The sequence below is a fragment of the Pinus tabuliformis genome, chromosome 4_2, assembly GCF_031772625.1.
Source record: "Pinus tabuliformis cultivar Carrire ecotype Pingquan chromosome 4_2, CPIR1, whole genome shotgun sequence".
NCBI lineage: Eukaryota > Viridiplantae > Streptophyta > Pinopsida > Pinales > Pinaceae > Pinus > Pinus tabuliformis.
In genome coordinates, this window is record NC_142304.1 from 114,870,394 (window position 1) to 115,447,109 (window position 576,716).

Consider the following 576,716-nt stretch of genomic DNA (forward strand, 5'->3'; position numbering starts at 1 on the left):
CGTGCTCCCTTGAATAAATTAAAACGTACAAAGCCCTATTTCAATAATTTCGCAACATTTTTACCTAGTCCTATGAGGAAATGCCAAGAATTGACCAAAAAAAATTTGTGCACAATATTAATACTTATCTGGATGAAAAACCTTTTAGACAACATTTACGTCCATTTCATCCATGAAAGGTTGATGTTATTAAAGTTGAGGTCGAGAAATTGCTCAAATAAGGTTTTATCTATCATGTTCCCTTGACATATTGGGTTTCCAATATTGTACATGTTAACAAGAAGAAAGGAACCATCAAATTATGCATTGATTATAGGGACATCAATAAGGCTTGTCTGAAGGATAACTATCCTACCCCTTATATCGATCAAATCATTGACGATTATGCCAAAAAAAAATATTTCATTCATGGACGGATTTTCTAGATACAACCAAATCAACATACTCCTAGCTGATCAGTGTAAAATTGCATTCATATTTCCATGGGGGGCTTTTGCTTATCGAAAACTCCCATTCGGATTGAAGAATGTCGGTGCAAATTTCTAACGGCCTATGTCTTATGCATTTCACGATATCAAGCATATTGTTGCAACCTTATTTGGATGACTTTCCATCTCATTCATTGAGACGAGAAGATCATCCAACGCATTTGAGAGTTATCTTTGTCAGATGTTGTCACTACAATATATGCTTGAATCCTCACAAATGTGTTTTTTGTGTGTAATCTGGTCGATTGCTAGGATTTTTCGTTTCAAAGGAAGGCATTCGTGTCCATCCAGTCAAGGTTGAGGCTATCCTGAATTTGCCTCCATCTTCAAACCGCTGCCAACTCCAAAGTTTGCAAGGGAAAGAAAAATTTCTACGTCGATTCATCCATAACTACACCAAGTTAACTAAAGGTTTTACTCGACTATTGAAAAAGGGAATCTCATTTACTTGGGATGAAGTGGATCAAAAATCCTTTGGTGCACTTAAACATGTGTTGACCCATACATTGTTGTTGCATCCTCTTGATTATCTTCGAGACTAATTTTTGCATTTAATTTCATCCGATGTCACTATTGGCAAGGTTTTAGTTCAGGAACATGAATTAAACGAAGAGCATGTGATATATTACTTGAGCAGAAATCTTACCAAAACTGAAGCAAAATATGCACATGTGGAGAAATTGGCCTTGGCAGTCATTCAAGTTGTCCAACTGATCCAAGTGGATATTTGTGGCCACCCTCCTATTCCACTTGGACCCCAAACATTATCTCTTTCAGTTTTTAAGTTTCCTTTTTGTCAGTTTTTCAGGTCCTAAACTTTCGGAGCCGTTTTGAGGCCCTAAACAACGTTTTTAGGGAAAACAGAGAGACCAACACAACTTCAAATGGGATTTATAGCTTTTTATCGACCTACACTTTGAGATATTCGAAACGAGGCATCATGGTAGCCAAACGGAGATAGTATGACAAAGTTATCACCCCGAGAAATTGATGTACCAATTTACCCAAACAGGGCCCACAATTTTGGCGCTTCATCTCCTAGGGTTAGGTTTCTAGATGTTTAGGGTTTTCAATTGTTTATCAATAATAAATAGGCCTTGGAGCCTCAGTGTAACATAGTTCATAGGCATGTAGCTGCCACATCTCATCAATGAGATAAGCTACCATCGCCTGAGATAGTTTATTTTTATTCTATTTGTAGGCATATTTCAGTATTATGATATTAATGACATTGAAGTTTATTTCCATTGAATTTCTGTATTTATGGTTATATCTATAATTTGTGGCGTTGTTGTTTAAGTTTGGATTAGTGGTATCATAGTGGTCTTCTATTTCTCTATTTTTCTTTTAATATCCCCAACAAGGTCAGGGTATAAGGAGTTAGGGCTCAATTTGGTTGAACCTTTGCAAGACCAGCCTCATAAACCCCGACAGCCTCCCATGGCGAAAGAATAGAAAGACAAGGGGGTAGGAGATCCTTTCAAAATATTGCTCGAGGACGCTCTCGAGCGACAGAGGAACACAATGATGGATAAAATTTCCCATATCCTTCGACGGCTACCCACAGGCAATGCATCTTCATCCAACAGCCACTCTGGAGGCACCACTCCTTTTAAGGTACAAGTTAACTTCGATATTCCCATATTTGAGGACCAAATAGATGCAGACGCGGTAGACAAATGGTTGAATCTGTTGGAAGGATATTTTTCAATTCATGACTTTTTAAATAGGGAAAATATTACTTTTTCACTTCTCAAATCCACCCCACACGTCAAGGACTAGTGGGAAACCTACTATGAAGAAAAGGATGAGAGGGAATCCTCAGTGTTTTCAATTGCACCCACTTGGGATTCTTTCTGAGATGCCATAAAGGAACCATATTACCCTATCGGGAGCTATGAAGATAAATACATAAAGTGGACCACGCTATAGCAGGGAAGGGACCAAGATGTGTCAGAGTTCATAAATATTTTCCATACCCTCCGCACTAAGTTGATTATCAAGGATTCTGAGTGACATTTGGTACTCGAGTACCATGACTATCTACACAATCACATCCAGGATGAGATGAATTTCCTGGACATATCCTCACTTGGCATAGCATACTGATATGATATCAAGATTGAGCAGAAGTTTAAACAAAAGAAGCAAGACTTTGGATCTACGAATCTGAAGCAAGGAAAATTCACCCCCAAACCACAAAGCAAAGGCCAAATCCAATGTGGGGTAGCCCAGGAAAACTCATCGAAGCCACAAGAAAAGAACAACACCGTGAAGACAAAGAAGGAAATGGGAAAATGGTGTGATTTCCATAAGAGCTCCACTCACAACACAAGAGAATGTCAGGCCAAGCAGTCACTCATGGCCGAGTTGAATGCTTCTGAATCAAATGCATGTTCCAACTCTGAGTCAGAACCCGACAAAGGAAATGAAAAATGGAAGCAGGTCATTAACATGGAGCCTAGTGCCACCATGGCCACCACCAAAATCTAGAGGAATGAGCCTGAATATCTAGAGGAGGGGGAATGCCTCTTCCACTCACAGATGTGGGTGAAATCTTCTCTGTTGTAGTTCATTCTCGACAGTGGGAACCAAAAGAACCTCATTTCAACTGAGGTAGCGAAGCGGCTAGGCTTACTAACGACAGCACATTCACAGTCGTACACCATTGGGTCGCTTCACCTAGGACGAGATCTCCGCGTCAACCAACAATGTCGCCTTCCCTATAGCATCAAGCCCTTCACGGATGAGGTACTGTGTGATGCTGATCCTCTTGAAGTTTGTGATGTATTATTAGGAAAACCATACTTGTGGAAGTGACAAGTTGTATATGAGTCTATACCTCACTTTGTGATTATTACTTTGGGAAATAAGTTGTATAGGATACCGAAGGTAGCCTTGCCTATCGCCATCTCTTTGATCACTACAAGGTAATGCACTAAGATCATTTCCCATACCATGAAATTTATTTTCCTTATGATTCACCCTAAGGGAAAGAAGAAGGTTGTGGCCATGTTCCATATAGGGCTCCTCCACACAGCAGTAGCAGATGGAAAAGGTCGTGGAGGAGTATAGGGACATTTTCACCTCATGTACAGGGTTACCTGTGCACTGACAGGTCAAGCACTCCATCGATCTAACCATTGGCACGTCGCTACCCAATGGACTGATCTATCAATGCTCTGTTTTGGAGAAAGATGAGATCAAGAGGAAGATTCAGGATATGTTGTAGAAAGGGAACATCAGGCCAAGCTCATTACCCTGTGGGAGCCCGATTATATTGGTACAGAAGAAGGACATGACCTAGAGACTCTGTATTGATTATCGGGCACTGAACAAGATCACTATCTGAAATAGGTACCCAATCCCACGGATTGATGGCCTTCTGGACTGGCTCAAGGGGGCCAAATAATTCAGCAATATTGACTTGAAGTCTGATTATCACTAGGTTCCTATCGAACCTTCCAATGTGTGGAAGACTGCCTTCAAATCCAAGGAGGGCATTTTTGAATGGTTGGTCATGCCTTTCGGGTTAACGAAGCCCCCACAACCTTCATGAGATTGATGGTCAACATCTTGTGACCCTTCACCAATGTATTCAGGGTGGTGTCTTTAGATGACATCATGATCTTCAACCAGAGTTGGGAAGAGCACCTCCACCATATTCGAAAGGTCATTCAAATCCTGCAACAACACAAGTTGTGTGACAATTTGGAGAAATGCATTTTTTGCATGACCCAGTTCAACATATGGGGTACATCATTAATGAGAAGGGTGTGCATGTGGACCCAACCAAGATATAAGTCATTCAGGATTGGCCAGCCCCAGCTACTCTAACAGAGCTCCGCAGATTTCTAGGTCTTTCCAATTTCTACTGCAGGTTCGTGTTGGGGTTCTCTCATATCACCCAACCTTTAAGTCAAGTCACCATGGGTAGATCGAAAGCAAATATTTTTTGGTTAGAAACCCAATAGAAGGCATTTTTCGAGTTGAAGCATTGCCTCTGCTCTGCACCAGCGCTCACATTACCAGACCTGTAGGAACCATTTGAGATTGATATAGACGCCTCTGACTATGCTATTGGTGCAGTTCTTACTCAGCAGGGGCATCCAATGGCTTATCACAGTGAGAAACTTTCAGACATAGTATGAAAGTATCCCACTTACAACAATAAATTTATTCCATTTTGTAGGCATGTCTTCAATGGAAGCATTACGTTCTGGGGAAGGAAACAATCATCTACACAGACCACTGACCCCTGCAGTTCATACAGACACAAGGGAAGTTGAAAAATGATCGCCATCAGAAATGGTCCACATACATGCAAAAATTCCATTTTAACATTAAGTACAGGAAGGGCAACACCAATAATGTTGCAGACTGCCTTAGCCAACCACCAATCATGGTGTTGATCACTGTGCTTGACTCCTATGGGCACGAGACTTTGGGGTGGCTACATCTTTACGAGAGCGATCCAGAATTCAGCAGCACATACTAGACACTCCTAGAAGGTAAGAAAGTTCCAAATTTTCACCTCCAATATGCACTATTATGCCACCTGGCACACATTTGTGTTCCTTCAAGTGAGCATGCCAAGATGATTTGGGAGGCGCACTACAGTCGAGTCTTTGGACATTTCGGAGTAAAGAAAATAATGGCAGTAGTGTAGGAGTACTTTTATTGGCCGAACCTTTGTCGGGATGTTGGGAGGTACATTAAATCCTACATTGTCTGCACCCTTACCAAATCGAAAATCAAGAAGAAAGGCCTATTTACTCCTCTACCTACTCCTAGTCGGCCTTGGGAATCCATGTCCATGGATTACATGTCGAGCCTTCCTTCTACTAGGCACGAAAATGACTGTGTTTTCATGGTCATTGACATATTCTCTAATATGACCATTATGGCGGCCTGCAAGAAGAGTATCACAGTAGAGGCCACTACTAAGCTCTTCTTTGAGCAAGTGTGGGTACACTTTTGGATCCAATAGTCCATTGTCTCTGATCGGGATAACATATTCCTTAGTGCATTTTGGTCAAGTCTTTGGTTGATGCTGGATACCAAACTCACTAAGTCCACGACTTTCCATCCCCGAACTGATGGCCACACAAAAGTCGTCAACAGGATGATCATACACATTTTTCACATGTATAACTCGAAGCATCCATGCACATGGGATGAAAGCCTCCCCTATGTCTAGCACAGCTACAACAGATCTCTCCATAGCTCAATGGGCCACAACCCCTTTCATGTAGGGCTCGGATTTCATCCATTATGTCCCATTGATGTGTCCATCCCATTTGCAACTACTCGGGTAGATTCAGCTCCTGTCCAGTCCAAAGCCGACAGGGTTAGAAGTTTCATTGAGCACGTTCAACACATCCTCCAGTAGGTCCATGATATATTGGATAGATCCAATGCTAAGTACAAGCAAAACCATGATTAGCATCAGGTCTCGCACAAGTTCTAGGTGGGCGACAAAGTTTGGCTACATTTTCAGAAGGAGAGCCTCACTAAACTCCATCACAAGCTTCGCTCACTCTGATATGGGCCATACACCATCACCAAGGTTGTAGGGAATAATGCTTTAGAGCTTAGAATTCCACCGTTCCTTGGTCTTCACCCAATGTTCAATGTAGACTGCCTTTGGCCATACTTTCCACCATTGTTGGACACATCTGACATTGCAGAACAACTCACACCAACAGAGCTAAACCCAAAATGCATGGAACAGGCCACAAATGATTGGATATGGACACGTAGATCAAGAACACTTGTCAGCAAAAGATCCAATTATATCAGGTTGTCAAAGTTTGCCTACTCCTGCACCAAGGCAAGTGGCTCACTAGGGACCAAGTTCGGCAGAAGTTTCCCCATTTCATGGAGGCACTCAACGCAATGGGGACCATTGATTCCTAAGGGGGGAGGATTGATCCAAGTGGATATTGGTGGTCACCCTCCTATTCCACTTGGACCCCCAACACTGCCTTTTTCAGTTTTTCATTTTCCTTAATTATAACACAGTTTACTATTTTTGGTAGTGTTTCGAGTCCTAAACTTCCAGAGCCGTTTTGAGGCCCTAAACGATGTTTTTAGGGAAAATAGAGAGATGAGAAGAGACTCAAACAAGTTCACCTCTTTTTTTTCAACCTACTCTTTGACATCTTCGAAACGAGGTATTATGATAGCCATATGGAGATTGCATGCCAAAGTTACAACCCTGGTAAATCGATGTACCAATTTACCCAAACGAGGCCCACAGTTTTGACACTTCATCTCCTAGGGTTAGTTTTCTTGATTTTTAGGGTTTTCCATTGTTTCTCAATAATAAATAGGCCTTTGAGCCTCAATGTAACACAATTCAGAGGCATGTAGCTGCCACATCTCTTCTCAGAGATAAGCTACCGTGCCTCGAGCTAGTTTATTTCCATTCTATTTGTAAGCATATTTCAGATTCTGGTATTAATGAAATGAAGTGTTATTTCTACTGTGTTTCTGTATTTATGGTTATATCTGTAATTTGTGGCATTCATGTTTAAGTTCGGATCACCAACGATTTTGTCACTACATTCTATTGCGTAAAACTACCATGATTTCTGATTGAAACCCTATGCTTTACATTCTTACAAGACAGTTGTTAGGGGGGAAGTATTCGAAATGGATAGTTATCCTACAAGAATTCGACTTCGAATTCATAAAATCTAAATCTAAGAAATCGCTAGTATTTTTTGAATTATTGTGTGACTTTCCCCATACTGAGACGGAAACCATGGCAGAGGATTCTCTTCCAAATGAATCTCTCTTTCTTATCAGTACTTTAGACCCCTGGTATGGAGATATCATCATTTATCTTCAAACCCATACATTTCAGATAGAATTGGGTCGAACTGATCGTTGTCATATTTGGTACCAATCCCAACAATACACTATTGTTGGCGATACACTTTATTGTCATGGTGTTGATTCCATCTTCAAACAATGTTTGACTCATGAGGAAACCAAAAATGCATTGAATGACTGCCATTCTATAGCTTGTGGTGGTCATATGTCAGGGTTTGCCACTGTTAAAAATGGGGTATTTCTAGCCTTCTATGTTCAAAGATTGTATAACTGCAGACCGAAAATGCCACAATTGTTAGATCTATGATCAAAAAATTCCTGCACACCCAACTCCTCTTCACCCAATCACTATTTTCGGTCCTTTTTCTAAATGGGGCATTGATTTCCTTAAACGTAACCCTCACTCGGCCGGGGGGCATGGGTACATTATCCTTGCGGTAGATTATTTTACAAATTGGGCCAAGTCGATGCCTTCATATATGGAAGATGGTGAAACAACAGTCATTTTCATATTCAATCATGTGATTTCTAGGTTCAGAGTTCCACGGGCCATCATTACAAACCATGGTAACCATTTTCAAAGCTTTATGATGATCAATCTTACTGCAAAGCTAGGCCTGTGTCATGACAATTCTACTCCATATTACCTGCAGGAAAATGGCCAAGTAGAAGTTGTTAACAAAGTTTTGACCACCATGATTAAACGGATTATTAGGATTTATAAACGAGATTGGCATCTAATACTTTTTCCAGCCTTGTGGGCATATTGTACCACTGCAAAAACTTTCAGTGGTTTTACTCCCTTCCAAATCGTTTACGGTGTGGAAGCAATTTTACCTATTCAATGTAAAATATCGTCTTTGAAACTGGAAATTGAATTATTACCAGCCACTTCTGCAAAGGAGGAACATTTCCTGTACTTAGCATGATTTGATGAGACTCGTCGTGATGCTACATTAGCTAGCGAAGCCCAAAAGAAACGAGTCAAGGCACAGTATGATCAAAATGTAAAACCTCATTCATATTCAGAAGGAGATTTAGCCTTGGTTTGTGATCAATAGCACGATAAGTTAGGCATTGGTAAATTCGAGCCCATGTGGCATGGCCCTTATATTGTAAAACATGCATTGGCAAAAGGGGCCTATGAGCTAGTTGATTATGACGACATTCCTTTAGGAAAGCCCAGAAATGGTATTTACCTAAAGAAATATTATGCTTAGATTTCTCAGTGAAGAATTTGTATATTGTTGTATCATATTTTATGTGTGGCAATTTTTAGCAACTTTTTATGATTTTTTGCTACTTCTCCTGCTTATCTTGTGTTACACTTTATTTGTAGATGTCAACGCTCCCTCAAACTTACATTGGCTTTGCTAATGGCACTATTCGTAGTACTCAAAATTTGTCTTTCGCAGCCTGGGTCATTTATTCACCCACAGATGAGTTAGTTTCTATTCATGGGATATGTCTTGGTCGAACAAAGCATAACATTGTAGAATATAGCGTAGTGATCGAGCTATTATCTGACGTCATTTCATTTGGCATTTGTCGATTGATCATTAGGTTAGATTCTCAACTCATAGTATTACATTTGAACGGTGTCTATTCAGTTAGAAGTGCTCCAATGTTAAGAATGTTTTGCGGGTTTGTCGCTTGGAGAGAGAATTTTTGATATCGAGTATCAACGCATTCCAAGAAATTTAAACACATTAACTGATGCATTGGATAATTATGTGTTAAATTGGAATTTGTAAAACATCTTTAAGAAATCAAAAACAATATTCATCCATATATTGTACAAGACAGACTGGAATAGAAGTACTAGCTTTCATTAGTCAAATGTATGTAAAATGTGTGATTTTTACAAAATTTCATCCAAAGATATGAGGCCACATGGCCTTTATTATCCGGACATGATGATACATAATAAAAGAGTAAAAAACTAGCCCTAAGACTAGAAGAAACGCATACGGTAGAAGACAGTAGCGCGAGCTACTGATCGTAGCAAGTGAATACAAGATCTAGTAACCCCCACAATGTGCCTCTGATCTTGGAGAGGCAAGTCATCAATCCTAACATTTGGGATGTCTAGGGTAAACCTCTCAAGGTTGTGGTCCATCTCAGTTAACGCCTCTGTTGCTTCCAGGTTCTGCACTACGGGAGCTACTAGCTGCTCATTTCACCTGTCATATACATAGACCTGATGGCCTCACCAGGCCCAAATCTGCATGATCATTTCAGACAATTAGTTTTGGATGCCAAAAAAAATTCAAAAACAACCAAAGTGTGAAGTTTTTTGTAACACCCTTGGTGAAAATTCCATGTAATAAAAGTTAATAAAGGCAAAATAATAGCCATAGTTTATGGGACACTTATTCCAAGTTGAATGTTGGGAAAAATCATAGTGATGGGGATCACTTGTGGTTGATTAATGGCTAAGGAAATTAGCAAAGGCAATAGAAAAGGCTTTGGAAGGCAAAGTGTCATTTTGGCACATTTATTTATGAAAATAATGGAAATTTGGATAAGAGGGAGGTGAAAGGTCACATGTTGCAAGTGAGGAGGAAAATGAAGGAAAAATAATTGAAAATGAAGAAAGTAGAGGCCACATTAATAAAAAGGCTTCTGATGATCAGTTCACAAACTTTTGTCAATTCATTTTGGATCTCTCTATATTCTCTCTCTCTCATACTCTTGGACACTTAGATTTTTCTTAGAGCACTCTCAGAGAGAGTGGCATACTTTGATTTTTGGAGCAAGAAGGAAAAGGAATAGTAGGAAAGCACAAGAGGACATCGAGATCAGTAGCTACAGCAGGTTTTTCTTGCAGGTACCAAGTTGCATGTATGTCTTCTTCACTAGGTATTGCATGCATGGCATGTGCACGTGATTTAATGGTCATGATTTGTCACTAGCATGGAGCATTGCCTCTATTGACAGTGAATTTTCATAGCCTTTCCATTTCTTAGATAGTCATGGTGTTGTGGGTTCATTTCTTGGTTTTTCTAGTTGGTTCTCATGTTTCCTTTAGCTTGGGTTGAGTTACTAGTTCCTGGAAGCCCTAGTTAGACAAACGCTCTAGAAGCCCTATAACAGCTTGGGTTGAGTTACTAGCCCTAGAAGCCTTGGCTAGAAAAATGCTCTGGAAGCCCTTGGTGGGTTGAGGTACTAGTCCTGGAAGCCTTGGCTGGACAAATGCTCTGGAAGCCCGAAGTAAGTTGTGGATTGAGTTACTAATCCTGGAATCCTTGGTTGGAACAAACGCTCTGGATCCCTAGAAGGCTTGGGTAGAGACCAATCTAATGATCGTTTTGTGATGTCCGACCATGAGGTGGAATCATTGTTTGATGGGTTGAGGTGGTTGGCATCTAGAAGCCCTGGATGGTTTTGGATTGATGTGTTTTATGAGATCCCACATTCATGCTTGGAATATGGCATGGGGTTGACTGGTTGAAGATATTTTTGGCTCAGCCATGTCTACAGTCAGGTGGTTTATGGGAGTCCCACTACTGGTTGGCCTTTGCATCATTAATATGAGGTTATTTCTCCTTGTTGCTTCATGATTATTGTACCATTTTATATGTGGATGATATGGTTGTGATTTCCTTGGTATTTTTGTTGCTATTATGTTGGTTATGAACATGTATTATGATAGTAGCTATGTATGGCTCTCATCATGTTTTTTCTTGTAAATGAATGGATAAGTATCTATGGCCTAATGGATGAAATTGCAGCTAATTTTTTGAGGCATCAATGCTTCTTAGCAATTCTCAGATGAATATGAGACCTTTCTACTTAGATTTGTTATTTACACCTGTAGATTACATATTTGTGATATGTTTGATGAAATTCCTATCATGTCTCATAGGGGTCGAGTCAAGGGCTTGTTCACTGGGAATAAAATTCCCTAGACGTTGGCATACCCATGTTGTGGGAGCGTCTAGAGCCTCCTGGGCGCATGCATACCCATATCAAGGGAGCGTCCGGGGGTTAAATGGTCTAAAATCTCAATGGAACCCAGGGGTTGGTTACCTGAGAAGTTGGGATGGTTATTGGGAGTCATATTGTTGATGTGGAAGATATGTATGGTGTGTTTCCATCGGTTCCACTTCCTTAAGGTGACTTAGGAGGTCAAATCATATCATAGTAACTTCTCGTCACATGTTTGCCCCGGTTGGCCAGTTATTTGGGTAGATGTGGGAGGAGGGTGTTCTAGAGTGGTTTCAGAGCATGGTTCACCCCTCGCACTGGATGGGTTTTGTGTTGGTCATGTATTCATGTCAGTTGCATGTGTGTGTTATACAATATTTTGTCGCACTCCCAGTGTCATATAACAAGTGTCGCACTTTGTGTCGTCAATGTTACAAGTGTCACAAAGTGACAAAAGCTGTCAAAAAAATGTATTCACCATGAAACATGATTAGAAGCATCCCTAAAGGAAGAAGAAGACTTTCCGTGAAGAAATTCTGAATAACTTGTCCAAAACCTTGTTTTGCAAGTCCAGCGCTACTTTTAGCAGACAAACCTGCACTAGTAACCTTTTGTCTAACTAGTGACTAGCACTAGAAATGCACCTTTTGAAAGGAAAATATGTGTTGGCCCTCTTCAAGTAGTTTTTCCTAAAATGGAGGAGAAGCTTCTCCTACTAGAAGTCTCGAGAACGGTGAGTTGGTTGCTATTGAATGAGGATTAGAGCGAAACCTCTCATTCCTGGTTCTTGATCCTACTTTCATGGATATTCCCCTTGAAATGTGGAACCTATTCCTCCTTTTATGCATCCTCAACTCTCTCTCCTTACCTATAAATCAAACCCCTACCATCTACTTTTGGTTAGATGCTAGTTGGATATTGCGTGGTTGCATTCTTATACTGAAACTATGCCTAAATGTTTCCCATTTTCCTAAGGAGAAAGAAGTGTTTGAAGGCCTTGGCTAGGACTTGGAAACTCATCCAAAGGAGGCTTCCAACATCAAGGCTTAAGTGGTTGTATGCTTCCCTTACTTTCTATTAATAATACATTATGTGTTTACTTTCCATAAGTGTGTAAATCATTACTCATTTAGTGTGATACTCCTTGATATGTCACATAGTTTATGTTAGAATGAATTATGCTATGCATTCTTATGTCATCTATATTTGATCTTCCTTGCAGGTATTCATCCACAAAAATGTAGAGAACGATTGAACTTAGAAGCGAGAAGATCAAGAATAACATCAATAGGTGTTAGCATCAAAGTGAGGTAGGTCATCTATCTTCCTTTGTATTTTCTGATATAAACTAGGAAAGTTTGCACATGTTGTCTAGTTTGTTGCTAGATCCTCCCATGGGACTAGAGGGATCATTTATATCCACAGAAATGATTTCCTACACAACAGTGTGTTCCTTGTGTGGTAATACCATGTTCTTGTTGAATTTGTATGGTATGGGTGATGGTTGTAGTAAGGTCACCATGGGAATTTGATGTTTTTGCTGTGAAGTGTGTCATCATGAGTGTATGGTTGATTATGCATTGTTTATGCATGTTAGCATTCACATCTGGTCAAGTGTATAGTGATGTGGTGGTTGTTGTCATTCATGAGGTCATGGTATGTGCAGTTGATATGGTCATGCATTGATGACTAGACTCTAGCTAGAATGAGGGTTATATGGTTATATGTTTATGTATTATATGCATATATGTTGTCATGACTATGCTATACATGTATTACGTTGATTGGTTGATCTTGAAGACGAGGTATCCTCCCTGAATTATGCTAAGGTACATTGGTTTATTGTGATTTGGTTTAGCTGACATGATATATCTTGCGGGAAGAATATTAAAGATTACTAGCAAGATGGTAGACTATAGTTGGCGAAACTCTCCCTACAGATCAGATGAGCAGCGTGGTGTTGGGAACTCTTTTGATTTGGCAGACACATTGAGAATCTTAAAGGAAGACATAAGGAGTTTTAAGGTTGAAAATGATAGAATCATACAGGCATAGGAGAAACAAGCAGATGTAAATGCAGTGATACTTCAGAGTTTGTCATAATTGAAGCGACAGGGACCACTTCAAATCAGCCATGAGTCGAAGGATAAAACTAATGGCCCATATGGTAGTAGGTCTCATGGTATTCATAGGTCGGATAGAGATGACATGGTTAGAGGTTGCAGGTTGTTGGATACTCTAGATAGCAGAGATGATACAAACATGTACTATTCTAGTTTTGGTTCTGACAAGCATGATGATCGACATTGTTATCATCCTCACAGGAGGTGTGATAAGGGATATTTTGCAGACAAGTTTAAGAAATAAAAGACACCTACATTTGATGGAGAGAAGAAGAAATCACAGGATGCAGAGGCATGGTTTCTTGGTATCAGGAAGTTCTTTAGGTTTCATGATTACTCAGAAAACATGAAATCCAAAATAACTACATTCAATCTCAAAGGTAAATCAAACATTTGGTGAGAAGATGTAAATAATGTCCGAGGTATTCATGAGGAGGACTTGACTTGGAGTGATTTCGAGAGTCTATTAAAGAAGAAGTACCTATCAGAGAGATACTTTGATGACAGGGCAAGGGAATTCTATGAGTTAAATATGGGATCGATGATAGATGATGAGTACACTAGCAGGTTCTTAGAGCTATTGAGGTATGTGTCTTACCTCAAGGAGGAGAAGGCCAAGATTCAGAGATTCACTAGTGGGTTATCGATTGAATTAAAAGATAGGATTAAGTTTGATGAGCCTAGATCATTGGAGGAGGCCATCCAAAAGCTAAAGCCTTGTTATGAACAATTGAATTGCAGATATGAGACTAATCCAGATTGGAAAGGTAATGCAAATAACAAAGGAAAATGGGACAATAAGCGAGCAAGATCTCGGGATTCAGGTAAAAAAGTGAATGCAGTTCCATATAAGAAGTTCATTTCATCTGATAGAGGACAGGGACATCGATCTGAGGAGTAGAATAAGGATGCATGATGGAAGCCTATAAAGTGTTAGACTTGTGGCAAAGATCATCGCACGAGAAAATGTTCGCAGAATCAAGGTGGTAGGCCTCATATATATAGTGTACAAGAGGCATAGACTATTGGGGATGTTGGTCAGAGCGTTTCTTGTATCTATGCAGTGCTAGATAACAGACAAGAAGGCCATCAGACATCTATCATTAAGATGGACGATAAGCTTTGTGATCAAGTTGTTTTTATTTTGATTGACCTTGGATCTAATTATAGCTATGTTAGTCTTGACTTGGTGGATAAGTGTGGTTTGAATAAAGAAGTGCATGCAGAATCTTGGTTAGTGCAGTTGGCTACAGGTATAAAGAAGCAATTTCATCATTGGGTAAGAGCTTCTACATTTGATTTGAATGGTATGCCTACCACAACACATTTGAATGTATTACTGTTGGGATCATATAATATGTCGTTGGGCATGGATTGGTTTTACCTTCATAGAACCAATGTGGATTGTTATGACAAAGCCATTACGTTCTTCGATAAAAATGGGGAACCAAGAGCCTTACAAGGAAAGAGGAAATCCACAGCAGTTAGGATGGTGACAGCTATGCAGGAAAAGCGTAGTCGCAGAAAAGGGTGCGTATTGTTTTTTGTACATATCTCTAGTGAAAAAGGTAAGGAACTTGAGGATGCATATGTTTTGTGCAGGTACCCAGTTCTACAGAAGTTTCAGGATGTGTTTCCCGCAGATATTTGAGAGTTGCCACCTCACAGGGAAGTAGAATTTTCTATTGAGTTGGTGCCACGGGCAACTCCCGCATCAAAATAAATTTACAGGATGAGTACACCTGAGTTGGTAGAGTTGAAGCTACAGTTGAAGGAAATATTGAACAAGGGATACATTACGCCAAGTGTATCACCATGCAGCGCAATGGTATTGTTTGTGAAGAAGAAGGATCGTTCTCTCAAATTGTGCATTGACTACAGGAATTTAAAAAAAGTGACCATCAAGAACAAGCATTTGTTACCGAGGATTGATGACTTGTTTGATTAGTTGAAGGGAGCGGCAGTGTTCTCGAAGATTGATCTAAGATCCAAGTAACATTAGGTATGCATCAAACAAGAGGACATCTACAAGACAACTTTCTGGACCATGTATGGGCATTATGAGATTGTTGTAGTTCCATTTGGTCTAACTAATTCTCTAGCTCCCTTTATGTTCTTGATGAATAGTGTGTTGCATCTGTATTCGGACAAGGTTGTTATTGTGTTCATTGATGATATATTGGTATATTCTAAAAATTAAGAAGAGCATGTCGAGCATTTAGAAGCGGTGTTTATATTTTTGAGACAAATCAGTTATACGCTAATCTTAGCAAGTGCACTTTCTTTCAGACTGAGGTACACTACTTGGAACAAGTGGTTTCCAAGGAGGGCATAGCAATGGATCCAAAAAAGATAATAACTATCATGGAGTGGGCAACTACTAGAAATGTAGATGAGGTGAGATCCTTCATGGGATTGGCAGGCTATTATAGGAGGTTCATCAAGAAATTCTCGTAGATCTCTTATCCTATCACATCATTGTAGAGTAAATGTAAGAATTTTGAATGGACAGAGGAGTGTGCAGTCAGTTTTGAGCAAATCAAGCAGTTGTTGACACATGCACTAGTGCTAAAGATTGCATATCCAGATAGAGAATTTGTAGTATGTACAAATGTTTGATCACATTCTTTTCTTCTATACATGTCTTGAGTCTAGAAATATCTTCATAAAAGTTATCCACATCTATAGCATCCATGTAATCATCATCTTCAAATGCCATTAAAATTTTATAGTCATTACCTCGTTCATCTTCATCACTATTTGATAGACCATCACTGTCTTCATGAGTGTAGTAGCTTTTCTTATTTGCATTTTGTTTCTTGTTCCATCTAGCAGGTTCCTTTCCTTTGTCAATATTATCCTTATGAGGACATTTGGCAGCATAATGACCTACTCTTCCACAAGCAAAACATTTAAAAGGTAACTTACCTCTGAATCTTCCAGTACCCCATTGAAGATTTCTGACAAAATTTGATTCTTCTTCTTCTTCTGACATGTGACTTGATTCATAGTAGTCTCCTTTGCCTGAAGCCTTAAAAGCAGCTTCTCTCCTGTCTGATGGACCTCCTTTTCTCATTTCATAAGCAGTTAGAATTCCGTGTAGCTGAGACATAGTAAGAGTTCGTAGATTTTCCTTTTCTTCTATTGCAGACACTTTAGATTCAAACTTGGGGGACAATGATCTTAGGACTTTTTCAACCACGACAGCCTCTTTTATTTCTTCACCCAAGTTTTTCATGCAATTAACAATCTCATCTACCCGAAGGAAATAGTTATCCACACTTTCATCATTATACATTCTGAGATTCTCATACTGAATCCTGAGGGTTTGAAGTTTTGCATGTTTTACCTGTTCATCTCCTTCGTAGCTCAAAACAATCTTGTCCCATATTTCTTTTGCGGATTTATATTGCATAACCTTCACAAATTCTGATTGAGATAGGCATCCCAACAGAGTATTGACTGCTTTAGCATTTGTTTCATATTTCTTCTTTTCAGCCAGATCTGTAGGAGTAGCTGAAGGAAAAGTGTACCCTGTATCTATGATATCCCAGACATCTGTACCAAGAGATTGAAGATAGGCAGTAACTCTTACCTTCCAATATACGAAGTTAGTCCCATCAAAAATCGGTGGCCTGATTGATGCTTCCCTCTTGTAGTTGCTCATGATGATAGATCTTCCTTCAAGCGATCAAGCTTCTTCAGAAGGACCTGCTCTGATACCAATTGTTGGAAATAATACTGAGAGGGGGGGTCAATCAGTATTATCAAATTCTTTTCAATATATCTTCCTTATTTATACTTTGAATTATTCTTCAGATATTGATCGTTACTTTGTATGTCAGTATCATAAAATAATGAGCATGAACAAGAAAAACAGATAGTCACACCAAAGAACACCAAATATAAGGTGGAAACCCAATGTGGGTGAAAACCACCTGCTGCAATATGTCTCTATCTTCTTTCAATTAGAAACTCCTTTTATAATGATTTTCTACTGGTGCAGTCCTTTACCAGCACGCAGGTTGCAACCTGCAGAGAGCTACAACTCTCTCTCGTTTTCCAGTCTCTCCTGGAAGGGAGCTACAACCCCCTACTTCTTTTACTTCAAGGACCACTTTTCATCAATTTTCAAACTGGATCCAAGAAGATCAAATAACCATCAAGTACATGCAAATCACCCAAACTTCTTATACAACCAACCAAAGAAACACCCAACTTCTCAGAATGTTGTAAACAGAAAGGTAGTACCAGAAATATAAACCCAGAATTCTGCAGCAATAGATAAAAGATAATCAACAAATGTTTTAAGACAGATCCGCAGTTTTTCCTTATCTGGACTGCGTGACTCTGCACCCAGCCTTATGTTCTCCTGTGTATCCACGCAGAGCACCTTCTACTACACTGCGTATCTCCGCACTTCTCCTTCTGTCTTACTACGTACCTCTACTGTGCCAACGCACCTTCTTCTTCTATCGCGTCACGTACTTCTATGTACCTCTGTGGCTTCTCTTTCTATCGCGCCACGTACCTCTGACCTTGCTCCACACTGCTTCTTCTGTCTCGCCGCGTGCCCACGCACTGTACCCTCTGTCACGCCGCGTACCTCTACTGTCTCTCCGCACTGCGCCTTCGACCGCGCTGCAATCCTCCACACTGTGCCTTTCGTCGAGCCGCGTACCTCCACACTGTACCTTTCACTGAACTGCAAACCTTCGCATCTGCACTGTGAATCACCTGCGGACCTTTGATTTGAACTGAATTAACAGCCCTCCAATGTGCCACTGACAGTCAGATGCACGGATCTGATCATGCGCCCGTGAGATCACGACTTGATAGATTCACCTTCAAATTTTCTTTGATTTAGATCAAGTTTTTAACATTTATAACCCAATATTTCAGATCTTAAGATATTCAATTTGCAAAGGTGTATTGGCCAAGTGATCTCCTTCCTTATTTATAGTCAAGCCCTTACTCACACCATGGGAAAAAACCATCAAAAACCAATACAAGGGATCCAAACCGGGGTTCAATACTTTAGATCCTATACCACGGGCCAAAACCATAAGATCAAGAACGACGCGCTAAATACCATGGGCCAAACATAAGAAACCCCATGTGAGCGCATTTCTCTGCCTTGAAGTGAGCGAATTGGGGGACCGCACCTTCTGAACGGATAACCTGCGGGTATGACCGCACTTCCTGGACGGCGAACCTGCGGGTCCGCACCTTTTGAACCATTCACCTGTGAACCTCTTAATTTCCATCATTTTGAGAGCCTGAACAAAGTTTTGCCACTTGAGTGAGTTGCCATCAAGTACAACACCTGTATCATAGAGCCATACCAGAATCATAATGCCAACAATCTCCCCCTTTGGACTTGATGGCAACCTCAAGATCCTCAACATCATTCTCCCCCTTTGACATCAAGGGCAAAGGGTTATGCTCCCCCTAAGAACATGCTCCCCCTGACTATAAACCAGATCTGCAAAGAAGAACCATAATCCACCAATGACCATGAAAGAGATAGAGACATATTGCAGCAATATTCATACCAACATCCATGATCTTCTTCTGTAATTCCTCCATAATGCCAACAATGCATTATATGCTCCCCCTGAACCTGTGTCATTCGATCTTTGACCAATCCGCAACCCAGCACATGTACGCATATACCCCAGATGAACCTTGCATACAACCAACAATCAGAAGAGATTCAACAACAAGATGATGCATCAACAACCCCCAGCTTTTGCCTGAGGTATTCAAAGGTCTCCCTGGGCAATGGTTTGGTGAGTATATCAGCAACTTGTTCCTTAGAAGGAACATACTCCAACTTGACCTTTTGTTCAAGCACTTGTTCCCGGAGAAAATGATACTTGATCAGTATGTGCTTTGTCTTTGAATGCATGACTGGGTTCTTTGAAATGCTGATTGCACTTGTATTATCACATAAGATGGAGATAGGCGGTGTACAAGTGATTTGAAAATCCTACAAGGTCTGCATCATCCAAAGGAGTTGAGTGCAGGAAGATGCAGTAGCAACATATTCCGCTTCAGCTGTAGACAAGGCAATCAAAATCTGTTTCTTGCTGAACCAAGATACTAATCTGGAACCCATAAAGAATGCACCACCACTTGTGCTCTTCCTGTCATCCACGCTTCCGGCCCAATCTTCATCTGTATAAGCATGAAGTGTGAGATCTGTATCTCTAGGATACCATAAGCCATAATTTTGAGTCCCTTGAAGATATTTGAAAATTCTCTTCACTGCCTGAAGATGAGTTTCCTTTGGATTTGCTTGAAATCTTCCAACTATTCCCACTGCATGCATGATGTCTGGTCGGGTACCTGTTAGATAAAGTAGACTTCCAATCATAGATCTGTAGGTTGGTTGATGCATTGCTGCTGATTCATCATTTGCACTGAGGCTACATCCTGTGACCATGGGTGTACATACTGGTTTTGCATCTTCCATGCCATATTTCTTCAAAATCTGCTTGAGATACTTGGTTTGAGACAAGAAGATCCCTCCTTCATTTTGTTGGATTTGCAAGCCAAGAAAATATGTCAGTTCTCCAATCAAGGACATTTCGAATTCTTTCTGCATCATCAAGGCAAAGCTTTGACTCATAGCTTCTTCATTGCTGCCAAAGATAATGTCATCTACATACACAACAAGTATTAGCAATTTGTCATTTTCAATTTTTATATAAAGATTGCTATCTGTTGATCCTTTTGAAAAACCTTGTTGATGAAGATATTTGTCCAAACGATAGTACCAAGCCCTTGGAGCTTGTTTAAGACCATAGAGAGCCTTTTTCAGTCTGCATACAAGATTTGGATCATTTCCAAGAATGAAGCCATCTGGCTGCTCAATGTATACTTCTTCTTCTAAGTCTCCATTCAGAAAGGCTGATTTCACATCCATTTGAAATACTTTGAACTTTTGAAAGCTTGAGAGAGCATGGAACATTCGGATGGCCTCAAGTCTTGCAACAGGAGCAAAAGTTTCTTCAAAATCTATTCCTTCTTGCTGCGCATACCCTTTACAAACAAGTCTGGCCTTGTTTCTAATTACTTCCCCATTTTCATTCAACTTATTCTTGAAGATCCATTTTGTCCCTATAACATTCTTATCCTTTGGTCTAGGAACCAACTCCCAAGTGTTATTCTTTTCGATCTGTTCAAGTTCTTCATCCATTGCTTTGACCCAACATTCATCTTTGCATGCCTCTCTTACATTTTGTGGTTCAGTGGAGGAGAGTAATGCCAAATAGCTTCAAGCTTCTACAATTGTTCTTCTTGTTTGTACACCTACTTCTTTCTGCCCCAAAATCTGAGATTCTGGATGATTTTTCTGAACGTACCTGGATGGAGTCTTCTCTTCTATCCTTATATGTTCCTCTGGTGCTCCTTGAGGTTATTCTTCTTCATCATTCTGTCTTTGAGGGTAGTCTTCAATTTCTTCAATATTTTCATGATTCACTTGCCTAGGAATGTATCATTTTTCATCAACCACTACATCAATGTTGTCAACAATTCTTCCAAGTCTTTTATTGTAGCACTTATATGCTTTGCTATCTGGAGAATAACCAAGTGGAATACCTTCATCTGCTCTAGGTTCAAGTTTGCCAAGTTTCTCATCAGTATTCTTAATACAGCATTTGCTCCCAAAAATTTTGAAATGCTTTACCGAAGGAGTCTCACCATACCAGAGCTCATGAGGAGTTTGAGTGTTGTTCACTCGGACATTTGTTTTGTTGAGAATAACAACCGCAGCATATGCAGCTTCACCCCAGAAAGTTGCGGGAGTTCTAGACTCATCAAGCATAGCACGAGCCATTTGTTGGACTGTTCTGTTCATCCTTTCCACCACTCCATTTTGCTGAGGAGTTCTAGCTGTAGAGAATTCCCTTCTTATCCCATGTTCTTCACAGAAATCAAAAAATTCATTTGAGGTAAACTCCCCACCTCTGTCGGACCTGAGGCACTTAATTTTGTAACCTGATTCATTTTCAACCAAGGCTTTGAAGGATTTGAATTTTTTGAATGCTTCGTCTTTGTGCTTCAAAAGTCCTAACCAAACAAACCTGGAGAAATCGTCAATGAATAATATCAAGTATTCTTCTCCTCAAGGTGACCTTGTCCTGAAAGGACCACATACATCTGTATGGACTAGTTCAAGAGGCCTGCTGGCTGATCCTTCCTTCTCAGGGAAGTTGGTTCTGGTTTGCTTACCAAACTGACATGATCTGCATATGGTGTTGTCTGGAATTTTGATATCTGGAAGACCACGAACTGCCTAATATTTGCATGCTTTCCTTATTTGTGAAAAGCTTAGATGCCCCAACCTCCGGTGCCATAACCAGTGTTCATCATCCTTGCTCAAATAGCATTGTTGTTGTCCTTCTTCAAATATGTATAGATTATTTGGAGTTCTTCTACCTTTGATCACTGTTTCACCTGTAGTAAGATCACAAACACGACATCCATTTGATCTAAATATTACCTCGGTTCCTTGATCACACATCTGGCTGACACTCAGAAGATTATGCTTCAATCCATCAACATACAAAACATTTCCAGCTTTGACCTTTTCCTTTAACTGAGCAGTGCCTTTTCCTTTTATAGCTGCAGGAGTATCATTTCCAAAAGAAACTTTCTTTCCCTTTTCTAAAGCAGAATATGATTCAAGTTTTTCTTTATCACCTGTCATATGCTTCGAACATCCACTGTCGATGTACCAGAGATTTTCATGTCCCTCTGCATAAAATGCTATCCCACATATTTATGTTTGTGGTTCCTTTATTCTCCATGTTTTGGTGCTTGAGGCTTGTTCCTTTGTCTGCTGAAACCTGCTCCTGCATTCAGAATCTTCATGACCAAAGTTATTGCAAATATAACATTCAGCTTCATTTTCAAGAGCCGAAAAGTTGTTATAGGTCCTTTTTGTAATCCTGGTCATACTTCTTTGTTTTTGAGCTTCTCTAGTCATGATTGTTTTATATGCAACACATTGAGCTGCTTTGTGACCAAAGTTATGGCAAGAGAAACATTGTCCATTGAAGAAACTTCTGCGATTATCAAATCTACCGACCAAATGATTGTAATTTCTATTTTCATCCATTCTTGAAGCAAATTGAGAAGATTTTACCTGTGGCTGGTTGTAGCTTTTGTTCACCCTTAAGACGGATTGCCCCTGCTTTACCTGATAGTCTTTGTTTGTTCTTGATGTAATTCGTCCCTGCTTTACCTGGTGATCTCCATTGTGCTTTTGCTCATTCCTTCTTGCTGCATCAAGATAACTCTTTCAGGTGGATGCTTGAGATGTTTCTCCATTATACCCCAGACCTGTCTTGTTTAGCGGAGAACGTTGTATATTGATGATCTCATCCAGAGTTTCAGATCCTTTGACAAACTTAAGATTAATAGCCTTTGTTTTCTCAATTTCTTTTCTAAGGCCAACAATTTCACATTCTAACTTTTCAAGAAATTTTTCTTTTTCATCAATTTGAAATTGTAGAGTATCAATGATCACATTCTTTTCTTCTATACATGTCTTGAGTCTAGAAATCTCTTCATAAAAGCTATCCACATCTATAGCATCCATGTAATCATCATCTTCAAATGCCATTAAAAGTTTATAGTCATTACCTCGTTCATCTTCATCACTATTTGATAGACCATCACTGTCTTCATGAGTGTAGTAGCTTTTCTTATTTGCATTATGTTTCTTGTTCCATCTAACAGGTTCCTTTCCTTTGTCAATATTATCCTTATGAGGACATTTGGCAGCATAATGACCTACTCTTCCACAAGCAAAACATTTAAAAGGTAACTTACCTCTGAATCTTCCAGTACCCCATTGAAGATTTCTGACAAAATTTGATTCTTCTTCTTCTTCTGACATGTGACTTGATTCATAGTAGTCTCCTTTGCCTGAAGCCTTAAAAGCAGCTTCTCTCCTGTCTGATGGACCTCCTTTTCTCATTTCATAAGCAGTTAGAATTACGTGTAGCTGAGACATAGTAAGAGTTTGTAGATTTTCCTTTTCTTCTATTGCATACACTTTAGATTCAAACTTGGGGGACAATGATCTTAGGACTTTTTCAACCACGACAGCCTCTTTTATTTCTTCACCCAAGTTTTTCATGCAATTAACAATCTCATCTACCCGAAGGAAATAGTTATCCACACTTTCATCATTATACATTTTGAGATTCTCATACTGAATCCTGAGGGTTTGAAGTTTTGCACGTTTTACCTGTTCATCTCCTTCGTAGCTCAAAACAATCTTGTCCCATATTTCTTTTGCGGATTTATATTGCATAACCTTCACAAATTCTGATTGAGATAGGCATCCCAACAGAGTATTGACTGCTTTAGCATTTGTTTCATATTTCTTCTTTTCAGCCAGATCTGTAGGAGTAGCTGAAGGAAAAGTGTACCCTGTATCTATGATATCCCAGACATCTGTACCAAGAGATTGAAGATAGGCAGTAACTCTTACCTTCCAATATACGAAGTTAGTCCCATCAAAAATCGGTGGCCTGATTGATGCTTCCCTCTTGTAGTTGCTCATGATGATAGATCTTCCTTCAAGCGATCAAGCTTCTTCAGAAGGACCTGCTCTGATACCAATTGTTGGAAATAATACTGAGAGGGGGGGTCAATCAGTATTATCAAATTCTTTTCAATATATCTTCCTTATTTATACTTTGAATTATTCTTCAGATATTGATCGTTACTTTGTATGTCAGTATCATAAAATAATGAGCATGAACAAGAAAAACAGATAGTCACACCAAAGAACACCAAATATAAGGTGGAAACCCAATGTGGGTGAAAACCACCTGCTGCAATATGTCTCTATCTTCTTTCAATTAGAAACTCCTTTTAGAATGATTTTCTACTGGTGCAGTCCTTTACCAGCACGCAGGTTGCAACCTGCAGAGAGCTACAACTCTCTCTCGTTTTCCAGTCTCTCCTGGAAGGGAGCTACAACCCCCTACTTCTTTTACTTCAAGGACCACTTTTCATCAATTTTCAAACTGGATCCAAGAAGATCAAATAACCATCAAGTACATGCAAATCACCCAAACTTCTTATACAACCAACCAAAGAAACACCCAACTTCTCAGAATGTTGTAAACAGAAAGGTAGTACCAGAAATATAAACCCAGAATTCTGCAGCAATAGATAAAAGATAATCAACAAATGTTTTAAGACAGATCCGCAGTTTTTCCTTATCTGGACTGCGTGACTCTGCACCCAGCCTTATGTTCTCCTGGGTATCCACGCAGAGCACCTTCTACTACACTGTGTATCTCCGCACTTCTCCTTCTGTCTTACTACGTACCTCTACTGTGCCAACGCACCTTCTTCTTCTATCGCGTCACGTACTTCTATGTACCTCTGCGGCTTCTCTTTCTATCACGCCACGTACCTCTGACCTTGCTCCACACTGCTTCTTCTGTCTCGCTGCGTGCCCACGCACTGTACCCTCTGTCACGCCGCGTACCTCTACTGTCTCTCTGCACCGTGCCTTTCTTCGGGCCGCGTACCTCCGCACTGTACCTTTCACTGAACTGCGAACCTCCGCATCTGCACTGTGAATCACATGCGGACCTTTGATTTGAACCGAATTAATAGCCCTCCAATGTGCCACTGACAGTCAGATGCACAGATCTGATCATGCGCCCGTGAGATCACGACTTGATAGATTCACCTTCAAATTTTCTTTGATTTAGATCAAGTTTTTAACATTTATAACCCAATATTTCAGATCTTAAGATATTCAATTTGCAAAGGTGTATTGGCCAAGTGATCTCCTTCCTTATTTATAGTCAAGCCCTTACTCACACCATGGGACAAAACCATCAAAAACCAATACAAGGGATCCAAACCGGGGTTCAATACTTTAGATCCTATACCACGGGCCAAAACCATAAGATCAAGAACGACGGGCTAAATACCATGGGCCAAACATAAGAAACCCCACGTGAGCGCGTTTCTCTGCCTTGAAGTGAGCAAATTGGGGGCCCGCACCTTCTAAACGGATAACCTGCGGGTATGACCGCACTTCCTGGACGGCGAACCTGCGGGTCCGCGCCTTTTGAACCATTCACCTGCGAACCTCTTAATTTCCATCATTTTGAGAGCCTAAACAGAGTTTTGCCACTTGAGTGCGTTGCCATCAAGTACAACACCTGTATCATAGAGCCATACCAGAATCATAATGCCAATATTGAGAGGATTGGGCCAATAGCCTATCGACTTGCATTGCCTTGGACAATGAAAGTCCATGATGTTTTCCATCTATCATTGCTTAAGAAGTATGTTAAAGATGTTGATCATGTGCTTGATTTCTTTGTATTGCAGGTGGAGCCAGATGGAGAATTCCAGTCGGAGCCTCAGTGTATATTGCAGAGAAAGATATTCATGCTCCAGAATCGAGCAATCGAGCAGGTTAAAGTGCAATGGAAGAACTTTGGGCCCTGATGAAGCTACATGGGAGATGGCGGATCAGATGTGGGCTATCCATCATTCCTTATTTGTTGGTTGAGCGGATGTTTTGGTATATGTTTTTGGTACATGTTTTGGTGATGTTTAGTATATTTACATATGTATATGGATGTAAATACCTCCATGAGCTATGTTATAAAGCTCCAATAAGTGGTATGGGTGCCATGTCATTATGATGTTATACCTGTTATGTTGTCATGTTGGTTTGCTTCTCAGCAGGTTGATCATTGTAAATAATGCATCGAGCTAAGTTATAAAGCTCCATGGGCAGTATGTTTTGCTTACAATAGTCTTATTGGTTGTAGGCGTTGTTGAACACCGAGGACGTGTCATGTCCCTTCCTAAATTAATTTGGAACAAGACTAATTATTGCATATTGGGTCCAATTTTGGAGATAGTGGAGCCCCTTCGATTTTTATTAGGAGATTAGACTTACAATAAGTTGTGGTTAAATTACACATGGGGGCCACCCACACTAGGGAACTACACACTCCCTGGTTCGGTTTTCATGGATGTGGTTAAGTGAGGGCCCACAATGGAGGTAAAATTGGAGGGAAAAGTGCTCCAAGAAATCTATATAAGGAAGGCAACTCTCCTCATTTCATTCATCTTTGGCATATCAAATTTCTCTTTGGTTGCTTGAGCTACTTAGCCAAGTCACTTGTTGTTTAGAAAGAGTTCTTAAAGTGAAAAGCTCAACCTTTCTTCGAGGGACTTTGAGTCCCATCATATGATTTCTTTCTTCATTTCTTCAGGAGGAGGATTTAATTGTGATTTCCAACGATTGTATTCATCTCTAGGTGGTGCGTATTATTGAGAACGCAGTGAAGAGGCTGATTTTGCTTGTGGTGTCTTGCAGTGGAGTTTGGGTGAGAGATTTTCCAGAGAATATGAATCAGAAGATTGTTGGCATTTGGGATAGTTTTGGAGTTGGAGGAGTGTGCTACCTTGTAGAGTGACTTTCGCACTTCCTGGGCTAGCGTATAGGCAACATTGGGTGCTCACGTGGAGGGTAGAGTATCAATCTTTGAGGCTGAACTTCACCTTGGAGGTTAAGGGAAATATTTAGATAGGTGATTGTTGCATTTTTAGAGCTTGGAGGAGGATTCCATTGGTGTCCCTTGAAGGTCGTATTCCTTGAGCAGTTTGGAGGGTGTATGGCCTATTAGAGGCCAAATTTGGAAGGTCAAAATCCAGCCAAACAATTTCTGCGTTTTTTTGGGATTTTGACAAGCATCCAAGATATAAAGTTTCAAAATTTTTTGCGCATCATAGGTGGGGTTTTCAACCGTATCTTTGTAGTAGACCATGCATAATTACTAGGGATTGCACAGTTCCTTTGGGGGTCGATTTTGAGAGGTCAAAATCGGGCCAAACCATTTCTGGGTTTTTGTGGGTTTTGGTCAAGGTGATTGGGGCTGAATTTGTAGAATTTTCTGAGTGACAAAAGTGGAGTTTCTTGCAGTTCCTTTCCAGTCAACAATGTAGTTTTCTAGGAAACACAGAGCATTAGAGGAGCAAACATTTTCCATTACTTTATATCATTGTCTCATCACATGGATTCTATCATTTTTGCCATTGAGGCAAGCCCAGGTGAATTCATCCATACTATTGTACTTGCTCCATTGATTAATAAAAAGGCTCAGCTGGTTCTAATTCTGGAGTTTTTATGAGCATGTGTTATTTGTTAAAAAAATTGTGTTGAGAATCATTTTTGCTTTATATATCATCGTTTGTTTAAGTTAGGAACATCACAGTGGTATCAAAGAATGATCTTGGCCCAGTTGTGGGAAACTAGCCAGAAGATCATGGAAGTTTGGGTATGAGTGCACAGTGACAGGTGAAACCAAAGACAAACCCATGGCTCAAGGACAATCTAGTATGCAAAAAATTTTGGGTAAAATTCATTGGGATGATGAGAGGTTGGCCTAGTTGAGGAGGGTGACAGAATAAACCCATCATCACCCTTACAACGAGATGATAGAGGTGAGCGGGTCGTGGCGGTGCATCCATCTGCATCATGTGGGGAAAGTTGACAAAATTAGGGCACCGGATCTCCTAAAAAGGAGCAGGCATGACAAGGACAGTTAGAGGGTGAGACTAGGGGGCGCTTTTGCGGGTGGATACCTGGCTTTAGATATCAATAGCCTGAAGAAGAGGTTGAGAATGACGCTGAGAGCCCATAGGATGGTGACGAGCACATCGATAAACCCAGTGTGGCGTAGGAGTCACCTTTATTAGATACCTCTTTGATAGCTCCAGTTGACACCTTGGTGGAGAGGATAGAGCCTACACACATAGAGCTATTTGTTGAGGAGGTGCCACCCATGGATGGGATGCTGATAGTTTCTGAGGTATCTAGAGTTGTGACCAAGTCTGCAGGTGATAGATACCTGTGACAGCTTTATCAGTTCCAGGCTGGCCTTCTAGCATTAAGAGAGGAGGCCATGATAGTACAAGAAGCCATACTACAGTAAAACGAGTTGGAGGGCATGAGAGTGGTTTGTACCGAGCCAGCAGCCAAACTAACTCCCATTGGGGAACAGTTGGATTCCCGAATGGTACAACTTGAGTGCACAATAGAGCATCAGAGCATCCCTCTTCAGATATACATAGATGGGGCTTATAGCATCAGTAGTTTACCTCTGCACCTTAGAGAGGCAGAGGCAGAGCCACCTCAACATATTTTATGTGTTGACCATGTTGATGAGATGAGGCAACATCAGCGACACAAAGTGCAACATTCGCAAGATGGAGGGTTTGTCCTAAGTATGGGAATTCGTACATGCAATCCCTCTCTTGGGGTTGGATGGCGAGAGATTCTGAGTTAGTACCCGGTGGAGTGGGTTATGGAGATGGTAGTGGACCAGCATGAAGCTCAATAGGATCTTTCAGGAATTAGGGATATCGTAAGCCCATTCTGGGATTGGGATCCATGTGGGACTATCTATCATTCCTTAGATATGTTGGTTGACTATGACCGTGTGTGTAGTTTGCTTAACAGTTGAGCACACGCATTCGCTAGGGGAGTCTCAGTCAGCACCAATGGCCAACCAGTTTATGGACAGACTCCCTAGGATGTTTTGGTATGATGGTCATATATGGGATCACAGGATGACCATCATACTCTGGCAAGAGTTTGTCGAAGGAGGTGGCATTGGCAAGCCAACAGACAGTGCCTTGTATGGAGCTCAAGATTCTTCACATTTGTGTGGGGAACGAAGGACATGGAGGGGTAAAGCAGTGGTGGTATCACTATTGGTACCTGGGAAGATTCACTTCTTGGGTCCCTCAAGGAAGATTTGGAGGGGAGATCCCCTCATCGGACAAGATGGTGATGCGACAATGGAGGTGATGATACAGGTTAGGTGCGGGCCGACACATATGGACACAGATTTAGGCCATCACATCCAGGGATGGGTAGGAGAATCTAGCATGGAGCAGTGGTCTGCAGATGAGGATGGATACACATGGAGATGTGTCATAGTGGGTTGGCCTATGGTGTGGAGTGGGAGTGCCTCACATCGCATTGAGTACATGCGGGGATTGATAGGTGCAGTGACACAAGTGGGACATAGGATGATACATGATGGTATAACCATAGCCGAGAGTATCTAGTGGTGTACCAGGACAGGTTGTGGCATACAGTGGCATGTCAAGGAGTGCAACGATATTGGGTGGTATACAGTGGGAGATGATGCAGTGCAATGGGCGCTTGGAGCGTTTCCTCCTAAGAGACTTATGGACAGGGGCACTACGTGTACCATTGGATGCAGCCCACCTAGGATCGATGAGGACACTGTTGAGCATCTGGGGACACCATGTTTAGTGGAGACAGGGCTTCGAGGGGGTTATTAGTAGATCCGAGACAAAGAGGGGGTCATCTGTAGGATTACTCTTGAGCATTCCAGGAAACTCTTGATCATACTCTTTGGTACATACCCACCCATCATCCTCCAGTGTTTGTTACAGTCATAGAGGGTTTGGTTGTTGCCCTTTGACACTCTCCATTTAGTTAGCAGGGCATGGGAGGCTCACCCTAGGCAGTTGGATGAGACACCGTGTGTCATGGGCCGAGAGGAGACTCTCCAGTTTAGACACTTGGTTGGTGGATGAGTTAATGGTTACATGCTTAGGGATGGCATGGTTGATTGTCGAGGTAACATATGTTCCACCCCTAGGCTCACACTTAGGGAGGTGACCGAGAGGGAGTTACATGGTGCTTTTTCAGATGGTCAGCTCGAGGAGTTAGATGAGCATGATGTATAGAGGAGGGTAGTCCTTGTTGGCAGGATGATGCCTAGGCTTTTGGCAATACCTGGGCACATCATCAAGAGATGGGATAACAGATCTCGTTGTGTGATTTGGTAGGCACAGAACAGCTGGATATTCGTGGCATAGCTTCTTGATGCTCGGTGCCTACCTATTGGATACCTACATGAGGTAGAGACGGGGCATAGAGGGGTCCCAACAGATAGTAGCATATCATAGTGACAAGAAGAGAGGATTGGGGGTTCTGGACCTCAATTATGGTTATGGGATCCAGGGATCCAGTGGATTAGTGGGATACCCCACTCCTAAGTGAGCATGGTCGGGATAGAAAGTAGACTGATTCATTCACAGGCGGACACATGGGGGATCACTAAAGCCCTCACCATAGGATGAGGCATATTGTTGCTCAGGATTGGGGTTATCCATGGGGCGATAGGCACTAGCACTATTGAGGCGTGTTGGAAGGTTCGGCCTAACCTCGATCATCGCATAGATTGTTGCCGAGAGTTATGTGAGAGGAGGTTATCATACGAGCATGCTAGATCATTAGTGATGACCAGGGTGTCACGGCGTCAACAAGATGGTTTCTTGCTACACTGGGCAAGGGGGCCTAGCATCACAATACTTAGCGATTCAGCTACCCATAGGGGTGAGTTTGTCTCTAGAGGAGAGGGTCATCTATATTTTCCACAGGGTTTCCATGATTCGTTAATGGTGTGGGAGACTTCATCAGCATGGTAGGATGGCCAACAAGAGGATTTCAGGAGGAGCTCATGCAGGAGAGGCCTCATTCGCATGGGGATTGAGCTGTATCTTCAGGGGCCCATAATCAAAGTGCATAGGGTGGACTATTCGATAGGGAAGCTTCATGAGGATTTGGATGAATTTTTACATGATCGGGATGCTTTGCTTATTGGTAGTAGACAAAGGGGTTCTAACACCCCTATCTGGTAGGATAGTGGGTGGAGTAAGGGGTGCTCCACGTTGATCAAGTTGGCTTGGGATCCTAGTATCGAGGGTCTCCTTCACTATAGGATAGTGCATCGACCAGGGACGATCCAATGGCATATTTGGGACCCTGGTAAAGTTTGCAAAGACAGTGGGGATCCATAATCAAAGAGGGTTCTTGTTCAGGAACTGCTTGAGCACAAGCAATTTTTGGTGCATTGGAGGAGATTGTTGAATGAGGATGCTACTTGGGAGGGTGAGCACATATTGAGCATCCAACACTGAAGTTTCTTGGGGAAATGCAACATTTGGGAGAGGAGGATTTTCATGTCCCTTCCTAAATGAATTTGGAACAAGACTAATTATTGCATTTTGGGCCAATTTTGGAGATAGTGGGTAGGGCCCATTCGATTTTTATTAGGAGATTAGACTTAGGATAAGTTATTTTGTTATGGTTAAATTACACATGGGGGCCACCCACACTAGGGAAATACGCACTCCCTAGTTCAGCTTGCATGGAGATGGTTAAGTGAGGGCCCACGATGGAGGGAAAAGTGCTCCATGAAATCTATATAAAGAAGGCAGCTCTCCTCATTTCATTCATGTTTGGCATATCGAATTTATCTTTGGTTGCTCGAGCTGCTTAGCCGAGTCATGTGTTGTTTAGAAAGAGTTCTTCAAGAGAAGATCTCACCCTTTTTTTGGGGGCTTTGAGTCCCACCCTAGGAAGGTTTTTCTTCATTTCTTCAAGAGGATCTCATTGTGATTTCCAATTATTGCATTCATCTCTAGGTAGTGCGTATTACTAGAGGACGCAGTGAAGAGGAGGCCGATTTTTCTTGTGGTGTCTTACAGTGGAGTTTGTGTGAGATATTTTCCAGAGAGGAGGCATCAAAGGATTTCTAGCATTTGGGGAAGTTTTGGAGCTCTACAAGTGTGCTACCTTGCAGGGTGACTTTCGCACTTCCTGGGCTAGCGCAGAAGCAACACTGGGTGCTCATGTGGAGGGTAGAGTATAAGTCTTTAGATGAAATTCACCGTGGAGGTTAAGGAAAATATTTGGAGAGGTGATTTCTGCATTTTCGGAGCTTGGAGGAGGATTTTGTTGGTGTTCCTTGCAGGTCATATTCCTTGAGTAGTTTGGAGGGTGTAGGGCCTATTGGAGGCTGAATTTGGAAGGTAAAATCTAGGACAAACCATTTTTGGGTTTTCATGGGTTTTTAACAAGGATCCCAAATATAAAGTTTCAAAATTTTCTGAGCAATGGATGTGGGGTTTTCAGTTGTATCTTTGTCGTAGAGTGTGCAAAATTGTTGGGGATTGCACAGTGCCTTTGGGAGTCCATTTTGGGAGGTCAAAATCAGGCCAAACCATTTCTGGGTTTTTGTGGGTTTTGGTCAAGGAGCTTGGGGATGAATTTGTAGCATTTTCTGAGTAGCGGAAGTGGAGTTTCTTGCAATTCCTTTCCAATCAACAATGTAGTTTTCTAAGAAGCGCAGAGCATTGCGGAGCAGACATTTTCCAGTACTTGATATCATTTTATCATCACCTAGATTCTATCATGATTTCCATTGAGGTAAGCCTAGGTGCATTCATCCATACTATTGTACTTGCTCCATTGATTAATAAAATGGATCAGTTGGTTCTACTTCTGGAGTTTTTATGAGCATGTGTTGTTTGTTAAAAACATTTGTGTTGAGAATTGTTTTTGCTTTATATATCACTGTTTGTTTAAGTTAGAAACAGTATATATGGTGTTCCCCCAAGGGGGAGGGTTCTATAACATCCCTAGTGAAAATTCCATGTAAAAAAAGTTAATAAAGACAAAATAATAACCATGGTTGATGGGACACTTATTCCAAGCTGAATGTTGGGAAAAAGCATAGTGATGGGGATCACTCGTGGTTGATTAATGGCTAAGGAAAATGGAAAAGGCAATGGAAAAGGATTTGGAAAGGAAAAGGGACATTTTGGCACATTTATTTATGAAAATAATGGAAATTACGAAAAAAAGGGAGGTGAAAGGTCAAAGGTTGCAAGTGAGGAGGAAAATGAAGGAAAAATAATGGAAAATGAAGAAATTAGAGGCCTCATTAATAAAAAGGTTTTTGAGGATAAGTTCACAGAATTTTGTCAGTTCGGTTTGGAGCTCTCTCTCTATTCTCTCTCTCTCATACTCTTGGACACTTAGAGTTTTCTTGGAGAACTCTTGGAGAGTGTGGCATACTTGGAGTTTTGGAGCAAGAAGGCAAAGGAAGAGCAGGAAAGTGCAAGAGGACATCGATATCAACAGCTACATTGGGTTTTTCTTGCAGGTACCGAGTTTCATGTATGTATTCTTCACTAGTTTTGGCATGCATAGCATAAGCACGTGGTTTATTGGTCATGATCTATCACTGGCATGGAGGATTGCCTGGATTGATAGTGGATTTGCCTAGCCTTGCCATTTCCTAGATATTCATGGTGTTGTGGGTTCATTTCTTTGTTTTTCTAGTTGGTTCTCATGTTTCCTTTCACTTGGGTTGAGTTACTAGTTCCTGAAAGCCTGGTTGGAAAAATGCTTTGGAAGCCCTATAAAAACTTGGGTTGAGTTACTAGCCCTGAAAGCCTTGGTTGGACAAACACTCTAGAAACCCTTAGTGGGTTGATTTACTAGTCGTGGAAGCCTTGTTTGGACAAATGCTCTGGAAACCCGAAGTAAGTTGTAGGTTGAGTTACTAGTCCTCGCAACCTTGGTTGGAAAAAACACTCTAGAGCCCTGGAAGGCTTGCGTATAGACCAATCCGATGATGGTTTTGTGATTTCCGACTGTGAGGTGGAATCACTGTTTGATGGGTTGAGATGGTTAGCCTTTGGAATCCCTGGATGGTTTTGGATTGATGTGTTTTATGAGATCCCACATTCATGCTTGGAATATGGCACAGGGGTGACTAGGTGAAGAGAGTTTTGGCTCAGCCATGTCTACATTTGGGTGGTTCGTGGAAGTCCCACAACAGGTTGGCCTTTGCATCATTAATATGAGGTTATTTATCCTTGTTGTTTGATGAGTATTGTGCTAGTTTATATGTGGATGATATGGCTATGATTTACTTGGTATTTCTGTTGTTATTATGTTGGTTATGAACATGTATTATGACAGTAGCTATGTATGGCTCTCATCATGTTTTTTCTTGTAAATGAATGGATAATGTATCTATGGCCTAATGTATAAAACTTCAACTAATGTGTTGAGGCATCAATGCTTCTTAGCGATTCTCATATAAGTATGATACCCCTATGCTTATATCTATTGTTTAAATCTATAGATTACATATTTGTGATATGTTTGACGAAATGCATGTCATGGCTAGTCGGGGTCGAGTCAAGGGATTGTTCAAGTAATTGCATTTGTATCATCATTCCATTATTATGTTTCTATTATAAAGGTGTAATTTAGTTTTGGGCAGTGACCTGGGCTCTGGGCTTGAAAAAATGGTTCAAATCCCAAAGATGCAGGCACAACACTGGGCAAAAAAATCCCTGGACATCGTCATACCTATGCTATGGGAGAATACAGAGCCTCCTAGATGCATGCATGCCCATATCAAGGGAGCGTATGGGGGTTAAATGGTCTAAAATATCAGTGGTACCCAAGGCCTAGTTACCTGAGAGGTTGGGATGGTTCCTCGGAGTCCTATTGCTAATGTGGAAGTTATGTATGGTGTGTTATTGTCGGCTCCAATTCCTTAGGTGGCTTAGGAGGTCGAATTATATCATAGTAACTTCTCATCACATGTTTACCTCGGTTGGTCAGTTACTTGGGTAGCTGTGGGAGGAGGGTGTTACATTTTTACCTAGATCACCCCACTGCATCCCAGCTAGTAGTGGCATATCTAGATCACCTGTGTAATCCATGCCTAGATATGGAAAATCTTCAATTATGATGATTTGATTTTCCATCCACCCAAAGAAATCAGAAGTATATCGAATCATCGGCCCTTCACCACCTATGTGGCATGCAATCAATGTGACCCACTTCAACATGCAAGTGTCTTGTTGAGTTCCAAAATTGTCTTTCCCTTAGCTACCTTTCTCATCCTTCCTTCTCTGTTTTTCCATGAAAAAGGCATCCTTATCATCAAAAACCATTACATATTGCCTCAAGGAGTATATTTCAGTGATTTACAGGTTATAATTTTATGTTTTCTATTTGAATAAGTTTTTGTCTTTTAGCTACGGAACGCAACCACATTCTGCAGCCAATCAGTTGTTCCGCAACTACATCCATGCTTTTGCAGGTTCCACGTGTCAAGAGAGGAAAAGTTCTACATGGGTAGCTTGGAAAGCATTAGGAAATGGATCGTATCCTATTCATCTGGCCTAGATTGACGAAGAAGACCTCGTTCAAAGGAAATTCAAACATAGAAACCTATGGCAAACAGGACTCTGTTTTGCACATGTTTCTCAGAGATAGGGATCCGAAGCAGTTTCCTGAGGCCACGGACTTCATCTGCCACCTGCATAAACAGAATCCAACATCCATTACCATAAGATTTATGTTTCCAAGCAATTGTGGACAAGAATTCCGCATACTTGCCTGTCTACGTGTTTTGTTGTAGCTTGTTTCTCTCTTTAAAATAGTTGTATAATTTACTATAAATACCTGTGTGAGGAACGCAGAACAAGTTAAGTTTTTTCTTATGTATTAAGTTAATATTTTTGCTCTGTAGTTGAAGAACTCGTTCTCTGTTTTAATATAAATACTCTATTTCAATGGATACTTGAAGCGTTGTTGGAATGTTGATTAAGTGTTGATAATCTGAGACCTTTGTAGAGGGCCCCTGCGTTGGTCAAGGTTATATATTAATTTTTGTTTTGTCTTTCATAGTTAATTGTAAATTCACTATTTTTTTTTCATGATGTTTATAGCCATTTTCTAACTCTATTCATAATGCGGCTTGTGTTCACAGAACAGCTCTTTTGTTTCACTACTTTCTAGTTTCTTATCAGTAGCTTGAAGTTGATGTGAGTAGCATAGAGTAATTTAGATTTGTTGATCATTAGTCTAGTTTCTTTTACTTAATGTTCATTAGTCTTTCTCTGTATTTTTATGTTTACTTTTTCTTAGAACAATGAAGTATTGGATCCCTCCAAATGCTGTCACAAGGAGGTAGTTCTCCCAAAATTGTTTAGCAAAGTGATAAAACACTTCATTTAGTTTTTATGCTAGATTAATTGCAATTTCATTTTCAATCATAGCTTTCATAAGTTTTTTATTTAATTGTAATTCCATTTTCATTTTTTCATTAAGTTTTAATTCTGCAATAGACTAGACAGTAGTTGTAATTTCCTTTCCAGTATTTCATAGATAACTGCAATCTTATTTTTCAGTTTTAATATCTCATTTAAGCTTTGGTTTTGTAATTGATTGCTCTTAAGTCCTTTTCATTCTATGTTTTGGAAACAATCATAATAGCAAGAAGAGAAACTTTTTTTTCACTTTCTTAGTTAAAACTTTACTTCCAAATCTGGCTTAAAGCACTTTTAGCTCTCATTTCATTTCTTTAGATTTTTAGCAGCAGTAGATTTAAGATTTTGTTAAGTACATTGCAGAACATTAGGAATTAAAAAGATCAAACCACCAAAACAAAAGAAAACTCAAAAACATTGAAGTAAGAAGGGCCATATAGCACATATAGTGCACTACACTTCATCAGTTTACGATACCCGGATTGATAATTTATGCAGATCAATTTAGGACACTAAATTGACTAAAAATTTTGGCACCGTTGTTAGGGAAGTGTAACTAGGTAGCCTTATTTCTTACATTCATATAAAAATAAATAAAAAATAAAAACAATGACATGCATAGAGAAAGAGATTCTAGGGGTAGATTTATAACTAGGGACAGAAGTTCGATTCCTACAACTCCACCTACTCCACCAAGAGTTAGAAAAGACACACCTCCATCCCAGACTCATACTCCCAGCCATAGGATTCCTGGAATTCAAGGAGCAGAAATTCAATCAAAAGATTCTCCTACATCATCCACCAAAACAGTCCTAGGAGAGAAGACCCTTTTCACTTCCACAGGGGAGCCTATTGTAGTTGAAGAATTAGGATTACCTAGTTAGGAAGAAAAGGTAGGAACTCTCTCCCATAGTCCATTAATAGAAGAACCAGAGGAGGAAGGAATAACCTTGCAGGTTAAGCCTTATACTAACGCTGAAGAAACTATAATGGCAGAATAAGAACAAGATGGAGAATTCACACTGTTTGGAGGAGCGGGTAGAGGGAGAGGTAGAGGAAACAATGGAGGAGGTAGAGGTAATAATGGAGGAGGCAAAGGAAATAGGGAATTAGGTAACTCATTTTGATTCCCTATAGTAGATGAGGAAACGCATACCACAATGAAAAACATTTAACCATCTGTCCTCCCAAACTTTTATGGGTTGAGAAGTGAGGATCCTGAAACATTTTTGTTTGAGTTTGAAGTCTTGTGCAGAACCAATGACTATCTAGAAGACTCTCAAAAACTCAAATTTTTCCCTTCAACATTAAAAGGGGCTGCCTTGAAATTGTTTATGGGGTTAGTCATTCAATCCATTAGAACTTGGAATGACATGAAACAGGTGCTTTTGGATAGATATTTGGATTATTGTATGCCTACCAATCATAAAGATGAGGTGTTCAAAATGATACAAAAGGAAGATGAAAACTTAGAGGATTTTCTTGAGAGATTCAACTATAATTTAAAAAGAGCTAAGATGAACAATCTAGATGAAGAAACTTTGAAAGCTCTTTTGTTAAAGGCCATTAGAGATGAATGGATAGATATCCTTAATATGATGGGGAAGGGAGATATCTCTCAACTTCCATTGAGTGACATAACAAAACTATGTGTTCATCTCTCAAGAGGGAAATATAAAACCAGGAAAGGACCAAGAGATCCTTCTCTTGTTAGAGCAAACAAATCTGCAACCGAATTTGTAAGTAGGGTAGAAATTGGCAATATGCGTGATGAGTTTAAAAACAAAATTTTAGGGAGCCTTAGTGAGCAACTAGACACCCTTAAAATTCAAAACAAGCAGAAAATAGAGGCTGATGCTTTAGCCATATTTTGTCCAAAATGCATAAAGAAACATGCTCTAAGGAAATGTCCTTTAGATGCAAAAATTGTAGAAACTTGTATGATTTGTTTGGAAAGTCATGAGACCAAGGATTGTCCTTCAATCCCAGGTCTTAAGGTTGTCTTTCAAGAGGAAACAGTCCCAAATCCTATAGAATCTCTTTGTTTTGTTGCAAGAAGACCTTGGCAGGGGCCACAAAATCAAGGATTCAACAATCTGATGTATCTTCAACCCTCACCAAACTGGAATTCTTCGCAACAACCTTGGCCTCAACCTCAATCTCAGTATCAATCTCAACCATGGGCACAAGGGGTACAAAATCCTTATGGGAGATTTGTTCAATATTATCAATATCCTCCATCTTATCAGAGCTATCCTCCCCCACAAAATCAGCAACCAAAACTTCCGAATCAAAACCCTCAACTTTCATTATCATTTCCACAACAACCTCCACAACAAGGTCAAAATCCTCAACTCTTACTTCCATTTCAACAAAAACCAAATCAGCTACCTGCCCAACCATTGCCAAACCCCAATAATAAAAACCCTCGGAATGCTTACATGGTAGAAGGACAACAATTTCCAACTTACATGATTACTCCTCTAGATCTTAATGATGTTCAACTTAGATCTGGTAGGATATTAGAAAAGGAAAAACCTTTTATAGATATTCAAGAACAAGACACTTCTAAGGAGGATTCTCTGAAATTCAATAAAAGTTTTGAGGGGACACCCCTCCAAAACCAAAATATTGAAAAAACAAAAAGAATCAATAAACACAACTCCTATAATTGAGCAACCAACATCTACTTCTACACCTCCTTTTCTGAGAGATTACAAATTGATAGAGGGGTAGAAAAACAGATCTTGTTACCCAATTATGATTTTCTAGATGAATTGAAGAATGTTTGTATCAAAATTCCTTTGTTACAAGCCATTAGAGAAATTTCTATTCTAGCCAAGACAATAAAGGAGTTGAGCATCAAAATACCAGGAAGAAAACCAAGAGAAACAAAAAGAATTCACCTGGTAGGAAAGATAGAAGATATCATGATGGGAAAGATTACCATGCAGAAATATGTAGATCCAGGAAGTCCAATTGTCAAGACACATATAAATGGGACTGAAATTCCAAACACATTGATTAACTTAGGGGTAGCAATAAACATTATGAGTAGACAAACTATGGAGCAGCTTAAACTTCCTAATCTTCTTTACACACTTACCTTGCTGCAACTTGCAGATAGATCAGTAATTAAACCAGATGGTGTACTAGTAGATATCTCAGTCTCCTTAGATTCTTAGCAATATCCTATTGATTTCATGATTTTAACTCCCAAGAATGATTTAGGAGGACATCCACTCATATTAGGAAGACCTTGGTTGGCCACAGTTGATGCTTTTATTAGTTGTAGATCCGGTGACATGTATATTTCTGATGGTAATTCAACAAAGAAATTTACTTTGTATCCTCCAGCAAAAGCAATAATAGAAATAGATGACAAGGAATGGATTAGTGATGAAGATGATATTCAGCCTCTCTTTACTATAGCTGAAATTAGTGAAGATAGTCAAATTTTGAACACAATGGAAAATTTTGAAACATCTTTAGAATATAATCATGCACAATTTCAGGAAATATCCAATATTGAGTACTTGTCATCTAGGTAGATGTCTCTCTATTCCATGGAAGAGTTTGGTAGCTCTACAATTGAAATTTTTCCAGGTAGGACATTGAACATAAACAAAAACTTGGAGAAACTACAACAAGAAGAGCTAACCAAAATATTACAAAAACATTCTGCTGCATTTGCATGGGAGTATACCGACATGAAAGGTATTGATCCTAAGACTTGTATCCATCATATCTATATTGAGGAAAATAGTAGACCAATCAGACAACCTCAAAGAAGAATGAATCCAAATCTTAGGGAAATTGTGAAAGAAGAGCTCCAAAAATTACTCAATGTAAACTTCATTTACCCAATTTCAGATAGCCAATGGGTTTCTCCTTTGGTAATTGTGCCTAAAAAGAATGGTAAATGGAGGGTGTGCATTGATTACCGAGAATTGAATAAAGCAACTTTGAAAGATCATTTTCCTTTGCCCTTCATAGATCAAGTGTTAGATACATTAGTAGATAAAAAGTATTTCTCATTTTTGGATGGTTTTAGTGGTTATAATCAAATTCAGGTAGCACCTGAGGATCAGGATAAAACCACATTTACTTGTCCATGGGGAAATTTTGCCTACCGAGTGCTTCCTTTTGGGTTATGTAATGCACCTGCAACATTCCAAAGAGCAGTACTAGGAATTTTTTCTGATCTAATACATGATTGTGTAGAGGTATATATGGATGATTTTACAGTCTATGGTAACACATTTGAAGAAGATTTGGAGAATTTGGAAAAAGTCCTTAAAAGATGTAAAGAAAGAAACCTTTCACTAAGCCATGAGAAATGTTTTATGATGTTTACAGAAGGAATTGTTTTAGGACATCATATTTCAGGAGATGGGATTAAAGTTGACAAATCTAAAGTTGAAGTCATCTCTAAGTTATCAATTCCAAATTGCCAAAGGGATGTTAGAAGTTTTCTAGGATTTACAGGTTACTATATAAGATTTATAGAAAACTGCACTAAAATAGCATCTCCACTCTTCAAATTGCTTACAAAAGATTGTGAATTCAAGTGGAATTCTGATTGCCAATTAGCATTTGAAACCTTGAAAACAAGAATATCTGAAGCACCTATCTTAAGAGGACAAAATTGGAAACTTCATTTCCATATTTCTGCAGATGATTCAGATATAGCTCTGGGAGCTGCATTGGGACAAAAAGATTTGATTCCTTATGCCATTTACTATACAAGTAAAAATTTGACTCCCACTGAGTTGAATTATACTATGATTGAAAAAGAATTCTTAGCTGTTGTTCATGCAATTAACAATTTTAGACACTATATAACAGGATATGAAACTTTTGTTCATACAGATCACTCTGCAATTAGATATTTAATGAATAAACCTATTACTAATGGCAGAGTTACAAGATGGCTTTTACTTTTGCAAGAACTCAACATTACTGCGCTAGATAGACCTGGAAAACAAAACACAGTTGTTGATTTCTTGTCCAGGATACAGAATATTAAATAAGACTCCCCGGTTGAAGATAAGTTCCCTGATGAATATCTCTTTGCAGTAACTACTCAAACTCCTTGGTTTGCAGGTGTTGCTAACTACTTGGTTACAGGGAAGTTACCTTCACATTTATTTCCTAGAGAGAAAAGAAAGATTATTCAAGATAGTGCAAATTATTCATGGATCACTAACGAATTGTATAAAACAGGGCCAGATCTTATGATCAGAAGGCGTGTCAGGGAAGATGAGATTCCTGATATCTCAAAGCATGTCATGATGAGCCGTGTGGTGGAAACTTTGCTGACAAGAGGACATCCTATAAAATCCTTTCCTTAGGATATTTTTGGCCATCCATCTCCAAAGATGCTAGAGAATATGTCAGAAGGTGCGACAGCTGCCAAAGGGTAGGGAAACCTGCTCCCTCAAATGAAATGCCATTGCAACCTCAGGTACTTATCGAACCCTTTGAAAAATGGGCTTTAGAATTTATTGGACCTATTAATCCTCCATCCAAAAAGAAAAGGTATATATTGGTATGCACTGATTATGTCACCAAATGGGTAGAAGCCAAGGCATTACTTTTTGCTAATGAAAATTATGTAGATAGTTTTATTTTTTAGGAAATTTTTACTCGCTTTGGTGTTCCAAGAGAAATTGTGACAGATCAGGGACTTCAATTCACATCCAGCATGGTAGAGAAACTTATGGAGGAATAAAAAATCAAGCATGGGAAATCCACTCCCTATCATCCACAAGCAAATGGTCAAGTGGAGTCTACAAATAAAGTGATTAAAAGAATCCTCACAAAGACTGTGCATCTACATAGAAGAGATTGGGCAGAAAGGCTTCCTAAAGCCTTATGGGGCTATAGAACTACATGGAGGAACACAACTAGACATACACCCTATGAACTTGTTTATGGGAAACAAGTACTGTTCCCCATATAGTTCCAAGTCAAAACTTTCAAGATGGCAGTCCGGTTGGGGATGGATTTATCATAAGCTCAAAAGCATAGATTGGAACAATTGAATGAACTTGATGAAATCATACAAGAGGTTGTTCAAAGGATTGTTCTAGTTCAGCAACAGAAGGCTAAGTGGCATGACAAGTATATCAAGGACAAGAAGTTTCAAGAGGGAAATTGGGCACTGTTATTTGATTCAAAGTTTAAATATTTTCAAGGGAAGTTTCAAAATCATTGGCTTGGACCATATGAGATTGAAAAAACTTTCAGTAATGGAGCAGTCAGGATCATAACAATAGATGAAAGTAAAACTCCTCTTCTTATGAATGGTCATAGATTGAAAATTTATCAAAAACCAATCTCAAAGGAGGAGTTCATCAAGATCTTTCAGAACAATTCAGATATGAAGTTGGTGAAGAAAAATCCTTCTTCCCCACCAACTTAGTCTTTGTTTTTGTATCTAAAAAAAATAATAATAATAATAATAATAAATTGTATAAGGTTGAAAACCAATCATTGGTTGGCATGCTTATACAGAAAATATAGGGAGAAAATCAGAAGCTTCTGACACCCTATATTTTCCATTTCCTTTTCTGAAAAAAAATGAATGACTCACCTTGCATTCTGCAAAATTTATTGCTTTATTTCATTTTCACTCTGCAAAGTTTCACTTCACTCCACTACCATATTCCACCAATAAATTTTTCCTCATCAGCATTTCTTCCATCTCCATTTTTCATTTATCATCTTCACTCATGTAGCCATTTCCATTCCATTCATCCATAAACCATAATTTGTTCTCTGGTTTACATTCTGTAGTTGTTTCCATGTTCTGCAGTTGTTTCCATTCCGTAGCTAATCCTGTTCTGCAGCTAATCTGATTCTGCAGCAACAGTTTGATCATCAGTCCAAGCATAAAGAGGCCAGTTCATAATAAAATTTCATGTGCAGGTAATTGAGGAGAGAACAACTTTCGAAGACCAATCACATCTAAGCACTTGTGGAAGCAAACAACAAGAGATTAGCAAGTGGAAAGGTATGGTTCTCAAGGTAAAAACAAAAACTTATTTCAAAAGGCAATACAAAACATAAATTGCTATAACTCATATAATCACATGACGCCTTGATTTGTCATTATGAGATTTGATTGACATGATGATTCCACCACACCTTCCGTCTTTAATGCTAACGGTCTAATGATGCAATCTCAGTTTTAAACTCAAATGACTCATACTTCTCCAGCACACCTGTTAAACGGTTAGATTCATGACATAACCTATTTGACTACGGCTCCTCAAAACCCTGATTTTTCATTTATTACATCAAGTTTTTCTCTTGTACTCCCACAACCTTTCTTTTGTGTATACAATCACTCCATTTCTCATATATATTTTGTGCATACAAGCACTTTATACACACAGTCACTATGTTTTCGTACACTCTATGTATAACAGTCACTTTGTTTTTCACGCAATTTACGTGTACAGCCACTCCGTTTTCATATACCTTGTGCACACTCTGTTTGCACAATTTCATGCATGCAGCTACTCTGTTTTCGTAAACCCTGTATGTACAGTCGTTTTATTCCATACTCATAATCGTTTTCTTCCATATATTCTATCATTCCATCCCCATATCCATAGCTATTTTTGTTCCTATATACCAGTTGTTCCACTGTTGTATACACAGTCTCTTTACGCAGTCACTCCATTTCTCAAACAGTGAAGGGAATTTTAAAGAATAGCAGAGAACAGAGGTGATGGGGCTCATAGTCAAAACTGAACCCATAGGGGTGAAGTACATGGAAGGTTATCCTCGGTTGAAAGGAATGCTGCAAAAGGCTGGTTGGTTGAGTTTCATTGAAAAATTCAATGGTCACCATAAAGAAATCACCAAAACTTTTGCCAGATCATTTGATGGATTGGATGTGGAAATATGTGACATAAAATTTGCAGTGACCGAGTCTTTTATTGCTGAAGAAACCGAGCTACCAAGGCTAGGGGAGAGTTGGTTCAAGAACAAAGAATTTCACGATGAAACATGGAAATTCATTCACAAAAATCCAGGTATGGACACTTCATTTTTTAGGAAAGGAATTCCAATCTCTGCACTTAAGAGCAAATGGAGCAGCATATTATTAATTTTGCAAAAGTTTATAACATGTGAGGGAAGATTTGGTTCCATGTATATCACATAAGATTGTTAATGAATTTCCTTGAAGATGGAACCCTCAATCTCCCATTTTTCCTGTTAAATAGCTTGAGAAGAATGGCCACTAATGTCCAAAAGAAAATTGAAGCAATAGAAACCACTCTTTATCACCATGGACTAGTAAAAAATTTAGTTGAATATCACTTAAAGAGTGTAGGGGACACATGGGATGAATTTTTGTTCAAAAACTTCTTCCAAGATTCCCCAGAATTGCCTGAGGGAAGTCCTGCAAAAAGAAGTAGGAGAAGGAAGACCAGTCTCACCATTCAAAACACTTTTGAAACTTCAGCACAAGAAAACAATGAAGAAGAGCCCATCTCTTAAACATTAACAGAGATCAGAAAGCAAGCAAAACAAAGAAGAAAATCAAAAGGAAAAGTTGAGGAATTCCACAAAATAATCCTGAACATTCATCATCTAAGGAGGATGAATAATTGATTTCCGAGAGATTAGTCAAAATCAGGGATCAACTCAAGAAAGAGAAGGGAAAAAGGAAACAGGTTATAGAGGAAGAAATCATAGGCTCCCAAAGTTTGAGGAGAATTTCTAGACTCGGGGGCAAAGTAAAGAAAACAAAATCAAAAGAGGCACAGTTCATAGATTTGGGGGAAGAAACTCCAACACAGTCCCATGACAATACTCCATATGAGCAAAGCCCACAAATCTATCCTCAACAAACCTTTGAAAGCAGCCCAAGAAGAGCATCTCCAGGTATTGATCCGGTCCAACAGCAGATTTATGACTACATAGAGTCATTGGAGAAAAATAATACATCAGTGGACCCAGGAACTTCATCTAATCCTGAGCAGCCTGCCACATCACAAGAAACTTTGACTAGCTCACTTAAACAAGAAATATATGAGCTAGAAGTTCTAAATAGGCATATCCAAAGAGAGAATGAAGCCTTAAAAGAACAGAAAAAGTTGGATAATATTATCCATGATAACACTATGCTTCACTTGGGTTTATGACATAAGAAGAATAGAAAACTAAAAAGGAAGAATAAGAAGCTAAACAGGGCACTCATTAACCTCAAGTACAGATTCCTCATGAGGAAGCGTAGGATGGCAGTTGGTGTAAAGAAAAGAAAGAAGAGGTTAGTTGATTTGGCGGAAGTCTCAGAACAAATGCAGTAGAAGGATGGAGTTTACAATTTTGATTGCATGGGGACATTCAATAGTCTAGCAGTTGGGGTATGTTGAGTTCCAAAACTGTCTTTCCCTTAGCTACCTTTCTCATCCTTCCTTCTCTATTTTTCCATAAAAAATGCATCCTTATCATCAAAAACCATTACATATTGCCTCAAGGAGTATATTTCAGTGATTTATAGGTTATACTTTTACATTTTCTATTTGAATAAGTTTTTGTCTTTTAGCTACGGAATACAGCCACATTCTACAGCTAATCGGCTGTTTCGTAGCTACATCCACGCTTTTGCGGGTTCCACGTGTCAAGAGAGGAAAAGGACTACATGGGTAGCTTGGAAAACATTAGGGCATGGATCGTATCCTATTCATCTGGCCTAGATCGATGAAGAAGGCCCCGGTCAAAGGAAAGTCAAACATAGAAACCTATGGCAAACAGGACTTTGTTTTGCACACGTTTCTCAAAGATAGGGATCCGAAGCGGTTTCCTGAGGCCACGAACTTCATCTGCCACCTGCAAAAACAGAATCCAACAGCCATTACCATAAGATTTATGTTTCCAAGCAACCGAGGACAAGAATTCTGCATACTTGCCTATCTACATGTTTTGTTGTAGCTTGTTTCTCTCTTTAAAACAGTTGTATAATTTCCTATAAATACCTGTGTGAGGAACACAGAACAAGTTAAGTTTTTTCTTATGTATTAAGTTAAGATTTCTGCTCTGTAGTTGAAGAACTCATTCTCTGTTTTAATATAAAGACTCTGTTTCAATGGATACCTGAAGCGTTGTTGGAGTGTTGATTAAGTGTTGATAATCCGAGACCTTTGCAGAGGGCCCCTGCGTTGGTCAAGGTTATATTTTAATTTCTATTTTGTCTTTCATAGTTAATTGTAAATTCACTATTTTTTTTTCATGATGTTTATAACCATTTTCTAAATCTGTTCATAATGCAGCTTGTGTTCACAGAATAGCTCTTTTGTTTCACTACTTTCTAGTTTCTTATCAGTAGCTTGAATTTGATGTCGGTAGCATAGAGTAATTTAGATTTGCTTATCATTAGTCTAGTTTCTTTTACTTACTGTTCGTTAGGCTTTCTCTACACTTTTATGTTTACTTTTTCTTAGAACAATGAAGTATTGGATCCCTCCAAATGTTGTCACAAGGAGGTAGTTCTCCCAAAATTGTATAGCAGAGTGATAAAACACTTCATTTAGCTGTCATAGTAGATTAGTTGCAATTTCATTTTCAGCCTTAGTCTTTCATTTTAGTTTGTTGAAATTTCATTTTTAGTTTTAGAATAATGAGGTATTGGATCCCTCCAAATGCTGTCACAAGCAAGTAGTTCTCCCAAAATTGTATAGTAGAGTGATAAAACACTTCATTTAGTTTTTATGCTAAATTAATTGCAATTTCATTTTCAATCATAGCTTTCATAAGTTTTTTATTTAATTGTAATTCCATTTTCATTTGTTCATTAAGTTTTAATTCTGCAATAGACTAAACAGTAGTTGTAATTTCCTTTCCAGTATTTCATAGATAACTGCAATCTTATTTTTCAGTTTTAATATCTCATTTAAGCTTTGGTTTTGTAATTGATTGCTCTTAAGTCCTTGTTAGTCTATGTTTTGGAAACAATCATAATAGCAAGAAGAGAAACTCTGTTTTCACTTTCTTAGTTAAAACTTTACTTCCAAATCTGGCTTAAAGCACTTTTAGCTCTCATTTCATTTCTTTAGATTTTTAGCAACAGTAGATTTAAGATTTTATTAAGTACATTGCAAAACATTAGAATTAAAAATATCAAACCCCCAAAACAACGGAAAACTCAAAAACACTGAAGTAGGAAGGGCCATCTAGCACATATAGTGCACTACACTTCATCAGTTTACGATACCCGGATTGATAATTTATGCAGATCAATTTAGGACACTAAATTGACTAAACAGGTCTCGAGGTCCTCCTCTCTCTATGGCTACTTGTGGAGCAAGAAGAGGGATCCGCTCCAGAGCAAATGAGATGAAATCTTCTTGTACATTCCATTTTTTCACTATCCACTCTACTAACTCTCACTGAGCCTTCATGCTTGGAATGGTGAAAAATTTATATTGGCCACAGTTTGTCATTGCATGTATTGTCTTTGGGTGGTTCTAAGCAGTTATGTCTTGTTCTTCATGTTCACACTCTCTCCACTCCATTTTTGCGGCTCAAACACTAGCAAACAAACATGGAGGATAATTAGAAAGGATTGTGGTAAAATTTTGCAAAAAAAATTGGCGTTTTTAGTTAAATTTTTAATTCCCTCGGCGTTGTACGCGGTCGCATGAGGAAAAAAGTGCAGATGTGCACAGTTCTAGGCCTAGAACTACGCACATATTGTTTTGGAGTGTAAAAAACTTAGTCGGTGTGCTTAGGCCCGATAAGGGTGAACTACGCACATTGAGGGTGATTTTTTATTTTAAAACCCTCCCCAAAAAACCAAAATACATGGTGAAATGCAAAATAAAAACCATGAAAATGAAGATATCAGAGAGATGATTTACCTATAGAAGACGGCTCATGATTTGGTCCAACGGTTTGCCCAAAATCTGCCTCTGAAGTTCTTGGCGAAAAATGCACTCTATCACTCTCAAAGGGTTAAAAACACAAATGGTAAAAAGTTGTTTTTTTTGGGGGGGTTTTATAATTTTTTAAGCCTATTAAAATATTATTTTTTGCCTATTAGCCTCTAAATGTTTTTGACTATATTTTTTAGCAGTGAAGATAATTTTTGAGTTTAAGTGTGTAGCTCACAGGTTATTTACGAAAATGAATCAATTTGGCGTTGAGTATATTTTTATCACTGTTTCAAACTCATTAAAAACTTACGAAAAAGTGAAACAAGGAGTTCTCTTTATGCCCTTATCAGACTCCCTAAACATGAAAAGATTGTCGAGTACTTGATTGTTCAAACTCGTAAAAGGAAATGAACAATCGTCTATTCGGTATAAGTTTACCCCTTTTACGGATTGAACAAGACTATTTACGAAAAAGGTATATGTTGATTAATCATGGTCAATAGAGTTCTCACCTGCATTATTTTGCCCTTCTTCGGGCTTGAGGGACTAAATTTACGAAAGGACATTGTGGAGTTTACATGTGTTTTTCTCCTGACTCCCTAAAACTTAAAAACACTGAGCTTTACTTTCTCCAGGCTTGTTAAAATTTTAAGTTGAAATAATTTAACGAGTTTTCTTTTCGTGTATTTTCAAACTCTTTAAAAATGAAAACAACATTGAGCTACCCCTTCACTGGACTCGTAAAATTTAAACATTGCAAGACTTGTTAAGCATGATGATACCGAATCACTCCTTCCTAGTGTTCATTAAAAATAATCTGAAGGACTCATCCGAAGGATGATCTTAAAGGACAAGCATATGTTATCCTCCTCAATCTTGCCAAAAATAAAGAGGTACTTGCCAGTAATGGTGGGGGGAAATTGGGAAAAAAATGTTTTTTTATATTTTAAAAGGCAGTGTGTCGCTCTTGAACATGACACTCCGTCATTTTTGTGTCCAGGTGGGGAAATCCATTTGCCTCTTAGTTGACCATACCTCATTGAAAGTCTTCAGTTGGTTTGGGTATTTTTTTTATTCATATATTTCCAAGTCAAAATGTCATGTCAATGATATGTTTAAGAGAAGTCCAACCTCATTCAAACTATTTTGATATTCATAGTCTTCGATTACGTCAACCATCCATGAGTCAGTCCTGAATTACTCCAAATTGTTGTTCTTCAAAACTTGACACGATTTTTGTGTCGTACACCCTCCTGCAACGGGTCGCTTCCTATCGAAGACATCTTAGTATCTAGGAAGTTAATCTAGAAACCTTCAGTACCTTGGAGCCTGCATGTGTTAATGGCAGGTTTCTCACCTTCGACAATAGGTTCTCATCATTAACCTTCGATTAAATGATTCTATGAGTGTTTGACATCAACACATCTATCCGCATCCATAGATTTTACTGGAAGTACCTTGAGATCCATTATCATTATTGGTGCTTTCTCTCGCACTTGTTAACGATTCACATCTTTGACCGGTAAGCAAGTTGTTTCTACCATGGTCGACTACAAGACAATCACTCGCATGGCTAGATTTGTAATATCGATCAAGAGATTGATATCAAGACCTTCTATCTAGTTTCATCCATCTAGGATGCATGAAGTTATTAAATATTCATGATTCTAAATATAGATCCATTAATGGTTGGGTCCATACTATGTCGTTTGTTGACATGGATCTTTCGATGTATTTATGTACTAGTTCTTTGAGACATTTATACTCTAAGTATGGGAGTTCCAACCTCAATGATGATTATATATATCATTGTAACATTTGATTGATTGTTTCAAGTCTCTGACTGTAGTCTCTAACCCAAACTTTGGCATGATAAAGTGCTTCAATCATCAAACATCTCTTCTGACTTTGCACTTTAGGGGGAAATCTATTACACGTCATTTTGTTGCATTAGGCAAATTACCATCGGTTTGGATATTTTTCTATCCATCAATGTGTTCCAAATCATCCCCTTGCAAAGGCTAGAATCCAAACTATCCCAAAGAGAATGAAATTCCTGGATCTCAAGGCTCAAAAACCATTTTTGGCTTTATGCGCAATTCCCTAGTCAATTTCTGTGCATACACAGAAAAGTCCATTAGGAACTATGAATAAGTATGATTTGTTTGACACTATGGCCTAAACACATGACTTAATGCATGTAAAAATAAAAAGTAAAGTCTTGAAGTGTTGTTAGTTGAATATTTCCCAACTAACAAGATTCGAATGGATGTCTATTCATCCCTGATCCCTCCCATCATGGAGATACCTCCCTCTCTTTGTGGAACCCCTATCCCACCATTTATGGATCTTATCCCTTGGGAAATGGATCCCAAACTTCCCCCTCTTGGCCTATAAAGCTAACACGGGCCTGAGGATTGGGGAGGATTGTTGGAAGTAGGCTTATGCTACAGAAATAAGGCTAGGGGACTATTCATCCAAGGAGAGGGTTGGATATTGTGAGAAGAGGCTTGTAACATCAAGGCTTTGAGGTTGTAAGCTTTTTCTCCATTTTATTAATATAAAAGCAATTTTTCTTTCCCAATTATGTCTTTGTTTATATCATTTGTGGGATTCCTTGATCACCCACATAGGTTATGATTGTGTACTGATTCAATTTATGATAGAGTTAATTAGTTCATATATCTTTCATTTTATATTCTATATTCCTTGATCCTTTGTGTGTTTTTGTCTATGTAGATCTCCTTCAATACATCATGGAGAAGTTGTGGGAAACTCTGGAACGATCTCTAAAGCATCAAAAAGAAGCTAACGATCGAAGTAACTGAAAGGGACTTCATCAGGCATTTCGATTAAACGGTAAGTGCGATCCAGGTGGATATTGGTGGCCACCTTCCTATTCCACTTGGACCCCCAACACTATCTCTTTCAATTTTTTGGTTTCCTTAATTGTAGCATAGTTTCCTATTTTTAGCATTTTCGGGTCTTGAACTTCCAGAGCCATTTTGAGGCCCTAACCGATGTTTTTAGGGAAAACAGAGAGACCATAAGTGTCAAAACCTTTGCTTCACCCGTTTTAGGCTTCTCTTTGAGAACTTCGAAACAAGGTATTATGATAGCCAAACAGAGATCGTATGCCAAAGTTACGACCCCGAGAAGTCGATGTACCAATTTACCCAAACGGGGCCCACATTTTTGGCACTTCATCTCTTAGGGTTAGGTTTTTGGATGTTTATGGTTTTCCATTGTTTCTCAATAATAAATAGGCCTTTGAGCCTCATTGTAACACAGTTCATAGGCATGTAGCCGCCACATCTCTTCTCAGAGATAAGCTACCATTGCCCGAGCTATCTTATTTCCATTCTGTTTGTAAGCATAGTTCAATATTTTTATATTAATGAAATGAAGTGTTTTTCTACTGCATCTCTGTATTTATGATTATATCTGTAAGTTGCTGTGTCCCTGTTTAAGTTTGGATCAGTGGTATTAGAGCAGTCTGCCCTTTCTCTATTTTTCTTTGCATGTCCCCAATGAGGTCAGGGTATAAGGAGTGAGGGCTCGAACTGGTTGAATCATTGCAAGATCAGCATCGCAATACCCTTCGACCTCCCATGGTGGAAGAAAAGAAAGACGAGGGAGCAGGAGATCCTTCAAAATATTGCTTGAGGAAGCCCTCACGCGACAGAGGGACGCGATGATGGATAACTTTGCCCAGATCCTTTGACGGATACCCACAAGAAATGCATCTTCATCCAGCAGCCACTCTAGAGGCGCCACTACTTTTAAGGTACAAGTTAACTTCGATATTCCCATATTTGAAGTCCTGATAGATGTAGACATCATAGATAAATGGTTAAATCTATTGGAAGGATATTTTTCAGTTCATGACTTTTCCAATCGGGAAAATATTACTTTTTCACTTCTCAAAACCGCCCCACATGTCAAGGATTGGTGGGAAACCTACAGTGAACAAAAGGACAAGAGTGAACCCTCGTTGTTTTCAACCGCACCCACTTGGGATTCTTTATGAGATGCCACCAAGTAACAATATTACCCTATCGGGAGCTATGAAGATAAATACATAAAGTGGACCACGATATGGCAAGGAAGGGACCAAGATGTGTCAGAGTTCACAAATATTTTCCATACCCTTCGCACGAAGCTGGGTATGAAGGATATTGAGCGGCATTTGGTGTTTAAGTATCGTGACTCTCTACACAAGTACATCTAGGATGAGATGGAGTTCCTGGACATTTCCTCGCTCGACACGACGTACCGGTACGCTATCAAGATTCAACATAAGTTTTAAAAAAAGCAGGGCTTTGGATCTACAAATCCAAAGCAAGGAAAAGGCGCCCCTAAACCACAGAACAAAGGACCAAGCCATGGCGGGGCTACCCAAGACAGCCAGTCGAAGGCGCAAGAAAAGAACAACACCATGAAGACAAAGAAGGACACGGTAAAATGGTGTGATTTACATAAGAGCTCCACTCACCATACAAGTGAGTGTCATGCCAAGCAGTCACTCGTGGCCGAGTTGAAACTTCTGAATCAGAAGCATGTTCCGACTCTGAATCTGATCATGATAAGGGAATTGATAAAGGGAAGTAGATCATTTTTGTGGAGCCTAGTGCCACCGTGGCCACCACCAAGATCCAGAAGATTAAGCCTGAAGATCTAGAGGAGGGGAAACACCTCTTCCACTCACAGATGTGGGTGAAGGGTTCTCTGCTGCAATTCATTGTCAACAGCGGGAGCCAAAAGAACATCATTTCAGCAGAGGTTGTGAAGCGGCTGGGCTGAAAGACTACAACACATCCACATTCATACACCATTGTGTGGCTTCAACAAGGACGAGATATTCACGTCAACTAGCAGTGTCGTCTTCGCTACAACATCAAGTCGTTCACGGATGAGGTACTATGTGATGTTTCTCCTCTTGAAGTTTGTGATGTATTTTTAGGACAGCAATAGTTGTGTAAGCAACATGTTTTATATGAGTCTAAACCTTGCTCTATGATTATTACCTTGGCTAACAAGTTGTACAAGATACCAGAGGTAGCCTCGCCTACTAGCATCTCTTTGATCACTGCAAAGCAATGCAATAAGATCATTTCCCAAACCAAGGAATTTGTTTTCCTTATGATTCGCCCTTAGGGCAAGAAGAAGGTTGTATCCACGACTTCTAGGGAGGGATCCTCTGCACAGTAGCAACAGATGGACTAGGTTTGGAGGAGTACAAGGATATTTTTGCCTCACCTACAAGGGTAACTCTGCACTGTCGGGTCAAGAACTCCATCAATCTGACCTCGGGCATGCCACTGCCCAATGGGTCGATCTATCGGTGTTCTGTTCTGGAGAATGATGAGATCAAGAGGCAGATTCAGGAACTATTGTAGAAAGGACACATCAGGCCAAGCTCATCACCCTGTGGGAGACAATTGTATTGGTACAGAAGAGGGATGGGACCTGGAGGCTCTGTATTGACTACCGAGCATTGAACAAGATCACTGTCCAGAATAGGTGCCCATTCCCGCGGATTGATGACCTTCTTCACTAGATCAAGGGGCCAAATATTTCAAAAATATTGACTTGAAGTCAAGTTATCACCAGGTGCTTATCGAACCCTCTAATGTGTGGAAGACTGCCTTCAAATCCAAGGAGGGCCTTTTCGAATAGTTGGTAATGTTGTTTGGATTGACGAACGCCCGTGCAACCTTTATGAGACTGATGGACGACATCTTGTGACCCTTCACCAATGCATTCATGGTGTATTTAGATGATATCTTGATCTTCAATCAAAGTTGGGACGAGCACCTCCACCATATTCGACAGGTCCTTCAAACCCTGTGACAACACAACTTGTGTGTTAACTTGGACAAGTGCGCTTTTCGCCTAACCCAAGTTCAATATCTAGGGTACATAATTGATGAGCAGGGTGTACATATGGACCCATCCAAGATACAAGATATTCGGGATTGGCCAGCACCAACCACTCTAGCAGAGCTCCACAACTTTTTGGGCCTTGCCAACTTCTAGCGTAGGTTCATGTTCGGGTTCTCTCATATCACTTCACCTTTAGGTCAAGTCACCAAGGGCGGAGCAAAAGCAAAGTTTTTTTGGTCTGAAACCAAACAACAAGCATTCTCTGAGCTGAAGAATCGCCTATATTCTACACCAGTGCTCACATTACCAGACCTGCAACAACCATTTGAGATTGAGACAGATGCCTCTGACTATGCTATTGGTGTGGTTCTTACTCAGCATGGGCATCTAGTGGCTTACCATAGTGAGACACTTCCAGACACATTTTGAAAGTACCCCACTTATGACAAAGAAATGTATTCCATTGTGCAAGACTGTCATCAATGGAAGCATTACATTATTGGTAAGGAAACAATCATCCACATAGACCACTGACCTCTAAAGTTCACACAGACACAAGGGAAGTTGCAGAATGACCGCCATCAGAAATGGTCCGCCTACCTGCAACAGTTCCATTTGAACATTAACTATAAGAAGGGCATCACCAATAATGTCGTTGATTGCCTTAGTTGACCACCGGTCATGGCGCTAATCACTGTGCTCGACTCCTGTGGGAACAAGACATCAGGATGGCCACATCTTTACAAGAGTGATCCAGAATTCAGTAGCACATACCAAACACTCCTGGAAGGAAAGAAGGTTCCAAAATTTCACCTTCAGGATGCACTATTATGCCACCTGGGACACATTTGTGTTCCTTCAAGCGAGTAAGCCAAGATTATTTAGAAGGCGCACTATAGTTGGGTTGCTGGACATTTCGGAGTAGAGAAAATAGTGGTAAGTATTTTTATTGGCCAAAACTTCGTCAAGATGTTGGGAAGTACATTAAATACTGCACCGCCTGTGCCATTTACAAACTAGACATCAAGAAGCAAGGCATGTATATTCCTCTACCTACTCCTAGTTGGCCTTGATAATATGTGTCCACGGATTACATGTCGGGCCTTCCTTCTACTAAGCATGGAAACGATTGTGTTTCTGTGGTCGTCGACAGATTCTCTAAGATGGCCATCATGGCGGCATGCAAGAAGAGTATCACAACGGAGGCCACTACTAAGCCTTTCTTTGAGCGAGTGTGTGTACACTTTGGGATCCCACAACCCATTGTCTCAGATCGGGATAGCAGATTCATGAGTGCATTTTCGTCAAGTCTATGGCCGCTGCTGGATACAAAACTTACTAAGTCCATGACTTTCCATCCCCACAATGATGGCCAAATAGAGGTTGTCAACAGGATGATTGTACACACTCTATGGATTTACAACTCAAAGCATCCACTCACATGGGATGAAAGCATCCCCTATGTCTAGCACAGCTACAACAAAGCTATCCACATCTCAATGGCCCACAAACACTTTCAAGTATGGTTGGGATTTCAGCCATTATGCCCCATTGATGTGGTCATACCATTTGCAGCTACTCAGGAAGATTCGGCTCATGTCCAGTCTGAAGCCGATAGGGCTAACAACTTCATTGAGCACATTCAATACATCTGCCAGCAAGTCTTGGATATATTAGACAGATCCAATGTTAAGTACAAGCAGCGCCATGATCAGCATCGGGTTTCGCACAAGTTCCAAGTGGGTGACAATGTTTGGCTACATTTGTAGGAGCGCCTTGCTAGACCCTGCCGCAAGCTTCGCTCTCTCCGATATGGACCATACACCATCACCAAGGTTGTAGGGGAAAATGCCTTCGAGCTTAACATTCCTTTGTTCCTTGGTCTACACCCAACGTTCAATGTAGACCGCCTTTGGCCATACTTCCACCATTGTTGGACACATCCGACGTTGCAGAATAACTCACACCAACAGAGCCTAAACTAGACTGCATGGAACAAGCCACCACTGAGCGGAACATGGACACAAAGATCAAGAACACTCGCCAGTAGAAGATCCAACTATATTGTGTTGTCAAAGTTGGCCAACTCCTTCACCAAGGAAAGCGGATCACTAAGGACTAAGTTTAGCAGAAGTTTCCTTATCTCATGGAGGGAGTCAATGCAGTGGGGACCATTTCTTTCTGAGGGGGGCGGAATGGTCCAGGTGGAAATTGGTGGCCACCTACCTATTCCACTTGGAACCACAACACTGTCTCTTTAATTTTTTCGGTTTCCTTAATTGTAACATAGTTTACTATTTTTGGTAGTTTTTCGGGTCTTGAACTTCCAGAGCCCTTTTGAAGCCCTAAACAACATTTTTAGGGAAAAAGGAGAGACCGAAAACGTCCCAATCCTTATAATATTTAAATTTGTTTTCGGCCTCCTCTTTGAGATCTTCGAAACGAGGTTTTATGGTAGCCAAATAGAGATATTATGCTAAAGTTACGACCTTGAGAATTTGATGTACCAATTTACCCAAACAGGGACCCAGATCCTTCGATGACTACCCACAGGTGATGCATCTTCATTGAGCAGCCACCCTCAAGGCGCCACTCCATTTAAGGTACAAGTTAAATTCAATATTCCCATATTTGAAGGCCTAGTAGATGCAGACATCGTAGATAAATGGTTAAATCTATTGGAAGGATATTTTTCATTTCATGACTTTTCCAATCAAGAAAATATTACTTTTTCACTTCTCAAAGCTGCCCCACAAGTCAAGGACTAGTGGGAAACATACTGTGAAATAAAGGAAAAAAGTGAACCGTTGTTGTTTCCAGCCGCACCCACTTGGGATTCTTTCTGAGACACCATCAAGGAACAATATTACCCTGTCGGGAGCTATGAAGATAAATACATAAAGTGGACCACACTACGACAAGGAAGCGACCAGGATGTGTCAAAGTTCACAAATATTTTCCATAGCCTTCATACGAAATTGGGTATCAAGGATACTAAGTGGAATTTGGTGCTCAAGTAGCGCGGATGTCTACATAAGTACATCCAGGACGAGATGGACTTCCTATACATTTCCTCGGTCAGCACAACGTACCGATATGCTGTCAAGATTGAGAAAAATTTTAAACAGAAGAAGCGAGACTTTGGATCTGCAAATCCAAAGCAAGGTAAAGGCGCCCCCAAACCACAGAACAAAGGACCAAGTCAATCCAGGGATATCAAGGACATCCCACTAAAGATACAAGCAAAGAACAACACCAAGAAGACAAAGAAGGACATGGGAAAATGGTGGGAGCTCCATAAGAGCTCCACTCACAATACAAGTGAGTGTCGGGCTAAGAAGTCACTTATGGCCGAGATAAAGGCTTATGAATCATACACATGTTCCGACTCTAAATTAGAACCCTATAAGGGAACTGACAGAGCGAAGCAGATCATTGATGCAGAGCCCAGTGCCATTGTGGCCACCACCAAGATCTAAAAGTTTGAGCTGAAGATCTAGAAGAGGGGGAACGCCTCTTCCACTCATAGATGTGCATGAAGGGTTCTCCGTTGTAGTTCATTGTCGATAGTGGGAGCCAAAAGAACCTCATTTCACCAGAGGTCATGAAGCGGTTGGGCCTAAAGACTACAACACATCAACATCCGTGCACCATCATGTGGCTTCACCAAGGATGAGATCTTCTTGTCAGCCACCAGTGTCACCTTCCCTACAACATCAAGCCCTTCACGGATGAGGTACTGTGTGATGTTTCTCCTCTTGAATTTTGTGATGTATTGTTAGGACAACCATAGTTGTGGAAGCTACATGCTATATATGAGTATAGACCTCGCTTTGTGATTATTACCTTGGCCAACAAGTTGTACAAGATACCGGAGGTAGCCCTTCCTACCGCCATCTCTTTGATCACTGCAAAGCAATGCAGTAAGATCATTTCCCATACTAGGAAATTTGTTTTCCTTATGATTCGCCCTCAAGTAAAGAAGAAGGTTGTGGCCACAGCTTCCATGCAAGGATCCTCATCACAACAGCAACAGATGGACAAGGTTATGGAGGAGTACAGGGATATTTTCGCCTCACCTACAGGGGTACCTCTGCACTATCAGGTCAAGCACTCCATCGATCTGACTCCGAGCACGTCACTGCCCAATAGGCCTATCTATCAGTGCTTTGTCCTGGAGAATGATGAGATCAGGAGACAGATTTAGGAACTAGTGCATAAAGGGCACATCATGCCAATATCATCACCTTTTGGGAGCTCGATTGTATTGGTACAGAAGAAGGATGGGACCTGGAGGCCCTATATTGACTACCATGCGTTGAACAAGATCATTGTTTGGAATAGGTACCCAATCCCACGGATTGATGACCTTATTCACCAGCTCAAGGGGGCCAAATATTTCAGCAAGATTGACTTGAAGTTAGGTTATCACCAGGTGCCCATCGAACCCTCTGATGTGTGGAAGACTTCCTTCAAATCCAAGGACGGCCTTTTCGAATGGTTGGTCATTCTGTTCGTATTGACGAACACGCCTTCAACCTTTATGAGATTGATGGGCGACATCTTGCAACCCTTCACCAATGCATTCGTGGTGGTTTATTTTGATGACATCTTGATCTTCAGCCAGAGTTGGGACAAGCACCTCCACCATATTCAATATGTCCTTCAAACCCCGCGACAACACAAGTTGTATGATAACTTGGAGAAATTCACTTTTGGCTTGACCCAAGTTCAGTATATGGGGTACATAATTGATGAGCAGGGTGTACATATGGACCCATCCAAGATACAAGTCATTTGGGATTGTCGAGCCCCAACCACTATAACAGAGCTCCGCAACTTTTTGGGTCTTGCCAACTTCTATCGTAGGTTCATGTTGGGGTTCTCTCATATCACTTCACCTTTAAGTCAAGTAACCAAGGGTGGAGCAAAAGAAAATTGTTTTTGGTCTGAAGCCCATTAGCAAGTGTTGTCCGAGTTGAAGAATCGCCTCTATTATACACCAATTCTCACATTACCAGACTTGCAACAATCATTTGAGATTGAGACAGATACCTCTAACTATGCTATTGTTGTGGTTCTTACTCAGCATGGGCATTTAGTGGCTTACCACAGTGAGACACTTACAGACGCAATCTGAAAGTACCCCACCTACGACAAAGAAATGTATTACATTGTGTAGGATTGTCGTCAATGGAAGAATTACATTATGGGGAAGGAAAAAATCATCCACACAGACAACCGACCTCTACAGTTCATACAGACACAAGGGAAGCTGTAGAACGATCGCCATCAGAAATGGTCCACCTACCTATAATCGTTCCATTTGAATATTAAGTATAAGAAGGGAAACACCAATAATGTCATTGATTGCCTCAGCCGACCACCGGTCATGGCGCTGATCATTGTTCTCGACTCCTGTGGGCATGAGACATTGGGGTGGCTGCATCTTTACAAGAGCGATCCAGAATTCTGTAGCACATACTAGACACTCCTTTAAGGGAAGCAAGTTCCAAATTTTCACCTTCAGGATGCATTGTTATGCCACCTAGGACACATTTGTGTTCCTTCAAGTGATCATGCAAAGATGATTTGGGAGGCGCACTACAATCGGGTCACTAGACATTTCGGAGTAGAGAAAACAGTGGCAGTATTGCAGAAGTATTTTTATTGGCCGAAACTTCGTCAAGATGTTTGGAAGTACATTAGATCTTACACTGCCTGTGCCATTTCCAAACCAACCATAAAGAAGCATGGCCTGTATACTCCTCTACCTACTCCTTGTTGGCCTTGGGAATCTGTCTCCATGGATTACATGTTAGGCCTTCCTTCTACTAAGCACGACAACGATTGTGTTTTCGTGGTCATCAATAGATTCTCTAAGATGGCCATCATGGTGGCGTGCAAGAAGTGTATCACAACAGAGGCCACTGCTAAGATCTTCTTTGAGCGAGTGTGGGTACACTTTGGGATCCCACAGTCCATTGTCTCAGATCAGGACAACACATTCATGAGTGCATTTTGGTCAAGTCTCTGGTCGATGCTGGATACAAAACTTACTAAATCGATGACTTCCCTACTGAAAATAGTAACAAGAAATGCTAAAAATAAAAGTGTTAAAAATAACACTACTATAAATGGCAGTTTGGGTATCAGTGCTGGATTGAGCAACAGGGAATGAAAAATGGAAGTGCTAAAAATAGAATTGCTATTTTTAGCAGTTCATGATGGATTCCTATTTTAGTCAATCCCTAGACTAAAAATAGGAAGTAAAATTCAAATTTGAACTTAACAGTTGTTTGAAAATAAATTAATTAATTCATCATGAGTTAATTAGTTGTGAAAAATCAAACATGAAGTCTATGTGAGGACATGCAATAGTTTCTCTATTAATTGAGGAATTTATCTATCAGTTAAAGAGATAAGGATGAGTTCTAATTTTAGTTGTAATTAGTTGGCTCAGTTAACTGAGTCAATTCTAGTTAGATTGATTTAAACAGTTTGTTTAAATTAATGTGAGTTCAGTTAGTTAATGCATGATTGCATATAACTGCTGCACTTCATATAACTGAAGATTCTCTCATGAATAACTCATGCATGTCAGTTCAGACAAAGACCCATTTGAGATCAAAGAAGGGACAGTGTACTATCAGTTGGATGAATTTTTTTCCTATAAAGGAAGCTCATCCATGGAGAAGGATTTATCTCCTTCAGGACTGCGTAGTTGGATTAGAGGTTAGTGAGTGTGTGAAGAGGCCAACTCACACAAGTGGCTACACTGGACCCCAATCAAAATTGCACAAAGAAATAGGAGGCTTGGAGGGCAGACCAGAGGTTAGATAGAGGCCTTTGACTGTCTATGAGCAGCAGAGGTATTGCAAAGAGAGCAGGATAGCTTTTGAGCTGATTCTTTTTGTAATACTGGCTATATTTCCACTTGTATGATAATACAGAGTTGGGGTTTTAGGCTGAGGCTTTCCTCGGGTTATATCTTCTGTGTTATGTGTGATTGATTTCTCATTCTTAGTTATATGTGTTCTCTTGATCTTTCTCAATTCGATTAAGCTTCCGCAAAGTGTTGTAGAAGTAGATCTTGTATTTTGTTTTAGGATATTACATAATCTGTTGATCTACAATGGAAATTTCTACATGCTATCAGAGCAAAGGTGATCAAAGCGGAGAACAATATACTAGAGGAGATTTCAAAGTTTTGAGTTTTGGGCTGCGAGTTTTTAGAGCAGATCTGAAAATTTTTGTGCAAAATTTTCAAAAACAAATAGCATATCTGGATTCCTTGTGGAAAAATACCCAAAATCAAAAAAAAAAAATCGGCTGAATTGGAGTTCGGATGAGGGAGATATTGTTGATTTAAAATTAGCTCTTTTTGCAGAAAATTTTGTGACGGCGGGAAAGATGAAACAGATTGGTGTGCTAGCCAAGAACTTGTATCACTTGAGGTACAAGATGCATGCAAAGCCTTGAGGAGCAAGGCAAAGGTTAGAGACTTGGTGGTCGAGAGGGGGAGTACATTACCTCTCAACATGCAGCACTAGAAGAAGTCTCAGACAATTGTGGAGCAGCCACAATTAGTGAAGCAGCTTCAGGAGGTTGTGGAGCAACCACAACTAGAGAAGCCGAGAGGAGATCGAGGGGAGACATCCACTCATGCAAAGACCTCCAGTAGGGGGAAATTTTTAGCCAAGTGGGCTGAGGGATCACATGCATCCATACCTCTAGGTAGGAGATGGGGCGATGTGGAGTGACAGCCCCAAGAAGGCTGGAATAGGGGCAGGATCATTGAGGTACCCAACCTCTTTGATTAGACCTTGCTATGGGAGCCCCAATGAGGAGTAGCAGGACTAACTGATTGGGTAGAGACAGATGCAGATGGAGCGGCAGAGAGAGCTACAGTGCAGGAGTCTCCGGACTGTGTAGAGCTAGCAGGCTACAACAATGCGAGAGGCACAAGAGTGTTGCACCAGTGCAGGATGGCACAGAGAGGTGTGCAACGATGCGACATGCTTGGAGTGTTGCAACAGCTCAGAGGTCAGAGAGGGAGCACTTGTCAGCAGCAGGTAGAGCTTCAGCATCAGAGTATGTTTCTAGCCTAATAGAGAGGTCAGTGGGGAGTTTTTTTGTTCCAAGAGTTGCTGGAGCAACCACACTTGGTAGAAGTGTTGCATGCAGAACATTCCAGAGGTACAGGCTCGGGTACAAGTTGAATGTCTTTCTTGTTGAGAGGGAGTGTTGAAAATAGCAACAAGAAATGCTAAAAATAGCACTACTATAAATAGCAATTTGGGTATCAGTGTTGGATTGAGCAACAGGGAATGAAAAATGGAAGTGCTAAAAATAGAATTGCTATTTTTAATAGTTCAGGATGGATTCCTATTTTAGTCAGTCCCTGGACTAAAAATAGGAAGAAAAATTCGAATTTGAATTAACAACTGTTTGAAAATAAATTAATTAATTCACCATGAGTTAATTAGTTGTGAAAAATCAAACATGAAGTCTATGTAAGGGCATGCAACAGTTTCTCTATTAATTGAGGAATTTATCCATCAGTTAAAGAGATAAGGATGAGTTCTAATTTGAGTTGTAATTAGTTGGCTCAATTAACTGAGTCAAGTCCAACTAGATCGATTTAAACAGTTTGTTTAAATTAATGTGAGTTCAGTTAGTTAATGCATGCTTGCATATAACTGTTTCACTTCAGATCACTGAAGATTCTCTCATGAATAACTCATGCATGTCAGTTCAGATAGAGATCCATTTGAGATCAAAGAAGGGACAGTGTACTATCAGTTGGATGAATTTTTTCCTATAAAGGAAGCTCATCCATGGAGAAGGATTTATCTCCTTCAGGACTACGTAGTTGGATCAGAGGTTAGTGAGTGTGTGAAGAGGCCAATTCACATAAGTGGCTACACTAGACCCCAATCAAAATTGCGCAAAGAAATAGGAGGCTTGGAAGGTAGACTAGAGGTTAGATAGAGGCCTTTGACTGTCTATGAGCAACAGAGGTATTGTAGAAAGCGCAGGATAGCTTTTGAGCTGATTCTTTTTGTAATACTGGCTATATTTCCACTTGTATGATAATACAGAGTTGGGGTTTTAGGCTGAGGCTTTCCCCGGGTTATATCTTCTGTGTTATGTGTGATTGATTCCTTCTTATCAGTTATATGTGTTCTTATTGATGTTGCTTATGTTCGATTAAGCTTTCGTTAAATTGGTTGTAGAATTAGATCAAGTATTTTTCTTTAGTATATTTCATTATCAGGTGATCTACAGGTGGGAATTTCTACATTTCCATCCCCAAACTCATGGCTAAATAGAGGTTGTCAACAGGATGATCATACACATTCTACGCATGTACAACTTGAAGAATACACGCACTTGCAATGAAAGCCTCCCCTATGTCCATCACACCTACAATAGAGCTCTCCACAGGCCAACGTGCCACAACCCCTTTCAGGTAGGGTTGGGATTTCAGCCATTATATGCCATTGATGTGGCCATACCATTTGCAGCTACTCAGGAAAATTCGGATCATATCCAATCTGAAACCGACAGGGCTAATAGTTTTTTTGAGTGCATTCAATACATCCGCTAGCAGGTCCACGATATATTGGACAAAGCCAATGCTAAGTACAAGCAGTGCCACGATCAGCATCAAGTGTCTCACAAGTTCTAGGTGGGCGACAATGTTTGACTACATTTGTCGAAGGAGTGCCTCATTGGACCCCACCGCAAGCTTCACCCGCTCTGATATGGGACATACACCATCACTAAGGTTGTAGGGGACAATGCCTTCGAGCTTAACATTCCACCATTCCTTGGTCTGCACCCAGTGTTCAAAAGTTGTAACTATGGAGAAACTGAGAATCTGCTCAGTTTCAATTGGTCTTCAAGTATGATGAATAAGATTAGAAACATCCAGGTCCAAAGTGGAGTCATTGTCCAGCGAATGAAGCAGCAGTGGAGCTGCTATAATCAGTCTCCAAGTGGGAGATTGTTGGGTGTGGAACCTGATTACCTTTTGTATTCAAAGGTATCGCCGCATTGGACCCCAGTTTGTAATGGGGCGACAACGGCGCCAGTAAAATATTCGTTGCAGGGGGGTCCAAGGGGGGGAAGTGCCCCCGAAGCTAAAAATAGATGTAAAATTGCCTTGTTAAATGTTGTAATTTCATAGTCAATTTGGGTTGTTCATTACATGGAGATATGACGGTAAACGTTATGTTTAATTTAGGGTTTTTTGCCCTAGAAGGCAACCCCTCGCTATACATGAGGAAATTGTCTTGCGTCTATGTAGATTTGTATTCTGAGTGAGGAAGAGAGAGGAGATTGAGAGTGAAGAGGGAATTACAGTGGATGTGTTGTAGGTTGTATCTCTTCAGTTTGTTGGATAATATAAAAGGAAGGATTGGCTGTTTCTCCATGCACGTAACCTAAATTGGGTGAACCACGTATATTTGTGTCTTTCTTATTTTATGTGTTTTCTGTGTTTATATTTCTGCAATATTTTATGTGCTCCATTGCTCTATAATAAATAATTTCCTAACATAGGGGACAATGCCTTCGAGCTTAACATTCCACCGTTCCTTGGTCTGCACCCAGTGTTCAATGTAGACCACTTTTGGCCATAATTTCCACCATTGTTGGACACATCCGACATTGCAGAACAGCTCACACCAACAGAGCGAAACCCAAACTGCATGGAATAGGCCACCACTGATCGGATCATGGACACAAAGATTTAGAACACCCGCAACTAGAAGATCCAACAATATCGTTTTGTCAAATCTAGCCAACTCCTTCACCAAGGCAAGTGGCTCATTAGGACCAAGTTCAGCAGAAGTTTCCTAATCTCATGGAGGCACTCAACACAATGGGAACCATTACTTCCTAAGGGGGGAGGAATGATCCAAGTGGATATTGGTGGCCACATTCCTATTTCACTTGGTTCCCCAACATTGTCTCTTTTAGTTTTTCGGTTTCCTTAATTGTAGCACAGTTTCCTATTTTTGGCAGTTTTTTGGGTCTTAAACTTCCGGAGCTGTTTTGAGGCCCTAAATGACATTTTTAGAGAAAACAGAGAGATCGAAAGCATCCCAAATCATCTTAACCATTTGTTTTTGGCCATTTCATCTATATCTTTGAAATGAGGTATTATGATAGCCAAATGGAGATCGTATGCCAATGATACGACCCCAAGAATTTGATGTACCAATTTACCAAAACAGGGCCTAAAGTTTTGGTGCTTCATATCCCAGGGTTAGGTTTTTGAATGTTTAGGGTTTTCCATTGTTTCTCAATAATAAATAGGCCTTTGAGCCTCATTGTAACACAGTTCAGAGGCATGTGGCCACCATGTCTCCTCATAGATAAGCTACCATCGCCCGAGCTGTCTTATTTCCATTATGTTTGTAAGCATATTTCAATATTTTTCAATTAATGAAATGACATGTTTTTCTGTTGCATCTTTGTATTTATGATTATATCTATAATTTGTTGTGTTCTTGTTTAATTTTGGATCAGTGGTATCAGAGCAGTCTTCTCTTTCTTAGTTTTTCTTTGCATGTCCCCAACGAGGTCAGCGTATAAGGAGTTAGGGCTCGATCTGGTTGAACCATTGCAAGGTCAATCTTGCAAAACCCGATGACCTCCTATGGCGGAAGAAAAGAAATATGAGGGGCAGGAGATCCTTTCAAAATGTTGCTCGAGGAAGCCCTTGAACGATAGAGGGACGCAATGATGGATAAATTTTCCTAGATCCTTCAACAACTACCCACAGGCGATGCATCTTCATCCAGCAGCCACTCTGGAAGCGCCACTCCTTTTAAGGTATAAGTTAACTTCGATATTCCCATATTTGAAGGCCTGATAGTTACAGACGTTGTAGATAAATGGTTAAATCTGTTGGAAGGATATTTTTCAATTCATGACTTTTCTAATCAGGAAAATATTACTTTTGCACTTCTCAAAGTTGCCCCACACGTTAAGGACTCGTGGGAGACCTACTGTGAACAAAAGAACAAGAGTGACTCCTTATTTTTTTCAGCGCACCCACTTTGGATTCTTTCTAAGACGCCATCAAGGAATAATATTACCCTGTCGGGAGCTATGAAGATAAATACATAAAGTGGACCACGCTACGGCAGGGAAGGGACCAAGATATATCAGAGTTCACAAATATTTTCCATACCCTTCACACGAAGCTAGGTATCAAGGATACTGAGCGGCATTTGGTACTCAAGTACCGTGATTGTCTACACAAGTACATCCAGGTTGAGATGGAGTTCCTATACATTTCCTCGCTTGACACAGAGTACCGGTACGTTTTCAAGATTAAGCTAAAGTACAAACAGAAGAAAAAGAACTTTGGATTTGTGAATTCAAAGCAAGGAAAAGGCGCCCCCAAACCGCTGAACAAAGGACTAAGCCAAGACGAGGATACCAAGGACAGCCCGTCGAAGCTGCAAGAAAAGAACAACATCACGAAGACAAAGAAGGACGTGAAAACATGGTGTGAGTTCCATAAGAGATCCACTCACAATACAAGTGAGTGTCAGGCCAAGCAGTCACTTATGGCCGAGTTGAAGGCTTCTGAATCAGACGCATGTTCTAACTCTGAATCAAAACCTAATAAGGGAACTGACAAAGTGTAGCAGATCATTGATGCGGAGCCCAGTGCCACCGTGCCCACCACCAAGATCCATAAGATTGAGCCTGAAGGTCCAGAGGAGGGGGGAATTCCTCTTCCACTCACAGATGTGGGTGAAGGGTTCTCTGCTATAATTCATTGTCGACAGCGGGAGCCAAAAGAACCTCATTTCAGAAGAGGTCATGAAGTAGCTGGGCCTAAAGAGTACAACACATCCACAACCGTACACCATCGTATGGCTTCACCAAGGACGAGATCTTCACTTCATCCAGCAGTGTCACCTTCTCTACAACATCAAGCCCTTCACGGATGAGGTATTGTGTGATGTTTCTCCTCTTGAATTTTGTGATGTATTGTTAGGACAACCATACTTGTGGAAGCTACATGCTATGTATGAGTCTAGACCTCGCTTTGTGATTATTACCTTGGCCAACAAGTTGTACAGGATACCGGAGGTATCCCTGCCTACCACCATCTCTTTGATCACTGCAAAGCAATGTAGTAAGATCATTTTCGATACCAGGAAATATGTTTTCCTAATGATCAACCCTCGGGTAAAGAAGAAGGTTGTGGCCACGGCTTCCACGCAAGGATCCTCATCACAGCAGCAACAGATGGACAAGGTTGAGGAGGAGTACAAGGATATTTTCGCCTCACCTACAGGAGTACCTCTACACTATCAGGTCAAGCACTCCATCGATCTAACTTCGGGCGCATTGCTGCCCAATGGACCGATCTATCGGTGCTCTGTTCTGGAGAACGATGAGATTAGGAGGTAGATTCAGGAACTATTACAAAAAGGGCACATCATGCCAATCTCATCACCTTTTGGGAGCTTGATTGTATTGGTACAGAAGAAGGATGGGACCTGGAGGCTTTGTATTGACTACCGGACATTGAACAAGATCACTGTCTGGAATAGGTATCCAATCCCACGGATTGATGACCTTCTTTACCAATTCAAGGGGGCCAAATATTTCAGTAAGACTGACTTAAAGTCAGGTTATCACGAGGTGCCTATCGAACCCTCTGATGTGTGGAAGACTACCTTCAAACTAAGGAGGGCCTTTTCGAATGGTTGGTCATGCAGTTCGGATTAATGAACACCCCTGTAACCTCCATGATACTCATGGATGACATCTTGCGACCCTTCACCGATGCATTTGTGGTGGTGTATTTAGATGACATCTTGACCTTCAGCCAGAGTTGGGACGAGCACCTCCACCATATTCGTCAAGTCCTTCAAACCCTACGACAACACAGTTTATGTGCTAACTTGGAGAAATGCACTTTTGGCCTGACCCAAGTTGAATACCTAGGGTACATAATTGATGAGCAGGGTGTACATGTGGACCAATCCAAGATACAATTCATTCAGGATTGGCCAGCCCCAACCACTCTAACAGAGCTCTGCATCTTTTTGGGTCTTGCCAACTTCTATTGTAGGTTCCTGTTGGGGTTGTCTCATATCACTTGGCCTTTAAGTCAAGTCACCAAGAGCGGAGAAAAAGCAAAGTTTTTTTCGTCTGAAACCGAACAACAAGCATTCTCTGAGTTGAAGAATCACCTCTATTCTGCACTAGTGCTCACATTACTAGACGTGTAAAAACCATTTGAGATTGAGACAGATCCCTCTGAATATGTTATTGGTGCGGTTCTTACTGAACATGGGCATCCAGTGACTTACCACAGTGAGACACTTTCAAACACAGTCCGAAATTACCCCACTTACACAAAGAAATGTATTCCATTATGTAGGATTGTCGTCAATGGAAGCATTACATTATGGGGAAGGAAACAATCATCCACACAAACCACCAACTTCTACAGTTCATACATACACAAGGGAAGTTGCAGAATGATCGCCATCAGAAATGGTCAACCTACCTGCAACAGTTCCATTTGAACATTAAGTATAAGAAGGGCAGCGCCAATAATGTCATTGATTACCTGAGTCAACCACCAGTCATGGCGCTGATCACTGTGCTCGACTCCTATGGGCACGAGACATCGAGGTGGCCACATCTTTACAAGAGAGATCAAGAATTCGGCAACGCATACCATACACTCCTGGAAGGGAAGCAAGTTCCAAATTTTCACCTTTAGGATGCAATGTTATGCCACCTGGGACACATCTATGTTCCTTCAAGCGAGCGTGCCAAGATGATTTTGGAGGCGCACTATAGTCGAGTCACTGGACATTTCAGAGTAGAGAAAACAGTGGCGGTATTGCAAAAGTATTTTTATTGGCTGAAACTTTATCAGGATGTTGGGAAGTGCATTAGATCCTGCACCACCTGTGCCATTGCCAAACTAACCATGAAAAATCAATGCCTGTATCCTCCTCTACCTACTCCTAGTCAGCCTTGGGAATCTGTCTCCATGGATTACATGTCAGGCCTTCCTTTACTAAGCATGGCAACAATTGCGTTGTTATGGTCGTTGACAAATTCTCTAAGATGACCATCATGGCGACCTGCAAGAAGAGTATCACAACAGATACCAATGCTAATCTCTTCTTTGAGCAAGTGTGGGTACAATTTGGGATCCCATAGTCCACCGTCTCAGACCAGGACAACAGATTCATGAGTGCATTTTGGTTAAGTCTCTAGTCAATGTTGGATACAAAACTTACTAAGTCCATGGATTTCCATCCCCAAACTAATGGCCAAACATAGTTTGTCAACAAGATGATCGTACACATTCTACGCATGTACAAATCTAAGCATCCCCGCACATGGGATGAAATCCTCCCCTATGTCCAGCACAGCTACAACAGAGCTCTCCACAGCTCAATGGGCCATAGTCCCTTTCAGGTAGGACTGGGATTTCAACCATTATGTCCCATTGATGTGGCCATATCATTTGCAGCTACTTAGGCATATTCGGCTCATGTCTAGTCCGAAGACAACAGGGCTAACAACTTCATTGAGCTCATTCAATACATCCGCTAGCAGGTCCATGATATATTAGACATAGCCAATGCTATGTACAAGCAGCGCCATGATCAGCATCGGATGCCACACAATTTCGAGGTGGGCGACAACATTTGGCTACATTTGCAGAAGGAGAGCCTCGTTGTACCCCACCGCAAGATTCAACCGCTTCGATATGGACCATACACCATCACCAAGGCTGTAGGGGACAATGCCTTCGAACTTAACATTCCATTGTTCCTTGGTATGCACCCAACGTTCAATGTAGACCTCCTTTGGCCATACTTTCCACCATTGTTCGACACATCCAATGTTGCAGAACAACTCACACCAGTAGAGCCTAACCCAGACTGCATGGGACATGCCACCACTGATCAAACCATGGACACACGGATCATGAACACTCACCAACAAAAGATACAACTATATCAGGTTGTCAAATCTAGCCAACTCCTTCACCAAGGCAAGTGGCTCATGAGGGACCAAGTTCAATAGAAGTTTCCTCATCTCGTGGAGGCACTCAACGCAATGGGGACCATTACTTCCTAAGGGGGGAGGAAAGATCTAGGTGGATATTCGCGGCCACCCGCCTATTCCACTTGGATCCCCAACATTCTCTCTTTTGGTTTTTCAGTTTCATTAATTGTAGCATAGTTTACTATTTTTGGTCGTTTTTCAGGTCTTGAACTGCTAGAGCCGTTTTGAGGTTGTAAACAACGTTTTTAGGGAAGATGGAGAGACTTAGGACATCCTAAATTGGCATGGCTATTTTGTTTCGGCCTTCTCTTTGGCATCTTCGAAACGAGGTATTATGATAGCCAAACGGAGATCGTTTGCCAAAGTTACGACCCCGAGAAGTTGATGTACCAATTTACCCAAACGGGGCCCACAATTTTGGTGCTTCATCCCCTAGGGTTAGGTTTTTGGATGTTTAGGGTTTTCCATTATTTCTCAATAATAAATAGGCCTTTGAGCCTCATTGTAACATAGTTCAAAGGCATGTAGTCGCCAAATCTCTTCTCAGAGATAAGCTACCATCGCCTAAGCTATCTTATTTCCATTCTGTTTGTAAGAATAATTCAATATTTTTCTATTAATGAAATGAAGTGTTTTTCTGCTACATCTCTGTATTATGATTATATATGTAACTTTTTTCATTTCTGTTTAATTTCGGAACAAAGTGACCTCTCTCATATTATTTGTTTCAATCAATCTTAAGCTAGGGAAAGGTAGCAGTGCTTTCTTGTTTGTTACTAGATTTCTTTGAGGTCTAGTGCGATTCGACTTTCCCGCAAGATGGATTAGTCCACTTAACAAATGTGTAAGGCTCAAACAACATGTTAACTCATTTAATGCACCTACACTTAGTTTCAATCATTCTTGTTCTTTGGTCGTGAATGCAATGCTCTACAACCCTAGATGGGATATAAATTCCATGGCCAGATTGGTATGTGTTTCATATCTCAAGATTCGGTCAAATATGGACATTAACTTCTTGTGCGAGTGTAGAGGATTTTGGTCTCATCCTCTACCAATACTTATAGAAAGGCTCTTTGGGACAATTTTTCCAGAATCAAACGAGTTGTGGATTTTTTTGAGCTCTAGAATAATGAGTCAAGAACAAAGGATGTTGAGGAACAACAAAATGCAAGCTAGAGACAGTGAACATGAGCGATGGTGCCAAGTTATTGAAAATATGTCCAAGGTTGTAGCAGGGTTGATGGAAATCTCCAACAGGAGGTTAGAGCTGGCGGAAAAATAGAAGGAGGCAAGATTCAAGTTGATGGAGATGAGGTGTGACTAGTCTGAAAGAAATCTGAACGAGAAACTAACAATGTTGGAGGTGGAAATACTAATTCTAAATGTGAAGGTTAATGGGTTTCATCCTTTGTCTGTTGGTGTGCCTGAGGACAATCTGGAAGGTATGGAATCTTGTAAACGCAAGAACGTCTCTGAGCTTCGAGTTTCAATAGTGCATGGTGAAGGCTCCTCCATGTATCGAATCACAACAACACTGCAAGTTTGTCCCCTTTTTAGGGGTATTCTATAGAATTTACTGTAGATATCAGTGTAGGGTGGTAGTAAGAAGAGCCTACAAACGCAAGAAAATTTTGTTGAGAATGTCTCGGAGCAATGAAGCCTATGAAATTTCTGAAAGATGAAAACGGTTTTGGTCATGAATCCAGATTTTAATAATATAAGAGCTAACTATTCTATTTAAAAAATAAAATACTTTAAGGTAAACCATCAAATTTACGAGTTAAAGACTTCTCTTGCACAAATGAAGTGAAAATGTAGAAACAAATCTATAAATTCATCAAACAACTTCAAGTTTTCTAAAAGCCATGTCTTAAGGTGCAAAAAACGGGTATTGAGAAATCTTGGTAGAGGAATTATTTACATAATAATAAACACATTCACCAATTATTTCATACACTTAATGGCTTAATTTAATAAAAACCCACATGACTTTTAATTCTTGTATTTGGAAATTCCTTAAAAATATAGTTGGGATGGTCATAATTTGAGGGACTAAAAGAGGAAAACTTTAAATTTGTTTCTATGGGATATAGTCCTTGGAATATAATTTTTAAACCAATTTGAATCACCTCAATCCAACATCATATCAAAAATTTATGCCAAAATTATTAATTATTGGTCATAAATTGGGCATTGTAGAAAATCTTCATTTTGATTGTTCATTAGTATATTTTTCATGCCAAAAAATCATATATTCGAAACTTGTTATAAGAGATACACATATTTGAGTCTAGTTTAAATCACAATTTGAACCACTTCACTTGGACATCGTAAGGAAAATATATTCATTAAGTACTCACTGGCTATCTTAAAAACAACGTAATAAAAACATTGCCACCCTTATTGTTCATAGACAATTTTGAGATATAAAATAAAGGTATTTTTAAAACATGTTTCTATGGGAGATGGCCACATGAATACTCTTTAATCTCCCGCTAGAATCATGTTTATTGAACTTAATACGGGAGAGCTATGTTAAAAGAGTCATTGTAGATCTAAACTATAAGTCACAAACAATGTTGCCTTCCAAAAAGTTCTTCATAAAATTTGAAAATGATTTAAATGCCAAATCAAAGGTTGTTTCTATTAGAGTTACTGAAATGAATCTATTGTAATCTCCAAGTGGAATCACATCAATTCATTATCAAGTGAAAAATTTGGGTAAAAAATACTAATTGTTGGTCTAAGCATAAACTCATGCACAACTTCATAAAGTGTGATATACTTCAGATTTTACTCATTTTCCAAGTAAACATTCGGGCATATCCACCCAAAGGGATCACTTCCCACCAGCTTATTAGAAAAACCTAACCCCAATGGTTTCAAGGAGAATTTACCGCATGGCCTCCCATTAGTGAGGTGCGTTTAGCAACGGGAACTTGACCAATTGAGCTAACCCTCAGGGCTAAGTGATATTATTCAAATTGTTTCACATATAAATTCAAATTATTTTGAAATAAGTTTCTATTGGATATATCCCTCTAAAATCTCTTCAATATGACTTTGGAATCACTTGAATTGGAAATCAAATGAATATTTTATCAACACAACATTGTTGGGTTGTCTAGGTTGGCCACCACTCCTCAACAGGTAAATGTGTATGTCTTTGTTTTTCCTTACATCTACATTTATTTTATTTTTTAAGCCTTGGAAGAAGAGATACCCTACAACTCTCTTCCTTCAAGGGGTCAAAATATGAACAAGTGATTTTAAAAAATCAAATTTTGAAGACATGTGAATAAGGGTGTGATATCCAAACTAAAAATGTGTGACATCATGAGATGATGTTGAACAAGCTATGTCTCAAATAGTAGTTCCTCGAGGCTTGCTACAAATTGCTCTAGTTGTTGACCAATAACTCCAAAATCTTTCAATATGGATAGAAATCAATGCAAACAAAGAACAATATGAAGGCTTAAGATTAGTATCAATGAGAATTCAAGCTCCATTGTCACATCCATTCCATTGATACAAATGAGTTCATATCACAATATCAATTTTTTATCTTACTTATTCACCATGGTATGCCTATTTATATTAATCCTTATTTCGAGCTTAACAATCCATGCATGTTGAAGTCCAAAATTGTATTTGTTTATCTAGTAAAATTTTAAATCTTTCATGATGTTACTGCTACTACCAAACCTCAACCTCATTTTCCTTCATGCATTTTTCATACCATCTTGCACCCTAATACGTACAATAACATAAGTAAACTCACTTACCATGTTGAGTTATCTCATTATCTCATCTTATCCTTGAATACAATTTAATGGTGAAAACTTGTCTTATATGCCATTAGACATTGGAGTGCTTGAAAACCAGCTTGCTGGTAGACATTCCTTAGGCATAATAATTTTTTATTGTGAAAACTCTTTTAGGTAGAATCAAGCAAATATTTCTTGAAACCATCTTGTTGGCGGACAAGATTTGCACAAAAAAACTGAAAGAGAAGATAAAAAATCCATCTAATTTCCATTGTTCCTTGTCATAAATTTCTAAAGTTGGTGCTCCACCAAAAGTCACATTCCAAATCTCAATCTACCAACCATTATGTTACACATCCCAAAGTTTCCAAATCGCAAGCTACAAAGTACCATATGATCAAGGTTCTACATTGCTCTTTCTTATATAGTTCAGCTAAGATCAACATAGTGGATCAACTCAATTCTTTTTCCTCTCAAAATTTTATTTCATGGACCTATCAAGTAGGTGAAGGTATGTTTATTTTCTAAATTTTAAACAATAATTCATTCAATACTAGAACAAATGTCCTTAGAAAATTGCCTATGTCTCTTTTTGTTGCCCTCGTATTCTTTTCTTATTTGTAAAATTTTCCAAGGTCAAAAAAAAAAAACAACAACCTTTTGTAGGGGGGAACATATTGATGACACATTCTAACACATACCCCATATTCTCACTATACATTTTTTATTCCTTAGGAGGTTCTCCTGTGAAGAATATGAATGGCTTTCTCACATATGATAGTTGCAATTGAAGGAAATATATCCAGAGAGCACTTTGTGCATGCCATTTGCATACATTTGCAAGCAAATCAAGAAAAATAGATACATGAGTTTTGTGCTCCATATTTCTATTCAAGTAACATTGATTGCATTTTTTTAGAAAATGCATATGTAAGGTTGTGCAAGCATGTTTTTAAGCCACACTTGAAACTTTTGCCACTATGTAAAAGTAAGCCAAATGTAAAATACCTTGTGCACTTGCCTTTTCTTCATCAAAATGAAAATATAGAAGTTCATTAAGGTGGTAAATGGGGAAATACACCTTATTCCTTTTGAAGAACTCAATTTGGCCTTAAAATGAGCCTCGAGCATTAATTTTTGTGCAAAGGTTTGTAAAAGAAAATTTAGGGAAAAATGTCAAAATTGCCAAGTTGACAGATTTTGTAGAAGTAAATGAAAAAAAGATGAAAATATTTTGTACGAGTAAATGAAAAAAAAGATGAAAAGTTCTAAAACTTAGGTTTTGTTAAAAAGGTGATAATATTTAGCTATCATGTCTTCAAAATATATATATATATATATATATACAAATTTTGGCTTCTATTTTTCTAAGTCCACTTAGGCATGTGAGACTTCGTTTTTGAAAAAATGCAGAGACTAATGTGCCCATAATTGAAATTCATCAACTGGATTTCTCTAATATTTTATGAGCAAGTGTATTATGATTAAACTAATGGCCCACCAAAAATCACTGACACATAGGGTGACATTTGTGAGATATTGGGACTGTTGCAGTCCTCTGTTGCAATTTGGAAATTTGGTTGAAATATACATTTTTGGGTTATGAATGAAACAATGTTACAAACTTAACGAGAACTTTACTACATTCTCATTTTTTTTGAGGTCGTAGCAAATCATGGTTTTCATGTTGATTATGAAAAGTGGTGATGCAACATCACCGTTTTTTTTTTTTTAATCCAAGGTTAAAATTCTTACTTTTTTAACCATGGCATTAAAAAACAAATATCATCATTATGAAATACATAAAAAACCACGCTCAAATGCAGAAGTGGTGTTGCAACATCACCTCTTTTTTTTTTTTCAAAGTTAAAATTCAAACAATTTTATTTTTTTATTTTTATTTTCTATTTTATTTTTTTATCCAGGGTTAAAATTCTTAATTCTTTAGCCATGACATTAAAAAACAGTTATCATCATTATGAAAGACATAAAAAACCACGCTCAAATGCAGAAGTGATATTGCAACATCACCTCTTCTTTTTTTCAAGGTTAAAAGTCAAAAAAAAATTGGATCATGGCACTAAAGACCAAATATCATGACTATGAAAGACATGAAAATATATGTTGAAATGTGAAAGTGGTGATGTAGCATCTCCCCATTTTTATAGGGTTAAAATTAAAATATTATTCAACCATGGCATTAAAAATCGAATACCATGACTGAAAAATGATAAAACTCAACATTTAAGGTTTGTCTACATTTCTGTTTTTTATTTTTTAAATGCATGTTTTTTAAGTGTTTTTCAAATCTCTCTCTCTCCTATATATATATATATATGTTGAAAATTACCAATTAGCCTAGGCAATTGGCACAATAAAAAAATCAACTATGAATCTAAAAATGGTGTTACATAATTTTTGTTAAATATTTATTTTGTTAATAATTTATATTAAAATGAGAAAAAAATTGTAAATATATATTTCTGTAAAGGGGTAAAAATATATTTAAAAAATAAAATATTCATCTTTTTACTCTAAAAAAATATTGAAAAATTAGGGAAAAACCAATTTACTATTATTATTTTACTAAGAAAGAGAGAAGAAACATTAAAATACCAAATTAAAAAACAATTAAAAAAATAATTTGTTTCAAAATTCAAAAAAACCGAAAGAAAAAATTAAAAAAAAAAAAAAAAAAATATATATATATATATATTCAAAAGAAAAAAGTCAGTCTATTTGTTCTACGTTTTGGATGGTTTTTTGGCATATTTTCGAGTTTAAATTGTCTAAAATCTGGCAAGGATTTCTTGGAATCACAATTTTGAGTTGTAAACTCTCCACAGAGTGCTCTAGGGGATTTCCAGGGTGTTAAATCCATATATAAAGTGAAAAACTCATTTTAAACAACAAAAAATAAGATTTGGCCAAAAATATCATCGAATTTCGGCCAAAACTCCAAAACGTAGCATGTCTAGACAAAACCAAGAAAAAATACAAACAAATAAAAAATAGTACAAAAATTAAAAACAAAAATAAAAATAAATTAATTTTAAGAAAACATTAATAATTTTTAAGAAATTTTAAAAATAAAAATAAAATGTAAAAAGCTATCAAAGTAAATAAAATATTTATTAAAAAAAATAAATGAAAATTAATTGCAAAGAATTAATTAAAAAATATATAAGTAAATTAAAAGATTTAATAAAAAAAACATAATTTTTTTAAATAAAATAAAATAAAAAATGTGTTATTATAGTCCCCCAATGGGGGTGCACATTCGGTTGTACAAGTGACTTGTGAAAGGCCATTCGGGCCTGCCCCTCCTCCATGTGCTTATTAACTCCCCATCGATGAATTGATCCTACATTTACTCCTCTGGTGTGACAATCCCCCTTATGAGCTCTGCGGATAAATACGAAGCCTGGTACGTGAATTAGTTCAGTTTGACAGTTTGGGCAATGAATTTGGGTGGTAAGGAGATTGGAAGCGGTCGGGTTTGTGTCTATGGCACCTCACTAGGGCTCCAGCCTTGCCTGAGGAGGGTAGACAACATTTGTAGTTGCTTGGCGTGGTTTGGGATAAGTCTCCTGGTCTGCCCTTGGGACCCTGGTACATGGACAATTGTGGTTTGGTACTGCTTCCTCACCTATGTCGGTGACAAGTCTTTTTCCCTCCTTCGCTAGTTTCTGGCTCCACTCCCGCTCGCTAGGACCCTTGCTGGTCTTCACAGGTGTGTGGGTTTTCATTTGGTATTTGGTAATTTATGCTTTGGGTTCAGGTCTCTCCTTTGGCCTGAAGGTATATATAGTCTCTCGGCCAACACGTGGGGTTGTGGGTTCTATTTGTGTGATGATTTGGGGTGGTTTCTAGGAATTTCTCCACTCAGTCACCTGATCTGGGTAAACACATGCCCATCTCACGTCCCTGGTAGGAGTGTTGGGTTGGCAATTCATCCTTGCTCGGGTAAGTGGGTACGTAGATCTGGACTGTCTTGTCCCATGTGCAAGTTTTCTAAAGCTTTCTCTACAGGCTCCCCCTGTTGCAAGCCATCAACCATTGTGACCAGAAAGATGCCACGCCAACAGGGTCATCTTCGTTGCGGGCGGGGGCAGCAAGCCCAAGATGGGTGTCCCGAGCCATGACATCACTCGTCCTCTGCCACCTCTTCCAGCTAGGAAACAGAGGATGCAGAGGCTATTTCTCCAGCTAATTTCCCAGGTCGCCTAGTGGCTCTTGCCTCCATGGAATCTATCGTCGAGCAGTTGCGGCACATACAAATTAACATTGACATTCTACGGGACCACAAGTATGAAGACTGCAATGAAATTGTTTCCTATCTCACTGATATTCAATACAGTTAGAATGCCATTTTGGAGCAGTTGGACAACCTTCGGCGCAATCAACGTAGTACTAACGACCACCTGTACTACGACCACCTCCACAGCTTGGAGGCACGAGTGGAACATATTGACTTCCACATTCATGACCGTGTTGGCTACTTTGTAGCTCCCCCTGTAATGCCCCCTCATCCCCCTCCTTGATATGCTGCTATCAGTTTTGGTATCTTTTTGTGTCTCTCATAGTATGTTAAGGCCACAGGGCCCTCCAGAAATAATGTATGCAAATTGTCTATCCTGGTATTCTCCAGCCCCCAATCTCAAAAAGTTTGGTCGAAATGAGGGAGCGGGGGTTGTTGAGAGCATTTTTGTACACTATGATATTTTGAAAATCTAATGAAAGCCATTTTTAACGACAAAAATAAAAATAAAAAATGTGTTATTATAGTGTTCAATGCCCCTTGTAGGTAGTCGATCCCATGGATGGAGGGGTGTTGCCTCTTGTATAGTGTACAACTATGTGGGGAAGAGGGAGAGATGCCCTACATCGCCCCTCCATGCACAGGGTCGGCCAGAAAGGTGGTCGCTCGCCTAGCCTACCCCTTAGGAAGAGGGGCAATGTTGATCCCACACCCTTACTACCCACCACTATAATCACACAAGTTTTTTTTTTTAATTAAATTTTTATATTTTTTATTTTTTATATATTATTTTTTTATATTTTTAGTTATATTTTATGGAGACTAATAACCCAAAAGAGAGAAGATAGAGTTGGGTTTCCCTCAAACTTATTCCACCAACGAAAATTAGATCCTTCCTTCATAGGAATACCCACTGCGATAATGAAATAACATTCCAAGGGTTGAAATTATGTCCTAAAAGAACAAGGAGGGAGCCGACTTAGGGAGGATCCACCTGCACATCTCAGTATCCTTTCCTTAATGGTGATTCCCCAGCACACGTCCAACATTCCATATCAAGCAACAACATATGCTTCTTTGCGACTATCACATCAGTCATGACTCTTCTATGAACATAGGACCACACTCTGCCTTCAACATTCATGAACATAAGTACCATTGCAATAAATTGAGTGATATTTGACATGATGAACAGGCTAAGTGGCAGTAAAGGCCACTCATTATTCCCATTCCAATGGGTTCTCTTTATTTTTTGGCTAAATGTAATGTCAAGTCTCCTTGGATTTGTGTTAATATTTAACATAGAGGGACCTAAGAGATTAGAAGCCCCACTCCAAATGATATAATGCGCAATCCAAAAGATTGTTATTGTTATCAGGAAATCTAGTGTCCACTCGGATCTGCTAGTCCCACTAAGACTGGTAGCTATCTTAGAAACAAACAAACTAAAACTACTTTCGTTTTCCTTTATGAAAAGTAGATAAGAGTGGAATGAAGGACACCAACCTCAGTCTTGCGCTTGGTTCCTTGTTCGGTTCCTCTCCCTTCTGACATATCCTTGCCACTTCTCCTTCGTCTACCCAGCTTCAAAGAGCACCTGTGGAATCAAAGCAGCATAATACTATCGAAGAACAGAGATCTACAATCATAAACAATATAGGACCAGATGTATATCAAAAACACAAATGCATATATCATCAAACATACAAGAATGTGGAGGAAAACTTGAATAGCTTTATTAATATCAAGAATAAGCAAAGAGGATTACAACCAATTGTTCTGACCCAGCGTCACCCTCCAGCATGAAAGCCCTTCTTTCACTTCATGAAAAGCTTAGATCACCCAACACTATGATATTCCAACAAGAAACCAACAACACTTCCTTACAAGATACAAAATTCCAGCCTTTGGATCTCTGGGATGAGGGATCCATATATAGATGATTGCAGGGGGGCGAGTTAGCTTCTGGGATTTTGATTAGTGTCCTCTCTCTGATAGTTCTTTATTCCACTTGGAGATTGATGATCTCTTACTCATCCCTGGGCGAATTCAGAGAGGCAAGTGTCACAGGAGAAGTTTCTGGAAGATTCCATGATCATCCACCTCACAAACTGTCTCTGCCATTTGTCCACTCTCGCCCATCGCACCCCATAGAAGGGCTTTTCAGTATGCATCGCACCTCCCATGTGCATTAGGTGGGATGCATCGCACTTTGACCATGGATCAGATAAGATGGTCCAGTTTTGACCAGTTCTGAGCAGTTTTTCATGGAGAACTTCTGGGAGATGATGTAATCAGCTGACCTTGTTCTTTTAGGGTATGGAACAACACTTTTAGGGACTTAGGAGCCCTTGGTTTATGGACATGTTTGATTGGGGTTGCAGTGCCCAAAAATGTCTATAACAGTTTCCCCCTAAAGCATGAGGTTGTTAATCTTTTGATGTCGGGTGACATGCTTTATCATGAGGATACGAAGTTTTTTCGAGCTGGAAGGCGACCTGTAATAGGATACAATACAATACATTATCTTCATAATATTTTTCATGATCTAGCTAAGGCGGGCATTCCCATGCTCAACTTTATAAATTCATTTTCATGTACATAAGACAGACAATCGTCTGTGCCAGAGACTGATGATTCTGATAGAGTCATCATCCTTTGATTCGAATGATCATCTGTGCAGCAACAATGTACATTTGATGTCTTTATTTTCCTGAATATATCGCAGCCCGGATGGATGAAACTAGATCCGGAGTCTTCAAACTCGTTCAATCTTCACTCAGAGTACAAGTCAATCCATGTGAAAGATGTTCTGGAGTTGAACATGGAAAGACATCGCCTGATTACCAGCCAATGATGTAAGCTGTTAACAGGCGCGAGAGGAATCACCGATAATGATGATGACCCTCAAGGTACTACAGTACAATTCGCGTGGTGTGAATAAGGGACTTGGTGTCGAACACCGCGTAAAAGCTTTCAGTCAAAGGCCATTGATATAAACCTGTCACCGAAAGTGAGAAACTTGCCATTGAGGCATGCAAGCTTCAAAGTACTGAAAGGGTTATTCCTAAGTCGACTTCTTGGATAATGAGCTGGTGTCGACAAGAAGCGACCCACCGTAGGAGGGCCTTAATGAATCCCACATCTACGACATGGAACGGAGTAAATGATTTTGGATGTGAAAATGATCTAATGATACAGGGTTCAGGGTGGTGGTCATGAAAAAATGGAGCGTTAATGTATTGCAGCAGATGAGACACAGGTGAATTATCTGAGCGACTTCTCTTGAACATACCGGTGACACTGACATGGATTGGTAGCGTTAACCCCAAATATGGATGGTGTGATGGACCAATGGTGATATGACCAGTGAACGGAACAACCCAACTCGACTCAAATGCGGAGTGAAAGTGTCATGTTCAAGAGCGACTTGCTACCAATAAAGTTTCTTCAAGTTTTCTTCCCAATTTTTCCCCAGTCATTGCTGACCAGTACCTCTTTATTTTTGTCAAGCTTGAGGAGGATAACATATGCTTGTTCTATAATTTGCCCTTCGGGCAAACCCGTCGCTATATTTTAATGAGCCTAGCGATAGTGAAACTCGTTCTTGTCTGTATGGAAAAGTTTGTCGCTATTCGGCTTTAACGAGTTTAACGACAAAGATAACTCGGTCCTTTTCAATTTTAGAGAGTCTTAAAAGGGATGTAAAGGAAACTCCAATAATCCTTTTTCGTCATATAATCCCTTAAGTCCGAAAAAGTATAAAATAATACAAAAGGGATGAATTTTCGGTAATTTTAACGAGCCGAACAAAACAAGTGCTCGATCTTTTTGTGTAATAATCCCTTAGGTCCAAAAAGATTAAAATCTAGAAGAGGGATAGCACTTTCGGTCGCTTTAACGAGCTGGAGAGGCCAATTGCTCGGCAATCTTTTCATGTTTTACGAGTCAGGTGAAAAGAGCTTAAAGGAGACTTGTTTTTTAGGAACGAGTGATAATTTCCAGTAGCAGCTGATTCCAGGTAAGGTTCGGAATTTTCCAATCACGGCAGTGTCACAAGGATGGCTAACAGGATCACTCTTCGCAACTGTTCCTCAAAAGGGGTAAACAATCAAATGGGGGTGAATGATCGGCTAAAACATAGTGGAGGTGATGATGAGAACATGACCAAGGCTCAAAAGCTGATGATAATGCATTCACAATGGTTATTTACCAGAAATTGGTTCATTTTTTAATGAGCTTAAACTCTGGGGGAACGTTTGCTCATTGCTTATGTTTAATTTTTAACGAGCATGAACTCCACATAAAAACTGCTCATGCCAGTCGTATAATAAGGATGTCTCATCGATAGGTTCAATTTTTAGGGAGCTTGCACCATTCGAAACTATGCTCCGGTGCCTCTCGCATGCAAGCTAGGAACGACCAACTACGCCCCTCTACTTAACTACCAAGATCACTACTAAGATTAGGTAGGAAACTTTTCCTTTACTTTTCCAGTGCCATGGTTGCCCCTGCGAAGATGAATGGTCGATTTGACCACTCACCCGACCTAGGTGGTTGAAGTCAGTGGAATCATAGAGTTAACGTTAGTTGGTCTCTTCTCGCTTGCTCACAAGAGGTTTGCATGCCCCCAGGTATAGTGACAAATTTCTAGGTTACCATATAGAAGTTCCCGCATCTGCAAGATAGTTTCCATCCACACCGCAGATAGAAACACTTCCTGGCTTAATCCATTTGTACAAGGGTGGTTCTAAATCCCAACCTCCTAACCTTGATGGAGGAATCTTATTCCGGTCTAATTCCCACTTCCTATGCGGACGGGTATCGGACCAGTCATTTTCCTTCGTGGAAACCTACTCTATACCTAGAGTTTCCCTGCCAGAGCAGGTCAGGGTGCATGCCCCCTAGGTTTCAGTCATGTCTTCCCGAATCACTCGCGCTCATCAGGTGGACGGACTGGAGATTGATGAGACATTCCTTGCGTGAAAAGACCATTTAGGGATGGTGTTTGACTATTAGCTATGTGTGAGCCGGGAAACGACAACTGGTCTACGAGCTTGACCACTCTGCCTTCTTGCAGAAAACACATTACTCTAAAGAGTGAGGAGACAATGGCTCCCATGCCATAAATATAGTTGCATCCAAGGAGTAGATTATAATCTAGAGGTCCTCGGACTACCATTACATTCATGTAAACGGTTTTCCTTCTCAACATTATGGGCACATTGGGAAGGATCCCTAACGGTCAATTGGTTCCTTTGTCAAAGCCTGTCAGATTTCTCATCTCAGGCAGAAGCGATGGTGAACCAAGCGCTTCCCAAGCAATTGAGGAAAGGATACTCATAGAAGCCCCTTCATCTATGATGGTACCAACCATGATCATTTTGTAAGCTTGTACAATGATTCGGAATGGTACATTGGCTGGTACCCGGGGTCTGCCTAGTAGATTCCAATCGAAAGAAACGACTAGGTTGCTTGGAGGTGGGACCGAATAGACGGCTGGATATGACTCTGACGAACTTCCTTCCTGCGGTAAAGGAACGGGTAGACTGCCCCCATGTTCATCAGAGTCTGTGTTTACGAAAAGAATTTGGACAGTGTCGTTCTCATTCTCTTCGGTGATTGTGTCATCTGAAGATGGACCTTCCGAAGACAAGACCGGGTCGACTGCCGCCTCAACCTTTTTACTTTCATCTGGTATGGGTTCAGTGGGTTTATCTTCAATGACAGATGCTTCGACCGACCACAATGGCGTATCAGTCGGATTTTCAACCAGTGACGGACTCGGCGAGAGTTTCTTATATCCACGAGGAAGTTGTAGCCGTGAAGCCGGACGGTCATCCAAAACTCTTTTAGCTTCATCTAGGAAGGGACAACCGTGGACGGCGTGATCGCCTTCACACTGTTTACAAGGAAATTTGCTTTTCCTTTTTTGTCCAAATGCTTCGCTTTCACTAGTTGATGGTGTACTTTCAACATGGTCTTCAGAGGTTGATGACACCGAGTTATGCAAATGAGGAGACCAGTCCCTTAAGATCTGAGGGATGCAAGGACAATCTCGATGATAGTGGGCTCCTTTGCAAATGACACATGGAGATTTAGGCCCGGACAGTGCAGTGTGTGGATTTTCGCTAGACGATGCATGTTTGCCCCTTTTCGCCTTTGGCTCCTTCTTCTTCTTCTCTTTCTTCTTCTTCTCCTTCTTCTTCTCAGTTACTTGGTTTTTAGCTTTACCAGCTTCATCAAGCGAAGAGGAAGGAGGAGACGGAGAAATGGACAAAGTAGAAGGTTGGGGGTAACTCTAGTATCATCTGGTTGCTGACTTGATTGTTTAGGAATTGCGGTATTCTGAATGACGGAGGTCGAGAAGAGCCATATTGGCAAGCCAATCGTCAATCCTGGAAGTGACAATGTGGCCATATGAGGTGCACCAACATCTCCCCAAGAGGAGAAAGGACTAGGATTTCCTCCAAGGGGGAGTCCTTGGTTTGTGGACTCCATTTTCCTCAACCTAAGACCAACGCGGGACTGGTGATATTATTCCATTGTTTAGATATCTTCGGCAAAATCACATAACCAATATTTTGTCGACGCGTTTCGAACCAACCAGTGTGGTTCATCGTCAGGACAAGTTGAAGAACTGATCTGGCTTAGCGAGAATAAATAGAGTGTGCAGAGATTCCAACAGCTAAATCCTAACGGCTAATTTTGACCAGGTCAAACCACTAAATTAGTTAGTTAATATTTCTCGAAGAAAGTAAAATTAGGTAAATCAAGGAAATTCAATTGTTAATTTAAAAATAATATTATTAATATTATCCCAAATATTAAGAGAAATTAATATTATAATTATAATGGTCATAATATATAATAATTAATCTATAATCCATTATTATTCCAATATAAATTACAAGTAAAGATAATCCATTACTAATATTTTTAGAATTTTATTTATCCTAGGTAATTGAGTCATAATTATTTAATGGTAAGATAGATCATGTTCTTTAGAATAAATCATATATATTGTTTAAATTAATTGGTCATTAAAATGATAAGTTATATAAAAATAATTATAAACAATATATGTTTATTAAATCATCTATATCTACTAATAATTAATATTATCAAACAAGTTGTTAAACCATTAATATTTCTAGAAATTAGTTATATTAGGTAAATCCATAATCTAGGGTCGTTAAAGCTAGGTCTATTAATATCATAACTAATAATTTAAACCTAATGGTCAAATAATCAATATTAGAACTATATTTATTATTCCAATAAAATACTGAGGTTAACTAAGACTATAGGTAAACATATTATTACTTATAAGATGAATGTCATAATCTAGGGTTGATATATCAAAATCTATCCTTAAAACTTAATGGTCAAAATTCAAAATAAATTTTAGACGCTTTGACACAACTTGTTTTTTCAATTTTTAAGAGTCGAGAAAAAACAAAAGATGACTCTAGTCGCCTTCGATTTTTAATGAGCCTGAAGTGACAAGTGCTCAGATGGACCTTTTCCTTTAAGGAGTCTGAAAAGGAACGAAAGAGACTACTTTGCAAACCTAGATAGAGGGATTATCAAACCAATCACAAAACTGCAGAATACTTTTTACGGTACGGCAGTCAGTCTTCCCGAATGTTGTGTTCAGTGCATTGCGATCGATAGGGTGGCAGACACGGCTTCCTATGGATAAAGGATATAGCCTATTGTGGTCTCCCAATATATACTCAACGGTACGTGGGAGCACAAGTCCATACTAGCACTTGTCGTCTCAGAGAGGAGGAATCACCCAACCAACGGTGAAAGTGACAGTTACCAGGCTTTACGACGCCAGAATTCGTCTCTAGCCTAGACTTCGAGATGTTGTGCGTTAGGTTTCAAAGCGTTTTTAGGTTCATTACATTTATTTTACAGTTGATCTTTCTTAAGAAATTTGACTTTCAGGTTCACCGCGTGATGTAGATGTACAATTCCTAAAATGCAATCTAAGATGATAAACAATCGTTTAATCTTCTTTTTGCAATGAAAATCTTAGCTACTAAAGAAAGAGAGATGACATTCTTTCAACATAGAGCAAAGAGCACACACTAGATGCATTGTCCTTAATAAAACCAACAAGCAGTCTAAATGCAAATGCACATGCATGTATTTGTTTTCAACTTTCTTAATGTGTGAATGACAAGAAGAATGCTAAGTACAAATCTGAATTATCTTTTCAAAGCGACAGTACTAACAATTTTCTCTTCAAAAATGAAAGGAAGATAATGACGAAACTTTACTATTTTGAATTGAAAATTGCTTTTGACACTTGAAAAACTACTAATTCAAATCAAATACAAGAGTAACTGTATAATCGACCATCAAGAATAATAGAATTCTTTTCTTTGACTGAAAACGACACTTGCAACACTTCCAAATCAAAAGACGACAGTTCGACTATGCTACTACTTTGTAAAAGAGAACTGAAAATGGCGGAAAATACACAAAAACATTCACAGTTCTTTGCACAATGGAGGCAGAATGATGGAAAGGAAGGGGGTTTCCACAGTGGTATACTGATCACAGACAGCAAAACTCCTGAATAGAGCTAAAAAGAGTGAAGAAAAACCAAAACCTGGAGGCAAAGTTAGCCTTTTCTGATCATTGCACCTGTAACACAGGGAAATAGGGATGCATCCCACCTACTACACACAGGAGGTGCGATGCATACTGGTTTCCTTGAAGAGAGGGTGCGATGGTACCAGGACGAGACTTTACTTGGCTCTTGGTCACAGTTTGCAGCTCAGTTCAGGGATTTAGGCCGAGCAAATGATGTACAGTAAATAGAAATCACAGGGGCTGATCTAATGAGGTTACTAGAGCCACCACTAGGGCAATTAGAAAGTTTGCAAATCGATTGTTCAGTTTATAAACAAAACCCAGAGATAGACTGAAGCAGCATTGATCTACTTTGCACTTGCATAGAAAATGCAGTTCGAAGGCTAGCTGGCTTGACTTCAGGCTCTGTCTATAAGTTTATAAAACAAACAAATATAGACAAACAAACAATCTATTCGCTCCCCAGTGGAGTCGCCATTTTGTTATCGGGAAATCTAGTGTCCACTCGGATCTGCTAGTCCCACTAAGACTGGTAGCTATCTTAGAAACAAACAAACTAAAACTACTTTCATTTTCCTTTATGAAAAGTAGATAAGAGTGGCATGAAGGACACCAACCTCAGTCTTGCACTTGGTTCCGTGTTTGGTTCCTCTCTCTTCTGACAGATCCTTGCTGCTTCTCCTTCGTCTACCCAGCTTCAAAGAGCACCTGTGGAATCAAAGCAGCATAATACTATCGAAGAACAGAGATCTACAATCATAAACAATATAGGACCAGATGTATATCAAAAACACAAATGCATATATCATCAAATATACAAGAATGTGGAGGAAAACTTGAACAACTTTATTAATATCAAGAATAAGCAAAGAGGATTACAACCAATTGTTCTGACCCCGCGTCACCCTCCATCATGAAAGCCCTTCTTTCACCTCATGAAAAGCTTAGATCACCCAACACTATGATATTCCAACAAGAAACCAATAGCACTTCCTTACAAGATACAAAATTCCAGCTTTTGGATCTCTGGGATGAGGGATCCATATATAGATGATTGCAGGGGGTGAGTTAGCTTTTGGGATTTTGATTAGTGTCCTCTCTCTAATAGTTCTTGATTCCACTTGAGATTTATGATCTCTTACTCATCCCTAGGCAAATTCAGAGAGGCAAGTGTCACAGGAGAAGTTTCTGGAAGATTCCATGATCATCCACCTCGCAAACTGTCTCTGCCATTTGTCCACTCTCGCCCATCGCACCCCATAGAAGGGATTTTCAGCATGCATCGCACCTCCCGTGTGCATTAGGTGGGATGCATCACTCTTTGACCATGGAGCAGATGAGGTGGTCCAGTTTTGACCAGTTTTTCATGGAGAACTTCTGGGAGATGATGTAATTAGCTGACCTTGTTCTTTTAGGGTATGGAACAACAATTTTAGGGAATTAGGAGCCCTTGGTTTATGGACATGTTTGATTGGGGTTGCAGTGCCCAAAAATGTCTATAACAGTTATGGTATGGGAGAAAAGGTATGAGAGCCATTTTTCATAAGGACCCCTTCCTTCAAACTCACTACTCTATTTGCAAAGTTGTCAGTCATAGAATTGTGCATGCTCGGAACAAGGAAGAATTTGATATTGGAGAAGACTAATTTCAGGTCTCCAATTTGGTCTGTGATACTCTATATCTTGCAATCCATGGGTACTGTTTCAAGAACTTGGTTTTGGATCACTTCCGGTGAATATCCCAACACCACCAAGTCCTCAAGTTTTGTTTCTAATAGCCAAAAAATAGTCCCTGCAATAAGCCATATTCCTCTACTAATTTATTTGCATGTTTACAGAGCCCCCAACTATACTCCATTTATATATTTCTATCGAGATTTGTTGTTATGACCACCCCTAGCTTTTGATTTGAAGCAATATCAAAGCTTAGCAAGAAGGATGCCTGAGATTTCTTCCATTCCACTAATTCCTCTTTGCCAAGTCTCAAATTCCACCACTCCACGGGTCTTGAAATGGATTCCTTTTTGCAAGGAAAACAGGGAAGGAGAGAAAGGAGTCACTCTTTTTCTTGGAGATCTATGCCTCCCATGTCAACATGAAAAGTAGAGTTCTTCCCAAATATGAAACAAAGAACATGAGCCATCAAATCAATTGAGTGCGGATGGGACTTTTTCTCATTGAATATATTGTCATTGAATTCAAACCAAACCTTCCAGCAAACGTATTTTGGAAACACCAACCATATCTATTTGAAGGAACTTTTACTTTTGAGATTCCCATTATAACAACCTTCCCACAAGGAGAAAAGGGAGGAGGAATGATCAATCCATTTAATTATCGAATAGAGAGAAGAAAGAGCATGCTTCCAGAATTCTTGACTAAAGGGAAAATAAAGAAATATATGTGAAATTGTTTCCTCTTGCTCCAGAAAGAGAGGGAAACATGGAGGGCTAGTAATACCCCTTCATCGTAGATTCTCTGCATAATATTTTCTCATGTGCCAAGAGATAGCAAAAGGAATTTAGTTTTGAAGGATTGTTCAAATACCAAACGCGAGACCATACTCTAGACTTTGGCGAGAGTATGGATTGGAATAGGAGCACTGATTAGCCTGCACTCGCTAAAAAATCTTCAATCCACCAAACCCATTGATCTCATGTGTCTTGTCTCCTGGGGGCACAACCTACCAATAATAGTTTCAACTTACTTACTCCAGCTGAGAGGTGTTGTGGTTCGTTATCCAAGTCCCAACAAATCCATGAACCATCCATGTCCCAAATTGAGATGTCAGCAGGTGTGGTTTTTCCTATGGAGTCCAGCCAGTTGCTTAATGGCATGAGCTTCTTGTGTCTTTCCATAGCCTTCCTTTGGAGGAGATTATCATCCCCAAATTGAGATGTCAGCAGGTGTGGTTTTTCCTATGGAGTCCAGCCAGTTGCTTAATGGCATGAGCTTCTTGTGTCTTTCCATAGCCTTCCTTTGGAGGAGATTATCATCCCCAAAGTTGATTTGTTGACTATTCCATAGGATCTTGAGATGTATTATTGAATCAAATCCATTGAATAATACAAGAACTTCCATATGGATGAGCCTTGTTTTGGAGCCAAAAGAGTTGCAAGACTATATCCTTGCATTGTGGGAAATATTTAGTTCTCAAGGATTCTTCCACCAATCATATTTGTTAGAAATGTATTGCCAAATTGTCTTAGCCCCTAAGGAAATATTCATCAAGTAGGGCTCATGGATCCCAAATCCGCCATGAATATTTGGAGATTTAACCACTTCCCATTTAATCAGGGAATAACTTTTATTTATTTTGTTTTCCCCCTTCCCTTAAAAACTTCTGAATAATTTTAGCTAGTTCACAGAGAATTGCAGCTGGAGCAAGAAGGGTTGTAAACTGATAGAGAGGAAAGGAAAATAAGATTTCTTTGAGGAAAATCTAAGATCTGCCTAAATTCATCCATATCTCTCCACATTGTTGCAACTTAGCTCTAAATTTTGCAATCATTCCAATCAAAGCAAGGGAAGAATAGGACTTTAAACATATTTGAATCACTAAATATTGAAACTCTTTCCAAGAAGCAATCGGTTGAAAGCCGAGAAGGATTCCCAACTATCTTTGTAAAATAAGACTGACATTCCAAGAATATATTTGTGATTTTATATGATAAATAAGACCACCTAAAGCCAAAAGGAACTGATCCAAGATGGTCTTGAAGCACTCTGCGATTATTTTGGAAGATCTACCCAATAAGAGAATGGCATTCACAAATTGGGAGTGATTTATGCTCTTGATGTCTAAGACGTATTGAATCCCCAAAAATCTTCCCATTCTTCACTCATGCTTAAGATGCATACTCAAGAAATCAACCATCAAAACATAGAGAAAGGGGATAAAGGGAACCCTTGATGCAATCCTCTAGAAGCTTTGAAGAAACCAGAGGAGTGACCATTCACCAAGGGGGAAATCCAAGAGAGGAGATGTAGATCCACCCATTTTATGAACTTCCCATAAAACCAAATTAAGAGAGTACTCTCAACAATAAGTCATGATTAACACGTTGAATGCATTTGCCATGTCAAGTCTCATAAGCATTCATTTATCCTTTCTTGCATTAATTGAATGAATAACATATTGAACCAAAATAATAATTTCAATTATGTTTCGTTGGCCCACAAAAACCCCTAATTTTCAAAAATGATCTTGGGGAGGAGAGGCTTTAAGTATTGAGCTAAAAATTTAGATGTTAGTTGATAGGAAACATTGCAAAGTGAGATTGACCTATACTTAGCAAGGGAGGGAGGGTTGACTTATTTTGGCACCATAGTAATGAAGAACTAGTTGATCCCTCCCCCAATGCAATCATGTTTGAAGATATAATCCATGAGGTGAAAGACATCAAACTCGATTACATCCCAATAAACATGATAAAAATGAGTTGAAAACCCATCTAAAATGGGGGCATTATATGGACTAAGAGAAAATACCATAGTTTTAATCTCCTCTTCAATGATTCCACATAATAAGAATATATTATCTTCATTAGTAACTAACTTTGGTATTTTATTCAGCACATATTGGACAACATTTGAATTGGGGACATTTGGGGTAGAGTATAGCTAATTAAAAAACACCACAACCTTCTTTTTAATTTCTTTAAACTCCTCGATTTTCACACCTTCAACATTGATATATTTTATATTATTCCTCCAAAACCTTGCCTTAGACAGGTTGTGGAAAAAAATTATGTTGTGGTCTTTGCATTGTAGCCATAAGCTATGAGACTTGAGGCACCATTGTTCTTCCTTTGTTATGAGCATTTGGTAAAACTCTTGAAATTTAGTTTTTTCATATTATAGGAGCTCCTTGCTAACTCTACCCTACTATATTCTTCCTTGGACCTCTTCTTAGGTTTCCTTATGAAATTGTACTTTGGCTCCCTTATCTTCATCATTTTCTTTTACCCACTCCTTGATAGCTATCTTGAGATATATTTATTTTTCCCATATTGATATTGGGGAACCGCTCTCCCATCTACTCCAAACCATCTTTACTATCTCTGAGAAGCCTTCCCTATTGATCCAAAGAGGAGAAAATTAGAAGGGCAGTGACCCAAAATTATTCATTAGAATCACCTCAAGAATCATTGGGCGGTGATTTGAACTCACCCATGCAGGTAGAATCTGAGAGGAGACCTAGAAATGTTTGGACAAGACAGAGAAAGCTACCAAGAATCTATTAAGGTGGGTTACAGTGTGCCTCGGTCCCAGTTTACAATTGTTCCATGTGAATTTCTTAGGAGCAAGCCTAATATCCATCAGATCCAGTGAAGAGATGAGGCCCTCCAAGCTCTCTTGGAACTAATATCTCACCAAAGAGCCTCCTTTTTTTCCCAAGGGAGAAGGGTTTTATTAAATCCCCTATAATAATTCAATATTAATGCCAAGGTGTATCTTTAAGGCTAAGAATGGAAGCCCAAGAGTTAATATTGGTAAATTCCCTAGAAGGTTTGAGACCACTCCTTCTAGTGAAAAATAGGGTAATCTTTGCTCTTATTTTGTTGTTTCTAATTCAGTCTAGAGTGTGGATAACTGATTGGCTTGGGGTGACCTTTTTTCACTTTGGGAATGGTAATTAAAATTGGATGGAGCTCAACCTCCCTCTCCTAGTGAATTTGAATCCCATCCATGAAGCAAAAAGATAAAGGTTTACAAAATGCCAATTTGCATGAGTTCACTTTGGAGCAGCATATGGTCATGGTTGAGGCCAATCAAGATTTGACTTGGGCTAAGCTGCAACAAATTTCAAAAAGGACAATGACAATGTGGGAAAAGCTTATGGAGGATTGATTTCAGCACAAGTGAATGGAGGATGAGATGGATGTCATCATATAACTTTTGGAAGAATGGAAGGTAATTTTTCTATAGCATATTTCTGCTCCAAAAAATCCTACTATGTTTGATTTGAATATTCCTCCACTCGAGGAGAAGAATCATGATGTGTAGACCAAATATCACAGTTAGGTTTTGATATTCAATGTAAATTTTGTCAGATCTTACAGATTTTTTGGAAAGTCTACGCTTCCAAAGGTCCATGGTTATGAGGCAAGTAAGTATGAGAATAGATAAGGATAATAAAGACTATCACATGGTTATAGGTATACCTAGCCTTGAAGGAATTACAATGTATTCTCCTAATGTACAACCCGTGGGCTAGGCACACATTTTAAAATTACCTTAGATTACTTTAAATATTTTGTTTTAACCATTTTTATTTATTTTTTAACAAAAAATAGATTTAGAAAATACATTTTTCTAGAATTATTTATCCTTTATTTGTTCTTAAAAAAAGTTTAAAAATTTCACATTTTTAATAATAAAAATTGTGTTACATCATATAATTTTTTAAAGGGTGTTTTTCATGATTTTGTGTAAACTAATGATGATTTTATAAGTCATCATTAAAAAATATTGCAATTTAGTGCTTCATTAAAAGTAGATCAAGTTTTGTTAGGCTAAGATCTCAAAATAACTATACTCTTAACCTAAAATAAATTCTCTTGGAATTACACTTTGATTTAGGTGTTGAATTTTAAGGTTTTTCGAGTCATGGGATTTTCTTTATAATGTCGTAGTTGAAAATTGTTGAAATTTTAGGTTTTTTATACTCATGATATTTGGTTTTAATTCCATGCTTGAAAAATGACAAAATTTTAAAGTTTTTTGGAATCATGTTGTTTGATATTTAATGCCATAGTTGAAAATTGTTGGAATTTTAAGGTTTTCCATGATCATGATTTTGGTTTTTAATGCTATGGCTAAAAAATGTTAGAATTTTAAACCTAGAAAAAAGGGTGATACAACATCATCACTTTCATGTTTTTTGTACATAAATAGGAGTTTTCGGGGCTAGAGTTCTCGTTTTGAGGTCATGGTTATTGTTAAGTTGGTAACATTGTTATGAATGCACATGACCTTATTTTTAAATTTGCATGAGATTCTTTTGCTGCAACAAGGATGAAAACAAAAAGTAAGTGTTGTCACACAAGAACCGACACTTAGAAACTTGTGGTTGTCACACAAGAACCAACAACAAGATGTTCAATTGAAATTCAAGTCCAAGAAATGTTGGCACACAACAACCAACACATATCAAACTTGTGGTTGCCACACAGGCACCAACCACAACAAACTAAACTACCACTTAAATCATTTCTAGAGAAGGCAGACACCATTAGATTGTTCAGTAAAATCATATGCAAGGTTGCATGAGGACATGCAACATCTTCAGTTTGGGGGAATGTTGAATCATGGCAATGGCCATATTTTCACAACCTTTTTACCATCTTTTCATAACCTTTTCCTTGGATTTTAACCTTTCCCACTCTTCCAGAACCTTTTATGAATCAATTTTTATGCTTATATGTGGGATTAGGCCCAATATTTTCCAGTGGATTTATTTTAGTATTTTGATTAAGTTGAATATTAAATATTAGAAAACTAACATGTTTTCGCTTATAATTTGAAATTTGGGCAAATTTAGTGATGGTTGTAGGCATATTTGAAGATTTCAACAATGCAAAATTCTACCATTCAGGTCCAATTCGAATTTCCTCTTCAACCTTTGAAGATTTGTAATGATCACTCAAGTATCTTGGATGGAGAATAATCATGGAATATTTACTATCAAAAAATTTTGAGATGTTCATGAAAAAATATTTAGAGATATTTACTTGTTAATTATTAGAAAATGGTTGTAACCGCATTAGAGATATGTGCATATGAATGTATTATTGCTTATCTTAGTTTGAAAGCAAGTTTTTATATAAATAACAACACTTTCTCCATTCCAAAGGGATGACTCTCGGAGCATATGTCCAATTTATGATGAAATAGAATAAAATTCGTAATATTTCCTTTCACATAGATGTGAAAATTCCTACACTGAAGGAACCCCTACTGCAGCAAATATGAATATGCTTCACCTACTTGATTTTAAATTACATTCATCAAGTTATTCTTCTGAATACTGAAGAAAATTACTTCTACAACCTACACTAATTAAATATTTGATCTCATGAAATAGAAAACAGAGCAAAGAACAAGATGCATAGGACACACTTATTTTTGGACATAGTAGTCCCCGGAGAAACCCAACGCGGGAAAATCGGTGCAACAATTTTGAGGCTTTATTATTATGCAAGAGAAATATCTGAATACAAATATAGGATTCTCATCTAGCAATCCTTTATAGAGAAAATACTGGCCGAAAATTTGAGTGAGTTTTACCTCACTTCACCTGGCAGAATTTCAACTGGTCTGGCACAAGATTGGTTAACCCTGCCTATTTTTGCACTGGCTCTATGTCAATCCAACATCACCTTTTCTACCCTCTGCATCAACTATCCCAGTTGTTCCGACAGTTCTGGCTTCTGCATGACAGGCAAATTTTCTGTGTGAGCTCTCCCGGCTACTATGTTGCCTCTACATCAGCTCTCCCAGTTGTTCCGACAGTTCCTGGAAGTTTCTACAGTTATGGATTCTGTGTGATAGACAACTTTTCTGCATCAGCTCTCCAGGCTACTACGTTGCCTCTTTGTTCTGTATTTTCTGAAAATTCCTTCTCCCGGGTTCTCTCTGCCCCTTAGCTGCAAGATCTCCCCAATCGATTTTCCTCCTGAAAACTTATCACTTCAGAAAATCGATTTCCTCAATCTCTCTGTTTGTGTTTATAAATGAACCCCAAGCCTCCATTTTATACTTTTCATGTTGAGTCTTCAACGGCTGAGATTAAGTCTCTAATCAACGGCTAAGATTAAAACATGACTTGGTTCGCCTTCTAGACCATTCTCACCCATATTTTGATTAATAGCCATTAATATTTTAATTTTCCTAAGTTTAGACTTAGGAGCTCCATTAAAAATATTAATTATTTTAATAAAATACAATCCGGGTGGAATTTCACCAAATGGTTTCTGGGGTGTTTAGAACTCATGTGCCTCAGCCTCTCCGCCAATTTTCAAGGCTAGAGCACTTCCGATGCTACCCAAAACGAACAGTAGATTGTCATTCTCTAGCTTTAGATGTAGAATGTTTTGATTTAGTTTATGGCATTATAGAATAGTTTGTAAATTTGTTTTTGGGAGAAATTGAACTCACTCCAAATAGATCATGGTGGCATTTTATTTCATTTTATTCTCTTATTTCTTTCATGCAATCTCACTTCTTATACATTATTCCTTTGTGAATACTTTTCTTTATTTTCTTTAACCTTTGTTCTTATTTTTTATAAATCACTTTGTTTATACACTAATTGTCATATTTTCATTTGTTCATAAACTCTTTATTTAAGTTATAGCCTTGTTACTTCTTTAGCATAGTCTAAATGTTGTAGTGTTCACGAAAAAATTAAGTTTTATTTCCATATATTAGAAAATGTCTTGAGAAACAAAGTTATTAATGGGTTGGGTAAAAGGTTAAGAGTGTCCATCTATTTGGAAAAGGCCCTAATGCATGCAAAATCCACCAAGTTAGACTTAATCAAGTATTCTTTACATTTCTAAATATGTATTTTTATTTTAATACTTGAAATAAACCATGATAGATTAAGTACAAGGAAAAACCATTGTAGGCCTTTGGATCCAAATGAACTACAACTTGTGGGATGCTAGGAAATTTTTGATCTTCCAAAATACTTTAAGTAAGTTGTGTGCCTTGGTTTTACTTTCAAAATGTGTGCTGGAATTTCTTATCCAACCATTAACCTGCATCAGTGAACGAAGCGACGTTGTGTAGGACTTCCACTTTCACCATTGAAAAGCATACTCCACCTCACAATCTAATATCTTACCGTTGTAAGCTTGAGTAGTCTAAATTGGTAAGATTAGTTCATTTATGTCTTAAAATTGCTTTTGATGGATGAAGTGTGGTGTGTTTCATTCTATCCAATTGATTTCATAAAGTAGAATCAACATTAAGAATTTAGTTATATATTACTACAATTAATCTAATTCTACGCATACAATGTTTGCATCTAACAACTTTACGAACTCTGGATTGATAATAAGTGTTACACAATTTATGCAAATAAACTACCTCACATTTTTGTGTCCTTTTTCGAGAAATGCTAAAGGAATTGAATATTTTGTAGTATTTTTAAAAATATTTGATTTTTTGCACCAACATTTACGACTTGCAGGAGGAGAAGCAGTAAGACAAGAGATAAGAATTTGTGCATTCACCTTAGCAAGTTTCTCCAAGAACTCATCATGTTGGTGAAGTAGATAAAAAAAATTAAGGTAATTTTCTTTTTAATAATATATGCATGAATAAACAACAGGATAGAAAAATTGAATTTTTTATTAACATGGTTCAATAATTTCCATTTGTGGTGCAGTAAGAACCACTCCATTTACTAACCCATTGGTAGGTAGATCCATAAAAGAAGAAATGCGTGTAGGATACAAATGAAGGACAAGAATCTTCTCAAAGTAAAATCAAATACTTTAAGGTAAGTCATTAAAGTTATGGCTAAAATCTTTTCTTATACAAACGAAATGACAATGTAATTTTTTTGCTATATAAATTCATCAAACAACTTCAAGTTCTCTAAAACTCATGTCTTAATATCCACAAAATGGGTATTGAGGAAACTTGGTAGAGAAACTATTTACATCATCATAAACATCTTCACTAAGTATTTCATACACTTAATGGCTTAATTTAGGATAATTCACATGACTTTTCATTCTTGTAGCAAATTGACTTTGGAAATCCCTTAAAAACTGAGTTGGCACAATTAGAATTTGAGGGACTAAAAGAGGAAATTTTTAAAAGTTATTTTTCGGGAGATGTCCCTTGCAATATATTTTCAAACCCAATTTGAATCATCTCAATTGACATCATATGAAATATTATTCTCAAAATACTAATTGTTGGTCATAAAATTAGCATTGTAGAAAATATGCATTTTGATTGTTCATTAATATATTTGACAAATCAAAACATCATATATTCAAAACCTATTTATAGGAGAGATATATATTTGAATCTACTTTATAGATAATTTTGAATCACTTTGTTTGGACATTGTATGAAAATGTTATGCAGAAATTAGTGACAACATATCTTAGAAACAACATAATAAAAACTCTTCCACCCTTACTGTTCATTAACAGTTTTGAGCTATCAAATAAAGGTATTTTGAAAACCTACTTCTATGAGATTCACAAGTGGTCTAGATTGCACAAGATGACGCATCGTTCTTGGCCTCTTTTTGGAAAATTCATGTCACACGAAATATTGCTCACAACGAGCATTGGAATTCTTGTATTCAAAATCTGAGAGTGCATTTGGATACCCATTTGGGGGTCTTACAAATGGTCTGGAGTGCATGAGATGATGTGATGTCCTTGCACTTCCTTTTGGAAAATACGTGCCATGCAAAGTAAGGCACCTCATGAGAGGTGAAATGCTTCATTTCAAAATCTGTGAGTATATTTGAATACGGATTTAGGAGTTTCTCAAGTGGCCTAGATTGCACAAGATGACACATTTTTCTTGGGTCTATTTTTGGAAAATTTGGGTCAAATGAAAGAATGCACAAGACGAGCGTTGAAATTCTTGGATTTGAAATTTGAGAGCATTTTTTGATTCCCAATTGGGAGTTTTACAAGTTTTCCAAATTGCAAGAGATGACGTGATGTTCTTGCACCTCCTTTTGGTAAATATGTGTCATGCAAAATAGGCCACCTCATGAGTGGTGAAAATCTTTGTTTCAAAATCTGTGAGCATATTTAAATACGCATTTGGGAGTTTCACAAATGTTCTACACCGCACGAGATGACGCATCATTATTGGGCCTTTTTTTGGAAAATCCAGGTCACATGAAATAATGCACATGATGAGCATTGAAATTCTTAGATTCAAAATCTGATAGCATATTTGGATACCCATTTGGGAGTTTTACAAGTGGTTCAGATTACAAGAGTTGATGCGATGTTCTTGCGCCTCCTTTTGGAAAATATGTGTCATGCAAAATAAGTGGTCCGGATTGCACAAGATGACACATCATTATTGGGCCTCTTTTTGGCAAATTTGGGTTACACGAAAGAATGCACATGATGAGTGTTGAAATTCTTAGATTCAAATTCTGAGATCATATTTTGATACTCTTTTGGGAGTTTTACAAGTGTTTTGGATCGCAAGAAATGATAAAATATTCTCATGCCTCCTTTTCGCAAATATGTGTTCAACAAAATAAGGCACCTCATGAGTGGTGAAATACTTCGTTTCAAAATATGTCGACATATTTGAATACCCATTTGAGAGTTTCACAAGTGGTTTGAATTAAAAGAGATGACGCATCGTTATTGGGCCCCTTTTTGGCAAAATTCGGGTCACACGAAAAAATACACATGATGAATGTTGAAATTCTTGGATTCAAAATCATAGAGCATATTTGGATACCCATTGGGAGTTTTTCAAGTGGTCTAGATTACAAGAGATGATGTGATGTTCTTGCGCCTCCTTTTGGAAACTATGTATCATGCGAAATAAGGCACCCCATCAGTGGTGAAATACCCCATTTCAAAATCTGTGAGCATATTTGAATACCTATTTTGTAGTTTCACAAGTGGTCCAGATTGCACGAGATGGCACATTGTTCTTGGGTCTCTTTTTGGAAAATTCGAGTCACACGAAAGAATGCACATGACGAGCACAAAAACTCTCAGAATCAAAATCTGAGAGCATATTGGATATCCATTTGGGTGTTTTACAAGTTATTTGGATTGCAAGAAACGATGTGATTTGCATGGGCCTCCTTTTTTAAAATAAGTGTCACGCGAAATAAGGCACTTCGTGAGTGGTGAAATTATCCATTTCAAAATCTGTGACCATATTTGAATACCAATTTGGGTGTTTAACGAGTGGTCCAGATTGCACGAGACAACACATTGTTCTTAGGCTTATTTTGGGGAAATTCAAGTCATATGAAAGAATGCACATGACGAGCGTTGAAATTCTCAGATTCAAAATCTAAGAGGATATTTAGATACTCATTTGGGAGTTTTACAACTGGTCTTGATTGCGAGAGATGATGCAGTGTTCATGTATCTCCTTTTGGAAAATACTTGTCATGCGAAATAAGGCACATCATGAGTGGTGAATTGCTCTGTTTCAAAATCTATGAGCATATTTGAATACCCATTTGCTTTGATTTCTTTTCTTTAGTTATTTTGGATGATGCCATTAATGAGAGACACTTTTTATACCAGCGCCTCAATTCATCCATATTAGTTGGAATTTAGTGGATGAAAATTTGTTGAAATGACCCTTTACATTATTAAATTAGTTTACAATTATAGATTACAATAGTTAGAATCCTTGAAATTGTGAAATTAGGGAAAAATTTGCCAAAATATTGGGGTGTTTTGATGATCCCATATCCCACTTATGTGAAAGACTTGTGTTACCATGATAGAGAGTTAAAAATAAGTAAGAAATGAAGGGGTTTTATTATTTTTCCACTCTTTCTCTCGTTTAGGTTTCACTGACATGGCACTCACTCTCCAAGGGATTCAATCAGAGTTAAAAGACACTAGTATATATTTAAATGTATTGTGTAGTATTAATTGTTAATCCGTTCAAATCGATAATTATGTTTGACAATCAAAATCTATGAGTATGTAGGTTTTTACCATTAATCATCATATTGTTAAGATTTCTAGAAGTAAACAATGTGTTTGTTTATGAAATGTTTAGTTTTTTGAGTGGACAATCCACTCATCTCAAGAATAAAAGCTATAAGAATAATTGAAAGAACATTGCATAATATATTTTAAAGGAAAAATTATTGGTCAGCCAATTTTTGAAAATTAATATTTAAAATATATAAACAATAATTAAGAAAGGAAAAAATAAATTATATTAATATTCATAAAAAGTACAATTGAAATATAATTAAAATTAAAATTAATTAATTAAAAAAATATTTAAGGCAATATAAAAGAAGAAGTGAAACAATAAAGTAAATGATAAAAATACTTAAATAGACCTTATAAAAGATTATAAGATATAAATTAAGAATTAATTATAATATGAAAAAAAATGTAAATTAAATAAATAAATTATAAAATTAAATTAAAAGAATTATAAGGAAATAAAGTAAGAATAAAAGAATTAAAAGTAAAAGAAATTAATTTTTTTTGGACGGATGAAATGATGAAAAGTTGAGTTATAAACTAAAGGATTAGAGTTTAAAAAAAAGAAATTAGGAAAAATAATATGAAATTAGAAAGGATTTTAGTCGTAAATAAATTAATTAAAAAAGACACAAAAAAGAAGGAGAGGTATTAGAAAAAGGTTTGGATATAGAGGACATAAAGTCAAAAATACTTAAGGTAATAAAGAGATAGAAAGACTTAATAAGCAAGATGATGGATAGTGGGTTTTCATGAGTGGTTAAGTTTATAAGCATTTTTCCATTAAAATGGCTGGGGTGATTTTTAATTTCTAATGATTCTCAAATAGTACCAGAGGGTAAAAGATAGATTTTTAATCATTTATAGAGTTTTTTCCAGTAAGACATTAAAAAAGGAAAAGAGTTTTCAATATAAATTTCCATAATAAATTAGATTTTAGTGAAAATATTCATGAACATGGAGTTTATATGATGCTACACAACCAAAATATCATAAACAATGCTATTTAAAGCAAAACCCCTAAAATGTTGCATAAAATTAAAGATGACTCCATAACTATACCTTCAATTTATGTATAGCATCTTTTTTAATTATAGTCACCCTTTCCTCACCTTGTTTTTAGCTCATCTCCTTCCTAATTTCATATATTTAATTTAATAAGAAAAATTGTCATTTTTAAAAATTAATTTTGTATTTTCTCAAAATATCAGTATAACTGCCAGATGCCATGTTTTGATTGAGCTAGTTGTAGGCGGTCTTAATTTTCCCCATGGGAAACCAGATATATTGACCGCCTACAAGTGATAAAGTCCGAGTAAAATATAACAAATGCTAGAAATAAATAGGCCTTTCTACTACTAATATGCAAATATAGTTACTACATGAATACATAACAAAAAACATTAATTCGAAGATGTTACCAGGGCAACATCTTTGGCATTGGAACATGGAGGAGATGTTGGTTTATCTACACTCTACAAATGGCTCTCGAAGTGAGCTATCTCGACATCCAATTATTCCAAGCAAAAGAGATGATTCCTCTTGGCACGCTGGATATCATTCAGGGCAACAACAATGTTATAATGCTCTTGTTTTTCTTTCAGAACTTTGCCTAGGAAGGTTTTCAATTTCCAATGTAAAGTTATAGAGTTGAGGTGTTGTCTCCGTTTTCGCCTATTGTGACAAGGGTTAGGACCCTATAACAACCCTCGTTAAAAATCCATGTAAAAATATATAAGACCACGGTCATGGGACTCATATTCCAAGTTGAATGGTGGGGAAAACATCCTAGTGGGTGTTCATTCCTTTTATTATGGCTAAGGAAATTGACAAAGGCAATGGAAAAGGCTTTGGAAAGGCATGAGGCATTAATTGTCATTTTATTTATGAAAATAAAGGAAATTAAGAGAAAAGGAAGATGAAAGGTCACAGGTTGCATGTGAGGAGGAAATTGAAGGGAAATAATGAAAAATGTAGAAAATAGAGGCCTCATTCATAAAAAGGCTTATGAGGATCCATCGGAAAGCTTGGTTAATTCAGTTTTGGTGGAGCTCTCTTTTATTCTCTCTCTCTCATACTCTTGGACACTTAGACTTTTCTTGGAGCACTCTTGGAGAGTGTGGCATACTTGGAGTTTTGGAGCAAGAAGGAAAAGGAAGATCAGAAAAGCGCAAGAGGACATCGAGATCAGCGACTATAACGGGTTTTGCTTGCAGGTACGAAGTTGCATGTATGGTTTCCTCACTAGTTTTAGCATGCATGGCACATGAACGTGCATTCTTGTTCATGATTTGTCACTGGCATGGAGGATTGCCTGGACTGACAGAGCATTTTCCTAGCCTTTCCATTTCCTGGATAATCAGGTGTTGTGGGTTCATTTGCTTTGTTTTCTGGTTGGTTCTCATGTTTCCTTAGTTTGGTTTGAGTTACTAGTACTTGGATCCTTGGTTGGACAAATGCTTTGGAGCTGTTTAACAACTTGGTTTGAGTTGTTAGTCCTGGAGCCTTGGTTGGAAAAATGCTCTAAAGCCCTTGGTGGGTTGAGTTACTAGTCCTAGATCCTTGGTTGGACAAACGCTCTGGAGCCTAAAAATAGTTGTGGGTTGAGTTACTAGTCCTAGAGCCTTGGTTGGACAAATGCTCTGGAGCCTAAAAATAGTTGTGGGTTGAGTTACTAGTCCTAGAGCCTTGGTTGGAACAAAAGCTTTAGAGCCCTAGAAAGCTTGGATAGAGATCAAATTGATGATGTTGTTGTGATGTACGACCATGAGGTGGAATCATTGTTCGATGGGTTGGGGTGGTTGGCCACTAGAAGACCTGGATGGTTTTGGCTCATCCATTCTACGGTCGAGTGGAACGTGGAAGTCCCATCCCGGGTTTGGATTTTGCATCATCAATATAAGGTTATTTCTCCTTGTATTTATATGAGTATTATACTAGTTTATATGTGGATTATATGGTTGTGGTTTCCTTGGTATTTTTGTTTCTATTATGCTAGTTATGTATGTGTTTTATGACATTAACTTGTATGGCTCTCATCATGATTTTACTTATAAATGAATGAACAATGTATCTATGACCTAATGGATGAAATGGCAGCTAATGTGTTGAGGCATCAATGTCTCTTAGTGATTCTCAGCTAAGTGTAAAAACCCTATGCTCATATATGTTACTTACACCTGTAGATTACATATTTGTGATATCTTTGACAAAATGTTTCTCATGGCTAGTAGGGGTTTAGTCAAGTTCTTATTCAAGTAATTGCATTTGTACTATCATTTCCTTGTTATCTTATTGTTATGAAGGTGTCATTCAATTCTAGGCACTGACCTGGGCTCTGGGCCTAAAAAGGTGGCTCAAATCCCGGGGACGCTAGCGCAACGCTGAGCAAAATAGTCCCTGGATGCTGGCATGCCTATAACATGGGAGTGTCTGGGGGTCAAGTGATCCAACATGTCAGTGGGACCTAGGGGCTGGTTGGCATAAAGGTTGGGCTGGTTCTTAAGGGTCCTAATGTTGATTTTGAAGGTCTGTATGGTGTGTTTCCGTCGGTTCCACTTCCTTAACATGGCTTAGGAGGTTGAATCATATCATAGTGGCCTCTCGTCACACGTTTACCTCGGTTGGTCGGTTGCTTGGGTAGATGTGGGAGGAGGTTGTTATAGAACCCATTGGGAAATCTCACTGATGATGCCAAAATGTAAGAATGATTATCGATTTGTAGTGGATAAGGAGTCAAGGTGGTGAATTTATGTATGAATGTCTAAGGGGTAAGCCAATTTATATATGGTCATGACCTCCTCTACTTGGGCCTGGGAACGAGATATTCCTTATGGTCCGCAACCACCCCTCCTCAACAGTTGCGCATGCGCTCGCGAGGAAAGCTAAACAAAAGAATATAGAAATAGATGCTAGGGACAAAAAACCAATTGCCATAAAGGGAGGAGTAGGGGAAAAGGAAGTTGAACAACAAACTAGCCCATGGATTAGAGGGAGGCTTGAGTAGAGATAACCAATATGCAGAAGGAAAGCAGAGAGGCAGGGAAGCCAAATGAGGCCCTCAAGCTAGGTGAAAATTCAAAATCTGGGACTGGCTCCACAGGTCATATAATCAGGCACCAGAGAGAGCTACCAACCATTTGGAATTTCCTACAATGTATTTAACATAAAAATAATGGAATTCAAGCTAGAAGTCTCAAAATTTACCCCAATGAGTGTGTCCCACATTGTCAAGCATTGAAGTCCAGGTTTGGAGGGTGACACAACAACCACTGTTTTGCACCATCATCACAAACACCCACCTCTGATAAGGTTCTATCTCACTCTACCCTTAATTTCCTAAACGCTAAGATGTCAAGCACCTTAACAACACCAACATAACTCAATTTTTTTTTTCGATTTCGTGGTCAGGGACAGATAGGTGTCATGTTGAAAGGGTAAGAAGGAAAGTCCCCAACAAAACAACAATATTTCCATGCATAGGCTCCCCAACACAGTAAGGCCTAAGAAATCCTATACGTGGCAGGGGCGAGGCAAAGTAGCACCATACAAATTATAGTAGAGCCACTTTAGGAACAAAGTTGAAATCAATGCGCGGGTTGCTTGTATCCATAACTCGACGAATGATGGCTCACATGCTTCTGCATGTGGGAAGCTGACCATACCACCCCCCTCTTAAATGTTTTCTAAGGTGGCGGGGTGGCGAGCTTGCCCCCCCCCCCCCCCCCCCCCCCCAAACACTTGTTCACCCTCGATTCCCACCCCTATGAGGGAGTTAATTTATTTAATTTTCAATTCTTTTTATTTTTATTTTTTCCTCTTCTTAATTCCTCTTACCATTTATTTATTTTATTGATAATTTTCACATTAAATTAATTTATAATTTGAATTTAAATTTTAAAAACCTTTATCTTATTTATTTAAAAATTTTAATTCTTTATTTTAATCTTTGATTTTTTTACTTATTCTATTTTGATCAATTAATTAATTTTCAATTTTGATTCTATTACAATTCCAATTCTTGTCAATTCATTGTTTTTTAAAATAGACTAGATCCATCTTAACTCCAGATCTACCAAGTTCCTAGAGATCAAATGTAATATCCCCAATTTTGTGAGCATGAGGGTCACTAAGGAGTTTTACCCAATTTTAGTAATACTAATTAAAAAGGGGAAAATATTATTGGAGAAATGTGGCTAGCATTATTTTATTGGAGAATAGCGACAAATTATTATTTTATTAAATGGTAGCAAAAGCAACTTAGTGGAAAATGACCCCCACCAATATAATAATATTAAAAAAGGAGTCTAGAGGCATGACGAGAAATTATAAAAAGGGGATGGACTCATTTTGTGGATTATCTTTGGTCGTTTTACAATTTCAACATTAGTTCTCTTGAGCTGCTTTGCCAAGACAACCGTGTTGTTCAACACAAGGAATTTCTGAGTGGGAATTCCATCCCTACCTTCGTTGAACTTTGAGTGTTACCCTAGGGGAGTAAGTGTTGGGGAAAAAATCCCCCCCCACCAAATTTTTTTACAAGTATTAAGCTTTAACAACCTTTATAGGGTAATGTAAAGATTTCTCTAACATTAGAGCATGAATGAAGGGCGAATCTATTGTTAATTGCAAATCAACGACTAATCATAGTGCTCATGCTTTTAAATCACACGCTGGATAATTCTATTAAACTCTCAATGCATTTAAGACTCTCACGGGTTCCCGACTCAATCATCCTCAAAAGCTAATATAACTTGCTTTAAAGGTGCTATCGCACTCAAAGGTGTGTGCGCAATAAGTTGTTCACTTTTTACCGACGCACATAGACTGTAGGTTAGCCCCCCCCCCCCCCCCCCCCCCCCCCGCCGCTATGGTTGGTGACCCAGCCTATGGTAATTCTACACATGTCCACTTCATTAATGAACATCTTAAAATGCCATTAAGCCTAAGCACCGCAATCTTTTCCCTACACTTGTGATATTTGCTCAAGCTCAGCCATGATTCTGTCAAGATCGTAGGACTGTTGTGTTCATCCTGAATTCAAATTCATTCGCCTGTAAGTTATTATTTCTCTCCACCTTTTAATTAAAGTCGTAATCTTTCCCTTTGAGCTGTTATGGTCAAGCTAGTTGGAAAAGAACCCCTCGTTAATGAGTTGGCAGGAGTGCAGGACACCAAGGTGTGCCTCACTGACATTCTTACCCTAAAGAGGACTCTTTCCTCATCTAAAACTACACCATTTGATGACCATTGCTTGCTTAGGACCATAATCACGCATTCAGTTCTTCAGCCGATTCATTTCGACCTTGAGTCCATATTGTTACTAGCTGAAGGTTGTGAACTAGAGCAGCAAACAATATATTTTAGGAATAACTGCGCTTTATTTTGTAATGTACCAAACCAAGGAAATTTGGAACAAACCCTTCAAATCAAATTATCTAGCACTTAACGGGAAATTCCCAGAGAAACCCAAACACCCGAAATTTGACTAAAACCATAAACTCACAAATTGCATAAAATCTCATTAAAAATCACAACATGAGGAACAATGAGAAATGAAAAAACCAAAATCCAGCTTTATTATATATAGATAGATGCCGATACAATAGACGAGAATGACTCTCCGGTCTCCAAGCTCAAACAGAAAAACAATCACTACACCTATGGATTCTAAGTGAATCCACCAAGGGGAGATGGGTGCTCGCCAAATCTCTCTAAATCACCTGAGGGTTTCTGTCCTGGGGCTACCAATGGAGTAGAGAACCATGTTCTCAACCTCTCATGCAAGAAACAATATCAACTCCAAGATCCAAGATGTTTCCAAATGACCTTCTCCTCCTCTTTTATAAATCTCATGCATAAATCCCCAAGCCCCTAGAAGCATCTTATTTTATTATTTTATTATTATTCTAGAAGCTCCTCCATTGAATTTATCAAGTGACTTTTTAATTTTATTTATTTCTCTTCAGTCACTTTTGGCCCTTTTTTCTCTAATTAGTTATTTTCCTTAATTAAATAACTAATTAAAGTCATTTTTAACTAAGGAAAATGGGAAATCACCCACCATACTCTCTTTGTCCACTGGAAGTCTCTTCTCGACATCCCATCCTGTAGATCTTCTCGTTTTGGTTCCAAATATCTATTACATTGAGGTGTTCCGTTAATTAATCTCCCGAATGCCACCTCGAGCATAATTAATTAAATTATGCCCAAAATAACGTTGATTTTTAAAGTTATCGGAATGCGACGGAACGAAAGGAAAACTGTGCGGATGGTGGAATATGCCAAGCGAATGCTATCAAATCCCATAAAAACTCCTCAAAACTCCATCGGGGCCCTTGATAACATAAACCTGCACCACTGACCTGGCCATCCCCTGCCCTGGAAATCTGCCCTCGTTGTACTATGAAGAAGAATAAAAATGGGGATATGACATATTTTTAAAGATTGACAGGGGAATAATTGCAAAAATGTTGGGCATTCCAAACCAGGGAATAAACATATCAGATAGAGGGTTAGAAAACTAATTTATTACAGGGGTCGAGTAAGATAAGCTTCAATTCCTTCGCAGTCTTTTCGAAAACCCCGACCCTGAGTTAAAGCTAGTTTTTCCCATCCAAACTACTTCACTAAAACCCTTCTACCAGACCTTAATGTCTCTCTTGTAAGTCCTTTTCGGCCTCGCGGATGACTCTATGGTAGATGAATCACCATTTTTAGAAATTCATCTCGTCATTCTAAATCCAGACCAACAAACCATCAACTTTCCTAAATACTTAGCTTTGGCCCTCACTATGGATTTTTCTACCACCCTTCCTTTTCGCTCATGCCGGCATTGCTCCTACCTCATTCGCTTGATGTTGTATAATTATCCTTTGTACTTCCTCGCCTCTAGACTCTTATTGGATACTATAGACGTTGAAGGCAAAGAAAAGAAGTATTTTGTTGGTCTAATGTCTTATATTCTTAGCGCATTCCATTGGCTTATTCTCAATATATTAATTGTTTTACTTATCCTCTAAAAGCTGAGATAACTGAAGCCACAATGAATCGAATCTTGGAAGAGCAAGTCAAAGTACTAAGGTTGATCGAGTAAGAGAGTATTGGTAGTTGGTTTCTATTTCTAGACTATACTGTAATACAATTATATGCATTTGATAATCAACTGACTCGACTTCCCAAGTATGTAACACCTTTATTATTTGCTTACGAGGTATTAAGGCATAAAATTGTGCTTAATGAATTTCATTTTGTGTCTAAAAAGAAAGGGACATTGTTCATCTATCCTTATGTTATATCTCTTGTAATTGCTAAAAATAAGAATGCCATTGATGCCCTCGAAAAATAAATGTCTTCTTTTGGTTTCACGCAGGACAATTGTTGGCGTTATTATCCGCTTGGTATTATTTCCCGACTTAAAAAACAAGATGGATTATCGGCTTATGTTCCTGAAAGAAAACTAGAATTGGAAAAATGGCGAATTTGCCGGTACTGTCTAAAGAAGACTCACAATCAATATCGTCTCTGGCAGGGCTGGCACATTCATACAAGCTTCTTACGGCCATTCCCTAGTTCAGGAACACACAGTAGAAGCGAAAACTTTGGTTTCATGTTCTACTGCCCCCTTTAGCAAGCGAAAATTCGATGAATTAACTCAACTTAAGCTAGTTCAATGTGTCAAACCAAAAGAACCCGATGTGGAAACATATGATTTTGATTAGCAGATTGAGCGATTGGACGCAAAGATCAGACAGACCTTGAAGGAGATAGAACCAAAATATTCTGGGACCCAAGCCCTAGATATCCAACACACATTTACTAGGCAGAAGAAATAAATAGTGTCTAGAAATGAACTGACTACAGTCCCTAAACAATCCCCATCGGTGAACACTTGAATGCTCCAGGAGATGTTACCTGTGAGTGGGCCTTGTTTTATATCAATGGTTGATTTCGAGAGAAACACCTTGAGCCTCACAGTGTTGCAACGTGAGACATGAGAAAACCAGCAGGTGGTTGGCTCTAGAACATCTTCTCTAGCTATAAATCTGGCCAAAGTGTCGGACATGGATGTGATTAACTTACACCGACAAGCAGGTGAGATAGTGGCTCACAGACTCCTCAACTCCACAGTTGGGAACGAGAATATGCAAGAAATGTTGGAAAAGGTTTCCAAATAACTAAATATAACTCCTATGGCCCTGCATACTAAAACCAACCAAATCAAGGAACTGGAAGAGATCATCGTTTGACAATCTACGCATCCTAAATATACTGCCCCCCTGAAGAAGTCACTCGAAGAAAAGGATAAAGAGATAAAATCTCTTCAGGCAATCTTGAAGATCCCAGACCACGATCCCCATGTTTTTATACAAGCATTCGGAAAGAGAGAAGAAGTTAATAATTTTCTTCGGGAAATGGAAACTACAATGTTGCTTAAAGAGGAAGAACGTAAAAAAGCCTTCGAGTAGCTACAGGCGGTTAGAACAGAATTACAGGAGAAGGAAGAAAGATACTTGAAACTTCTTCAGGAATAGAAAGCCTCGATCAAAAAGGCTCTTGAATCCGCCCAAATGACTGAATCAAAAGATCCCAAATTATTACATATTAAAATCACTCAGTTAGAGAAAGAGTTGCAGACAACCAAAGAAGAAATCGCCAGAGCTAAGAATAGGACACAGGTAGCCGTAGGGCCAAATAATCAAGAGATTGAACAGATCCAGGCTACACTTAGAGACAAAACCAATCAAATAAAAAATCTCGAGTAAATCGCTTGTGTCACGGTCACCGGGAAGAAGGCACTGATGGAAGCCAACGAAGAAATCTAGAAACAAGTATGGCAAGACATCATTGCAATTGACGCATATGTGAAAATTTTTTCCCAATGTGAAAAGGGACTTATACAAAATGTCAGCCTAGAAGCAAAGTATACAACTGAATTACTAGAGAAGAGGATGGAAGATCTCGATGCTATCAATGATCTGGTCAACACTTTGGAGGACACAGCCTTTACAGAACTCGAATTGTCACCCAGGGATGAATGTATTTTCTCTTTATATATGTTATAAAAGAAGTAGGTTGCCATGCAGGCCATGCAAGATAAGTTCGATAAAGTAACCAAGAAAATAAACAATTTCAGGAAAGAGTGGAATCATTTAGGGAGATTTGGTGTGCCTTCGTTATGGAATGAAGAGAACTGGGCAATCTCCTGGCAAAGATTCTCTGATCAATTGAAGGAAACAAAGCAGGATCTAGGTTGTTTGGCCATGTTAGGAGAGGAATCAATTTCCTCTACTACTATTGTTAACGCACTCTACAGAGATTTTACTATCTTGGTCGGAGTAAACAAAATTAATCAAAACCTCCCTGCCACTAAATACCAAATTAGATCTCAACTGGTGGTGGCAATTACCAAATATAAGATTGTGTCATGTATGCCTGCTACTAATTGGGACAAACTAATTAAGGTGAAGAGTCATTTTAGGTGCAACATGATAGTTCAACAACTTGCCTCTTCGTCTTAAGTAGTCGAATCAATACCACCAATGCAACCAGTTACTGATCAACAGGAAGATTGGAACGATATTCCCCTCATTACCACTCAAGAACCAACGAACAAAATACATGAAGCACACACATTATCTTCCTCGGGGCCGACTAAAAATTCCAAGTCATCAAAGTCATGAAGGTGACACCACATTTAAATAATTTCATTATCATATTTTATTTTAATTATTTTATTTTATTTTTATGTCTATTGTCAAAAACAGTTATCATAAAAACCACTATTTGAAAACCATGTTTCCCTTTATGGGGGGGTTGTTGACAATGAGGAAGAAACTTTTGCAATACTGAAAACTGCCTGTACATGATACACAACTTTCATTATTAATTTTGAAGACTATTCCTAGCGATTCTTATTTTGTTTTTGTTTCATATGTTATTATGAATTGCAATTACAGTCAATTAAATCCGAGTCTTGACCTCATTTATACTTTAATCCTTTAGTGTTGTGTTCTAATATCGATATTATTAGCACAATTACTAAATGAGTTACCCTAGGTTATTTGCAATTGAACATTTATCTTTCGTTGATATAATTCATGCTTTACAATAATTGCAACTTTGGATGTTTTGTTATTATGTTAATGCATTCTTACCTTTCTTATAGTGTATGTTGTTCTCTAAAATTCCCTCGTTTTTCTCTTGCGTGAGTATCAGTCCCGATATATAATATTAACTATTATTTAGCATAGAGTGGAATAAACATACCTGTACCTAATACACATGTTTTCATTTAACTATAGGCCAGCTTTGTTTTAAAGCCGATGTTTTTATTTTTCTCTTACTTTATATTCTCACTTCTCTAATCTTCACTTTTTCATCATCACAATATTTTATTACTATTATCTTGCTCGTTGGGAATTTGGCTTCAGAATTATATATCATCAAATGATTTCCTTCCTCCTGTGAATGCCACTATTATCTACTACGACTAAAACACTCACATGTGGTCTTATATTATTTTCATATTGAAAATTTGATAATTATATTGTAGGGTTACCTGATCTGGTAATCACCCTATGAGTGACCTCAGTTGAAGATTTATTAAACAAAAGGTATTATAGACCCATGTGCTGGTGTGTGTATTCTGTGTTATTGAAACAACGGATCGATCAGATTGCCAATACACAGAAAATAAATGGCAAGACAGTAGAGAAATACAGTAAGCAACACAAAGACACAAACACTTTTGAATAAGGAGTTCACCCTATTCTCCAGGGCTACGTCTCTGGTCCAGCTTCAGTGGTGGCCTTGTTTTATTATGCCTTTGAGCAGAGAAATTACAATACAGGGACTCAATATGAGTTCGCCTGAAGCAGATTTTGCTTGGCAGGGTGGTTCTTGGATTCCCCAAGCCACTTGGAGTACACAAACTCTTGTTCTTCCTACCAACTCTGTAACCCTCGGTCTACAGTGGAAAGAGCCAATTGTGATGCTCAATCCAGACAGATTCCTCTATGGGAAGGCTTGAATCTTCAAGCTCTCTGGTGCTCGATGTTGCCTATGGTCAGCTTGGACCTCTGTCTCCTTTGCTTGGCTTTACTGCCCTCTGTGCTCAATCCTCCTCTCAGGGTTTACTGTCACTGTCTCTCTTGGTCTCTTGGACTCTTCGTTCTCTCTCTCTGAATCCCTGTTCAACTGTTCTATTCACGGCTTTATCCATTCAGTCTCCGTACCTATTCGGTTCCTCTCCCACCCGCTTCGATTTGCCTATCGCCTGTGTGCTTGGAATTCCTTGTTCGGCATCAGCATGATCGCTCGAGAAGTAGCCACGTGTCCTCACTGGAACAATGCCAGCCTATTCGTCGATTCGTTTCTTTTTCCATCGTGGCGGTCAACGGATTCCAAATCCCTTTAGATCGTGGCTTAATCTCCTGTCGATTCCGCTCTGTCTATCGGGCGCAATCTCAGCTGTCCGATCTGGGCTCCTCCAGATCCAACATCGGTTGCACGTCGATCATGGTTGACTTGCTTGACCGATAACGCGCGATCACAGTGGTTTTTCTCTCGCCTTCGTTGCCACGCGCCGATCGCTAAGTGTGTTCGCTTCGTTTTCTCCAAAACCTCTTACCTTTCAAGGGCACCCCGGGTAAACTGTTGGTTTCCAGGTTGTGGGTCCCACCTTCATATGATGGCGCTTTTTCACTTTCCCGCCCATGGTCCTCTGGCTCCCAACGTGACCGAGTGCTTCGCTCTACCATTTCAGCCTTGTTCGCCCAACCATCGAAAATCAGCTCCTTTTCCCATTCCGGGGCTCCCAGGGGCTACATCGACCTCTTGCGTAGTCTCCATGGGCCTCGATCAGCGCGCTTTGACCGAGGTCCTCGTCGTCTCCACGCCAGCTGCCATGGCCACTGGTTCAGGGTGTTTTCGATTGCTGTTTTAGATTCTTCACGGATTTGTACGTCCTGACTCAGTGATGGTTCTTGACAATCGTTTATGGATATGATTCGGATCATGGCCTCCCAACTGAAAAGCTTTTGGACCACCAAAAGTTGGTTTTTCTTCAACCATCGACTAAGTGAGGAAACTGCTATCTCACTCGTCTAATCTCAATCCACTTCGCACTGCTCGGCTTTGAACCTTTAAGCCCAATTCTGAGGTATTCCACCTGTCCACTGCGCGTCGTCCTTACCTTCCTGTCCAGCACTGTATCTTCCTGCAACTCATTAAGATATTTAGGTAGTGGGTCATCAACAGAAGGCAATTGAGTCTGCTCTTCAGGGTCCTCAATCATTGAAGGTTCAAACAACCTCAAGCAATCTGCGTTCATGACTGAGTAGATGTGCATGTAAGCTGGTAGATCAAGGCGAAAAGCATTTTCACCAATCTTCTCAAGTATCCTGAAGGGTCCATACCTGATAGGTTTTAGCTTCTTACCTTCACCTTGCATCCTGTCCTTGCTGATATACATCCAGACTTGGTCTCCAACTTGAAAACTATGCTCCATCCGATGCTTATCATGCTTAGCCTTGTACTTGGCCTGACTCCTTTCCAGTTGTTCCTGTACTGCCTGGTGGATCTCCTGGATCTGTAGTTGAGCCTCAAACCTGCACCTTCCTATACACCCTCTCAGCCTTCTTTTTCCACTTACTTCATCCACCAAGCTGTTAAATCATTGCATTATAGTATAAAAAGAGCTTCTGACATGGTTTTCTAACTATGCTTATGACTGTTGTTTGGTTTAGATTTTTGTTCAGGCAGCTGCGTAAACTTGTCAGTTTCCACAGCCAGCACAGGTTTCCGCAGCCATTTTGTTAAAGGCTATGCTACAGGTGTCCTATGAAGAAACGAGCCACATGGGCAAGCTACAGGTGACATGTACATGGAACGTGTCCCTTCAGATCAGCCAAATCATCCATAAACGGTCACGGTCAACAAGGATCAAAGACAAAGCCAACCAAGGAATTTAGCGGTGGCACGTCTCTGTTTTGAGCACGTGAAGGTTTACGTGGCACAGTCCTCAGCTCACAGAGATATCGACATACCTGGAGATCAACCCCATAACCTAAATCCAGCAGCTACCACTTTGAGGATTTAATGGACATGATGACCATTACGCTAGATCTCGGGCTGAGGAGATCTACGTGTCTCTGGCAATGCAGTTAACAACATAGGATTTAGGAGTTAGTTACAACACTTTTCATTATAAATAACGCGTTGATAAACGCTGTGTGGTTAAGCTTTGGAGATGTAATTTTGACTGTTGTTATGACCCCACTGTACTCTATTTTACGTGTTTTGTTGTTGCTTTAATACATGAGAAGACTACTTTCCTGAGCTCGTTTTTGTGATTGTTCATTGACTGGCCGACATACCTGGAGATCAACCCCATAACCTAAATCCAGCAGCTACCACTTTGAGGATTTAATGGACATGATGACCATTACGCTAGATCTCGGGCTGAGGAGATCTACGTGTCTCTGGCAATGCAGTTAACAACATAGGATTTAGGAGTTAGTTACAACACTTTTCATTATAAATAACGCGTTGATAAACGCTGTGTGGTTAAGCTTTGGAGATGTAATTTTGACTGTTGTTATGACCCCACTGTACTCTATTTTACGTGTTTTGTTGTTGCTTTAATACATGAGAAGACTACTTTCCTGAGCTCGTTTTTGTGATTGTTCATTGACTGGCCGAGGTTGCAGAGGGCCCCTGTACACTAGAGCCTTGTATAGTTTCTACTTGCTTTCATTTACTGTTTTCTTTGAATCATTGCTTGTATATATAGTGTGTTGTTCTAATGATCATTGCTGTCTATATTTCCTTTATGTTTCTTTTCTAACTGTTAGCTGATCAGTGCTTCTTTTACAGGTTTTGTTGTAGGTAGCCCGGGCATATTTACATATTTTTTAGATAACTACTGACATATGAGATCATCTTGTCCTTCCTGCTAACTTTCATTTTCTGAAGTTTAATTACAGCACTGTCATTTTTCAAATTGTGTTTTGATTATTTATTTTTCTGCTACTTAGACATCATACTACTCATTTGTTTATGGTTTCTTTCTATAGTCAAGTGACTCTACTAGTAAGGAGTCAAAATATTACTTATTGTAGTGTGATTAGTTTCCTTTATGCAATTTAATTTCCTGCAATTTAGATATCATATTGCTTAACTTGTTCATGATTGCTTCCCATAAGGCAGATTGAGTTGAAGGGTAAAGGATCAGAAGAGTTGAAGTAGTGTGAATTAGTTGCTTTGCTTTCAGTCTTTGAGTTGCTTTAAGTTCAGTTTTTACTTTCTTTTTCATACAGCAGTAAGGATATTGGGCCATTGTCATTAGTTCACTGTTTGATACATTTACTTCCTCTTAATAATTGATTTCATTACAGTTATTTTAGAGCTTTCTTTTTGAACACTTTTAAGTTTGAAAAATCACTGTAGAAATCACCATTACCATCCATACTTAACTTTCATTTTCGCCATCACACACTAGGGAATCCATAAAAGATAAATCCAAAAACAAACTAAAAAACTCAAAAACGACAAAAGACTAAGAAAATGGTTATCTTGTACATATAGTACACTTCACTTTGTTAGTTTACGAATCCCGGATTGACATTTTAATCAGCAATTTAGAACACACTAAATTGACCAAACATTTTGGCGTCGTTGCCAGGGAAGTGAAACTAGGTAGCCAATTTCTTAAAAAAAAAAAAAAATTCAAGGAAAATTGATAACCTCTCAAAGTATGCTTTCCTCTTGCACTTAGTGTGATCTGAAGGATCAGAAAAGAGAAAGTTATTGGTTTAATAGTTTCTTGAGTATGCTCTCTTCTTGCACCTAGAGTGACCTGGAAGATCAGAAAGAGAATTATTAGCCTGACTTGAAGAAAAATAAAAATGATATGCATAGAGTAAGAGATTCTAGGGGAAGGTTTTTAGCTAGAGCCAAGAGTTCGATTTTCACAACTCCTTCTACCTTAAGGAATAGACAAGAGACACCTCCATCATCTCCAACCTACACTCCTAGCCCTAGGATTCCTGGAATTCAAGAGGTAGTAGTTGAGTTAGGAGACTCTTCCTCACCATCCATCGAATATGAATTAGGAAAAGATCCTTTCTTTTCTTCTACACGGAGCCACATTGTAATTGAATAAGTAGAATCATCTGAGGAAGAAGAGGGAGAAATTCCTCCTCGTTCGCCATTAGTAGAGGAACCAGAGGACTCTGAAATCTCTGAGAAAACTACCATGACAGAAGAGGGAGTTAACGAATTTGGTAGAGGTAGAGGTAGAGGAGGGGGAGGAGGAAATAATGGAGGAGGTAGAGGTAACAATGGGGGAAATAGGGATGGAGATAACTCATTTGGATTTCCTATAGTCGATGAGGATTCTCGAGCAACAATGAAAAATATTTCACCGTCTTTCCTCCCAAACTTTCATGGGTTAAGAAATGAAGATCCTGAAACATTTCTATTTGAGTTTGAGGTCATGTGTCGAACCTATGATTATCTAGAAGACTCTCAAAAACTCAAACTGTTTCCTTCAACATTGAAAGGAGCCACTTTGAAATGGTTCATTGGATTACTCACTCAATCCATTAGGACTTGGAATGATATGAAACAAACATTTCTGGATAGATACATGGATTATTGTATGCCTACCAACCACAAGGATGAAGTATTTAAAATGGTACAAAGAGAAGATGAAAACTTGGAGGATTTACTTGAAAGATTCCAATATAATCTGAAAAGAGCAAAAATGAGTAACTTAGATGAGGAAACCTTGAAAGCCCTTCTATTAAAAGCCATTAGAGATGAATGGATAGATATTTTGAACATGATGGGAAAAGGAGACATATCTCAACTTCCACTTCATGATATAGCAGAACTGTGTGTCCATCTCTCAAGAGGAAAATCTAAAACTGGAAAAGGGCCTAGAGATCCTTCTCTCATCAGAGCAAACAAATCTGCAACTGGATCAGTAAGTAGGGCTGAGATTGGCAATATGCTTGATGAATTCAAAACTGATATCTTAGGGAGTCTTAGTAAGCAACTAGACACTATTAAGATCCACAATAAGCAGAAAGCAGAAGCTGAAGCTTTAGCCATCTTTTGCCCAAAATGTAGAAAAAAAAGGAAATGTCCCTTGAATGCAAAAGTTGTAGAAACATGTGCGATTTGTTTAGAGAATCATGAGACCAAGGATTTTCCTTCAATTCCTGGGCTCAAAGCTGTCTTCCAAGAAGATCCAAATACAATTGAGTCTCTCTGTTTTGTTGCAAGGAGACCTTGGCAGGGGCAACAAAACCAAGGGTTTAATAACTCTATGAACTTTCAAACCCCACCAAATTGGAATCCTCGGCAACAACCTTGGTCCCAACCTCAAAATTCTTTTCAATCATGGGTACAAGGCATGCAAAATCCTTATGGGAGATTTTCTCAATTTTATCAATATCCTCCATCTTTTCAAAACCAACAAGCTCCACAACTTCCAAATCAAAACCCACAACTATCATTGCCATTTCAACAACAACAACCCTCTCAATAGAACCCAAATTCTCAACTCTTGCTTCCATTCCAACAGAAGTCAAATCAACTTCCTTCTCAGCCATTGCCAAACCCCAATAATAAAAACCCTCAAAATGCTTACATGGTAGAAGGTCAACAATTTCCTGCCTATATGATTGTTCCTCTCAATGATGTACAACTTAGATCTGGTAGAGTTCTAGATAAACCTTCTATAGAGGCCCAAAATCAAAGCATTTCTGAGGAAGAATCTCTTGAAGCCAATAAGGGTTCTGAAGCATCTCTTCAAAACCCAAACACTCAGAAAGAAAAAGAAAAAGAGCTAACCCCCACAACTCCTATAGTTGAGCAACCTGCATCTTCATCCACACCTCCTTTTCCTGAAAGATTACAAATTGACAAAGGGGTGGAAAAACAAATCTTGTTGCCTGACTATGATTTTCTAGATGAATTGAAGAATGTCTGTATCAAGATTCCCTTGTTACAAGCCATTAGAGAGATTCCTATTCTAGCAAAAACAATAAAGGAGTTGAGTCTTAAAAGTCCAGGAAGGAAACCTAGAGACACAAGAAGAATCCACCTAGTAGGAAAAATTGCAGACATCATGATGGGAAAAATTACTATGCAGAAATATGTAGATCCCGGTAGTCCAATTGTCAAAACACATATCAATGGGGTTGAAATTCCAAATACTTTGATTGATTTAGGGGCTACTATCAACATTATGAGTAGACAGACTATGGAACAACTGAAACTTCATAATCTTCTCTTTACACCTACTTTAGTGCAACTTGCAGATCGATCAATTATTAAACCAAATGGTGTATTAGAAAACATTTCAGTCTCCTTAAACTCTTGGGAATATCCAGTAGATTTTATGATTTTAACCCCCAAGAGTAATTTAGGAGGACACCCTCTCATCTTAGGAAGACCTTGGCTAGCCACAACCGATGCTTTCATCAGTTGTAGGTCTGGGGATATGTATATTTCTGATGGTAATTCGACAAAGAAATTCAATATGTATCCTCCAGCAAAAGCAATTACAGAAATAGGAGATAATGAGTGGATTGATGATGAAGATACTATACAACCTGTCTTTGCCATTTCTGAAGTTAGTGAAGATAGTCAAATTCTGAACACATTAGAAAACTTTGAAACATCTTCAGAATATGACCACACACAATTTCAGTTAGATTCCGACATTGAGTATTTATCATCTAGACAAATGTCTCTTTTCTCTATGGAAGAGTTTGGTAGTTCTGCCATTGACATCTTTCCAGGAAAAACATTGAATATCAACAAAAATTTGGAAAGATCACAACAGGAAGAACTAACCAAAATCTTGCAAAAACATTCTACTGAATTTGCATGGGAATATACTGATATGAAAGGTATTGACCCTAAGACTTGCATTCATCACATCTACATTGAGGAAAACAGTAGACCAATCAGACAACCTCAGAGAAGGATGAATCCAAACCTTAGGGAGATAGTGAAAGAAGAGCTCCAAAAGTTACTTAATGTAAACTTCATTTATCCAATTTCAGATAGCCAATGGGTTTCTCCTTTGGTTATAGTACCTAAAAAGAATGGTAAATGGAGGGTATGCATTGATTACAGGGAATTGAACAAAGCAACTTTGAAGGATCACTTTCCTTTACCCTTTATCGATCAGGTATTAGATATTTTAGCAGGCAAAAAGTATTTTTCATTTTTGGATGGTTTTAGTGGTTACAATCAGACTCAGGTAGCACCTGAAGATCAGGACAAGGCCACATTTACCTGTCCATGGGGAACTTTTGCTTACCGAGTACTTCCTTTTGGATTATGTAATGCACCCGCAACATTTCAAAGGGCAGTACTAGGAATCTTTTCCGATCTAATCCATGATTGTGTAGAGGTTTATATGGATGATTTTACAGTTTATGGTAATTCGTTTGAAGAGGCATTAGAGAATTTGGAAAAAGTCCTTATAAGATGTAAAGAAACAAACCTATCATTAAGTCATGAAAAATGCTTTATGATGTTTACTGAAGGGATTGTTTTAGGACATCATATTTCAGGGGATGGGATTAAAGTTGATAGATCAAAAGTTGAAGTCATCTCCAAGTTGCCTATTCCAAATTGTCAAAAAGATGTTAGAAGTTTTCTTAGATTTACTGGATACTATAGAAGATTTATTGAAAACTTCACCAAAATAGCATCTCCACTCTTCAAATTACTTACAAAAGACTGTGAATTCAAATGGGATCCTGATTGTCAATCTGCATTTGAAACTTTGAAAACAAGAATATCTGAAGCACCCATTTTGAGAGGGCCGAATTGGAAACTTCCTTTCCATATTTCCACAGATGCTTCAGATACAGCTCTAGGAGCTGTGTTGGGACAAAAGGATTTAGTTCCTTATGCCATTTACTACACCAGTAAAAATTTGACTCCCACTGAGTTAAACTATACTGTGACTGAGAAAGAGTTCTTAGCTGTTGTTCATGCAATCAATAAGTTTAGGCACTTTATAACTGGCTATGAAACTTTTGTCCATACTGATCATTCTGCAATTAGATATCTCATGAATAAACCTGTTACTAACGGCAGAGTTACAAGATCGCTCTTACTTTTACAAGAATTCAATATTACTGTGTTGGATAGACTAGGGAAACAAAATACAGTAGCTGATTCCTTGTCTAGAATCCAAAATACTAATGAAGATTCTCCTGTAGAGGATAAGTTCCCAGATGAGTATTTGTTTGCAATAACTACTAAGACTCCTTGGTATGCAGATATTGCTAACTATTTGGCTACAGGAAAACTACCTCCACATCTATTTCCTGGTGAAAAAAGAAAAATTATTCAGGAGAGTTCAAGTTATTCATGGATTTCTAATGAATTGTTGAAAACAGGGCTAGATTGTGTGATCAAAAGATGTGTTCGGGAAGATGAAATGCCTGACATCCTCAAGGCATGTCATGATGAACCATGCAGTGGACACTTTGCTAACAAAAGGACGGCCTATAAAATCCTTTCTCTGGGATATTATTGGCCTTCCCTTTTCAAAGATGCAAAACAATATGTCAGAAGGTGTGACAGCTGCCAAAGAGTTGGGAGACCGACTCTTTCAAATGAAATGCCATTACAACCACAGGTACTCATCGAACCCTTTGAAAAATGGGCTTTAGATTTCATTGGACCTATTAATCCACCATCTAAACATAAAAAGTATATATTGGTATGCACTGATTATGTCACTAAATGGGTAGAAGCTAAAGCATTGCCTTTTGCCACTGAAAATTCAGTTGTTCAATTTCTTTTTGAGGATATTTTTACTTGTTTTGGTGTCCCAAGAGAAATTGTGACAGATCAGGGAAGTCAATTTACATCTAACTTGATGGAGAAGCTGATGGAAGAATACAAAATCAAGCACATAAAATCTACTCCTTACCATCCGCAAGCAAATGGCCAAGTGGAGTCTACAAATAAAGTTCTTGAGAACATCATCACCAAAACTATTCATCTACACATAAGAGATTGGGCAGAAAGGCTTCCTGAAGCCTTATGGGCCTACAAAACTACATGGAAGAATACAATAGGACATTCTCCCTATGAACTTGTTTATGGGAAAGAAGTCCTGCTTCCCATTGAGTTTCAAGTCAAGACTTTCAAGATGGCAGTCCAGTTGGGGATGAATCTATCAGAAGCCCAAAAGCACAGAATGGAGCAGTTGAATGAGCTAGATGAGATCAGACAAGAAGCAATTTTAAGGATTGATCTAGTTCAACATCAAAGAGCTAAGTGGCATGACAAATACATCAAAGAGAGAAAGTTTCAAGAGGGAGATTGGGCGTTACTGTTTGATTCCAAGTTTAAAGACTTCAAAGGAAAATTTTAGACTCATTGGCTTGGGCCATATGAGATTGACAAAGTATTTAACAATGGAGCGGTAAGAATCAAGACCATTGATGAATTTCAAAATCCTCTCATTGTGAATGGCCACCGATTGAAAATTTATCATAAGCCACTCTCAAAAGAGGAATTTGTCAAAATGTTCCAAGAGAATTCTGCAATAAGGCTGGTGGAGAAGAATCCTTCTCCCCCACCAGCCTAACCTTTGTTTCTTTCAGTTCTTAAAAAAAAAAAAAAATGTGTATAAGCCTGAAAACCAATCACAAATTGGCGGTCTTATGCAGAAAATGTAGAGTGAAAATCAGGGACACCTGACACTCTATATTTTCCAAAAAAAAATCTCTCTCTTTCTTTTTCCATTTTCATCCACCTCATTTGCCATTTCACTCCATCTCCATCTCATTCTCATTTCCATTTCACTTCACTCCACTTCATTTTCATTTCATTCCACTCATTCCATTTCATTTCATCAATAAAAGTCCCTTTCAGGACTATTTTCATTCAGTTAGTTCTTCTCTAACTATCTTTGTTCAGCTAAGTGGGTGCTGTCTCAGTTTCCGCAGCAGGAAGTCGTTTCCGCAGCTGGAAGTCGTTTCCGCAGCTAGAAGCAGTTTCCGCAGCCACCATCACTCTGTTTTTCAAATTTACAGTCAACTGTTAGTGCAATAATCATGAAATGCAGGTGTAATTGAGCTGAAGACATGGGGCATCTCCAAGACATCAAGGAAGAGCAATTGGTTAGAAGCCTTGAGCAAGAAATGACAAAGTTTCCAAAGGTATGAGCAAATTTTTTTATCAAATAACAATTCAAGTCATAATTACGCATAGTTATCAAACCATAAAAAGTTCTACTACGTGCAATGATTTGATACGATGGCTCCATTAAACCACTCCTATTCCACGATATCACTCCACACACCTTGCATTCATTTCTCCAACGGTCTCATGATTATTTCGAGTTTAAACTCAAGATTGACTGCACTTTCATTTATTACCCGTACTCATGAGACGTGACCTATTTCGTTACGGTTCTTCTTAGCCGCATTTTCCGCAGCCGTCCATTGAGACGTGTAACATTTCATACACAGTCATCCGATTCAAAAGAATCCCGACGTTACTCCATTCGTTTACCACTCCATTAATACCATACTCCTCACATGCATCCGCATTTTATTTTATGAACTCGTTTACTGCTGCTCACCCTCTGTTCCTCCTGTAATTCAGGTATTTCCATTCCCTATTCTCCATTTTCGATTGCAGCCACTACAGTTATCCTAAACCCTGATTGCAGCCACTACAGTTTATTCTAAACCCCGATTGCAGCCACTACAGTCTATCCTAAACCCTGTAACCGAGCCATTTTTTTTCTCTGAACCCTCACACGCAGAAGAGCTCTCAGTTGAAATTCAAAACAGAGGATGGGAAAATTACTGAGAGCAGAGCCAGAAGGACCGAAATACTTGGAAGGTTATCCTCAAACTAAAGAATTGCTGAAGAAAGCCAGATGGTTACGATTTATCCAAAAGTTTAAAGGCCATAACAAGGAGGTGACCAAAGCTTTTGCACGGTCTTTTGATGGTCAAACAGTGGAGATTGGAGACTTGAAGCTCAGGGTGACTGAAACCACAGTAGTAGCTGCCACAGGCCTACCTCAGGAAGGTGAGAGGTGGTTTAAAAATAAAAGTGTGGATGATCAGATATGGAGAATTATGCTACAAAACCAAGGTATGGATACCACCGTGTTTACAAGAGGCATCCCTGTTCATGCACTAAAAGAGGAATGGTCTAGTCTGTTGTTAGTTATCCAAAAATTTATCACGTGTGAAGGACGTTTTGGTTCTATGTATATGTATCATGCTAGACTGATGATGAATTTCTTAGAGGGTCACACTCTTAATTTGCCTCATTTTCTGCTGTTGAGTTTGAAAAAGATGAGTATTACAGTTCAAAAACACATAGGCAACATTGAACCTCATCTATATCATCATGGACTCATAAAAATTCTTATTGAGGACCAGCTGAAGAAAACTAAAGATACTTGGGAGCAATTCTTGATAAGAAACTACTTCCAAGAGCCATCTGAGGCCTCTGGAAGTAGTCTACCAAAGATTCCAAGAAAAAGTAGGAGGAAATAAAAGGATACCACAATCCAAGACTCCCCTACTACAGAAACTCAAGAAGGAAAAGAGAACAGAATTAAAGACAAGAAACAGAAAAAAAGACCATTCAAGAAGTCTACCCCTCTCCTGAGCAATCCATAGAGGAGGATCATCAAACACTGTCAGATAGATTAGTACATCTTCAAGAACAAGCTGTTATAGCAAAGAAAAAGCAAAAAGGAAAACAGAGTACACAAGAAAAGAGTACTAGTCCATACTTAACGAGGAGCACTAGGCTAAGAGGAAAGGGGAGTAAAACCTAAGAAAAACAGCCTCACTTTATCGATTTAGGTCAGCCAAGCATTGAATCAAGTCCTCCACATGATGAAAGCCCTTTTCGCCCAGAAATAGAGAGCAGTCCTCCTCCTCCACCAGATTTTGAGCTTAGTCCGAGAAAGACACCTGAGGTAGATCCCAATCAGCAAGAGGTATATAACTACCTCCTTAGAACAATCAGCTGCAGGTCCGAGTACCACTCTGCCACTAGATGCACAAGTTCAGTCCTTGAAACAGGAGGTATTTGAATTAGAAGTCCCAAATAGGCATATCAAGCAGGAAAATGAAGCACTCAAAGAGTAGAGCAAGGTAGATAAGATTATCCATGATAACACTATGCTCCATTTAGGACTATGGCAAAATAAAAACAAGAAACTGAAGAAAAAGTGCAAAAAGTTAAGCATAGCATTGATTAATCTCAAGTTCAAATGTCTAGTCAGGAAACCCAGGATGATGTTAGCACCAAAGAAGAAGAAAAGAGGGCTAGATGTCCTAGCAGAAGCCTCAGAACATATGGATTAGAGGGAAATGACTAAATTTTGGTTGCATGAGGACATGCAACACCTTCACAGTGGGGGTATGTTGAGCCTCAAACCTGCACCTTCCTATACACCCTCTCAGCCTTCTTTTTCCACTTACTTCATCCACCAAGTTGTTAAATCATTGCATTATAGTCTAAAAAGAGCTTCTGACATGGTTTTCTAACTATGCTTATGACTGTTGTTTGGTTTAGATTTTTGTTCAGGCAGCTGCGGAAACTTGTCAGTTTCCGCAGCCAGCACAGGTTTCTGCAGCCATTTTGTTAAAGGCTATGCTACAGGTGTCCTATGAAGAAACGAGCCACATGGGCAAGCTACAGGTGACGTGTACATGGAACGTGTCCCTTCAGATCAGCCAAATCATCCATAAACGGTCACGGTCAACAAGGGTCAAAGACAAAGCCAACAAAGGAATTTAGCGGTGGCACGTCTCTGTTTCGAGCACGTGAAGGTTTACGTGGCACAGTCCTCAGCTCACGGAGATATCGGCACACCTGGAGATCAACCCCGTAACCTGAATCCAACAGCTACCACTCTGAGGATTTAATGGACATGATGACCATTACGCTAGATCTCGGGCTGAGGAGATCTACGTGTCTCTGGCAACGCAGTTAACAGCATAGGATTTAGGAGTTAGTTACAACACTTTTCATTATAAATAACGCATTGATAAACGCTGTGTGGTTAAGCTTTGGAGATGTAATTTTGACTGTTGTTATCACCCCACTGTACTCTGTTTTACGTGTTTTGTTGTTGCTTTAATACATGAGAAGACTACTTTCCTGAGCTCGTTTTTGTGACTGTTCATTGACTGGCCGAGGTTGCAGAGGGCCCCTGTACACCAGAGCCTTGTATAGTTTCTACTTGCTTTCATTTACTGTTTTCTTTCAATCATTGCTTGTATATATAGTGTGTTGTTCTAATGATCATTGCTGTCTATATTTCCTTTATGTTTCTTTTCTAACTGTTAGATGATCAGTGCTTCTTTTACAGGTTTTGTTGTAGGTAGTCCGGGCAGATTTACATATTTTTTAGATAACTACTGACATATGAGATCATCTTGTCCTTCCTGCTAACTTTCATTTTCTGAAGTTTAATTCCAGCACTGTCATTTTTCAAATTGTGTTTTGCTTATTTATTTTTCTGCTACTTAGACATCATACTACTCATTTGTTTATGGTTTCTTTCTATAGTCAAGTGACTCTACTAGTAAGGAATCAGAATATTACTTATTGTAGTGTGATTAGTTTCCTTTATGCAATTTAGATATCATATTGCTTAACTTGTTCATGATTGCTTCCCATAAAGTAGATTGAGTTGAAGGGTAAAGGATCAGAAGAGTTGAAGTAGTATGAATTAGTTGCTGTGCTTTCAGTCTTTGAGTTGCTTTAAGTTCAGTTTTTACTTTCTTTTTCATACAGCAGTAAGGATACTGGGCCATTGTCATTAGTTCACTGTTTGATACATTTACTTCCTCTTAAGAATTGATTTCATTACAGTTATTTTAGAGCTTTCTTTTTGAACACTTTTAAGATTGAAAAATCACTATAGAAATCACCATTACCATCCATACTTAACTTTCATTTTCGCCATCACACACTCGGGAATCCATAAAATATAAATCCAAAAACAAACTAAAAATCTCAAAAACGACAAAAGACTAAGAAAATGGTTATCTTGTACATATAGTACACTTCACTTCGTCAGTTTACGAATCTCGGATTGACATTTTAATCAGCAATTTAGAACCCACTAAATTGACCAAACATATGTTCAATGAACCTAGTTGCTTTGTCCACATCACTATGTCCATCAACCATGGTATCTTTACCAAAGACAAAATCCAAGGGAGACCTTGGTATGAAACCAAAGTAGGTCTCAAAAGTTGGGTAGAAGAGTGTTTGGCTCTATTGTAAGCATGTTGCACATAACACAAGTGTTCATCCCAAAGCTTAGGGTGTTTGCGGCAATATCCTCTCAATAACTGGATCACTGTCCTGTTAGCTACTTCTGTCTGGCCATCTGTTTGTGGATGAAAAGCGGTGCTTTTCTTTAATTTGGTGTCCATTAGTTCCCACAGACTGGACCAAAACTTTCCGACAAATCGGGTGTTTCGATTAGATATAATAGAAGTGGGTAATCCAAAAGGAACCCATACATGTTCAAAGAATAATTTTGCAATTTGTTCAGCTGTAATCTATTTACTACAGGGTATCAAAATACACATCTTGCTGAACCTATCTACAACAACATATAGATAATCATGACCTTTCCTAGATTTGGGTAGTCCTCCAACAAAATCCATGGAAATGCTTTCCCAAGGGTGAGAAGGAACTGGAAATGGAGTGTACAAGCCTAGTTTTTTGTTACTGGGCTTGCTTTTAGCACACATAGCACACCCCTTTACATATCTAGAAACTGTCTCATTCATTCTTGGCCAATAGCAGAACCTTTGCAGTTGTGCAATTGTTTTACTTACCCCAAAGGACCTGATATCATAGAAGTGTGTGCTTCCCTAATTATCTTTGCTCTCTCAGTTTGTGGAATGCAGAGTTTCCCACAATGGTATAAGAGTCGGTCCTTTACATGATAGTCCAATTCTTCTACTCTTTTGCCTTGACTCAAAGTTGCATATACACCTTTAAAGTCCATGTCTTGAGCATACTGTTCTATGTAGCTTTCATGCAGCACAGCATTATGCTTAAGTATGGTAGATGCATTTATAATGGGTCTAGATAACATGTCTGCAACCTTGTTATGTATGCCCTTTTTATATTTGATGACTAAATGAAACTGTTGTAGAAAACCCATCCATCTATAATGTCTTGATTGTTGCAACTTAGTTTGGGAGTGTAGGTATTGAAGTGGCTGATGATCAGTATGTATTAATGTTTCTTTGCCCATTAAGTAATGTTTCCACTTTTTCACACTCTGAACTAATTCATACAATTCCTTGTCATAGGTAGGATAGTTAACTACTGCAGGATTAAAAGTCTCAGAATGATAACATATGGGTTTACCGTGCTGTGTCAACACTGCTCCCATGGCATAGTCATTGGCATCAGTTTGGATCTCAAATGGTCTTTGTAGATCTGGCAGTGCTACTACAGGTGCTGTACTAATTTTTTCTTTCAAGGTGTCGAAGGCTTTCTGTTGTTTGCCTCCCCACTGAAACACCTTGTTCAATCCTGTAAAAGCATGTAAGGAAGCTGCAATTGAGGAAAAATTTGAAATGAACTTCCTTCAATACTGTGCTGCTCCTAAGAAGCTTCTCACTTCTGTAGCAGACTTGGGTTGAGGCCAGTTTACAATGACTACCACTTTAGAGGGATCTATTTTCAATTCACCTCCCCTACTATATGACCCAAGTAATTTAGAGAGGTTTTTCCAAATTCACATTTGGAGAGTTTAACATAAAGTTTTTCTCTTTTCAAAACATCTAATGTCTGCTTAACATGCTTTAAATGTTCTTCCCATGTTTTACTAAAAATTAGAATGTCATCCAGATACACAATAACAAAATCATCAAGAAAAGGTCTGGGTACATCAATCATTAATCTCATGAAAGTAGCAGGGGCATTGGTCAAGCCAAAAGGCATAACCAGCCATTCATACAATCCCTGCTTTGTTTTGAAAGCAGTCTTCCATGCATCTTGCTCTGCAACTCTGACCTGATGGTATCCACTGTGCAAATCCAGCTTGGTGAAATAAACAACTTCCTTCAATTGATCAAAAAGATCATCTATGCGAGGAAGGGGATAACAATTTTTGATTGTTATCTTATTTAGTGCTCGTTAATCAATGCACATTCTCCACGAGCCATCTTTCTTTCTCACCAAAACGATTGGTGACCCACATGGTGATGTGCTAGGCCTGATGAACCCTTTCTCGAGCAACTCCTGCACCTGCTTCTTGATTTCAGCATTCTCTAAAGTAGATAACCTGTACATCCCAATGTTAGGCAAAGGAACATCTTGCTGCAAAATAATATCATGTTATATTCCCTTTTTGGGTGGCAGACCTTGAGGTTCTTAAAACAAGACATCATACTCTAAAACAATCTTTTCTATATTAGCTCGCTGATCAGAATTACAACCCTCAAATACATTGGTTTTATCAGTTTTCTTTTCTTTTGCATGAATTTATCATTCTTTTCATTTGTCCTGAGTTTATGAGAGTATAATTATTCTTGAGCTTATGAGCTCTTACAAAGTATTCGATTCCATCTTTAACAAGTAGATACTTGTTCTCAGCTCTATAGAAAATAGCCTTTCTATCATACAAGTAAGGACTTCCTAAAACAATTCCACACATATCCAAAGGAATTACATCTAACTCAACCTCATCTACAAACGCTGACCCAAAAGAAAACTTGAGTTTGCACTGTCTAGTCACTTGTAGTTGTGCTTTATCATTCAACCATCCTAATGGGTATGGCTTCTTATGAGGTGTAGTTTCTAATCCCAATTTCTTTACAATTGCTTCAGAAATCAGATTTACTTGTGATCCACTATCAAACAAAGTATCAATCTTTTGATATTTGGAAACAACTCGAATATGGAAAAGCTCATGCCTTTTTCTCTCATGTTCTTCATCAATAACAGATTGAGCAGAATTACTAGTAGATGCTTTAGAATTCTTACCTTTTATACCTATGGCTCAAATGATTGTTTCATCTCCTGAGTCTGACCCCAAATCCTTCTGAATAGCTGCAACAGTCTTCTTCTTCTTGCCCTCGGACTTCTTAGTTCTCAGCTCTGGATGCAGAATCCAACAGTGCTCATCATCATGCCCCTCCTTTTTACAGTGAGTGCATGAGGCTTTGCCTTTCTGTGCAGTGTTAGCCTTCCTTGCTTTCCACTTCTGCTTTCTTTTCTCCTTGCTCTTGCTTACAGTGGGTCGGGATGGTCCCCCAACTTCTAGATTTCCATTCTTTCCTCTAGCTTCTAGATGAGTAGCTTGTACAGATACCTCATCTATACTAGTGGGATTAAACATGAGGATGGTATGCCTCATGTAGCTGTGTAGACCCCCAATGTACTTCAAAAGAGTTTCTGGTGAGTCTAATGAAATGCCCAACATCAATTCTCTCTTTCTAAACTCTTGAGTATACCCTTGTACACTTTTCCCTTTCAACTGTCGAAGAGTTTGCCAACTCATCATGGCTTGTTGCATGTAGGACAATGGATAGAACTGCTTTCTGATGGCAGAAACAAAGTCACTCTAGACAGAGCTGGTCTTACCATGCTTCTTCATATCATATTGGGTTCTACCTTCCCACCAAACCAAGGCAGTGCCTCCTAGGCGTAGGCTTGCCAACTGAATCTTGCTCTTGTCTGAGTCTATATTTTGTACTCTGTAATACACATCAATTTGTCTACTCCAACTGTCCAACTTTTCAGCATTTAGCTCTCCATCATATATAGGCAAATCAAATTTAACATCTAACTTAATCAAAGATGCTTTCTTATTCTGCACATGGCTACTAGGAGGTGTAGGGAAGTTTTCCTCTTTCCCCTTTCCTTTGGAGTGGTCGCGGGAATGGGATTCATCTTCTTCTTTATCTTGCTTAGAGCCTAATGAATCTTCACCCTTATGCTTTCTAAAGTCCCTATACGTTTCTTCTACCATGGACTTTATAGCTAGGAAACTTTCTATGAATTGAGGGTCTAGCCCTATAGAACATTCTTCTAACAATGTCTTTCGAGAATAGACTCTCCCAATTTCAGGATTAATTTCCACCAACTGTCCTTCTCCTAATTTGAGCTTTGATCTAGTGATCATTCACAGCTAAGCCAACACAAGCTTGTCCAACCTTACAGCCTAGAGCTCTGATACCACTTGATCTCGTAAGGAAGATTTATTAAACAAAAGGTATTACAGACTCATGTGCTGGTGTGTGTATTCTGTGTTATTAAAACAACGGATCGATCAGATTGCCAATACACAGAAAATAAATGGAAAGACAACAGAGAAATACAACAAGCAACACAAAGACACAAACACTTTTTAATAAGGAGTTCACCCTATTCTCCAGGGCTATGTCTCCGGTCCAGCCTTAGTGGTGGCCTTGTTTTATTATGTCTTTGAGCAGAGAAATCACAATACAGGGACTCAATATGAGTTCTCTTGAAGCAGATTTTGCTTGGCAGGGTGGTTCTTGGATTCCCCAAGCCACTTGGAGTACACAGACTCTTGTTCTTCTTACCAGCTCTGTGACCCTCGTCCTATAGTGGAAAGATCCAACTATGATGCTCAATCCAGACAGATTCCTCTATGCGAAGGCTTGAATCTTCAAGCTATCTGGTGCTCGATGCTGCCTATGGTCAGCACGACCCTCTGTCTCCTCTGCTTGGCTTTACTGCCCTCTGTGCTCAGTCCTCCTCTTAGGGTTTACTGTCACTGTCTCTCTTGGTCTCTTGGACTCTTCATTCTCTCTCTTTGAATCCTTGTTCAACTGTTCTGTTCACGGCTTTATCCATTTAGTCTCCATACCTGTTCGATTCCTCTCCCGCTTGCGTCGATTCGCCTATCGCCTATGTGCTTGGAATTCCCTGTTCAGCGTTAGCATGATCGCTCGAGAAGTAGCCACGTGTCCTCACTGGAACAACGCCAGCCTGTTTGTCAATTCGTTTCTTTTTCCACCGTGGCGATCAACGGATTCCAAATCCCTTTAGATCGCGGCTTAATCTCCTGTTGATTCCACTTTGTCTATCGGGTGCAATCTCAGCCGTCCGCTATGGGCTCGTCCAGATCCAACGTTAGTCGCATGTCAATCGCGGTTGACTTGCTCAACCGATAACGCGCGATCACAACGGTTTTCTCTCACCTCCGCTGCCACGCGTTGATCGCTGAGTGTGTTCGCTCCGTTTTCTCCAAAACCTCTTACCGTTCAAGGGCACCCCGGGTAAACCGCCAGTTTCCAGGTCGTGGGTCCCACCTTCGTACGATGGCACTTTTTCGCTTTCCCGCCCATGGTCCTTTAGCTCCTAACGTGACCGAGTGCTTAACTCTACCATTTCAGCCCTATTCGCCCAGCCATCGAAAATCAGCTCCTTTTCCCATTCCGGGGCTCCTAGGGGCTACATCGACCTCCTGCGCAGTCTCCATGGGCCTCGGTTAGCACGCTTTGACCGAGGTCCTCGTCGTCTCCACGCCGGCTGCCATGGCCACTGGTTCAGGGTGTTTTCGATTGTTGTTTTAGATTCTTCACGGATTTGTTCATCCTGACTCAGTCATGGTTCTTGACAGTCGTTTATGGATCCAATTCGGATCATTACCCCCTGTGGTGTGCTGAGTACTAATAGTTACACCTAGAGTGGGAGGACTACATAGTCCTTAGTGAATGTGTGCTCAATTGTTTTTATGTGGGAAAAATCTATGCACCAACATTCTTTTGGTGTTGTTGCCGGGGATCGAACCCGGGTCACCCACGTGAGAGGCGAGAATACTCACCACTGTACTATAGTGACTAAAACTCTCGCATATGGTCTTATATTATTTGCATATTGGAAATCTGACAATTATATTGCAGGGTTACCCCCTGTGGTGTGCTGAGGACCAACAATTACACCTAGAGTAGGAGGACTACATAGTCCTCAATGAATGTGTGCTCAATTGTTTTTATGTGGGAACAATCTGTGCACCAATAGTAAGAAGGAGTCCATCTTAGGGCTTCTCTAAGAGCTAAATTGTAGACCATTTCCAGCTGGAGCGTGCTTCTCTTAGGGCACAGAAGAAAATTCGATGGGCTAAGAGAAGCTAACAAACAATGGAGTTTTAGTGAGAGAATTTGCAGAGATTTATCGATAGGGAGGGTGCATTTTTCCTTGGTGATTTGCATGGTCAAGAGTGCTCCAATTTGGAGGGCTAACACAGAGATTTGGGGAGTTCGCGTTAAGGAGAAGAAAGAGGCTTGGCAGAGTGATTTGTCAGGGTTGGAGGAGATTTTTCCAATAATTGATTGCCCTTCTACAACATAATTCTTTCTACAGGGCGTTTTTCCAACTAGTTAGAACCATACACATTTCTAGGGGTCATTGGGGCACGTTGGATTTAGCCCAAACCCTTTTTGGGTTTTTGTGGGTTTATTGAGAGGAGTCTCCGGCTAATTTTATAGATTTTTTCAGGCTATATTCGGGCTTGAAATCCACATTCTTACAGCAGGGTGAATTGCTAGTTAGCTCAGGAATCTGCATCACTTGGTGGGCTCAGTTTTGGCTTGGATTTGGGCCAAACCCTTTTTGGCTATTTTTGGAGTTTTGGAGGGGAGTCTGTGGCTGCAATTTTAGGGTGATCCGAGCATTCTTCAGGGAAAAATCTTCATTTCCATTCCAACAACATTACCATTAATTTTCTGGGTAGTGGGCGATACCACTTTGGGTTAGTATTTCCTTGAGATCAGAGTTGTACTACATAGGGTTTGCATAGCTTGCATAACAAGCCCAAGTTCCAAAACTCCAGCTCATTTTATGTACTCTTTTATCATAAAATTAAATAAAATAGCTCAGATTGTGTTGTTGAACATTTTTGGTGTTTTAATTATTATGTATGAGTTCCAGTTTATTTATTGTTCCTAGTCCATAGCTTGGTATTAGCTGGTAAATTCCAATTAGGAATATTACATCAAATCTAGAGATGGATCAAATCTCTTTTCACTCTAAAAGAGGTTTGTGTCTCAAGAGATTTGATCCCTCTAGACACTTTGTAGATGGAGAGTTAAGATGGATCTCGAATTGTTTAATTATTATATATATATATATATAGTTTTATTATTTGTTTGTTTGTTTTTTTTTTTTGTTTATTAATGTAATTTGACTGAGTCAAAATGTGAAACTAGACATTACATTACAAGATCTCTACCACATTAGGTTGTAGAATGCCTCTCCACGCAATCAACAAAAACTTAACCAACCTAGATCCATCTTAACTCAAGATCTACCAAACGCTGAGAGGGATCAAATATTTTTTCACTCTAAAAGTGATCTAGGTGGCTCCAGGGACACACACAGGACAAAGAGGGCTTATGGAAGCTCGAAAATCAAAGTAATTAGAATGCTTTCAAACCAAGACCAGAGCATAGATCTTGTAGTCTTGATTGCAACGGTTCGAACGGTTTGTCAATTCGAGCTCATATGAGGGAGAACGAGCCAATCAAAGTTTTGGTCAAAGTTGGACTGTGGGCCATGTTTAAGTGTCCTACAATTTGACCGACCCCGGGGCATGAAACCTAGCTTCCGAAAGCGGGAGAATTTGTTGGATCATTAATAAATTTTAAAAAATATGACTATTGTTTAAAAATAAAAAGTAAAATATATAATATGGGTGGCGGGCCACCACCCCCGCCACCCACCAAACCTATTTACGTATATACAAAACAATTAAAAAATAAACAATAAAAAACAGGCCGATGGGCCATAACCCCCGTCGGCCCTCCCTCAACCACCAAAATCAAAATTTAATTATGGGTCAGCGACCATGACCCCGCCGAACCCTTCGAGCACCACATTATACGCTCCATTAAATACTTATGGGCGGTGGGCGGGCCACCTCCGATGGACCCTGCCCACGCCCCACCACAACACATGCTATATATATTAATGGGCCGACGAGAATCGAACCCACCCGGCCACGTGGCCGGCCCGCACCACAGGCGGCCCAACCAATAAACCAAACCCCAAACACTACGCGCCAACCGTCCAACATCGTATCCAGGGAGCTGCGGAGGTTACAGGGTGGGCCGCCCAATGTGGACCCGACCCCCAAAAAAATATATATGCAGTTTTTAAAAACTAAAGGGCATGTAAATATGGAGGGGTCGGGGTTTGACCACCCGACCTCCTCATTATAATTCAGAATTTTACCATCGGGCCAATGGTCATTTCATTGTAATATCCGCCCGAAAATTTATATAAAACCTCATTTGTTAGTGCACCTAGCAGCATGGAGAAGCTAGGAGTGCACACGGAAATCAAGACATAATTTTTTAATTAATTTATTTGCAGGTGGAACCATGAGCCTAGAGAAAAGGCAGGCAGAACCATGATTGGGCGAAATTCTCAGGAGGGTGAAATTTTTGTAGTGTCCAAATTGGAAAAATTTTATGTCGATCTTACACCTCTCAGTGACACAAACCTGATGGCGCAGTCAGTTTCCTGATCTGAGAAGCCGATTTTCAGATGACCTGGAGGAGTAAAACTTTGAGGAATCTAAAAGATTCCTTAAGCCCCAGAATTTCACTTTCTCAAAATTTAGAAATTTGACAGTTGATTTTTCACTATTTGATGCCACAAATATGATGGTGTGTTCAGATTTTCCATTTACTCATTTCATTTTTCGACCACTTTTCAAAGTGGAGTGCAGGTGTCAGCGTTCATGTGCGAGCAATCAGTTTCATGTGATTCGACACCGTGAGATCGATGGTACGAACAACTTCAGCAGTTTGACATCCTTCTCTTCAGATGGCCCCAGGATGTGAGGTATATGCAATATGTTCATGTACTTCTTTTTGCTATGAGATGCATTGTGCTGCATAGATCCCTGTTTGATGTTTGATGTGGGATCTTGTTTTCTTACTTGTTTCATGATTCCTGCTTGATGTGACGCGGAATCATTTATGGGATGTACTTGTTGTCATGACTCATCATGTTTTGTTTGAGATCCCTTTGTCATTACGTTGATGGGATACTCATGTGTCACCATGTATGTTTCATTGAGATCCCTTTTATGCCATGTTGGCGAGATGCTCATTATCATCATGCATGAGTTTAGGTCATATTGATAGGAGTCCTTTTGAATGAGAGTTCCCGCAACGGAACATCTCTTGGAGCCACTCCTGCGTGAGGGCATTTTCCTTGTATGATAGCGATGTCACCTCTTATGTACATCATCACTATTGACAGCACTTAATGCAGTGGCCTACACCATCTTAACACCGGGGCCCGGAGACGTAGTCCCTCCTGGACGAACTCCGTTATCAACGTCTTGAGTTTTATGTTGCTGATGATTGTCATGTTCCTTCTTCTTTACAACATGCATTTATGTTCCATTATGCTATTTTAATTACAATTCTAATCACATCACAAAAGCAAAAGATCTTGGTTAAATTCGGGAGTTGAGTCAACTCGGATCAAGTTTGGTATCAGAGCGGTCTTTGTGTGGATGTGAATTGCAAGCGTGAACAATGGAACGTGCAGCGACAGAGGATGAAAAAGCGATGTACGAAACCATGCTCAAAATTTCCCAAAGGGTGGAAATAATGTATGAAACTCTACAAAAAGAGACAGAGGAAAAGGAGCGATTGCAGCTTCAGTTGCGAGCCACGGAAGAGGCCCTGGAAGAACTGAAGCACAACAAACAGAATCTTCAAACAGAGAACGTTGAATTGAAGATGCTTCTACATGAAGAGAAAGAGGAAAAACAAAGTTTGCTACAACAATTGCAAGCTAAGGACGAGGCCTTCGAAAAGCTGCAGCGTGACTCATGTGAGGTAAAAAGTAGTTCTCCATCTTCATGTATGTTTCTTGATGATGATTTCGTTGTTTTCGAAAATCATACCACAGGAATTGGCTCCAAACTATTGAAGAAAATGGGGTATGAAGGAAAAGGCTTGGGCATTAAAGGCCAAGGAATTGTCAGCCCCATCAAAGGAGAAGAATTACCCTGTCAGGCAGGACTTGGGTATGTCAGAAAGGAAGTTAGGGAATGCCCTGAGACAGCTAGCAAACCACCAACAACTGATGATAAGAAACCCTCATCTGTTCTTTCCAAATCGACAGAGGAGGTAAAATATGTTGATTTCCTTTCAGTTTCGTCTTCACATAGTATGATTTTTGTTGGAGATGTCAAGATACCAATTACAGGGACAAACATGAGGCTCCTTACCAAGATGAGGTGCAAGGAGGAAAAAGAACTTGGTATTAATAACCAAGGCATAACTCAACCATTGGAGGTTGTGCACAGACCTCAATTTGCAGGCTTGAGATATACCGAGGGAGAATGCTCGAAGGTGTCAAATTTTTTCGAGACATCGCCGAAATCATCAAGGAAAGAGAATGATGGGAACACATCCCCATCACCCCATGGCAGTGCCCATTGCAGGGAAAGAGCTGAGGCAAGCTCTCATCACCATAATGACACCAGAGGCAACAAAGAAAGGTATAATTAGTCTCGACATCCAAATGTTCATTTCGATTATAATCATGTTTTTAGTGATGGACATAAATCAAGACATCGAAAAACATGTACCTTTAATGGATTACATAACCATACATTTTCTAAGTGTTGGAAAAGAATAGCAGCACAAACAAAGATGAGGTGTGAAAGACCCTCTCAACAGCAGGCAAAGAAACATGTTAAGCAGATCTGGAGGAAAAAGATGTATCACATTCATTGCGACAGAAGTGGTCATCAAAGAGCCACATGTTGGAGGCTCCATCCAGAGCAGCGCCTTAAAGACAAAGTGTCGATGCATGAACCAGGTGAAACAATTGTTCGACAAGCAAAAACACCACAGGGGGATGACCCATTCACAGTGATTAAGTGAAAAATGGTTTCTAGATATATTAGCTTGTCATGGTCATGCTTTTGTAAATCATTTGTTGCATTTTTAAAAATGTAAAAGTGATGATGTGTTTTCCATCACTTGTTAGGCAACAACGATGTCTGATCTTGTTTTGTGTTGCATTTTAAACTCTGAAAGTGATGTTTGTGTTTCCATCACTTGTCAAAACAAAATTAGTGTTTGGCCTTATTGTTGTAAATCATGTGTTGCAGTGATGATGTGTTTTCCATCACTTGTTGGAGTAACAATGATATGTGGCCTTGTTTTCGTAGTTGGGGGATTGTTTCCATTTCGATGTAAACTTGACCATCGATTATGTGTTATAAACTCATGGCAAGTATGGGATGCTTGCGTCATTAGTTGGTCATGAAAGTCAAGCATGTAATTTGCAAAACAATGTACTACAGGTTCCAGAGGTTGCAGGTGTCGGCTCATCGCTTAAGGCTCCGAAGAACAAAGGTGAAGGAGATTGAAGAGAGACCATTCAGGACACTTCTGATGCAGACAAGGAACAAAGAAGTTGTAGATTATTTTTCATGCTTTTGGAGGACCAAAAGCTCCTTAGTGGGGAGGATTGATCCAGGCGGCTCCAGGGCTTATGGAAGCTCGAAAATCAAAGTAATTAGGATTCTTTCAAACCAAGATCAAAGCGTAGATATTGTCGTCCTGATCGCAACGGTGCGAATGGTTCGTCAACCCGAGCTCGTATGAGGGAGAACAAGCTAGTCAAAGTTTTGGTCAAAGTTAGACCGTGGCCCATGTTTAAGTGTCCTACAATTTGACTGACCCCAGGCATGAAACCTAGCTCCCGAAAGCGGGCGAGTTTGCTGAATCGTTAATTTGTATAATATCCCTTATATTAGACAAATTTGAAAAAATATGATATATATATATATATATATATATATATATATATATATATATATATATATATATATATATATGGGTGGTGGGCCATCACCCATGCCACCCACCAAACCTATTTACATATATACAAAACAATTTAAAAATAAAAAAATAAAAAACAGGTCGACGGGCCATAACCCCCTTCGGCCTCCCTCAACCACCAAAATCAGAATTTAATTATGGGTCGACGGCCATGACCCCACCGAATCCTCCAGGCACCACATTATACGTTCCATTAAATACTTATGGGCGGTGGGCGGGCTACCTCTGGTGGACTCGGCCCACACCCCACCACAACACATACTATATATATTAATGGGCCAACGGGAATTGAACCCGCCCGTCCACGTGGCCGGCCCGCACCATGGGTGGCCCAACCAATAAACCAAACCCCAAACATTATGCGCCAACCGTCCAACAACATATCCGGGGAGCTGCCGAGGTTACGGGGTGGGCCGCCCAATGTGGACTCGACCCCCAAAAAAATATATATGCAGTTTTTAAAAACTAAAGGGAGTCTAAATATGGAGGGGTTGGGGTTTGACCACCCGACCTCCTCATTATAATTCAAAATTTTACCATTGGGCCAATGGCCATTTCATTGTAATATTTGCTCGAAAATTTATATAAAACCTCATTTGTCAGTGCACCCAGCAACATGGAGGAGCCAGGAACGCACACGGAAATTGAGACATAAATTTTTAATTAATTTATTTGCAGGTGGAACCATGAGCCCAGAGAAAAGGTAGTCAGAACCATGATTGGGTGAAATTCTCAAGAGGGTGAAATTTTTGCAGTGTCCAAATTAGACAAATTTTATGTTGATCTTACAACCTGATGGTGTAGTCAGTTTCCTGATCTGAGCAGCCAATTTGCAGATGACCCGCAGGAGGGAATCTTTGAGGAATCTAGGGGGAATCTAAAAGATTCCTTAAGCCCCAGATTTTCACTTTCTCGGAATTAAAAAATTTGACAGTCGATTTTGCACTATTCAACGCCACAAATCTGATGGTGCATTCAGATTTTCCATTTACTCATTTCATTTTTCGGCCACTTTTCAAAGTGGAGTGCACGTGTCAGCATTCATGTGCGAGCAGTCAGTTCCATGCGATTTGACGCCGTGAGATCGATGGTATGAACAACTTCAGCAGTGTGACATCCTTCTTTTCAGATGGCCCCAAGATGTGAGGTATATGTAGTATGTTCATGTACTTCTTTTTGCTATGAGATGCATTGTGATGCATAGATCCCTGTTTGATGTTTGATGTAGGATCTTGTTTTCTTACCTGTTTCATGATTCCTGCTTGATGTGACGCGGAATCATTTGTGGGATGTACTTGTTGTCATGACTCGTCATGTTATGTTTGAGATCCCTTGGTCCTTATGTTGATGGGATACTCATGTGTCACCATGTATGTTTGCATTGAGATCCCTTTTATGCCATGTTGGCGGGATGTTCATTATCATCATGCATGAGTTTAGGTCATGTTGATAGGAGTTCTTTTTGAATGAGAGTTCCCGCAGCGGAATATCTCTTGGAGCCACTCCTACGTGAGGGCATTTTCCTTGTATGACAGCGACGTCACCTCTTATGTACATCATCACTATTGACAACACTTAATGCAGCGGCCTACACCATCTTGACACCGGGGCCTGGAGACGTAGTCCCTCCTGGATGAACTTCGTTATCAACGTCTTGAGTTTTATGTTGTTGATGATTGTCATGTTCCTGCTTCTTTACAACATGCATTTATGTTCCGTTATGCTATTTTAATTACAATTCTAATCACATCACGAAAGCAAAAGATCTTGGTTAAATCTGGGAGTTGAGTCAGCTCGGATCAAAAAGAGATTTGATCCCTCTCTTCCCTTGGTAGATCCCGAGTTAAGACAGATCTAGGTTGGTTTAATTTTACCCTTTAAATAAGTTATATTCTGCATGAATACCATGGTATTGGGTGAATAACATGAAGTTATTTTTATTTTAACATTTTTTGTTACCCTTTAAATAGACTATATTCCACATGAATACCATGGGTGAATAACATGAAGTAATTTTTATTTTAACCTTATTGTCTTATTATTTTTAATTTATTTTGATTGAGTAAAAATGTTTTCATGTAGAGTTATTTTTATATTTAGGGTTAAACATGACACCATTTTAACTCCAGATCTACTAAGCGACCAGAGGGATCAAATCTCTTTTCACTCTAAAAGAGATTTGCATATCAAGAGGTTTGATCCTCAAATCTCTTTTCGCTCTAAAAGAGATTTGCATATCAAGAGGTTTGATCCTCAAATCTCTTTTCACTCTAAAAGCGATTTGCATATCAAGAGGTTTGATCCCTCTTTAATTTCCCCTTTAAATAGGCTATATCCCATATGAATACCATGGGTCAATACCAAGGGTTTTCAATATTATGAGTCAATATCATGGACCATTTTTACTTTTATTATTACTTTATAGGGTTATTTTTATTTTTTTAATTTTAATTTTAATTTTAATTTTGACCTTTTACACTGCTTTATATTAACTTTTTTAATTTTATTTTATTTTGGCCTAGTCAAAATGTTAAATATGACATTACAACATTTCTACCATATTGAACTTTTCAAATTTTATTTTTATGTATATTAACCTAATCATTATTACAAGAGCACATCTCTACCGTATTAAATTAGAGAATATCTCTCAACCTAATAAATTCATTTATAATAAAATAATTATAAATTCAAATAAATGTAATTCCATTAAACTATAATGCAACATGGTAATTATTAAATTGTTTCTTTGACTTTGAGTGAGATTTGGTTTGAAATATAATCCATATTTAATGGAATGTTTTAACTAATCTAGTCACTCAAAACATAGGTATACTGTTGAAAAGTCATTACAACCTTTTTCGGAAAACCAAAATGACATGAAAACCAGAATCTGTGTATGCAGAATTTGACCACCGACGTGTGGAAGCCAATGAAAAAGCCTCGTCATTGGTTGGCAAAAGTTAAAATTAGGAATGATACTTTTGGTCCTCCACGCCTAAGGTTGACAAGTACAAGGCAGGCGAATGACGGACAAAGAGGTACGCTCATCACTGTATTTTTGAGGACGGACGGCTGACGGACAAACCAACCAGTAGGTTGTGAGTTAAAAGTGAAGTCAAAGAGACGTGAGCCTTTAGTATCCTTATGCCAATCATCAACATTTCAATTAAAGGATAAAGAATGCTTAGTGTCCTTTCATTCTCATAAAATGATATTCATTTCATATAATTGTGCCGTTATATTATTTTATGTTACTCAATATTAAAATAAAATAAAAATTAATTAAAATATTTTGGATGAGTTAAATCTTATTAAAATAAAATAAAAAAAATTAATAATTATAATTATTAATTAAAATATTTTGATTTGGTAAATTACATAAAAAATAAGAATATATAGTAATGGATTGCAATACTAAAGTATTTTTATAGATTTTAAATTATGTAGGTAAAAATCTAGTTATGTTAAATGTTAGTGTGACTTATATTAGGTATGATTTGTATGATTTTGAGTATTTAAATGTCTCTACATCTAATTTATCAAGACAAATATTAAACATGTAATCATTTTAAAACTTTTTTTACAAAATAAAAAAATCCATTTCAAAACTTACAACAATTGGCAAAAAAATAAAAAATAAAATAAATAATTATAATTATTAATAATTAAATTAATTTAAATACATCTTAATTTTAAATTTATCAAATCCTAAATCTATCAAATTCTAAATCGATCAAATTTTTGGATGTGTAATTTTTTTCTAAATTTTTTATACTTTAAATTTTTAATCCCCTCGTCCCCTTGATAGATGTGAACTAAAACCAATATAAACCAAAATTAAAACAATAAAGACCAAATATGACCATTAATATTATAAATATGAAAATGAAAAAATAAAAAACATGAAAGGCAAACGTAACTGAATATGATAGTAATTATTATAAATATGGCATACGAGAGCAATTTGAGTGTGTGAGAGGTGAGATGGTGTATTAATAATTGCACGGTTCAAGAGCAAAGGGTTCATCCATCCGTCCCTCCACCCACACACCCAGCATCATCCGTAATTATATATGGAAGGCAAAAGATTTCTGTGGGACGTCTGGCCTCTCTCTTGAATCCGTATTGTCCATTTTCCAGGTAAATCTGCAATTTTGTAATCTTTCCATTACCAGTGTCGGCCGGTCGGAAATCTGCAATTTTGTAAAGCTTTCAATTGCCAGTGTTGGTCGGTGTGGATTTTTTCCCATGAAATTTAACTTATGGAATGAATTAATGAGATGGTCAAATTCATGGTAGTTCTGGCGTGTAGCTGTTTCAGAATCATTTTCACATGCCTTTGCCTATTGTGAAGTAAAATGTTGGAAAATAATAAATATGATAGCTATTTTCTGTGCCATTTCTTTTTCTTCTTATGAAAGATCAAGAAATCAAGAGTTTCGACTGTGGTCGATTCTTTAAGTTATGTTATTACGTTTACATTATGCTTCTCATAATTGAGAAACGACTCTGATTTTCACGTCTCCAAGACTAATGATGAATATAACAAAACAAAGATAAATTATATTCTAGAGACTACATTAACATAGAGCCATGTACATAGCGAAGATTCACAATACCAAGCGTCGGGATTTCAATCTGGTTCTGGGATCCCACTGCTGCTTATTTTAAGATTGTTATGTCCAGCATGTCAAAAAGGCGAACAGAAGAAGCAGAACAAGCAAAACTTCTGAGCAGATCTACTATTTCCATGAGATTTACTAGTTGAGTCCCTCTGTCAGTTTGTCTCTCGCACATTAACTTCTGTAAATATCAAAAACATATGCCAAGTCCTCGCTGTTTTCTTTTCTATATGGTACTGAAATGCTTATAATAAGTTCGTACATCACAGCCAAATCAACATCAAAAGATAACACCCATTTAATGGAGTTCTTAGCCTAGTTAAGAGTTACTCAGGTGGGATTGAAGACCCCATATTTCGGTTTTCTAACCTAGCTCAGGAGATTCCTCCACAACTTGGCGTACTATTCCCAAAGAACAATTGACACCAACTTTTGTTAAGATATACCAGGTCATTATCTGGTATCATGCGTGATGAGCATAATGGACCTGTGCCTGTTCTGAAACATCTCCTGAGCTGCCTGGTCTTAGGTCCAGTCTCATAGTCTATTGAATTGCTCTTCTACAGCATGGCAGTCTTTATGTCGGTCATCATACTCATAACCAGGTCCCATTTCCTAGTATCTTCCTGAATCTTCTGCTGGAGAACGTGACTATGATGGTTACTTTCTCACTGATCTCATCCATGCTTTGAAGGTTCCTTAACCATCCTAGCCACAAGTTCCTTGTTACCCATTCTGACTCAGCCATAGGCTTAAAGACATTCCTTCGACTGCATTGTCAAACGGATCAGAAGGGGAAAATATTAAAGGACCCGATAAGTTCTCTTCTCTTTCCTTGGCCTTTTCATCTGCCTCAATGTGTCTATCTTCCTCCAGTCTATTTGGGGTGGCAGGCAAAAAAGACTGCTTTATGGGCCTTGGCACGTTCAGAATAACAAAATTTATTTGGGCTACTCTGAGTTGCATGCCTGCTCGTTGCATTATTGGTGGAAGAAGTCATAGAACCTCCTTGGAGAATTTAATAACCTACTTGTGGTTATTGGGTTTCTTTAGATCACCACTGTTGGCTTTCAGTCTGTTATTAACTTATTGCTGCTGTTAGTGCCTATCAGTTTTCCATTTCTTCAAACTAAATAAAAATTAGAAAAGAAAACTAAAAGAAGATTCAACTTTTTTTAAGTTTGGCTGGTGATAATGGCACTGGAACCACTTTCTTGTCTTTGTGGATAGAAAGCAACCAGGGCTTCCTACTCATCTACTCATGTAGGAGATGGGTTGAAATCAGAGATTGCATTATTGGTGGAAAGTCCTAAGAACCTCCTTGGAAAATTCAATAACGACACAAAGTGTATAAATCAAGCACTGCAAATTCTGATTTTGCACAGATGGAACAAGGAAATGGGAGTATTGAAGAAGATGATTGGACAAGACCCTATAATCAGAGAGAAGTGTAATGTCCCTTACTAGGATTTTACCAATCAACCACTAAGATATTCCCAAGTTTGCCAATCTGCCTTGAACAACACCTTGACTGCTGGTTGGAGCATTTTGACAAACAGTTTCTATGCATGAATCTTACAACTAATCTTGTGGCATTTAATTGTTATCTCAATAATCATGCTATTAATATATCAGCATCACTAGTAAGAAACATATAGGAGTAAAACCTTATTCATATGATAGCCAGTTAACTGTCATCAATATTGGCCATGGTTGCGGGGAGCACCCCCCCCGCCCCCCTTTCGAATCGCTCCTGAAGTGTGCTCCGAGCGAGAGCGACCTGGGAGCGCACTCACGCAAAAAAAAATCGCTCCTTGGCCTTTTAGCAAAATTTTTGTCACAAAGATGTTCCAAATGCAATTTTTTTTCAAAGAAACAAGAGTTTTTGAGTAGGGCAGCCAAATATTCATTCTTTACTTAAATTTTTAACATTACCATGAAATGATTCTGGATATTTGAGAGTGGTTTTGACCTCATTAGATTTCATATGGAGAAAGTAGAATTTTAGTTCTCGCTCAAAATCCAATAGACTTATCAGTTTTTTAGGATTTCAGTATTGGGGGATTGCAATGTTTCCATTAGATTTTGTCATGTACTAGGGTATGAGACTTGTATTTAATCAAGAGCACCAAGCCCTCTATGTACCTTGATGTTAATGATATTGGTTGTTGAACTCCTCTATCATGACCCTACTAAAAATGTACCCATCACTCAAACAAAATCTTGACGCGACATGCTACATTTTTTCTATCTTATGTTAATTGCTTGGAGGGTGATATTAATGACAAAGATCCCAAGATAGGCAATGATTTTGATGATCTGTAGCTATTTGTTGTAGCATGATTTTTTTGGATGCTAGAGGCCATCTAGAGCCTATTTGTTGATGTATTTTCGTCCAGAGATGGATTGCACTTGATGCTATTTTGGTTATGTGCACCCTTACATGCTATATAAATGAGAATTTGTAACTTGCGGACATGGTTGATGAAGATTATAACTTCTAGATGATTGATGTTATATGATTTAATCCATGTTTTTATGCTTGTTGTATCTAATGCATCATTCTACATCCTTTTGTCGACATATAATGCATCAAAATATATAAAAATATATATATTATATAAAACTTTTCTCCCGATTCGCTCCCGCTCCCAATTAACCTTGGTATTGGCATACAAGACCAATTTGGAACTTGAAAACGTGACTATAGGAAATTGATGAGAAATTATCATTGTTGTAGCCCTCTCATAATTTGATGCAAGTTTAGCGTTGGTGCAGATATAGCAACCTAGAGTACTCATGACCCTTTCAGTGATTGCACTCTAATCAGAGTCTTGGACCCCATTTGATTAATAACTTGGCAAGTTGAAAGATTTGGGCTGTAGGCGTTTAAAGAAGATTGTTGTTGTCTATAAGAGATATAATCCTCCAAAGTTTGTGCAAACCCTTCACTAAATTATGTTAAAATAAATACTTGGAGCTTCAACTCTACTTAAGTGCCACAGGGACGAACTCATAATGTAACTATACTCAACCCCCAACACCCATTAATCCACATGAAGAAATCGGTCCTCCCAATAAATGACAGAAATCGACTTATAGGATGGTATACAACCTCTTCAAACAGATTTGGCTATTATATAAATATAGTCGCTTCCCTTGATGAATTAGCCACAACTTTCTTCAGGATTTGATCACAAAACTTAGCATGCGACCTGCCACATAAATTCGGCCTTCAACCTACAGAATTGGCCCACCAATCAAGACACTGAAAAAAGAATTTGCTGGAATGAACTTGTTCTTTAGGATGACTTGTTCTTCAGGCTATAAATTGGTCTCTCAAGAATAAACATTGTTCTCCCATTGCATCTTTAGCCTAGGGAATATACGGTTCCTCACTGAATTATTCAACCCCTTCCAGACTGCACACGACCTCCACTAATTCACAATATAACTCAGTTTCCCAGAAAGTATGTGACCATGCCAAAATAATTAATTATTGTCGCTGACTCCAAAAATAACATCAATTGAAACCCTTGCAATAAAATTCCTTCTCAATGATGGCTCAGTGTAAATATGGAATTCTCCCCATGAAATATGCCTTGCAAAACAAATGGAATCTCCTGACAAAATTAAAACTCCAAAATTATGGTAAACCTATCTTGCTAATCAATACACTCTAATGAGAAATCTGCAATGGTTCCTCCTTAGATTGGCTAGGCTGTATAGTTTCAACATCGAACCCAATTTTCCTTAGGGATAGGGTTTTACCCCTTCTTTAGCCACAAGAGCTCAAAATCAAATAAGAGAAGTCATCCATCAACCTGCCTAAAGAATGATCTTGAGCTCCCATTTATAATCTTTGGCCATCCCAATACTATGGGTAAGTATTCCATGGGTGCCAATACCATGGGTACCAATACCATGGGCACCAATACCATTGAAAAGTAAATACATAACTATGTGACTTTATAAAGTTCACCTTGTTCTTATAGCCACATATTAATCTAATTAACTCAATCGTTTCCCTTGTAGTGATCACTTGGAAAGGGACATGACAGGAAGATCACGAAGAAAGCCTTTTTGCAGGAAATTGTAATATAAGAGAAGGTAGTGAGGCAATCGACCTAACTAGGGAGGGGACTGTTGCCTCAAAATCTAGCAGGCCTTGTGAGAGTCCTCACAAGGCAAGGGCTAGACCCTAATGCAACAATGGGGTGGCTACCACTGTCACCTTAGCACCCCACTTCTGGCTCTTTAGAGGAATTTCACCACACGAGAGGCTTCCCAATATATATCAACTAAAGGTATTCTAAGTCAATTGGATTGAGTTGATGTAGGAGAGGCTTGATCAAGGTACTTCTCACTTGGATTAGGGCATAATTCTTTGTGTAAAGGAAAAGTGTACTAATGAAGAAGATTATAGAATAATAATTGAAGCCTAGGGTTTCAAGATATGATTCTTCAATAGTCCATCTAGGCATACAAGCCCAAGGAAAAGTTTTGTTTGAAGGATATGAACAACAATATAGAATGATAAACCTTCAATAAGCCCTATGTTGAAGTGTTTTTGCTGAACTAAGGTTTCAAAAGGCCTAAATTTCCCAGGGTTGATAATGTCAGCGCTAATTAGGCAATTTCCACCAAGGAAAAGGATAGATTTTGAGTTGATGAGGTCAAACAAGACGGAAGCAAACCAAATCAACTCCAATGTTGACATGAAGCAAGTCCTAGTTGAATTCTGCCCTTGCCCTAGCCCTAGTAGTTTGACTTGAAGGGTTGAAAAGATGAGAAAAAGAGGAAAAATATATTTTTTCAGGGTTTTGATCATCAAGAGGGATCCCATTGTCTTTTTCCTACTTGGGTGATGGAGTCTTAGCAACTTTAACCATAGAGATATAAAATCTTTGAGGGGAGTAAGGGGGAAAACCCTAGTTTTCACTTTCTAACCCTAGCTATCATTTCATGCGGGGAGAAATTCATTAGAAAAAGGATTGCTAGGAGGTTTTCTCGGGAGTTCAAGGATAATGGTTTTAAAAAAAGTAATAATTATTAAGAATTTCCAATAAACATTTGCATTTAGACAAGGAAACCCTAGAAATATTCCATTACATGCAAAACTGTAAAAGATATGCAGAAAAATCACAATTTGTCCAAGAACATGCCTTATTTCAATTCCAAAATGATGTCTCCACAACAAAAACTAGGCTCAAATAGCCAAAATCCACATAAGATTACATCTCCACAAGTAACAAAGTACAACAAGACAAGTTGAGCTCTTCTCGAGAGGCCGAAATCCACAAATGTGATGATGAACAAATAAAAGAGGTGATCCTCTGTTTATATGAGGTCTATTACCTCTAATAATTGGCTTAAAGCCCATTAAACCAGTGTGATTTTGAGTAATAAAGTAAAACTGGGTTACAAGCCAACCCACTAGATCAACAACAAAATATGTCAAGAAATGGCCACATGTGTGAGGCTTCAGTCGTAAGCCTCTAAAAAGGATGGCGTCATGCCCTTTTAAGGCTCAAAATGCTCCAACAATGCACTGAAAATGCTACAAGGGTCTCCAAGCATCATGATCAACCTCAATTTAATTGCAGGTCCTCAAATCAACCCTCAAAGAATCTCCATGTGTCCAAAAGCCAATTGTGGGTGCCCTGCTTCATCTCTATGGGTGCCAAGTAGACAACATAGTGTTCTCTCTCTCTAGCCTTAGGGCTTTGTCATGTGCAACAAGCTCTCAATCATCTTGTTGGATAACCATCCTTAGTTGGGCTCTGGATCAAGGCATGCCCATCAAGTAGTGTCAAGGCCAACCAGGGGGCATGCTGAGTCCATTGGTATATCATCAAGAATCCTCCATGCTAAGCAAGAGAAGCTTAGTGTTTTGGCATTTGAGGCTACTCTAAGTGTCCATCAATTGCTAAGATCATCTAAGTGCCTAATGATTTTTTGAATATGGGCAACACTGCATCTACAAGGTCATCATACTCTCCAGAAATGTAGTATATCCTAGGCATCCTGTGGGGTATAAGTGGAAAAATGTGCCCTCAAGGCCTTAACTGTTCTGAACCACCTAGAAAAATCATCTCAAACTCAAGTGAAAGCAACCATTCATTAGAGACTAAAATCATAGATGCATCTAAGTGGACCATACTTAAGTGTTAAGGGCATATTAATACTTCAAACTGGGATCACCTTCAAATATCTAACTAGACCAAGTCCCGTAAAAGTGTTCCCTACCTTTGTAGGGGTGGTTAAGTAGTCAACCCTATTAGGTGCTTCCAGCCCCTAAGGGGAGGTGGCATTTCCAAGGTTAACCCTTCAATCCATAGGTGTTAGTGAGAATAGGTGGCAATGGAGGGGAAGGATTTCATGGTCAAGTGCCATGGTTAGGGGACCAACTAATGAAAGTCCACATCCTGAGTGAGGGAGCAATTGTGGAGGCAAGAGTTTCCCATCTTAGAATTCTTTTTCCACCCCTTTGGTGCGACTTTTACATTTTGATAATACTTTTTAAATGGTGCATAGCTCATGGATCAAATTTGCTCTTTATGATATGGAATTTGATTTATCCCTTAAGATGAGACCGTTTTTTGCTCATTAGGGTTGGGACATGCAAGGGTTCCTTTTGATGAGATAGAACATCAAGTGCTTAGGAATCGAGTGATGGATAACGAGGGGGTAGAGCTCATGCTAGGCTTATTCCCATGCGTTGATTTTTGTCTTGACCATCTTTTGCATTTTAACTTTTCTTTTTCTTTCATTGTGACCATTGTATGCTTTTTCGTTATTTTAGCTTCATCAACCTCCAGGAAAAAGTTTTCTGGCCTGAATCGAGGATGTGGATATGTGAGAGCCCAATATGTTAGTTTTTGTAGCGTTAGATGTGTTCTAGCTACGAAATTTGGTGGAGAGGCTAAAATACATGTATTCTCCAAAACTCAGAAATCGTTTCTCGAAATTCCACCTAGAGACGACTTAATTAAAATAATTAAGCATTTTTTAATGGTTCCTAAGTCTAAACTTAGGAAAACTGATTAATTAAAGGGTATTAATTAAGTCATCGTGAGAATGTTCTTGAAGAAGACATGGATCGAGTGCTAGTTAATCTTAGCCATCGATTATGTTTTAATCTTGGCCGTTGATGTCTCACTGAGAGATTATAAGAAATTGATTAGAGACTAAAACCATAGGTGCATGTAAGTGGACCATACTTAAGTGCTAAGGGCATATTAATACTTCAAACTAGGATCACCTTCAAATATCTAACTAGACCAAGTCCCGTAAAAGTGTTCCCTACCTTTGTAGGGGTGGTTAAGTAGTCAACTCTATTAGGTGCTTCCAGCCCCTAAGGGGAGGTGGCATTTCCAAGGTTAACCCTTCAATCCATAGGTGTTAGTGAGAATAGGTGACAATGGAGGGGAAGGATTTCAAGGTCAAGTGCCATGGTTAGGGGACCAACTAATGAAAGTCCACATCCTGAGTGAGGGAGCAATTGTGGAGGCAAGAGTTTCCCATCTTAGCATTCTTTTTCCACCCCTTTGGTGCGACTTTTGCATTTTGATAATACTTTTTAAATGGTGCATAGCTCATGGATCAAATTTGCTCTTTATGATATGGAATTTGATTTATCCCTTAAGATGAGACCGTTTTTGCTCATTAGGGTTGGGACATGCAAGGGTTCCTTTTGATGAGATAGAACATCAAGTGCTTAGGAATCGAGTGATTGATAACGAGGGGGGTAGAGCTCATGCTAGGCTTATTCCCACGCGTTGATTTTTGTCTCGACCATCTTTTGCATTTTAACTTTTCTTTTTCTTTCATTGTGACCATTGTATGCTTTTTCGTTATTTTAGCTTCATCAACCTCCAGGAAAAAGTTTTTTGGACCGAATCAAGGATGTGGATATGTGAGTGCCAAATATGTTAGTTTTTGTAGCATCAGATGTGTTCTAGCCATGAAATTTGGTGGAGAGGCTAAAATACATGTATTCTCCAAAACTCAGAAATCGTTTCTGGAAATTCCACCTAGAGACGACTTGATTAAAATAATTAAGCTTTTCTTAATGGTTCCTAAGTCTAAACTTAGGAAAACTGATTAATTATAGGGTATTAATTAAGTCACCGTGAGAATCGTCTCGAAGAAGACATGGCTCAAGTTCTAGTTAATCTTAGCCATCGATTATGTTTTAATCTTGGCCGTTGATGTCTCAATGAGAGATTATAAGAAATTCATTAGAGACTAAAACCATAGATGCATGTAAGTGGACCATACTTAAGTGCTAAGGGCATATTAATACTTCAAACTGGGAACACCGTCAAATATCTAACTAGACCAAGTCTCGTAAAAGTGTTCCCTACCTTTGTAGGGGTGGTTAAGTAGTCAACTTTATTAGGTGCTTCCAGCCCCTAAGGGGAGGTGGCATTTCCAAGGTTAACCCTTCAATCCATAGGTTTTAGTGAGAATAGGTGGCAATGGAGGGGAAGGATTTCAAGGTCAAGTGCCATGGTTAGGGGACCATCTAATGAAAGTCCACATCCTGAGTGAGGGAGCAATTGTGGAGGCAAGAGTTTCCCATCTTGGCATTCTTTTTAGACCCCTTTGGTGCGCCTTTTACATTTTGATAATACTTTTTAAATGGTGCATAGCTCATGGATCAAATTTGCTCTTTTATATGGAATTTGATTTATCCCTTAAGATGAGATTGTTTTTTGCTCATTAGGGTTGGGACATGCAAGGGTTCCTTTTGATGAGATGGAGCATCAAGTGCTTAGGAATCGAGTGATGGATAATGAGGGGGTATAGCTCATGCTAGGCTTATTCCCACGCATTGATTTTTGTCTCGACCATATTTTGCATTTTAACTTTTCTTTTTCTTTCATTGTGACCATTGTATGCTTTTTCGTTATTTTAGCTTCATCAACCTCCAGGAAAAAGTTTTCTGGCCCAAATTGAGGATGTGGATATGTGAGTGCCAAATATGTTAGTTTTTGTAGCTTCAGATGTGTTCTAGCCACGAAATTTGGTGGAGAGGCTAAAATACATGTATTCTCCAAAACTTAGAAATTGTTTCTGGAAATTCCACCTAGAGACGACTTAATTAAAATAATTAAGCTTTTCTTAATGGTTCCTAAGTCTAAACTTAGGAAAACTGATTAATTAAAGGATATTAATTAAGTCACCGTGAGAATCTTCTTGAAGAAGACATGGATCGAGTTCTAGTTAATCTTAGCCATCGATTATGTTTTAATCTTGGCCGTTGATGTCTCAATGAGAGATTATAAGAATAAATTCGATGGGGGTTGGAGAACACACTTGAGACACCAGAAATTCGATTTTGTTGGGAAATCGATCTCTAGAGTAGCAACATTCAGTTGCCAGAGGTGATTCAGTAAGATCGAAGCAGTGAGAGAGGGGCAGGGATAGTAAGGCTGAAGGGAGATTTTCCAGTCCGGTGAGTGCATAGCAAAGACGTAGTGAGTGCCATAGAGAGACAGCGCAGTGCTTCAGAGGGGAATCTGTATTTTGTTGGGGAGAAGTAGTGATTCAGTGCTAGAAGCCGGAGTGGGAGCCCAGAGGCTAGGAGAATTGATCTTCCAGACAATAGTTGATTAGTTAGCGAGAGAGACGCTGGTCTGAGTTGTGGGACGCAGCACTGCGCAGGCTGACGCAAGGACTACGCAGAGATAGTAGAGAGCAACTCATCTTGAGCCAAGATCAGTGTCGGAGCGCCAGTGGGAGTGAGATTTTTCTCAGTAAACTTTTTGTCAGCTATTTCTCTGTATGGATTGCTAGATTTGAGCATCCATAGTTTTGTACTTAGATTTACTACTGCATAATAATAAAACCCTCAGCTGCTGCACCGATTTTTCGAAGTTGGGGTTTTCCGGGGACATTGGTTCAAAAATAACTGTGTATTTGTGTGTGTGCATCTATTCTTCCAACATTATTTTTCTTCCGCAGTATTATATTTGTGAAGGCTTCAATGTATTAGTTTCGATATTTACCATATGGTGCAGTGAATAATTTGTTCAGTTCATTTAATAAATAGAAGAAACTTAATCAGTGGATGCAGTAGGATTCCGGATTTCAGAATTTTCACATGGTATCGAAGCACAGATCGTAAGACGGAGAGCTCAGTAGCAGAAGGGAAGAGGGATTTCAAATCTCTACAGAGGTAGCAGTTCGAAACCCTTAGAGGTAACACAGTTCTTGGCCAGGAGGGTCAATTTTTGAGGAAAAAATATTTCTCTGAGAGAGTCGACAGAGATTAAATTTTCCAGATCAAAGATTACCAGAAGCAGAGGGAGTAGCAGCATTTTCCTTGCAGAGTAGATCTTCAGCTGGGACACAGTTGTTTTGCAGCAGTTTGCTAGTGCAAAATAGCGTCAGGAGGAAGGAAGAGCACACTAAGGGAATTCTTTCCTCAGGGAACTTCTAGCCCATAAGTTTGATTTTTCCTAGTAGAGCAGCAGCAGTTGTGAGCAGATTTGCCAACTCCAGCAGGGAGTGCGTAGAGCCAGTCAACAACTGCGTAGAGGAGAAGAGGAGGAATTCAACTTTCTTGAGAGATGGAATCAGCGGGGTTGAGAGATCAGGATCGGTTGGCGGGAGCCTCCAACTGTGTGATCTGGAAGGCAAGAATTTCCTATCTTCTAGATGAATACGATCTCAAAACTTACATAGATAGTGTGGTAGATGTACCCGCAGATGCGCTAAAGGCCTACAAGAAGGAGATGGCGAAGGCAAAGAGGTTGATTTTTGTCTCGACCATCTTTTGCATTTTAACTTTTCTTTTTCTTTCATTGTGGCCATTGTATGCTTTTTCGTTATTTTAGCTTCATCAACCTCCAGGGAAAAGTTTTCTGGCCCGCATCAAGGATGTGGATATGTGAGTAGCCAAATATGTCAGTTTTTGTAGCGTCAGATGTGTTCTAGCCACGAAATTTGGTGGAGAGGCTAAAATACATGTATTCTCCAAAACTTAGAAATCGTTTCTGGAAATTCCACCTAGAGACGACTTAATTAAAATAATTAAGCTTTTCTTTGGTTCCCAAGTCTAAACTTAGGAAAACTAATTAATTAAAGGGTATTAATTAATTCACGGTGAGAATCTTCTCGAAGAAGACATGGCTCGAGTTCTAGTTAATCTTAGCCATCAATTATGTTTTAATCTTGGCTGTTGATGTCTCAACGAGAGATTATAAGAATAAATTTGATGGGGGTTGGAGAACACACTCGAGACACCAGAAATTCGACTTTGTTGGGAAATTGATCTCTAGAGTAGCAACATTCAGTTGCCGAAGGTGATTCAGTAAGATCGAAGCAGTGAGAGAGGGGCAGGGATAGTAAGGCTGAAGGGAGATTTTCCAGTCCGGTGAGTGCATAACAAAGACGCAATGAGTGCCACAGAGAGGCAGCGCAGTGCTTCAGAGGGGAATCTGTATTTTGTTGGGGAGAAGTAGTGATTCAGTGCTAGAAGCCGGAGTGGGAGCCCAGAGGCTAGGAGAATTGATCTTCCAGACAATAGTTGATCAGTTAGCGAGAGTGACGCTGGTCCGAGTTGTGGGATGCAACACTGCGTAGGCTGACGCAGGGACTACGCAGAGATAGTAGAGAGCAACTCATCTTGAGCCAAGATCAGTGTCGGATCGCCAGTGGGAGTGAGATTTTTCTCAGTAAACTTTTTGTCAGCCATTTCTCTGTATGGATTGCTAGATTTGAGCATCCATAGTTTTGTACTTAGATTTACTACTGCATAATAATAAAACCCTCAGCTGCTGCACCGATTTTCCCAAGTTGGGGTTTTCCGGGGACATTGGTTCAAAAATAACTGTGTATTTGTGTGTGTGCATCTATTCTTCCAAAATTATTTTTCTTCCGCAATATTATATTTGTGAAGGCTTCAATGTATTAGTTTCGATATTTATCGTATGCTGCAGTGAATAATTTGTTCAGTTCATTTAACAAATAGAAGAAACTTAATCAGTGGATGCAGTAGGATCTTGGATATCAGAATTTTCACATGGTATTGAAGCACATATCGTAAGATGGAGAGCTCAGTAGCAGAAGGGAAGAGGGATTTCAAATCTCTACAGAGGTAGCAGTTCGAAACCCTCAGAGGTAACGCAGTTCTTGGCCAGGAGGGTCAATTTTTGAGGAAAAAATATTTCTCTGAGAGAGTCGACAGAGATTAAATTTTCCAGATCAAAGATTACCAGAAGCAGAGGGAGTAGCAGCATTTTCCTTGCAGAGTAGATCTTCAGTTGGGACACAGTTGTTTTGCAGCAGTTGCTAGTGCAAAATAGCGTCAGGAGGAAGGAAGAGCACACTAAGGGAATTCTTTCCTTAGGGAACTTCTAGCCCATAAGTTTGATTTTTCCTAGTAGAGCAGCAGCAGTTGTGAGCACATTTGCCCACTCCAGCAAGGAGTGCGTAGAGCCAGTCAACAACTGCATAGAGGAGAAGAGGAGGAATTCGACTTTCTTGAGAGACGACATTAGCAGGGTTGAGAGATCAGGATCGGTTGGAGGGAGCCTCCAACTGTGTGATCTGGAAGGCAAGAATTTCCTATCTTCTAGATGAATACGATCTCAAAACTTACATCGATAGTGTGGTAGATGTACCCGCAGATGCGCTGAAGGCCTACAAGGAGATGGCGAAGGCAAAGAGGTTGATTCTTGATGGGGTTCGAGATACCGTAATGTCTCACATAGCTGGCAAAGATACTACCCGAAAGATGTGGGAGGCTCTTGCTACGCTATACGAGGGATCTTTCGAACAACGGAAGATGTATCTTGCGGAGAAGCTGAGATGCACAAGGATGCAGAAAGGGGAGCGCATAGACCCCTTCCTCACTAGGCTTCAGGATATCTGAGACCAGCTGTCTACAGTAGGGTCAACACGCCAGCCTACAGAATTGGTGCGGTTAGCTCTCAACAACGTTTCCGAAGAATGGAAAGTCTTTGTCCAGAGTATTTTGGACAGAGAAAAGTTGTCAGATTGGGATCGAATGTGGTCTGATCTGCAACAGGAGGAGGTGAGGCGAGATTTGGTGAAGACCATCATCAGTGGCACCAACAACAGCAGTGGGACAAATCAAATAAAGGAAGAAGAGAATGTGGCCCTCGCATCAAAGGGGCAGCAGGAGTGGCGCAGCAGGAAGAAGGACATTTCCAAGGTGAAATGCTTCAGACGTGGTGAGCTTAGCCACTACAGTACTCAATGTCCTCTCAGAAAGGACAAACAGGAGAAGTAGGATTAGCAGGCTGCATCCGCAGAGATTGATAGGTTGTCCTCATGATTGGAGGAAGAGTTTGCCATGATCACTGATATACCTCTAGGAGTGAGGTGGGGTGATTTGGTTTTGTAGCCCTAGAGAGCTACATGATGGGTAGGATTCTTGAGGAGGTCCACCTCATGAATCAATACCTCGCTACGGGAGCCCATAGCATGCAGTAGCAGGATGGATCGGTGGCAGATGGTGCAGTTAGATGTCAGAGTGACAGATGCAGTGGCTAGTAGCGGTTAGACACTGGGCAGCATAGTGCAGAGTTGGCAGCAATGCAGTTGACACAGAGCAGAGTCAACAACAGTGTAGAGGCTTCAGGGACAACGTAGAGGATAGCGGTAGTGAGGGCTCGGGTGACAGATGCATCATACTGATCACAATTGATTCAGTATTTTGGATGCTTTTTAGTTGCAGTTGCAGCAGCAGTAGATGTAGAGGGAGTTGTAGTGCAGATGCAGTGTTGGCAGCAGTTCAACAGGGCCAACAGAAGCACAGATGCAGCATATATCAAAGTTGTGTAGTAATTGATGGGCAACAACAACGAGACATCAACAACATGATAGGAGGTGGTGCAGAGACAGGGTGCTGCTTCAGTGGGTTGCAACACTAGAAAACATTCCTCGCTAAGAGGGAGTGTTAGTTTTTGTAGCATTAGATGTGTTCTAGCCACGAAATTTGGTGGAGGCTAGAATACATGTATTCTCCAAAATCTTGAAATCGTTTATGGAAATTCCATCTAGAGACGATTTACTTAAAATAATTAATCTTTTTTTAATGGTTCCTAAGTCTAAACTGTTGAAGTTTCTAAGTTTACTTAGTTTACAAACCCTTCATGCACTTTTTTTGATTTATTCCTACCTACTTGTTATTTTTGTATAACAGGTTATTTACAAAGTAAATACTGAAAATAAACACCAGTGCATGCTCAACATATTACATATCAACAACTAAAAGAAACCAGAACAAACACACCACATGACACCCTTATTTTTGGACCAATGCCCCCGGAAAATCCCAAAGCGGGAAAAACGCTGCAGCTATTTGAGGGTTTTCTTATTAAGCAATATCAGAGTACAATCTGGGTGTCGAAACTGGCCTACCCAACAGAGAATTTCCTTACCAGCTATACCTCACAGTTTGAGAGAAATCTCCTGGCTGAAACCCTGGAAAATCCTTTCGGCAGCTCCTCAGCACAAAACTGCTCTGCAACCCCACCGTCTGCCTAAAATGGAATGCGTCAGCCCCTCTCTGTCTCATGCTGGCCCTGTGTCAGCTCTAGGAGGCCCTGCGTCAGCTGTGCTGGCCCCTCTGGTGCTCTGCGCAGCACTTGGCTGCCTTTGCTTGGCCCTGCGTGAGCCCTTCTTGGCTCTGCGTCACCCTCCTTGGCTGCTGCGTTGCTCTCCTGGCACAATCTCTGCCTTCTCTCTTTCTTTGTACTCAGTGCCCTCAGCTGCTCTCCCGATCACTGATTCTATCTCTCTTAGCAAACCCCGCTCTAGAGAATAGAATGACTGATCATCTGGTGTACTCTCCAAGTGACCCTCAAGCCTCCTCTTATACTTTTCCTGTTGACATCTCAATGGTCGAGATTAAGTCCCTAATCAACGGCTAAGATTAGGTCTGGCTTGATCCATGTCTTTTGGACCACTCTAACACAGATTCATATTAATGCACATTAATATTTTATTTTCCCTAAGTTTAAACTTAGGGACTCCATTAAAAATATTAATTATTTTAATATCTCCTGAACTTTTTAGAATTTGCCCAAACCCTTTCTAGGTATAAGAGATCTCATGTGCCCCAACCTCTCCACCAAATTTCGTGGCTAGGGCACATCCAATTCTACCCAAAATCAACACTCCCTCTTAGCGAGGATTGTGCTCTGGCAATACTCCTCACTGAGTATTACTCTGATCATCCGACATTGGTACCTGTGCTAATGTTAGGCCTTCCTGCCCAACATCCTTTGCATTGCTGCCCATGGTTCTGCCACTGCCACTGTTGCATCTGTACGACAACTTCCTCTGCATCCGTGCTGCTGCTGGTCCTTTCTCCCAGCACTACATCCGCACTGCACCTCCTCTCATCATGTTGGATCGTTCCGCCCACTGCTACACTGCAATTCAGTTACTGAGAAGTAAGTAATTGATCTCCCAACTGACCTCCCTATTGGGCTAGAGACACCCACTGATGCTGAAGCTCCCTCTACCGCTGACAAGTGCTCCCTCTCTGACCTCTGCGCTGCTGCAACAACGCCCTGCATCTCACACCGTTGCACACCTCTCTGTGCCTTCCTGGACTGGTGCAGCACTCCTGTGCCTCTTGCACTACTGTAACCTGCTAGCTCTACGATGTCTCAGGACTCTTGCACTGTAGCTCTCTTTGCCGCTCCATCCGCATTCGTCTCTACCCACCTAGCCAGTCCTGCTACTCCTCGTCGGGGCTCCCGTAGCAAGGTCTAATCCAAGAGGCTGGGTACCTCAAGGATCCTGCCCCTCATCGCATGTAGTCCGCCTAACTACAGCTCAATGTCTCCCCACTTCTTCTCAAGTGGTGCGTGTGCACTCATGGCACAGTCATCGTCTGTCAAAACTTCCTTCATTGCCCATGCTGGTGCTGCCTTAGCCTCGGAAGACTCTCCCTTACTCTTCTTCCTTGGGCACTGGGTCGCATAATGACCCATCTCCCCACAGTGGAAGCACTTGATCTTGGAGAGATCTTTCTTCTTCCGCTTCTCCTGCTTTCCAATAGATGCTAGGGCCACATCCTCCTCCTCTTGCTGAACTTTGATCCCTTTGTTACTGCTACTTGTCTTTGATTGTCGTCTGATCTCTTCCTGGCGAAGAGCTGCCCACATCTCGTCCCAAGGTAGGAGAGTCCCTATGCCTAGGATACTCTGGACAAACACTTCCCAATCTTTTGAGACAACATTCAGGGCTGTCCTCACCATAAGCTCCTGATCTGGTGTCACTCCTATAGCAGTCAACTGGTCTTGGATCTCATTTAGTCTTCCGAGGAAGGTGTCAATCGATTGACCCTTCTTCATATGATACGACCTCATCTGGTTCTCGAGCAACATTCTTCTCTGCACAAAAGTATGTTAGTACAGGTTCTTGAGAGCCTCCCACATCTCAACTGCCGTTTCCTTCTCGACTATATGTGGTACCACATGATCCTTGACCTTGTCAAGGATAATGCATTTGACCCTCGCCATCGCCTCTTCGTACTTATCGTTATCATTGGGGTTGACTGGGATAGCTATAACCTTCAAGGCGAAGTTCTTGACACGATTCCTATCAAGCACTGATAAGATTCTGGCATTCCAGACTACGAAGTTCGATCTTCCATCCAGTCTATCCTAGTCTCTTACCTCGTGTAGTGCCATGACACTCCTCTACTTCCCTCCTGGAAGTTCTCTGTTCGACTCCTCTGAGTCTCTACTTCCCGTTTGGAAGTTCTCTTCTGGACTCCCTCTGAGTCCTGATTTCCCTCCTGGAAATCCTTTTGCCGCTTGTCGAGATGCCCCCTACTCTGATCGTCTTGTGCAACTGCACTGCTGATCCAGGTTCCTCGGCTAGAAATCCTCGGTAACAACTCCTCTGGCCTTGCTCTGTCAGGTATTGTTCTGACTACAGTACCTCACCAGCTCCACTTTGCAATATTTCTGCAGCCTTCTAGACTCCAGCAACTGCCTCTCTGTGAACTGTGTCAGCCCCTCTCTGCCTCACGCTGGCTCTGCGTCACCCCAGATGGGTCTGTGTCAGCCCTGGGATGCCTTGCATCAGCCCTCTGGCCCTCTACATCAGCAACATTGGCCTCTCTGAGGCTCTGCGCAACGCTCAGCTTCTTCTGCGTGGCTCTGGCTTGCTCTATGTCACACTTCTTAGCTTTTGCGCTGCTAGAAATAACTTCTGTCATCTCGGAGACAGCTGTTTTCTGCTGCTATTGCTCCGCTCGGCTGATGTATTTTAGTTCTCCTGTGCTTTGCAAGCACGCTTTGATACCATGTTGAAGTTTCTAAGTTTACTTAGTTTAGAAACCCTTCATGCACTTTTTCTGATTTATTCTTACCTACTTGTTATTTTTCTTTAACAAGTTATTTACAAAGTAAATATTGAAAATAAACACTAGTGCATGCTCAACATATTATAGATCAGCAACTAAAAGAAACAAGAACAAACACACCACATGACACCCTTATTTTTAGACCAATGTCCCCAGAAAAACCCAATGCGGGAAAAACGGTGCAACTATTTGAGGGTTTTCTTATTAAGCAATATCAGAGTACAATCTGGGTGCCGAAACTGGCCTACCCAACTGAGAATTTCCTTAGCAGCTATACCTCACAGTTTGAGAGAAATCTCTTGGTTGAAACCCCGGAAAATCCTTCCGGCAGCTCCTCAGCACAAAACTGCTCTGCAACCCTAGCTTCTGCTCAAACTGGACTGCGTCAGCCCCTCTCTGTCTCACGCTGGCCTTGCGTCAACCTTTCTTGGCATGCGTCAGCCCTAGGAGGCCTTCCTGCGTCAGCTCTGGGAGCCTCTGCATCAGCTGTGCTGGCCCCTCTGGTGCTCTGCGTAGCACTTGGCTACCTCTGCATGGCTCTGCGTGGACCCTTTTTGGCTCTGCGTCACCCTCCTTGGCTGCTGCGCTGCTCTCTCGGCACAATCTCTGCCTTCTCTCTTTCTCTGTACTCAATGCCCCTCAGTTGCTCTCCTGATCACTGATTCTATCTCTCTTAGCAAACCCCGCTCTTGAGAATAGAATGACTGATCATCTGGTGTACTCTCCAAGTGACTCTCAAGCTTCCTCTTATGCTTTTCCTTTTTACATCTCAACGACCGAGGTTAAGTCCCTAATCAATGGCTAAGATTAGATCTGGCTTGATCCATGTCTTTTGGACCACTCTAACACAAATTCATATTAATACACATTAATATTTTATTTTCCCTAAGTTTAAACTTAGGGGCTCCATTAAAAATATTAATTATTTTAATATCTCCTGAACTGTTTAGAATCTACCCAAACCCTTTCTGGGTATTGGAGATCTCATGTGCCCCAACCTCTCCACTGAATTTCGTGGCTAGGGCACATCCGATGCTACCCCAAATCAACATAAAGTTAGGAAAACTGATTAATTAAAGGGTGTTAAGTAAGTCATGGTGAGAATCTTCTAGAAGAAGATATGGATTGTGTTCTATTTAGTCTTAGCCATCGATTATGTTTTAATCTTGGCCGTTGATGTCTCAGCGAGAGATTATAAGAAGAAATTCGATGGTGGTTGGAGAACACACTCGGGACACCAGAAATTCAATTTTGCTGGGAAATCAATCTCTAGAGTAGCAGCATTTAGTTGCCGGACGTAATTTAGTAAGATTGAAGTAGTGAGAAAGGGGTAGGGATAGTAAGGCTGGAGGGAGATTTTCCAGTCTCGTGAGTGCATAGCAGAGACACAGTGAGTGCCATAGAGAGGCGACGTAGTGCTTTAGAGGGGATCCACATTTTTCTGGGGAGAAGCAGTGATTCAGTGCCAAAAGCTAGAGTGGGAGCTTGGAGGCTAGGAAAATCAATCTTCCAGACAATAGCTGATCAGTTAGCGAGAGAGACGCTGGTCCGAGTTGTGGGACGCAACACTGCATAGGTTGACGCAGGGACTGCGTAGAGGCAACAGAGAGCAGCTCATCTTGAGCCAAGGTCAGTGTTGGATCTCCAATGGGAGTGGGATTTTTCTCACTAGACTTTTTGTCAGTCATTTCTCTGTATGGATTGCTAGATATGAGCATCCATAGTTTTGTACTCAAATTTACTATTGCATAATAATAAAACCCTCAGTTGCTACACTGGTTTTCCCAAGTTGGGTTTTTCTGGGGACATTTGTCCAAAAATTAACTGTGTATTTGTGTGTGTGCACATCTATTCTTCCAACATTATTTTTTTTTCGCAGTATTATATTTGTGAACACTGCAATGTATTAGTTTCGATATTTACCGTAAGATGCAATAAATAATTTGTTCAGTTCATTTAACAAATAGAAGAAACTTAATTAGTTGCTGCAGTAGGATTCTAGATTTTGGAATTTTCACAAAATATTAGTGAACCAATGACAGTTAACTCGAAGGATGGAGATGGTATCAAAGGAATGTGTGACATGGAAGATGTTAAGTATGGAATAGGGTAATGGACATACTACTTCAATCCAAGATTAGGTTCCACTTGACTAGGGTTAAAGATTAATCCCCCTGATAAGGTGAGAGAACAAGTTTATAGTCAAGATCGGTTAATCATCTAGATCACCCCTTTATCCATGTTAAAATGCCCAAAACATCAAGTAAGAGCACTTGATTGCAAAATGTTCAAAGTACTTGTTCAGTGGTAGCCCACCTTCACCCAGAAGCAATGTCAGATGGTCAGAGGTGTGTGACTGGTGCAGATGGCGAAGAAAACTGGCATATCATCATCAATGAGCAAATGTGTAGGGTTGCTTGCTTGCTGGCTATCCAATATAGGAGAAAAAGGATTTCTCCTATGAGATTATCCATTTTGGTGGGTAACAAGGACCACATTAATTAGAGGTTAATGGAGAAGACTCTTATTCCTATGTTTAAGGGCTGTAGTGAAGTTGTTCAGCCAAGAGCATGTGTAGGCAAGTTGTCTTAGTTTTTCCACTTCAATATGGAGGATTGCCAAAAAAATTGAATTTTCCACATTGCACCTTTAAGGGTTGACATTTTATTAGTGGCAAATGATTGAATGGTGGTGGGAGGAGGGAAATGAGGAAGTGGACAACAAACCAAAAATAACCACCTGGGACCAATTTGTGACTGCATTGTATCATTACTTTGAGGCTTGCACCTGGGAAGATTACTTTTTAGTCCCTAGGAACATGAAACAAGGCATAATGGCATGTTACTAAAGGGGATTTCACCAAGTCAACTTGGTGGTGGAAAATATTTCTACCAGGTGTGCCTGTAATGTCCCTTCCTAAATTAATTTGGAACATGATTTATCTCTACATTTTGGGGCCAATTTTGGAGGAGATGGGGCTCATTCGATTTTATTAAGACACTTAGACTTTAGTAGCAAGTTATTTTGGTTTGGTTAAGTTATGTGTGGGGGCCACCCACATTAGGAAAATACACACTCCCTAGTTCAAATTGCATGAGAGGGGAAGTCAATGGTTAAGTGAGGGACCCACGATGGAGGGAAAATGGAGGGAAAAGAGCTCCATGAAATCTATAAAAGGAAGGCAACACTCATTTGATCATCTTTGGCATATCGAATTTCTCTTTGGTTTCTTGAGCTGCTTAATCGAGTCACTTGCTATTTAGCAAGAGTTCTTCAAGCGGAGAGCTCACCCTTTCTTCGAGGGCCTTCGAGTGCCACCCTAGAGAGGTTCATCTACATTCTTTCGAAGGAGGTTTTCATTGTGATCTCCAACAGTTGTATCCAGTGTCTCCAGGGGGTGCGTATTCTTGGAGGACGTAGTGAAGAGAGGCCGAGTTGTGATTTTGACATCTTTCAGAGGAGCTTTGGCTGAGAGAAATTTCGGAAGGGAGGCTTGGGTGTTTTACTGCATGTTGGGTGACTTTTGGAGTTGAGAGAGATTCTATTTAGTGGGGTTTTCACACTTCATGGTCCAGCGCAGAGGGAGAATATTGCCCACACATGGGAGGTGGAGTTTCAGCTATTGAGGCTGATCCTTGTCGGGAGAGACAAGGGAAACATTAGCGGAGGTGATTGCTGGTTTTCCGGAGCATTGGAGGAGTAGTTTTTTGGTATATTTGTAGGTCGTGAGCTTCAGCCATCTTGGAGGGCGTAGGGCCTCTTGGGGTCGATTTTGGGAGGTCGGAACTAGACCAAACCATTTCTGGGTTTTGGTCAAGGAGTTTGGTGTTAATTTTGCAGCATTTTCTGAGCACCGAAGGTGGGGTTTATAGCAGTCCCTTTTCAGCTAGTAATGCAATTTTTTGGGCAACGGAGAGCATCATTGGAGCAGTTATTAGTAGCATTTGAGATTATTGTTTTATCACTTGGGTTTTGTCACGCTTGCCATTGAGGCAAGCCCAGGTGCACTTCTTCATACTATTGTACTTGCTCCATTGGATTAATAAAATGGCTCGGCTGGTTCTTGCTTCTGGAGTTTTTGTATATTTACTAAATGTTTAAAAATTTTGGTGGTGTATTTGTTTTTTCTTTACATATCGTTGTTTATCCAAGTTTGGAACATTATAGCCAACATTGAATCTTGATGGTTTGAAGGAGTCCATTTAGAGGGTATTTCAAGTCTAGGAGGCCAACTACTCTCGAGGTTTCCATTTAGGCATTAGCAGGCATCTGAGGTTGTTAGAATTTGTGTTACAGAAGGACTACTCTCCAAAACTGATCCAATAACAAAGGGAGAACAAAATGTTACTTGAAAGTGCTCCTCATTCGGTACCTCTATTGTTGGATCGCCTTGTTACTGCTCAAATTGTATGTGTGTGATAAAAGGCCCAATCTACAATCCACAATATGATGGGAACCAGAAGGTCACCCATTGTCGCCTTAGCAACTTGTCCTCTCACTTTAGGCTGGCTCCCCTCTGACTCGAAGGGGGCTTCACTGATAGGATTACAAGGCTTAATCAAATGAGCACAAGGTGATGTAGCTAGGAGCCTTAATCAAACATTTTTTTGGAGATTTTTAAGGGTTTGTTATAAAAAGAGGAAAAAGGGTGATGAAGGGATTTGAGGATCAGTGCCAATATCCTTCTACTGCTATGGAGTCAAGAGGAATCAAATGGCAAGATGAGATCAGGAAGAAAATCCTCTTAAGTTGGTTATTTAGTTTTTTGTGTGTTGGATTTTCCTTAGGCCCTAGATATGGTCTATGGCTAACCAAGCACACAAACACACTAGGAAACCCAACACAGTACTTTGCACAATGGAAAAACTACATCAGTGAAATCAATTAAGTACACACATTTCTAAATGGCCCAAAACTTGTTTTTATTAGTCCTTCAATAAAACAAACATAGGGCTCCCGTACCAGGGATCACGACCCTTACAAATCCCTGATATAAGACTAGTATACACAATGTACACTAGGGATTGAAGACAATTCCTTTAGCCTCTCAACATGCCCAAAAGAACAAGAACAAAACAACTAACTTACTTGTTGATGTAGCTCCTTCTAGACCAACCCTGTCAGTCCTTATTTTCCCTTGACACCTGGCTGCCCTTTGCCTCCAATCTCACAGAGAAATTTCTCCTTTAAGATATCTTCATACACAACTGCTCACAGTGGATTTTGTCCTTCAAAGTCAGAGTAAATATTAGCCAAAATGACAACTACTCACAGTGAACTAGTCCCTTCAATTCACTATATAAATTAGCCTTCAAACCAGTTGTTCACACCCTCCCTTGGTGAACATAGTTCAAGAAACACATTCAACACCCTCCCAACACAAAATAACAACCTTGTATACCTCTTCCACAAACTTCCACTATTTCTGCTCGCAGTTCCAAGCTTTCTCAGGTGTCTCGCCCCTCTCACAGAGTGATCTGCCTAGTCCTGAGGCCTTTCAGCCTTACTGTGAACTTTGCCTAAGGCCCTTGGCCTACTCTGTAACAGGCTGGGGCTTTCTGCAGTCTCTGTGGCCCTTTGCGGCCGTTTGCGGCTTGACTGAGGCCCTCTCGGCTCACATTGAGATAGACAGAGGTCTCAACCTCTTCCTCAGGGCTGTGACCCTCTTTCCTATGCAGAGTAAACTCGTCCAACTCCTTCTACAACTCGGTCTTTGCTTAGAAATTACACAGAAATGTGCTCACCTTCTTCTAGAGATGATCTCAACCTTAGATATGCTCCAACTCGGCTCAGACTTGAAGATCTGTGGCTCACTTGGCTTCACTATTCACAAATGGATGAGATGCTATATGACAAAATGAGCTCACATTGGCCTCCAATATATAGGTGTTCATGAGGTGTCTAATTAGCCCCAAGGTTCATGTCCATGGCACCCTACTGATTTGAGCCTACATGCTCAAACACAAATATATTAACATTTAAAATTCATTTTTGTCTTAGACCTACTTCTTTGGGTTCAAAACCCACTGCTTGGGTACTTTACCCAACCAAGTTCTTTTGGTGGGTCAAATCCTCACAAGTCAAGTACCCTAGACTTGTGGGAGTACCTCCCAAGCTACACTTTTCAACATTGTGGAATAGGGCAAGGGGTTAGAAATGGATAGCTAAATTAACTTCTCGTCTAATCAAGGAAAAAATCATGAAATCATGTCCCCACTAGAAGGGATCCCTCCATATTGAAAGCCTTCAACCACAAGGTCAACTATTGCATGAAATAGGATCAAAATCCTTACTAAGGAACTTTGGAGTATGGCCTAACAAGGAGGATTAAAACTTACCCCAAACCAACAAAGGAGAACATGTGAGAAGAGCCTCTAGACGTCCTCCTTCCAAGTGACAAAGTTGCCCTTCAAATGGATTGACCTTAGTAGCCTTGTGGTAGTCTTGAGTAATCACAATAATGCCTTTAATGATGTAGAAGAAATAACCAAGAAAGAACAACTTCTAAGTTGAAAACATTCACCACATGGATAATCCCTTAACACCAAAAATGCTCCTATAAAGATATTTCCATTAAGCTCCAAGGAGAGGAGTGCTCTCACAATCCAACCATGAGTACAAATGAGGAAGCTCTCCTCTATTTATAGAGTGAGATCTAACTTCCTTTACAATAAAATATCATTATTTTATTTAATTCCTTAAATCTAGCCTAAAAAAACTAAATCTAACTCACTCCTAAAATCAAGTAATCTAACACAACATAAAAAATAAAGTTGTCAAGCCACATGTACAATGAAAGCTTGAGTAAAACCCTCAAATAGCGGGGTTGATCCACCCATGAAGAGATAAATGGTCTAAGATGCCAATGCCTAGCCTCCAAAATGGTCTAAAATTGATGTAGATTGTCCATGGTCATGGTGAAGTAGCATCCAATGTGGGTAAACCTCCAATATCTATCATCAAGCAAGGCAACATTCCCATACAAAGGATGTTCCTCCAAGGTGGATGATTCATACCAAACAGTCCTATATCATGAAATGTCATGGTCCAATACCTCCAATGATGGTGAAACATCCTCCTAGGTCAAAACACATCCAACGTCTACCCTCCTTTAGTGCAATGATTCTCACAAAAGGGTGGTGAAGCAATCCTTAAGAGGGTGGTACTATGAGAACAACTCCTCAAAATGTGCAAAATAATGATCCAATGCCTTTCTACAGTGTCCCGAATGAGGGTCCATGCCCATATCTTGTACCAAAGGATCTCCATGAAGTATGGGGATGACATTTTAAGACAACAATAAGCCTCAAAACTAACAGCTATAGTGACGTCTTCTAATGCAATTAATCCTCAATCCAACTCATTGATTCTTGAAGTAATGCACACAAAATTAATCCACATCATCACACTTGATCAAAGTGTGTGCCACATAATCAAAGTAACATTTCCACATTATCAAAGATTCTGTTGTTGTCATATGGTTGCCATGTAATCAAATCAGCCTTCTTTTCAAGTGATAATCAGCCCATAAGTAACCAATGAGGACAGTGTTCCAACTGTTTCCACATGGCATGCATAGGAGTTGTCCAAGTGTCCACAAACAGCCCCAAAATTGCCTCGGTAGGGGAGACCATTGCCTTGGAATATGTGAAGTTCCTTGAACAATGTGAACTGCCTTGGGAAACATGTAAGTACTCAAAAATCAGAATGCAAGGGCTACTCCATGTCACCAATCTGCCCCACTCATCAAAATACAAGTGATAATGCAAAAAGTTTACTATGGTAACCCCCTGTTAGAAGGAGGGATAACAAACCCAAAGGAAGATCAGTGATTGTTACCATTGCTAGTTTGTGTTGAAGTTTCTAAGTTTCCTTAGTTAGAAACCCTCCATGCACTTTATCTGATTTATTCCTACCTACTTGTTATTTTACTTAACCAGTTATTTACAATGTAAATATTGAAAATAAACACTACTGCATGCTCAACATATTACAAGTCAACAACTGAAAGAAACAAGAACAAACACACCACATGACACCATTATTTTTGGACCAATGTCCCTAGAAAAACCCAATGTGGGAAAACCGATGCAACTATCTGAGGGTTTTCTTACTAAACAATATCGGAGTACAATTTGGGTGCCGAAACTGGCCTACCCAACAGAGAATTTCCTTAGCAGCTATACCTCACAGTTTGAGAGAAATCTCCTGGCTGAAACCCCGGAAAACCCTTCTGGCAGCTCCTCAACACAAAACTGCTTTGCAACCCCAGCGTCTGCCTAAATTGGACTGCGTCACCCCCTTTCTGTCCCACGTTGGCCCTGTGTTAGCGTTTTTTGGCCTGCGTCAGAACTAGGAGGCCCTGCGTCAACTTTCTGGGCCTTTGCGTCATACACACTGGCCTCTCTAGTGCTCTGCACAGCGCTTGGCTGCCTCTGCGTGAGCCCTTGCTGGCTCTGCGTCGCTCTCCTTGGCTACTGCGCTGCTCTCCTGACACAATCTCTGCCTTCTCTATTTCTCTGTACTCAATGCCCCTCAGCTGCTCTCCCGATCACTGATTCTATCTCTCTTAGCAAACCCCGCTCTAGAGAATAGAATGACTAATCATCTGGTGTAATCTCCAAGTGACCCTCAAGCCTCCTCTTATACTTTTCCTGTTGACGATTCAACGGCCGAGATTAAGTCCCTAATCAACGGCTAAGATTAGATCTGGCTTGATCCATGTCTTTTGGACCACTCTAACACAGATTCATATTAATACACATTAATATTTTATTTTCCCTAAGTTTAAACTTAGGGACTCCATTAAAAATATTAATTATTTTAATATCTCCTGATCTGTTTAGAATTTGCCCAAACCCTTTCTGGGTATTGGAGATCTCATGTGCCCCAACCTCTCCACCAAATTTCGTGGCTAGAGCACATCCGATGCTACCCCAAATCAACACTCCCTCTTAGCGAGGATTGTGCTCTAGCAATACTCCTCACTGAGTATTACTCTGATCATTCGACATCGGTACCTGTACTGATGCTAGGCCTTCCTGCCCAACATCCTCTGCATTGCTGCCTCCTGTACTGCTGCCCATGGTTTTGCCACTGCAACTGCTGCATCTGTATGACATCACCCTTTGCATCCGTGCTGCTACTGGTCCTTTCTCCTAGCACTGCATCGGCACTGCACCTCTCATCATGCTGGATCGTGCGGCCCACTGCTGCACTGCAACTCAGTTACTAAGAAGTAAGTAACTGATCTCCCAACTGACCTCCCTGTTGGGCTAGAAACACCCACTGATGCTGAATCTCCCTCTGTCGTTGACAGGTGCTCCCTCTCTGACCTCTGCGCTGCTGCAACAACTCCCTGCATCTCGCATCGTTGCACACCTCGCTGTGCCTTCCTGCATTGGTGCAACACTCCTGTGCCTCTCGCACTGCTGCAGCCTGCTAGCTCTGCATTGTCTCGGGACTCCTGCACTGTAGCTCTCTCTGCCGCTCCATCCACATCTGTCTCTACCCACTTAGCCAGTCCTGCTACTCCTCGTCGGGGCTCCTGTAGCAAGGTCTAATCCAAGAGGCTGGGTACCTCGAGGATCCTGCTCCTCATCGCCTGTAGTCCGCCTGACTACAGCTTGATGTCTCCCACTTCCGCTGAAGTGGTGCGTGTATGCACTCATGGCACAATCATCGTCTGTCAAGACTTCCTTCTCTGCTCGTGTTGGTGCTGCCTTAGTCTCGGAAGACTCTCCCTTACTCTTCTTCCTTGGGCACTGGGTCGTATAATGACCCATCTCCCCACAGTGGAAGCACTTGATCTTGGAGAGATCTTTCTTCTTCTGCTTCTCCTGCATTCCCTCAGATGCTAGGGCCACATCCTCCTCCTCCTGCTGAACTTTGATCCCTTTGCTACTGCTACCTGCCTTCCACTGCCCTCTGATCTCTTCCTGGCAAAGAGCTGCCCACATCTTGTCCCAAGGTAGGAGAGTCCCTCTTCCCAGGATACTCTGGACAAACACTTCCCAATCTTCTGAGACAACATATAGGGCTGTCCTCACCATAAGCTCTTGATCCGGTGTCGCTCCTATAGCAGTCAACTGATCTCAGATCTCATTTAGTCCTCCGAGGAAGGAGTCAATCATTTGACCCTTCTTCATTTGATACGACCTCATCTGGTTCTCGAGCAGCATTCTTCTCTGCACAGAAGTATGCTGATACAGGTTCTTGAGAGCCTCCCACATCTCAACTGTCGTTTCTTTCTCGACTATATGTGGTACCACATGATCCTTGACCTCGTCAAGGATAATGCACTTGGCCCTCGCCATCGCCTCTTCGTACTTGTCGTTATCATTGGGGTCGATTGGGATAGCTATAACCTTCAAGGCGAAGTTCTTGACACGATTCCTGTCAAGCACTGATAAGATTCTGGCCTTCTAGATTGCGAAGTTTGATGCTTCGTCCAGTCTATCTTGGTCTCTTACCCGGTGTAGTGCCATGATGGTGATGTACTTCCTTCCTGGAAGTTCTCTGTTCGACTCCTCTGAGTCTCTACTTCCCGTCTGGATGTTCTCTTCTGGACTCCCTCTAGGTCCTGATTTCCCTCTTGGAAATCGTTCTACCGCTTGTCGAGATGCCCCCTACTCTGATCGTCTTGTGCAACTGCACTACTGATCCAGGTTCCTCAGCTAGAAACCCTCGGTAACAACTCCTCTGGCCCTGCTCTGTCAGGTACTGTTCTGACTACAGTACCTCACCAGCTCCACTCTGCAATATTTCTGCAGCCTTCTAGACTCCAGCAACTGCCTCTCTGTGAATTGCATCAGCCCCTCTCTGCCTCACGCTGGCTCTGCGTCACCCCAGATGGGTCTGCGTCAGCCCTGGGATGCCCTGCGTCAGCCCTCTGGCCCTCTGCGTCAGCAACGTTGGCCTCTCTGAGGCTCTGCGTAGCTCCCGACTTCTTCTACATGCCTCTGGCTGGCTCTGCTTCACACTTCTTTGCCTCTGCGCTACTAGAAACAACTTTTGTCACCTCGGGACAACTGTTTTCTACTGCTATTGCTTCGCCCGGCTGATGTCTCTTAGTCCTTCTGTGATCTGCAATCACGCTCTGATACCATGTTGAAGTTTCTAAGTTTCCTTAGTTAGAAACCCTCCATGCACTTTATCTGATTTATTCCTACTTACTTGTTATTTTACTTAACAAGTTATTTACAATGTAAATACTGAAAATAAACACTAGTGCATGCTCAACATATTACAGATCAACAACTAAAAGAAACAAGAACAAACACACCAGATGACACCATTATTTTTGGACCAATGTCGCTGGAAAACCCCAATGTGGGAAAACTAGTGCAGCTATCTGAGGGTTTTCTTATTAAGCAATATCAGAGTACAATCTAGGTGTTGAAACTGGCCTACCCAACAGAGAATTTCCTTAGCAGCTATACCTCATAGTTTGAGAGAAATCTTCTGGCTGAAACCCGGAAAACCCTTCGGGCAGCTCCTCACCACAAAACTGCTCTGCAACCCTAGCGCTTACCTAAATTGGACTGGGTCACCCCCTCTCTGTCTCACACTAGCCCTGCGTCAGCCCCAGGAGGCCCTGCGTTAGCTTTCTGGGCCTTTGCGTCAGACACGCTGGCCTCTCTGGTGCTCTGCGCAACGTTTGGTTGCCTTTGCTGAGCCCTTGCTGGCTCTGCGTCACTCTCCTTGGCTACTGCGCTGCTCTCCCAGCACAATCTTTGCCTTCTCTGTTTCTCTGTACTCAATGCCCCTCAGCTGCTCTCCCGATCACTGATTCTATCTCTCTTAGCAAACCCCGCTCTCGAGAATAGAATGACTAATCATTTGGTGTAATCTCCAAGTGACCCTCAAGCCTCCTCTTATACTTCCCCTGTTGACGATTCAACGGCCGAGATTAAGTCCCTAATCAACGGCTAAGATTAGATCTGGCTTGATCCATGTCTTTTGGACCACTCTAACACAGATTCATATTAATACACATTAATATTTTATTTTCCCTAAGTTTAAACTCAGGGACTCCATTAAAAATATTAATTATTTAAATATCTCCTGATCTGTTTAGAATTTGCCCAAACCCTTTCTGGGTGTTGGAGATTCATGTGCCCCAACCTCTCCACCAAATTTCGTGGCTAGAGCACATCCGATGCTACCCCAAATCAATAGTTTGTGTTCAAAGGACTTTGTTTTAGTTGTAAAGAGTTCTATTCCAAGGGACAAAAATGTAAGAATCCCAGAGGGATTCACATAAGATACTTATTATAAGAATTTCATGAACAGATAGTTGGAGGCCACTATGAAGAGGTAACATAAATAAAGAATGAAAACATCGGTGCACATTGCAGAGGCCATGCTTGGAATCATCTGATAGCTTGAGGGTAAAGAGCAGAGTGAAGGGAACAATAATGGTGGACCTTATTGATTATGATAACGCTCATTTTATAAACTATAAGCTGGTGAAATATGTGGGCCCTGTTACCCACCAAAAGTGGTAACCCATAGCTGGAAATTTTAATCCCCATTGGCCATCCAGTCAGCCAACAACCCTATGATGATCCCCAAAAAGCTTTACTTCAAAGCTCTCCACCTATGCTTTGGTTAGTTCTCTCTCCCATCTAGTGTACTCTTGAAGGAAGGAGAGTCATCTATCAGACGGTACACTAACTGTTTCTATATTCATGTGCTTTCATTTAATGTTTTGGGCATGTTTTCGCTCAAATTGTACGACAGATTGCAACAATGCTTAGGGTAGGGGTTGTCACTCTGATCCCTACCCTCTCTGTTTAAGTTTTCTCCTAACTGCAGACTAAGGGGGGTAGTCCCTATGGATAAGATGAAGAACAACTTGTTGGGAGCCAACAAGTTAAGGAGACACAACTGAATGACCTAGCAACTTGGATGGAATTAAGAGGCAAGCATGATTATTAAGAAAACTCTGATTAGATTCCTTAGGATTTTAAGGTAGAGACTAGTGCCTTAGGATATTATTTACTTGCACAATTAAGATTAAATTTCCAAGTTACCAGATGAACAATTGTTGCAATATGCAAATTCTATCCTATATGAAGTGCATAACCTAAAACTATGTGAGATGCAAGCTCTTGGTTACTTTTAATTATATGCCTAATCTAAGTGAGTTCTTCTCCTTAATTCTTTTGGAACTAGTCTCGAACGCAAGTTGTAGAGAGAAGCCCAAAGGAAGGAGGCTATGGCGCCATTAACGATACCTCCCGTGGGGTTTTAACCACCTAGATGCCACTGTTCCTACAAGGGATTGCCTGCAAGAGAAGTGCAAGGTCACCTATGTTAATTGCGAATGAGGGTCTAGAGTCCTCAAATTGTGTGAGGAAGGTGGTCCTATCTTTCTTACAACCAAGTCTATGCTTGGAGGTAAATTTTATAAATGCACTTCTACCTAGAATGAAATGCAAGATGCGAGTGATTGCTTCAATGAGATTATGTGACTGTATTAAGTACTTCAATCAAGATTAATTACTTGAAATTAAAATACTTACAATGATATTCAATAAGAGCGATTAGATGCAGCACTTTAGAGAGCAATTGAAGGACTATCTCAAATGAAGCAAGATGGACAATTAATAAAACACAATTATCAATCTTGATTGTTTGAAAAGCTTACTAGATTCCTCTTGCAAGATGAACTTTAGAGCACAACAATGAGAACAATATATCCTTATGTCATTCAACAATTAGAGACAATATCTTCTCATTTACTTATGAACCAATTAGATATAAGAGATGCAATTTCTCTTAAGCACCAATAATGACAAGCACAAGGAAATATGAGATTGCTAACAGTGATAAAACAATGATGCAAATGCAAGTCAATGAAAAATAGCAATCATATGCTATGCAAAATGCAATTACAACTCTAACACAATAAGAGAGAGAGAGAGCTATTTAAATGCCAATGAAATGTTGTGTAATGATGCAAGAATGATGCAATGGAAGGCTATTATCAAGACACCAATGTAACTCTATTATAGATCAGTCAACTAATAGCAGTCTCAAAATCCACTTGAAAAACAATGACTATTCCTATGATAAGACCTCAAGCAATTATGAAATGATTCTTAGAAATGTTAGGCTTGTTAGAATTTAGTCTTGAGTTCTTAATGCAAAACTGATCAGACCTCTTTAATAATAATGACAGTCCAATATTTCAATTGCAAATGAGACCAATCAATGACAAATTGCCTCTTATGCTTATTAATGAATTTCCTTAGGATCTTGAGGCTATTTAGATTAGTTTTAAAGCTTTTTCTTGATGATTGTGTGTCACTAAAGCCACTGCTATAGATACTTCAGATCTGTTATAAATATGAACAGTGAGATGAGAAGCATGAGGGTAGGGGAAGCAAACCCTTAGGCCTAGTGGCCTATGCCCAACTTGGAGATGGGAGAGAAGTAGATCTTCCAACACCTGCGCTCACAAAAGTTAGCTTGGAAAACAAAGATTAGACTTTTGAGACCACTGCAACCACAAAATGTTAGCCCAAAAACTTATGCAAATAATTTATCAGACTTGTGCAACACTAGCTAGCAAGACTAGGGCTTGAAGATTTGAAGTTTTGACCTTGTAACCTCCTCAAGAAGACCTAAAACACAAATAGATCAGCCTTAAGACAATTTGCGAATGGATTTAGCCCTCCAAGGGCTGCAGCTAGGCCTAGTAAGCCCAATGAAGCTTGTGGCCTAGTGGAAAGCGGCTCTAGGCGTCACGGCTAGGGATTTTAGCCCTCTTTATGCTAGCAGGTAGGCCTCCAAGGGCTAGAATGGCTAAGAAAATCAAAGATTTTCCCTTGAAACTCTTCCTCAATTGATGATAAGGCCGCAAAATAAAGAATTAACCCACATATTGACAAAGTACAATGAGAGTTCACAACAAACCCTCGCCAGAAATTACCTCAAACCTGCAAAACAAAGAATTAGCAGTAGTTGTAGATGAGATGGGGGAGCCAAAGAGTAAGGAAGACGTAGCCTTCGATAGCCTCTTGAAGGCTCTAAATGATTTGGATAAGGGACAAAAGGAGATGTTGGAGGAGATCAAACAACAAAATAGGGACAAGAGCCTTCATTGTGAGTCCCTATTTGGAGAGACTTCAGGGGCTTCACAATAGTATGATCACCCTCAACACCAAGTGAGCATGGAGGACCGGATGACCAGATGCCCATGGGAGATTTCATCAGGGAGTGGCAATCCATGGGGAAAGATTTCAAAGCAGCCCTATCATTCAGATATTATTTCTAGCTCAAACAGAATGAGAAGGGCAGGTACAGTGGGGGACCGAGTACACAAAACTCAGAGTTGCAGCGTACCATTTGGAGGATGTACTTCCCCACATATGATGGCTCTGCCAGGTGTACATATCGAGGTTGGGTGGAGAAGTTGGATACTTATTTCCATCTTAATCATATGACGGAGGTGGAAGCCATCAAAATGGCTACCTTACACTTGGAGGGGGAAGCACATGAGTGGTGGTTTCATAGCTTGTCCACATTGGGGCATGCCAGCGTGACCTCTTATGAGGAATTCACACGGAGAGTGGTGGAGCGTTTTGATAGGAGGGACCCGGAGGCTCACTTCAGGGAGTTGACCCAAATTAGATAGACTGGCCACACTGAGCATTACATATTAGAGTTTTTGAGGGTTTCAGTTATGGTGCCAGACCTATATGATGCTAGGAGGGTGTACACATTCATAGAGGGGTTGCTTGAGCCATTGCATGGACTAGTGGAGTCACACATGCCCTCTATCTTGCAGGAGGCGGTGGCTTGTGCTAGAGATTTGCAGGGGTCAATCCCCAAGACCAGAGGACCCATTCCATCACGAACTCCCTACCCACAGAAGGGAGGTGACACTAGATCCCCACCACAGCGAGCAACCCAAGGGTGTGGGCAATTAGATGAGGAAACCAGGAGAGACCTACGGAGGAGGAAACTATGTTTTACTTGGGAGCCATGGGCACTAGGCCATTGATGCACAATAGGCAAGGCCCACTACATCGAGGTCTTTTCAGATAGTGACCAACATGATGATGCAGAGTTGTAGTTTGGCGGGGGAGATAGCGAGGGTTAGGCAGAGAGGGGACCACCACAACCACCACCACATGGGGGAGCACCTTTCGCACCATTTGGGGGAGTCCTCACTTCTTTGCGTGGAATTCCCAAATTTTTGACTTTGAGTGATCTGAAAATAAGGCACTAAAGGCTTCTTGTCAGCTTATAAGAACCTCTCCCACTTCCAAAGCTTAAATATTTCCAAGACCTTATGATTAACCAATTGCGGAATTAAAAAGTGCTTGAAAGAGGTGTATGCTTATGTTTGTTTTTAACTGTTAAGTGCCTTAAGTTCTGTTGCTTATGCTGATATTTAAAATACATGTAACAGTAAATAATGCAACAAACAGACACATAAGACAACAATATAACATGGAGTTTACCCAAACCTCTTGGGCTACGTCTCCTTGAGCTTTAGTCAACTCAACTAGGCTCTCTGGGATTATGGCATAAGTTCTTTTACAAGCTCCACGCTCAACTCCATTGGATTACATAGAAACAATGGGCTTAGAACACCATCTTATCCCTGGCTCTGAAGCTCTCAGGCTTTCTGGGTCTGGGTCTGGGTCTGGCTCTTGGCTCTCTGAGCTTCTCCCGCCCTCTGCGTGCCTCTGTAGTTCACTTGACCTCCAAGCGACTCTCAACAACCTTCCAACGACCTTTTTTTAGTCCTCCAACTCCCCTTCAGCGACCCCTGGTCAATCGTGCTCTCTGTGTTTTTTATCATGCATCGGTTATAGTCCTCCATCATTGAAGAACCCGACTGCTTCCACAAAAGAATCAGTTTCCTATTGCAATGAATCGGCGAGCATAGGAAACCCAACCATTCGGACTTCCTCCTGCGGAAATGGCCACATAATGCAATACAAAGGAAAACTGTCGAAAACACATGATTGAGCATTTTACCGGACTTCAAAATGCATTCAATCGCATCTATAAACCCATCGGGTCCGTCCAAATATTGCTTACCGCAATCACATAGCAAAATGGCCAAAAAACCCAAAACTCGGATAATACACAGAAAATCCGAAAATCCGGATTTCAAAACTTATGAAATTGCATCCATAATTCTTATCGGGTCCGCCTTTTATCGGCATATCGCAAGTCGCAATCGCAGTGTGCATTGGCCCTAGTATCGGGGGTTCGCCAATCGCCGATCAAATTTGGACTGTTGATCTTGCTCCTCGATCGCACTGTTGATATCGCATATCGCTATCGGCATATTGCAATTGCATTGGCCCTTTGTATCAGGGATCACCGATCGCCGATCGGCGATCACCCCGATCAGATCTTGACCATTGATTTGACTCCTCGATCCGACCACTGACATTGCACATCGCGTATCGCTATTGCATATCGCATTTGGAACAACCCGGGGGTTCTTTCCATTGACTATGGACTATGCCAACCCGATCTGCCGATCCGAGCAATCGACAATCGCAATGTCGCATAATCGCAATCGCCAAGACTGGGGTCCCGATATTGGGCGAAGGCCTACCTTCGATGCGATAAGTCGGAAATCGCAATCGGGGTTCCTTCCGCCCTTGCCTTAAGTCCACCCCTTTGCACATTTGCGATGCGATTTCCTTAAGGAGCCTTTTATGCCATTTTTAGAAGAAATGCCTCTTTTCCCAAAGGACAAAGGCAATCTTCTTTCTGCAATAACTTCTTCATCCGAAGTCCATTTTATGCTATTCAAATTGCAGTAGATTCAGAATGAAAATATCTACGCAATGGGACTATTTCCAGTTGTGAGGAACATTTTAGACTTAGAAGTCTATCCAAGATCCATTTTGGATCACGCCTTTCCACTAAAAGAACTTTTGGTCTCCAAAAGACTGATATACTGATCTGAACAGTAAATGAGAGTATTAACACCCTCTTCTTTCAGCCTCCATACACTTGCCTTGCATAGTGCCTCTGAACCAAAGCCTTTGACCACTTTCCTTCCTGGATGTGCTGGTCTTCTTGGGAAGAACTATTTTCCTCCTTGACTTCCTGCAAAACTCCTGCTGAGAAGGTCACAGAAGGTAGTTTTAACTTCTCTGCCTTGATCATTGATCCAAGGTGGCTCAAACAAATGTGAAGTTACATCTGCTTCACAAAAAATTTCATTTGTACCTGTTCGACATGTTGTCAACAGCAACTGTTAACAACAACAGAAATACAAACAACCACTAGATGGTCTAAACACCTGTTTCAACAAAAGAAACAGATTTCACATCTTGTGAACACCTCCATGTCTTTACATCTGCATACAAATGATGGACTAGATACCAAGCCCACAAAACATGCCTTTAAAACAAATGGCCCTTCAAGTCAAGCATGTAGAAAAGATCTCAAGGATTCTTTTCAAAAGATGAAACACTTCATCATTATCTCCATCTTGGAGACCAAATCGACTTTTCCCAAGTCAATATTATATGCATGTCAAAGCAATCAACCCTTCAAGTTAATCACACATACATGTTTAAATACAAGGACAATCATCATCATCCTTGTGTTCATGCATCTCAAGCTTATGTATGCATTACATCTTTCAACTTTTGCTTAAGCACACTGTACTTTCGAAGCTGAACTGAATATAATGTTGCAACAACAAAGTGAGTCTCTTACTCAACTTTTTCCATTCACCTTCTTGGTAAAACCCTGCAAATTGCATTCCATTAACAAAGAAATGCAAATAGATGCATCAAATCAAAAGACATGCAATCTTTAATTGGATAAGAACTCTAACCATTTCTTACCAATCCATTTCAAAGGTGCTACCTTTGTCTGCACATCAGCATCAACATGTGAATCATCCTGAAACACATCAATCATGGAAACTTCCTTTCCATTTCTGCCATTTTCTCTTTCCACCTTCTTCAAGTTTCGTGGAAGCATTGTTGGATTCAGAGTCCAACACTTTGCAGCAACATGTCCTTGCTTATGGCAGTAAGTGCAACACACGTGCATCCTCTTGACAGCATGATTTGCCTTGTCCAATGGACATTTGGCTTCTTGCTTCCTTTCCTTCAAAAGTTTCCTGTATGAGGTCATTCTCTTCCAACATCTAGAAACATTATGGTTATCCAAACTACAAAAGGAACATGCAATTCTTTTCCCATGCTTATATGGAAATTTATCATGCTTAACATAATCAAAAGGAGTATGATTAGAACCAGATTTATAACTTTTTCTTTTACCTATATTGCCTTCTTGAGGAGGTGAACTGAATGAAGAAGTAGCTCCGTTTGGAACATCATCAACCTCTTCAAGGCTGTTAGAGTTTCCACAACTCTCTGGTTCAAGTGCATGCTTATGAACACCTGCATCCTGCAAATGATGTTTCGAGCTATTGCATTCTCCACGAATACAATCTTTACACTCTTGAGGTAAAAGCCCTGAAATGAAACTCCTTCTTGGAACTGTTTCAATGGCCTTCATGGCAGCTTTGGAACTTTTTCCATAAGACTCTCCCTAGCCAAGACCCAAATACTTAGGCCTTTCCTCAACTATTATTGGCTCAACAATACTCTGTGCATGTTTACCCAAGCCTTTTCCTTCATAGCCCATCTTGGACATTAACTTGGACCCTATGCCTCTGGTATGTTTTTCAAAAGAACCAATATAAGCATTCTTAGAGGAATTTGAAGACAAACAAGAATTGTTTACCTCTTCTTCAAGCTGATACTTGACTAAGGCTTCTTTGGCAACAAAGAGCTGTGTCTCCAACTCATGCATCCTTTTCAGGTTCATATTTGCAATATGAAGTTGCCTCTCCATTTCTTGCAATTTGTCAGAAAGCAACTGCTTCTCTTCCTCCACGGAATTCAACTGCTCTCTAAGTATGCTGCTCTTCCTTCCATCCTCATACATTTCTCTCACCATATCCATCATGGTGGACAAGTCTTGCTTCATGTCTTCATCAAAGACTCTTGTGAAGAAAGAAGAATTTGAGGACTCACTTGTAGAAGTTGTCATTATGCCAATGAACAAAAGAACTTCAAACAAGATTAATAAAGAGCTTATTCAGCAACCTTTTGCAACAAACCTCTTGTGCTTCAAGGATTGCCTTGAGGTCCTTTGGGATAAGAAGAATGCCTTCAGCCCTTCTTCCTTCTTGTCCTCTCCTGGCCTTGGTTATCAGCAACTTTCCTTTCACCTTTGTAAACTCAAACAATAGTCAGTCTGCAAACAAGCATACAATCAACCTCTGACTGTTTAAACACCTTTCAGACAAGCAATCTTTGCTCTGTCAATCAAGCATTCTGATCTGATACCACTTGCTCTGGTATAATCAGCTTTGATATCACCTTCCTGAAGGTGGGGTTAATCAATCTCAGGCTCCGATACCACCTGATCTGAAAATGGGGCACTAAAGGCTTCTTGTCAGCTTACAAGAACCTCTCCCACTTCCAAAGCTTAAATATTTCCAAGACCTTATGATTAACCAATTGCGGAATTAAAAAGTGCTTGAAAGAGGTGTATGCTTCTGTTTGTTTTTAACTGTTAAGTGCCTTAAGTTCTGTTGCTTATGCTGATATTTAAAATACGTGTAACAGTAAATAATGTAGCAAATAAACAGAGACATAAGACAACGATATAACATGGAGTTCACCCAAACCTCTTGGGCTAAGCCTCCTTGAGCTTTAGTCAACTCAACTAGGCTCTCTGGGATTATGGCATAAGTTCTTTTACAAGCTCCATGCTCAAATCCATTGGATTACATAGAAACAATGGGCTTAGAACACCATCTTATCTCTGGCTCTGAAGCTCTCAGGCTTTCTAGTTCTGGCTCTGGTTTTGGCTCTTGGCTCTCTGAGCTTCTCCCAGCCTCTGCGTGCCTCTGTAGTTCGCTTGACCTCCAAGCGACTCTCAGCAACCTTCCAACGACCTTTTTCAGTCCTCCAGCTCCCCTTCAGCGACCCCTGGTCAATCACGCTCTCTGTGTTTTTTATCATGCATCGGTTATAGTCCTCCATCATTGAAGAACCCGACTGTTTCCACAAAAGAATCATTTTCCTATTTCAATGAATCGGTGGGCACAGGAAACCCAACCGTTCGGCCTTCCTCCTGTAGAAATGGCCACATAATGCAATACACAGGAAAACTGTCGAAAACACATGATTGAGCATTTTACTGGACTTCAAAATGCATTCAATCGCATTTATAAACCCATCGGGTCCGTCCAAATATCGCTTATCGCAATCGCATAGCGAAATGACCAAAACACCCAAAACTCGGATAATACACAGAAAATCCGAAAATACGGATTTCAAAACTTATGAAATCGCGTCCATAATTCTTATAGGGTCCGCCTTTTATCGGCATATTGCAAGTCGCAATCGCAATGTGCATTGGCCCTGGTATTGGGGGTTCACCGATCGCCGATCAAATCTAGACCGTTGATCTTGCTCCTCAATCGGATGGTCGATATCGCATATCGCTATCGGCGTATTGCAATTGCATTGGCCCTTTGTATCGGGGATCACCGATCACCCCAATCAGATCCTGACCGTTGATTTGACTCCTCGATCCGACGGCTGACATTGCACGTCGTGTATTGCTATCGCATATCACATTTGGAACGGCTCGGGGGTTCTTTCCATTGACTATGGACTGTGCTGACCCGATCCGCCGATCCGATCATCGGCAATTGCAATGTCGCATAATCACAATCGCCAAGTCTGGGGTCCCGATATTGGGCGAAGGCCTACCTCCGATGCGATAAGTCGGAAGTCGTAATTGGGGTTCCTTCCGCCCTTGCCTTAAGTCCACCCCTTTGCACATTTGCGATGCGATTTCCTTAAGGAACCTTTTATGCCATTTTTAAAAGAAATGCCTCCTTTCCCAAGGGACAAAAGCAATCTTCTTTTTGCAATAACTTCTTCATTCGAAGTCCATTTTAGCCCATTCAAATTGCAGTAGATTCAGAATGAAAAGATATACGAAATGGGACTATTTCCAGGACCAGCCCTTGGCTTTCATTTTCCTTTGTGAGGAACATTTTAGACTTAGAAGTCTATCCAAGATCCATTTTGGATCATTGAGGATTCGAGGCACAGTGCAGGGACAACATGTCTTAGTTTTGGTAGACAGTGGGGCCACCCACAATTTCATTGATGCCCAAATAGTTCAGAGGTAGGGCATCACTACAGAGGAGTTCGAGGGGTTCTCAGTTCTAGTGCCGGGGGAGAGGATTATGCAGTGCACCCGATTTGTTCCCGCTTTGACAGTGACCATGGGGAACTACTGGGGGACAGATCATTTATTTTTTGTGGATGTGCTGGACACCAACGTGGTGATGGGTGTCCAATGGCTCTACTCCGTTGGCCAGGTCACCACCGATTGGAGGAAACTGGAGATGGAGTTCACAGGGTCGGATGACAAGTTGGTGGTTCTTCGGGGCATGCATTCGTACCCTCCACAGACAGTTTCAGTGCACAAGATGGAGGCTGACTTGAGGCATGGGGACATAGCATGGGCAGTGGAGCTGAGGATTTCGGAGGTTGGGGGATAGCCCAAGCCACCTCACCCAAACATACAAGCTATCTTGGACAAATAACTGGTAGTGTTTGGGGACATACCACCGAGGCAACCACCTGACAGGGGATTTGATCACACCATCGAGCTGGAGCTTGGGGTACAGGTAGTTATCACCACTCCTTATAGGCATCCCAAGGCCTACAGGCACGAGATTGAGTGTGCCATTCATGCCATCAAGGAGATGCTGATGTTGGGGCACATTAGGCCGAGTTCTAGCCCCTTCGCTTAATCAGTTGTTCTAGTGAAGAAGAAGGATGGGACTTTGTGCATGTGCATTGATTAGAGGGCACTCAACAAGAAGACTTTGAAGAACTGATACCCATCCCGCGCATTGATGAGCTAATGGAGGAGCTTAGAAGTACTTCTCTAAGATAGATTTGTGCTCGGGGTACCATTAGATTTGGGTGAGGGATCAGGACATCCTCAAGACGGCTTTTAGGTGCCACTATGGGCATTTTGAGTTCTTGGTCATGCCCTTTGGGTTGACCAACACATTTGCCACCTTTCAATCATGCATGAATCATGTATTCCATGTGCAGTTACGGAAGTTTGTGTTGGTGTTCTTCGATGATATCTTAATTTACAATGGACGTGGGAGGAGCATTTGCAGCACTTGGAGATGGTGTTGCGTATCTTAGAGGAGCAACAGTTCTACGCCAAGTTGTCCAAGTGTGAGTTTGGGCTGACAAAGATGCTCTACTTGGGACATATCATTGGCGCAGATGGAGTGAGGGTGCATGAGGAGAAGATCAAGGCCATCCGGGATTGGCTTGAGCCTTGGAATGTGACTGAGTTGAGGGGATTCATAAGCATAGGCACCTACTACAGGAAGTTCGTAAAGGGCTTCTCACAGCTAGCGGCTCCCGTCACAAATATGATGAAGAAGGGGGCTTTTACATGGACGGATAGGGTACAGTCGACATTCGATTGCCTCAAGGAGGTGATGAGTAGTTGCCTAGTTTTGGCACTCCCGTACTTCACATAACCGTTGCAGATGGAGTGAGGGTGCATGAGGAGAAGATCGAGGCCATTCGGGATTGGCTTGAGCCTCGGAATGTGACTGAGTTGAGGGGATTCATAGGCATATGCACCTACTATAGGAAGTTCGTAAAGGGCTTCTCACAACTAGCGGCTCCCCTCACAAATATGACGAAGAAGGGGGCTTTTACATGGACAGATAGGGTACAGTCGACATTCGGTCGTCTCAAGGAGGTGATGGTAGTTGCTCAGTTTTGGCACTCCCGTACTTGACACAATCGTTCACATTGGAGTGTGATGCATCAAGAGAGGGGGTTGGCGCAATATTGTCTTAGGATGGACACCCCATTGCTTTTGAGAGCTGGAAACTCCTTCCACATGAGAGGTCGTATTCTATTTACGACAAGGAGATGTTGGCCATCATGCATGCATTGGCCAAATTCCGACAATACCTAGTGGGAAACAGATTTCGGGTGAAGACTGACCACAATAGTCTTCGCCATTTTATGGGGCAACAGGGCCTCAATGACAGGCAACAGAGGTGGGTCAGCAAAGTGCAGGCCTACGACTTCGATATTGAGTATGTCAAGGGAAAGCACAATATAGTAGCAGATGCATTATCCAGGAGGCCCGCGACACTTTCACTCATGAGCATTTGCCATGATTGGAAGGCGCAGTTGTTGGTGGAGTACTCCAAGGATTGGCAGACATGTGAGATTTTGGAGGGTATTCACGTTGATGAGCGCTATAGGGTGATGGCTGAGGTCATTTACTACAAGGGGTGCATATTCTTGGTGTCGGGTTCACAGTTGAAGGAGAGGATTCTCCATGCAGCTCATGACTCACCACTATCTGGACACTAGGGGTTCTGGAAGACATACATGACAGTTAGAGAGCGTTTCACATGGAAAGGCCTCAAGGGGGACATATTGAGATATGTGCAGGAGTGTGAGGCTTGCCAGAGGAACAAGGGGGAGTTGACCCATCCAGCTGGGTTGTTGCAGCCACTTCCCATTCCTGAGGGGAAATGGGAGAGTATCTCCATGGACTTTATCACAGGGCTCCCTATGGTGTAGGGCAGAGATTGTATTTATGTGGTGGTGGATCGGTTGACCAAATATGCCCACTTCTTTGATATCCTGACACGGTACTCAGCATCATAGGTGGCCGAGTTGTTCTTCAGGGATGTCTTTCGCTTGCATGGACTTACTAACGCCATTGTCAGCGACAGAGACAGTCGGTTCATGGGGGAATTTTGGCAGGAGCTTTTCAGGTTAGTGGGTACTGAGCTCACCCTCAACACTAGTTACCATCCACAAACCGATGGTCAAACAGAGAGGGTCAACAAATGGTTGGAGGGATACCTATGGAACTATGTGACCGGGCAGCGACGATCATGGATTCAGTGGTTACATTTGGGCAAGTATTGCTACAACACCACCCATCACATGTCCATTGGTATGTCACCTTTCCATGCCTTATATGGTTATGATGCTTTGTCTTTTGCTGACATCGTTTTTGGAGACAGCCAGGCCCCAAAGGCCAAAGATTGGATCCTAGAGAACTAGGATATCCTCAAGGCTCTCAAGGATAATTTGTTGACAACCTAGAATCAACAAAAGATGTATGCAGAAAGGCACGAGATTCAGAGGTAGTTTGAGGAGGGGGACTTGGTTATTCTACGACTACAACCATATCGCCAGTCTACATTGAAGCAGAAGGGGGTCGAGAAGCTACAACCATGTTTCTATGGGTCATACAGGGTGACTAGGAGAGTTGGGGAGGTGGCTTATGAGCTGGAGCTTCCACCGGGGAGCAAGATTCGCAATGTATTTCATGTCTCATGCCTCAAGAAAGTGTTGTTGTAGCAGGTGACAACAACTACGGAGTTGCCTCCACTTGATGATGAGGGACATCTGGTTCTGGAACCAAAAGCCATTCTGGAGACTAAGGAGAGGAAACTAAGGAGTAGAACTATCAGGTAGTACTTAGTACGCTGGAGGAGCTTATCGGATGAGGATGCTACTTGGGAAGGTGAACACATACTTGAGCACTCAGCACTGAAGTTGCTTGGGGACAAGCAACATTTGGGAGGGGAGGACCGTAATGTCTCTTCCTAAATTAATTTGTCTCAAGATTATTTTCCACAGTTTTGACATTTTTGGTAGTCATGGGACCCACGAAATTTTGGGAGAAAGACTTAGGAGAAAGAAAGGGAGGCCGAAATACTTGGTTAGTGGAGCGTGGGGGCCATGTGCACAAGGAAAAACACACTTGCCTAAGGAGAATTTCAAATAGCCAAGGAAGGGAGGTAGAAAAACTAGATGGAGGGACCCACGCGGGAAAAGGAAGCTCACTAATTATAAATAGGAGAAGCTCAACCTCATTTGGGGTCTTTTGTCAATTGAACTCACTCTTGTTGCTCGAGCTGCTTAGTTGGGTCACTTTCTATTTAGAACTGAGTTTTCCAAGCGGAGAACTCACCCTCTCTTCAGGGGACTTCGAGTGTCACCCTAGGGAGGTCAAATCGTACCACTTTGGAGAAGAGTTGGAGGGGATTCAGAGCTTATCACTTAGCCATTTGCTTAGCTAGTGCATGTTCCAGGAGGACATAAGAAGGGAATATGCTGGTGTCATTCCAGGGGTCTTCCAGGTAGCAATTTTCGAGAAAATTTTGGTATAGAAGCTTTAGTGGGATATCAGCCTTTTGAAGGAGTTTTGGAGCAGGAGATTGTTACTTGAAGGTAGCATGAAATGCAACTTCGCGGGTCAGCGCAAAAGCCTCTCATTGGGCACACGTGGGAGCTTGTGGGACGAGTTGGAGTTGGTTGGGGGAAATAAGGAGAACCTTTGGGGAGTGTAACTCAACCTTTTTGGAGTGATTTGGAGGGCTTTCTCTAGGAGTTGCAGGTAGGCCATATTTCCCAGCAGCTGGAGGAAGACGTGTTATTTGGGGATGAATTTTGGGGGTCAAAACCGAACCAAACCATTTCTGGGTTTGGTGGGTTATTTTTGAAGAGCTTGGGATTAATTTTGCAGAATTTTCTGAGCACCCAAGGTGGGGTTTTCAACAACTTCTTTCTAGCAGACAATGCAGTTTTCTGGGGCAGCATAGGGCATCATTGGAGTTGCTAATTTTATCATCTGGGCTTGTTATTTTATCACTTGGGTTTTGTCACGCTTTTCCTAATTAGGAACAGTACATGAGAATAGCTGAGTTTGCAGCTATTTCTTGTGTATTTGGTTTCTTTGTTTATTTGTGCCAATATTTCTTGTATGTAAATGTGCTACTTTCTGTTAATAATTTTTTCTTGAAGCATTTTCTGGAAACCATAAGAAAAATAAATAAAGAGGAATATTATAATATTCCAAAGTTATTAAAATTTTATCTATCTGGGATATTACATATGGAAGGCTCTGATTTCAAGTTGCTTTTCTATTTTTTTTTAAGGTTATAAATCATAGAGTGCACACATGTTTTAAAAGATGAAAAACTGAATAAGATAGTATTGCTGTCATGAAATTATGGGAAACACCTGGGAAACATTTCCCATATGCCTCCATAGAGGCAACATCTAGGAAATGTTTCCCAAGTATTTCACTTTCATTCCATACTGTTTTCACAATGGGAAAATTTCAGAATTTTGGTTAACTATCCTAGAATCAAGGTGCTAAATAATAAATTTCCCGTAACTATCACAAACAATTACATCATTAGTTGTTGGCCCACCTTGTAGTAGAACTTTAAGATATACCTCTTCTATATTTTGATGCCATGTTCATATGCAACTACTTTAATATGGTTGATACCAAGGTTAAGCTGTCCCAAAGAGGACTGAATGCTCTCCGTAGAAACAATGATTAGATATTCAACATAGGTATGAGTAGGACAAGCATATTCTGCTATATTTAGCTTATTGAAAATAAGTTAGAGTACAATAAGCCTTGTTATCACACATAATGTCTAGGCACCTCGTCAACAGTTCAGATCGGGAGTTGTCACTCTGATCCCCAATCTCTTCGTTTAAGTTGTCTCCCTACAACAGACTAAGGGGGGTAGACCTTACTGAAATGGAATGAAGAAGAATTAATTGGGAACCAACCAATCTGGGAGACACAGTTGAGCGACCAAATGCTTGTTTAGATCTAGCAAGACTTAAATGATTTGATTTAGACTATTGATACTAGTGCCTTGTGAAATCAACTATCTTGCTAAGAAATTTAGGACCAAGTATAGGATGGACAACTGCTGCTAAGGAAAATGTTATTATGATGAAAAGAGATGCAAGATGTGATTAACAAAAGGATGAGTGAATAGTCTATGAGGTAAGATTATTTATGGTTCAAGTACTTAGTATTGATTTTCCTTAGGACAAGAGCATTTAATGAAGACAATCTTACATAATACTAATACAAATAGGATACCAAGATGCCAAAGATATAATTGTTCAAGTGAATAACGCAAAATGTATCTCTTAAGAAAGATCACTGATATGCCAAAAATCCACAATAACCATAAACTAATAATGATATTAATGGCAAGAGAAAGAACTAGAGAATTTACCCACGGTGTTATTCAAATCTATTATCCAATGACAATAAGATCATCAATGCTCTTTTTTAGACAATTAGGATGCCTTAACTCAGACAATAATAAACGTTCTTACTGAAAAGATTTGCTGAATAAACAATATTAAACATTCACTTTCCCCATGAATTAAAGACGCTTATTTTTCAGTGATATCAGTTAAGCTTTCAGAGGTAATAAGGGCAGCAAAATTTTTCTATGACAGTAAATAGATTAGCCCTTTAAACTCTTATGACAATCACCTTTAGAATTATGTTTCAACGCCTAAGTTTCAGAAATTTAATATTCAGGACAACAGTAGATCAAATTTATTTTCAGCGCTTTAAACTTCAGAAATGCATTCAGGACAACAAGCTTATATGTGTGTAATCCTAATTCAGAACTCAGAAAATATCAAGCATTTAAACTTAAAACCCAATGTCAATAACCACTAAAACTTGCTGAAGTAAGAATGCGAAAATCACCCAAAAGCACCTAATTTTCAGAGATTTGCATTTAAAATAGTAGTGAGTTCTTTAGGGACAGCAATGAACCAAATTAGTGCAAGTATGTAAAACAGTCCCAAAATATTCAATTTGATATGTGCAATCCAAATTCAGAATTTAGAAAATAAGTGTTTAAACTTGACGCTACTAACCATGCCAAACCTTGCTGCAAAAAATATTCACTTTCAAAATGAAGTAACAATACTATGTTTTAGAAATAATGTTTATGACAAAAATAAGCCTTAGATGCCAAACTGATGAAAAATATGTTAAATAGTTCCCAATCATTTGTTTCTCAAAAAATATTGAATTTAGATGCAAATTTCTGTTATGATTAAACTTCAAAAAGCAAGGAGACAATCATTCAAATTGTAGTTTTTTACTCAGTGATTATCTTTGTCAATGTGCTTAATGTCACTGCTTAAATTAATTAGCTTAATGTATTGGACAACGAAAGAAATAGAGGTTAGAAAACGAAACCTGAGGCCCTAGGCCTTGAAGCTTTTTATCCAAAATCTTCCAGCAATGAGCAAATCTGAAAATCACCAATTTCTACCCATGGTTCTCTTCAACTTCAATTCAGATTTGAATGGCAAAACCCTCATCCAAACTCATATTTTTTTGTTGTTGCAATTTTGTATCTCAGAAATTCATGAAACCCCAGATCTGAAATTTCACTGAATGATCCTTGAATTATTTGGCTCTGCAAACAAAAATGAGACTAGATCTTTCCCTTCAAGGCCTAGATCTATCTTAAAAGCCAAAACTTTCCTCAAATAATCTCAGATCTGAAGCCTTTAATGAAAGATCTTATTGTTTCTTCCTTGCAAACAAAAGTTTGAGGCTAGATCTTGCCCTCCAGGGTCTAGAGCTAGCTTAGATCTGAAGATCTCATTGGATGATTTCTCAAATCTATTCCTGCATAAGTGAAAAGAGAAGAACCCAATACCCAATATGTACAAAAATAGAGAAAATCCAAAAAACCCAAGTGTTAAAATTCAAATATTGTTACAAAACTTCAGATCTACACAAACAAATTACAAATCTATACAAATAATCTACAGATCTATTAAATCTGAAGAGTATGAGTCCAACTCCGCTCCCAGATCTGTAGATCTAAGGCTTTTCCTAGCCAGATCTAGCTATTTAGCACAATTTTTAAGAGATAAATAAATTTTTAAATGAGGTACTAGCCCAGAAAACCCTGCAAGAGAAGCTTCGTTAGATAAATCCTGGGGTTTAAATCAAGTGGGCTCTTCAGATCTTATGCTTTAGGAGTCGGCTGGTCCAACCAAAGAGTTTTCCAAACACCCAACTTTTTAAGTACGAATGGTTTCTGCAAACACTAGATCAAATTGTCAGATCGATAAAATAACAATATAATCTTTTAAGAATTAGAGATACCTGCTAATTCAATCAAATTAAAATTGCTACCTTAGATTCAATAAACTAAGTAAGATACCTGTGCAATAGATTATTCCACGAGAGTTATTAATTGATAATTTATAAATAATATTTAGCAGAACATTAAAAACAATATTACCATAAAATACCGGAGAGAAACACTGCCATCAATAAAACCCCAAAGACTTTGCATTGTTATTATTCCAGAAATATTACAAGAGAGCTTCGAGAGCTAGTACACGATCTAAAAGATCAGATGATTTAAATGACATGAGACCTTTAATTTATAGATTAATTTTCTAATGACTAGTTGGTTTGATCCCTGTCAAAGTAATTTCGACCATTGAAAAATATTTAATTATCTTTTAATTTCCTCCATCGAAATTATTTTATTTTTGAGGAAATTCGAATTTTTCATTTAATTGAATTTTAATCAACTCAAAATTAATTATTTTGAATTGATTTCCTCAAAAAATTGACTTTGACTTAACTACCAAGGCCCAAGGGTCCAAAATCTCTTTAAATTTTCAATATTTCCTTGGCTGGGGACCTCCAAAAATTAATTTTTCTAGAACCCACGAATTTTTTAATTTGGAGAATTAATTTTTCCTAGGACACAAATTAATTAAATATCTGACTTATAATTTTAATTTAATTTTGCCTAAAAATTTAATTAATTAACTCAGGAGGGGATTAATAATTTTTTCAACCCTCAAATAATTTAGCCATGGTGTCTAAATATGAGGGACCATGCACTAAAATATTTTTTACATCAATATATTACAATTTAATACTTGAAGGGGGAACAATCATTTGTTATAGACTCTCAATTATTTACCAAATTCAGCGACTCAAATATGATCTAATAAACCATGTGATTTGTAATAAAATAATTTAACCTAATTAGCTAAAATTATTTCGAAATCACTTTACAAAAGACTCTACTAGAACACTAGGACTTACCTAAGATCTTGACGACAAAAGCCACCCTAGCTTTGGGGTGAGGTTGGAGGGAAAAACTTTGCCAATCATCTGTGTTTAGAAACACACATGAATCAGTGAGACGCAAAGCCTCCTAGGGTAGAAATCGTCATAAAAAAATGTAGGATTACCTAGGTTGTCACATACATAGATGGTCTTACAAACTTGCATAATGGGTTTACAACTTTTACAAAATAATGACTAAAGATGATGATGAAATCTAGATAACCTTCACTGCCCAAGGATGACTAAATCTTCTTGCAAAAATGTACACTGCTATAGGGTAGTTGATGCGGAGTGGTCAACAAGCCCTACGTTGACTTCTACATATATTTAATGGTAACCCCCAAAACAACGCAAACCTTGGCATATATTGAGATTAGAATAAGTACTTAAATCATAACTTTTCTTGGCTCACTGGGGGCCTCATGCATGACAACATTGCTCTTGCATTAGGAACATATCTGCTATGTAATGATAAGTCTCTGATTTTGTCCGTCTATGCAAAAGTATAATTTAATTTTTCAACTTTATGATCCTTATCTTGAACAATACCTGAAAAGATTTGTTTTCATGTTAAAAAGTGGAATATTCTTCTCTAAATTCAAATATCTAGATATGATATTATTGATATTTCATGTGGTGATGACCCATTCAGTTCTCTTTGATGTTTCTGTTTGCTTGCAGTTTTGTTTCTTAGTGTCTGTTTTGAAGATCAATTCCATTAAAAGGATAATAAGATACAATCCAGTTAATTCCAATGTTTTGTGTCACAGATTTTAGTGGTGACATATGTACAAGTTCATAGGCTTCAATTTCTAGTGTTTGGTGGCAGGTTTTCTGTGGACCTATTGAACTCATTAAATTGATTTGCCTTGTGTCCCTCACAGGTATAAACTATAGGAAAAAGGAATTGAACTTCTGAAAAAGATATTTATAGTAAGCAGTAGCAATAAGAGACATATTTGAGGGTGTAACAAGATCTGGCCTCTTATCTCTTTGTGTTAAAATGGGATGGAACTGCAGTCTTATCTCCTTGCCATTAGAAGTTTCAAATGGTTGGTATTGGAATTTTCCATTGGTAGCTTGGCAATCGTCTGCTTTGAATATGCAATGTGGAGCATTATCTTTTAACAAATCCAAACATATTTCATTGGCAAATGTCTCAAGCTTCCGTAGACAAACTATTGTTGCTAGCATGACCAAAGTGTCTGCATCTTTGATACTTGGTGAGAGTCTGGATTCAGAATTGAGTGACTGTCATACAAGAAAGGAAAAGGAATTGAACTCTAAGCAAGTGAGAACATTGCTGATTGACAACTATGACAGTTATACTTACAATATTTTTCAGTTACTAGCAGTGGTAAATGGAGGTAAGACACCTTGGATTTTGAAAATCTAGTTTTGATATGCTATGGAATACACTTTATAATTGATTATTGTTTTGTTGTACCTTTTCCCATAACATTAGATACCATTTTATTAATCCATGCACACGAAAATCTGGAAACATGATTTTTTAATTCAGTTTTCAGAAGAAAATCTGTAGTCAATAGTTGTGAAGATATTGAGAAAGCAGGTTGATAGTTTTGATTTATATTGTGTACTTTATTTAGGACCATAAAGGCAACTGATTAGACAATATTGGTGAACATGGAAGTTGCACGAGGATAGTAAATGTTTGTATTTACTATTGTTGTACAGTGTAAACTGGTTGAAATATAGTACCAGCAGAGATATGTCTTAACTCCAGATCTAGTAAGCACCAATAGGGATAAAAAAGAAATGGAAGCACAAACTTATCGGTGCTCAGTATATCGGGGGTTAAGATAAATCTATTGATCTGATAATGATTACAATAACTTAATGTGTAAATTAGCTTAAGTTATGAAACTTAATTAACAATTGTAAGAAAGACTTGTAGAAATTTTTTCCACTGGAAAAATCCGTAATTTTCATTAAGAGGAGAAAATTACATATTGTAAATGCGGTAGCATATGCTAAATCTTTTCATACCAAGATCCACCACGCAGGGTGATCTGTCATTGTATACCAAATATAATGATGATAGCCTATTTTTACTGTCTGGCTTGTTCGCCTGTACAAGACCACGCAGGGTCATAATTTCTCTATATATATGTTTTCGTGGATAGTCAAAAAATTCCAGATTTTATGCATTTATTTCTCTGATATTCGGGACTGTTGTCCCTATTGGATTCTCTGGTCTATATATGGCCTGTGGAAGAAACGGTACTCCTCAGACCCTTGCTGTTCCAATATTATCCATTCTCCTCTGGGAAGAGCCAAAGCCTCCTTGGATAATTGATCAGCGCAGCTGTTATGTTCCCTGTATATGTGAAGGCAAGAGATGTGATTGAAAGCTGCCTTGAAAGTTTGTATTTCATACATTATATTGCTGAGAGTATGTATGTGACAAATTGTAATATGGTTGAACCAATTTACAACAGTCTTCGAATCCCCAAATATATTAAGATTTTGACACTGCTGTTCCAGGGAAAAGTGTAATAAATTGCGAAGAGCCATTATTTCCGCAAAGTTGTTTGAGCCCACACCAAGCCCCATCTGTACTTTGAATCTATGTTCTTCGTTTATATGAAGCACGAATCCTCCCCCACAGCCATTTTGGTTTGCTGCCCGGTCGAAGAAGGCCTAGGGGGTAGTTAAATCAATAGTAGGAGGAGGCAAGATATTCCTCACCCTGGTGGGAGCGGGATCAGGAAGTTCCGTGAAAGAGGAGATAATACTGGCTTCAGTACGCGGCCAGCACACCATCAGGTTCTCAAATATATATCGGTTTCGAACTTTCCATAAATGCCAAGCCACAATTAAGGGGAGGTTCAATAATTTTGAGCCTGGATGCCTTTGTTTCCAGTCGACCCAAGCGCTTTGAATATCAACCCCGTTCCAAGTTCCAGTGAAGCCGATGGGAGCTGAGATGTTATGCCAAAGAGCTTGTGAAACCGGACAATGAAGGAAGAGATGCGCAGTTGTTTCTTCTGCCGCCTTGCACAGGATACACCAAGAAGGCCCGTATATCGCTCGATGGGAGAGATGTTCACCTGTGGGAACGATGTCTTTAAGAACGCACCAAAAGAAGAGCTTTGTGCGAGGGGGAGCTTTTAACTGCCATATATCTTTCCACCAGTTGCAGAGCGAATCAGGTTTTTTGTGCATTATGAGAGTGCTGTAGCCCTGCTTTGGTGCGTAGATACCATTATCAGCCATACACCATACTAATTCGTCTGACCCCTGTTTAATCCTTATATGAGATTCAGTTAATGCTGAGATGAAATTGTCCCATTCCATATGCCATTGTGGAGGAAGATCGAGGTGTAGGGCCGTCTTCCAAGCCTGTGAAAATATATCTGAGCGCTGTTGATCAACAATGTCAGCAAATACCTTGATTTCTCGGCCATTTAGGAGTCTGATAAGTTCTCTGCTGAGTATATGTCTCCCTCCACTGCCAATCCACGGATCAAGCCCTATCCTGCCTAACATTCCATCATTTATTCTCCAGACCAAGTTGTCACGGATTTTACACTACTTTATCTATGTCTCCGGGCCCACTCAACTGAGCAACAGTGCCATTAATATAATGCGAAGCATCTCATATGCTTTGTTACATCACCATGGAACTCAATTCTGCAACACAATGTTATCACTGACGCTAGGAAGATTGTGGCATTGATCTCAGAATATGGAGAATGGCAAGAAGGACTTGAAGTCAAAGAACTATTGCACTCATTGTAATATGAGTGGTCACTAGATTGAGAAATGCTGGAAACTCCATCCACGTCTTCGTTCAAAGCAGGGCAAGAAAGTTGTGCAAGCACCCACAAAGGAGGTGGTAGTAGATGAAAAAGTGGAGCACACAATAACAATCCAAGAAGCAGTTAATGAAGAAGCTCAGCTAAGAAATGAGAATCAATTAGCTTGGCTGGATAAGAAATTGGTAACCTACTTGTAAATTTAGTTGCTTCAAACTTTGTAAACCTCACATGTTGTGTATGGGACCCCTAGAAGGGCAGATTGTACAAGTGATGACCTGTTATGACATCACTTATATGAAACATAATGTTCTTATGCTTTTCGAAAATGTACAAATCAGAGAGATAAGTCAATCCATGTATATAGACTTCTGGTGGATCAAAAGTCCTTTTGTGGGGAGGTTTAATCCAAGAGGATCTCTAAAACCAAGAAAAAATATTGTCAAATTTTTATGAAATTGTACCCATGTTGAAGAGCTCATCGAGATCTTTCCAATGATGCTTGAATGGAGTCAAACATACGTCATATGAGAAAGTTATGGCCTTCTGAAGTTTTGGTCCAATGGGCAAAAAGTTGGTAGGGTGTGCCTCGCGGTAGCCCTAGAGGAGGACATGTGGCAGTATGGATGGTATAGATGCTGACGTGGCAGTACAAATGTTGACGGGTGGACTAATCACTATGTGACATGTGGCAAGGTTTGCTCACAAGGCCGACAAGTGGTAGTTTTGGAGCAGGACACATGGCACTGGTGAGGTAGGGCTGACGTGGTAGGTTGACTGTGTATGCCATGGCAACCCCATAGGATGACTTAGGGCACACGTGATGGTGTGGCTTGCTGACAGAGCGGGTTATGTGGCCCACCATGTGGCAGTTCGAATTTGCCAAAAAGGGCCTTATTGATCGTGAAAGGGTCGGGCAAGTGGATCGAACCCTTGAACTACTTGGCACAAATCCAAAAACATACCACTATGCCAAAGGTGGTTCTTAATATCAATGGTGGCAAACTTCTATTTAAAGTGTGTTATTGGTTGGTTTTTCAAAATCAGACCAATTGGGATTTCGACCCCGTGACCTATATGCCATCAATCCAACGATTTAGCCAACACACCAACCTTGTTACTTGGTATAGCGGAGGCAAAAAAATTCTATTTTGTAATAACCCTTTAATTTATTTATCTAAATTCCCATAAATTTTTCTATGGATTTTCTTCAGAAAAACACACCATAATTTTTGTTGAAAAATTAAACCAATTTAAACAATTAAAAATCTAGTAATCATAAGCTTATAAATAATTCTAGTGCAAACCCCAACTATTTTATTTATAATTTTGAGAGGAAAATTACATGAATCCACTTTGAGGAAAATTTGATGGATAAATCATCCGAAAACACTTGGTCGGATATTTCCTTAGCAATTTCATTGGCTCCTCGGCAACTCGATCTCTTTGCATTTATCAATTCGACCTTCTTGGAAATATTAATTCAACCCACTTGAAGTAGCAATTTGGCCCTCCTTAGAATGAGAATTTGACCCTTTCAGAAATGTCAATTCGAACCTCCTGAAAACATCAACTCGACCTCCCCTGAGAAATAACAATTCGAGCTCCTTCAAAAGTAGTAACTCAACCTCTTTTGGGAATAACGATCTCCAATTTTGATTTTTCAGTTAATAGGATTAACGAGACATTTAATCTCGTTAAGCTAATTGATTCTCTAATCGTTAATCAATTAGCACAATTTTGTAATCTGGATATTGGAGACATTTTGGGTACACGGGACTTAGGAGAAATCGAAAATTCCAACCTTAGTGGAATGTGGGGGCCACCCCTCATGGAATATGCACCCCTTGGAGGAAAAGTCAATTATGTGGGAAGGGGGTTGAAATAGTTGGCTAAGGGACCCACAAGGAAAGGGAGGTAACAATTATAAATAGGGGGTTGAAGGTAGCATAGAGCATTTTTGATAATTTGCCATTTACACATTGTTGCTCAAGTTGTTCAGCTGAGTCACAAGTGTTGTTTAGCACCAGAGGTTTCCAAGGGGAAATCTCACCCTCTTCTTCGGTGGACCACGAATGCCACCCTAGGGAGGCAAATTATAGTCTTCTTGGTAGCTGGGAGGATACCCAGAAGAGGGAGCTACGCAGGGCTTGGAGAGGTATTGGGTCGAAGAGACGAGATTTGTTGTTGCTGGGTTATTTTCTCACACAAATATTTGCCGGAAAGAGGAAATCTCTAGGAGCAGAGGTGCTTTTCTCAGCAGAGAGAATTGGTGTGGTCGGACCTGCATATTTTTCCCGAGCACTGCCAGGTGCTTGTGGAGCTATTTGTGGGGAAGCTCAACTAGTGGGATTGAGGAGTTGGAATTGTTTGGGATTTGATTGGAGGGGAATCAGAGGAGAGTTCCTAGCCTTTGAGGAGTAGGAAATGCCCCAACTATCATAGGTGGCATTTTCCAGCAGTAGAGGAGGGCCAAGCATTTTGGGGTCAATTGTGGAGCGTCAAAACTAGGGAAAACTCTTTTTAGGTTTGTTGAGGAGAGGCCAAGATTAATTTGGTAGAATATTTTGACCAGTCTAGAGGGCTCAAACAGAGGTCTCTTTCTAGCCAACAATGCGGATTTCAAAGGCAGGGTAGAGCATAGAGAAGAAGTCACTTACCATCATTCGGGCACCTTGTTTTCTCACTTGGGATTTGTCTAGCTTGCCTTTGGCAAGCACGGGTGCACTTGTTCTTACCTATTGTACTCCTACCAGGATATATAATAAAATGGCTCAACTTCTTTGGGGATAAATTGTTAATCTGCTAATATTTTGCGGTGTTTTGATTTGTGGTTGCATGTAAGAAATTTATCGCTGTTATTACTTAATATTTCCATTAGGAATATTACACCATGTGAAATCTAGTGAGGTTGGAACCACTCTAAAACATCTTGAAACAATCAATGGTAATTGTAAAAATTTAAGTAAATAAATGAAAATGAAAGATAAAGGAGAATGTCACTTTTACATTAACATTAATTACATCACATTAGCAGAGCCCTAGAGTTGAATATTATGCTACCTGACTCGTAAATCATTGTTTTTTTAAAATATTGCATTTCAAGGATCCTTAGATGCATTATATGAAACTGAGTGGTTTGGTACCTAGTCCAAACTTTTTTTGCCTAAAACCAGTTAGACCGGCTCATTCAGTCCAATCTAGACTAGTTTTAATAACACTAGTGCAAATTACACCAACAAGTCCAACAACTTCCTTGATCTGAACAAAGGGCCATGTTACCCATCATTTTGTGGGTAATATCCCTAGGAGAATTTTTTTCTCCAAGATGGTTTTCAGCGGGTAGCCAGCAATCCCTTGCAGCCATCAACTAGCTCATTGTGCCATTTCTCCTCCACCTGAGCCATCCATGTGGTCCCTCGCCCATTTGTCATGATTGTATGTTTGGAGATGGGCCTCTTGAAATCTAAAGGTATGACTTGTCTTTTTGAAATTGAGTATTGTAGTTTGCTTATCATGGACACTTATGGGCATGGATTAATGGGGGGATTCGTCGGAAATAATGGGCTAGGTATGTGCTTCTATCCCCTAGACCCCTTTTCAGAATTAACCTTGGATTCTAGTCCTGTGGGATCTCTTTTACTAACCATTTGGTTTCAGGGATGGTATTTCACGGGAAACCCTGATTTTAGTTGCGTGGTCCCATTCCCTTATCCGCTTATATTACCCTTTCTCCAATTGTTATTGTCCCATCCATCATTTTTCCCACTTGGTTCCACATTCCTCCATTCGGTCCACATAGGGTTAGCCTGCCCCTTCTCCCTGCCCACACCTTGGGTCATGGCCTAGAATGAAGCTCAGAGGTTGATGTAGCTAAAAAGAAAGTTAAAAGCATATATGGCCACATTCAACAGGGAAACTACCACAAAATGCAAAAGATGGTTGGGACAAAAACATTTAGCACATGGGCAAAAGCCAATACACGAGCTCTACCACATTATCATGGCCATCACCCTGGTTCCATCAGGTTCTATGAGCATTCTTCGTCATATAGGAACCCATGATTGTCCTAACCCGTAGTGGGCGATGAACTGGCCCATCTTAGAGGGGGGAATTCATTGCTATATCTTATACATCATGCTCTAATCGCTTAAGCCCCGAGCAGTTAATCAAAGAAAATCATAAAAAAGCTAAAGGCATATAAAGAAGAGTGGAAAAATCAAGGCCAGGGCACGTCATGTACCACGATTGCTCCCTCCTACACCTTATAAACCCAAGTGTGTGCTTCCCTCTTATTAGCTACCCCTATGCCCAACATGTGATCCAGGGTTGCCCCCTCTCGTTCCCTACCTCATTCACCTATCTACCACATGCCACCACCTTTTGACGGATGTACCTTGACTATATTATCCCCTTTAGAAGCAGAAACCACCTAATAGGGTACTTGGTTAACCCCATTGGGAGTTTAGGAGACATTGGCACATCCCAAAGCCCATTATGGAAGGGTAGGCCATTATGAAGTCCCCACTTGTGGTCCATGATTAGTAAGTTCATTTGCTCGATTTCTCTAATGACTTGTTGTACTGGAAGCCTAGGGGACGCATTGGATCTTATGCAGGATTGTAGATGGTTTTCATTTGGAGTTTGGTCTCCCTAGACAAGGTCCTAACCCTCCGGAGGGCTACATTGGCACATACAGGGTGAGCGTTGAGAGCGATGGGCCTCCATAATAGTAGATTGCACTTCATGAATCCCCACAACCATTCAGAGATTCCTTGTGGTCACTTATTGGACGAGGAGGATGCCCCTGATCCATCATGCCCAACGGGCCTTAGATCTACGCCATACACTTGGCAAATGATCCAGGTCTTCTATGCTGATGATGTGGCATCTCCTACATTATCATCCTAGTCCTTGAGGGAAACTTACAGGCATCTTCGATTTGTTTGGAGATCCATGAGGACACCCGTGTGTCCCCATAGTCATTTGGAGCACCAGAGGTTATTATAAGGGGCCAACCCCTTGTCCACTGCTTTTGAGGGTCCTCTTCTTCATTGTGGCACCCATGTGTTGATTTCTGGTAACACCAGATGTGCTCTTAGCCTCAAAATTTGCAGGGAGGCTAGGACACATGCATTCTCCAATACCCAGAAATCGTTTTGGGAAATTCCACCCGGACACAGTTTTATTAAAATAATTAATAATTTTTAATGGGTGCCTAAGTCTAAACTTAGAAAATTAAAATAATTAAAGGGTATTAATCTAATTGTGGGTGAAACTTCTAGAAGAAGACATAGATTGAGTCCAAATGATCTAAGCCATTGATTAGAATCTAATCTGGGCCGTTGGTTCTCAACGGGAGGATTATAAGAAGGACATCGATGGGCATTTGGAGAACACATCGAGTAGAGATTAGAAGATTGAATTTATGAAGCAAAGCAACTGTTGGAGAGAAATTCAAAGTGATCTTTTGCAGTGAGGGGCAGGAATAGTTCTAGTTGGAGATTTCTCCTGATCCAGGAATACTCAACAGAGAAGGTAGAGATCCAACAGAGGCAGCGCAGACCTAGAGAGGCTGACGCAGGGCCATGCAAAGGTAGTGCAGAAGCCCAGAGGGGATCCATAAATTTGCTGGAGAATCGATTTCTAGAGCCAGAGGTCGGGGTGTGAGACCAACAGTGCAAAAGTCGAATTCTGAGAAGCAAATCGATTAGTCGGGAGGAGTGATGTAGACCCCAGTAGCTGTCACACAGGGCCTACGCAGTGATTGCATAGAGACTGCGTAGAGGTAGCTAGGGGCTAGCCATTCAGTGGCTAGATCAGCCAGGGTCTCCATTGATAGTGTGAGGTATTCTCACTCATCTCTCTGTCAGTGATATTCTCTGTATTGGATAGCCAAAAGGGCATCCATAGATTGTATTCAGAACTACTGCATAATAATAAAACCCTCAGCTGCTGCACCGATTTTCTTGCATTGGGTTTTTCCGGGGACATTTTTCCAAAAATAACTGTGTAGATGTGTGGTATTTCTTTCTTGTTCAGTTTCTTGTTTCCACATTTTATTGAAATGGTGAACGCTGTAGTGAATTAGTTTCGATGTTTACTGTAGTAAACAATAAATTATTTTGTTCAGTAATTAACAAATAGAAGAAACGTAATTAGTTGCTGTAGTAGAACTTTGGGCATCCAAATTTTCACATGGTATCAGAGCTGCAGGGGAAACACAAGAGCAATGCTGGAAGAGCCTAGCACTGTAGGAGGAAGGGAGTTTGAAATTTCTGCAGAGGTAGCAATTTGAATACCCAGTGGGATTGCGCAGTTCAGGCCAAGAGGGCTAGATATTCATGGTGAATCTCTCTTTGAGTGAGTCGACACAGAGGTAGGATTTCCTGATCGAAATGTGTCAGCGCAGAGGGAGCAACGCAACAAAAGCATCAACTAAGAGGGGTTATTGGTGGGCTATAGTTTTCTACAGGCAAATGCTAGGCAGAAAGACGTTAAAGGAAGAAGAGAGACACTTGAGGGAATTTCTTCCTCAGAAAATTCTTATCCAGGGAGTTCAAATTTTCATTTGTTGGGCAGCAGCAGGAGAGAGGAGGTCATTCGACTTTTTCGATTGGCAGATATGGCAGCTAGTGGATTGAGAGATCAGGATAGGTTGGATGGTGCATCCAATTATGTGATCCGGAAGGCAAGGATGTCGTGCCTTCTGGATGAGCATTTTCTCAAGATCTACATCGACAGTGTGGTAGCTGAGCTCATGGATCCAGATCCGCTCAAGAAGTACAAGGGAGAAATGGCGAAGGCCAAGAGAATGATTCTCGACGGAGTGACGGATCATACAGTCTGTCACATCACTGGCAGAGACACTGCCAAGGAGATATGAGATGCTTTGTCGACGCTATATCAGGGATCTTTCGAGTAGCGGAAGATGTACTTGGAGCAGAAGATGAGATCTATGCAGATGCAGAAGGGGGAACACATTGATCCATTCCTTACTAAGCTTCGGGAAACTCGAGATGAGTTGGCAGCTGTGGGGTCAACACCTCAAGGTTTCGAGATGGTAAGATTGGCCCTGAATTCTGTTTCAGAAGAATGGCAATTTTTTTTTCAGAGCATCCTGGGCAAGGCGACTTTGTCAGAATGGGATAAAATGTGGGCAACTCTTAAGCAAGAGGAACTGAAGATAGACTTGGTCAAGTGTAAACTTGACGGAAGCTGCAACAGTGGGTCGAAGCCCAAGGAGAAGGAAGAGAATGCAACCCTCGCATCGAAGGGACAAAAGGAGCAAAATAAGAAGAAGAAAGATGTTTCGAAGATCAAATGCTTCAGGTCGTGAATTCGGTCACTGCGTAACCTAGTGTCCTTTCAGGAAGAAGGACAAAGATGAGAAGCATGATCCGAAGGTTGCAGCCGCGAAGATCGAGGAAGAGTTCGCCATGACAACCCAGGCATCTCTAGGAGGGAGGTGGGGAGATCTAGAATTGTAGTTCGAAATGACTACAGTTGGGTAGGATCCTTGAGGAGTCCACCTCTCGGATCAATTCCTTGTTACGGGAGCCCAGATCAGAAGTAGCAGGATGGACCAGTGTCAGTGGGTGCAGAGGAGTGCGGGAGTGACAGTGCAGTGGCTAGGAGCACCAGAGACTAGGCAGTGCAGAGCTAGAGTTGACAATAGTGCAGTTGGCACAGAGCAGAGTTAGCAGCAATGCAGAGGCTTTAGAGGCTTAGCGCAGAGACTAGCAGCAGCCAGAACTCCAGCAACTAGATGCATCATACTGAACACTTGTTCAATAATTTGGGATTCTTTTCCGTTGCTGGTGCAGTAGCAGCGACAGATGGAGAAGATTGTAGTGGAGATGTAGTTTTGGCAGTGGTAGTTCCAGTAGCAGCACAAATGCTGAATTGAGAGGGAGTTGTAGTATGGATGCAGTGTTGATAGTGGAAGGGTCAGCGACAATACAAATGCATCATTTGCGCAGTAGTTGGTGGACAGGATGTCAGATATCAGCAGCGCAGAAGGAGATGTTACAGAACAAAGTGATGTTTCCACAGGTTGCATTACTAGAGCACATTCCTCGCTAAGAGGGAGTGTTGATTTCTGGTAGCATCGGATGTGCTCTTAGCCTCAAAATTTGCAGGGAGGCTAAGACACATGTATTCTCCAATAACCAGAATTCGTTTTGGGAAATTCCACCCGGAGACAGTTTTATTAAAATAATTAATTATTTTAAATGGGTGCCTAAGTCTAAACTTAGGAAATTAAAATAATTAAAGGGTATTTATCTAACTGTGGGTGAAACTTCTAGAAGAAGACGAAGATCGAGTCCAAATGATCTGAGCCATTGATTAGAATCTAATTTGGGCCGTTGGTTCTCAATTGGAGGATTATAAGGACATCGATGGGCACTTGGAGAACACATCGAGTAGAGATCAGAAGATCGAATTTCTGAAGCAGAGCAGCTACCAGAGAGAAATTCAAAGTGATCTTTTGCAGTGAGGGGCAGGGATAGTTCCAGTTGGAGATTTCTCCTAATCTGGGAATACTCAGTAGAGAAGGCAGAGAGATGTCCAACGGAGGCAACGTAGAGCTAGAGAGGCTGATGCAGGGCCAAGCAGAGGCAGCGCAGAAGCCCAAAGGGGATCCGTAAATTTGCTGGAGAATCGATTTCCAGAGCCAGAGGTCGGGGTGTGAGACCAGGAGGGCAGAAGTCGAATTCTCAGAAGCAAATCGATCAGCCGGGAGGAGTGACATAGACCGCAGTAGCTGTGACGCAGGCCTACGCATTGATTGCATAGAGACTGCGCAGAGGTAGCCAAGGGTTGACCATTCAGTGGCTGGATCGGCGAGGGTCTCCAGTGATAGTGTGAGGTAATCTCTCTGTCAGTGATATTCTCAGTATTGGATAGCTAGCAGGGCATCCAAAGATTGTATTTAGAACCACTACATAATAAGAAAGCCCTTAGTCGCTGCACCAGTTTTCCCGCATTGGGTTTTTCCGAGGACATTTGTTAAAAAATAATTGTGTAGATGTGTTGTATTTCTTTCTTGTTTCCGCATTTTATTTAAATGGTGAAGGCTGCAGTGCATTAGTTTCGATGTTTACTGTAGGAAATAGTAAATAATTTTGTTCAGTAATTAACAAATAGAAGAAACGTAATCAGTTGTTGCAGGAGAAATTTGGGCATCCAAATTTTCACACCATGGACTTCATTAGGCCTCTTAGAGGGCCCTACAACATGCATAGATTATTATTTGACCTCTTGAGAGGCTTACTTTTTCATTTGTGAGCTAGTTTGGCGGGCTTGCCACCAAAAGGTTGTATTATTAGCACATTATTTTATTTTTGGGGCTTATGTAGGCCAAGTGAGATGATATCATTTCTCATCATCACTTTGGATTGGAACTCTCTTCTTTAGAGAATTTCACACTTTTTGCTGTTGGATGAATTTTGATGTATGGTTATTAGTTTATCTTCTCTTGGAGCTTCATTATTTTCGTTTGTGAATGGTTGGATATATGTTATTGCATTGTAAGTACGAAATTGTTGATGCTATTCTTGTTACTTTGTCATATATGTTGGATGGGATTTTCGTTGTTTTAAGGCTAATTGCTGCATGCAAATTGTTGCTTAATATTGTGGGATTGTCTCTATCATAATGTTCTCTCCATGCATTGGCCCTTGTAGTATGAGTGAAATCTCCTAGAGGTAAAATTTGACCTTGACAAGCCATTCCTCTTGTGCATTTGAAGTATAAAAGTTGCAAGATTACTTTCACTTGACCTAGAGGGTTTGTGAAGCAACTTTTAAAGCCTCCTTGACTGGAAACCAAGAAACCTTATACATAATCAACATAGACTCCATTCTCCCAAATGCCAAGGCATTGATCTACCAAGGGTGGTTACCAAAACTTATACTCTTTCACCTTCTCCTGAGTCTAGCTACATTGGGGTGGCTAGGGCATCAATTTCCTGACAAGTTAGCCACTGAAAGGGTTCGATCTCCTAGGGTCTCCTATGCTGGCCTCTCTTCTAGCCCTCCTCCAGATTTGAAGACATTCCGATGGTGGAGTTGGGAGAAAAGCCAAGCCGTAGCTCTGGGACCAAAAATTTCCTTGCCATCCCCAAGGCTAGCACTTCCCACGGTCAAAACAACATCATTGAGTGAAATACTTTCTCTGATCCTTCCCGCCTTGTTTAGCGTAAGAAAATCATTGATTATTTCATACTTTCCTCGTACCTTAGACTGGGCCAACTTGGCCCCATGTGGTCCCACTCAATGTTGCACGAAGCGGGGACACGGAAGCGTCATTTTCCAAAAATCTAGGATGCGATGCGTCCGCGGAAGTGTCTGATATATATATATATATATATATATATATATATATATATATTTTATTTTTTTTGCATTTATACTCAAAACAAACATCCCAAATACCAAATTAATTGTAGAAGACATGAAAACATGCATATTTTTGCATAAATCAAGATAGATATGGCATCCATGATTCCATTGTAGTTACTAGTATGTACAACAACCATCTATATTCTAGCTATTACAAACATACATCAAATTTTTAAGCATATTATAAAACATAAAACATTTAAGCATATTATAAAACATAAAACATAGAGCATATTATGATTTATCTAGCAAGTGAGCAACTGTCAACATTTGTCATGTCCAAAATTCAAATAATAATGTTTACAAAATATGTCACTTGGTCACCGCCAAGACAAAAAAGGTTCAAAATTCAAATTCACAAGCCTACAAGTCTAATGAGTAATCTATGACAAAAGTAGTAGATTGTGAATATATCTACTAATCTCTCCTCCTTCCACCACGAAGAGAACGTGGCGGCGGGCCTCCACGTGGTGGCGGGCCTCCACGTGGTGGCAATGAAGAAGATGGTGCTTGTGGAAGTTGTGGCAGTGGCATTGAAACTGATGAAGAAGAACCCCCTGCTGTTGGTGTTGAACCATGGAACCTAGGAACCAAGGGACCAGATGGGGGTGGGGGTGGCATATCAACATGATCATCATCATCCTGGAATTGCTCAAAAAATTCATGCAAAAAAAAAAACACTAGTTAACAAAAAAATTAAAAACATGAATTAGAGAAATGCTTTATAAGGAAAAATTGGAAAATTCATACCACAATGGACATACCTGGATAAGAGCATCCTCTAATTGCTCTAACCGCAACACTCCATCCTCCAAATTGGGCTCCTCTAGATTCTTGTGCCAAATCAACAGGTCTTAATTAGACTTTGCATCTTCACAGTAATGGGATAACAATCGCAAGTTGCAATGAACATAAACCAAGCTCTCTGCCCGGTCTAAACTCAACCTGTTCCTTTTAACACTGTGGATGAAAGAATAAGAGCTCCAACACCTCTCTGCAGAAGAAATGTTTACCACCTGTGATAGCACCCGCAATGCCAAAGTCTGTAGAAGTGGAGTACCCCCTCCATGCATGTTCCACCACTCAAGAGAAGAAAAAGTCTCTCAATCTTTCATTGCATGCATGCTCCCAAATGGACCAGTGTTAAGCGTATAGTTGCTCACCTGTTTTCGTACCAATGCAGCCTCCTCCTCATCAGGGATTAATTTACTCAATGCAGCCATATATTTTCTGTGAACCTCTTGATCTTGGTGTGGTTTTCTCCTGCTTCCCCCCCAGGTGTTGGTGTTGGAAGCCATGATGGATGATAGTATTTAGGTGTCAAAACATATGCTAATGCATGCAATGGAACATTTAGCATTTCCCATCGGTTTTCCACCTTTGCACGAATATAATTGTACAAGGTGGTATCTCTAGGCTCAACAATGTCTTTAATCTGCCCCAACATGCTATCCATTTGCTCATACACCTCCCCAATTACTGGTCGATCTAAATCTGCAAACTTGATCATGTAATAAATTGGTTTGGTGAATTGCAAAACATATTTAACCTGTGCCCAAAAGTAACTGTCAAGAACAGTGTCCTTGACTACATTAGCACCATCTATGTCAGTGTTAATTTCATCCCATGATTCAGCACACACCAGATTAGTTAAAGCTTGTCTCATCTTCACTAGCTGCCTAAAGGTGAGGTAATAACTAGCAAATCTTGTCCTTGCAAGTTTAAGCAACTACAACTTGGAGTAAGTGCCATAGAAGTAGTTTACCCTTGTATGCCCTGTGATGAATTTAATGAGTTGCTTCCTTCTCCTGTAAAGCTCAGTAATCCGCCCACATTCTTTGTGCTTCACAATATCATGCATCAAAAGGTTCAATGTGTGAACCAGGCACCCAGACCAAAAGATGTGTGGATAAGTACGCTCAATAATTTTTCCTGCTGCCTTACAATTCGCTGCATTATCTGTGATCACTTGAACCACATTATTCTGACCAACATCTTTGATTGATTTCAATTGGAGATCTGCAATGTTTTGTGCAGATGCACTAATGGAGGAGGAGTCATGACATGTAATAAATACTGCACCAATAGAAGAAACACCAAGAACATTTATCAAATGTTGGTTTCTAATATTTGTCCACCCATCTGATACAATGGATACCCCAGAATCTACCCACTCATTTGTAAAACATGTCAAAGCTCTTTGAACCTTAGCTTTTTCTCTTTCTAATAACACTGTTGTAGCTTTCTCATAGTTGGGGGCCTTGTATCCTTTTAGGGCTTCATTGATGGCCTTTACCATTTCATGACAATAGGGAGAGCGAAGCACATTGAATGGTACACCGCAAGCACAAAGAAAACAGACTATCTTTCCATCCACATCATCCCTCCCAGCAACATTAAGGAAATCCCCTATTGTTCTTCTACCTCTAGAGCTTGTAGAAGTACCATGAGGAGATGAGCAGCTACCACATTTAGAGGTTGCACTTGATTTAGAATGAGTTTTTTGTTTTTTGTTTTTTTGTTGTGTAGCCTCCTCTATTTGGATGTATTTTCTTCTTTCTTCAGTTGAAATGTTTGGGCAAATTTGTACCCCCACAGGACCCTTTTTTTCATCACTGTCCAACACCCCACAAAGATGCCTCCTCACACGGGTATATGAACCACAATATGGTTTTCCTCCATGACAACCATGAGGGCACACAAATTTGTATGTTCCACCACCATTTCCCCCATCAAGTTTGGTCACATAGTTCCACAAGGGTGTTAATGCAGCTTTCCCATCTAGTGTTTCAGTTTCCCCTTCAGGTTCATCCCTTTCCTCCTCATCATACATTGGATTTGGGTCACTCATATTGGGACCACTATCCTCTTGTGTTTCTTCCCTTCTATTCATATTCCCCCTTGCCATCATTAAAATCAAGAATGGAATGATACATAGAAGCCAAAAGAACACCATCTTGGAATATGGATATAGGTGGTGGACAACCTGCAAGTAAAGGAGCAACTAGCAAGTAGAAGCAATGGAAAGAGTAGGAGAGGGAGGAGAAAAATACAAAAAAAAGTCAAAAAAATAAGGGAGTTTGGGGTTTGAACTTACCTCTTTAGCTCTTGTAGATGAAGTCCTCCAAGCTCTTTCTCTAAGCTCCTCCTCCTTCCCCTAGCTCCTCCTCCTTCACTCCTCCAAGCTCTTCTCTCTTCTCCTCTCCTTTCCTCTCTTCTCTTCTCCTCTCCTCTCTTCTCTTCTCCAACTCTCATAAACACAAAGTGAGCAAATGAGGAATGAATGGGGGCTTTATTCCCTTCATTCCTTACCTTAACCTCACCCTAACCTCACCCTAACCCACCCCCTTTATGCCAAGTCAACAAAAAATAAAAAATAAATAAAAGAAACGGAATTTCACCATGTGTGCGGCCTTTTCCGGAAGCGTACGGGAAGCGTGCTCTTCTCCCTTCGAAGCGCCACGCTTCGTACACCGAAGTGACGTATGAAGCGCGCTTTCGAGCCACGCTTCAGAAAATTCCAGGAAGCGGCAAAAAAATTTAGAAGCACTCTTCCACTGAAGCTTCCTAGACGATTCCGCACGGGACGCGCTTCCAGGCTTGGAACCAGGGGGGTGCTTCGTGCAACATTGGTCCCACTCCTTCAAAGGACTATTCTTCAAGAACCATCCGGGATACCAACTTTAACAAGGATTTAGGGTGTGGGAAACTCCTTTCAAAGTCTATTCTCATACACCTAACCCCCAAAATCCTCCTCCTTTCCTTGGAACCACTAAGTCCCTTGCTTAGAAAGCAAGTAAGCCCCATTCTTCAAAACCTTCCCGAAAAGGGTCTGGGTCACTCATATCCATTGACTTGTTACTCATTGGTGACTCCATAGATATCGAGTCTCCTCCCATCGGTGAAAGTCTGTAAATAGAAGGGAGCCTTAGCTAGGGTGACGGTGGGCTGAGACTCCATTGTTTCCCTTGGCCGAGCATTTTCCCTTAGGGATTCCCCTTTAGGTCCCCTGCTAGTTTGAGTAGTAACATTTTGGCGCCGTTTCCGGGGACATGAGACGTGTTTTTGTTCCCCATACGACATATCAACATATTATTATTGGCGACTCCACTCGAAGAACGAAGCCCTAGTTCTTCATTGAGCTTTTAAAGTTAATGCTTGCAGGGTGAAGCAAGCATCTATTAAGGCACTTTAATTCACCCTGGCGACTCCATTACAATCTTAATATGCAAAATCATAGAAGATGGAGATTTCTGTTGGTCCTATATTTGAAAAACTCAATAACCAAGAGATTCAAGAACTGCAAAAGAATGTTGTGGAATATGTAGGAACTTTTCAAAATATGTTGGAGAGCATGGATATGGAATCTGTACTCACGTTTTATAGGTCGCAAGAAGTACAACTCGACGTAGTAAGGTGTTCTTATGAAGAGGATTCTAGTCGTCTCCTTGACTTTGCTCACGCAACTTGTGCTGTGAATATTCTAGGCAACCTCATCAATAACAAGGTGAAAGGGAATTCCTCCTCTCAGGATGACGAAGAATTGGATCCCACTAGCCTCCAAGTTATGCAAGAAAGAATGAATGAGTATAGTAGGTCATGTAGGGAGGTGGTAAGGGAATATAATTATAATGAATTTTTCTCCTGCTTATATGATGAAGAAGTAAAGCTTCATAAGATGAGATGTGAATATAAGGAGAATATAATATCCCCAATTTTGATTTTCAGAATTAGAGATGAGTTTGGGGAGAGGACGCAACTCCGGGATTGGGGCTTAGGAGGAAAAGAGAATATTGTGGTTCTAGTGGAAAGTGGGGACCACAAGAAAGAGAAATTTGACCCAAGGAAGGGAACTCACACTCTTGGAGGAGAGAGGAAAGAGAAGGGAATGCGAATTAGGGGAGAGAGAGAAAGAGTGGGGACCACAAGGAGAGAAGGGGCCACAAATCATAAATAGAGCAAGAGGCACTCCTTTTGGTCATTCATTCATCTATTCAGAAATTGTGTCTTTGATATAGCACGCTTGAGCTGAAGCCAAGTCTGCAGTGTTGTTTAGCACACGAGTGTCTCCAAGCAGAGATCTCAACCCTTTCTTTGGTGGACTTCGAGTACCAGTCCAAGGAGGGAGTTCAACTGAGTCCCAAACCATACCAGCAGCAGGGAGGCCGAGTTACAGTAGCAGAAAGAGTAGCAGCGGGAATGCCGAGTTACAACAACAAAGAGAGTAGCAGCGGGAAGGCTGAGTTACAACAGCAGGGAAGGTAGCAACAGGGAGGCCGAGTTATAGCAACAGGGAAAGTAGCAGCAGGGAGGCCGAGTTACAGCAGTAGGGAAAGTTGTAGCAATGCAGGGACTGCGTAGTGCTTGGAGGAGACCCACTTGGGAGTTGAGGAGTGAAGGGAGTTTGGGCCTAAAACTTGAGGTGGAGTTCGGCGAAGTGTTGTGGGGGCTTTCCCAACATTTTGGTAGAGCAACAAATGCAACATTTGCTACAGGCTACATCTTTTGCTTGTGGAGGAGGGCCAAGCATTTGGGGTCAATTTTGGAGCGTCAAAACTAGGACAAACCAATGTTTTAAAACTCAGACTCAGACTCGGACTCCAACTCCGACTTGGTATCGACTCGGCCGGCCCGATTTCAATGACTCGGTCGTTGTGAAAAATACATTAAATATTTAGTTTTTTAATAAAAAAACATAATTTTAAAGATTTTCATTCATGTTTCCAAACACACACCATTATAATATAGATGGAAGACAACATATGATCAAAGTAGGCTCATGAATATATCCATTATATCAAAATGGCACCCAGTGCACTGTCCAATGGCAATACATACATGATCAAAGATTCAAAATAGAAAACACATAACCAAGGAGGCTAGAAATGGCCTCTACAACAAAAGTAAATTGTGACCAGACTCTAGTACTATTGGCTAGTAGCTACTGCCAGAGGAGCCAAGATCTTGTCGATCAATCTCTGGATCATCATTAGAGTCAGACAGGGGGCCCCATGGCTCCTCCTCATCATCATCTCCAACTACAACTGTAGAAGTGGTAGCACTAGCAGGTTGTGCAGCAGATGCAAGCTGAGATAGGGAAGATATGCGGCTGCGCTTCTGTCGTGGCTGAGCAGAGGAAGCGCCTGCAACTGGAGTCCTTGTTGGCTGTGACGCTGAGGCTGGTAGTACAGGTGAATCAGGATCTGCATTCCACTGAACATCATGTTTGGTAGTACAGGTGGATCATGATCTGCGTTCCACTGAACATCATGTTCGAGTGATGCCTCGCTATCTATATCAAAATCAAGATCCTCATCAGGATCAAACTCTGCTGGATGACTCTCCACTACCCAATCTGATGTTGGATCAATGTCTTCCAACACAATGGGATCTGAATCAGGTCTTTTGTTCAGCAATTGTGATGCAGGAGCATCTGGCTAACAGGGCAAAGACAGAAGCAAGGTTGATATGGTTTCTGAAAAGGACAGAGAACACAGTTCGCTGGATGGATAGTATATCTGTCTTTATTTTATTTTACTTTTTATTTATTTATTAAAGTTGCCTAAGAATAATGTAATGACTTTTAATTAGGAGCAGTAGTAGTTAGTTAGAATCGTTTGTTTCCAGACAGTTATATTATTGTTGTAAAAGCATGAAAAGAAAGTGTGCTAGCCAGCTATGAAAAAGTTCCACATAAGACACAACTGATGTAACCAACAAAACAAACCAACAGCAGTTACAAAACTGTTTGAAAACAGTGCTACTAAAGGAGAGAAACAAGCCCATTACAGGGTTCGACTGTGTATGAAAATAAACAGAGAGAGTAATATAAACATTCTGTGCACACACAATCCTACAGTGTCCTCAATGGTTGTATAACTTTGCTAATAATTTATTATATGAATACTGTTGAATGTACTGCTACAGGTTCTGGACCCAGAGAAGAAGATAAAGCAGTTGGACGACAAGTAACAACACGAATCAATATAACCAGATAATTAAAAGACCTCGTAACAGGTATGTGAAAATTACAAACGCAAGTCTAATCTATTCCATCATTAAATTCATATGGTTACAATAATACAGTCGCCATATTCATCATACATTTACATACTGTCCAAAGTAGAAGACTGGACTCAATTCACAATCGTGGGTAGTCAACCCTAACAGCAAACAGAAGCCAATTCCCGTAGGACCCAGAACCATAGCCAACGTCGTGCCCAACGACCAAAGAAAGCTAAGTACAGACAGAGAGCAACCTAAGGCCAGCAAACAAAGTTCAGCCAATAAAGTCGAAACACCCATACAAATAAGCTACCAAACAATAGAGAAGCTACCCGTGTTTTCCCGAACAGCTGAGAGCTCAACACCGAAACCCTCGAACGGTTTCACCTGCAAGAGAGCGACCAAGAGTGGTTAGGCTCCAAGTAATAGTACCAACAAAGCTAAAAAGAGACTGAAGAGAACGAGAAGCGAACCATAATGGCACCATACCTGCCCGGTGAACCATAGCCACCAGTGTACCACGAGGTGACCCTCCTGCTCACGAAGGAGCCGAGACATCAGATACAGGTAAAGGAGGATTGCAAATATTTGGCATAGAACAAATACTTACCGGACGAGTTGGCAGAGAACCCAATGAGAACGCTGCTACCGGATTGCCGAAGTCTGTGGAAAAGCTGAACCAATTCTGAAAGAAATATCAAGAATTACACAACTATCGTATAACTTAAACCCTCACGAGATACAGACAGCAACGCACAGAGGCGGGAACCACTAACAGAGCAACTGTAATCGCTCACGAGACACAGACAGCAACACAGAGAGGCGGGGACCCTTAAAAGTAAAAACCCCAATTCACAGTAACAGCCAACATGCAAGCCGAAGAATAGAGTCATGCGAAACTTACCAGAGCCTTAATAAATCGCTGGAAGAACAGAAGCATTCCAGGCCGGGAGCTAAACGACCGAAGTCGAGAAGGCAACCAGGAGCTCACAACCAGCAAACCGGGCAGTCAAGCCTCAGAAAACCACAACCAAAACCATCGAAGCTGTAGAGCTCGCAGAGCAAATGACCGGGAGAAACAACAAGAATCAAATGAGCGCGAAGGAGTAAAAACCCCAAACCAGGGCGGGTTCGTAGAATCCCGAGGAGGGACAGGTGTTCAACGGGTAGGCAATCAGGGTACAAATCACCGTAACCCAAAATCAATATAGCGCAGATTACAAATCAACCAACACAAATATCCAAAATCCATTTTATTATTATATTCATTACGATTACATAACGCATCAGCGCATTGACGGCGGGACCACGTGTGCCACGCCCCTACACCTGCGGTAGTCTTCCAACCGCTTATAGCGAGGTGCGGCACCACCGAACACTTTCTTTTCACCAATACTTATGTTCGTGGACTACGCCTACTTTCACTTTAACATTACTTAGCTTGTGTTTCGCAACCAAGTAAACATACATTTATCCTTTATACCAATGAAGCCCATACTCATTCATTATCCATAGCAATTATAACAAGAACAACAACAATTGCAACAGTATAAAGGGGAGGGGCAACTCCCCGTAATGTGAGTCTCCCCGAATCAATATATTATATAATCATCATTTTTACAATTTACAGACTAAGTCCTTGGGAAACCCCAAATTTACACTTAGCCAAATTTTCACAACTTCGACAAACTCGGTTGCCCAGCTCGTCGGCACTTCCGCACGGTTGCCGCACGACTCTCCAACCCGTCGTTCACCTCATCGCACGTCTTCGCCGGTTCGCTCTTCGTTTGGTCGCAAACGCCCAAACCGTGTATCCCTGCCCACATGTAGTCTCGCTTGCCAACTCTTGAAAAACGCCCAAATCATATGCACAACACGTAGTACCGCCTGCCCAACTCAACGACCTTCGGTTCCAACCTCCGTTTCACCTTCGTGCACACTTGCACGATGGGCGCGAGCTCACTCGAGTCGCCAAGACACCCACGCCAAGTCTCCGCACAAACGCCTCCGCACAATACACCCGGGCACGTCTTGCCCAACGCATCGACCTCTCACCAAGAGCGCTCTCACCAAGTGCGACTCGCCAAGAGGAGCGCATGAGCTATGCGCTTGCCTCCTCTAAAACTGCGCACTAGAAGCTCTCCTCGAAGAGCGAAGATAGAAGTGCGAAGTTGGATTGATGAAATGAACTCTATCGCACACACATATATAGACTCCATCGCATGTGGGTGGGCTGCCCAGCCGACCGCCCACCATCGCACATACACACCCCTTCGCAACGCTCAATGCCCACTTCCTAAGTCGGCCTGCCCACCATCGCAAGTTGGCTTTAAGTCAAGCGCCCCACGCTCCAAATCGCCATATAAGTGCATCGCACTTCTATTATTGTCGCATGGTTTCGTCGCATTTCTTCCGCAAGGCCGCAACCGCAGCTCGCACGACCGCCCGTCGCACCATCGTGCACGACCGCCCGTCGCACAATTGCGTTTGCCCGTGCACGCGCCCGGCGCCCAACCGCACCGCAGCTCCGAGTACCTTACATCCTCCTCCACCTGAAATCGTTGTCGTCCTCAACAACATACCATCTCAGTAGCCATCCACCAAGATCATCCATGATGTCAACTCCTCCACATACTGCAACTATCACTGCATCATATGTAGAACCATTGTCTCCACCATGTCTCGCCTCGACAACCATCTGTCACCAAGACCACCATACCAAGGTATACACCTCATCGGTATGTCATCCATCAGAGATCATTTCAATCCATGATCATCGACCCCTCTGCCAAAATCTCCATTGCAACATCTCGTGTCGACCTCATCATGTGTCACCATGTGAACTGCTGCCATGATACTCCAACACAATGCTAACACATCTCTGCACATTGTCGACCCCCATGTCTGAACTAGTCGGATGGCCAGTCCAATTGTCACGCTCAATCATGAGAATGCACATCCTCATGCCACCATCAGTTGTTCCTCAAAGCATCCTGTCACATCCTTACTCGATCAAGAACCCATCTCCATACAAGTGTAAGCCATGCTCAGGTCCATGAAGTAGTCCTCATCTCATCTGCAACATGCTGTCCAAAGTAGTTGAGTCTCGGCTCAACCCATGCCCAAGTCAAGGCATCATCATCATCGTTGTAACTCCATCACTCCAAAGTGTCTCATATCGATCATCCACATCAAGTCACTCTTCCAAGCCATGCCCATACATGTTCTTTGGAAGTATGCATCCTATACTGCATCAAAGTCTCTTGACCTCAGCTCCTCAATGCATCAGATCCTCTAAGTCCACCATATATGAAGTCCCTAAAGGTCACAACAATCTCATGTCATCATGAGCTCCATAATCTTCTCACAACTCCATCCAAGTCCATGGTCTTGTTGTACATAAGTGCACAACCTCTCCATCGGCTCATAAGCAATAAGTCTCCATGTCTCCAACCTGATGTCCATGACTATGTTGTCCATGTAGTCCAACCAAGTAGACCTACCACAACAATCGGTCATCCTCATCCAAGCTGCAATCTTCAGTCTAGTGAACTCGGTCACCCAACCATATCATCATGTCATGAGTCCCTCCATCATAGCTCCTCCACCAAAGTGTCCACCAAGACTATCTCTTGGTCTCGGCCATGAGAAGTCCACCCAAGCATCATCAAACGCGTGCCCTTCAATCTGTCCATGAGTCATGCCGGGCACTTAGCCAAAGTGACTAAAACATGACCCACTCCTCCACAACGATCATCATGTTCCTCCCTTGTCAAGGGCCTTTGTACCTTCTACCATAAGGTCACAAACAACCCCAACAAGTCTTGCAACAATCAACAATCCTTGCCCTTCATCATCATCATGAGGCTCTTCCTCATTCATCCATGTCCACAAACTGCACGATCCTGTTCCAACTTGATCAATCTCAAGTTCATCCTCCATCGTTGTCATGTCTGCAACATCTTCAAACATCACAACTTCCTCTTCCTTGATAGCACAATCTGCAACTTCACCTTGCTCCATTGTCCAACCAAGTTGAAGAAGCTCTTCTTCAATATTCCTTTCCAAGACTTCAAGTTCCTTTCGGATCCGGGGCTTCTCTTCCTTCAACCTCTTCAACCTGTATAAGGTAAGCAAGAGCTTCCCTTCACCTTCTCCCAAACTTGCCATGCCTTGTCGTTCAGCTTGGTCCAAGCACTAAGCTTCACCTCTGCTAAACCTGCTTCCACTGTCACGAGCAACCTTGCTCAAACCGAGTCTTGAAACTACTTTCAAATGCTTCAACACCTGAACCTTGTTCAAGCCTCAATATCACCTGTCATCAACTTCCAAGTGTATGCACACTTGCTTCACCCAGCTTCCTGCAAGACTTCTCCAAGTCTTCAGACCTGCTCTTATACCACCTGTCACGCCCCTACACCTGCGGTAGTCTTCCAACCGCTTATAGCGAGGTGCGGCACCACCGAACACTTTCTTTTCACCAATACTTATGTTCGTGGACTACGCCTACTTTCACTTTAACATTACTTAGCTTGTGTTTCGCAACCTAGTAAACATACATTTATCCTTTATACCAATGAATCCCATACTCATTCATTATCCATAGCAATTATAACAAGAACAACAACAATTGCAACAGTATAAAGGGGAGGGGCAAATCCCCGTAATGTGAGTCTGCCTGAATCAATATATTATATAATCATCATTTTTACAATGTACAGACTAAGTCCTTGGGAAACCCCAAATTTACACTTAGCCAAATTTTCACAACTTCGGCAAACTCGGTTGCCGAGCTCGTCGGCACCTCCGCACGGTCACCGCACGACTCTCCAACCCGTCGTTCACCTCGTCGCACGTCTTCGCCGGTTCGCTCTTCGTTTGGTCGCAAACGCCCAAACCGTGTATCCCTGCCCACACGCAGTCCCGCTTGCCAACTCTTGACAAACGCCCAAATCGTGTGCACAACACGTAGTACCGCCTGCCCAACTCAACGACCTCCGGTTCCAACCTTCGTTTCACCTTCGTGCACACTTGCACGGTGGGCGGGCGCTCACCCGAGTCGCCAAGACACCCACGCCAAGTCGCCGCACAAACGCCTCCGCACAATACACCCGGGCACGTCTTGCCCAACGCATCGACCTCTCACCAAGAGCGCTCTCACCAAGAGGAGCGCATGAGCTATGCGCTTGCCTCCTCTAAAACTGCGCACTAGAAGCTCTCCTCGAAGAGCGAAGATAGAAGTGCGAAGTTGGATTGATGAAATGAACTCCATCGCACACACATATATAGACTCCATCACATGTGGGTGGGCTGCCCAGCGGACCGCCCACCATCGCACATACACACCCGTTCGCAACGCTCAACGCCCACTTCCTAAGTCGGCCTGCCCACCATCGCAAGTCGGCTTTAAGTCAAGCGCCCCACGCTCCAAATCGCCATATAAGTGCATCGCACTTCTATTATTGTCGCATGGTTTTGTCGCATTTCTTCCGCAAGGCCGCAACCGCAGCTCACACGACCGCCCGTCGCACCGTCGTGCACGACCGCCCGTCGCACAATTGCGTTTGCCCGTGCACGCGCCCGACGCCCAAACACACCGCAGCTCCGAGGACCTTACAATGTGGGTTGGCCCCATCAAGTGGTATCAGAGCGGCATTTTAAGGAAACAGGGGAAGATGGAAGTACAAAGATGAGGACGAGGAAGAGGTGCACGCAGAGTAGCAGACGAGGGCTTGAGAGAACAGTTGAGAATCCTTACTGCTCGCTTGGAAGCAGTAGAGGCAGGTAGGTGAAGAGACCCGGAACTTGGGGATGATAGTGAAGACGAGGCAGCAACTGCTACAGATGGGTCAGAGGAAGAAGCCCCGGAGTTAAGACTGTTGAGATCGGTACTGTTAGCTAGCAGCAAACCCAAACCTGAGATCCCTAACTATGATGGCAGTCTGTCCGCCGATGTTTTGCTGGATTGGGTAAGTGAGTTAGACAAGTATTTTGAAAATGAGGAGATCAGTGAGGACAAAAGAGTTAGATTTGCTGCGACTAAGTTAAAAGGACACGCTGCCTTATGGTGGGATAGTGTCCAAGCGGACAGGAGACGAATGAACAAGTTGCCAATAAGAAAGTGGCCAAGGATGGTGGCAAAACTGAAGGGCAGATTTTTGCCTAAAGACTACCAGGTTGAACTTTATCGACGAGTACAAAATTTAAGGCAGAAAGGTATGACTGTAAAGGAGTACACAGAGGAGTTTTATCGAGTAAATTTACGTGCTGGTTATACGGATGATACTCCAGAAAAAACAGCGAGGTACGTGAATGGCTTGAGATTGGAAATACTAGATGAGATCAGTATTCTCTCTCCATGAAATATAGAAGAGGCCTTTCAGAGTGCTGTAAAGGCTGAAGAGAAAATTAACAGGAAACAGAATAACAGGAGAGGGCGAGGAAATGGCAGAGGACGAGGACAGTCCTACGGCAGAGGGAGAACTGCCACTAACAGCGAAGAAGGCAGCAGTTCCAGAGCTTCAGGGACAGCAGAGAAGGGAGATAGCACTAGAGGAGGTCGGCCATATCAGCGGGGAAGAGGAAATGGTCGCGGAAGGGGGACTAATGTCCAGTGCTACAGGTGCCATAAGTGGGGGCACAGATCCTTCGAATGCCCGGAAGCTGAGCACGCTGGCCAGAGGGGAGCATTTGTTGCGCAGCCTGAGGAAGCTGAAGCACAGCCCCGGGAGATAGAAAACGTGGCAGAAACAGGAGAGGCTTTAATTTTGAACAAAGTGTTGTTGAAGCCAGCCAAGGAGATGGCTGAACAGACCCAGCGAAAGGCGTTGTTTCGAACAGTTTGCAAATCACATGGAAAGTGTTGTAAATTGATCATAGACAGCGGAAGTACAGACAATTTAGTTGCCACCGAAATGGTGGAAAAGCTGGGATTGAAGCGGCTTAAACATCCCACACCTTACAAGGTGTCGTGGCTACAGAAAGGCCACCAACTATTAGTTGATGAACAGTGCGAGGTTGAATTTCACATTGGCAAATACCAAGACACGGTGGTCTGTGATATTATGCCAATGGACGTATGCCATATATTGCTAGGAAGACCGTGGCAGTATGACCGTAAGGTGACGCACGATGGGAAGACGAATTGTTATAAATTTGTGAAAGATGGGATCAAACATACGCTTGTACCCATCAAAGAGGGGGATGCAGCAGAACCAAGTGGAACAAAAGCATTGTTAATAGGAAGAAAACAGTTTGTGAAGCAGATTGAGGAAAATGAGGTCAATTATGCGGTTGTAAGGACGACAAAACCGATGTTGCTGAACACAGAAAAGTCAGAATTGCCTGCAGAAATTCAGGAGCTGTTAAAAGAATTTAAAGACATTGTAGTTGACGATCTACCAGATAAGTTGCCTCCCAAGAGGAGTATTAGCCATCATATTGATTTTATACCTGGAGCAAGCCTGCCGAACAAGGCAGCGTATAGAATGAGTCCGAAAGACAATGAAGAAATTCGTAAACAAGTGCAGGAGTTGCTGGATAAGGGACTGATCAGGGAAAGTTTGAGCCCTTGTGCGGTACCAACAATACTTGCACCTAAGAAGGGTGGAGAATGGCGAATGTGTACAGATTCGCGGGCTATAAATAAAATCACTATTCGGTATAGATTTTGTAACGACCCATTTCAACTTACAAGTAACATAAAAATATTAGCATGTATACGAGGCATGCATATGATAGCTACATATGCATGCATTGCATGCACTGCGCTAGTATGCATACTAACTTATTATGAAAATTCCCAAGTAGGAGAAAAAATGAATTAATTATTGAAAGCACTGTAGTAGTATTCATACCAATTTAATTATATGAAGTGTTTATGTATGGGAAATAAATTAAATAGTAAAATAATTAATTAATACCTTATTTATAATATATTAATTTATTTTCATTAATAACATTTTAATTAAATAATAAATAAATAAGGTTAATCAACTTATCCTTTGGCATGTCATGTTAAGTACTTTTAAAAAAAAGATCCTCTTCCCAAAGTCGGTTGAAGCGATAAAGATCAAAATACCATTTATTATATATTTAAATAAAAATATAATTTAATGTACAATAAAGACAACCGACTAGAGTGATGGGAATTTAAAAGGATAAGGACAAGGTTGATTGGAGGAAAAAAGGGTGGGATTTCTTCGGAGGGAAGGATCCTTTCCTATATAAGAAAATCTAAGAGGAGAAGGTGGGGGGATGATTAGATGGAGATTGCGGGATGGAAATTTGGGAAGGAAGCAAATGAAGAATCTGGGAGAGGAATGTGAGATAACGAATGATTGAGACCTGAATGATTGAGACCTGTTCTTGGAAGTTTTGGGCACGGGGGCCAAAAGGTTTCACTTTTGAAGCCTTTTGGGTTTGGGGTCCGGAACGACCGATCCCAGACAGGCTGGGAGGAAATTGGTTGGTTTGGTATCCGGAGAACAACATCATCCAACATCATCCAGGAACCGACACCAACTCAGAAAAACCAGGTAAGTATATACATCTAATTTGATTTGTTTAGTCATAAAATTGGAAGGTATATTCTGTACATTCTGCTAGAAATGAAATTTTATGAAATTGTAAATACAGTATGTTAGAAATGAATTTAAATAGGAATGAATTTAAATGGACAGGCATATAATGTTAGAAATATTTGTAAATTATAATACCAGTCCTTACATATGGTATCAGAGCTAAATTCAAACACTTGGGACCTTAGCGGCTACCATCGTATAGTGGGAATTATAACTAATAAACGTAAGAAAGTTTTCCTATTTAACACTAAGTGTTAAGTTTGCATATTCAAAACTTTTGGCACAAGGGCAGATAGAAGATCAGGCAGATAGAAGATCATTACTGCGCAGAGAAGTTGACATTCTGGGCATAATTACAAAACAAAATTAACCCAGTGATTAGGCCGCAGCCTGAGCAAGAAGTGAAGTAACTTGAAGAGTATAGAAGTATTGTTCTTAAAAGGACCGAGAGGCTAGATTAATAGCCATTCAAGGTCGAATCCTTTAGTAAAAGGAGCAAGGTTCTGGGCATAAATATTAAGGTCTGAAATCACCTTTCAAATTAAGAACACATTGTCACCTCAGTGATCCGAAATCATCAAATGGCTAGTTAGCTAGCAAGTAAAGGACCTAGTGCCGAGTTGATTAAAGGCACTGTAAGCATAGTTAACAGGATCATCTTGAAGCTACAGTCACAAGGACCAAGACCGAACTACGGAAGATCTGTTACAGTCATATATATAAAGTCTGAATTGTAGACAATGGTATAGTAGCCGAAAATATGTATCCAAAAAAAAAAAAATGTCATCCCAACATTTATAGTTCTGTTCATAAACAAATGACCGAAAATTCTAAGTTAAGACTTTGAAGCAAGCATACCAATTTTCAGAAAGGAAGTTGTTATTATCTGTAGTTTGTATTCATAAGAATCTAGGCATCTATATAAATAAGATCCGAGCCCATGGTAGCGAAGAAGCCAATCATATTCCATCAGTGGTGGGCTTCCTTTAGATGTTTTCAAAGAATGGGCACCATCAGAGAAGAATCTAGTCACCTTACCTGGGTATTGTGTAGCTGGAACTGTTGGGCATAAGCTGATGTCTGGCAAAACAACAAGGGTGAAGTTGGACAAAAAGACATATATTGAAGTTGGTTGTCAGGTTCTATACATATAATATCATTCAGTGCACATACTGATGCGAAAGGGATTATGGATATTGTGAAGCATGTTTCTCCGCGACATACAGTTCTTGTCCATGGTTTGAAGCCTAAAATGACCTTACTGAAGGCCAGAATTTCCTCTGAGCTGGGAATTCCAAGTTATGATCCCATGAACAATGAAACTGTTGATATTCCTTCACGCCATTCAGTCAAAGTTGATGTCACAAAAGAATTCCTTAGAAAGAATATGAGCATGGCTAAGCACTTAAATCAAGGTAAAGTAACTACTTTGGACTTAAGCAAGCAGAATACAAAAAAAAAAATCTTCAAGAACTCCTCGTCAGAGATAAAATGCCAGCTGAGGGTATTGTAATGGGAAAAGCAGAGAAAGTAAAAGTTCTCCATTCATCAGAAGCACTGGATACTCTGGAAAAGGAAGATCACAAAGTTGAGTTTATCTGTTGCTGTCCAATATACATCAACAGAAACAGGGAGATAAAACCAAAAGCATTGTGCAATTCTGAGAGTGAATTATGGCCTAGCTTTGAACCTGAGGAACCTGCAAGGAAGAAACACTGTACCACCTCCCATGAAAATGTTTCTCCAGATTGGAATCGAGACAATGATATGCAACAAAATCAGGAATTTTCATTTCATTCCCAAAGTTCAGTTGGCCACCCTTTAGATTCGATACGAGATGACAATACAGAAATGAAAAATATGAATGTTAATGTTGGTGCTGATGTATCATCAAATTCTTCAGACTTGAATATTGACGTTAAAATGTCTGGCTTAAATTTACTTCATGCTGTATATTTAAGGTTAGTAGGATTCCTAGGAGGTTTGATTTTTCAGGAACATGAAGGCTGTATACAAGGACAGTCACTTACTATTTCTATTTGTTCAGATAAGAAATGCTTTTACAGGACATGTGATTGTCCGGAGAAAAGTCAATTGGCAGATATCCTACGTTGTAGTTGGTCCAAGAAAGATAACAAGCTTGCAGAAAAGGTACTTTCAGTACTTAGAACCATGAGCATAAATCTAGAGAGGGAATCATTTTAAACGGCCAGCTGAAATGTAACAGGCACCTTTTAGAGGTCATTTTTACAACCATTCAAGATTGTACAATATATTTTCTGTTTACAATGCTGCTGATGGAGCAAGATGCAAATATTTACATTGAATACATAAGAGGCCGATGTATCTAAGAATTTTCGAATTGTACAACTTAGGTGCATAATCTAACATTTTTGAGATTAATATTAAAGACCTTGTAAAAAAATAAAAATAAAAAAATAATGATAGAAAGACGGACACAGTGAATTCAGATGACACAGTGAATTGTCAGACTACAGAGAAGGTTTGAAGTAAAAAGGCTAATAAACCTGAATTCAGATGAGAGAATTCGGATGACACAGTGAATTGTCAGACTACAGAGAAGGTTCGAAGTAAAAAGGCTAATAAACCTGCTATTATTCCTATTGGTATTGCTGCTAGTCAGGCAACAGAAATTGATCTACCTGCAGTTAGTAATGCCGAAGGTGAATTGGAGGAATTGAATATCATAAATTGAGCTACCTGCAGTTAGTAATGCCAACGGTGAATTGGAGGAATTGTAAGGAAATGCGGCAAGCTTATGAGGTTCTAAGGTTCCAATATGTTACATGTTTCGGGTTTTAAAGTTTAAGGGCCATGTGAGGCGACGTCTGGAGGGCCAAGTGGAAAGGTCGTAGTCCCTCCACATTTCATCTCATAATATTCACACATCAGCGAATTAAGGGAAATTGAGAGAAATTTTGCTGATTAGTGGCAGTGACTCACATGAATTTAACACGTTGATGACGCAGAGACGTTTAATGCATTCCAAACTTTGTAAAGAATTTTGACATAATTCCCCACTTAATCAACACGTGAGGGTATGTATATTCGGGAGGCAGGTGAGAACAAGTCCGACAAATCAAGTCACGCTTTTTTTTATCAATTTGGTAGATTGCCGTTGTTTTCAAGATAACGGATTAGACCCGAAACATGGTATCAATATTCTATTTTTTAATTTTCCCCAGTTATATTTTAGGATAAGTTTGTTTAGAATCTAATCGAAAGGCGCACTGCAATTAATTTATGTATTGGTGGTGCTTATTTTTTTAATTAGTTTATATTCTTTCGAAATTTTGCGAGCAATATGATTTTTATTTTAAAATATGTTTTTATATATAGATACATACTTGTCCAAAAAGAGTCCAGTAAGAAGTTCGATTAACTAAACAAATAGCCAATTCAGTGCCCAAGATACCGACACATTTCAGCACATATCAAATTTTCCTTCTACCTCCTTTAATTGACGAAGAAGAAAACCAACGCCCTGGATATTACAGGACAAAATTTACAATCATCCACATTTTTCTGTAAATAATTAGACATTGAAAACCATAGCACAAATGCATGGCAAGCATTGCTTCAGAGTGAGGCAACCAGTGTGCAAACAGATCCATGTCAATTCATAAAGGACACACATCCAAAAATTTAATGCTGAAACCATCGTTGAAGGTATGCAATGGGAGTTCGTAGAAATGGAGCATAGCGATTGATATATGGATTTGCATGCATCCCAACTTTTGCCCATGCACTCCGATGGTAGGAAGCAGTATTTGGTGCATGATACATGAGCTTCAGCAACTGCCAATACATCACGCCTTGCACTATGTTACGTTGCCTTGTGAAAAGCAAAATTATCACTAAAAATCCTAGCATAATCTCAGAGTTTGAACTCAAAATGTTCAGTGTTGCTGTGTTCGTATCTATCCACAGACAGGGATCCTCCAAGTATTTTCTGTAAAGATTGGCACTGCTGAAGTTGCGTCTTAAATATTTCGCAACTAACTCAAGAGACCGACATAACACTGGTACCAAAGCAAACTTAATGGCCATCGGTGAAGAAACAAAGACAAAGCAGTATAGAAGATAGATGAAATCCTTGGTAGCAATCAGTGACTGGAGCCATAATTGAATAGCTTGAAGATTCCATGCCCTTGGCCTCCCATATATTGAATATATGGAATAAGAACAGGAGAATCCAGTGCCCCCTAATGTAAAACGGTAAGCCCGATCCGAGAGACCCCAAGGAGAAAATGGAAGCATCGCCATTATAGCCATGATCACCACCCAGGCATTGATCAAAAATGGGAGAGAATTTCGATCCAGCCTTAAAGGACCGGTAGGTGCACTTGCTCGTCGAGATGATGCTGGAGTCTTCTCTGGAGCTTGAGTCTGTCCACCTGAATTTGCTGAATGATTTTGTTCCGGTGGAGATGCAGGTGATGACCTTGCATATCTTACAGAGGTAGCTGACGAGAATGGCTCCACCTCGAGCTCAGGATCAATGTAGCGCAGATAGAACTTTTGCTTGTAATGTCTGACGACATCGGGGCGTGAGGCCATATTAGGGGGAATGAGGATGTTGGACCAGTAGTCGGCCCACCGACGATCGTTGTCGTAATCGTAGCAGGCGGCTGCCACCTTCTTAATGTGCTGAGGATCGTCCCCCATACTTCCCTTTGCTGTTCAGAAACCCTAGATCAATATCAAACTCTATTCCATCTCACCACTGCTCTGCTGTTCCAGCGTGAAACAACATAGATATCAGAATATGATTTCAACCTTATCAAAATTTCATTTAATTCTTTTTAAATTGAGAGTGGAATATTTTATATTTATATATTCCGGAATTCATTGATATATTTTCTAGTGAATTTATGAATTTTTTTTTTTTTTTTTTTTTTTTTTTAAATAATAATATAAAAATAGATTTATTATTATGAAAAATTTTTGAATAATATGAAAGGTATAGACAAATTAATTGGTGTGGAATTTAGTCTCAATCAAGTTAAAAATTTAAATATCATGAACAATTTTAGATTTAATATCCTAACCATGTCATCATGGTTTTATCCAGCCACAACGTGCTTCGGAGTTAATCTGAATCTGAATTTTCTAGTTCTCCAATCTGTTACCATCCTCAATGGAGACATTGGAACCCTGAGCAAGATGACACGCACGCATCGAGAAATGGCCCAATTATTTTCATTTTTACCATCATAAATGATACAAATCGAAATGGAATCGAGTTACCAAAAAAAATGAAAGTGAAAATTAGGAACTATATATATAAAAGCAGAGTGAAAATAAATATGTTACAAAATAGAAAAGAATGTAGAGTATATCTTTAATAGTTAAAGTAAATATAAAAAGCCATGAGGGCATAAATAAACAATAAACTAATGTATACTCTATGGTAATTGAAGAGATAAGGAGAATCATAAATAACAAGGTCAAGGAAAGTGAAGAAAAAGAAAGCAACCATCAAATAAAAATATATATATGTGTGTGTGTGTGGAAATAGGGAGTAATGTTAACAAATAACACTAGTTGCAAAGTGGGGAACTATAAAAGTGAAGTAAAAGTCGAATAAGCTACAAGATAGCAGTACCTAAGTTACCAGGATTCGGATACGGATACAGATACGGATCCGGATCCGGATACGGATCCGTTGCATTTTTGAAAAGGCAGGATCCGGATACGAGGAGGATACGGCAAGTACAAAAATATATAATAATATTTTTTAAAATTTTAGAAAATACATTTGATGTTTAAAATCAAAACCATTCATGAATCACAACATTAGAACTAAAATTATTAGATAATTTATGAATTTGAACACTGAAATGATGAAATTTAAAAACTAACAAACAAATAAACATATAAATATTAATGCTAACATATTGATATAATTGTTAAAATAAAGTTATTACATAAAATATATATTTTTTAATTTATAAAAATTAAAAAAAAAATTGATTTTTAACAACCTAACATAAAGTTATATAAGTTATGATTTATAAAAATAAAAAATTTAAAATAAAATTTATTAAACATAAATATATTGATTTAAAATAAATAAATTAAAATAACTTTATTATATATATTAACATCCAAATAAACTTTTTAATTAAATCAGAAATCTTTATATTATAAACTTATTTAAAAAACATATTGATTTAAAATAAATAAATTAAAATAATTTTATTATACATATATATTAACCTCAAAATAAACTTTTTAATTAAACCAGAAATCTTTATATTGAAAGGTTGTTAACAAAACTTGAAGCATATTTTTATTGAAATCTTTATCTATATATATACGGGAAGATGGTATTAAAAAACTTCACCCGTAATCTTAATAAAATCTTTATATATATATGCCAGATGGTATTAAAAAGCATATATAATATATAATATATATATATATATCAATCAGATAGTATTAAAAATTATGATATGTAAATAAATTAAAATAACTTTATTATATATATATATATATATCAATCATATGGTATTAAAAACTATGATACGTAAATAAATTAAAATAACTTTATTATATATATATTAACATCAAAATAAACCAAAAAGCATATACTATGATACGTAAATAAATTAAAATAACTTTATCATATATATATTAACATCAAAACCTTTTAATTAAAATCGGAAATCTTTATATTAAAAGTTTGATTTAAAATAACTTTATTATTCATATATATAAATATCAAAACCTTTTAATTAAAATCGGAAATCTTTATATTAAAAGTTTGATTTAAAATAACTTTATTATTCATATATATAAATCAAAGATCTTTATGATTGAAAGTTAAATAAACTTTTTTATTAAATCAGAGATCTTTATATTGAAAATATAAAGGTTATTAAAAAAATGTTGACGCATAATTTTATTGAAATCTATATATATATATAAAAGCCGGCAGATGGTATTAAAAAACCACGCGTAATTTTATTTAAATCTTTATATATACGCAGGCAGATAGACGCTGGCAGATAGTCATTAACTAACTCACTAACTAACTGACCGTACACGGATCCTAGCGTATCCGTATCCGTACCAGTTTCGGATTCGGGGATCCGCGGTTCCACCTCTTGCCTTCAGCGGATCCGGTAACGTAGAGCAGTACAGAAGGGTGTCTAAAGGGCTTATAATATGATAATTGATACATGAAAGATAGCTGAAGTGATTGTTGTATAGGGAAAACTTGATACAAAATGATAAGGATAATGAGCATTAATACATAAAGAATATAAGATTTATTAGCAATATCATTATAGGAAAAGTGTATAAAACTTTATTTTATCTTTACTTTATTAACCATATTCTCGAGACTGTCATTTTTGAAATTTTCCATAGCTATGAAAAGATACATAGGAGTATGTTATTTCAATTATTATGGTTTATTATGTATGTTTACTTAAATCTGCATGTATTGTTGATTTATGGATGCCCACATGAATTATGTTAGGATGAAATTTCTACATATGATGTTTTACTTATGAGCATGTGTGACTTTGATAAAAAAAAAAAAAAAAAAAAAAAAAAAAAACCATAGATTTCTTATCATTGATAAAATGGATATAATAATAGTGACCACACTTTACTATTTTGATGTGAAAGTTAATTGTAGGTATATCAGCTAGACATAGCCAAGTATGTCATATAAACTTAAAATATATACCACAGGTATCAACAAAATATAAAATACTAGGAAAGGGTTATTTGAATATATTTAATTATGAATATATCAATGCATATGTTATGATGTGTGGACAAGTATTTATGTTGCAGATGTTTTCATCACTCTGAGACGCTATACAAGCTCTGGTTAAATCCCGATACCAACCCAACCACGTGATGACAAAACTTCCAAGAACAATTGAAGCTCAATCAGGTTCCGTGATAGGGTGTTCACCTTGATCCAACTAGGAGGGGTGGAGGTGTTGCCCACCGTTTATCCTCCAAAACCTGGAGTCATGGGAGGACTGTGCAAGTTACGCTCCCCTAGACGTGTGATGATGACTGCCGGATGCCTACAAAAAAATATATAGGTCGATACAATCGACGCTATCACCCTTGAGGTTTATGAATGGTTAGATCGGTATAGCCGATGCCATGGCATAATTCAGTAGAGGACGGATAGGATGGGAGTGGAAGAGATTAGGAAGGATAGGATGATTATAGAATAGCTTGGGAACTCTATTGGGGCAGAGCATGAATGTTCAAAATAAATTTTAAAATTCTTTTCATTACAAATAAGTATTCAATCGCGGAACACAATCCTTACATGATTATACTAAACACTAAAGTAATTACCGATATACTATATAAACTCTAACTTCGGGACGAAGTGTTTTGAAGGAGGGGTGTATGTAACGACCCATTTCAACTTACAAGTAACATAAAAATATTAGCATGTATACGAGGCATGCATATGATAGCTACATATGCATGCATTGCATGCACTGCGCTAGTATGCATACTAACTTATTATGAAAATTCCCAAGTAGGAGAAAAAATGAATTAATTATTGAAAGCACTGTAGTAGTATTCATACCAATTTAATTATATGAAGTGTTTATGTATGGGAAATAAATTAAATAGTAAAATAATTAATTAATACCTTATTTATAATATATTAATTTATTTTCATTAATAACATTTTAATTAAATAATAAATAAATAAAGGTTAATCAACTTATCCTTTGGCATGTCATGTTAAGTACTTTTAAAAAAGATCCTCTTTCCAAGTCGGTTGAAGCGATAAAGATCAAAATACCATTTATTATATATTTAAATAAAAATATAATTTAATGTACAATAAAGACAACCGACTAGAGTGATGGGAATTTAAAAGGATAAGGACAAGGTTGATTGGAGGAAAAAAGGGTGGGATTTCTTCGGAGGGAAGGATCCTTTCCTATATAAGAAAATCTAAGAGGAGAAGGTGGGGGGATGATTAGATGGAGATTGCGGGATGGAAATTTGGGAAGGAAGCAAACGAAGAATCTGGGAGAGGAATGTGAGATAACGAATGATTGAGACCTGAATGATTGAGACCTGTTCTTGGAAGTTTTGGGCACGGGGGCCAAAAGGTTTCACTTTTGAAGCCTTTTGGGTTTGGGGTCCGGAACGATCGATCCCAGACAGGCTGGGAGGAAATTGGTTGGTTTGGTATCCGGAGAACAACATCATCCAACATCATCCAGGAACCGACACCAACTCAGAAAAACCAGGTAAGTATATACATCTAATTTGATTTGTTTAGTCATAAAATTGGAAGGTATATTCTGTACATTCTGCTAGAAATGAAATTTTATGAAATTGTAAATACAGTATGTTAGAAATGAATTTAAATAGGAATGAATTTAAATGGACAGGCATATAATGTTAGAAATATTTGTAAATTATAATACCAGTCTTTACAGATTTCCCTTACCCAGAATGGACGACATGATGGATTGTCTTAGCGGAGCAGCTTATTTTACGAAGATTGATCTGAAGAGTGGTTATCATCAGATCAGGATTAGAGAAGGAGATGAGTGGAAGACAGCTTTCAAGACCAATGAAGGGCTGTACGAATGGCTGGTCATGCCATTTGGATTAAGCAACGCTCCTAGTACCTTTATGAGATTGATGAATGAGATGTTAAAGGAATTTATTGGCAAGTTCGTGATAGTTTACCTTGATGATATCTTAATTTTCAGCAGAACGAAAGGAGAGCATCTTCAACATGTTCGAAGGGTGTTAGAGAAGTTACAACAGAACAAACTGCTGATAAACTTAAAGAAATGCACTTTCCTGTAGAAGGAGCTGGTCTATCTGGGGTTTGTAGTTGCAGAAAATGAATTGAAGATGGACCCAGAAAAGATTGCAGCAATTATAAATTGGCCATCACCGAAGAGCTTATTTGAGGTACGTAGTTTTCACGGACTGGCAAGTTTTTATCGGAAATTTATTAGGAATTTTAGTGAAATCTGCGCGCCGATGCTAGAGACCATCAAAAAGGCCAGTCAGCCTTTTTGTTGGACCAAGGCGGCAGAAGACAGTTTTCAGCTTTTGAAGCGGAAGATTACGGAGAGGCCAATCTTGAGGCTGCCCGATTTTAATAAACTCTTTCAGGTTCGGTGTGATGCAAGTGGAACAGCTATTGGCGCTGTGCTCAGTCAGGAAGACAGACCAGTGGCATTTTTTAGTGAAAAACTAAATGAGAGCCGACAGAAATACTCCTCGTATGACAAGGAATTTTATGCCGTGGTCCAAGCTTTAAAACATTGGAGGCACTACCTGCTGGGCAATGAGTTCGTATTATTTTCTGATAATTCGGCATTACAATATGTAATGCAGCAGCACAAGTTAAACCATAAGCACGCCAAATGGGTAGAATACTTGCAGAGTTTCACTTTCGTGTTAAAACACATAAGTGGGCAAGCCAACAAAGTGGCAGATGCCTTGAGCAGAAGAGCTTTGCTCTTACAGGAAAGTAGCATACAGGTGATGGGATTCGAACATCTGAAGGATTTGTACCAAACCGACACAGATTTCAAGGAAGCTTTTGAGGCCTGCCAAAATCCCGTGTTGAGGAATGCAAGCCCATGGTTAGACTATAATTTACAGGAAGGATTATTGTTCACAAGTGGGCAGTTATGTATTCCGGACTGTGCAATGAGGGAGAATATTGTACGGGAGAAGCATAGTGGTGGATTAGCGGGACATTTTGGCATCAACAAAACTTTGGAGCAACTCGGACTTTTTTATTATTGGCCTAAGATGAGCAGGGATGTACAAAGATATGTAAACAGGTGTAAAGTCTGCCAACTGGCGAAAGGACACAGTTAGAATACTGGACTTTACACACCACTACCTGTTCCAAGCAGGCCATGGGACTCAGTCAGCATTGACTTTGTCCTAGGACTGCCTAGAACGCAGAGCGGATATGATTCAGTAATGGTGGTGGTAGATAGATTTTAAAAAATGGCTCATTTTATTCCTTGTCGGAAAACTAGTGACGCCACATATGTGGCACACCTGTTTTTCACAGAGGTTGTTTTAATACATGGCCTACCCTGATCTATCGTTTCAGACAGGGATGTAAAATTCACAGGACACTTTTGGTGCACCCTGTGGAAAAAGTTGGGCACGCAATTGAATTTCAGCTCTGCGTAGCATCCGCAGACTGATGGACAGACGGAAGTGGTGAACAGGAGTTTGGGGAATTTATTACGGAGTTTAACTGGAGAAAATTCACGGTTATGGGATCGAGCTCTCGCTCAGGCAGAATTCACTTATAACGATTTGCCCAATCGTAGCACCGGACATAGCCCATTCCAGATTTTGTATGGCATGCATCCTCGGGGAATACATGAACTGCGAGATTTGGGAAAGTTGGAACGGAGAAGCGCGGATGGGGAAGACTTTGCCGAAGCAATGAGCGAACTTCATGAAAAGGTCAAATTAAGATTGCAGGACAACGTACAGAAATATAAGCAGCAAGCAGATGCAAAGCGAAGAGAAGTGCAATTTAATGTTGGGGATGAGGTTCTTGCGCACCTGCGTAGGGAACGGTTTCCTAAGGGCACATATAATAAACTAAAATATAAGAAAATTGGTCCATGCAAGATCTTACGTAAATTTTTAGCCAACGCTTACGAGATTCAGCTGCCACCTGACATGGGCATATCACCTATTTTCAATGTGGCGGACCAAGTTCCCATATAATGCCCAAGCAGAGGATGATAGTGTGGTATGGCTAGAACGAGACACCCAATTTGGAGACAGTTCTTGGAAGAAGCAATTGCCTTCGGCTCAGTCCCATGAGATTGAAGGGATCCTCAGTACCCAGGTAGCCAAGAAGACACGTAGGACAGCTCATGGCTCGACGCGGCGCAGATACAGAAGGCTGGCTATTCGGTGGAGGAACTCATGGAACGGAGCCATGAATTTCTTTTACCCCGGGAGCCTGATGCAGGAGCATCTGGCTAACAGGGCAAAGACAGAAGCAAGGTTGACATGGTTTCTGAAAAGGACAGAGAACACAGTTCGCTGGATGGATAGTATATCTGTCTTTATTTTATTTTGCTTTTTTTTCTTTTTTATTAAAGTTGCCTAAGAATAATGTAATGACTTTTAATTAGGAGCAGTAGTAGTTAGTTAGAATCGTTTGTTTCCAGACAGTTATATTATTGTTGTAAAAGCATGAAAAGAAGTGTGCTAGCCAGTTATGAAAAAGTTCCACATAAGACACAACTGATGTAACCAACAAAACAAACCAACAGCAGTTACAAAACTGTTTGAAAACAGTGCTACTAAAGGGGAGAAACAAGCCCATTACAGGGTTCCACTGTGTATGAAAATAAACAGAGAGAGTAATATAAACATTCTGTGCACACACAATCCTACAGTGTCCTCAATGGTTGTATAACTTTGCTAATAATTTATTATATGAATACTGTCGAATGTACTGCTATAGGTTCTGGACCCAGAGAAGAAGATAAAGCAGTTGGACGACAAGTAACAGCACGAATCAATATAACCAGATAATTAAAAGACCTCGTAACAGGTATGTGAAAATTACAAACGCAAGTCTAATCTATTCCATCATTAAATTCATATGGTTACAATAATACAGTCGCCCATATTCATCATACATTTACATACTGTCCAAAGTAGAAGACTGGACTTAATTCACAGTCGTGGGTAGTCAACCCTAACAGCAAACAGAAGCCAATTCTCGTAGGACTCAGAACCATAGCCAACGTCGTGCCCAACGACCAAAGAAAGCTAAGTACAGATAGAGAGCAGCCTAAGGCCATCAAACAAATTTCAGCCAATAAAGTCGAAACACCCATACAATCAAGCTACCAAACAATAGAGAAGCTACCCGTGTTTGCCCGAACAGCTGAGAGCTCAAGCACCGAAACCCTCGAACGGTTTCACCTGCAAGAGAGCGACCAAGAGTGGTTAGGCTCCAAGTAATAGTACCAACAAAGCTAAAAAGAGACTGAAGAGAACGAGAAGCGAACCATAATGGCACCATACCTGCCCGGCGAACCATAGCCACCAGTCTACCACGAGGGCAGTTACAAAACTGTTTGAAAACAGTGCTACTAAAGGGGAGAAACAAGCCCATTACAGGGTTCCACTATGTATGAAAATAAACAGAGGGAGTAATATAAACATTCTGTGCACACACAATCCTACAGTGTCCTCAATGGTTGTATAACTTTGCTAATAATTTATTATATGAATACTGTCGAATGTACTGCTACAGGTTCTGGACCTAGAGAAGAAGATAAAGCAGTTGGACGACAAGTAACAGCACGAATCAATATAACCAGATAATTAAAAGACCTCGTAACAGGTATGTGAAAATTACAAACGCAAGTCTAATCTATTCCATCATTAAATTCATATGGTTACAATAATACAGTCGCCCATATTCATCATACATTTACATACTGTCCAAAGTAGAAGACTGGACTTAATTCACAGTCGTGGGTAGTCAACCCTAGCAGCAAACAAAAGCCAATTCCTGTAGGACTCAGAACCATAGCCAACGTCGCACCCAACGACCAAAGAAAGCTAAGTACAGATAGAGAGCAGCCTAAGGCTAGCAAACAAAGTTCAGCCAATAAAGTCGAAACACCCATACAATCAAGCTACCAAACAACAGAGAAGCTACCCGTGTTTGCCCGAACAGCTGAGAGCTCAAACACCGAAACCCTCGAACGGTTTCACCTGCAAGAGAGCGACCAAGAGTGGTTAGGCTCCAAGTAATAGTACCAACAAAGCTAAAAAGAGACTGAAGAGAACGAGAAGCGAACCATAATGGCACCATACCTGCCCGGCGAACCATAGCCACCAGTCTACCACGAGGTGACCCTCCTGCTCACGAAGGAGCTGAGACATTAGATACAGGTAAAGGAGGATTGCAAATATCCGGCATAGAACAAATACTTACCGGACGAGTTGGAAGAGAACCCAACGAGAACGCCGCTAGCGGATTGCCGAAGTCTGTGGAAAAGCTGAACCAATTCTGAAAGAAATATCAAGAATTACACAACTATCGTATAACTTAAACCCTCACGATATACAGACAACAACGCACAGAGGCGGGAACCACTAACAGAGAAACTGTAACCGCTCACGAGACACAGACAGCAACACACAGAGGCGGGGACCCTTAAAAGTAAAAACCCCAATTCACAGTAACAACCAGCATGCAAGCCGAAGAATAGAGTCATGCGAAACTTACCAGAGCCTTAATAAATCGCCGGAAGAACAGAAGCATTCCAGGCCGGGAGCTAAACGACCGAAGTCGAGAAGGCAACCAGGAGCTCACAACTAGCAAACCGGGCAGTCAAGCCTCAGAAAACCACAACCAAAACCACCGAAGCTGCAGAGCTCGCAGAGCAAATGACCGGGAGAAACAACAAGAATCAAATGAGCGCGAAGGAGTAAAAACCCCAAACCTGGGTGGGTTCGTAGAATCCCGAGGAGGGACAGGTGTTCAATGGGTAGGCAATCAGGGTACAAATCACCGTAACCCAAAATCAATACAGCGCAGATTACAAATCAACCAACACAAATATCCAAAATCCATTTTATTATTATATTCATTACGGTTACATAACACATCAGCGCATTGACGGCGGGACCACGTGGGCTGGCCCCATCAAATTGGTTTCGTCTGAGCCGGAGGTTGTATTGGACATAGACTAGATCATTTAACCGTTTTTGATCCAAACGGTTTCTCTTCTTTGTGTGAATCCTCTCAAAGACAGACCAATTGCGCTCACACCCAGTAGCATTGCAAGTTTGACTCAAAATACGAATTGCAAACTTTTGCAATTTAGGACAATGGCCACCAAAAGCCTCCCACCATTGTGTTGCAAAAAACATAGGAGTGTAATGAGTTAGCTCAACAAAATTACAAATTATATCCAACTTTCAAATTATAAACGATTTAACAAAATTTAAAAAAAAGTTAAACTATTAAGAATTTGAAAATTGAAATTTTTGTTTACTTGGCTCATCTGCTTCTCTTGCAATCTTTGCTAGGTTTTTCCCAAGGGTACCCGAGGCATTGCTGAAGGTCATGACCTGTCGGTGTACCTCCAGCTGATTAGACTCCAATGGGATCATGCGATCAATGCAGTAAATCAGTCCATCTCTGACCTGCCCCCTCAAAGCTCTTGACTCAGCTTTATAATGATACAGTGGGTTCAAAAAATACCCAGCTACATGTATAGGGCGAGGGAGTTGATTGTTCCATCTTTCATCAATGATTGTCCAAATGGGCCCATACTTAGCCACTCTATCCCTGTATGCCCTCTTTATTTGCTCCTTTGCTTAATCCATAGCTTCATAAATGAAGCCCATACCCAATCTTTTTCCCCATCCACCAACCTCAACACCTTAACCAGTGGCTCAGCAAGCTTCACAATCTCTGCTGCCTTTCTCCAAAAAGTTTCTTCATTAACTTTCTTTTTCAATTCTTTGCCTTCCAGTTTGTGAGACCAATTGCTTTGATTCCATTCATCACTGGAAAACATCTTTTGCAAGTTTCTATTTTGGGAAAGCATAGATTGCAATGTCAAAAAATGAGTAGCAAATCTAGTGATGGCAGGCCTAATAATATCCCTGCCCCCACTGTGTTTCCTCATGAGGCTCAAAATCCATGAATGATTGTAGATAAATTTTGTTATGCTTTTGGCATGATCTACAGTGTTTTTGACCCAATTTAATTTTCCGATATCCTTAAGCGCATGAGGTCTATGCAATGTGCAACACATGGGGTCCAAAAGATGGTCTTGTATTTTTCCTCTAACAGTTTACCAGCAAGAACATAGAGGCATTATCTGTGGTGACTTGAACAACATTAGCCACCCCCACCTCCTCAAAAACCTGATCCAATAGTTGAAACAACAATTGCCCATCTTTTACCTTATTAGATGCATCAACTGATTTTAAAAACATGGTTCCCTATGGGCAGAAGATAAGAAAGTTTATGATGGTACGGTTTATATGATCAGTCCATCCATCTGACATGATGGTACATCCTGTTCTTGCCCATGAGTCCTTGAAATCTTTCAAATACTCATTAATGGAGGCAATTTCTTTCTGCAAACGATACCCCCTTAGCTCATGCATAGTAGGGCCTTTGAAGCCTTTTCCAGCAGCATGTATGGCATCAAACATAGGCTCATAATATGGTGAACGAGAAGCATTGAAGGGGATATCAACATCATACCACCATCTAGCTATGTAATCACAAGCAGTCTCCCTCAATTCTTTCTTCCAATGGTCATCTAAAGTGGGCTGCATTTGACTTTTACTAGCTTGAGGACCATGTGCATCTGATGGAGAGGAGGGAGTGAAATAACTTTTGATAGTCATATCACCCTTTTTCATTCTACCCTTTCCCTTATCTTGAACAGAACCAAAAGAGGGAGGAACATATCGGAAAGGGTTGGATGCATCAGTATGAGGGATAGAGGAAGAACCCTCAAGATCATAATGGGGGTTGGTAGCTATCATTTTTTGTATCTCCCTTTTCCTCCCAATTTCAGCCTCTAACTCTTTTTGCCTAGCCTTATCTTCTTTAAACTTCTCAAAGCTGGCAAACAATTCCTTCCTAATCTCCCCAGTTTCTGGTGAGGTACATGGAGTAATTTGGCCTCTAATCCCCGCCAAGTGTTGTTTCAGCTTATTAATGCCCCCAAGACCTTCCTTAATTTTCTTTTGGCAAAATTTGCAATGCATTTGACTATCAACCATTTCAACATATGCCCAAGCAGGATCTTTCACTCTAGGTGCCATTTTTTGACTAGGAAATGAAAGCAAACAATCTAAAAATGAAAAAAAAAAAACATTGATTCAATGTTCATTTCTTTCTCAAAAAACGCTCTTCAGGATTTCTAGATATGCACCTAAAATTTAATAAGCAAAAACAGATTTGTACAAGTGAAAAAAAATACCTCCAGGCACAAACTGCCTTCTCAAGCTTGCTCCAAGAAATCAACTCCTCAATGCTGCTCCAAATGGCTGCCCAAGAAGCTCCTCACTCCAGCTACAATGCTTGCCCAAGGCTCCTCATTGTTGCTCCAAAAACAAACTCAAGAACTGCTCACTAACTCTCACTGAAATTCTCACTCAAATGAATGAGATGGCTGTGAGAGAATGAGAGCATTTGAGTGGGTTAAATAGGGTTTGGGAGAGGGGAATGGACCCCAAATAACAACTAACCAATTTATAAAACACCTTGGAGTCCCCAACACTCAACGAAATGTTAAAAATTTAAAAAAATATGAAAAATCGTTGTTTTTATGGGTTATTGGCCGCATTGATTGACCCGGCCGAGTAGATACAGATCTAGCCGAGTTGGCTGAGTTATGAATGACTCGTCTAAGTCATGCTATAACTCGGCCGGGTCAGTCATGACTCGACCTCCTGAACCATTTTATCTGCCGGGTTGCAAATTTTTTTTCGGCTTGGACCAACTCGGCCGAGTCGGATCCGAGCTAGCCGGATCTTAAAACCATGGGACAAACCCTTCCTGGGTTTTTTGGGTTTTTGACAAGGACCTCAGAAATAATTTGGCAAAATTTTCTGGGCAGATTTGAGGGGTCAAACAGGGTCCAAATTCAACCAGCAGCTAGAGGAGCCAAGGTTACTTGGGAGCGGGAGTGGGAGCGACATTTTCAGAAGCTCCCAGTTTGGGAGCGATTCCGAGAGCGTTTTCTACATAATATATATATATATATTTATATTTTTTATATTTTGATGCATATATGTCAACAAAAGCATGTAAAATGATGAATTAGATATAAAAGACATAAAAAACATAGATTGAACCATATAACAACAATCTTCTAAAAGTTATAATCTTCATCAACCATGTCTACAAGTTAGTAACATAGTAATATACAACATATTGAGTCTCATGATTCATCAATCTTAAAGTTTCAAACTTTCAAAATTCAATATATAACATTTATCATCATTGATCACCAAAGTTGTACTTGTAAGCAAGTGTAACCATTACAACAAATAATATCTAACATGAAATTAAATGAAACAACTTTCAACTTTCACGAAGCATCATATTCATAATTCATTACTAATGAGTTATAATTGCCAACTTCAAACTTCAAACTTAAATTAATAAATATGAAAGAGTCAACAGTTATAAAAACTACTAGAAACTAGAAAAGACAAGTAAATCTATTATCTATTGCTAATGCTTGGTCCTCTTGCCGCCACAAGAAATGTCTAATTTTCTAGTCTTGTTGGAAAATTAAGATCTTTGTCATTAATATCACCCTCTAAGCATTAATATCCAGAGGTATCTTTGTCATTACCTCTAGATCTGTATAGGGATCTTTGTCATTAATATCACCCTCTAAGCATTAACATAAGATAGAAAAAGCATAACATGTCAAGTTAAGATTTTGTTTGAGTGATGTGCACATTTTTAGGAGGGTCATGCTAGAGGAGTTCGACAACCAACGTCACTAACATCAAGGTACATAGAGGGATTGGTGCTCTTAATTAAATATGAGTTCCATACCCTAATATGTGACAAACTCCAATGGAAACATTGCAATCTTCCCAATGTTGAAATCCTGAAAAATTGATAAGTCTGTTGGATTTTGAATGAAATGTAAAATTCTACTTTCTCCATATGAAATCCAATGAGGTTGGAACCACTCTCAAATATCCTGAGTCATTCCATGGTAATTAACAATTTAAGTAGAAGGATGAAAATGAATTGAACATTACCTTGGTAATGTCATTTTTACTTTAAGAATTTAACATTGCTATGAATCACATATCAATAGTAGAGCCATAGGCTTGATCCTTAGGCTACCCCACTCAAAACTTATTTGTTTCTTCGAAAAAAATTGCATTTGGAATATTACTGCAATTTTTTTTTGCAAAAAGACTAAATGCTCTTGAAAAACCAGGGAGCGTTTTTTTGTCTGGAGCACGCTACCGACAAGCTCCCGAGTCGCTCCCGCCCGGAGCACGAATTGGGAGTGGGGGCGTGAGGGGGGGGGGGTTTCCCCCGCAACCCTGAGTGGAGCTAGGGGAAATAGGGCCAAATTTCTGAAGTCAAGCATTGGGCAATTTCTTCGTGGGTTATATGGTGGAGAGACCAAGATTAATTTCCCAGAAATTTCTAAGCACCAGAGGGGGCCATAGCAACAGATCCATTTAGCCAACAACGTATTTCTGGGCATGTTCAGCACAGATCTTGAACAACATAGCAACATTTTGGTGGAGGGTATCTTATTTGTCATTTGGGGCTTTGCTAGCTTGCCTTGAGCAAGCCTAGGTGATTTCCTTCCAACACCTTATTGTACACCCATTTTTATTAATAAAAAGAGCTCAGCAACGTAGTTTTTGGTGCAATTTTATGGTCTGAATGTATGTTCACTATTTATTGTGTTTTTGTCTATGTTTGCTTTGCATATTTACTGATAATTTTCCTTAGGGATATTACAGTGGTATCAGAGCCATAATCTTGGCTCAGCCTATGGGAAATATTAGAATCACACAACATGGTTTTAACCTTGAATGAGGTGATTAGGATGCAACAAATGATGATCGATGTGGGGGAGAAGTTGATTCATTCCACAGTTGGGAATCCATACATGATTGCAACTGATGTGGAGTTATTGGGAGCAAATTGGAGGGCATACAAATAAGTGGGTCATGGCATTCAGGCGTACCTCTCTTTTTGGCAATTCTGTGAACTAAGGGGCATGCACAAACCAATGCAGATTTAGTGGGATTTTGTAGGGATGATGAGGAGTATTAAGGAAGAAGATGAAAGAGTAGTTGAAGGGGCCATGGTTGGCAAGGAGACAGTTGAGCATATACCAATTGATGAGGCATCATCCATTGATGAGATGTCGAAAGACAACACCGTTGTTGAGGAGCTGGTAGGTACATAGGCCTCCAGGTCCATGACAGAGTTGCCAGACGACAATCACCCGCAGTTGACTGATGAGAATGTCTTGCATGTTGGGTTGTCTATGGAGGAGCAGTGGAGGCTCATGTCAAGCCCATGCTGGAGGAGGATGTGCAACCATCCTTTGGGCTAGCCATTGATGAGGGGAAACATAGAGACCGCACGTTGGGATTCCAACATAGTTCGCTTAAGAGGCGCATTGACAGGATCTACATCGTTATCAGACCACTCCTACGCATTGGATTGAGAGAGGCGGAGTTGTCTAGACATACCAAAGGGGACGACTAGGTTAGCAGCACTATTGGGTCACATTTGCCCATTGGAGAGAGGGAGACAGAGCTACCTAGTCAGATCTCGTGTGTTGACTTGGATGGCGGGATAAGACGATCATAGTTGCACAAGGTGCAACATCCACATGTCGCGGTTGTTCTATGTGCGAGAGTTCGTGCATTTGATCCCTCTCTTGGGGTTGGATGGCGAGAGATTTTGAGTTGGTACCCTGTGGAGTGGGCTATGGAGATGGTGGTGGACCCGGGTGTAGCTCGACAGGAGCTTCCAGGCACTAGGGATACCGAAAGCCCAGAATGGCATTGGCATCTGGGTGGGACTACCTATCATTTCCCAGGTATGTCAGTTGACTACAACTTGGATGGTGTTGACCTCTACTGGTCAACTACCCATGCAGTACCCCCCCCTTTTGCTAGCAAAAAGGGGCAGCACCTGATCAGCATGTCCGTGCCATCCTGCCATCATCAGCAACTTGATCTTTTTGATTGTAAACCCAGTCTGCATGTATTCATTGTAAATAATCTTAGCAGACATGAGTCATGTATGTAATTTGCCTAGGTGGACCTAACTTTCTGATGATAATCTACGTCCCGGAAGGTTTTTCGTCTCACCGATCCACGGATCGGCAGAGTTTTCCTTCAAACCTGACCCCAAAGCCGGGATGCATTTTGTCATTAGAACTTTAGGAGAATCCTAGTGTGTTGATCTGCTAGATTATAGTTGTGTCGCAGAACTGGGTGATTTGTGAGGGTCTGTATTAAGTGAGTTTGTCCCCTTAAGATGTAAATTTGTAAAAGTCATCATGAAATGTGTCTTGAGGGTTGAAAATGTTTTAAATCCCCTCATGAGTCCTAAGTCCTAGGTCCTAGGTGATGTTTCCGAAGGCTTAGTTCGGTGATCCATAATAAAATGAATTAAAAAATTAAAAAATGAATAAAAATAATAAAATAATAATAAAAAAATTAAAAAATAGAGCAAAAACCCTAACTAATAAAATAATAATATTTTTAGTGAATGCATTTTTTAATAATAAATCGACGGATGAGATCAAGAGATGTCTTGATCCTCATCAACGGTCGAGATCATTTCAGCATGGATCACTCAAACTAGCCGTTGGAGACATTTCTTTTAAGTAGGGTGCTAGGGGTCATTTTCAGATGATTCGATCTGTGAGTCAGATACTGAAGAAGCTCTCTTGTAAATCTGTTTCTGGTTAATAAAAGAAGACTTTGGGGTCCATATCTTGCTGGTGTTACTCTCTTGAAATGCTGTGAGATTGTTTAAATTTTCTGCATATTTTATGTTCAGCCATTAATAATAGCTTTTCGTAGAGTATTGTGAGCACAGGTATCTTGTTCACTTGCTGGGGTTTGGGTGCTGTTAGGGTTTCTGAAGTAATGGCAGGTATCTCCATTACTGTTTGAGATCTAGCAGCGTTTTTGCCCTCTTTATTGACGGCTGTTTTGAGCTGTGCAGGAAGCATTTTATGAAGGAATTTTGTGGGCGTTCGGGGAAGTTCTCGGCTGAACCAGCCAACTCCCGCAAGAATTTTTTGTTGAGCCTAGTTGGATTTGATCCTGGGTCTATCATTCAGTTTATTTTTATAATTTGCATGAGAGATTTTCTGAAGATCTTCACAGTGAAAATCTGAGTTTTTTGATCTTTAAAATTTTTCTGTGCTTATTGCTGAATCTGGCTGTTAAGGGGCCAAATCTGTATATTAAATCAGCTGTCCTAGGGTTTTAGGTTAGTTTCTGGCTTATATCATTTCAGGGTTTCTTTTCTTTTTGCAGGTACAGGATTGACTTTTCAGTAGCAAGGGTTTTGCAGAGACAGCGAAAGCGCTCAGATTTTGCTCAGATTTCTCCATCGAAAATAGCGGCCCTAAAGCAGACAATTGACCATATATGCACCACCAGCTGAGGTAAAATCGATTCATCGCTGCAGGTAAGCTCCAATCACTTGCAGTCCGGAACAAGTAAAACGTCTTCATTTTTGTGACCATATAGCACGTTTTGGGCTCAGGTAAATTTAACGCAGCGTCACTTCGATTTAATGTCTGGTTTAAGAATACGGACTGGCAGTTCGAATTTTTTACAGCTTGCGTTTATTTCTTCTCTGCTCTTCATTATCGTGTAAGCAATACGTGGATTAACCTTCGGTCTAGGATTACGTTTCTTCTGTCTGAACAGCGACTCAGATTTCTCCACGCATCTGGTCACGCCTGTGATATCAATGAAAACCGTGTATAGCGTGGTTGCAGAAGCACGAAATCCGTCCCCTTCTGGCCATCGAATTTCTGGTGAAGTTACACAGGTGATTTGCTTGAGAAATATCGCATGCCAGGTGACATTGCTGGAATGGTGATGCGTTGTTTTGGTCAGCGCTTGTTTATCGATTTTCAGTTAACGGCTAGGTCCCCTGCAATATCCGAGCCCAGTCAAGGTATTCGCTGCAAAAATACTCAGGTAAACTTCAATCTGTTTTCAAAACCTCTGTCCGTTGCCGCCATCGACTGTGTGAAAAGCCCGATCATTCGCCTGGTCGCGTCCTTCATTGGTTTCATTTTTCTGTGTATACGATTTTGGTTGTATGCGGGTAGCATAGTTTAGATTTAGGTTTTTTTTGTGATAATATAATTAGATTTTAATTATTTTAGAATTTCGATTTTAGTTTTAAGTTAGGTTTAAAATTTTGGTAGCGTTTCATTTTAATTCGTTGCTCTTTTTTTAAATTTTTATAACATGAAAAATAAAAAAATAAAAATAAATCGAATTCCTTTTTTTTATTTAGTATAGATTTTAATGGTTATGCTCTTATTTAAATTTAGCGTTCATTTTGAATCAGATTTAGGAGTTACCTTTTTATTTTTTTAGAATACGTTTAGTTCTTTTTTAGATTTCATTTATTTATTTTATTAGGGTTTTGATATAGTTTTAATAAAGTGTAAAAAAAAATTTATTTATAATTTTTTTAGTTTTATTTTCATCTCATAAAAAAAACAAAAAATGTCGTACATGGCGTTTTCATTTTTAGGATTTAATTTTTTAGTTTTTTATGTTTTAAAAGTTTTGTTTTAAGTTAGATTTCGATTCTGTTCTATTTAGTTTTTTTAAGTTTAGAGTCTTATAATCTTTAGACTTTTTACAATATATGAAAATAAAAAATTAAAAAAATAGTAAAAAGCTTTTTGTATAGTTAGTGTTTTAAATTTCAGTTTGAATAGATTTTAAGTTTAAAAGTTTTGTAAATTTTAGATTTTTTTAGTTTTCTTTCTTTTAAAATGAATTAAAAAAAAATAAAAAATTGAAAAAAGTTTTAAATTTTTTTTTTTAAATTTTGTGGAAAATTAGTTTTGCCAGTTTCAGTGGTTTTCATGTTATATCTTTCATGCTGAGATCTGAGAATTTTCAAGTCGAGATACGAAATTGATAATCTGGTTAATGATTTGTGATTCTCGTGGTGTTTTAAGGCTTTCATCTTTTCAAAATTTTCAGTTACCGGATATCGTTTTGAGCATTGTGATTTAGCTGATGATAGATGATTGCTGTTCATGGTTCATGTTTCTATATCATTTAACAAGTAATCATTTTTACAACAATCTCTTAAGGCACTGGTCTGCTAAATTAATCAAATCCATCGAGTGTTTTTTATATCGTATCTCGTGTCTCCCAACCAACTGGTTGACAGTTGGTCTTCATCATCTCATAGGGACTACCCCCCTTAGCCGCGGGAGACAGGCTTAAACGGAGGGATCGGGGAATCGGGATCAGGGTGACAGCCCCCGGTCTGAGCGTTGTCGCGTCAATCTGCGCGACAACAGATGGTACAGTGGACCCAACAATTGAGCGTGCGCATTCGCTAGGAGTCTCGACGAACACCAGTAGACAACCAGTTTATGGACAGACTCCTTTGGTTGTCTTGGCCTCACCCTCTAACTGTCTTTTTCTTTCTTGCTCCTTTTCAGGAGATCTAGTGCCCTGATATGGTCGACTTTCCCCACATGATGTAGATGGTTGCACCCCCATGGCATGCTTATCTCTAACGTCTCTGTTGTAAGGGTGAGGATGGGTTTGGTTTGTCACCCTCCTCAACTGGGCCAACCTCTCATCGTCCCAATGAATTCTACCCCATAATTTATGCATACTCGATTTTCCTTGAGCCATGGGTTTGTCTCTGGTTTCATTTGTCACTCTGCACTCATACCCAAAGCTTCCATGATATTCTGGCTAATTTCCCACAGTTGTGCCAAGATCATGCTCTGATACATGTTACAAACTAGGAAAAATAGTGCTATGCAAAGCAAACAATAAAAACAACACCATAAATTTGAAACATTTAGTGCACACACCTAGAAGTTCAGGAATAACCAAGAGGTGAGCCATTTTATTATAATCTGGGAGAAAAGTACAATAATGTGGAAGTGTTGCACCTGGGCTTGCCTCAATGGCAAGCGTGATCAAGCCCAGGTAGTAATATGTCAAACCCAGATGGCACAAATAACTGTTGCAATGATGCCTTGCACTGCCCTTGTTAAACTGTGATGTTTGTTGCAAAGATGCTGTTGGAAACCCCACCTTCGGTGCTCAGAAAATTACGACTCCGGCCTCTCCACCAAATACCCAGTACCCACAAAGGAATTGTCAAAATGTTGACCTCAAAATTTGACCCAAATTCCCCTTAGCTCTTCTAGTTGTTGGCTGAGTTGGGACCCCTATTTGACCCCATAGATTTGCCTAGAAAATTCTATAAAATTAGGAATGTGATCCTGGCCCAAAACCCGGAAAAACCCAGAAAGGGTTTCCCTTGGTTCCAATCTTCAAAAATTGACCCTTCACAGCTTGGCCCAATGAATTCTACCCCATAATTTATGCATACTGGATTTTCCTTGAGCCATGGGTTTCTCTTTGGTTTCACCCGTCACTGTGCACTCATACCCAAGGCTTCCATGATCTTCTGGCTAATTTCCCACAGTTGGGCCAAGATCATGCTCTGATACCACTATAATGTTCCAAATTAGGAAAAATAGTGCTATGCAAAGCAAACAATAAAAACAACACCATAAAATTGAAACATTTAATGCACACCCATAAAAAGTTCAGGAATAGCCAACAGGGGAGCCATTTTATTATAATCTGGGAGAAAAGTACAATAATGTGGAAGTGTTGCACCTGGGCTTGCCTCAATGGCAAGCGTGATCAAGCCCAGGTGGTAATATGTCAAACCCAGATGGCACAAATAACTGTTGCAATGATGCCTTGCGCTGCCCTTGTGAAACTATGCTGTTTGTCGCAAAGATGCTGCTGGAAACCTCGCCTCTGGTGCTCAGAAAATTACGACCTCGACCTCTCCACCAAATACCTAGAATAACCCACGAAGGAATTGGCCAAATGTTGACCTCGAAATTTGATCCAAATTCCCCTTAGCTCTTCTAGTTGTTGACTGAGATGGGACCCCTGTTTGACCCCATAGATTTTCCTAGAAAATTCTATAAAATTAGGAGTGTGATCCTGGCCCAAAACCCAAAAAAACCCAGAAAGGGTTTCCCTTGGTTCCAACCTTCAAAAATTGACTCATCACAGCTTGGCCCTTCTCCAATTTCGAATTTTGTTGCTGTGGCTGATCCTATCAATCTTTGCTCTCCGAACTCCAACAATCCTCCTCAAATGACCCTCCAAATGATCTCCTAGCCTCCCAACTTCAAACTCCCCAGGATGGTGTTGCCCCAAAGAGTCTCACTCTAATGACTGCGCAATCATGGAGGAGATGACGCAGTCCTACGTGTGATGAAATGAGAGTTGCGTGTAGGATGGCCCTCTTGTCTGTAGCTGCCCTCTATACTCTTGAAAATGATGAAGGATTCCCTTGTCTCCCCAACTTCCCGGAGTGCCTCACGCTGTGATTGTGCAATCCCTGCGCTGTTGTTACTCCCTCTGCTGTTGGTACTTGACTTATAGCTGCTGTAACTTGTCTCCCTACTGCTGCTACGAACTAAGATGAAGAAGAACTCCCTTCTAGGGTTGGCACTTGAAGTCCACCGAAGCAAGGGTTGAGACCTCCGCTCCGAGACACTCGTGTGCTAAACAACATAGTAACTCGGCTAAGTAGCTCGAGCAACTAAGATTGAGTTCAATATGTGAAAAGATGATGAAATGAGGAGAGTTTCCTTCCTTATATAGATTTCGTGCAGCACTTTTCCCTCCATCGTGGGTCCCTCACTCAACCATCGATTTCCCCTCCATGCAAATAGAACTAAGGAATGCGTATTCTCCTAGTGTGGGTGCCTCGCACATAGAACTTAACCACACCGAAGTAACTTCTACTAAGTCTAGCTTCCTAATAAAATCGAATGGGCCCCATCACCTCCAAAATTGGCCTCAAAATGTAGAGATTAATCCTGTTCCAAAATAATTTAGGAAGGGACATTACATCTGCCTTAAAATCAAATAATTCCCAGCTAGTTACCATGGTAAAAGAGTGTTGTACATATTTTGAAAACAATTATACTTTGTTTCATATTGTTCTAAGAGGAGTCTTCTCCTAGGTCCTAGAGTTGGATAGAATTGATCTAATTAAATTATTAAGGAGACATCCATCCATTGTACACAAAGAAACCTGAAAACTAAGTATACACTATATATTATAATCTATATATTTGTCTCAAAGATTTCCCAGAGATTTCCTGCTAGCATCATTAAAAGTTGAAAATTGAAAATTCCTGTATCTCAAACCTTTCCTGCTAGTTTTATAATGTGCTATAAGACTACAAATTAATAATATGTAATTAACTAAAAGTCTAAATAGAATATTTGCTACCTAGGGTTTCAAACAGGTGGCATATATATATATATATATATTTTTTTTTTTTTTAAACACTAAAAATCTAATGTTATTTGCTTGGGCTCTGGCATGTGAGGGCTAGCTGGCACAAGATCCATTTCAAAAGCATGGGATTTGTTTCCAGTTTGAAGGAACTGTTTATGTGGTGGATCCTACAAGGATCTGGGTGGATTTGGACCTCTAAGTCACATGACATGAGGACACGAGACACGAAGGATACATAAATATGAATATTCGACACGAGACACAGTGACCCCGGAAACAGGGGACGAGGGACACACACACACACACAAATATATATATATATATATATATATATATAAAAAATATACTGAAATATAGTGCCTGATCCATATAGATATGAATTATGATGATATCTATTTAGTATTTAGTATACATTATTTACTATTTAGTAATTTACTAGTTAGTTTATTACTTTACTACATCAATGATGTTCACAGTTCAATGTTCATTGTTCATGTTATAACTTCTGTAGTTAATTTCAAATAGGTTCGATCATGTTCAAACTTCACATAAGGTAGTTTATAAATTATAAATTTATGTGTTCAAACTTCACTGTTGACCACAACGTTAATTGAGCTTTCCCTTCCTTTAGACCTCGAAGGTGTAGTGAGTAGTAAGCACATGACGGGGAGGCGGGTGTCATGTCCCTTCCCAAAAACATTTGTAACAAGCTTATCTCTACACAATTTTGCCAAGGAAAAGGACCCAAGCAATTTCGACTTAGGGACTTAGGAGAAATTTTGGCCATATTAGTTTGCTAGTGGAAGGTGGGCGCCACCCACGTGGGAATTCAAACTAGGCAATTCAAATGGCTTGGAGGGAATTCGAATAGCTATTGGAGGGGCCCACATGAGGCAAAGGAAGGCCCACGAAGTCATAAGGAGAAGGAGCCTCTCACTTGGTCATTCATTTACTCTTGTATATCGAATTTTTTTTGATTGTTTACTCAAGCTGCTTAGTCGAGTCAACTAGCTGTTTAGCCACGAATCTCTCAAGCGGGAGATTCAACCTTACCTTCGGGGAACTTCGAGTGCCACCCTAGGAAGGCAGTTCCACAACATTTCGAGGAGTATCTACAACACAATCATTCAATTATCTTTAGGGAGTGCGTATTTCTAGGCCAATAGTGAGAACACACAGTGAGGGAAAGAGTTACCTTGGGTCAACCATTATCCGGAGAAGCCAAGGAATCTGAAGGACATCATTGGGCCAACATTCAGGGAGAGTTTTGGGGCAAGAGAAGGTAGCAAACTAGCAGTTCGAATTCTAGGCTTAGAGGACAGCGCAGAGGGCCAGTTCAGTGAATTTGTGGGTATTGAGGGGAGGAGCTACACCCTGCAATCTCTGCTGGGAAGGAAGGAGATTCATAGGAGGGATCATCTTAGTGATTTGAGGCATTTTCCAGGAGGTTTTACAACCTCATTCCAGCAAGTTGAGTTTTGTAGTTGCAGCTGAGGTTGGGTTCCTTGGGGGTTGAATTTCAGAAGTTTGAACCAGGCCAAACCCTTCCTAAGTTTTTCTGGGTTTAGGCCAAGGAGCAAGGAGATGAAATCTCATAATTTTCGAAGCACAAAAAGCAGTGATTATAGCCCTTCAAAGTCAGTAGACAATGTTGTTTTTGGGCAGTGCAGTTTCTGGGTGGCGTAGTTCAGTTTTGGTGCAGCCTTCAGCTCAACATTTGCTCACCTGGGTTTTGTCACGCTTGTCCATTGAGACAAGCCTAGGTGCACCATTCTATTTTGTCATTGTATTTGCCCTTGAAGAATTAATAAAATGGCTCAACAGTTCTCTATTTCCAGTGTTTTCATGGGTGATTGATGTAAATTTCATTTTTCCGATTGCTGGATTGTTTGCACGCTGTGTATATCGCTTAATTTCTTGTTTAGGAACATTACAGTGGTATCAGAGCCTAGGTATTGGCTTAGCTATGGGGATTTTCTCCTATGAGAGAAGGGGACCAACAGAACATCACATATAAGAGGCAGAGGTATTGGAGCAGAGAAAGAGAGTTGGAAATCACTCCAGACACGGAGGACAGCGGCAAAGCAGTGGTAGAGCCCAAGAGCAGGGAGGAGATGGTTTTTGACAACCTCTTGAAGGCTTTGAATGATTTAGCAAAGGGCCAGAAAGAGATGCTAGAGGAGATAAAGATGCAGAACCAGGAGAGAACCACCCCTAGAGGATTCTTATTTGGGGAAACTTCTGGAGCCTCCCAACAATTTGATCACCCTTCAACGACAACACAACCCCCATCAGCTAGTGGGCCAACTCGAGCCACACTGCCCTCTTTCGTGCCCATGGCACAGATCGAACCAGCAGGGGTTGAAGACCCCTCACAGATGGGAGAACACTTTAGAGAGTGGCAATCTATGGGTGCAGACTTCAGGGAAGGACTCTCTTTCAGAGCTTTTTGCAAGCTCAAGCAGAATGAGAAGAGTAAGAGCTATGGAGGACAGGGCACACAGAGCTATGAGTTGCAGAGGACCATAGAGAGGATGTACTTCCCTACATTCGATGGCACTGCCAAGTGCACTGCTCGGGCTTGGGTTGAGAAGATGGATACATATTTCTAGCTTAACTGGATGACAGAGCTGGAAGCCATCAAGATGGCCACGTTGCACATGGAAGGGGAAGCCCATGACTGTTGGTTTCATAGTTTGGCCACCCTGGGGCATGCCAATGTGGCTTCATATGAGGATTTCACTAGGGGGGTGCTGGAACACTTTGACCAGAGGGATCCGTAGGCCCATTTCAGGGAGCTAACCCATCTGCACCAGATAGGCAACCCAGAGCAGTACATTTCGGAGTTTTTGCGAGTTTCAGTGATGATCTCGGAGCTATCAGATGCTCGGAGGGTATATACCTTCATAGAGGGCTTACTCGAGCCCTTGTGTGGACTGGTGAAGTCATGCAGACCCTCCACGCTGCAAGAGGTAGTTATGTGCACCAGAGATCTACAGGGGGCCATCCCTAAGACCAGAGCACCTTTTCTTGCACAAACCCCTTTTCCCCAGAAGGGGCATGACACTAGACCCCCACCTCAGAGAACCACCCAGGGATGGGGGCAGCTGGATGATGAGACACAAAAGGACCTCAGGAGGAGGAAGTTGTGCTTCACTTGCCAGGAGCCTTGGGCACCAGGCCATCGGTGCACTGCTGGCAAAGCACATTATATTGAGGTCTTTTTAGACAGTGACCAGGAGGATGAGATGGAGCAGGAGTCTGGTATGGGGGATGGTGAGAGTCCGGTAGATAGGGGACCACCACCTCCACAGGGAGGGGCATTCTTTGCCCCATTCGAGGGAGTCGTTGCTTCTTTATGCGAGGTCCCCAAATTAGTGGCATTGAGGATCAAAGGCACTATACAGGGACAACGGGTGTCGGTCTTAGTTGATAGTGGGGCTACCCACAACTTCATAGATGCCCAGTTGGTTCAGAGGAGGGGCCTCACCATGATTGAGTTTGAGGGCTTTTCAGTCCTGGTACTAGGTGACCGTACCATGCAGTGCACTCGGTATGTGCCTGCTTTGACAGTAGTTATGGGGAACTACTTTATGAAAGACCATTTCTTTGTGGTCGATGTGCTAGACACCAATGTGGTGATGGGTGTCCAGTGGTTGTATTCCCTTGGGCGGGTCACTACTGATTGGAAGAAACTGGAGATGGAGTTCACTGGGCCAGATGGCAAGTCAGTGGTCCTTAGAGGCATGCATCCATATCCACCCTAGACAGTCTCAGCACATAGGATGGAGGCAGATCTGTGACATGGGGACAAAGCATGGGCAATGGAGTTGAGGGCTTCAGAGGTTTGGGGATAGGTCCAACCATCACCTCTAGACATACAGATCTTATTGGATAGGTATGTAGTGGTGTTTGGGGATATTCCATCAGCGCAGCTGCCAGACAGGGGATTCAAGCACACCATTGAGCTGGAGTCGGGTGTGCAGGCGATGATCACTACCCCTTATAGGCATCCTAAGGCCTATAAGCATGATATTGAGAGGGCCATCAAAGAGCTATTGGCATTGGGCCATATCAAGGCCAAGTTCCAGTCCTTTCGCTTCTTCAGTAATGTTGGTGAAGAAGAAGGATTGAACCTTGCGCATGTGCATTGACTACTGGGCCCTCAACCGGAAGACACTGAAGAACAGGTACCCCGTCCCCCACATAGATTAGTTGATGGATGAGATTAGAGGAGCCAAGTACTTCTCTAAGATAGATCTACGTTCGGGGTATCACCAGATCAAGGTGAGGGATCAGGACATCCCCAAGACTACTTTTCGGTGCCATTATGGGCACTTCGAGTCCCTGGTCATGCCATTTGGGTTGACCACGCCTCGACTACTTTTCGGTTGTGTATGAACCATGTGTTCCGGAGGCAGTTGAGGAGATTTGTGCTGGTTTTCTTCGAAGATATCTTGATTTGCAGCAGGACTTGGGAGGAGCATCTCCAACACTTGGAGGAGGTGCTGCGAATTTTGGAGGAGCAGCAATTTTATGCCAAACTGTCCAAGTATGAGGTTGGCCTTACAAAGATGCTCTACTTAGGGCATATCATTGGTGCAGATGGGGTGAAGGTCCATGAGGATAAGATACGATCTATTCGTGATTGGACAGTACCCAAAGATGTGACAACGTTGAGGGGCTTCTTGGGCATCTACACTTATTACCAGAAGTTTGTCAAGGGGTTTTCGCAGTTGGCAACACCCTTGACAGATTTTACCAAGAGAGGGGCTTTCGCATGGACTGATGGGGCATAGGCAGCTTTTGATCGCCTCATGGAGGTGATGAGCATTGAGCAGCTGTCTAGTTTTAGCACTTCCAGACTTTTCCCAGCCCTTCACCGTGGAGTGTGATGCATTTAGGGAGGGAGTTGGAGCAGTACTATCACAGGATGGGCACCCCATTGCTTTTGAGTTTTTGAAGCTCTTACCCCATGAGCGGTCATATTCTATATATGACAAAGAGATGCTGGCCATCATGCATGCATTGGCCAAGTTCCAACAATATTTGGTGGGTAACAGGTTTCGGGTGAAGATTGATCACAACAGTCTTCGTCACTTCATTGGGCAGTAGGGCCTCAACGACGGACAACATAGATGGGTAAGCAAGGTGTAGGCGTATGACTTCGACATAGAGTATTTGTGGGGAAAGCGCAATGTGGTGGCTGATGCTCTATCATGGAGACCCACAAGCCTGTCACTCATGAGCATCTGCCATGATTGGAAGGCCCAGTTTTTGGTGGAGTATTCCAAGGACAGGAGGGCATGCGAGATTTTGGAGGGTACCCACGCAAATGAGCGCTATCGGGTGATGGACGAGGTTATCTACTACAAGGGGCACATATTTTTGGTGCCCAACTTGCAGTTGAGGGAGAGAGTGCTCCAGGCAGCACATGACTCGCCATTGTCAGGGCATCAGGGGGTTTCGGAAAACATACATGGCAGTCAGGGAGCGATTCACATGGAAGGGCCTCAAGGGGGACGTGCTGAAGCATGTACAGGAGTGTGAGGCATGTTTGGGGAACAAGAGGGAGTTGATTCACCCTGTAGGATTGTTACAGCCGCTTCCCATCCCTGACGGGAAATGGGAAAGTATCTTCATGGATTTCATCACGGGGCTCTCGATAGTGCAGGGCAAGGACTAGATTTATGTAGTGGTCGACCAGTTGACCAAATATGTCCACTTTTTCGCCATCCCTACCAGATATTCGACTGCATAGGCTGTAGAGATGTTCTTTAGGGAGATTTTCCGGTTACACGGGGTTTCTATGAACATCGTGAGTGACAGAGATAACAGGTTCATGGGAGGCTTCTGGCAGGAGCTTTTCAGGTTGGTTGGTACCGAGCTCTCTCCCAGCACGAGCTACCACCTTAGACAGATGGTCAGACAGAGCGAGTTAATCAGTGGCTAGATGGGTAACTACGTGACTAGGCAACGGAGGGCTTGGATCTGGTGGCTGCATTTGGGCAAATATTGCTACAACACCACCCACCACATGTCCATCGGTATGACTCCTTTCCATGCCTTGTATGGTTATGATGCATTATCTTTTGCTGATGTTGTTTTTGGAGACAGTCGGGCCCCAAAGGCCAAAGGTTGGATCCAAGAGAGCCAAGACATCCTCAAGGCTCTCAAGGATAACTTAGTGACAGCACAGAACCAACAGAAGGTGTACGCAGATCGACACCGGACCAAGAGACATTTCGAGGAGGGGGATTTGGTGTGCCTTCGGTTACAGTCATATAGGCAGTCCACATTGAAGCAAAAGGCGGTCGAGAAGCTACAACCCCGCTTTTATGGGCCATACAGAGTGATTAGGCGAGTAGGGGAGGTGGCCTACGAGCTGCAGCTGCCTCTAGGGAGTAGGATTCATAATATATTCCATGTCTCATGCCTTAAAAAGGTGTTGGGGCAACAAGTGACAGCAGCAGTAGAGTTACCCCCATTGGATGATGAGGGCCACTTGGTCTTGGAGCCTGAGGCCATTTTGGAGAGGAGGTTGAGGAAGCTGAGGAGCAAGACCATTAGGGAGTTCTTGGTACGCTGGAAGAACTTGCCAGATGAGGATGCCACCTTGGAGGGTGAGCACATTTTGGAGCACCCAGCTTTGAAGTTGCTTGAGGGCAAGCAACATTTGGGAGGGGAGGACTGTCATGTCACTTCCCAAAAAAATTTGTAACATGCTTATCTCTACACAATTTTGCCAAGGAAAAGGACCCAAGCAATTTCGACTTAGGGACTTAGGAGAAATTTCGGCCAGATTAGTTTGCTAGTGGAAGGTGGGCGCCACCCACGTGGGAATTCGAACTAGGCAATTCGAATGGCCTAGAGGGAATTCAAGTAGCTTTTGGAGGAGCCCACATGAGGCAAAGGAAGGCCCACAAAGTCATAAGGAGAAGGAGCCTTTCACTTGGTCATTCGTTCACTCTTGTATATCGAATTTTACTTGACTGTTTGCTCGAACTGCTTAGCCGAGTCAATTGGTTGTTCAGCCACGAATCTCTCAAGTGGGAAATTCAACCTTACCTTTGGAGGACTTCGAGTGCCACCCTAGGAAGGCAGTTCCACAACATTTCGAAGAGTTCTGGGGAGTATCTACAACACAGTCATTCAACTATCTTCAGGGAGTGCGTATTTCTGGGCCAGCAGTGAGAACATGTAGTGAGGGAAAGAGTTATCTTGGGCCAACCATTAGCCGGAGAAGCCAAGGAATATGAAGGACATCATTGGGCAAGCATTCAGGGAGAGTTTTGGGGCAAGAGAAGGCAACAAACCAGTAGTTCGAATCCAGGCTTAGAGGACAGTGTAGAGGCCAGTTCAGTCAATTCGTGGGTCTTGAGGGGAGGAGTTACAACCCGTAGTCTCAGCTGGGAAGGAAGGAGATTCATAGGAGGGATCATCTCAATGATTTGGGGCATTTTCCAGGAGGTTTTACAGCCTCATTCGAGCAGGCCGAGTTTTGTAGTTGCAGCTGAGGTTGGGCTCCTTGGGGGTTGAATTTCAGAAGTCTGAACCAGACCAAACCCTTCCTGGGTTTAGGCCAAGGCGTAAGGAGCCGAAATCTCATAATTTTCTGAGCACAGGCAGCAGTGATTCTAGCCCTTCGAAGTCAGCAGACAGTGCAGTTTTTGGGCAGCGCAGTTCAGTTTTGGTGTAACGGTTGGGGCAGCCTTCAACTCAGCATTTGCTCACCTGGGTTTTGTCACGCTTGTCGATTGAGACAAGCCCATGTGCACCATTCTATTTTGTCATTGTATTTGCCCTTGAAGAATTAATAAAATGGCCCAACAATTCTCTATTTCCAGCGTTTTCATGGGTGCGTGATGTAATTTTCGTTTTTCTGATTGCTGGATTGTTTGCTTGCTGTGTATATCACTTAATTTCCTGTTTAGGAACATTACAGTGGGATTTTTATTTCAACACACGATCTATACATGGTCACTGGTGTATAATAAAGTTAAGTTCCATACACTATAACACAACTTACAGGAAATTTAAGTGCTCCAAATTCTCTGCAAAGCACACAAACGCTCGTCTCCTGCATCTCCAGGTCCAGGTCGATGTGAAGTTGTGAATTGTTCTCCCAATGTGAAATTGTGAGTATTTCTCTCGAATATGATGAAATTCCTCACACTGCACAACAAATTTGATTTCGGCAGCGAGCAAACCCAACTTCGACGATGAACAATGACAAAAACAACCCAAAAATAAACCATGTTGCAGGTTTTAAATGTCACTTTTCATGGGACACGTGTCCTAAAAGCCAAAATCGTTAGGGCACATTTTTGCCACGTCCAAAACACGTGTCTCAATTAGAGGACACGAAGAAAAACGTTTTCGACACGTTTTAGGGCATGTTTCGTTTCTGACACATAAAATATGGAACACGAGACCTTGAGGGACGTGCCCTGTGACTTAGCCGGACCTTAAACGCAGATCCGTAGATCCAACATCTAGAACCCATGGATCCGGTAACATAAGGAGGAATTGATGAGACACAGTCTAAATGAACATGTATTATAGTTCTACTTTTCTATTTTGTACTTATATTTTTTGGGTGACACTGTCTAAATTGATCACTCACCCACTCTATTGTATTTTATTGGAGGCATGGTCAAACTTTATCTCTCCCATACTCTCTCTCTATATTTCTAATATAAATGAGTGTACAAATATGTGTACTGTTCTCAAAAATATTCTGTCATAGTTGCATACTGAGTTTCTGTTGCGAGAGTATCTTTCCTCTATTGCTGGTCTATTGCCCATATCATGCAAATTTCCTGCTTATAAGGCATCAACAATAAATACTGACTGTGTTTGCAGTTTGTTTGACTCGGTGTTTATTATAACAGAAGCTTTAAATTGATCCGTTTAGAAACAGTTACAGCAATAATCTTAACCTTGCTATATTTATCTTCCCTTGGGAGGTGGCCTCATGTCTTATTGGTTACTGCCAACTTTTCCTTTGTTTGTCTCCTCTCTAGATGGTCTAGGAATGCAAAGTTGCAAACCCTGAAGAGGGAAAGCTTTGAAATGTTGTTATCCTATATTTAATTGGTACAAGTGCGCCCCCCACATGTGCAGCCATGTTATTTGTGTCGTGTTTGTTTGTCTTTCACATTGAGTGATTTGTACAGAAGTTTATGTAACATGTTTAAGAGATTCTTTATATGCACACTAACACAGCCATTCATATATGTTGTTTCAGTGGCTCCGATTGTTGTGAAGAATGATGAGTTAACATGGGAGTATCTTCACCATATTTTGTATGAGGAACATGCTTTTGATAACATTGTCATCTCACCGGGCCCAGGTTCACCAACATGTGCTGCAGACATAGGTACTTGTATTGACTTTTTGGGCATGGATTTATGGAGAATTGTTCATATTGTCTATTTTTTTATAGTACTGTTTGGCTTTAGTTTTACATGCATCTGTCCCAAGAAATGAAACTGTAAGGCCTGGTGCTTTTCTATTTCTTCGCAGGCAACCTTTGTTTTCTTGGATTTAGGAGGCGAATGAAATCTTATTTGAAGCCCATGTTGCTCTTATTGCATTGATGCATTTGCAAGATATATAATTTGTTAATTGTGTTAATCTTTCCTAGCTTAATTGTGTTATGACTTTCAATTTCTGATGGGAGAAGTGAACATTTTTGGACAGGAATTTGTATGAGGATGTTGTATGAATGCAAGGACATTCCCATCTTGGGGATTTGTCTGGGTCATCAGGTTCTTATTCTCCATGCTTACTACTATTCAGTTTTTTGTGTTGATGCCCATGTTCTTTTCAGCTATGAATTAATTTTGACTGGCCAAAATCAAGTAAATATACTACTTGAGGAAGTTGCAAAAGTTAGGTTACCATAAGTATATAGAAAACTGAAGGTGCAGAGTTTTGGTATGCTCTTTTCACACTTTCAAAGAGCGTGTTTTCCATGCTTTTCACGGAGAGAGCTGTTCCAACAAAGATCCAACTCTGCATACTGCAGGATTGAAACTCTAATGCCTTTTCTGTGTCTGTGCTCCATATGCCTCATACAGAAGGAAAGAGAAAAGAAGGAATTTATCCACAAACCATCAGAAATGGTCAAGGGGACTGCCAAGTAATGATTATTAACATGTGGAAGTGCTTAAATACTTCATCAAGTATATTCAAAAAGTAATTGTCTGATATACTTTTTAAGCCTGGTGTTTTCAAAAGTGGGAGCAGGGAGTGACAATTTTCAGAAGCTTCCTGGTTGGGAGCAATTTTGGGAGCGTTTTTTATATAATATATATTTTTATATATTTTGATATATATATTTCAACAAAAAGCATGTAGAAAGATGAATTAGTTATAAAAAGCATAAAAACATGGATTAAACCATATAACATCAAATATCTAGTAGTTACAATCTTCATCAATAATAGGTCCACAAGATACAACATCTTGATTCTCATCATGTTGGGTGTGGAGCTTGATTATCTTCAGAAGTTTTTTTTCGGCCGCATTTGGATCCTAGTACTTGACAGGGGGGTGTGGGGGCGCTTGCCCCCCCACTAACCTTTGAGCCCCCTTTGGAGAGGGTTCGGGGGCAGCACCCCCAAAAATAAATTTTTGAGAAAATTGTCTTGTAAAATATTGTAATTTTGTAGTCAATTTGGGCTGTTCATTAGTGTTGAAATTCATATAGATGATTGAATTTTTTATCATGGTAATTACTTATGACTAATATGCATTCTTTTTTTATTGTTTACTTATTTATGTCATCAAGAAATTACACATTAGCAAAATATAGAGAACATAATGCACAAGAGACACTAGAAATTAGGCTCCAAGCCAGGGAAAAACCCCACAAGGGGGAAAACCCATAAGAATCCTTCTTTTATAGAATCAGACCAAAATGAGATATCCAAGACCAAGACCTAGACCAAAACTGCCACCGAAACTCCAAGTCCAGCCCTCCTCCAAGTCACCTCGAAAGTCAAAAGTCAACATAGGTCAAACTGGTCAGCTTCCTGAAATTTCGGCCCCTGAAATTTTGGGCCTTCTGAAATCTCGTTCCGGAAATTTGAGGCCTTCTTGAAATTTTGGGTCTACAACTAGATCAGAGCTTCGATATTTCCTCACAGAAATTCTTCCTCAAGTGTGAGTTCTTCCTTCCCTTCTTCTTCGTCCTTTTTCTCCACCAGTTAGGTGTAAAAGATATCTACGATGATGATGATTGAGTGTTCTCCAATGTGATCGAACTGTCCTCTATATATATCTGTCCAGGAGGTCGAACAGGTGGCTCTTGGAGGCCCAGGCCGACTTGTTCCCAAGGAAGGCCAACTTGACAATTTTGGTGGACTTCGACCCAATTTAGAATTCTTTTTCTTTTCTTTACAAAAGCCCAAATGGAACTTGACTCATACATTTCTTTTGACTCAAAATTTTTTTTTTTTGACTCTATAAGCATGAATACCAAGCTTTGACCAAAATAAAATAATAATAATGAATATAATAAATATGATAAAAGATAACATTTTATTACATTATGAAGACCAATATTAGTGACATTTTTCAACAAGTGAAAGATCTAATGGTAGAAGTTATGTTAATTTAAGTTTTATTTTCCCAAGAAGGAAACCCTTGCTTTGTATGAGGGAATTGTATTGCCGCTGGGTATTATTCCATATTTATCCCTATTTTTTGCTAGCACTTGATCACAAGTTTTGACTCATATAGTCTAGTTTTCATCACATGGCATAATCTTGTAGAGATGTTTTCTTACACAAATATATGAACTAGTGTAGGTTGTAGGGTATTATTCCATATCAATTTGGGCTGTTCATTAGTGTTGAAATTCATATAGATGATTGAATTTCTTATCATGGTAATTACTTATGACTAATATGCATTCTTTTTTTATTGTTTACTTATTTATGTCATCAAGAAATTACACATTAGCAAAATATAGAGAACATAATGCACAAGAGACACTAGAAATTAGGCTCCAAGCCAAGGAAAAACCCCACAAGGGGGAAAACCCATAAGAATCCTTCTTTTATAGAATCAGACCAAAATGAGATATCCAAGACCAAGACCTAGACCAAAACTGCCACCGAAACTCCAAGTCCAGCCCTCCTCCAAGTCACCTCGAAAGTCAAAAGTCAACATAGGTCAAACTGGTCAGCTTCCTGAAATTTCGGCCCCTGAAATTTTGGGCCTTCTGAAATCTCGCTCCGGAAATTTGAGGCCTTCTTGAAATTTTGGGTCTACAACTAGATCAGAGCTTCGATATTTCCTCACAGAAATTCTTCCTCAAGTGTGAGTTCTTCCTTCCCTTCTTCTTCGTCCTTTTTCTCCACCAGTTAGGTGTAAAAGATATCTACGATGATGATGATTGAGTGTTCTCCAATGTGATCGAACTGTCCTCTATATATATCTGTCCAGGAGGTCGAACAGGTGGCTCTTGGAGGCCCAGGCCGACTTGTTCCCAAGGAAGGCCAACTTGACAATTTTGGTGGACTTCGACCCAATTTAGAATTCTTTTTCTTTTCTTTACAAAAGCCCAAATGGAACTTGACTCATACATTTCTTTTGACTCAAAATATTTTTTTTTTGACTCTATAAGCATGAATACCAAGCTTTGACCAAAATAAAATAATAATAATGAATATAATAAATATGATAAAAGATAACATTTAATTACATTATGAAGACCAATATTAGTGACATTTTTCAACAAGTGAAAGATCTAATGGTAGAAGTTATGTTAATTTAAGTTTTATTTTCCCAAGAAGGAAACCCTTGCTTTGTATGAGGGAATTGTATTGCAGCTGGGTATTATTCCATATTTATCCCTATTTTTTGCTAGCACTTGATCACAAGTTTTGACTCATATAGTCTAGTTTTCATCACATGGCATAATCTTGTAGAGATGTTTTCTTACACAAATATATGAACTAGTGTAGGTTGTTTTACAATGGGAGCATGCAAAATTTGTTGTTCCAACCCTTTTCCTTCTGACTAGCTTTGTCACATACTTTTACAATGGTGTTGAACAATAGAGCAAATGTTTTTTGCAAAGAAAATAAAAGAGATCTAATAGGGAGCAAATTTTTTTAAAATTTTAAAATTTTAAAATTTTATTTATTTATTATTATTTTTATTCTTGGGAGCATGCTGTTGAAAATCGATCTCAAACAGGGGCGATTTGGGAGCATGCTCCCTGGGTCGCTCCTTGAGCGCTTCCGTTTGGAGCGTGCTTTGGGAGTGGGTGTGAGGGGGGGTGCTCTCTCGCAACCCTGATTCAAAGATTGGTTAAACAATGAACAATTGTGCCAACAATGCATCTTTCACAAATACTATCATCTACTATAGTCAATTGTATATAACATTTAATGCCTTGGCGAGCATGCCAAATTCATCTTCCTCAAAGTAGTAAATCAACATATAGTTAAATGGCTATATTCATTCCTACAACATGAAGGACATGGAAATACAAGTGTCTGACACATGACACAAAGGGCACACTTTTATTTATTTATATATATATATATATATATATAACAAATTAGTGAATTACACATACAAAAATGAAATATAGATATAACGTTCAAATAATTTTTGTTAGAATTTAGAAACTAAAGCACATTTACATGATGATGATATAAGTTCAATCATACAACTAGTTACTACTTAACACTACATCAATGCTAATCAAATGACAAAACACTCAAGAAATTATAACACAAGCGCAACTTTCTCATTAATTCATGAAAATCAAAATGTATTACATAGTTATTGAGTCACTGCTACTATAGGTGGGAATGTCAATGGAAAATGCAAAATAGGGTAGATGATAGAACCATAGATGGAATAATTTCATAGATCATGACTGTCGGTAGTCCTCCTCCATGTCATAATCATCAAAATCAACATCACTGTCACTTCTCTCTCCTCCATCCTCCTTTATATATAATCCAATCGATGCATCTACTGGTGTGAAGGATGACCCCTCAAGAGGATCACCATCATCAAAAGTGACTGGCTCTAACACTAGTTCATTAAGATCCAAGTTGGCTAATGCCAACTCAACGTTTCCGTCCAAACCCATACCATTAGCAAACAGATCCCCCATCTCTGTCTTTCTCTTCAACCACTCCTCCTTTTGCCTATAAATAAGACAGAGGTTGGTATGAAATACATTGTTGTGTTTGCCTTGGATTGGTCAAGCCCACTCTTCTTCGATTTGTACAAATACCCATATGTTCTATGATTCCTCTTGCAATAAGAGGATGAAGTGACCTAAGTGAGGAGCCTCAACTAATTGTTGTAGAAGAGGGCATGTTGCTCCATTAGTTTCCCACCAAGCATAGGGTTTCTTACTACTCGTCTCTTAGTGAATTATAGCCTTCAAATCTCCTAGTGCTAGTGGAAAACTCTACGAAGACCCCCTTCGACCACATCAAGGGATGCTTTAACTTGATATATGTTGGAATTTTGGGTAGCTCGGAAGGTATTTTCAAGAAGGATGCCCACCCAAAAGTGGTTGGTTGGGAATTTTACCGAAAAGTAGGGTTTTGGACCTAAAAGAAATAATTATTTAGTTTAAAGGGTCAAGAGGCTAGAACCCTAAGTCTAGAAGTTTCCTAAGTGACCCAAGGAAAATGATAAATAGAGGAGGCCTAAGGTGAGGTCTCACACATTGTGTGCAAGAGAGTTGTAAGCTCTCTTGTGCTAAGAGTGCCTTAGGAGGGCTGAGTTTTGGTAATGCAGGCCGAGTACCATTGAGAGAAGACAAGATCTGTTGTTTTGAGGAGGCCGAGTTAAAAATTAGCAAGAGGACCGAAATCTTGAGGGGCTGGAGATCAAACCGAGTAGGGTTTGGGCTTGATCTAGGCCAAGGAACAAGATCCATCCAAGTTGCTAAAGGAGGCCGAGTGTAAACAAGGATCTGTGGAGGGTCGAGGGCAAAGGGTTTCCATGAATAACACACATAACAACTCATATTTTGTGATGCAACTCAATTTGGGGAGGGCTGTTAATCTTCAAGGGTAGCCACAAATAAAAGAAGAGGAATTTATGGTTTGTTTATGTTGTGAAATTGTGCCCTAGGAGGATGTGTATCTGTGGAGGTTAGATATAGATTAAAGAAAGTTTTGTTCACTGTTTTAAGGAAATTGGGCCTCAGTTTTGTGCTAAACAGTCCCTTGTATAGGCCGTAGGCTATCTATACCAAGCCGCAAACAGAGAAGAACAGGATGAGAGGCCTCATACCCTACGAAGAATAGGCCGAGGTACCTCAAGGCCTGTGCAAGGCCAACAAAGAGGGATAAATTGGTTGCTAAAGAAAAGAAGGGTTGTTGAGTTTGAGGTTTGAAGTTTGTTCAGAAAAGGGATTTGGATAGCAAAGAAAAGGGCTAGATGTATAGTGATCTAAAGGGAAAATCTACTGTGAGATGTTGAGCGTATTTCTTGAAGTCTATTCACAAAAGCAATTGTAAAGAGTGTATTTGAAGGGCTAATATGCAATATGCTTAATGGAAAAGGCCACTGTGAGTAGGTGATGTTTTAAAGGCTGAGTATGCAGTGTATTTGATGGATCAAATACCTTTTGAGCAACTAGTGGACAAAGGATTATAAGGAGGTATTTCTTTGTGGTCAAAGGAGGCAAAGGACCTACCAGGTGTCAAGGAAAATGTGGGTTGAAAGGGTTGAAGGAGAAGGGCTTCTCCAACAAGTAAGTTATGTTTTGTTCTTGTCTTCTTATTGGGCAGATTATAGATCTGAAGGAGCAGATCACAAGCCCTAATTTGTATACAGGTTGTACTAGTGATCAAGGGCCATGATCCTTGGTACGGGAGCCCCATGATTCTTTTATTGATGGATTAATAAAATAATCAAGCTTTGGGCTCAAATCACTATGTACTTAATTGATTTCACTGTTGAAGATTTCCGTTGTGAAAAGTGTTGGTAAGTTGGGGGCTTCTAGTGTGTCTGTGTGTGTGATTAACCTCAGACCAGATATAGGGCCTAAGGAAGAATTCAACATGGTACCAGAGCTACTTTGAAGGCATGTGGATTAGAGTGTGTGCAGGAAAAAGAGTGTTCCAGTGAAGGTTGTGTAGGTTCAAAGAGAGTCTAGCTTCAAAGGGAGACTGCAAAGGATTGTCAGCCGCCCTATGGAAGTTTGAATCTTTAGGATCTAACGAGATAGAAGAGTTTTCATTCCATGCAAAGTTAGTCGCAAACCATGAGAGAACATTCATTATGGTGCAAGGAAAGTCGTAAATCCTGTGAGGACAGTCATGGATCACACTAGAAAAGTCATGCTGCATGCGAGGGTAGTCATGCACCATGCAAGACAATGCTAGGCCTAGTAAAAATAAGTCGTGGCACAGATGAGGACAGATATGGCCATGCAAGGAAAGTCAAGACTCATGCGAGGACGGTCATGGGTATGCAAGGAAAGTCATGGAGCTGGAAGTGTGAAGGAAATACCTTCATTACTAAGAGGGAGTGTTGGAATTTTGGGTAGCTCAGAAGGTTATTCCAAGAAGGATACCCACACAAAAGTGGTTGGTTGGGAAATTTACCCAAAAGTAGGTTTTGGACCCAAAGTGTGGGTTTAGGACCTATTACCCACTACCTATGGGTAGTATGCATAGGACAAATTTTTTCTCCTAGATGGTCCTCAGCCGACAAATAGCAACCCCTTGCAACCACTAGATAGCTCGATGTGCTATTATGTCCGCCACCTGAGCCATCCATGTGGTCCCTCGCCCATCTATTATGATCGTATGTTTGAAGGTGGGCCTCCTGACTCCAAAGGTATGGCTTTTCATTGGTATAGTTGAGTAATTTTCCTTACTTTTCATGGACACTTTTGGTCATGAATTGGTGGGGGATTCGATGGAAAGAGTGGGATAGGTCTGTACTCTTGTCTCCGCGAGATTTGGTGGCTACCCTTGTATCCTAGTCTCGCGAGATCTCCTTCACTAGCCATTGGCTTTAGGGTTGACGCTACATGGGAAACCCCGACTTTGGTTGCGTGGTCCTGCTTCTCGACACCATGTACATCACTCCTTTCTGCTCATTCTAGCCTTATTCATCATTTTTCCCATCCGGGTCCACGTGTTCCACTGGGTCCACATAGGGTTAGCCTCCCCCTCCCCTTGTCCACACCTTGGGTCGGGCCTGGAACGATGCCTTGGATGTTGATGCAGCTAAAAGAAAAGAAAATGCATAATTTGGCCACTCTCAACAGGAAATGTATCACAAAATGCAAAAGATGGCCCAGACATACAAATTTAGCACGTGGGAAAAAGCCAAACATGATCTCTACCCCTTATTTATGGCCATCACCCTGGTTCTTATGAACCCTAGATGAGCCCCCTTGACATTAAGGGACCCATGATTGTTCCAACCCTTGGTGGGCAATGGAATGCCCTACCTCAAAAGGCAGTACCTACTGCTGCATCATACACATCATATTCTCATCCCTTGGAGCCCTGAGCAGTTATGAAGAAAAATCAATCAAAGGAAAAAGGCATATGAAGAAGGGTGGAAAAACAAAGGCTGGGGTAACTCGTGTACCACGATTTCCTCCCTCCTACATTCATATGCCCATGTATGGCTTCCCTTATTATAGCTACCCTTGTGTGATGGCATGTGGCTTGGAACATCCCCCTAATCCCCACTCTGTTCCATCACTATATCATTTTTCACCTACCACTTGATGGATGTGCCATGGACATGTCATCCCCTTTAAAGGTTGAAACCACCTAACATGGTCGTCGATTAACCCCCTTATTGAGCTCAGACACACTTGTAAATGCCAAAGCCCACTATGGAAGGGCATGCCACCATGAAGTGCCCCATTAATTCCATGAATTGTAAGCTCTTTTACTTGATTATTTTAATGATTTGTTGTATTGGAAGGCAAGGGAACACATTGCATCTTATGCAGGATTGCAGATGGGTCTTCATTTGGGGCTTGGTCTCCCTATACGGGGTCCTAGCCCTCCAGAGGGCCACATTGGGACTTGCAGGGTGAGCGTTGAGAGCCATGGGCCTCCACCATAGCAGAGATTACTTCATGGATCCCCAACGCTGCTCATTGATTGCTCATGTTCCACCTTTTGGATGAGAATGATGCACCTGGTTCACCATGCCTAGCAGGTTCCACACTTGCATCATACACTTGGTAGATGTTCTAGGGTCCTGATGAGGATGTGTGTGATATTCCCACTTAGCAATATTGCTAAGGGAAATATCAATTTTTCTCAATTTTTTCTTATTTCATACTTGCATTTAGGAAAAGTGGGTTTGGGGGTCCCACTTGAATTTTGGAGTTAAGAAGAGGTCCAAACATTAGGAGAAGGGGAGAAATTCGAATTGCTAGTGGTAAGTGGGGGCAACTCACGGAGAAATACGACCCCATAGGAAGTACACACTCGTTGGAGGGAAATTGGTGGGGAAGAGTCGATGGTTGGGCCCACATGGGCAATTGTGAGGCACTTTGACAAAAGAGGAGGAGGCAATCACGTTTGGGCTTCTTGATCATTTGAGTTTTCTCTTAGACTAGCATGCTTAAGCTAAAGCCAAGTCTGCAAGTGCTATTGGGCACAAGAGGTTTCCAGGCGGAAATCTCACCCCTTGCTTCGGCGAACTTCGAGTGCTAGCCCAAGGAGGGAGTTTCATCCTTTTTAGATCGATTCAAAACAACGTAGCGGGAGTGTGGAGGAGTTCCAGCAACAACAACATAGGGCCCGTGCTGTCCTTGTTCGTACCAAATGTGGGACTCGAGGAGAGAAGAGATTTTTGGGCTGAGATTTGTGGGGGAGTCTGAGAAGGAGAATTGCTGAAGATTTCAGCTATTTTGGGGACACTCCGCAGCAGAATTTACAGGTGGGTCGAAGTACCCAACAACAGGAGGAGTTAGGGGAAATTGGACTGAAATTCCAAGGTCAACATTTAGCCAATTCCTTCGTGGGTTTTTGTGGGTTATTAATGGAGAGCTCGACTTTAATTTCCTAGAATTTTCAGAGCACTGGAGGAGGCCATAATAGCCATTGTTTACAAGCAAAAACTCATTTTCTGGGCAGTTCAGCGTAGAGCCAGAGAGAGATCAGCCAACAACTTTGGGGGACTTGTCTTCTTCACTTAGGCTTTGCTAACTTGCCTTGGTCAAGCCCAGGTGCACACTTTCCAAACATCAGATTGTAACCCCTGCTTTCATAATAAAATGGCTTAGCACAACGCATTTTTTGGCTCTATATCATGGTCTGATTGGTGTGCAATTTTTCTGTGTACTTTTACTATGCATGCATTGTTTATTACTGATTCTGCTTAGGGATATTACAGTGGTATTAGAGCTCATAGTTTTGGCTCAACTTGTGGGAGCAACATTGGTCTATGACACTAGAAGACCAACATAATGTAACTTACCATAGGCAGTGGTACAGGAGTAGAGAGAGGCAGCTACAAATTACCCTAGATCTATTGATAGTTGAACCAAAGGTTGAAAGGCCAAACATGGGAGATAACGAGGGAGACATAAGGAGTAAAGAGGAGGCGTATATCGAAAGGCCATGCAAGAATTGTCGAAAGGTATTGAGGAGTTGAGGCAACAAAATTGCAGTAACAAAAGGGGCAAAGGGATTCAAGGGGAATTCCAAATTGGTGAGGACTTCGATACTTTGCATCACCAGGGGGATCATGGCCCCAACACACTCCTCATTCCCAACACACCACCCAGGTCCACTATTCCCACATTTATAGCATCTGGTGCTGGAGGGTTGCAAGGGCAAGAGGAGATGTCCATGGGGGACTATTTTGTGGAGTATCAGTCCTATGGGCCTGACTTTAGAGAGGACATTACTTTCAGGGGCTTTTGTTAGTTGAAAGGTAATAACATGGGAAAAGGACAAGGTGGAGGATGCTACACTCATGGTACTTATTTACAATGCACCATGGGGAGATTGTTCCTCCCAACTTTCAATGGATTATTCCAATAGCTTAGCGAAAGCATGGGTTGAGACGCTGAATGTCTACTTCTAGCTCAATCAGATGACAGAAGGAGAGGCAATTAAAATTTCCACTTTGCATTTAGAAGGGGAAGCCCATGACTGGTGGTTCCATGGGCTAACCACGATGGGGCATGCCGGAGTGGCAACCTACGAGGATTTCACTAGGAGGGTGCTGGAGCGTTTCAAGAGGAGAGACCCGGAGGAGCATTTTGGGGAGTTGACAAGGCTCAAACAGACGGGAAGCGCTAAGGCCTACATCTCAGAGTTCTTGAGGTTGTCAATGATGGTGGCTGATCTATCAGAGGCCAAGAGGGTCTTCATGTTTGTAGAGGGGCTAGTAGAGCCATTGCAAGGATTGGTGAGGTCCAACAGGTCCACTACCTTGCAGGATGCAATGGGTAGGGTCCGAGATCTACAGGATGCTCTATCCAGGGCTAGGGCATTGTTACCATGTAGACAGGGTTTCCAGTAGATGGGAAGAGATACTAGAGCTCCACCATCGAGAGCGAACCAAGTGTGAGGACAGTTGGATGAGGAGACTCGGAGAGACCTCCGGAGGAGGAAGTTGTGTTTCACCTATCAGGAACCATGGGCACCAGGCCTTAGATGCACAACAGGCAAGGGCCATTACATGGAGGTCTTTTCTGACAGTAACCTGGAGGACGATGTAGATTTGGAGGTGTGTGGAGATGACAACGTAGCATGTGTGGAGAGGGGCCACCACCACCACCACCACCAGGGGGAGTTACCTTCACACTAGTAGGAGTGGTCCTTGCATCTCTATGTGGGGTACCCAAGTTTTTGACCTTGAGGACTAGGGGCACCGTGCAGGGGTAGCATGTCTCAGTTTTGGTGGACAGTGGGGCTACCCAAAATTTCTTTGATGCACAAATGGTTCCGAGGAGGGGCATCACGACCGAGGAATTTGAGTGTAATGTTCCTAAACATGAATTTAGGTGATAATCCAATTAAATAAACAATGTAACACTGGAAAATTAAAAATATTCAGTAAACATCCATGAGACGCTGTAATACTAGAATTGCTGAGCTATATATTATGAAATATGAGAGCACGAGTACGATATAAAAATGGAGTAGTTCACCTGGGCTTGTCTCAAGGAAAAGCTGGACCAAACCCAGGTGGAAGAATGGCTAGAAAGATGGCTGCTCAGCTACTGCTCTACTATGCTCTACATTGGAACTAGGCCTGATGTGACCCAAAGAAAGAAACTCCTGAATAGCTTTCTCTATCTCGTCCTTATGTAAGGACTCAGGAGTAGTGATGATTGCCTGTATGCTCGGCTTTAGCTCAATGGTGTGCTCAAACCCTCTATTTGGTGGCTGCCCTAGTGGAATGTCCCCGAACACCACTGTGTACCTGTCTAGAAGAGCTTGTATGTCTGACGGTGGTGACTGTGCCTGTCCCTTAGCCTCTGAGATCCTCAACTCGACTGCCCATGCGATGTCCCCATGTCGAAGATCTGCCTCCATCCTATGGGCTAAAACTGTCTGAGGCAGATAAGATTGCATGCCTCTCAAAATCACCAGTTTGCCGTTTGGCCCCATGAACTCCATCTCAAGTTTCCTCCAATCAGTCGTAACTCTCCCAAGGGAATACAACCACAGGACACCCATCACCACATTGGTGTCTGGCACATCGACCACAAAGAAGTGGTCGGTCATCGAGTAGTTTCCCATAACTATTGTCAAGGAGGGCACGTATTTGGTACACTAGATGGTACAGTCACCCGACACTAGGATGAAGAATCCCTCAAAATCTGTTGCGGTGAGGCCCCTCCTTTGGACCAGTTGCGCATCTATGAAGTTGTGGGTAGCCCCACTATCCACTAGTATCGACACCCTCTGTCCCTGTACCGTACCTCTGATCCGGAGTGTCAAAAACTTAGGAATCCCGCATAGAGAAGAAAGGACTCCCCCTGATGAGGCAAGAGATGCCCCTCCCTGTGGAGGTGGTGGTGGTGGCAGCCCTCTGTCCCCCGAACTCTCTCCATCTGTCCCTCCGCAATCCTGCTCCACCTTGTCCTCCTGGTCACTGTTAGAAAAGACCTAAATGTAGTGTGCTCTACCCGCTGTGCACCTATGGCCTGGTGCCCAGGGCTCCTTGCATGTGAAGCATAGCTTCCTCCTCCTGAGGTCCTTCTGTGTCTCATCACCTACCTGCCCCCTCCCCTGTGTGGTCCTCGGTGGCGGGGGTCTAGTCTCATGCCCCTTCTATGGGAAAGGGTTCCGTTCACGGAATGACTCTTTAGTCTTGGGGATGGTCCCCTGCAAATCTCTGGCGCACACCACCGCCTCCTGCAACGTAGAGGGTCTGCGCGACTTCACCAGTCCACGCAGAGGATCAAGCAAACCCTCAATGAAGGTGTATACCCTCCTGGCCTCGTACAGATCCGGGACCATCACTGACACACGCAGAAAATTAGAAAAATACTGCTCTGGGTTGCCTGTCTAGCGTGGTTGTGTCATCTCCCTGAAGGATGTCTTCAGATCCCTTTGATCAAGCCGCTCCACCACCCTCTTGGTGAAGTCCTCATATGAAACTATCTGGGCATGCCCCAAAGTGGTTAGGCCGTGAAACCACTAATCATGGGCTTCCCCCCCTAAGTGCAGCGCTGCCATCTTAACGGCCTCCTGTTCTGTCATTCGGTTGAGCTGAAAGTATGTGTCCATCTTTTCAACCCAAGCCCCGGCTGTGCACTTGGCAGTGCCATCAAATGTAGGGAAGTACATCCTCCCTATGGTTCTCTGCAACTCATAGTTTTGAGTCCCCTGTCCTCTGTACCCCTTGTTCTCCTCCCTTTGCTTGAGCTTGTAGTAATCTTTGAAGGAGAGGGCTTCTTTGAAATCTTCGGCCATCGCCTGCCACTCTCTGAAGTAATCCCCCATCTGGGGAGTGTCTTCCTCCCTTGCTGGTTCAATCTATGCTATTGGCACGAAGGAGGGTAGTGTGGCCCTAGTGGGCACACTCACTGAAGTGCGTTGCGCTGCTGGTGAGGGATGATTGAAGGGATGAGAAGCCCCTGAAGTCTCTCGACACAAAAACCCTCTAGGTGTGGCTTTGTCTCGGCTTTGTGATTTGATCTCCTCCAGCATGTCTTTCTGCCCCTTGGCCAAGTCACTCAGAGCCCTCAAGAGGCTATCAAAAGCCATCTCCTCCCTACTCTTGGGCTCTGTCATTTCCTCCTCTTCGACCACTGTTTTCCCTCTTTCCTCTGTGTTTGGTGTAATTTCCAGCTCCCTTTCTCTGCTCCTGTACCTCTGACTCCGGTAAGTGATGTTCTCCTGGTCTTCTCCTCTCATAGGAACCCAACCCCACAGTTGAGCCAAGAATTAGGCTCTAATACCATTGTAATGTTCCTAAATAGGAATTTAAGTGATAATCCAATTAAACAAACAATGCAACTGTGGAAAATTAAAAACATTTAGCAAACATCCATGAGACACTGTAATACTGGAATTGCTGAGCCATATATTATGAAATATGAGAACATGAGTACAATATATAAATGGAGTAGTGTACCTGGGCTTGTTGCAAGGACAAGTTGGACCAAACCCAGGTGGTAGAATGGTTGGAAAGATGGTTACTCAGCTGCTGCTCTAATATGCTCTGCGTTGTCCTAGTAAACCACTGATCTGCTGACTTCGGCCTGCTGGAAAGTGCCCAAAATACGCCCAGAAAATTCTGCCCTTTAATCCTTAGACTCCTTGGACAAAACCCAGAAGGGAATTTCTCTGATTTTGACTTTGGATTTTTGGCCTCTTGGGACCTGCTCTTCGGCTACTGTTGCTAAATTCGATTTGCAGGAAACAACTTGCAAATCCACCTGAAAACACCCCTCAAATGCTGCTTTCCCCTGTACTATCTAATCCCTTGCTTTCCAGATGGTCGTTGGCCCTGATGGTTGCTCAATCAAGCCCCACGAATTTGTTGCTGGAGGCCACTATGCAATCTCTCTGCCCAGAAATGTATACTGCTGCGTGCACTGGTTGGTTGGCTGCAAAACACTGATAAAATACCCTCAGTGCTCCATCTTATTTGCTTCCGAAAACTCCCAGCAAGTTAATGGCCCCTTCGCTGGTTGAATCAATCTCTGTGTATTTCTCGCTGCTTAGAAAACACGCAGCCCCTTCCTTTGCGTGGCTGGATGAGCTGTGAATCACTACTGGAAACTTCTACAATCTCTGTGGAATGGCCTCCCTAAAGTAGGCACGGATAGTCCCCGAAGTAGAGGTTGAATCTTCCCTGCGGAAGACTCGTGGCCAAACAGCCGATAGACTCGCTAAACAACAGAGCATATAAGAGTGAGTTTGTTTGTCAATTATTCAGAATGCCAGAAAATAAGAGCTCCTTCCTCTTTTATCACCTTGGGCTCCCTTAGCCTCTTGTGCGCCACTCCTTCCACTAGCTCGAATTCTCTCCAACGTCGTCCTTGGCCAAATTTGAATTATGCATGTGGTGGCCCCCACATTCCAATAGCTGCCAAAAATAATTCGAACTGCCTATAGTTCCTAAGTTTCTACGTGTGGGGTCCTCTTCCTAAACCAAAATTGTTGCCAAAATTGTGTTGCTACATCCCGTGACTAAATTCATTTGAGAAGGGACATGACATTGAGAGATTTTTGGTTCTTGTGGTGGGAGATAGAACCAAGAAGTGCACATGCTATGTTCCCGCCTTAACAATGACCATGGGGAACTATTCAGTGATAGACCACTTTTTGTGGTGGATGTGTCAGATGCCAATATGGTGATGGGTGTCCAGTGGCTCTATTCTCTTGGCCGAGTCATTATTGATTGGAGGAAGCTCGAGATGTCTTCGCTGAAGATCAATCTAGGATGGTCCAATCCATTCTTAGTATGACAATTTTATATATCACTCTGTTGTTGCACAGATTGTCACGATAACACTCAACCGGGGGCTGTCACCCTGATCCCCGATCTCTCCGTTTAAGCCTGTCTTCCGCGGCTAAGTGGGGTAGACCTTATAGGAAAATGGATGACCAACTGTGAATCAATTGGGTTGGGAGACATGAAGGGAAATCAGTACTAAATTGATTTTATTAAATTTACAGACTAGTGCCTTATAGAGTTAATGGCTGAATGAAAATGCTGCGGAAAGATGAACTCATTAAAAATCATTTACCATCAGATAACTCAAGCAATGCAAAATATTCGATAGATGCACAATGCTTTATTAGTGATCCAGCGATTAAAACTCAATAACGATATTCCAGCAATTAAAATTTCGAAAGATAAATGCTTTAAACAACCACGTAAAATGCTAACTAGAGATCACATTCATGTAGTTAATCTTCAGATGAACGTTAAAGCATGTTAAACATTAATTCCCACATCAAAATTTTAGCCTCAGCAGAAAAGGTAAAACGTGATAAATCCTAGAGCTAATACTGAACCTGACAAAAAAAAAATTCCACAATATTTTTATGTTTTTTCAGATAAAAATTAAAACTAAATGAAACCTAAAAAAAAAATCTAAATATTAAAATCTACACCCTAAATTTTATTTTATTTTATTTTTTATTTTTTATATATTCTTTATGATTCTTAAAAATAGAACTTAAACTAAAATATAAAATTAAAATCATTTTTTTTTTTTTATGATTTTTAAAAGTTTTAAATTTTTTTTTATGAATTTTAATTTTTAAACTCAAAACAAAGCCCAAAAAATGAAAAATAAAATCTAATTTAAATCTAATCTAAAACTAAAAAAAAAATCAAATCTAAATTAGAGCTTAAAAAGAAAAAAAAATTTAACTTTTTTATAAATTTTTTTTATTTTTTATTTATATATATATATATATATATATTTTATGATTTTAAATTTTTTAAACAAAACTAACTAAATTAAAAATAAAGATTAAACTAAATGAAACTAAAAGCTAGACTAAAATTAGAATAAAAGAACTAACACCTATCGAATTTTTCTTTTATGAATTTTTATTTTTTTATATTTTTAAAAACAAAACCTTACATTGAAATCTAATTATAAACTTAACAAAAAAAAAAAAAAACGTAAATCTAAGTTTAAAACTAAAGCTTTAAATCTAAAAAAAAACTAAACAAAATACGAAGCTAAAACTGTAACTAAAGCCTAAAGAAATTTTATGAAATTTTTTTAATTTTTATTAAATCTAACTTTAAGCAAAATTAAATTTAATTTAAGAAATCTAAAGCTAAACAAAAAAAACTTAAAATTTAATAAATTTAAAACTAAAACCAATGAAAATCTAATTCTGAAATAATACACTAACTAAACCAGCACATAAATTAACCTAAACTTTAACTATACAAAGCTCACATATGATCTAAATAGAGCAAAAATCAAACTATAATCAAAATAAAAAAAATCAAACCTAAATCTAAACTTACCTTACGCATACAAGCTGATACGAAAAGAAATAGAGAGTCGACTTGCAGGTCTGCGTATGACGGCGACGGAGATTGCTAAGGCAGAATGGAAAATCGCAACAGATGAGAAGACAGCGTGTGACCGAGGACGGGAATCGATACTTGTTTATCGTGTTATGCAGGTTACGCGGAATGACTGCGTGCAGTGAGAAGCTGGAGCAAAGGCTACGGTTTTCTGAACGGGCATGATGGCAGACAGTGCAGGCGGAGATGAGAATAACCAGCGTGCAGGCAGAGGTTACAATTTTCGGACAGCGTGGATTTGCTGAGGGAGGACCGGCGGTTCAGGGGCAGCGTGGAGTGTTTGGGAGCAGATTTGAAAATCGATTTTAAAAAAAAAATGAAAGCTATCCTCAGAACCTGATCATGCCATTCCACACAAAACAGATCTTTGATTTTTTTTTTTTGCTTGTCGTTTGCTGCGCAGGTTCGAAGAATGATTGGTGACAGCAGCTGAAGGGAGATTTGCGTGTGCAGGGTAGCAGCAAAAACTGCGATCCCTTAAAAAAAATTTCGAAATTTTTTTGTAGCAGTAAAACCCCAGGCAGCAGTGAAAAATGAAAACGCAGTTTGCAAACCTGCAGTCCAGAAACCTGATCAAAAAATTTAAATCTTTCCTGCTCCAAATTGCCTGATGAAACCTTGAAAATTTCTCAAAGCCTGTACCTGCAATGACAAAGAACCGAAAACCCAAAAATAATGTGCAAGAAACGAAGCTGAAAACCCTAAACCTAGTAAAAAATTTACAGTATTTACAGATCTAAGGCTCTTTAGCAGCCAGATTTGTCAATAATCCACAGTTATATTTTCAGAATTTCAAACTTAATGTGAGGTGCTTCAGAAAACCCTGCATGCATTAATAAAAAAATTCAAATGATAAGCCCAGGATCAAGAACTGGCTGGGCTCTTTCAGAAAACACAATCCGGGAGTTGGTTGGTTCAGCCGAGAACTTCCCCTAACGCCCGGTAATCTGAAAAAAAATGGATTTCCTGCACAGCTTAAAATCAACCATTAACATAGAGGGAGAAAACAATAGTGAAACCCAGATCAAATGGAGATACCTGCCACTATGTTTTAGAATCTAAACTATCATTTAAACTCCAAAGATCAGACAAGATACCTATGCCTAGATCAATCTTCATTAAGCTATCCTCAATGGCTGAAAATAAAATTATGCAGAAAAAATAAAACAATCTTACAGCATTTCCAGAAGAGTAACACCAGCAAGATTTTTAACCCCAAAGTCTTTCTTTATTGTACAAAAAATGACTACAAGAGAGCTTTCTTTAGCACCAGACTCTCAGATCGAATCTCTTCTCAAATGACCCCTAGCACCCTATTTAAAGGAAAAATTCCCAACAGCTAGTTCGAGTGATCCACGTCAAAAAGATCTCAACCGTCGATGAGGATCAAGATATCTCTTAATCTCATCCGTCGAATTTTTAATGCATTAAATTTATTTACTCAAATATTATTACTTTATTATTTTTAGGTTTTTACTTTATTTTATAATTTTTATTTAAATTCTTATTATTATTTTTAATTTTTTTAAAATTTTTATTTTTCAGTTTTTATTTATTTATTTATTTATTTTGTTTTTTTTAATTTTTAATTTATTTTTAAATGGATCCTCGAACTTAGCCTTTGGAAAAATCACCTAGGACCTAGGACTTAGGACTTATGAGGGGATTAAAACATTTTATAACCCTCAAGACACTTTACATCATGACTTTTACAATTTTACATCTCAAAGGGGAAAACCCATTTGACATAGACCCTCATAGACCACCCAGTTCTGCGACCAAATATAATCTAGCAGATCAACATACTAGGATTCTCTTAAGATTCTAATGACAAAATCCATTCCGGCTTTGGGGTTAGGCTGAAGGAAAACTCTGCCGATCATGGATCGGTGAGACAAAAAACCTTTCGGAACATAGATTATCACTAGAAAATTAGGTCCACCTAGGCAATTTACATACATGACTCAACTCTGCTAAGATTATTTACAATTCACACATGCAGACTGGGTTTACAACATAAATTGATCAAGTCGACGATGATTGTCGAATGGCACGGACATGTCGATCAAGCGCTATCCCTTTTTGCAAAGAAAAGTGGGTGTACTGCTATGGGCAGTTGACACGTAGTGGTCAATATCTGGCTCTACTTGGGGACACGTTGTTGCACTGTAGGAATGTGAGAATCTAGAATCTGCATCCACGCAACACACAACAAAACATAAGTAGTGTCCATCCAAGAATCATCATATAATGTTAAGCACAGGAAATATATAAGCTCTTCATTTATTAACTATCTAGTAACATGAAAAGTAAATCTAATCCTAAAACAGAAATGAAAATGCTGAAAAAACAAGGAGTAAGGTTAGAAATATAGGGGATGCCCCATGGCATCAGATGTGTTCAATATAGTGTATACTGAGCATTTGTCTGCGTTCAGGCCAATCTGTCGGCTGCTTGTCGGATGTCCGATGTCCAATTCTACATATGGTAGGACTTTTTCCGATCTGAAAATCAAGCTGCTCGCGGCCGTCTGATGCATCAAATCTTCTTCTCGTTCTCTTTCTTTTGCACCTTTTCTTCCTGGCAGGCTGTATCACCGATGACATGGATCTTTCTGCTTCAAAGCTATCAGATGAAGTATGTAAGGTATGCGTGACATGTCTTTCTTCATCTTGCATCTGATCTTTATCGTTTTTAAGTTTATCTGGATCACCTTCAATTAACCACCTTTCAATCGAACCAATGACCTCCTCATAATAAGATGGAGCTTGTTGCAGCAAATGAGAAGGCTCCTGATCTATTGATGTTTCCTGGTTTCTCTCATCCTTAATCCGCTGTTGAAATTTATGTACCTGTATTGTAATGGCATTTATCTGGCTAGAGTGTTCAACTTTCATAGCATTGATTTCCGTAGCATGATCTTCCTCCATGGTCAATAACTTTTTCTGAAGACATATCTGATTAGCTTCCATATCTTTTATTACTTTATCGTCTTTTTCCTTTATGGTCATTAAGCAATGCTGCATAGAGTTTATCTCTTTCTTATGATTTGCTTGCATGGTCGTCATTTTTTCCTCTAAGCCTGATAACTTGCTTTGCATAAAACTAATTTTTGTGTCATGATTAGTCTTCATGGCCTCAATTTCCTTAGTATGCTGATTTTGCATGATTTCTATCTCCCTATTACGCTTTTCCAGGTGGGTGCATAAAATTCTCACATCATTGGCGTAATTAGTTTGATTGATCTCCATATTTTTTACCAGCAGCATTAGTTCTTGTATAATTTGCTTATGATCTTCCTTTTCATTGTCAATACTGTTTTTACAATTTGTTCCTACTTTTCCACTATGATCTGCAATGGTACAAGTGGATGGCAAATTCTGATATGAAGCATTGTCTTGAAATCTTTCATCGACAGCTGAACCTTTTATAAGATTATTTTCATTCTGTTGCACAATTTTAGGGGCACAAGGCGAGCTATATGGATCACCATATCTATCTTTACAAGCATCGACAATGTCTTGCAAAGAAGTGAAGGAATCTTCAGGACAACTATTAAACCAATTCAAAGCATCATCTTCTAAAGAAAGGACAAATAGACACATTTTGACATCTTCATGATTATACTGAGGAGATCTACAATACATTATCATTATACGAGTAAACCAGCCTAGATGCTTTTTAACACCGACTGAATCACCACCCGAGAACACAGGTAATTTAGAAATGGCCACCTCCGGAATATCATGGCGAACACCAGTAAAATGACATGGTTTAAACGAATAATCCATGATAACAAGGGATCAAATGGATAATAGAAAGAGATCTCTGCTCAAGAAAATTAATAAATGAAAGAAATGGAGTCGCCACTTGAGCAATGAATTTAATTCTAGGATCCAAAAAGCAACCAATAAGCAGATATGAAGGAGGCTTTTTGTCTGGGAAAAATAAGAAAAAGGAGTCGCCACCCAAACAAGAAACGAACTGAAGGGAAGTTGCTGATATGACGAAAGATAAGGTGATGAAAAGATCCAAATGATGCCAAAAAATGTCAACTCTGCCAGCTCAAATGAGATATGCGAAAGATGAAAGAATGATAAATGTCGTTGAAACGCCAGGGCCTGAAAAACTCTGTCCCCGACAACGGCGCCAAAAAATGTTGTCGCATTGATTGTCAAGACAACGCTCAGATCGGGGGCTGTCACCCTGATCCCCGATCTCTCCGTTTAAGCCTGTCTCCCGCGGCTAAGGGGGGTAGACCCTATAAGAAAATGGATGACCAACTGTGAAACAATTGGGTTGGGAGACACGAAGGGAAACCAACACTAAATTGATTTTATTAAATTTACAGACCAGTGCCTTATAGAGTTAATGGCTGAATGAAAATGCTGCGGAAAGATGAACTCATTAACAATCATTTACCATCAGATAACTCAAGCAATGCAAAATATTCGATAGATGCACAATGCTTTAATAGTGATCCAACGATTAAAACTCAATAACGATATTCTAGCAATTAAAATTTCGAAAGATAAATGCTTTAAACAACCATGTAAAATGCTAACTAGAGATCACATTCATGTAGTTAATCTTCAGATGAACATTAAAGCATGTTAATCATTAATTCCCACATCAAAATTTTAGCCTCAGCAGAAAAGGTAAAACATGATAAATCCCAGAGCTAATACTGAATCTGGCAAAAAAAAATTCCACAATATTTTTATGTTTTTTCAGATAAAAATTAAAACTAAATGAAACCTAAAAAAAATCTAAATATTAAAATCTACACCCTAAATTTTATTTTATTTTAATTTTTAATTTTTTTTAAATTTTTATATATTCTTTATGATTCTTAAAAATAAAACTTAAACTAAAATATAAAATTAAAATCTATTTTTTTTTATGATTTTTAAAAGTTTAAATTTTGTTTTTGTTTGTTTTTTTTTTTTTTTTGATTTTTAATTTTTAAACTCAAAATGAAGCCTAAAAGATGAAAAATAAAATCTAATTTAAATCTAATCTAAAACTAAAAAAAAAATCAAATCTAAATTAGAGCTTAAAAAGAATTTTTTTTTTAACTTTTTTTATAAATTTTTTCATTTTTATTTTTATATATATATTTTTTATGATTTTAAAATTTTTAAACAAAACTAACTAAATTAAAAATAAAGATTAAACTAAATGAAACTAAAAGCTAGACTAAAATTAGAATAAAAGAACTAACACCTATCAATTTTTTTTTTTTAATGAATTTGTATTTTTTATATTTTTTAAAACAAAACCTTACATTGAAATCTAATTATAAACTTAACAAAACAAAAAAAAAAAACGTAAATCTAAGTTTAAAACTAAAGCTTTAACTCTAAAAAAAAAAATTAAACAAAATACAAAGCTAAAACCGTAACTAAAGCTTAAAGAAATTTTATGAAATTTTTTAAATTTTTATTAAATCTAACTTTAAGCAAAATTAAATCTAATTTAAGAAATCTAAAGCTAAACAAAAAAAACTTAAAATTTAATAAATTTAAAACTAAAACCAATGAAAATCTAATTCTAAAATAATACGCTAACTAAACCAGCACATAAATTAACCTAAACTTTAACTATACAAAGCTTACATATGATCTAAATAGAGCAAAAATCAAACTATAATCAAAATAAAAAAAAAAATCAAACCTAAATCTAAACTTACCTTACGCATACAAGCTGATACGAAAAGAAATAGAGAGTCGACTTGCAGGTCTGCGTATGACGGCGGTGGAGATTGCTGAGGCAGAATGGAAAATCGCAGCAGATGAGAAGACAGTGTGTGACCGAGGAGGGGAATCGATACTTGTTTAGCGTGTTATGCAGGTTACACGAAATGACTGCGTGCGGTGAGAAGCTGGAGCAAAGGCTGCGGTTTTCTGAATGGGCTTGATGGCAGACAGCGCAGGAGGAGATGAGAATAACCAGCGTGTAGGCAGAGGTTACAATTTTCGGACAACGTGGATTTGCTGAGGGAGGACCGACGGTTCAGAGGCAGCGTGGAGCGTTTGGGAGCAGATCTGAAATCGATTTAAAAAAAAATTTAAAAGCTATCCTCAGAACCTGATCATGCCATTCCACACAAAATAGATCTTTGATTTTTTTTTTTGCTTGTCGTTTGCTACGCAGGTTCGAAGAATGATTGGTGACAGCAGCTGAAGGGAGACTTGCGTATGCAGGGTAGCAGCAAAAACTGCGATCCCTTAAAAAAGTTTCGAAATTTTTCTGTAGCAGTAAAATCCCAGGCAACAGTGAAAAATGAAAACGCAGTTTGCAAACCTGCAGTCCAGAAACCTGATCAAAAAATTTAAATCTTTCCTGCTCCAAACTGCCTGATGAAACCTTGAAAATTTCTCAAAGCCTGTACCTGCAACCTGCAATGACAAAGAACCGAAAACCCAAAAATAATGTGCAAGAAACGAAGCTAAAAACCCTAAACCTAGTCAAAAATTTACAGTATTTACAGATCTAAGGCTCTTTAGCAGCTAGATTTGTCAATAATCCACAGTTATATTTTCAGAATTTCAAACTTAATGTGAGGTGCTTCAGAAAACCTTGCATGCATTAATAAAAAATTTCAAATGATAAGCCCGGGATCAAGAACTGGCTGGGCTCTTTGAGAAAACACAATCTGGGAGTTGGCTGGTTCAGCCGAGAACTTCCCCTAACGCCCGGTAATCTGAAAAAAAAGGATTTCCTGCACAGCTTAAAATCAACCATTAAAATAGAGGGAGAAAACAATAGTGAAACCCAGATCGAATGGAGATACCTGCCACTATGTTTCAGAATCTAAACTATCATTTAAACCCCAAAGATTAGACAAGATACCTGTGCCTAGATCAATCTTCATTAAGCTATCCTCAATGGCTGAAAATAAAATTATGCAGAAAAAATAAAACAATCTTACAACATTTCCAGAAGAGTAACACCAGCAAGATTTTAACCCCAAAGTCTTTCTTTATTGCACAAAAAATGACTACAAGAGATCTTTCTTTAGCACCAGACTCTCAGATCGAATCTCTTCTCAAATGACCCCTAGCACCCTATTTAAAGGAAAAATTCCCAACAGCTAGTTCGAGTGATCCACGTCAAAAGGATCTCGACCGTCGATGAGGATCAAGATATCTCTTAATCTCATCCGTCGAATTTTTAATGCATTAAATTTATTTACTCAAAATATTATTATTTTATTATTTTTAGGTTTTTACTTTATTTTATTATTATTTTTTTAATTTTTTTAAAATTTTTATTTTTTCAGTTATTATTTTTTTAATTTTTAATTTATTTTTAAATGGATCCTCGAACTTAGCCTTTGGAAAAATCACCTAGGACCTAGGACTTAGGACTTATGAGGGGATTAAAACATTTTCTAACCCTCCAGACACTTTACATCATGACTTTTACAATTTTACATCTCAAAGGGGAAAACCCATTTGACATAGACCCTCATAGACCACCCAGTTCTGCGACCAAATATAATCTAGCAGATCAACATATTAGGATTCTCCTAAGATTCTAATGACAAAATCCATTCCGGCTTTGGGGTTAGGTTGAAGGAAAACTCTGCCGATCATGGATCGGAGAGACAAAAAACCTTCCGGAACGTAGATTATCACTAGAAAATTAGGTCCACCTAGGCAATTTACATACATGACTCAACTCTGCTAAGATTATTTACAATTCACACATGCAGACTGGGTTTACAACATAAATTGATCAAGTCGACAATGATTGTCGAATGGCACGGACATGTCGATCAAGCGCTATCCTTTTTTTTGAAGAAAAGGGGGTGTATTGTTATGGGTAGTTGACACGTAGTGGTCAACACACTCCAAGGATCATATCAAGTTGTATCAACAAAGATGACTGTCCCGAGGAAAGAAGACATTCGTAATGGATAAGAGTTCAAATCCTTTCATCAACAAGCTTTGAGGACAAAGCTTTTTGAAGGGGAAGACCATGTTATGAACATAAATTACGTAATAATAGATAAAAATAGATAATAGATAATAATCATAATAATATAAATATAATAATAAATAATAAGTAAATTAACTAATGGTTAGTTAATTAATAATGAAAAGACATGTCTTAGAGACATGCCTGTTCGTGAAAGGGTACTTACCTGGCTATATATACAAGACCCTCATTCTCATTTGTAATCATCATATATTCATTCTTTTATACAATATACAATTTACAATTACTGTCCTACAATGGATGCCTTTATCTTCGAAGTATTTTAAGTATTTCTGCTGCATAACAACTTTTGGTCGTTACAACTATATCCTACATAGTTGATTGCCATAGCTTTTGTGCCAGACATCCTTTATGTTACCTATACCACGAGCTCTTACTTCTAATGCTTCTACGATGATGTCATTTTCTAATATGATGCATCCTATCTTATTTACAATGCTTCCTATTTAGATAGCTATAATTTACACAACTGAAGAGTACTTTTAGTGAAGGAGATTATCTCAGTCATAGTAGAGATCTCTCACTTCCTCCTTCTTAGGCTTCTTCATCTTAGGTTCTTCCACTTCTTCGGTAATATGGGCTTCTTCCTTATTTCTCTTGTTATTGTCCCTTTTAAGTTTAGGACAATCTCTTCTATAGTGTCCATATTCTTGACATCCATAGCACTGAACATTAGCCATGTTCTTTTTATTTTGAGGACCAAATTTACCAAACTTTCCTTTTCTTTTTGTTATAACAGCATATGCTTGATTTTGCTCATTTGATCCTACATTAGTTTTTGCCTTCAGTCTGGTTTCTTTGATCTTGCACAATGACCATAGATCCTGGAAAGGGGTGGCTTTTTTCTTCCCATAAATACTTAAAGTGATGTTGCCCCATTCCTCGAGTGGTGCATTTAATACTACAGTGGTCATTTCTCTGTTAGTGATTATTCCACCTCGATCTTGAAGTTGATCTCTTATCAAAAATCCTCATGAAATATGAGGCTATTCCTCCTTTTGAAATCTTCAATTTGTAGAGTTATTGCCTTAGAGAGATAACTTCTCCTGCATTACTTATGGAAAACAACTCTACCAATTTGTCATACATATATTTTGTAGTGTCTAATTTTGACACATGTGGCATGAGGGAGTCTTTGATGGATTCTATGAGAATCCCTTGGGCCCTCATTTCCTCTGTCATGTATTTGGCAAGTGCTTGAGTATCTTCTTTGGGAGGTTGGGTTATTGACCCCTTGATGTGATCTATGAATTCATTCTCAATAAGGTTTAGGTCTGTTCTTTTTCCATGCAAGAAAATTGGAAGCCCCAACTAATTTGTTGCTCTCCTTGCAAAAAGAAATTTTGATAGATTCAGATGAAGTCATATACTTACTTGAGTAGATGTTGCTTTCTCCACTTGCTTCCTCCTTTAACTTGATAGTGATATAGATAGTAGAAGACTACTTGATAGATTCTTTTCTACAAGAGTAATCCTTGATCTCTTTGAGAGAGAGGTCACTTCAAAGGTTAAACCTTTGCTTTAATGAGAGAGAGCTTGCTTCACAAACCCTTTTGAAGATGATGACAATGTTCTTTGATCTAGCTTTCCTTGGTCTTTGAAAAAGCTTCCACTCCTTAGATGATGGATGAGTGATGATCTCGGAAATGCTTCTAGGGTTTTGGTCTTTCTTTCTGCTTCCTCCTTGATGATGATTCCAAGACTCTTGCTGAAGTAGATTTCTTCAATCTTGAAACTCGATCCTTGATTAGATGCCCCTCCTCGACTTTATCACCTTAGCTCTCATTCCATGTTGAGAAATCTAGGGCATCAATAGATAGGTGATTTCTCTACTTATGATAATTGCTTGTGATAGTCTTTTACTTATTGATTATGATCTTCTCTTCTTGAGTTATTATTGTGTTCTTTTCATCAAGACAATTACCAATTCATGAACAATAAAGAGACAAAAGATACAGTATATAGGCTGTCAGCCAGGGCCAAAACCTCTCACTCCTTGAGAGAAAAACCCAAACAAATTCTTCTTATAGAATTTTCAATTGACGAATACCAAGACCATGACAAAGACCCTTGACATTAGAGCCCTTCCAAGACCAAGTCACAAGTCTCCTCTTCACCCTTAGATCAACCCCGCTCTTCCTCTTTCTCTTCTTGGTTTCCTTCAGAATTTCGGCCTCTTCTTTTAGGTCTGCAATACCTTTTCTTCACAACAGAAACCCTAGTTCAGTTTGGCCTCTGGAATAGTCTCCTCCTTGAGGGAGACTCTTTTATCTCTTACTCGACTTCCTACAACGAATTTCTTTACCCAAACAAGATCACCTTTATGTGAGTACAACCTTCGATCTTCCTTTGCCAACTTTGGACCTGCAATTCTCGCACGTGTGAGGGTAAACTAGCCCAAAAACAGTCCACAATGATGACCCTCTCCTTTGCTATCCTTCCTTCTTTCTTCGTTGGCTTTAAGGCTCTTTCTAAGATGATTTGCGCACTTGATATTAGAGACTTGCTTCACCGAATTCATGATCTCCAAATGATGCCAACCACTGCTATATATAGTGGTTGGTTAATGACTGTTTAGGCCGACATGATCCCTTGCAATAGGCCGACTTCATCTTCTAGATTTATCCTTTCATTATAGGCCGACTTGAGAGAAGACAAGTGACAAGGTCTTGGAGGGTGAATTACTAAAACAAATATGACTCTTTACAATGTGTAACATGCCTTCATTACATGACAATGACTCTTTAGACTTTTATGACTAGATGACCAAATCCCTAAGGGCTCACAATGGGAGCCTTAACTAAAAATAAAATCTCTTGGTCATGAAACCCATGATGCAGGCATTAGAATAATTTTATTTTTCTTCTTTTCATCTTTTACATAAAATCACAATTACATGTCATTATGAAGACCGAACTTAGTTACACTTTTCAACATTGTGGAGGCCCATGGCTCTCAATGCACACCCTACATGTGTCAATGTAGCCCTCTGGAGGATTAAGACCCTGTGTAGGGAGACCAAACCCAAGATGGAGACCATCTGCAATCCTGTATAAGATCTAATGCGTCCCCTAGTCTTTCAGTACAACAAGTCATTAGAGAAATGGAGTAAATGAGCTTACCAATTATGGACCACAGGTGGGGATTTCATAATGTCCTGTCCTTCCATAATGGGCTTCGAGATGTGCCAATGTCTCCTAAACTCCAAATGGGGTTAACCAAAAATCCTATTAGGTGGTTTCTACTTCTAAAGTGGATAATATATTCGAAGCACATCCTTCAAAAGGTGGTGGCATGTGACAAATAAGTGAATGAAGTAGGGGTGAGAAGGGGCATCCCTGGGTCACATGCTGGGGTGGAAGGGTAGCTAATAAGAGGGAAGCCCACACTTAGGTTTATAATGTATAGGAGGGAGCAATCGTGGTACGTGACGTGCCCCGACCTTGATTCTTCCACCCTTCTTTATATGCCTTTTGCCTTTTTATGATTTTTGTTTGATTCACTGCTCAGGGCTCAAGGGGTAAGAGCATGCTGCATAAGATATAGTAGTGAATACCCCCTTAAGGTAGGGTGCTTCATTTCCCACCAGGGTTTGGGACAATCATGGGTTCCTATATGATGAAGGAGGTTCATAGAACTCGTAGGAACTAGGGTGATGCCCATGATGATGGGGTAGAGCTCATGTATTGGCTTTTGTCGACGTGCTAAATGTGTTTGGCCCGGCCATCTTTTGCATTTTGTGGTACATTTTCTTGTTGAATGTGGCTTGTTGTCGCACAACGCTTAGAGTAAGGGTTGTCACTCTTGATCCTTACTCTATTTGGACTCTTTCCTAGGCAAGTCAAGGGGGTAGTCCCTAAAGTAAATGGGTGAGGATAGCCTGTGAAACACAGGCTCTAGGAGATTTTAATGATGGACAACTTGACGAAAATAAACGAATCTCGATTAACTTAGATGAAAAGATTAAATGTTAATGTAGGCAACACACAACCATAAGATAGAAATGATTACAGACGAGTGCCTTTTATATTCAATCAACCGTAGATTAAGTAAAACAAGTTATCTAGAACAATTTTCCAATATGTGACGAATAATGACAATCATGAATAATCAATGTAAATACCCAAAACTTCAACATGCAAGAGATTCTAGATTTAAAATGATTTTCACTTAATGGAATTCAGATTTAGAACAATTAACTTCCTCTTATAGCCAATATAATTTCAAACATTTATAGCATCTTGACCATAGAGAAATATAAAAAATGCATTTAATCACCAAATAATACTAAGGAACTTTAGGTTTAAATCTTAATTATACCTTAGGCAATAACTAAAGAAGTAAAACAAACAACGGGTTAAAAAATTGAAATTTTTAATGGGCCATAGGCCACATTAAAAATTTTAATGTTTAAGCCCAAACCCCTTAATTTATTTCATTCTTAATTCTCAAGTCACCAAAAATTTAAGATTCTTTTTTTATATTTTTTAAATGTTTAAGATATTTAGAATTTTTAATGTTTTTAGGATTTTAGATTTTAAAAATTTAAATGATTTTCTAAATGTTTTAGATTTTCTTTATTTATTAGGATTTTTTTATTTTTTTCTTGTTTATGAATAAAAGAAATTCCAAAATCATAAGTTAAAAAAAAACAAACAATAATAAAAAAAGTAAAACAAAAAATCAAATCAAAAAATAAAAAGAAAATGGAAATAAAAATAAAAATCGAAAAAGATCACAACAAAATCAAAAGTAGAAAGAAATCCAAAACCAAAAATCAAACCTAAGTTAAAAATTAATGAAACTAAAGAATATACATATGCTAACCCTAACCTAAATATTCAAAACAGGATTAAAGTAACTTACACATTTTTTTTTTCCACTGGAAAAATCCGTAATTTTTCATTAAGATTGGAAAAATTACATATTGTAGATGCTTTACGCATATGCGATTCCCACTGTGTGTATAGCAGTGTTCCATATTTACATAAATATATCGAGCAGAGCACTATGTAGCTCTCCGAGAAATAGTTCTGTCATATAAGACTGTTTACATTTTGCCATAAAGGCACAAAAATATGCAGTTTCTGATCATCATAGATAGACACTGTCTGCATGACAAAAAACAAAAATCCTTTCAGTAATTAAGATTCTGGTGCATGCTGGTATTCTTGGTCTATGTATGGCCGGTGAAAATATCTGTATTCATTTCGTCCCTTCACCTCTGCGATCTCCCATATGCCTCTGTCCATCAACGCGGCCTCCTTGGATAGTTTGTCAGCATGTCCGTTAGGATGATGCTGAGTGTGTGTATGTGACTGTCTGATATGCCATTGAACCAATTTATTACAGTCTTTGAATCCCCGAAAATATTAATGCTAGTGCAATGGTGGTGTAGAGCAAAGTGGAGAAGATGTCTCAAGGTTATGAGCTTAGCAAAATTATTAGTTCCAGTGCCCAGGCCCGATTTAACTGTGAAATAATGATGTTCATTTAAATGTAATGTGAAACCTCCCCCACAGCTTTGATGATTTGCAGCCGCATCAAAGAAGGCCCAAGGGATGTTTTTGTCAATGCAAGGGGGTGGATGAGGATGGCGTTCTTTTGGGGGCAGAGGGTCAGGGAGTTCCTTATAGGCAGCCGTGATAGCGGCTTTGATCCGTGGCCAGATGATGGGTCTATTCTAAAAAATAGAGCGATTTCGAGCCTTCCAAATCTGCCAGTTTACAAGAATCGGAAGGAGTACACATTTCGATCCATTATGTTTTTGTGCCCAATTTTCCCAAGCTTGATCAGGCCCGATCCTTCCCAGTTGCCATTGTAGGAGATGTGATTTGAGAGAGATCGCCATAATTCTAGTGTAGCATTGCATCTCAGAAAGAGATGCTCTGTGGATTCCGTTGCGTCTTTGCACAAAACGCAACAAGTTGGCCCGTGTATTGCTCTGTGCATTAGGTGTTCTCCTGTAGGTACCTTATTCCGCAATACGCACCAGAAAAAAAGTTTTGATCTAGGCGGAGCTGGTAGTTTCCAAATGCTTTGCCACCAGGTCGGGATATGGTCTGGTTTTTTGTGACTGCTGAGTGTGATATATCCGGCTTTTGGAGAATATTTTCCATTCTCTGCCTGGCTCCAAACTAATTCATCTGGACCTTCTCTGATTCTTATATGAGATTCGGTTAGTGCAGTTCTGTAATCTTGCCATTCCTGATGCCATCTGAGTGGCAGATTTATTTGATGCGCCGACTTCCATGCTTGATGAAAGATCCCTGAGTTTCCGTGATCGGCAACATGTGCGATTACATTAATGTCTCAGGAGTGTAGGTACTGAATCAGATCTCGTGATGGGGTATGCCTACCCCCGCTGCCAATCCAAGGGTCCATCCCTATTCTAGCCAGAGATCCGTCGTTTATTTTCCAAACCAGGTGGTCCCTGATTAAGGGCAATGAGAATAGCAGGGCTTTCCAAACAGTTGAAATGCTTGTCCTATTCCAACTAGGGAGCCTTACCCAATCCAGGATATCTTGTGGCCAAATGTATTTATGGTATGATAAACGAGACCATAGGTTTTGGCTAGTTAGCAGCGACCAGCTCATTTTAGCTGCCATTGCTTTTGCAAATAATGGGAGGTCCTTTAGGCCCCAGCCTCCCCACCTTTTTGGGAGTGCAATCTTCTGCCATCCAATCCAAGGTAACTTACACATATAGACAAATGAAAAAGGAAATCGAATGCATTATTGTTTATCGTTATGCAGGTTCTGATGACGAAATGGAGCAAGGAGCTGGGAGATGCGGGGTTATGGAAGGATGCGGATAGGGTTGCGATGGATAGTCTTGCAGCGGAGAGGAGAGCCGGGGAAGGACAACGGATTTTGGATGCAGGTGGGCAGCGAATTGAAGGGCAAGATGGGTAGGAGGCAACGTTTGAGTGATGGGCAGTGAGGAAGGCAGTGTTTTGAGGAGGGTTCGGTTTGCGTGGAAGGGAAGAAGATATGTGTGGAAGGGAAGGCAACGGATTTAAGAGCAGCTGCGGGCTTGAAGGAGCTGGTCGGAGCAACAAGGAAGAAAAGACGTAGGGAGAAAGGTTGCGAGGAGATTGAGGGAAAATCACAGGGTTTAGGGAGATGGAGGCGAGAAGCTCGAATGAGCTTAGGCAACGCTCTAGGAGAAGGGACGAAGCAACAAAAAAATGCGATGGCAGCGTAGAAGAGACTGTTGTGCGGGCATGCAGATTTGAGGACGAGGGTTAGATGAAGCGATAGAAAGCAGGTAGAGGGTTTTGAAGGTCACGCCGGGAGGAGAAAAAAAAAAACAAACAAACACAGGAAGAAGCCCAAGCTTTTCAAGATCTAAAAAAAAAAATTTAAGGCCCAAACCAAAAAATAATTTCAAGATTTTCTAGAAAACAATAGTGAAAAATAAATTCGAAATTTTCTTCTTAGGAAACCCTAGGCAGCAGAGAGATAGCAGCCCAAGAATTGAAGAGAAATTTGCAGATCTAGAAAATTTTGGAATACTTATAAATTTTTCCAGATATATATATATTTTTTTAAACTTAAACCCTCGGACTGCTGAATAATATTCCTGCAAAATGATGTTGATGAACCGAAAGATCTAGATCTCACCCTCCGGGGCCTAGATCTGGACTCTACACAGTCTTCTTCTTCAGATCTGTAGCTGCAAGACAACAAGAAACACCCAAACGATATATACAATGACCCAAAAAACTAAAACCCAGAAAGCCCAAGTCAAAAAACTAAAAATAATTATAGATCTATGTACATGAATGACAGATCTCTCAGATCTAGGGAGTGTGAGTCCAACTCCTCTCCCAAATCTGATAATATGAGGCTCTCAACAACTAGATCTATTGATTTAGCATAGAAAAATTTTAATTTTTGAATTTTAAAGAAGATACTGAGCTCAAAACTCTTCATGCATCACCCATAAAAAATATTTTATTATAAGCCCGAGATCAAATCAAGCTGGCCTTTTCAGAAAACACAGATCGGGAGTTGGCTGGTGTTGATTTGGGGTAGCATCGGATGTGCTCTAGCCACGAAATTTAGTGGAGAGGTTGGGGCACATGAGATGAGATCTCCAATACCCAGAGAGGGTTTGGGCAAATTCTAAACAGTTCAAGAGATATTAAAATAATTAATATTTTTAATGGAGCCCCTAAGTCTAAAATTAGGGAAAATCAAATATTAATGTGTATTAATATGAAACTGTGTTAGAATGGTCCAAAACACATGGATCAAGCCAGATCTAATCTTAGTCGTTGATTAGGGATTCAGTCTCGGGCATTGATATGTCAACAGGAAAAGTATAAGAGGAGGCTTAAGGGTCACTTGGAGAACACGCCAGAGTGATCAGTCATAATATTCTCTAGAGCGAGGTTTGCTAAGAGAGATAGGATTAGTGATCGAGAGATGCAGCTGAGGGGCATTTGAGTACAGAGAGACAGAGAGGCAGAGATAGTGACGGGAGAGTAGCGTAGTAGCCGGGGAGAGTGACGCGGAGCCAACCAGGGTTCACGCAGGGCCATGCAAAGGCAGTCGGGAGCTGCAGAGAGCTTCAAAGAGGCTAGCGTTGCTGATGCAGAGGGCTAGAGGGCTGACGTAAGGCCTCCTAAGGCTGACGCAGACCCATCCGGGGTGACGCAGGGCCAACGCTGGGCAGAGAGGGGCTGACGCAGTCCAGTGAGAGGTTGACGCTGGGGTTTTTGGGGCAAATTTGTGTTGATTAGCTGCCGAAAGATTTATCCGGGGTTTCAGCCAAGAGATTTGTCAGAAACTGAGAGGTATTACGGCCAAGGAAATTCTTTGTTGGGTAGGCCAGTTTCGGCACCCAGATTGTACTCTGATATTGCTTAATAAGAAAACTGTTAGATAGCTGCACTGGTTTTTCCACATTGGGTTTTTCCGTAGACATTAGTCCAAAAATAATGGTGTCATATGGTGTGATTGTTTCTGTTTCCTTTAGTTGCTGATCTGTAATATGTTGAGCATGCACTAGTGTTTATTTTCAGTATTTACATTGTAAATAACTTGTTAAGTAAAATAACAAGTAGGTAGGAATAAATTAGATAAAGTGCATAGAGGGTTTCTAACTAAGTAAACTTAGAAACTTCAACATGGTATCAGAGGATGATTGTAGATCACAGGAGGACGAAGGACATCAGCCGAGCGGAGCGATAGCAGCAGAAAACAGCTGCCGTGAGGTGATAGAAGCTGTTTCTAGCAAAGCAACAACAAGGGAAGGGTAACGCAGTGCCTGTGTCATCAAAGGTGAGTCGGGAAGAGGCAGCATAGAGGCTAAGGAACGCAAAGGGGGCCTCACGCAGAGCGACGTAGTCGCTGGGAGGGCTGATGTAGTTGGCTAAGGAGGCCAGTTTGCTGGTGTCGGGATTGTGCAGAGCCTGGGAGCTCTCACCTTCAAGTTGCTGGGTTTAGAAGGCCGTGGGAATATTGCAAAGTGGAGTTGGTGAGGTACTGTAGTCAGAATAGTACTTGACAAAGCAAGGCCAAGAGGAGTTGCTACCGAGGGTTTCTAGCCGAGGACCCCGGATCAGTGGTGCGGTTGCGCAAGATGATCAGAGTAGGTGGCATCTTGACAACGACAGAAGGATTTCCAAGAGGGAAATCAGGACTTAGAGGGAGTTTGGAAGAGAACTTCCAGAGAGGAGTCGAATAAAGAACTTCCAAGAGGGAAGTAGAGGAGAATCATGGCACTACACGGAGTAAAAGACCAGGATAGATTGGACGAAGCATCGAACTTTGCAGTTTGGAAGGCCAAAATCTTATCCGTACTTGATAGAAATCATGTCAATAACTTCACCTTGAAGATAATAGCTATCCCAGTCGACCCCAATGATAACGACAAGTACGAGGAGGCAATGGCGAGGGCCAAGAGCATCATCCTTGACGGGGTCAAGGATCATGTAGTACCACACATAACCGAGAAGGAAATGGCATTTCAGATGTGGGAGGCTCTCAAGAAATTGTACAAGCATACTTCTATGCAAAGAAGAATGCTACTTGAGAATCAATTGAGGTCATATCAGATGAAGAAGGGAGAACTGATTGATGCCTTCCTCGGAGGACTGAATGAGATCCGAGATCAGTTGACTGCTATAGAAGTGACACGAGATTAGGAGTTGATGGTGAGGACAACCCTGAATGCTGTCTTGGAAGACTGGGAGGTATTTGTCCAGAGTATACTGGGCAGAGGGACTCTCCCACCTTGGGACGAGATGTGGGCAACTCTTCGCCAGGAAGCGATCAGACGACAATCGAAGACGGGTAGCAACAACAAGGGGATCAAAGTCAAGCAGGAGGAGGAAGATGTTGCCCTAGCATATGAGGGAAAGTAGGAAAAGCGGAAGAAGAATGATCTCTCCAAGATCAAGTGCTTCCACTGTGGGGAGCTGGGTCATTATGCGACCCAGTGTCCAAGGAAGAATCGTAAGGGAGAGTCTTCTGAGACTAAGGCAGCGCCAACACGTGCAGAGAAGGAATTTTTGACAGATGATTATTGTGCCATGAGTGCACACGCACCACTTGAGCGAAAGTGGGGAGACATAGAGCTGTAGTTAGGTGGACTACAGGCAATGAGGGGCAGGATCCTCGAGGTACCCAGCCTCTTGGATTAGACCCTGCTACGGGAGCCCCAAATAGGAGTAGCAGGGCTGGCTAATGTGGGTAGAGATGGATGCGGATGGAGTGATAGAGGGAGCTACAGTGCAAGAGTCCCAAGACAGCGCGAGGCTAGCAGGCTGCAGCAGTGCGAGAGGCACAAGAGTGTTGCACTAGTGTAGGATGGCACAAAGAGGTGTGCAACGATGCGAGATGCAGGGAGTTGTTGCGGCACCGCAGAGGTTAGAGAGGGAGCACTTGTCAGCGGCAGAGGGAGCTTCGGCATCAGTGGCTGTCTCTAGCCCAACGGAGAGGTCAGTTGGGAGATCAATTACTTCCTTCTCAGTAACTGAGTTGCAGTGCAGCAGTAGGTAGCACAATGCAACATGATGAAAGGAGGTGCAGTGCTGGGAGAAAGGACCAGAAACAACACGGATGCAGAGGGAGCTGTCGTACGGATGCAACAGTGGCAGTGGTAGAACCATGGGCAACAATACAAGATACAACAGTGCAGAGGATGGTGGGCAGCAGGCCTCACGTCAGCACAGGGACCGATGCCGGATGATTAGAGTAATACTCAGTGAGGAGTATTGTTAGAGCACAGTCCTCACTAAGAGGGAGTGTTGATTTGGGGTAGCATCGGATGTGCTTTAGCCACGAAATTTGGTGGAGAGGTTGGGGCACATGAAATCCCCATACTCAGTAAGGGTTTGGGCAGATTCTAAACAGTTCAAGAGATATTAAAATAATTAATATTTTTAATGGAGTCCCTAAGTCTAAACTTAGGGAAAATAAAATATTAATGTGTATTAATATGAAACTATGTTATAATGGTCCAAAAGACATGGATCAAGCCAGATCTAATCTTAGCTGTTGATTAGGAACTTAATCTCGGCCATTGATATGTCAACAGGAAAAGTATAAAAGGAAGCTTGAGGGTCACTTGGAGAACACACCAGAGTGATCTGTCATTCTATTCTCGAGAGCGAGGTTTGCTAAGAGAGATAGAATTAGTGATCGAGAGATGCAGCTAAGGGGCATTTGAGTACAGAGAGACAGAGAGGTAGAGATAGTGCCAGGAGAGGAGCGCAGTAGCCGGGGAGAGTGACGCAGAGCCAACTAGGGCTCACACAAGGCCACGCAGAGGCAGCAGAGAGCTGCGCAGAGCCTCAAAGAGGCCAGCGTTGCTGACGCAGAGGGCCATAGGGCTGACACAGGGCCTCTTAAGGCTGACGCAGACCCATCTGGGGTGACGAAGGGCTAGCGCTACACAGAGAGGGGTTGATGCAGTCCAGAGAGAGGCTGACATTGGGGTTTCTGGGGCAGATTTGTGCTGAGTCACTGCTGGAAGATTTATCTGGGGTTTCAGCCAAGAGATTTGTCAGAAACAGAGAGGTATTATTGCCAAGGAAATTCTCTGTTGGGTAGGCAAGTTTCGGCACCCATATTGTACTCTAATATTGCTTAATAAGAAAACCGTTAAATAGCTACAACGGTTTTCCCACATTGGGTTTTTCCGGGGACATTAGTCCAAAAATAATGGTGTCAAATGGTGTGATTGTTTCTGTTTCCTTTAGTTGCTGATCTGTAATATGTTGAGCATGCACTAGTGATTATTTTCAGTATTTACATTGTAAATAACTTGTTAAGTAAAATAACAAGTAGGTAGGAATAAATCAGATAAAGTGCATGGAGGGTTTCTAACTAAGTAAACTTAGAAACTTCAACTACTAGTTCAATCGAAAACTTCTCCGAACGCCCGATGATCTAAAAATCAAGACTTTCCTGCACAACTCAATTCAACCATCAACATAGAGCGAGAAAACGATAATAAAATTAAGATATATAGAGATACCTACTATTATATTCAAAACTTAAATTACAATTCAAACCCCAGCAACTGAGCAAGATACCTGTACTCAAAGGGCTTTTCAGAAAGCTATCATCAATGGTTAAAATGAAATCTATGCATGAAAATGACACATCTCACAGTGTTTCCATGAAGAGTAACACTAGCAAAAATTTAACCCCAAAGTCTTTCTTTATTGCTCATAAAAAGATTACAAGAGAGCTTTTCACTTAGTACACGATCCAGAGATCAGATGAACAGACTGACAAATGACTTCCTATTTAAAGATAAATCCTCCAACGACTAGTTCGAGTGATCCTCGTCAAAACAATCTTGACCGTTGATGAGGATCAAAATTTCTTATAATCTCATCCGACGAAATTTTAAATTCTTGAGGAAATTAGAATTTTTCAATTTAATGCATTTTAATTAATTCAAAAACTATTTTTTTTGAATTAATTTCCTCAAAATTTTGACTTTGACTTAACCACAGGGACCAAAGGCTTAAAATTTAGCGAAATAATCAATTTACCTTAGTCCCGCGACCTCTTAAAATTTAATTTTGAAGGACCAACGAATTTTTCCTTCGGAGAATATAAATTTACCTAGTACCCAGAATCAATTAAATTTATGGCTTAGGATTTTAATTAATTTTTGAATAGAAAATTTAATTAATTAACCTATGAGGGGATAAATTATTTTTCCAACCCTCAAGACCTTGTACATCATGATTTTCACATTTTTTACATCTCAAGGGGGAAACCCATTTGCAAAAAACCTCATAGACTTGATCCAAAATGGATTTTGGATAGACTCCTAAGTCTAAGTGTTCCTCACAGAGGAAAATGAAAGTCCAAGGAAGTTCTTGGAAATAGCCCCATGGCAGAGATCTTTTCATTCTGAATCTACTGCAACTTGAATGGGCAAAAATGGACTGAGGATGCAAAAGTTATCGCAGAAAGAGGATGCCCTTTGTTCTTTGGAAAAAGAGGCAAAATCCTCTAAGAATGGAAAAAAACCCTTATAAAGGGAAATCGCATCGAAGAGGGTCTAAGAGGCGGACTTAAGCGGAAAGGGAAGAGACCCCCGATCTCTGATCTCCGATATATCGGGTCGGAGATAGGCCTGTGTTCGATGGCGGGACCCCGGGAAATGCGATTGCGATCGCCAATATCGGCGGATTGGCATCAACGATGCAACGATGAAAAGGACGGATCCCCGGGCCAACGCGACTTGCGATTGCGATATATCGCATCGCAACGTCACCTCGCAGTGATGTAAATGGGGTGATAACGCCAGACCCAATGGACTTTATAGGCGTGGTTCAATAAGTTTTGAGTTCCGGTAAAACAGACTTTTCTGTGTTTTGGCGCATTTTGGCATGAAAATCGAAATACAAAGGAAAGACGCCCAAATCGATAAAGCGGACCCGAAAGGGAATTATAAATGTGGCTATGTTATTTGAGTTTCGATAAAGCGGGATTTCGGGCGGGCCTCAGGCGGTAAGCGGTATTGGGCGACTCCGCTCGATCCCATACAATGAACGACGCATGGCTGGCGGAGGAGAGAGGAAAACCACCTTTTTGGGCCGGTAACCTCTGTATTCCTAAGCCACCCGAAATCGCATATTGACTGTTAGATCGGAGATCACCCAGATTGACGGTGGAGCTTGTGAAAGCGACCCGAGGCATACTCGATGCGATATTAGGGCGATTTCGATATAATTTGAAGTCCGATAAAAAGGGTTTTGTCGGGTTTTTGAATGTTTTCCCGTGTATTTGGGATCTCGCCTAATACGTTAATCCGATGCGATATAACGCCTAATGGTGGACCCGATAGGGATTTTAGGGGCGATTGAATGGGATTTCAAGTTCGAAGATCATGACCGAAAGTGTATTTTGCAGACATTCTCTGTGTAATGGGATTTTATTAATTTTTTGGTTTTTGCCTAAGAAAAGGCCCCGAAACCTCTGTAACCGCTCCTGATCATCATGCCACGCTGCAAGCAGGCATTTTTAGAGGCAGTGATGCATTTTGAAGCCACAGAGCCGCAGAGCCAGATGGCCAGCCGAACTGACAAGGAGCAGGGAAGCCGCAGATGCCAGAGGCACAGAGAGATGATGATACGTAGAGAAATGACTGGGGTAGCCGAAAAGCTGGGAAAGTACCTCAAAGGAGGCAAAGAGCTCAATTGAGAGTAGGCAGAAGTGAGAGAGCAGAGGCCAGCAAAAGCTGAAGCGCAGAGTAGCTGAGGGAGCCTTGGAGTCACTTGGAGGTCAAGTGGAAAACCAGAGAGCAGAAAGTTGCTGAGACAGTCGCTTGGAGGTTAAGCGGACTGTTGAGAGCTCAGAGAAGCCAGAGCCAGAGCCAGAGCCGGAGAGCCAGAGCCAGAGCCAAGAGCTAGAGCCAGAGCCAGAGCCAGAGCCAGAGCCGAGATCGAGAGCGAGAGCGTAGAGCCAGAAAGCTGAGAGCTTCAAGAGCCAGGGATAAGATGGTGTCTAAACCCATTGCGTTCTGTGTAAACCAATGGAGTTGAGCCAGGAGCTTGTAAAAGGACTTATTCCATAATCCCAGAGAGCCTAGTCGAGTTGACTAGACCTCACGGAGACGTAGCCCAAGAGTTTTGGATGAACTCCTAATTAAATTGCTGTCCTATGTGTTTGTTTTATGGCCGCATTGTTTACTGTTATATGTATGTTATATCAACGTAAACAACAGAATTTTAAAGTACATAAACAGTAAAAAATAAACACAAGCATACACCTATTTCAAGCGTTATTAATTTTGCATTTGTTTAATCATAAAGACTTGAGAATAATTTAAGCTTTGTAAGTGGGAGAGGTTCTTGTAAGTTAGACAAGAAGCCTTTAAGTGCCCCATTTTCAGATCAGGTGGTATCAGAGCCTGAGATTGATTAACCCCTACCTTCAAAGAAGGTTATATCAGAATGCTTGATTGGCAGAGCAAAGATTGCTTGTCTGAAAGGTGTTTAAACAGTCAGAGGTGAAGGGAAAGCTATTGATAGCTTAGTCTAGGAAGGACAAGAAGGAAGAAGGGTTGAAGGCATTCTTCTATCCGAAAGGACCTCAAAGCAATCCTTGAAGCACAAGAGGTTTGTTGCAAAAGGTTGCTGAATAAAGTTCTTTATTAATCTTGTTTGAAGTTCTTTTGTTCATTGGTATAATGACAACTCCTACATGTGAGTTCTCAAATTCTTCTTTCTTCACAAGAGTCTTTGATGAGGACATGAAGGAAGATTTGGCCACCATGATGGATATGATGAGAGAAATGTATGAGGATGAAAGGAAGAGTAGCATACTTAGAGAGCAGTTGAATTTCGTGGAGGAAGAGAAGCAATTGCTTTTTGACAAATTGCAGGAAATGGAGAGGCAACTTCATATTGGATCAAGTATCAACTTGAAGTATCAACTTGAAGAAGAGGTAAATAATTCCAGTTTGTCTTCAATTTCCTCTAAGAATGCTTATATTGGTTCTTTTGAAAAACATACCAGAGGCATAGGTTCCAAGTTAATGTCCAAGATGGGCTACGAAGGAAAAGGCTTGGGCAAAAATGCACAGGGTATTGTTGAGCCAATAATAGTTGAGAAATGGCCGAAGTATTTGGGTCTTGGCTATGGACAAGCTTATGGAGAGAGTTCCAAAGCTGCCATGAAGACCATTAAAAGAGCTCCAAGAAGGAGTTGTATTGCAGGTCTTCCACCTCAAGAGTTTGAAGATTGTATTCAGGAGGAATGCAATAGCTTGAAACATCATTTGCAGGATGCAGGTGTTCAGAGGCACACACTTGAACCAGAGAGTTGTGGAAACTCAAACAACCTTGAAGAGGTTGATGGTGTTCCAAAGGGAGCCACTTCTTCATTTGCTTCACCTCCTCATGACGGCAATAAAAGTGAAAGAGAAAGGTATAAATCTGATTCTAATCTTCTTCTTTTTGGTTTTGCAAAGCATGATAAATTTCCACATAGATATGGGAAAAGAATTGCATGTTCCTTTTGTGGTTTGGATAACCATCATGTTCCTAGATGTTGGAAGAGAATGGCCACATACAGGAAACTTTTGAAGGAAAGGAAGCAAGAAGCCAAAGGTCCATTGGACAAGGCAAATCATGTTGTCAAGAGGATGCACATGCAGTGCACTTACTGCCATAAGCAAGGGCATCTTGCTGAAAAGTGTTGGACTCTGAATCCAACAATGCTTCCACCAAAGTTGAAGAAAGTGGAAAGAGAAGATGGCAGAAATGGAAAGGAAGATTCCATGATTGATGTGTTTCAGGATGATTCACATGTTGATGCTGATGTGCAGACAAAGGTAGTACCTTTGAAAGGGATTGGTGAGAAATGGTTAGAGTTCTTATCCAATTAAGATTGCATGTCTATTGATGCATCTATTTGCATTTCTTTGTTAATGGAATGCAAGTTGCAGGATTTTACCAAGAAGGTGAATGGAAAAGTTGAGTAGGAGGCTCACTTTTATTGCTGCAACTTTATATTTCATTTCAGCTTGGAAAGTACAGTGTGCTTAAGCGAAAGTTGAAGGATAAAATGCATGCGTAAGCTTGATGTGCATGAACACAGGGATGCCGATGATTTCCTTGTATTTGAACATGTATGTGTGATTAACTTGCAGGGTTGATTGCTTTGACATGCATGTAATGCAATGTTGACTTGGGAGAATTTAACTTGGTCTCAAAGATGGAGATAATGATGAAGTGTTTCATCTTTTGAAAAAGAGTCCTAACGGTCTTTTTCTACATGCTTGATTTGAAGGGTCACTTGTTTTAAAGGCATGTTTTGTGGGCTTGTTATCTAGTCCATCATTTGTATGCAGATGTAATACATGGAGGTGTTCACAAGATGTGAAATCTGTTTCTTTTGTTGAAGCAAGAGTTTAGGCCATTCAGTTGTTGTCTGTATTTCTGTTGTTGTTGACAGCTTGTCAAACAAGTACAAATGAAAGTTTTGTGGAGCAGGTGTACTTCACATTTGTTTGAGCCACCTTGGATCAATGATCAAGGTAGAGAAGTTCAAACTACTTTCTGTGACCATTTCAGCAGGAAGGCAAGGAGGAAGGTAGTTCTTCGCAGGAGGACCAACACATCCGGAAGGGAGAGAGGTCAAAGGCTTTGGTTCAGAGGCACTATGCAAGGCAAGTGTATGAAGGCTGAAAGAAGAGGGTGCTGTTACTCTCATTTACTGTTCAGATCAGTATATCAGTCTTTTGGAGACCAAAAGTTCTTTAGTGGGAAGGCGTGATCCAAAATGGATTTTGGATAGACTCCTAAGTCTAAGTGTTCCTCACAAAGGAAAATGAAAGTCCAAGGAAGTTCCTGGAAATAGCCCCATGGCAGAGATCTTTTCATTCTGAATCTACTGCAACTTGAATGGGCAAAAATGGACTTAGGATGCAGAAGTTATCGCAGAAAGAAGATGCCCTTTGTTCTTTGGAAAAAGAAGCAAAATCCCCTAAGAATGGCAAAAAACCCTTATAAAGGGAATTCACATCGGAGAGGGTCCAAGAGGCAGACTTAATCGGAAAGGGAAGAGGCCCCGATATATTGGGTCGGAGATAGGCCTGTGTTCGATGGTAGGACCCCGGGCAATGCGATTGCGATCGCCGATATCGGCGGATCGGCGTCGGCGATGCCACGAGGCAAAGGACGGACCCTCGGGCCAACGCGACTTGTGATTGCGATATATCGCATCGCAACGTCGCCTCGCAACGATGTAAAAGGGGTGATAACGCCGGACCCGATGGACTTTATAGGCACGGTTCGATAAGTTTTGAGTTCCGGTAAAAGGGACTTTTCTGTGTATTGGCGCATTTCGGCATGAAAACCGAAATACAAAGGAAAGACACCCGAAGTGATAAAGCGGACTTGAAAGGGAATTATAAACGTGGCACCATGTTATTTGAGTTCCGATAAAGCAGGATTTCGGGCAGGCCTCAGGCGGTAAGCGGTATTGGGTCGGCTCTGCTCGATCCCATATAATGAACGACGCGTGGCTGGTGGAGGAGAGAGGAAAACTACCTTTTCGGGCCGGTAACCTCTGTATTCCTAAGCCACTTGAAATCGCATATTGATCGTTGGATTGGAGATCACCCAAATCGACGGTGGAGCTTGTGAAAGCGACCCAAGGCAGACCCGATGCGATATTAGGGCGATTTCGATATAATTTGAAGTCCGATAAAAAGGATTTTGTCGGGTTTTTGAATGTTTTCCTGTGTATTTGGGATCTCGCCCAATACGTTAATGCGATGCGATATAACACCTAATGGCGGACCCGATAGGGATTTTAGGGGCGATTGAATGGGATTTCAAGTCTGAAAATCACTCCCGATAGTGTATTTTGCAGAGATTCTCTGTGTAATGGGATTTTCTCAATTTTTGGGTTTTTGCCTAAGAAAAGGCCCTGAAATCTCTGTAACCGCTTCCAATCATCATGCCACGCTACAATCTGGCATTTTTACAGGCAATGATGCATTTTGAAGCCACGGAGCCGCAGAGCTAGATGGCCAGTCGAACTGACGAGGAGGAAGGAAGCCGTAGAGGCACAGAGAGATGATGATACGCAAAGAAATGACTGGGGTAGCCGAAAAGCCGGGAAAGTACCTCAAAGGATGCAGAGAGCTCAATTGAGAGCAGGCATAAGCGAGAGAGCAAAGGCCAACAAACGCTGAAGCACAGAGCAGCTGAGGGAGCCTTGGAGTCACTTGGAGGTCAAGTGGAAAACTAGAGAGCAGAAAGTTGCTGAGACAGTCGCTTGGAGGTCAAGCGGACTGCTGAGAGCTCAGAGAAGCCAGAGCTGAAGAGCCAGAGCTAGAGCCGGAGAGCCAGAGCCAGAGCCAAGAGCCAGAGCCAAAGAGAGAGAGCCAAAGCCAAAGCCAGAGCCGAGAGCCAGAGTGAGAGCGCAGAGCCAGAAAGCCGAGAGCTTCAAGAGCCAGGGATAAGATGGTGTCTAAACCCATTGTGTTCTGTGTAAACCAATGGAGTTGAGCCAGGAGCTTGTAAAAGGACTTATACCATAATCCCAGAGAGCCTAGTCGAGTTGACTAGAGCTCAAGGAGACTTAGCCCAAGAGTTTTGGGTGAACTCCTAATTAAATTGCTGTCTTATGTGCTTGTTTTATGGCTGCATTGTTTACTGTTATATGTATGTTATATCAGCATAAACAATAGAATTTTAAAGCACATAAACAGTCAAAATAAACACAAGCATACACCTATTTCAAGCATTATTAATTCCGCATTTGGTTAATCATAAAGACTTGGAAATAATTTACGCTTTGGAAGTGGGATAGGTTATTGTAAGTTAGACAAGAAGCCTTTAAGTGCCCCATTTTCAGATCAGGTAGTATCAGAGCCTGAGATTGATTAACCCTCACCTTCAAAGAAGGTTATATCAGAATGCTTGATTGGCAGAGCAAAGATTGCTTGTCTGAAAGGTGTTTAAACAGTCAGAGGTTGATTGTATGCTTGTTGTAGACTGACTATTGTTTGAGTTTGCAGAGGTGAAGGGAAAGCTATTGATAGCTCAGTCTAGGAAGGACAAGAAGGAAGAAGGGCTGAAGGCATTCTTCTATCCCAAAGGACCTCAAAGCAATCCTTGAAGCACAAGAGATTTGTTGCAAAAGGTTGCTGAATAAAGCTCTTTATTAATCTTGTTTGAAGTTCTTTTGTTCATTGGTATAATGACAACTCCTACAAGTGAGTCCTCAAATTCTTCTTTCTTCACAAGAGTCTTTGATGAGGACATGAAGGAAGATTTGGCCACCATGATGGATATGGTGAGAGAAATGTATGAGGATGAAAGGAAGAGCAGCATACTTAGAGAGCAGTTGAATTCCATGGAGGAAGAGAAGCAGTTGCTTTCTGAATATTGCAGGAAATGGAGAGGCAACTTCATATTGCAAATATGAAACTAGAAAGGATGCATGAGTTGGAGGCACAACTCTTTGTTGCACAAGAATCCTTGGTCAAGTATCAACTTGAAGAAGAGGTAAATATTTCCAGTTTGTCTTCAATTTCCTCTAAGAATGCTTATATTGGTTCTTTTGAAAAACATACCAGAGGCATGGGTTCCAAGTTAATGTCCAAGATGGGCTACGAAGGAAAAGGCTTGGGCAAACATGCTCAGGGTATTGTTGAGCCAATAATAGTTGAGGAAAGGCCGAAGTATTTGGGTCTTGGCTATGGACAAGCTTATGGAGAGAGTTCCAAAGCTGCCATGAAGACCATTAAAACAACTCCAAGAAGGAGTTGTATTGCAGGTCTTCCACCTCAAGAGTATGAAGATTGTATTAAGGAGAAATGCAATAGCTTGAAACATTATTTGCAGGATGCAGGTGTTCAGAAGCACCCACTTGAACCGGAGAGTTGTGGAAACTCAAATAGCCTTGAAGAGGTTGATGGTGTTCCAAAGGGAGCCACTTCTTCATTTGCTTCACCTCCTCATGAAGGCAATAAAGGTGAAAGAGAAAGGTATAAATCTGGTTCTAATCATCTTCCTTTTGGTTTTGCAAAGCATGATAAATTTGCACATAGACATGGGAAAAGAATTCCATGTTCCTTTTGTGGTTTGCTTTACCATCATGTTTCTAGATGTTGGAAGAGAATGACCATATACAGGAAACTTTTGAAGGAAAGGAAGCAAGAAGCTAAAGGTCCATTGGACAAGGCAAACCATGCTGTCAAGAGGATGCACATGCAGTGCACTAACTGCCATAAGCAAGGGCATCTTGCTGAAAAGTCTTGGACTCTGAATCCAATAATGCTTCCACCAAAGCTAAAGAAAGTGGAAAGAGAAGATGGCAGAAATGAAAAGGAAGATTCCATGATTGATATATTTCAGGATGATTCACATGTTGATGCTGATATGCAAACAAAGGTAGTACCTTTGAAAGGGATTGGTGAGAAATGGTTAGAGTTCTTATCCAATTAAGACTGCATGTCTATTGATGCATCTATTTGCATTTCTTTGTTAATGGAATGCAAGTTGCAGGATTTTACCAAGAAGGTGACAAAATCCATTTTGGCTTTACGGTAAGGCTGAAGGAAAACTCTACCGACCATCTGAGAATGGATCGGCGAGAGAAAAAACCTCCTGGAATATAGATCGTCACCAGAAAAGTAGGTTTACTTAGGTGATTACATACGTGAAACAGATTTGCTGAGATTATTGACATTATACACATGCAGACTGGGTTTACATTATAAGATGATGATCAAGATGACGATGATAGTTGGACGACACGAGCACATTGATCATGCACTATCCCTTTTGCAAAAAAAAGGGGGTGTACTTTTGTAGGTTGTTGACACGTAGTGGTCAACATCTGGCTCTACTTGGGGACACGTTGCTGCAGTGGCGGAATGTGAGAATCTAGAATCTGCATCCATGCAACACTGAACATAACATAAGTAGCGTCCATCCAAAAATCATCATATAGCGTTAAGCACAGGAAAGATATAAGCTGTTCATTTATTAACTAGTATAATAACATGAAAAACACAAATCTAACTACAAAATGAAATACTGAAATAACAGGGCATAAGGTTAGAAATACAATACAAAGATGCCCCATGGCATCAGAGGCGTTCAATAGCATACTGAGCATTTGGTTTATTTCAGGCAAATTTGTTCGCTGTTTCTTGGATGTGCCTTGTCCAATTCTGCATATGGTAGGACTCTTTCCTATCCGAAAATCAAGTTGTTCGCGACCATCTGATGCATCAAATCGCTTTCTCATTCTCTTTGTCTTGCGCTTTTTCTTTGTGGCAGGTTCTATCACTGATGATGTGGAACATTTTGCTTCAAAATTCTTAGATGAAGTATGTAAGATATGCATGACATTTCTTTCTTCATTTTGGATCTGCTCTGTCAAGAATGATGGATCAGTCGCAAAGGTGTCATGAGTAATAACTTGACCTTTTTTAATTTCTTCTTTGATCATGTCATTCTTAGTTAAATCTTCGTTAATGGATGTAGTATCCCTTATCAGGAATACACCCCAAACACAAGCAAAATCCAACCAGAGATGGATTGGGAGGGCATTTACCAGATATGTCGCCTCTAAAAAGAGGACGAGATCCAGAGGCTACCTGGCCCTTTCCAGACTTTGTTTAAGAGTATAATAAAAACACACAAGTGGTATAATAGTCGAGAATGCTCAAAGAGATACAAATAACAATGATACGATATATATCAAATAAACCATAAGCAGATGCACAAGAAATGCAGCGAGGAATGCTAAGCCATTTTATTATATTGAGCAATAAATGAGTACAAGAGGTGATTAGACAGATGGCACCTCGAATTGCACAAAGCAAGTGAGGAAATACTCTCAGAATGACAAGAATGGCCGCTCTGCGTGGATGTTGCTGCTATTAGAAAACAAATGATGATTTGGGGCTGCTCCCCTCGTCGGAAAAAGTTGAAACTCTGGATTCGGGCTCTACTCAAGAAACCCAGAAAAACGCAGAAAGCTTTCCTGGAATGGCCTCACATTGATCTGCGTCCCAGCTGCTGGGAAACTGTCGTGCTGCTGCTGGAAATCGAATGAGGATTTGGCGCTGCTTCCCTCCTCAGAAAAGGTTGAAACTCTGGAATCAGACTTTACTAAAAATCCCAGAAAAACCCAAAAAGCTTTTCTGAAATGGCTGACCCCCGAAAATCATCCCCTTGGGGTTCTGCGTAGTTCCTCAAGGACGCTGATGAAACTACTGCTGAAATGTTGATGAAACTGCTGCTGAAATGTTGATGAATCTACTGTTGGAATGCCAATGGAAATACCTTGCCCGAGCAGACACTCGAAGTCCCCCGGGGCTAAGGGTGAGATCTCCATACGGAGACACTCAATGCACTAAACAGTGCTGCAGACTAGCTAAACAACCAGCATGCTCTAAGTCGAAATGACTATCACAAATGCTCATAACCAGAATGATCAAAATGAGGGGGCTCCTCTCTCTCCTTTATGGCCTTTGCCTCTCTCAATCCCAAGGCTCACCTCCTCCTGCATGATTCCTCTCTTGCCACGTGTTTCTTCCCTCTTGCGCAGTCCCTCCATGTGTTTGCGTGGGCTCCAATTTCGCGTCCCCCTTTGGCCCCCTTGGCTCCCCTCTAAGTCACAACGTTGTGCTACTACGAAGTGACTTTTTATTCTAAAAGTGAGTTATGTCCCCCGTCCTCACTTTTTTATTTACAAATGACTATAGAAGGAAAAATTGAACAAAATCGAATATTCCAATTAGCCATGGCTAATTAGGAATATTACAGTCTCCCCCGACAAAATGTTGCTTGTCCTCAAGCAACTGAAGTGATGGATGCTGCAAGATCTTCTCATTCTCCCAAGTGGCATCCTCATCCGGCAAATTCTTCCACCTCACCAAGAATTCCCGGACCGTCCTACTCCGCAGCTACCTCTTCCTGGTATCAATGATAGCCTCCGGCTGCAATACCAAATGCCCCTCATCATCCATGGGTGGTAGCTCATCTGTCACTGGCACCTGCTGCCCCAATGCCTTTTTCAGGCATGATACTTGAAAAACGTTATGAATCTTGCTACCTTGGGGCAGCTCCAACTCATATGCATCCTGTCCAATCCTGCGTATCACCCTGTATGGCCCATAAAAGCGGGGCTTGAGCTTCTCAGCCCCCTTCTGCTTCAGTGACGACTGTCAGTATGGCTGTAATTGTAGGTAGACCATGTCCCCTACCTCGAACTGTCTCTCCACCCGACCCCTGTCAGCATACAGCTTCTGCTGGTTCTACGCTGTAGCCATGTTATCCTTGAGAGCTCAGAGGATATCCTGACTCTCTTGGATCCAAATCTTGGCTCTAGGAGCCTTGCTATCACCAAACATCACGTCAACAAAAGATAAAGGATGATACCCATATAAGGCATAGAATGGTGACATACCAATGGACATGTGATGTGAAGTATTGTAGCAATACTCCCCCAGATGCAGCCACTTAAGCCATGCTCGCTGCTGCCCACTGACATAGTTATGCAAGTGGCCCTCCAGCCACTTGTTAACTATCTCTGTTTGTCCGTCCATCTGTGGGTGATAGCTGGTACTCGGTGTCAGTCCCCACCAATCAGAAAAGCTCCTGCCAAAACCCGCCCATGAAATGGCTGTCCCTGTCACTGACGATGGTCTTAGGAAGACCATGTAGCCTGAAGATCTCCTTGAAGAACAGCTCGGCCACCTGTGCTGCTGTATAGTGTGCGGATATGGCAAAGAAATGTGCGTACTTTGTTAGTCAATCAACGACGACAAAGATACAATCCTTGCCCTGTACCATGGGCAACCCTGTGATGAAATCCATCGAAATACTCTCCCATTTTCCCTCCGGAATGGGAAGAGGCTGCAATAATCCTGCAGGATGGCTCATATCTCCCTTGTTCCTCTGGCAAATATTGCACTCCTGGATATGTTGGAGTACGTCCTCCTTGAGGCCCTTCCATGAGAGCCTCTCCCTAATGGCCCTGTAGGTTTTGGTAAAACCCTGATGTCCTGCCAATGGGGAATCATGTGATGCCTGGAGTATCTTCTTCTTGAGCTGAGACCCCTCAGTCAAGAAGATCTGGTCCCTGTAGTAGATGATCTCATCGACCACCCTGTACCTGTCATCTGCCACTTGTCCATCCAGAACCTCACATGCAAACCTGTCCTTGGAGTACTCTACTAAGAGTCGAGCCCTCCAATCTGTATCCAAGCTCATAAGAGACCACGTGGCTGGTCTACGTGAAAGGGCATCTGCTACCATGTTGTTCTTACCCTTGACATACTCAATGTTAAAGTCATATGCTTGGATCTTACTGATCCACTTCTGCTGCCTCTCCTGTAGCTGCTTCTGCTCCAAAAAAAACTTGAGGCTATTGTGATCAGTCCTCACCCTGAACCTGTTGCCTACCAAATACTGCCGGTACTTAGCCAATGCATGCATGATGGCCAACATCTCCTTGTCGTATATGGAATACAACCTCTCGTGTGGAAGGAGCTTCTGACTCTCAAATGCTATAGGGTGACCTCCTTGCATCAATACTGCGCCGATCCCCTCTCCCGATGCATCACACTCCAAAACAAATAGCTGCGTGAAATCTGGAAATGCAAGCAACTTCTGGATAGCCTGCTCAATCTCATCTCAATAGGCCTTGGGGTGCCTATAGGGGGTGGTAATCACGGCTTGTATGCCCTACCCAAGCTCGATGGTGTGCTCAAACCCCCAATCTTGTGGTTGTCCTAGTGGAATCTCCCCAAACACTATGGCATACCGATCAAGGATAGACTGTATCTCTGGGTGTACCGTCTGCCCTGTAGTTCCTGCCTCTGATGCACGCAGCTCCACTGCCCACTCTATGTCTCCCTTTCAGAACACTGCCTCCATTCGATGAGTCGAGACAGTCTGAGGCGGATATGTGTGTTGTCCTCATATCTTTTCATGCCTCCCTGTCTTCTCATCATCGCACTCCATCTCCAGGGTCTTCCAATCTGTCGTGGCCTTCCCTAGAGTGATTAGCCACTGAATGCGCAGTATCATGTTGGTGTCCGGAATATCGACCACGAAAAAGTGGTTAGTCAATGTGTAGGTGCCTATCGTCACTGAAAGCTCTGGAACATAACGAGCACACGTCATGGTCTGATCTCCTAGGACCAAGACTGAAAACCCATTGAAGCTCTCTGTTTGTATACCTCCCCGCTCAACCATCTGGGCATCGATGAAGTTGTGGGTTGCCCCATTGTCAACCAAAACTGATACACGCTGGCCACGTACTGTCCCTCGCACGCGTAGTGTCAGATACTTGGGATCTCCCTGCAAGGGCCCCTCCGGTGGGTGCAAAAGATGCACCACCTGCTGGTGGTGGTGGAGGTGGCAAAGGTCCCTGTATGGCATGGCTATCTCCTGCCTCCACATCCTCCTCGTCATCCTCTTCTCCACTGCTCTCGGAGAAGACCTCAATAAAATGTGCTTTACCAGCAACACATCTATGTCCTGGTGCCCATGGCTCCTGACAAGTGAAGCACAACCGCTTCTTCTTCAACTCCCTCCTGGCATCATCGTCAAGCTGTACTCATCCTGGATTCCCCTTTGGAGGTGGAATCCTCACATCCTTCCCCTTAGACTGGAAACTCTGTCTCTGGGGGTAAGGTGTCCAGGTCCTGGGTAAGACATCCTGTAAATCCTGAGTCCTGCTGATAGCGTCCTGGTGCGTAGTTGGTCTAGTGGATCGGACTAGACCTCGAAGTGGCTCTGCTAACCCCTCAACATACATATAGACCCTCCGTGCCGTGGAGAGGTCTGGCACCATCACGGAGACCCTCAAGAAATCTGCAATGTGGGTCTCTGGGCTCCCTGTCTGTTTGAGCCTTGTCAACTGTTGTAGGGAAAAGTATCCGACTCGGATGACCCTATCCCACTCTAAGGGTGATAGTACCTCAGCAACAACTGTAAAGAAAACTACTTAAGGTTTACTTCTTTACGAAAGCAAGAGAGAATGAGGAAATGCACTAACCGTTGCCTTGCGCTTAATGTCGAATCCAAACTCTTCTCTTTGGCTGCTTGCTCCCAGCTCCTTGCTCTTTTGCTGGCCCAGCTACAATGAGATCCTGCAAAATAACAAAGAAGGAAACTACAAGAAGCATGCAATCATAACTGATTCAAGGATTAGCATAAATCAAATATACAATTATCACAATATATCATTGAAACAAGTGCATATAGAAGAACCTCAATAGCTTTTATTAATGAAGAAGTAAAGTTCTGAGAGAGTTACAACCATTGAAGGCCCCAATCCAGCAACACCTCCCAGCAGAAAGAATTTCTCCTCTTCACCTCCTTCAAGCAATCACCCAATAGCTCTATAGTGAAACCAACAGCATATCATCACTTTGCACAAAATTCCAGCCTCTCTGAGCTCATAGGAGAGAGCTCAATATATAGATGAATTGAGAAAGGATGAGTCAGCTTGCAACTGATGTGTAGCTGCCTTGTGTCCTCTCTCTCTTCAGTTGATCTTCAGTTCTTGAGTCCACTTGGAGAACCTTGCTTCCACTTGGAGAAACAGAGCCTCTGACTCATCACAAGGCGAAATCCCTGATCCAAGTGTCATTTTTGGAAGATTCCAGAGCAATGACTCAGTGTGCCACTTGTCCCATCTCGCTCAGCGCAGGTGGCCTTTGTTCCACTTGCTTTGCAACGCAGGTACACCATGGAGGAGTTGAGTTTTAGCGCAGAAGCCTAGTGGAGCACCTGCTTTGATTTCAGGATTGCTTGTTTTTGAGTGTTTTCAGGTGGAGAACTGATCTGAGAGCTGTTGGTTTGCTGACCTTGTTCCTCTAGGGGTAGGAACATCATGTTTAGGGACTTTGGATCCCTTGGATTATTGACAATTCATGCCTGATGCTGCAAGGCACAAAATTGTCTATAACAGATGCCCCCTAAAGTATGAGGTCGTTTATCGGGTGAAATGCTTTATTAGGAGGATCCGAAGTTCATTCAATCTGCTGAGAAGTGTCCTGTAATAAGATACAATACAATACATTATTTTTCATTCTTTTTCATGATCTAGCTGAGGCGGGCATTCCCATGCTAAGCTTTATAAATACATTTTGGTACATAGAACAGACGATCGTCTGATGATAGACTGATAATTCTCTGCTGAAATTATCATCCTTTGAGAAGGATGATCATCTGCTGCAATGATGTACATATCAAATGTCTTTATATCCTGAATATATATCGCAGCCCGGATGGATGAAACTAGATCCGGGGTCTTCAATCTCTTCCGATCTTCACTCGATGTACAAGTCAATCCATGTGAGAATTTCTTGAAGTCGAACATGGAAAGACATCGCTTGATTACCTGTCAATGATGTAAACCGTTAACAAGCGCGAGAGGAATCACCGATAAGGATGATGACCCTCAAGGTACGGCAGTACAATTCACATGGTGGGAATAAAGGACTTGGCGTCGACCACCATGCAAAATCTTCTGGTCGAAGGTCATTGATGTATACCTGTCGCCGGAAGTGAGAAACTTGCCATTGAGGCATGCAAGCTTCAAAGTACTGAAGGGGGTGTTCCTAGATCAACTCCTTGGATAATGAGCTGATGTCGACAAGGAGCGATCTGTCAAAGGAGGGCCTTAATGAATCCCACATCAGTGACACGGAACGGAGCTAGTGATTGTGATGAGGTGAAAACAAACTGTGATGTATGATTCAGGGTGGCGGTCATGAAATGGATGAAGGACAATGTATGGCAGTGGATGGGACACGGTTGACTCTTTGCAGAACAACATCTCTTGAACATATAACGACACTGATGTGATGGATTGGTAGCATTACCCCAAATGTGGATGGTGTGGCGAGGACCATGGTGATGAGACCGGTGAATGAAACAACCCAACCCGATGTGATACGGAGGACAAAGTGTCATGTTCAAGAGCGACTTGCTACCATTAAAGCTGTGAGGTTCTCCCAATTTTTCCCCAGTCATTGCTGACCAGTACCTCTTTATTTTTATCAAGCTTGAGGAGGATAACATATGCTTGTTCTATAACCTGCCCTTCGGGCAAGCCTATCGCTATGTTTTAACGAGCCTAGCGATAGGGAAACTCGTTCTCGTCTAAAGACAAGTTTGTCGCTATTTAATGAATTTAACGAGTCTAACGACAAGGATAACTCGGTCCTTTTCATTTTTAGAGAGTCTGAAAAGGTACATAAAGTCAAACTCCAAAATTCCTTTTTCGTCATCTAATCCCTTAAGTCCGAAAAAGTATAAAACAATACAGAAGGGATGAATTTTCGATTGCTTTAACGAGCCGAACAAAACAAGCGCTCGATCTTTTTGTGCAATAATCCCTCAGGTCCAAAAAGATTAAAATCTAGAGGAGGGATAGCTCTTCCGGTCGTTTAACGAGCTGGAAGGCCAAAACTCGGCAAACTTTTCATATTTTACGAGTCAGTGAAAAGAGCTCAAAGAAGACTCGTCTTTTGAGGAACGAGTGATGAACAGGGCAGCAGCAGATTCCAGGTACAGGTTGGAATATTCCAATCACGGCAGTGTCACAAGGATGGCTAAGCGAAATCACTCTTCGCAGCTGTTCCTCAAAATGGGTAAACAAGCATATGGAGATGAACGATTGGCCAAATGAACGGATGGAGGTGAGACTGCAAGAACACGACCAAGGGCTTTAATATGGCTGTCAAAGGTTACATTTACCAAGGTTATTTACCGGTTCATTTTTTCTGAGTGAGCTTGAACTCTAGGGGAAGATTGCTCACAACTTATGTTTATTTTTTAACGAGCATGAACTATGTGCTAAAACTGCTCGGATCTTGCGTTTATTTTTTAAACGAGCATGAACATTGCTAAAACTGCTCGAATATACCAGTCTTAATACAAGGAACGCCTCAGGTGAGGTAGTCATATTTAAGGAGCTATACCTCACTAGTTACTCCGATTTGGCAAGTTTTAACTTTTGCCCCACATCCTTTCTTTATGCAAGCTGGAAACGGCTAATCCTACGAGTTTAACGGGTTAGACCTACAGGTTTAAAGGGAGGACCTAAAAATTTAAAAAAATAAATAGTCGTCCCGTGCTTGCACTCCAAAAGGTTCGCATGCCCCCAGGTATAAAGTATAATTTCAAGGCTACCCCTCCTCTGTCCCACCTCTGTTTTTCTACTTGTCGTCTTGCTATATTTTTAACGATACTTGTCTTCTCGTTATTTTTCGGTGCCGACGGTACTTGTCTTCCCATCAGTTCACTTTTTGATTTTTGCAAGATCGCAACAGATAAAACATTGGCGTTACGGAGGGAGGTTTGCCTCTTACTTATTATCCGAAAAATGGTTTTATTTGCTGCCGCAAACTAAACTCTCTTTTCGGCGATGTCTATCATTAGGTTGCTAAGGATGGTGACTACTTGTTGCAGCAATTTCATCTCTTTCTTTGGAGGCTGCCCCTGCTTATCCTTCAAAACATATGTTTTAATGGGTGAGGCTTGCCTTCAAAGATGGTGGCTACTTGCCGCCACAAATGGATCTCCTCCCTCAGGAGAGCCTACTTTTTAGACAAAGGGAGCGAGAAGCTGATTATCTCACTCACATAACTTTGACAAAAGAACTTTTATCCTAGAACAACCCTCTCTTCCTTCCTTCGGACGGGGTACGGACTAGTCCCATTCTTCTGCGGAAATTAACTTTATACCCAAGGTTTCCTCTGCCCAAGGCAGGCCAGGGTGCATGCCCCCTGGGTCCCAGTTACATCTTTCCGAATCACTCTCATTCATCGGGAAGTAGAACCGGGGGTGGAGGCATTCCTTGAGTGAATAAACCGTTAAGGGATGGTATTTGACTATTTGCGATGCGTGATCCTGGAAATGAAAGTTGGTCTACGAGCTTGACCATTCTTCCTTCGTGCGGAAAACACATAACTCTAAAGAGTGAGGACACTATTGCCTCCATGCAATATATATAGTCTCGTCCAAGGAGTAAGTTATAAACCAAGGGTCCCTGGACGACCATGACGTTCATATGAACTGTCTTCCCCTTCAATGTAACTGGAACATTGGGGAGAATCCCTAACGGGCGACTGGTTCCTTTATCAAAACCCGATAGATTTCTCATCTCAGGTAAAAGCGCCGGGGAACCCAGTGCTTTCCAAGCAATAGAGGAAAGGATACTCATAGATGCCCCTTCATCAATGATAGTTCCAGCCATCACCATTCTGTAGATTTGGACGATGATTCTGAATGGGATACTGGCTGGTAACCGGGGTCCGCCTAGTTGATTCCAATCAAAGGATACAACTAGGTTGCTTGGTGGTGGGACCGAATACACGGCCGGATACGACCCTGACGATGTTCCTTCCTGCGATAAAGGAATGGGCGCATTGCCCTGATGCTCATCAGAGTCTGTGTTGATGAAAAGAATATGGACGGTGTCATCCCTATCCTCTTCAGTGAGGGTGTCATTTGAAGATGGGTCTTCAATGACGGAGTCATTTGAGGATGAAACCTCTGAAGGGAGAACCGGGTCAACTGCCGTTTCGACCTTTAGACTCTCGTCTGGTCTGGATTCAGCAGGTTCATTCTCAATGATTGACACTTCAGCTAAGCACTTGAGCGGGCCAGCTGGATTTTCAACTATCGAGGGATTAGGCACGAGTTTTTGGTATCCAGGAGGAAGTCGTAACGGTGATACCGGACGATCTTCCAAAACTCTCTTCGCCTCATCTAAGAATGGACATCGGTGGATGGCGTGATCGCCTTCACACAACATACAGGGTGATCTTGGTCTCCCTTTTCGTCCTTCACTCTCGCTAGTTGACGGACTGCAATCAACATGACTACCAGAGGTTGATGCTACCGGATTGTGCAACCTGGGGGACCAGTCCCTTAGTATCCGGGGAATACAAGGACAGTCACAAGTGGGTCCCTTTGCAAATGACACATGGCGATTTAGGCCCGGTCGGTGCAGTGTGTGGATTTTTGTCAGATGTCTTTTGCTTGCCCCCAGTCGCCTTCGCCATAGGCCCCTTCTGCTTCTTTTCTCTCTTCTTCTTTTCCTTCTTCTCCATGGGAGGCTGACTTTTGCCGGCTCTACCTCGCGAAGATGAAGGATCAGAGGAAGAATTGTAAGAAGTGGAAGGCTGGTGGGTAGCTCTAGACTGGTCTGACTGTTGATTCGACTGCTCAGGATTAGACTTTAGTGGTGATTTGAACTACATTAGTTGAAAAGAGCCATACAGGTAGGCCAATTGTCAATCCTGGAAGTGACAATGTGGCCATATGAGGCGCACCAACATCTCCCCAAGAGGAGAAGGGATTGGGACTTCTGCCAAGGTGACTTCCTTGGTTGGTGGGCTCCATACTTTTCAACTGAAAGATCAACGTGGGAATAACAGGTGATTATGTTCCGATTAAAATAAATTTTATTAACGACGCTTTAGACACAACTTTTCTTTTTCATGTTTTAAGAGTCGAGAAAAAGCTAAAGATGACTCTAGTCTCCTTCGATGTTTTAACGAGCCCGAAGTGACAAATGCTCGGATGGACTTTTTCAGTTATAGAGTTTGAAAAAGGCCAAAAGAAACTACTCTGGAGTTCTAGGCAGAGGGTGTGCCAAACTTTTCGCGAAACCACAGAATACATTTTACGGTACGGGTGGTCAATCTTCGTGAATGCTGTGTTCACTGCATCGCGATCAGTAGGGCGGCCGACACGGCTTCCTATGGATAAAGGCTTTGTTCCTATAGGGGTCTCCCAATATATACGCGACGGTACGTGGGAGCACAAGTCCGTATTAGTGCCACCGACTCTCAGGAGGAATCACCCACCTTCGTAGAGATCGACAGTCACTATGTTTAACGACGCCGGAACACGTCTCTACCTAGACCTCTATGTGTTTGCGTTATGTTACAAAGCGTTGTTATGTAAATTGAATTTATTTTAATGTTGATCTTGCTTAGTAGTTTGCCTTTAAGGATCACCACGAGATGTATGTAACAAATTCCTGAATGCAGTCTAAGATGAGAAGCAAACTTTTCAATCTTTCAACTTTGAAAATCTTAACTACTGAGGAGAAGAAAGGCAAATCTTTTCACACAGATCATAGAGCACACACTAATGCAAATTTTCCTAAATCAGCATGCAAACAGTCAAATGCAAAATGCACAATGCATGTATTTTCTTTTCCCTTTCTTAATGTTGATGTATTACAAAAAGAAAGTTGTTATATAACTTTGATTTCGATTTCAAGCGAAAGTAAACAAGCTAGTCCAAAATCAAAAGACACCTTAAGATTTACTTGTTTAATCACTGGAAATACATGAAATCAAACCATAATGACGAAAGTAAAAAGACTAATCAGCTATGGACAGCAAACAAGCTAACTCTTTAGACCAGCAAAATGCCTAACACAGGTTCAGATCTAAGAGGCCAAAGCAAGACTGGTTAACTTTCGTTATGGGAAATTGTAAATGATGTAAGAAATACAAAAGAACAAGTACAATTTCGTTATATAACAGAGGCGGAATGATGGCAAGTAAGGTTGGTTTCAGAATAGGTACAAGAAAGACAACTTGCTGCAAAAACTATAGTGAAAACAGGCAAGAAAAAGGGAGGAAACCCCAACTGCACAAGGCAAAATTGGGCCAACGCAGGTGCTGCTCAGCCAGTCTGGCTCTCAGCGCAGGTAGCCCCTTCGGGACCTGCGTTGCAAAGCAGGTAGCCTGTGTACTACCTGCTTTGGAAAACGAAAGTTGCGTTTTCTCAGTTTCCGGGTCACAATTTTCTCAAAAATGCACAGTTTTTGCTCAAATCAGAAGCAATCAATCAAGCACACACTAAGGGATGACAAGGAGGATGAAAAGATATCACTAAGAGCTTACAAGGATCCTTGTAGATCAGCTCTTCAAATCATGAACATGCTCAGAAATGAGCTAGAGTAGCTGCCCTCTACTTCGCTTTTGATATAGTCAAAAGCTTTTCGATTTGGTACTCTTTTGTTCAGGAAATGAATAGCAAAATACTACAAACAATCAAACAGATACGATCCCCAGCGGAGTCGCCAGTTTGTTGTAGGGAAAAGTATCCGACTCGGATGACCCTATCCCACTCTAAGGGTGATAGTACCTCAGCAACAACTGTAAAGAAAACTACTTAAGGTTTACTTCTTTACGAAAGCAAGAGAGAATGAGGAAATGCACTAACCGTTGCCTTGCGCTTAATGTCGAATCCAAACTCTTCTCTTTGGCTGCTTGCTCCCAGCTCCTTGCTCTTTCGCTGGCCCAACTACAATGAGATCCTGTAAAATAACAAAAAAGGAAACTACAAGAAGCATGCAATCATAACTGATTCAAGGATTAGCATAAATCAAATATACAATTATCACAATATATCATTGAAACAAGTGCATATAGAAGAACCTCAATAGCTTTTATTAATGAAGAAGTAAAGTTCTGAGAGAGTTACAACCATTGAAGGCCCCAATCCAGCAACACCTCCCAGCAGAAAGAATTTCTCCTCTTCACCTCCTTCAAGCAATCACCCAATAGCTCTATAGTGAAACCAACAGCATATCATTACTTTGCACAAAATTCCAGCCTCTCTGAGCTCATAGGAGAGAGCTCAATATATAGATGAATTGAGAAAGGATGAGTCAGCTTGCAACTGATGTGTAGCTGCCTTGTGTCCTCTCTTTCTTCAGTTGATCTTCAGTTCTTGAGTCCACTTGGAGAACCTTGCTTCCACTTGGAGAAACAGAGCCTCTGACTCATCACAAGGCGAAATCCCTGATCCAAGTGTCATTTTTGGAAGATTCCAGAGCAATGACTCAGTGTGCCACTTGTCCCATCTCGCTCAGCGCAGGTGGCCTTTGTTCCACTTGCTTTGCAACGCAGGTACACCATGGAGGAGTTGAGTTTTAGCGCAGAAGCCTAGTGGAGCACCTGCTTTGATTTCAGGATTGCTTGTTTTTGAGTGTTTTCAGGTGGAGAACTGATCTGAGAGCTGTTGGTTTGCTGACCTTGTTCCTCTAGGGGTAGGAACATCATGTTCAGGGACTTTGGATCCCTTGGATTATTGACAATTCATGCCTGATGCTGCAAGGCACAAAATTGTCTATAACATCAACTCAAAGAAATGCTGCTCTGGATCGCTCCATCAGTCTCCTAGTAAACTCAGCATATGACATCACTGTGGAGTGCCCCAATGTAACCATCCCATGAAACCACCAATCCTGGGCGTCGCCATCCAAATGCAACGTTGCCACCTTGATGGCCTCTGCCTCCGACATCTGGTTAAGTTGGAAATAAATGTCCAACTTCTCCACCCAAGACTTTGCCGAACTGTTTGCTGAGCCATCAAACATAGGCAAGTGGAATCTGCTCGCTGCACGGTGGGTGTCACCATCATGGTAATGCCGATACCCTCTGTGATGATCGCGGGGTCTGCTATCCCGCTGGAGCTGAACAAAATCTCTGAATGAGAGGGCTTCCCTGAACTCCTGCCCATAGGCCTAGTACTCTGCAAAATAATCGCCCATATGCCCGGGCTCTGCCTCCTGCTGTGCTGCGGCCCCTGTGTTTGCTGCTAAGAAGGTGAGCATGGTAGAGCGTGTAGGGGCATGTGAGGCCCCCTGTTGCGCAGTATCACGCTGCTTTGGCAAGTGATGGGATGCACCTGATCCCTCACCGATCTGAAAAACTCGTGGGCTCTCCCGATGTCTGACCCCTACTGCCGTGAATCTCTGCCCCATCACCTCAATCTGCCTCGACAGATCCTGCACTGATTTGAGGAGCATATCTGCAAATCTCTTCCCGTCCTCGTCTGCCATCTGCTCTACATCCACTACTGGCTCTCTCTGTTCTGCGTTACTACAGGTTCCTCTTGTTCTGCGTCTGCCACAGGAACACAATCTCCCCCTCCGTAGGTATTCTCCAACCTACGCCCAGTGTCTCTGTATCTTTGACCTCTGTAACAGATATAGGGTTTTCCCCCCGGTGTCATAGATTGCTAGCTCCACAGGCTGAGCCAGATCTATGCTCTGATACCACTGTAGTATCCCTTATCAGGAATACACCCCAAACACAAGCAAACTCTAACCAGAGATGCACTGGGAGGGCATTTACTAGATATGTCGCCTCTAAAAAGAGGACGAGATTCGGAGGCTACCTAGTCCTTTCCAGACTCTGTCTAAGAGTATAATAAAAACACACAAGTGGTATAATAACCAAGAATGCTCAAAGAGATAAAATAACAATGATACGATATATATCAAATAAACCATAAGTAGATGTACAATAAATGCAGGGAGGAATGCTAATCCATTTTATTATACTGAGCAATAAATGAGTACAAGAGGTGATTAGACAGATGGCACCTCGACTTGCACAAGGCAAGTGAAGAAATACTCTCAGAATGACAAGAATGGCCTCTTTGTGTGGATGTTGCTGTTGTGCTGCTGCTGCTAGAAAACAAATGATGATTTGGGGCTGCTCCCCTCCTCGGAAAAAGTTGAAACTTTGGATTCGGGCTCTACTCAAGAAACCCAGAAAAACACAGAAAGCTTTCCTGGAATGGCCTCACATTGATCTACGTCCTAGCCGCTGGGAAACTGCCATGCTGCTGCTGGAAATCGAATGAGGATTTGGGGCTGCTATTTTCCTCAGAAAAGGCTGAAACTCTAGAATCAGACTCTACTCAAAAAACCCAGAAAAACCCAGAAAGCTTTTCTGAAATGGTCGACCCCCGAAAATCACCCCCTTGGGGTTCTGCGCAGTTCCTCAAAGACGCTGATGAAACTACTGTTGAAATGCTGATGAATCTACTGCTCGAATGCCAATGGAAATACCTTGCCCGAGCAGGCACTTGAAGTCCCCCGGGGCTAAGGGTGAGATCTTCGAACGGACACTCAATGCACTAAACAGTGCTACAGACTAGCTAAACAGCCAGCGTGCTCTAAGTCGAAATGACTATCACAAATGCTCATAACCAGAATGATCAAAATGAGGGGGCTCCTCTCTCCTTTATAGCCTTTGCCTCTCTCAATCCCAAGGCTCACCTCCTCCTGCGTGATTCCTCTCTTGCCACGTGTTTCTTCCCTCCTGCGCAGTCCCTCCATGTGTCTGCGTGGACTCCATTTCCGCGTCCCCCTTTGGCCCCATTGGCTCCCCTCTAAGTCACAACGTTGTGCTACTAGGAAGTGACTTTTTATTCTAAAAGTGAGTTATATCCCCTGTCCTCACTTTTTTATTTACAAATAACTATAGAAGGAAAAAATTGAACAAAATCGAATATTCCAATTAGCCATGGCTAATTAGGAATATTACAATGGAGTTAGCTTCTTTCTCGGGATATTTGCAACAAGACGGGACCAGTGATTTCCTCTCTTCCAGCCTCTTATGTAGTGAACCCATTTCTCTGGCATGTCTTACTATTAACTTCGCTTGATTGAGTTTAGTTTTCACGAATCTTTCTTGCAAAATGACATGATTAGCTTGCATAGCCTTTATTTGATTCTGAAAAATGGACATCTGATTAGAATGATTAACTTCCATTAATTTTAATCTGTTTTCGATGATATGTATTCCATCTGTATTTATGACACATGGCACCTGCTTTTCTTCTATGGCATTGGCCAATAATATATTCTGAAGAGATATTTGAGCAACTTCCATGTTCTTTATAATTTTATCATTCTTTGCTTTCATGCCCATGAAACAGTTTTGCATATAGTTTATCTCTTTCTCATGATTTTCTTGCATGGTAGCTAATTGATTATAATCGAATCTCATGATGGTCATTTCTTCATCCATAGTTGACAATTTGTTCTGAATCGGACTTATTTCTTCCTGATAACTTGCTTCCATGGCAGTCACTTGATTTGAATGATTGAATTCCATGATCGTCATCTTTTCCTCAAGGGCTAATAACTTGCTTTGCATAGAATTAGTTTCTCTGTCATGATTAGATTTCATGGTTTCCATTTCCTTAGCATGCTGACTTTGCATGTTGGTTACATGATCCGAGTGTTTAATTTTTATGATTTCCATCTCCTTATCACGTTTTTCCAGGTGGGTGTACAAAGTTCTCATATCCTTGACATACTCGGTTACAAATTTTTCTTGATTAAGCTCCATATTTTTTACCAGCTGTGTTTGACTGAACTACATGTCTTTAACCAATTGCTTTAGTTCCTTTATAATTTGCTTATCATTTTCCCTTTCATTGTCGACACTGATTTGATAACTTGTTCCTACTTTTCCACTATCATGGATTTGTCTAGCAACGGTACAAGTGGATGGCACATTCTGATATGAAGAATTGTCTTGAAATATTTCATTGACAGTTGGATCCTTTACAAGATCACTTTCATTCTGTTGCATAATTTTAGGGGCACAAGGCGAGCCACCTTGATCACCATATCTATTTGTAAAAGCATTGACAATGTCTTGTAAAGAAATAAATGAATCTTTAGGAAATTATTAAGCCAATTCAAAGCATCACCCTCTAAAGAAAAGGCAAATAGACGCGTTTTAACATCTTCATGATTATACTGGGGAGAACTACTATTGATTATTGTATGAGAAACCCTGTGTAAATGCTTTATAGCAGCGACTGAATCACCACCGAGAACAGAGGCAATTTATGAATGGCCGCTTCCAGTATATCATGGAAAAAATCAGTAAAATGACACGGGGTAAACGAATCATCCATGATGACTTGCTTGAAGGGATAATGAGGGACCAAATGGATGCTAGACAAAGACCCCTGCTCAAGAAAATCAAGAGATCCACAAGAAGCGAGCTTCTAGTAGAAATTCTTGATAAGAAATGAAAGAAGTGGAGTCACCATTTGAACATGAATCTAGCTCTAAGATCCAAAAGGCAAACAACTGGATATAAGGGATGGTTTCTTGTTTGAGAAATAATGGATGAATAAGTGGAGTCGTCACCCAAACAAGAAACGAACCGATATGTCCAGGTGTTAAAGGTGCAGATGAAACGATTAATGAGATGACGAAAGGTAAGGCGATGAAAAGATCAAATGATGCCAGGAAATGTTGTGCTGTTTGATAGGTTGATGAATGGCGGAAAAAATGAGATGATTAAAACGATGTCGAAGAAACCAAGGACATAAAAAACTCTGTCCCTGGTGGCAATGCCAAGAAGTGTTGGCTTTGCCGGTTCAATTGAGAGATGAGAAAGATGAAAGATGAATGTCGTAAAGCCAAGGCCTAATAAATCGATCTCCGGCAACGGTGCCAAAAAATGTTGTCGTTTCCTGCTCAAATGAAAAGATGAGAAATGAGAAGAATGATGACGAAATGTCGTTGAAATGCCGAGAATAAAATATCCTCGACAACGGCACCAAAAAATGTTGGAGTTGCCGGCTAAAATGAATGATAGAAAGATGAAAGATGAATGTTGTAAAGCCAAGGCCCAATAAATCGGTCCCTGGTAACAGTGCCAAAAAATGTTGTCGCACAAAGTGTCTAGGCACCGCGACAACGCTCAAAGTAAGGGTTGTCACTCTTGATCCTTACTCATTCCGTTTAGACTCTCCCCTAGGCAAGTCAAGGGGGGTAGTCCCTAAGGTAAATGGGTGAGGATAGCCTGTGAAACACAGGCTCTAGGAGATTTTAATGATGGACAACTTGACGAAAATAAATGAATCTCGATTAACTTAGATGAAAAGATTAAACGTTAATGTAGGCAACACACGACCATAAGATAGAAATGATTACAGACGAGTGCCTTTTATATTCAATCAACCGTAGACTAAGTAAAACAAGTTATCTAGAACAATTTTCCAATATGTGACGAATAATGACAATCATGAATAATCAATGTAAATACCCAAAACTTCAACATGCAAGAGATTCTAGATTTAAAATGATTTTCACTTAATGGAATTCAGATTTAGAACAATTAACTTCCTCTTATAGCCAATATAATTTCAAACATTTATAGCATCTTGACCATAGAGAAATATAAAAAATGCATTTAATCACCAAATAATACTAAGGAACTTTAGGTTTAAATCTTAATTATACCTTAGGCAATAACTAAAGAAGTAAAACAAACAACGGGTTAAAAAATTGAAATTTTTAATGGGCCATAGGCCACATTAAAAATTTTAATGTTTAAGCCCAAACCCCTTAATTTATTTCATTCTTAATTCTCAAGTCACCATAAATTTAAGATTATTTTTTTAGAATTTTTAAATGTTTAAGATTTTTAGAATTTTTAATGTTTTGAGGATTTTAGATTTTAAAAATTTAAATGATTTTCTAAATGTTTTGGATTTTCTTTATTTATTAGGATTTTTTCTTGTTTTCTTGTTTATGAATAAAAAAAATCCAAAATCATAAGTTAGAAAAAAAACAATAATAAAAAAAGTAAAATAAAAAATCAAATCAAAAAATAAAAAGAAAATGGAAATAAAAATCAAAATCGTAAAAGATCAAAACAAAATCGAAAGTAGAAAGAAATCCAAAACCAAAAATCAAACCTAAGTTAAAAATTAATGAAACTAAAGAATATACATATGCTAAACCTAACCTAAATATTCAAAACAGAATTAAAGTAACTTACGCATATATACAAATGAAAAAGGAAATTGAATGCATTATTGTTTATCGTTATGCAGGTTCTGACACAGAATGGAGCGAGGAGCTGGGAGATGCGGGGTTATGGAAGGCTGCGGATAGGGTTGTGATGGACAGGCTTGTAGCGGAGAGGAGAGCTGGGGAAGGACAATGGATTTTGGATGTAGGTGGGCAGCGGATTGAAGAGCAAGATGGGCAGCAGGCAATGTTTGAGCGATGGGCAGCGAGGAAGGCAGCGTTTGGAGGAGGGTTTGGTTTGTGCGAAAGGGAAGAAGATATGCGTGGAAGGGAAGGCAACGGATTTAAGAGCAGCCGCGGGCTTGAAGGAGCTGGATGGAGCAACAAGGAAGAAAAGACACAGGGAGAAAGGCTGCGAGGGGATTGAGGGAAAATCGTAGGGTTTAGGGAGATGGAGGCGAGAATCTCGAATGAGCTCAGGCAATGCTGCAGGAGAAGGGATGGAGCAACAAAAAAAATTCAATGGCAGCGTAGAAGAGACTGCTATGCGGGCATGTAGATCTGAGGATGAGGGTTAGATGAAGCGATAGAAAGCAGGTAGAGGGTTTTGAAGGCCACTGCTGGGAGGATACAAAAAAAGAAAAACAGGAAGAAGCCCAAGCTTTTCAATATCTAAAATTTTTTTTAAAGCCCAAACCAAAAAATAATTTCGAAATTTTCCAGAGAACAACAGTGAAAAATAAATTTGAAATTTTCTGCTTAGGAAACCCCAGGCAACAGAGAGACTGCAACCCAAGAACCGAAGATAAATTTTGGAACCCTTATAAATTTTTCCAGATATTTTTTTTTTTAAATTTAAACCCCCGGACTATTGAATAATATTCTTGCAAAATGATGTTGATGAACCCAGAGATCCAGATCTCACCCTCTGGGGCCTAGATCTGGACTCTACACAGTCTTCTTCTTCAGATCTGTAGCTGCAAGACAATGAGAAACACCAAACAATATATACAATGACCCAAAAAACTAAAACTAAAACCCAAAAAGCCCAAGTCAGAAAACTGAAAATAATTAGAGATCTATGTACATGAATGACAAATCTATCAGATCTAGGGAGTGTGAGTCCCACTCCGCTCCCAGATTTGATATTTTGAGGCTCTCAATAGCCATATCTATCGATTTAGTACAGAAAAATTTAAATTTTTGAATTTTAAAGAAGGTACTGAGCTCAAAACCCTTCATGCATCACCCATAAAAAATATCTTATGATAAACCCAAGATCAAATCAAGCTGGGCTCTTCAGAAAACACGCATCGAGAGTTGGTTGGTTCAACCAAAAACTTCCCCGAACACGCAATGATCTAAAAATCAAGACTTCCCTGCACAACTCAATTCAACCATCAACATAGAGCGAGAAAATGATAATAAAATTCAGATAAATAGAGATACCTGCTATTATATTCAAAACTTCAATTATCATTCAAACCCCAACGACTGAGCAAGATACCTGTACTCAAATCGCTCTTCAGAAAGCTATCATCAATGGTTAAAAATAAATCTATGCATGAAAATGACACATCTCATAGTATTTCGATGAAAAGTAACACCAGAAAAAATTTAACCCCAAAGTCTTTCTTTATTGCTCATAAAAAGATTACAAGAGAGCTTTTCACTTAGTACATGATCCAGAGATCGGATGAACTGACTGACAAATGACTTCCTATTTAAAGATAAATCCTCCAACGACTAGTTTGAGTGATCCTCGTCAAAGCAATCTGTAATGAATAAAATCTATAAATAATATAAATATAATGTAAAAGATAATAATCATAAATAATAGTTAGTTAAGCTAGTAATTAAGTTGAAGAGGCATGTTCTCATTTGTAAAATCATTCATTCTTATTCTTATTCATATATTTAATATAATATTTATATCCTCAATGGATAATTTCATATTCCAAGTCCTTTGGAGTAATTGATCTACAGAAGGAACTTTGTTCGCTTCATTTGGTATCATAGCAGTTCGGTCCTCTAGGTTGCTTAACCGGTGCACAGAGCTCATTCTCCGATCCAAGTCTTTGGCTATCAACTCTTCGTCAAATTTATTGCTGTTGCAGTTCAAGCTTTTTGCTAAATATTTTGGATTTTCTCCTTTTCTCCATTTTCTAGGCCTTTGGCCATAAAAAAAAATTAACCAAAAAAAAATTTATAAGTAAATAAATTAAAAAAAGAAGAAGAAAAAAAAGTAAAAGAAAAAACAAAACGGATACAAAATCTCATACCAAGTATATTTAAAACTTTTTACATGGAGAAGCCCGTGGTTTTAAAAACAACCCATGGTAATTTCCCATGGTATTTTAAAAAGTAAAAAAAAAACAAAAGGAATTAAAAAAAACAAAAGGAATACGTATTACTTTTTATGTGGAGAAGCCCGTGGTTTTAAAAACAACCCATGGTATTTTAAAAAATAAAAAAAAAACAAAAAAACAAAAGGAATAGGTTTTACTTTTTACGTGGAGAACATTTTAAGGAGGTTTTAAAAACAACCCATGGTAATAGCCCATGGTATTTTAAAAGTTAAAGAGGAAACAGGGATACAAAAGCTTTTACGTGAAAGGTAAATATTACTTTTTACTTAAAAAGGATTATGAACATCGTGACCGTGTCATATGAAAAGACGTGACCTTTATATTTATTAAGCGGGGTGACATTAAAAAGTTATCAAGGGAGTAATTAAGTATATAAAAAAAGGACCAATTTTTTATTTAAAAAAAGAAGTGAAACTATTATTATAAGATAATAAAGTTATTTTGAAAAAGGGTCTTAATATAAAAAAATACATACATATATAGAAGGCAACATTATAAAGGAGAATTTTTTTTTAAAGGGTATTCAAGTTTTTAACAATCCACATTAAGGGAGAATATTTGAAATATATATATATATATATAAAAGGGGGAGATAAAATAAGTTACAAAAAAAAAATTAAAAATTCATACAAAGTTGAAAGAAGTGAAGAAAAAGAAAAAATATGGAATATTTGAGTAATGAACAAAAACAATCAATCGCAAGAGATACAGAACAATTAATGACAATAATTAAGCGATAGGGTGAGGAGAGAAAGAGAATGGAATCCTTCTTCCATTCTCTACATCCATCATCACTTCCACAGAATGATGTTATCTAGTGTACCGAGAAAGTGTAGCTAAAAGATCAAGAGAATGACAAAATAGCCAAAAGTCAACAGAACAATAAAGTGTTAGAACACAAACATAAAGATCTTGTGGATATGCATTACAAGGAAATAATGGAAAAGGACGAAGAAATTTCTCGTCTCAAGGACCATGTCAAAAAATTGTTAGCGCAAGTGAAGAAGACTAAGGTCACAAAGAAAGAGCTCAAGAAGCACTTATCAAAACAAAAAGAGGAAACCTTGCGTTTAAAGAACCTTAATAAAAATTTATTAGAACAAATCAGAGATCTAAAAGATGAAAATCTTAAAATTCAAAACACTGAAAAAAAGTTTGATAAATTAGAAATCGAAGAAATTTTACAACTAAAAAACCATAATCAAAGTCTACTCACTCAAATTAAGAAGCTTAAAGATGATAAGAAAGCATTAAAAGATAAGTTGGAGCAATCCACTCAAGTAGAAGTATCAGAATCTCCAGTCGCAACCGTTCAAGTTGAAAAAAAGGGAACGAATACCGATCCAGTTAATATGACAACTCAAGAAGACAAGTCAGTTGAAGAAACGACACACTTAGATGTTGCAGTTCAGACAATGGATGTCCCAAGTGAATGTTCCATAACCAATTCAATAACATCCTCGCTAGAAGAAAATCTAAAAAGTTTATATCGGCATCCGAATCACAAGATTAGACAACTCAACCAAGCTACATATCGGGACCATTTAGAACCAAATCAACAAACTGATGTTCCAGATAATAGTGATGTAATCTCAATCCAGTCATATGCTAACAAGTCATTACAAAATTCCAGTGTTCAGAATATTCCACAGAAAATTAATCTGGGATGGTCTGATCCCTTTTCAGTGCGACAATTCTGTTTGTCACTAAGAAGATCATATCAACTTGTATCGACGAGGATGACTATCCCGAAAGAGAAAGACGTTCGAAGCCAAAAAAGAGATCAAGCTTTTTTCATCGACAAGCTTTGAAGACAAAGCTTTTTGAGGAAGAAGGCAATATAACGAATAAAATATATAAATAATATAAATATAATGTAAAAGATAATAATCATAAATAATAGTTAGTTAAGCTAGTAATTAGGTTGAAGAGGCATGTCTAATAGGACATGACTCTTCATGAAGAGACACTTGCTTGGGATATAAGCAAGCCTCTCGTTCTCATTTGTAAAATCATTCATTCTTATTTTTTATTCATATAGTTAACCCCACCCTAGAAGATCAAAAGTATCTCTCTATTTTAACTAGCTCAAAGAAGAAAATTAATATAGCAAAGATTAGAACGAATTCTCATGAGCTCCATAGTGAAACAGGTCGTTGGGCAGTTCCTAAAACGCCATGGACGGAAAGGATTTGCCATATATGTGAGAATAGGAACATCGAGGATGAAAACCACTTCCTCTTAGAGTGCCCCGCGTATAACCACATTAGATCTCAGTTTCACAATCTTTGTTACAATACTGACCTTCCTAGCCTTTTACAATGTCAAAATTATAGTGAGCTCGGGAGGCTTCTCTCCAAGCTTTTTGAGCATAGGAATAAAATCTTAAATCAAAATAGATAATTTGTTTCTTTAGGTCCGATAGACCATTATTTGGTCTCAGTGGACGTTAATCATCATCATCATCATCATCATCATAATATTTATATCCTCAATGGATAATTTCATATTCCAAGTCCTTTGGAGTAATTAATCTACATAAGGAACTTTGTTCGCTTCACAATTTCGACCGTTGATGAGGATCAAAATTTCTTTTAATCTCATCCATAAAAATTTTAAATGCTTGAGGAAATTCGAATTTTTCAATTTAATGCATTTTAATTAATTCAAAAATTAATTTTTTTGAATTAATTTCCTCAAAATTTTGACTTTGACTTAACCCCAGGGACCAAAGGCTTAAAATTTAGCAAAATAATCAATTTACCTTAGTTTTGGGACCTCTTAAAATTTAATTTTGAAGGACCAACGAATTTTGTCTTCGGAGAATTTAAATTTACCTAGGACCTAGAATTAATTAAATTTCTGGCTTAGAATTTTAATTAATTTTTGACCAGAAAATTTAATTAATTAACCTATGAGGGGATAAATTATTTTTCCAACTGTCAAGACCCTTTACATCATGATTTTCACATTTTTTACATCTCAAGGAGGAAAACCCATTTGCAAAAGACTCTCATAGACTACCCTGTTCTGCGACACAAATATAATCTAGCAGATCAAACAATTTGTAATAAAATAACTTAACCCAATAGTTAGGATTATTCCCAAATCACTTTTACATAGACTCGATCTAGAACAATAGGACTCCCCTAAGATCCCAGTGACAAAATCCATTCCGGCTTTGGGGTAAGGTTGAAGGAAAAGTCTGCGGGCCATCTGAGAATGTATCGGTGAGACAAAAAATCTCCCGGAATGTAGATCATCATCAGAAAAGTAGGTTTACCTAGGTGATTACATACACGACACGAATCTGCTGAGATTATTTACATTATACACATGCAGACTGGGTTTACATTATAAGATGATGATCAAGCTGATGATGATAGCTAGATGGCACGAACACATCGATCATGCACTATCCCTTTTGCGAAAAAACAGGGGTGTACTGCTATGGGTTGTTGACATGTAGTTGTCAACATGGCCAAATATGGTTTTATCTTTCTTTTTAGGTGCATCAACCTTTGGGCATCATTCCAGGCCTGACCCAAGGTGTGGGGAAGGGGAAGGGGCAAGCCAACCCTATGTGGACCCAGTGGGGGAATGTGGACCGATGTGGGAGAAATGATGAGTGGGCTAATAATGAGTGGAAAGAGGATAATATAAGTGGATAAGGGAGCAAGACCACGCAACCAAAATCGGGGTTTCCCATGAAATACCATCCCTAAATCCAAATGGCCAGTAAAAGAGATCCCACGGGACAAGATTGCAAGGTTAATATCCTAAAGGGGTCTAGGGGACAAGGGCCCTGACCTAACCCATTCTTTCCGCCGAATCCCCCCATTAATCCATGCCCAGAAGTGTCCATGATAAGCAAACTACAATACTCAATTACCAAATGACAAGGCATACCTTTAGGTTCAGGAGGCCCACCTTCAAACATATGATCATGGCAGATGGGTGAGGGACCACATGGCTGGCTCAGGTGGCGGAGAAATGGCACAATAAGCTAGCTGGTGGCTGCCGACTGAGGACAATCTTGGAGAAAAAAATATCTCCTAGGGATATCACCCACAAAATGGTGGGTAACAGGTACCAAGAGAATATGCCTTTAAATTCTTGGAACCCACGCTGTTATGAAGCTCGCTACCCACAAGAATGCGTGGTCCCATACTGCGCTCAACTTGCTCCTCAATAGCTCAAATATCCCTGTGAAATCCCTCCGGAACAACTCCAAGAATGTAGCAAAGCTTCCCTAGGGTGGCACTCGAAGTCCACCAAAGGAGTTGAGATTTCCCCTTGGAAATCTCGTGTGCTAAACAACACTCTGTTGACCCAACTAATAGCTTGAGCAAACAACGGTTCAGATATCGAATGAGCAAAAGATCTCCAAAATGAGGCCCTCCACCTCTATTTATTTTGCTGCCCCCTCTATTCCTTCATGTGGCCCCCACAATTCGAGTTCCCTCTCCTCTTTCTCCCCACAAGTTCGAACTCTCATAAGTGGGTACGAAGTCTCTTTGGAGTGACCCCCACATTCCACTTGAACTTTGATTTATTGCCTTTTCTAATGTTTGGAAGCTTTCTTTTCCTAAAATTCCAAGTGGAGTCCCCCTAATCCACCTTTCCTAAGTTCAAATGCCAAAATATCTCCCAATGGTCAAAATTGCAAAAATGGAATTTCTTCTTAATCATATTAATTAATTGGGGACATTACAAATAACATCGATATGCACAAAATGGGAGCCTCGTGGTGGTTGAGGTTGCGCCTTAAGCGAGAAGCAAACCCCTATGGCATGATCCCTCAAGATCAAGAATTTTCTAAAGTTTATGATGAAATCCATGACAATGATGAGGATGAAGATGAACCCATAGGGACATTGACTCCCTAAACAAGAGAGTAAGGAGCAAGCACCATGAAACCCTATAGTTCAAGTACTTGCCTAAGGGGAAGATAAGAAATCCTCACCTATAAGAAGGGTTTCCCTATGATCCAAGCCACGGAATCAAAGGGATGGGAGGACCAAGCAAACATGAACGGGGCCTATCTGCGGTGCCTACGGTAGAGAAGAGGTCCAAGGACCTAGGATTGGGAGCCACCTTGGATGCTCCAATAACTAAGAAGGGAGACCGATAGTCAATGTTCACCCCAACTGCAGGAATAAGGGCAGAATTTGAGAAAACAATGGATGAATTGAGTGAAAGGATACCTTTTCTTGATCCTACAAAACCTAGTCCTCCCTGGTAACAACAGGATGTCTAGGAAATTCAGCCAGAACTAATGCAAGATGGTGGGAAGGACGAGACTGAAGTGAACAAATAGGAAAAAGGAAGGAGATTAAGGAAATAAGGAGGATGTGGTGTAGAAAGGAATAGAGGAAGATTAGAAAGGTCTTGAAGAAGAGCAAAGAAATGAGGATGAGGAGATGGGACCAGAAATGAAAAGGACAAAGAAAAGAATAGGTAAAGGGAGAAGCAAAGAAGAAGGTCGAGGAAGAAGAATAGAGGAGAGTAGAAGAAGAAAAGAAGATAGCAGAGCAGGATGATGAACAGGGAGATAAAGAAAGATGTTAAAAGTAAGAAGAGGAAGAGGGAGGATGGGAAGGATGTCAAGGAGTCAGAGATGAAGAAAGCCAAAAGTTAAAACTAAAGAATTAGGAGGAGAACAAAAAGGAAGGCAAGGAATCTTGGAGCGTGTGTCCACATGTGGGCCCATGACCCCTTTTGAGAGGATATCTCACTTGAGTTGCATATAAATACACAACTCAAGCTCTCGTTTGTATCATATCATCTTGTTATCATCTTGGTCTCTCTTATAAAGTGGTTTATCCCTAAGGCCACTTATATTTAGGCATTTTCTCTTGTGATTGACATTTTCTGTACTTGGACTTTCCACCCTCTTTCTAGTGCACTTGTAAGGAGGCTATTTCAGACTTTGGGTAAGATTTGGTTTTATCAATTCTCTTGTTGATGCTTATAAACCTCAACAAAGATGATGACGCCAATTTTTGAGTTTTATATCAAATTTGTTTGAGATGTACTCCCATAAATCCTTGGTAAAGACATCTGTTATGAAGGGGATGCCCAAGTATGTAAGAATTTTCCTTGGTTGGGTAATCTTCTGTCTTGTTTAGCCAATTGGGACAATCATCGTTTTCTGTAATGAAGGTCTGTGCTTTTGTTCACTCACAGGAAGTCCTGCAGCTTTGGAAAAAATGTCCAAATGCCACAACATGCCTTCCATAGAGGGATGGGTACATTCTGGAGTAAGAGCTGAGTCATTAGCAAATATTATATTAAGAACATCATTGCCCCCTGGAAGGGAAATGCCTTGAATTTTTTCTCGGATTTGGACTGTCTTGAGGAGATAACCCATTTCATATGCGAAAATAGTGGTTGTTGACTACCAATATAAACTCTACACAGAATTTGTTGTTAAAAAATTAACATACATAACAGTAACAGCTATCTAAGGGACACCCTTGACAATAGATGAGTAATTGAATTAAGGTTGGTCACTGAGAGCTTTCTACATAATTTTTTGACAGTCTCACTTTGAAATTCTATACATTGTAGGGTTAATGAATTATTCTTTTGAATTGATATCTGTCTTTGACCATGTTTAAGTTTATTTTTACGTACTGTAATAGGCCCTGGGATATGCAAATGGTGCTGAAGTTATACATGCTCCTGAGCCTGTTCATGGTCGCCTTAGGTATGTTGCTCTATATGTTTGCTTTGCTTTATGCTTTATTTAGACCACGTTCAGGGTGTTTCTTTTGGAGTTGCCTATTTTGGTTTTTGAGCATTGATGGGTAGTAGAGCTTTTAATGTTCCACCACATGAGTTCTAGTGTGCACGCTTCATTTCATGGTCTGCAGTGTAGGCAGCATTGAATAGGATGTTTGTCAGTTTATTGACTATTGCTACATTAATGATTTGGATTCATGAAAATAATGTCTTTTCTTTGTCTTTGCCGGTATACGGAGGCAAATAATGTCATTGTCGCAGGAACTCACCGCAAGGCCCTGATGGAATTTTATCTCTGTTTAATGACACTTATGTTTTGTGGAATTTGTAATTGAGATTTTTCCTCTTTTCCTGTAGTGAGATTGAGCATACAGGATGCCAACTTTTCAATGGCATCCCTTCTGGAGCAGGTTCTGGATTCAAAGTAAGTTTGTTACTAGAAGTGCTCAGGAGCTCAATTTATTATATAAACAATGCAATTTGTATGTTGCTATTACATGACTTGTACTCTGAGATGTGCTGTTAGGTAGGTTGTTGGAAGAGCTTAGCTGGTTTTTCTTTTTGACGTAACTCTCCAATTTCACTGTTGTGGTTTCCTATGGATAAATGGCTAATACATTCTGGTCTGGCAGGTTGTACGATACCACTCATTGGTGCTTGATGCAAAGACTCTTCCCAGTGATCTTATTCCAATTGCCTGGACATCATGTTCAGATGCATTGAATGCGAACCCTGATTTGCATAGCAGTTGGGCAAAAAATGAAAAGTCAAACTCTCTAAACAAGAAGTATCCAAAATTTACTGATGAGATGCGGATGCCAGCAATTAACGGTGCAAGTTTTGATGAGTCAAAATGTATTGACACCATGAGATACGGAAAAGTGCTTATGGGTGTAATGCACTGCAGCAGGCCCCATTATGGGGTACAGGTAAGAGGCATATTGTTTCATGGTAATTGCAATTGTCATTTTATTTAACCATGATTTGCATGACCTTGTTTATATTTTGACCTTTCTGGATGTTTGCAATGCTTTGCCACTGTAGTTCCATCCAGAAAGCATTGCCACTTGTCATGGGAGGAAGATATTTGAAAACTTCCGAAATATAACAACACAGCATTGGCTCAATTTGTCAAAAACGCTGGAAAAGAGGGTACGTTGGTTTTCTCCCTGCCTGGAAGGAATAATTAGGATAATTACTTTTATTTATGAAAACTCCCAAGATAGCATGCTTTCAGTTATTCCATTCTCTCCTTCAATTTGAGCTAGGCCATTTTCCTTTTAGCAAATAATGACATTTAAGCAGACTTACATATGTGGGTCTTACTAAATACACATGTAGACCTCATTAATATATGAAATACTGTTTTGCGCTGTACCCTTGGTTTTCTGGTTTGGTTTATCTGACTTTATAGTGAGGTCCTTCTATCTCATAAATGAGACTGATTTCATGTGAAGATGAAGCATAGTATTTAAATGCTTGAATTCAGTTACTAACCAGGTTCTGTAGATTTGCTACAGGTATCACTTCAATTTTCTTCCCGAAGACAATTTAAAGGGCTTGAATCCAAACCTTTGATGGACTCTAAATGTTTGTCTGGGAAAGGATTGGATTCATCTAACAAGCCAGATCACATTCTGGATCGTAGTGATGGGGACACGATATGTAGGTCTGGGAAAGGATTGGATGCATCCAACAAGCCAGATCACATTCTGGATTATAGTGATGGAAATAAAGAGAGAACACCAACTACTTTGAGGTTGCAGTGGAAAAAATTGGAAGGCATTGCTACAAAAGTTGGAGGATCAGCAAACATTTTTTGTGTTTTATTTGGCAATGGCTTGGCAGAAGATACATTTTGGTTAGACAGCTCTATCGAAGACCATGTGAGTATTCTACAAGTCTATTGGTTTTCAAATTAAAATAAAATATATGGTTGGAGATTTCAATCACTTCTAATTTAAAGTGGTTTAACAGTTTGACTGAAAACATGAGAGGCTCTAGAATTTGATAGATAGATTATATATGTTTGGTACAAAAGTGGCTTATGCTTCTGGGTCTCTGGCTGAATAAAGGTTTCTTATCTCATTTGGTGGTGTTCCATGAGAGTTTTTCATCCATCTAGATGTTTTGTATCTATTGTTCATGTAGTAAGATGCACTAAACGTGGAAATGGGTATGCTGTTGGAACATGACTGCCTCAACCTCACACCCCCCCACAAACCAAATTTGTTTAGCTAGGTTTTTATTTTTAAACTTCAAACCCTAGACCAAATATTTTCAGCTTGCTAGGGTTTAACAACCCTAGTTATCTAAAATATCCAGAACCCTAGACTTGACTGCACATGTGTTGAAAGTCATCCTTCGTTTCATTAAACCATGTGACTCAGCTTCTTTCACACACACACATACACACACACACATATATATCAGTACCCAAGAATTCATATCAGCAATAAGACACAAATTACAGCAAGAGGCTCGGATCTTAGTGACAGTAAGTTTATTTAGTCCAATGTCTTGGATCTGCTAGATCTTTATGTGATCTGTACCTTTTAATTCTGAAGAGGGACTCAGCCTCTTTTTACTGATGTGACAGATCTTTTTCTTTCAAGGACTGGGAGATTTTTCATAGTGTCATAATACAACATCATCATATTTCTTAGCATATCAGATTATCAAAGGATGGACTCCTTCATGTTTCAAGCTTCAGATTGTATTTGTCAAATCAAACCTTACTTCAGTACAGAGACCTCAAGGAGATATCAGGTCGGCTCAGTGCATTTTGTCAAGGTCTCATGGCCTCCTTATTATGTATAGAACAGAGAACTCTTCATGTTAACACAAAGTTGACTTTCAAGACTTGCTTCCAGATATTTCTTGGTCACAACTTCTTTGTCTGCGAGAGATGGTATCATATTATCCTTGAAACAGCGTTCTGTTTTTGATCACATAATATATCGGCTTCCAGGTTTGTAATATGATCATGACATTCCTTTCAAACTTGAAGGTTTATAACCTTACTTCAACGAGAGCCTTTAACAGGAACCCTTATTATTCAAACCCTTTTTAAATACTAGGGTTTACAAACCTGAATATCAAACATCAAATAGCCTAGATTCTTCAGAAGATTTCATCCCGATAGATTTCATGAATTTATATCAGTAAGGTTTTCCATTGTAACGCACATGGCATCCAACAATAATCCAATATTCTTGGCCTGCTAGATTTGCAAGATTCTTGAACTCTGATTCTTGAAGAGTGATTCTCTTACTGATGTGAAATTTACTTATCAAGGAGTGCTTTATTCTAATGACAGTGTTCCCATTTGAGCGTCTATGATCCATAACATTCAAGAGTTCAAATAGAATCTTTAAGCTCCTTGGATCAGGTATATCGGACTACATTCCTCTGACTATCATATATTTACATGGCCTTTTTCTTTGCCTCATGGCTCCAGATATCATTTGTAATTTTTACTTTCTATTTCGAACATCAACCCTCTTTGTATGAGGTATCTGAGATTTTGAACAGAAACATAGTTGGGATGCAACCTTTCCGAGGGATTTCAGATCTTGACAAGGGTATTGACGTCTTCAGAAGCTTTTGGCTTTGTTGAATATACCCTTGATGGATTCTTTAAGGATCACGAGTCATAACTCAGAAACAAGACTTTTTCAATCAGACATTTTTAATCATCAATTCCTTTAGATGATCCCTCAGGGCTTATCAAGATACAATAAATCAACCAGTATTGACACAATCCTTTTCTTGTACGAATAAGCATTTTAATATATGATCCAAGGGAAAAATTTGATACATACCTTGCATGAAGTAGGCACCAAACACAAGCTCGTTCTTGAAGTAACTCAATTCAACAATGCTTGCTCAGAGACTTCTTGAAAATGCTATAATTCTTAGAGTTCTTCTGCCATAAATCTGGAGTTCTAAAAACGTCACAACCTCGAATTTCTGAAGTAATATGATTAGGAATGTTCAATCTTACCAAGGCTCTTTGGACTGAGACATTGAGGTTCGGCCTTAGTCATTTCACAGAGATAAGGGGCCTTGGACTTGTCCATTCCACAGAGATGAAGGATCCCGAACTTGTCACCTTCTCACAGAGATAGAGAACTTGCAATTGGCACTTCCCACAACAAACAAGAATTTTCTTTGATCTTATCATGGTCAACAACATGGATGCAATGAATGATCTTAGCCCTTGATCTCTTTGGAAACTGAGGCATAGGATTTCAGTCTTCCACAAACAAGTCTTTTGTTCTTTTGCAAATTGAACTAGGACTTTTTCAGACTTAGGCCTACTTAGGGCTTCCTCAAAAACTTGATCTCAATGCTCCTTTCTTCACCATAGCTCTGATACCATGTTGATTTTCGAGTTCAATCAGGACTAGTGCAATTTTTCAAACTGATAACTACTTCCAATGATACAATTAGACTTCTTTAGCACATTCCATTCATTAAGCAGTTATACATGAAAAATTTCAACCATTAACTTCTTCAATAGAGCAATAGAGATCACAGTAAACAATGAGACGGGACACCAGAAATTAGGCCAGTGGCCAGGGCAAAACCCACAAGGGGAAAATCCAGCAAATCTTTCCTTATGAGAAAGAGAGTTCAGTCATCAATTTGTACATCAGAGTATTCCAGTCAAGACATCAAGACATAATCAGAAACTAACCAGCAAGGTGACCTTCCATAGGTGTCAAGCCATCCCTCCAAAATGCCAAAACAAAAATGTCACAAATCTGACCTTCAAGAAGGTCTGCAACAAGGTCATCTTCAGATCACAAAGAGCATCAGACCTACGCACTTGTCATGGAGATGATGAGCCTCAGATGAATCATAGACCTTCACATATATCACTGAACTATGTGCCTCAAAGCTTCGCATATATTCCATAGAGAGTATACATCAGACCAGCAAGCTTTTTCCATAGAGGGTAGCCTCAGACAAGCGAGTTTTTTCCACAGAGAGTAGTGCCACAAGGAAGTTTGCATACCACAGAAATAGTGCCATAGAGAAGCTTGCATCCCATAGATACGCAAGGTTCCACATAGATATTTGCACACCAAAACAGAGGTAAATTAGATGGTCTGAATCTGCCTTGAAGGAGAGCGAATAGGTTCAATATATAGTTGTTCGTCCATGCAAATAGTTGTCTTTTGGGAAGGCCGAGTTGATCTTGGAGGGGCCAAATTGACATTTGTGGAGTCATTAATTCAAATTCAAATTTTCATTTTCTTTTATTAATGAAAATACCAACCATGGCTACTAAATTTCCAACACGCAGTTGTGAAACACGCCATTGCTACACGGTCAAGGGGTCACAGTGCATCGAGTGCGCCTTGTAGCTGTGCAGAGCCCTAGAAGTTGTGACAGGTGGTACCAGAGCAGTTCAGTAGTGCAGCCAAGATGGAGATGTGCGAACAAAGAGGTTGGTTTTTCCACAGAGAGTAGTGCCACAGGGGCCGACTTGATCATTTGTGGAGTCATTAATTCAAATTCAAATTTTCATTTTCTTTTATTAATGAAAATACCAACCATGGCTACTAAATTTGCAACACGTAGTTGTGAAATCCGCCATTGCTAGACAATCGAGGGGTCACAGTGCGTCGAGTGCACCTTGTAACTATGCGGAGCCCTAGGAGTTGTGACAGGTGGTACTAGATCAGTTCAGTAGTGCAGCCAAGATGGAGATGTGCAAACAAAGAGGTGTTGGTTTTTCATAGAGAGTATGCCTAAGACCAACGAGCTTTTTCCATAGAGAGTAGCCTCAAAACAACGAACTTTTTCCACAGAGAGTAGTGCCATAGGGAAGCTCACATACCACAAAAAATAGTGCCGCAGAGAAGCTCGTATACCATGGAAGATAATGCCATAGATCTTGGAGGGGACGACTTGACATTTGTGGAGTCATTAATTCAAATTTAAATTTTCTTTTTCTTTTATTAATGAAAATATTGACCATGGCTACTAAATTTCCAACACGCAGTTGTGAAACACGTCATTGCTACACGGTTGAGGAGTCACAATGCATCGAGTGCGCCTTGTAACTGTGCGGAGCCCCAGGAGTTGTGACAGGTGGTACTAGAGTTGTGACACCTTCCTTAACTAGGCCAATAATTCCTGCATACTAAATCTTCCTTGAGCCATGGTTTGTCTATGGTTTTACCCATCACTGTGCATACATGTACAAATCTTCTAAGATCTATATGGCTACCCCTCAATTGGCCAAGATCATGGCTCTGATACCACTGCCATATTCCTAATGGGAACTTAACAGTGAATAACAGAAAGACATGCTCATGAACAATACCCCAAAATGGAAAGCATACATAAATAACAGATACACATATATTGGTACCAAAACTAGGTCTTTATATTAAATTTTGAGCTAAATAAGTACATTATAGTGAGGGAAAGAGGAACCTGGGCTTGCTACGACAAGCAAGCAAAGCCCGCAAGAGGAAAGGAATCTGCCCCAAACCAACTAGCCGGAAATCTCACAAAATGGTGCAAATTACCAACAATTGCTGGTTCGAAAGGGACACTTGTTGAGCCCTCTAGATTGCTCAGAAAATTTTGCCAAATTTATCTTAGCCGCTCCTTAACAAACCCAAAAAAACCCAGAAAGGGTTTTGTCTAATTCAGACCTTCGAATTTTGCCCCAATTTCCACTTCCTCCTCCAATAGCTGGGAAGTTTGTCCCACCTGTAGATCTTCCCTCACAACCCTAGAAAATTGATGACAAAGGCTAGCAAAAATTCCCTCTGGTAGCCTCCACACATCCCAACCCTACCCATGCCCCAATTGAGCTTGTCCTCAACTCCCACGTGTAGCCCAAAATTAGCTTCTGCGCAGGCCCATGCAACCTCTGGAAAGGTGATGTTGCCACAAAAAAAACTCCATTGAATTGTGCCCAACCAACACTCCAATTCTTCAGCAGTTTTGTAGCCCAATTCTCTCCCTACAATCCTGGCAAGATGCTGCCCCACAACTGTCTCTCCCAGGTGTTGCGTATTCCTCTTCTACGTCCAACCTATTGAGAGAAAACCCACGATTTTTCTTGAATAATCATCGGAACAACTCTGCAATATGAAGTGAATCTCCTCCTAGGGATGGCACTCAAAGTCCCCTGAAGGTAGGTTGAGATTTCTGCTTGGAGATCTCGTGTGCTGAACAACACTCCGTTGACCTAGCTAAACAACTTGAGCAAACAATGGTTTAGATGATAAATGAGAAAAATCCCCAAAATGAGGCCCTCCACCTCTATTTATCTTGCTGCCCCCTTCTTCCTCCAACTGGACCCCACAAGTTGAGTTCCCTCTTCTCTCTCTTCCCACAAGTTCAAACTCTCTTAAGGGGTATGAATTCCCTTTGGAGTGGCCCCCACATTCCACTTGCTCTTTGATTTATTTCCTTTTCTAATGTTTGGAAGCCTTCTTTTCCCAAAAAGTCAAGTGGGGTCCTCCTAATCCACGTTTCCTAGGTCCTAATGCCAAAATATCTCCCAATGGCCAAAATTGCAAAAATAGAAATTCTTCTTAACCATATTAATTAATTGGGGATATTACACCTTTGGCTTCACTCCTGTGAATGCATCCTCTTAAGTCTTGTCCTCTAATATCTGGTGAGGACTCTTGTTCTGCACATAAATTGTCGTGCTGGATGCCTTTGCACATAAGAACATGGTGAAATCCTGATCAAGAATCATTGCCTTGATAAATTCTACAATGGACCTGTTCTTCCTTTCCACAACCCCATTTTGCTGAGGTTTGTAAAGAACTATCAACTCCCTCTTTATCCCTGCCTCCTTGCAAAATCACTGAATTCTTTGGAGGTATACTCTCCATTATTTGACCTCAAAACCTTGATCTTCTTCCCTGTTAAGTTCTCCACCTGAGCCCTGAATTCCTAGAACTTGTTGAATACTTCGTCCTTTGTCTTCATGAAGTAGATCTATGTCTTCTGGGAGAAATCATCAATGAATGTCACGTAGTACAAGAAACCATCCAAACATGATACTGTCATCGGTCTGTATACATCTGAATGCACTAGATCCAATATATCCTTGGACCTACTATCATTGCTTGGAAAAGATCCCTTGACATTCTTTCCAAGTGCACAACCTCTGCAAACATCCTCAAGCTCTGCTTGGAGCTCTGGAAGACCTGTAACCATCCTATTCAATGCTGGAAAAGCCCTGTAATGCAGGTGAGCAAATCTTCGATGCCACAATTCACATAAATTAATACTGTCATGTACCAATTCCTGGGCTACACGTTCCAACAATTTGTACAAGCCTCCCTCTCGAACACCATTCACTCCTGCTGAGTCTATGCTCAAGCCCTTAGGCCATACAAGAACCTGGCCATCTACAAATGCAACTTTGTAACCTATACCCTCCAACGATGAAATAGAGAGTAGGTTCTTCAAACCTAGTACAAACAATACATCTCTCATCTGTAGAGAATCTTTGGACTTCAATTGAAACGATGCTACCCGAACTCCTTTCATTGCATACTTGGCATTATCTCCAAGTTCCACTTGCAATGTTGAATCCTTCTCTGTCAAATCCATGAGAGAATCTCGTGAACCTGTCACGTGCCTAGAAGCACCATTGTTCACCAACCAAATATCACTATTGTTTGTAATAGTCCCTATAAGAGCGGAGACAAAAATATTCTTTTCGAAGTCCATTCACAATCTCATCAAATTTAGATTCCTTTGTCTTTTTCTATGGTAGATGCTCATGATCATCATCAACATCAACTGTTGATTCATGCTGCTTTCCCTTCCTTTTCTTTTAAGAAAACTTGGATGCATAGTGACCAAATGTGTGACACTTGAAGCACTTGATCTTTGAAAGATCTTTCTTCTTCTGATCTTGAACTGGGGCTGATCTTTCACCTATATTTTTCTTATCAACGATTATTCTTCCTTTTCCTTTCCGTGCGTGAATTGTAAGGGCTTGGGTTTCTTCATGCCGAGGTCTCTCCAAGCTGTTCTTGGACAATAGTCTGGCCTCCTCTGGACACAATTAGTCCAAAGCTGATAAAACTTGGCCAGCTCAACTCGTGCACAAATACCCTGTACAAATGGATCCCACGAAGAAGGAAATCCATTAAGAGTCACTCTAACAAGCTTTGCACGATCAATGGTATCTCCAATGGCTGTAAGTTGATCTCTCAACTAGGATACTCTCATGAGATAAGTGGCAATTAAATCTAATCTGGACATCATGATACTATGAAGCTGATGTCTCAAAGTCAATTTCATGCTAGTGTTCCTACTCTCGAACAATCCTTACCAAGGCATCATACATCTCTTTGGCAATCTTCATCTCAACAACATGTGGAATCAAGTGGCATGTTACAGAATCTTCTTAGCGTTTGCTTCATTCTTCTTATGCTTGGCTTTCTGCTCGACATTTGTTGGTTCTAAGACATTTTCCTTTACGTGTTTCTGAATCTCATTTTCATCCAAGACAAGTATCCCGATATTCCAAGATCTGAAATTTGTAGCACCATCCAACCTGTCTTCTACTTTGAGATTGCATGCACCATCTTGAAAAAATATATGAGTTTGCATAACCTGCTGAACATTGTATTATGAGGCTGAAATCAATCGCTGATCGTCAACAAACCTTTGATAGCATGTTGAAATTCTATGGCAAGTGTAGTAGATTACAAATTTCTGATTTGATAATTACCTCCTAATGATTTTTAAATAGTATTTCTCATGCCACTGACATCATTAAATAATTATACACAGAAAATGTCAACAATAAATGCAGTGGAAACAATAAAGATCATAGAAAGACAACTGTGCACAATAGACACAATATTTTTATCCTGGGAAACCCATCCTTGGGAGAATACCCAACAATCTATTCTTGAGGAGAATCAACCTGTGGTCAATTCACACATGTGGTCAAACTCTCTAGTCAATTCTTGGTCAAATAGTCACGATTAACCTCAATCAAACTTGGTCAAAACACTCGGCCAACCCTCACACATGTGATTGTCAAAGTTGGTCAAAACTTGTTTGTATGGATCATATGTGCGACCTCCAAGGGCAAGGATGAAATGATGAAGAGAGATGATAGATGAACCTTAGCAAACATATTTCTCCTTTAGCTAAATTTTTCCTCCACCAGAAAAGATTGAATGAGCTTGCTATGTTGATGATTTATCTCTTCACATGCTTGTCTATTTATATAGAGCTCTAATGTTGAGTGGAGACCCATAAAGATGCACCTCATCACAAGAAACCCCTTCACTTATGGAGACTACATTACAACTCAACATTAGGCTAGAATTGTTTATTCCACTAATGGGTAAAAACCCCGTTGCATAAAAAAATCAAACCCACTCTATAAAAGAAATAGATCACTCCATTTGGGATTATGCAATGTGAGGCGGGGGGGCGGGTAGGTGTAAATTTCCCCCTTGGTGACTGTTGTCCTATGCTTCTTCATTAAATAAATCAGATCTTGAATTTACTCAATAACATAAGTAAAAAACTTGAGCGTGCATCATTCACACAAATTGCTGGAAAATACAACGGAAGCATAAAACATGAAACATGGAATATGTCCTTCAAATTTGCTTATCGTTAATGACTCAAATCTTATAAGGACACCTCAAAAATGAGGTTTATTACCTGCTGAATGAGAACACGGAAAAACATGTCTGAGAAACCTCTCATACATTTATGTTTGTACAATTGTACAAACTTGTCTGTACAATTATACGAATCCATATGTCTTGTCCATATCATTATTTGGAATTTACTGCTGGGCTAGATTTGCAACCTATATCATTGTTGCGCTGCGCTTCTCACTGTTGCACTGTTTTCTACTTTCCTCAGCCTCTTTCTTCGCCTTCGAACGAAATTGTCTTCATGAAGAGTCAATATGTCTTTTCCCTCTACCTTGTCTTGCCTTTATAGTTTTAGTGGAGAATCTATTTTTAAGATAACTCCTAGTCTAAGTACAATTTTGGACTTAATTTCTAAAAATAAAACACTCACTTTTTACTAAAGTGAATTACAAAATAGAATTTCTTTTCCAAAATTAGAATTATTTTTCGAAAATAACTTTTTCAAAAATATCTTGAACTACTTCTCACATGTTCAAACTGAACATGTGCAGAAGTTCCTATCCGAGCTGTAATTCTTAACACTCTTGCTTAGTGAGGAAGGAGTTTTAGGCCATTTTGTCCTTGAATGCCTCAAACTTTTCTTTCGCCAAGGGCTTGGTTAGAATGTCAACAATGTGTTGATTTGTGGGTACATATTGGAGCTTCACTGCTCCCTTCTAAATTTTGTCTTGAATGAAGTGATACTTGATCTCTATGTGCTTGGACTTGTCATGGGAAGTTGGATTCTCAAAGAGTTTCATGTAACTTTGACTATCATAATAGATAATTGTGGGATCCAACTCTTGATCAAATAAACATGCAAGTAACTTGCGATTCCAAATGGCCTCACAACATGGTGTACTAGCGGCCATTTACTCTGCCTCCGTTGAGCTACACGTGCTGAATTTTGTAGGTGCGGAAGGTCTTCTAGCTTGGTTTCTTAGCTAGGAAGATCTTGTTTGCCTCTTTAGGAGTTTGCATGGCATGAGTGTTGCATACGACACGAAGAGTATGCATGAGGGTTGCATGCAACATGCAAGGTATGCATGAAGGTTGCATGAGACATGCAAGACATGCAAGCTATTTTTAGGTTCTTTCTCATGTTTAGGAAAAGAAAACCTAAGAAAAGTAAGTTAATTTCAGTGACTTATCTTTAGTAACTCATGACTTAATCTCAATCGCCGATTTAGGCCTTAATGGAGTTATAAATTGAGCCTAAGGGAAGAGACTAAGACACACAATCATTGTTGAGGGCTTGAGCGAGTGATTTGCTAAGTGAGAAGGCTTGAATTGACCAAGGAGATTTAGGGGGATGCTAAGGAGATTTCAGGAGGAAATCTACAAGTCGAATTCCTACGCAATGAGAGGTTTTTCTTGAGCTTAATTTCTTAGTAAGAGGATGAGTTACATGCCTTCTTATCGGCTATAATTTCGTGTGCATTTCTCTGAGTTTGACCCATATTTTTTGAGTTAATAAAATTTTTAGAAGGGCTCTGTGGGTGAATTTTTCTTCTATGCTTGTTATTGATTTCTCACTTATTTCTACAACAAATTTACCTCTTAATTATCAACATAATTCACCATAACTTGTCCACCAAGCGTCTATAGTGAATAAGATAAAATTAAGAGAACACATTGTTTGAAACACAGAAAAAAAGGGACTTTCAAATTTGAAACAAAATGTAGTTTACTAGGCATTCCAGTCTTCTTATCTTGAATAATGATGTCAAAGCTAAATGTTCCAGTGTCCATCATATTTATATCCATTTCTTGAGAAATCTTTGAGTGTTCATTGTGAAAATTTCTAAATAGAAATCCTACTGCAGTGATTAATATTATTTCTTCTACTTATTATCTAAAAAGTAAGTTATTCATAGTATTCTTACGACAAATATTGAAAATATATTCTACCGCAACCTTCACAATTAAAACATTGCAGAAAGTAAATGTAAGGAAAATACTGGCACAAATACAATCACAATGACAGTTATTTTTGGACAATTGTCCTCGGAAAAACCCAATGTGGGAAAACCGGTGCATTAGATGAGGGTTTTATTATTCTTCAACAAATTCTCATGTACAAATTACAACCATCAAGATAGGAATGAGAAATTTTATAGACACTTCTTGACCAATTTCTGCTCCAAGTGAAACAATTCTTCTTCCCGGAATCCTTTTGATCCTCTTTGCATCAAACTGCACTCCCTGGCTCAGCATCAAGCTGCCACTTAGGCTCTGCGTCAAACTGCCTTTGCGCTGCCTCTTTCTGTGTCACCCTGTTCCTGCTCTGCGTCTTGCTGCCTTGCACTCTCTGAATATGCTGATGCCCTCTCTTCCTTTCTCACCTGCAACTCTCCCTCTGATTCGATTTTCTCTTGCCGAACTTCGACCAGTGAGAAAATCGATCTTACTCGGGTAACTGAGTATTTGCCTCTGGTGTGTTCTCCAAGTGCCCATCAAGTCTCCTCTTATAATCCTCTTGTTGATCAATCAACGACCCATATTAGATTCTAATCAATGGTTAGGATCATTTGACTTGATCTCTGCCTTCTTCTAGAAGTTCCACCCACAGTTTAGATTAATACCCATTAATTATTTTAATTTCCTAAGTTTAGACTTAGGGTCCCATTAAAAATAATTAATTATTTTAATAAAACTGTTTCCAGGTGGAATTTCCCAAAACGAGTTTTGGGTATTGGAGAATGCATGTTTCTAAGCTTTCTTGCAAATTTTGAGGCCTAGAGCACATCCAATGCGACTCCAAATCAACACTCCTTCTTAGCGAGGAATTCGCTCTAGCAATACACTGCTACTGCATACTGCTCTGAATCTGAAGCATCGTCCTCTGCGTTGCTGATGACTGACATACTGTCCACCAACTACTGCGCTGCTGCTATAATTGTATTGTTGTTGACACTGTCACTGCCAACACTGCATCTGTACTACAACTCCCTCTGAATGTCTGCCTTTGTGCTGCTGCTAGCACTGCCATTGCCAATTGTCCCTGCACTGCAAACTGTTGCTGCTATTGAAACAGATTTTCTACCATACCCATCTGCCCTCTGAACTGAGTGAACTTAGCTGTACCGAGAGCCTTTGTTAGTATATCGGCCACCTGCTCTCCTATGGGGACATACTGTAGCTGTACTGCCCCACGCTGAACACAGTCTCTGATAAAGTGACAACGGATATCTATATGTTTCGACCGATCATGAAATACTAGATTCTTAGAGAGTTTGATACAACTCTGATTATCGCAGTAAACCTTGGTCGCTTCCATCCTTTTTCTGAATAAGCTCACAAGCAATTTTCTGAGCCATATGGCTTTGCACGTCGCTGTGCTGGCTGTTGATTTTGGGTAGCATTGGATGTGATCTAGATCCGAAATTTTGTGGAGGGGCTATTATTCATGAGTTCTCCAAGACCCATAAATCGTTTGGAGAAATTCCACCCGGATGATGAGTCATTAAAATAATTAATATCTTTAATGGGTTCTTAAGTCTAAACTTAGGAAAATAAAATATTAATGGGTATTAATAAAGATGTAGGTGAGAAGCTTCTAAGAGATGAGGATCAAGTTTGTTTTAATCTTAGCCGTTGATTAAAGACTTAATCTTGGTCGTTAATTCATGAACAGGAAAAGTATAAGAGAAGACTTGAGAGTCATTTGGAGACACACCGGGCAAATACTCAGTAACCCGAGGGAAATCGATTCTCAAGGAGAAGAAGTTTGATTTCAGAGGGAGAGTAGCAGGGTGAAGGAAGAGGAGGGTATCAGCATCAGTCAGAGACTGAGGAAGAGGTGACGCAGAGGGTCTGAGAGACAACACAGAGGGAAGATCAGTGAGATAGCATAGCTGGAGACGTAGTCCTCACACAGGCTGACGTAGAAGTGACGCAGAAGTGACGCAGAGGAGGGTAGAGGGTCTCCAGGGTGTCAGAACTTCTCCAAGAGGAGGAGAAAAATTGTCTCAGGTGTTTTCTCTCAGAAGTGTCTCAATATTTTGTAGAATCTTTCTGTGTAAATAGATTGTTGTTGAAGATTAATAAATAAACCCTCATCTGTTGCATCGGTTTTCCCGCATTGGGTTGTTCCGAGGACAATTGTCCAAAAATTACAGTGTTGATGTGATTGATTCTTGTGCTTGTCTATCACTGTTATTTTTCTCTATGCTATTATGTGATAACTGTAGTAGAATTTATTTTAATGTTTATTGAAGGGTTTTGTAAATAACTTATTGTGGAAAATAAGTAGGAGAAATAAATCAGTTACTGCAGTAGAATTTCGTGTTCGAAATTTTCACATGGTATCAGAGTGGAGATCAGGCAATAGGGTTAAAGAATCTGCTATGAGTCAGGAGCATGATGCCGGGGCATCAACTCAGAGTGACTCATGTAGATCTCCAGAGAAAGAAGAGAGCATGAAGAACATGGGTCATGATTATTCTATGTTAGCTTCTAGACTGGAAGAAGTCGTCCCTTGCCTAGCGAGTTCTACCTCCTCTGAGGTTTGGTATATAGATAGTGTAGCTTCCTGGCATATGAAAGGAATACGATAATGTTTTTCGAATTATTAGGAAGAAACGATGAACTTCCAGATCACCATGGGAAATAAGTCAAAATGTACCCCCGTAGGAAGAGGTACTGTAGTCTTTCAAATAGAAGTAGGGGATTGACTTTGAGCAACCAATGTGCTGCATGTGTCAGGATTGGGGATGAACTTACTCTCTATATCTCAGCTTCAAAACAAGGGCTATGATGTTTTCTTTGTTAAGGAGAAATTATATCTCAAACACCTGAGTTGGAAAAAGAAGGCCCAGGTTGGAGTTAGAAGTAACAAGTTGTATAAATTACAGATAGAATCTCCAATGACACTGATAGGCAGCAATGGGGAAAAATATTTGAATGAACTATGGTAAACGAGGATGGGACACTTGCACCATGGGGCTCTAAGAATTCTCGGAAGAACAGTAACAAGAGTTACAGAGTTGAGTACCAAACGAGATGATGTGTGCGAAGGGTGCACACTAGGCAAGTACGCCAAAGCGACATTTTCTAGAAGTAACAATAGGGCTAAGAGTGTTCTAGGATTGATACACTCAAATATCTGTGGATCCATGTCCACAAAATCTCTTAGTGGTGCCGAATACTTCGTCACCTTCATTGATGATCATTCTAGAAAGACTTGGATCTACTTTCTAAAAACCAAAGATGAGGTTTTTAGACGATTCAAAGAGTTCAAGGCTCTAGTTGAGAATATGACAAGAAAGAAGATAAAGATATTGCGCTCAGACAATGGTGGAGAATACATCGACAAGGACTTCACTGGTTTTTGCTGAAGGGAAGGCATTAGAAGGGAGTGGACAAATCCCTATAATCCGGAGCAGAATGGAGTAGCATAAAGGAAGAACATGACTATTGTTGAAGTAGCGAGGGCAATGTGGTATGATTAGGATATGCCTAAGTTTTTATGGGCAGAAGCATGCAACACAACTGTTTATGTCCAAAATAGGACTCCTCATAGGGCATTAGGTAAGATTACTCCGGAGAGTGTATTCACCGGTAAGAAGCCTGAAGTGAGTCATTTCAAGATATTTTGGAGTTTGGCATACTGTCATATACCTGCAGAAAAGAGGAAGAAATTGGATCAGATTGCGGAGAAAGGGTATCTTGTGGGATATAGCGAGAATACTAAGGAATATAGAGTCTATCTTCTAGGGAATAGGAAGATCGTAATTCGACGGGATGTAAAGCTCATGGAGGACAAAGATTTCAAGAAATCCCGAGAAATACCTTTCGAAGAGCAGTCCAAGGATGAACCATTGGTCCAACTGCTTCGACTAGTAGAAACTAGCACCAATATTTCTCCTAAAGGCAAAACTCCAGAGGTATCACAACAGGTGGAGTCTCAGGAAGAGGAGGAACAGATAGACATACCCACTACCAGTGGAAGAATGAGTCGGGAACTTTGACAGATACTACGAGATGCAGAGGATTTCGTCAGTGCACCCAGGAATGAGAAAATGGAGCGTAGACAGCCAGACAGATACTAAGCCTTGGTGGCTTAGGTTGGAGAACCCTCTAGTTTTCAGGAGGTCGTTCAGCATCAAGTATGGGTAGATGCTACGGTGGAGGAACAGAGTTCCATAATGGTCAATGATGTCTGAGAAGTGGTACCTAGGCCTCAAGACAAGTTAGTTGTAGGTTTGAGATGGCTCTACAAAGTCAAATACGTTGCAGACGACAGTGTGGAAAAATACAACGCCAGGTTTGTGGCTAAGGAGTATGCTTAGAAGGAAGGGATAGATTACGAAGAAACCTTCACCCCATTAGCCAGGTATACTTCTATTAGATCCGTCATATCCCTTGCAGAGCAAATGGGGTGGGAGATTCACCAAATGGATGTCAAGACGACGTTCTTGAACGGGGTGATAGAAGAAGAAGTATAAATTGAACAACCAGAGGGTTTTGAGACACATGAGAAGAAATCTCATGTATACAGGTTGAAGAAAGCCTTGTATGGGCTTAAACAGGCACCTAGAGCATGGCACGGTCGAATTCATGGTTACTTGCAGAAGATGGGATTCGTCAGGAGTGACGCAGATCCTAACCTCTACTATCTGGTTGTGGAGAATGAGCCTCTAATCCTGGTGTTATATGTGGATGATCTATTTCTAACAGGCTCATCTAGGCTCATCAAAGATTGCAAGGAAAACCTACCTATAGAATTCGACATGAAGGATTTGGGACAAATGCATTATTTCCTGGGGTTGGAAGTTTGGTAGTACAAGGGTGGGATTTTCCTTGGACAAGGAAGATACACTACAGAAATTTTGAAAAGGTTCAGAATGCAGGCTTGTAGACCTATGGCTGCTCTAATGATTACCAACTGGAAGAAGATTGATGCATCCGAAGATAAAGAAGTCGATCCCACCTTGTACAGGCAGCTCATAGGGTCCCTGATGTATTTAATTAATACCAGGCCGGACAAATGTTAGGCTGTCAACACCCTCAGTGAGTTCATGGTGGAACCAAAGAGGGCGCACTGGGCAACAACCAAGCATGTTCTCAGATATATACGAGGAACAGTCGAGCATGGACTAATGTACACCCAAGGCAACGACATCAGGTTGAGTGGGTTCACTGATGTAGATTGGGCTGGAAGTTCAGTAGATCGGAAAAGTACCACTGGGTACTGTTTCAATATTGGATCAAGAATGACATCCTGGTCTAGTAGGAAACATAAATCTGTAGCTCTGAGCTCAGCTGAAGCTAAATATATGGTAGCTAGCACAACTTCGTGTGAAGCCATATGGCGTAGGAAATTGCTTGTGAATCTATTCAGGAGAAGGATGGAAGCGACCAATATTTTGTGTGATAATTAGAGTTGCATCAAGCTCTCTGAGAATCCAATTTTTCATGATCAGTCGAAGCACATTGACATTGGGTGTCACTTTATCAGAGACTGTGTCCACAGTTGAGGTGCACCCCGATAGGAGAACATGTGGTAGACATTCTCACCAAGACTCTAGGAAGAACAAAGTTTGTTTATTTCATGGAGAAGATGGGGATGGTTAAGAATCCGTTTCAGCAGCAGAAGTAGATAGTATAGGGAGTTGCAGTGCAGCAGTTAGCAATGGTAGTGCTATGGGTAGCATGATGCAGCATATTCAGAGGGAGTTGCAGTACAGATGTAGCAGTGACAGTTGCAGTGTCATGGGCAGCAATACAGGGTGCAACAACGTAGTAGATGAGGGGCAATAGGCCGAGCATCAACAATGCAGAGGACCGATGACGTGGATCAATGTGATGCTTCTATTGGGAGGCATTGCTAGAACACATTCCTCGCTAAGAGGGAGTGTTGATTTTGGGTAGCATCGGATGTGATCTAGCTTCGAAATTTTGTGGAGGGGCTAATATTCATGAGATCTCCAAGACCCTGAAATCGTTTAGATAAATTCCACCCGGATGATGAGTTATTAAAATGATTAATATTTTGTTTGGGTTCCTAAGTTTAAACTTAGGAAAATAAAAGTATTAATGGGTATTAATAAAGATATGGGTGACAAGCTTCTAAGAGACGAGGATCAAGTCTGTTTTAATCTTAGCCGTTGATTAAAGACTTAATCTCAGCTGTTGATTCATGAACAGGAAAAGTATAAGAGAAGACTTGAGAGTCATTTGGAGACACACCAGGCAAATATTTAGTAACCTGAGGGAAATCGATTCTCAAGGAGAAGAAGTTCGATTTCAGACGGAGAGTAGTAGGGTGAAGGAAGAGAAGGGTATCAACATTAGTCAGAGGCAGAGGAAGAGGTGACACAGAGGGTCTGAGAGACGACGCACAGGGAAGATCAGTGAGATAGTGCAGTTGGAGACGCAATCTTCACACAAGCTGACGCTGTTAGGGTCCCAACCTAACCTCCTTATTTATGTAGTAGGATCGAGTCATAGTTATAATTAAGTAAGGAGTCAATAAAGCCTGTTGTCGCGCGGATTGGCACGACAACGCTCAGACCGGGGGCTGTCACTCTGATCCCCGATCCCTCCGTTTAAGCCTGTCTCCCGCGGCTAAGGGGGGTAGACCCTGTGAGATGATGAGACCAACTGTCGACCAGTTGGTTGGGAGACACGAGACACGATTAAAATAAGCACTAAAATGAATTGATTAATTTAGCAGACCAGTGCCTTAGAAGGTTGTTATTACAATGATTACTTGTTAGATGATGTAGAAAACATAAACCGTGAACAGCGATCATTTGTCATCAAAAGGTATCATGCTAAATCACAATGCTCTTGGAATGACCAAAACGATATCCAACAACTGAAAATTTAAAAAGATGAATGCCTTAAAACACCACGAGAATCATGAATTATTAACCAAACATCGTATTCGTATCTCGACTTGGAAATTTTAGATCTCAGCACGAAAGATAATAATTCCCGAAAATAAAACTGGATCTGACGGAGAAAAATTTTCCACAATTTTATTTATTTATTTATTTTTATTTTTATTTATTTATTTATTTTTTTTTGGACCCCAAAGTCTTCTTTTATTAACCAGAAACAGATTTACAAGAGAGCTTCTTCAGTCTTAGACTCACAGATCCAATGATCTGAAATGACCACCTAAGACCCTATATAAAGGAAATGATCCCAACGGCTAGTTAGAATGATCCATGTAGAAATGATCTCGACCGTTGATGAGGATCAAGACATCTCTTGATCTCATCCGTCGATTTATTCACTTAAAATATTATTATTTTATTTTATTTTTTAAATTTTAAAATTTAAAATTTTTTTATTTATTTCATTTTTTTAAATTTTTAATTTTTTTATTATTTTTTATTTATTTCATTTTTTAAATTTTTAAATTTTTTATTATTTATTATTTTATTTTATTTTTAAAATTTTTAAATTTTTTTAAATTTTTTATTATTTATTATTTTATTAAATTTTTAAATTTCTTAATTTTTATTTATTTTATTATTTTATTTCATTTTTTAAATGGATCATCGAACTAAACCTTTGGAAACATCACCTAGGACCTAGGACTTAGGACTCACGAGGGGATTTAAAACATTTTCAACCCTCAAGACACATTTCATGATGACTTTTTACAATTTACATCTCAAGGGGACAAACCCACTTAATACAGACCCTCACAAAACACCCAGGTCTGCGACACAACTATAATCTAGCAGATCAACACACTAGGATTCTCCTAAAGTTCTAATGACAAAATCCATCCCGGCTTTGGGGTCAGGTTTGAAGGAAAACTCTGCCGATCCATGGATCGGTGAGACGAAAAACCTTCCGGGACGTAGATTACCACTAGAAAGTTAGGTCCACCTAGGCAATACACATACACGACTCATGTCTGCTAAGATTATTTACAATTCATACATGCAGACTCAGTTTACAATCAAAATGATCAAGCTGCTGATGACTGCAGGATGGTACGGAAACGCTGATCAGGTGCTGCCCCTTTTTGCAAAAAAAAGGGGGGTGTACTGCATGGGTAGTTGACCAGTAGAGGTCAACATCTGGCTCTACTTGGGGACACGTTGCTCCTCTGTAGGAATGTGAGAATCCAGAATCTGCATCCATACAACACACAACAAAATATAAGTAGCGTCCATCCAAAAATCATCATATACATTAAGCACAAGAAAGATAAAAGCTCTTCATTTATTAACTATCTAAAGCATAAATAAAAATGCGGAAAAACAAGGAATAGGGTTAGAAAAACGATACAAAGGATGCCCTACGACATCACATGTGTTCAATATAGTGCATACTGAGCATTTGCCTGCTTTCAGGCAAATCTGTCGGCTGCTTGTCAGATGTGCCATGTCCAATTTTGCATATGGTAGGACTTTTGCCTATCCGAAAATCAAGCTGCTCACGGCCGTCTGATGCGTCAAATCTTCTTCTCATTTTCTTTCTCTTACGTTTTTTCTTTCTGGTAGGTTGAATTACTGATGACCTGGAACTTTCTGTTTCAAAACAATCAGATGAAGTATGCGTGATATGTCTTTCTTTAGCCCGCATCTGATCTTTATCATTCTTAAGTCTATCCGGATCACCTTCAATTAACCATCTTTCAATCGAATCAATAACCTCCTCATAATAAGATGGAGCTTGTTGCAGCAAATGAGAAGACTCCTGATCTGTTGATGTTACCTGGTTTCTTTCATCTTCCAATTGCTGAAACCTTTGAACCTGTATTCTAATGGCATCCATCTGTCTAGAGTGTTCAACCTTTATATCACTCATTTGTCTGGCATGATGTTCTTCCATGTCTTTTATCATTTTATTGTTCTTTTCCTTTATGTCCATCAAGTAATGCTGCATGAAATTTATTTCTTCTTTATGATTCGTCTGCATGTCAGCCAACTGATTATTATGATTGAACGTCATGATAGTCATTTCCTCTTCCATAGTTAATAACTTGTTTTGCATAGAGTCAATTTCCCTATCATGATCAACTTTCATGGTCACCATATTTTCCTCTAAGACTGACATCTTGCTTTGCATGCTTCTAATTTCTGTTTCATATTTAGTTTTCATGGCCTCAATTTCTTTAGCATGCTGATTTTGCGTGACCTCAATCTCCCTATTACGTTTTTCCAAGTGGGTGCATAAAGTTTTCACATCATTGACATAATTAGTTTGATTGATTTCCATATTTCTCATCAGCATCATTAGATCTCGTAAAATTTGTTTTTGCTCTTCCCTTTCATTGTCATTTGTCCCTGATTTTTCACTATCATGAACTTGATCTGCAATATTTCCGGTGGATGACACATTCTGATCTGATGAATCGTCTTGGGATCTTTCACCATCAGCTGGACCTTTTATCAAATTACTTACATTCTGTTGCACAATTTTAGAGGAAGAAGGCAAGCTGTTTGGATAACCATATCTATTTTTAAAAGCATCGACAATGTCTTCTAAAGAAGTGAAAGAATCATTAGGAAAATTATTAAACCAATTCAAGACATCACCCTCTAAAGAATGGACAAATAGATGCATCTTGAAATCTTCATGATTATATTGAGGAAATCTACAATATAAGATCATTACACAAGTAAACATGTTTAAATGTTGTTTAACAGTGATCGAATCACCACCCGAGAACTTAAATAATTTAGAAATGGCCTTTTTCGGAAGATCATGGAGATTATCAGTGAAATGACATGGTTTACATGAATAATCCATGATGAACAGTAATGGATCAAATGGATGATAGAAAGAGATTTCTGCTCAAGAAATTTAAGAGATGAAAGAAGTGGAGTCGCCACCTGAACAATGAATCTGATTCTAGGATCCAAAAAGTAACCACAAGCAGATATGAGGCAAGCTTCTTGTCTGGGAAAGATGAGAAAGTGGAGTCGCCACCCAAACAAGAAACAAACCGAAGAGATGCTACTGATATGGCGAAAAATAAGGCAATAGAAGATCCAAATGATAACCCAAAAGGTTGAATTTGCCAGCTCAAAATGAGAGATGAGAAATATGAGAAGATGAATGTCGATGAAACTCCAGGAACAGAAAAAACTCTGTCCCCTACAACGGTGCCAAAAAATGTTGTCGTTGCTGGGCCAGATGAAAAGATAAAAATGAGAAGGAAGATTGTCGTTGAAACGCCGAGAAAACAATGTTCCCGGCAACGGCACCAAAAAATGTTGGCGTTGCCGGCTCAAACGAATGATAGACAGATGAACGATGAATGATGAAAAGTCGTTGAAACACCAAGGACAGAAAAACTCTATCCCCGGCAACGGCGCCAAAAAATGTTGTCGCGCGGATTGGCACGACAACGCTCAGACCGGGGGCTGTCACTCTGATCCCTGATCCCTCCGTTTAAGCCTGTCTCCCGCGGCTAAGGGGGGTAGACCCTGTGAGATGATGAGACCAACTGTCGACCAGTTGGTTGGGAGACACGAGACACGATTAAAATAAGCACTAAAATGAATTGATTAATTTAGCAGACCAGTGCCTTAGAAGGTTGTTATTACAATGATTACTTGTTAGATGATGTAGAAAACATAAACCGTGAACAACAATCATTTGTCATCAAAAGGTATCATGCTAAATCACAATGCTCTTGGAATGACCAAAATGATATCCAGCAACTGAAAATTTAAAAAAGATGAATGCCTTAAAACACCACGAGAATCATGAATTATTAACCAGACATCGTATTCGTATCTCGACTTGGAAATTTTAGATCTCAACACGAAAGATAATAATTCCCGAAAATAAAACTGGATCTGACGGAGAAAAATTTTCCACAATTTTTATTTATTTATTTATTTTTTTTTTATTTTTATTTTTTTGGACCCAAAGTCTTCTTTTATTAACCAGAAACAGATTTACAAGAGAGCTTCTTCAATCTTAGACTCACAGATCCAATGATCTGAAATGACCACCTAAGACCCTATATAAAGGAAATGATCCCAACGGCTGGTTCGAATGATCCATGTAGAAATGATCTCGACCGTTGATGAGGATCAAGACATCTCTTGATCTCATCCGTCGATTTATTCACTTAAAATATTATTATTTTATTTTATTTTTTAAATTTTTAAATTTTTTATTATTTTTTATTTATTTCATTTTTTAAATTTTTTATTATTTTTTATTTATTTTATTTTTTAAATTTTTTATTATTTATTATTTTATTTTATTTTTTAAATTTTTAATTTTTTATTATTTATTATTTTATTAAATTTTTAAATTTCTTAATTTTTATTTATTTTATTATTTTATTTCATTTTTTGAATGGATCATCGAACTAAGCCTTTGGAAACATCACCTAGGACCTAGGACTTAGGACTCACGAGGGGATTTAAAACATTTTCAACCCTCAAGACACATTTCATGATGACTTTTTACAATTTACATCTCAAGGGGACAAACCCACTTAATACAGACCCTCACAAAACACCCAGTTCTGCGACACAACTATAATCTAGCAGATCAACACACTAGGATTCTCCTAAAGTTCTAATGACAAAATCCATCCCGGCTTTGGGGTCAGGTTTGAAGGAAAACTCTGCCGATCCATGGATCGGTGAGACGAAAAACCTTCCGGGACGTAGATTACCACTAGAAAGTTAGGTCCACCTAGGCAATACACATACACGACTCATGTCTGCTAAGATTATTTACAATTCATACATGCAGATTGGGTTTACAATCAAAATGATCAAGCTGCTGATGACTGCAGGATGGTACGGAAACGCTGATCAGGTGCTGCCCCTTTTTGCAAAAAAAAGGGGGGTGTACTGCATGGGTAGTTGACCAGTAGAGGTCAACAAAGCCCATATTAATAATTGTAAGTGGTTAACCCGCAATTAATGACAGGACCACAGTTAGTTGCAAATGGGCCATGGTATTAGATAGATGGTATTAATAAGAACCATGGTATTGATCCATGGAATTGCATGTATGAGTCATATATAAAGGATAGAGACTCCCTGCGAGGAGCATCGTGTCTTATTTTGTAATCGAGCTCTGCTCTATTGGAGGTTGCCCCCTCGAAGAGGCAATTGAACATTGCTTTCTAAATAATAAAATACTTGCTGTTGTTTCTCACTATTCTATGTTCTGGGTATATTTCTTCGCATATTCTGTATTCTGGTATCGTCTTGCAGGTTAAGAGCATAACAAGTGGTATCAGAGCTCTTTCTAGGGCCGGTGGGATCTCCATTTCTTAGCAAATTTTTTTTTATGGAGAGATGTGTTCCGGCGTCTTTAAACCATGGGATCTATCGTTGAGCGCATAAACTTGTGGATTTGGGGAGGCATGCACGCAGGAAATACAAGAGGTGGTCACTCTTGTTGGACTCCCTTGTAACCCCTGTGGGTACCCCTTCGAGTAGTAGCGCATTAGACAGAACCGCGCACGGACTGTCTTCCAAGTACCCTCTGGGTATATAGGAAGCCCCCTAGCTCCTTTGAAACCTCGCCATAGATAAATCATCGGCTGTCTTGCTGCTACAGTAGACCGAGAATAGAACTCGAAGAGATTACTCGCCCGTACGATAGGGTAGTCGGGTTGTACGGCTAAGGGTACGGTTGATCCTCCTTAGTTAGAGCCCTGAAACATTGGGCTGAGTACTACTATTAGACCCTTATGTATATTGTGATCTGTAGCACATGACACTCCTCGAGACCATAGTTCCCTTTTCTATCTTGGGATCACGCATAATCTCTGCCAGATCAGATCTCGCAGGTGGGGTTGCAGCAGCAGCAGACATCAGTCCCGCAGTTCCGAGTTAGCAGACCAACCTTTCGATCTATTAGATCCGTTAGATCCGCAGCAGCGATCGGTGCCGCCACTCAGAGCTATCCGATCAGCCATTCAAATTTCTCAGATCCACTAGATCTGAGTAGTTGTGTGGGGTTCCTATACCGGGGCGTGATTTTTGCAGGACTTTTGGCAGCATTGACATTTTGGGGATTCGGCTACTGCAATATTCCTAAGCAAGGAGTAAAACTCCATTTGGAGTTTTCAAAAAAAAAAAGTCTGAGACCCCTCGGGGCACTTATTGGTGATCTAGCCCATAAGAATCAGGACGACGAGCTAAGCAAGGTGGTACCATTTAATTGTTAGTGAAAAAAATCGGGTGGTCCCAAATTTCAAGTACATCGGATCGGTGCATGTAGAAACTAGAGCTCAAGCTATGGCCAATGAGAAGATCGACAAACTTGAACAATCCTTGCAAGCCATCCAAGCTCAGCTTGACAAACTAATTGACACACTCTCTAAGGGCAAGGAGGAAGCCCGCGAGGAGGCGTATATTGGCAATGGACACAGTGAGGGTGAGCCTAGCCACTCTCTTCACCTCTGGGGCACCCACCAACAATCTCGTCCGCGACCTCCCAAGCTGGATATGCATAAATTTGATGGTTCTCCCCCGGCCGCATGGGTAGCACAAATGGAGCAGTATTTCAATCTGAATAACATCTTAGATAATGAGACTCAACTTATGGTGGGGAGCATGTACTTGGACAATGAAAGATGGCAATATTGGGAATGGCATCAACGTTGCAATGGAAGTTCTATGACTTGGGCCACTTTCAAAAAAGCTCTTACAGAGCGCTTTGACCATGAATCTTCTTTTTTGGGTCGTCTCACTAAGCTCTGACAGACTGGCACAGTGGATGAATATGTTACAGCCTTTGAAGCCTTAGCTTTCTGCACTAGGGATCTCTCAGATGCGTTCTACACGAAATGTTTTATCAGCGGTCTTAAAGAGGCCATACAAGCCCACGTCCGACTACACCACCCTCCCACATGGTCAGAGGCTTGCAAGGTAGCTCGTAACGTGGAACGTGCGTTAGCAGCCCAGTCCATTCGCCCAAATTTCAACACCAAGGGTCACCCCCCACAGGCTCACAGCACGACTCAAACACTTAAGGTTCAAAAGGTGTCACCTGCAGAAATGGCTGAAAGAAGAAAGCAGGGATTATGTTACTACTGTGATGAAAAATACTCCCCAGGTCATAAATGCAAGGAGCCTAAATTTTTTCAAATTGATGCCACTGATTACAGCTCATCGGAGGAAGCCCCACCACTTGAGGAACCGGAGGAGGTAGAAGAGGACAACCAGAAGGACAATGTCCTTGACGAACCAGTTATTTCGCTGCATGCTTTGGCAGGGATTTCTTCACCTCAAACTCTCAAAATCAGAGGTTTTATTAAACATCGCCTGGTAGTAGTCTTGATTGATAGTGGAAGTACACATAATTTCATCCATCAAAAAGTCGCGGAAACAATGCATTGTTTTGTACGAGCAGTTTCTAACTTCCAAGTCCAAATTGCGGATGGGGGAACAATGAAATGTGAAGGCCGCTGTGAAAATGTCAAACTTCAAATGGGGGATTATCAGTTGAAGACCGACATGTTTGCCATACACATGGGAGGGTGTGACATTGTCCTCGGTGCTGAATGGCTTCGCACTCTTGGGCCAATCACAATGGATTTCTAGGAGTTATATATGAGATTTCAGCAGAACAACTCCACACATACCCTTTGTGAACTCCAGGCAGGAGCTCCCTCTATCATCAGCTCACATAGGATGGAAAAGTTGCTAAAAAAGGGCCATCATGGAGTTATAGCTCAATTTAATGCCATCCAGACCATCGAACCCAATTCTCTGCCGATTCATCCTGAGATGCAACCGATTTTAAATAACCATCTGCCAGTCTTTGACAAGCCCCATGAGCTTCCACCCTCGCGAGGGGAACATGATCATAGCATCACCTTCGTTCCAGGGGCCCAACGACCAAATGTGCGCCCATACAGATATCCGTTCACCCAAAAGAATGAAATAGAAAAAATAATCAAGGAACTTTTGGAAGCAGGTGTCATTCGTCCCAGCATTAGTCCTTATTCATCATCGGTGGTCATGGTGCTCATGAAAGATGGGGAATAGCGGATGTGTCCAGACTTCAGGGCCCTCAATAAGTTGACAGTCAAAGATAAATTTCCCATCCTGGTTGTTGATGATTCGCTGGATGAACTCAATGGGGCTCAATTCTTCACTAAGTTGGATCTTCGCTCAGGCTACCACCAAATTCGCATGAAGGAAGTTGACATTCCAAAGACTGCTTTCAGAACTCATGAAGGCCATTATGAGTTCCTGGTCATGCCATTCGGTCTTTGTAATGCCCCATCTACTTTTCAGAGCCTTATGAACCACCTTCTCAAACCATATCTTAGGAAATTTGTCCTTGTCTTCTTCGATGACATCCTCTTCTATAGTTGCACTTGGGCCGCACATCTTCAGCATGTAGATCTGCTCTTGCAACTGCTCCGCAATCATAAATTATTTGTTAAGATGTCCAAATGTTCTTTTGGCATGGAAGAAGTTGAGTATCTGGGCCACATTGTGGGGCGTGAAGGTGTCAAGGTGAACCCCAAAAAGATCCAGGCAATGCAGGATTGGCCTCAACCTAAGACCTTGAAGAGCCTGAGTGGATTTTTGGGTCTCACAGGCTATTATCACAAATTTGTCCGCAATTATGGTCGCATTGCGAAGCCCCTCACTCAACTCCTCAAGAAAAATTCATTCTTCTGGAATGATGATGCACAACAGGCATTTATAGCTCTCAAAAAGGCCATGTGTTCCACTCCAGTCTTAGCACTACCTGATTTCACCAAATCTTTTGTCATTGAATGTGATGCTTCGGGTACGGGTATTGGGGCGGTCTTAATGCAGGAAGGTTGACCCTTGGCCTTCACAAGCCAACAACTAAGTGGGAGGAATCTCAGACAATCTACCTATGAGAAGGAAATGATGGCCATCTTACATGCAGTAGATACTTGGCGACCTTACTTACTGGGGCGACGTTTCCAAATCCGCACAGACCATCACAGTCTTAAATATTTTTTGGAGCAACGCCTATCCTCCCCACAACAAAATAAATGGCTCGCCAAGATGCTGGGATATGATTATGAGATCATTTACAAGAAAGGGCGCGAAAATAATGTAGCAGATGCATTATCTCGCCAATTTGAGGAGGAAAGTACCCTGCTCGCAATTTCCCTTCCCATTCCAGATTGGATTGAAGCAGTGTGGAAAAAGTCTGGAAAAAATCCCGATTTAATCCTAAAAACGTGATTTTTTGAACTAAACGATTTAATCCCTCGACTTTTTGGCGACTTTTTCACAAAGGAAAAAATCCTGTTTTTTTCCTTATACTCCCAATTTAATCGGGAGTTGACCCAAAAATTCTGCCTCCCTTCCTAGGCCGCGGATAAAGAGGCCACAAAGGTGAACCTTCCCAGGCCGCGGATAAAGAGGCCACAAAGCTTCCATCCATGCATTTTCAAGTTATTGCATTGTATTGTTTGTCATACTTCTTGCGAGCATAGCAGTCTCATTTGTAATCTGTTAGTTTTGAGGTTAAGATATGTTTTTGTTTTCCAAGGAAAAACAAATCTTTATACTTCATATTTCTAGTTAGAAAGAAAAGTATACATTGGCTAAGCCTCCAGGCTTTTAGTGATCCAGGCTCTAACAGCCACTGCCCCTTCAAAAGATTACAAAAGTACCAAAAGGACAGGCATACAATAGTCTTCCGTAGAAAGAACCCCACACCATCAAAAACATTGTTATAGTTGTTGAATGCTTCCAGAAGAAACAACAAAGAGGAGGTCATGAAGATCAAATAGCAACAACCTGTCCAAAAAAAACAAAACCAGTGCCTCAAAAAAGAACCCATTTTTCTGACAGGAACAAAGTACCTATGAAATCTTGTGACAACAAAGATCCTTCCTGCAATGAGAGCATGTTTTGAAAGGGAATCTTCTTTAGTGGTGAACTCCCTGTAAATGTGGGCAAAGGTTATGTATCAGAAGTGGATTTTACCTCCAAGAGTTTTTGAATAGTAGATGCCAAGGCTAGGTTAGTAATCTGACATCTACTGTTTTCTCAGAAAATACGCAGCTTGGAGTCACCAAGCGTTAATTTTCACATCTACTGTGATACTCACTGTTAATTTTCATTGGACCTACCACCTGACACCTTATTACCCAAGCAGATTACAATCTATTGAATAAATGCATGACTTATTTCTTAATACAATTAGCGGAAACAAAAATTAAAAGGGGAAGAGGATCTCAGTGACTGATTACTTGATGACTTTTAGATGACTCATGATATACATTTATTATATTTTTTGTTGATATTTTGACTCTTGAGAGTTGAGACTTAGACAGGACCCAAAATTCAAGAGTTGATTCACTATTTTGATATGTGATGTAGCATTAGACTTCATATACATATTATATATTAGCTTTCTTTACATGTTTATGTGGAAATGCATTTATTTGATGTTGTGGATACTCTAGATGTTAAAAAAAATAAAATAAAAATGAATAATTTTGTGTTTTTTTAATATTGGCGACTTTTTCAAAAAACTCCCAACTTTGACGAGTTTTTCAACTTTTGGACCCTTGCCGAATTAATCCCGACTTCGACTTTTTCCACATTGGATTGAAGAGGCTCGCAGGGAATGGTTTTCACATCCCTGGCTCTCCCAACTCATTACTCAATTGCGGGCAGATCCAAATTCCACCAAGGGCTACTCGTGGCAGGATGAGATTCTTCGCTACAAGGACAGATTTGTAATATCACCAACATCCACCCTCAAAAGCCGCATTTTGGCAAAATTGCACTCATCCCCCATTGCAGGACATTCAGGCTTTCAGAAGACATATGCTCGCACTAGAAGATCATTTTTTTGGACAGGCATGAAAAAGGACATCCTTACTTTTGTAGCGGAATGCGATGTCTGTCAACGCCACAAAGGGGAGACAGTCAAAGCACCAGGCACATTACAACCGTTGCCCATCCCGGCATCTATATGGACGGAGGTTTCTATGGATTTCATTACAGGTCTTCCAAAGTCAGGAAACAAGTCAGTCATCATGGTGGTTGTGGACCGACTTTCTAAGTATGCTCATTTTTGCGCCCTACCCCACCCGTTTACACCGACTTTGGTCGCTCAATCTTTCATGGATCAGATCTTCAAATTGCATGGCATGGCCACTTCTATTGTGTCTGATCGTGACCCGATCTTCACCAGTGATTTTTGGCAAGAACTCTTCAGGCTACAAGGCACCCAACTAAAACTCAGTACTTCCTATCATCCACAAACGGATGGTCAAACTGAAGCCGTCAACAAATGTCTGGAAACCTACCTTAGGTGTTTCACTTCAGAAAAGCAACATCTATGGGTATAGTGGTTGCCTCTAGCTGAATGGTGGTATAACACCAACTATCATGCCACCACCAAAGTGACTCCCTATGAAGCAGTTTATGGTCAACTCCCTCCTTCCCCTACTTCTTATATCAAGGGGTGCTCAAAGGTATAAGCTGTGGATCAACTCCTACAAAACCGCACAACCATGCTCGCCCATCTTAGAGAGAATCTTCGTCAAGCTCAAAACTGCATGAAGCAACAGGTAGATCAGCATCGCTCAGAGCGCCAATTTCAAGAAGGGGATCAGGTATTTTTGAGGCAGCAACCATATAAGCAAACTTCACTCAAAGACAAGGGTTGTCATAAACTATCTTCAAAATTCTATGGACCATATCAAGTACTTCAGCGCATTGGAGAAGTGGCCTACAAGCTAGCTTTGCCACCCACTGCAAAAATCCATCCAGTTTTCCATGTCTCATGCCTCAAGAAAGTGATTGGGAACAATTGCAGAATTCAAACCAGTCTACTTGAAGTGGATGAAGAAGGGTCAATCTGGCTCCAACCTGAACAAGTCCTAGACACACGAGAATGGCACCTGCATGGCCGCATGATCGGGGAAGTCCTCGTCAAGTGAAAGACACCTCTTTGGAAGATGCAACCTGGGAACCAACCACTATTCTTCAGCAGTTTCCGCAAGTTCAACCTTGAGGATAAGGCTATTCTTAAGGGGGAGGGCATGTTAGGGTCCCACCCTAACCCCCTTATTTATGTAGTAGGATCAAGTCATAGTTATAGTTAAGTAAGGAGTCAATAAAGCCCATATTAATAATTGTAAGTGGTTAACCCGCAATTAATGACGGGACCACAGTTAGTTGCAAATGGGCCATGGTATTAGATAAATGGTATTAATAAGAACCATGGTATTGCATGTATGAGTCATATATAAAGGATAGAGACTCCCTGCGAGGAGCATCGTGTCTTATTTTGTAATCGAGCTCTGCTCTATTGGAGGTTGCCCCCTGGAAGAGACAAGTGAACATTGCTTTTTGAATAATAAAATACTTGTTGTTGTTTCTCATTATTCTATGTTCTGGGTATATTTCTTCGTATATTCTGTATTCTGGTATCGTCTTTTAGGTTAAGAGCATAAGAGACGCAGACGTGACGCAGAAGTGATGCAGAGGAGGGTAGAGGGTCTCCAGGGTGTCAGAACTTCTTCAAGAGGAGGAGAAAAATTGTCTTAGGTGTTTTCTCTTAGAAGTGTCTCAATATTCTATAGAATCTTTCTGTGTAAAGAGATTGCTGCTGAAGATTAATAAATAAACCCTCATCTGTTGCACCAGTTTCCCCGCATTGGGCTTTTCTGGGGACAATTGTCCAAAAATAACTTTGTTGATGTGATTGATTCTTGTGCTTGTCTATCACTGTTATTTTTCTCTATGCTATTATGTGATAACTGTAGTAGAATTTATTTTAATGTTTACTGAAGGGTTTTGTAAATAACTTATTGTGGAAGATAAGAAGGAGAAATAAATCAGTTACTGTAGTAGAATATTGTGTTCGAAACTTTCACACTGGTTGCCATATATTCTGCTTTTGCCGAGCTCAGTGCTACCGATTTCTGCTTTCTGCTGATATCATCCCTGATTCAACATTGAAGCAGTATCCTGAGGTAATTTCTCTATCGACAGAATTACCTGCCCAATCTGCATCAATGAACCCATTCAAATTGATGTCCTCCCCTCAGGATTACTTCAACTCATATCCCATTGTTCCGCATACATACCTAAGAATGTATCTTGCTGCTGTCCAATGCACCCTTTTTGGTTCCACCATGAACTGACTAAGAGTGTTGACAGCAAAACAAATGTCTGGCCTAGTGTTGACTAGATACATAAGTGACCCAATGAGCTGCCTATACAAGGTGGGATCTACTTCCTTGTCTTTTGATGCATCTATTTTCTTCCAGTTGGTGATCATGGGAGTAGCCATGGGTCAGCAATCCTGCATTCTGAATCTCTTCAGAATTTCTGTAGCGTACCTTCCTTGTCCAAGGAAGATCTCCCCATTCTTCTTCCAAACTTTCAACCCTAGAAAATAATGCATCAATCCTAAGTCCTTCATGTCGAATTCAACTTCAAGATTTTTCTTGCAATCCTGGATGAGCTTGGATGACCCAGTTAGGAACAGGTCATCTACATACAATGCCAGAATAGGTGGCTCATTCTCTACCAACAGATAGTAGAGATTGGGATCGACATCACTCTTGACAAATCCCAACTGCTGCAAGTAACTATCAATCTCACCATACCATGCTTTGGGTGCCTGCTTGAGCCTGTACATGGCTTTCTTTAAACTACAAACATGAGTTTTCTTCTCATGAGTTTTGAAGCCTTCCAACTGTTCTATATACACCTCCTCTTCTATCACTTCGTTCAAGAATGTTGTTTTGACATCCATTTGGTGAATCTCCCATCCCATTTGAGCTGCAAGGGATATAACAGATCTAATAGAGGTGTATCAAACAACTGGGGCAAAGATCTCTTCATAGTCTATTCCTTCTTTCTGAGCATACCCCTTTTCCACGAACCTTGCCTTGTACTTCTCTATACTGCCATCTGTAACATACTTGATCTTGTAGATCCATCACGATCCTACATCTGATCTATCTTCTGGTCTAGGTACTACTTCCCAGACATCATTCGTCATGATGGAGTTGTATTCTTCCACCATGGCATCCACCCATACTTGGTGTTGAATAGCTTCCTGAAAGCTAGAGGGTTCTTCAACTTGAGCTACCAATGGTTGGTATCTATCTGGTTTTCTACGTTGCCTCTTCTCGACTCTAGGAGCTCCAACAAACTCCTCTGCATCCCTCAGTGTTTGCTATACTTCTCTGCTGGTTCTACCACTAGTGGTGGGAGGCTCAACCAACTTCTCCTCCTGATCTCGTCGTTCCGTCTGTTGAGAACCATTTGCATTTCCTCCTTTTGAGGAGATATTGGTACCAGTGTTGAAAATATCGCTGATATTTCGGCGAAAATCGTAAATATCGCGAGATTTTTACCAAAACGAAATTTCGGCTGTAATTTCTCGCGATTTTTTCTAGTTTTGAATTTCTCGCGATATATCCGAAATCTCGGCGATTTTTTTACAAATATCGCGCGACGACCATAAAAATCGCCGGCAGCATTTATAAATTGGGGTTTGGCCGTAAATGATCCATTTCTGTTTCGAGTTTTCGTTAGAGCTGGAGCCTGGAGACGCTGCGAAGTTCGAACGGTGGCTGCGGAGGGTTCCAGTTTATGTGTTTACAACTTTCCAGGTATGCGTAATACGTATTCCCCAACCGTTAAAACTTAATACTTTGGCTGCGGAGGGTTTAATATCATGTCTGAATATCATGTCTGTCTGAATACCAAAGAAAAATTTTCAACACTGCTGGGAATAGAAGAAAAGGTTAACAACTTAACATTACTCACAGTCCCAAAGAAAAATTTTGGTACTATTATTATCTCCCACAGAAAAATAATTCGTTAAAATTACAGTGTCCGAGAAAAACGTTGGCATCAATTTTTAGTCCCGGACATGAGAAATCAGAGTTGGTTGTCTCGGATGGGAATTCGATACTGTCCAAAGTCCTTAATGATACATAGACAAAATGTATAACTTATGTGTGAATGTTAAATAATAAAAACTTAAAACCATGTGTCTTTGTCACTGCCATATGAGACTATGCCACCACATGTTATCGAACCCAATGCCACAGTATAATGCAGAGTATAGTGACACCATTAAAGATGCAAACCAGAGCCATTGTAAGAACAAGTCATGAGCTGCAGTCAAGCGATCCTTCACATTGTTTATACTGAAATAGAGAGCTTTTGAGATGTGTGTCAAGTTACCACAGAGATTGTCACTGTGTTAATGAGAATCATTGTGTCACCACTGTAATGGAGTGCAAGCCTAATTCTATGTCACTGTCATGTCACAAGTTACAACAACTATCATTACAGTCATCAGGTCACTATGTCAAGAATCAAGATTACTGCTGTCATGCTGCCATTAATTAGTAGCAATTTGGAATTATAGACCTGTAGCATTTGTAGAAAAATTTGGACCTGTGTTAAATTGTTAATTACCAAATTCAGTGAAGACCTTTTAGAGCTCAGACCTGTGAGACAATGTACATTGTAAACATTAACTTAGCCACATCATTGGCTAATTTTTTAAAGATGTTATTTTATTTTGGTCAGAAAATTCAAAAAACAGCAGTCCATCTTTCGATAAGTGTCAATAGCCCGTTCGATTCCCTTGAGAACTTCAGTCTATGGGCCCAGGTCTGCAGTGTTTTATTCACAGAATTGCCCAGAATTTTGATTTTATGCTTGACATTTCTTCTGGGTAGTTCGATGATCGATCTGAGCTTTTCTTCAGAATTTTATAAATTTAAATTTTATATATTAAAAAAACAAGGGTTATATATTGCTTAATAACTTATTAAGTTACTAATTCTAAATTTTTTTTGGTGCTGTAGGTTTCCTTTTGAGTTAGCCGGAGCCCACTACAAAATACAAATATGCCAAAAAACTTGGACCCATTTTGGGAGTATGGGATCCCTGATGGTGGGACAAATCGTGCATATCTTTCATGCAAATTGTGTGGGGACAAGATGACAGGTGGGGTTACACGACTGAAATACCATCTTGCTAGACTCCCTGGACATGATGTTGGCATTTGTAGAGTTTCTAGTCCGGAGCTTATACGAAAAGCTCTTGAGGCAATTGAAGAAAAGGACAGAAAGAAGGAAGAGGCGGAAAGAAACAAAGCTGAACGTGCAGGTAGATCCTTTGGGATATCTTCTCATGATTTTGATGTTCAGGGTAGTGGCCCTACTGGCGCTAGTGGGAGGGGCTCCACAACTGGCACACCATCACATGCTAGTGTGAATGCGAGGTCATCATTTTTTGTTCCACGAACAGGAGCTGGAGCACAACCTGGCATAAAATCGCTTGTCAAAAAAAAGGAGAAGGAAGAAGCAGATAGAGTCATGGGGAGGTGTATTTATTGGAGCGACTTACCTCTCAGCATCACAAAAACCAATCCATTTTGGCAACCAATGTGTGATGCTATTGCTGTTGTGGGCCCAGGGTACAAAAGTGCCACATATGAGGAGTTGCGGGGGCCAATTCTTCAAGCAGAAAAAGAGGACATCAACTCTAGATTGGCGGAGTTGAAACAGACATGGGAAGTCACTGGATGCACAGTGATGTCTGATGGTTGGACAGATAGGAAGGGTAGGACCCTTCTAAATTTCTTGGTACATTGTCCTAAAGGTACCATGTTTATTAAATCGTTGGATGCATCAAAACATATCAAAGATGCAGCAACGATATGTGAGTTGTTAGATGGGTTCATTCAGGAGATTGGTGTGCAGAATGTGGTGCAAGTCGTAACAGACAATGCAGCTAATTATGTGTCTGCCGGCAGAATGCTTATGGAGAGGCATCCCACATTGTTCTGGACTCCATGTGCAGCGCATTGTCTTGATTTGTTGCTTGAGGATATGGGGAAACTCTCCTTCATCAAGGAGGCAGTTCATATGGCTAGGAGCATCCCCAAGTTTATTTATAACCATGCTATTGTTCTTAGCCTTATGAGGAGGTTCACAGGAAACAAGGAGTTGCGGCGTCCTGCCATCACACGTTTTGCCACAACCTTTATTACTCTTCAGTCTTTGCTTCGATGTCAGTACGAGTTGAAGCAAATGTTTGTGTCTAATGATTGGCGTGGTTGTAGATACAGCAGGAGACCTGATGGGAAAGCCATTGAAAAAATGGTGTACTCTGAGACATTTTGGCGTGGAGTAGAAGAAGCATGTGCAGTTAGCGAACCTATAGTAAAGGTTCTTAGATTGGTGGATGGAGAGAAGCCTGCAATGCCTTATTTGTATGAGGGCATGGATAGGGCCAAGGAGGCCATTCGTTCCTATTATGCAGACAAGGGTTCTGCTGGCCTTAATAGGCAGATGATGTTATGGGATGTGATCGATAGTCGGTGGACAGGGATGCTTCATCGACCCATTCATGCAGCAGCACTCTTCCTCAACCCTGCATTTGCATACAAATGCAATTTTCGTTTTGATGGCGAGGTGATTGAAGGGCTCCATTCCTGTATTGAGAGGATGGTACCTGATTCTGAGCTTCGTCTCAAAATCAGCCGCGAGATACATAATTATCAGGATTGTGTTGGCCTATTTGGCTTTGATGATGCCATTAAGGAAAGGGCCCTCTTCATGCCACGTAAGTGACAAGTCATCACTCATTAGAAATTATAAATTTGAATTTAATTATGTTTTAACTTTTAAGTTTTTGAATTTTTTATTTCATTATTTTGTTGTAGATCTTTGGTGGCGAAGCTATGGTGCAAGGGTACCAAATTTGCAAAATTTGGCTATACGAATCTTGAGTCAAACATGTAGCTCTTCAGGGTGTGAGCGCAATTGGAGTGTATTTGAGAAAATACACGCCAAAAAGCGCAACAGGTATAACTTTGAACTCAAGCCTTCAGTTGAGCAATTACACTTATTGTAATTTTTAATTTTTAATTTATGACCTTCAAGTGTCAAGACTCAAGAGTCAAGAGTCAAGACTCATTACTTTTTTTGACACTCTTACAGGTTGGAGTTTGCACGCCTCAACGATTTGGTGTATGTGCATTACAACATCCGACTTCGAGTGAGGCAAATAGAATCACCAGTGGATCCAGATGCCATTTCCTTAGACAATATTGATGTATTGTCTCCGTGGAGGGTGGAGTCTCAGGAGCCCATATTGGAGGAGTCACCTTCATGGTTGGAGGAGCCAGTGGCAGATGATCCATTAGAGCAGGGGCAGCAAGAGGAGGACTCGGAGTCAGAGGAGCAGCAGCACTTAGAGGAGGAGCAGGAGGAGCTGGAGGAGGACACTGCGGGAGCATCAGCATCAACACCATCTGCTATAGATATAGGAGAGCATAGCTCCATGCCTATCACTCATTATTTGACATTAGGTGCAGAGGCAGTGTCAGGGCCTTCTACTACTAGGGGCAGGCCTGACAAACAGCCCATCATGTTTTCCCGTAAAAGGGGGAGAGGGCAGTAGATAGATAGCTGCTAGTTTTATTTGTTATGCTACATGTAACTCATGATGATGAGATACTTTTATTATTATATGTGATGTTATTTTGTATTGGTTCTCCACATTTGAGTCCTTGAATGGACAATTATCAGGGATTAGCACGATTTGGTATCGCCTTTGATATATCATTTCTATTTGACATCATATATATCAGTGTTTTCTTCATATTTATGTGCCAATGTGTTTAGTTCATGTTGTTATTGCTTTATATGTTTAGAAATCTGAAAAAAAATGAATATATTATGCATTTTTTATGCTTGCCGATATTTGCCGATATTTTGCCGATATTTTCGCCGATATTTCCGATAAGATATTTTCCGGACCCTCGCCGATATTTTCCCGATACCGATATTATCAACACTGATTGGTACTGGTCACTGTACTCAATCTAGGTGTATGTCCTCCTGCCTATCCTCCTTGTTGCCCTTATTGCTCTTGGTCTAATGGAACATATCCTGATTGATCTTGTGCAGGCATCTCATGAGATTTCCTGAAAGCTCTGTCCTCCATGAACTTTGCATCCTATTTTACTATAATCTTCCTGCTGCCAGGAATGTAGATTCTATATGCTTTTGAGGTCTCGTTGTATCCTACGAGATACCCCTTTTCTGTAGTCTGATCCAGTTTACTGCGCTTCTCGTTTGGAATGTGACAATAAGCCACGCTTCCGAATATCCTGAGATGACTGACTTCCGGCTTCTTCCTTGTGAAAGCTCCTTCGAGCATTCTCTTCCCCAATGCTCTATGAGGAGTTCTATTTTGGATATATATTGCTAAGTTTCAAGCTTCTGACCATAGATACCTAGGTAGATCTTGATCATACAACATAGCTTTGGCTGCCCCAACAATAGTTCTGTTTTTCCATTCTGCTACTCCATTCTTCTTCGGATTATATTTAGTTGTCCACTCTCTTTTGATGCCCTCCTTTGCGCATAAATCTATGAAGTATTTGTTTGTATATTCTCCACCATTATTTGAATGCAATACCTTTATCCTTTTCCCTGTCATATTTTCAACAAGAGCTTTAAACTATTGGAAATGATCAAAGACCTCATCCTTGTTCTTTAAGAAATATATCCAGGGTTTTCTGGAGTGGTCATTGATAAAGGCGACGAAGTATTCACCACCACTAAGAGCTCTCGTGGACATAGGACCATAGATATCTGAGTGGATTAATCCTAATACACGTTCAACTTTATTGTTACTTCTGGAAAAAGCTGCTTTAGCATACTTCCCTAGCACACATCCTCCACGTAAGTCATCATGTTCACTACTAAAGACTGGTACCCCTGTAACAGTCTCTCTGAGAATCCTCAGTGCTCCATGGTGTAAATGCCCCATTCGCCTGTGCCATAATTCATTTTGCTTTTTCTCTCACATTGTTGCTGCCTATTAGTGCCATTGGTGATTCAAGTTGCAACCTATACAACTTGTTGCTTCGAATCCCAATTTGCCTTTTCTTCTTCCAGCTTGGATGCTTGACGTATACTTTCTTTCCCATGAAGTATACATCATATCCCTTGTCCTGTAACTGGGACACTGAAATCAAGTTCATTCCTAATTCTGGCACATGTAGAACATTGGTGGCTCGGATGTTGGTCCCTGCTTTCGTCTGAAATGCTATGCTGCCTTTCCCTACTACAGTACCTTTCGTTCTGTTTCCCATAGTTATTTGGAAGTCCATTTGTTCTTCTTGATAGCTCGAGAAATGTTCTTGTACTCCAGTCATATGAGCTGAAGCCCCGCTATCAATGTACCAAACATTTGCTGACACTGAATTTGCTAGGCATGCGAATTCTTCATCTAATCTAGTAGATAAATCTGAGACACTTTGAGTATCCATATTGTGCCAATTTCTAACGCCAACCTGTCCCAGCAACTGCTGCAGGAAAAATTGCACCCCACCTGAGACAACCCTCCTTGTTGAATCTTCTGCTGCGCTATTTCTACCACTGACAAATTTCGCTTGGAAAGACTTACCTCTCTGTCGACTTTCTCAGAGAGAGTTTTCCCACAAAATCCAATCTTCTTGGCTTGAACTGTGCAACCCTCTAGGAGATTCAAATTATTGCCCCTGCAAGAATTTCGAATTCCCTTCTCCTTTCAACGCTGGGTCCTCCGACTTCTTCCTTCTGCTTCCCTTTAGCTCTGATACCATGTGAAAATTTCTAAATAGAAATCCTGCTGTAGTGATTAATATTATTTCTTCTACTTATCATCTCAAAAATAAGTTATTCACAGTATTCTTACGGAAAATATCGAAAATATATTCTACTGCAGCCTTCACAATTAAAACATTGCAGAAAGTAAATGCAAGGAAAAATACTGGCACAAATACAATCACAATGACGATTATTTTTGGACAATCGTCCCCGGAAAAACCAATGTGGGAAAACCGGTGCAGCAAATGAGGGTTTTATTATTCTTCAGCAAATTCTCATGTACAAATTACAACCAGCAAAATAGGAATGAGAAATTTTACAGACACTTCTTGACCAAGTTCTACCCCAGGTGAAGCACTTCTTCTTCCCCGGAATCCTTTTGATCCTCTCTACGTCAAACTGCTCTCCCTAGCTCAACGTCAAGCCTCCGATGTAAGCTCTGCGTCAAACTGCCTCTGCGTTGCCTCTTTTGGCGTCACCCTGTTCTTGCTCTGTCCCACTGCCTTGCACTCTCTGAATATGTTGATGCCCTCTCTTCCTTTCTCACCTGCAACTCTCCCTCTGATTCGATTTTCTCTTGCCGAACCTCGACCGGTGAGAAAATCAATCTTATTTGAGTAATTGAGTATCTGCCTTTGGTGTGTTCTCTAAGTGCCCATCAAGTCTCCTCTTATAATCCTCTCGTTGATCAATCAACGGCCCAAATTAGATTTTAATCAATGGTTAGGATCATTTGACTTGATCTGTGCCTTCTTCTAGAAGTCCCACCCACAGCTTAGATTAATACCCATTAATTATTTTAATTTCCTAAGTTTAGACATAGGGTCCCATTAAAAATAATTAATTATTTTAATAAAACTGTTTCTGGGTGGAATTTCCCAAAATGACTTCTGGGTATTGAGAATGCATGTGTCTAAGCCTTCTTGCAAATTTCCTAGAGCACATCCGATGCTACCCAAATCAACATTCATGTGAAGTTGGCACCATCCTTTGAACACGAGAGGAAGTTATCCATAATCTCAACATCAAATCTGAAACCACGAGTAAGAGAATGTAGGGTTGAGGTAGAAGCCTATGGCATGGAGGCAATGATGGAGTGTTTTAATCCATCAAGCATCAATCAATTGCGATATTAGTAATTTTTTTCCATATCCCTTGTCCACCTTGTCCTCATAATAGGTACAAATAACTTCCTTGGCCTTATACATAGTCTCATGCATGTAGCCGATTGTAGGCTTGTCTCCATCAACCAAACAAAAAACCTTTACTGGTTCACTAATGGCACACATTATAATATCCCAAACGAGAAAATTTTGCAGATTCGTGGAATTTAATTCAACATGTGCTACATATAAAATTCCTTTCATTTAATAGATAGAGTGCATGCAATTAAATAATACGATGGGCAGAAATAATCTCAGCTTTTATTATAACAGATAATTGGAAAGAGTATACATGATGATACAACTGAAATAGCCGAGATAGATAATTTGGCCTCCAAAATAATTTGCTCCAATGCTGAAAGTGGCCCTCCAATACTAAACTAAGATGCAACTGCTAAGCTCTCCTGTGAATTTTGGATGAATTCACCAAGGGGAGAGATGGGTACTCGCCCACTCTCATTGAATCACCCGAGGGTTACCGTCTTGGGGCTATTGCTAACGCTGGGAATTCTCAGTTCTCCAAACCTCTCCACAAGAAAACAATCAACTCAAAGATGTCCTCAAATGGTCCCCTCCTCTTTTATAGATCTCATAGACCCCTTTAGAAGCCTTTGTTTTATTATTTTAATCACTTAGCACATTTTCCTCTTTTTAATTAATTAAAATATCCTTTTAATTCATAAAAATGGTAAATCGACCAACATCAATCCTCAGGTCACTGGAAGCCACTACCCACCATCTCATCCTATAGATCTTCTCGTTCCACTTCCGACAAGCTATTACACTAAGGTGTTCCATCAAGTGTTCCTCCCGGAATGCCACCTTAAGTGAAATTAATGGAGTTAGGCTCAATAATAACTCTGTTTTACAAAAGTTGTCAGAATGCAACAAAATAAAAAGGAAAGTTGTGCAGATGATGGAATATGTCAAGTGAATGCCATCAGACCTCATAAAAACTCCTCAAAACCCTTCTAGAAGCCCCGGGGACCCATGATGGAGTTAACCTGCACCTGTGACCTAGCTGCCTCCAACCTTGGAAGTTCATCTTGACCACCCCATAAGGGGAACCAGAAAAAGGAACATGACAAATCCTCCTGCCCCAAGATTGCTTGTCCTCAAGAAATCCATATCTTTCGATCAACCTGGCGGTCCCGTGAAACTTAGATCCAGTACCCGGGTCCCATACAAACCATTGGGTGATACCATGCGTCTTTGCCACCCAACCATGAACAGATTCCTTAATGCCTAGATCCCAGACTAAACTTTGACTAGTCCTGCCCTCGACAGATCCTTCTGGGTCCCAATGCCACCATGGCCAATCATCATCGCCCATACCCCATGACCCTGACTGTGCTTTGTCTTTGGTAATAAATGTTGCCCTACCAGTAGAATAGCAACTCATCACCTCTGTCCAATCTAATCCTTAGCATAGACCATGGTCAACCCCACTATGCTGATTCAAGCCTAGTGCAACTGGTATGCTGATAAACTGTCGACCGACATCCCACTACCGACTAGAGTAGTAATTTCCATTATATCTAAGGATCCCAAAAATATTATGCACCTGAACATGAATGATCCCCCATCAATAGGATACCAACTCATGATCTCTTGCCAATCCAACCTCGGGAGGATTGAATGCATGGTCTCCTGCTCGTATAATAAGTCTACTATGATGATGTTGGTCCATGCTTAACTCATGTTGCTCCACCTAGACAATCAACAAGATCCGTCCAAGGAACCTTGCCTCTCTCTCTGTAATGGAAAAAATGGATAACCCGTGCTGCAAGCCCTAGCTATGTACTCCTGGAGAGGGTTGCTTCCTGGAAGTACTGCAACTCTGCTGGCAGCCACTGTACCTACCTGCACCTCATCAATGGGTAGGCCCAAATATGAATGCACCACCATCTCCAAAAAATCCTCCCTCATCTGACCGGAGACTCCACGCTTCTCTAGTGTACCAACCTCTTGCCAAACTATCCTGTGAGGCTCCAACACCTCCCGACGACTAGTTTCTGCAAGTACTACAACCCTACTGGATATCTGTGCCTCTCTCTGCTCCTTGTCAATGGCCCAAAGAATGGTTGCTCGTCCTCCTCTATCATGGGCTCAATGTGAGCCACTAGTTGTCTCTACAAAAATGGCCAATCATGCCCATCGTGCATATCATAGTCTTGATCTGACCCACGTTCCACCATATGCTGCTCATGCTGAATCATCACGGGTGACCCATCTCCCTGAATGTCTTCCATGGGGTCTCAACTAAAGAAGAATCCTCATCCAGAACGTTAGAAGGATCCTCCTCCTGGTCTTCCTCAATCATCTCTGTTGTATCACCCAAGCATGAGTGGTCAGGTCCCCAAGGCTTCTTGCAGGTGAAGCAAAGCCCTTGTCTCCTTAGATCATTCTTGCTATACAGTTGGTCACCACAAATCCTCTGTAACTCCTTCTCTGCCAACTGTCTCCTGAACAATTTTGTGTTCTGCTTAACCAACCTTTCAGCTAGTTCACAAGTAGCAAGTGAGACCAACTGTTCCTTCCTCCGTTGTTGGCCTACAATCTCTTGCAAATGGCTTCATGGCCTCCCATACATGAACACAAGATGGACTACATGTTTGCCTTGATCGTGTCAAGATGTTGTTTCTGAATGCTGAAGAAGTGTTGGAATATTTGAAGAATCAGGTTATCACATTCAAGATCAAACATGACTTCATAAGATCTGAGCATGGCCATGGCTTCTAAAATCTTGAGCTTTTGCCCCAAGGTAAGTCTAACGGTGTCATTCAAGTCCTGAAAGGTCTCTACTATCAGTCTGAAAACTCCCCTCATAATATCATCATTGTAAGGGGGTATAGGTGCAGTCAACCTTATAATGTTACCGAGACAGGATGCAGTTGAAAGTCTAACCCCTTCAAAAGGTTCCTCCAAGAACTTGTGTTATATGAGAGCAAGCATGGTGGGTTTTAAAGCCAAACTTAGCTTCTGCCCCTTTGACTGACCCACCTTGGAAAGGAGTGAGTCTAGTTCATCCAGTTTGGAAAGGGCTTTTAGTGTGACCCTCATGTGTTTTAATGTTGTCCCAAGTGCAAAGATGCCCAATTTCTGACCCATTTTGCAAAACCCTTGGCTACTCTTATTGAAGAATAACATAGATTCCTCTGCAGAAAGGTTTGTTGTTCTGCCTCATAGAATCATTGCAGTCTATGAAATCAATTTCTGCACTGTTAGGCTGATTTATGAGGCTTCTTAAAACCCCCATTTGAACAAATTTAAACATCCTAGACAAACAATAAACAAGATGTTTGCACTCTACTATGACGTCAAGAGAGCGATCACCTCACTCTGTCATACAATACTATGGGTGCAACATAAAATATTCAGCTCTCTCCAAACCCTAGCAGCAACTTAATCAACATTGAGCCAAGACTCAACTCATGACAATACAAATATTAGTAGCTACCTTACAAGGCTTGAGCAATTAAAAAGGGCATCGACACACACAACTCTATAGCAGGACTCAACCATATATAATGTCGATAGTGCAACAACTATGACAATATAGAATTTTGTCAATGATCTAGTTTTTATCTGCTATAGATACCCAAACAAACCCAGATCTCAATTCGTGTTTGTATAATGATTATGTCACAGTTCAAGGTACTGTAAATGGTTTCTTGTAGGTTGACTGTAAGGTTTTGATTGCTATATATTAGCCAACATTTGAATAAATTGCAAACCCATTACTTTTATAAATGCAAGGTTTGGGGATATAAAACTTGGAGTGAGCACGCCCATAAAATCTCAATCTACTAATGACTGCATCTCTCCTCAATCACACCTTTGTCCAAAACACTTGCAACTCGGTTTCTGACAATGGTATGCTCAATGTATAGGTCTGCTCATCACATTCTCCATTGCAGCTACAGGGATCATACCATCGCACAACCAAAACCAACGTACAAGACTTCTATTAATGCATAGGATACTATAACCGCACACCATACGCACTCCAACTTGCACCAGTTATAGGATTTTTGACTTGGTTGTAGATTACACACCTCCCTTCATGGCACAGTGGCATAGATGTATCTCTGTTCCATTGCACTGTTGCACGCGGATCGTGCACAACAAATACCTATTTAACACTTGGGTAACTCTGTGTAATTTAACTTGGGACCCACGTCTAAGATTTTCTGCCTTAGTCAATCGATCCTGGCAACTGTTGATATGTGGTGCTCTCCACCATGCATTTACGAGGAATTATGTTGTTGGGAAATGGCATGTTAGATTAATAGCTAGCACGATTTCCTTCTCGTACTTCTGTTAAGCCAGGAACCAATGTTGTGTCTACTCGGAATCATGTCGGCATTTGATTCATGACATCGATTGCACCAAATCACACGTTTTCTGTTGTTCGCATATTTCTCCAAAACATACACTCTGCAAAAGCGTAGATAACCACGATATAGGTTACTCTGCCTCAGTTTTAATTAAAACTCGACCACGACTGTTGGGAACCACATGCTTGATTAATTGTTCAGCGTGACTGCGACGTATGCAAAATAGGAGTCAAACGGTTGTTGACTCAGAAATCACACTTCGATGACTCAACCCTTGATTTAGATAGTGTCGCACTCAGACTAATGTGCACCCACAACCAACATTATCGCATTGCATCTCTGGCCAAGGTTCGAGCAACAATTCAGACAACATTGACCTTGGTGAAATTGATTTTCGCAGCTACTTGATGTTTGGCTTGTTTTCAATCGCATCATAATGCTGAAAACCCGAATACACTTCTACATGTAATTACTTCACGTAGGCTCCTCGCACTTCGCAACAATATCCACTAGTAGACACATAGGTTCTTTTCTGTGCATGCAGAGTATTTTATAGATTTCACAACGATTCTCCCAAATAATTTTGGTACAACGACTTGATAGTCCAGGGCTTCGCCTTAACAGTTGCACACGTTTGCCAACACAACTCTTTGATTTTGTTCAATGTGTACTTGGACTGAATGGAAGGAATTCTTCGCCTTGGAAACCCTCAGATTGATCTTAGATTTGGCTCCTTCTTTTCTTTGGATGCCCATGACATTCAAGAGAGATCAATTCTTGCCCTCTCTGGCAATGTAATACAATATGAACCTTTGACAAATAGACAGATCTGGCGCTTGCTTCAATGACTGATTGATCTTAGATTAGGCTCCTTCTTTTCTTTGGATGCCCATGACATTCAAGAGAGATCAATTCTTGCCCTCTCTGGCAATGTAATACAAGATGAACCTTTGACAAATAGACAGATCTGGTGCTTGCTTCAATGACTGATTGATCTTAGATTTGGCTCCTCCTTTTCTTTGGATGCCCATGACATTCAAGAGAGATCAATTCTTGGCCTCTCTGGCAATGTAATACAAGGTGAATCTTTGACAAATAGACAGATCTGGCGCTTGCTTCAATGACTTTCAATCAATATAGCTTCAGTAACAGAAGATCTCATGCAATTGAAGATAATAAGCCTTGGGCACTAGAAAATCTTTCTGCAAATAAACAATATTCTGGAAAATATAAATCCACAAACTTGTTTGCAATAACCCTTAGGTTGGTAGGAGCACAGACTCTGATACCACTGTAATATCGCAAACGAGAAAATTTTGTAGATTCTCAGAATTTAACTCAACAAGTGCTACATGTAAAATTCCTTTCATTTAACAGAAGATTGACATGTGAAATATAACAAATAGAGTGCATGCAATTTAGTAACACGACGAGCATAAATAATCTTAGCTTTCATTACAATAGATAACTAGAAAGAGTATACATTATGATACAACTGAAATAGTTGAGATAGATAATCTGGCCTACAAAATCCGCTGCAATGCTAAAAGTGGCCCTCCAAAACTAAACTAAGATGCAATTGCTAAGCTCTCTTGTGAATTTTGGATGAATTCACTTAGGGGAGAGATGGGTACTCACCCACTCACTAAATCACCTAATGGTTTCCGTCACGGGGCTACTGCTGACGCTGGGAACTCCCGGTTCTCCAAGCCTCTCCACAAGAAAATACTCAACTCAAGGATGTCCTCAAATGGTCTCCTCCTCTTTTATAGATCTCATGGACCCCTCTAGAAGACTTTATTTCCTTGTTTTAATCACTTAGCACATTTTCCCTCTTTTTAATTAATTAAAATGCCCTTTTAATTCATAAAAATGGTAAATCAGCCATCGTCACTCCTTTTCCCACTGGAAGTCACTTCCCACCATCACATCCTATAGATCCTTTTGTTCTGGTTCCGACGAGCTATTACACTAAGGTGTTCCATCAAGTATTCCTCCCGGAATGCCACCTTAAGCATAATTAATGGAGATAGGCTCAATAATAACCCCGTTTTCCGAAAGTTGTCGGAATGCAATGGAACAAAAGGCAAGCTGTGCGGATGATGGAATATCTCAAGCGAATGCCATCAGACCTCATAAAATATACTCAAAACCCCTCCAGAAGCCCTTGAGCTTGTTGATGGAGTAAACTTGCAACTGTGACCTAGCTGCCTCCAACCTTGGAAGTCCATCCTGACCATGCCATAAGGGAAACCAGAAAAAGGAACATGACACACATCTCCTCCACTCCTACCAAAATTTTCTTTTGGTACACTAGCTTTTCCATTGGCTACTTGTCCACTTTATTTATTAAATGAACTAGCATCCCAGTGATATGCAATAAACATTCTCACCACCTCCAACATACAAGTGCATTGAGAGTAAAGAGAAATGAAGCTAGTGGAGAAATGTGTGATTGAAGAATGTACCAACTACTTGTTACATGTGAATTTTTTGTGAAAATTCCAATATTGGATTCCTATTGCAGCAACTGATATTATTTCTCCTAATTGTTAATTAATTAACAATTTATTTTCTATGACAAATACCGAAATAAATACACAACAACCTTCACAAATACAATTGTGGAAAAATAATGCGTTGGAAATTGAGAAATGCTAGCACACATAAAAATAACACAATTAAGTTTCGGAGAAAAGTCCCTGGAAAAACTGATACAGCAACTGAGTGTTTTATTATTATACAACAGTGAGAAATTTTGAGCACAACTGGATGCCGAAATCTGGCAATCCTACAAAGGAAAATATTGGCAAAAATCTAGTGAGGAATTTTCCTCACCCCACAGGCAAACTCCCGGCACGACTTGCCTTCATAAATTCGGCCCTTTGACCCTCTGCGTTAGCCTCTACGCTTCTTTGCGCAGCCTGCTAGATGTCTAGCCTCAAACTGGTCTCTGATGAAGTCATTCTGCCTTATGCTGATTGGAAAGATGCTTCTTCGGCACTTTGAGACTTAGTGTTGCGGGGGAGTGCCCCCGCTCGATCCTGCTCCCAATCTGTGCTCCGAGCGGGAGCGACTCGGCAGCGCGGTCCCCTGAAAAAATTTCCGCTCCCTTCCTATTGCCGGAGCGAATTAGGGAGCGATCGCTCCCGTTGCTCCGGGAGCATTTTTTATAGCTTGGGAGCAGTCGGGGAGCGATCGCTCCCGACCACTCCCGAGCTATAAAAAATGCTCCTGGCCGGTGAGCGATTGCTCCCGACCACTCCTGGGCTATAAAAAATGCTCCTGGCCGGTGAGCGACAAAAAAAATAATCGCGCAGATGAAAAAAAGACGCTGGAAAATTAAAAAACGTCGCCAGTTTTGGGGGAAAACAGGGAGTGAAGGGAGGAAAGGGAGGGAGGCAGGGAATATAAATAAACCCTCCCTCGAATCAATTTGATTATTTTAGAAGAGTGAGAGTGAGAGCAAGAGGAGAGTAAGAGAGGGTCAGGAGCAAGAGAGAGTGAGGGGCAAGAGAGAGCGAGAGTGAGAGCAAGGGAGGGTGAGGAGCAAGAGAGAGTGAAGGGTAAGAGAGAGCAAGTGAGAGTGAGAGCAAGGAGCAAGGTGCATGGAGAGAGCAAGTGCCAAGGAGCAAGGAGCAAGGAGCAAGAGAAAACAAGGAGGGGAGATTCTAGCAATTTTTTTTTAATGTTCATTACGAAATAAATAAATAAATTTTTTTCTCCCATTCCCATTCCCATTCCCATTCCATCTTTTTGCAGATTCAAACATCATGGTTATATTTCTTGGCATTTTTTTCTTCTTGGTTCCTTTTTTGTTTATTATGGTGTTGGAGAGTAGAAAAAGGAGGGTTGAAAATGAAAAAGGGGATAAAGAAGGGGGTCATAGTGGATTTGATGAAAACCCCAGTGAGGAGGAGGTGGAGGAGAGTGAACATGAGTCAGCTCAAAAAACTAAACAAGACCAAACTCCATTGTGGAAATATGTTAATAGGCCCGAAGCAGGGAAAGGGCATGGAACCATTAAATTTCATTGCCCCCATTGCAACAATAATTGCACAGGTTCATACACCCGTGCCAGAAAGCACCTCTACGGGGAAAGGCCATGGGATGGAGATAAACAAATAGGAATCAAAACTTGTTTAGTTGTGTCAGCAACAGATAGAGCCAAATACATAAGGGAAGAGGAGGAGGCCTAATACAAATCGAAAAAATCAAAGGGTTTCTTTGAACCAAGCTCACAATCACATGCACAGAGAACTCCTTCAGCATCCTCCCAAGGAAGTGGATATGGAGGCACAGGGTCACCAGGTTTAAGGCGTAGAAGCATATCAGATTTCCTTGATGAAGGGTGTAGGAATGATGTGGATTCAAAAGTTTACAGGTTTCTCTATGCATGTGGGGTACCATTCAATGTTCTTCTGTTAAAATTGGCAACTAGGGCCGAACTCCATGTGGGTCATCTTATTAATGGAAGCTGATATTTTTCTTGGATCCCTCTCATCGAGAGGTGGAGGATTGATCTAAAGATCATCCGATTCTGATAAGTATTCATGGAGATATGAATTTATTTTTGTTATGGGACAATTCGTCAAGGTCGGCGAGCAACTAAATAAACCTCACTTGTGCTTAATGTTTTAGTATAAATAGAAGAGGACTTTAAGTCATTTGACACTCACTCACTCTTGTGATCTCTCTTCATCCTGTTTTGGGTTTGATGAAGATGAGATCTAGAGGGAGTGCCCTAAGTCTACGCTGCCCTAGTGAAGATCAAGCTTCAACCATGGAGAAACTTATACACTACCCTAAATTACAGTCATGGAGAAGCCCTAGACGCAGTGAAGGAAGGAACCTAATTGAGACCTATACGCTGTCCTAAAAGGGTTCTAACCACTGTATAGGAGAGCCCTAATCTGCTGATCAAAGGAGTCTCGTTATACGTAGTCAATGAAGTTATCTAGCCACAGGTAAAGGAGATATGTAGCCGCAGTTTGATAAGAGATCTATCAGCTGTCTAAGGGAACATCTATACGCCACAAAAGAAGTCCTAAAGAACCCTAGCCGCAGTCCTAGGAGGAGATATCAAGCCGCTGTAAAGTACAACCTTATTCCACAACAAAAGAAGGGCTCTATGCTGCCCTAACCGCTGTCCTCCTAGGAGATATGATCCGCAGTCATTAAGGGTTCTATGCAGCAAGAGGACTCATACATGCTAGAAAGAGGTCTTAAATAGCTCTAGATACAGTCAAAAGGAAGTGTATTCAAGAGTGCCCTAGCCACAGTCATACCATAGCCTTATGATGCACAGGGACAACGTCAAAGGAAGGTCTACAACATGGTGAAGAGTTCCTGAAGCCACAGTAAGGAGGCCTAAAGAGGTCCTAATCTCAGACGTGAAGATGTCCTCATTCGCTGTCCCATAAATATAACTATCTCATTGCGTTTGGCAACAATTGTCATTAGATTAGAAGTCAAAGGGCTAAGTTGCTATTTAGGGTCTAGTTTGGGTCTGCTTGAAGGAATCTGGAACTATAGCCTAATTTCTTTGCTAGGCTGCAAGCCATTGCAAGCAGCTAAGGTTGATATGCAGCAAAGTGGATGTTGTATGTTAAGAACATCATAAGTATTGCAACAGCATGATGTGAGTAGTATAGCAACAAAGTATTGCAGCATGATGATGATGATATATTACAATATGCCTTGAGTGTAACATAGTGACAGGTGCAACTGATGATGAAGTGCAGCATAGCAGTGATTGAGTACAGATCAGTGATGGTGCAGCATTGAGTGCAGATCAACGATGAGTACAACATTGAATGCAGATCCGTGATAAGAGAAGCTCAATGATTGGAGCAGCAAAGCGACAGGAACAACAACATGAAGTGCAGCACGGTGAGGTGCAACAAGTGGACAAGATGCAACACTATGATAGGTAAAGGAGTCACCTTGGAGAATCAGTTGAAGCAACATGTCTTCAACTGATCTCATGTAGATATAGAAAGTCAAAGTGTTGACTTCTGTTGTAAATGTACGATCTCTCTTTCTCTCTGTTGAACTATTGAAGAACATAGAAGAAGAATTGGTCAAGGGTTTCCCCACATTGGGGTTTGTCCCTGGCTAGCGCCACATCTTGTGTCCTCTTGTCTTGGCTTGTCTTCTGCGATTTATGTTTATGTTCTATCTGCAATTTACTTTAATGTTGATGTGATTGCTAATCTGGAAAAGATATTGAGCTAAATTGTGAAAATTGAAATAAATTGCTCTAAGCATAGAACATACCTAAAATTAACATCTTCGCTGACCTTATTGGCACGAAATGGTTTCTACCATAAATGATGCCCTTAAAGGATAGAAGAGCCCTGGGTATTACAAGGCAAGAACTGTTGGACTTGATCATGAAAAAGCAAAAATATCACATTCTTTGAATAGAATGACAAGTTCTTGGACTGACCATGGGGTGTCCATTGTATCTGATGGATGGACAAATGTAAAAGGCAAGCCATTGATAAATGTTCTTGTTGTGTCTGTTAGTGGTGCCATCTTTCTTTCAGCATATGATTACTCAGACAAGTTCAAGACCGGCATCAACATTGCAAAACCATTACTTGAAACAATTGAGCATATTGGGCCATACAATGTCATCCAAGTCATCACTGATAATGCTCTTAATTGTAAGGCAACGGGAGCAATTATTGAGGAGAAATACCCCAACATATTTTGGTCTGGGTGTTTGGTTCACACAATGAACCTTTTGATGCATGATATTGTTAAGAACAAAAACGAACAATAGAAATGGATTGGTGATTTGTACAAGAGAGGCAAAGAAATGATAAAATTTATTACAAATCATAGCAATACCCATGGCCTTTTCTGCAGTCACTCAAGATTGGAGTTGTTGAAGATTGCGAGGACTAGATTTGGTAGCTATTACCTCACCTTCAGGAGCCTTTTGAAGGTAAGAGAGTCATTGGCTAGCATGGTATCAAAGTCCACACTGGCAGGTATTAAAGGAAAGGGCTACAAATGCAGCTGACAGGCAAGGTTTTGAACAGGTGGAGGCGGCCGCTCTTGATGGTATGTTTTGGGCACGTGTGAGGGAAGTATTGGATTTCACCAAGCCCGTTTCTCACATGATTCGGTTTGCAGATACAGATAAACCAGTGATTGGCGAGGTGTATGAGCAGATGGATACCATGTTGGGGCAAATAAAAGATATTGTTCATAACAATGATCCCAACTTGTATAAATTGATTCACAGTTGTGTGTGTATACAGTGGGATAAACTTAATGTTCCACTACATTGCTTGGCGTATATCCTTACGCCAAAATACTACTCTGCGTCTTGGTTGGGCCAACCTGCACCAGGGGGTGGGGTTAGGGTCAAACCCCATATAGACGAAGAGGTATCTACAGGATATTTGTAAGCATTAGAAAAGTTGATACCTGAAAGGGAGGAATGTGCTAGTGTGTGTCTTGAATTAGGTAGATACTTCAGTTGCACTAGTTTGTTTGGTACCTTTCATGCAATGGAAGATAGATACTCTCACATGCTGGGAATCATATGGCGGCCAAGGACTTTTTCCAAAATTGGCAAAAAAAGTTCTCTCGTAGGTTGTAAATACTTCTTTTGCAGAGAGGTGTTGGAGCACCTACAACTTCATACATAATGTGAAAAGAAACAGACTCAATGAAAACCAGGCAGGAAGCTTGGTTTATGTGCACTACAACTTGAGGTTGTTGAGTCATTACTGTGATCAGGCTTATGAGGATCCAACATATAAAATTTGGGACAACCACCCAGAGGATGATAATTTGGAGGATGGCACTATACATCTTGAAGAACTGGAAGCGGAACTTATGAGAGAGGAAGATGAAGCAATAACCATGCCACCTCCACCATCCAGTAGCAATGCTCAAGTTCCGAGTCTTGTTCCTTTGCTGTCGCCCCCTCCATCTACACCCTCATGTGGAGGGCATGTGCCTTCTGGTTCTGGTCGTCGGTCAGTGCGTGAGGAGACTCCTAGAAGACCACCACGACTTGCTCATACATCAGACACTTCTCGTGGCAAGGGCCACATGAAGTAGTAGATAATAGATTTACAGTCTACTTGTCTTTTCTAGTTTCTATTAGTTTTCATAACTGTTGAGTCTTGACTCTTTCATATCATAATGATATTTTTTGTAAACAATATATGACTATATGACTGTGACAATTTAAGTTTGAAGTTTGAAGTTGGCAATTATAACTCATTGGTAATGATTCCGAATTATGAATATGATGCTTCGTGAAAGTTGTTTCATTTCATTTCATAATTCATTTTATAACATTTCATTTCATGTTAGATATTATTTCTTGTAATGGTTAAACTTAGCTTACAAGTACAACTTTGATGATCAATGATGATAAATGTTATATATTGAATTTTCAATTTTGAAAGCTTGAAGTTGAAACTTTAAGATTGATGAATCATGATTCACGAGACTCAATATGTTGTATGTTACTAACTTGTGGATGTGGTTGATGAAGATTATAACTTCTAGATGATTGATGTTATATGGTTCAATGATCAATCTATGTTTTTTTATGTTTTTTATATCTAATTCATCATTCTACATGTTTTTGTTACATATATGTATCAAAATATAAAATATATATATATATTATATAAAAATCGCTCCGGGATTTGCTCCCAAACCGGGAGCTTTTGAAAATGTCGCTCCCGCACTCGCTTTCGCTCCCGCTCCCCGCTCCCAAGTAACACTACTGGGACTTCTTCCCGGTGTCTGGAACTAAAGATGTCTCTCTCTCAGCAAATCGATCTTACCTCTAGAGGTTGCTGCGCTGCCCCATCGTTAGCCTCTCTGTGGCTCGTCTGCCTCTCTACAAATGCACTCACTGGATCTGGAATGCCTCCTCCGACCGCACTGTCTCTGCCCCTCTCTCACTACTTCGATCTCTAGCTCTATATCCGACAATTGACTGCTGCTTCTCTAGAAATTGATTTTCCAAGAAATCGAACCGCTGAAGTGTCTTTGCCATCACCACATCGAACTCCTCTTTGTAATGTTCCAAACTAGGAAAAGATAGTGCTATGCAAAGAATAAAAAAACACCATAAAATTAAATCAGACCACAAAGTTAGCAACCAAACTGCGTTGTCTACTCATTTTATTAAATGGGAAGAGGTGTACAACAAGGTGTTGGAATGTGTGCACCTAGGCTTGCTCTAGGCAAGCTAGCAAAAATCCCAAAATGAACAATGGAACACCCTCCTCAAATATGCTGGTAATCTGGCCCAAGAGCTGTGCTGTTACTGCCTAGAAAGGTGTTGTTGCCTGAAATGATCTGTTGTTAGAGCCTTCCCTGTTGCTTAGAAAATTCTGGGAAATTAATCCCAGCCTCTACGCAAGAAACCCAAAATAACCCACAAAGGAATTGGCCAAATGTTGACCTTAGAATTTTGGCACAAATTCCCTCTAACTCCTCTAGTTGCTGGCTGAGTTGGGCTCCCTGTTTGACCCCTCATATCTGCCCATAAAATTATGTAAAGTTAGGAGCGTACTCCTTGCCAAAAACCTAGAAAAACCCAGAAAAGGGTTTCCCCTGGTTCCAACCTTCAAAAATTGACCCTTCACAGGTTGGCCCTCCTCCAAATACGAATTATGTTGCTGTGACTGATCCTGTCAATCGATGCACTCCCAGATCCAACAATCCTCCTCAAATGGCCCTCCAAATGGTCTCCCAGCTCCCCACCTCCAACTCCCTGGGATAATGTTGCCCCAACAAATCTCACTCTAATGGATGCGTAGTCCCTGTGCTGCTGTTACTCTCCTTGCTTTGCGTTGCTGCTACTCTCCCTGCTCTGCATTGCTGCTACTCGCCTTGCTACTAGAACTCAACTACAGCTGCTTTAACTCGTCTTCCTACTGTTGGAACTCGACTATAGCTTGCTGTAACTTGTCTCCCTGCTGCTGCTACGAACTGAGATGAAGAAGAACTCCCTCCTAGGGCTGACACTCGAAGTCTACCGAAGCAAGGGTTGAGATCTCTGCTCGGAGACACTCGTGTGCTAAACAACACAGTAACCTGGCTAAGCAGCTCAAGCAACTAAGATTGAGCTCAATACGTCAAAAGATACCAAATGAGGCTGAGCCTCCTCTATTTATAATTCGTGGGCCTCTTTTCCCATGTGGGCCCCCCTCCAACTAGCAATTCGACTTTCCCTCCTTAGTCATTCGAACTTCCCTCTAAAGTGGTGCGTATTTCCTCATGTGGGTGGCCTCCACACTGTGTCAACAAAACATTTTGGCCCCTTTTTCCCTTCCTAAGTCTTTTCCAAAATCACATGGGTCCCATGTTTTCCAAAATGGTCAAAATTGTAGAGTAGATAAGTCTGTAACAACTTAATTTCGAATGAGACATTACTCTCTTGTAATCCTCAGTTGGAGCACCAACAACCAAGATTAAAGCATAATCGATGGCTAGGATCATCTCTGGATCGACCCGTGTGAGTTTCTAGAGGATTCTCGCCTTGACTTAATTAATATTGATTAATTAACCATATTCCCTAAGTTTAGATGTAGGAAATATTTAAAAACTGATTAATAATCTAATTAAGTTATTTGTAGCAGAATTTCTAGTAGTTTTTGGGTTTTGGAGATCTCATGTATTCTAGCCTCTCCACCAAATTTTGTGGCTAGAACACATCCGATGCTACAAAAAATAACATTTTTTAATCAAGATAATAACAAATGCATGATTTTATATAAATTTGGTGATGTTCCTTGCTAATTCAGTGATATCATTGGTATAATAGGTTTTCGTGTAGTCCAACTATTCTAGGTTTTGGTGTTTTTCCAAGTATATTTTCCGGTCAATTTTACCCAAAATTTGGCAAGGATTTGTTGGAATTGCATATTTAAGCTATGTAGTCTGTGCAACCCGAGTGTCTTTGGAAGATTTTCCAGGTGCCCAATCCATTTATGCATTCAAAAACACAATTTAGACAATGAAAACAATGCAATCTCATCAAGTATTATATTGCTAGATTCCAACCGAAAAAGATAAAACATAGAACAATTACACTGCACCATAAGTTTTTCCCATATCCCTTAAAATCAAATCATTGCAATTGGTGGCACAAGTTATCCAAAACAAGTTCATATACCTTGCGAAAAGGAACTTGCCAGTAGCCACATAATTTGTTGGGTTATCGGTTATGATTTGGACATCGTTTTAGGGATCTATCTCTTGGATGAACCCATCCAACTACTCACATAACAATGTTGCATCATTAACATATGTAGATGGATCGATAGATTTAATAAATGTTGTTCCCTAGGGAAAGTTAACCAAGAAATTAAGAATGGTCTTGCTCTTTCCATTGATCCAACCTTTTGATTTATGACGCATTTGGTCATTTTCCATAATTCATTGTGCTCCTCCAATTTGCAAGTGCAATTGAGCTTTTTGTTTTGAATGATAGGTCCTCTCAATTTGACATAGGTATGGGCCTTGTACCCTAGATCAACAACAACAACAAAATTTAACATAGATTGGTAGAATGGGTTGTTCTTGGCAATGAAAAAAATGATGTCATTCCATAGAAAACATCTACCTACATGCTTGTCTACTTGCATCACCCTTATTTTAGCCATTGACCTATGTGCCCTAGTGACAGTTAGTACAAAAAAAGGTGAGGTTGCTATGAACATTGTGGAAGGTGTGGCCAAGGAGGGGTTCTCACTCGCCCTCGCCTTGATAATTTTGTGGTTATTGCAACTCCAACAACAAATTTGAGTCTATTTCCTTCTCTTCTTCCCTTTAGGCTTTAACCCATATCAATAAGTATTGATAGGCTATAAGGGCAATTTATAGGGTTGATATGTCACATACTCTCACTTCATACCCAAAAATTTTTGGAAGGTGGTATTTCAAGTGGCTGTTTTCGCCAATCATTCCTTTCCACAACTTGCAAGCCAACATTTTCTGATTTTGAGGTTCATGCCACTCACCATATTCTCATAATGGGTCAAAATCCATCGGCATATTCATAGAGAAGATTAAACCAAGGGCGCAGAAGCAAATTGGAATGAACACAAAAGAAAGCTACAATAAAAAAAATCAGATCTATGTAATTGGTAAATCTCCCTGTAACAGTCATGAGCAAGAAGAGGGAAGTGTTATGAACATTGCAAACCCTATCTTAAATCTCGAAAACATGCTTGAAGATATTGAAATGGTAAATGGGAATCAATCCCCAGTCAAAAATAAATTCCAGCGATGACAACCCTCTATTTCTCCTTGGCTTGATGGAAGATGGTGAATTTCTCCTTTGCTTGCAAATACTTGTTTTTTCTTTTCAAATAGAGTCAAAAAAGTAAATATATTTAAAGGTCTGAAAAAATCATGATTTTTAATGCGATATTATCATCAGGCTGCGAAAATCACAATATATCACAATGTTACCAATATTTGCAACATTGCTTCAAATGATCAAACAAGTTACTTCGCTCCATATATCACATTCTTTATAGTGGTTTTGACAAGGTGTATAACAAAGATTTGCATTCTTTTGCAGGATTTATACTTGTGATATTATGGGTGGGCTTACCTAGATTCTGTATATTCAAATTTCTGAATAAAACTCCGCTTCCTGAATCCGCCTATTTCTTCTTGATTTCTTGTGAAGCAGTGCTTAAATTAACTCTAGGACTTTGGTTGAAACTGACATTTTTCTGTATTTCTAGGGCAGGGCACGATTTTCTTTCATGGGTGGAAGAGGGGGATTTTTATGGCGTTGTATCACATTCCATCTATCTGACCAAAGGTGAAACATTCAATATTGTAAAGCAGAATGATAACAGAATTAGAGTTGTATAAAAATTTAGTTTCAAACCTTATATTTTTCATTGCTTTTGAAAATCAGCTTTGAAGTATGTCTTAGTGAAACAAGGAAAGAGGATCAATGCATTTTTGAATTCTTTTCTCAGTGACGAAGCTGGGCAGGCTGGTGGATTTCTATCAATTGAAGATGAAAAAGGTTCTGTTAAACAGAAATTTCTGAAAAGTGGCTTTTTTGACTTTTTAAAGAAGGTAATGCTTGAATGATAATTATTTTTTGATTAGATATCGTTTTTGGGATTCAACTGCGTTAAGTAAGTTATTAACGTATGACCATTTCCATGAGAGTTAGTCGTAACCGACTAATTTCTCATGATTTTTGAATTGTTCACTTAGCACTCATTGCATCGGGTGATGCTCACAGGGGTGAAGAAGTGGGATTGAAACTAGTGAAATGAATCACATAGCGTCAATCGTCACTTCTGGGGCTTGCACCCAGTAACCAGGACTTCCTGGGAGGTCACCCATCCCAGATCTCCTCTGGCTCAAGCGCGCTTAACTGTGGAGTTTTCCCCACAATCAAGCCCACTTAGCTTGCTACCCCATTTGCAAAACCTTAGCAAGTATTGTGCCTCATGAACCATTCAAGTAGAGATCCCTTCACTCTTTTTGATTCTTGCAATATATGCAAAGACAAGGAAATTACACATTGTGCTTTGTTATTTCCCATGTTAAATATGTGGATATGTTGTTTGTGAAATTGGAATAAAAGCGTTTCTCACTCTGTGCCACAAAATATTTTGATGCTCGTTTCATTATTCCAATGGGGAATCATAAAAAAATTATACTTGAAGAGACTCGATTATAGTCACATTGAACTGTTTGCTGTGAAATTGCAATAGCTTTGTGTAAATCATAAGATCAGAATCGTTTGATGCCTTTTTCATTGTCACTGTTATTGGATAGATTTTCTTTAAATGGAGATGTCTAAGGCTTTGAGATGGAGGATCTACATGGATGAAAAACTTATTTTAACACTGTACACTTGATAACCTAGTTTTAGTGGATCCTTCAAGCTTTTCCTTGGAATGGATCCTATAAAGTTTCAGCGACCTTGAAGTTTATCTTACTCCACTGTTATCACCAACTGTTAGACATTAACTGTAAAGGTTAACATGTATTATACAACACATCTATGTGAGCACAGGTACTTGATGTTGATTTATATAAGCCAGTAATTATTAATCTTTTGCAGGTAAGGAGTAAATATGTGAAAGAAGACTATATAACCTGGATAATAAGTATTCTTTGATGCTATGTTATTGCAAAAAATAGTTTGCTATTAAAATGGACTAGAAATTAATATTTTTTTTGCTAGCATGTTTGTGATTTGCAGGGCATCTAAAGTATCAAAATCACTTGGGGATCGCACTTGGCCTGGGCCACACCAACCCTCAACATGGTTGGATTTTTTTTTGGTGTCTCCTTTTGGCTAATTTGAGTTTTGAGCATTGTCTGCCTTGTAGAAAAAAGCCCTCAAAATCCAATCACACTAGCGGGATTTGATAATAAATTGAAGGACATGGGGGTGGGCTTTGATCCACTTATGCATGCACAGGTCACGAAACCATTTAATAAAATCTCTTTGGGTGCAACCACCCATTCTAGCATTACGTTAGGGTTCCCTCATGGGAATTGAACCTTCCACAACCATGAAAAAATCCTTACTTTCCACCATTGGATCTAACCCCTTTAGGCTGTCTTATAAAGAAGAACATGGGGTTGGGCTTTAATCTACGTATGTGTTCATGGGTCACAAGGCCATTAATATAATCTCTTTGTGTGCAACCACACGTTTGACCACTACCTCAAGGTGTCCCCATGGCTTCCAGGGTAAAGCACTGTCACGAGAATTGAACCTTTCCCGATTGTGAAAAGTTTGGGTGACTAGAAATTGTTGATTTGAGGTAGCATTGGGTGTGCTCTAGCCATGAAAATTGGTGGAGAGGCTAAAGCACATGATGTTGGCATTATGATTCAAGTGTTGTCCTTGATGGCAACTCACTCAGAGGATGGTACAAGTGCTCAGAGGTTGGTACAAGTGATGGCATCTTAATCAGAAGACAGATCTCAGTACAGCATGCCAAGGAAGCTCATACACGCCGTTTCGTTAAGCCCAAGTCGCGTGTACACGCTAGTTCGATTCATAAAAAGCGCGTGTATGTGGAAAGGTTCCTTTGGTCCATGGTGGTTAGTCCTTGGAAGTTGTGCCTATGATTTCGGACCATTGTGTCTCGACGGGCGTGTCGATCCCTAGTTTTGAAGTTGATGGTATTGTGTTACTATGGTTTTGGCTCTTGGTATTGAGCTAGGCCTAAGACTATATAAGGAGAAGAAGATCATTAGGCAAAATCATCTTTCGATAAGGGCTTGAATATCTAAGAGTGAAAGAGATCTGATTTGCAGGTGCTGGGTTGCTTGATCTAAGCCAAGGAGAGATCACATTGGTTGATGGAAGACTAGATCTAAGGATAGATCGGGATCTAATGGTTTGAAATGCACTATCATGATATGGTTGATTATGCTTATTTCTAGATCTGCATATTGTCGCAATGCTATGTTCTGGGTCTAACTAATGTCTGGTACAGCTGCAAATTGAGAAAGTTTATTTTTAGATCTGTACGCAGGTTGGCTTCGGTAAAAGAGCGTGTATACGCGGGTTTGGCTCCTTGAAGTAGCGTATATCTTTTGAAGCTTGTTTTTGGGTTTACAGTGGGGTCTGACAGTTATTGCAGAGTTCTGTAGTCTGCTCTGTGTTCTGATAACTGGTGATTGACAGGGTTCAGTGGTTCAGTGATTCAGAGTTTGGTTGTTTTATGCTTCAATGATCTGTTGTGGAAATTGAATGAATTGTGGTCTTCAGATTGTAATGTTGTGCTTCAGGAATATTCAAGTCTGAAAATGTATGAAAGGTGATACCTGAAGAAAAGAAGATTGTAGGTCAGCACCTACGTACTAGTATCTTGGCTAGTACAAGAACAAAGGGGGTTGGAGCTCCCTTCCAAGGAAGTTTGGAGAACGAGAGAAGGTTGTAGCCTTCTGCAGGTTGTAGCCTGCGTACTGGTATAAGGCTGCACCAGTACAAAAGATTGTAAACTGAAGTTTCTTAAAGAAAGATAGAGATAACTTGCAGCAGGTGGTTTTCACCCACATTGGGTTTCCACCTTATATCTTGGTGTTCATGTGTGTGACTTTTGATCCGTTCTGTTATACTGCATCTGCTTACTGTTAATGTGCTGAATAATGTCCTGATGAACTTAACTGAAGAATAAGCTAACTAAGTTATGAGTTTTCTGCTTATACGCTGTTTTATTTAGTCACAGTAGCGTGTACACGCTGTTTTACTTAACTGAAGTAGCGTATATGTTTCTGAGCATTGAAAAGGTTTGATTGATCTGATAATACTGATTCACCCCCCCTCTCAGTATTATTTCCAACAATTGGTATCAGAGCAGGTCCTTCAGGGAAGCTTGATCGCTTGAAGGTAGATCATTCATCATGAGCAACTACGAGAAAGAAGCATCAATCAGGCCACCGGTTTTTGATGGAACAAATTTCAATTATTGGAAGGTAAGAGTTACTGCATATCTTCAATCTCTTGGTACAGAAGTTTGGAACATTGTAGAAACAGGCTATGCTTTTCCTTCAGTTACTCCTACAGATCCAGCTGAGAAAAAGACATATGAAACAAATGCAAAAGCAGTCAGTACTCTATTAGGAAGTATATCCCAAACAGAATTCATGAAGGTCATGCACTTCAAATCAGCAAAAGAGATATGGGACAAAATGATCACTAGCTATGAAGGAGATGAACAGGTAAAGGAAGCTAAACTTCAAACTCTCAGGATTCAATATGAGACTCTCAAGATGTATAATGATGAAAGTGTGGCAAATTATTTTCTTCGGGTAGACGAGATTGTTAATTGTATGAAAAATTTGGGTGAAGAAATAAAAGAGACTATAGTAGTTTCAAAGATTCTAAGATCATTATCCCCCAAGTTTGAATCTAAAGTATCTGCAATAGAAGAAAAGGAAAATCTCAAAGTTCTCACTATGTCTCAGTTACATGGAATTCTAACTGCTTATGAAATGAGAAAGGGAGGTCCATCAGACAGAAGGGAAGCTGCTTTTAAGGCATCAGGAAAAGAAGATTACTATGAGGCAAGCCATGTTCCAGAAGAAGAGGAAGAAGAATCAAATTTTGTTAGAAATCTTCAAAGGGGTGCTGGAAGGTTCAGAGGTAAGCTACCTTTCAAATGCTTTGCTTGTGGAAGAGTAGGTCATTATGCTGCAAAATGTCCTAATAAAGATAAAGGAAAAGAACCTGCTAGATGGAATAAGAAACAAAGTGCAAATAAGAAAAGCTACTACACCCATGAAGATAGTGATGGCTTATCAAACAGTGATGAAGATGAACAAGGTAATAAATATAAGCTATTAATGGCATTTGAAGATGATGATTATGAGGATGCTGTAGATGTGGATAATCTCTATAATGAAATTACTAGACTCAAGAGATGCATAGAAGAAAAGAGTGTGATCATTGATACTTTGCAATTTCAAATTGATGAAAAGGAAAAACATCTTGAAAAACTAGAAGGTGAAATTGTTGGTCTCAGAAAAGAAATTGAGAAAACAAAAGCTATTAATCTTAAGTTTGTCAAAGGATCTGAAACTTTGGATGAGATTATCAATGTGCAGCGGTCTCCTCTAAACAAGACAGGTTTGGGCTATAATGGAGAAACCTCTAAAGCATCCACCTCAAAGAATTATCTTGATGCAGCAAGAAGAAATGAGCAGAAGAACAATGAAGATAATCAGGTAAAGCAGGGACGAATTACAAACAGAAACTATCAGGGACAATCCTTCTTAAGGGTGAACAAAAGCTACAACCAACCACAGGTAAAATCTTCTCAGTTTGGCACAAGAATAGATGAAAATAGAAATTACAATCAGTTGGCTGGTAGATTCAATAACCACAGAAGCTTCTTCAATGGACAATGCTTTTCTTGCCATAACTTTGGTCACAAAGCAGCTCAATGTGTTGCATATAAAACAATCATGACTAGGGAAGCTCAAAAACAAAGAAGTATGACAGGGATTACAAAGAGGACCTATAACAACTTTTCGGTTCTTGAAAATGAAGTTGAATGTTCTATTTGCAATAATTTTGGTCATAAAGAATCTGAATGCAGGAGCAGGTTTCAGGAGAAAAAGGAACAAGCCACGAGCACCAAAAAATGGAGAATAAAAGAACCTCAGACAGAAAGATGTGGGATAGCGTTTTATGCAGAAGGACAGGAAAATCTATGGTACATTGACAGTGGATGTTCGAAACATATGACAGGTGATAAAGAAAAACTTGAATCTTATTCTACTTTAGAAAAGGGAAAGAAAGTTTCTTTTGGAAATGATACTCCTGCAACTATAAAAGGAAAAGGTATTGCTCCTTTGAAAGAAAAGGTCAAGGCTGGAAATGTTTTGTATGTTGATGGATTGAAGCATAATCTTCTAAGTGTCAGTCAGATGTGTGATCAAAAAACCGAGGTTATTTTCAGATCGAATGGATGTCTTGTTCGTGATCTTGATACAGGTAAAACAGTTCTCAAAGGCAAAAGAACTCCAAATAATCTGTACATATTTGAAGAAGGACAACAACAATGCTATCTTAGCAAGGATGAAGAGCACTGGCTATGGCATCGAAGGTTGGGACATCTAAGCTTCTCACAAATAAGAAAAGCATGCAAATATCAGGCAGTTCGCGATCTTCCAGATATCAAAATTCCAGACAACACTATATGCAAATCTTGTCAGTTTGGAAAGCAAACCAGAACTAACTTTCCAGAAAAGGAAGGATCAGCTAGCTTGCCTCTTGAGCTAGTCCATACAGATGTATGTGGTCCATTTAGGAAAAGGACACCTCGAGGAGAAGAATATCTGATATTATTCATTGATGATTTCTCAAGGTTTGTTTGGTTAGGGCTTATGAAGCACAAAGATGAAGCATTCGAAAAATTCAAATCCTTCAAAGCATTGGCTGAAAATGAATCAGGACACAAAATTAAGTGCCTCAGATCTGACAGAGGTGGGGAGTTCACATCAAATGAATTTTTCGATTTCTGCGATGAACATGGGATAAGAAGAGAATTCTCTACAGCTAGAACTCCTCAGCAAAATGGGGTTGTGGAAAGAATGAACAGAACTATCCAACAAATGGCTCGTGCTATGCTCGATGAATCAGGTACTCCTGCAACCTTCTGGGGTGAAGCTGCACATGCTGCTGTTATCATTCTTAACAAAACAAATGTCCGAGTAAACAGCACTCAAACACCTCATGAGCTTTGGAGTGGTAAAACTCCTTCCGTGAAGCATTTCAAAATCTTTGGGAGCAAATGTTATATTAAGAATACTGATGAGCAACTTGGCAAACTTGAACCTAGAGCAGATGAGGGCATTCTTCTTGGTTATTCTCCACATAGCAAAGCATACAAGTGCTACAATAAAAGACTTGGCAGAATTGTTGACAGTATTGATATAGTGGTTGATGAGAAGGGATATATTCCTAGGCAAGTTCATCATGAAGACATTGAAGAAGATGAAGGTTACTCTCAAAGGCGAAATGATGAAGAAGAAGAATCTCAAGAAGAACCAGAGGAGCAGACAAGAATAGAAGAGAAGACTCCATCCAGATATGTCCAAAAGAATCATCCAGAAACTCAGATTGTGGGGCAGAAAGAAGCAGGAGTACAAACAAGAAGGACACTTGCAGAAGCTTCAAGCTACTTGGCTCTACTCTCCTCCATTGAACCACAAAATGTGAAAGAAGCATGCAAAGATGAATGTTGGGTCAAAGCAATGGATGAAGAACTTGAGCAAATCGAAAGGAACAACACTTGGGAATTAGTTCCTAGACCAAAAGATAAGAATGTAATAGGAACAAAATGGGTCTTCAAGAATAAGTTAAATGAAAATGGAGAAGTAATTAGAAACAAGGCCAGACTTGTTTGTAAAGGGTATGCACAGCAAGAAGGAATAGATTTTGAAGAGACCTTTGCTCCTGTGGCAAGACTAGAGGCCATCCGAATGTTCCTTGCTCTCTCAAGCTTTCAAAACTTCAAGGTATTTCAAATGGACGTGAAATCAGCCTTCCTAAATGGAGACTTAGAAGAAGAAGTATATATTGAGCAGCCAGATGGGTTCATTCTTGGAAATGATCCAAACCTTGTATGCAGATTGAAAAAGGCACTCTATGGGCTCAAACAAGCTCCAAGGGCTTGGTACTATCGCTTGGACAAATATCTTCACCAACAAGGCTTTTCAAAAGGATCAGCAGATAGCAATCTCTATATAAAAGTTGAAAATAACAAATTGCTAATCCTTGTTGTTTATGTAGATGATATTATTTTTGGCAGCAATGAAGAGACCATGAGTCAAAACTTTGCCTTGGTTATGCAGAAAGAATTCGAAATGTCACTTCTTGGAGAATTGACATATTTTCTTGGATTGCAAATCCAACAAAATGAAGGAGGTATCTTCTTGTCTCAAACCAAATACCTCAAGCAGATCTTGAAGAAGTATGGCATGGAAGAGTCAAAACCAGTATGTACACCCATGGTTACAGGATGCAGCCTCAGTGCAAATGATGAATCAGCAGCAGTTCACCAACCCACTTATAGATCCATGATTGGGAGTTTGCTTTATTTGACAGGTACTCGACCAGATATTACACATGCAGTAGGAATGGTTGGAAGATTTCAAGCCAACCCAAAGGAAACTCATCTTCAGGCAGTCAAAAGAATCTTCAAATATCTTCAAGGGACCCAAAACTATGGCTTATGGTATCCTAGAAATACTGATCTCACTCTTCATGCTTACACAGATGCAGATTGGGCTGGAAGTGTGGATGATAGGAAAAGCACAAGTGGAGGTGCTTTCTTCATGGGTTCTAGATTAGTATCTTGGTTCAGCAAGAAACAAAGTTCGATTGCCTTATCTACAGCTGAAGCAGAATATGTGGCTGCAGCATCTTGTTGCACACAACTTCTTTGGATGATGCAGACCTTGCAGGACTTTCAAATCACTTGCACTCCACCTGTCTCTATCTTATGTGATAATACAAGTGCAATCAGCATTTCAAAGAATCCTGTCATGCACTCAAAGACCAAGCACATACCAATCAAGTACCATTTTCTTCGGGAACAAGTGCTTGAGCAGAAGGTCAAGTTGGAGTATGTTCCTTCTAAGGAGCAAGTTGCTGATATTCTCACAAAACCACTGCCCAGGGAAACTTTTGAATATCTCAGACAAAAGCTGGGAGTAGTTGATGCTTCATCCTGTTGTTGAAGATTGTTTGTTCTACAGAAAAGTTGGTATACGCAGGTTACGGAAGGGATATGAGCGTATACACGCGGATTTATGATGGGTAAGTCGCGTGTATGCTGGACGCTTGTTGCAGAAAGAATATCCGCGTACATACGCTGTTTTATACAGGATAAAACGCGTATATGAAGTTCTGAACAGCAAGGGAAAACTCTGAAGTTCTGAAAAGCAATAGGAATGTCAGAATTCTTCAGGCACAGTTTCAGGGAGTGCAACAGGCACAGGTTCAGGGGGAGCAGCTCAAAAGTCTCATAAAGCATTGTTGGCATTCAGATGTTTTGGTTGTTGGTTTCAGGAGAAGGAGCTCAGAAAGAAATTCTGGTTGCTGATCTAACAAGATGTTTATCAGATGTTGCTGGTGTCTTTCCTAAGTCTTGGTCTAGATCTGTTGTCTCTATGTCATGTATCTCTCTTGTCATATCTCTTTTATGGTGTCAAGGTCATGTAACGGCCTATGTTGGTTTCCCCACTATGCCTGGGATGAATGCTGTAATATAATTGGTTGTTTCTGATATGTCCCCTCTTGGTAGGGAGTATGGATGTATGTATTGAGTCTTTTGGTGATAGGAAGGTCCCTTATGGTGTATAAATCTTGGCTCTTGTTGAAGAACATCTTTTTCAGATCTGGCCTACTGTCAGGGGGAGCACGAGTCAGCACAGCCAAGCAGAGGTATCAGCATGTCCTCAGGGGGAGCACAGCCCTTTGCTCTTGATGTCAAAGGGGGAGAGTGACTTGGTGTGGTGGTTGCCATCAAGTCCAAAGGGGGAGATTGTTGGCATTATGATTCAAGTGTTGTCCTTGATGGCAACTCACTCAGAGGATGGTACAAGTGCTCAGAGGTTGGTACAAGTGATGGCATCTTAATCAGAAGACAGATCTCAGTACAGCATGCCAAGGAAGCTCATACACGCCGTTTCGTTAAGCCCAAGTCGCGTGTACACGCTAGTTCGATTCATAAAAAGCGCGTGTATGTGGAAAGGTTCCTTTGGTCCATGGTGGTTAGTCCTTGGAAGTTGTGCCTATGATTTCGGACCATTGTGTCTCGACGGGCGTGTCGATCCCTAGTTTTGAAGTTGATGGTATTGTGTTACTATGGTTTTGGCTCTTGGTATTGAGCTAGGCCTAAGACTATATAAGGAGAAGAAGATCATTAGGCAAAATCATCTTTCGATAAGGGCTTGAATATCTAAGAGTGAAAGAGATCTGATTTGCAGGTGCTGGGTTGCTTGATCTAAGCCAAGGAGAGATCACATTGGTTGATGGAAGACTAGATCTAAGGATAGATCGGGATCTAATGGTTTGAAATGCACTATCATGATATGGTTGATTATGCTTATTTCTAGATCTGCATATTGTCGCAATGCTATGTTCTGGGTCTAACTAATGTCTGGTACAGCTGCAAATTGAGAAAGTTTATTTTTAGATCTGTACGCAGGTTGGCTTCGGTAAAAGAGCGTGTATACGCGGGTTTGGCTCCTTGAAGTAGCGTATATCTTTTGAAGCTTGTTTTTGGGTTTACAGTGGGGTCTGACAGTTATTGCAGAGTTCTGTAGTCTGCTCTGTGTTCTGATAACTGGTGATTGACAGGGTTCAGTGGTTCAGTGATTCAGAGTTTGGTTGTTTTATGCTTCAATGATCTGTTGTGGAAATTGAATGAATTGTGGTCTTCAGATTGTAATGTTGTGCTTCAGGAATATTCAAGTCTGAAAATGTATGAAAGGTGATACCTGAAGAAAAGAAGATTGTAGGTCAGCACCTACGTACTAGTATCTTGGCTAGTACAAGAACAAAGGGGGTTGGAGCTCCCTTCCAAGGAAGTTTGGAGAACGAGAGAAGGTTGTAGCCTTCTGCAGGTTGTAGCCTGCGTACTGGTATAAGGCTGCACCAGTACAAAAGATTGTAAACTGAAGTTTCTTAAAGAAAGATAGAGATAACTTGCAGCAGGTGGTTTTCACCCACATTGGGTTTCCACCTTATATCTTGGTGTTCATGTGTGTGACTTTTGATCCGTTCTGTTATACTGCATCTGCTTACTGTTAATGTGCTGAATAATGTCCTGATGAACTTAACTGAAGAATAAGCTAACTAAGTTATGAGTTTTCTGCTTATACGCTGTTTTATTTAGTCACAGTAGCGTGTACACGCTGTTTTACTTAACTGAAGTAGCGTATATGTTTCTGAGCATTGAAAAGGTTTGATTGATCTGATAATACTGATTCACCCCCCCTCTCAGTATTATTTCCAACACATGAACCAAGACCCAGAAATGCTTTGGGCAGATTCTAACCAGTTAGGGAGATATTAAATTAATTAATATTTTTAATGGAGTTCCTAAGTCTAAACTTATGAAAAATAAAATATTAATGGGTATTAATATAAAACTGGGTTAGAAGGTTCCAAAAGTCATGTATCAAGCCAAATCTAATCTTAGCCGTTGATTAGAGATTTAATCCCGGTCGTTGAAGGACCAACGAGAAAAGTATAAGAGGAGGCTTGAGGGTTAGTTGGAGAATACACCAGAGTGATCAATCATTCATTTTGCTAGAGAGGGGTTGCTAAGCAAAAGTGAATCAGTGATCAGCAGTGAGTACGAGGCAGAGAGGAAGGGACAATATTGGGAGAATAGCATAGAAGCGGAGAGAGTGAGAGCAACAGTCAATCTAGGTTACATAGACGCCAACAGAGGCAGCGCAGAGCCCAGAGAGATTGCGTCATCCACGCAGAGGGTAGAGGGAGTGACGCAGAGGCTCCTAGAGGCTGTGCAGCGCCTCAGAGGGATGACGCAGAGGGTCCTGGGGCTGACGCAGGTCAGCAGGAGGCTGTCGTAGTGGCCAGAAGGGCCAACGCTGAGCTTTAGTTGTGCCGGAGAGGGTTTCGTGGGACAAGTTTTCTGAATACTTGTTTCCGGATATAGAGGTATTGATCTAAGTTGCACGAAACGCCGAAACGTTTCGAAGTTTCCGAAATGGGTACGTTTAGAAACGTCACCTCCCAAAAATGGAAACGTGGGCCGAAACGTCAACGGAAACGTCATATATGTATATCTAAAAATATATATATAAAGAAATAAGTGAATAACACATTATCTTGCCAGAAAAAAGGGAATAAGACCCATATATGACAATTTAAAAGGAAAAAGAAGTCTATATTAACTCTAATATATGATTACATGATGGTCGAGTTTCCGCTGAGTTTTCGCCAAGTTTCGGAGTTTCGGGTACGGGTACGACCCGAAACGCCAGGTTCTTTGAAGTTTCGTGCAACATAGGTATTGATGCTGTGTATTTTTCTTTGTCAGGTGAGACGGTTTAGGCACTCAGTTGTACTCAAATAAATTGCATAATAATATAACCCTTTGAATCGCTGCACCGGTTTTGCCGCATTGGGTTTTTCGGGGACATTGGTCCAAAAATAACGGTGTCACTTGTGTGCTTATTTTCTTTCATTTGATGATCTGTAGATGTTGATACTGTACTTTTGTTTATTTTCAGTATTTACATGGTAAATAACTTGTTAAGTAATTAAACAAGTAGGTGAAATAAACCATATAGTACAGGAAGAATTTCTAACGTGCTAGACTTAGAAATTCCAACATGGTATCAGAGCGTGGTTGTAGAACACAGGAAAATTGAAGGCATCAGCCGAGCAGAGAATTTGTAGCAGGATTCAACTGTCCTGAGTGACAGCGCTGATCCTTGCAGAGGGCGACAGAGGAAGGAGTGACGCAGTTGGCTGGGGAAGCTGATTTGCCGGTGTCAGGATTGCGCAGAGCCATGTGGTTCAATCCTTCAGTCGCTGGGGTTTAGGAGGCTGTGGGTATTTTGCGGAGTGAAGCTGGTGGGGTACTGTGGTCAGAACAATACCTAACAGGGCAAGACCAAGGGGGAGGGAGTTGTTGCCGAGGTGGATTTCTAGCCAAGGAATCTAGATTAGTGGTGCAATTGCACAGACAATCGGAGTGGGGCAACTTGATGTTGGCAGAGGGATTTCCAGAAGGGAAATCGAGACTCAGAGGGAGTCAAATCGAGAACTTTCTGACAGGAAGTTGAGAGACTCAGCAAGAGTCGAATAGAGGACTTCCAGGAGGGAAGTAGAGAGACTCGGAGGATTCGAAAGAAGAGCAACGAGATGGCCGTGAATGGGATGAGAGATCAAGATAGGCTGGATGGAGCGCCCAACTTTGTGGTCTGGAAGGCTAGGATCTTATCCATTCTAGACAAACATCGCCTCAAGGGCTTCGTCTCGAGAGTGATAACTATCCCAATTGACCTGGTAGCTAAAGAAAGGTACGAGGAGGCAATGGCTAAGGCTAAGTGCATCATCCTTGATGGGGTCAAGGATCATGTGGTACCACATATTGCTGAGAAGGAAACATCAAAGGAGATGTGGGATGCCTTAAAGACATTGTACGAGCATACTTCCTTGCAGAGGAAAATGCTCCTGGAGAATCAGCTAAGGGCATACCAGATGTAGAAGGGAGAGCAGATAGATGTCTTCCTCGGTCGATTGAAGGAGATCCGTGACTAGCTAACTTCTATAGGGGCCACACCGGATGAGGAATTGATAGTGAGGACCGCATTGAACGCCAGTTTTCGAGGATTGGGAGGTATTTGTCCAGAGCATACTGGGTAGGACGAGTCTTCCAGATTGGGAAGAATCGTGGACGACTCTTTGTCAAGAAGAGATCAGACGGCTGACCAAGGCAGGGAGTAGCGGAAAAGGGGTCAGGATCAGGAAGGAGGAAGAAGAGGATGCGGCTCTAGTATTTGCGGGAAAGCAGGCGAAGAGGAAGAAGAAGGACCTTTCCAAGGTCAAGTGCTTCCATTGTGGGGAACTGGGTAATTTTGCGAACCAGTGTCGTATGAAGAAGAGTAAGGGAGAGGCTTCAGACTCGAAGGCAACGCCTGCAAAGGTAGAGAAAAAAGTCGAGGAGGATGATTGTGCCATGAGTGCTCATGTGCCACTTGAGAAGAAGTGGGGAGACATCGAGCTGTAGCTAGGAGGACTACAGGCGATGAGGGGCAAGATCCTTGAGGTACCCAACCTCTTGGATTATACCTTGCTACGGGAGCCTCGAAGAGGAGTAGCAGGACTAGCGGATGTCGGTAGAGACAGATGCGGATGGAGCGACAGAGAGTGCCATAGTGCAGGAGTCCCGGTACAGCGCGAGGCTAGCAGGCTGCAACAATGCAAGAGGCACGGGAGTGTTGCACCAGTGCAGGATGGCACAGAGAGGTGTGCAATGGTGCGAGATGCAGGGAGTTGTTGTAGTAGCGCAAAGGTCAGTAGAGGGAGCACTTGTTAGCGACAGAGAGAGCTTTAGCATCAGGAGTGTTTCTAGCCTGACATGAATGTCAAAAGTTGGGTGGATCAGTTACTTACTTCTCAGTAGCTGAGTTGAAGTGCAGTTGTAGTATGCAGTAGCACGATGCAACATGATGAGAGGGCATGCAGTGCAGATGCAGTGCTGGGAGGATGGACTAGCAGCAGCACAGATGCAAAGGGAGTAGTCGTATGGATGTAGTAGTGGCAGTGGCCGGGCCATGGGCAGCAGTACAGGATGCAACAATGCAGAGGATGTTGGGTGGGGAGGCCTTGCATCAACACAAGTATTGGTGCCGTATAATCAGAGTGATACTTAGTGTGGAGTATTACTAGAGCATAGTCCTCGCTAAGAGGGAGTGTTGATTTTAGGTAGCATCGGATGTGCTCTAGCCATGAAAATTGTTGGAGAGGCTAAATCACATGAGGTCTCAAAGACCCAGAAATGGTTTGGACAGATTCTAACTGGTTTGGGTGATATTAAAATAATTAATATTTTTAATGGAGTTCCTAAGTCTAAACTTCGGAAAAATAAAATATTAATGGGTATTAATATAAAACTGGGTTAGAAGGTTCCAAAAGTCATGGATCAAGCCAAATCTAATCTTAGCCATTGATTAGAGATTTACTCTCGACCGTTGAAGGACCAACGAGAAAAGTATAAGAGGAGGCTTGAGGGTTAGTTGGAGAATACACCAGAGTGATCAGTCATTCATTTTGCTAGAGTGGGGTTGCTAAGCAAAAGTGAATCAATGATCAGCAATGAGGGGTAGTGAGTATGAGGCAGAGAGGCAGGGACAATACTGGGAGACCAACACAGAAGCGGAGAGAGCGAGAGCAACAACCAGTCCAGGCTATGTAGAGCCCAACAGAGGCAATGTAGAGTCGAGAGAGACTGCGTCATCCACACAGAGGGCAGAGGGAGTGATGCAGAGGCTCCTAGAGGTTGCGCAGTGCCTCAAAGGGATGACGCAAAGGGTCCTGGGGCTGATGCAGGTCAGCAGGAGGTTGATGCAATGGCTAGAAAGGCTAGCGCTGAGCTTTAGTTGTGCCAGAGAGGGTTTCGTGGGACAGGTTTTTTGAATACCTGTTTCCGAATATAGAGGTATTGTTGCCGTGTATTTTTCTCTGTCGGGTGAGCCGGTTTAGGCACCTTGTTGTACTCAGATAAACTGCATAATAATAGAACCCTCTGAATAGCTGCACTGGTTTTCCCGCATTGAGTTTTTTTAGGGACATTGGTAAAAAAATAACTGTGTCACTTGTGTGCTTGTTTTCTTTCAGTTGATGCTCTATAGATGTTGATACTGTACTTGTGTTTATTTTCAGTATTTACATGGTAAATAACTTGTTAAGTAATTAAACAAGTAGGTGAAATAAACCAGTTAGTCCAAGAAGAATTTCTAACGGGTTAGAGTTAGAAATTCCAATTGAAATTTAAGATTGCAAGAAATGAAGAAATGGGAAATTTAGCTTTTCGTATTTTTAAAAGAATAGACCTTTGTTATCTAGAAAAGAAGCATAAAGGTACGTCATACAGTAAACAAGATGAAAGAAGAGGAGATGTGAAATGGTGTGGAGGAAATTAAAAAAGTATGACAATATGAACTTACAAGGAGGAGAATATGTGAGACAAGCATCTCATTGTCAATCTTAGGTTAGTCTTTGTTTAGGTTAGGTGCGATGCACCTCGCAATAGTCACAAAATTTCATAAGCATTCATAAGAAAAGGGACAAACCCTTTTGTTTAAAAAGATAGAAATAATATTTATAAATATAAAAGCAATGAATTAGTTGATAAACAATCAAGAAGATTGTATATATAATACCTAAGAGACAACTATGTCAATGGTTACCCCAATAGGGTAAATTTGAGGTTGAAAATGGACCTCATGAGAAAAAGTGTTGTTGTTGAGTAGGGAATTCAAAAACCAGTTGAATTTCAACAAATTGGATGAACAATGGTTTTTGAGTTGAAGTGTAATGTACCAAAGCTAATAATTTTCTAGTGCAACCAATTTTTTTTTCTTTGAAGAGTTTAGACAAATAGTTGGTAGACAAACTTTTCATCAAACACTTTGCTAACAAAATAATGAATACTTCCAGCAAAAGTTTAAACGGGGAAAAACACAAATTTTATTGATTTGATCTGAAGGATTTTACAAGGCAATTCAATGAGTAACCTAGGAACTCAATTATAGCAGTATAGTAGACCAATTCGGCCATCAAAAAGGACTGACATAAACCCTTGGTACTAAACTCGGACCAAAGAAAATTCGGCCTGGCAGATGAATAAACTTGGCAGCTTTAGAGTTAGTTCCTTGAAATAGTCTAGATTAGATGATAATTTTGGAAATGATAGCCTCCTCGACCTCCATAGATTCAACCTTCAAAAGAAGAATTTCAGCCCCACAAAGAATAGAAATTAGTCTCCCACTGTAAATGGAATTAAACCACTTGAGATGGTTAAATCTTAGCCTCCAAACGAACAAGCTTGGTCAATCTAGATGGATAGAATTCAACCTCTTTTGATGGAGAGAAATTCTCCATATGCCCATTTGTTTGAGGATGATAACTCGTGCTAGGAGTAAGCTCGATACCCACCAATCTGAAAAACTCTTGCCAAAATTCTCCAATAAACTGACTATCTCTATTGTTGACAATGGTCTTAGGAAGACCATGTAGCCTGAGGAGGTCCTGGAAAAATATCTTTGCTACTTGGTGTTGAAGAAAAGGGTAACTAGGTTCGATATTTGTCAATGTAATTTTGATCTTTGTACTTGTCAAGAAAAATAATTATTATTTTTATAAATAATATGAATGAGTTTCTTGCTCATTCCATAGGTCTAGGAAAGTCAAAGAGTCAAAATTATATTGAAGAGCTCTACTTGAGCATCTATGTAATAAAAATGGGTCAACCTAGTGTCTAGCAACCCTCCAAATGACAAGCACCATCCTCTCTGTCACGTCGGCTTGGAAATCAAATTAAAAGACAGTCATGTCAGCCTAAAAAGAATTAGATTCACTCATGTCGGCTCAATAAATAGACACAACGCTTCACACTATAATGTCGGCTTATTTATGGAGACGTGACTACTATAAATACCTCGTTGGGGTCACCGCAGGAAACACAACTTCGGATCACTCTGAAACTTTGGACAGGGCACAATATCTCAAACAAGGTACAGGATTACAGTATTTCGGTTGAGCACATAAGTACAAGTATTTCGATGGGTACAATATCTTTGTGTTTTCGGATGATCATCATGATCACAATCTTGGTATACTAGGACAGTCTTGGCATATCTATCATGATAAGGATCCTGGTGCAAGAAACTCTCAGCTATACACACTAGACATCATTCTCCAGATAAAGTCACAGTCTCGACATGATTATGATCTCACTGTTATACACTCTCGGTATGCCAAAACACAATTATAATCTCGGCACAGTGACAACTATGATGGAAGATCATAATGAAGACCTCGGTGAAGTGTTCACATATATATCTCAGTATGGAAGCCTAATCAACATGATAATGATCTCAGTGAGAAGTGCAGTAATTATCTAAGAGAAGATGGAGATATGGTGCAGTAGTTATGTTCTCATTATTGTGATGAATATCTTAGTCAAGGTGCATGAATGATGACCTCGGTGAAGCAACAACATTGATGAAGATCTCAACAGTAAGGAGGATTGATGACTTGGTCTTGGAGTGGCCTAGTAGGTCAAGGGTCATGGTCTTGGTGTTCATCAATTGGAATCTCTATAAGAAGAATTACGTGCGGTTTTTCCTCTCCAAGAGGGAGAGGTTTTGGCCCTGGTAGAATGCCAACTCCTTGTGTTCTTGTCTCTTTGTTTTGGTAGCAGTTTGATGAAGTAAACACACACACTCATAATAATAAGAAGATAAGATAAATGGTAAAAGCATTTCACAAATTGTTATCAAGTATAGCAGAATCTATCTAATGCTAATTGCCCTAGATTTTTCAACATGGTATCAGAGCTAAGGTGCTGAAGTCAAATGAAGGGCAATGAAAGAGACATACAAGGATCTGTCTTCAAGGACATCAAAGTAGGTTGAAAGGATTAAAGGAGAAAGTATACAAAAGCAGGCCTACAACAGTCATGGAGTATCAACTTCAGTAATTACAGTCATGCACATTGTCATCACTGTCTTTATTACATCAAAGAAGTTTCGGTGATGAGACAGTGTCACTATACAGTGCCACCCACAGTTTAGTTATGTTATTCAGTGACAAGTTTGGGCTCTCTATACATTGCATCTCTACACAACTCTATGCACATAGACATCACTGTCTCAATGTAGTACCATATCAATATACATGTCACAGTCTCAAATTTTGTCTTTGAATATGATCTCAATGAGCATGATGCTCGGATCAGAACATAATATCAATAGCATGTCAACAATATGTTGAAGTCAAAAATACCTTAAAGATGAATTGGGAAGGTCATGAAGCAGTTTCGGTAATGTCAAGACCACTAATGTCATGGTGCTAGAAGGTCTCCAAGGAAGTCGTGATGAAAGGATACTAATGATGGGTAGCTCAAGCAAAAGAAGCATCAAGGTGAAGATCTCCTCTTCACACACCAAGTAAGTATCTTTCAATTTTATAATCAGATTTGGTTAAATGATTTCATGATTGCAAGGGGATTTATAAATCGGTTAGATAATCGAAAGTACTTGCATAGAATAAGGAGGACTGTCATAATCCTCATAGAAAAGAGAAATCATTGATATCTATGAAAAGGTCTATAAAGGTCAAGCATTGTTTGAATCCATAAAGAGATTCATAGGATTCATATGATATCACTCAAAAAGTCCTCTCATACCGAAATAGCAGAAGAGGAGACATAAAGAGAGATATATGAAATGTTAGATATACTCTTGGAAATTAAAGTAAAGAAGGTCACTTAGACCTACACAATAGTAAAGGTATCAAAGAATGAAGGAATAACTTCATGAAGATCTAGGAAAGATGATAAGAAGGTAGTCATCATTGATGAGCAAGGTAACAAATATCAATGAACAAAGAAGGTTACCTCACTCGGAAATTTGTGGTCTCTATGCTAGATAAAGAAAGACAAGTTGCAGTCTATAGTATTAAAGGATGAAAGAATTCAACCATGTGTAGAAAAGATAGGCAAGGTTGGTCCTCAAGCAAAGACAAAAATAAGTATAGTTAAGATTCAATGCTATAGAAATATTTTGGAAGTTCATATCACTGAAAGATGGAGGAAGCTAAAGAAAAGGGCCAAGGAAAGAGGGAGTATCAAATCTCTCCTATGAGTAAGATAGTATCCCTCACAAAAGGATCCTATCATAAGCTCCTATATCTTGTGTTATAAGATATGACAATGATAATAAGATGCATCATGAAAGCATTAGAAGCAAGAGCTCGTGATATCACCATGGATATCATGAAGGAAAAAAGGGACAAAATTCATGGCAGTCAAACATAGCTCTTGGGAATCTCATTGAACATTGAAGGAAAGAAAGATGTCATCCAGGACAAGGCTCATCATACATTAAGGCAAAAAGGAAACATCTGCCAGATAGGGATATGCAAGATCCTCAAGATTCTCTGAAGGAATCCTCATCGGAGGGTTCACTAATCTAGAGAGGGAGCAAGTGTTTCATTAGGAACTCCAACTTATGGAATTCATGGGATAATGATGTGATGACATGAAGCAGATCAAGGGATTGAAGATCTCTTCAATCAAGGAAGCTGCTAGAAGAAGCCTCAATGACCTGAAGGTAAAATAAGGTATGTATGCTTGTGTTTAATATTATAACGACATGTCATATGGTTGCAGGTAATATGGATCATTACTTCTATCCTGAGAAGCATGATCAAGAGGAAAAAGGATCTCCTCCTCCGAAAGCATGCAAAAAGACATAAGACACACTAGATGAAATCAACATAATATGTCATATGAAGTATGAGGTGGGTGACTACAATTAAGAAACTCTGATTGAAAGCACCTGTGAAGGAAATGTGTGAGGAAGAGATCATGAGATATGCAACCCTAATGAAGGCAATCAACATCCAAAATTCCAAGAAGATTTGACTAGGAAACATCCCAAAAAGATATAAAGACTCTGATGAAAGTCTGAAAAAGATGAAGACTCTTGACAATGGATATCTTTGGGAGATATGTCAATAAGTGTGAAGGATGCTGATACCTACAAGAAGATGTCATGATGAATAACCATCTTGTAAGGTATGATTTAATTTAATATGATGTTTTGATTTCTTGAATAATATCTGGATGAGTTCATGTAGGGCTACTAGAACAAGACTTGTAAGTACAAGTACAACCAATATTCATGCGATGGATGGAAACTCTTGAAAGAAGCATGGAGAGAAATGAAGTAGACATATGAAGAAAGTTCCAGATCTATGCCAAGAAGGCCACTTTTCATGAAGAAAGGAATGACATGACAGAATAAGAAGGAAAGTGATCGATGGCTATTGCCCTACAAGGAAGAAGCTCAACTAAAATTTCATGAAATAAAAGAGAAAATTTGATCAAGCAGCTGAAGAACCCACGAAGAGGAAGCTACTGATCTATAAAAGAGTCCCTAGCTAAGAGGGAGCTCTGACAGGTCGCCGATCAAGAGGGAGTTTGAATTAGATCACCCCTGATTACAAAGGAGTGACAATTGTGTTTTTCCATTTCATGTGTCATGCACTAGACCAGGACTAACATCTGTAAGTCCAGATGAAGGCCATGAATGGAAATGTAGACACATGATAGACACAACATTCTTGTGTTCACTTGGGAAGAAAGAATGGGAGGATTGGGTAATCATCTGGCATCCGATACTCTTTGAGGATGTGTAGGTCATCCAAGATAAGAGTAGGCAAGAGGATTGATATTCTTTGAGGGTTGGGAACCCAAGATAAGAATAGTCCTAGAAGGTCATGCTCATTGAACACCTTGTTGGGTATGTACCTTGATAGACAATGATGAAGGTGTCTATAAATCATTGGTCTCACCAGCGTTGTAGCTCATGGTCTCATGGAGAGATGGAGTTGTTAGTCAAGGCCTTGCACTATGACAATGCTGATTGATACGATGTTATACATATGGGATTATCAATCCAATTCTTCTTATGAAAAATTCTTCAGATTGAAAATAACCAAGTACCATTGTAAATACCTCCCTAGCTAAGAGGGTAACTAGCTTTGGTATTTGTCAATGTAATTTTGATCTTTGTACTTGTCAAGAAAAAGAATTATTATTTTTATAAATAATATGAATGAGTTTCTTGCTCATTCCATAGTCTAGGAAAGCCAAAGAGTCAAAATTATATTGAAGAGCTCTACTTAAGCATCTATGTAATAAAAATGGGTCAACCTAGTGTCTAGCAACCCTCCAAATGACAATCACCATCCTTTCTGTCACGTCGGCTTGGAAATCAAATTAAAAGACAGTCATGTCGGCCTAAAAAGAATTAGATTCATTCATGTCGGTTCAATAAATAGACACTGTAATGTTCCTAAAGAGGAATATAAGTGATATGCAAAGCGTGCAAACAATCCAACAACCAGAAAAACGAAATAGACATTAAGCACCCATGGAAACACTGGAAATAGAGAACTGTTGAGCCATTTTATTACTTCTTCAGGAGCAAAATACAATAGTAAATAGAATGGTGCACCTGGGCTTGTCTCAATGGACAAGCATGACAAAACCTAGGTGAGAAAATGTTGAATTGAAGGCTGCTACAATTGCTGCACCAAACATGAACTGCCTTGTCTAGAAATTGCTCTGTCTGCTGACTTCGAAGGGCTGGAATCACTGCTTCCCGTGCTAAGAAAATCATGATATTGCAGCTCTTCACTCCTTGGCCTAAACCCAGAAAAACCCACAAAGGAATTGAGCTAGTTCAGACTTCTGAAATTCGACCCCCAAGGAGCCCAACCTCAGCGGCAACTACAAAACTCAACTTGCTGGATTGAGGTTGTAAAACCTCCTGGAAAGTGCCCCAAAACTCTGAGATGATCCCTCCTACAAATCTCCTGACTTCCCGAATGAGTTTCTGGGCTGTAGCTCTTGTCCTCAAGCCCCACGAAATTGCTGAACTAGCACTTTGTGCTGTCTCCTAGGCCTGGAATTCGAATTTCTGGGTTGCTGGCTTCTCTGGCTCCAAAACTGTCACTGAATGCTGGCCCAGTACTGTCCTTCAAGTTCCTTAGCTCCTCCGACAATTGGCTGATCTAAGGTGGCTCTATCTGTTGGCATTATGACACAGGTTTGGCACTATGGCACAGGTGTTGTCCTTGATGCCAACTCACTCAGATGGCAGATCACAGTTCAAGCTCTCAGAATGGAAGAAAAATAATTATACGCAGGTTCCTCTTAACCATATCACGTATACACGCGGGATTGATGATCAAAAGTTGCGTATGTGTATGCACGCACTTTCATGCACGAAAAAGCGCATACATGTGGGAAGCTTATTTTTTGGGTCCATGGTATTTGGACCTATGGTTTTGGACCTTGTATTGCGTCCTGTTGACCTCTACTGGTCAACTACCCATGCAGTGCATCCCGTTTTTCTTGACAGAAAGAAGCAGCACCTGATCAGCATGTCCGTGCCATCCTGCCATCATCAGCAGCTTGATCATTTTTGTTGTAAACCCAGTCTGCATGTATAAGTTGTAAATAATCTAAGCAGATCAGATTCATGTATGTAAAGTTGCCTAGGTGGACCTAACTTTCTAATGATGATCTGCGTCCCGGGAGGTTTTTCGTCTCACCGATCTACGATCGGCAGAGTTTTCCTTCAAACCTGACCCCAAAGCCGGGATGGATTTCGTCATCAGAACTTTAGGAGAGTCTTATATGTTAATCTGCTAGATTATAGTTGTGTCGCAGAACTGGGTGTTCTATGAGGGTCTGTATTAAGTGGGTTCATCCCTTTGAGATGTAAATTGTAAAAATCATGATGAATTGTGTCTTGAGGGTTGAAAATGTTGTAAATCCCCTCATGAGTCCTAAGTCCTAGGTCCTAGGTGATGATCCAAACGGCTTAGTTTGATGATCCATCTTAAAATAAATTAAAAAATTAAAAAAAAAAATGAATAAAAATAATAAAATAATAAAAAATAATAAAAAATTAAAAAATGAAGCAAAAACCCTAACTAATAAAATAATAATATTTTAAGTTAATAAATCGACGGATGAGATCAAGAGATGTCTTGATCCTCATCAACGATCGAGATCAGTTCTACATGGATCACCCAAAACTAGCCGTTGGGATCATTTCCTTTATATAGGGTCTTAGGGGGTCATTTCAGATCATCTGATCTGTGAGTCTGTACTGAGAAAGCTCTCTTGTAATCTGATTTTCTGATTAATAAAAAGACTTTGGGGTTCAAAACTGGCTGGTGTTACTCTCCGGAATTGCTGTGAGATGATTGTTTTTTCTGCATATTTCAGTTTTCAGCAGTTAAATATAGCTGTTTTTCAGAGCATTGTGAGTACAGGTATCTTGCTCACGTGCTAGGGTTTGAATGTTGTAGGGTTTCTGGAATAATGGCAGGTATCTCCATTATTCCTTGAAATCTAGCAGCATTTCTTGCCTTCTTTACTGATGTTTGCTTGAGGTGTGCAGGAGATCTTTAGGTAAAAGGTACAGGTGGGCGTTTGGGGAAGTTCTAGGCTGAACCAGCCGACTCCCACAGGCTTTTCTGTGCAGAGCCCAGCTGATTGTGCCCTGGGTTAATCTTTTAAGTTTTATTTCGTGTTTTACATTGAGAGATTTTTCTTTCTGTTCACAGTGAAGTTCAAAATTTCTGATATTCTGAAAGTATTCCTGCTCTTATTTGCTGAATCTGGCTGTTAAGGGGCCACAATCTGTAAATTATTAAGCTGATCTAGGGTTTCATATTTTTGTTTTACGCAGCTTTCACTAGGGTTTTGTTTTCGTCTACAGGGTTTTCATCAAGATCAGATTTTCAGGAGTTCGCGGCTGTCCAGATTACAGCAATCCTGTGCTTACAATCGTGGCCATCTTTCAACTGTTGTACTGGCATTTTCATTCATTCAGTAAACAAGGATCAAATTTCGGCTCTATTTACATTCAAAACGCAGCAGAACATTGCTTGCCTGCCGGTTTCAGGCTCTGGTTATTAAATCCGTGTATGCCCACACTACCTCTGCACTGGCTGCCATCCACTTGCTGAGCCATCTCCATACTTCCCCTCACCCGCACATACTTGCCACGCAAACGCAAATTTTTTTTGATCAGTTGCCATTCTATAGCTGCTGTCACTGCGGTGTATTACTCATACCCACGCGTTCATTCCTCTGCCGTCTGGTGATCGGTTTCAAAAAATGGCGTAAAAGCTCTGACGTGTACATGGACAGTGGTAAGAGTGGCATAGTTCGAAGGCGTAGCGTGTAGCTACCACTGGAAAATTTGCGTGGGATTGCATCACGTTTCACAGTCATTTCAGAGTTACGAGTTTTGCTGCGTATTTGTGATTAACAGTGTTTACCGCTCCATACATAAACGCACAGGCAAGTCTCGAAATTGATTCATACTGCTATCCAGCCGCCGACAGTTACAGTAAGAGGGTCAAATCTCAAGTCGAATTTACTCTGCATTCTCCAGGTAAGTTCTTCACACGTCTGCGTTGAATCTTCAAGTCAATTTCTATTGCCGCCTCTGTGCATCAGTCGTTTTGTTTTACGCCCTTAGTCATCGTGTCTTTGGGAGGCTACGATCTTGTTGCATTTCTGATCACGACATTGAAACATCTGCGTCTTTTCTTTTGAGGTTTGGCCTGTGGCCCCGTGCCTATCGAAACTCCATCCCGCATACCTGCAAAACCCCCGCCGTCGAGCTTCAGTTGTGTTTACGCCCTTAGTTATCGAGGTTACGTCCCTGTCGTTTTTTTTTATCACGCCATAGGACCTTTCGCGTCATAATCGTTTGCGTCTCAGTGCCTTAGGTTAGGGTTTGATTTATAATTTTAGTTTCGATTTTATTTCATTTAGATTTTGTTAGGTTTGATTTTGTTTCTTTTAGGAAATATATATGAAAAAATAAAAAGATTCGTAGCCATTAGATTTAGTTTTACTTTTATATAGTTTAGTTTTTAAAGTAATTTAGTTTTAATAGATTTTAAATTTAATTTTTTTTTTTTAAGATTTTATATAGTTTAGTTTTAAAGTAATTTAGTTTTAATAGATTTTAAATTTAAATTTTTTATTTTTTTTTAGATTTTTATTTTTCAAAAAAAAAATAAAAAAATAAAAAAAAGATTTAAAAAACTTAAAAAAATATATAAAATTTTCGTGGAAAATTATTTTTGCCAATCTCAGTGGTTTTCATGTTATATCTTTCATGCTGGGATCTAAATTTTCAAGCCGAGATGCGAAATCCAATGTCTGGTTAATAATTCATGATGCTCATGGTGGTTTAAGGCATTTATCTCTTCAAAGCTTTCAGTTGCCGGATATCGTTTTGGTTGCATGATTTAGCTGATGATAGATGGTTGCTGTTCATGGTCCATGTTTCTTTATCATTTAAAAAAGTAATCATTTAAACATTGACTCCACAAGGCACTGGTCTATTAAATCTCTAAATCCATCTAGTGCTTTCCATTATCGTGCATCTCGTCTCCCAGCCCAACTGTTTGGCAGTTGGCCTTCATCTTTCCTCAGGGTCTACCCCCCTTAGCCGTAGGAGACAGGCTTAAACGGAGGGATCGGGGATCAGAGTGACAGCCCCCGGTCCGAGCATTGTCGTGCCAATCTGCGCGACAACATTTTTGACGCCGTTGCCGGGGACAGAGTTTTTCTGTTCCTGGGGTTTCATCGACATTCATCTTCTCATCTTCTCATCTCTCATTTGAGCTGGCAGATTCAAATATTTTGGCATCTTTTCATCACATATCAGCAGCATCTCTTCGGTTTTGTTTCTTGTTTGGGTGGCGACTCCATTTTTCTCATTTTTCCCAGACAAGAAGCTTTCCTCATATCTGCTTGTGGTTACTTTTGGATCCTAGAATCAGATTTATTGTTCAAGTGGCGACTCCATTTCTCTCACCTCTTAATTTTCTTGAGCAGAAATCTCTTTCTATCATCCATTTGATCCCTTACTGTTCATCATGGATTATTCATGTAAGCCATGTCATTTTACTAATAATCTCCATGATCTTCCGAAAGAGGCCATTTCTAAATTACTTAAGTTCTCGGGTGATGATCCGGTCGCTGTTAAACATCATTTAAACATATTTACTTGTGTAAAGATCTTGTATTGTAGATTTCCTCAATATAATCATGAAGACTTCAAGATGCGTCTATTTGTCCATTCTTTAGAGGGTGATGCCTTGAATTGGTTTAATAATTTTCCTAATGATTTTTTCACTTCTTTACAAGACATTCTCGATGCTTTTAAAGATAGATATGATAGTCCAAACAGCGTGCCTTCTACCTCTAAAACTGTGCAAAAAGAAGAAAGTAATCATATTAAAGGTCAAGCTGTTGAAGAAAGTTTTCAGGATCAGAATGTGTCATCCACCGGAAATATTGTAGATCAAGTTCATGATAGTGAAAAATCAGGGACAAATAATAGTGAAAGGGAAGAACAAAAGCAAATTATACAAGATCTAATGATGCTGGTAAGAAACATGGAAAGCAATCAAACTAGTCTTATCAATGATGTTAAAACTTTAGGCACCCACTTGGAAAAACGTAATAGGGAGTTGGAGGTCACGCAAAATCAGCATGCTAAGGAAATTGAGGCCATGAAAATTAAGTATGAAACTGAAATTAGAAGCATGCAAAACAAGATGTCAGTCTTAGAGGAAAATATGGTGACCATGAAAGCTGATCATGATAAGGAAATTGACTCTATGACATTCAATCATAACAATCAGTTGGCTGACATGCAAGCGAAACATAAAGAAGAAATAAATTTCATGCAACATTGCTTGATGGACATAGAGGAAAAGAATGATAAAGTGATAAAACACATGAAAGAACACCATGCCATACAAATCAGTACTATAAGGGATGAATGCTCTGGTCAGATGGATGCCATTAGAATACAAGTTCAAAAGATTCAACAATGGTCAGATGATAAGAGAAACCAGGAGCCTTCTTATTTGCCGCAACAAGTTCCATCTTACTATGAGGAGGTCATTAGGTGGATAATTGAAGGTGATCCAGATAAGCTTAAAAACGATAAAAATCAGATGCACGACACAAAAGAACTTAGCATGCATATCTTACACACTTCATCTGATAGTTTCGAAACAGAAAGTTCCAGATCATCAGTAATTCATCCTGCCAGAAAGAAGAAGCGCAAGAGGAAGAAGATTAGACGAAGATTTGATGCATCAGACGGCCGTGAGCAGCTTGATTTTCGGATAGGAAGGAGTCCTACCATATGCAAAATTGGACATGGCACATCCGACAAGCAGCCCACAGATTTGCCTGAAAGCAGGCAAATGCTCAGTATGCACTACATTGAACACATCTGATGCCGTAGGGCATCCTTTTGTATCGTATTTCTAACCCTACTCCTTGTTTTTTCCGCATTTTCGTTTCTGTTTTAGATAGTTAATAAATGAAGAGCTTTTATCTTTCCTGTGCTTAATGTATATGCTGATTTTTTGGGATGGACGCTACTTATTTTTGTGTTGTATGGATGCAGATTCTGGATTCTCACATTCCTGCAAGCAGCAACGTGTCCCCAAGTAGAGCCAGATGTTGACCTCTACTGGTCAACTACCCATGCAGTGCATCCCGTTTTTCTTGACAGAAAGAAGCAGCACCTGATCAGCATGTCCGTGCCATCCTGCCATCATCAGCAGCTTGATCATTTTTGTTGTAAACCCAGTCTGCATGTATAAGTTGTAAATAATCTAAGCAGATCAGAGTCATGTATGTAAAGTTGCCTAGGTGGACCTAACTTTCTAATGATGATCTGCGTCCCGGGAGGTTTTTCGTCTCACCGATCTACGATCGGCAGAGTTTTCCTTCAAACCTGACCCCAAAGCCGGGATGGATTTCGTCATCAGAACTTTAGGAGAGTCTTATATGTTAATCTGCTAGATTATAGTTGTGTCGCAGAACTGGGTGTTCTATGAGGGTCTGTATTAAGTGGGTTCATCCCTTTGAGATGTAAATTGTAAAAATCATGATGAATTGTGTCTTGAGGGTTGAAAATGTTGTAAATCCCCTCATGAGTCCTAAGTCCTAGGTCCTAGGTGATGATCCAAACGGCTTAGTTTGATGATCCATCTTAAAATAAATTAAAAAATTAAAAAAAAAATGAATAAAAATAATAAAATAATAAAAAATAATAAAAAATTAAAAAATGAAGCAAAAACCCTAACTAATAAAATAATAATATTTTAAGTTAATAAATCGACGGATGAGATCAAGAGATGTCTTGATCCTCATCAACGATCGAGATCAGTTCTACATGGATCACCCAAAACTAGCCGTTGGGATCATTTCCTTTATATAGGGTCTTAGGGGGTCATTTCAGATCATCTGATCTGTGAGTCTGTACTGAGAAAGCTCTCTTGTAATCTGATTTTCTGATTAATAAAAAGACTTTGGGGTTCAAAACTGGCTGGTGTTACTCTCCGGAATTGCTGTGAGATGATTGTTTTTCTGCATATTTCAGTTTTCAGCAGTTAAATATAGCTGTTTTTCAGAGCATTGTGAGTACAGGTATCTTGCTCACGTGCTAGGGTTTGAATGTTGTAGAGTTTCTGGAATAATGGCAGGTATCTCCATTATTCCTTGAAATCTAGCAGCATTTCTTGCCTTCTTTACTGATGTTTGCTTGAGGTGTGCAGGAGATCTTTAGGTAAAAGGTACAGGTGGGCGTTTGGGGAAGTTCTAGGTTGAACCAGCCGACTCCCACAGGCTTTTCTGTGCAGAGCCCAGCTGATTGTGCCCTGGGTTAATCTTTTAAGTTTTATTTCGTGTTTTACATTGAGAGATTTTTCTTTCTGTTCACAGTGAAGTTCAAAATTTCTGATATTCTGAAAGTATTCCTGCTCTTATTTGCTGAATCTGGCTGTTAAGGGGCCACAATCTGTAAATTATTAGGCTGATCTAGGGTTTCATATTTTTGTTTTACGCAGCTTTCACTAGGGTTTTGTTTTCGTCTACAGGGTTTTCATCAAGATCAGATTTTCAGGAGTTCGCGGCTGTCCAGATTACAGCAATCCTGTGCTTACAATCGTGGCCATCTTTCAACTGTTGTACTGGCATTTTCATCATTCAGTAAACAAGGATCAAATTTCGGCTCTATTTACATTCAAAACGCAGCAGAACATTGCTTGCCTGCCGGTTTCAGGCTCTGGTTATTAAATCCGTGTATGCCCACACTACCTCTGCACTGGCTGCCATCCATTCGCTGAGCCATGTCCATACTTCCCCTCACCCTCACATACTTGCCACGCAAACGCAAATTTTTTTTGATCATTTGCCATTCTATAGCTGCTGTCACTGCGGTGTATCACTCATACCCACGCGTTCATTCCTCTGCTGTCTGGTGATCGGTTTCAAAAAATGGCGTAAAAGCTCTGACGTGTACATGGACAGTGGTAAAAGTGGCATATTTCGAAGGTGTAGCGTGTAGCTACCGCTGGAAAATTTGCGTGGGATTGCATCACGTTTCACAGTCATTTCAGAGTTACGAGTTTTGCTGCGTATTTGTGATTAACAGTGTTTACCGCTCCATACATAAATGCACAGGCAAGTCTCGAAATTGATTCATACTGCTATCCAGCCGCCGACAGTTACAGTAAGAGGGTCAAATCTCAAGTCGAATTTACTCTGCATTCTCCAGGTAAGTTCTTCACACGTCTGCGTTGAATCTTCAAGTCAATTTCTATTGCCGCCTCTGTGCATCAGTCGTTTTGTTTTACGCCCTTAGTCATCGTGTCTTTGGGAGGCTACGATCTTGTTGCATTTCTGATCACGACATTGAAACATCTGCGTCTTTTCTTTTGAGGTTTAGCCTGTGGCCCCGTGCCTATCGAAACTCCATCCTGCATACCTGCAAAACCCCCGCCGTCGAGCTTCAGTTGTGTTTACGCCCTTAGTTATCGAGGTTACGTCCCTGTCGTTTTTTTTGATCACGCCATAGGACCTTTCGCGTCATAATCGTTTGCGTCTCAGTGCCTTAGGTTAGGGTTTGATTTATAATTTTAGTTTCGATTTTATTTCATTTAGATTTTGTTAGGTTTGATTTTGTTTCTTTTAGGAAATATATATGAAAAAATAAAAAGATTCGTAGCCATTAGATTTAGTTTTACTTTTATATAGTTTAGTTTTTAAAGTAATTTAGTTTTAATAGATTTTAAATTTAATTTTTTTTTTTTAAGATTTTATATAGTTTAGTTTTAAAGTAATTTAGTTTTAATAGATTTTAAATTTAATTTTTTTTTTTTTTTTTAGATTTTTATTTTTCAAAAAAAAAAAAAAAATTAAAAAAAGATTTAAAAAACTTAAAAAAATATATAAAATTTTCGTGGAAAATTATTTTTGCCAATCTCAGTGGTTTTCATGTTATATCTTTCATGCTGGGATCTAAATTTTCAAGCCGAGATGCGAAATCCAATGTCTGGTTAATAATTCATGATGCTCATGGTGGTTTAAGGCATTTATCTCTTCAAAGATTTCAGTTGCCGGATATCGTTTTGGTTGCATGATTTAGCTGATGATAGATGGTTGCTGTTCATGGTCCATGTTTCTTTATCATTTAAAAAAGTAATCATTTAAACATTGACTCCACAAGGCACTGGTCTATTAAATCTCTAAATCCATCTAGTGCTTTCCATTATCGTGCATCTCGTCTCCCAGCCCAACTGTTTGGCAGTTGGCCTTCATCTTTCCTCAGGGTCTACCCCCCTTAGCCGTAGGAGACAGGCTTAAACGGAGGGATCGGGGATCAGAGTGACAGCCCCCGGTCCGAGCGTTGTCGTGCCAATCTGCGCGACAACACGTCCGAAGTATTGAACCCAGGTATTGGGTCCCTAGTATTGGTTCTCTATGGTTTTGGACCATGGTTTGAGTAAGGCCTAAGACTATAAAAAGGAGGAGATCATTTGGCAAAAGCATTGACTCAAGTATTGAATATCTTATGAAGAGCAAGATCTGAAATACTGGTGATTGGTTTATGGTGCCTAGCTAAATCTGAATCAAGGAGGAACCTGAGCGCAAGAAGATGGATAAGTTCTATTGATGGGTCAAAACTCAATACTTGAATAGTAGTATCTTTGTGTGATTTTGATCTATTATATTTGGTGCATGACTTGATCTATAAATCTGATAATCTGGGTGTAACTGATGTCTGAATATTTGAAAGAATGAATTATCTTTTATAGATCCGTACGCAGGTTCATCAAAGCAAAGGCACATATACACACTGGTTCTGTAATTCAAAATAGCATATACGCAGGTTGGCCTTAATTCAGAAGCGTATGCACGCAGGTTGTACACATTGAAGTAGCGTACGTCTCTTGAAATATGTTTTAGCTACTTCTGTTTGTTGCTGCAGTGTTCTGGGTTCAGAATTGGTGTCTGGTTACTGTTATTGTTTTCTGGGTACAACATTCAGAGAAGTGACTATTTGATTCAGTTTGTTTGGTGCAAAGGAGATTGGTTGATGCAGATATATTTGATGTTTGATTGATGTTATTCATGGATCCAGTCTGAAAATTTATGAAACGTGGTCTCTAGAAGAAAAGAGAAGGTTGTAGCCTTCTGTAGGTCAGCACCTATGTATTAGTACCTCAGCTAGTACAAAAGCTAAGGGGGTTGTAGCTCCCTTCCAGGAGAAGCTGGAGAACGAGAGAAGGTTGTAGCCTTTTGCAGGTAGCAGCTTGTGTACTGGTATAAGACTGCACCAGTACAGAATCATTGTAAAAAGAAGTTTCTAATTAAAAGAAGATAGAGACGAATTGCAGCAGGTGGTTTTCTCCCACATTGGGTTTCCACCTTATATCTTTGTGTCCATGTGTGTGATGATCTGTTTTGTTTTACTTCTCATGTTTACTGCTCTTATGATAAATGAAGTCCTGATGCACTGATTAAAAGATCTACAACTAATGAATCTTAAGTTTTCTGATATACGCTGGTTCCTTTAGACACAGTAGCGTATATACGCAATTTCCCTTAGCTGAAGTAGCGTATACAAATGAGATTGTGAAATGAAAAATAATCGACTTAATAATACTGATTCATCCCCCCCTCTCAGTATTATTTCCAACACTATCTCCCTCTGCGTGTTCTCACTATGGCCCAAAAATACAACTTCCTGAATGTAGCTGAGTGACTGTACTGTAGATACTCCCCTGAACTCCTGAAAATTCTTGTGGAACTGCCTTCCTAGGGTGGCACTCAAATTTCCCCAAAGGTAAGGTTGAACTTCACGCTTGAGAGATTCGTCGCTGAAAAGCCAGTTGACTTGGCTAAGCAGCTCAAGCAAATAGTCAAGTAAATTCGATGTATAAGGTTGAATCAATGAACCAAATGAGAGCCTCCTCCTCCTTATGACTTTGTGGGCCTTCCTTTCCTCATGTGGGCCCCTCCAATCAGTTGTTCGAATTCCCTCCAAGCCATTCAAATGGCCCAGTTCGAATTTCCACGTGGGTGGCCCCCACCTTCCACTAGCAATCTAATTTAGCCAAAATTTCTCCTAAGTCCCTAAGTCGAAACTGCGGGGTCCTTTTCCTTGGCCAAAAATGTGCAAAATTGTGTAGAGATAAACCTGTACAAAGTATTTGGGAAGGGACACGACAATCCAACCCTCCCAAATGCTGCTTGTCCTCAAGAAACTTCAGAGCTAGGTTCTCCAAACTGTGCTCACTGTGCCAAGTGGCATCCTCATCCGGCAAGTTCTTCCAGCGTACCAAGAACTCCCTGATGGTCCTCCTCAGCTTCCTCTCCCTCCTCTCCAAGATGGTCTCAGGCTCCAAGACCAAGTGACCCTCATCATCCAGTGGAGGTAACTCGACTGCTGTTGTCACCTGTTGCCCCAACACCTTTTTAAGGCATGAGACATGGACTATATTGTGAATCCTACTCCCTGGAGGGAGCTGCAACTCATAGGCCACCTCCCCAACTCGCCTGATCACCCGGTATGGCCCATAGAAGCGGGGCTGTAGCTTCTCGGCCCCCTTATGCTTCAATGTGGACTGCCTGTATGGTTGTAGTAGGAGGTACACCGAATTCCCTTCCTCGAAATGTCTCTCTGTCTAGTGCTGGTCTGCGTACACCTTCTGCTAGTTCTGGCTGTCACTAAGTTACCCTTGAGAGCCTTGAGGATGTCTTGGTTCTCTTCGATCCAATCTCTGGCCGTTGGGGCCCAGTTGTCTCCAAAAACAACATCAACAAAAGATAATGCATCATATCCATACAAGGCACGGAAAGGAGTCATACCGATGGACATGTGATGGGTGGTGTTGTAGTAGTACTCGCCCAAATGCAACCACCAGATCCAAGCCCTTTGCTGTCCTGTCATGTAGTTCCTCAGATACCCTTCCAGCCACTGAGTGAGCTCGGTACCGAAGCTCCTGCCAAAAGCCTCCCATGAACCTGCTATCCCTGTCACTCACAATGTTCTTAGGAACCCGTGTAACCGAAAGATCTCCCTAAAGAACAACTTTGCAACCTGTGCAACCGAATACGGGTGGGGATGGCGAAAATGTGGGTATAATTGGTCAACCGATCGATCACTACATAAATGTAGACCTTGCCTTGCACTGTGGGGAGCCCCGTGATGAAATCCATAGATATGCTTTCCCATTTCCCCTAGGGGATGGGAAACCGCTGTAGCAATCCTGCAGGGTGAATCAACTCCCCCTTGTTCCGCTGACATGCCTGACACTCCTATACGCGGTTCAGCACGTCCCCCTTGAGGCCCTTCCATGTGATCTCTCCTTGACTCACATGTATGTTTTCCGGAACCCTTGATGCCCTGACAATGGCGAGCCATGTGTTGCCTGGAGCACTCTCTCCCTCAACCGCGGGTTGGGCACCAGAAATATGCGCCCCTTGTAGTAGATGACCTCGTCCATCACTCGGTAGCGCTCATCTGCCTAGGTACCCTCCAGGATCTCGCATGCCCTCCTGTCCTTGGAGTACTCCACCAATAGCTGGGCCTTCCAATCATGGCAGATGCTCATGAGTGATAGACCAACGGGTTTTTGTGATAAAGCATCGGCAACCACATTGTGCTTTCCACGCACATACTCTATATCGAAGTCATAGGCCTGCACCTTGCTGACCCATCTCTGCTGCCGCATGAAGTGACGAACACTGTTGTGATCAGTCTTCACCCAAAACCTGTTGCCCACCCAAAACTGTTGGAATTTGGCCAATGCATGCATGATGGCTAGCATCTCTTTGTCATATATGGAATATGACCGCTCATGCGGTAAGAGATTTCGACTCTCGAAAGCAATGGGGTGCCCATCTTGTGATAGAATTGCTCCAACTCCCTCTTTGGATGCATCACCCTCCACGGTGAAGGGCTGGGAAAAGTTTGGAAGTGCTAAAGCCAAGCAACTGCTCATCACCTCCTTGAGGCGATCAAAGGCTACCTGTGCTCCATCAGTCCATGCGAAATCCCCTCTCTTGGTCAGATTTGTCAGGGGTGTTGCCAACTGTGAAAACCCCTTGACAAACTTCCTGTAGTAAGTGCAGATACCCAAAAAGTGCCTCAGCGCTGTCACATCTCTGGGTACTGGCCAATCACGGATAGCTCGTATCTTCTCCTCATGGACCTTCACCCCATCTGCACCAATGATATGCCCTAAATAAAGCATCTCTGTCAAGCCAAACTCGGCCTTGGACAGTTTGGCATAAAACTGCTGCTCCTCCAGAATACACAGCACCTCCTCCAAGTGATGGAGATGCTCCTCCCAAGTCTTGTTGTAAGTCAAAATATCATTGAAGAAAACCAACACAAATCTCCTCCACTGCCTCCGGAAGACATGGTTCATACACGACTGGAAGGTAGCCGGAGCATTGGTCAGCCCAAATGGCATGACCAAGAACTCGAAGTGCCCATAATGGCACCAGAAAGTTGTCTTCAGGATGTTCTGATCCCTGACCCTGATCTAGTGGTACCCTGAACGCAGATCGATCTTAGAGTAGTACTTGGCTCCTCTAAGCTCATCCATCAACTCATCTATGCGGGGGATGGGGTACTTGTTTTTCAGCGTCTTCCGGTTGAGTGCTTGGTAGTCTATGCACATGCGTAAGGTTCCATCCTTCTTCTTCACCAACACTACTGAAGAAGCGAAGGGATTGGAACTTGGCCTGATATGTGTGATGACCATCTCGAATTATGGATAAAACATGGTTATTAGCATTCATACAAAACGTGCATATGATAGCTACATATGCACACATCGAATGTACTGCGCTAGTATACATATTAACTTATTATGAAATTACCAAGTGAAAGATAAATGAATTAATTATGGTAAATTCTAAGTGAATACATAACTGACAAAATACTAAATATAATGAGTGAGGTACTTAATGTATGTACCATCACCATACATATATAACTATACAAAATACAAAGGAAATACATGTATTATATAAAAGGGGATATAATATATCTAATACAAAAATAAATTGAATAAATACAAATTATATAAAATATACAAAGGAATTATAAAAAAATATTATTATAAAGTTGTAAAAAAAAAGAAGAGAAATTATAATATACCAACTAAACTAACTAAAAAGAATCCATTATATATAATCATAATATAAAGTGACATGGAGTTTTAAACATAAATTCAAATAAAGCAGATATTTTATAAAGAAGGGATTGTTGTCAACCACTGATTCAAGTGACGTATGCTGGCTCAATCTATAAATTTGAGCTTATCCCTTATCCCTCTCTGGAGGAACCTCGAACATGAGAAATCACCACTTGGAGGCAGGGAAAAATTCTATTTAAGAAGGCAAAGGAGGAATAATCAGGGGGAGGAAGGAGAACAATTTTAACACAGAGGTACAAACAGGAAGAAGTCTTGATTGTATTGAAGTTTTTGGGCACGGGGATCAGATTGCTTCGATTGGAAAGCATTGGAAAGCATTCTGAGACTTCATTGTACTGAAGTTTTTGGGCACGGGGATCAGATTGCTTCGATTGGAAAGCATTGGAAAGCATTCTAAGACTGAGTACCTAGGTTGTATCTAGTTCGGCAGGGAGGTTTTGGCCGTTTTGATAACGCAGCTGAAAGCTGGAAGAAGATTTGCAGAAGAGCAGACATGTTGGTATTCATTAGATAAATTGTTTAAATTTTGTATTTAAATTACATATTCTGGTATTTTATGAACAAATTATTGTTAAACCCTCTTAAGTTTCGAATTTAGGGCTCTTACATCTGGTATCAGCGCTGGTTATAACTCTCGGACCTCCTAAAACGGTATTATAGTCAGTGCCTTCTCTTTTCATGATTCCAAGTTTAAATTGTGTAAATTAACTACATGATTGTCTTGCTTCAAATTAAATTAAAACCTATAACACATGAAATCAACGACGGTTATGGCTATGGATTTGTTTAGTTCCGGTAAGATTTCGTGATATCAGTATTGAAGCCTAAATCCCATAAATATATCTGAATGATATAAAATGATTTGCAGTTAAGAATCGACCGTTTGCTTCTCCACTGTGTGGTTGAGAAGCATTTTCAAATACAACTCTGTTCCAATATTGATCTTCCTTTTCAGCCTCTGCTAGTATCTCCTGATTAAAACTGAAGTCAAATTAAAAAAAATGGGGCTTTGACGAAATTCTCCAATCTGTAAAGATAATTGTGGTGGAAGTGTGATTTGGTATTCTGGTTTAATTGCAACTATAATGCTGTCCCTAAAGTAGACGATGAAGTAACTGGAACGGGAGGTAGAGTCTTGTTAACTTTGGATTTTTTTTCTCTTTACAATAAGTTCAGAAGTCTATCAATACACTACTTGAGGAAATAAGACCGCAACGAGCCACGAAAATCAAAAGGAACATGGCGGAGATGGTGACATGTGGGTGTCAACTGTATGTTGTTGAGGCTGGTGTCTATTTATGGTTGCCTTCGAGGGGCCAGCTGCTGCATGTATGTTAGTCGATTGAATCTGTATCATGTTATATTTTGACATTTCATTTTAGAATGTGAGGCCTTCAAAGACAACAGGGAAAGTTATATAGATACGCTGGCAGGTAGCTCTTGGGATAATCTATTTAACGAGGGGTTTGTCGAGAAGATGGGAGCATTTATTGTGAAGCTTCACAAAAAAAGCGCCGAATGCAGATGAAAAAGCAACCTGTCCCATAGGCTATCTTTAGCCTTGTGAACGTTAAAATAATTTCTTTCTTCTATATGTAGTGTACAACCTTAAAACATATAAAAATAATTATATACCCCTTACAGGTTTCAAACATGTAAAAATATATATTATATAAACATACTTTGTGGACTTTACAATATCTCTAAGTAAATAATAGAATAAAAAAAACAATAATGCCACGATGAATGGGACAACAAAACGTTTACATGAAAGACGCGGGAAGATTACAACGACGATGAGTAAAAAAATAAAATAAGGTTTTCATTAACATCATCCGGTGCCATATTTTTTGATTTACTCTATTTTAATTATAAAACGTCAATTTCTGTAGCAGCTCTCTATTTTGCTATTTCGGTGTCTAACTGTTTCATTTTTTTAATTAATTCTGGAAAACTATGATAAAATATCTTAGCTTTATTTTAATTACAGGTATAAAATATCTTAACTTTACTCAATATTGAAGGTACGGAAAATCTGCTTTCTTTTATTTAGAGGTATAAAGTATCTTGACTTTAGTTAGGATAGAAGGTACGAAATATCTAACTTAAATTGTTTTTTTTTGAAACTTTGTACTAAAGACGAGATAGTGAAACAAAACTTATATGATATAAAGTGATGTATTACTTTAAAATGTTTTTTTTTAAATGGTAATATTTATTATAATTAAATCCTAAATTGTAACGACGATAGCTATTACTTGATGCTATGCAAATATGGATTTATTTTTCGCTTTTATTTAAGTGGAACCACATGATTTAAAATATTCTATTAATAGTTTGAACTCTCAATTAATTAAAAATAAATTTAAGTTTTACTTTGAAACTTAAAATAGCTTCAAGCTAGATGGTATTTTGCGAAGAACTCGATTTATTGGATATATATCTTAATAATATTTAATTTTAACTCCATATTGAAAATTAAATATGGACAACTAGAGTGTTAGAATTTATATTGAAAATTAAATTAAATTTAAATGATTTTAAATATTAAACATGTTTTTATATATGGAATTGTAAAAGAGAGCTATCAATATTTATTAAAATTATTAGTCACTCGTGAATTTTATAAGCTAATTTTTTTTTTTTCTTTTTATATTTTATAAATTTACTAATGTATATAATCCTAAATGTGTCAGGCCTTCTTTATTTTTATTCTTGGATTCTTATTACAAAATCATATTTCATGATTTAAATTTTAGATCTTTTTATTATTTAATAATATTTATTTATAAAATAAGTATGTATGTTATTGATGGACAAAATTAATGACCAATCTAGTTAAGTTTTGGAAACTATAGTCTCTATCAACTTAACCTTGTGACCAAATATAAGTAGTAACCCCCATGAACCATGAACCTCATGTGAAGGGATAGGTGATATAGTTGAGTAAATAAAACTCATATTCAATTAACATCAATAGCATTCTCAAGAAGAACTAGAATCATTTAGAAAATATGTTAATCTTCCATCCTAAGATCAATGAATGGCTATTATTATATAAAATAGAAAATGTGATCAGTATAGTTGAATGCATGATTTATGATTATGTTTTGGAGTGTATCCATTATGGCTTATTGAAACAATTTAGGTTCTTATTCCATCCTAACTCCATTTCTTAGAGAGTATGTTTGTAACATCGTTCTTGTCCTTATCGATATGACACTGAGAAGTATATGAGAAAAAACTTCAGAAGACCAATTTCATATAAGTTCAATCTAGGCAAATATTACAAAGTAATACTATGGGCTATGAAGACCCATGCATTTTGATCAGTATTATCACGCATTAGAATAGATTACCATGCATTAGGCCAAGGAGGTAGCAATACCGCCCTCCTTGACCTCGATACCAGTAAGACTTGCTTAGCAGGTAAAAATAGCAAAAAAAAATATACCCATTTGTGAACTTGAAATTGCAAAATTATATGTTAAATCTAAAAGTATACCTCAATTTTTTTACAATTTTATTATGTATCCAGGAAACACTACGATGGTAAGGACATATCAACAACGACAATGTGATCCGGCAGCGTCACCGTCATTAACGCCACCACCGTCGTCATCACCATCTCCATCACCACCGCCATCACTGCCACCATCATCAACACCAATCGCTCCAGCATCGGAATTAACCGTCATAATGTGCTCATTGGAAGCCATATTAGAAACATTAAAAGGGTCGACAATGGCTAAAACCAAAGAAGAGCAACCTCAACCTGAAGAAACAAATCCAGCGGAACCCAAAAGTTCTGAGTATAGACAATCAAAGGAAGATATTTCTAGGGAGCTGCAGAAAATTAAACTCCCAGAATTTTCAGGAGGACAAGTTGGAGAACGTGTTGAAGCATGGTTAGAAGGAATGAACAGATGCTTTGCACTAAGAGAGTACTCTTCTACTTCCAAAACAAAAATTGTCGTATTTCAATTAAAGGAAAGCACCTTGATTTGGTGGGGAAATTTGGAAAAACAACTACACCTCACAACGGATAATGTTCCTTGGGAATTGTTTGAGGAAAGATTCCGCACTAAGTATTTACCTCCATATTTTCAAGAACAACAAGCCGGGGCCTTTCATACATTAGTCCAAGGTAACAAAACAGTGGAAGAATATGAAATAAGGTTTATGGAGCTTGTGAAATATATTCATTATTTAGATTCTGATGAATGTCAAGCTGAGTGCTTCATATATGGGTTAAATCCTCGCATCAGGGCCATGGTTAGGATGTGGAAGCCATCATCAGTAGCCGAGGCAGTAGAATGTGGCCGTTATGCAGAAGAACATCTAGGAATAAAAAGGGATGCTAGGCCAACAAAACCTCTACAACCAGGGTTTCCAGGAAAGACTCCCCGAAACTTCTTCAGGGGAAGTAGCTCAAGACCACCGCCTTATGGTAATAGATTTACCCCAAGAGGAGTAGGAGCAAGAGCTCCCATGGCAGTTAATACTATAGTTGTTGAATCATCAAACACAAGTCCATGGAAATCTCGTGGAACTGCTAATAGAGGAAGAAACGCAAGAGGAAGTGGCATAAGAGGATGGAGCTCCTTATCTAGAAACTCACAATATGATTCAAGAGGACCGACCTAGGTTAATTGTTGGGGATGTGGAGGACCACATTTTCAATGTGATTGTCTAGAAGCTTCGTCAAGTATAATGCATGGAGTAGGAAAAGAATCAACATCAAATACCCAAGGCATTATAGAATCCGTGCAGTAGTCAACAACAATTAGGAAGCACATCAATCCACTGTAGTGGAATCCTTAGGAATCATTAATGGTATAAAACTAAAAATCTTATTTGATACTGGTGCCACGGATAGTTTCATTTTGTCATATGCATTAAATAAATGTGGGTTGGTAGCTCGCAAGCAAAATGATTTCAAATAGGTAGAAATGGCCCAAGGAGAACTCCAATCCATAGACTTAAGTGTGGAGGAATGCAAAGTCGATCTAGGAATCTGTTCGAGTAAGTTAAAATTTTATGTCACAACCCTAGGAACTTATGACCTCATCATAGGTATGGATTGGTTAGAAGCTCATCAAGCTTGGGTAGACTGTTATGGAAAAAGAATTCTCTTTGTAAATGATAAACGAGAGATGATCCAAATCCAAGGTATCAAGAGAAAGGTATCATTACGCTTCATCTCAGCAATGCGAATGAAGCATTGCTTAAGGAAAGGTTGTCAGGGATATGCAGTTCAAGAAGTAAGCAAAGAGAAAGGACTATCTTTAGAACAATATCCGCTATTAGCTGAATTTTCGGATGTTTTTCCAAAGGAACTACTAGGATTACCTCCTGAAAGAGAGCTGGATCTCACAATAGAATTGCAAACTGGTACAGAACTAATCTCTGAAACACCTTACAAAATGACAACTCCAAAACTTCAAGAATTGTAAATTCAATTGAAGGAACTATTGGATATAGGACACATTCGACCCAATATTTCACCTTGGGGTGCTCCTGTAATTTTTGTCAAGAAGAAAGATGGTTCCTTATGGTTATGCATAGATTATCGAGACTTGAATCAAGCTACAGTAAAGAATCGATATCTAATGCCTCGAATTGATGACCTCTTCGACCAAATGAAAGGAGCTGTTGTCTTTTCAAAAATCGATCTATGATCAGGCTATCATCAGCTAAGGATTAAGGAAAGTGATATTTCTAAAACTGCATTCCGAACACACTTTGGGCATTATGAATTCACTGTGGTATCATTTGGGTTGACCAATGCACCAACATTATTCATGAACCTTATGAATTATGTTTTCCGCAAATATCTTGATCAATTTGTACAAGTTTTCTTAGATGATATTCTCATCTATTCCAAGAATGAGAAAGAGCATGAAGACCATTTATGGATAATATTATCTTGCCTCAGAAAACACCAGCTATATGAAAAGTTATCCAAGTGTTCTTTCTTTCAAAAAAAGATTCATTACTTGGGTTGTTAGGATATTCCGACACATAGGAAGTAGTTAAGTATAACTTGGTCTAGTGTAGAGTTAGGTAAAGTGTGTTTCTTTACTATGTACTTTTGTAACTTACAATCCGATGGTCACGATATGTAGTGATCTGATGGTTCATTCTCTCCTCGGTATTACCGACACTTGATCCGTGGCTTAACACCCGATTGGTCCATGATCTCTATTTAAAGAGCATGGAGGGTCATTTGTAGGGTAACCATTCATGAGAGAAGCTTATGTAAATTTTCGTTCTTTTATTAATAAATTGCTTGAAGTGGCCGCGTTGGCTCAGGCCGTGGACTATTTTCCTCTTTGAGGGTTTTAACCACGTCAACAATACTGGTGTATTGATCTGTAATTTGTTTGTGAGCGGTGTCCTTTAGTGTTCTGTCTAAGGAATTGACCCTGTAAATTCCTACATGGTATCATAGCTATTTGAGGGCCACATCCGTTGGTGATCCAAATCTGAAGTCGGTAGAATTGCATCCGATTGCTGTTTCCTAGATCTACTGTTTTTGACTGCTTTCAGGCCGAGAGGACTGCTCTATTGTGTTAGGAGCATTTGTTCCAGTGAGGAACCCCTTTCGTTTCACGCAAAAAGGTTTCTGGTAGCCCTAGGTACGCCATTTTTAAGATCTTGAGGTATACAGTGTTTATTTGCAGTTTTTAGTTATTTTCTCTCTGTTTATTTCGATTTATTTAGCTCTTTGTTTTTTTATTACCGGATCTATACCTTTCATTTCTGTGTATGCTCTTTGCCTTGCGACTTTGTGCGATTTGGGCAAATCATAAATAGAAAGGAAGGATTTTTCTCATGCGTATGCTCTTTTCCGCCGCGCCTTAGTGTGATCTCGGAAAATCAGAAACATTGAGGAAAATATTTAGTTTCCGGCTAAAACTAACTTCAAGCCGTAAGGTTTGTTTTTTTTTTGTATGTACCATGTTAGGTTTTGTGTTTTTTGTTTTGTAGGAAAAAAAGAGCTTTCTCAAGTAAGCACGCACCCCACGCTTCTGTGCAGTAGTCAACAACAATTAGGAAGCACATCAATCCACTGTAGTGGAATCCTCAAGAATTATTAATGGTATAAAACTAAAAATCTTATTTGATATTGGTGCCACGGATAGTTTCATTTTGTCATATGCATTAAATAAATGTGGGTTGGTAGCTCGCAAGCAAAATGATTTCAAATAGGTAGAAATGGCCCAAGGAGAACTCCAATCCATAGACTTAAGTGTGGAGGAATGCAAAGTCGATCTAGGAATATGTTCGACTAAGTTAAAATTTTATGTCACAACCCTAGGAACTTATGACCTCATCATAGGTATGGATTGGTTAGAAGCTCATCAAGCTTGGGTAGACTGTTATGGAAAAAGAATTCTTTGTGTAAACGATAAACGAGAGATGATCCAAATCCAAGGTATCAAGAGAAAGGTATCATTATGCTTCATCTCAGCAATGCAAATGAAGCATTGCTTAAGGAAAGGTTGTCAGGGATATGCAGTTCAAGAAGTAAGCAAAGAGAAAGGACTATCTTTAGAACAATATCCACTATTAGCTGAATTTCCGGATGTTTTTCCAAAGGAACTACTAGGATTACCTCCCGAAAGAGAGCTGGATCTCACAATAGAATTGAAAACTGGTACAGAACCAATCTCTAAAACACCTTACAAAATGATGACTTTTTGCTCCTTTTTATTAATAATCATTTGCCCCTTTTTATTAATAATAATAATATCAAAACTGGGCAAAACTCCTGAGCCATCTTAGCAATTTCCCCTCTTGCTAGCCTAAAGAAGACAGTTAGGCAAGCGAGAATGATGTCTCTATGCTCAATAAGTCGGGGGACATTACATGAGGCTCTAGAAGTCAAATGTGACTATGTCCTGTTTTAATTTGACAATAGTTAACCACATATAAACCCCAATTTGGTTAGGCTGTCGGTGATATTTTCTTGTTATACGCTGAATATCCTTGGAATAATATATGGAGTATTTTATATTATGATTACCTCTACTTGTTAAAAAAATAAGTATCACATTTATTACTATCATAATGGAACTCAACTTAGAATACGATCACCTTGGAGTATGATAAATATTTTATAATTTTAATATATTTAAGAGGAAAAGGAAATAATATTTTATCTTATGTTGAGTATTTTAGACTAAAAACATAAATTCTTTCATGTTTTTCCAGTTTAACGCATTGTAGGTTCATTGAAAATATGAAGTGTGGATACTCGTTGAATGCAATATTAAGTCTTCTATTTGTATTTGTTTACAGCGTTGGAAAACATAGCTGTAGCCTGTAGCACACTTATACACCAATCATTTAACAGTGAAACAAGCTTTTTCTGCACCTAAAAAGTTTGGAATCAATTTTACATCAAGATAGAGGATTACAAGGAAGCCTGTAGCTGTTCTATGTTGAGATATAATAGAACATTCTTGGGTCTGAGATGATATGCCAATGTCAAATTCAATCAAGGGCTGCATATTTTCATTTCTGGAACAATTCCATGCTATTGAGTCACATCTACTCCACCAACAAACAGCTTGCCATTCAGATTTTGGTCTGTTAAGTGTTTTGTATTGTTAATTTCTATTATTATGTAGTAAGACCATACATACACAGGACTGTATTATACTATTTTTTTAGAGGTATTTCTGTGCTTAAGTTTAGATTTGTGTAATACCATTACTTTTGTTTGCATGCTGTTTGTTAAATCATAATCACCAATCAAGAGCTCTGTCATGTCCCTTCCTAAATTATTTTGGAGCAGTACTAATTTCTACATTTTGGGGCCAATTTTGGAGGTGATGGGGCCCCGTTTGATTTTATTAGGGGGCTAGACTTAGTAGAAGTTAATTCGATGTGGTTAAGTATATGCAGGGGCCACCCATACTAGGGGAATACGCATTCCCTAGTTCGATTTGCATTGAGGGGAAATTGATGTTTATGTGGGGGACCCATGATGGAGGGAAAAGTGCTCCACGAAATCTATATAAGGAAGACAGTCTGCTCATTTGGATATCTTATCTTTTGACATATTGAACTCAACCTTAGTTGCCCGAGCTGCCTAGCCAGGGTACTGTGCTATTTAGCCCACAAGTGTTTCCGAGCGGAGATTTCAACCTTTGCTTCGCTGGACTTCGAGTGCCACCGTAGGAAGGAAATTCATACTACCTTGGAGGAGAGCCGATGGAGTTTCACAGTCATTATCATTCAGCATTTGTCTCAGTCAGTGCGTGTTTCTTGAGGACGCAAAAGGGGAACACGCAGGTGTTGCTTGTGGGTTCATTTGGGCAGCAATTGCAACGGGAGTTTGGGCATTGAAGCTACAGGGGAGGATCAAACTTCCGAGTGAGTTTTGGAGCAGGAGGTTGCTGCATTTGAGCAGTTTGATTTACAGTCACCTGGGCCTGCGCAGAAAGGCAGCACTGGGCTCATGTGGGAGTCAGAGGAAGGAATTGTAGAGCTAGAGCTAGTCGGGAGAAGTAGGGGATCACTTGGAGGGCCATTTGAGGAGGATTTTTGGAGTTGGGAGAGCAGAGATTGACAGGATCAGTCACAGCAACAAAATTTGAAATTGGATGAGGGCCACGTTGTGAAGGGTCAATTTTTGAAGGTTGGAACCAAGGGAAACCCTTTCTGGGTTTTTCTAGGTTTTGGGCAAGGATCACACTCCTAATTTTATAGAATTTTCTTTGCAGATCCAAGGGGTCAAATATGGGTCCCAACTCAGCTAGTAGCTAGAGGAGCTAAGGGGAATTTGGGCCAAAATTTTGAGGTCAACATTTGGCCAATTCCTTCGTGGGTTATTCTGGGTATTTGGTGGAGAGGCCGGGTTAATTTTCCGTAATTTTCTGAGCATCGGAGGTGGGGTTTCCAGCAACATCCTTGCAGCAGACAACATAGTTTCACAGGGGCAGCGCAGGGCATCCTTGCAGCAGACAACATAGTTTCACAGGGGCAGCGCAGGGCATCATTGTAGCAGTTATTGTGCCATCTGGGCTTGACATATCACCATTTGGGTTTGATCACGCTTGCCATTAAGGCAAGCCCAGGTGCACCACTTCCACATTATTGTACTTTTCTCCCAGATTATAATAAAATGGCTCAGCGGTTGGATATTCCTAGACTTTTTATGGGTGTGCACTGAATGTTTCAATTTTATGGTGTTGTTTTTATTATTTTCTTAGCATAGCACTATTTTTCCTAGTTTGGAACATTTCAATGGTATCAAAGCATGATCCTGGCCCAAATGTGGGAAACTAGCCAGAAGATCATCGAAGCTTTGGGTATGAGTGCACAGTGATGGGGTAAACCAGAGACAAACCCATGGCTCAAGGGAAAACTAGTATGAAAAAATTCTAGGGTAGAATTCATTGGGACGATGAGAGGTTGGCCCAGTTGAGGAGGGTGACAGACCAAACCCATCGTCACCCTTACAGTAGAGACGTGAGAGGTGTGCAAGCCATGGGGGCGCAACCATCTACATCATCTGGGTAAAGTCGACCAGATCAGGGCACCAGATCTCCTGAAAGGGAGTAAGCAGGACAAAGAGAGTTAGAGGGTGAGACCAAGGGGTGCTTTTGCTGGTGGAGACTTGGCTTCAAATATTAGGAGCCAGAGGGGGAGGTTGAGCATGATGCTGAGAATCCATGGGATGGTGAGGAGCACATCGATATACCCGGTGTGGCACATGAGTCACTTTTATTAGAGACCTCTTTGATAGCCCCAGTTGACACCTTAGTGGAGAAGATAAAGCCTACACACATAGGGCCATCTGTTGAGGAGGAGCCACCCATGGATGAGATGCCAACAGTTGCTAAGGTATCTGGAGTTGTGACCGAGTTTACAGGAAATAGATGCCCACGAAAGTTCCACCAATTTCAGGTTGACCTTCTAGCATTAAAAAGGAAGGTCGCATTAGTGCGTGAGGCTATTCTGCAACAGAACGAGCTGGAGGGAATGAGAGCGGTTTGTGCCGAGTCCACGACCAAATTGACTCGTGTTGGGGAGCAGTTGGATTCCCTATTGGTGCAACTAGAGTGTACGTTGGAGTGTGAGAGCAACCCTCTTTGGGCATACATAGACGGGGTTGGCAACATTGTTAGGTTAACTTTGCCCTTTGGATAGAGGGAGACAGAGCTACCTAGTTAGATTGTATGTATTGACCAGGATAGCGAGATGAGACGACTTGAGTTGCACAGGGTGCATCACCTGCATGCTTGGGTTGTTTTATGTGCGGGAGTTCGTGCATTTGATCCCTCTCTTGGGGTTGGGTGGCGAGAGATTTTGAGTTGGTACCCGGTGGAGTGGACAATGGAGATGGTAGTGGACCCAGGTGGAGCTCAACAAGAATTTCCAGGCACTGGGGATGCTGGAAGCCCCGACTGGCATTGGGATCCAGGAGGGACCACATATCATTTCCCAGGTATACCGGTTGACTTCGACGTATAGGGTATAGTTGACCTAGAAGTCAAGTGTGCACCTCCGCTAGGAGAGTTTCAGTCAGCACCAGTGGCCAACCAGTTTTTGGGCAGACTCCTTGGGTTTTCTTGGTGTGACAATTGTACATGGGGTCTCAGGATGATCAACATACTCTGGCAGGAATTTGTCAGGGGAGGTGGCATTGGCAGGCCACCAGCCAGTGCCTTGTATGGAGCTGGGGATTCTTTGCATTTGTGTGAGACACAAAGGAGAAGAGTAGTGATGGCATCACTGTTGACACCTGGGGAGGTTCACTTCTTGGATCCTCTAAGAAGGACTTGAAGGGGAGGCCCCCTCATCAGAGAGCATGGTGATGCGACAGTGGAGGTGATGATCCGGGTTGGATGTGGGCCGACGCATATGGACATAACTTTAGGCCATCTCATTCAGGGATGGGTAGGAGCATCTAGCATGGAGTAGTGGTCTGCAGATGGGCATGGAGACACATGGGGGTGTGTCGTAGTATGTTGGACTGCACTGTGGAGTGGGAGTGCCTCACATCACATTGAGTACATGCGGGGAGTGACAGGTACAGTGACACAGGTGGGACACAGGACGATATAGGATGGCATAGCCGTAGCCGAGGGTATCCAACGTGTACAGTGGCATGTCCAAGAGTACTGGGATGATCAGTGGTATGCAGGGGTGTATAGTACTACAAATCGAGGTCTTGGAGTATTGCCTACTAGAAGACCATTGGATGGAAACACCGGGCATACCTTTGGGCGTAGTTCATCTAAGATCGACGGGGACACAGATGAGCGATACTTGATGGTATCCGCGGGGACTCACATGCTTGACCCTCTTCTACATCCCTCCCGGGCGCAGTCGATTTTTCTGTCGACTTTCTGCACTCTGGGCATGAGCATCAGGGGACGAGGAGCTCACCCGAGATATTTGGGTGACACTCAGTGCACTAGGGGAGAGACTTCTCAGCAGTGGCATTGGGTTGGTGCGTCAGTTGACAGCCACAAGTTGGGGGATGAGGTGATAATCTATAGGGGTGGCATATTGTTCATCACCGAGCCAACGTTTGGGGAGCTAGTCACGAGGGAGACATGTGTCACTCTTTTTCCCAGGGCATGTCAGGACCATGCATGAGCAGAGGATACTGGGTAGAGCTGAGGGAGTTTCCCATTATGTGTTTGGGCTCCAGACATTATATTGACACATTATTGAGAGGGCGGATGGTAGACCCAGGGGAGATGGTTGGCAGGGACAGGATGGATCCGCATACATTGAGTCGATTACGCGTATCAGATACCCATCTATTGGTTGCATTCAGGGGGTAGCTATTTGGCACACGCAGTTTCCAGTGGTCATCAGTACTACACAGTGGCAGGCACTGGATAGTTTAGCATGCCTTAGATTAGTTCATGATGTATGGAGCCTATATATGGGTGGCATGCAAGGACTGGAGATGAGGGCTAGAGGGATCCCATCGGTTGATAGGGCTATGCTGCAGCAGGTTTGGCTATGGGATGCAGGGATTCAGTTGATCAATAGATCACTCGTGATGAGCAGAGTCGTGGCAGAGTGATATAGTTCTCTCGTGGGATGACACATGGGGGTTCACAGAGGGTTTCATCATATGGGAAGGTAGACATTCTCTGTTGCTGCACAGGTTCGAAGTTAGATTTGGATGGGTGGGCCTTGGCACCATGGAGATGCCCAGACAGGATGTATCTCGCCTGTTTCAGTGTTCAACCATCGAGTTCCAGGAGAGGAGGATATTGACTACGCACAGTGGGGAGTGTGACATAGTCAGAGTAGCGCAACATCAACATGGTGGCAGCACTCTTGGACTAGCAGGGAACTGGGGCAACACAACTCTTCACAACTCAATAAACTTTAGGGATGTGTTGGCTACTGCAGGGGGAGATCATATAGATCTTCCACTTTAGTGAGTCACTGATGGAGCAGGGGACTTCTAGTACTTACACCAGGCAGGATAGTGAGTGGAGCGAGGGGAGCTTCATGTTGGATATGATGGCCTGGGATCCTGGTATTGAAGGATTCTTTCATATCAGGACAGTGTTGAGGTCAGGGATGATTCAGTGGCACATTTGGGACCTTGGCACATGTTGCAATGATGGTGGGGAGAAACAATTAGAGAGGATGCTCGTTCATGCATTGTTTGAGGACAAGCGAGTTTTAGTGCACTGGAAGAGCTTGCCGGTTGAGAATGCTACTTGGGAGGGCGAGCCCATACTTGAGCGTCGAGCACTGAAGTTGCTTGGGAATAAGCAACATTTGGGAGGGGAGGATTGTCATGTCCCTTCCTAAATTATTTTGGAGTAGTACTAATTTCTACATTTTGGGGCCAATTTTGGAGGTGATGGGGGCCCATTCAATTTTATTAGGAGGCTAGACTTAGTAGAAGTTAGTTTAATGTTGTTAAGTATATGTGGGGGCCACCCATACTAGGGGAATACACATTCCCTAGTTCAATTTTCATTGAGTGGAAATCGATGGTTATGTGAGGGACCCACGATAAAGGGAAAAGTGGTCCACGAAATCTATATAAGGAAGACAACTCTCCTCATTTGGATATCTTATATTTTGACATATTGAACTCAACCTTAGTTGCTTGAGCTGCTTAGCCGGGTTATTGTACTGTTTAGCCCATGAGTGTCTCCGACCGGAGATCTCAACCTTTCTTCAGTGGACTTCGAGTGCCACCATAGGAAGGCAATTCGTACTACCTTGGAGGAGAGTTGGTGGAGTTTCACAGTCATATCATTCAACGTTTGTCTTAGTCAGTGCGTGTTTCTTGAGGACGCAGAAGGGGAACATGCAGGTGTTGCTTGTGGTTTCATCCGGGCAACAATTGCAGAGGGAGTTTGGGCAATTGAAGCTACAATGGAGGATCAACCTTCCTGGAGAGTTTTGGAGTAGGAGGTTGCTGCATTAGAGCAGTTTGATTTACAGTCACCTGGGCCTGCGCAGAAAGCCATCACTGGGCTCACGTGGGAGTCGGAGGAAGGAATTGTAGAGCTAGAGCTGCCTGGGAGAAGTAGGAGATCACTTGGAGTGCCATTTGAGGAGGATTGCTGGAGTTGGGAGAACAAAGATTGATAGGATCAGTCACAACAAAAAAATTCGAAATTGGAGGAGGGCCAAACTATGAAGGGTCAAATTTTGAAGGTTGGAACCAAGGGAAACCCTTTCTGGGTTTTTCTAGGTTTTGGCAAGGATCACACTCCTAATTTTATAGAATTTTCTTTGCATATCCAAGGGGTCAAATAGGGGTCCCAACTCAGCCAGCATCTAGAGGAGCTAAGGGGAATTTGGGCCAAAATTCTGAGGTCAACATTTGGCCAATTCCTTCGTGGGTTATTTTGGGTATTTGGTGGAAAGGCCAGGGTTAATTTTCCATAATTTTTTGAGCATCAGAGGTGGGGTTTCCAACAACATCCTTGCAGCAGACAACATAGTTTCACAGGGGCAGTGCAGGGCATCATTGCAGCGGTGATTGCGTCATCTGGTCTTGACATATTACCATCTGGGTTTGATCACACCTGCCATTGAGGCAAGCCCAGGTGCACCACTTCAACATTATTGTACTTTTCTCCCAGATTATAATAAAATGGCTAAGCGGTTGGATATTCTTAGACTTTTTATGGGTGTTCACTGAATGTTTCAATTTTATGGTGTTGTTTTTATTATTTGCTTTGCATAGCACTATTTTTCCTAGTTTGGAACATTACAAGCTCTATTTGTTGTGCTTGGAAATTCATACTTGCAAGCTGCCTAAGAGAACAATGTAATCTGAAACCAATCATGAGATTGTCCACTGGCGATGATGCATATCTTGATTACAGAACTTTAGTGTGGATTGAATTCACAGAATTCAAGTCATAATAAAAAACATTGATATTTTCCAACTTGATTTTGCATGACTGTGAGAAAATTTGTTAAAGCAAATGGAAATGCATATAGGACAGATTGGCTTTCTTTTATTCCCTCTTAGATAGAGTTTTCCCCTTGCACGCTTAAAGACACAAACAATAGATTAACTAATCCCATTGAGCTTTTGAATACCCATAGCTCTTAGAGTCAAAATCTTATGTAGGGAAGCCCCCTTTCAAGGTATTTGCTTTCATCTAAGAAGTTTGGGAAGTGGAAGCCTAGGTGATATTGGTTCCCCTTCTAAGTTGCCTCTAATTTGTCCTGAGTATAGGCCTTGTGCATCTGGTGAGACAAATCAAATGGCAAGAACCTCTTTTAGGTTTAGGGATTAGACGAACAAGTGCTTGAGATGAATTTCTTGTAGAATATTCTTTTGGTGAAATCTCTAAATGAGCTATGTAAATAAGATTAAGAACCATGCTCATCAAAATGAAACACAAGAAGTAAGCTCCTCTAATATATGGGAAATGGACTTCATCCTTAGCAATGGTGCTAAAATATTACCTCTTCAACTTGCATTGAAGTGCAAGAAGCCCTAATCCACGGATGCAACCTTGAGGTAAGCTTATGAAAAGTACCGTTCTCACTTTAGTATAGTTCTCCTCTCACTTTTGGTTGGCTCTCATAAGGCCAATGGGTTATCCGGCCTATATGCAAACAATCAAATAAAACCAAGTCTAAAAAATTTTATCAATCGAGAGCCTTAGAATTGGTGAGTAAATCTTAATGATAATAAATATATGAGTTAAATAGAATGCAAGATACGACTTTAAAAAGTAAAGGATTCAACACTTAATGCTTCATACAAGTAAATTCCAGCATTGATAAATCAAAACATACATCAATTATAACCAATTATGATAAACCAACGTACAAGTGTATGGATCTATGAATTAAATCTGGTTTTATGATATTTTTAGGGAAATTTCTTGTTTGAACAAGTGGTAAAGTGTAATGTCCCCAAATTAATGAATTTTGCTGAGAAGAATTTCTGTTTTTGTAATTTTGGCAATTGGGGGGATATTTTGACCCACAACTTAGGAGAATGGAGAAATCAAAGGAAGATTTGATTTTTGGGTAAAGAGAAGGCCCCACTTTAGAAAAAGGGGAAAATTGTGGAGTTGGTGGAATGTGGGGGCCACCCCTCAAGGAATACACACCCCTTGGAGGAAAAATCGATTTTGTGAAGGGAGGTCAAAATATTTGGAGGAGGGACCCACAAGGAAAGGTGAGGCAGCAATTATAAATAGAAGGGTGAGGGCAGCAATTGGCATCTTTTGCTCATTTGATATTTGAATTGTTGTTTGCTCAAGCTGTTTAGTTGGGTCAACAGAGTGTTGTTTAGCACATGAGATTTCCGAGGGGAGATCTCAACTCCTACTTCGATGGACTTCAAGTGCCACCCTAGGGGAGCTTTGCTACATTCTTGGAGTTGTTCCAGAGGGATTTCATAGGGAAATTCGAGCTATTGAGGAGCAAGCTAGGTGCAGTAAGAGACCACACACTCTTGGGGGGAGTGAAGTTCATGACAGTGTGGGTTCTGGGAATTTAGAGGCATATTATCTTGGCACCTAGTAGCAATTTTGCAGTGGTTTGAAGGGTTGGTTGAGTGGCTTACATACAGGCCGAAATTCTTATTCCTGGGCTAGCGTAGAATTGGTTTGGCTGGGCCTCCGCAGTCATTAGAGGAGCACGTTGGTTATGGGGGGCTTGAACTGGAGTTGGAGCTGAAGATTTACAAGGGGGCATAAGGATAATTCTTGGAGGTATTCCCAACTAATTTTGGAGGGGTTTGGTATCTATTTTTGTCAAACCTAGAAGCATTTTTGTCAAACATAGACTTGGGAAAGACTTGACTAGCATGGAGCTCGATAATTTGGCAAATATCACTTTAACACTTAACAAAACTCAACTAATATGAAAAATTTAGTAAAATTTTGTGAAACTTATGAGTTTGGCAAGTTCGAGAGAGCCTTGGCTAGTTGTGAGTCTCACAATTCTCACAAGTGTTTGAGTTGGGTCTCAATTCTACTTGGCTAGTCTGAGCTAAGTACCCATTTTAGATTTATTTTAGCTAGAGTTGGAAGACTTCATGATTCTTTGTTTAGTTAAATACCACTTAGAAGCTCGTCACTTGAAAAATCAATCATAATTTATCCCAATGTTGATTTATCATTATTGGTATATATTGCAAGGGTCTTTGGAAAATAAATTATCAGGAATATTGGAAATTATCAGGAAAATTAAAGAAAAATACAAGAGAAATCATTTTTTTTCCAATTTTATAAACATCTAAAATATTTGGAGCAGGGACCCACAAGGAAATGTGAGGCAACAATTATAAATAGAAGGGTGAGGGCAGCAACTGGCATCTTTTGCTCATTTGATATCTAAATTGTTGTTTGCTCAAGCTGTTTAGCTGGGTCAACAGAGTGTTGTTTAGCACATGAGATTTCCAAGGGGAGATCTCAATTCCTACTTCGGTGGACTTTGAGTGCCACCCTAGAGGAGATTTGCTACATTCTTGAAGCTGTTCCGGAGGGATTTCATAGGGAAATTTGAGCTATTGAGGAGCAAGCTAGGTGCAGTAAGAGACCACACACTCTTGTGGGGAGTGAGTTTCATGACAACGTGGGTTCCGGGAATTTAGAGGCATATTCGCTTGGCACCTAGTAGCGATTTTGCAGTGGTTTGAAGGGTTGGCTGAGAGGATTACATACAGGCCAAAATTTTTCTTCCTGGGCCAATGTAGAATTCGTTTCGTTGGGCCTCCGCAGTCATTAGAGGAACAAGTTGGTTGTTGGCGGGCTTGAACCAGAGTTGGGGCTGAAGATTTACAAGGGGGCATAAGGATACTTCTTGGAGGTATTCTAAACTAATTTTGGAGGGCTTTGGCAGCTATTTATGTCAAACCTAGGAGTATTTTTGTCAAACATAGACTTGGGAAAGACTTGACTAGCATGGGGCTCGATAATTTGGCATATCTCACTTCAACACTTAACAAAACTCAACTAATATGAAAAAAACTTAAAATCTAGTAAAATTTTGTGAAACTTACGAGTTTGGCGAGTTCAAGAGAGTCTTGGCTAGTTGTGAGTCTCACAATTTTCACAAGTGTTTGAGTTGGGTCTCAATTCTACTTGGCTAGTCTGAACCGAGTACCCATTTTAGATTTATTTTAGCTAGAGTTGGAAGACTTCATGATTCTTTGTTTAGTTAAATAACACCACTTAGAAGCTTGTCACTTGAAAAATCATTTTTTTCTAATTCTATAAACATCTAAAGCAATAATAACATCAAACAAACACATTACTGCATAAATATGAAAAAAAAACTGATATATAAGATGTATAAGATGTCAAGTGGTACATCTATCATTGATACTGAAATATGATATTTGTCTGAAGTCCTAACAAGATAATACAAAATCACATCAAAACAAAAATAAATGTAACTCATCAGATGATCATCATGAGGCATCTAGATACTATAAGGATAATCATAATGCATTAAGGTGTGGTTGAGGTTTAGGTTTCCCTCACCCTTGAGAAGCTTGCGGTTCCTCACTTATTCCCTCTGATATTTCCTCCTAGCAATATAAAAAATTGGGTTCTTTGCAATACAGACAATGTCTAGGGTAGTTGTAGGGAGAATGTCCACTTCATGCCCTAGGATTATGGCAATGTGGTATTTCAAGTGGTTGATTCTGCGAAACACTTCCATTCTACATAGCTTGCAACTCATCTTTTTTCTAATATGAACCTCACATGGTTCAACATACTCCCACATTAGGTCCAACGACTTTGCCATTTTGTAGAGAATCGATTAAATTTTTAAAATGTAAACCTATGACACAAGCAAGTGGGGAAATTCAAAATCCAAATCCACAAAATACTCCAAGAATGCTGCAATTAAAATATCATAGGTACATAAGTGTTAAATCTCCCATTAAAAAGGAAAAGAAGAGGCCTATCCAATAGACATTGCAAACCTTGTACTAAAGCTTAAAAAAAAATGAAGGCATATTGTTTTTTCTTTTTTTACATACCTAGGAATATGTATATAGTAGACTAGAGTAGATCCCTGCTCCACAAATGCTTAGTGGATGGCAATGAAAACTATAGATTTCCCTTGTTTGCTTGATGAAAAATGGTCACAATAGCCTCAAAGTTCAATCCCCCTTAGCTATATTTGGAAAATGAGGTTTTGAAACCTGAAACCGTGACTTAACTTGAAATATCTTGGGTAGGAAAATAATTTCTTTCATCTTGCGATAATTACCTAAATTATCTCAATAATTTAAAAAGGGAAAATTATCTTGATATATATTGTTGTTATAATCACCAGGGTTGGTTTTGGTGGTATTATCATGATAATTCTAATATGTTAGCAATAAGTGCAACTCTTATTGAAGGAAATGAGGAATGTTTTCATGATATTATTTCATTCCTCTTTCCTTAGTCTATATTTAACGAACAAAGATGTTTTTGGTCTCTCCAAGTTGACTCTTTTGACTGGACCAAGCTCTTTGGGTAGAGAAAATCTATCTATCTATCTATCAAATGCTCTCCCTCAATCAATTATCTCGTTTGGCAGCGATCGTTGATGATAGGCCTTGCATAAAAGGCCCAAAATGTTGGAAAAGAACAATTAAAACACAAGTTTCCAAGATTTGGATTATATTACGTATGAGAGAATGAATGATACAACCCTTTTACTTGGTATGATGTTGCCCTAATCTATGAAAACCTTCATCGACAAATTTAGGTGAGAAAAGTGGAGATGGAGATGGTGTACTTACCCAACCACCATAATTTTGGGGTGTTGCACCTTGCATCATGAGTAGGGAGTCTCATGTTGCAATTTCCTTTGTGTTCTCAGCTCGGTCTTGAAGGTATTGTTGCTGCAAAATCTAGTAGGCCTTGTAGAGGGGTACCCTACAAGGAAAGCACTAGACCAAGTGACAACAATAAGGTAGTGGCCCACTGTCACCACAACCACTACCCCTTGCTCTTTATGTATCTTCACCAATGGGAGGAGTCTCGGTATATAGGTCACCTACAATACATATTCTAGGCTCAGAGGTTCAAGGTGACACAATAGGTTTCCAAGGGATTACTCAACTTAAATACAATGCTCAAACAATAATGAGGAGGCAATTCACATCCCTTAGAGAGACCAATGTAGGGCACACTAGACCTAGGGCTTGAGCATTAGTGTTTAAAATGGAATGGCCTAAGGTCAAGGTACCAAGAAAAGGTTTCGAACAAAGTATTCTAGCAAGTATACACTAATACTTTCAAGAAGACCTCAAATTGAAACTTAACCAAACTAGGGTTTCTCCTAGGGAAAATAGCTAGGAAAGAGAAATTATGGAGAAAAATGGAGAGATTGGCCACTAAGAGGAATGATTTTTAGGCAACCACCTCTACTCCTGATGTTGAATCCTTCCAATGCCAAAATTTCCATTCCTAAGCAAATTTGCATTAAACCCTAGATGAGGCCGCTTGTTCTTAAGAGGGTTAAAACTAGAGAGATAAGAAGAGTAAAAATCAATTTATGGGTAAGATAAAGGTTGATCACCTATTAGACAAGGTTGGTGTCTATTCTCTGGATGGATGGAGTCTATGGATGTTAAAGATTGGCTAATCCTTGCAAAGGAGTAAGGATATTTTGATGCCCTAGCAACAAAACCCTAACTATTACATTTGTGAGGGATTAGTATTCACTTGGGAGAGATAATTAAAAGATTCACCAAGGGGATTAATCAATATTCACTTGGGAGAGATAATTAAAAGATTCACCAAGGGGATTGTCGTTCACATATTATACATGACTAATGCATGCAATGATGATACCTAGCTTATATACAATTTATCTTCAATAACAATGGTACAATAGAAAAACCCTAGATCATCAATACATTCCATACATTAGACATAAAATCAGAAATTTGTCAATAATAAAGCTCACTTACAAGATAACATGCATGAACAATCCTTTCATTGATCCAAGATAACTTCTCCAAAGACAAGAATATAGCTCCAATAGATAAAATGCTCCATAGATCACATCTCTCCAAAGATACAAGAAGGCCAAAATTCTCCAAGAGAGGCCAAAATTTTCTAAGTGATGATGATTGAAATGAAAAGTATTCTCCTCTTTTTATATGGGGAGGCCTTTAATCAGAAGTGCAAAATAATCCCTCAAGTGTGAGCCGCTCGCCTTCTAGGTTTGACATGATGAATGAAATCGGCTCCAAGTGGCATCTTGAAGCGCTATAAGGTGTCCAATGTGGTGTAGTAGCATGTAAAAATTATGATTTGAGGGTTGACCCTCAAATCCACCTCAATGGCTCTTTGTGGTCCCAAAATCCAGTTGGGGCACCATAAAGTGGTCTCCATGGATCTCCAACTACTCATAAATTATAATTCCCATCTATGCTCCAACGTTGAGGGATTTCTAGGTGCTACTAGCCCTCCCAAACCTCAAAAGGTGAGACCATCCTCATCTGGACCCCAATTCAGCTTCCATCACACATAAGGTGCTAAGGTTGACTTGGGGGCATGCTGAGTCCAGGTGTGTCATCCTGAAGAATCATCAAATCTAGTGCAAAGTGGTAGAACATCCTAGGTGCAAGAGGTGCCCAAAGTCATGTGTGATGTGCTGCTATTGCTAGGAGGCCTAAGGCACTCAACACTTCTCCTGCTAGTGCCAATATACTCCTTTGATGGCCTGAGTACCTGTGTGTAAGGTGCCCAAGACCTGGGCCGTTGAACCACCTAACAATCACAACATAGATTCTAGTTAAAGCAACTAGTTATTAGGAACAAAAATCATTATTGCATCTAAGTGAACCAAGCATGAATGTAATGGGCTATTTAATAATTCAAATAAGGATTCCCTTCCAAAATCACGGCCTTGAGTTGGCAATGGTATTTCCTACCTAGGTAGGAGTGGCTAAAGGGCAACCCTATTAGGTTTTTTTAGTCCCTAAGGAGAAGTAACATTTCCTTAGTCCACCCTTCAATTGATAGGTGTTAGTGAATAATAATGATGGTACAAAGGGGAGAAGACTTCATGGCCAAGTGCCATGGTCAAAGGGACCAACATGATAGGGATCCACATCCTGAGTGTATAGATGTGAGGAGAGAGAAATTGTGGATGCATGAGTTACCAACTCGGCCTGTTTTTCCACCCCTCTTTTGTGACTTTTACTTTTGCTTGATTTTTCTTTGTATTACTGCTCATATCTCAAGGATTAGAGCTTGCTTTGAATGTTATAGCAGTTGTATTACCCCTTAATGTCGAGTTTATTTATCACTCATTGAGGTTGGGACATCCAAGGGTTTTTTTAATGATGTAATGGAGCATCATGTTCTCAGGAACCGAGTGATGGCCATAGGGAGTGAGGTAGAGCTCATGCTAGGCTTTTTCCCATGTGCTAATTTGTATGTTCCAACCATATTTTGCATTTTGATATTCTCTCTTTTGATTTTGTTTTGTGGCCATGACATGCTTCTTCTGTTTCTTTTTTAGCTGCATCAACCTCCCAGGGCAAAGTTTCCAGGCCCTACCCAGGTATGTAGATGTATGGGTGCCAAATCCCAGAGAACCAATGATCAGTTGAACCAGAAGAATGGATGTAAGATAAGGGCTTGTAATGTACGATGGAAAGTGTTAAGTACGACAAGGATAGATGGAACTATGTTATCTCAATCAAGGCTTCCCAAGTAGTGCCCCTCCTATACCCATTGTGCTGTTAGGGGAGGTACCACTGGACTAGGATCGAAGAGTAATCTCCCATTTAAGGTGAGAGAAAAAGATCACGGTCAAACCCCTCCTTCCAAGTCACCCCAAAATAAAAATAAGCATAAGCACCTGATTGCAAAATGATTAAGGCACCTTTTGATCAGAAGCCTACTTTCGTCCATGTGTTCATGCCAAATGGGTGAGAAGCATATGGATGATGCAAGTGGTGGAGATATAATGGTAAGTCATCAACTAGTGGTGGTTGTCAAAGGATGCTGGTAAGAATAGGAGAAAAGTTTTCTCCTATAGGATTTTACCCATTTTGGTGGGTAATAGGTATGAAGCACACCATTGGCACACAACTGGCCATGCTATCTGCAGACACTGAGAAAGGTGAGACAACTGGCCTCCTCCTCCTTAAGCCCATCAAAACAATAAGTTTCTGCATTCATCACTAGCAATCTTTGAAGCAGAGAAGCTTCCTGAGCCAATGCAAGGTAAGGATGGATGGGAGCCCATCATCACTGATTGTGAACCCACAATTAAAAGTTGGGGGCTGTTAGCTCTGCTCTTCAATTCAGCATTTGGAGGACCAAATACAAGCTTGGCCGTGTGTTATGCACAGAAGGCAGCTTGCAGCAGTTTGTTCCTTCCTTCTCCTTCATCCTCCTTACACTCTCTTAACCCTGCTACCCCTGTTTTCCTCCAATACTCGGCATAAGCCCCATTTCAGTATAGCCCCTAGGCGCTAAGCTTTAAACCCACATAGCCGCGGGCTTTCACGAAATCCCTAACCTGCTCCTTCCCCGGCCGCATCCGACAAAAAAATATGCGCTAATCGTCCACCGTCTGATCATTTTTGAGATGATCGGACGTCATTCGCTTTCCCTCGCTGCCATAACTTAACCACATGTTAACTCGCAATAAAGGTGGTTTCTGCCGCGTCCCGTCATCCACGTGTTGTGCGATGAATGGGATCGCGCGGCCATATACGATTACCGCCCATCCCCCGTAACGGTGTGATAAATACCGTCTGTCGCCGAAACTGCCTTCCCCGCGCGTTAATTCCCTGCGCATCTCTTCCGCCCGATAGCTGTTGGATCTGCCCGCCCGAGATCCAACGGGTCACGATCGTCTGCTCCCGTTTCTCCCGATATCTCCTGCTAAGCCATATCTGTCGTCCATCTGTGCGATCCAATGACCGATATATATCCTCCGCCCGCTTGTACATCCTCCACGAAGTCAACACACCCTGGTCACGCCGTGCACCTGAAGGACGACAGTGATCATCTACTAAGTACCTGGCGCATTTCATCTCCAACAACTGCATTCAAGAGCAGTATGACCAAGAACGAGAAGGACATGCCTCGAGCAGATCGCAGCATTGGTCAGTTATGGAACTTCTTCTGTACAACACTCCATCTGCCCAAGAAGTACAACAAAATATTAGAAAAGATCAAATTCATTTATTAAGCAAGCAGATTGCAAAAGAGACCCATATTAGATAGTTAAAGTGGTTGGTGGTCCATTATGACCCCTCCACGCATAGAATAGCAGAGCATTTTTGTAATCAACCTCTATACATATCCAGAACACATAGTGTAATGAGGTTGATGGTTGTTATTTTGATGTAAGGTTCAACTTCTGGAGACTATAACTACTTTGATACTTGCAGCGTCTGGTATTCATTTTCAGCTAATACAAGCTTCTTTTGCTGTTAATTACTCACTTTCCATTTCTACTCTGTTCTAGGCTGTGCCTGTTATGCATTTTTTCATGTGCTCTTGATATTTAGCATTAGAGGGGCTGTCATACCACCTCTATGTTAAAGTCTAGTATGTATCATTGAATGTTTTATGCAAGTTTCTGTTTACTTAGTGCCAGAGAACTGTCATCATGTCTGTGCATTAGGAAATAGATTTGCAGACCTCTTTATTGGTTGCAGCCAGCCATCACATGGTCTTGTGCATCTGCTGGTGTGGCCAGTATTCTCCATGTTCATCTAATCCTCAAACTATGAATAATTGGTGGTCTAAATCCTTGTAGTATGGGGGTGTTCACCCATGTCTAGAGTTAAGCATAGTAGAAGTGGTTATCTAGCTTGGACAAGCATCATTCCTTCTATTCATCCATTTCCAACATTTTGTTGAGTTTGTAATGTTCCCGAGCATCTCCGAGATACAAGCTAGGAGAGTTTCTTGGGGTGATAATATCATAATATTAATTGGCGCCGTTGCCGGGGAGAGGAGATTGAAGCTCAACTTCCTTGGGAAAACAACACAGTTTCAGATTTTGATGATAGACAAAGGCTGGGCACATTTCTGGTTGTAATCATCTATCTGGCGACTCCACTGGAGGAAGACCAACCTTTGGCGACTCCACATCACAGTCCTGGCTCAGTTTGTGAGATGTACTCGGAGAAATCCTCAGAAATCACCAGCTGAACCAGTGCTTGACCCTAAGAAGATCGTTAAGTAGAAGAAAACATTGCAGAAAGGAGCATCAGGATCAGGTAAGCCCAAGAAATCTTATTTGTCTCTGCACGAGGAGTTTTTAGTTGAGAATACACAGTTTGAAGATTTGAAGCCTAGTATTGCTAGTGAGGAAATACCTGCAGAGATTCATAAAGCTCCTTATCCGTTTAGTTCCCCTTTGGATCTCAGTCCAAAGAAAGCATCCCATACGGTCCCTAACATCCCCGTGTCTCTGTCATCCATTGCATTTTCCTATACTACTCAGCCTGCCAGTATCCTTCCACATACCCCAGTCATGGCAGGCCAGCAAGCACCTACAAAGATAGAAAGAATCGTTGCTGCTAGGTATGGACCTTTGGTCTTGCCTGTTCCTTTGAATCCCATGCCTGCAGGAGAGTATCAGAAATACATGCCTAAATTCACTGATACAGAGGGAGTAACAGCTGAAGAGCACCTTGAGTCTTTTTATAGCTATGCTGATAATCTGGATATAAGTGAAAATGATGTGTGGATGAGAGTTTTTGTCCAGAGCCTCGATGGAGAGGCTAGAAAGTGGTTCAGAGAATTGCCCCCTGGATCTATTGCTGCTATTGAAGCCTTAGATGAAGCATTTTTGAAGCACTGGGGAGATAAGAAGGACTTGCTGTATTACCATACTGAGTTTGGTAACCTGAAGAGGGAAAATGGGGAGTCATTGCTTGATTTTAATAAAAGATTTAATCATATATATATTAAGATACCAGCTAAAGTAAAGCCTACTCCCACCTCTGCCAAACTCACTTATGCCAATGCTTTTGACTCTGATTTCTACCTATTATTGAGAGAAAGAAGATGTGCTACCTTAGCTGAAATGCAAGATGCAGCACTAGAAGTAGAATCTAATGTTATAGCAGCAGAAAAACTCAGAAGTCATGCTGATAGAAGGAGGCAGAGAGGTGAAGCTTCTTCTTCCTCTGCCTCATCTTCCGATCCCAAATTTGATAAAATGACTCGAATGATAGAGTCATTGGCTGCTGAGATATCTAAGCTGAAGGTTGAACAGAACTCAGGGAAGACAAGGCTCCCAAATACATTTGCTCCAAGAAATCCAAATCCGTTCAGAAGAGAAAATGAGCAAACGCAAATCATTCAGAAGGGTAAAGAAACTAACGAGGATCAAAGAGTTAAAGCTCCTTTCCAAAATGTAGTCATGGAGGAGGAACAGATTGAAGATGAGGATGAAATTCATTGTATGGAAGATAAAGGCAGTGCTCCATTTTTGACCTTCCCTGCGTATGAGGAATCTTTGCTACAGGAACAAGACAGTCAAAGGTGGGACAGAGAGGCTGTTCTACAAACTGAGCAGCGAAGATATAATCTGAGGTCAAATGCAAAAAATGTCAAGGAGAATCCTGCCCAAAGAGCTGTTGTCCAAACAGAGTCACAAAATAGCAGACAGAGAAGACCAGCAGCTGATCTTGTCATTCTCAAAGCACCAATTCAAGAGGCAAGAGGTCTTGACAAGTCCCCTTCCCCTTTTAGCTTTGAGTCAGAAGTCCAGAAATTAAAAATATTTGTGCCTCTGATAGAACTTGTGAAGAGTGAAGTGTTTAGAAAGCCTATCCTTGAAGCTCTTGAGCTGAAAGCCACACAAACCTCCACTGACTCTGTCAATTTGCAAGATGATAAGCCTGCAGTTGTGCTTAGCCCGATGACCGAACCTGCTGATGATAATTCTCCATCTTTTTATGTCTCCTTGACTATTCATGATAAAATCCTCCACAACTGCCTGCTAGATACAGGGGCCAGCCACAATTTAATGCCTAAAGCTGTCATGGAATAGTTAGGCCTTGACATCACCAGACCACATCATGATTTATTCTCATTTGATTCAAGAAAGGTGAAATGTTTGGGGTTGATTAAAGATTTAGCCATTACCCTAACTTAGCTGCCCATGAAGAGTATGATCATGGATATGGTGGTAGCAGATGTCTCTCCCAAGTTTGGCATGTTGTTGTCAAGAGGATGGATTAAGAGACTAGGTGGGACACTATAGAATGATATATCTTATGCCACTGTCCCCGTTTTTGGAGGAGAAATCAGGAGATTATACAGAGAAGCATAGTTGGCATATATCATCAGTGATGAGAAGAATCCTTCTAATCATCCTATTTATGCTGCGGACACTGATTTTGGAGCATGTATCCTCCAAATTGAAGAATCTCAGAAGGCCTCGTTGCAGCTCAAGTCCTTGCCTGATAACGTCCACCATTGGAAAGTTTTTGAGGATGATGATGAAGTGAATAGATTCTTGCCAGTCATTGATGAATTTTTTGACATGCAAATTGACCCAGAGAATGAAGCCTTGCAAGAAAGCCCCCAATTCCAGCTTAGAAATAAGATTGGCAAAGATAGTATTGTCCAGCTTCCCAGCAATCATATTCCTAAGGGTCTAATTCCTCTAGAAAGACTGTTTGACCAGAATGATGTGCCTTATAAAGCTGCCCAAAATGAAGATCAGTCTGTAGTCTGTAAGCATAATATAGGGAGTCCAGGTCAGCCAAAATATGTAAATCTGTCCACTCATCTGTCTGCTGACCAAAGTTCAGAATACTGCAATTTAATGAGGCAGTTTGCTGATGTCTTTGCCTGGGAATATAGTGGCCTGAAAACATATGATAAGAAAATCATCCCGCATAAGATTCCTTTAGAGAAAGACACCATACCTTTCAAGAAGAAGCTGAGACCAATAAACCCTTTACTCCTTCCTCTGATCGAAAAAGAACATAATGAGGAAGAAGACATGGAAAAAGGGATCGTTGACTTAGCAGAGGTTCATCAGATCAGAGAACAACTGATTGAAAGGTCTGCAACACATCAGAAAAAGATCAAGGAAGCTTTTGACAGAAAGACAAAATCAGATAATTTTCAGGTTGGAGACTTGGTTCTGAAGTGGGATGCACTAAAAGAAAAGAAGGCAATCATGGGAAGTTTGATGCTTTCTGGACAGGGCCTTTTATCATTTCTCAAATCCAAGGGAATAATACCTTCATGCTAAAAAGCATGGAAGGAGAAGCAAGTTTTGATGGCCCAGTTAATGGGCATTTTCTGAAAATTTATGTGATTTAAGGTCTTTTGGCCTTAAAAGTTGTAAATATTTTGGTTTATCAGTTTAAGTGTAGGATTAGTCAGACTCCATGCCCAATGGAACAATAGGAATTTTGCTAATTTGTTTTCATCGGAAAGGCAGTGATCTGCAGGTTCTTGAGACCTCACATGGAGGATCTCATCCCCAGAAGGAGCCAGTGTTAGCTCTGCTATTCAATTCAGCATTTGGAGGACCAAATACAAGCTTGGCCGTGTGTTATGCTCAGAAGGCAGCTCACAGCAGTTTGTTCCTTCCTTCTCCTTCATCCTCCTTACACTCTCTTAACCCCGCTACCCCTGTTTTCCTCCAATACTCGGCATAAGCCCTGTTTCAGTATAGCCCCTAGGCGCTAAGCTTTAAACCCATATAGCTGCAGGCTTTCACGAAATCCCTAATCTGCTTCTTCCCCGGCCGCATCCGACAGAAACATATACGCTGATCGTCCACCGTCTGATCATTTATGAGATGATCGGACGTCATTCGCTTTCCCCCGCTGCTCTAACTTAACTGCATGTTAACTCACGATAAAGTGGTTTCTGCCACGTCCCGTCATCTACGTGTTGCGCGATGAATGGGATCGCGCGGCCTTGTACGATTACCGCCCATCCCTGTAAGTAGTGCAATAAATACCGCCCGCCGCTGAAACCGCCTTCCCTGCGCATCTCTTCCGCCCAATAGCCGTTGGATCTGCCCGCTCGAGATCCAACGGGTCACGATCGTCTGCTCCCGTTTCTCCTTATATCTCCTACTGAGCCATATCCACCGTCCATCTGTGCGATCCAACTACCGATATCTATCCTCCGCCCGCTCGTACATCCTCCACGAAGTCAACAGACCCTGGTCACACCGTGCACCTGAAGGACGACAGCGATCATCTACCAAGTACCCGGCGCATTTCATCTCCAACAACTGCATTCAAGAGCAGTATGACCAAGAACGAGAAGGACGTGCCTCGAACAGATCACAGCATTGATCAGCTATGGAACTTCTTCTGTACAACACTCCATCTGCTCAAGAAGGACAATAGAATATTAGAAAAGATCAAATTCATTTATTAAAGCAAGCAGATTGCAGCGGAGACCCATATTAGATAGTTAAAGTGGTTGGTGGTCCATTATGACCCCTGCATGTATAGAATAGCAGAGCATTTTTGTAATCAACCTCTATATATATCCAGAACACAGAATGTAATGAGGTTGATGGTTGTTGTTTTGATGTAAGGTTCAACTTCTGGAGACTGTAACTACTTTGATACTTGCAGTGTCTGGCCTTCATTTTTAGCTAATACAAGCTTCTTTCGCTGTTAATTGCTCACTTTCCATTTCTACTTTGTTCTAGGTTGTGCCTGTTATGCATTTGTTCATGTGCTCTTGATATTTAGCATTAGAGGGGCTGTCATCCCACCTCTGTGTTGAAGTCTAGTATGTATCATTGAATGTGTTATGCAGGTTTCTGTTTACTTAGTGCCAGAGAGCTGTCATCCTGTTTGTGCATTAGGAAATAGATTTGCAGACCTCTTTACTGGTTGCAGCCGGCCATCACATGGTCTTGTGCATCTGCTAGTGTGGCCAGTATTCTCCATGTACACCTAATCCTCAAACTGTGAGTAATTGGTGGTCTAAAGCCTTGTAGTCTGGGGGTGTTCACCCATGTCTGGAGTTAAGCATAGTAGAAGTGGTTATCTGGCTTGAACAAGCATCATTCCTTCCATTCATCCATTTCCAACATTTTGTTGAGTTTGTAATGTTCCCGAGCATCTCTGAGATACAACCTAGGAGAGTTTCTTGGGGTGATAACAGGGGCCTCCACTGAGACAAAGTTGACCCTCCACCCAATACAGAGATGCATCTTACTACAGCATAATGTGACAGCTTGTGTTGGGCAGTTGGCCATGATTTTAACTTTGACATTTCTAGGTATTTGAGATGATGTAGACTTTAATGGCAATTATTATCTCCTTTGTTGCCTATATACTTTCTGGACATTGTCTTTCAACCCTTATGGTATCTTTGGCCTTGTTCTCATTGCGTCTGCTTTATATATGACCTACCTCTTTTTTCCATAAAATGCCCTGTGCATGTCTGTTACATTATTAGTCAAGTAAAATATTTTATTCATTTTGTATGTATTTATGTATGTATATGCCACATGGCAGCAGAGTGTGCAGTATGGTCAAGTAAGAGGAAGTAAATACCTAATAGTGGCTATCAGTATAAGAAAATTTTGTCCACTGTCCAAGGAAATGTTTTTTCATTTCTTATGTTCTGTGGGAATGCAAACATTTTGACTTGTATGTCGCAACCTAGTTATGATCTCATAATATTCTTATCCTATATCCTTTGTGATATAACAGTAGGAAAGTGTTTGTTGTTTCTAGTTTGAGTTAATGTATTCCGTTCCATTTTTTTACAAGAGGTTAGCAGTGCAAAGAAAATAATACTTTCTATTTGCATTATTGAGACTAAAATGATAAAATGGTTTGTACTTATTGCTTTGATGTCACTTAAAAGTGGGAATGGCCTTTCAAACCTTGACCCAGGAAGGTGATGATCTTGGTAGTGGAACAAAAAATGGATATTCTCATTGTGACATCTAGGAAAAAATATTAGGGCTGAAGGACTAGATTTTTCAAATCAACTTTGTATTTTCTATACCAAATTTTGTTCTTTGAACATTTGAATATTAATGTTTCACCTAGTTGATGTTGCAATCTATGTTTTCACTGCCAATCTAAGTCACAGGACACGTCCCTCAGGTTCTCGTATCTTGTATTTCACGTGTCAGACATGAAAACCGCCCTAAAACGTGTCGAAAACGTTTTTCTTCGTGTCCTCCAATTGAGACACGTGTTTTGGACATGTCAAAAATGTGCCCTAACGTTTTTGGTTCTTAGGACACGTGTCCCATGAAAAGTGACATTTAAAACCTGCAACATGGTTTATTTTTGGGTTTTTTTTTGTCATTGTTCACCACGAAGTTGAGTTTGCTCGTCGCTGGAATCCAATTTGTTGTGCAGTGTGAGGAATTCCATCAGATTCGAGTGTAATGCTCACAACTTGACATCGACCTGGACCTAGAGATATAGGAGACGAGCGTTCGCATGCTTTGCTGAGAGTTTGGAGCACTTAAATTTCTTGTAAGTTGTGTTATAACCTATGGAACTTAACTTAATTATACACAAGTGATCACGTATAGATTATGTGTTGAAATAAAAATCCCAGCTCCCCGTCATGTGCTCATTGCTCACTACACCTTCGAGGTCTAAAGGGAGGGAAAGCTCGATTAACGCTCTGGTCAACGGTCAACAATGAAATTTGAACACATAAATTTATAGTTCATAAACTACCTTATGTGAAGTTTGAACATGATCATACTTTTTTGAAGTTAATAACAAAAATTATAACATGAACAATGAACATTGAACTATGAACATCATTGATGTAGTAAATTAATAAACTAACTAGTAAACTACTAAATAGTAAATAGTGTATACTAAATATTAAATGGATATCATCATAATTCATATCTATATGGATCAAGCATTATATTTCAGTATTTTTAATATATATATATATATATATATATATATAACGTGTCCCTCATGTCCTGTTTCCGGTCTTGCTGCATCTCGTGTTGAATACTCGTATTTACGTGTCCTCCGTGTTTCGTGTCCTCGTGTCATTCAACTTAGCTGCCAATTTTTGTCCCAACTGATGCACAAATTTAAATATAATTTGTTTTTATTGCAAGGTAGGTCAAATGCCTGTAGTTCTGCATTATATATAGGATGCTAACTAGAGCAGCCAATATTTATGTTTACTTATCTTCTTAAGATAATTGTTTGTTTCTTGATGTATTAGGAACTTCAATCTTTTACTTGTCAAAAGGAAGATTATGAAGGGCTGCCTTTCGATTTTTGTGGAGGATATGTTGGATATATTGGGTATGTATATTAATATATTCTCTCTTGTTCACTTCTAAGAATCTTTTGTTTAGACCCCCCGTCCCCCTTTAGATAATTTATTCAAGAAAATAAAAAGGAAATATCTGCAATTTTTTGTTTTCTGAAGTACAACTCCGAAAGAGATTAGTTTTAAGAGGATAAAGTGAGTTGTAACACACAATGGATCTTCAGAAGTAGTGCTTACTATTAAACATGTTGCTGTGATTTCTCTACTGGACAGTTTTTTAACAGTAAAAGCAGATTCCAAAATCATGTGCTAATTTTTATGTCTGTAACATAACAGGTATGAACTGAAGATCGAGTGTGGCGCAAAGTACAACCGCCATAAGTCACAAGCTCCTGATGCATGTTTCTTCCTTGCAGACCGTCTCATTGTAATTGATCACTGCACTGATGATGTGTATATTCTGTCATCGGTCCCAAGCATTGAACTGCATAATGAAATGGATATGCAAAATATCCAACAAAAGAATGCTTCAACAAGAATTAGCTTAAATGGATCCCCAGAGAACCATCAATGTTTTTCTAAGCATGGTGCAATTGAGTCTTCTTATAGCCACGAGGATATTTCTTCTAGTTTTTCAGAGTGCAATTACACCAAGTCTAATAGAGCAGAATCTGAAGCATGGATGGAAGCTGTAGAGATGAAACTTTTACGGTTAACTGAAACAGCTGGTAAGGCAGCAGAGGCAAGAAGAAAATCACCTTCTTTATCCATTAGAGAAGGAATTAATAATCAACAGGAAGTCTTCAAATTGCAGAAGTCAAAATACCAGTATATGGAAGATGTCAGAAGATGCCTCCAGTACATCAAAGATGGGGAAAGCTATGAGTTATGCCTGACAACACAATTATGGAAGCATGTTGGTGTGATAGACAGCCTTTGCCTTTATCTCAATTTGAGGGAGAAAAACCCTGCACCTTATGCAGCATGGTTTAACTTTGGAAAGGGTGATATATGCATCTGTTCTTCTTCACCAGAGAGGTTCTTACGTTTAGACCAGAATGGCATTTTGGAAGCCAAACCTATAAAAGGAACTGTACCCCGCGGAAATTCACAGATTGATGATGAGAAATTGCGATCTCAACTGCAACACAGGTTAGGGTACACTTATTCTCTTTATTGGCTCTTAAATTGATGTCCATTTTCTTTTCCTTTTTTTCTCATACAGATGGGTTGTGTCTATGATTTTGCAGTGAGAAGGACCAAGCAGAAAATTTAATGATTGTAGACCTGTTACGAAATGATCTTGGCCGTGTGTGTGAACCTGGAACTGTACATGTACCCAATCTTATGGATGTGGAATCTTATGCAACAGTTCATACATTAGTGAGCACCATCAGAGGGAAGAAAAAAGATAACGTGAGCCCTGTAGAGTGTGTGAGAGCTGCATTTCCAGGAGGTTCAATGACTGGAGCACCGAAACTAAGAGCAATGGAGATTCTTGACTCTATTGAGAATACTTCTAGGGGAGTTTACTCTGGGACAATAGGTTTTTTCTCCTTCAATCACACATTTGATTTGAATATTGTTATTAGAACAATTTTAGTAAATAGAAAAGAAGCCTCGATCGGAGCTGGAGGAGCCATTGTTGCTCTCTCAGGTCCAGAATGTGAGTATGATGAAATGATTTTGAAAGCGAGGGCTCCTATTAATGCTGTAGTGGAATTTGAAAACCAGTCATATTTACGTCATAGTAGAAATGGAGAGAGGTGTGCAGTATTATCCAAATCATAATGCAGAGCGGCACTGTTATCCAGCATGGGATCCCTGGGCCTTGATTATTATTTTTTTGTATGAAATTGTTTTTCCAATTTAATTTGATGCTGGAAATAATGCATTTGCATATTTTTATATTGGCTACATTTCAAGCCTTCACAGTATTTGTTTAGTGATGTAGCAGACTTACAGATTAGCAGCCATGTGGTCAAACAAGTAGTTCACAGCATGTTTCATTCATGCCCCACGCTGCTAGGCTGTGTAGTTGAAACCAGGTCTCCTCCTGCTAGAATTAGTTATCCTCGATCTTTCTCTTATTCTTATCTGCTCTGCTATTCTGTTATATCTGTGCAAGCAATATAACTGCACTTACTGGTGCAAAAATAATAAATAAGCATAGATCTATCTAAAACCCAATTCTGTTAAGTATTTTGAGGGATAAAAAACAGCTATAAAATTCCTGCCCCTTAAAAGACCCAGGGTTGAGATGGATCCATTCTGGTTTTGTTTGTTTACACATTATGGTAATTATTGCCGTCCTTTTTTAATTAATTATTTTCTTTTTGACACTAGGGCCCTCAACCTTTTTCTAGGTTTATAAGCATTGAACATCTCTGGTTGTAGAGTGCACCTTGCCTCTCTAGGTGCAATCACAGATTAACATTATTGGAAGTGTAATATTTTAATGACATTTACATGTGGCATAGTAGGGTTTTTGATGTGTAATTTATGAATAGCTGGCTGTGTGTCAATTATTGCTTGCATGTGTTTATGTAAACAGGGAATCATTATTTTATCAACCCGATAACAGGATTGCTCCATGTTGGAAACATTGAGAGGGGGGATGAATTAATATTTCTTTTCAATTGTTATTTTTACTAGTTAGATCACTTATATTTAGAACACAATAAATCATGTACAATGTATATAGGGCTCCAACCCTAGATGAAGACACCAATCTTCAATCTCCCAGGCTCCAACCTGTTGCCAAGCACCAACTTGGACTTTTGTGAGGCTCCGACCTCTAGGGCACCAACCCTATCTTCTCAAGGCACCAACCTTGCGTTTAGAGGCTCCAACCCCTAGGGCACCAACCCTTCTCTAGTACAGGCTTCGACCTGGTTTCTTGAGGACACCAATCCTCTAGGGCTCCAACCCTATCCTCCAAGGCACCAACCTTGTCTTTTCAAGGCTCCAACCTCTTGGGCTCCAACCCTTGCTTTACTTCATCAAGATGTGTTTAGTTGTACTTCACAGCTCCCAATGTCTTCTTCACTGAGCCCTATCAATCTTCAACAATGCCTTCACTTAGTCTCCACGTCACGTCATCAATGACAACCTTGTTCTTCACATGAAGGTGTCACCATTGCTCTTCATGTTACCCAAACAAAATTCTCCAAGGTTATTCCATGAGGTCTTCAATCATGCATCAAGGTCTTCACTAATGCCTCCAAGTCAGCTTCTAAAAATGTCTTCAACAATGCTTGCCCCAACAAGATGTTTTCAACACAATTGCCTTAGTAATGCTTTAACACTGCTGCTACACAAGTTCTTCAATGAGGTTGCTTCTAAGTCTTCAATGAGTTGTTCAACTAAGTCTTCTTCAACAAGTCTTCAATGCTTAAGGTGTCTTTAATAGGCTGCCCCAAGATATTCTCAATAGATCTGCACACCACTCTTACAATGTTCTTCAACAAGACTTGAAGGGTACTTCAATTCTGCTTCAATGTCTGATTCAAAATCAACCTTCAATAAAGCCTCAAATTATGCTTCAAGTTGTATTCAATGATGGTCCAAGCAATAATCTAGGAATACCAATAAATGCTTCACAGGTTGGCCCACAAATCTGGTTAATGAAGATCTTCTAGAACAGGCACAAAAGGCTGCTTCAAATCTGCTATAACAGTATTTAAAGTTCTGCCCAACACTACTTCAAGTTCCACTTAAAGGTTACTTCAGAAAATCTACAAGGAAGCCCTTAATAGTAGACTGCTCCTGGATTGAATAGGTCTTGTTTAAATTTAGTCTTCAAAAGGAATTAAACTCCTTTCCACAATGGCTGCAACAGCTCTAAACCTTCAACACTAAGCCCAAGGTCCACCACCACAGGACTGCAATTTAACTAGTCAACAATCTGTGCTTCTTTTCCAACCTTGAGTGATAACCCAACCCAAATAACCACAGATCCAAGATTGTAATTCTTCCACAGGACTGCAATCCAAGCTTTCAAGCAGACTGTCATAAATCCGAAGTCTGCTGCAATGTAGTGTCTCCACAGATCCAGAATACCACAGAGGTATTCCTCCTCGGCCTCCTTAAAAAGTTGCCCAAACAATGTTTTATAATGTGCTCCTCGTCCTCCTTTTAATTCTGTGCTCCTTCTCTGAAATAATCACCGAAATTGTTGAGGAGAAATGAGGTCTGCGGTTTCTATATATACACATTTCGTTCATGAATTGAATGGTCACGTCATAAAGGTAGGCCGACTTGAATTTACACGTTCAGGTTGGCTTGCTGGCCAGAAATTATACCTTAACTTAAAAAATCAATAACTTTCTGACCACTTGGAATTTTGGGACGTGTAATAGCTCGTTGGAAAGGAAAAATTATGCTCTTTAAGATGGTGTAGGTCTCATGGAAGAATTCTGCCTCTAAGGTAGCAAAAAGTTTTTTTTTAATGTGACTGATATTTATGAGTGCAGAAATATAGGACAACAACATTCTTTCATAGATGGGCTTCCTCTTCATGGATGATTCCTTCGTTAATTGTCTTCACAATTCATGTCCTTGTCTTCATGTCATTATGTTTGTGCCCTCTTCATGTTCTTGATTGCCTCATTCATGAATTCTTGTATAGGGGCCTTCCAAAATTGTTCCTTAAATGCTCTTCATTTGCAAGGTTAGTTGGGCATCATTTATGTGTGTAAGGCTTCATATGCATTTAGTATTTTTCATGCATGTAGCATATGAATCTAGAGTTTCATATATGCATTTAGGGTATCTTTAACATCTTCAGCAAGTGTTTGACATAAATGCACAACATCTAAGGTTAGGGTTTCCTTTATCTTCAACTATATTAATTTCCCTGGGGTTAACTTCATTAATGGCTTGACATCATATTGACTTAAGTGATTCTAGCGTTTGTCATCATCAATGACACATAGGGTTAGCTTCAACAATGTTGGACATGACATCATATTGACATCAATGACAACCTTATCCAACACTCCATTTGTACATGTGTAACTAACTTTGTCATAACAATTATCACTCAATATTTTAGGACTTTTGATTTTTGAGCAAGCTAATCTTGTAGCAATAGATCCTTCTAGCCACAAAATTGATAAGAATCTAGTAGAAACTTCAGGCAGGAGTAGATTTCTACCATCTCAGATCATCAAAATTCAAATTAGAGTTTTAAATTGATGGGAACAACTTTCTGTATTATTGGAATCCAAGAACTGGAGGGAAGTTTTGTGCAAGATTAGACAACTCTTTTAATGTTTCTTTTTCTAAAATAGTTTTTTATTATATCACCTTTTATTTATTTATTTCGGGGAGAGGTGGGGTGCTGCGTAGGGGTAGGAAGTGTGTTCCTCAAAGTCCCATTAATATTTTGGTCTTTGAAACCTGTGTCGTTTTGGTCCTTGAAGTGGGCATGGTTTTAGAGAGGACACTTTCAAAATATTAGGTAACTAATATAACATATAAAAATATTCCAACAATATAAAACTAAGTTGCATTGAAACAGATACAGGAAACGATATGGCAAGGCAACGACACACACACACACATATATATGACAAAATAAAAATTTCATCTTATCATTCATCTTTTAGAATCTAAATTCTATATTTAGAAGTACATAATCATCATCATCAATCCAACATAAAGTTTAAACATTGTCATCATCATTAATGATTATATAACATTCAACATATCATTAAGTGTCTGTTTCCAACTTCAATTATCAATATCATCACCAAAATTAATAATGCTAAATGCACACTACATAGTACAAATTAAAAAATGAACTATAACTGACAGTCTACTATCATTTGACATATTATTGTATTCAATGTTCATTGTTCAAAAGTTTAAAACATCATCATAAATTGCACTTACATATCATCAAATATGTTTTCATCCATGTAATTAAGATCCACATCAATATTTGGATACTCTCCATGAGTGGGAGCATTGTTGCCATGTCCACTTGAAGATGCAATTATTGGTGCCTCCTCATCGAACAAAGTCATATGAGACATGGTGTTCAACGTCAAACGGGTCCAAAGGCCTTCAAAATGTCTGAAACGTTTTAGAAATAGGATCCCATGTTTTCAAAAATACTGAAACATTTCAGAAATAGGATCCCTAATTTCTAGGATCTTGTGTCTCCAAAAAAATTGAAATGTTTCAGACATAGGATCTTGTGTCCAAAAAAACTGAAATGTTTCAATGTTGTTTTAGTGCCATTTCTTACCTGTTTCTGTTTCCAAAATGTTGAACGAGGTTTCTAAGGTTTTGGAGGGATATTTCCAGTAACTTAGGTATACAAATATAAAAATAAAAACCCTACATATAAATCATATAAATCATGGTGGAACAGTTCCCATAGGGGCTTTGTCCAATTCCAAGCCATCTCAGATCATCAAAATTCAAATTAGAGTTTCAAATTAATGGGAACAACTCTCTGTATCGCTGGAATCCAAGAACTGGAGGGAAGTTTTGTGTAAGATTATACAACTCTTTTAGTGTTTCCTTTTCTAAAATAGCTTTTTATTATATCACCTTTTATTTATTTATTTTGGGGAGAGGTGGGGTGTTGCGTAGGGGTAGGAAGTGTGTTTCTCAAAGTCCCTTTAAAGTTTTGGTTTTCGAAACCGGTGTGGTTTTAGTCTTTGAAGTGGGCATGGTTTCAGAGAGGACACTTTCAAAATATTAGGTAACTAGTATAACATATAAAAATATTCCAATAGTATAAAACTAAGTTGTAGTGAAACGGATATGGGAAACGATAGGGCAAGTGACACACACACACACATATATGACAAAATAAAGATTTCATCTTACCATTCATCTTTTAGAATCTAAATTCTATATTTAGAAATATATAATCATCATCATCAATTCAACATAAAGTTTAAACATTGTCATTATCATTAACGATTATATAACATTCAACATATCATCAAGTGTCTGTTTCCAATTTCAATTATCAACATCATCACCAAAATTAATAATGCTAAATGCACACTACAAAGTACAAATTACAAAATTAACTATCACTGACAGTATACTATCATATGACATATTATGGTATTCAATGTTCATTGTTCAAAAGTTTAAAACATCATCATAAATTGCATTTACATATCATCAAATATGTCTTCATCCATGTAATTAAGATCCACATCAATATTTGGATACTCTCCATGAGTGGGAGCATTGCTGCCATGTCCACTTGGAGATGCAATTATTGGTGCCTCCTCATCAAACAAAGTCATATGAGACATGGTATTCAACGTCAAACGGATCCAAAGCCCTTAAAAATTCCTGAAACGTTTCAGAAATAGGATCCCATGTTTCCAAAAATACTGAAACATTTCAGAAATAAGATCCCTCATTTCTAGGATCTTGTGTCTCCAAAAAATTGAAATGTTTCAATGTTGTTTTAGTGCCATTTCTTACCTGTTTTTGTTTCCAAAATGTTGAACGATGTTTCCAAGGTTTTGGACGGACGTTTCCTGTAACTTAGTTATACAAATATAAAAATAAAAAACCTACATATAAATCATGGTGGAACAGTGCCCATCGGGGTTTTGTCCAATTCCAAGCCATCTAAGATCATCAAAATTCAAATTAGAGTTCCAAATTAGTGGGAACAACTTTCTGGATTGCTAGAATCCAAGAAATGGAGGGAAGTTTTGTGCAAGATTAGACAACTCTTTTAGTGTTTCCTTTTCTAAAATAGTTCTTTATTATATCACCTTTTATTTATTTATTTTGGGGGTTGGTGAGGTGTTGTGTAGGGGTAGGAAGTGTGTTCCTCAAAGCCCCATTAAAATTTTGGTTTTCGAAACTTGTGTAGGTTTGGTCTTTGAAGTGGGCATTGTTTCAGAGAAGACAGTTTCAAAATATTAGGTAACTACTATAATATAAAAATATTCTAACAATGTAAAACTAAGTTGCACTGAAACGGATATGGGAAACGATAGGGCAAGGAAATGACACACACACACACACACACACACATATGACAAAATAAAAATTTCATCTTACCATTAATCTTCTAGAATCTAGATTCTATATTTAGAAATACATAATCATCATCAATTCAACGTAAAGTTTAAACATTGTCATCATCATTAATGATTATATAACATTCAACATATCATCAAGTGTCTGTTTCCAATTTCAATTATCAACATAATCACCAAAATTAATAATGCTAAATGCACACTACACAGTACAAATTACAAAATGAACTATGGGTGACAATCTACTATCACATGACATATTATGGTATTCAATGTTCATTATTAAAAAATTTAAAACATCATCATAAATTGCATTTACATATCATCAAATATGTCTTCATCCATGTAATTAAGATCCACATCAATATTTGGATACTCTCCATGAGTGGGAGTATCGCTGCCATGTCCACTTGAAGATGCAATTATTGGTCCCTACTCATCAAACAAAGTCATATGAGACATGGTGTTCAACGTCAAACGGATCCAAAGCCCTTAAAAATGCTCGAAACGTTTCAGAAATAGGATCTCATGTTTCCAAAAATACTGAAACATTTCAGAAATAGGATCCCTTATTTCTAGGATCTTGTGTCTCCAAAAAAACTGAAATGTTTCAGACATAGGATCTTGTGTCTCCAAAAAATTGAAATGTTTCAATGTTGTTTTAGTGCCATTTCTTACCCGTTTCTGTTTCCAAAATATTGAACGACGCTTCCAAGGTTTTGGAGGGACGTTCCCAGTAAGTTATACAAATATAAAAATAAAAACTATACATATAAATCATATAAATCATGGTGGAACAATGCCCATAGGGGCTTTGCCCAATTCCAAGCCATATCAGATCATGAAAATTCAAATTAGAGATTTAAATTGATGGGAACAACTTTCTGTATTGTTGGAATCCAAGAACTGGAGGGAAGTTTTGTGCAAGATTAATCAACTCTTTTAGTGTTTCCTTTTCTAAAATAGCTTTGTATTATATCACCTTTTATTTATTTATTTTGGGGAGAGGTAGGATGTTCCATAGGGGTAGGAAGTGTGTTCCTTAAAGTCCTGTTAAAATTTTGGTTTTCGAAATCGGTGTGGTTTTGATCTTTGAAGCGGGCATGGTTTCAGAGATGACACTTTCAAAATATTAGGTAACTAATATAACATATAAAAATATTCCAGTGGTATAAAACTATGTTGCACTGAAACGGATATGGGAAACTATAGGGCAAGGAAATGACACACACACACATGCCAAAATAAAAATTTCATCTTACCATTCATCTTCTAGAATCTAGATTCTATATTTAGAAATACATAATCATCATCAATTCAACATAAAGTCTAAACATTGTGATCATCATTAATGATTATATAACATTCAACATATCATCAAGTGTCTGTTTCTAATTTCAATTATCGACATCATCACCAAAATTAATAATGCTAAATGCACACTACATAGTACAAATTACAAAATGAACTATGACTGACAGTCTACTATCATATGACATATTATGATATTCAATGTTCATTGTTCAAAAGTTTAAAACATCATCATAAATTGCATTTACATATCATCAAATATGTCTTCATCCATGTAATTAAGATCCACATCAATATTTGGATACTCTCCATGAGTGGGAGCATTGCTGCGATTTCCACTTGAAGATGCCATTATTGGCACCTCCTCATCAAACAAAGTTATATGAGACATGGTGTTCAATGTCAAACGGATCCAAAGCCCTTAAAAAATCCTGAAACATTTTAGAATTAGGATCCCATATTTCCAAAAATACTGAAACATTTCAAGAATAGGATCCCTCATTTCTAGGATCTTGTGTCTCCAAAAAAACTGAAATGTTTTAGACATAGGATCTTGTGTCTCCAAAATAACTGAAATGTTCCAATGTTTTTTTAGTGCCATTTCTTACCCGTTTCTGTTTCCAAAATGTTGAATGGTGTTTCCAAGGTTTTGAAGGGACGTTTCCAGTAACTTAGTTATACAAATATAAAAATAAAAACCATACATATAAATCATGGTGGAACAATGCCCATAGGGTCTTTTCCCAATTCCAAGCCATCTTAGATCATCAAAATTCAAATTAGAGTTTCAAATTGATGGGAGCAACTTTCTGTATTGTTGTAATCCAAGAACCGAAGATTATATCACCTTTTATTTATTTATTTTGGGGAGAGGTGGGGTGTTGTGTAGGGGTAGGAAGTGTGTTCCTCAAAGTCCCATTAAAATTTTGGTTTTCAAAACCGGTGTGGTTTTGGTCTTTGAAGTGGTCATGGTTTCAGAGAGGACACTTTCAAAATATTAGTTAACTAGTATCACATATAAAAATATTCCGGCAGTATAAAACTAAGTTGCACTAAAACGGATATGGAAAACGATAGGGCAAGAAAACGAGACACACACACACACACACACATATATATGAAAAAATAAAAATTTCATCTTACCATTCATATTCTAGAATCTAGATTCTATATTTAGAAATATATAGTCCTCATCAATTCAACATAAAATTTAAACATTGTCATCATCATTAATGATTATATAACATTCAACATATCATCAAGTGTCTGTTTCCAATTTCAATTATCAACATCATCACCAAAATTAATAATGTTAAATGCACACTACACAGTACAATTACAAAATGGACTATGGCTGAAAATCTACTATCATATGACATATTATGGTATTCAATGTTCATTGTTCAAAAGTTTAAAACATCATCATAAATTGCATTTACATATCATCAAATATGTCTTCATCCATGTAATTAAGATCCACATCAATATTTGGATACTCTCCATGAGTGGGAGCATTGCTGCGATTTCCACTTGAAGATGCCATTATTGGCACCTCCTCATTAAACAAAGTTATATGAGACATGGTGTTCAATGTCAAACGGATCCAAAGCCCTTAAAAAATCCTGAAACATTTTAGAATTAGGATCCCATGTTTCCAAAAATACTAAAACATTTCAGAAATAGGTTCCCTCATTTCTAGGATCTTGTGTCTCCAAAAAAACTGAAATGTTTCAATGTTGTTTTAGTGCCATTTCTTACCCGTTTTTGTTTCCAAAATGTTGAACGACGTTTCCAAGGTTTTGGAGGGATGTTTACAATAACTTAGGTATACAAATATAAAAATAAAAACCCTAGATATAAATCATATAAATCATGGTGGAAGAGTTCCCATAGGAGCTTTGTCCAATTCCAAACCATCTCAGGTCATCAAAATTCAAATTAGAGTTTCAAATTGATGGGAACAACTTTTTGTATTCCTGGAATCCAAGAACTCGAGGGAAGTATTGTTCAAGATTAGACAACTCTTTTAGTGTTTCCTTTTCTAAAATAACTTTTTATTATATTACCCTTTATTTATTTATTTTGGGGAGAGGTGGGGTGCTGTGTAGGGGTAGGAAGTGTGTTCCTCAAAGTCCCATTAAAATTTTGGTTTTCAAAACTGGTGTGGTTTTGGTCTTTGAAGTAGGCATGGTTTCAGAGAGGACACTTCCAAAATATTAGGTAACTAGTATAACATATAAAAATATTCCAACAATATAAAACTAAGTTGCACTGAAACAAATATGGGAAAAGATAGGGAAAGGAAACGACACACACACACACACATATCTATATATGACAAAATAAAAATTTCATCTTACCATTCATCTTTAAGAATTTAGATTCTATATTTAGAAATACATAATCATCATCAATTCAACATAAAGTTTAAATATTGACATCATCATTAATGATTATATAACCTTCAACATATCATCAAGTGTCTATTTCAAATTTCAATTATCAACATCATCACCAAAATTAATAATGCTAAATGCACACTACACAGTACAAATTACAAAATGAACTATGACTGACAGTCTACTATCATATGACATATTATGGTATTCAATGTTCATTGTTCAAAAGTTTAAAACATCATCATAAATTGCATTTACATATCATCAAATATGTCTTCATCCATGTCATTAAGATCCACATCAATATTTGGATACTCTCCATGGGTGGGAGCATTGTTGCCATGTCCACTTGGAGATGCAATTATTGGTGTCTCCTCATCAAACAAAGTCATATGAGACATAGTGTTCAACGTCAAACGGATCCAAAGCCCTTAAAAGTGCCCGAAACGTTTCATAAATAGGATCCCACGTTTCCAAAAATACTGAAACATTTCAGAAATAGGATCCCTCATTTCTAGGATCTTGTGTCTCCAAAAAACTGAAATGTTTCAGACATAGGATCTTATGTCTCCAAAAAAACTGAAATGTTTCAATGTTGTTATAGTGACATTTCTTACCTGTTTCTGTTTCCAAAATGTTCAACAATGTTTCCAAGATTTTGGAGGGACGTTTCCAATAACTTAGGTATACAAATATAAAAATAAAAACCCTACATATAAATCATGGTGGAACATTGCCCATAGGGGCTTTGTCCAGTTCCAAGCCATCTCAGATCATGAAAATTCAAATTAGAGTTTCAAATTGATGGGGAGAACTTTCTGTATTTCTGGAATCCAAGAACTGGAGGGAAGTTTTGTGCAAGATTAGACAACTCTTTTAGTGTTTCGTTTTCTAAAATAGATTTTTATTATATCACCTTTTATTTATTTATTTTGGGGAGAGGTGGGGTGTTGCGTAGGGGTAGGAAGTGTGTTCCAGGTGGGGTGTTGCGTAGGGGTAGGAAGTGTGTTCCTCAAAGTCCCATTAAAATTTTGGTTTTCGAAACCGGTGTGGTTTTGGTCTTTGAAGTGGGCATGGTTTCAGAGAGGACACTTACAAAACATTAGGTAACTAGTATAACATATAAAAATATTCCAATAGTATAACACTAAGTTGCACTGAAATGGATATGGGAAACGATAGGGCAAAAAAATGAAACACACACACACATATATATATGACAAAATATAAATTTCATCTTATCATTCATTTTTTAGAATCTAGATTCTATATTTAGAAATACATAATCATCATCAATTCAACATAAAGTTTAAACATTATCATCATCATTAATGATTATATAACATTCAACATATCATCAAGTGTCTGTTTCCAATTTCAAGTATCAACATCATCACCAAAATTAATACTGCTAAATGCACACTACACAATACAAATTACAAAATGAACTATTACTGACAGTCTACTATCATATGACATATTATGGTATTCAATGTTCATTGTTGAAAAGTTTAAAACATCATCATAAATTGCATTTTCATATCATCAAATATGTCTTCATCCATGTAATTAAGATCCACACCAATATTTGGATACTCTCCATGAGTGGGATCATTGCTGCCATGTCCACTTGAAAATGCAATTATTGGTGCCTCCTCATCAAACAAAGTCATATGAGACATGGTGTTCAACGTCAAACGGATTCAAAGCCCTTAAAAATGCCCGAAACATTTCAGAAATAAGATCCCATGTTTCCAAAAATACTAAAACATTTCAGAAATAGGATCCCTCATTTCTAGGATCTTGTGTCTCCAAAAAAATGAAATGTTTCAGACATAGGATCTTGTGTCTCCAAAAAAACTGAAATCTTTCAATGTTGTTTTAGTGCCATTTCTTACCCGTTTTTGTTTCCAAAATGTTCAACGACGTTTCCAAGGATTTGGAGGGACGTTTCTAGTAACTTAGGTATACAAATATAAAAATAAAAACCCTACATATAAATCATAAATATTTTGAAAAAAATATATTTCTTAAAAAGCTAAATATCAGTACAACTATTTAAATATCATGAAATCAAGAACATATATGATACAATTGCATGAACGAAATTTCTCTTGATTTATTACTAATTAGAGTTCAAAAATTAATTATACATCAATGATCAAGAGTCAAGATAGAATTACTTGGCATATTAGGTTATTTCCACCCAAGACATAAGACATATGATAAAAAAGGGTCATTGTCTTTAAGCTCTACATCTTACTTTTGATATCCAATATTCTCAAGGATTTGAGAGTTAAATGAGACTAGCAATGGCATATAAGAATACATAACAAATTCTCCAATTGTAGTTTTTAAAGTGTTTTCCTCCAAGAAATCAATGTTGCTTAAAGTTGTTTCTATATTAGAATCTAGAGAATCCACATTCCACTACATGGAGTCTTTGTTGAAAAGTGAGGCAAAGATTGGAATGAATGAAGACAAGATATTCAATGCTCTTAGAATCCATATTGATACATGTTACTAAACAGATAAACTTATAAGTGCTCTAATACCTCTCACATATTGATGAACTAGTCACTTTTGAAAGGACACAAATTGGAAGCTTTTGCAGTGCCTTTACCCACACACCACTAATGGTCCACAAATGTGTTAGTGGTATTGTTATTCTTTCATTGATGCCCATGATATCAATGAAAGTTCCAATTACAACAAACTTTACAAACAAGTTTTGGACAAGGTTGTTTATGGATTTATGAAAATTGATTTGGTGAGTTCCTTCACTCCCATAGTCATATCTATGGGCTTGCACCCCATGTGACTTGTTATCACCCATAGATTCATGTAAAGTGAAAAGAAATTGGATAACCTTTAGGAATGGAACAAGGGTCACCCCATTCTAATCATACTTAGGTTTGAGTTGGTGCTATGGTTTGCACCCAATCGATCATGCTATAACTTGGAAATTCTTGCCAAAAGGGAAGAATTTGGATAATCTCTTACAATAAGTAAGATACAATAATTTTGTTAATGTCCAACTAATGACCACTGAAGTAGGTCCATGGGATTTCCAAATGCAATGATGTTGATACAAAAAGGGAGTCAAAAGTTGGATTATTTAAGAATAAGTAAGATGAATGAAGTTTAGTGTTGATATAGGCGAAAGCATGGAAACAAAACTCCAGATGGAAAGAACAAATTTGAAAATATGTACAAAGAACACAGATCTCGAAAATGAAGAGCCCAAAAAGCCAGAATATCAAGGACCACGAGAGTTAGCTCTTTTAACTTTCGAGACTAAGTAAAGGAATCTCAGGATAGAAGATTGTCTAGAGGACCTAGAGTGATCTGAAAATGGGTCACTTAGGCTTCTTGTCTAAATTATAAGAACCTCTCCCACTTCCAAAGCTTATTTATTCCCAAGTCCTTATGATTAACCAATGCAGAATTAAATATGTGCTTGAAAACAAGGTGTATGCTTATGGTTATTTTAACGGTTTATGTGCTTTAAAAATATGTTGTTTGTGTTGATATGCAAGTACATGTAACAGTACAACAGTGTAGTAAATAACAAATACATAAGACAACAATTTAATATGGAGTTCACCCAAAACTCTTGGGCTACATCTCCTTGAGCTCTAGTCAACTCAACTAGGCTTTCTGGGATTATGGAAAAGTCCTTTTTACAAGCTCTTGGCTTGACAACTCCACTATTTTACACAGAAACAATGGGTTTAGACACCATTTTATCCCCTAGCTCTGAAACTCTCGGATTTCTGGCTCTAGGCTCTGACTCTGGCTCTCGACTCTGGCTCTGGCTCCTTTGGCTGTCTGCAACCTTCAGTTCTTTGGCTTTTCACTTGACCTCCAAGTGACCTGCGTAGTCACTTTTCGCTTTCTCTCTGCTCTTTGCCTTCAACTTGCCTTCTTTGTTTCAGCAACCACCCACTTCTGTCTCTGACATCCATGGCTTTTAAGCCAATCGACACTTGTCTGTTCGTTTTCCCTCTCGGGCTCTCTGGCTCTCGACCTCTGTCCGCTCAAATCCCCCTCTGAGCGTTAAGCAATCATTGCTAACGTCTTCAGGGATGGTGGCCACCTGTTCTGCAACGGAAGGGACCACTGGTGCCCTTGAAATCCCAAAAATGGTCGTTCTCTGTTTACATAGAGAAATACTCTAAAACACTGGAAAATCCGCCAATCTGTCGTTTATCGGGCTTCAAAAATCATTAATTCCGCCCTATATTCCATCTGGTCCGCCTTTAAATCTCTATCGCAAGTCTCATAGGTGCGGTTTCCTTTGTATTTGGGTTTATTGTTAAAAATCCCAAATACAAAGAAAATCCCGACAAAAATCCTTTTTATCAGACTTCAAATTCTATCGAATCCGCCCTATAATCACATCAGGTCCGCCTTTTGCCGCTAGTGAAATCCCCACCATCGATCTATGGGATCTCCAATCCAATGGTCCATATGTGATCTCGGGCCGCTTAGGAATACGGAGGTTACCCGCCCGAAAAGGCGATTTTCCTTTCTCCTCCGCCAGCCACGTGTCATTCATTGTATGGGATTGGGCGGAGCCAGCCTAAAACCACTTTCTGCCTAAGGCCCGCCTAAAATCCCGCCTATGGAACTCAAATTTCATTAATTGCGCCTTTATTTCCCCTTCGGGTCTGACTGTATCGCTTTGGGGGCTTTTTCCTTTGTATTTTGGTTTTTATGCCGAAATGCACCAATACACAGAAAATCCCTTTACGGCGGAACTCAAACATTATGAAGTTGGGTTTATAAAACCCATCGGGTCGGGCGATCGCATGTGCATGTATTATCACTCCTTTTGTCACCGCGACGCGATGTTGCGATGTGATATATCGCAATAGATCGTCGCATAGCCCGGGGGTCTGTCCCTTGTCATCGTCGATGCCAATCCATCGATATTGGCAATCAGAATGTCGCATAATCACAATCTCCAAGTCCAGGGTCCCGATATCGTATATGGGCCTGTCTCCGACCCATTCGGGGGTCTCTCGCCTTCGGCCTAAGTCCTCCCTTTTGCCTTTTTCCGATACGATTTCCTTTTATAAGTGTTTTTTGCCCATTTTAGGGGATTTTGCCTCTTTTTCTAAAGAACAAAGGGCATCTTCTTTTGGTGATAACTTCTGCATCCTAAGTCCATTTTTTCTCATTCAAGTTGCAGTGGATTTAGAATGAAAATATCTCTGCAATGGGGCTATTTCTAGGAACTTCCTTGGACTTTCATTTTCCTCTGTGAGGAACACTTAGATTTAGGAGTCTATCCAAAATCTATTTTGGATCATGCCTTCCCAGTAAAAGAACTTTCGGTCTCCAAAATACTGATATTTTGATATGAATAGTAAATGAGAGTAACAAGACCCTATTCTTTCAGCCTCCATACACTTGCCTTGCAGAGTGCCTTTGAACCAAAGTCTCTGACCACTCTCCTTCTTCGCTATGCTGGTTCTCCTGGGACGAACTGTCTTCCTCCTTGCCTTCTTGCAGAACTCCTGCTGAGATGGTCATAGAAGGTAGTTTGAACTTCTCTGCCTTGATCATTGATCCAACGTGGCTCAAACAAATGTGAAGTACATCTACTTCACAAAAAATTTCATTTGTACCTTTTTGAAAAGTTGTCGACAACAACTATTAACAACAACAGAAATACAAACAACAACTGGATGGACTAAAATCCTGCTTCAACAAAAGAAACAGATTTCACATCTTGTGAACACCTCCATGTCTTACATCTGCATACAAATGATGAACTGGACAACAAGCCCACAAAACATGCCTTTAAAACAAACGACCCTTCAAGTCAAGCATGTAGAAAAGGACTATTAGGACTCTTTTCAAAAGATGAAAACATTTCATCACTATTACATGCATGTTTACAACAAAGCATTCAACCCTTCAAGTTAATTACACATACATGTTCAAATACAAGGAAAACATCAACATCCCTGTGTTCATGCATCTCTTGCTCATGCATTCATTTCATCCTTCAACTTTCACTTAAGCACACTGTACTTTCGAAGCTGAAATGAAATATAATGTTGTAGCAACAAAGTGAGTCTCCTACTCAACCTTTTTCCATTCACCATCTTGGTAAAATCTGCAACTTGCATTCAATTACCACAGAAATGCAAATAGATGCATTATATCAATAGACATGCAACTTTTAATTGGATAAGAACTCTAACCATTTCTTATCAATCTATTTCAAATGTCCTTCCTTTGTCTGCACATCAGCATCAACATGTGAATAATTCTGAGACACATCATTCATGGAATCTTCCTTTCCATTTCTACTATCCTCTCTTTCCACTTTCTTCAACTTTTGTGGAAGCATTGCTGGATTCAGAGTCCAACATCTTTCAGCAAGATGCCCTTTCTTATGAAAGCAAGTGCAACACATGTGCATCCTCTTGACATCATGATTTGCCTTGTCCAATGGACCTTTGGCTCCTTACTTCTTTTCCTTCAAAAGTTTCCTATATGTGGCCACTCTCTTCCAACATCTAGAGACATGATGGTTATCCAAACCACAAAAGGAACATGCAACTCTTTTCCCACATCTATGTGGAAATAATCATGCTTTGCAAAATCAAAAGGAATGTGATTAGAACCAGATTTATACCTTTATCTTTCACCTATTTTACTCTCACGAGGAGGTGAATTGGATGAAGAAGTAGCTCCATTTGGAACACCATCAATCTCTTCAAGGCTTTCAGAATTTCCACAACTCTCTGGCTCAGTGTGTGCTTCTAAACACCTGCATCCTGCAAATGATGTTTCAAGATATTGCATTCCTCCTGAATACCATCTTCATGCTCTTGAGGTAGAGGAAATGAAATGAAACTCCTTCTTGGGACAGTTTCAATGGCCTTCATGGCAGCTTTAGAACTCTCCCCATAAGACTATCCATAGCCAAGACCTAAATATTTAGGCCTTTCCTCAACCATTATTGGCTCAACAATACCTTGTGCATGTTTGCCCAAGCCTCTTCCTTCATAGCCCATCTTGGACATTAGCTTGGAACCTATGCCTCTAGTATGTTTTTCAAAAGAACCAATATAAGCATTCTTAGAAGAATTTGAAGACAAGTAGGAACTATTTATCTCTTCTTCAAGTTGGTACTTGACCAAGGGTTCTTTGGCAACAAAGAGCTGGGACTCCAACTCATGCATCCTCTTCAAGTTCATATTTGCAATATGAAGTTGCCTCTCCATTTCCAGCAATTTATCAGAAAGCATCCGCTTCTCTTCCTCCACGGAATTCAACTGCTCTCTAAGTACGCTGCTCTTCCATCCATCCTTATACATTTCTCTCACCTTGTCCATCATGATGAATAAGTCTTGCTTCATGTCTCCATAAAAGAATCTTGTGATGAAGGAGGAATTTGAGGATACACTTGTAGAAGTTGTCATTATGCAAATAAACAAAAGAACTTCAAACAAGGTTAATAAAGAGCTTATTCAACAACCTTTTGCATCAAACCTCTTGTGCTTCAAGGATTGCCTTGAGGTCCTTTCAGATAGAAGAATTCCTTTAGCGCTTCTTCTTTCTTGTCCTTCCTGGACTGAGCTATCAATAACTTTTCCTTACCTCTGTAAACTCAGAAAATAGTCAGTCTGCAACAAGCATACAACCAATCAGACAATCAGTCCTTGACTGCCCAAACACCTTTCAGACAAGCAATATTTGCCCTGTCAATCAAGAATTCTGATATAACCTTCTTTGAAGGTGGGGTTAATCAATCTCAGGCTCTGATACCACCTAATCTGAAAATGGGTCACTTAGGCTTCTTGTCTAACTTACAAGAATCTCTCCCACTTCCAAAACTTATTTATTCCCAAGTCCTTATGATTAACCAATGTGGAATTAAATATGTGCTTGAAAACAAGGTGTATGCTTATGGTTATTTTAATTGTTTACGTGCTTTAAAAATCTGTTGTTTGTGTTGATATGTAAATACATGTAACAATACAACAATGCATCAAATAACAAACACATAAGACAACAATTTAATATGGAGTTCACCCAAAACTCTTGGGCTACATCTCCTTGAGCTCTAGTCAACTCAACTAGGCTCTCTAGGATTATGGCAAAGTCCTTTTTACAAGCTCTTGGCTCAACTCCACTGTTTTACACAGAAACAATGGGTTTAGACACCATTTTATCCCCTGGCTCTGAAGCTCTCGGCTTTCTGGCTCTAGGCTCTGGCTCTAGGCTCTGGCTCTGGCTCTCAGCTCTAAATCTAGCTCTGGCTCTGGCTCCTTTGGCTCTCTGCAACCTTCAGTTCTTTGGCTTTTCACTTGACCTCCAAGTGACCCCAAAGACTCCCTCATCTGCTCTGCGCAGTCACTTTTCGCTCTCTCCCTGCTCTCTACCTTCAACTTGCCTTCTCTGTTTCAACAACCACCGACTTTTGTTTCTGACATCCATGACTTTTAAGCCAATCGATGCTTGTATGTTCCTTTTCCCTCTCGGGCTCTCTGGCTCCCGACCTCTGTCTGCTCAAATCCCCCTCTAAGCATTAAGCAATCATTGCTAACGTCTTCAGGGATGGTGGCCACCTGTTCTACAACGGAAGGGACAACCGACGCCCTTGAAATCCCAAAAATGGTCATTCTCTGTTTACAAAGAGAAATACTCTAAAACACGAGAAAATCCGCCAATCTATCGTTTATTGGACTTCAAAAATCATTAATTTCGCCCTATATTCCATCGGGTTTGCCTTTAAATCGCTATCGCAAGTCGTATAGGCGTGGGTTCCTTTGTATTTGGGTTTATTGTTAAAAATCCCAAATACAAAGAAAATCTCGACAAAAATCCTTTTTATCGGACTTCAAAGTCTATTGAATCTGCCCTATAATCACATTGAGTCCGCCTTTTGCCACTAACGCAATCCCCACCGTCGATCTACGGGATCTCCGATCCAACTGTCCATATGTGATCTCAGGTGGCTTAGGAAAATGGAGGTTACCCGCCTGAAAAGGCGGCTTTCCTCTCTCCTCTGCCAGCCACGTGTCATTCACTGTATGGGATCGGGCGGAGCCAGTCTAAAACTGCTTTCCACCTAAGGCCCGCTCGAAATCCCGCCTACAGAACTCAAATTTCATTAATGGCGCCTTTATTTCCCCTTTGGGTCTGGTTGTATTGCTTTGGGAGCTTTTTCCTTTGTATTTCGGTTTTTATGCCGAAATGCACCAATACACAGAAAATCCCTTTACGGTGGAACTCAAACATTATGAAGCCAGGTTTATAAAACCCATCGGGTCTGGAAATCACATGTGCATGTATTATCGGTCCTTTTATCATCGTGATGCGATGTTGCGATGCGATATATCGTAATCGCTCATTGCATAGCCTCGGGGGTCTGTCCCTTGTCATCGCCGATGCCGATCTGTCGATATCAGTGATTGGAATATCGCATAATCGCAATCACCAAGTCTGGGGTCCCGGTATTGCATATGGGCCTGTCTCTGACCCGACTGATCGGATTGGTCGATCGAGGGTCTCCTACCTTCGGCCTAAGTCCTTCCCTTTTGCCTTTTTCCGATGTGATTTCCCTTTATAAGGGTTTTTTGCCTAGTTTAGGGGATTTTTCCTCTTTTTCTAAAGAACAAAGGGCATCTTCTTTTGGTGATAACTTCTGCATCCTAAGTCCATTTTTGCCCATTCAAGTTGTAGTGGATTCAGAATGAAAAGATATCTGCAATGGGGCTATCTCCAGGAACTCCCTTGGACTTTCATTTTCCTCTGTGAGGAACACTTATATTTAGGAGTCTATCCAAAATCCATTTTGGATCATAGAGGAGGCTCTAGACTATGTATTACATTACCACCTATAAGAGGTCAGCCTCCATTGGGGCTTGGGTGATCTTGTCTCTCTATTTGGGTGGGTTATGTTGAAAATGTAACTAGCGTCTGTCTTCATAATGTAATGTAAATGTATCATTGATGTACTTATTATATTCATTTACTACATTCATTATTATTATTTTATTTCTACTCAAAGCATGTTTTTCATGCTTATAGGGTTTATTGAGTCAAAATAAAATTTATTATGAGTTAAAGAAATGTAATTGAGTCAAAGTCCCATTTGGACTTCTTGAAATAAAAAGAAAAACATTTTATCTTGAATCAAAAGAGTCAAAAATGTCACCACAAGACCAAGTCGACCCTCCTTGGACAAATCAGACCTAGGGGCAACTATTCGACCTCCTGAATGTGTATATATAGAGAGAAACTTGACCATTTTGGAGATCATTTTATTCACTCATCATTCATCATCGATTTTTGTGCCAAAAACATGAAGGAAAACCAACGAAATCAAAGGAGAGAAGATGATTTGATTTTTTCCCTAATTATATTTACATGTGCGAGTTCTTTTGCAATTTAATGAGGTTATCACAAGGCCGAAATTTTAGGGGCTAAAAATTCATTGATTGACTAAAATTCAGAGATTTTACCAGTGTTGACTTTTGATGACTATGATTGATGGAGATGGCTTGGAGGAGGGTTGACTTGGGTCTTTGTGGTAGTCTTGGTCTTGGGTCTTGGATATCTCATTTTGATTGTATTCTATAAGAAAAGGATTTTCTTGGGTTTTCCCCTTGTCAGGTTTTGCACTGGCTTGGAGCCTACATCTTTGTGTTCTTTCTCTCATGATTTTCATGTTTTATATTTTGGTAATTACTCGATGAAGAAAACATAATAAAAGAAATAAAAATCCAACTAACATTCACAAGTAATTATCAAGTAAGATAAATCAACCCTAATTGGTAATCATCTTGATTTCTCAATGGGTTATAGATTAATAATGTCATTGAGTCTCCAAGAAAGGTGAATAGTCCCATGATTCCATATATATCTAGCATTAGAGGTGGCTAGAGAGTATGGGAGTGAATATTGAGATCCTCCTACATGTATAAGGCAAAACATCTCTAATCAAGGTCCATGAAGAAACTAAAGAGAGTTTGTGACTCCTTAAAGAGACAATGGTACATCCCTCAGATGTCATAAAACATGGGGTTGTAGAAGATGAAGTGCACCTTTGTCTCAACGTATTGAAGATGGCATAAATGAGAAATTATCACTTATCAATTAAGCTAATGCTCCACCTTCTCCCAAAGTCAATGTGATCCTACTTTGAATTAGCCTAGAGAAATATAAAGAACATGCATCCAATGTTGATGCATATAGGGAGGTCGGGAAATCAATTTGTCCCTTAGCTCCATGGAGTGCTCATCATAGAAAGTGATCTTTGGATGTAACCCCCTTGGTGGGTTTATCCAACTAATTTGTATAAACTTCCCATACATGTTGTCCTGGATGGTCTTGTTCAAATCTTGCCAAGTAGGTAAGAGGCAACTTGGAGTGTCAAGAGAGTATTTAAATGGAGGAAGCCAGTCCATGGAAATTTCCACAAATTCTAAGACCCTAAGAAACCAAAACCATGCATGACTTAGGGGGCTAGCTAAAGTAATGGCCTTTGATGAATAGTATGCCAAATATGGATATTGGTCTCACCCCTTCGTCAAATTGATGAAACTTTGAACTCGATGTAGAATTAAAACAAAGTTGAACATAGTCTCAAGCCAGAGGGGTCGGGGCCCAAAATATATTAGAATAGCGGATTGAGGGGTTGTATGTTTTCATTTGATGATGTTATGAATAAGTGTTTACAATCTATTCATTGAGCCCTGATCATACTCTAGTAAAGAAGGCCACCAAACTTCAAAATCATAAATAATTATGATATGAACCCAAGGGGGGCATATATGGGGTTAAATGTATATAATATAACCCTAAGGGGGGCATATATGGGGTTCAATGTGCATGTAATGTGTAAATGTATATGTAATAGTGTTAGCCTAATAATGAAGGCATGTAACGTGTGAATAAGTATATATAGGGATCCTGTAGTCATTATTGAGGACATGTGATTGGATGTATGAATGTTTGGGTAGTTGGAGGTTCTCCTATTATTTAAGAAGTTAGTGTGTGACTTATGTCTCTTATCTATCTTGGAGTTGTGCTCCATGCTTATATTGTTGTTGATGGTGTGTACCTTTGTTTTTTTGTACTTGGACTATAACATTTGGTATTAGATCACAATGAAACGTTGGTGGGCCCATAACCCATAGGTCCAAGGATCCTGGAGGAAGAGACTAACAAAAGACTTTTAAGAGTAAATTTGCTAGAAGATATAAAAATGCATAAACATAGATGAGGTGAAATAAAAAGGTGTATTCTAGAATTGAAGGATGTTGGAATTTGATAGATGGGGCCATATTGTAGCTTCAAAAGGAGAAAGAAGACAAGATTCAAGAAGTTCACTAGAAGATACTTGAAGAAGTTGAGCTCCATCTAGAGGGTGTGTATGTCAATTATGATGGTATTATGTCAAAGCTAGAATAATAACAGAAAACAAGCAAAGAGGATAGTTGAGGTTATTGACTTTGACAAGAAAACATATGAAATGACTATACAAAGTGAAAGAAGGCCATCAAATGCAAAACCATATTGCATCCTCATTATTAGGAAATATTTCATGGAAGACAAGATCAATGTCAACACTATCAAGGAGTAAGTTGGAATACTCATCAACTCTATCAAGGAAGAAGTTGGAATACTCATTAATACTTTTTTTTTCTATGTGGTTCATAGACCCGAGAGGTCAATGACCACTATGTCCACGAAATATTTATACTAGGCAGACCACCTGAAGGGATCACTTCCTGCCAATGCAACCACGGAGCCTGACCCCAGGAGTGTCGAGAGAAATGAACAGTGACCTCTCAATAGCAAAGGTGCTTTAACAACAGGGACTCAACCAATTGATATAACCCTTGGGTCCGATATTCATCAATACTTATGGAACAAGGCATCACAAAAACATTATTCAACATGATATTATCAAAGACAAATAACTACTACAAATTTGAAAAGTGATAACACTACATGGAATCAAAGGAAAACAAATTATGCAATGACTAGCCATAATTATTAGATAAAAAAGATTTGAGTTTGGATGGATGGATCATCATCAATGGAAAGAAGAATGTCGTAATATAAGGAAATCTTGTTATTTGTTTTCATCACATGTAACACCCTTGATTGCAAAGCTTTGAGGACAAAGCTTTATGGAGGAGGATACTTTAACATGACCCCAAAGGGGGCATATATGGGGTTAAATGTATGTGATATAACCCTAAATGGGGGGCATATATGGGGATGAATGTGTACGTAATGTGTAAATGTATATGTAAAAGGGCTATCCTAATAAGGGACCACATGGAATGTGTGAATTATAGGGATCAAGTAGTCATTATTGATGACCGGTTGTGTATCTAGAGGGGGTTCTTCTATTATTAAGGAATTATTGTGTAACTTATCTATCTTGGAGTTGCGCTTCACACTCACATTGTTGTACATGGTATGTACTACAAACTTTTTATGTATTTGGATCATAACAAACTATGAGTTGGATGAGAATGTCCTGTTAATCTATGTTGTCATTGATGTCAATATGGCACTAGCTGAGATAGAAAATATTGTTGAGATGCCTGGTTCCAAATGATGATGTCATAACTCTTGTTTCATAAGAATGTCATCAATTAATATGTCAAGTCACTAATGAAGAAGTCTTAAGAAGTGCCAAGTTCCTAGTATTTAGAAGCCCTTGATGACATATGGAGGATTACATTTGATGATGTCATATTGTTGATGAATGAGCACAATTGATGATGGCACTTGATGAGGTCTTGATAACATGGTTGGAGATCATTTGATGGTTGGAAGACTATTTTGGAGTTATCCTAATGATGCTGCACTATGACTACACTAGTATATTGTGACATTGTTCATGTGTCATGCTACATGGATGTTGCACTCCTACATAATGACCCTATGATCCTACGATGAAATTGATAACAATGAAGAAGTCACGCTGTCCCAAACATTCCTCATGCTGTCCCAAACTTTTTATTCATAATTTAAGGACAGTCACAAAGAAAAATTATTTTGGACACATTTAAGGCATCCTTTGAAAATGGATCCTATACCATCTTAAAGAGGACCTCTTCCTATTTCTAACGAGCCTTTATTTGCCCCGAAACTCCCAATAGTTTGTGAGATATTTAATTTTTAAGTTAAGGAAATTATTCCTATCAATGAGCCAACCTACACTCAGTCATACAAGTCGGCCTCACTTCAAATAGATGTTTCCCTTCAGTTATAAACGAAATCTCTATAAATAGATGTCTAAACACTTCATTTTGATCAACAATTTAGGAAAGAAATACAAGAGAAGACAGAAGGCCAAGGATAACAAGGAGACTATTGTTTAGGACGAAAAAAAAGGATAATTCTATCTGGGCATAAAATCTTGGTCGAAGCTACCATATTTTATGTGGTCAAAGTTGTCATAGTTGCTGTGGTCGAAACTGCCGTAGTTTCCGTGGTCGAAGTTGCCATAGTTTTCGTGGTCGAAGCTGCCGCAGTTGTTGTGGTCGAAGTTGTTGTAGTTTCCATGGTTGAAGATGTCATAGTTTCCGTGTTTGAAGCTGCCGTAGTTGCTGTGGTTGAAGCTACTGTAGTTTTCATGGTTGAAGATGCCATAGTTTCCATGGTTGAAGTTGTCGTGGTCAAAGTTCTCATAGTTGTCATGGTCGAAGTGTTGATTTATTTGGATTGGACAAATAGAGCTTGTTGAAGTCTTCTCTTTAGAACAGAATAAGGCAGAGTTGGAGAAATTTATGAAGCAACATATTGAAGATTTGTGGAGATAATTGATTACCATGATGCATTGAAGCCATTATGAGGTGACCTTGAAGAAGTTTTGTTTGGGTAACATGAAGAGAAGTGGTGACACCTTCATGTTAAGAACAAGGTTGTCATTGAAGAAGTGATGTGAAGACTAAGTGAAGACGTAGCTGAATATTGATAGGGCTTGTTGAAGAAAACATTGGGAGCCTTGAAGTATAACAAAACATACCTTGACAAAGTGAAGCTGTAGGGTTGGATCCCTTGGGGTTGGTGCCTCAAAATTGACAAGGTTGGTGCCTTGGAAAGTCCAAGTTGGTGCTTTGCAAGTATAGGATTGGTGTCCTTGGAGTTGGTGCTCCTAAACTCAGGGTTTGTACCTTGGATAAGATATGGTTGGAGCCCTAGAGGATTGGAGTTCTCAGGAAACCAGGTCGGAGCCTGAACCAGATATAGGGTTGGAGCCCTTGAGGTTGGTGCCTTAAAATTGACAAGGTTGGAGCCTTGGCAGTCCAAGTCGGTGCTTGGAAAATACAAGTTGGATCTTGGGAGATTAAAGATTAGTGTCTTCACCTAGGGTTGGAGCCCTATATATATTGTACTTGATTTATTGAAGAAATTAATAAAAGCATTTACTCTTATTGTTCATCTTGTGTTGTAAATATAAGTGATCTAATTCGTAAAAGCAACAATTGAAAATAAATATTGATTCACCCCCCTCTTAGTATTTCCAACAATTGGTATAAGAGCTAGTACCTTCACTCAAAGCCTAATAGCTTGAAGGTTGATAATTAGAACACAAATGGCGAAGCCAAGGAAGAAAGTCTCCAATCCTCCTAAAGATGTGTCTCCCTCAACCATCAAAATTGAAGTCAATCAATTTATGAAGGCTCCATTGTTCATGAAACTTTGATATATGGGAGGAAAGAATGAGGAATTTCTTAAAGACTCAAGGCATTGAAGTCTGGAAATTGGTGAGTGTTGATAGCATGATGGTTGGAGAATCCAAGGAACATAATACAAGAGCAATGAAAGCAATCTTGAATGGGCTACTTGATTCTGTGAAGGTCAATTTTGAAAAATGTTCGTCAACAAAAGGCATATGGGATAAAATTCATGATCTTCACTCAAAAGGAGCATTGAAAATGATATGTAGTCAAGAAAATGATGGAAAACAAGAAGGAAATCTAGAATCCATCAAGGAAGGTGAAGATAAGAGTGATAACATCAAGGCTAAAGAAGACCTAGAAGATGAAGAGAGTGAAAAAGATTTGGAAGAGGATCTCCTCACTAAAATTATGGCTACCATGTAAGAGATTAAAAATTTGAAAAAGGAAAATGAGGAGCTTAAGAAGAAAGTGCAAGTTGGTGACCAAGACAAGACAAGGAAGGAAGTTGACCTTGTAAAGCATCAAGTACAAGAAAGAGATGAGGAGCTCCCCAAGATTAAGGAAGAATTTCATCAAAACAAGAGAAATCATCATGAAGAAGTCATATCCATGACAAATCAAGTGGATAAAGCAAAGAAACGGGAAGATACCTTGGCAAGCCACCTTGAAAAAAGACACAAAAGCTTGAAGAAAATTGAAGCAGAGATTGGTCAATGCAAGGAAGAGGTCGCCTCCCTAAGATATCAACTAGAAGAAGCAAGGAAACAAGCACAAGGAGCTGAGAAGGTTATGGAAGATTTGACATTCATAGAAGGACAAGTTGATGAAGCAGAAAAGGAGAGAAACACCATGATATGCCAACTAGAAGAAAAGGATGATGACATCACCAAGTTAAAATCAGAAATCACTTCTCTTAAGGCCCAATCATGTGAAGCAACCAAGATGATGGAAGAAATGAAGAAGCAACTAGTTATGAAAGATGAATATTGTGAAAAGTTGAAAGGAGAAATTGTCTTTCTTAAAAAGGAAGTTGACTTGCTAAATAAGAACTTGAAAATCTCTCAAACCCTAGATGACATCTTAAATCATCAAAGGTCTCCCCTTGATAAATCAGGTCTTGGCTATGCAGGTGAATCCTCAAGAAAGAATGATGCAAACCCTAATGCTTCAAACAACAAGGATGTGAGGAAGCCTGGAAGAAATGTTGATGCTCCCAGTTCCAGCAAAGGCAAGGAGAAGAGTCAAGACAACTATGGAAGAAACCTTCCTCCAAGAAGAAATGCAGATGGTGTCAAGGATGCAAGAAGAAATGGTTATCATCAAAGGATCCCAAGGCAAAAAGACTTCAGAAGTACATCAAGGAAACCTTCTTCTCCCAAGTACCAAAGTATATTTCTTGGTTATTGCTATTCTTGTACAAACTTTGGGTAGATGGCAAAAGATTGCAGGGCATATCACAAAGGTAATTATAATGTTCCTCGTCAATATCTGAGAAACAATTTTGCAAGAAGTCATGAATTCTTATTCATGGAAAACATAGAGTGCTTCAAGTGTCATAACATTGGCATATGACATGTAATTGTAACTTGACTTGGGAACCTACTTAAGATAGAACTATGCTAGAAAAGAAATTTACACAAGTATGGAGAAGGAAGCAAATACAATCCGAAAATCTTTTAAACTCTCTAGCCAACAACACATGTTTTTAGACCTGATCCTCGACAATCTAAGCATTTGATGGGGAAACTCTGCCAAAAGGAAGACTATGCATATAGTTAGGGGTAGCTTATGATGATTAGGAATTCTTACAAAAGCCATCTGTGAATGAGTCTTATGAAATCCTTAATGAACTATATGGACAATCATTCTTTGATAGATCATCTCTCAGGAACACTCCTTGAATAATATAATTCTTATTCATCTGATGGATTATTATTGAAGATCTCTTCCACTTGATCATTAGCAGGTAATCTTTCATGAGGGGGAGTTGGTTCATCACATAAAGGAATTTAAGCACATCTATCATGGACCACATTTCCAGAAAGAAGAGCACCATGACAGGGGGAGTAACATACCTATGAAGAACTACTATTCATAAAGAAAAGAAGCCGCTTGAGAGGGGGAGTACTTGGGCACCCCGTTTGCCATTGATGTCAAAGGGGGAGATAATGTTGAAAGGGCAATAATATTGCCATCAATGACAAAGGGGGAGATTGTTAATCATGGTTGTCATTGATGTCAATATGGCACTAGCTGAGATATAAAATATTGTTGAGATGCCTGGTTCCAAATGATGATGTCATAACTCTTGTTTCATAAGAATTTCATCAATTGATATGTCAAGTCACTAATGAAGAAGTCTTAAGAAGTTCCAAGTGCCAAGTATTTATAAGCCCTTGATGACATATGGATGATTACATTTGATGATGTCATATTGTTGATGAATGAGCACAATTGATGATGGCACTTGATGAGGTCTTGATAACATGCGTGGAGATAATTTGATGGTTGGAAGATTATTTTGGAGTTATCCTAATGATGTTGCACTATGATTTCACTAGTATATCATGACATTGTTCATGCGTCATTCTACATGGATGTTGCACTCCTACATAATGACCCTATGATCCTATGATGACATTGATAACAATGAAGAAGCCAAAGAATGAAGAAGCCATGCTGTCCCAAACATTCCTCATGCTGTCCCAAACTTTTTATGCATAAAATTTAAGGACAGTCACAAAGAAAAATTATTTTTGACACCTTGGAGGCATCCTTTGAAAATGGATCCTAGACCATCTTAAAGAGGGTTTTTTCCTCTTTCTAACGAGTCTTTATTTGCCCCGAAACTCCCAATAGTTTGCGAGATATTAAATTTTTAAGTTAAGGAGATTATTCCTATCAATGAGCCGACCTACACTCAATCATACAAGTTGACCTCACTTCAAATAGACGTGTCCCTTCAGTTATAAACGAAATCTCTATAAATAGACATCTAAACACTTCATTTTGATCAACAATTCAGGAAAGAATTCAGAGATATGAAGTACAAGAGAAGACAAAAGGCCGAGGAGAACAAGGAGACTATTGTTTAGGTGAAAAAAAAGGATAATTCTATTTGGCATAAAATCTTGGTTGAAGTTGTCGTATTTTCTGTGGTCGAAGCTTTTGTAGTTGTTGTGGTCGAAATTGTCGTAGTTGCTGTGGTCGAAGCTGCTGTAGTTTCTGTGGTCAAAGCTACCGTAGTTTCCATGGTCGAAGTTGCCGTAGTTCCCATGGTTGAAGCTATCATAGTTTCTGTGGTCGAAGCTGCCATAGTTGTCGTGGTTGAAGCTGTCATGGTCGAAGTGTTGATTTATTGGGATTGGACAAATAGAGCTTGTTGAAGTCTTATATTGAGAACACAATAGGGCAGAGTTGGAGAACTTTGTGAAGCAACATATTGATTATTTGTGGAGATCATTGAAGACCATGATGCATTGAAGCCATTATGATGTGACCTTGAAGAAGTTTTGTTTGGGTAACATGAAGAGAAGTGGTGACACCTTCATGTGAAGAATAAGGTTGTCATTGATGAAGTGACGTGGAGACTAAGTGAAGGCATAGTTGAATATTGATAGGGCTTGTTGAAGAAAACATTGGGAGACGTGAAGTATAACCAAACATACCTTGAAAAAGTGAAGCTATAGGGTTGGATCCCTTGGGGTTGGTGCCTCAAAATTGACAAGGTTGGTGCCTTGGAAAGTCCAAGTTGGTGCTTGCAAAATATAGGATTGGTGTCCTTGGAGTTGGTGCTCCTAAAATCAAGGTTGGTGCCTTGGATAAGATAGGGCTAGAGCCCTAGAGGATCAAAGTCCTCAAGAAACCAGGTCAGAGCCTGAACCAGATATAGGGTTGGTGCCTCAAAATTGACAAGGCTAGAGCCTTGGAAGTCCAAGTCGGTGCTTCGAAAATACAGGTTGGAGCCTAGGAGATTGAAGATCGATGTCTTCACCTAGGCTTGGATCCCTATATATTGTACTTGATTTATTGAAGAAATTAATAAAAGCATTTATTCTTATTGTTCATTTTGTGTTCTAAATATAAGTGATCTAACTGGTAAAAGTAACAATTGAAAAGAAATATTGATTCACCCCCTCTCAGTATTTCCAACATGTCCATGATAGATATCTTGGAAAGAATGTCTTGAAAATGGTGATAAAACACTATGTTTTGAGAAGGGAAAGGAATCCAAAGCCCTTGTTGACCTTGTTATTGCTCTGTTTAGTAGGTTGTTGAAGATATTATACAACTTTTTATGGTCAACACGCACAGGACAATGGTCCACCTTCGCTTTGGCTTAAACTGATACTCTTGAAGCCCAAATCCTATCAAAAACAGATATGTGAATCTTCCTGTGGATGACTCTAGCCAACCACTACAAGACTACGAACTTATAATGGGGTCAAACAATTGAAGTGGAGGACATTTTTGTCTTGGTATTCTATTATGTAATTTTGCATAAAATAATTTCTAACAACGAGAAGTACACCAGATACTAATGACACAAAATATACTAACTAGATATATAATTATCTATATGATTTGTCACATGGTTAGAGGGGTTACCGTATACAATTATTTGTTGTCCTATTTTGATAGGTTTGCAATTTCTGCAAACAGGATATTAAACAAGCAAAATAAACTAAAACATGATTAAATATAGCGTGTAAATAAACAAATTTAGAGTACAAAATAAGTTGGTTAGGGGAGTTGTGCAAAATAATTTACTGTCATTTTCTTATAGGACTGTAATTTATGCAAAAAATGCAAAAATCAGCAAACCAACCTCTTCAAATTTTACCTTAAAGTTCCTAAACACTTTTAGATCTTGGATCTAGGAGTGGGGAGGTCACAAGTAAAAGGTTGACATGTTTAGACCATTTCTAAGCCTTTAGACCTGCAATAAATCAAAATTTTTAGCCAATTAGAAATTTAGTTTATGAGGTCCTGGGGTCAAAAACCTTGGGTATACAACCCAAAATTTTATTTTCAGCAAATGAATAAAATTTTAGGGGTTGAAATAAATAAATTTAGGCTACATATTTAAGAAAAAAATTTGACAAACACATTTGAGCTAAAACAAGGCAAGTGAAATATACTTATAAAATAGTGCCGTGTTGAGTGTTTGTTGGGTGAACATCCACAAATAAATGTTTGCTACAATGATATTCTCTTGTAGATATGCACACATAAACCCCATGTAAAATATGCAAAATAAACTCAATAAAACTAGATGTATCAATTGTTTGATTAAGATATTAATTTATGCTCATTTTCTCCAAGAGTTGCTAACTATGCATGATAAAAAAAACTGCAACAAGCTAATATAAAAATAAAAATAAAAAGGGAGAATTTTTAGAATTTTCAATTAATGAGAAGGTTGGAGGGATTTTTCGTTGTCTTTACCTTACCACTTTGTATAGTTGCATTCAAAACCCTTCCTTTGTCAATTTTCCCTTTTGAGGCTAAAGAGGAGTGAGGAGTTTAGGGAGTGAAAATATCCCCCACTCTTAGCTTTGGATTATCGATAGAAATATCTAACTCTCAATAAGAGGATCTACTCATTTGGGATTCCCCCACCAAAATAGTAACAATATTTATAGCTCACAATTTCAGATGGAGATTCCACTTAAAGGGTTTGTCCACCACTTGGAAAAGTGTATTTTCAACAACATAGGGTGAGATGAAGGTTTGGGCCTTTCTCTTCCCTTCCATGTGATCGTCTTTCCCTCAATGGATTGTTACTTTGATCATATGATGGAAGAAATATATCTGCAAAAAAACCTTGTAAAAACACAATGATAGAGGTGAAAACTATGAAGGAAAAGAATAGAAGACTCAACTCAATAGATGAAAATGTTTTTTTCAAAACAATTTCTTTGCATTATGGAATCAAAGGATCTCTAATCAACAACAATTACTAGAAGAGGTTACCTTTTATAAAAAAATTTCCCAATGGATAGATAATGGCTAGTTGGACTCTTCCTGCGAAGAACTTTGAATTTTGTAAACTAGCCTCCACATGTTGGAGAATTAATAACTTTTAATTAAAATATTTCATTACAATTCATGATTTTTCCAACTAAGGGGTTGAATTGACTCAAAAATTCCTTTGGAGGTGCAATGTCCCTTTATTTAGGGCTTGAAAGTTGAAGAATGGTCAAGATGTTCCAACATTCCACTTGATTTCCAAAATGGCTAGTTGACTTGACTTATAACGACTACTAAGCTTGACCTTTCCACTTTTTTGCTAGATCTCTAATGCCTTAATGAATGTGTCAATTTTTCCACCCGGATTTGATGTAACTTGACCTGATTTCATTTGGGTCTTGTTTTGTTTGAGAAAATTACACCATGTGTTTCCACATCATCACTATCTATCATGTCATCATGCCCTGTGATTGATTTCTAATGCCCTTGGAAATTTGGAGAAATTGACATGTGGGTTTTGTTCCTATTCTTCTATAGACCAATGTATTCCTCTTGTTGAGCAACCCACTTTTTGACAAAATGCATGTGAAATCTACCCAATGCTCCCCTTGTTCTACCCCTAGAAAACCTGTAACACTTATTGACCAACTTTGGCTAGCCATAACTTGAGCATGCCTTAGCTAATTAAATAAATTCCATGTGGCATGTCATCCTCTCACTAAACTAAAAAATCTAAGACCATGTTGACATTTTGACTTCTAAGACCACTTTGCATTGGGAACATAGACTACCTTGGGCAACATGAAATGTTGTTAACTATAAGAATGCCATATAGGAGAAACATATGAGGGATACTAACCCAAAGACAAGTACGCCTACAAATTCGATAGACTCATAACCATGTAGTAAGATATAGGTGCACCTTGATATGAGCTAAACTGACCCACACACCGTTGATCAGCCTTACAAAAGCAAGGTCCCATAAAATCAAGAGTCCTTAAGTAAGCCCATCCAAGGTCCTCCAATTCCATCTAGTGTGAAAAGATCCAAAAATGAACTCAAAGGGACACGACATGGTTTGACCAAAATAACAAGACATAAACAATGAGACGCAAGGTCTACGATATCTCATACATGTTCTCGCATGGTTCTTACATGGATTTTGAATTGTGACCATGGGATTACATTGGTGCGAAAATATGTTGCAATAGAATATAGGTACCCCTGCTAAAAGTGGGGTGACAACTAGCTACAATTGTGGGACACGCGCTCCACCTGGAAGGATCTGAGAGCCCCATAATATTATACCTGTCACTTGAAACAAACTCACAAAATATGCATCGAATACTAGACAAGAATCTGGTTGATGTCCTATGCCTTCCTAATATGGAAAAATTCAAAATGAAATATTATCTAACTAAACTAAGAAATGAAATGGAAATGACTGAAATAAAATGAAAAGGAAATATAGCCCCTCCGAGCTCACTTGGCAAGTTCGTGAAAATGTAAAGTAAATTTCAATACAAGGTACCATGTTCTAATCCTCAGTTTCTTACCTACGGTTGCGTGCTCAGGGGGCAACATGGTTCACCTAGGGTTATAGTGCTAGCAGTTGGAGTTGACCTTGTGTCATGCGAGTAGGAGACTGAACCAGTTGTTGAATCCTCTAGACATAATGTGTTGAGATTGCAACAAGATGATGGAGCTTAGTGAAAAGAGTCGCCTTCACTAAGTGGGCCCGCAGGCAAATTATGGCGCAAGTTCTAGTTTTGATCACAGTGTGGATGATCACAGTGTGGGTGATCACAGTGTGAGTGATCATAGTGTGAGTGATCACAATGTGGGTGACCAAAGTGTGGGTGATCAAAGTCTATTTTTAGACTGGCTGTCAAAAATAGAAAAGTCAAATATTATTGTCTCATAATAATATTTGGACTATAAACTTGATCTTATTCTCTTGGAGCACTTCAGTTTAGCTACAGATGTGGCCCATGCAGCTGTCAGAAGGAAGTACGCTTTTCTTATGAGTCAGTTGAGTTGTTGCATGCATGACTTCAGTTAGAACTCAATCAGTTGAGTTTGGTGGAGTTGATTGTGGAGTTGATGGAGTTGTGTTCAGTTTGACTTGGTTAAACTAGTTGTAGTTAGTCTAACTGCAAATAGACTAATGATGAGTTGTTAAACTAATTATTAACTCATAATACAACTATAGAATACATCAGTTAACTTAGTTGCATGTCATTGCATGTTTAGTTAAGCAGGGACAGGTGTTAGAGAATCAGATTGCTATCAGTTGTGACTATAGTTGTGCATCATATCTGGCACAATCAAGGGATTGAGTATGCCAATGAGTTTGCTCATGTATTTTCCCAGTTTGTATCTTCTACTCACGTCTTACACATTGTGAGTGATTCTTTGGAGGTGAAATACGAGTTTGGTAGACTATTCTCATTCATTCTTGAGCAGGTATTGAGCAGTGGAGGCAGGCAAGCAGTGGAATAGATTTGGAGATCAGATCTTAGCTGTATTGTGTGTAACAGGTGGAGTTAGTACTGGATTGCTTGTAATAAGCATTGTACTTTGTAATGTTACATGGTCTCAATCATTAATATACAGATAGTGTGGGGTTTTTAGCGAGATGCTTTCCCCGGGTTACATATTGTGTTAATGTGTGAATGCTCTTGATGTTTTATTGTTATTGATGCTGCTATATTGATGATCAACGTAGAGGAGCTTATGTATTGTGTATGTATTCCGCAATAGTACATGATCAGGATAATCTCTGTTGAATATGTGTTAAATTATTCAAAATTTGTACATAATGAATTTTAAAAGAAAAATAAAAAAGAAATCCAAGAAACAAATCTAATGCTCATAATCGGGAGCTTATTTGATTCTACCTCAATCTAATCTAAGAGAAATTAATAATTGCATGAGAGGCGCTCTCAAGGCCAATATAGGGTAGATGTGTTGTTATTAGATTTAAATATTTTTAAATAATATTTTTTGAAATTTTCTTTTTATTAATAAAATTATGAACAATTTTTGGATAAAAGAAAATCATAATATACATATGACATTAAAATATATAACATAGAAATAGTACTTATAAATTAACATCCATTTTACCCTATAAATTAAAATAATGATTCATAACCATATTCAAATTTAATTAATAAGTACATAAAAAATAGTACTTACAATATAACAAGATTCCTAACTATGAATTTTCACCTCATTTTACCATGGAGATTATTACTTTCTTACAATACCATGGATTATCAATACCATATACCCAAAACCATAACTAATTTCAAAATCAAATTTTTTATAAATAATTTATTTTAATTTAATTTTATAACATTTTAAAAATTAAAACTTAATACTACCCCAATCGGGGTGCGTGCTGGAGGTTGGAAAGGATGACAGATAGTCATGACAATTATGAGGATTAATGGAAGGGTACCTCCCACTGCCCTCCACACGCTCATGGCGATGGGTGTGGTGGCCTCCCGCATGCATACATGCAGAGGTGGTAGGAAAGTTGGCGGCCATGGAAAGGACAAGGTGGGAGGCGTTGCAGGTAAGGAAGGATAGGGGAGAGGTAATGGCATGTTAAATGGTGTATTTAAGGCAAATCAGGGGAGTGCTAACCGCATTGTTACAAATGGTGGTGGGAGTGGGAGCACTGGAGAAAAGAGGTGGAGGCATAGTCAATAGCATCAGTGGAGCGAATTTGGGTATGTTTCTTGGTCCTGCAACCTTCTTTCTATGACAACATTGTTTGTTTATGGATGGAGGGTTCGGAAAAAGCCAGGGGAGGGGAACTGGGGGGCTAGCTGGGGAAAACATTGCAAGCATGGGTTGGCTACTATCTAGTTTAGTGTTTTGGCTTTGAGGGTCCTAAGGGTTGACTTGGTTAGCAAATGAGAAGCCCCTCTTGAGAGGAGAGTAAATTCACATGACTATTTGGGTGGAATGGAAGAAGTAATTTAGTGGGGAAGGGTAGGCATGAAGGAAAGCAAAGGAGTGATGCAACTTAACTGGGCAGAGGGCAATGGGAAGGATCAACCTTTCTAGGGAACCCTTGACTGGGCAAAGGGGAATGGGAAGGCTCACCTGTGCATGGGAACTCTCGCTAGGCTGAGAGGGGGGTGGGTCAACCACACTTTGTATGAGTGGCACCGGGAAGGGAGTAGAGAGAAGCAAGATAGAGCAAGGTGACTGGCCTCGTTTCTTGAACGAGCTATCACCCAACCTGTGTATGTTTTAGAAAGCAATCGGGATAGGAAAAGGAATAAAGTTAATGTTGGTATTGAAATTCAACGACGGAGGTTAACTCGTCATGCCTTTGAATAGGGTGTGTACAAAGTGGATATGGCTTGGATTATAAGAGGAAGAGGGCATGGAAGACATGGGAGGGAGCCTGCACGGGAAAATGACCCTAGCACCTTGGAACTGAGAACAAGAAGGAAACCGATAGAACACTTCATCAGCGAAGCTGCTGCGTCTTACAAGGAGGGAATGGATGTTGGTATCCATAAGTTGCTGGAAGAATGGGAGGGAGAAATTAAACAACAAGGTGAGATTAAGGAGGAGACTGAGAACTGGATGACTGTAATGTCGGATCCCGGGAATACCAGAGGCAGAATAACTCAGTTTAAACAGACCCTTTATCTTTATTGGCTTATGAAAAGCCTAATGGGGAACGCAATGGAGAAAATCTCAATGGGGATGGCGCTGACCCTCGAAGATATGTCCAACTATAAAAATGATTTGCAGCAAATTCAATTTCAGCTTCATAAGCAGGACATCCGCCTGGACAAAGTTCAAAGGAAAATCCCTTGCATCATCGAACTAGATGAGATGCCCAGTGATTCTGCCAAGGAATCAAAACTGATCGAGTCAGCTTCAGAAGAGAAGCAGGAATAGCCAGTTAATCTGGGAACTTTGTGTTTTTAGGGTAGCATTTACTTTACAACATGCATCCTTATGATAGATAGACATATAAATTCTTACCATGAAACTGAAACTTATATAGCTTGGTTAAAAAGGTTGATACTTTATTGTTTTTGGATGGCTTATAACGAGGATAGGTGGCCAACAAACTTAGTTTGCTAATGGGCAAGTTGAGGCCACTTATCTCACATAAGTGGTGTAAATTTGTTGTTTATAAATAGAAAATGAAGGACTTGCCAAGCTTAACCAAAAAAAAAAAAACTTAATACTTACAACAAACATACACTATAACAAGATTCTTAACCATGGAGATGTTTTAGTGGTGTAAATATTTGTAAACATTTACATGTGGGCTCATTAAAAAATAAAATAATTAATAATGATAATTATCAATAAAACATTTTGACTTTGTCAGATTACATAAAAAAAAATAAAAATAAAAAAATAAAATATAAAATTAATAATTATAATTGATAATAAAACTAGCCTCGATACATCTTAACTCCAAATCTACCAAGCGATGAGAGGGGGAAAATCTCTTTTCACTCTAAAAGAGGTTCACATATCAAGAAATTTGATCTCTCTCAGTACTTGGTAGATCTGGAGTTAAGATGGATCTAGGCTGGTAATAATAATAATATAATAATAATTCGATTTTAAGGTCACAACCAAGCGAGACACCAAATAGGTTTATGAAACCCCCTTGTTGTTAGGTAAAATCATAAAACCAATGCAACCAAAAAATTTATCATTAACATTGATTTTAACTCATTTGGTTGCTACGTAGAATAGGGAAAGATTGAGCTTGTGATAATTGTACCTTGGAATGTCATTCTTGGCTTGGACAACATTTGTTGGAAAACTTCATCATGTGGGAAGAAATCAAAGAAGTGTCAATGCGCTTTTGTGCCACTACAAGCTCCTTTGGTCCACAAGTTAATAGGATTAATATGATGATATTTCTCATTATACGCACAACACCACTCATTATTGTTATTTGTTAAATTGGTAGGCAAGGAAGGCTTGGATGATGGCTCCAAATGGAACCTTCATAAATATTTTTTTCCTCCTTACCTCCTTATTTTCCCCTAATCACATGTGCACAAAAATGATGAGATGATTTTGAAAAATCTGAAATATATTGGAAACTAGAAAATATAATTGGTTGTTTGAGAGGGAAGTTGAGAGCTCATGAAATGTGTCTAAAACTATGTGATGTAGCCTGCCCAATATGTCAAGGTTCATGTCCTTATTGTCTAATGGATCTTCATACACCTAATAACCACATGTGAAGGCTATCCACTACTAAAAAGTCTCATTTGTAGCTTGAATGTATAAGTCCACTTTCTACACTTGTACATGTGCCTACTCTTGTTATGAGTTGTTATGGTTGTTCATAATCACTGGGGCAACTCTATTGCTGATGTAACCAAAGTTATGTAATCTAGCATACCTTAATGTTTATGTCATAGATAGGATCACATGTGAAGAGAAAATAGAATTAAGATCTTCGTGCCCACCATACTCTTCAATAATAGGCCTATTTATTGATTCCTCCTCCTCCAAGTCACCATTTGATGTGTCATTAATATCTTGTTTGGAAAGGTAGGTAAGTTGTTGAACTTGCATTTTTTATCTAGAGGAGGTGGGTGGGTTCTTGAATGATTTTGACATCGAGACACTCCTCATATCCTTGTTATTCGTTTATTTGTTGATCCTTGATGGGAAAATGAGGAGATTCATTGTTATCTTCACTGATTTCTTCATTCTTGAGATGGATTCCCATGGTCTCTTGATTTTTATCTTCAATAAGATCCTATTTACCACTCACCTCATCTATCTCCTTTTGACTCTTCGAATAGGATTTTCACATACCATCGATTTATGTCTCACGAGAAGAAGGAAAATGGTGAACCTATGCATGGAAATCTTCTTCTTTTTCACTTGCATAATCTTTTTCAAACTCTCAGAGAATTTGGTGCATTTCTTGCCACATTTCATTTTGATTTAGCTATAGACCTCTGTAGGTCTTTCATTTTTTGGGATATGAGAGTAATAGGATATGGAATAACCTTTGTGATCACTATTTCCTCAAACTTCTCGATATAAGGCTCATCATATTTTGCTTTGACATAGAAGGAAACTGAATGTGTCCTCCTTTTTTTTTTATTTCTTTAACATTATCATTGGAGGGATGCTCACCATATTTTTTAGTAAAGTCATTAATCCTTTCTTGAAATATCCCTCATATACAAATGAAGACTAAAATATTTTTAAACTCTTCAAACCCATAGATCCACCACCTTTGAAAACTTTGAATGCATTAAGGAAATGATTTTATCCATTTGGGCTCAAAGTTGTAGTACCATTTCCATGGTTCATACCCTTGAATTTACAATGCAAATGATTTCATTAATTCATATTCAAAGACAATAAATGCGTGTAAACTCAATTCATAGTACACATAGTTTAAAATAGAAAGCCTTGTGGGAGAAACCCACAAAAACCTATCTTTATAAATTTTTGTAGGAACCAAACTATAGTTAGAAATTTTGTAGGAACTAACCTATTGGAGACACCAATCTCCTTAGTTGAGCACTAACTTGGCAAGATAATATGTAGGCACCAACTTATTCGAAACACCAATCTCCTTGGCTAATCACCAACCTAGAAATACCTCTATAGGCATGAACCTGAGGTCTTCATACATAGAGTACTTCTAACTTCACCTGCATGCTTCACACTTGACATATTTCACAACATCGTCATATCCTTAACTTTCATTCTCCCATACTCTATAGGTTCAAACCCTATTAGATTTAGCCTTGATTCCCTAACAACCTTATAATATCATTCTACACAATATAATCTCATACTAGTGCACTCCACAACATCACAACCCTAAAACAATGTACTTCACATCATATTAGACCTTAGTCCTTCATAGCTCACCCATAACACTCCATGAAAACTCCTTAGACTCATCTTGCATACCTTTAAACCCTAAAAATACTCTTCATCTCCTCTTACACACCTCATATATCTTTTGTGCACTTGTACTTGATCTTCTTACTTGGATATTCTTTAAATGTGCTTACCTATCCTTTATTTATGGTGTTTGTGTGTTCACTTATGAGGCCAACTTGTAAAAACTATCTAAGTTGACTTGAACTTTCTGGCTAGGCTAACATGAAAAAATATTTCATATCTCCTCATTCCTATAGAGTTAGAGGGAGCACCATATATTGTTGGAACAATATCAGAATACAATTTTCAACCATATATCTTGTGCTCCCATTTTACCTACGTATATAGAGGAAAAAAACCTTCAAATATAGGGTATCCAAACTGAGCATCGAAAGCTAAAAATCAATAATATTTCCAACAATGTTCATATTGCAATCTTTATCTCAGATCTCTATCATCTCCCCTTACAATAATTCCAACAATATATATTTTTTCATTAATTGCAACCATTATTGAATTCTACAACAATATTGTAGTACTCCCTCTATCTGCAAATCTCCTTATATCTGCAATGCTTCCTCCCTCTGAAACTTCTCACCCTTTGACATCAATGGAAAATGGTTTCTCCCCCTAGGGTTGTGCTTCCCTTACTGAAGATATGAGAGGGATATCATTCCCATGTCATGACGATCACCAATTGAGATGCACCCTATGAGCTTATGCAATGCCTCCTTTGAAACCTTGTTGTTGTAGATATTTGTCAAGCCTTGAATGCCTAGATCTGTAAGATTTCCTTAGTCCACAGAGTGCCTTTTTTAGTCTATATACATGATATTCATTTTCTAGAAATTGAAATCCTTCTAGTTATTCAATATATACTTATTATTTTATATTCCCATTTATAAAGGTTGATCTGAGATCCTTTCGATATATTTTGAATTTCTTGAAACACACAAATGCCAAAAATATTATGATTTCTTCTTATCTTGCAACTAGAGTAAATGTTTCTTCAAATTGAATACTCTCAACTTGAGTATACCATTTACAAACAAATTTTTTTTTTTAACTACTTGTCTATCTTCATTCAACTCATTTCTAAAGACCCATTTGGTGTCAACCGATTTCTTATCTTTTGGTCTAGACATAATTTCCCACATTTCACTCTTCTCAATCTAGTTTAGTTCTTCTTCCATAGGATTATCGCAGTGCTTATTTTCACTAGCTTGTGTTAGGTTCTTGGGATCTATTATGGATAGTAAAGAGAAATTGCTTGGTTTGGTGTGCTTATCAATCCTTTTCTAGTCTGAACTATTGTATCTATATCACGAAAAATCTAATTTTCTAAATGATACTTTTATACAAATATAGATGGATTATTTTGATATTAGCATTCTATTTCTTCATGTTTTGCGTTTTCTTCTTCCTATTTTCATTCTTTATAGATTATCTCCTTTGGATGTTTAGTTATTTGTGACTTTTCTTGTTGAGGTATCGCTTCATCCACTCTTACATGAAAGATTTCTACAACCTCGCATTGTCTTTTGTTGTAACATTTGTAGACCTTGCTTTCAGATGCATAGCCAAGAAACATAACTTTGTTTATTTTGGAATCAAATTTTCCTAAATTATCTTCATTTATGTCAGGCCATGCTTGGTAACTCCAAGAATTGTTAATTTTATATTAGGAAGAGTTATTAACATATACATTGGAGATGGAGACTCTTGGAAGTAATATTCCAATGTCTCTTCACCCTCTCATTTTCATATTTTCAATATTTACAATATTTACAATGTTTTCCCAATTCATAAGTATTACGTGTTAACATCCCCCCCTTAATCTGAAGGGATGTTGGTGAGTCCAAGCATCATTTCGAATCTTTCAAACTTTTCTCTTCCAAGCTCTTTGTTGAAGATGTATGCAATTTGCTCATTCGTGGAACAATGGTGTAGGTGAATAGTCTTGGCCTCAACATGATGTCAAATCAAATGATACTTTGTATTGATATGCTTGGTTTGATCATGGAAATTTGGATTCTTGGAAAATTTTATTGCAGAGATATTGTCAATCAAAAGAGGAGTATAATGCACTTGTTTCTCCTGCAAATCCTCAATAATTTTCTTCAGCCACAAAATTTCCTTTGTTGCTTTTGAAAATACCACATATTTTTCCTTTGTTGTGAAATCTGTTGGAACTGACTGTTTGTATGACCTCCAGGAGACAAATCTTGAACCAAGACTCATAACATAACCTGAAGTAGATACTCCTTTTTATTTATATCCACAAAATTTGAGTCAGAGTATCCAATCAAGATAAAGCCATCCACCTGTGTCTACTTGATTGCAAAGTCTTGGGTTCCATTCAAGTACCTTAGAACTCTTTTTGCAGTAGACTAATGAACCTCACAAGGCTTTTACATAAACGTGGAAAGGATTCCAACAAAAAATGAAATGTTTGGTCTGGTAGTAGTGAGGTAATTAAGACTTCCATTATAGAAATTTTTAGGTCTAAAATGGGCCTCCTAAGGAATATTGTAAAATAATAGTGGAAATTATAAAATAAGGTTACATTAAATCATCAAAATTTAAAAGGAAAAAATATGTTTTCAACTTATCACCCTACGATTTTACTCAATTTTCGAGTGGGAGCACTCTTTGGATGCAAAGTTTAATTCCTCATCCAAGGATTACCTGCGTTCCATACTTTCGATGGACCCTGCTACATGAAAAATGAGAAATACATGAAAATGATGATTGCAATCATGATTTTCATGTATTTCTCATTTTGCATATAGCAGGGCCCATAAAAAATATGCAACGTGGGTATTCTTTGGATGAGGAATTAAATTTTGCATCCAATGTGTGCTCCTGCTCATAATTTGAGTGAAACCATAGGGAGATAGTTGAAAGTACAAGCTGAAAAAGGTAGTTTTTTTATATTTTTACTTTTTTACTCCAAAAATGGTGAATCCTTCCCCTTGGTAGACATCATCATCTTTAATCCTATTGGTTCTTATACAGTTGATTTAGGTTGTAAATTTTTGTTTTGAGGCCCATTTTTTACCTCAAAATTTCTCTAATGCTAGGAGCCGTTTGTACTTTGTGGCATCCTCAAATTCATTTTCTTCTTTGGATGTGAGCTTTAAATTTTGTTCCATTGGTGCTTAAAGGATTGCACTCATCCATCTCAAATTTGTTCAACACATATCCAATGTACTTCTTTTGAGAGAGGAATGTAAACTTCTAATGTTGGGTTACTTCAATACCCAGATAGTAATGAACATATCCAAAATTTGTCATCTCAAAAAATTTCTTCAATTCTTTATTTATGGATGTAATATAATTTTTATTGTTCCCTTTCATTAGTAGCTAATCTACATACACCACAAGATATACAATTGTTTTTCCAACTTACTTGACAAATAAAGTTGCATCATCAAGATCACAGAGCTTGAAATTTAGTTTCAGAAGATGCTTAGTCAATTTCTCATACCAGGCTCACGGTGCTTGTTTGAGGCCATACAAGGATTTGATAATCCGACGTACTTTGTGCTATTGTCCCTTCACAAAAAATCCTTCTAGTTGAGACATAAAAGAATTAGCTTTTAGATCTCCATTCAAGAAAGAAATTTTTACATCCATTTGATAGACTTTCCATCCATTTTGAGCTTCCAAGGCAAAGAGAGTCTGGATGGTAGTCCATTTTTCTATGGGGGAAAAAGTATCCTCATAATTGACCCCTTATTTTTGTGCAAAACCTTTTCCCATGAGCCTAACTTTATGCTTGTCAAGTGAGCCATCTTCTTTATAATTTTTCTTGAAGATCCACTTGTTTCTAATTAGTTTGGTTCCAAATAGAGGGCCCACCAGCTTCCAAGTTCCATTCTTTATCAATGCATCATACACTTTCTACATTGCTTCTTTCCATTCATCATGAGAAGAAACTTATTTAAAGGAAGTTGGTTCAAATTCTGTTGGGAAATTTAATTCACAACCATTAGAAACATCCATATCAACAACTAAATAATAATCATCTACATCACCTCCATTATGTCTAGTAGAAATTCTTGTTCCTGTATTTCCGACCTCATCAGTGTGAACATTGTCAAGTGTCTTAGTGATCCAATTTGGTGGACCTTTCTGAGATGGTCCAACCTATTCAGTTAACTAAGGTGCGACTAAAGAGATATTTAGCTTCCAATTCTCTCAATCACATCATTCAAAGTGCCTTCTTGATCAGTGGTTGGAGCTTCATTAGGAGGAGAAAGTGCTTTAGAAGGAGATTCCGCAGATTGATCTAGGATAGGGATCCCCCCTTCAAGATGTGGAATCTCATTATCAAATTCCTGAAAATATTATGCATGCCTGGATCTATCGAAGAAATCAAGCTTCCACTCAACAACATTGTCAATCTTGGAAGATTCAAGAAAAATTACATCTCTAGAGAGTATATGTTGAGAATCTAGGGGTAGCTAGTTAGATGATTTCTCTTGCTTTGATCATTGTTTGTGATGTATTTATTTAACTTGATTAGATCCTTATTTCACTTGATTATATTTAGTGTTTTTTATCATCAAACAACTACCAAACAATACAGAACAATGTTACAAGAGGACACAAGATATAGGCTATCAGTCAAGGCCAAAACCTCTCCTCTTGAGAGGAAAACTCACAAGAACTCTTCTCTTCTTATAAAACTTCAAATGATGAATTCCAAGACCTATGACCCTTGACCTCTCTCCAATACCAAGCAACTTCCTTCTTCAAGAACTTCCTTCTTTCAAAATCAACCAAGTCAAACAAGCCTAGTACCTCCAATTTTTCAAGATTTCAAACCTACAACTTCATTGCAACTACGATCTTTCTCTTACCTGCAACTTTTAAACCTCATGTAATTTTCGCACATGTGGAAGATCTAGAGTAATCTTGATCTCTTCTTTCCTTCGCTTGCAGAGTGCTTGCTTCCTTAAAAATTCAACTTCCAAAACAAGTCTTCTTGGCACCAGAATGATACTTTTAGATGGCTCTGTAATTCAGTCTACCTGCAGTAGATGTATGCCATAATTTTCTTCACACGTGTGAGGTATAGTAGCCCAAAAAATAGAATGATATATTTTCTACATATTCTTTGTTATGAACTTAAATTCATAACAATTAAATAAAATATTAAAATATTATTTAAATAAATAAATTATTAATTATAATTAGTTAATTAGCAAATAATTAGTTTAATGAAGAGACATCAGTCTCTAAGGGACATGTCTCTCTGATTAGGCATGGCCAGTCAACTCCTATTTAAGGAGCATCACCTCAGCCTTGTAAGCATCATTCATATATATATATATATATATATATATATATATATATATATATATATATATATATATATATATATATATATATATATATATATGTATGTATACATATATATGTATGTATATATATACATACATACATACATACATACATACATACATACATACATACATACATATACATACATATATATACATACATATACATATATATATATATATATATATATATATATATATGAATGATGCTTACAAGGCTAAGGCGATGCTCCTTAAATAGGAGTTGACTGACCATGTATAATCAGAGAGACATGTCCCTTAGCGACTGATGTCTCTTCATTAAACTAATTATTTGCTAATTAACTGATTATAATTAATAATTTATTTATTTAAATAATATTTTAATAGTTTATTTAATTGTTATGAATTTATACATACAGACACACACACACACACACACACACATATATATATGTATGTATGTATGTATGTATGTATTTATGTGTGTGTGTGTGTATACATACATATATATATATATATATATATATATATATATATATATATATATATATATATATATATATATATATATATATTACATTCAGAATTTATCTGGTGTTTATTTATCAATCAAACAATGATTTAGAATTAATTTCTAACAATGGTATCAGAGCCAGACTCCGTCTGGTGACACCCACGACAAGTTGCTAGCCGTCAGGCCCTACGGGCCTCCCATTTCTGGCCTGTACATACATACATACATACATACATACATACATACATACATACATACATACATACATACATATACATACATATATATATATATATATATATATATATATATATATACATTCAGAATTTATCTGGTGTTTATTTATCATTCAAACAATGATTTAGAATTAATTTCTAACAATGGTATCAGAGCCAGACTTCGTCTAGTGACACCCACGACAACTTGCTGGCCGTCAGGCCCTACGGGCCTCCCATTTCTGGCCTGTTCGGTTGTTTCGTTGTTGTGGAATGAACGGGTTGTGTCAGTGGGTACCAGGTTGAACGATGGAAGGAATGGAAGGCTGTGAAAACAAGCATGGGAAAATAGCTAAATCAGCAATGTAGGCAGCCAATGCATGGGGAGTCGGCCACCAAGGAAGGTCGCGGTGGGCGTGGCTCAGGTTCTGCTGGCAAAGCTGGGCCCCGAGATCCACTGTCAGGTTCTTTCACCATGGAAGACGTTTGCTGGGTTAACATCGAAGGTTTACGTACAACCATTGGATAAGTCACGGTGTTAAACACCGCAAAAGGGTTGTGGGTCAGGTTAGGTCAACGGACGTGACCAACACCGGTTCAATTTTTTTTTTGATCATTCGACTATTTAAAAAAAAATCATATAATATATAGTCGTCATTTAGAATATATATATATATATATATATATATATATATATATATAATGATATTATATATTTGTGATTTAATTAATTAATTAAAAAATATTAATATTTAAAAAAAAAATTATTATTTAAGAAAAAAAAAATTATTATTTAAAAAAAATTGGGTCTTCAAGAAAAAAACGAAACAAAATGATGAGCAACAACAATGACAATATGAAAAAGATTCAATAGGACATCAACAAGCTAAAAAAATTCCTGGATAGTGTCGAGAAGTCAGTTAGTAAGCAGGACCAGATGGCCAACGATATCTCTTACTTAAAAAACTTGATGAGTCGGCGCTTCGGAGAGACCGATCCACCTTCAGCTACATAGAGTCCCAAGACTCCGTAAGGTGAGACTTCTCTAAAGCATGAGTTCCTGAGTCGTGAGAAGCAACAAATACCCCAAATTCACTTCGAAGGAAGCCAATATTATACTCAATCTTCTGGAAGGAACCATCTTAAAATAAAAAATAAATTACCTAAGTATGATGGTAAGAAATTTAAAGGCGCCGTCGTATGGGTAAATAAGATGGATGCAATTTTGTTTAGCAAACCCTCCACAAGGCGAACAAGAAAAATTCATGACTACATCCAACTACTTAGAAGCAGAAACATATGATTGGTTTTTGTGGTGGTCATCTAAATGCACAGGTTGCTCGTTCAATTGGAAAAACCTTAAAAACGCTTTGTTAAAAAGGTTTCATGACGAGGAGGAGGATGATGTCTACGAGAGATTTGTTCACCTGAAGAAAAAAGGATTAGTGAGTGAATACACTGACGAATGGGAATTATTAGTAGTAAGGCAGAGAGGGTCTTCAGATGAGGAGCTGCTAAAAATGTATCGTTGTGGCCTTAAATATTACATTCACGAAGAATTAAAATTGCATAAACCCAAAACTATTGAGGATGCTAGACATGTAGCCATAATTATCGAGCGAAAATATAAACTTCACAAAGCACCATATGCCAGTAACGGCAGGACTAACAGCTATTCCAAGGGAAAGGAAGGTAAACCCTCATAAGAAAATACTAGTAAGTACGTTCCACCACCATTACAAAGTGAAGGAAAACAACAATCTAATGTCGAAAGGAAAAAGGATGGAAAATGCTGGAAGTGTGGAGACAAGTATTATGCAGGACACAAATGCGCAACACAAAAATTGTACAACTGTGAAGTTGAAAAAGAAGAGGAATCTTCAGAAGACAACTCTAACGAAGAGGACAATGAAGAAAATGCAAACCCTAATCCAGAATCAAAAGATGATATTCCATGAATTTCCATAGTAGCCATCACAGGGATAGCTCAAACACATACAATGAAGCTTAAAGGTCACATCAAGAAGAAAAGCGTTATTGTTCTGGTGGACTCAGGAAGTACACACAACTTTGTAGATGTCAATGTTGCAAAAAGATTGAACATCTTTGCTTACCCGGTAGCAGACTTAAAATTTATGGTAGCAGATGGAAAGTGTATAGATGGAGTGGGCAAGTGCCATAAAGTTAAGTTGCAATTAAGCGACTATGCAATGGAGTCTAGTTTTTATACGGTTCCCCTAGGAGGAGTAGATGTTGTTTTAGTTGTACAATGGTTAAGAACACTAGGCACATATTTAGAAAATCACATAAAACAATTCATTAGATTCAAATGGGATGGAAGGAAATATCAATTATTTGGGTTTCAGGCACCACCAACACAAGTCATCTCTGCTCAACAGATGAAGAATCTTATTTGCAAGGGGGCACTAGCATTTGTTGCACAATGTCAGCACTTGGGATTATTATCGACAGAAAGGACTCATCAACCATCAGAGATTTCATCCTTGATCTAGAGATACGAGAAGGTTTTCCAAGATCTACCAATGAAGTTACCTCAGGAAAGGAAAATTGAACACATTATCAAAGTCAAACTAGACTCAACTCCATTTAATGTTAAGCCATATCGTTATCCCCATCACCACAAGATAGAAATAGAACACTTAATACAAGACCTGCTGAAGCATGGAATCATTACGAAGAGTAGAAGTTCATATGCTACACCTATAGTATTTGTCAGAAAGGACGAATCCTTCCGATTATGTATAGATTACAAAGGCTTAAAAAAAATCACTATTAAACATAAGTTTCTGATTCCATTCATTGATGAAATGCTAGATGAATTACACGGTGCATAATATTTTTCCAAGTTAGATATGAGATCAGGCTACTACCAAATAAGAGTAAAGTTAGTAGCCATTGAAAAGACAGTATTCAAGACTCATGAAGGGCAGCACAAGTTCAAGGTCATTCCATTTGGATTAAAAAATGCACCAACCACCTTCCAAGAAACCATGAATGGGATCTTTCACCCTTATCTTTGGAAGTTTGTATTATTTTTCTTCAATGATATTCTAATCTACAGTAAGACGTGGAAGGAACATCTCAAACATCTAGAAGAAGTATTGTCTATTTTGGAAAAGAACCAATTTTATGCCAAGCTATCAAAATGTATGTTTGGGTAGAATGAAGTTGAATACCTAGGACATATTATATCGAGGGAAGGAGTCCAAGTGGATCCCAACAAAATCAAGGCAGTTAAAAGAATGGCCCAAACCCAAGAACATATCTAAGATGGGGGGGATTTTTAGGTTTAATAGGGTATTACAGAAGATTTATAAAAAACTATGCACATCTGACAACACCCCTGACCAATTTGTTAAAGAAAAATGCTTTTCAGTGGAATGACCAAGCAGACAAGTGTTTTGAGAAATTTAAGGAAGTAATGTCAACCACACCAGTACTAGTAACTCTTGACTTTTCAAAACCATTCGTAGTAGAATGTGATGCTTCTGGTTTCGGATTTGGAGTTGTATTAATGCAAGACAACCATCGTATAGAGTTTGAGAGCAGGAATCTTAATAAACAAGAAGGCTTAAAATCAACATACCAAAAGGAGATGCCCGCCATCATACACGCTTTGATGAAGTGGAGCCAATATTTGCTTGGAAGTAAATTTTCAATCCGAACCGACCACAATAGTCTTTATTTCTTACTTCAGTAAAAGACATTATCAACATAACAATAGAAGTGGATGGAGAAGTTGTCAGCTTTTTATTTATAAATATTACACAAGAAGGGAAAGGAGAATGTCGTAGCTGATGCACTCTCATGTAAAGATGACGATCGCACAACATGTGCCACCATGATAGTTGTTCCGGAATGGTTGGATGAAATACGAGCCGAATATTCCAAGCATAAGGATTGTGACTCAATGATTAACAATATTAGTTAGTATACCAACTTCGAGTGGCAAAATGACATCTTATGGTACAAGGGTAGAATTTACCTAACACCCGCATCCAAATTTAAGGTGAAAATACTAAAAGAGTCTCACAATTTTCCAGCAGCTGGACATGTCAGATTCTACAAGACTTACTACAACATCTGGCAGTCATTCTATTGGAAGGGTATGAGCAAGGAAATTCATAAATATGTTGTAGAATGTGACATTTTCCAAAGGGACAAAAGCGAAAATGTTCAAACCCCAGGATTGCTACACCCATTACACATTCCAAATCAGAAGTGGGAGGAGATTTCGATGGAATTTATTGAAGGACTACCTGCATCTGACAGAACGGATAAAATACTTGTAGTAGTCGATAGGCTCACTAAATATTCTCACTTTATGGCTATTAAAAATAATGACACAACTAAACAAATCGCTGATGTGTTTTGTAAAAATATTTACAAACTACACGAGTTTCCTAAGGTCGTCGTCAATGATAGAGATGTAAGGTTTAAAGGAAAATATTGGAAAGAATTCTACCATCAAGCAAGAATATCCCTCAATATGAGTTCGGCCTATCACCCCCAAACAGATGGGAAAACTGAAATCCTTAATAAATGCTTAGAAACATATCTTCATTGTTTCGTTATAGATAAACAAAACAGATGGACACAGTGGCCACACCTGGCAGAATGGTGGTATAATACCGCATAGCACACATTAGCCAAGATGACACCCTTCCAAGCCTTATATGGTTACGAGCCACCCAGGTGGAAGGACTTTGCACTCCTTGATTCTAGGGTACCAGCAGTTAAAGACCACTTAGGAGAAAGTCAAAGGATCATCAACTTACTAAAATAAAATCTAACCATGGCTTGTAATAGAATGAAACAACAAGCCGACCAACACTGCTCTGAAAGAGAGTTTGAGGAGGGAGATTTAGTCTTTGTTAGACTCCAACCTTTTAAGAAAATATCACTAAAATAGTAAGGGAAGAATAAATTTTCACCTAAATATTATGGACCATATCAGATAATAAAAAAGATAAGTAGTGTAGCTTATGGGTTAAAGTTACTAGACAACTGCTGAATCCATGATACCTTTCACGTATCAAGTCTCCAAATAGTATTAGGGCAAAAACAAATAGAACAAATAGAAATACCTAAGACTGATGAAGAAGGAAGAATAGTCCTTGAACTTGAAGGTATACTCACTATCCAAGAGAAGGTTTTACGATCCAAGACAATAAAGGAATACCTCATCAAATGGAAGAGGTTACCAGAGGAAGATTCATCTTGGGAATCATAATGTTTCGTGCATCAACACCTAGGCCTACCTATGTTTTGAGGACAAAGCATCTTAAGGGGAAGGCAATGTTATGAACTTAAATTCATAACAATTAAATAAAATATTAAAATATTATTTAAATAAATAAATTATTAATTATAACCAATTAATTAGCAAATAATTAGTTTAATGAAGAGACATCAGTCCCCAAGGGACATGTATCTCTGATTAGAAATGGCCAGTCAAATCCTATTTAAGGAGCATCGCCTCAGCCTTGTAAGCATCATTCATTTTTTTATCAATATATATATATATATATATATATATATATATATATATATATATATATATATATATATATATATATATATATATATATATATATATATATATATATATATATATATATATATATACATATTACATTCAAAATTTATCTGGTGTTTATTTATCATTCAAACAACGATTTAGAATATTTTCTAACATTCTCCTCTCCTACGATGTTTATGTCTTGTCTTCTATTGCTAAAGATCGAACTTCTTGTGCTTATTTTCTACTTATTCTCCTCCCCTTCGATGTCTATGTCTTGTCTTCTATTGATAAAGATTGAACTTCTTGTGCTTATACATCTCTTTCAAAGGAGGCCGAGTTCTGCCTTATATATAGGATTCTTCAAGAGGTTGAACAACCCTTCAATAGGCCAACATGTCTTCTCAAGGAGGTCGAATTCATTTCATAGTAGATAGGATAAATTGTTGACTACTATATGACAAGGTCTTGGAGGGTCTTCTTGACATTTTTACTATACAAAAATTTCTTTGACTTGATGCAATAAGCCCAAATGGGTATAGTAAGATAGAGGGTATGGTACTGGAAAGTTGGAGTGTTGGACATGCGGTAAAGAACACCTTAAGATAGATTGTCCACATAATCAGGTTGGTAGGCCTCAAATATATAGTTCACAGATGGCACAGACTGTTGGGGATGTTGGTCAGAGCATTCCTCGTATCTATGCAGCATTGGAAAACATACAAACATGCCATCAAGAATCTATCATTGAGACAGACGGTAAGCTTTGTGAGAAAGTTATTTCTATTTTGATTGACCTTGCATCTAATTATAGTTATTTTAGTTCATATTAGTGGATAAGTGTGGTTTGAATAAAGTAGTGCATGCATAATCTTGGTTAGTGTAGTTGGCTACAAGTGCAAAGAAGTGAGTTCATCATTGGGTAAGATCTTGTGCATTTGATTTGAATGGTATGCCTACCATAACAAATTTGAACATATTACTGTTGGGATCATATAGTATGCTATTGGGTTTGGACTGGATATGCCTTCATAGGACCAAGGTGGATTGTTATGACAAGGACATTGAGTGCTTGGATGACAATGGGGAACCAAGAGTCTTATAGGGAAAGAAGAAAGCCACAAAAGTTAGGAAGGGGACAACGATGTAGGCAAATCATAGTCATAGGAAAGGGTGTGTGCTATTTGTAGTACATATCTCTAGTGACAAAGGTAAGTAAGTTGAGGATGTAGATGTTTTGAGAAGGTATCTAGTTCTACAATAGTTTCAGGATGTGTTTCCCGCAGAGATTTCAAAGCTGCCACCTCACATGGAAGTAGAATTTTCTATTAAGTTAGTGCCAGGGGCAGCTTCAGCATCAAAAGCACCTTACGAGATGAGCACACCTGAGTTGGTAGAATTAAAGTTTCAATTGAAAGATATGCTTGACAGGTATACATTAGGCCAAGTGTATCACCTTGGGGTGCACCGATATTGTTTGTGAAGAAGAAGGATGGTACTCTCAGATTATGCATTGACTATAGGTAGTTGAACAAAGTGACCTTCAAGAACATGTATCCATTGTTGAGGATTGATGACTTGTTTGATCAACTAAAAGGAGAGACAATGTTCTCGGAGATCGACTTGTGATCGAGAGACCATTAGGTATGGATCAAGGAAGAGGACATTTACAAGACAACTTTCCAGACCAGGTATGGGCATTATGAGTTTGTTGTAGTTCCATTCAATTTGACTAATGCTATAGATCAGAGCATGGTTCACCCCTCAGACTAGATGGGACGTGTGTTGGTCTTGCATTCATTCCAGTTTCATGTGTGTTTCTTATTATTGTAATACCATGTTCTTGTTTCATTTGTATGGTATGGGTGATGGTCGTAGTGATGTCTCCATGTGGAAGAGGATGTTGTTTTTATGAAGTGTGTCATCATGAGTGTATGATTGGTTACATGTTGTTTATGCTTGTGTATTGTTAGTGTACAATGACGTGGTGGTCGTTGTCATGCATGAGGTCATGGTATGTGTAGTTGTTATGATTATGCATCAATTATTGGGCTCTAGATAGAATGATAGTTATGTGGTTATATGCTTATGTATTATATGTATATATGTTGTCATGGTTATGTTTGTACATGTATTATGCTGATTTGGATGATCTTGTAGATGAAATATCCTCCCCGAAATATGCTAAGGTACGTTGGTTTATTGCGATTTGGTTTAGCTGACGTAGTATGCCTTGCAGGAAAGAGATCAAAATGACTAGCAAGATTGTAGACTACAAATATTCTCCATATGAATTAGATGAGCAACGTGGTGTTAGGAACTCTTATGATTTAGCAGACGCATTGAGAAGCTTGAAGGAAGGAATAAATATTTTTAAGGTAGAAAATGACAAAATCATGTAGGCACAAAAGAAACAAGCATAGGATAATGAAACACTCCTTCAAATTTTGTCAGAATTGCAGCGACAAGGGCCACTTTGGACCAGCCATGGAATGGAGGACAAAACTAATGGGGAAAATGCTAGTAGGTCTCATGGTGGTCACAAGTCAGATAGAGATGACATGGATATAGATGGAAGGTTGTTGGATACTCCAAATAGGAGAGGTGATGGACACATGTACTACTCTAGTTATGGTTATGATAGGAATTATGACCGTCATCGTTACCATCCTTACAATATGAGTGATAGGGGATACTTGTCGGATGAATTTAAGAAATCAAATCCACCTAATTTTGATGGATATGTGAAGAATTTGGAGGATGCAGAGGCTTAGATACTTGGGATGAACAAGTTCTTTGAGTTGCATGAGTAAACAAAACACATGAAGGCTAAAATTTCTATCTTCATCTTGAAAGGTAAAGAAGCTATCTGGTGGGAAGATGTGAAGCGGGTCAGAGAAATCTGAACGAAGGAATTGAGTTGGCATGAGTTCAAGAGGCTCTTCATGAAGAAGTACTTGTCAGAAAGGTAATACGATAGTAATTTCAAAGAATTATATGGGTTAAATATGGGATCAATGACAAATGAGGAGTACATGACTAAGTTCCTGGAGCCATTTGTTGGTCACTAATATGACTCCTAGAAATCAACTTAATCCTACCTTCATTAATTCTGTCAACCTGGGATTCGTCTTATTTCAAGGTTGTCGACACAATCTATACAAGGATAGAATTCTAAATTATAAAGGCATATGAGGCTATTGTTATGAAAGAATCATAGGAAATACTAAAACTTATCCAATTGTTATAGAAGTAATCTTTTCATAACAACAAATGTCTGACTTCCTACTGCTAGAGTTTCAAGATTCATAAAAGAGATCTATTCTAGCTCACCAATCAATTTATCTATTTCAAAATTATCTCAACAAATTAGTACATGCATAAGGAAAACTACCTAATTTATACTACTACTTTGAATCTCTCTTCTCCGAAGTAATTCACAAAATTCACATAATCAAACCTCTAATATTATGTAACTATTTCATGCAATTCAATCAACAATTTCAGGAAATATTCAACATAATTATAAATCATAAAGTTCAATCAATTATCTTCTATGAAAAAGGAACAACTAATACAATAACCAATAACCGTATGCGAATAACCAGATGGTAATGATACAAAATAGACAACAGATCCTCCAGGGACTGGGCCCAAGGTCTCCGGAAGCACTGCCTTGAGGAAATTCAATGCAAGAAAACTAAAACAAAGTCTTTAGTGATTTCATTAATATCAAAATGATTTACATAATAATTTGTAGAACTTCAAAATCAATTTGTTGTTCACAATTTCACAGTAAAGTAGAAGAGGTAAAGTTCCATCCTTACTTTCGTCATATATATTACATCAAAATACTAATAATGGAGCTATCCGAAGAATCAAAAGATTCTCAGGATTGCTCATCCTAACTATAAGATCCTTGAATAGTAATTAACATCTCCTTCAACTATCCTTCTTGATCATGTGCATGCCTTGAGCTGACTTTTCCATAAATAACGTAACAACATGTTCATGCTTGAATGCTTTACATTCGTCTGAGGGAACAACAATTGTTAATCAGATCATTTGGCACACCAATTTACTTAAATTAAAGCTCTATGCTATCTAAAATACTTAAATTAATGACAATTCCATTAACTAACTTTCATTACCCTTTTCTTCTTGAATTATTGCAAACTAAAGATAAAATTCTTGAAAAGCAAAATATTAACTAAGAAAATAAAGAGAAGAATCATACCCTTTCCATGGCCCAACATTTCCCCCCAGCTTACCTTCTTGCATGTCCTCATGCAAAAATATGATTGACGTGTAACATAGTTAAGGAATAAGGTGGATAGGGGGATTCACCATAACACCGAAATTTGTTTTTGTTCTAGATTACTTTGAAGGCCTCAGTTTCTTCTCTTTCTGAAAGATCATATTCAATGCAATAACCCTCTGGAGGATACCATATGATGGGTCACCTGTATCTACATTCGATCCATGTAGGACTTTCGGATAAAACCAAGTTACCATAATTTTTCATCCGATCTATTGCTGCTTGAAAATTTCTCTAATTGAAGGGTTCTTTGTTCTTAGCCTCATTATGGGATAATTTCTATCTTAGGTTTGCTTCTTGGATAGCTTCTTCTTTAATGTCCTTAAAATATTCAAGACATGCTCGGAGGGTATTATTATGAATAGGGCCCAAATTAGAGATGACTCCATCTCATTCCTTGAACTGTTTATGTTTCACAATATTTATCAGGGGACTTGTGGGTTCACCCCTAATCCAAAGATCTAGGCTGGACTCTCTCTTTTGGAATACAATATAAGACTTAGACCATTTAATCTAATTTCTAGCAAAAGATATGAAGGCTTGGAATTGAACATCTCCAATAAAAGGACTGAGATTTTCATCCCTCTGTTCTTCAAAAAATAATTATGCATATACAATTCACATACAAAGTACTTTACATCATCATCTTGCTCTCGAAATAATTTGATAAAATCAGAAATAGTACCAAACTCAAAAGGTTGCCTAGATTGTACAACTTTGATTTTCAACAACAAATATCTCTCAAGTAAAAATAGGGCATAGTTCTTAGCCAGAGATATGAAAGATAAGGCGTCAGAATAGATAGAGCATATATTCTTTATTTGCTCCAAGGATTTTTTAAGTTGTCCTTGTATTTCCTCTTTCTTCCTCTTTTCCTCTCTGAAATCAACATAGGTTTGATCTTCTATGGCAGACAATTCCTTTAATTTCTGTAATAACTCCTGGTGCTCTGCCCAGGGCACTGCTTCGCCTTGATATCATTTCAGGGTTTGCTGATGTTTTTCCAACTATTTATTTAGTATTTGAATAGTGGCATCCTTAATCAAATGAGAGTAAGGGGGTACAACTTCGGTTTGTGTAGCTCTATTGATGGTCACCAGTAAGTTTGTTTGACTAGCTACTTCAGCTGTGGCCACAGAAAAATTAAGATTTGTTTGTGTTTCTACAGAATTAGTGAAGATTTCTTCAGTTTGGGTTTCTGCAGAGTTAAGAAAATTTTCACTTTGAACTCCAACTATCTTAGTTTCTGTTTTCTTTTTACAGTACCTTCTGGAGTTTTTCAACCATTTCCTAAGTTCTTTTCTTTTTTGTAATTTCTTATTTTCTCGTTTTAATAAATTTATTCTATTATTGTTTTTCCCTTCCATTCTTCTAGTAGATTTTATAGTGGACGAAGAAGGAACAACAGTGACATTTTCATTGATAGGAAAAGTCACAAATTCTTCGGAATCCTTATCAACTAATATTGTGCCAATTAAGTCATCTTTGGACTTTTTTTTTTCAAGGGATGACAAGATGGTCCCTTTCATGGAAGATCTTGGTTCTTTCATAGTCTCAACAGACTCCCCTGATTGTTCTTGGAAATGCATTCTTTCAATATTTTCTGAAGATGGTAATATTTTTGTATCATTAGAACTGGGAATGGAGGCCAAGAAATTAGGAGTGGAGATTTTCTCAGGTGGGTTCTCAAAGCATCCCACATATTCTTCAATAGTGAAAAGGGTCCCCATATTCTCCAAAACTTGGGCTATCTCTTCTTCACAGATTTGAGGTGAATTTCCCTATTATTCTACAGGGGATTCTTGAGAGGACTCTCTATGATTCATTTTCAATAGAACGTATGGGTTGGCTTGCTCTGGACAATCTGTTATACCTTCTTTTCTTAGTAGGAAAAGATACTAAGACAAAAGCTAATCTCTTCTCAGCTCTAGTTAGGTTTTGTAATGTTGGGGTCTGACCTTGTTCTTGACTAGAATTTTCTTCCTCTGGATGAGTACTTTCTACTTCAGGCTGGGTATTTTCTGTTTTAGGATGAATGTTTTCTACCCCATGCTGAGCATTTTCTATTTCAGGCTGAACATTTTCTACTTCATGCATTTCTTCTAGAGATGGTAGTTCATTGGGTCTCATGAAGTTATCCTCGGTTAACTGTGATTGTACCAATTCTCTAATGACTACCAATTTAATCAAATAGTGATGACTAACTGCAGAATTGGGGTCCTTAACTAGATTATAACAAAGCGAACAAGCCGGCTCGTGATGAGACCTCTTGTCCTTTTGAAAATAGTGTCAGAGGCCATTACTCTGGTTTGGTGGCCATAATGGAAATGTCACTTGTGTTAATGTCTTATGATCGTGGTGGGTTGGTTCGTGATGAGACCCCCCATCCTTATGAGAAAATCTAGCTTTAAGTAGTATATATATATATTTTTTTAGAATTGTTCTTTTTATTATTAAGGGTGGCTCATCAACTCCTTAAGAGTTAGGGATGGTGTAAGGAGTATTAAAAATGCCAAATAAAGTATGTCTTAGTCCTTCATTATGTTTAAATAAAATCACCATTTGAGTATATAAGAAAAGATAAAACTACTATGGTGGTAACAAATTATGAACATTTTATGATAATTTCGAAAAATCTGGATATAAAGAAAATATTCAAATTGATAGGATATGCCAGATGAGAAAAATATGTTCTTCATGGGGTAATGAATAAGATATCAGACTTGAAACCATGATAAAATAAAGATCAATGCTTTTAAATTTACATCAGAGTTTTCATTTGAGAGTAACAACTGTACACAAAGAAAAAATGGAATAGCCAGGTGCAAAGGGAATGACAATTGTTTCAAAGGGAACATCAATTGAGATAAAAAGAACAACAAGTGGAATTTAAGGAACATAAATGATAATAGACAGTATTCATGTCCAAATAATGGTAATCACGGTAATCGAGAATGGCGTACAATCATTTATTAAAGGAACAACAACTGTAATAAATGGAACAACAGTTGTAATAAAGGGAACAACAATTGTAACAAAAGGAACAACAACTATAATAAAGGGGACAACAATTTGTAATAAAGGGAACAACAACTGTAATAAAGGGAACATCAATTGTAACAAAGGGGACAACAACTGTAATAAAAGGGGACAACAACTGTAATAAAGGGAACAACATCTGTATAAAGGGAACAACAATTGTAACAAAGGGGACAACAACTGTTTCATAAAAACGTCACTAGGTCGAAGGGAGATGCGGAAGTTTTTCTTTTAAGGAGAGAACAAAATCACTAAGATGACTCCTCGAAGTCAACTTAATCCTACCTTCATTAATTCTGTCAACCTGGGATTCGTCTCTTATTTCAAGGCTTTAGGCACAATCTATGTAAGGATAAAATTCTAAATTATAAAGGCATATGAGGCTATTGCTATGAAACAATCACAAGAATACTAAATATTATCCAATCGTTATAGAAGTAAATTGTTCATAACAACAAATGTCTTACTTCCTACTGCTAGAGTTTCAAGATTCATAAAAGAGATATATTATAGCTCACCAATCACTTTATCTATTTCAGAATGCTCTCAACAAATTACATGCATAAGGAAAATTACTTAATTCATACTACTACTCTGAATCTCACTTTTTCGAAGTAATTCACAAAATTCACATAATCAAACCTCTAAGATTATGTAACTAATTCACGCAATTCAATCAACAATTTCAGGAAATATTCAACAGAATTATAAAGCATAAAGTTCAATCAATTATCTTCTATGAAAAAGGAACAACTAATAACATAACCAATAACTGTATAGCGAATAACCATATGGTAATGATATAGAACAAACAATAGATCCTCCAGGGACTAGGCCCAAGGTCTCCGAAAGCATTGCCTTGAGGAAATTCAATGCAAGAAAACTAAAACAAAGTCTTCAGTGATTTCATTAATATCAAAATGATTTACAGAATAATTTGTAGAACTTCAAAATTGATTTGTTGTTCACAATTTCACAGTAAAGTAGAAGAGGTAAAGTTTCGTCCTTGTTTCCTCCTTACTTTAATCATATATATTACATCAAAATACTAATAATGGAGTTATCTTGAGAATCAAAATATTCTCAAGATTTCTCATCCTAACTATAAGATCCTTGAATAGTAATTAACATCTCCTTCATCTATCCTTCTCTATCATGTGTGTGCCTTGAGCTGACTTTTCCATAAATAAGGTAACAACTTGTTCATTCTTAAACACTCTGCATTTGTCCAAGGGAACAACAATTGTTAATCAAATCATTTTGCACACCAATTTACTTAAATTAAATCTCTATGTTATCTAAAATACGTAAATTAACGACAATACCATTAACTGACTTTCATTACCCTTTTCTTCCTGAATTATTGCAAGCTAAAGATAAAATTCTTGAAAAACATAATATTAGCTAAGAAAATAAAGAGAAGAAGCATACCATTTCCATGGACCAACACCATTGAGGTATGTACCATATCTTAAATATGAGAAGGCTAAAGTTTAATGATTTGTAAGCGGTTTTCCATTAGCATTTAGAGATCGGATTGAGTATGATGTGCCTTGGTCACTTGAAGAAGTTATTGGGAAATTGAAGCATTGCTATGAACAATCCAAGCATAAGAATGAATCTCAACAAGGATGGAAGGGGAAGGATACGAATAAAGGTAAGGGTAAATGGAAACTGAAAAGAAAAAGGCCTCGAAATGTAGAAGAGAAAGAAAATGTGACACCACAAAAGAATTTCAATGCAACTAGACAGGGACTTGGATAACAACAGTAGCATAGAGGGTATGGTAATGGAAAGTTGGAGTGTTGGACATGCAGTAAAGAACACCTTAAGAGATATTGTCGACTACATCAGGGTGGTAGGCCTCAGATCTATAGTTCACAGATGGTGCATACTATTGGGGATGTTGGTCAGAGCATTCCTCATATCTATGCAACATTGGAAAATAAATAGAGAGACCATTAGACATCTATCATTGAGATGGATGGTAAGCTTTGTGAGAAAGTAGTTTCTATTTTTTTTTTTTATCTTGGATCTAATTATAGTTATGTTAGTCTAACTTGGTGGATAAGTGTGGTTTGAATAAAGTAGTGCATGCAAAATATTGGTTAGTGCAGTTGGATATAGGTACAAAGAAGCAAGTTCATCATTGGGTAAGTGTTTCTACATTTGATTTCAATGGTATGCCTACCGCAACACATTTGAATGTATTACAGTTGGGATCATATCGTATTCTATTGGGTATGGACTAGATATACCTTCATAAGACCAAGGTTGATTGGTATGAAAAGGCCATTGAGTGCTTAGGACAATGGGGAACTAAGAGGCTTGCAAGGATAGAAAAAAGCCACATCGGTTAGGATGGTGACAATGACTATTACACAACGTTTTGTCACTGTCCCTGTACTCCCCGTCTACGACCCTGGAGGACCTCTAAAGTGTACCCAACATGCTTTCCTATCATGAGAAAACTCCCATTGTGTTTCTCTTCATGAGCAGAACAATTCCCTTTTGCATCATTTCCAAAAAATCTTATGTTTATCCCAATTTACAAGATCGGTGCTAATGACCCGTGTCCTCCTCACACCAATATGTAGGGTTCAAAACTGCCCCTCACGCCGATCGGATCGAGTTTCATCAAAACATTCGCGCTAACCCCCCTCTGGCGCTTGTTGTTAGTTAGGTAGTCACACCAATGCCTGTAGGTGGAGATTAGGGTTTGCCCAAAAATCTCAACCAGTGTGTCTTTCTCTCTTGATTTCTACCTCTTAGCTTGTTTTAGGCTATTTCTCCCTGAATGGAAAGCTTGATTTGGCTTGGTTTGTGTGCTTGTTGATTTGCCTTCTTTTGCTTGATTTCTTGAGTCTTTGGCTAGTCAGTGGCTCTAGGACATCTAACTTGCCATCCATCCCAGTGATTGTGAACTCAGTGAGTCAAGTTGTTGGTGAATTTACTCCTTGCATTTCGTAGTCCTCTTATTGCTTTGATCTCCATCATTCAAGTTTGAAAGGTGACGCACGAATCAATTGTTTTGAGAAATATCAAAAACCGGCCCTGTGTTTGTTATCTCATTTACAGTCCAACTTTTTGCTGCGCTACTCTGATTTCCTTTATATAAGCCTGACAATTGATATTCACTGACCAACAGAGCCACTTGAAGCTATTGTGTCGTAGATCACACACCTTTGATCCAAAGGTCCACGTTATATCGCATTCGGATATCACTATGGGCAAGCACTTAGGTCTCGGCACACACATATAGAATGTTCCGATGTGATATTTTCAATGGTCCCATTGCCCATCACATATCGCAGTTTCCCAATGCTTCAAGCCCATTTCCTTTCCAACTGAAATATTGCGATGCGATGGATCGCAATCATGCGTCTCACTGTCTTATGGCCCAAGGTACTATCACACACCAATGCTTTATTGCGATGCGATATATTGATGATCGCGCATCGCAATTCCTCAAGGCTTGAGGTCCGCTCCCTCGTAAACAAACATTGCGATGCAATATGGGATGATCCAACAGTCGGCGGGATTTCGCATCGTTGGTTGGAACTTAGATCAGAGGCTAGGATTTAAGCGGGATTCAACCACTATTATTAACACTAAGGACGGTGATTTCCGTTGAACTCTGAGTTTTTTATAACATAAAGCATAAAAACAGAGAAGAGTGCTTTATTGTTCCAAATGCAAATAAACGAAGGCAAATAATAGTTTTCAATGGAAACGACATATTAATGCAAACTAAATCATTTATTCAATACAATAACACTTACAGAGTTTGGGCCCTCTGGCTTGATTACGCAATTAAAAAGACCCCTATTTCAATATGGAAATCCTCACTCTATTACTTGACTCTTGCTTCACTCAATCCTCTCTCATCTCTGCCGATCTTTCTACATTAAATTTTTCTTCTTTTTATCAATCCAATCCTGCCTAACAACTCAATATCTATTTTTAAACATTCTAATAGTCAATCTCTATTTTCAAGCTCTATCACACACCTATGCTAACAACTTATCTTTGGATCTAAAATAAGACAATTTTTACTTATTACAATAATGAAATACAACTCATTTCTTGAGAGATCCAACCCTCTCGGTAAAAATTGACTTTTGACCACTGAGGTCAGTGAAATTCAACTTTTTTAGCCACAACATGTGAACATACTTTCACATTGTTGGCTACGCCTAGATGCTCCTGCATTAGACTCCCGGGGAAGAAAAGAATCATCCTTTAGACTTTCAGGGCTTACTTTGTACTTCTGCAAATATGTTGTAGTCAACCAGCTAGCATCCTCCACTAGCTGTCCTTTCCATTTGATTAGATATTGAAAATAAATCTTTCCTCTGGTTCTTTTGGATACTCTTTTCTCTTAAACAACTTCCACTTCTTTCTTAACTGTCTTTGGCATTTGTTCTTCCCAGTTCAAAGTTTGAACTTCATCTTCTGTAGTTTCCTCTTGTAGCTTTGCCTCTATCCCTTTGTATGGATACAAATCTACAATATTGAAAATAGGTGATATTCCAATCCCTTTTTGAAATTCAACTTCATATGCATTAGCTGAAAACTTTCTGACAACTCTACACGGTCCTATATTTTTCATTTTCAGTTTATTGTAAGTCTTAGCAGGAAATATTTATTTTCTCAAATATACCATCACTAAGTCTCCCACTTGGAATTCTTTCTCTCTTATTTTCATATCCACTCTCTGTTTGTATCTACCATTGCTTTCCTGCAATCTGCCTTGACATCTTCTTGAAGTCTTTGCATCTGTTCTGAAAACTCTTCAGCTTTTGCACTTCTTGTATCCTGTTTACCCAAATTTTTGAGTGCATACAAACCTCTTGGATTCATTCCAAAAACAATATGAAATGGAATCATTCCAATACTTCGGTTTGGAGTGTCATTATAAGCAAATTCAGCCCGAGCTAGTGCTAATCCCACTGCTTAGGATTTTGATACACTAAATTTCTCAATATATTTCCCAAGCTCCTATTTACTACTTCGGTCTGTCCATCTGTTTGAGGGTGGTATGTTGAACTAAAACTGAGGTTAGCTCCTATTTTCTTCCAAAGAGTTCTCTAGAAATGTCCTACAAACTTTGTATCTCTATCAGACACAATACTTATAGGTAATCCATGTAATCTTACAATTTCTGAAAAAAATAGATTAGCTATATGTGTTGCGTCACTAGTCTTCTTACAAGCAATGAAATGTTCCATCTTGGAAAATATATCTACCACAACATAAATGGAATCATTCCCTCTTTGGGTTTTTAGTAATCCCAAAATAAAATCCATGCTAACTGCATCCCACGATCGGTCTGGTATTGGAAATGGCTGATACAATCACGTATTTTGACTTCTCCCCTTAGCATGCTGATATATCCTGCACTTCTCAAAAAATATCTTAACATCAGTTTGCATTTTTGGCCAATAATAAAAAGCATTCACCTAAGCAAAGGTTTTATCTTGTCCAAAGTGACTAGATAATCCTCCACTATGTTTCTCCTTTATTATGTTTTCCCTCATAGAACATTTGGGAATACACAACTTGTTGCCCTTAAACAATAAGCCTCCTTGGATGAGATAATCTAACCATTGACTTCTGTTATGCACTATTCGATTTTGAACTGCTATATAGATATCTTTGAAATTTGCATCATCTTTGGACATTTCAATCATTTCTTCAAGTCCTACAACACCAACTTTGAATTCTTGCACAATAAAACTTACCTTGCTCAACGCATCAACGACTTTATTCAACTTACCATTTGTGTGCTTTATCACAAAATTAAAGCTCTGCAAAAATTCTACCCACTTGGCATGTTTCTGGTTCAATTTCAGCTGGTTATTTATGAACTATAATGCATGATTGTCCGAATACAATATGAATTCCTTTGGCAGCAAATAATGTCTCCATTTTTTCAAGGCTTGCATAATAGCATAAAACTCTTTGTCGTAAGAAGAATACTTTTTCTTCGATTCATTCAATTTCTCACTATAGTATGATATTGGTCTTTTTTCCTGACTCAGAAATGCACCAACTGCAACTTTGCTAGCATCTGTTTCAACTTGAAATACTTTTTCAAAATTAGGTAAAGCTAAAATCGGTTCCTCTGTGATTTTCCTCTTCAGCAATTTAAAAATTCCTTTTTGCTGCTTCTGTCCACTTGAACAACTGATTAGTCTCCTTAATTGTTTCAAGAATTGGTTCACAAATCTGACTAAAATCTCTGATAAACTTTCTGTAAAAACTTACAAGACCATGGAAGCTTCTTACCTCAAATATATTTATGGGAATATGCTAGTTCCAAATTGCTTGGACTTTCTCTGGATCCATTTTCAATCCTTATTTAGAAACTACAAATCCCAAATAAATTAATTCTTCCTTCATGAAACTACATTTCTTCAGATTTATCAGTAGTTTCTCTTTCTGCAGAGTTCTTAAAACCAATTTAAGATGCTCTAGATGTTCTTCCTTACTTTTACTGAAAACTAGAATATCATCAAGATAAACAATAACAAACTTGCCTGCATATTCCTTCAAGACTTCGTTCATCAATCTCATGAACGTGCTAGGTGCATTAGTGAGTCCAAAAGGCATCACTAACCACTCATACAACCCACTGTTTGTTTTAAATGCAGTCTTCCATTCATCTCCTTCTCGAATTCTTATTTGATTATATCCACTCTTCAAATCTATTTTAGTAAAATACTTTGATCCACTCAAACAATCCATCAAATCATTCATATGTGGCAAAGGAAATCTATACCTGATTGTGATCTTGTTTATGGCTCTGGAATCTATGCACATACGCCATTCACCTCCTTTCTTTGGACTGAGTACTGTTGGTACAACACATGGACTAAGACTCTCTCTGATTAGTCCCTTATCCATTAGTTCTTGCACTTGCCTTCCAAATTCTGCATTTTCTTGAGGAGTTAATCTGTACGTTGCTTTATTTGGAAAACTCGCTCCCGGTATTAGATAAATATGATGACTAATACTCCTGATCAGTGGCAATGCATTTGGTAAATCATCCATAATAATATCAGCGAAACCATTTAACAGAGTTTTGATTTCTTCAGGTAAATCATCTATGTTTGTGGAAGTTAAAATTACCTTTGGTCTCCCTATGACAACAAAATCCATTTCTTCACCTTTTCCAATCTCTTGCAACATCTCCTTTCTGCTCATCAACATAAAACTATTTCCAAGTGCTCCTTTGTCAGTGTCATCCTTCAATGGTAGCAATGTATGTTTATTTCCATCCTTCTCCAGAGTATAAGTGTTTTTCCTCCCGTCATGAATAGCTTTCCAAGAAATACATGGCATACATCCATTGGCATTACATCACATAAAATTACATCCTTATACGTAACAATCTGTATTTCAACCTTGCATTATTTTTTCACAATAATATGATGTCCTTTCTGCAACCACGAAACTTTGTAAGGAGTAGGGTGCACTGTCTTTGCTAATCCAAGCTTGCCCACCATCTTTGTAGAAACAAGGTTATCAGTGCTTCCATTGTCAATTATTACTTTACAACACTTACCTTTCGATTTATAGGTAGTTCTGAATAAATTCTTCCTCTGCACTGGTTCTTCAATGTCTCTCTTTGTCTTAAGCAATGTCCTTCTCAAAAACAAGGATTCTCCTACTTCAGGGGTTCTTCCTTTTCCATAAGTCGAGGTGTTTCTAGCTTTGCCTCAGCCACATTCACATTCCTCTGGCTTGCTGGTTTATTATGAGGATAGTCCCATGACACATGTCCCCATTCTCCACATGTATATCATCGAATATCTCTTCCTCGACCTCTTCCTCTGGGCGTAAATCTTCCTCTATTAAAATCCCCTATCTGTGGTGGTCTGCTATTTGAACTGCCTGCTTCATGCTGCTGTTGTTGTCCCCTTGGTTTGGTAGTTCCTCTACCTCTTACCGAGCTTCTTCATCTATTCCTCTGATTCTGTTTCCTCAACATCTTCTCCTCTACCTTCAAACTTGCTTGATAGGCATCCTCAATAGTCTTTAGACTTAACAAACTGATCTCATCTTGCATGTCATATTGTAAGCCATTGATATATCTGGCTACCTTCTCCATGTCATCCTCTACATGTCCTGCTCTAATACTCAATCTATAAAACTCTTTTGTGTATTCTTTAATAGACATTCCTTTTTGCCTTAAATTCTGCAACTGTTTAAAAAGATTTAACTGATAATATTTAGGCATAAATTTGGTTTTCATCTTACTTACCATTTTGTCCCATTTCTTGATCTTGGACTTTCCTTTCCTCATTCTGGATGTCTGTAGCTCGTCCCACCAAATAGTTGCATGACCCTTCAATCTAGTAACTACAAATTTCACCTTCTTCTTGTCGTCAGCTTCCTCTTCATAGTCAAAATATTTGTCTAATGACCTGATCCAATCCATTAGCTCTTCTGCATTGAGACTCCCTTCATACATAGGAATTTCCACCTTCGGTTTTCCTCCTACTTTCGCCAACATCTTAACAACTCTGGTAGTTTCATTTTCCTCCTCTTCTTCTTCCTCCTTAGAATATTCTTCTTTAGAACTGTCATCCCCTTCATCATGTGTTCTTCTCTGAGCAGTCTCAATTGTTTCCATCCTCGTATGCAGACTTTGTATCTCCTCCAGCAGAACTGCATTTGCTTCCGATCTTCCTCGAGCAATGCCAACTCCTCTCCTTGGCAGCATGTTTACTATAATCAACCTTAACCTTTCTATGCTCCGATACCACAAATGATGCAGGAATCAATTGTTTTGAGAAATCTCAACAATCAGCCCCACATTTTCTATCTCCTTTACAATCCAACCTTTTGCTGCGCTACTCTGGTTTCCTTTATATAAGCCCAACAACTGATATTCACCAATCAATAGAGTCACTTGAAGGTACTGTGCCATATATCAAATACCTTTGATCCAACAGTTCACGTTATATCACAAACGGATATCGCTATGGGCAAGCGCTTAGGTCTCAACACACACATATAGAATTTTGTGATGCGATATTTTCAATGGTCCCACTGCCCATCACATATCGCAGTTTCCCAATGATTCAAGCCCATTTCCTTTTCAACTGAAATATTGCAATGCGATGTATCACAATCACGCGTCACACTGTCTTATGGCCCGAGGTCCTATCACACACCAATGCTTTATTGCGAAGCGATATATCGGTGATCGCACATCGCAATTCCTCAAGCCTGAGGTCTGCTCCCTCGTAAACAAACATTGCGATGTGATATGGGATGATCCAACGGTTGGTGGGATTTCACACCGTTGGTTGGAACGTAGATCAACATCTGGGATTTAAGTGGGCTTCAACCACTATTATTAACACTAAGGATGGTGATTTCTGTTGAACTCTGAGTTTTTTATAACATAAAGCATAAAAACAGAGAAGAGTGCTTTATTTGTTCCAAATGTAACAAACAAAGGCAAACGAGAGTTTTCAATGGAAATGACACATTAACACACACTGAATCTTCTATTCAATACAATAAAACTTACAGAGTCTCGACCCTCTGGCTTGATTACAACAATTAAAAAGAACCCTATTTCAATATGGAAATCCTTGTTCTATTACTTGACTCTTGCTTCACTCAATCCTCTCTCATTTCTACCTATCCTTCTACATTACATTTTTATTCTTTTTTATCAATTGAATCTTGTCTAACAACTCGATCTCTATTTTTAAACATTCTAATAGTCAATCTCTATTTTCAAGCTCTATCACACACCTATGCTAAAAACTTATCTTTGGATCTAAAATAAGACAATTTCTACTTATTACAATAATGAAATACAACTCATTTCTTGAGAGATCCAACCCTCTCAGTAAAAACTGACTTTTGACCACTCAGGTCAGTGAAGTTCAACTTGTTTAGCCACAACATATGAATAGACTTTCACATTGCTGGATAAGTACAGATGCTCCTGCATCAAAAGGTTTCATTTGATTGTTTAAATGTCCCTTTTCCAGCATAGATCACATTGCTTGTCTTATTTTTGGTAGAGTCATTGCATTATCGGTTTGGAAGAAGTTATTTTGTTTCTTTTCATCTTTTTTAGGATTGATAGTCTCGAAAACTTTTTCATTGAAGTGTTTTACAAAAAAATCATTTTGTCATTTCATGAAAAGTACACAATTCTAGTTTGCTGCATCAATATGTTACATTATTTAGCATCATTGAAGACTAAAGTTGCATTTGCATTTGAAAAGAAAAAGAATTCTCTTTACCTTTGAAAGCACTGCTTGAAGTGCATTTGTTAGGAAAATAGGAATTGGGAAGAATTTTTCATTATTTTGTTTTCAAAAAGTAAAGTAGTGAAAAATTCATTTTTCTTTCAGTTGCTTGGTTGTTTGCATTTGATTGTATTTTCTACCCTCTCTAGTGTAAACAATTCATTGAATTGGTAGAGCCTTGTCTCATTTAGCTGCATACAAGAATTTTTGAGTCACATCGCTAAGGCCCGTAAACTGAGACATAATTCAAGATAAAATTTAAAATGAACTCAATTAACCTAAGGCGCATTTGAAACCTAATGATCACATATAGAAGGTCTAGGCTAGAGACGTGTTCTGGTGTTTTTAAACCTAGTAGCTGTCATTCGCTTCGGCACTAGACAACACTAGTATGGATTTGTGCTCCCCGTACTGTCGAGTATAAAGGGAGACCCCACTAGGCTGAAATCCTTTATCCATAGGAAGCTGAGTCTGCTGCCTTGTAAATGTGATACACCGAACACAACATTCGGGGAGATCACCTGCCTGTATTTCTCGGTTCGCCAGGAGGTATTCTGCAATTCACAGTTACCTGGTAATCCTTTCTACATAGATCATCTTGAGTAGTCATTTGATATTTTTGACTTTTTAATATTAAAAGATCATCTGAGCACTTGTCCTTTTGAGCTCGCTTCAAATTGAAAGCGACAGAGTCACCTTTGATTCTTTGTCGACTCTTAAAACATGAAAGAGCATCAGTTTGTTTATGCATCTTAAAACATTGTTTCCCACGATCTCATAACATCCATGTTAGTCTTTGCTAGACCAAGTCATGAGTATTCCTTTTAAAGTATATTTAAGATTTCAAATTTAGTTCCTATTATTTGAGCAAAGCCATCATGCTTGAACTGTTCAGTTCACCTAGTTCCTCTTCCTCTCCTCCGTCTGAAAGATTGTCTAAGGAGCCATTTCTTGAATTACCACAGTCACTTGAGGACCAAGGTGTTGAACTTGGAATTATTCTGAGCATTCAACCTTTGTCATCTCGTCCTCCACCTCCCTCAACAACTGGGTCACTTTCTGATATTGGCTCGGAATATTTGGATAATCCTATCTAGACTCCCAAGAGTCAGCCGACCCCTGACGGTCAGCTTGGATTGGTTGTTTATCCTCATAATCCTTTGCTCGACCCTGTTGTGATATCACCGCAGCGTCCATACACTCCATACAATCAGCTGGGTATTCCTTTGGAATTGTCCCCTTGAACTCTTTGGTCGCTCGTCATCTCTTGTTTCCACCCATGGAACCTGAAGGCGAATTTCCAGTCTCCTCTCTGGGTCACTCAGAGGTTTCCACTCCACACATTGTTGAAGAGGAAGAAGATCAGTTTCCTCCTGAAGGTTTCCCCTACACGGGAAGCATTCACATTAGTGTTTATCAGAAATTACCTCCTAATTATGTGACTTTGGCACAGTTGGTCTCAGGTGCACTTAGTGCCTCTTCACTTTATCATAATCCTTTTTGGGTGTCTGGTGCGATGCCTACCATGGGTCCGTTCATTCCAAATCCGACCCCCCAAGAGATGTTGATTTCTGTAGTTACTTCAGTCCTAGTGCAGCCCATTGTTCTGAACCCTCTTGTCTCGTCAGTCCAAGTCACCCATTTGGTGTAATCGACGGTCTCGACTCCTACCTTTGTCGGCCCTTTGGTCCCTCTAGTAAGTGCACAAGTTGTCCGACCACCTGGGGTGTAGAATCCGAATGTCTCTATGGTGTCGAGAACAACTAATGTGAGTATCTCACATGCTCACATGGTTGGGGTGAACCAACCTTCTTTTGGTGTTATTCAAAACCCTACTAGTCCTACTGGATCAAGCAATGTCCAGTACCAATAGGTCCAAAATCATGTTGGTCTGTCTGGGTCAAGAAATTTCTAGTATTAGTAGCCTTATGAGGCTCAGGTTTAGTACCAAACTCCTTATGTTCCATATGGTTCCTAAGGAATGGTAAATCCATCTTACTTTCTTCAGCTTGGGAAATACGTTTGGCCTAGTCTAACCACCATTCCCGATGGCTATGGCCAAATACAGTTCAGGAATTTTCAAGGTTTCAATCCGAGAACTGTCCAAGTACCCTTGCAGCCGCAAGGAAAACCTCTACAACAACAAGGACAACCTTTGTTGCAGCAAGGGACATCCATGCAGCAGCAAGGTCCGATGATGTAGCCGCAGGGGCAACCCTTGCAGCAGTTGTAGCAAACCATGCAGCCACAAATGTAGTATGTTCAGCAAACCTCCCAACCTATGTCTTCACAAGTCCAACCTCTGCAGCCACAGGGACAAATTTTGAAGTCACAAGGTCATCCCTCACAGCAGCAAGGCCAACTCGGGCAACAAAAACCCTTATATATATATTAATAGGTTCAACCTTTGCAAGGAAAGTTCAGGGTCAAGTCCTGCCGTAGCAGGCCCCAAATCCTCATGTCCAAGGGCAACAGGTTCAAAATCCTCTTGCCCAAGGACAACAAGTCCAAAATCCTTATGTCTAGGGCCAATAGGTTCAAAACTCGTATGCCCATGGACAAAAGGTGAAAAACCCATATGTCCAGGGTCAATAGGATCAAAAACCTTTTTAACCCATATGTTGCTAATCAACAACCTATGGTTAGACAATTTCAAGGCTTTCAAGGTCACAATTCTCCCTATGGGAAAGGTAACCTATAGTGGGGGAAAAATCAAATGGCCTATGGACAAAACCCTCCACTATGGGGACAAAATCCTTACCAGCAGGGATGGGCTCTTGCGGTTGGACCCGCTTATCAACCTCTAATGCCTTTCAATACTCAATTTCCATTCTTTGCTACACTAAAGTTGCAATATGTGTCTTGACTTACGAATGATCCAATTCTTCATCCCCCCTACTAGCCTCTGATCCCATCCAAGATCCTGAGTGATTGTCCAAAGTTCTATGGGAAAGCAAAAGAAGATCCTCATTCTCATGTGATGACATATCACCTCTAGTGCTCTTCGAATTCTTACGTTGATGATTCTATTTGTCTTCATCTTTTCCAATAGACTCTCACAGGTGTTGTAGCCAAGTGGTACATCGAGCTTCCTTGAAGTACTTATTATGGATTTAACTCTTTAGCCATGGATTTCCTCATGCATTTCCAATTTCTGATTCGCTATGAAACCGACACCTATTTTCTTACATCGCTCAAGAAAAATACTGCGACCCACATCTTCGATCACATCCATGAATGGAGATGTAGGCGTTGCCTAATCAAATTTTAGATTTTTGATCAATTACTGACCGAATGGTTCACCAAATCATTCGCCGCTCCAATTTCTCGCGATATTGCTATGGGTGGGTGCGTTACGGAGGAGCAAGCCATTTCTCATGCCCAGTACTTAGATCTTGTTTACTCTCATTTTGGCACTTTGTATGAGTTATTACCCAATGCTTCAAGGCCATCATCCGATCCAACGACATCAAAGTCACAGGCTACACCTCCTTTTGATGGCGTAATTGGTTCAATATCCCAAGCCCCTGCAAAATCTTCTTCCAAATAGAGGTCGACCTCAAACACTACTTCCAATAATCCCTCTTAGAATCCACCTGGCCCAGGTAAAACCTCAAAGGTCCATGATGTTCAGTCTACTGCAGTGGACAAATCCTCGAAAGGTAAGAAGCAAGGCAAAGGCAAAGCTAAAGCCGATGCCCCAAAACAAGGTCCTCCTAAGTCATATGTTGGTGATGCTTCCCAACAGAAGCCTAAGTATCCGTGCCTCATCTATGAGGAGGATCACTATACTAAGGATTGTCCCAAATGATCTGAAGTTAGTCATTTGCTCAAAGGGACCCCAGCTATCCTAAAAGAGCCATTTCCTTCCCAATAGACCCAAATGGTAGACCATCTTCAATCATCTGCTTCCTCATGTTTGCAAGTGTTCATGATCAATATGCCCATTAATGTGGCTACTAGATCAAAATATTATCAAACTCCTACCCCGACAGTAGGGAAAGAAAAAGAAGTTGCCCCTTCTTCTTTTGCCCCATCGAGTTATGGTCCTCTTCATATAGAGTGACCTAACCCTGATTTCGCCATTCAACAACCTTCTCGAGGTGTGTTGTTAAAGTCCTCGTACAATCCCAACGCTTGTGCTGCTCAGAACTATAATATTGTTGAGGATTTGGCTCAAGCACCATCGGCTATGTCTACCCTCGAGGTGCTTCAAAGCTATCAGTCTCAATGGAAATCATTACTGTCAGCTATTGGGAGTATTGATCCTGTTGATTCCAGTATTATATGTTTTGATCTAGAAAACCACGTTCCACTTCTTCCTCATTAGATTTCCTTTCTCATTCAGGCCATCATTAATGAGAAAAACATTCACAGAACTGTCATTAATGAAGGTGCTTCCACCTGCATCATGTATGTTTCTTGTTGGAAGGAAATTGGTTCTCCTACTTTGAACTAATCCCCTAAGACTTTGGAAGCTTTTGACGGGCGTGATTTGCGACCATTCGGTGTCTTACCCAACCTTGCCATTACTTTGGAAGGCAAGACAATGCACATCGAGGTAGAGATTGTTGACGCTAATATAAACTATAATCTTCTACTCGGACAAAGTTGGACCCATGCCATGCATGCTATAGCCTCCTCCTTGTTCTGCGTGATTCATTTTCCCCATCAAGGGAAAATAGTCATAGTTGACCAACTGTCCTTCTTTGCCTCTTCCTCCTCAGATGGCAATGTTCCGTATGTCAAGCACACCAGTGCTCCTTATGAGAGTGTGGGGGCAGGACTCTTTAAAGATCCTGCTCTGATGGGTATCTTTCCACTCCCACCTCCTCATGTTGCCTTTGTTAACATGATTTCGGTCAAGTCTGATCCTTGGGTCATTCCCTCCCCAGATCTTGTTGACACATGGGGTGAGGTAATGCCGTTAAGTCCTACTGAAATTAATTATGTGGAGATTGTTTCAGCTTCACCTCCGGTGTCCTCTGATCATCCTGCTTTGAGTTCGTCTCTTGATGCGTATTCTAAATCCCTGTGGCTTGGTGCTTCGGAGTCTTTTGATCCCTTAGCCGAGACATTTCTTTCTGACAAGAGTATCATGGAAGTAATGTCTCTAGAAGAAGTACCTTGGAACGATACTCATCATCGTTCCTCGTTCTTTCCCAGCCTAATGGTCCTGTCTACTTGTCTCGAGGATTTCTCTTCTCGATTCCCTTCCCTACCACTTTAGACACCGATCATGACTCATGAAGTTTGGTCGAAAGGGAACATGGGCAATATTACCCAAACAATGCCAATTGATATTTTTGTCAAGCCTGGTATCGTTGAAAATATCCATATCGAGGTAACTTCTTCTCCTGATGAGATCAAGCTTTATAATTGTCTGTTCCAAGAGTTCTGAGATGTTTTTTCATGGTCATATAAAGAAATTCGCGGAATTGACCCAAGTATAATTGTGCACGAGATACTGACTTATCCTCATGCGAAGCCCGTTTGCCAACAGCTCCGCCTAGTGCACCCTAGAAAAGCGGCCGCCATCAAGGGTGAAGTTGAAAAACTTCACAAAGCTGGATTCATTTATCCAATCCCTCTTATAGATTGGGTGTCGAACATTGTACCGGTGACAAAGAAGCAAGGAACGATCCACGTTTGCGTTGATACTGTGATCTCAATCGCGCCTATCTAAAGGACAACTAACCCACTCCATTCATTGATCAAATCATTGATGAATGTGTTGGGAGTGAGTTATTTTCTTTCATGGATGGTTTTTCTGGATACAATGATATCAACATTGCACTGGTTGATCAAGATAAGACAACCTTCATCTATCCGTGGGGTACTTTCACGTACAAAAATATTCCCTTTGGCCTTAAGAATGCTAGGTCTACATTTCAGAGAGCAATGTCTCATGTGTTCCAAGATATCTGCAACATTGTTCATCCTTACTTGGATGACCTTCCTGTTCATTCTTGTAAGCGCCGTGATCACCCTGATCATCTCCGGTAAATTTTTCTTCGATGTCGACACTACAACATTCGGCTCAATTCACATAAGTGGGTTTTCTGCATCGAATCTGGACGACTCCTTAGCTTTATTATCTCTAAGGTAGGCATTCGCCTTGATCCTATTAAAGTCAAGGCCATAATTAATTTACTCCCTCCATCTTCGTTGCACCAATTGAAAAGTCTGTAGGGAAAAGAAACTGTCCTCCGTCGTTTTGTACCAAGCTATACTGAGCTAGCTTCAGGGTTCACCCGGTTGCTCAAGCAAGGAACCTTGTTTGTCTGGGATGAGGTCGCTTAAAAATCTTTCGATGATCTGACGACTATCCTCATCAATGATCCTTTGTTGCATCCCTCAAACTATCATCACGATTAGTTCCTTTATCTAGCTGCGGCCTCTAGTACTATCGCCATGGTGCTGGTACAGGATGATGACGAAGGCACTGAACATGTTATTTATTACCTCAATCGCAATCTCCTTGACACCGAGACGTTTTATGCTCACGTCAAGAAGTTGGATTTGGCTGTTGTACAGGTTGTTCAACGCTTTTGGCACTACATTCTCTTACACACTACTACTGTGATTTCTAAATGCAACCCCATGACCTACATCCTGACTCATCAGTTGCTCGTGGGGGGGAAATATTCGAAGTGGACTGTTATCCTCCAAGAATTTGATTTAGTGTTTACTACTACCACATCTAAGAAATCACTAGTTTTCACCGAGTTAATTTGCTCCCTTCCTTCTGTGTCCCTTCCTGCTGGTGCTCTTGAGCACCTCCCAGACGAGACTATTTTCTTGATTAGCACCCTCGACCTGTGGTACGGAGATATCATCATGTATCTCCAAACGTCCATGTTTCAATCTGCGTTGACTAAGGATGATCTTCGACACATTCGACATCAATCCCTACCCTACTGTATTATTGGCGATACTTTATACCGCGTTGGTGTCGATTCAAATCTTCATCGATGTCTTATGCTCGAGGAGGCTGAGAGAGTTTTGAATGACTTCCATTCTGGGGCATGTGGCGGTCATATGTCTGGATATGCTACTGCTCAAAAAATCCTTCGCGTTGGCTATTTTTGGCCCTCCATCTTCAAGGATTGCATCCTTGTTGTTCACAAGTGTCATGAATGCCAGATTTACAAGCAAAAGATGCATTCCCCACCCACTCACCTCCACCCCGTTATTATCGTCAATCCTCTTGCCACATTGGGCATCAACTATATGACTTGTACCCCTTGCTCGACTGCCGGGGGGGGGGGGGGGGGGTGTGTGTGTGATCCAAAATGGATCTAGAATAGACTTCTAAGTTTAAAAATGTTCCTCAAAGAGGAAAACTAAAGTCAAGGGTTGCTCCTGGAAATAGTCCCATTGCATAGATCTTTTCATTCTGAATCTGATGCAATTTGAATGGGCTAAAATGGACTTCAGATGAAGAAGTTATCATAGAAAGAAGATTGCATTTTTCCTTTGAAAAAGGAGGCATTTCTTCTAAAAATGGCATAAAAGGCTCCTTAAGGAAATCGCATCGCAAATGTGCAAAGGGGTGGACTTAAGGCAAGGGTGGAAGGAACCCTGATTGTGACTTCTGACTTATCGCATTAGAGGTAGGCCTTCGCCCGATATCGAGACCGCAGACTTGGTGATTGTGATTATGCGAAATTACGATTGTGGATGATCAGATCGGCAGATCGAGTTGGCACAATCGATAGTAAATGGAAAGAACTCCCAGGCCGTTACCAATGCAATATGCCGATAATGATATGCGATATCAACCATCCGATCGAGGAGCAAGATCAATGGTCTAGAGATCAGAGATCGGTGATCCCCGATACAAAGGGCCAATGCACATTGCAATATGCGACTTGCGATATGCCGATAAAAGCGTGGACCCGATAGAGTTTATGGACGCGATTTCATATTATTTGAAATCCGGTTTATGCAGATTTTCTTTGTATTTTTGTGTAATTGGGTTTTTTCCTTATGCAATGCAATTTGTGATGAGCGATGAAGAACATGGACCCAATAGGTTTATAGGGGTGATTCTATACTATTTGAAGTTTGGTTAAATGCTCAATGATGTGTTTTCACCAGTTTTTCCTGTGTATTGCCTTATGTGTTCGAACATGGGATTTCTGCAAGAGAAAGGCCAAAACAACTGGGTTTCCTGTGCCGCCAGTTCATTTCCATTTGGAAACAACCATCATCCCTTGTGCCATGCTACAGGCGAGCGTTTCTGTAACAAGGACGTGTTTTGAAGAGCAAAGAGGCAAAGCCGGAAAAAGGATGATTCCTCATGATCACAATTAATAGAGGAATGGCTATGGAAGCCATAGAGTCGAAGAATGCCTCACAAAAGCTAGAGAGCACGATTGAGAGGTAGTGCAGAGAGTTTTGGAGGTCACTGGAAGGTTGTTGAGAGTCGCTTGGAGGTCAAGCGAAATATAGAGGCATGCAGAGGCCTGGAGAAGCTAAGAGAGCCGAAGAGCCAGATCCAGGGCCAGAGTCGGAGAGCCAGAGCCAAGAGCCAGAGTTGAAGAGCCAGAGCCGAGGAGCCAGAGTGAAAGCCACAGCCAAGAGCCAGAGCTAGAGCCAAGAGCCAGAGCCAAGAGCTAGAGATAGAGGCAGAGCCGAGAGCGAGAGCCAGAGCCAGAAAGCTTGAGAGCTTCAGAGCCAGGGATAAGATGGTGTTCTAAGCCCATTGTTTCTATGTAATCCAATGGATTTGAGCATGGAGCTTGTAAAATAACTTATGCCATAATCCCAAAGAGCCTAGTTGAGTTGACTAGAGCTCAAGGAGACATAGCCCAAGAGGTTTGGGTGAACTCCATATTAATATTACTGTTATGTGTGTTTATTTATTTGCTGCATTATTTACTGTCACATGTATTTAAATATCAGCATAAGCAACAGAACTTAAAGCACTTAACAACTAAAAAAAAACATAAAAGTACACCCATTTCAAGCATTAGTAATTCCGCATTTGGTTAATCATAAGGTCTTGGGAATATTTAAGCTTTGGAAGTGGGAGAGGTTCTTGTAAGCTTGAAAAGAAGCCTTTAGTGCCCCATTTTTAGATCAGGTGGTATCAGAGCTTAAATTTGATTAACCACACCTTCAGAGAAGGTGATATCAAAGCTGGTTATACTAGAGCAAGTGGTATCAGATCAGAATTCTTGATTGATAGAGCAAAGATTGCTTTTCTGAAAGGTGTTTAAATAGTCAGAGGTTGATTGTATGCTTGTTTATAGACTAACTATTGTTTGAGTTTATAGAGGTGAAGGGAAAGCTACTGTTAGCTAAGTCCAGGAGAGGACAAAAAGGAAGAAGGGCTGAAGGAATTCTTCTTATCCCAAAGGACCTCAAAGCAATCCTTGAAGCACAAGAGGTTTATTGCAAAAGGTTGCTGAATAAGCTCTTTGTTAATATTGTTTGAAGTCCTTTTGTTCATTTTGATAATGAAAACTTCTACAACTGAGTCCTCAAATTCATCCATCACAAGATCCTTTGATGGAGACATGAAGCAAGAGTTGTTCATCATGATGGACAAGGTGAGAGAAATGTATGAGGATGGAAGGAAGAGAAACATACTTAGAGAGCAGTTGAATTCCATGGAGGAAGAGAAGCAGTTGCTTTCTAACAAATTGCAGGAAATGGAGAGGCAACTTCATATTGAAAATATGAACCTAAAAAGGATGCATGAGTTGGAGACACAGCTCTTTGTTGCCAAAGAAGCCTTAGTCAAATATTAGCTTGAAGAAGAGGTAAACAATTCCTGTTTTTCTTCAAATTCTTCTAAGAATGCTTATATTGGTTCTTTTGAAAAACATACCAAAGTCATAGGTTCCAAGTTAATGTCCAAGATGGGCTATGAAGGAAAAGGCTTGGGTAAACATGCAAAAGGTATTGTTGAGCCAATAATAGTTGAGGGAAGGCCTAAGTATTTGGGTCTTGGCTATGGACACTCTTATGGAGAAAGTTCCAAAGCTGCCATGAAGGCCATTGAAACAGTTCTAAGAAGGAGTTTCATTTCAGGTCTTCTACCTCAAGAGTGTGAAGATTGTATTTGTGGAGAATGCAATAGCTTGAAACATCATTTGCAGGATGCAGTGTTCACGAGCATGCACTTGAACCAGAGAGTTGTGGAAACTCTGACAGCCTTGAAGATATTGATGGTGTTCCAAGGGGAGCCACTTCTTCATTCAATTGACCTCCTCATGAAGGCAATAAAGGTGAAAAAGAAAGGTATAAATCTAGTTCTAACCATATTCCTTTTAATTATGATAAGCATGATAAATTTCCATGTAAGCATGGGAAAAGAATTGCATGTTCATTTTGTGGTTTGGATAACCATAATGTTTCTAGATGTTGGAAGAGAATGGCCACATACAGGAAACTTTTGAAGGCAACGAAGCAAGAAGCCAAAGGTCCATTGTACAAGGAAAATCATGCTGTCAAGAGGATGCACATGTGTTGCACCTACTGCCATAAGCAAGGACACATTGCTAAAAATGTTGGACTCTGAATCCAACAATGCTTCCACAAAACTGGAAGAAGGTGGAAAGAGAGAATGGCAGGAATGGAAAGAAAGATTCCATGATTGATGTGTTTCAGGATGATTCACATGTTGATGCTGATGTGCAGACAAAGGTAGCATCTTTGAAATCGATTGGTAAGAAATGGTTAGAGTTCTTATCCAATTAATATTGCATGTCTATTGATGCATCTATTTGAATTTCTTTGTTAATGGAATGCAAGTTGCAGGATTTTACCAAGAAGGTGAATGGAAAAGTTGAGTAGGAGACTCACTTTATTGCTGCAACATTATATTCATTTCAGCTTTGAAAGTATAGTGTGCTTAAGTGAAATTTGAAGGATGAAATGAACGCATGAGAATGATGTGCATGAACACAAGGATGTTGATGATTTCCTTGTATTTGAACATGTATGTGTAATTAACTTGAAGGGTTGATTACTTTGTTGTAAACATGCATGTAATATTGACTTGAGAAAAGTTGATTTGGTCTCCAAGATGGAGATAATGATGAAGTGTTTCATCTTTTGAAAAGAATCCTTGAGATCTTTTCTACATGCTTGACTTGAAGGGTCATTTGTTTTAAAGGCATGTTTTGTGGGCTTGTTATCTAGTCCATCATTTGTATGCAGATGTAAAGACATGGAGGCATTCACAAGATGTGAAATTTGTTTCTTTTGTTGAAGCAGGACTTTAGGCCATCCAGTTGTTATCTGTAATTCTATTGTTGTTAACAGTTGTTGTTGACAGCATGTCAAACATGTACAAAAGTAAATTTTTGTGAAAGAATATGTAACTTCACATTTGTTTGAGCCACCTTGGATCAATGATCAAGGAAGAGAAGTTAAAACTACCTTCTGTAACCTTCTTAGTAGGAGTTCTACATGAAGTCAAGGAGGAAAATAGTTCTTCCCAAGAGGACCAACACATCTAGGAAGGAAAGTGGTCAAAGGCTTTGGTTCAAAGGCACTATGCAAGGCAAGTGTATGGAGGCTAAAAGAAGAGGGTGTTGTTACTCTCATTTACTGTTCAAATCAGTATGTCAGTCTTTTGGAGATCAAAAGTTCTTTTAGTGGGAAGGTGTGATCCAAAATGGATCTAGAATAGACTCCTAAGTCTAAAAATGTTCCTCACAGAGGAAAAAGAAAGTGAAGGGCTGCTCCTGGAAATAATCCCATTGCATAGATCTTTTCATTCTGAATCTGATACAATTTGAATGGGCTAAAATGGAATTCAGATGAAGAAGTTATCGCATAAAGAAGATTGCATTTGTCCTTTTAAAAAGGAGGCATTTCTTCTAAAAATGGCATAAAAGACTCCTTAAGGAAATCGCATCGCAAATGTGCAAAGGGGTGGACTTAATGTAAGGGCAAAAGGAACCACGATTGCGACTTTCGACTTATCACATTGGAGGTAGGCCTTCACCCGATATCGGGACCAAACTTGGCGATTGCGATTATGCAACATTGCAATTGCCGATGATAGGATCGGTGGATCGGGTTGGCACAGTCCATAGTCAATGGAAAGAACCCCCGGGCCATTACTAATGCGATATGCCGATAGCGATATGCGATATCGACCGTCCGATCAAGGAACAAGATCAACGGTCCAGATTTGATCAGCGATCGGAGATCGGTGATCCCCTATACAAAGGGCCAATGCACATTGTGATATGCCGATAAAAGCACGGACCCGATAGAGTTTATGGACGCGATTTCATATTAATTGAAATCCGGTTTATGCAAATTTTCTTTGTATTTCCATGTGATTATATTTTGGCCTTATGCAATGTGATTTGCGATGAGCGATGAAGAACACGGACTTGATAAGTTTATAGGGGTGATTCTATACTATTTGAAGTCCGGTTAAATGCTCAATGATGTGTTTTCGCCAATTTTTCCTGTGTATTGTGTTATGTGTTCGAACATGGGATTTTTGTAGGAGAAAGGAAAAAACGACCAGGTTTCCTATGCTACCGGTTCATTTCCATTTGGAAACAACCATCCTCCCTTGTGCCACGCTGTAGGTGGGCATTTCTGTAATAGGGATGCGTTTTGAAGCATGAAGAGGCAGAGCCAGAAAATGGATGATTCCTCATGATCACAATTGACAGAGGAACAATTGTGGAAGCCGCAGAGTGGAAGAATGCCTCACAAAATCCAGAGAGCATGATTGAGAGGCAGCACAAAGAGTTTTGGAGGTCGTTGGAAGGTTGCTGAGAGTCACTTGGAGGTCAAGCGAACTACAGAGGCGCGCAGAGGCTGGGAGAAGTTCAGAGAGCCAAAGATCCAGAGCCAGAGCCAGAGCCAGAGAGCCAGAGCCAAGAGCTAGAGCCGAAGAGCCAAAGTTGAGAGCCAGAGCGAGAGTCAAAGCCAAGAGACAGAGCCAGAGCCAAGAGCCAAAGCTGAGAGCCAGAGCCAGAGTGAGAGCCAGAGCTAGAAAGCCTGAGAGCTTCAGAGCTAGGGATAAGATGGTGTTCTAAGACCATTGTTTCTGTGTAATCCAATGGAGTTGAGCTTGGAGCTTGTAAAATAACTTATGCCATAATCCCAGAGAGCCTAGTTGAGTTGACTAAAGCTCAAGGAGACGTAGCCCAAGAGGTTTGGGTGAACTCTGTTGAGCATTAGAAAAGGTATGTAATTGCCACTTATTTCGTTATATTTTCATTTAATTCATAACTTATTTACATTATGAGATGGGCATATGATGAATAATTATGATAAAGTATAAGAGATTTGTAAGTAATGTAAAATAACTAATTATTACCTTTTTCTATGCAGAAAATGAAGAAAATGGAAGATCGCCATTTCAAAGGAAAATACAAGGCAAAACCAACTATTGTCCCTTTGACAGGGAACCACATCCAGACAAGGCAATCCATATCGGAGTGCATGAGCTAGGAAAAGGAAGAAGAAATACCATATCAGTGCAAGACGACGAAGAGATAACTAAAGGATAATGACATGGCGAATCCCTCAGGATCCTTTGATCCCGAGGGATTGCTACCTTAAGAATATCTGTATCTTTGGTATTTCCACCTGGCCACTATAAAAAGGGACAACACTTCTAGACCAGGGGGTAGATTACTGTTGTTTTATAGAATTTGATGTTGCAGACTAAACTTTGATCATCGACTCTCTTTAAAGAGCGATTACTGTAACTTTGTTTTCATGATTAATACATAAACCTTGTTGCTGTTTCGTCTTTGATTCTGGAGTAACTGCAGTAGTGCATCCCTAGAGGCTAAGGACCTGGCCCTAGTGGATCACTTGCTTTCTATACCATTATTTTCCAATTCCAAGTTGTTTGTGGTTTGAATTCTTTTACTTGCTTCATTCAGTAATATGCTATTCCTTGTCATTTCATTTACTGGCTCTGTTATATTTAATTCATATTTGAATAGTAAGGTTATCTTCTGCGACTAAAATGTTATGTTGTTCATTCTGAAATCATATTGCATTGTTGTTCCCTTACAGATTGACATGACTATGTAACATTGCTATTCCTTTACAGATTAACTTTATTGTTCGTTTACAGAATAATGTTGCCATTCATTTACAGATCGGTATTGTTGTTTATTTAGCTACGATGTACCTCTGATTGTGATTGTTGTTAATTTGGATTACCGTTCCATTGCAATTGTAATTGTTGTTCCTTTGTAACCGTGGTTAACATTTATTATGCTGAAACTCAGATTACTGATTCCATCATTATAGATTCGCTGTGTGTTAACATTTGATTTAGTTCGCTGTACGTTTACACTTGATTCAGTTTGCTATTAAATATTTCGTAAGACTTACTTAAGTTTGTTGTTCCATTCTTGGTTTGCTGTTCAATTCCTTTACTAGTTAAATATTGCTGCTTAACTCCTTTAGATTACGATTTCTCTTAATTCATTCCTGTAAGTTAAAGTTTTGTTGTCCAATCTTTTCAATAGAGTAGTTGCTGTTCCCTTTTCTGTTAATTGAATTATCATTTCAAGTAATTGCTTTGGTGTGAACAGAATGATATACAACTGTAGTGAACATTGACTATTGCTGTCTGGTTCCCAAATTGAAGATCTTCTCTTTGATTGCTTTTCATTTGCATCAGTTTACAAAGGGAAGAGTTATCATTATTACACCCTTGACTGATGAGTGTTGTAGTTTCTTAAATGAATGATTTAGTTACAAAGCGTTTCAATTTCTTGCCATTACATTTAGAGTTTGTTTCCAGCATTTATTTACTTTTGTAAAAGAACTATACTACTAACATTACTCTTGACAAGTGACCATCTTAGACTGAGTACACTCTTGAGATAACAAACCTTACCTGGATTGATAATTACCGTAGGGTAAATAGAGGTTAAAAGGACCCTTTTTATTGCTCGACATTTTGGCGACATTGCCGGGGAAGAGTGTAGCCATTTGTTTCTTTTGAGAGTAGTGTAAGTACCTGCTAGGAGAGAATTGGGTTTTAAAAACGGAAGGTAAGAACCTGCGTACGAAGCATGTAACAGCCCTGCTCCCCTGCCCACTTTCCTGCAGATTTGTTGTTATTTTGGGTAGAAATCAGAATTTTATTTGTGTGCATGACTAAGCAGAAAAAGCCTGAAAAGAATCCTAAACCACTACCCAAGCCTGATAAAGCTAAGGGGCCGGTGACCCTTGGCCGATCGACCTTTATAGATGAAATCCTTAAAAAAGTAGAATCTCAGCCTTCAGTAGGACCTAGAAAAGTTGCTTCTAGACAACCTACTAGTTCCCTTCAGGCCACAGGATCAACATTTGTAGCCTTTGTTGAGGTGCACATCTAAACTGAGGAGCAAGATTTTCAAGAAATTGAGAATTCTAGCCCAAAATCATTGCAAGAAGGGAACCTTAGTAATCTCTACGAAGGGAGAGGAGAAACAGGGGAAACTGAAGAACCAAGATCTCCTCTTGGAATAATTTAGCCATTAAGTAGCCTAGATAAGGGAAGTGCTGTAAAAATCATCAAGAATGAAGTTGAAGAACCTCAAGAGCTAAAATCCCCCCCAGACATTAGGAACTCTCATCATCCTAGACAAAGGAAGTGCTATTAAGGCCATTACTATTCCATCTAACCAGCCTAGGAATACCCTCCTAGAAATCCTGGAAGGTTATTGGCACATATTTGACCAAATGGCCCAGAACCAACAAACCCCCAAAACCTCCACACTGCAATATCCCATTGTGGATACTGCAGTTAATGCACCTGTGAAGGCAATCCCTCTCTAGTACATTCCTACATTCCATGGCCTAACATCGGAAGACCCAGATGCATTTTTGTTTGAATTCGATGTGTTGTGCAGGGGCTATGACTATACCACCGATCCCCAAAAGCTGAAACTATTTCCCTCTATATTAAAAGGAGTTTCTTTATGATGGTTTATGGGGTTGGGTGGAGGTGTTATAAATGACTGGGATCAGATGAAAGGTGCTTTCCTGAAGAAATATCAGGATTATTGTAGGTCCAGATAGTTAAAGGATGAAATATTTCAGATGGTAGCTGGACCTAATGAGACACTAGAAGAATATGTTGAACGTTTTCAGTATAAACTTCAAAGATCTCCTTATGCATCATTACCCTTACCTGAAATGTATTAAAAAAAACATTAATTAAAGGAATGAAGGAACAATGGATTGAAACACTAAATATTATGGGAAAAGGAGACATCTATCAAGAAGATTTTGCTAACATCATTGATTTATGTATCAGGAGCTCACGAGGCAGCACAAGGCTAAAACCAGTAGAACATGACAGGTTTACAAGGGACAACAAGATCTCTGGAGAAGGAGTAACTCGCGCAGAAATTAGAAATTTACTAGAAAATTTCAAAACTGATATATTGGGGACTCTGACAACGTAGCTCGATATTATGGAAGCGAAACAGAAACAAGTATAAGTAGAGTAAAATCTGGCAATATTCTGTCCCAGATGCAGAAAGAAACACAACCACAAAGAGTGCCGATCAGATGCAGTTCAAGTTTGCGCCATTTGTACAAAAGACCACTCTATGGAGAGCTGCCCCTCACTTCCTAGTTTGAAAGTAGTATACGAAGAAGCAGAAGAAGAACCAGAACTGGTGTATCTACTTAATCAGCGCCACCAATGGCAGCCGCGACAATCAGGTATGTTCTCTGATCCATCTTCTTCTTTCCAGCCTTCGCAATATCATGCTCAGCAATATAATACAATGTGGCAAAATCAACCTCCATTCTCAAATTGGTCACAACAACCATTTCGTTCATCATCATCACCATGGCCAAATCAAGAAAGCCAATCTACTTGGCCAAACTTTCCCTATGCTCCACCATATTGGCAAAACAATGCATATCCAACACAATGGTACCCTCCCACTTCGCAGAGTCAAGCCTGGCAGACAAACTGGAAAAGACCGATGAATCAGCTAGTAGGAACCATTCCACTCCCTCAACCTACACTGCCAGCACTACAACAAAACCCCCGGTCCAACTTAAGACCACAACTCCCAGCCCAACCCAACCTAAACCCAAATAACAGACCAGTTCAATCTGTTCAAATAATTGAAACACCAGAACTGGAAACTGATTTAAGGGAGTGCAACGAACTTCAATTAAGGTTTGGGCACATTATAGAAACCGAGGGAGATAAAAATGTTCAAGTTGAAAATCATTTACCCAAAAAACAACCATTACAAGAAGAATATGTGGTCAGACAACAGACTCATGACCAAGCAACCAAATCTTCTCCCCCATTCCTAGAACAATTAATCATAACGCACCCTATAGAACATCCTGACTTTGATATTCTGGGAGAACTAAAAAAATTGTACATAAAAATCCCAATCCTCCAAGCTATCCAAGATATCCCAATATATGAAAAGACCATCAAAGAGCTATGTATAAAAAAACCAAGGAGGAGAATAAAAAATAACCCAACAGTCCAAGTAGTTGGCACCCTATCTGATCTGTTATTAGGAAGAGAAGCACCCGTCAAGTATGAAGACCCAGGAAATCCAATAGTGACATTGCAAATCAATGGACAAATCTTTTCAAATGCCTTAGTTGATTTAGGGGCTGCAATTAATATTTTAACAACCACCACTTGTCAAAAACTGGGCATTACATCAGTAGAACCAACTTCCACCTTATTAGAACTGGCTGACCGATCAGTGGTTATGCCAGAAGGCACACTACATGATGTCATGGTATCCATTGATTCCTGGGAATATCTCACCAACTTTCTGATAATAAACCCCCAAAACTGACTTGATGGACATTCGTTAATTTTAGGCAGACCTTGGCTTGCAACAGTTGATTCTTACATTGGCTGCCGACAAGGCAGTACGACCATAACTAGAGGAAGTAACATCAAGAATCTAGCCCTATACCCTCTAGCCCAGCCAAGTGTAACAATAATAAAAGCTAACAAACATCCTGTATCATACCTCACCAAAAACATTAGATCCCCATTAACCATAGAAGATGCCCTCAATTTTAAAGATCAAATAGAGGATGATGTTATTAACAACTTCATTAACCAAGCTGAATCCAGATCCCACGTACAATGTCACATGATATAGGCAGCATTTGACAATCAACTAGAAGAAGATCCATTAGCAAGAAAGAAATTCTTTTCTTTCTTGGATGGCTTTAGTGGATATAATCAGATTCAGATTGCCCTTGAAGACTAGGACAAAACTACTTTTACCTATCCTTGGGGAACGTTTGCCTACAGAGTCCTACCCTTTGGCCTATGCAATGCCCCTGCCACATTTCAAAGGGCTATCCTCAACATCGTTTCTTAATAAATGAAGGGCTCGAAGTATACATGGATGATTTCACACCATACGGAGATGATTTCCACCTAGCACTAGACACATTGGAAAAGGTGTTGCAATGATGTATCACCACCAGGCTCTGCTTAAGCCATGAAAAGTGTTATGATGATGACTAAAGTACTCATCCTAGGTCATTATATCTCAGCAGTTGGAATATAGGTAGATCCAGCCAAGATTCAAATAATTTTGTTAATACCTACTCCTACCACACAGACAGAGGTACGCAGTTTTCTTGGATTCTTTGGTTATTATAGGATATTTATAGAACATTTTTCTCAAATAGCTGCACCTCTATACACACTAACAAGAAATGTTGATTTTATTTTGGACAGATAAATGCGACTGTGCTTTTGAGGATTTGAAAAAGCTTGTGTCAACAGCCCCAATGCTCAGAGGCCCAAATTGGGACCTTCCATTTCAAATTTCATCAGATACTTCAGACATAGCTATTGGAGCATTCCTTGGGCAGGAAGAAGATAAAAAACCATATGCAATCTATTACATTAGTAAGAATTTGTCTCCTGCTGAGCTAAACTATATTTTTATTGAAAAAGAATTTTTAGTTGCAATACAGGTTGTAAATAAATTTAGACATTATATCACTAGATATCCTGTTGTTTTATATACAGATCACTCTGCCATAAAATATTTAGGAAATAAACCAATTACAAACAGTACAGTAACAAGATGGTTGATTTTATTGCAGGAATTCGACATCACAATAAAAGATTGACCTGGGAAAAAAAATCCTGTAGCTGATTTTATCTCACAAATGTCGAAGCTAGTGGACGCAACAATGGTCGAAGACCAATTTCCGGATGAACATTTATTCGCTGTTACTGTCAAGACACCCTGGTATGCTGATGTTGCAAATTATTTAGCAGTAGGCAAATTACCAAACCATTTGACCCCCAATGAATGAAAACAGATTGTGCAGCGTAGTACCCTATTTTCTTGGATTGGGGGCTACCTATTTCATACAGGGGCAGATATGCACATCAGAAGATGCGTCCGTGAAGATGAAATATTTGGCAATCTGAAAGCCTATCATGACAGAGCATGTGGTGGACATTTTGCAGATCGAAGAACTGGTCACAAAGTTCTGTAAACAGGGTATTATTGGCTTACAATCTTCAAAGATGTGAAGAAATTTGTTCAAGCCTGTGACAGTTGCAAAAGAGCAGGACGCCCTGGATAGTCCGACGAAATGCCTTTGAACCGACAGCTATTAATTGAACCATTTGAGCGTTGGGTGCTTGATTTTGTTGGTACGATCAACCCATCATCAAACTAGAAAACATATATTTTGGTAGCAACAGAGTATGTTACCAAATGGGTTGAAGCAGAGGAACTTCCAAGAGCTACAAAGGATTCTGTCATTCATTTCATATTCCAGATATTTGTGCATATGGCCTCCCAAGAGACATAATCATGGACGGAGGACCACAGTTTGCAGGTAATAAAATTGCTGCAACATTAAAAAACTATCATATTCAGCACAAGATTACCACTCTGTATCACCCACAGGAAAATGGCCAAGTAGAGAGCACGAATAAAGTAATAGAAGCAATATTTAAAAAAACCATTGTGTCACACAGACACGATTGGGCTACAAGATTTCCGGAAGCCTTGTGGGCATACCGAACAATGTGGAGAAACACCACAGGTTATTCATCATATCAACTAGTATTTGGAAAGGAACCCATCTTTCCAATAGAGTTCAAAATACAAATGTTGAGAACAACACAAGAAGTCAGTCTAGATTTGAATGAGGCCCAGATTAATAGACTATAGCAAATCAACAAGCTAGATGAAATTAGGCTCTCCTCTCTTCAACATGCTGCATTAATCCAACGACAGAAAGAAAAATGGCACGCTGCCCTCATCAAAAAGAGAGTCTTCCACGAAGGAGATTGGGAACTCCTATATGATTCCAGGTTTCAGGATTTTCTGGGAAAACTTCAAACTTGTTGGCTGGGACCATATGAAATCCAAAAAGTGCATGATAATGGCACCATTACTTTAACTACCATTTACGGATCTAGACATACCTTTAAAGCAAATGGCCACCGAGTTCGACTGTACTGCAAACCGCTTACTCAGGAATCCTTCTACCAGCAACTCTGGGAAGATTCTGACATCAAGATTCTGGCCGAGGAAGAGAAATCTTCCTCGCCTTTGGTTCACTAAGTAATTTGATTTCTTTTAAAATTTTGTACATAACTTTTTCTGTTTTGTTTGTGTAAATTACTTTCTGTACAGATTTCTACATTTCTGCAATTTTTTTTTACATTTTGTTGTTCCTTTCCGAAGGAACAACACTTTCAGTGTTTTTCTGTTCCTTTCTGAAGGAACAACACTTTCACATTTTGTTGTTCCTTTTCGAAGGAACAACACTTTCACTATTTTGTTGTTCCTTTCTGAAGGAAAAACATTGTTCTGTTTTTCTATTCCTTTTCGAAGGAACAACATTTTCGCATTTTGATGTTCCTTTCCGAATGAACAACACTTTTGCATTTTTCTGTTCCTTTCCGAAGGAACAACACTTTTTCATTTTGTTGTTCCTTTCCGAAGGAACAACATTTTTGCCCTTTTTTTGTTCCTTTCTGAAGGAACAACACTTTCGTATTTTGTTGTTCCTTTTTGAAGGAACAACATTTTCGCTATTTGCTACTCCTTTCCGAAGGAACAACACTTTTGCATTTTGCTGTTCCTTTCCGAAGGAACAACATTTCTGCCTTTTTGCTATTCCTTTCCGAAGGAACAACACTTTCATGTTTTGTTGTTCCTTTCTGAAGGAACATCATTTCTGCCTTTTTGCTGTTCCTTTTCGAAGGAACAACACTTTCACGTTTTGCTGTTCCTTTCGGAAGGAACAACAGATCCGCATTTTTTCTGTCCCTTTCCAGAGGAACAACACTTTCATTTTTTGTTTTTCCTTTCCGAAGGAACAACATTTCCACATCTTTTGTTTGCACTTGCTTTATTTGTTGTTCCAATTAAGGAATATATGTTGTTCCTCTCAAGGAACAACAGTTTCGAGCATGTTTTTTTCCTTTTTCTTGCGGTTTTTTTGTGCAAATATTCTTTTGCTATCCCTCTAAAGAAACAACAGTTGTTCCATCTAGAGAACAACACTTTTTGAGTGCGTTTTTCTTCTTTTTGTGTGTATGTGTGTTTCACCATTTAGAGGATTTTTTTTTAGTGATGGTCATTTAAGGCACAACTATACATTTATGCAAGAATACAAAAACTAGAGGATACAGAAATCAGCAAATCAAAGAAAAATCGTTATCTTTGAAAGAAATTGCTTCGAATTGATAGGAGAAAAGAGGAAAGGACACAACTATTTATATCACTTTGCTGTCATTATTTTCACTAATACCAATATGATTGATTATTTTTATCATGATGGTTCTTTCTAAATCCCCATAATTCTCTTTGATCATTATTATTGAATAAGAATAAGGGCATATTTTTTTCTATTGAGATGTTCAGACTTCTTCCACCATCCGTACTCTTAAGGAGTGTTGAGCCACCCTTTGTATATAAATAGGAAAAGTGCTATATAAAAGAAAAGAAGAAAAAGAAAAAATGTATATCTATATGATTACTAACCTGATTTGTCAAATGAAGGATAGGGGGTCTCATCAAGAGCCAACCTACCATGATCATAAGGAATAAAGTGGAGTGGCATTCCCATTATGGCCACCACACTAGGGATATGATACCAAGGCACATCAGAAAAATAAAAAGTCCTTGGAACAGGAGGTCTCATCACGAGCCGACCTGTCCACCTTTCACTCCTTCCTAGTGAATGGCATTATGATTCATCTGGTTGCCAAGCTAGCACAATGGCCTCCATTCTGACATTGCACAACACTTTCCTAGGCATACACAAAGGATTATGGTTCCAAGGGTGAAATAAGCAACTCTATCAAGGTTATGGACACTTGTGGGCAACAGAGCTTTGTTGATGGTATTGAAGTCATATTTCTTATACACCAATAGTCATTATAAACCCTTCTTCTTATATCTTCATAGTGATTTCAAATGAGATTATGTCATATAACCAGTTCGAACCTTTGATACATGAAAATGATTTACAAATCAATCATTACGGTTAAAGTGGATAATGACCGCATAAGAACTTTCATTCATGTCAGCTGTCCTATCCTCCATTTTTCACATCATATCATGACATTTCCATATTTATTGGTGATTTTATCATATGCCTCGATTTCGCTAATCCACTCATTGTTGTAAGCATGTCATATATCTATACGATGTTCCTTTATTCCACTGTATGATTGCAGTTCAGCATGTTGCTCCTTTATTTGACGGCTAAGGACGACCTATCACATTACAGGGGGTGCGGGTGATCTCCATAATTCACTGGCATACGTGTCAGCTCATTATTCGGAGGTATTATGACTTCACCAGAACTCGGGAATAGCAAGCTTAACGGTATTGTGTTTCCCAATATTCAAGGCTTGCTGTTCCAACGCCATTTCCGTGTTTTTATCTGCAAAAATTAGCAGTAAGTTAAAAATTTGAACAGCTTACTATTCCATCATCTTCTCTATGTTTTCTTAACAGTGAGCTAAAAATTTGAACAGCCTGTTGTTCCATCATCGTCTCTGTGTTTTTATAGTGTGCTAAGCATGAATAAGATGGGAGGAAGATCAATTCATAGTGAGCCACAGGTGTTAATGGTCTCTGACGCCGCACGAGAAATATTAGCAAGGGTAGGATGGATAGCTTACCTTAACCGTCTACGGCAATTTAACGAGACAGTGGCAATCAAATTTTTGTAGAATCTGCAGGAAAATCATTCCATGGTGAGAGGGAGACAGATAGTAGTCACAGATGACATAATTTTAGAATTTTCAGGATTGCCAGCTGTTGGACCTGTGTGGACTCTAAAAAAGGTGAGACTGCGAGACGCCATAACCATCTTCCAGGATGAAGGGCAAAACCTTACTGTCAAAGGGAAAGGAGTCCTGTCGGTAACCCTAGGAGAGCCTTGGGTAGAATTGGCGAGAATTATCCAAAGCTACATCACTTTCGATGGCAGAAAAGACGTGGTAAGACCACGCCATCTCAAACTTTTAGTCGTGTTAAAGAAAAAATGTGCTGTGAATTTACTTGCGTTCTTAAATTTTTTATTACATGATGTTGCTCGAAGCATGAGAAAATCTCGCCATGTAGAGTCAGTGGTAAGCCATCATGGGTTAATTCGATTGATAGTCAGTTACAGTCTTTCCCAACAATAGAGTAGTTGGGAAGAATTGATTTTCTTGATAGATGGGGGACTGGCCTTTCCAACCCCAAAACGAAAACATATTGCTAGCACATCGAGCAGACCACTGAAACAAAGACAATCTGTCAGATTGGCAAGGAGCAGAAGAATGCTAGGAAATTCCCAGGGGAACATTAGCCAGCTTGTGGAAATACATGATTCAGAAGATGAACAACCCCCACAACTTGAAGGTGGGGAGAACGAAGAAGAATTAGAAGGAAACGAAGAAGAAGAACCGGAGGAAGAGACTGAGAAATCCATTCAGGAAGAAGGGGAGGAAACAGAGCAACGCAATGAAATTCCACTACAAAAACCTCTGCAAGAAGATGAATTGGCCCAAATTTTGGCCAATATGGGTGAGTATGTCCAACCTCACAACCCACTCAACCCCCATACTGAAGAAGGGTTGCAGGAGCACTCTGCTCATGATAAAAGTGCATATGAGGAAATGTGTGATGAGGAGGAAGAAGAAGAGGATCACTCTACTCATGATAAGAGTTTATATGGGGAAAACAGTGCCGAAGAGGAGGAAGAAGAACAATCTATTCCTAGTTGGAATACACCCGAAGAATTGCATGATGAAGACGAGGTAGAAGAAGAAACTGCCTAGGAGACAGCAGAACAAACCAGGGTTTCTACCCCTGAAAAAATTGATCAACAGAACATTGAAGAAGTGTTCCAAGAAGGAAACATGGAAATTGGCCAAGGCGAAGGTACAATTCCTGAAGTATAAAGCCCAGGCCTAAGAAAAGAAATGGCTGTTCCTTCTAAGAAAACAGATGAAATTAAAAAATTGCGAAAGGAACAACATAGATTGCTTAATGTAATTAAGCAACTTCGACAAAAAATAAGAGTCTTAAAAATGGGGAAGAACTCAAAAGGAACCTTTGGGGCAAAGCGAGCAACCACCCAGGAAAAACCCCATAAGAAAAAGACCAAGAGGACTCAAGTCAAACCTGTTATTCAGAATCGCAAGGAACAACATTTGGCTGTTGCAAATGTAGAAGCACAAATGGACAACGCACCGGCCTGATGAGGAAGTCGAGACAGAGGCACTCTCGTCTAGTATTATGACGAACCGGACAGTCTGTGAGAAGGAAACTCAGAACATAAAGACTAGATGTTGCAATAAGGAGATCCAAGTAGATCTCCAGCCCAAAATTGTCATGATGGATAATGACCCGAGGATAGTAACTCTGCAAAAAGATTTGGCACAAGCCCAACAAACGATAGAGAAACTCACAGAGGAAACTGTTCCTCGAGAAAAATATCAGAAATTACAACAACAGCTAAAGAACATCAATGCATCGGAAAGCCAGGCCTTCGATGGACGGCGAAAGGCAGAGGAAAAAGTAAAAAAGGTAACCCATAGACTAGACATAGTTATAAATCAAATGGGTACCTTATGTTCTCTGTATACTGATGTTATAGCATGTAGAGCACCCGCCAGAAACTATGCTTTGTTTTTGATGGAAAGATATTTACAATTGAAAATTAAGGCTGTCAAGGCGGGAGTGCCTATAGAGATAAAAACCATTGATGACTTAATAAACTGTTGTAAGCATTACGGGGTGAAAGTTCAGCGATTGTTATGTGAATTTTATTTGCACAATCTTTTGTTAGACGGAGAAACAGAACAGAACCCTAGCCCTTTTGTGGGTGATGTCCAACTTCAGGCATTTATTTCTTTTGGTGTTAATCAGATAAAGTGGCTTAAAGCCTACAGTGTCTTCCAGAGACAGGAGAATGCATTCGATTTGTGGGTAAGGGGTGAACCTAGAAACCCATTGCAATTATGGAATAAACATAGGAGCTTAATGAGAACTCAGGGTGTGATCCAGACATTGGGGCCTATTCACACAACAATCATCCGGCAAGGGGTAGAATACTTTCTAACCATCAAAGACCTTGCCATAGCAGCAACCAAATTCCGATACCAGACTTCTAATCGAAATATCCAAAACAGAGAGCCATTCAATTATGAGAATTTTAAGCTAGCTACTGACCGCTTGGTTATCTATGGTGATCTCATCTTGAGAGAGGGTCCATCTTGGTTAGGCTGTAGTTTTCGAAGTCTAGTCATTTGGTATCCTGCACTAGGGTATAGAGCCTTATATGAATTGCCTGAGGGTCAGACAGGGCATATTTTTGAAATCTTAGCTAGGAATCATGGTTGTAGACCACCAACTGAGAATCCTTCTCCAACCTATTCCCTAAATGCCTTGCATGTCAATTACAATGTTTTCATGAGGGCATGAAAAAGGGTAAGTAGGGGGTGTGTTGAGCATTAGAAAAGGTATGCAATTGCCACTTATTTCATTATCATTTCCTTTAATTCATAACTTCTTTACATTATGAGATGGGCATATGATGAAGAATTATGCTAAAGTTTAAGAGATTTGTAAGTAACATAAAATAACTAATTATTACCTTTTTCTATGCAAAAAATGAAGAAAATGGAAGATCACCATTTCAGAGGAAAAGAAAAGGCAAAACCAACTGTTGTTCCTTTAACAGGGAATTGCATCCAGACAAGGCAATCTAGATCAGAGCGCATGAGCCAAGAAAAGGAAGAAGAAATACCATATCAGTGCAAGAGGATGAAGAGATAACTAAAGGATAACGATATGGCGAATCCCTCAGGATCCTTTGATCCTGAGGGATCGCTACCTTAAGAATATCTGTATCTTTGGTATTTCCACCTGGCTGCTATAAAAAGGGACAATGCTTCTAGTCCAGGGGGCGGATTATTGTTGTTTTATAGAATTTGTTGTTGTAGACTGAACTTTGATCATCGACTCTCTTTAAAGAGCGATTACTGTAACTCTGTTTTCATGTTTAATACATAAACCTTGTTGCTGTTCCATCTTTGATTCTGTAGTAACTGCAGCAGTGCATCCCTAGAGGCTAAGGGCCTGGCCCTAGTGGATCACTTGCTTTCTGTACCATTATTTTCCAATTCCAAGTCGTTTGTGGTTTGAATTCTTTTACTTGCTTCATTCAGTAATCTATTGTTCCTTGTCATTTCATTTATTGGCTCTGTTATATTTAATTTGTATTTGAATAGTAAGGTTATCTTCTGCGACTGAAATGTTATGCTGTTCATTCTGAAATCATATTGCATTGTTGTTCCCTTATAGATTGACATGACTGTGTAACATTGTTGTTCCTTTATAGATTAACATTACTGTTCGTTTACAAAATAATGTTGCCATTCATTTACAGATCGGTATCGTTGTTTATTTAGCTATGGTGTACCTCTAATTGTGATTGTTGTTCATTTGGATTACCGTTCCATTGCAATTGTAATTGCTGTTCCTTTGTAACGTGGTTAAAATTTATTATGCTGAAACTCAGATTACTGATTCCATCATTATAGATTCGCTGTGTGTTAACATTTGATTTAGTTCGCTGTATGTTTACACTTGATTCAGTTTGTTGTTCAATATTTTGTAAGACTTACTGAAGTTTGCTGTTCCATTCTTGGTTTGCTATTCAATTCCTTTAATAGTTAAAGGTTGCTGCTTAACTCCTTTAGATTACGATTGCTGTTTAATTTATTCCTGTAAGTTAAAGCTTTGCTGTCCAATCTTTTCAATAGAGTAGTTGTTGTTCCCTTTTCTATTAATTGAATTATCATTTCAAGTAATTGCTTTGGTGTGAACAGAACGATCTACAATAGTAGTGAACATTGACTATTGCTGTCTGGTTCCCAAATTGAAGATATTCTCTTTGATTGCTTTTCATTTGCATCAGTTTACAAAGGGAAGAGTTATCATTACTATACCCTTGACTGATGAGTGTTGTAGTTTATTAAATGAATGATTTAGTTACAAAGCATTTCAATTTCTTGCCATTACATTTAGAGTTTGTTTCTAGCATTTATTTACTTTTGTAAAAGCACTATACTACTAGCATTACTCTTGACAAGTGACCGCCTCAGACTGAGTACACGCTTGAGATAACAAATCTTACCTGGATTGATAATTAATGTTGGGTAAATAGAGGTTAAAAAGACCCTTTTTACTGCTCGACAAACTCCATATTAATATTTCTCTTATGTGTGTTTGTTTATTTGCTGCATTATTTACTGTCACATGTATTTAAATATGAGCATAAGCAATAGAACTTAAAGCACTTAACAACTGAAAACAAACATAAGCATACACCCATTTCAAGCATTAGTAATTCTACATTTGGTTAATTATAAGGTCTTGGGAATTTTTAAGATTTGAAAGTAGGAGAGGTTCTTGTAAGCTTGACAAGAAGCCTTTAGTGCCCCATTTTTAGATCATGGGGCATCAGTATATTATCATTGTTGTGGAATCTTTCACCAAATGGGCCGAAGCGATGCCTACATACTATGCAGATGGTAAGATGGCGGTTCAATTTCTCTTCAATCACGTTATTTCCAGGTTTGGGGTGCCTCAGGCCATTATCACCAACCATGGCTCCCATTTTCGAGATTACATGATGGCTGAGTTGACCTCTACATTGGGCTTGCGCCATGATGGTTCAACCCTGTACTACCCTTAGGCCAATGGCCAAGTTGAAGCTATGAACAAAGTTTTGGTCACGATGCTTCAGTGCACCATTGGGATGCACAAATCAAATTGGAATCTCATGCTATTCTCAGCTTTGTGAGCTTACCGAACCTTGACCAAGGATGGAACTGGATTCACACCATTCCAGCTAGTCTACAGTCTGGAAGCGACGTTACCAATTGAATGTGAAATTCCATCCCTCAAGCTAGTTGTTGAACTTCTCCCTAAGACCTCACCTCAGGAAGAGCATCTCTTATATCTAAAATTACTGGACGAGACCCGCCATCTTCCTACTTTGGTTATCGAAGCATAGAAAAAATGGGTCAAATCCCACTTTGATCAGTCCCTCTCTCCTCGAGCCTTTTTTGAGGATGATTTGGTTCTTCTGTATGATCAGGCTAACGATAAGCTAGGCGCAGGCAAGTTCGAACCCATGTGGCGTGGGCCCTACATTTTTAAACGTGTATTACAGAAAGGGGCCTATGAGCTCATTGACTATGAGGGAAATCTTTTAGACAAGCCCCATAATGAGATTTATTTGGAAAAGTACTATGCTTAGATGGTACTCGAGTCACCTTTAATCTCTTTTCTAACTCGTAAAAGATGAAAAGGTCATTGAGTATTTTCCCTTTTGACTCGTGAAAGAAAATAAAACAGGGAGGTCTGCTTTCAGCTCTTTTTTGACCTTTTAAGCATGAAAATATTGTTGAGCTATTGTTGTTTTGAACTCGTTAATGGATGTCAAACGTCGTTTACCCAGTATATGTTTACCCCTTTTTCAAGCTGGGATAAAATATTTACGAAAAAGGTACTCCTTGACTGAAATGGTTAGGCGGTTCTCTCAAGTATTGTTTTCTACCTTTTTGGGCTCGAGAGACACAAATGTATGAAAAGGGACCATGTGGAATTTTCTTTTTTGTGTCTTTTTCAAACTCTCTAAACATGAAAAAGATACCGAGTTACACCTTTTTCAAACTCGTTAAAACATTAAATGATGTCAGATTTGTCACCATGACGGACATGAGCTTGTCCTTCCTAGGGCTCATTAAACTTACTAGGTTGGATTTGTCCAAAGGATGAACTTATAGTGCAAGCATATGATATCCCCTTCAAGCTTGCGATAAAAAATAATTGGGGTACCTAACAGAAATGGTGGGGGACAATTTGGAAATTCAATCAGTCGTGTCGGCAACGCACTCTTGAACATGACACTGCCTGTTTTATTTCGGGTTGGGATATCTTGCTTTTTTTCATTGAACTTCTTGGGTTGGCCACTCATTTTTTCCTTCCATTGATCTCTTCCATGTCATCATGACCACCGATCATATGGATCACAAAGCTGCCAAACTCCGAAATCGTGTTGCCAATATGTTAAGGAGTTAGTCCCTTTGCAGTTACACTTACTCCTGGTCCTCTATGTCATCTGAAAACATTTGCATCCATTTTTCTCGTGTCAATCATGTGGGATATATCATGGCCTTCCTTCGAAACAATCGCTTCTTGTCAACTTCAGCTCATTATCCAGGAAGCTGGCCGAGAGACTCCCTTCTAGTACCTTAGAGCTTGCATGCCCTAATGGAAAGTTCTTTTCACTCAACGACAAGTTCATATCATTGGCTTTCAATTGGGTGATTTCACGGGTGTTCAACATTAGTTCCTTTATTCACATTCCATGAAATGTGTTGCCAATACCTTGAGAGCCATTATCATTATTGGTGGTTTCTCTCACACTTGTTAACGATTCACATCATTGATCAGTAATCAAGTGAATTCCTAGCATGTTTGATTTCAACACATTCATTCGCATGTTAGGATTTGTACTTTGATTGGGTCATTTAGAGCACAAGACCCTGGGCTAGGATTACACAATTCCAGGTTGCGAGATGATGTGACATGGTCATGTTGATATAAATTTCTCGTTCAGATGGATGGTTGCAACCATACCATGAGTTTTTATATGTGATCTTCTCATTATTGGATGGTTGCGATCATACCTTGGTTTCATTATGATCCTTCTTGCTGGATGGTTGCACCCATGCCTTGGATCCATTTACATGATCATTCTATGGATGGCTGCACCGATGCCTTGGATCCATTTACATGATCATTCTATGGATGGCTGCATCTATACCACAATTCATGTATTATTACTCAGAGTTTTCAGTAATGTATATGTATCTATGCTTGCTTGCAGGTTCTCCGATGACAAACTCCGGTTCCTCGCACACACTTGTAAAGAATTTCACTCACTATAGTTCGGTCTTCATGATTTAGGGGGCATTTGTTACACAACATTTTGTCACTGTCCTTGTACTCCCCATCCACGATACTAGAGGACCTCTACAGTGTACCCAACATGATTTCCTATCATGAAGAAACTCCCATTATGTCCCTCTTCATGAGCATAACAATTCCCTTTTGCATCATTTCCCAAAAATCTTCTGTTTATCCTAGTTTACAAGACCGATGCTAATGACCCATGTCCTCCTCGTGCTGATATGCAGGGTTTACAATTGTCTCTAGCATCGATCGTATCGATGAAGCCCTTTCTCAATTGTTCCAATCCTATTTTGGAATGTTTTTAAATATGGAACCAAATCTTCTAGCTCTAGAAGCTTCATAATGGAAGTCTGGTAAATGGTTAGGCCAGATGGAGTTAAGGAGATTAGTTTGGGTTCCTTTCCCCTATTAGGATGGAACTAATCCAAAATATAAGGCCTTCTCCCATGAGAAGAGGAACCATCTCCCCTCCATCCTAGCTATATAAACTTCTCTTTTTCCCAAGCACAAGTTTGCTTTTAGTCCCAATTAAGTTATGGATAAAATTTTGATTTTGGAGAAGTTAGCAAGCTACCCATAGTTTGTAGCTTTCTAGTTTATGTTTAAGGGAGAATTGTGAGTTGGTTTGGTGTGAAGACTAAAGGGAAGAGCCTTGAGACTACCATTGTCAAGGCTGTCCATGAGGTGCTAGTAGAAGTGTGGGAACCCGGATATGTCGGAGGAGAACAACAACGTCAAGACATCGGTTGTAATCTCTTCTTGAACTAATATACATGAAACTATCGATTGATTTCCTACATGAAATTTCATCTCACATATTTATGGCTTAATGTTTCTTGACATGTTAAGTAGGATGAATATAATATTGTATGCTATTACATTTGTTGTTTGCGGTTGTTTGCTTGTTTCAGGTGTGTGAAGGAAGGAAACGAAAGATACTTGGAGCGAGGAAGTAGGATCATCACCAAAAGGAATAGAGTTTAAAGAGTTAGGCCCTCTTAACTGATTCTAGCCTAAGGAAATCTTCCATAGATTGTCTGTTTGTGACTAGACCCACTCTCTCGGGCTAGAGGAATTGTTTGTGTCCACACTTAGAATTTACCCGCATCACAATTACACAGGAAAAACATAGTTGCAGGAAAGGGTGTGCGTTATTTTTAGTACATATCTCTAGTGAAAAAGGTATGGAATTTGAGGATGCTGAGGTTTTAAGAAGGTACTTAGTTCTACAGCACTTTTGGGATATGTTTCCCGTAGATATTTCAAAGTTTTCACTTGACAGGGAAGTAGACTTTTCTATTAAGTTAGTGCCAGGGGCAACTCCAACATCAAAAACACCTTACGAGTTGAGTACAGTTGAGTTGGTAGAGTTAAATTTGCAATTCAAAGAGATGCTTGACAAGGGATACATTAGGCCAAGTGTACAACCTTGGGGCACACTGGTATTATTTGTGAAGAAGAAGGATGGTACTCTCAACTTATGCATTAACTACAGGTAGTTGAACAAAGTGAACATCAAGAACAGGTATCCATTGTCGAGGATTTATGACTCATTTGATCAACTAAAGGGAGAATTAGTGTTCTTGAATATAACCTTGAGATCAGGACACCATCAGGTATGCATCAAGGAAGAGGACAATTACAAGACAACTTTCCGGACAGTTATGGGCATTATGAGTTTGTAGTAGTTCCATTAAGTTTGACTAATGCTCTAGCTACATTTATGTGCTTGGTATCAGAGCATGGTTCACCCCTTGGATTGGATGGGCTACGTGTTGGTCATGCATTCATGTTAGTTTCATGTGTGTTTCTTGTGATTGTAATACCATGTGCTTGTTGCATTTGTATGGTATGGGTCATGGTTGTAGTGATTTCACCATGTGAAAGAAGATGTTGTTGTTATGAAGTGTGTCATCATAGGTGTATGATTAGTTACATGATGTTGATGCTTGCATATTATTAGTGTACAATGTTGTGGTGGTTGTTTTCATGCATAAGGTCATGGCATGTGTAGTTGTTATGGTCATGCATCGATCACTAGACTCTAGCTAGAATGATGGTTATGTGGTTATATGCTTATGTATTATATGTATATATGCTTTCATGATTATGTTTGTACATGTATTATGTTGATTTGTATGATCTTGCAGATGAGATATCCTCCCCGAAATATGGTAAGGTACGTTGGTTTACTGTGATTTGGTTTAGCTGGCGTAGTATGCCTTGGAGGAAATAGATCAAAATGACTAGAAATATGGTAGAATACAAATATTTTCCCTATGAATCAGATTCAGATGAGCAACGTGGTGTTGGGAAATCTTCTGATTTAGTAGACACATTGATATTATTGAAGGAATAAATAAGGATTTGTAAGGTGGACAATGAAAAAATCATGCAGACATAAGAGAAAAATGCAGAGGTTAATGCAATACTCCTTCAAAGTTTGTCAGAATTGCAATGACAAGGGCCACTTTGGATCAGCCATGGACAGGAGGAAAAAAGTAATGGCGAAAATGGTAGTAGGTCTCATGGTGGTCACAGGTTGGATAGAGATGATACGGTTAAAGATGGTAGGTTGTTGGATACTCTAGATAGGAGAGGTGATAGACACATGTACTATTCTATTTCTAGTTCTGATAGGAATTATGATCATCATCGTTACCATCCTTATAAGAGGAGTGATAGGGATACTTGCGTGATGAATTCAAGAAAGAAAATCCACCTACTTTTGATGGATATGTGAAGAATTCGGAATATGCGGAGGCTTGGATACTTGGGATGAACAAGTTCTTTGAGCTGCATGAGTAAACAAAAAACATGAAGGCCAAAATTTCTACTTTCATCATGAAAGGTAAAGTAGATATCTGGTGGGAAGATTTGAATCGGGTTAGAGACATCTGGATGAAGGACTTGAGTTGGCATGAGTTCAAGGGGATTTTCACAAATAAGTACTCATCATAAAGGTACTACGACAATAAGGTCAAAGAATTATATGAGCTAAATATGGGATCAATGAGAGATGAGGAGTACATGACTATGTTCCTAAAGCCATTGAGGTATGTATTGTATCTTAAAGATGAGAAGGCTAAAGTTCAACTATTTTTTAGTGGTTTTCCATTAGCATCTAGAGATCAGACTGAGTATGATCTTCCTATGTCACTTGAATAAGTTATTGGGAAATTGAAGCATTTCTATGAATAGTCAAAGCATACGAATGAATCTCAACAAGGATGGAAAGGGAAGGATAAGGATAAAGGTAAGGGTAAATGGCAGCCAAAAATAACAGGGCCTCAAAATGTAGAAGAGAAAGAAAATGTGGCACTACAAATGAATTTCAATGCAACTAGACAGGGACATGGATCACAATAGTAGCATAGAAGGTATGGTACTGGAAAGCTGGAGTGTTGGAAATGCGTAAAGAACACCTTAAGGGAGATTTTTCACTGAATTAGGGTGGTAGGTTTCATATATATAGTGCACGGATGGCGCAGACTGTTGGGGATGTTGGTCAGAGACTTCCTCATATCTATGCAACATTGGACAACAGACAGGGAGACCATCATGCATCTATCATTCAGACGGACGGTAAGATTTGTGAGCAAGTTGTTTCTATTTTTATTGACCCCTGATCTAATTATAGTTATGTTAGTCCTAACTTGGTGGATAAGTGTGGTTTGAATAAAGTAGCACATGCAAAATCTTGGTTAGTGCAGTTGGCTACAGGTACAAAGAAGCGAGTTCATCATTGGGTAAGAGCTTGTGCATTTGATTTGAATGGTATGCCTACCACAACACATTTGAACATATGTCCATTGGGATCATATATTATTCTATTGGGTATGAAATGTCTATACCTTCATAGGACCAAGGTGGACTGTTATGAAAAGGCCATTGAGTGCTTGGATGACAATGGGGAACCAAGAGTCTTACAGGGAAAGAAGAAAGCTACATCAGTTAGGATGGTGACAACGATGTAGGAAAAGCTTAGTCGCAGGAAAGGGTGTGTGTTATTTGTAGTACATATCTATAGTGACAAAGGTAAGCAAGTTGAGGATGTAGATGTTTAGAGCAGGTATCTAGTTCTACAACAATTTCATGATGTGTTTCCCGCAGAGGTTTCAAAGTTTCCACCTCATAGGGAAGTAGAATTTTCTATTAAGGTTGTGCCTAGGATAGCTCCAGAATCAAAAGCACCTTACAAGATGGGAAGACTTGAGTTGGTAGAGTTAAAGTTGTAGTTGAAAGAGATGGTTGACAAGGGATACATTAGGCTAAGTGTATCACATTGGGGTGCATTGGTATTGTTTGGGAAGAAGGATGGTACCCTCAGATTATGCATTGACTATAGGTAGTTGAACAAAGTGACCATCAAGAACAAGTATTTGTTGTCGAGCATTATGACTTGTTTGACCAACTAAAGGGAGCAACAGTGTTCTAAAAGATTGACTTGAGGTTAAGGTACCATCAGGTATGCATCAAGGAAGAGGACATTTACATGAAAACTTTCCAGACCAGGTATGGCCATTATGAGTTTGTTGTAGTTCCATTCGGTTTGAATAATTCTCTAGCTACATTTATGTGCTTGATGAATATTGTGTTGCATTCATATTTGGATAAGTTTGTTATTATGTTCATTGATGACATATTTGTATATTTTAAAAATGAGGAATAGCATGTCGAGCATTTAGTAGATGTATTGATATTGTTGACAGAGCATTAGGTTTTTTGCTAAGCTCGGCAAGTGTAGTTTATTTTAGACTAATACTTGGGACATGTTGTCTCCAAGGGATGAGCAGTGGATCCAAAAAAGGGATGAGAAAAGTCTATGGCTAGGTGCTTGGATTGTAAGTAGGTGAAGGCAGAGTGTAAGCATCCAGGTGGACTGCTACAATTTATTGGGATTCTAGAGAGGAAATGGGAGGTCATTTCCATGGACTTTATCACAGGTTTTCCGAGGATAGTGAGACATCATGATTCCATCATGGTTGTTGTGGATAGGTTGAAAAAGGTTGTGCACTTCATTCCAATGAAGTCTACACTCTCAGCTAGTGATGTATCACATGTGTTCATTAGAGATGTGGTTAGATTGCATGGAGTTCCAAAGAAGATTGTGTCAGACAGGGATGCGAATTTCACTTCCAAGTTTTGGAAAGATTTGTTTGCAAGTTTGGGAACAGGGTTGGCCTTTAGTATAGCTTATCATCTGCAGATAGATGGATATATTAAGAGGGTCAATAAATTATTAGAGGACATGTTGAGGATGTATGTGATGCATCAACAATGAAAGTGGGAAGAGTATCTTCCACTGGTAGAGTTCGCTTACACAAATGGGTATCAGGAATCTCTAAAGATGTGTTTGTTTGAGGCATTGTATGAGCAAAGTTGTAGTACTCCCATCAGTTGGAGTGACCCAGTTAAAAAGGTGTTGATTGCACCAGACATGTTGGAGGAAATGGAACAAGAAATGAAAGTAATCAAGAAGAATTTGAAAGCGGTACAGGATAGGCAGAAGAGCTATGCAGATTGGAACATGTTGTTCAAGGAGTTCTAGGTTGTGGAACATGTGTACTTATGCATCAAACTAAAGAAGAGCTCCGTACAGATTGGATCATGTGCCAAGATGGCACCCCAGTTTTGTTGAACTTTCAATATTATTAAGAGGATTGGGCCAGTAGCCTATCGACTTGCACTACCTCCGACAATGAAAGTCCATTATTTTTTCCATGTGTCATTGCTTAAGAAATATGTTAAAGATGTTTATCATGTGATTGACTGGTATGTATTACAGGTGGAGCCAGATAGATAATTACAGTAGGAGCCTTAGTGTATATTGCAGAAAAAGGTGCTCATGCTCTGGAGCTGAGCAATCAATTTAGTTAAAGTGTCATGGAAGCACTTGGGTTCGATGAATCAACATGGGAGATGGAGGATCAGATGCGGGCTATGTATCCTTCATTGTTTTCCGGTTGAGGCAAAGCAGCTTTGGTATATGTTTTGGCATATGTTTTGGTGATGTCTAGTATATGTACATATGTATATAGGGTTAAATACCGCCACGATCTATGTTATAAAGCTCTGATGAGTGGTATGCGTTTCATGTCATTATAGTTGTCATGTTGGTTACTTTTCAACAGGGTGATCATTGTAAATATTGCATCGAGCTATGTTATAAATCTCCATGGGCAGTATGTTTGATTTTCAATGATTTTGTTGAGGTATAGTTATGGTTTAACACCAGGGATGGTGTCCGCCAAGGGGGAGGGTTCAGTAACAACCCTGGTGAAAATTCCATGTAATAAAAGTTAATAAAGGAAAAAATAATAACCACGGTTGATGGGACACTTATTCCAAGCTGAATGTTGGGCAAGACATCCTAGTGATGGTGTTCATTGGTTTATTATGGCTAAGGAAATTGGCAAAGGAAATGGCTAAGGACTTGGAAAGGAAAAATGACATTTTTAGCACATTTATTTATGAAAATAATGGAAATTATGAGAAAAGGAAGGTGGAAGGTCACGAGTTGCATGTGAGGAGGAAATTGAAGGAAAATGAAGGAAATAGAGGCCTAATTGATAAAAAGGATTCTGAGGATTAGTTTGTAACACTTTGTTAGTTCAGTTTTGGAGCTCTCCCATTATTCTCTCTCTCTCTCTCTCACTCTTGGACAATTAAAGTGTTCTTGGAGCACTTTCACATTGGATCAAGAAAGGAAAAAGAAGGCAAGAGGAAGGAAGGAGAAAGCAAGAAAGAGCAGGATCAAGAAGCTACAATGAGATTGTTTTCAGGTATCGATTTGCATGTGTGTTTTCCTTGCTAGATTTGGCATGCATGGTATTGCATGTGGTTATGTGTTCTTATGGCATGGGTTTTTCCAGGTGTGATAGTGTTTTTAGCCTAGACTCTCCATTTTTTGATAGCCATGGTGTGATGGGGTTCTCATGTTTTGGTTGAGCTGGATTTTTGGATGGATTCAAAATCAAGTGAGGTGGATATACGAATGATAGAACACGGAATAATAACCCCTGAACTAGACTGTGGGTTGGGGTGAAGCCGAATTTTGTGTTGCCTCGGTGGGCCTAAGAATCCCCAACTAGTGAATGGCGGGATATATGGTAAATCTTAGAGGTGGTTTCCCTTGATTAGGCCTAGGAATCATTGTTGGTGAATGGCAGGATATATGGTAAATCCTAGAGGGTGGTGTCTCAGTTTAGGGCTTAGTGATCCCTGGATCAAACTGTGGATTGTGGTAAGCCTGAGAGACTAGGAGACATGAAAATTCCTCATGGTGTAGGTGGAGAAATCTGGTGGAATCCATGCTTTTTTTGGCCTAGTGATCTGGTGGAGATCTTGGTAAAGCCTGTTATTACATTTTTATTGCGTTGGCCTAGTGATCCAGTGTGGATTATGGTAAATCCTCATTTCTATTGATGAGGGTGAGGTGGTTTGGCCTCGAGATGCCCTAGTTGGTTATTTTGGTTTGAGTCCCACATTCATGCTTGGAATATGGCACGGGGGTGAATGGATGAAGAGAGAATTGGCTCAGCCATTCTATGGTCGGGTGGAATTGGTAGTCCCATCTCGACTTAGATTTTCATTCATTAATAAGAGGTTATTCCCTTGATATCTTATGTATAAATGTACTGGTTTATATGTGGATTCTACGGCTGATGTATCCTTTATATTTCTGTTGTTATTACGTTGGTTATAAGCATGTATTATGAGAGTGATGATGTATGAATATCCTCATGTTTTTATTTGTAAATGAATGAACAATGTATCTATTACCTAATAGATGACAATGCAACTAATGACATAAGGGAAAAATGCTTCTTAGGAAATCTCAGATAAGTATGAGACCCCTATGCTTAGATTTGTTGTTTACTCCTATAGATTATATATTTGTGATATGTTTGAAGAAATTCCTGTCATGGTTAGTAGGGGCCCATTGTTATCTCTTTGTTCTGAAGGTGTCATTTAGTTGTGCGCAATGACATGGGCTATGGTCCTAAAAAAGTGGCTCAAATCCTAGGGACGCAGACATAGTACTTGGTAGAAAATTCCCTGGAGGCTAGCATACCATGTTGTGGGAGTGTCTAGAGCCCTCTAGACTCATGCATGCTAATATCAAGGGAGTGTTCAGAAGTTTAATGGTATACAAATTTAGTGGGCCCCAGGGGATGGTTACCTGAAAGGTTGGGATGGTTCCTGCTGTTAGCGTTCAATATGTTTCTGAGGTTGCAGAAGAAAATCACCAAGGTAACCACAAACCAACTTTGGACGCTGGGATCTAGCCCTGCCAGCTTCAGAGAGGGTTCTCTCTGTAAGATTTTTTTTTCTTGATTGAATATTAGGCTAGTTATGAAGTTTTAGGTTTGATTTGTATTTGAATGGTTCATAGGTAACTAGATTACCATTGGGCTATGGATTCTATTACATAAAATACAGATTTACAGTAGTGTCTATAGATAGATCTCATAGGGAAAGATAGCCAAATCGACTGGATCTTTTAAAGTTTGTGAAATGGAGAAGAAGAACATATTAAGGTTCAATTTTAAATATAGAGCATTGTTACCTGAATTCTATATTCAAAGATCAGAAGAAAACACATAAATTATTCATAGCCAGGTGCAGAGTGTATATTTAAAAAAAAAAATCCCTTTACTTATCTATTGAATAATTTAGATTTAGAAAAAAAATATGTGCTATAAACAGAGAGGTATAAACACATAAAATAGATAAATGTACTTCACTAACAACTTGAAAGAGCTTCTATATTACTTTGGAAAATCTGCTGATATTCTAGAAAAAGATATACAATAGTGTTTCTTCGTACAAAAAACAACCTGTACTGCTTCAACAATTGAAGTATTTATAACTAATTTAAAAAAAATATCTTGTGAGCATGTATCTACAAAATAATAGGACTGAATTAAGCTAACTTATTACAATGAAATTAGGAAACTCGAACTGTCTGAAGTGGTGGCACTGAAAGAAGGGAACAACTAGATGTCTGGCATTGAAATATTGTATGTGTTGTAATGCTAAGTTGTGCCACAAAAATTACCTTTCACTCTAGTAACTCACAAAGTTGATCCCACTGTTGTTCACTTGGGATATTCATCTAGATTAACTTCCTGTACAATTCGTCAACTTCAGTATACTTGGAAAATTCCGATTGGGTGATGAACAAGTTCAAAATTGCATACTGAATGTCAAGATCATATGATAGTGCTTCCAGGAACGCTTTCCTTGTCATGTTGAGTCTTCCAGCTATAACCTTTGAACTGTCTCTTTCCTTGTTCATAATTTGCTCACTGTAATCTGGCCACGTGCTGAGCTTGTTGTTAATCACTAACAGGTTTGGAAGTCCTTTCTTGTAGAGAGGATCCAGCTTGGAAAAGAATCTTTGTATACATGTGTTCATGTTTGGACCCTTCTCTTCAAGTTGTCTCATCAAGTTCCTTTTAGTCAACAATTTACTGACTTCCAAAATTGCTTCAGTCCTGTCTTCAATTTTTAATTCTTCCAATTATTGACTGTTTTTGGAATTTAGAAATTTGATAATCTCATTGGCCTCATTTGGTTTATCTCCTAGCTGCTTCTGACCTGCTCAATGGTGTCGTTTGACCTTTCAATAAGCTCTTGTTTTTCAAAAATGATTTGGATTGAAGACCAAATTTCTCCCATGTCTTTGTTAATCCTTTTCTAGATATTTTCCTTTACATGTGCCAATGTATTGCCAATGGCACAGTCTTTTCTCATTTTCTGTAATCTTTGGGACAATGTCTGGGACTTATGTGTTTCTATCAAGTAGGAATTTTCAAACCTTGTACTTTGCTCCTATAAAACCTTTATCTCCAACTTCAGTTTATTTATCTCTTCTTCCTGTATTGACATATTTTCCATAGATTGAGCTAATTTAACTGAGTCATCAACAACTAATGTGGGAAGCACTGTTGAAGATGATGTTCCTGTTGTAGTGGTTGTTGTAGGGACACCTGTTTGTAGTAGAGATGCAATAGGAACTGCATCAAGAGGAACAACTGCAAGTTGTGAATTATGTTCCTTTTCCTTTATTAGCTTGTCCATTTCTGCTTCCATTGCTTTGATCTGGGCACCTTGCTCCACTAGAAGCTTTAACATCTCTTCCTTTTGTAGCTCTGTCTCTCCAAGTTCCTTGGCCTGGGGGTCTTCTGTTGCTGGCAGCTTCAATTGCTTCTTTAATGCTGCAATGTCAACATTCTTCTTTTTTATTATTTCCTCTGTAGATTTTGAATTGTCTGGATCAAGGCCGACTTTGACCACCATTTCCTCCAAGTATTTGATTCTAGTATCTTTGGCAAGTGAGGATATTTTCTCCAATTTGAGTTGAGACTGCACATTATTTAGAGTAAGTTGTAGTTTTGAGGTAGTGATAGCAGTCTGTGTGAAAGTAGAATACACCATCTCTCCTGCCTGCCTGTGCATATCTATTTGATCCAAAGGATGGACATCCTTTGCCTCAAATGAAATAGTGGTCTATTTGAAATCTGCTGCTGACTTTGGTTGAGAGACCTAGGCTTGAAAGAATGCCATATGAATTCTTCCCTTATCTGTATCATATGCTGAGATGAGTTTGTGCTAAATGGAGGAGGATTTCTTTCTGAACTGAGTTGATATGTTATCATGAATGGCCTCATTCCTTTGCTTAATTTCTTTGTATCTCTGAAAAATGTCCAACTGTCTCTTTTGTAGATGTTTCTGGTGTTGGAGGGACAGTAGCTGGAATATACTTAGTAATCGAGGAAGATGATGGAGATTCTGTAGTACCATTGTCTAACTTGAAAGTATTCAAACCTAAGAGCACAATAGTGCCTCATGTGTCCTCCAGTGATGGAAATTCTATTTTAGAACCGGAGCTTGCTTTAAGCTTCTTAGTATATATTTTAAATTCTTTAGTTGAGACTTTGGTGACTGGAGAATCGTCCTCTCTTGCTCTCTTATCCGTTTTCTCTTTGGGTATGGGAGTCTATGAAGTTGTCCTGGAAGGTACCTTGTCCTCAGCCTCCTGCAATGTATTTTCCACCCAAGTGTGTTGGTTCATATATTTTTCTATTTCAGGCCTTTGAGTGTGCACATATGGTGTAGTTTTTTGTTCCACTCTCAACTTGGAAATTACCCCAAAGGGGTCATAAGACCAAGTGAAACTGAGAGGAAAGTTCATTTGTTTCAGCAGGAGGTCTGCTTCCTCTCCTGTTGCTCTACTATTGCAGATGAAGGGTCCTACTTGTGTCTTGATTCAGAACTGTGATTTCTTCTTGGCTACCACGAAATGGATGTTATCAGAATGAATTATTTTCCTAATGTATTCCAAGGAAAATATCCTCATTGGAAAATATTTGGGCAGTTTGTATGGTGGCAGCTTTGAACCATACACTCTAATCTCTGTGAATTATTGGTAAAGGTACCAATCCCCTATTTTGACCTGTTCACTAAGCTGCGGAACCTTCTAAATGTCTTCACTGATCCTTGGAACCTAATGGCCACTTAAAAAACAAGTGACTGGATATGCAAATTGGTCTATGAATTCTAAAATTTTGTATTTCGATGATCTTTTTCTGACTAAGGAAGTCCAAAAAACAACTGACTATGGTTCTCCTTTTTGATCAAGTTTTTGCATTGAGAATGGAAACTTATCTGTTTGGAAAAACATAAACATATACATAAGAATTGATGAATATATGAACATTCCTTCAGTTAAAAGCTGAAGGAATTGTTCATGACTTACTTTTGATAAGAAGTGACCATAGTCAAAGGTGACTGATGGTCTTCTAAAAAAAGGGTGGACAGAAAGCCTAGAATAGGCTCATCTACCCACTCATCTGAATAGTCACTAAGAATGGAAGACAAAACAAAAATAATATATTTTGTCCTTTGAGGGAAAGTTAACTTTTGGTAAATTTCTCCGAGAGCTTCAATGGAGAAGGGGAGAGGGAATCACAATGGGGAACCTACAACATTTGATTAATGCTATCAGCTGTGATGGTGAAGAGAATTTCACCATTTGGGGAGATAATTTCCCTCTTTCTTGCAAGGTAAGAGGCTTGGCATCTTAGGAAGAACTCTGGAAAATGATAGGATTGGGGAACAACAAATAGAGGGAGTCTAGATTGCCAAAGGTGTATCTCATCAGATTGGTCAAGGAAATTATCCCGAAACCAGCAACGTAATTCGAACAAGTCGAATTCACACTATGTTTCGGCGATTTTGTAATCTTTGTCTGCGAGTGGGGTATGGTCTAAGTCAATAGGGGGAGTAAGCATTGGATTGATTACGAGGGAAGTTTTAGGTGCCATGGTGGTTGCAGAATGGAGAATTGAAGACTGTAACAACAGGAAATCGTTGTGTGTCCAATAATGGTGGGAATTCAGAGTGGCAGACCTCTGTCAATTTATGAATGATAGGCAACAGAAATGTTGTGGCAAGATTAGAGCACAGAGGGGTGGGAGCACTATTGAATGAGCGAGGAAAGAAAGGTGTAATTGCAGTGATGAATCTCATATTTATTTGCTGTGAACTGGCCTTAACCGTTGGATTAACGGTCTTTTTAGGGCATTAACTCCTGTAATGGCGCGGGAAAATGGATAGGGGATTTATGGAGGTTGCAACGTCTCAGACGTGGCAGCTGAGGGTTGGTGGATGAGTGGAGCGGGACCGTTGGCGGGAGTGATGAAGGTATGGAGAGATGGTGCGATGGGAGTGGTAGCTGTGTCGGGACATGGAGGTGACATATAGCGGGAAGGCGGGTTGGTGAAATTGCTTTCGAAGGGGGGGTGCGGCGGTATTCGGTTTATGGAGCGGGGGCTCTAAAATCACCTGATGATGACACGTTGGGGGGTGGTAAACCACTTTTCTGACCTCCCTCCTCGTCGTTAAATGTTGTCGCTAGGGGGGGGGGGGGTTCAAAAACAATCGTGGGCCATCAGATCTATGTGGTGAATGATCAAGAGTGAAATGAAGGGAGGTTAATATGAGAGGGCCTCTCCATATGTTTCGAGCGCATAATTAATAGCCCAAGGTCTGAAACTTTGGATAAGGGAATACTTCAGACTTATTGCGTAAAATCTTCATTTTACTATTCTAATGCTATCTGAAGCAGACAAGGGTCCGTTTAAGAATGCAAACCCCTTCAATTTTTTATTCTAAGAGATAGAAACTATTTAATTCAAACACTAAAATAATATAATTGTATAAATTAATCCAGATTAAACAGTTGGATCAACATTATTCACCTATTTCTACCTATTTACTCTTAACCAAGATTAAACTGTTTGGTTAAGTTATTCACTCTAACCTAATTAACATAAATTGAAAACAGCTTGAGCATGATTAAACTGTATGTCTCAAGCCAAAAAGGATTGTCACATTTTAAACAAGTTGCACACAATTTCACAAATTTATTCTTTTACAATGACAAAAGGCTAGTAGTGGCACTTAAGCTAGCATCACTTTCATGTTTATTCATTTTTTGTGGGGTTCATTTATCATTTCTTTTCTTTTCTTTTTTTTCTCTTTTTTTCTTTCTATTTTTTGTATTTATACCCTCTTTTGATTTTTGATTTTCATTTTTCTATATTTTTTTGGAAATCATTTGCAGAAAGATATATTATTTACAATCTAAAATGTTGAAAGAAAATACTCACTGATCATTGATCCTATAAATTATATGACCCTAACAATGACTGCAGCTGGGGATGGCACTTCCTGGTGAAGTTTTAAGAACACTGTAGACTAGTAGCCTTGAGTCCTTATCTTCGGTATTTACTGCATCTGATTTTTTTCTATTTTCTGTAGTTATGGTGGCAAAATGTGTCAAATATTAGGGCCTTCTCCATGGGCTTCAACTTTGATACATAAGCTACCCACTCATGACAGTACAAAAGTAAATGGTATCAACAATGGGTGTGATTAAAACACTTCGTTAGTCCTGAAAAACATAATGCTTGAGCATCCTATCATTGACAGGTCCGCCAGGTATTTTTGTTCCATCTGTGTTATTCAGAAAAAAGGCATTGTTACCTTGGTAAGAATCAATAATGCAAGGCCCCATCAACAATTTGTACAACTTACCATGCTTTCCTTTCTCCTCCCTTCTATAATTTTCAGAACATGATTATCGATGTGAAAGTCATCAGATATTGTCCTTCGATCAAATGTTTTCTTGATGCTATCTTGGATCAACTGAGTTCTATAATGGATTGCTTCTCTGGTTTGATGCAAATGTATGGTATGGTTTATTCTCCTCTTTAAATCATTTAGTTCCACCTCCAATTCTTGCATCATCTTTAAAATAGGAATTCCCAACGAAGTTGGAAAAACAACATCTATCCCATAAACTCGCTGATATGGAGACATTCCTATTGACTTTTTTGTAGTAAGCCTGTTTTCCCACAATGCATTAACCAGCTTGATGTGCCATGATTTTTTATTGTCCTACAACAACTTTTTGATAATGTTAACCAATCTTTTATTGGAGGATTTTTCCAGTCCATTTCCCTGAGGGTAATAGGCTGTAGAATGTCCCAATTTTATCTGATATTTGTTGCAAAAATCTATCATCCTTTTTGACCTGAAAGTTGCAGCATTGTCAGTAATAATCTTCCTAGGGCAACCAAATCTAGCAAGGATATTGTTCTCTAGGAACTTTATGATGACTACATTAGAAGCTTGTCTGGTAGGTATGGCTTTTATCCATTTTGTAAAGTAATCAGTGGCTATCAGAATCCACTTATGTTGGGCAGATGAGGCAGGGTGGATTTCTCCTATGAAGTCAAGGTCCCATTGTTGGAAAGGGGTTTCAACAGATATAGGCCTCAAGGGTAAAGGAAAAAGCTTCTTTTTACCTTCGAATATTTGGCACTTGTGGCATGAAGTAACCTTCTTTTGGATATCAGAAAATAGGGTGGGCCAGTAAAACCCTGCCCTCAGAATATTATTTGTAGTAGTCTTCCAATACATGTGTCCACTGCAGTGTCCTTCATGGAAATCTTGCATGACTTTTTTCCAATAAAAATTTTAGTAAAACACCACCAGCATCTTTCCAGTACAAATTTTCATTCAAAATACAAAACTTAACAGCTTTAAGTTTGATAAATCTAGCTTTTGTTTTAGTTAAACCAGGTTGAGATTGTAAACTATGTAGCACATAAATAATGTATACATACCAGGTAGAGGTAGCAAAAGATTCTTCTACCATTGGAGTCACCAGCTCATCTAGTTCATTACATATTGCCAGAAAATTTATATTTAAAGCATGCAAGTTAGATTCTACCATTAATTTTGCTAACCCTTGACCTTTGATGAGTTTAGTGGGTTGGATTTCAATATCATATTCTAATATAACAGAAATCCACTTACCCCTTTTCCCATCTGGAACGTTTTGAGTCAGTATATATTTAACTACTACACTTGGAACAAAAGAAATGATGTGTGAATAAAAAATATACACTCTAAATTATTTTATGGCCTTTACCAGGGCAAAAGCTTATGTTTCCATAATGTCATATTTCAATGCTGTATCTCTCAAAGCTTTGCTGAAAAAAACAATGGGTTTTTCATGGCCCTCGTCGTTCTTTTGTAGGAGAACTGCAACAATAGTGCGTTATGAAGAAAATGAAAAAATTAGAAAATCTTTGATAAAATCTGGACTAATTCACACAGGTGTCTGAGTTAAAGCTTACTTTACGCTGTTAAATGCATTAGTGTCAGTCTTTGCAGCCTTCCTACAGTGATCAAATATGCTCTTACAAGGTGTTCTAGAGTGTCAAGGTCAAATTTTGTCATTTCAGTGAGTCTTCAAGCAAAATTTGATCACTAGGCATTAGGTCTAGGGTTTGCCCAAATGTCAGTCCATGTCATCATTCAGCTGAGCCTATCATCATTCATAGGGTTTTCAATGTCATGTCAGTGTCTAATGAGTCATTTTACACCTTATTCATGCTTCAGTTGTGCCTAGGCAAGGTCATTTCCCTCTCCTAGGGTTTTGAAGCCAATATCTCTTGGACGGTCAAATCATCGCAAAAACTTGTTTCCTGATGTTCATACACCTTCCCCTATCCTTAAATTACCTTATCAAACACTTCCCGTCCCTTAG

The 576,716-nt window shown here is 39.6% G+C and overlaps 3 protein-coding genes and 1 pseudogene across 3 annotated transcripts; 3 read left to right on the forward strand and 1 right to left on the reverse strand.

Moving 5' to 3' along the window:
* The first annotated feature begins 142,443 nt into the window (after nt 1–142,443).
* Nucleotides 142,444–461,435, forward strand: LOC149168523 (aminodeoxychorismate synthase, chloroplastic-like). Its single transcript, XM_089428287.1, has 14 exons — nt 142,444–142,627; nt 192,427–192,909; nt 257,701–257,832; nt 258,156–258,223; nt 332,572–332,636; nt 333,029–333,095; nt 333,304–333,600; nt 333,716–333,823; nt 334,192–334,557; nt 391,157–391,236; nt 391,400–391,502; nt 459,477–459,559; nt 459,864–460,679; nt 460,778–461,435. Exons 2-14 carry the CDS (start codon nt 192,546–192,548, stop codon nt 461,316–461,318), a joined length of 3,090 nt encoding a protein of 1,029 aa, XP_089284413.1. The 5' UTR covers nt 142,444–142,627; nt 192,427–192,545; the 3' UTR covers nt 461,319–461,435.
* LOC149168524 (uncharacterized) lies at nt 220,049–223,711 on the forward strand (annotated as a pseudogene).
* Nucleotides 224,697–226,072, reverse strand: LOC149168525 (uncharacterized). Its single transcript, XM_089428286.1, has one exon. It carries the CDS (start codon nt 226,004–226,006, stop codon nt 224,984–224,986), a length of 1,023 nt encoding a protein of 340 aa, XP_089284412.1. The 5' UTR covers nt 226,007–226,072; the 3' UTR covers nt 224,697–224,983.
* Nucleotides 368,107–370,405, forward strand: LOC149168526 (uncharacterized). Its single transcript, XM_089428288.1, has 2 exons — nt 368,107–369,866; nt 369,967–370,405. The coding sequence occupies exons 1-2, from the start codon at nt 368,144–368,146 to the stop codon at nt 370,155–370,157; spliced, it is 1,914 nt and encodes a 637-aa protein (XP_089284414.1). The 5' UTR covers nt 368,107–368,143; the 3' UTR covers nt 370,158–370,405.
* Nucleotides 461,436–576,716: the final 115,281 nt, after the last annotated feature.

What these genes read in the sequence shown, in the direction of transcription:
- LOC149168523 (XM_089428287.1), top strand. Translation starts at nt 192,546, where the DNA reads ATGGGATGGAACTGCAGTCTTATCTCCTTGCCATTAGAAGTTTCAAAT. An exon ending in AACATGTGCTGCAGACATAG is followed by an intron (nt 257,833 to 258,155) that starts GTACTTGTATTG and finishes ATTTTTGGACAG; the next exon opens with GAATTTGTATGAGGATGTTG. An exon ending in GGATTTGTCTGGGTCATCAG is followed by an intron (nt 258,224 to 332,571) that starts GTTCTTATTCTC and finishes GTACTGTAATAG; the next exon opens with GCCCTGGGATATGCAAATGG.
- LOC149168525 (XM_089428286.1), bottom strand. Translation starts at nt 226,006, where the DNA reads ATGGGGGACGATCCTCAGCACATTAAGAAGGTGGCAGCCGCCTGCTAC.
- LOC149168526 (XM_089428288.1), top strand. Translation starts at nt 368,144, where the DNA reads ATGCCAAAAAACTTGGACCCATTTTGGGAGTATGGGATCCCTGATGGT. An exon ending in AAGGGCCCTCTTCATGCCAC is followed by an intron (nt 369,867 to 369,966) that starts GTAAGTGACAAG and finishes ATTTTGTTGTAG; the next exon opens with ATCTTTGGTGGCGAAGCTAT.